The 576,716-nt window shown below is 46.2% G+C and overlaps 1 protein-coding gene across 5 annotated transcripts; it reads left to right on the top strand.

The window, feature by feature from the left end:
- Positions 1 to 126,892: 126,892 nt before the first annotated feature.
- Positions 126,893 to 484,388, top strand: SPEN (spen family transcriptional repressor). Of its 5 annotated transcripts, none has more exons than XM_069240112.1 (15): positions 126,893 to 130,367; positions 142,044 to 142,364; positions 146,394 to 146,876; positions 220,802 to 220,962; positions 222,192 to 222,392; positions 229,693 to 229,844; positions 289,994 to 290,119; positions 291,001 to 291,114; positions 292,061 to 292,174; positions 293,223 to 293,323; positions 325,942 to 334,054; positions 396,313 to 396,720; positions 418,096 to 418,290; positions 418,368 to 418,526; positions 482,862 to 484,388. In XM_069240112.1, the coding sequence occupies exons 1-15, from the start codon at positions 130,285 to 130,287 to the stop codon at positions 482,991 to 482,993; spliced, it is 10,863 nt and encodes a 3,620-aa protein (XP_069096213.1). In that variant the 5' UTR covers positions 126,893 to 130,284; the 3' UTR covers positions 482,994 to 484,388. The 5 variants fall into 5 exon arrangements, with proteins under 5 accessions (XP_069096213.1, XP_069096216.1, XP_069096214.1 ...); XM_069240115.1 differs by having other exon boundaries at positions 142,044 to 143,644; XM_069240113.1 differs by lacking the exon at positions 292,061 to 292,174.
- The last annotated feature ends 92,328 nt before the right edge of the window (positions 484,389 to 576,716 follow it).

The raw sequence follows: 576,716 nt of genomic DNA, 5'->3' as shown, positions 1-576,716 counted from the left end.
CAGGCAATGACCCATTTTCATATCTATGTATGCAGACGACATTGTGCTGTACGCACGGGACCCGTGCGGAATTTAGATATTCTATTGGATGAGATTGTGCACTTTGGTACTTTTTCTGGTATCGCGATTAATTGGTCCAAGTCGGTGGTGCTGCCTCTGTCCCCGGGGGTGGCGACGTTCTCCTCCCGGTATCCTATAGCATGGGCGGAGGGCCCGGTTCGTTATCTGGGAATCCAGTTGAGTTGCAACACTGAAACTCTCTGGTTGGCCAATTATGGTGCAGTAATTTTGTGGTTGGAGGAGAAGGTTGAGGCTTGGCGCGCCCTACCGCTTTCACTGATTGGGCGTATTGCCATTGTGAAGATGGTGGTTTCTTGCGGCGTCTCCTCTCTGTTTTGATCCGCTTGGTTTGGGCGGGCAGCCAACCTTGTATCTCCTGGGAGAAGCTGACGCTGCCCTTTGAGCTGGGTGGGCTTGCTGCCCCTGATTTGGAGCTATATTATAACTGTGCGCAAGCGCAGTTTGCACATTACTGGTTGCGCCTGATTCGGTATCTGCTGCATTTGGTGCCTGAAAGTGACGCAGTTTGGCCGGACGGCTTGGTACGCGTGCTCGGGCACCCGTCTCGGCCTTGTCCGTGGGGCGTCGACACAGTGGCATGTACGGCAAGGGCGTGGAAGTGCAGGGTACTGGTGCGGACACCCCTTATGCTCCTTCGTTGCCTGTCATGGCTGTTGCTGACGCCCAGATGTTCCGGGATGGGGGAATACGTGAATTTCTTCGGGATGCCAGCTTAACTGAGCTGGGTGATTGGTTTGTGGACGGTCGTTTGATTCCTCCTAGGGAGGCGATTGGCGATGAACACGCCACTGCATTACAGCAGATGTATGGGCTCAGGGTCTGTGCTATGCTGTGCGCTTGGTTCCTTGGTCTTCCGGAGGCTCCACCAGAGTGCCGTGCTTTGGAGGTGCTGTGTCGCGCGCAGTCGCCACTCAAACTAGTTACAAAATTATACAACTGCATTCAGGAACAGTGGGGTGCCCTTGGTGTGTCCTCCAGGGCTCGATGGGAGATGGATGTGGGAGAGCCTATTCTGGAGGAAACATGGCAGAGTTGCTGTGCGCATATGAGAGCGATGTCCCAGAATTATAGGCTGCGGCTGCTGCACTTCAAGTTCTTACATCGCCTATATTACACGCCTAGTGGGCTCTGCTCCATGGGTCTACGTGCGGATGCACGCTGTGAGCGCTGTCGTGCCCCAGACGCTGTTTTTTTGCATCTTGCATGGGAATGTGCTGAGGTCCATGCTTTCTGGGTGGAGGTCCTGCACATAATTACTGAGGTGACTGGATCAGAGATACCCATTTCCCCCAAAGTTGCGCTGCTTGGGTGTGTGAATGAGATTAGTGAGACTCATAGAAGGCTGGTGGGTCTGCTTCTTTTACTGGCTAAGCGCAGAGTTGCTATGTGCTGGGGCAGGGGGCGAGCTCCTCTTGGGTCTGAATGGTTACGGGACGCTGCCTTTTGCCAGGATCAGCTGATGATTTTATGGGAGCTTTCGCCTGAGGGCTCCCGACCGAAGGATATCTGGGCTCCTTTGCGTGCTTACCTTGTGACCTTGAATGGGGAGGTTGAATGATATACGTTTGCTCGCATCTTGGTGTCTTTCTCTCATCCCCCCCGCTTGCGCTGTGTTTTCTGCACAGCTGTTGCCGGTTGGGCGCTTCTGTGTGCATGCTTTGCCTGCCTTTTGCCTTCTTTCCTTTGTTGCTCTCTTTCTGTTGTTAGTCTTGGCCTCGATATCTGTTTATGGCACCTCTCCTGGACTTTACGCGGGGACCGTACTAATCAAGAAGCCTGGCGGTCTTTGCTCGTGCTGATACTATAGAACCATGACGCTTTGTGAGGTGGAACTTTGTGCCCTGTTGAATAGAATCTATTTTGTGGCAGGGGAGGGCTGCATTCTGACATAACCTTTTTCTATAATTGGTGGGCCATTCTTGTTGCTCTTTGTTTTGTACTATGCAATAATCAATAAATAAAATTTTAAAAAATAAATAAATAAATAAATCAGCCAGCGTTTCAAGGAGACCACCAGCACTAGGTTTTGGGGTCAAGCACTTACTTTTCTTCATTAGACTTTGGCCCAAAGCAAGCAAGAGATAAAAAGGAAGAAAAGAAGAGGAAGCGAAAGAACGAAAACAGTGCTAAAAGGAGAAAGCAAGTATGAAAACAAACCTGCAAAATTGAAATAAATGGTGTGAATGGTACTGCAAGAGAGGCATGCGGTGGAATCAATTCTACTCAGCCTTGGTCTTCGGCAATTCTGGCATTCATCAGAGTCGGCTGTATGCTTCTGAGAAAATCTTTGGGAATCTGCACTTATTTTTTTACAAATTAAGCATTGCCATTTTTAAAGTGCAATGGGGACACCAGCTAGGGATTGCAGTCTATAAACTCTGATGTCCATTAGGACTTTCACATCTATTTTCAGTTTCCTCGAAGGCCATTTGCCATTGTTGGTGACAGGTTGTAAGAGGACTGCAGCAAGCCAAGGGCCTACCTGAAGCCCAGGTAATCTTTTTACTACAGTAGAATGCGCAATTTGGACCAGATCATATGGACTATGATCTCTGGAAAATTCAGTTAGTTTTATTTGCAAAAGAGTGAAGCCAGTATTGAAGACCAAAATACAGTGTACTAGTGTGGCTGCACTAGATGTTCTACTGATGCCCCCTGTGATGGTGTCTGCTATTTGTGAGATGAACTATAAAGGCAGTTGGTCATTCCCTTCAAACAAACGTAGCAATCTTAGATTCAGCTTACCATAATTTACCAACTCTCTCCACTTACACCTCCCTGAATTTAACCCTCGACCAGCATGTGTTCATTCCACTGGCATCTATTCACTTCCTCATTCGCTGCAATGATGTTAAAAGTAAATTTGTACTGCCAACAGCTCTTCTCAAATCACACAGTACTCTCCCATGCACTTGATGGTGGCTAGTAGTGTTCCCTTCCTTTTTTGTACCCACTCTGTTAAATCAGCATTTTAGGCACAATGCAAAGTGTTAATACTTGCACATATACACAGTGTCCAACTTTTATTCAGATAGCTACTTACAATACAACGCTCTTCTAAAATTGCAGAATCATTCCATGCTGCAGGTGAACTTGGATTCTGGACGGGTTCAAAGATAATGAATACGAGATCTCCAGCATCCAGAGATTGAAAATTACAGCTGGCTGTTATTGCAAACCTATTTTGAGCTGTCCATAACATTTACAAGAATACTTTTCTCTGGATGCAGGCCAGGCTGGGAAGGTGCACTTCAGAGTTGAAAAATAATATTATCAGAGCCAATTAGTGCTGCAGCAACTACCAGCCACGCCACCTAGCCCCGTGGTGGCCCTACCTCTTGCAGTTGTTTTCATCACTTGGAGATAGGATGGGTGGGATATCACACAACACTTTAATGTTGTAATGGCACATCCTTTTCGGCATGTAGTGGCAAATCCTCTTTAGAATGTAGTGGTAAATCCCCTTCTATTTTAGGGAAGAGGTTTTTAGCAATTCCCCCCTGAGATTTCCTCACCTTTCAGTTGGAGCTTATGGCTTATTACAGCTGGACGTGTGTCCATTATGGGAGGCACTTCATAGCTGTAATGATGGTGAGTAGTATCAGAAGAGGCCTTAACACCATGAATGCATGGCTGTCTTTCTCTGATGTACTCTCATGCAATCCCTTTGAAAACCTGTGAATGGTAGGTCTTACACACTTATTAAAGCAAGCCAATAATCCAAGACAACATCAGCCAAGAGCATAACTAATGCAGATGGGGTACTGGTGGCAAGACAGGGAGTCTCATCGGTGTGCCTATTAGGACCACTTATGGGCTAAGGCCTGTTTTCCTATGTGCAATAGCTTGCATGCTCATGAGAGCAATAGGCAGTGTGTTAGGTAATTTGAGGTGACTGTACACACATATCTTTGTACATTTGTTCTTTAAGCACCCCATTATTCTCTCAACCTACCTTGCTAACTGGGAGTGATGAGGGAGATGCTTTGTGCCCTTTCAGAGCCAATGCTGTAATCAGCTTCAGTGTATCCTCTTTACAAGCTTCTAGGGTTGATTAGGCCAAGAGGAAGTCATCCACATACTGTATCAGCACAGGCCCCAAGGCTAATTTTGACTTCATCTAAATCCTTTTTTCAGAATCTGAGGAAACTAGGATTGTGACTCAGTAAACCAATGGGAAGCCTTATAGAGGTGTACTTGACAAATGGAACATAAAAGCAAATACGAACTGGCTTTTTGGGTGTATGGGGATAGAGAAGTATACAGAACAGAGGTCCACCACAGGAAAAAAGGTTGCTGTCACTGGGACACATGAAAGGGTAGTGGCTGAGGACAATGGGAAAGGAGGAGAGGATGATGGCATTTACAGCTGTAAATTCATGTGCAAATGTGTAGCAGTCCTTCCCAGGTTTTTTTCAGGTAAAATAGGATTGTTACACAGTTTCTGGGTAGAGCACTACCTTCTGAGACCAACGTGTTTAGAACTGGCTGAATGCCCTCCTCAGCTTCAGGATGAAGAGGGTACTGCAGTATCTTGGCCAGAGGTTTAGCGGTGTTTAACCAGATCCACACCAGCTGGACGGGTTTGATTTGACCTACTTTATTAGTATATGTGGACCAAAGGAATGCGAGGACCTGTGACTGGAGAGCTTCCTCAAAATCGGGAGCCAAAGTTGGGAATGGGGACTTAGGGAGGGACATCAGTGTCATTATGACAAATTTGTTCTTGGTAGGTACATCGAGAAAAACACCACCTGGGGGCAAATGGATGGTACAACCTAACTTACAAAGCAAGTCTCTCCCAAGCAGGTTAACAGGAGAAGATGGTCTGAGGGGAAAGATGTGCTTGTCAGAGATAGGGATAAAGGTAATGGTGACAGTCTGGGATACTGGGTTAGAGACCACACTGCATCAATGGAGATATCAATGCGTTGCAAAGTACGGAAATCAGAAGCCTTCAAAGCAGACATCTTCTGTATCTACTAGGCAGTCAGTCACTTTCCTATTTATTGTGCGGTAGACATAAGTTCCATCCTGATTAACCAGGGCCAGTGGTACCATGATAAAGTTACTTTCTCTCAGGCTATCCTAGTACTGGGGTTGTATTCGGAAGTGGAGGAGGAAGCTGTAAATTGTGCTGGACTGGGACAAAGGAAGGGACCATATCGTTCAGTCCCATTTTGTTATGTTTGTTAAGGCATTCATTCTTCCAGTGCCCATCCCTCCCACTATAAAAGCAGTCAGTTCAGTCTTCCACCTGTCGGGCAGGTTTAGGACTCCTGATATCCCTATGAGTATAAACTTTGGATGGGATGGTATCTCCTTACCTAGCATGTCACCCAGCTAACCCAGTATGCATGTCCAATATTTCTGTATCCCCGCACACTCCCGTATAATATGATAAAATTATCCCTCATGGCTGTTACAGCTCAGACAGGTGGGCTGTGTGATTTGCCCCATTTTCTGCAGTCTGTCCCATGCTATATAGACGCTCTAAAGAACCTACAACTTTATAAGTCAGAAGCGCACCCTTAGGACTACTTCCCTATTTGCATCAGTGTGGCACCCCAGTTTTTCTTCCATTTCTTCATTATCTCATTACCATCTCCCCCGGAGATCATTAAAGTGTCAGGAGTATAGTTGATGAGCACCCTATGTGTAGAGGATATTGCCCCTTTCCACAACGGGTTGCTGAGCAAGTGAGCTTCCGGCAGAGAAGAGTCTGGCAGGGAGTTCTAATCTATTGTCTCAGTGTGTAGGGTATGCCTCAACTTGGTGTATTTATAGTGCTGCATGGAGAGGTCAAATTCCACCTGCAAACACGTAAAAGACGGGATCGCTTCCTCTGTCATCACATTCCCCATTGTGATGATACCACTCATTTCCTATTGGGTAAAGCTGTGTAATGTTCTGACATCAGTGTACCCCATCGGGTGTGGCCTTGGTAGGTTTCTGCTTGTACCCCACATGTGTTTTTGCTCTATCTCAGGTGGGTATTACCGCTCGTGTCGGCATCAGGAGATATGTCTAACCCTTCCTATCATGCACATCATGCTTCCAGGTGGGCTCCTGCATAAAGTATCAGTCAACGCGCACTGTTGGATTTCTCCTTGGGGTGCATGCCCAGTCATTATCTACTTGAATCTGTGAGGCCCAATAGTACGCCAGGAAATGTGGGAGAGTGCTTCCTCTGTTATACACTGACCAACGTAGGGTTGGTAACGCTATCTGTGGATTTCCTCCATCCCATTAAAGTCTTCTCACGTCCCTATCTAGGCAGGCAAAGTAAGATTGTGGTACTGAAAATGGTGTGTTCTGCATAACAGAGAGTAATCGTTTTGAGAATAACTGGTCGACCGAGATACATCAAGGAGAGTTTCTTCCAGTGGGCCACACCCTTCTGGAAAATAACCACCTGTGGTTCCCGATTTTCTTCCCAGTAGTGGTGTGACTCCTTTGTGACATAGATACCTAGGTATCTGAAACCCTCTGTGGTCAAGTGTAGGTATCAGAATTGCATGATCCCACAATTCTGTTTTAAACGATATTGATTTATTTCAGTATACCCTGTATCCGGAGTGATCTCCAAACTTCTCCACTCTGTCTAGCAAAAGGCCTATAGATGTATTCGGCTGCACGACATACAAAAGAATGTCAAGCGCATACAGCAAGATCCTCTCATTCTGCCATGGTTCCAGTCCCTCAACTTTCTTTAGTGCCCTAATCCATGTAGCCAAGGATTCTTTACACAAAGCAAATAGGAGAGGAGATAGTGAACACCCTTGCCTGGTCCCCTACTCTAGTGGGAACGGTGCTGATGTCCCATTCACCCTCACATCCACTGCGGATGCAGTATACAGGAGGAATACCCAACCACGAAAAGAGGGGCCCAGTACAAAGTGCCTGGGCAATGTAAAGAGGTATGGCCAGTGGGTCAGCGTCCGTGGAAATGACTGCCAGAGGGCAAGTGGCATCCTTCACTGCGGTTGTGTAAGCCCCATTTATTCTGTTGTGTTGAGTGATACAGGATAAACCTGGTCTGATCTTATTTGATCAGTGTAGTAATCACTCCTTTAAACCTTTGAGCAAGGATCACGACTGAAAGCTGAGTTTCAACATTTAAGCTGGAGACCGGGCAATATGAGCTACATTCAGATTTCTGTCTACCCTTCTTATATATGTCTGTGATTTTGGCATGTCGCTGATCTGGGGAAAGCCTCCCCTCTGTATATCCGTCTTCAAACATTGTCAGGAGTGGAAGCACACCAAGGCACTGAGGGGGTCATTCTGACCTCGGCGGTAAAAGGCCCTTACCGCCAGTCAGAAGACCGCCATAACACCGCCGCGGCGGCGGTTAACCGCCACGGTCATTCTGACCCACAACGGCCAAACCTCCAAAATTCCATCCTCCACTGCAGCCCGCCACATCAGCGGGCAGCGAGAAACTGGAGATGACCAAACCTCCACCGTCACGCCAACAGAAATACGCCCATGCCATTACGACCCACGAATCCACACGGCTGTCATTCAAACGCGGTATTCCATTGGCGCTACACACCGCCGCGGTCAGAATACACACACAGCACCAAAACACAGCCACATTGGACAATTTGAAATACACACACCTGATACACATACACACACCACTCCCACACAATCAACCAACTATAAAACACACACCCACATCACCCACAAACCCCTGCGACCATAATTACTGAGAGAAGGAGAGAGAGACACAGCAGACAATCCAAAGCAAGACACACTGAGGCACACTACACCATCACACACACCACATAGTAGCACAAAGCACCACTCACCAACATACTCATCATCACATACACCACCCCACACCTCACCCACACCACCCCATGGCACCCCAAAGGCACCCACGCTTTTCGGACCAAGAACTCCGGGTCATGGTGGAGGAAATCCTAAGAGTGGAACCCCAGCTCTTCGGCTCGCAGGTGCAGCACACCAGTATAGCTAGGAAGGCGGAGCTATGGCAGCGGATCGTGGACAGGGTCAACGCGGTGGGACAGCATCCCAGGAATAGGGAGGACATACGCAAAAGATGGAACGACCTACGGGGGAAGGTCCGATCGATGGTCTCCAGGCACAACATCGCGGTCCAGAAGACTGGCGGCGGACCCCCACCCACCCCTCCCGAATTCACATCGTGGGAGCAAGACGTCTTGAACATCCTGCATCCTCAGGGCCTCGCAGGAGTAGCCGGAGGAATGGACTCTGGTAAGTCCAATCTCAACTACTATATCCCCCCCACCCCACCAGCATGCCAACCCACACACCCACCCTCACCCCCAACCCCCCAGCACACATCCTCCCTGACAATGTCTCACCAGCACAACTCACCCATCCCAACACCAACTCCTGCATGCCAACACAAATCATGGGCACCCATCACCTAAGCATGACCACTGCACTAACCTCCCCCCCCCACTAACTACCCTCACAACACCTCCCTCAAGGGAATGCCTGCACTGGGGGACAAGGGCACCCATAACACGCACGTTATTGCACACACAGAAACAATAACCAAACTCTCTTACCCCATGCAGGACCCGAACGACAACACACCAGCCAGGAGGGTCCAGAAGTGTCCATCCCACCACCGGAACAGACCCACACTGAGGATAGCAGCTCTGTCGACAGTGAACCTGATGACCAGCCCGGACCATCGGGGACCTCTGGGCAGTCGGTTCCCCTCAGGCAGCCACAGGCCGCACCAGACCCGACCCCCTCTGCCAACACCAGCACAGCTCCCACCCAGCGGGCCCATGCCTCTGTCTCTAGGACAGCTCAATCAGCGGTGTGTCTGCCACTACAGGGCACCCAGGCTAACCCAACACCCCAACAACAACAGGGACCTGGGGGCAGTGGTAGCGGGCACACCGTCCAGGGGACAGAGGCCGGGGGAAACCGGGCAGCTTGGAGGGCTGCTGTGCGACAGGGGGGGGAGGAGAGGCCCAGGGAACCCACTCTCCAAGAGGCCCTCACCACCATCATGGGGGCATACCACCACTCCCAAGAAACGATGGCGACGGTACTGGCCAGGTTCACTGAGATCCAGGCACAGCAGGAGGAACGCTACATGGGGTTCAGGGAGGAGCTGAGAATCATCGGGACCGCAATGGGGACCATCGTCCTGGCCCTCCACAGGATAGAGGACGCGTTGCGGGACCATGGTGCACCACACAGGGCCCCTGTCACTAGCCCGGACCAGGAACAGCCTACCACCTCCGCCGGCGCTAGTGGACAGGAGGTCCCAACACCTCGACAGCCCCCCAGAACCCCACCTCCTGCTGAAGAACAACCACCCCGTAAGAGGAGCCTGAGACCAAAAAAAAAGACAGAGTAGGATGTCAAGACCCCCGCCAGCAGGACATACCCCCTCAAGTCTTCCCACTGTCCCACATTGCCACCCTGTCCAACCATGAACTGCCTATGCTCCATCCTTCCACAGGCAAAAGGACAATGCACCTGTGAGACTGAGAACTGGACTCTGCCATGGATATTCCTCCACCCCCACCCATCACCCTTAGAATCACATGTACCGATATCTAGCACTGTAAATAAATCACATTTTGCACACAAATCTGTTTTGAGTCATGCTGTATTATTAACAAATGTATTACATATTACTGTTCGATTTCTGTTCTGTCAATTAGTCATGACAACATACCAATGTCAATACGCTGTATTTCATTGGCGAACCAAGCAGAAGTCAGGTACTGAGTCAGACAGCACTGAGAAGGGAAGGGAAAGGCAAAAATTAATGTAGAACATCTGTGGGGAACTACAGAAAGTACAGATGCAGGAGGCTATAAGCAATTGTGAAATGGCGTGGGTGATTCTTACCTGTGTGTTACTGGAAATACTGTTGTATCACTCTGTCCCTATTGTCTGTGTCGTCCTCAGAGTCTTCCTCCTCTTCACTCTCCACAGGCTCCACGGCTTCTACAACACCACCATCTGGACCATCCTCCTGCAGGAAAGGCACCTGGCGTCGCAAAGCCAGGTTGTGGAGCATACAGCACGCCACGATGATATGGCACACCTTCTTTGGTGAGTACATTAGGGATCCACCTGTCATATGCAGGCACCTAAACCTGGCCTTCAGGAGCCCAAAGGTTCACTCAATCACCCTCCTAGTACGCCCATGGGCCTCATTGTACCGTTCCTCTGCCCTGGTCCTGGGATTCCTCACTGGGGTCAATAGCCACGGCAGGTTGGGGTAACCAGAGTCACCTATTAGCCACACACGCTGTCTCTGTAGCTGTTCCATCACATAGGGAATGCTGCTATTTCGCATAACATACGCGTCATGCACTGACCCAGGGAACTTGGCATTTACATGGGAGATGTACTGGTCAGCCAAACAGACCACCTGGATATTCATTGAATGGTAATTCTTCCTGTTCCTGTACACCTGTTCATCGTCATTTGGGGGGACTAAAGCCACATGGGTCCCATCAATTGCACCAATGATGTTGGGGATGTGTCCAAGGGCATAGAAATCAGCTTTCACTGTAGGCAAATCACCCTCCTCTGGGAAAATGATGTAGCTCCGCATGAGTTTCATCAGGGCAGACAACACTCTGGATAAGATCTTGGAAAACATAGGCTGAGACATCCCAGATGACATGGCCACTGTTGTCTGGAATGAGCCAGTTGCAAAGAAATGGAGGACAGACAGAACCTGCACTAGAGGGGGAATTCCTGTGGGTTGGCGGATGGGGGACATCAGGGCTGGCTCCAGCTGGGCACACAGTTCATGGATGGAGGCTCGGTCAAGTCGGTATCGTAGTATTATGTTGCGTTCTTCCATTGTGGACAGGTCCACCAGCGGCCGGTACACGCGAGGATTCCTCCTTCTCATCGCTAGTCCCAGCGGACGGTGCCTAGGAAGGAGAATATGGAGTACAGAGTCAATCCACTCACAGGTACGTACAACACAGCTAGGTTTGATATGTTTGTATGTGTGCCATTGCAAGGCCTAGGCCTGTGTGACGCATTAGAAATTAAGCCATGTGGGCCCTTGAAATGGCCGATGCCTGACCTGTGAAGTGGGACAATGGGATGTGAGGTCACTGCGCTGGCGGGGCACACCGTGGCGGTAGGCGGTCGAAGACCGCTGTGCGAAGACGCATTGGTTAACATTGAAGCCTATGGGTTTCAGGAGCCAATGACGATGTGCGCCGGCGGTCGCGGTACGCACCGCCGCGGTACGCACCGCCGCGGGCGTGACCGCCATTTTCTATCTGCTCAATCATTCGAGACCTGATCATCCACAGGAGAGGACCTATACTGCAAGTGCTGCTGTGAACTCGGTCTGGAAGTGACAATGGCTGCTGCTACTGGTGAAAGGGCCCCCGCCTTCAGTTCAGAAGAGTTGGAGAAGCTCGTGGACGGGGTCCTCCCCCAGTATGCGCAACTCTACGGTCCTCCAGACCAACAGGTGAGTACACTCAGTGCACATTGAATGGGTTATGCCTGTGTGGAGGGGGGGGGATGTAAGTTGGTGGGGTGTGGAGGGAATGGGGAGTGCAACGCACGACAGATGAGATAATGGGAACCATGACAAGGTTGGGGAGGGGGGGCATGTACTCCAAACATGCAGATATGTGACGGTTTCTCTTTCCCACCCTGTACATGTCAAACAGGTGAGCGCCCACCAGAAAATCGATATTTGGCGTGCCATCGCCGAGGAAGTCCGGAACTTGGGGGTCCACAACAGACGGGGCACCCACTGCCGCAAGAGGTGGGAGGACATCCGCCGCGGAACGAGGAAGACCGCAGAAACACTGCTGGGGATGGCCTCCCGACCTAGGAGGGGTGCCAGTCGCACCATGACCCCCCTGATGTCCCGGATCCTGGCGGTGGCCTACCCTAATTTGGATGGGCGCTTGAGGACAGCACAGCAGACACAAGGGGGTGAGTATCCGCACATTCTCCTATCTCTATGCGCATTGGAGGCGTCTGGGTGGGGGAGGAGGGCTGTGGGTGACATTAGGCCCGGGCGCTCTCTGTAGTGTAGTCCGCTCCCTTAGGCATGGCCCTGTGCCCCCGCCCCCCACCTCTGTAGGGTGCCAAGTGCAGCTACCCATGCTCCAGCATCACACATGTGCGCGTGTGTTGTCCCTAGACCTGTTTGCCTAGTCAGAATTCTGAGTAGTGTACCCCAAGTTCGCGACTTAGTGCACGAGGCACCTGTGTCTGTCCTCTCCGCAAAGGGTATTGCTAAGGCATGCACTCAACTTTGTTTAATTTCTCCCCCCACCCTAAATCTTTGTCTTCTTGTGTTTTAGCATCATCAGGCGGAGGAGATTTGGCGTCGGAGCAGGAGGGAGCTGCAGGTCACCAGGCCCCGGTGGGCACTGACACAGACACCGAGGGCACCAGTGATCCGGAGGGCGAGGGGAGCACCACAACGGGGGCCGGTGGAGACACCAGCGACACGGACACGTCCTCGTTTGGGAGCTCCCTAGCGGGGGCGGCACCATCTGTGCCCCCCGCAACAACAGGTACAGCCGCCACCCAGCGCACCAGCACCGCCCTCCCAGCAGCCCCTCAGTCTTCGCTCCGTGGCCGCTCGGCCAGGAAGGCGCGCGTCTCCTTCGCCCCAGGCACCTCAGCCCCTGCCTCTGTTACCCCTGCTGCCCTCAGTGCGGAGCTCATTGACCTGGTGAGGACGGTCATTGTTGGGCAGACTACCCTTCTGAATGCCATCCAGGGGGTGGAAAGGGAGGTGCATCGGAGCAATGCCTACCTGGAGGGCATTCATTCGGGTCAGGCTGCCCATCAACGAGCGTTCACTGCTCTGGCCTCAGCACTGACGGCAGCCATTGTCCCTGTCTCCAGTCTCCCTCTTCTATCTGCCTCCACCCTTTCTCTGTCTCCTGTACCTCAACCTATCCCATCCACACCATCAGACCAGCCTGCACACACCTCAACACCCAAGGCCAGCTCATCCAAACATAAGCACCACAGAAAACACAAGCATTCACCCAAGCAACACACAGATGCAGACATATCAACAGTCACTACCACCTCTGTGTCCCCGTCCTCCTCGTCTCCCTCCTCCCTCCCTGTGACGTCTACACTCACACCTGCATGCACCCCAACATCAGCCAGTTCTTCCACCACCAGCAAACCCTCCACTACAGTCCGCACACCTGCAGTCACCACCCCCACTGGCATTTACACGTCCCCTGTGTCCTCTCCCACTGTGTCTGTCACCCCCTCTTCCAAGACACATAAACGCAGGCAGACACCCAAACAACAGCCAACCACCTCACCATAGCCTACGTCCCAGTCACCTGCACCCAAGGACAGCACACCTGGCTCTCATACAACCACATCCTCTTCCTCCACTTCTCTCACCACTACTCCTACCCCTTACCTTGGTCCCAAGAAAAATTACCTCTCCAGTTTTGACCTCTTTCCCTCCCCCGACCCACCCCCTCCAACTGGGAAAAGTCCCAAGGGCACCTCAGCCACCACCAGCCCAACTACTACAGTGCAAGTGGTGCATGGCATGTGGAGTCCACCCTTTGGCGGCAGTAACACTTCGGTGAGCAGCAAGGGGACAGCCAGCCCCCCCCCAGGCAAGAGGACCCGGAAATTGAAGGGCCGCCGTGAGCGGACAGAGACGGCTGCCCCCAAGGAGGTGACTCCGGCCACTTCACCGGCCACAGCAGCCAGGGGAGGCAAGGGCCGAGAGCCCCATCTAAGGAGCGGAAGGACAGCAGGGCGGAGAGGACAACCACCAGGAGCGCGGAGCAGGAGGGCCCCACAAGCCCCATCCCGGCTGCAAGGGACGACACCAAAGGGCCCAGGACTCACTCCCCGAAGGGGCCTGACACAGCACGGTCGGAGGGCGACTGAGCAGGGTGTCCAGGCCAGGTATGACTCCCTTGACATACTGCAAGAGCACCGCTGAAGAGGGCCCCGCCGTGCAGAAGAGCACCGCTGAACAGGGCCCCGCCGTGAAGACAGGTACCGCTGAACAGGGCCCCGCCGTGAAGACAGGTACCGCTGAACAGGGCCCCGCCGTGAAGACAGGTACCGCTGAACAGGGCCCCGCCGTGCAGAAGAGCACCGCTGAACAGGGCCCCGCCGTCAAGACAGGTACCGCTGAACAGGGCCCCGCCGTGAAGACAGGTACCGCTGAACAGGGCCCTGCCGTGAAGACAGGTACCGCTGAACAGGGCCCCGCCGTGCAGAAGAGCACCGCTGAACAGGGCCCCGCCGTGCAGAAGAGCACCGCTGAACAGGGCCCGCCGTGAAGACAGGTACCGCTGAACAGGGCCCCGCCGTGAAGACAGGTACCGCTGAACAGGGCCCCGCCGTGCAGAAGAGCACCGCTGAACAGGGCCCCGCCGTGCAGAAGAGCACCGCTGAACAGGGCCCCGCCGTGCAGAGGAGCACCGCTGAACAGGGCCCCGCCATGCAGAAGAGCACCGCTGAACAGGGCCCCGCCGTGAAGACAGGTACCGCTGAACAGGGCCCCGCCGTGAAGACAGGTACCGCTGAACAGGGCCCCGCCGTGCAGAAGAGCACCGCTGAACAGGGCCCCGCCGTGCAGAAGAGCACCGCTGAACAGGGCCCCGCCGTGCAGAAGAGCACCGCTGAACAGGGCCCCGCCGTGCAGAAGAGCACCGCTGAACAGGGCCCCGCCGTGAAGACAGGTACCGCTGAACAGGGCCCCGCCGTGAAGACAGGTACCGCTGAACAGGGCCCTGCCGTGAAGACAGGTACCGCTGAACAGGGCCCCGCCGTGCAGAAGAGCACCGCTGAACAGGGCCCCGCCGCGCAGAAGAGCACCGCTGAACAGGGCCCCGCCGTGAAGACAGGTACCGCTGAACAGGGCCCCGCCGTGAAGACAGGTACCGCTGAACAGGGCCCCGCCGTGCAGAAGAGCACCGCTGAACAGGGCCCCGCCGTGAAGACAGGTACCGCTGAACAGGGCCCCGCCGTGAAGACAGGTACCGCTGAACAGGGCCCCGCCGTGCAGAAGTGCACCGCTGAACAGGGCCCCGCTGTGAAGACAGGTACCGCTGAACAGGGCCCCGCCGTCTCAAGCACCGCTCCGCTGGGCCCTTCCTGTCAAGCACCGCTCCGCTGGGCCCCGCCGTCTCAAGCACCGCTCCGCTGGGCCCTTCCTGTCAAGCACCGCTCCGCTGGGCCCTTCCGGTCAAGCACCGCTCCGCTGGGCCCTTCATCTCAAGCACCGCTCCGCTGGGCCCTTCATCTCAAGCACCGCTCCGCTGGGCCCTTCCTGTCAAGCACCGCTCCGCTGGGCCCTTCCTGTCAAGCACCGCTCCGCTGGGCCCCGCCGTCTCAAGCACCGCTCCGCTGGGCCCTTCCTGTCAAGCACCGCTCCGCTGGGCCCCGCCGTCTCAAGCACCGCTCCGCTGGGCCCTTCCTGTCAAGCACCGCTCCGCTGGGCCCTTCATCTCAAGCACCGCTCCGCTGGGCCCTTCCTGTCAAGCACCCCTCCGCTGGACCCTTCCTGTCAAGCACCGCTCCGCTGGACATCGCCATGTCATGCACCGCTGCGCTGGGTCCCGCCGTCTCAGGCACTGTTTATGGTTCACTGTGCCCACCATGCCTCCTCCTTGACCAGTGGACTCTGTAATCCACCTGAGAGACTGTGGCTTTGCACTCCCCAGGATGGCACAGTGGGCAATCCACCCACTGTAGAGACTTGAGAGACTGTGGCTTTGCACTCCCCAGGATGGTCCAGTGGGCAACCCACCCACTGTAGAGACATTGAGAGACTGTGGCTTTGCACTCCCCAGGATGGTCCAGTGGGCAACCCACCCACTGTAGAGACATTGAGAGACTGTGGCTTTGCACTCCCCAGGATGGTACAGTGGGCATGGTGGCTCCTCGTGGATCTGGCGTCGTGGACTCATGTGGCTGTGGTGGCCCCCCCTTCCCTTCCCCCTGAGGTGCCTGTAGTTTTGACATCGGATGCCCCTGCAGTGTTCTCTCCAAAGGACTCAGGTCTCGTGTGTGGGCTTTGCCCTTGTTTCGCAGAACCTTGGCCCACGGACATGTTAGATTCGTAGGATGTGCAGGACTTGTTACTTCAGTGATACACTGATGTGTATATCTTTTTGGTTTTTGTAAATATTTTTCACGGTTGCTCAATTATTTCCAGGTGCTTTTTTTGTACATGAAAATTTATTCCAAATTTGGTTGTGTCATTGTATTTTTAAAGGGGCTTTGTGTGGTGTCACTGTGACTTCCTGCTCTGCATTGGTGTGTACATATTGGGGGGGTCGCATATGTGTATGCCCATAACCTTTCTTCCTCCCCCCTCCCGTGTGTCATAGGTGCAGTACTCACCGTTGACGTCTGCACCGGAGTTCGTACTCATGGTAGATGAGCAGGTAGACGAGAGCAGGTATGATGTTCAATTCGGGTTCCATGCTGTCCGGATTCCGCGTGGAGTGTCTCGAGGTGAGCGTTTTCCATTGAAAATGTCTGTTTCCGCCGTGTTTTTATCGGCGGGGCTCCCGCCCCGGAAAAGGTGGCGGATTGGTGGGTCGTGATAGGGTGGGCGGTACATTGTCTGCCACCTGGCTGTTGGCGGTGACCGCCGCGCTGTTTGTTTGTTCCGCCGTGGCGGTCGGAGTGTTAATGCGGCGGGCTGCGTTGGCGGTTCCCGCCAGGGTCAGAATTGCATTTTTTTGACCGCCGGCCTGTTGGCGGGTTGGCCGCCGCTTTATCACCGACCGCCAGGGTCAGAATGACCCCCTGAGTCTCTTAAAGACCTCTGTATGAAACCCTTTGGGGCTCAGAGATTTCCCACTAGCCTTAGAGGTCAGTGCGTCAGATAATTCATTTAATGTGAGATAGCCTTCCAGTGCCTCTGTTGTCTCTTTGTCTAAGTGTGGAAGGACAATTTCACACAGGAAGTCATCTATATCAGCCTCCCCTGTTGCAATCTGGCTTCATATAGGGCTTGGTAGAACTGGACAAACTCCAGAGCTTTCCCGTCTGCTTGGGTGACCCTATACCCTAACTCATTCTTGTTATCGCCCACCTATCTAGCCTCCTCTTCTTTCCCCTACTACTCAGCCATGCCAACAGGCATCCCATCTTGTCTCCAACATTGTAAAGCTTCTGCTGTATCAAGAGGTAGTGGTGACGGGACGCATCCTCTGCTGCATCTTTGTATTCTGTTCTGCATGTCGTTAGGAGCTGGCAGGTCACCTCGTCCGGGCATTCCACTAACTGTTTGTCTTAGAGCAATACCTGCTTATCTAATTCCAGGAGTTTGTTAATCCTATTTTTTTTTCCAGGCTATGATGGTCCAGAAGCAGTCTCATAAGGACCATTTTGTAGGACTCCCACACCACTGATTTGAATCCACAGAGTCTTTGTTTTCCTTAAAGTATACTGCTGTGTCAGCTTGGAGTAGTGTTATCAGGGCCAGGTCCTGCAACTCCCAGCGTTCAGATGCCAGTGGCAACTGTCTAATCTTCTAGTGTTTCCTAGAGTGAGTAGCAACGGGGAATGATCAGATTCCCCTTTGCTAAGAATTCCACTCCCACAATCGGTAGGTTCAGTTTCATAGAACAATTAGTGTATCCAATTGTGAGGATGTCCTATGTGCTCCAGACATCTGTGAGTCCAAATTGCAATCAAATTTTTCTAGGTGAGTGTGGAGGCTGTACCGTCAGTGTCCAGTCATGACTGGTCCATCCTCACTTCCAGTTCATTGTTCCAGTCTCCCCTGACAAGTCGGATGGTATTTCCTGCCTATAGTAGTATTGGGTCAATCTTATCCATCGATTACCTCTAGAAGTGAGGGGAGCATATACATTAATGAGTGTGAAGGCTTGTGTGCCCCTGTTCCCTTGTATCCCTAATAGATCCTGTCTGGGTCCTCCCATCTCCTGGTTACCTGGAAGGGAGTTCTTTCTTGCCAGTTTTACCACTCCTCAAGTGCCCTTTGTGAATACAGTATGTCCCAATGATGTAACACCGCGCTCTGACGCGGCGTCTCTTTCTGTCCTCGCGGGTGGAACACGCTACCGATATTCGGAGCGCCGTTCCCCGCGTTTTTTGACTATGCTTTCTGGGAAGCATATATTTCGGTCCCGGTCGCGCTACACTTACTTGTAGCCTTTTTTTTCTTTTGTTGTTGGTGGTGGGTTTTTTGTTGGTCCTTTTGCCTGTCTCTATCCATGTTGTGTCCATCTTGTCTTCTTCGTGTTTTTTTCCTATACTGGTCTATGGGCTTTTCCCAATCCAAGATGGTGTTACTTCCCTTTCCTGTGATGTCACTTCCCTTTTCTCAGTATATAAGTCAGTCAGTCTTGTTCCTTCTTGCGTTGCAAACACTTCCTTCTGGTTGTGCTGTTCACTCCTGTTCTTTGTTCCTGCTTTTTGCCTTGGGAGATTTTTGCCTGTTCTTTGTTCCTGCTTTTGCCTTGGGAGATTTTTGCCTGTTCTTTGTTCATGCTTTTGCCTTGGGATATTTTTGCCTGTTCCTTTTTTCCTACCTTTTACCCTGGATATTGCCTATTTTTGTTTCCTATTGTCAAGTCCTGTTTTTTCTTGTTTTCCTTCAGGAGTTCCTGTTATAGGTTTTTTCCCCAGTGTTGGTTTTTTTTTCCTCTGGGACTCCTTCTGGAGGGTACGGTCTGCTTTGGCGTAGCCTGTCAAGCAGCACCGTGGCTACTAGAAGGGGTCGCCCTTATCTGGGAGTATCCAGGACCTATAGAAGACTTGGTGTAGTCGCCAATCCGAAATCCTTGTCTTGTCTTCCCGATCAATGGACATACCACCCGTATCTGCTACTATTCCTCGATATTCCGGAGATCCTTTAAAGATGAAGGAATTTTTGGACGCTCTGACGTTTTTCTTTGCCTTTCGTCCACTCCAGTTTTCTTCGGATAAGGCTAAGGTCGGCTATCTGATCAGTGTCTTGTCTGGTCCAGCGCTTACTTGGGCGACTCCTCTGGTTTCTGCAGATGACCCAGTCCTGGCTAACTATTCCGCTTTCCTGACTGTTTTCAAACAAATGTTTGAGAGTCCTTGGGTAGAAGCAGCAGCTGAAGAAGCCTTATGTGACATTCAGCAGGGTAATCAGGATGTACTGCAGTATATAACCCGCTTCAAACAGCTGGCAGCTGAAACCTCCTGGGTAGAACGCACCTTCGTAACCCTTTTCCGCTGAGGCCTGCGTGAAGAAATTAAAGATGAGCTTGTACACTCTTCTCCAGCTTGTTCTTTGAAAGAATTAATAGATCAATCTATGAACATCGAGTATAGACTTTGAGAGCGCAAGAATGAAAGACGTAGAACTAGAGCTCCATACCAGTCCGGTACCTTCCGTGCTAGCAGTTGGCGAACGGAAGATAGTCCATCTGAAGCCTCTCCACCTCCCCATGAAGAGCCCGTGCAGATAGATCTGGTTCGTGGGCCATTGATGGATTCAGAAAGGGAGGAACGACGACGAAGGGGACTTTGCCTATACTGTGGTAAGGCTGGCCACCTGATCCGTAGTTGTCCGGTACGTCCCTCAAGGCCTGCGGGAAACGCCAGCTCCCGTCCCCTGTAAGGAGGAAGGAGACGGGAGGAGCTGAAGTACCATCAATATGTTCCTCCAAAGAAAGCATGTCCACCCTGTTTATCCTCTTGGTCAAGTTACAAAGTTCACAAGATCAAGAAGAACATCTTCTGGCTCTCCTTGATTGTGGAGCCAGTGGACTCTATCTGGATGAGACCTGGGCTACGAGTAAAGGAATTCCCTGCATTCCTAAAGAAACTCCTGAGCAGGTTCACGCGGTGGATGGCTCTCCGTTAACCTCAAGACCTGTGGTGGCCTCAACTCCTACTCTTTGTTTGACATGTGGGGGGCATCAAGAACACGTTGCCTTTGATCTCATAGTCTCACCAAATCACATCATGATTTTGGGAATTCCCTGGTTAGCCCGACACAACCTCTATATCAATTGGGAAACACAAACTATATCCCTAACGTCTTCATTTTGCCAACAGAATTGTTATTCCACTACTTCTTATTGGACTCCAAAAAGGTCCTGTCAGTCAACTAAGGATAACACTAACTCTATCAATATTATCCAGGGGGTTCCAGATTGTTATCAGGAATATATCAGGATTTTTCAGAAACCTAGTAATCCTATTTTGCCACCTCATCGCAGTTATGACTGTGCTATCCCTTTAATTCCTGATGAAGTCGTCCCCTTCGGTCGAATGTATTCTCTGACAGACCAAGAAAAGAAGGTGCTAAGGGAATATTTAGACGACAACTTACACAACGGTTTGATTGCTGCTTCCACGTCCCCCGCTGGGGCTCCTCTCTTCTTCGTCACAAAGAAGACTAAGGATCTGCATCCTTGTGTGGACTTTCGTGAACTCAACAGAAAAACGATTAAGGATCGATATCCACTACCTTTAATCAGAGATATATTGGATGCCATTCAAGGAGCCAAGATATTTACTAAATTAGACTTAAAGGAGATGAATGGAAGACTGCTTTCTGTACCCCTTTTGGGCACTATGAGTATCGTGTTATGCCCTTTGGACTGACCAACGCCCCTTCTGTTTTTCAACGATTTATGGATTCAGTGTTCTCTGATGTACTCAATCAATATGTAGTCATTTATTTGGATGATATCTTGATATATTCCTGTGATCCTGAGCACCATGTAGATCATGTCCTGCAAGTCCTGGAAAGACTCAAGAAAAACCAATTGTTTTGTAAACCTGAGAAGTGTGAGTTCCATAAATCTGAAGTAAGGTATCTCGGGTTTTGTATTAATCAACACGGAATATCCCTGGATCCTGACAAGGTCAGTGCCATATTAGATTGGCCTTCTCCAACGTCCATTAAAGAAACACAATGTTTTCTTGGTTTATCAAACTTTTATCGTCAGTTTATTCAGAACTTTACCCACCTACAAAGTTTCATAACACAAACAATTAAGAAAGAGAACCTGAAGAAGGGTTTCATTTGGACCAAGGAGGCTGAACGCGCGTTTCAAGAATTAAAGACAGCCTTTACCCAAGCACCCGTGTTGCATCATCCTGACAATACCAGAAATTTATCGTCATGACTGATGCCTCAGACAGAGCTATTGGAGCACTTCTGCTGCAGAAGCAAGACAATGATGGATTGGAACATCCTATCTTTTATCTGTCGCATATTCTATCAGAGGCTGAACGAAATTATTCTGTACTAGAACGAGAACTACTCGCTCTCAAAGTAGCTTGTTAGGAATGGAGGCAGTTCCTGATGGGTTCCAGAGAGCCTTTTGAAGCTAGGACTGATCACCGTAATCTCTAGTGTCTTCAGAGCTTTCAGTGTCGCAACAGTCGTCAGGCTCGATGGACTTTCTTCTTTAGCCAGTACGATTTTGTGATCACGTACATACCTGGTTCCCAGAATTTAGTGGCAGATGCCTTATCCCGCAGATATCCTGAAATAGCCCAGAACTCCTCTCCACATCTTATTGAGTCTAGCAGGATCATCGGAGCTACTCAATCTTTTCAAGAACGCATTCAATCCGAGTACCAGTTTCTGTCTGCTTCAGAATGTGCTAGAGTGACTCCTTTTTTGCAGAAGAAGGACAACTACTTCTATCATCAACATGCTCTTTTCCTACCTACCAAGAAAGTGCAGACAGAAGCCCTGCAAATGTGCCATGATTCTCCTATAGCCGGTCATCGAGGTATCAGGAAGACCCAGGAGCTGCTTCAGCGATCTTTTTGGTGGCCTTCGCTAAAGACAGACACTGAAACCTATGTGTCAGCATGCCCAGTCTGTGCCCAGACTAAGACACCCCGAACTAAGGTGGCAGGTTATTAAGACCTTTACCGGTTCCTTCCGCTCCTTGGTGCACTCTATCCACGGATTTCATATGCTCTCTACCTACCTCCTCTGGTAACCAAGTAATCATGGTAACCGTAGATTCATTCACCAAGATGGCCCATTTTTCAGCCTTGAAGAAACTACCAACAGCCCCAGAAATGAGTCGCATTCTTCTACGGGATATTTTTCGCCTCCATGGTCTTCCTCAAGAGGTCATTTCGGACAGAGGTCCTCAATATGTATCACGTTTCTGGAGAGCCTTTTGTGCCTTCTTTAACACTGAGATTTCTTTATCCCTGGGTTTCCATCTACAAACGAATGGGCAAACTGAACGAGTGAATCAAGAACTTCAGCAGTATCTGAGATGTTACTGTAATGCCACACAAAGCAATTGGTCGGAATATCTTGCTCTTGCCGAATTCTCCTATAACAACACAATACATAGTGCGACCAAGACCACACCCTTTTATTGTACTTATGGATTTCATCCGAGGACTTTCACTACTGTTTCTCGAATATCCTCTTCTGTGCCTGCATTCACTTCTTTTTCATGACAGATCCGTCGAATCCAGGGCCTACTTCACACAACTCTCCTAGCTTCGAAACAAGCTATGAAGCGAAAGGCGGATCGTTATCGGCAAGCCGCACCTTTGTATCGAATGGGCCACAAGGTATGGCTTTCTTCCAGATTTCTACCATCCCGGTTTTCCACCAATAAGTTCAAACCACGTTTTTATGGACCCTTTCGAATTTCGCACATCCTGAATCCTGTAGCTGTGCGTCTCCGCTTATCTCATACCTGGAGGGTTCCTCCTGTTTTCCATGTGTCCCAGTTAAAACCCTTTGTTCCTGATCCTTACCATCGCCAGTTCCAACGTCCACCTCCTCTTCCTATCAACGGACAGCCTGAGTATGAAGTCCAGGAGATCTCTGATTCCAGAATTTTTCGACGGAAACTACAGTTTTTGGTCCATTGGAAAGGATACCCCCCTCAGTGACTGTTCTTGGGAGGATGCTTCCTCCGTCCATGCTCCCCGTTTGGTTCGCCTGTTTTTTGACAATCATCCTGACAAACCTGGTGCCTCGGGGAGGGGACCTACTGTAACGCCGCGCTCTGATGCAGCGTCTCTTTCTGTCCTCGCGGGTGGAACGCGCTACTGATATTCGGAGCGCCGTTCCCCGCGTTTTTTGACTATGCTTTCTGGGAAGCATATATTTCACTCCCGGTCACGCTACACTTACTTGTAGCCTTTTTTCTTCTTTTGTTGTTGGTGGTGGGTTTTTTGTTGGTCCTTTTGCCTGTCTCTATCCATGTTGTGTCCATCTTGTCTTCTTCGTGTTTTTTTCCTATACTGGTCTATGGGCTTTTCCCAATCCAAGATGGTGTTACTTCCCTTTCCTGTGATGTCACTTCCCTTTTCTCAGTATATAAGTCAGTCAGTTTTGTTCCTCCTTGCGTTGCAAACACTTCCTTCTGGTTGTGCTGTTCGCTCCTGTTCTTTGTTCCTGCTTTTTGCCTTGGGAGATTTTTGCCTGTTCTTTGTTCCTGCTTTTGCCTTGGGATATTTTTGCCTGTTCCTTTTTTCCTGCCTTTTACCCTGGATATTGCCTATTTTTATTTCCTGTTGTCAAGTCCTGTTTTTTCTTGTTTCCCTTCAGGAGTTCCTGTTAGAGGTTTTTTTCCCCAGTGTTGTTTTTTTTTTCCTCTGGGACTCCTTCTGGAGGGTACGGTCTGCTTTGGCGTAGCCTGTCAAGCGGTACAGTGGCTACTAGAAGGGGTCGCCCTTATCTGGGAGTATCCAGGACCTGTAGAAGACTTGGTGTAGTCGCCAATCCGAAATCCAGAGGTGAGAAGTCCAGCGCAGTACGTGACAAATGAGACATTTCGTCTTCTCCCTATAAACATGCAGTTGTGCCCAGAGTGTGTCTCTTGTAAAAATATGATGTCAGGGGTTTGTGTTTTATGTATTGTGTCACCATCCCCTTTTGATATTGCTCCCTAAGCCACTGACATTGCAGTAGAGAGCTTTGAGATGGTCTGAACTATCATCACCCATAATCGCAGGAGTTGAAAACACATGTCTACCATCCCTCCTTCCTTCAGGTAGCCTGACCCCAGATGATGTGGGTTTGTGTGTGCCTGTCAGGTATAAGACACTGCGCGATCTCGGACCCGCTCCATCCAGAGGTTTTGCCGTTGTTGCGCGTGTTTGCAGCGCCTTGTTTGTCCCAACCTGTGTCAGATCACGTTGTTCACCATTCCCATGTGGCAGAGCTCACCGGTCTGCTGGGTTTGGGCGTTGGTGGCTGCGCTGCAACCATCGTGCTTTTACCCGGCCCAGAAATGCTACTTGGTAAACAATAAGAGAACCACAACTCCCAATATGCATTGCTGGCAGTCATTTGGGGTGTGGTCAGGCTATAAATACCAGCCACACCCTGTCAAAGATGCTCACTATTTTGGAATCGGAATCGGAATCGAGCGAGACACAGAGAGCTGGGAATCCCTGCATAGGGTTCATTTCAAGGTAAAGAGTTGCAAGAAAGAATGACGAGTAGGTCGTACTCGCAATGGTAAGTTTGTTGCCAACAGGGGATTCTCCCTTCATGAGCGTTTTCTAAATAAACTTGCATCGTGGATTCTTTGTTGCTCTTTCCGAGAGTTCAAATAGAGTTCAGGAATATCCTCGTGTTACCGAGAAGCGAACTCGACAATAGTTTGAAGGTTTATGTGATGTTTAATTTTGGCACATATTATACAAACGGATTAACTAAACATCGTTGGCATTGTTCCTCGTAAAAGATTTACGGTGGAAATTTAGAGTTTTAAAGGACTTTGGATTTATCATGTTTCATGTTTTAAAAGGAAACAATATTCTTAGCTTATAATTATAACTCAGTCCGTGTTTGCATTGGGACATTTTTCGATGAGAGTTCTTCTGAAAAAACAATCTTTGCTCCAAAAGATATCGCTACAATTTCATTTAATGATAACCTCTAGAAAAATCTTTGTGGTTTCCTTTTAATGTTGTTATTAGCAATTGATGGTCTGTCCAAATCTTATGTAGACTGACTATTGATATTCAGAGATTACTATTTTATATCAATACGAATATGTTTAAAGGAGACAATTGTCATTACAGTTTTTTGTATGCTGCCTTTGTGTTGAAAACTTTTTGTCTTTCAGATCTCCTTCCCAGCTGTTCCCTTCCTGCTTCCCTTCCCCTCTTCAGGCACCTCCAGTACTCAGCGCTACAAAGGCATTCTGAGTTTGTGTTGCCGGGAGGTGGGCCTCTTGTTCAGCAGCGCGTAGACTCAGAGGAATTGGACGCTCTGACAGAACAGTGAGCCCACGATTTAATATTCCTCCTGGTGTACGCGATAGTTGTTCAGGATGGCCACCTTAGAGGCTTTGATGAAATCAATTACTCAGATTTAGAGAGAGTTATCAGAATCAAAAAATGTTACAGCTGAACTGGTTGCAAAGGTAACTCAATTACAAACTAAGGTAGATGGAACAGGGGACACACCCCCTTCACATTTAATGCCTTCAGCGCCTACTAACATAGCGGTTAATGTGCCACTCAGATTCCGTTAGCAGAACCGGAAAGGTTTTCAGGGGATGCTCCAAAGTTCAGGTCTTCCTTACACAGGTGGAGTTACATTTTACTTGTCGCCCTAGTGCCTTCCCAGATGCGCAATCTTGAATTGCTTTTCTTATCTCTTATCTGACTAGGGACACAGCCACTTGGGCGGTTCCATTGGTGAGACTAGACAGTTCTCTATTGTAAAACTGGCGTCAGTTTGTGAACGAATTAGAGAAGGTCTTTGATAGATGCGCCATTACAATGTCAGCTGATAAAGAATTATTAGAACTGCGTCAGGGAAATAAAGATCTTATTTCTTACTTAACACAATTCGACCGTCTGGTAGTTGAAACTGCGTGGCCGGAAGAAAAAAGATCTGCAATTTTTTACCAAGTGTTGAAAGAGGAGTTAAAGGATGTTTTGGCTCAAATTGATCCCCAACCCCAAACTTGTACAGACTTGATAAATCTCACCCTTAGATTAGATCACAGACTTACAGAAAGAAAAGGGGAAAAGAAAAGACCAGAACGAACCAATTGGCGTCTTGACAAGTATCGAACTCCTCCCACATCCTCAGAAAACACTATTGAACCAATGGAAATAGGAACTATCCGACAGCCTTTACCTAAGGAAAAAAAGGACTTACGACGTCGTAAAGGTCAATGTTTGTATTGTAGCAAAACAGGACACTTTGTAGGAGAATGCCAGTTAAAACCAAAAGCAAAAATGAACTCCGCTACTAATCCTAAGAAAACTATAGCAACCGTAGAAAATCCTGAGGAAAACTAAGGAGCCCAAGAAACAAGGAAGCCCTCTTGGATAAGTTAACAATCCATTCAGTATGTTCTTGTATCAATCAGGTGAAACACTTCCAACTCAACATACAACTTCAGATTCAGGGAAAACAACATACAGTGTACGCCTTGATAGATTCAGGGGCTACAGGCAACTTTGTGGACTTACAAACTGCCCAAAAACTACAAATTCCCAGTATAAAAAAGAAAGTACCTGAAATCGTACAAGCTGTAGATGGCAGTGAATTAGCAGGAGGACCAGTCACTATGCACACCTCATTAATGCAGATGACATGCAAGGATGTCGAGAATCAGGAACAACACGAAGAGATACTTTTTTATATAATTCAAGCTCCCCAGTACGGTTTCATTTTGGGAATGCCTTGGTTGGTTTTACATAATCCACAAATGAATTGGCAAAAACAAACTATGATTTTTTCCTCAACCCAGTGTAAAAATTCTTGTCTCCAATCAAAAGAAGAAAGAAAAACTCAATTATATCTAGCCACAGCTGTGGAAAAAGAGATAGCCTTACCAAAGAGATATTTTGATTATGTTGATGTCTTTAGTGAAAAAGCGGCCAGTAGTCTACCCCCTCATAGGCCATATGATTGCCAAATAGACCTCATACCCGGGGCCAATATTCCGAATTGCAGAATATATGCACTTTCAGAAAAAGAAAACCAACACTTACGTGAATATCTTGATCAATGTTTGGCTAATGATTTGATTCGACCATCACGATCTCCTGCAGCTTCTCCATTGTTCTTCGTACCCAAGGCCAATGGTGAATTAAGTGAACACAAGGAAAGAAAATGAGCTACAGCTAATATTCGCTGTTGTTTACAATGTAAAACAACCAAACAATCAAGATAAATATAATACAAAAAATGATATTGATTCCATATGTATGTACAACAACAAAACAACAATAATCCAAGTACAATATATAAATATTTACATGTTCAAAGGGAAAGACACACACACTGATATATAGTGAATAGACAAAGACAAAGTGTTATACAAGACAAGACACAAAAGATAATAGAAACATAACATAAAAAGAAGAAAAACAAGAAGTCCAAACTGTACAAAGTACAATAAAATACAAATTGAATATATACTTTCTCTATGGCACTACTTTAAAGCCTTAATAACATTCACAGTTGTAACATATAATAACTTAGAACAGGATCACGTCTCCACCTAATTCATAAGAGAAAATTACTTGGACCCTAGAATTTCATCCATTCTAACAACTGTAGGAACTGAGCCTACGCGCGTTTCGGCGGCAAAACTCTGATTTGTAGAACCGCCTTCATCAGGGCAATTCCTTTTTAATATTCGGTGACTGATATCGCAGATCTTATAAATTCTCGTCTTTCCCATCTGAATCAAATCTAATAAATGTAGAAAATAACAATAAGGAATACCATAATAATATATTTAATACAATTCCTTGAGATTCCGCTAACCACCTATTTTATACCACAGTCCAATTCTCATAAAAAAAGATCTAAAGTGCATAAATACAAAAACCCAGTGACAAGATAAATGAAAAGTGATCAAGAAAACAAATAGAATAGCCACCAAAGAAGTCCAAAGCCACAAAACAGTGCAAGAAAATAAACACACCCAATACATGCAAAAGACACCATCAAATATACGTGATTTACCCAGGCTACTCTCCACAATAGATATATTAACAATATTAAATACCATGACAATGCTGATGCGTTCCCTAATAGAGAGAACACAGAAAAAATGATTCTCTAGCTTCAACTTCTGGTCACACGGGGCTCCTTATACCGGCATGCAGCCAGACTCACAGATCCATCTCTATTACAAAACAGAGAGCCTTAAATCAATAAAAGTAAGAAATACATGCGTCTAAGAGACCAGCCTTCTGCGATATCAGTCACCGAATATTAAAAATGAATTGCCCTGATGAAGGCGGTTCTACAAATCGGAGTTTTGCCACCGAAACGCGCGTAGGCTCAGTTCCTACAGTTGTTAGAATGGAATATGAAATTCTAGGGACCAAGTAATTTTCTCTTATGAATTAGGTGGAGACATGATCCTGTTCTAAGTTATTATGTGTTACAACTGTGAATGTTATTAAGGCTTTAAAGTAGTGCCATAGAGAAAGTATATATTCAATTTGTATTTTATTGTACTTTGTACAGTTTGGACTTCTTGTTTTTCTTCTTTTTATGTTATGTTTCTATTATCTTTTGTGTCTTGTCTTGTATAACACTTTGTCTTTGTCTATTCACTATATATCAGTGTGTGTGTCTTTCCCTTTGAACATGTAAATATTTATATATTATACTTGGATTATTGTTGTTTTGTTGTTGTACATACATATGGAATAAATATCATTTTTTGTATTATATTTATCTTGATTGTTTGGTTGTTTTACATTGTAAACAACAGCGAATATTAGCTGTAGCTCATTTTCTTTTCTTGTGTTCAAGTATTTCCCTGGATGGCCTACGCATTATACCAGGGACCATCGATAGTCTTTTCTCCCAATGGTGAATTAAGACCTTGTATTGACTATAGAGCCTTGACCAAAGTCACCGTTAAGAATAAATATCCTTTGCCACTCATCCCAGTATTGTTAGATCAAGTAAAAACTGCAGTCATTTATACCGAGCTAGCTTGATTTGCGTGGGGCCTATCATCTAGTTCATATACGTGAGGGAGATGAGTGGAAGACAGCATTTAAAACCCGTTACGGTTTATTTGAATATCAAGTAATGCCGTTTGGCTTATGTAATGCCCCCGCTGCCTTTCAGTATTTTTTTAATGATGTCCTGAGAGAGTATTTAGACATTTTTGTTATTGTCTATATTGATGACATATTAATTTACTCTAACTCAGAAGAGATTCACGAACAACATGTGAAACGGGTTCTACAAACCTTACAAAAACATCAACTGTACTGTAAATTGAGCAAATGTGAGTTCCATACCAGAGAAGTGGAATTCTTAGGAGTTAACTTAACGCCCAATGGAATGCAAATGGCAGAACGGAAGATTCAAGCCGTAACTGATTGGCCCACATCAAGATTAGTACGAGACGTTCAATGTTTCTTGGGATTCGCAAATTTTTTCCAGCGTTTCATTGATCATTTTTCCCAAAAAGTGACACCAATTACTAAATTACTTTGTAAAAATTCCCCTTTTCGTTGGTCCAAAGAAACTGATGAAGCCTTCAAAGATCTAAAGAAAGCGTTTACATCTGCTCCAATTGTAGATCATCCAAAGATCACGGAACCATTTATAGTAGAAGCAGATGCATCTTGGGGCTATCCTTTCCCAACGTCATTCTCAGACTGGGCAATTACATCCCATTGCTTATATGTCGCGAAAATTAAGTGCAGCTGAACTAAACTACACCATAGCGGAAAAAGAACTGTTAGCCATCTGTGATGCTTTCAAAGAGTGGAGGCATTATTTACTTGGAACAAAACACACCATCATGGTTTATTCCGATCACAGAAATGTACAATTCATGAGTTCTGCCAGGGTACTAACCCCACGACAATTACGGTGGATGTTATTCTTTGCTGAATTTGATTTTGTAGTAACATTCAGACCAGGATCAGATAATCGAAAAGCAGATGCATTAACCAGGCAAGACTCTTCAATTACGCATGAAGAAATCAAGCCTTTGCCCATCATAGCTCCTTCAAAGGTATTATGCTTCATAGCAGCTGAAAAATTCCTCGACCTTATCCGTACTCACTTTCATATCACTGAATGGCAAGAATGGCTGCAACAGGATACCAAACGTTCTATTCAACAAGGTCTGCCATTACATGAATCCCTAGTATTCTTACCCACAGCTGATCTGCGACAAACAGCTTTTCATTGGTTACATCATCATCCCCTAGCCGGACATCCAGGTTCTCAGAAAACAATGGAACTAATGAAAAGATATTTTTGGTGGCCCACCTTCTCTAAAGATCTGAAACAGATGTTACAATCATGCGAAGTGTGTGCAAGATGTTAGAACACACATAGTAAACCAAAAGGTTTATTAATACCTTTACCTACCCCAAAACAACCTTGAGAACACATTTCCATGGACTTTATTACAGGGCTTCCAGAAGCACAGCATTTAACTACAATTGTAGTAGTGATAGATAGTCTCACCAAGTACGCTCATTTTATTGCATGCAAAGGTCTTCCATCAGTTGGAGAGTTAGCAACTATTATTCTTCAAAACATAGTTCGACTCCATGGACTCCATAATGTTATCCTCTCTGATAGGGGGATCACAATTTTCTGCACACTTCTGGCAAAAGTGGTGAGAAGCTCTACATGTAGAATCTACGTTATCCACCAGTTATCATCTCCAGATTGATGGTCAGACTGAACAATTAAATCAGACATTAAAACAATATTTAAGATGTTATACTGCAGACTCACCAAATACATGGCTAGATCTTCTTCGGCTGGCGGAATTAGCATACAATAATTCAGATAATTCATCAACAAAAACTACCCTATTTTATGGTCTCCATGGTCTTCATCCTCACGTCCTACCAGTCAAACTCCCAGGTTCTATTCATAATATGCCTGAAGTACAAGATATAGGGGGTCATTCTGACCCTGGCGGCCGGTGGCCGCCAGGGCCACCGACCACGGGAGCACCGCCAACAGGCTGGCGGGGCTCCCACGAGCATTCTGACCGCGGCGGTTCAGCCGCGGTCAGAAGCAGCAAGTCGGCGGGCTCCCGCCGACTTACCGCTGCTCGGGGGAATCCTTCATGGTGGCGGAGCGCGCTCCGCCGCCATGAGGATTCTGACCCCCCCTACCGCCATCCTGTTCATGGCGGAAAAGCCGCCATGAACAGGATGGCGGTAGGGGGGGTCGCGGGGCCCCTGGGGGCCCCTGCCGTGCCCATGCCGATGGCATGGGCACGGCAGGGGCCCCCGTAAGAGGGCCCCGCAAAGTATTTCAGTGTCTGCCTTGCAGACACTGAAATACGCGACGGGTGCCACTGCACCCGTCGCACCTTCCCACTCCGCCGGCTCGATTACGAGCCGGCATCCTCGTGGGAAGGGAGTTTTTCCCTGGGCTGGCGGGCGGTCTTTTGGAGACCGCCCGCCAGCCCAGGGAAAAACTCATAATACCCTCCGCGGTCTTCTGACCGCGGAGCGGTATAATGGGGGCGGAATTCTGGCGGGCGGCCTCCGCCGCCCGCCAGAATCAGAATCACCCCCATAGTATCTCACATGCAGAAGATACATTCACAGTTACAAATCAACTTATGTCATGCAAAATCAAAATACAAACTACAATATGACAAAAAACATCAACTCGGCCCTGAATATAAAGAGAAAGGTATGGTCTGGTTATCTACAAAGAACTTTGTTTTTCAAAATAAAAATATGTATCACCTTAAGTTTGTGGGACCCTACGAAATCGTACGCCAAATCAACCCGGTGACTTACAAACTGAAACTGCCTCCTTCCTTAAAGATACACCCAGTATTTCATACTTCATTACTAAAACCCGCCACTGCCTTGTGTACACCACGACCCGCTCCACTGCTAGTCCAAGGACAATGGGAATATGAGGTACGCTCAATCTTGGATTCTCGCTTTCGTGGGTCATCTCTGTGGTATTTGGTGGCCTGGAAAGGTTATGGGCCTGAAGATAACTCTTAGGAGCCCGCGGAGAACATTCATCCTCCTGGCCTGCTTCGACGATTTCACCTCCTTCATCCGACCAAGCCGGGTCCTCTCCCGCGCTCCGGGAGGGGGTGTACTGTCAGGTATAAAACACTGCGCAGTCTCGGACCCGCTCCATCCAGAGGTTGTTCATTGTTGCGCGTGTTTGCAGCGCCTTGTTTGTCCCAACCTGTGTCAGATCACATTGTTCACCTTTCCCATGTGGCAGAGCTCACCGGTCTGCTGGGTTTGGGCGTTGGTGGTTGCGCTGCAACCATCGTGCTTTTAACCCGTCCCAGAAATGCTACTTGGTAAACAATAAGAGAACCACAACTCCCAATATGCATTGCTGGCGGCAATTTTGGGGTGTGGTCAGGCTATAAATACCAGCCACACCCTGCCAAAGACGCTCACTATTTTGGAATTGGAATCGTGCGAGAGACAGAGAGCTGGGAATCCCTGCATCGGGTTCATTTCAAGGTAAAGAGTTGCAAGAAAGAATGACGAGTAGGTCGTACTCGCAACGGTAAGTTTGTTGCCAACAGGGGTTTCTCCCTTTGTGAGTGTTTTCTAAATACGCTCGCATCGTTGATTCTTTGTTGCTCTTTCCTAGAGTTCAAATAGAGTTCAGGAATATCCTCGTGTTACAGAGAAGCGAACTCGACAATAGTTTGAAGGTTTATGTGTTGTTTAATTTTGGCACATATCATTATACAAACGGATTATCTAAACATCGTTGGCATTGCTCCTCGTAAAAGATTTACGGTGGAAATTTAGAGTTTTAAAGGACTTTTGATTTATCGTGTTTCATGGTTTAAAAGGAAACAATATTCTTTGCTTATAATTGAAACTCAGTCCGTGTTTGCATTGGGACATTTTTCGATGAGAGTTCTTCTGAAAAAACAATTTTTGCTCTAAAAGAGATCGCTACAATTTCGTTTAATGATAACCTCTAGAAAAAACTTAGTGGTTTCCTTTTAATGTTGTTTCGTCCAAATCTTATGTAGACTGACTATTGATATTCAGAGATTACTATTTTATATCAATACAAAATGTTATATGTTTAAAGGAGACAATTGTCATTACAGTTTTTTGTGTGCTGCATTTGTGTTGAAAACGTTTTGTCTTTCAGATCTCCTTCCCAGCTGTTCCCTTCCTACTTCCCTTCCCCTCTTCGGGCACCTCCAATATTCAGTGCTACAAAGCCATCCTGAGTTGGTGTTGCCGGGAGGTGGGCCTCTTGTTCAGCAGCGCGTAGACTCTGAGGAATTTGACGCTCTGACATGCCTTTTTCGAAAAACTCCCTGCTACCCAGCCATGCCTACAGGCAATCCCACCTTGTCCTCAACATCGTAAAGCTGCTGCTGTATTAAGAAGTAGTGGTGATGGGATGCACCATCTACTGCATCTTTGTATTATTTTCTGAGTGTCGTCAGGAGCCGGGGGGGGGGGGTTTACCATGTCCTGGCGTCGCACCAACTGTTTTTCTAAGAGCAGTACCTGGTTCTAACGCTGTAGGAAAGTACCATTTTCCTTGGCATGTTACCCCCATTTTTACCTGTATGTCAGTATGTTTTTGCCTCTCTCACTGGGATCCTGCTGCTCAGGACCCCAGTGCTCATAGTTTTGGCCTAATGTGTGTGTCTGTATAGTGCTTAACTGTGTCAACTAGGCTCTACTAATCAGAAACCCGGTGCTTATGCTCTCTCTGCTTTTAAATTTTTCACAATAGGCTAGTGACTTCATTTACCAGTTTCAATTGGCACTCTGGACCCCCCTTATAAGTCCCTAGTATATGGTACCTAGGTACACAGGACATTGGGGTTCCAGGAGATCCTTATGGGCTGCAGCATTTCTTTTGCCACCCATAAGGAGCTCAGACAAACCCTTTCACAGGACTGCCATTGCAGCCTGCGTGAAATAGTGCACACATTATTTCACAGCCATTTTCACTGCACTTAAGTAACTTATAAGTCACCTATATGTCTAGCCTTCATTTAGTGAAGGCTAGGTGCAAAGTTACTAAGTGTGAGGACACCCGTGCACTAGCAAATATGTTCCCACACAGTCCAGGGCCAATTCCCCGGACTTTGTGAGTGCGGTGATGCCATTACATGCGTGCACTACATATAGGTCAATACCTATATGTGGCTTCACAATGGTAACCCTGAATATGGCCATGTAAGGTGTCTAAGATCATAGAATGGTCCCCCCATTCCAAATCTGGTATTGGGGAGCCAATTCCATACATTCTGTGGGCTCCACCATGGACCCCCAGTACTGCCAAACCAGCTCTCTGAGGCTTGCACTGCAGCTACAGCTGCTGCCACCTCACAGACAGGGTTCTGCCCTCCTGGGGGTCTGAGCAGCTCATTCCCAGGAAGGCAGAACAAAGCATTTTCTTTGGGAGCAGGGAGATACACCCTCTCCCTTTGGAAATAGGTGTTTCAGGCTGGGGAGGGGTAGCCTCCCCCAGCCTCTGGAAATGCTTTTAAGGGCACAGATGGTGCCCTTCTTGCATAAGGCAGTCTACATCGGTTCAGGGACTCCCTGCTCTGGCATGAAACTGGACAAAGGAAAGGGGAGTGACCACTACCCTGTCCATCACTACCCCAGGGGTGGTGCCCAGAGCTCCTCTAGTGTGTCCCAGACTTCAGCCATCTTGTTTTCCAAGGTGTGTGGACACTCTGGAGGCGTCTGAGTGGCCAGTGCCAGCAGAGACCCCTCTTGATAGGTCCATGCCTGATAAGGTAGCCAATTCCCCTCTCAGGGCTATTGAGGGACTCTCCTGTGGTTTTCGCTTCAGATTCTACTTGCAAGTTTCCAGCAGGAATCCTCTGCAACTACTACTTCATCCTCTGACCTCGGATCGACCGCAGACTGCTCCAGGAACCGCTGTAACAGCAAAAAAGTATCCAGAAGGGCTACTTTTCCTCTGCAACTTCAGCTCCAGCCAGCAACTGCAACAGTTTCCACAGTGTGCATGCTTTGGGGACTCCCTGTCTTCACCCTGCACCAGAAGGACCGAAGAAATCTCCTGTGGAGTGACGGAGTCACTTCCCTGCTCTTGCAGGCACCTTCTAAGTCGACGACTGGTTCTCTTGGACTCCTCTCCTGGTGACGAGCCTGTTGCTTGGAACACAGGTAGTGGACCCCTTCGACACAGACTGTCCTAAGGTCCTGCTGTCCAAATTTGGAGGAGGCAAGAGCTTGCCTTCCCTGTTAGCGACAGTACCCCCGGTGCACCGTGTCATCTTCACCTCCTGAGGCCTCTGTGCACTATTTTCAAGAATCCTTTGTGCAGAGCCTGGCCCAGGGCCCCAGCACTCTATCTTGCTACGCTCAACTCACTGAGTTGACCTCCGGCGGCGTGGAACCATCTTATGTAGAGCAGCACCAACTGCAATTTGCACCTTCTTTGTCCCAGTGTCCTGGGACCTCCGTGGGTGCTGCCTGGTCATCAGTAGGTTCCCTCCAGTGTTGGGAGCCCCCTCTGCCTCCTCAGTCCGCGTTGGGGCCCCCAAGTCCCTCCTGGGTCCAGGCAGCGCCACTTTGACGCAAAACACGACTCTGCTTGAACCAAGGCTTGTTAGACGAATTCAGTGCCAAATCTCACCTGCATCCAACATCTCTTCGTGGGACATCCATTGCATCATGCAGGAACCCACAGCCATCTTCCTTTGGTGCATTTCGGAAGTCTTCATCCAACCTGGGACTCTTCTTTTGCACCCTCTTCTAGGTTGGCAGGGGCTACTGTCCTTCTTGGAACTTCTTCCGACTTCTGGACTTGGGCTCCTCTCTTTGCAGGTCCTCAGGTCCAGGAATCTACCATTTGTTGCTTGCAGTCTTGCTTGGTTCTTGCAATTACTCTAATCACAACTTGTAGTGTGTCCTAAGGAATCTTGCAGTACTTTACTCCTACTTTCCTAGGCTCTGAGGTGGGGTATTTTACTTACCTTTGTGGTTTTCTTATTCTCCCAGTGATTCTCTACACACTACACTTGTCTAGGGGGGAATTCGTGATTCGCATTCCAGTTTCTTAGTATATGGTTTGTGTTGCCCCAGACCTATTTTCTCCCATTGCATTCTACAGCATTTCCTATTGTTTGCACTATCCTATGTCTAATTACTTACCTTATTTTGGTGTCTAGTGTATACATTGTGTATAATAGCTACCTCCAGAAGGAGTATTGCCTCTAAGATATTTTTGGCCTTGTGTCACCCAAATAAACTACCTTTATTTTTGGTAACACTGAGTATTGTCTTTACTTTTGTATAAATACTGTGTAACTACAAGTGGCATTGCAGGAAATTTGCATGTCTCCTAGTTCAGCCTAAGCTGCTCTGCTATAGCTACCAATATCAGCCTACGCTGCTAGAACACTACCACATTTCACTAATAAGGGATAACTGGACCTGGAATAAGGTGTAAGTACCCAAGGTACCCACTGCAAACCAGGTCAGCCTCCTACAACCCCTCAGCCCCCTTTTCCTAACTATAAGCAAAAGCATGCTTGTCCCCAACTTTGGAAAGGTCTGGCACCCACCCACTTTAAAGAACTGATAAACAACTTTAGGAAACAAAAATTGGCAAGGCTTAGGGTTTATTTCAGTAGAGCTCCCACCCAATGGTAATCGCTACCTAGTCATAATACCTACCACTAGCGGCTTCCACCCACTGATTCGGCCCCAACCCAAATATGTCAAGATCAACATGGCAGTTCCCTTAAAGTGACCGATAGCTTGAGTACCGCAAGCCACATTTGATATGCTGCCCTGCATTGACATGGTCAAGGGACTCAAATGGTGCTATCTGCAGTTAGTGGTCCTGGTCCAAAGGGCTCCAGGGTGGATTACACTTAGAGTCCGACGGAGTGCTAGACTGCCCCGGGCTCAACCCCTCCACTGAGTTCTGAGATTGGCCGATATTCTCTACCTCTGCTTCCACCCTATCTCTCTCTGAGTGTGCCTATGATAATGAGGGGCAGCCAGCCGGTGCAGTGCCCTTCCAGTGCCATTAGTTGCCCCTCTTTTGACCAACTTTCTACCCTTTTCCTCCAAAGGCTTCCCTTTTCGTTCCAGCCGTCCTCAAACCTCTGCTGGTGTTTCTAAAAAAAATACATAGAATCATCCTTAACCATTCTAAGTTTGGCCGGATAGAGAAGCACTGGTCCGCTTGATTCTCCATAGCTGTTCCCAAGCCCTTGGGCGTCTGCTCTGCATTGTCCACACCAGTAGATTGAGAGGGAAATTATTGCCCTTCTGGCAGGGGAGTTCTGTTAGACCTAGGTTTGAGCATTGTTTGGTGCCTTGGTCGAGTTTCAGGCCCCTTTAATGTGTATTGTGATCAGGCACCCCGCCTCATTGCGCTACTTAGCCTTTATTTAATGCAGACATTAGTATGTGGTATGTGGGAGCCTCTGTCTCGCTTCACATTGAGGGGGATCTGTGACTACCCCAGCCTCTCTCCAAAGGGCACCTGGTGCTTAGTTGTCAGTTCCTTCCAGTTTCAACACTCCCTTATTCTTTTCCCCAACTGTTCTTGGTATGTGGTTGGGCAAGGGTGGCAATCAAACAGCGATTGGGGGCCTTGTAGTCTCAAGCTATCTTTCCTGCACTGTCTCCTTCAGGCACCAGTGTCGTAGGATTCCTACATGGAAGTAAGACTGCTTGGTTTCGGGTGGCAACACCACCGTGTGTGGGTGTCTGAGTCAGTCCCACACCGACTGGAAGCTGTCAATCTGCCCTCGTCAGCTAGCTATCAGCACCTCACCCAGACCTAGAAAGTAAAGGTGATTTGTGGCAGCCTAGAAACATGACACTCTTACTCCTCAGGAAAGCCGTGATCGACAAATCATACCCTTTTCTCTCAGTTACACAAAGTTTTACACATAGGAAGGCAGACAAAGAGATGCAGGATACATTTATACATTTCTATGTATTTATTGAAGCGACTGCATTCTATAATAAAAGGCATGAGCTGCGATTATTAGGAAGATGAAACATAATACAGTGATGATTGTAACCATTAGAGTGAAACTTATAAACAGTCCCAACATCCTGACATAATCATGAGTCTAAGAATTCCTACCTACCCCTAAAGTCTAACATGAGAGCATAGCAGGGTTAGCCCTGCTGCCCATCTCAGTCTATGTAAGGAGCTCAGATCCTACCGTACCCTGCCACAATAGCCATCCCTTGGGCCCTGAAAGTGATTAATTAAAGGTACTGAAACCAACCATTGAGATGTTCTCCAGTGACATTTAGAACCTTTTGCCGAATATCAAACTTTGCAAAAGAGGTAGAACGGGGCGCATTCATTTCTTTTATTTTTGCTAACCTAAGGCAAGTTGTTTGCTGCAGTGTCATTCAAAAATATCATTTGTAATGGAATAATGCAAGCTCTAAATAAAGCTTTCATGACTTGTATTTGTCAACCTTTTGTTCCCCCCACACTCTTCAAATCAATTGATTTCTTCCAATACTCATAACCTTCTATGGCCAACTGGGGAGCCAAGGAATCAGAAGAACTCAGTTTATGTCAGTTTGCAATATTTTTCTCGCTTTTGAAGGAGGTATTTTGACTTAATAGGATTCAGCATTTGTAGCATCATGCCAAGTAAAATATATAAACTTTTCTACATATGTTTGTGAACTCCCCACTGGTAGAGTTGGATAACGTTCCCACTGTTTGTACTATAACCTACTCTTGGGGTACCAGCTCGGTGTAGAAAATGGTGTCCGTAATGGTGGTAACAGAACATTTCCCCATAATTTGCTGTATTCATAGAAACATCTTCACTTTCAAATGCAGTATATTATTCAAGCTCAGAAAGCATAAAATCAACTGTTTATACGTTCCAGTCATCAGAAACAACCCTTGGTGTAATAATATCGTTCATTGGTAGTTTAAAAACATATGGAATTTAAATAATTTCTGTAGGGCCGAAGAAATCAAACTTTACTATATCCCAAACAACCCCATCAGGAACTGGAACGGCTGAAATCTTCACAAGGGACAAGTCTCTTCGGACTTTATGTGAGGACAAATAGGGCTTTAAAACTTCATCCACCAGTTCACAACATAGCGTTCAGGAAGAGAATGACAATGTATCAACAGTAAGAAAACAATGACAAAACCAATCAAAAGAAGAAAGGCAAGCAATGTCAATAGAAGCCACAGTTAGTCCATGGACGAGTTAAGAAATTATGCTTAAGCCCGTTGAAAAACGTACGTGCTTCTGATACAGGTGCAATAGCTGATGCTGAAGAGTTTGAAGAAAAGTCATCAGTGTCGGCAAAATAACCAGTAGCAGTCTGTGCAAAAACTGCAGTCCATGCAGGTACAGGGGAACTGGTAGATGTATCCATAGGTGCCTCATCATAAACAATTCCATCCATTTGTGTTGAATGGAAAAACTGCAAATTAATGTTGTGGACATTTCTTGTCAACGAAGTGGTGACAGGAATCAACAAAAGTTCATTCTCTGTCCCCCCAAGCTTAGGGAAATAATTTCAGCATTGTTGAACGTTTGAAGTGGTATATCCTGAATGGTAGTAAGAGGAGTTCTGAAGCTACCCAGAAATCCTTGTGCTCTACTGTGCCATATTAGCCACATGGTGCAGTTTGACGTTGTAAATTGAAACAAAGCGGTTTTCTGTAGAACTAGGCAGCGGTTGTAGAATTACAGTTCTGGTACCATGTATTCTAAGGACTGGAACCGGTACTTGGAAGAATGGCCCAAATTCCTTCTTCATAGATATTTTTTCACGTACCAGATCCCCAACTTTATTAATCCAATTTGTGGATGGTGGCAAATCCCTCATTCCCGAGGTGGTGGTAAATGCTGATGTGTTTTCATCATGGAACTGTTGCATTTCCTGCAAGACAGTGACATGTTCAATTATATCAAACGGTGTTTCTGCCGCCACTGTGCCAGGGCCATCAAGATCAGGGACATACATAGATATCCCAAAGGGGACTTTATATGGGGTATGTCCTCCCAAAGACTTTCTGAGCAAATTATTGCTCACTGGACTCCATACAAGTGATGGAGCCAACTACAACTTCAACCTAATACTCTAGCTTCTAGGGAATGCTTTACGTCTTGGTTCTTCAACTTCACAATCAAATTTCCCTCTGGATGATAGGGAGACGAGAAATGCACTTAAGCACTCATCTTTGCCATGGTGTTCCTGAATGCCCTGGAGGCCAAAGCAGAGCCCTGGTCCGAATAGAATGCTGCAACTGCATACGTCCCAATGGAGACTTGCAAATCTTTAATAACAGTTCAAGCGTCAACTGATCATTGTGGCCACACCCATAGAAATCTGGAGCATGAATCAACATCGACTAGAATATATTTGTGTGCACCATCTGGTTGTAAGGGAGCACAATGGTCCAGGTACACACATTGCAATGGTTTGTTGGAAACTAAGAGAGGTGTCTGTGGTGGGGGTTTTCATTTGTTGGCAAATGTCACAACTAGGGACATACTGCTTGGGCTGTTTCTAGAAACCAGGCCATCAGTAGCATTTCTGCAGAAGAGAGATGGTAGCCCCCACACCAACATGGGCAAAAGCAACCCCTTCATGCGCTGCTTTGATCAGATCTAATCTCTGGTCTTGGTTGGCGATCACACAATCTCCCATCCCTGGTATTGTTGCAAAGGCAATGTTTTGAGAACTTAAATGGTAGGAATATTTTGCAGGATATGCTTTTGGTAAGGGCTTACAGCCAGGCAAAGCTTTCACAGCAGCCAATGTTTCATCGTCCATTCTCACCACAGAAGTCATAGCTACTGCAGATTTGGCAGCTTTATCAGCCAACGAGTTTCCTACAATGTGTATTGTAACACGTTGGTGACCCAGTGTATGTACTACATGAGCCAGTGGTAGGTGTTCATTGAGATATGGTACCTTTCCTCACAAGAATTTGTGTTTTATTGTGTGTTCCTTGGAGTCTCCGAACCCAATAAGGCGCCAGTAGTGTAAGCATTCATTAAAGAACTGGACACAGTAATACGAATCATGCACAATCAAGGTAGAAAGTTTAGGATCCCTTTGTTCCAGTGCCAAAATTAGCACCTTAAGCTCTGCAAGTTGTGTTGTGCAGTCCCCTATGGTCTGTGTGTAGGTCTGCTTAGGGTCTGGACAAATTAAATCATAAAGTGGTTTTATGCGTTGCGCATATCCTGGAATGTAAGTTCTACCAAAATTGAAGAAACTCCGAAGTGACTGCAGTTTCTTGATGGTATTTGGTGGTTGTGATTGCACACATTTCTATAGTAATTGAGGGGACCAGGCACTATATGTGAACCCCGAAGCTCGAGTACTGGTAAATGATACTCTCTCCCGAGCCTTTCCCATTTGCTGGGGGACACTTCAAGGGTGTCCCCTGTCCCCCCTCCTGTTTATGCTGGCAATGGAACCGTTGGCACAATTAGTTAGGAGTGACCCTTTAATTAAGGGATCATGAGGCGCGTGTAGCACTCTATGTGGATGATGTCCTCCTTTACCTGGCCAACCCGGCAGACAGTGGCCCACGTAGCCTTCATCTACTGTGATGTTTTTAGGAAGCATATGGGCTCTGAATGAATCCTCGGAAGTTGGTGCTAGTGCCGTTGTCCTTATCACAAGCCTGCTTTGACTGGCAAGGTACAGTACCCATCAGGTGACTGAGCTTCGAGTATCTTTGTATTTGGATGGCGCTTCTGCCAGACCTCACCTGGTCCCTAAATTTGAAGTCACTAACACAGCGAGAGACTGCAGGTATGCTGAAATGGCCCTCCCTCCGCCTGAACGTCTTAGGTCGCATAGCTCTTTTCAAAATGATGGTCCTCCCAAAGGTTTCTGTATATTCTTCAGAACTTATCGTTTGCACTGACACGCCCTTGGTTCCGCGCTTTGGATAGGACCATCACAGGTTTCTTCTGGCAGGGTAATAGACATTGTATAGCATTGCAGTATTGTCAGAAAGGACCATATGATGGGGGGTTGGGCTTGACAAATTGCATTACTTGGCGACCCAGCTACTGCCCCTACATGTCTGGATCACAGTGGGGTGGTCAGATCCAGCGTATAAATTAGAATTGATCCCGTTGACCTTTCTTCCAATACTCAATATACTCTATGACTCACCGATTCCCCAGGGTCTGGCCCCAGGAACCAGAATGGTGTCCTTGGCCTGGCAAGCAGCCTTGAGGCACACTCGGTGGACGGCTGTCCTGACCTAACAGACCCCCCGGCTGAGGGTTACCTGGCTGAGAGAAAGAGTGGCCCTCCAGGTATTTACCAAATGGTAACAGCTAGGTATATCACACCTCAGCGACATCTGGCCCAGCTCCTTTTAGGAGCTGCAGAAAAATTACCACCTGTCACGCACCCAATTGTATAAGTATCTCCAGCTGGGCCATGCTCTTCAGGAACGTTTCCGACTCTACCTTCCTAGCGGAGCACAGCCCGCTAGAGGCTAAACTATTAATAGGGGCATTATAAGGAGAGGGAGTATCCCAGTTATATACAATCCTGATTATTAATGCACCAGGAGACCTAAACCGTGTTAGAGCGGGGTGAGAACGATGGCTGGGCCCGATGGAAGTTGACAATTGGCGGGATGCATTGATGGCTCCGAGGACTATCACCATCGCCTCCCGCTTTCCAATCATACAATCATATTATTTAAATGGGGTATATCTCTCCACCAGGTTACATCAAGCCGGGATTCTCCCCAATCCTGCTTGTCCTAAATGTGAAGCAGGCCCAGACGACTTTAACCATATGAAATGGGAATGGCCCTCTGTCCAAATGCTAAAGGGTCACAACATTGACATAACTTACTGAGATATTGGGTTGGGAGGTCCCGTTGGCTCAGCTGATGGACTTTTGGGTGTTGTGGAAGGTATTGGGGGAACGAGAATGGTGCGCACTTTTTTGGGTAGGGCTCTCCTGGTGGCCAAGAGAGACATTGCAACAGACTGGAAAATGATTAAGCACCTGAGCCTCTTGTAGTGGGGAAAGGGGTAGAATGGCGTGCATGGCAAGAGAAAATAGTTTATGAGGCAAGGGGATGTCTTCGGAAACATGCCAGGGTGTGGAGAAAGTGGTTGGGCAACATATTATAAGCCTCAGAGAGGTAAGCCTGTGCCACAGCCAATGTCATATGTATATGACTCTTTTGGATATGACTGTTGGAATCTTCTGGTGGTTTACCCGAATGCTGATGCTCAATGATTGTGTTGGATTAGGTGGGGAGTTGATACTCGTTGTGTATACATTGCTCAAAACTAATAAAAATTGTTTATCAAAACAGAAATTGAGGAGCCAGGCTTCGACTCTCATTTGATAATTCGTATCCTAACAATAGGACACTAAGAAAGGCACTTTTTGTTTTCTTGAAATAAAATTTGTAGCCCTGTGCTGCAAATCCCAAAATGATGTGATTCACTGTGGCTAAATGCGTGATGAGGTCCTCATCTGTGGGTTAGATAGCACGACATAGGACAGCACCTCAGGATCAATATCATGTAATATTGATGTCACATGGGCTGAGAGCAATCCTTGACTGTTCTTATACCCTGGAGGGAGTCGACAAAATCTTTCTTGGGAACGTAGCACTGAGAAGGCACATAAGTCCTGGCTTCAAGGTGCCAGATTTTGGCATGAAAGAAAATTGGAAATATCCAAGGTTATTTTGTACTTTTTGCACACAATGTAGTTCGTTAGTGCTGTTCTATGTGAATTCCGTATGGCAGACTAAGACTAAGACTATTCTGTATGAATAGTCTGACTCAGCTATGAGAAACAAAGGGTTATTCATGGCAGGGTCACAGGGTTCAATTACTCCCTGGTACTCAAGTTGTGAGAGAATTTCCCTCACTGATGCTTAAGTCTCATGGTTAATGGAATATTGAAGTTAGATCTGTGGAGTGGATTTTATTGGAATAATATGGTAGAGAAAATCTCTATCCCACCCCACACAGTTGCAGTATAGCAGAGGTGCCTGTGCCAAAGCCCAATCTGTGGAATAAGCTCCTTTTACTGTGTCTGGAACAAGGACTGAGAAAGAAGGCAAAAATGACATCCTCTTGTGAGGGCATGCGAAAAAAGTCAGATGGCAAATCTTTATCTGCCAAGAGTATGTCATAATTTAGTGTTACCCTTCCCCAGAAGATTACTTTAATAGTGTGCTCTACGTTTCTCTCTATTTGTATACGTAATTTATAAACCCTTTAGGGTGGGAGACGCACCTCTCTGCTGTTTCAGCTTCAAGGAAGTCGTTAGTTGCTGTCGCACCTAGAAGATTGAGAAGATCCTGGAGAACTATTGTGACCTCTGTCACGCTGTTTAGCAGAGTCACTGCTCATGTCCTGTTCTTCAGTAATGTTTTCAATGTGTGTGGCATATTTAGCTGAAATTGGTGCAACCTTTTTCTTTTTGAATTAGGGTGGAAACCGGAATGAGCGCTGTGACTTCTTTCTTGGTTTCACATACTTATTTCAGTGGGCTGGCCGCCCTCCTCTCTCACTTTGTTTGTCGAGTGAGTCCTGGAAGGAACGAGATGGGCAGGTGTCAGTAGACTGATATCAGGAGTTTTTGAAGTTTCCCTATTTCTCAGGTTGTGTCATTTTTCTGAGGTCTCCGAATACAGAGATTCTCCTCTTTGGCTTCTTTTATCTGTATTCGATTTTTGTTTATCCTAGCGCTTTTCGGAGCCCTCCTGCTCTATCTTGGTAATATCCTTAACAGAATTATGTTGTAATTGTGATTTATTTGGTCTGGCCCCCAGACTGTCCCAACCTATACTAGTATAAGTTTCAGAAATAATATACTGCAGCTCATGTTTCTGATCTTGATAAAGGACCTCCCAAAGCTGCTGGCGTATTGCCAAAGCTGCTGCTTCCCCTTTAATTTTAATATTACTTAAAATAATTTAGGATGCTGTTTCAAAATTGTTTTAACACTTCCGGAACATTTGCAAGTGTTGGTGTACCATGCGTAGTGGGATTGACTGCAGCAAAGACTGAGCCCCAAGTGGCACAGGCGTCTGTAGAGGAAACCATTCCAAAATGCAAGCACATTATTAAATTCTATGTTTATCTTGGGGTCCTGTATGGGGAAACACTGTTTCCAGCTGATTTGAATTAGTGCCTGACCAATGTTGGCGGTGCCATGTCGTAGGACTCTTACTATGGGGCTAAGACTACTTGTTTTTGGGTGGAAGCAAATCCGAGTGTGGATGACTGAGTCAGTCCCACACAAACTGGGAGCTGTCGGCCTGACCTTGTCGGGTAGCTAGCAGCAATACACCCAAGACTAGAAAGCAAAGATGGTTTATAGCAGCCTAAAAACATGACACTCCGACTCCTCAGGGAAGCCGTGGTCAACAGATCATACCCTTTTCTCTCAGTTACACAAAGTCTCACACAGCAGAGGTAGACAAAGAGATGCAGGATAAGTTTCCGTGCATTTATTGAAGCAACTGCATTCTGTGATAAAAGTCATAAGCTGTGATTATTAGGAGGATGAAACAAAAAATATTGATGATTGTGACCATTGGAGTGAAACATATAAATCGTCCCAACATCCTGATATAATCCCTTCTGCCCGTCCTGGTCTATGAAAGGAGCCACGACCCCATACATGAAAGAAGGCAAGGGTGTACTTGTTGTTCTGCTTGCAGTCTTTTCGGTTGGCTGGAAAGACAAGGCCAAGATCAGCAAAGCTGTTGATGAAATGGCGCACAGCATAAGACAGCACTGCCTGAACGCCCTCCACCTTATTTTGGCCTATGTGGTGTTTATATAACAAAATGTGTTGTGTTCTGAGAACAGGCCTAATGTGATGGTATGTCTATGGTTAGAAGGCTGACTCTGTAACTCTTGGAGTGGCAATACTTGTTAAACTATTGTGTATAAACATAACAACCTTGAGCAGGACACAAAGCGAAATGTGTGCAAGGGACATATAAATGTAGAGCATGAACAAGTATGTTCTCTAAGAGAGTCAGCTGATAAAATATAAAACAACAAGCTAAAAGTGAGCTTTGTTAAAATATAATAAAATGAATAACAGTGAATAAAATGTTTAAGTATCCTAAAGACATAGGCTATGGGCCTCAAAGCTAAAATATGGTTTCCTAATATAGGTATTAAAGGGAACCCACGACACCAGTGCCTCCATGCTTCTGGGGATTAGGTTGTTCCCTTAGGCCGGGGAGAGGGCAGTCCTGCGGTCTCAGCTGCCCTCTGGCAACACTTGTGTCCCTCAGAGGCCCTCACCTATGTAGGGGGGAGGTTCCCTCCCGGTACTATAGCTCCTCAGCAGTCTGGTCACCCCAGCTGGCTGGTCGTCGCCAGACATGGCCCCCAGCTGGCCTGCTAGAGAGGGCCAGGGTTGTCTCCTTTCATCGCCAGGTCCTCACTCAGGGTGGTTTCTGAGGCTGCTCCTCCTCTTACCCGCTAGTGGAGGAGGGCTCCTTGTTGTTCATTGTCAGGCATAAGGGTGACAGGTGACAGAGCAGATCTTTCGGCCCTGGAGGCGGACCATTGTGTCTGGCCCGACACAGTGTTTTTGCCATGTCTCCCAACTTCGATTCTCTGCCATCTTGTTGGGCTGGGTTCGGCTCTTTTGCTACGCTGCAGTCACTCCCCTACCCTATCACTCCCAGTAGCATCTCCTAGCAGTTTCAGGCAGCTTTCCATGACAGAAGGGTGCCACCTGAGGGCTGCCAGGTCCCAGGATAAATCGCTGAAGCGGGAATCGGCAGCGGAGCCAGGAGATGTGCACGCTACGCCATCTTGATCTCGGCCACGCCCTCTCACTAAGGCACTATTGGCACAAGGTAATTTTCTTAGTGGAGCCTGGAGAGCATCCCCCTCTGGCATCACATGACTGTGAGCAGCAACTGACGACAAGACAGGTCACTTGAAACTTAAAAACATCTCTCCATTGGGTGAAATTGAGGACTTTGTAGTTTCACCCTGTGTATGCCTATACTAGTCCTTTTAGGTTTGTAGGATGGAGGTGACTTAGGGAGACTCCTTTGGGGTGTTGAGGTTACCTGAGTGTGTATGTGTAGGGAACAGATGGAGGAGGAGGTAGCCCTGTGAAGAAATCTACAAGGTCTTCAGGAGTCATATCATCATGAGTAAAATTTCTTTAAGCTATGGATACATTGGGAAAGTTGGCCTAACCATAAAGTCTTTGTCATTAATCTATGTCACTCTCTATCATTAGTCAAGTCTTTGCTGCATTTCTCTTTTAATGTCTTCACTTGTTCTTTTATTTTTTGCTGAGAGTCTTTTAAGACTGTGCCCCCCTGACTTGTGAAGTCACTTATATACCTCTTCTTACCAATTAGGATATGCATTCCATCAATGTTATGGTGCCACACTTTTTCCTTAAATATACTATTTTATCAAAAGCAAACATTCACTCTACTGGAAATCATTTGGAGGGTTCTGTTTTTGCGCATCAGTGCTATTTAACCAAATACTTGCATGTCCTATACCCATAATGCACATACATATAATAATGTGCTGGGACTACTTTTGGTGGGGTGTCTTCTCTTGTTCCTGCACCCCATAACAAAATGTGTTACAGACACATCACAATAAACAAATGAAAAAGTCTCGGGTTGTGTAGTGCTTACGTTTTTTTTCCCTATGATATTTCTTGCTAAAGAGAAGTACACAAGGCATCACTCTAGACTTGAGGCACAAACACGGTTCAATGTGGGAAGACAAAGAAGAAAGAAACGAGCAATAGTGGAACAAATAGGGTAGATACAAATATTCTTTGTTGGGTCACAGCCTCACGAAACCCCTTTGGGTTCAAGAAACTAAACTTTGCGAGAACCTTGGGGTGGCAGAACCCGGTGCTCTGATCAACAGTCAATTTATTACCGACACACACAGTGAAAAGCACTAAATACTGTTGTGGGAAAAACACACTTTTCTCAGGTAAATAACAGAATACAGATTTATTTAGATGGGCCGAGGTAGTGTGTTGACAGATGGAAAAAACTTCAGTCACCAGACTCCTCTGGAAACTGAAAAAACAGCCAGTGTGCATACAAATCTCACCATCAAAGTTCATCTAGTTCCCCTGTACGACGAGGCCTGTACAAACAGTGTTTTATGGCGTAAAAGGTGAGTGACATAATTTAAGCAAGGCTTCCTGAAATTAGAAACAGTTTCAGCTTCCCAAAACACAATAGTAAGTAAAATACTTAATTGTTCAGTCTTGTACATTAATATATGGAAGCAATGTGTAGGAACAGCAAATGTCTCAAGTAGAAGTGGCTAGTTTGCATTCTTTCAGTGTCAACACCGGATGAAAAGTGACCTGCACAGATATTCTTGATGTTGAGTATTACCACAAGTATAGATATGCACACACACATTTTTGTATTATCGTTTTCCTCATTTGTGTTTTTCATTCATCTTCCCCAACATTTTCCTTGATTAAGTACTGAAGGAAGTGGAAGCTATTCCTCTTATGAGCTCCCCTCCTTCGGTGAACCAGAAAACTTTGAGCACATGTGTCTGGAGCTGGTTGCGAGGAATGTTGAAAGTGTTCTGAGATCGGATGGTGGAGAATCGCTGTCTGGCCTTGTGAAACAGAGTAGGCATTTGCCTAGCATGTTACATGATTTTGTTTTGAAGGATATTTTACTATTAAGATGTTTTGTCATTGCAATCCAACTTTATTTTGTATTTTTCTAATGGGGCGGGTGGGGTTGTGTGGGACAGCATGGTCCTTGGACCATGTAATGTGTGTGAAGAATGTGTGTTCTGTGTGTGTGTGTGTGTAGTGAATTTAACGCATAGGTTTGAATGGCTGAATGTTTAGTCAGTTCAGTTGCCACTGACTCCCTCCTTGTGCCCCACTTCCATACCTCTTTCTTGAGGAATAAATTGCCTTTAAGTTACTTCATTGAGCCCCGCATCACATTCTATTACTCTTATAGTTTTGATGGGTGTAGAAACACCGAGTGAGAGAAAAAGCCTAATTAATATTGTATGAGCAAAAACCATACCCCAATATTTTAGAACAGCTCAAATTTTTAAAACCCTGAAAATTTTTATCTCCTATGTTTGCCTTACGGAAAATAATTGTGTAAAAAGGCATCCTCGTCGCCCTCAGTTTAGCATAGTATCCAAAAAGTAACTGATACCACTAAATAACTGTTCTAGACCAAGGAAATGTTAAAGAGGTTTATTACAAAAATCTCAAAATCAAATGATACAGAATAAATGCCAGGAAGGCTCAAATTCCAAGTCATTACGGAGTTGTCAAAATCAGAAATAATTCTAGGTCTCAAATGAGCAGCAAAATCAGAAAGGGTCAGACAGCATCTCTACTAAACAGACGTTTGCAGAGAAGAAATCGTGCTCACCCCCAGAATCAAGTGGGTTCTTATACACAATTCTTAAATATCACATAAACTAAAACTGCAGATTCATCATAGTATAATCACATGTATCAACTCTTTAGTAAATCATAATAAATAATGACTTCTTCTTTATACGTTAGCACTTTCTCATCTTAAGAAAGCACTTTCCTGGAAAGGGGGACAACAATAAATGGGTCTGGAGGCAATCATCCACAGCATAAAATCTGAAACTCTACGCAACAGAGACCGCTGTTTGTTGTGGGTGTGAAACCTGGGGCTTTGTATCAATTATTAGCGGATCTCAGAAGAATACCCTACCTGTTTCTTTTTTCACTCAGCCGTTTTAAGCAAGCAGATTTTCACGTGCCAAGCACATCCACTGTACAACAAAGATGGCCAAAACATCGACTCAAATGTGGCTGAGAACACTGGTTCCATCCCATTAAAGGAAACGGGATCAGCCAGATGCACAATAGAAGCAATTTGTGCATCACACTACAGACTTTTGCAAAAAAAAGAAACAAGCCTTTGCAATGCAACGGGTCTCACGTTTGCTCATGTTAGAGCTGATAGCGTTGTAAACTCCTAACCCGACATTTCACCTATCGGCAAAAGTGCATTTATGTACGTAACCCGAAAAAGTGCAATTAATTGTTCAAAGCGCTCTACTTCTGCCAAGCGAAATAGCGCTAGGAAAATAGAGAAAAAGTAGTCCATGAGCCGGACAGAAAACAGCGAGCCTCGCATGTTTTCTGTACTTGGTCGATGCGCTCGAGGAGGGCTAGCCACCGGAAAAGGCATGACATATGCATGCCTTCGACTAATGAAAGCAAGCAGATTTTAATAGGCAAGCCCACGAACCAATGAAAAACACTGACGTGACGTTGACAGGGCTCCGAGCCCTTTTCTAATACCTAAAGCGTCTCGCTGCGATACGCATGCGCAAGCGCATGAGACGCAGGCTCGACCCTAAAAATGGCAACATTCCCAAATCTGAATAGAGACCTCAGATTTATTTCAGCTAACATATCTTCATCTCAACTTTCTTATGATGGAAGTGTCCTCCGATTCGATGTAACTTAAATTCCCTAATGTTCTCGTAACTCTGTTGTGTTTGTTCCCAAACATTGGCATACATATATCCGGTGGGGAAAGTGTCATTAGGATGAAGACAGGCAACATGTAGGTACTGTACCTGGGTCTTCTGAACACTATGGTGCACATATTTGTAAAGTAGTTGTGCATTATGGCAAAAAATGGTTTGCTGTGAAGTTCCATTTATAATATTTTGTGTAATTGTCGGTCCCATCCGACAAAAACTAATGCTAAAGAGAATACATTCCTTAACATAAAATACGTTGGAGAAATCTTATCTTGCACGTCAACATCATAAAAGTCCTCACACAACTATATTAACTAATCAAATACAGGTGGGAGGGAGCACAGTGCCTGGCCTACCTTCACACAGTTCTCCCAGAAGCATTGTGGTAATTGCAGTGCATAATATCACTCACTTTAGTAGAAAGTCTTTGCTGTATTCACCATTGTTGGTGCAGCCTGTGCTATGTATCTTTAAACATGTTTCAGGATATTTATTCTTCTTCAGTAGAGACTGAGACCCTCATTACGTGTTTAGCAGTCTGTTGGCAAGACCGCCGCACTGGTGGCTGTAAAAAGACCACTGTATTACGAGTCACAGACTGAAGACCGACCAATTACAGCCACAAATCCGACACTGCCAGGCCGACCGAGGGTAGGAGAGAGACAGTCCCATCAACATTCCCGCCACGCCAACATCCCACCCTCTATATTATGAACCACAAATCAGCACAGCGGTCATTGCACGGTGGAAAACCATTGGTGGTGTGAACCTCCGCCCACAAAAGATAACCACAACCAGAACCCAACATCACATTGGACAGTATGAATACCCCCCACCTGACACACATAACCACACTACACCCACCCACACCCACCACTATAAAACACCCACCCACCCACACAACACTCAATCCTTTGCAACTACAACCACAGACAGATACCAACAGCCCGCAAATACACATATTCAGCACTGTCACACTACAGGCACACATACACATCTCACACAGTGCACAACACACACATCACAACTGCACACAAACACCACAATACACCTGCACAACTAAATATTCACCCCACACCCACCATCAATCCCCAAACACCACACCCTTACTCACAACACACCCCAACCCACTACATCACTACCATGTCGCCACAAAAGTACCCACACCTCACCAAAGATTTGAGGGTCATGGTTGATGAAATCGTCAGGGTAAAGCCACAACTGTTTGGAGCACAGGTCCAACAAACATCCAATGCCAGGAAAAGGGAGTTATGGGGAGGATCGTTGATAGGTTCAATTCAGTGGGCACCCATCCATGCACAAGAGAGGACATGAGGAAGAGGTGGAACGACCTTAGGGGGAAGGTGCATTCCATGGCATCACATCACCAGATTGCCCTGAACATGACTGGCAGCGGGCCCCCATCTCCTCCCCCTGAGTTCACATTGTGGGAGGAGAAAGTCTTGGACATACTGCATCCTGACAGCCTGACTGGAATCATCAGAGGACTCGACTCTGGTAAGTAAACAACACTCCCCAGGCACCAACCACTCCTGGACAGCATGTGTCCCCACCATCCCATCACTACCCAATCCACCCCATCTCACACTTCTGCACCCCCCAATCACCACATGCACCTCCCCTTCATGCCACACCACCCGACTCCCACTATCCCCACACAGTCTCTCCCTAGTGCACAGATACCAATCACAATGCCAAGCACCACAACTCCCACAATGCATCATTCCCTACACATCAAAAGATGACAGTCCCACTTCACAGTGAAACCATAGCACATGCAACACCAACTTGATGCTTCAACTGCGTTCTACCGCATGGCAATGACAGCAATGCCATCCACTATCCTCAACCCCCAATGGAACATGGAAACAATGTCATAATCCGTCACCCGCAAACAATGTCTGCAGTGTTGCGTCTGTCATTGCCACCACTGGGAAACTAGTCAAGCTACCCCATGCATCAGACCATGATAGCAACAAGTACATCTCCACAATGTAACACTCTCCCTTTCCATCCACAGGTACCCCTGCCATGGATGCCAGAGACACACAGCCCTCCCCAGGATGAAGACCCCAGTAGATGTCTGGACATTGACGACTTGCCTGGCCCATCTGGGACAACTGGTCATTCCTCCACCAACCCTGGACACATTGGAGTCCCCCACTGCAGTGGCCACAACACTACAGTCAACCATTCGTCCCCAAACCCGTGTCCCAAGGACTGTTCAATCAGCAGTGTACCCCACAGTACAGGGACCAGAACCAAGCCTACACACCCAAAACGAAGAAGGTCCTGGCGCAACTGGGAGAGGGCACAGTCACAGGGGGGCAGGGGCAGTGGGAGGGCACCTGTAGCCCAAGGGTTGGAGCACCCAAGGCAAACGACTGTCCAGGAGGCCACCTCCCAAGTCCTGGGAGCATTCCACCAATCCCAGGAGAAGATTGGGCCAGTTCCTCGCAACCTTGCAGTAGAACCAGAGGCTGCAGAGGGAATACCACCAGGAGTCCATGCAGCAGTGGCAGACCTCAGTGCCACCATGGCCTCCATTGCAGGGGTGCTGAAGAAACTCACGACCATCCTGCGTGTGTCCTCCACCCACCACCAGGCCCCTTCCACTAGCCACATTCCAACCAAGCCCTCCACTTCTGCGCCAGCTAGTGGAATGTAGGTCCTATCAGAAGATCCGCAGACCACCAGCACCCCTCCCTCTGTAGCTGAGGAATCCACATGCAAGGGAGGTCGATTATCCAGACATCCTGCAGGACCTGATGCCAACACCAAATCCACTGCCAGGAAGTGACTCTCTTCTGTACATTCTCCCTTGTGTACCACTGACACACCCTGTTGACTGTCCACTGTCATGTCTCCATTTTCCCATGGCTCCTTGGATCCTGGACCTGGACTGCCCACAGCTCGGACAACTACACTGTGGATTACACCCACCATTTCCCCACTCATCACCCATTGCACTTGTGAATCACATTAAACCCCTTTGAGCACAGCTACTGCTTATGTGTCTTGATAGTACAATTTCCTGTTCTACAACATGTCATAACAGTCAATCCATTGTCCTTCAAATGTCTGTGAGACTGGCAGAAGGGTGAGCAAAATGCAGGAAGGATGATAGTAGAGCACACATCTTCTCGCTACATGTGTCAAGGGAGCCACCTGGCAAGGCAGGAACCAGAGGGGCACCACACAAATGGCCTGCAAATACACTAAGACAGGGACAACAATCACAATAGGAGTCAATGTTGGCCACTCAAAAAACATGTAGTACAATGTTGAGCTCCCTAGTGTGATTTGGCAATTGAAATCTCAAACCATATTTCAATGGCAGATCAGCATTTCCTAGATATCCATACCCAATGGTCCTTCCCTCACAGCTGACAATACTCAACTTAAGGCATATTCCATTCTCAGTAAAGGTTAGGTTACACATTCTTCCATTGTGGACTGTGAGGATAAGTAGCATTACTGATGACACCACTTTTTGGCACTTCAATAGCATCTAACCTAGCAGTACAGGGAACATACACATGGTCAATACTTTGCAGATGTGATGCTACACCACAGCAGAGAGAAAATAGCACTGACATTTGAACAGTATCACCTCCCCTGATGGGCAATATGTTCCTCCCCAAACCCACCCAGAGCGATAGCTGCACTCAACACCTCCACTGATGACACACACCAGGAGGAGCAATGACACAAGGCAGACAGGAGTACAGGTCACATACAAAACCATTTACACATACCTGTTTCTCATTGGACGTACTGGTGGATCAACTCTGCTCTAGAGTCAGCTGCATCCTCATCACTTTCTATGTCACCATAATCAGCCACTGGTCCAGCTGCCACCTCCTCTACATTCAGTAATGGGATGTGTCGTCTCAGGGCCAGATTGTGTAGCATGCAGCAGGCAACCACGACCTGGCAGACTTTTAGTGGTCTCCTCCAGAGACCTATTGAGACCGGAAAGTGGCCGTCAGTAGCCCAAACGTCCTCTCAATGACACACCTCGTCCTGCCGTTGGCCATATCCAAAGGGTTTCCACCATCTGTAGTCGGATATTGCACATGTGTCAGCAGCCAGGGAAGGGTAGGATAGCCAGAGTCACCTGTGTTCATAAAGGTTAGACCCATCTCAGTCTCGGTAGAGACACAGGGCAGAATGTGAAGAGAGGTGAGATTACAGGGTCACACATACTATTGGATACATACAAATGAGCCAGGCTCTGTCCCTCTGTAGTTGTGCCATCATGTGTGGTACGTTGCTGTTCCTCAGAATGTAGGAGTCATGCACAGAACCAGGGAACTTGGCGGTAACTTGGGAGATATATTAGTCAGGGAGACACACCACCTGGACATCGATTGAGTAAAAGATTTTCTGGTTCCTTTACACTTGTTCATTTCTCCTGGGAGGAACCAAGGCAATGTGGGTTCCATCTATGGCCCCTATCACATGAGGTATATGTGCCATATCATAGGCATCAGCTTTAACAGCTGCCAAATCCGCACATTGGGGGAACCTGATGTAGCAGGGCAGGTGTTTGAGTAAAGCACACAGTACATTCTTCAACACAAGACTGAACATCGGCTGTGACATCCCTGCTGCCAAGCCCAATGTCATGTGGAACAACCCTAAGGCAAGGAAGTGGCGCACTGACAACACCTGTACTGTGGGAGGGATGGCATGGGGATGACGTATGTCAGGCAACAGATCCGGCTCCAACTAGGTACACAGGTCCACAATGGTCTGACGGTTCAGATGATACATCTGTATGACGTGTCTCTCTTCCAGGGTAGGAAGGACGACTAGGGGCTGGTACACAGGGGTATGTCTCATTCTCACCATTACACAGAATGTGGGAATGGGAGGGAGAATAAGCCAAAAGTTGGTGTCTTGAATGTGTGGACATTGTCAATCTATGCGGTAATCACTACATTTCATCCATGATGCACCTACAATTCACTTGCAATTCACTACCTACATGTAAAATGGCAGCCACCTGTCCTGCATGCATAGAACAGATGGAAGTGAGCTCATTCCGCCAGCGCTAGTCGTCATAGCAGTAGGTGTTCTCAACCGCTGTGGAACTCCTCATTGGATAACATTGTTGCCTATGGGAGACTGGGGCCAATGCTGATCACTGCTGGCGATGACGGTCATGTACGTGGCGGCCGTGACCGCCATTTTATGCAGCATAGCTCACTTGACTCCTGACACTCGAGCAAGCAAGACCTCCACTGCGTAAGCTGCTGTGTACTCTCTCTGAGAGCCAGAATGCCACATCCTTCAGGAGATAGGGCCCCAGCCTTCACCCAGGAGGAGCTGTAGAAGGTTGTGGACAGGATCCTACCCTTGTATGGACAGTTGTACGAGACACCAGAGTAGCAGGTGAGGCTAATGTCACTATCCTGTCTGATAGTGATGTGTGTGAGCCTGAAAGGTATTGGGATGAGGCAGATGGAGTGGATGCATGGAAATGGGTGAGGAGTCAGAGGGATAGTTGCGTGAAGACACATTAATGTGGCCATGAGATGTGGCTGATGTGTGATATCCACTGCTGTCCCTGTGAGGTCACTCTACATGACTTTGTCCTTCTGTATATGTTACCCATGCAGGTCACGCCCATCAGAAAAAGGGGATTTGGCGCGCCTTCCCCAAGCAAGTGATGACCAAGGGGGTCCATAGCCGGCAGAGCACCCACTGCAAAAAAAAGTGGGAGGACCTGAGACACTGGGCCCGGAAGACCGCTGAGGCCCAGCTGAGGATGTCCTCCCAGCGAGGGAGGGGTGCCCGTCGGTCCCTGACCCCCAAAGGGCTGTATTTTGGCGGTGGCCTACCCTGAGGTGGATGGGCGCTTGAGGGCAGCACAGCAGCCACAAGGGGATAAGCACACACTCACACCTCGATAATGTACTGATTGTATGGCTTTGGGTTACCTACTAGTGTAAAGATGTAGCGTAGATCATTGGTAGATGCACGTCGACCATGGGTATCAGCCACTCTGGCAAGATTGGTATCAAAGATGTGTGCCTATACCATGCAGACAGTGACTTATGAGGGCATTTACTTCCAAATAGGGGTTTATGTTCACCCTGAACGAAGTTTAACAGTACAACTCCTACCATCAGTATACCTGAGGTGTCAGGGCATTGCCATCAGTATCAGTCTACCAATGTGACAGAGGTAATTAGTGAGTCCTCAATCAGCTGCCTTGTACTGTATGTGTAGATAGGCACAGTGGGCCAAGATGTTACTGTGCAAATTGTTGATGGATTAGTGGGCATGGTACCAACCCATGCAGGATTCTATTGAGTAAGGAGTACAGGATAGGTCAATATGAACGACCATGAGAATGTGCCAAGCACTGGGAAAGAGTGCCTGGTATGACCCTCATCGAGTACATTAGTGCAAATGTTCCCACACCAGCAGTTTACATCAGCATTGCTGTAGTTTTCCCCCATAGTTTCCTACTGTGCATGTATACGTGAAGGCATGGCCTGCCATTGCATTGCAGCAGATAATTATGTTGTTACTCTCTGTGAATATTGGGTTGGTATTGACCCATTGCACCCTGTCTTTATCTGCCACCCTCCCTCCTTCTCCTCCTCTATCTTTATGTGCATCAGCATCATCAGGCGAAGGAGAAGGGGCACCGACGAGTGGTGAAGCTGCAGCCCACGTGACCCAGGAGGCTGATACCAGCAGAGCCGAGGGGATCAGTGGGACAGAGGGCGAGGGGGGTGCCACAAGGGAGACGGGATCAAAAACAACATATTCGAATTCCTCCTCTGATGTATGCTCCCTGGCAGTGGCGGACCCATCTGAGACCATCCCAGCACCATCACTGTCTGCCACCCCCTCTTACCAGCACCGCTCTCCCTGTAGGTCTCCATCCAGTTGCCTGTGCCCGCTCACCCTGGCGGGTGGGCATCTCCTTTGCTGCAGGCACCTCTGCCCCTGCCCCAATCAGCCCTGCTGCCCTCAGTGAGGAGTATATTGACCTCCTGAAGACCATCTCTGTGGGGCAGTCAAACATCATGAATGCCATCCAGGGACTGGCATCACAGATGCAGCAGTCCAGTGCCTACCTGGAAGGCATTCACGGTGCCCTGGCTGCCCTGCAGAGATCCTTTAAGGCTCTGGCCTCCTCATTGATTGCAGCTAGTGTCCCTCCTTCTTCCGTCTCCCCTCCAGCAACCTGATCCCAAACCCACACCCCACTCCCCACACCTATCCAAGGTACACTTTCAGACCAATGTGCATCCACATTAACAGACACAGATTGCAAGGACAAAAACAAGCACCACAAAAGCCACCACCGCCAGGCACACACACACAACAGACACATGCAGACGCAACAACATCTACTCCCTACACGGACTCCCCCACCACCTCCACCCTCACAGTCACTACACCACTGAAACCTGAAGACACCACATCATCACTCCCAGATCCTGCCACAAGTGCCCTCATTCCCACCGTCACCCCATACATCCCCCCCATTCACCACATGCACACTCACCATAACAACCCACACCTCCACATGCAGCACATCCACCTTACCTGCAGTCACCACCCCAACAGACACTCACGCATCTATCCTATCATCTCCCTGCATCTCCTCCCCCCTCCTCCCAAGACACCTAATCGCATGTACTCACCCACCCAACAGACACCCAGAACACACATGGCTTCCACCCATGCACCTGCACCCAAGGCACCTATCAAGGCACACCTCACAATCACTCTTTCTCCCTCCCTTTTCACCTATTTTTCCAATGACTGCCCTTGTGTTCCAAAAATATATTTCCTCTACAAGTTTGCCTTGTTCCCTCCCACTGACCCTGTCCCTGTTTCCCCCAAGCGCCCTCATTCCCTTCCCATTCCCAGTCCTTCCACCTCCCATGGCCCCCCCTGGTAGTGCCATGTCCCTCCCCCTCCCCCTATGGGTACTACCACCACACCAAAGGGCAAGACCCTCCTCCTAAGGGCCATACAAAGGGTAAAGCACCCTCTTTAAAATCAAAATCTAAAGCCCTCCCTCCATACCCAAACCTAAGGACCCCCCACCCAAACCTAAGGATCCCCCCTCCCAAACCCAAACCCCCACCTCGACCTCACCCCTGAGTTGCCTGCATGCCCCATTGATGCCCTTGCCATGTAGATGCCACTTTGCAGTCAGGAGTCAAGCTGGGCCAGGAACTCTACCTAGTGCGTGTGTGGACAATAGACACTTAAGGACTGGCCATTTGGCTTCTTGTATGTATACTGTAGTTATGTATTTACTGAGGAACAATAATTTAATATATATGCACCAGTCATCCTTTTGTGTTGAGGTTTACATACTTGTCCTGTCTTTCCTTCCAGGTGTGTGTGCTGTATGTGTCTTCAATGTATGCAATATGTTTGTGTAGCAGCAGAGTTGTGTGGGTGCTATATGGACTTGTGCTGTTTTGTGTTGGTGTTGTGTGGCATTGTGTGGCAGTGGTGTATGTGTTGTGATGCATCTGTGATGTACTTTGTGTGTTGGGTGGACGTGCCATGTGTTGTGACACGTTGTTTGGCAGTGTTATTGTTTATATTGGTTGTATGCTGTTTTTATATGTTGCTGGTAGTATGTGTTTTCCTGTGGAGGTGTGTGTTGTGCCTCTCTGCCAATGCGTTTGTGTGGTTACGATAGAGTTGTGGTTATGTGACTGCATGGTGGTGTGTGTGGATGTGTCTGAAAGTGTTGGTGGTGTGTGTGTGCAGTGTGGTGTGTGTATGACATGTGTAAGTTGGACGTGGTGTGTGTTGTTTGTGTGTGAGTATGTAGATGTGTTTGTGTGTTGGTACGGGTGCATGTTTACATGTGTGTGTGTGGGGGTGGCTAGCCTTGGCAGGGTTGTGTGTGGGTGTGTACTAATGGCCTTCCCTCCAGTGTGTTCTAGGTATGTGTACTTACCGGTGTTGTCTTCGTTGTTGGTTCTGGAGTTGTGTGGCCAACAGGAGCAGTGGGAGGATCAAGTTCGATTTCCATGGCAGCTGAGAACATGTCTGTGTTCCTGAAGGTGAGGGTCTCCTTTTATGTTGGTCGTTTCTGCCAGCATTTTTGTGGAGGTGAGACCGCCCCGGAAATCCTGACGATGTGCTGGGTCGTAATATGGTCGGCAGAACATGGTTCCCGGTTGCCTGGAGATGTCTACTGCTGGCCACAGTGCTCCGCCCACACTGGGGGTACTGGCGGTGTTTTGGTTGCGTTTTGTTGAGAACACCGCCATGGTCATAATATGGCAGTCTTCACAGCCGGTCCAGTGGCGGTGCGACTGCCATTGCCATTGTGGCAGTCCTCGGACCGCCAAACTCGTAATGAGGGCCTGAGTGGCCAGATGTACGAACAAGTTGCGACTCGCAAATTGGTTGCAAACCTATTTGCGACTGGAAAAGTGGTGTTTCGGTATGAACGGACCCCATTCGGAATCCACAAATAGCAATGTGACCAATTTGTGATTCAGTATTATTAGTGACTGGTTTTTGCAACTTACAAATATAGAATCGGTATTTGCAATACGCAAACCTTATGTTCAAGGGTGTCGCAATTGGTGACTAGTCGTTAAGAAGCCTGTTTACACATACAATTTTGCACTGATTCCATAATGGTGGAAACTTTGAAAACTATAAAATCTACCCCAGAATGCATTGGGGATTCCCACAATGACTGCACTTTCTGTGATTGCGATGAGAAGGTGATTCATGGCTGCCCGGCAGAGGAGGAACGGGAGGAAACAGGAGACAGGAGAGGATCTTTAGAACCAGGTTTAAGATATTACAACAGACAGAGGAGGAAATCTATGAGAAATATAGGCTGAGTAGCACTGCAATAATAGATTTGATAGATATACTCAAACCACATCTAGAAAGCAATACCCAGCACATCAGTTCCATCCAGAAGCATGTCCAAGTGTTGTGTGCACTGCACCTTTTGGCCTTGGGTAGCTACCAGGGGTAATAACTGTTGCTGGTGGAGTGTGCCATAGTGCAGTCACATTTCTTTTACAGGTTCCTAGATGCCATGCTCATAATACATGAAAAATTACATATACCTTACCAGGAATGCAGATGCTATACACAATACCAAATTAAACTTTTACAGGATTGCCAACTTGCCCTGTGTATTAGGGTGTGTAGATGGGACACATGTTCCTACTTGTCCTCCAGCACATATTGAATATCTGTTCAGAAATAGGAAAAATACCCATTCCCTCAAGATCCAGGTGAGATGTGATGCCCATAATATCATCACATTTATAGTGGCAAAATACCCACTGAGCACCCATGATGCATACATCTTCAGGCATAGTGGAGTACAACAACGCCTGGAACATGGAGAGTCTGGTGATGGCTATTCACTAGGTGATGTGATGCAGTAAACTAAAGGACATATGTGTGTGTCAAACATTAGGTCCTGCCATGCTGACACATAGCTTTCTTTTCCAGGAGACAGTGCATATGCGTTATGACCTTGGACTTTGACCTCATACCTAGCCCCTGCAGACCACAATGAGAGGCGTTACAACATCAGCCCTTCAGAGCTGCCATTGAAAGGACCTTTGTCATGCCCAAATCAAGATTCCACGCATCCACAAAAGTGGAGGTGCACTCCAGTATGCTCCGGAGATAGCCTGCAAAATTGTGGCAGCCTGTGCCATCTTAGATAACATAGTGACCAGGCACAGGCTACACCTCAATTTGGAGGACACGGATTTGGAAGATGAAAAGACTGGGGACCAGAGCATAGCAGTGGAGGGGAGACACCGACAGGATCAAATAGCAACACATTACTTTGCAAGGTACGTTATGAGTAACACTGCGCTCACTAAAATTATGTAAGCATAGACAACATTGCATTCTAAAGCAAGCTTTAATATCAGGCTACTCTTTTATTTTAAACTGTATGATTGCCAAGTGGTAAGTACAAACCAAATCAATGTTGACTACATCACCAAACAAAATATAGCCATGTGAAAATGCCAAACTACTATTATGTGTCCATAAGTACTTTTTGCGGCCATGTCCTACAAGCCCTGTCCCTGCTTGTCTTCAGCAGGGCTACGGATGCTGCTGCGGCACAAGACACGGGCATCAGTGGTCTATACGCTCTCACACCTAAAATCTCCCCACTATCCTGAGGGGCATCTCTAGCGCCTTTTGCAATCCGTGCAGTCTGTAGCAGTTCAACAGCAGAAATAGGGGGTCATTTTGACCCTGGCGGTACGAGACCGCCAGGGCTAAAATGACGGAAGCATCGCCAACAGGCTGGCGGTGCTTCCTGCCCTATTACGACTGGCGGAACGGGGAGTCGTGGGGCCCCTGACAGGGCCCCATGCTGCTTTTTACTGTCTGCTATGCAGACAGTGAAAAGCGCGACGGGTGCAACTGCACCCGTCGCAGGGCCGCAACACCGCTGGCTGACGAGGTTTCCGCCCGCCGGCCCAGCGGGGATCTCCAAATGGCCGTGGCGGGGTGTGGCCGCATTGGCGGCCGCACAGCGGTCAAATCTTCCGCCAAGGTCGTAATGACCCCCAAAATATGCACTATGCCTCTGGAAACGTGACCGCTGAAGTGTCCCACTTTAACCTGCAGTTTACCGGATCTTCTAAAGAGGCTTGAAGTAGAATTGATCAATGTACTAATGGAAAGACTTACTTGGTCCATTCTAGTCGAAGCACTACAATCCTGATGCCTCTGATAGGAACAGTCGGCCCCCATTTGCTGGCATGATTCCTATATGGTAGTACTCAGGCTACACATTACTGTTCGTTGTAGCCAATTGTGTCCCACTATTGCCCAAGCCAAGAGATGTGCTCTGCCGCATGTTCGGCATATTCCTGCTTATGATTCTTAAATGCTTGTTTTACATGCATTGCCTTTGGAGCAGGGATGCCTCTAGACCAACAAACAATTGTGCATTGCCTTCATCTTCAACATCCTCATCTGCCTCATGATGCCTTCTGCACCAGCACACTGGAACACGCTGGTGTTATCTCACACTTGGCTGTGGGATGGAACTTGGTGGCAGAGGGAAATCATCGTCTTCCATTGCTGCAGCCTCTGGTGACAGTGACATGGTGCTACATTGGTGTGGTGCTTGGGTGACTGTCTATAGGGGTGGGTTCCTCCGCTGCCATATTGGCATCATCCACTCCCTCCTCATTAGTGTCCTAACTATGTACCTCAGGGAGAGCTGAAGGGCAAAAGGGATCCAATATATCCACCTATACAATGTGTGCCCTAATAAATGTACATATGACTCCTTTCATGGTAAAATGCTATTCATTTGGGGAAAAAACACCTGATATATGCTGCTAGACTATTTGGATTTGGACTCAGATGTGGGGTCTGAGATGTGACAAAAGTAAATATTATTCACTTACTTTGTGCTGTTCTTGGTTCAGAACTGTCAATGTTCCCAATACCCACGACAGCCTCAGACTCCAATGTGGTCTCCACCATGGTCTCAAGTGCAGTGGGTGGTGGTACTGTTGGTGGGCCAGCTCCTGTTCCCAGGGATTCTGAGAGTCGCTGGGCCACCTTTTCTTTTGTCTGTGACCTCAGGTCATACCACCTCTTGTAGATTTCATCAATGGAGCGGGGTGTGACTCCAATGGCATTTATTTTTGCTTGGATTTCCTGCCAGATCTTTTTTTCTGCAACTCAGGAATTGTCATTGATGCCCTTCCAAATAGGACATCATGGTTCTCACAGCACTCCTCAGTAAGTATCTTCAACTACTTTCCAGAGAATTTGTTTTTGTTTCTTTTTCTCCTTCCAGGTGTTTTCCCTGCAAGTGGGCTGGCCATGGCTGATGCTTGGGCTCCTTTGTGGTTGTTGGGCCTGTGCTGGGTATGGTTTCTGCATTCCTCCTCCACTCAGGCTAGTCTCCAGGTAGGTTTTGTGAGGCACTTACTAGTTCAGAGATGAATACTCATAACCAGGAAGTATTTTTCCTCTTTTGTCGTGCTGTCCAGTTTGCGATGCATATCACAATTTGCAATGTGTTTCGCAATTTTGGTAATTACTATTTGCGAGTATCAAAATTGCGAAGCTACTTGTTACCGAATCCCAAATTTAGGACTCGCATCGTACGTAGGATTTTTGATTTCCAAGCTGCGATTTGCATTAATCACAAATAAGAAATCAAAATTTGTTTTGTTTGTACATGTCGCCCTAAGACTTAAATTGGGGTGCTGGAAATGCTGCTCAAATGCTTCTCAGTTTTCCGTACCACTCTCCAAGTGCAGGCACATCCCAGTGAACGTCTTAGACCAATAGCTCAACAAGCAATTAAAAAATGGGGAGACCACACTGCCTGGCACACCAGCGCACAGTTCATCCTGATACAGTGTGGAAAATGCAGCACAGCTGGCAACATGTAAGGGCCGAGGCAAGCTCTTCTGGAGCAGTACGGTGTATATATCTGGAAGACAGTATTTGAGGAGGATATGAGGAAATGTATTCCTATATCATCCTACCCAGAAGGCCCCACCAGGAAGAGATGCCTAATGCAGTTAAATCATTTTAATAAAAGGTTTGCCTTTAATAGGCTTATTAGTCACCTTCAAAGAAGGCAACTTGTCCACTATTCTAAAGAGAGAAATAAATGGATTGCATGTCTTAAAAGAAGAAGGAGGTCTATATGGTTAAGAATCCAAAAAAGGCATAGTTGTGATGATATCTGGATTAAAATGTAACAACTCAAAAGCATTTTGGAGAATTGTAAAAGAAAGCACAGGCTCTCTGGTTGACACAAAAATAAATACTATAAATACCATAACTAGTATGGAATGGTAGGGTTATTTAATTTCTTTATATGCCACGAATCCTCAGTCCTCTGTAGGGTGTATTGAAAAGCTCCCAGATGATGGGGTGGCTGCGAAAACTGTCGCTCTTCTGCCCCTATCGCAAGAGGGAGTATTTCACCACCATAAAGCTGCTAGAAACACGGGACTAGAGGTCAATTGCCTATTTCTATATTTAAATTAGATATGGAATGTTGGCCCATTTATCTATCTGCGCTTTTTAGTTATTGTTATTCAACTGGGAAGGTTCCAAACTCATGGAGGGGAAGTATTATATTGCCACTCCATAAAAACGGATGTATAAATTCTCTGGGCAAAATAAGCACATTACCTTATTAGATGCTTCAGGAAAAATCTTTGCCAGATATATTTTAAATAACTTGCTAGACTGGGTAGAAGAAAACAATACCATCCCATTGGAACAGGCTGGGTTTTAGGGCTAGGCATTCAACGCTCGATAATATATTGGTAGTTCATCTGCTGCTGGATAAATATGTGAAGGGGAAGAAAATGCCTGTCTACGTGGCTTTTACAGATTTTTAAACTGCGTTTGATCACAACGACAGGCAAAATCTTTGAAAGAAGTTGAATGCAATGGGTATTCCAGAGGGCCTTTTAAAACTCATCATTGCCCTTCATACAGACGCATGGTGTCACATTATGTTAGGGGCAGGTGGGGCATGACACTGAAAATTCCAACTAGAAACGGGCTTAAACAGGGCTGTTTATTGGCCCCTTTACTTTTTTCATTATGTATGGCAAATTTACCGTTGTTATTGAGTATGATTGGTGGGAATACCCCGAAATTAGGTGGTTACCCTATGGGGACTCTGCTTTACGCAGATAATATTGTCTTATTAGATTTGACTCCTAAAGGGCTTCGGAAGTGTTTAGACGCTCTATGAATCTACTCTGATGCCCATTTTCTGAAGGTCAATATCAATAAGAATAAAGTTATGAGATGCTCTGTAAAAGGTTATCCGAGGGGTAAAGGATATAGTTGGTCCTTTAAAACTATTCCCTTAGTGGTAGTAAAATTGTACCCCTATATTGCCCATATCTCAAATAAGGCTTTTAACGGTTTATAAAATGAAGGTTCCTCCGACTCCTCTTTATACTGTTGAAAGTTCGTGTTTTGCATTTTATGCATAAGGTTGAAGGTAAGATTTTACGTTCTGTTTGCACTTTAAATTTCATGGCCTCAGTGGAAGCTTTATGATTAGAAGTAGGATTGGTGAGTACCTATATGAGAGTATTAGCGGTTATCTTGAGGTGGTATCATTGTAGTTCACATGCTAATGCTAATAGTTTAAGGGGCTTTATAGCTTTGGAAATTCTTCTTGACTATGCACGTTCTGGGACTTTTTTAATCTAATGTTCCATCCGCACTGGAGCACTTTACATTGTCAAAATTAGACATTCAGAATATGAGCTATGTTCATCTTAAGTCATTTTAAAAATGTCATTTGAGGAATTCTTCCATGCTATATGATATTAAGGTTTGGAACGCCAACCCTTGTTTAGCTAATATTACTCATTCATGTCTTCCGGCTACCCCATGCCATACTTAGGGTGAAATGTAGAGCATAGAGTACCAAGGTGTATATTGCTCTTCAGGATGAATTGTGTGTCGGTAAAGGTTATAACTGATGCTTGGAGGGGTTGTCCTAGGAAAAGAAGAATTTGTAACTTGTGTTATTTAGATATTCAGACCATTGAGCATGTTTTTTTGTTTGCCCAATTTTAAGGATACTACAACAAAGATTTTTTAAATAATTGTTTAAAAGGTATGGAGTAAGAACTGCTAAGGCTAAATGGATTTGTTAAATTACCCAATTAATGAATGAATGTGTGGAATTTTTTTTACATTTTTTAATTCTTTTATGACTTTGTACTGATTTGTTTTATATACTGTAGATCTTGATGTAAGATATAAATCTTTAATACAAATTTGAACCTGATAGCTGCACAGTGTTTGCAATAAGTGATTTGCAGTAGCTTTCCTTTTTTTAAATATTTTTTCATTGTTGACTCATCAAAATACTAATGCCAAAAAGAATACATTACTAGACATAAAATACAAGGGAAACATCTGATCTTTCACACCCACATCACAAATAACACTTGTTTCATCCCAGTGTATCTCCTTATATAGATATCTAAATTACCTCAAACCCTGTCATATTTTCACTAGCCCTATCCTTAAGATGCTAAATTACTTTTGTTTTCAAACTTTGCCTATTTTATTGTACCGAGCCACAGCTGCTGATAGGTGAGTTGATTCCAGAATACTGTGATGGCTGAATGCCCTATCAACATGACAATAAAATTTGATTTCCCTTATCCCATAATTGTGCTTTCTACTGCCTAGTAATCTTACCTGTGTGTTTGGCTCAATGTCGTGATTTATAAAAGAACTCTGGAATCACAATTACCTAGTAATAACCAAGTTCGACATATGCATGCAATGTGAAACCAACCCCAGACATTTTCATTCCGACACCTAGGACACTGGGTGGAAACATCAGCATTTATCTTGCTCAGGAAAGGATAATAATGTAACACCATGCTTATTGTGTCAGGGTGAATGCGAAAACTATGTTAGCAGACTGTTACGAGGATATCCTCTTTCTTGATAGAAAGTAGATAAATATGTAAAAATGTTAGTATGACACTTAACACTTTTTGACAGATGACCAAGTAAAGTTCTAGGAATCAGTCCAACAAACAAGTATAGGGCTTATAAGGAGCAATCCTTTTTCACATTTACAAAATAGTGTCTTCTGAACTCACTGAGATAAATGATGTATTACACCTGACAAGTAGGCATTTTCCAACTAAACCCATATTTACAGAAACTGAGCAATGGAATATGTATTTATTTAAAACATTGAAAGCCACTTCAGTATATGATAAAATAGGAAAATGGTAGCAAAAATTTGGATTGGCAGTTATTTAGCCTTTCTGGAATAATAACTGACATTTTTTTTTTACATGAATATGAGTGGCAAAATTGAAATGTATGCTGTTTTGCTCCATATAGGTGTTATATTATATTACTTTTCTGCTCATGATTAGTCCTGATTTCTGTATGATAATTATGATCAATACCAAGTAGATAAATATGTAAAAATGTTAGTATGACACTTAACACTTTTTGTCAGATGACCAAGTAAAGTTCTAGGAATCAGTCCAACAAACAAGTATAGGGCTTATAAGGAGCAATCCTTTTTCACATTTACAAAATAGTGTCTTCTGAACTCACTGAGATAAATGATGTATTACACCTGACAAGTAGACATTTTCCAACTAAACCCATATTTACAGAAACTGAGCAATGGAATATGTATTTATTTAAAACATTGAAAGCCACTTCAGTATATGATAAAATAGGAAAATGGTAGCAAAAATTTGGATTGGCAGTTATTTAGCCTTTCTGGAATAATAACTGACATTTTGTTTTTACATGTATATGAGTGCAAAATTGAAATGTATGCTGTTTTGCTCTATATAGGTGTTCTATTATATTACTTTTCTGCTCATGATTAGTCCTGATTTCTGTATGATAAGTGTGATCAATACCAAGTAGATAAATATGTAAAAATGTTAGTATGACACTTAACACTTTTTGTCAGATGACCAAGTAAAGTTCTAGGAATCAGTCCAACAAACAAGTATAGGGCTTATAAGGAGCAATCCTTTTTCACATTTACAAAATAGTGTCTTCTGAACTCACTGAGATAAATGATGTATTACACCTGACAAGTAGACATTTTCCAACTAAACCCATATTTACAGAAACTGAGCAATGGAATATGTATTTATTTAAAACATTGAAAGCCACTTCAGTATATGATAAAATAGGAAAATGGTAGCAAAAATTTGGATTGGCAGTTATTTAGCCTTTCTGGAATAATAACTGACATATTTTTTTTTACATGGATATGAGTGGCAAAATTGAAATGTATGCTGTTTTGCTCTATATAGGTGTTATATTATATTACTTTTCTGCTCATGATTAGTCCTGATTTCTGTATGATAAGTGTGATCAATACCTTGTGTCTAACTTTTTTTCTATTGATCATCCTTGGTTGTTGTTGGGATGCCAGCAGCCCCAGGGTTCAAGCAGGTTCCACGCCTCTGTGGCAGAGGTGAAAAGGTACGCTGGTCCTCAAATGTTGCTTAACGCATATAAAGGTCTCCCTTTGGCGTTGTACCAGCACTGTGTAAAGAGGAAAAATGTTGAAAGGTTGCCCCTCCAAACTCCAAGGAGCATGTGTGCACGCTGCTTGTAAGATGGCATCTCTGTCCAGAAAATGAAACAGCCAGGCCACAATAGCTCTCAGCTGGCCCCGGGACCATTTAGAGGTTTCCCCAACAGCACCACCAACGCCAATCAGTCCTCAAGGAAGAGATCTATACTAGTTCCCTCTGCCCCTTTTGGTATCCCAATAAGGCTGATGTTATGTTTCCTTTCTATCCTGCAACTTGGCCACCCCCTGCTACAGCCCCTGTATACAGGTACAGTGTTTGGCCACTGTCAGTCGAGTAAAGGCCAATGTTGATTCTGTCTCTGTCACATGGTCTACTAATTTCCTGTGATCAGCCCAGGGGAGGTTCACCTCTTGTGTCAATGCATCAATTTTGAATTCCAGGGTCACTTTTGTGTCTTTTATGGCTTCCAAAATCCTCCGCTAGTGCATGTCCATCTCCCATGGGGCGCGACGAGACATGCTCGGTCTTGATCACTTTTGGCTGTGCCATGGCCTCCTTTTTAGGTATAGTCCAGCGGCCACGTCCAATGTAGCGCCTGCTGCCCCGAAAGACGTTGTAGTCTGGGGCTGCCGCTGGCAGGCAATGCCCATCAGAATTCCAGGGTGATGCAGCACTGGATGCATAGCACCGCACCATCATCCCCAGCTCACAGCCCCTGCAGGCGGTGCTGTAATCAGCTGTCAATATACCTGTTCCAGTCAGGTAAAGTATCAGACAGCAACCTCTTCAGGGGTGACCACCTCACTTTAGCGGCCACCACAGGGTGAGGCACCCCTAGATCCCCAGCTGGTTTGCCCCTACCAGGTGAAGAAGGAAAAACAAGGAGCTGGATTGCCAGGGAAAGAAAGGGGGCGGGCTGCCACCACCAGGCACCACAATATACAGGAGCGTTCACATAGAAGGCACCACTCTGTAGGTCCCCCAATTACAGGGGGAGGAAGGGAGAACGTCTACACAGGAAGGGCTACCCAGACATCTCCCCCATTCCCAGTAGGCACCCCATGTACAAGCATTCCCTCCACGTCCTCCCTCCCATCTGTCTTCTAGTGGTCATCGGCCGGAGTCCAGCCACCTCTGCCATTCCCTCTTCTGAGTTACCTGAGATGTGTAAATGCAAGCTGTGACCATCACTCTTTTCGGGTCTTACATTCAGTAGAAAATTAGGTCCTCCACAAAGGAAGTCACCAGAAACTGGAGGCACTCTGGGGCCCACCAAATCACCTGTGTAAATGCAGGTGTGCACATCGCGTCTTCAGCTTCCTATTATTGGGCTGCTGTCTTCTTTCTCCCCTCTGTGCTGTCTCCTTTCTCCCATCTGACTGGGGCTAAGTCCCCAATTAGCGGTCATCCTATGCCATTTTGGTCCCACGACCAAACTTTAGGAACGTCGCTCCCTTGGGGCCACAGCCTCTCACATGTTCCCTTGGGCCGCCTCCCACAGCATCTGTGTTAATGGGGCACCCAGGCTGTCACTCGCTGGGCCCTCAGACTCCCTATGGCTCCTCCTGCGACGTCTTGGTCGCACGCCACAGCCTTCCAGTCTCCAGCAGCACCTCATGTGGGACTCCCAAGGCTCCCCCAATTGCATCTCCCCAGGGAGTGGGACTCCATACTGTGCTACCACATGCGGACAAAGCTGACTCTCCTCCGCTCAGTCCAGCTGCCTTCGTCTCAGTAGCTGTGTCGCACCCACCCTACCATCTTGGCCATGGTCACCATCGTCCGGCTCCAAACCTGGGGTTTCAATTCTACTGCTCCCCTGGGCCGCTTAAGCTCTGCTGAAGTTCCAGGTGCCCCCCCCCACAAGCCTTAATAGTCTGAGACCCAACCAAGCCAGAGTTGTGGGGAGTGACAGGATAAATGTATTCCCAGGCTACAGGTACTGGAGCTTCTCAATTAGCCAGCTGACTCCATGCGTGCCCCTGGCCATGGAAAGCCCTGCCCCGGCCACCCTCCCACCCACAGCCTCTGGGTTGATCGTCTGTGGCAGTTTCAGCTCAGGTACCGAGCATGCTGGGCTAGGGACCTCTTGTTAACCTCATTAGTACACCACACTACCTCCCTATTGCGGGTCACGACCAGTGGCCGTCACCAGAGAGGGGGTTAAAAAATCCTCTGATGCGTTGCATCAGAGGATTTGTTTTTAATTACAAAAAACCCCAGGAGACACGGAAGATCTTCCGTGTCTCCACCCGCCTCTTTGCGGCGCGCTGACGTCAGCATCTGTTTTCCTGCTCCTGTGGAGAAAAGGGGCCCAAATGGGCCTCCCCAAAGTTCATGAAGGCCTTGTTTGAAAGGGGAGATTCTCCCCTTTCAAACAAGGCCTTCCTGAACAGGTTTCCTGGCCCTCGAACGCAGCTTTTCCTGGCCCTTGATCGCAGCACAGCTGCGACCAAAGGCCAGGAACCCCCAATAGATACCAGGGATTTTAAATTGGGGGGATCAGCCCCCTCGGCAAACAGGCCGCTAGGGGGCATTTTTTTTTTTAAATGTAGATTTAGCCCTGTGGGTGGCGTGATCATTCCCGATCACACCCCCCAGGGGTTTAAACTGACAGGGGGTCACCCATGAGGAGGGTGACCCCCTGTGGGACCACTGTGGCCCCCAAGAAAACTATACAGCTATTAAAAATATATATATATATATATCCTCACAAGTGTTGTGAGAAAAACACACGAGGCATTCACCTTGGAGTATAAAAAAACAACGTGCCGTGACTCTAGTGCAGTTCCTTGTTTATTGAAAATTCAACAGAGAAATCTTGACGTGTTTCAGAGCCTCCGCTCCTTGCTCACAGGTCAAACATGCATCATGTTTTGTGAATATTTAAATATCTACTCATTTCTAACCTCCTTTGTATTGTTAAATCTAGATGATAGTAGGAAAAAAGTTAACCTACTTGGACTGAGAGTTCCTCATTCTGATTTATTCCTTCCAGAAAAATAGTTGCGTATTTGATTAGGAACTTAGACTCCAACTGTCTTAATTCCAATTCTCTATTACCACCCCTCACTCGTACTGGGATGTTATCCAGTACACAGAATTCTAGATTAAACAATACAAAAGAGTTTATTTGTGACCTTTTATGATGAGTCAGTATAATTATGGATATAATGTTGTTTTTTTACTCTTTGTTTTGTGTTTTGTTATCAGGTATAAGTTTGCGATAATGGGTATATACCTGTGAGAAGCAAAGAGCTATTATATCATGGAAAGGCAGCTTGACTTAAGAATTAGGATGTTCTTTGTATATAAACAACAACAGAAAATGAGTACTCAAATAATATGAAAATGATTTAAAATTTAAAAAGCAATAAGATGTATAAATATGTATTATTTGTTAAGTGAAACAGTTTAAGCATTGCCAATTGAGTAACAATGAGGTAGTTTATGGAATTTTGGGACGATCTTCAGATTTCTCAGAGCACATTTTAGAAAGTATTCGGACCACTCCAATATGGCCGACATGTTTTGAGTTGACCGTTCTAGGGTCAGTAGTAGTCTGTTGTTTGGGTTTATGTTTAACTTAGAAACAAGTAGATATTTAAATATTCACAAAACATGATGTATGTTTGACCTGTGAGCAAGGAGCAGAGGCTCCGAAACGCGTCAAGATTTCTCTGTTGAATTTTCAATAAACACGGATCTGCACTAGAGTCACAGCATTTTGTTTTTTATACTCTGAGGTGAATGCCTTGTGAGTTTTTCTGACAACGCTTTTGAGGATATGTGAGGGCTCGCCACCCTGCCTGTGACTCACCGCTAATACAAAGTGGCTGGAATGAAGGCAAAAACTGAGGATGTATATGTGTATATATATATATATATATATATATATATATATATATCATAAAATGATCAAGGTGTTTACCTGGCTTCTTCCACCTCTCTGGGTTGGTGCAGGTCACAGCCACCGGCAGCCGTTATTTTATAACACAAGAAATGATATATATATATACCATAAAATGATCAAGGTGTTTACCTGGCTTCTTCCACCTCTCTGGGTTAGTGCAGGTCACAGCCACCGGCAGCCGTTATTTTATAACACAAGAAATGCCACACCTCACAGGCATTGAAAAGGCCGCACTCCACAGTTTCAAATGCAAATCATAGTTTAATGGTGACGCGTTTCGATCAACAGATCTTCTACCCATAGTGTTCCCACCCATTTAAAGAAACATCAAGCACCCTCATAGAGGTATAGAAAAAATACTATATTTGCCTAAATCGGGTCATATAATCTCCATTTAAAATTAAGAATAACAGGCATCCCAGAAAAATCTATGTACATCATAATTCTAACACATAAGAATTAATTAATTCAACTTTCATTAGCCTTAATTTTAAAAGAAATATATGTAATAAAAATCACAAAAATAAAAATAAAGTGAAAATCATTTGTGCCATATTTAACAAAGAATCGTAAAAAGGAAAAAACATAACATTACATCTCAGGATTAATTCCATGATAATGTCAATGCACTGATTCACTCCTTCATCAATTTCTTCCCATTTCTATTTCTTATTGGCGATTTTTGGCATAAATTGAAGACAAAAATAAATTTTAAACATAATAAATCAAAAGACCTTTTCTTATACCTTCGTTTTGAATTTTCATTAAACAAATGACCAAAATAATTTTCATAGAGAAAACCAAACCAAATTATTTAGGTATTAACACACCTATTTTTAAAATTTCTTATGGAACAATTATGATCTCACAAAATATTCTTGGCTTAACTCTAGGAAACCCAAAATGAAAATGCTGTTGAAAAAATGACTTAAAGTTTAAGACTCAACCTACATGCACAAAAAGAACAAGTTACTTACCTTCGGTAACGCTTTTTCTGGTGGATACACTGACTACCTGTGGATTCCTCACCTTATGAATTCGATCCTTGCGCCAGTATCCGACGGAAAGTCTTCTTCCTAGCTGTCTACGTCGACGAGGACGTCATAATGGCACGGCTCCGCGTGACTCCGTCTGACGTCAACGTGCCAATAAGAGGTCCCCGTCGGCGTACTAACGTCAGTTTCACCTCACTTTTTTCGTGCCCTTAAAGCAAATAGGAGTAAACCGACCATGAAAATTGATAAATAATATAGAAAGATATACACACACAAAAACCTTGACCATTTAAACAATCCATTCTTATTGAGAGCTGAAATACATAAATATACAAAAATAAATAGAGAAATATCACTATATACATATAAATATATATATATATATATGCGCTTTCATATACAAACAAATATATATATAAATATAAAAATATAAGAATAAATATTAATCTAAATACTGCAAAATAAGAGTGTAACCAGGCAGGCAACGGGGAGGCGGGAGGGACCGTGAGGAATCCACAGGTAGTCAGTGTATCCACCAGAAAAAGCGTTACCAAAGGTAAGTAACTTGTTCTTCTGATGGATACAACTACCTGTGGATTCCTCACCTTATGAATAGAGTCCCAAACAGTATCGCACTCAGTGGTGGGTGCCCGCCTGATTACACTAAGAAATCTTGCAATACCGAGTGAGCAAAATGACCTTCCCTCCTCATCTCAGAGTCTAAACAGTAATGTTTCACAAAAGTATGGAGGGATGCCCAAGTTGCCGCTTTACATATATCTATTAACGGAACTCCCCTCGCCAGAGCAGAGGATGCAGATTTAGCTCTAGTAGAGTGGGCCCTGATACCTTCAGGATGGACCCTTTTTGCCAAAGAGTAACAGATCTTGATACACAAGATGACCCACCTGGAGTATCCTTTTCTGTACAGCTCTGCCCTTCTGCTGACCAGCATATCCAACAAACAGTTGCTCATCCAAACAAAAGTCTTTAGTTCTTTCGAGATAAAAACTCAGGGCCCTCTTAGGGTCCAACCTATGGAGTCTCTCTTCTTCTTTAGACGGGTGGGGAGGAGGGTAAAAAGCAGGAAGAGTGATATTCTGCCCTAAATGAAAAGGGGTGACAACTTTCGGCAGAAAAGCAGCCCTGGTTTTTAGAACCACTTTATCAGGGAAAACATAGTGAAAGGGGGCTTAACGGAGAGTGCCTGAAGCTCTCCAATCCTCCTAGCAGAAGTAATTGCGATCAAGAAAACAGTCTTGAAGGCTAAATATCTCAATGAACATGAATGCATGGGCTCAAAAGGCGAACCCATTAAGAATGTTAAAACAAGATTTAAGTCCCACTGAGGCATGTGAAAAGGTGTAGGAGGAACGCTATTCACCAAACCCTTAAGGAACCTATGTACAATGGGAGACCTGAATAAAGACGGCTGATCCGGAAGGCAAAGAAACACCGACAGAGCTGCCAAATAACCCTTAACTGTAGCTATAGCACAGCCTTTCTTCGCCAAACTGAGAACAAACAAAAGTACATCTGAAAGATGGGCCTTTAAAGGATCTTTTTGGTTCTCTCCACACCACAACACAAATTTTGCCCATCTTCCGGCATAAATAGACTTAGTGGACTGTCGCCTGGACGATAGTATAACATCCACTACATCCGGTGGGAGAGAAAAAGAACTCAGGTTGCCCCGTTCAATCTCCTGGCATGAAGGTGCAGGCTCTGGAGGTGGGGGTGTAGAACCTGCCCCTGCAATTGAGAGAGGAGATCTGCCCTGAGCGGGAGACGGAGCGGAGGGCACTGAGAGAGTTGAAGTGGGTCTGTATACCATACCCTTCTCGGCCAGTCCGGTGCTACCAATATGACTTGGGCCCGGTCTTGACGAACCTTCCTCAAAACCCGAGGAATCAAGGGTATGGGGGGAAACGCGTAAAGCAAACTGGCCGTTCCAGGACATCTGAAACGCGTCCCCCAACGCCCCTTGCATCGGATACTGGAGGCTGCCGAATAACGGGCAATGCGCGTTCTCCCGAGTGGCAAATAAATCCACCTGAGGAGTACCCCACATCTCGAAGATGTGGAGGACTAGATCCGGATGGAGACGCCACTCGTGATCTAACAAGAAGTGACGACTGAGAACGTCCGCACATACATTCAAAACTCCGGCCAAATTATTTGCCATCAAGCAAATCTGATGATCCTGAGCCCAGGACCAAAGTCGTAGGGCTTCTCGGCAAAGAAGCTACAACCCCACTCCTCCCTGCTTGTTTATATACCACATCGCGGTAGTGTTGTCCGTCAGGATCTGAACTGACTGACCGCGAAGAGAAGGGAGGAAGGCCTTGAGCGCCAAACGTACAGCCCGCAATTCCAACAGATTGATATGCAACATCTGTTCCGCTGGAGACCAATGACCCTTGATCTCCAGGTCCCCCAGATGAGCTCCCCACCCTAGAGTGGAAGCATCCGATATCACTGTGGCCACCGGAGGTGGTAGTGAAAACGGTTTTCCTTGGGAAAGGTTGCCGTCCACTGTCCACCAATGAAGATCCGCTACAGCGTCCCTGGAGATCTTTATTGAATCCCTGAGATCCCCCTTGTGCTGGAACCACTGTCTGCGGAGCACCACTGAAGAGCCCTCATATGCCAGCGAGCATGAGTGACCAACAGAATGCAAGAAGCAAACAGACCTAGCAGGCGTAAGACTTTGAGGACTGGAACTGCCGCTCCTCTTTGAAACCAAGGAATCAGCGCCTGAATGTCCCGTACCCGCTGAGGCGGTGGGTAGGCCCGAAACCTTGTTGTGTCCAATACTGCCCCTATGAACAGGAGGCGTTGAGAGGGCTCCAGGTGAGATTTGGGTACGTTCACCGAAAAACCCAGATCGAACAACAACTGCGTTGTCATTCGCAGATGAGACAACACAATCTCTGGAGACTTGGCTTTGATCAACCAATCGTCCAGGTAGGGAAAAACCGCTACCTCCCTCTTTCTGAGATGTGCTGCAACAACTGCCATCACCTTTGTGAAGACCCGGCGTGCTGAAGTAAGACCAAACGGGAGAACCGCAAACTGGTAATGTTGCGATCCGACCGCAAAACAGAGATACTTCCTGTGCGACTTGATTATGGGAACATGAAAGTACGCGTCCTGCAAGTCGACAGACACCATCCAGTCTCATTCGTTCAACGCCAATAGCACCTGCGCTAGGGTCAGCATTTTGAATTTTTCCTGCTTGAGGAACAAATTCAAAATCCTCAAGTCTAGGATCGGCCTTAGACGACCGTCCACTTTGGGAATCAGGAAATATCTTGAATAACACCCCTGGCCCCTTTCCTGCAATGGTGCCAACTCTATAGCGCCCTTTGCCAACATGACTACAACCTCCTGTTGCAACAACAGAAGATGTTCTTCTGAGCAAAAGGAGGGACGGGGAGGGAAGGGAGGAGGAAACTCCTGAAAGGGGAGAACATAGCCCTTTTCCACAATTCCTAGCACCCACGAGTCTGTTGTAATTGACCTCCATTGCTGCAGAAAAAGACTCGGGTGGTCATTCCGACCTAGGCGGGCGGCGGTTGCCGCCCGCCCGTCGGAAGCCGCCTGAATACCGCCCCGCGGTCAATAGACCGCGAGGGGTATTCTGACTTTCCCGCTGGGCCGGCGTGCGATCTGATTCAGATCGCCCGCCGGCCCAGCGGGAAAGCGCCTTCCACAAGGAAGCCGGCTCGGAATCGAGCCGGCGGAGTGGAAGGCGTGCGACGGGTGCAGCAGCACCCGTCGCGCTTTTCAGTGTCTGCATCGCAGACACTGAAAAGCCTAGTTGGGCCCTGTTAGGGGGCCCCTGCCGTGCCCATGCCATGGGCACGGCAGGGGCCCCCAGGGGCCCCGCGACCCCCCCTACCGCCATCCTGTTCATGGCGGCTTTCCCGCCATGAACAGGATGGCGGTAGGGGGGGTCAGAATCCCCTCGGCGGCGCAGCGAGCTGCGCCGCCTTGGAGGATTCTAAGGGGCAGTGGAAAACCGGCGGGAGACCGCCGGTTTTCCCGTTCTGACCGCGGCCAAAGCGCCGCGGTCAGAATGACCAAGGGAGCACCGCTGGCCTGTCGGCGGTGCTCCCGCCCCCGTTGGCCCTGGCGGTAGAGAACCGCCAGGGTCAGAATGAGGGCCTCAATCTTCCCCCTACAGGAGAAGTGTGACTGATAAAGTGGGGAAAACTAGGGATGCTTCTGCTGTTGTCCACCAGAGGAGGATGAAGAAGAAGAGAGCTGCTGGGCTGGACCTCTAGCCCTACCCCTACCTTGCCCTCTGAAGGCACGATAGGGCGGGTTGGAAGGTTGTTGGGCATAAGATTGAGACTTACGAAAGGCAGAACCTCTAGCAAACCCTCGAAACCTACGAAAAGGCCTGTACAATGTGTACAATGTAGCAGAAGGGGTCTACAAACCCAGGGACTTAGCTGTAGCCCGACAGTCCTTAAACCGTTCAAGGGCAGAGTCTGCCTTGTCCCCAAACAGCTTTTCCCCATCAAATGGAAGGTCCATTAAAGTGGATTGTACATCCGACGAGAAGCCCGAAGACCTTAGCCAGGCATGCCTTCTCGTAGCCACCGATGTTCCCATGGCCCTGGCAATAGAATCCGTAGTATCCAAGCCAGATTGAATAATCTGCTGTGCAGCAGCTTGCGCATCCAAGAAAAGGGCCCCAAAAGATTTTTGCACTTCCTGTGGCAGATCTTTTGCCATCTCCTTAGCAGAGTCCCTTAGGGCATGAATGTATCTGCCTAGCACACAGGTGGAATTGGTAGCTTTCAGAGCCATGCTGCAAGAGGAGAAAATTTTCTTCGGGGATTGCTCCATCCTCTTGGATTCTCTGTCTGTCGGAACACCAGGGAATGTACCGGGGGCAGACTTTGCAGAACATGATGCCTGAACCACCAAACTCTCCGGAGTCGGGTGACGAGATAGAAAAACTGGATCTCCTAGGGCACTTCTATGCCTTCTCGCCACTGCCCTGTTCACCGCAGGAGATGTCACCGGCTTTTTCCATAGGTCCATAATAGGCTCAGTCAAAGCCTCATTAAAAGGCAACAAAGGGTCAGCATTGGAGGAAGATGGATGAAGAACTTCTGTGAGCAGGTTAGTCTTAACTTCTGCCGTGGACAAAGGCAAATCCAGGTAATCAGCTGCCTTCCTTACCACAGCATGGAAGGAGGCGGCCTCCTCAGTAAACTCCCCCGGAGAAGCAATGTCCCACTCCGGGGAAGTATCCAAACCACTTGCAGTGGCAAGTCCCTGGAAATCATCAGAAGGCTCTATCTCACCTTCCTCAAGCCTTCTGTATTCCTCTTCCTCCAAAAGCGTCAACGCCTTCCTTCGGGATCTTAAATGCGTCTCCAGAGCCGGCGTCGACAAGGACTCCATCGACGCCGACGATCTCAGACCTTGAACTGGTTCCGGAAGGCTCCCGGATTCAACCGGCGCCGGAGCCTGCGCCGGCCCGAAGTCAGCAGATGACCTCCTCGACGCCGAATGTACAGAAGGAGATGGAGCCGGTCTGGATGAGGCCATCAATGATGCCGGATGGCGCGGAGAAGGAGTCGGATGAGAAGCCGACGGATCCACGGTCCCGGGCGAAGGACTCCTACCAGGGGAAACCCCCGGCGCCGGACCACCAGTCTCTGTAGGGCAGAAGGGCATGAATGGAGCAGCCCTGTACGACGCCGGCGAGCCCAAGTTGAATGCCAATGGCCCCGTGGGACCCGCCGGTGCACCAGCAGGGGCCATGGATTGAAAAACAGCATACATCGCATTCAAAAATGCGGCCGGATCCATCCCTGGAGTCGGGAAAGTCGGGTACTGCTGTGTAGACATCTGGGGAACATCAGTATCCCTCGGCGCCGGTGAGAAGCGAGGACTACCTTGAGTGACCTCATAGACTGAAGGCGCTGGTGACAACCCCGGACTCTCCGGCTGAGGCGTGACCGTAGGACTCATCTCCCACGTCTTCTGGCGCCGTGACGAACGAGATCTCGACCTCGAACGACTCCTCGATCGGCTCCGCTCCGAACGGCGCCGAGAGTCATGACGGCGCCGAGAGTCATGATGACGCCGCTTCTTATGTTTTTTGGGAGAAGTATGGGAAGAAACCTTCTTCTTCGCCTTGGCCAAGAAAAGTTTCGCTTCGCATTCCTTCAGAGCATTCGGATTCATGCTCTGGCACGAAGAACAACCTTCCACATCATGTTCGGAGCTTAAACACCAAATACAATCCGAATGGGGGTCGGTCACTGACATCCGACCCCACATTCCCTACACGGCTTAAACCCGGCCTTCTTCAGAGGCGACATTGTAACTTCAAGAGATCGCTACAGTTACCAACGGGCCAGGAAGAAAAAACGTTGAAGTCGAATGCACGGAAAAAGGAAAAACTTACGTTAGTACACCGATGGGGACCTCTTATTGGCACGTTGATGTCAGACGGAGTCACGCGGAGCCGTGCCATTATGACGTCCTCGTCGACGTAGACAGCTAGGAAGAAGACTTTCCGTCGGATGCTGGCGAAAGGATCGAATTCATAAGGTGAGGAATCCACAGGTAGTAGTATCCATCAGAAGCTCTTCATCCACATTAAACCCATTAGGGGTCTTGCTATTAAGGCGGACGATGTATTCTGATTCCATAACCTCTTCTCCTCTGGCAGTGAGCAGTACCCCATCAATTCCAAAAAATGAGAGCATGCCAGGGTTTTGGGAATGCTTTTCTTTCCAATGTCTTGCTACAGGGTAATTCTGATCATAATTCTTTATTGCCCTCAGATGTTCAATGACTCACTTTTTTACAGGACAAATGGTGCTTCCCACATATATTAAACCACATGTGCAAGTGAGGACATAAACACAAAAATCACTGTTACATGTAATGAATTTATCAATTATCTTACTCTGTCCATTTGGTAATACGAAAGTTTTCACATTTTTGCTGCCTCTACATGCTTTACACTTTCCACATTTGTGGAAAACTTTCTTTTCTGATAACCAACCTTCCTGTTTAGCTTTCATACTTAAATTACTCTGCACCAGCATATCTCTCAAAGACTTAGATTTACGATAAGTAATCAGTGGATATTGAAGATCTTTTTCCAAATAACAGGATCAGACTTAATTAGATACCAGTATTTCGTGAGCATTCTCTTATTTTTATCCGACTCCGAGTTGTAGGTAGTGATTAATCTAACTGCCTTTTCACTGTCTTTGGTGTTAATTCTCTGGGTGAAAAGTTCTTGCCTACTTCGAGTTTTAACTCGTTCTTTTGCAGCCTTTAATACATGGCCTGGATATCCTTTAGCTTTATATTTGTCTAACATGGTTTCTTCTTCTTTCACAAATGCCTCCACAGTGCTGCAGTTACGTTTGGCTCTAAGGAGTTTCCCCTAGGGGATACTCCATTTAAGATTGATGGGATGGTGACTGTTCGCATGTAATATGGTATTACCTGCTGTCTTCTTCCAAAAAAGAGAAGTGCATACTTTATCACCTTTTATCTCAACATATACATCCAAAAAGTCAATTTCCGTACTATGTATCTGATTTGTAAATGCCAGGTTTAACTCATTGTGTGAAATATGTTCCAGGACTCCTAGCAACTGACTCTTTGGACCATCCCATATTACAAACAGATCATCAATATACCTGGTCCAAAGTATTTTTATGCTTAGTCCATCTAAAGTTCTCTTCTGTTCACACATGTTGCTCCTCCCACCACACCATAAAGGTACCTGCAAAACCTGGAGCGAAGTAACTACCCATCGCAGTACCGGTGACTTGTCTATACCACTGATCATTGAATAGGAAAACGTTGTTCTCCAAACAAAGCTTTAGCATATCCAAAAGCATCATTGTATGATCATATAAGAAAATGGCCTTGTCCCGAAAAAAACCCCGACAGACCCCAATCCCTAATGTATGGTCAATACATGTGTACAATGAGACCACATCAATGGTCACCATCAGGTATGTGGGCTGCCAGGGTATATTCTCCATTTTTGCAATGATATCAGCAATGTCTCTGCAGTAAGAATATAAATATAGAACATACAGTAACAGATAAAAATCTAAATACATAGAGGTAGATTCTAGAAGACTCCCATTTGCTGAAATAATAGGTCTGCCTGGAGGATTAACCTTGTTCTTATGAATCTTAGGAAGCATATAAAAGCAAGGCCCCACAGGTTTCTGGAAATACAAGAATTTAATTTCTCCAGTACTTAAGAGGCCTCTCCCTCTCCATTCACTCAAAAGATTATGATGTTGTACAATCGATTGTTTATAGCCTTGAAATCTCGATATCTCATACTCTTTTACCTTAGTTAGTTGCCTATTAGCTTCCTGTATATATCTTTGTATATCCCACAGGACTATATTGCCCCCTTTATCAGAGGGCTTGATCACAATAGTAGAGTCCTATGTCAATGTTTTTAAGGCTCATTTCTGAGGTCCACTAAGATTTCTCGCATAATGATTTTCACTCTCTTTCCAACTACAACCTCAAGGAAGGTATCAATGTTATTATGGGGAGTGTTGATAATATATTTTGATTAGGTTTAAAAGAATTTGAAATTGTCCTATCCAATTCGAAATACACAGAGACCAAAAAGTCCCTCTCCGTATCATAATCCAACACCCGACCTTCTGGGTCACTTAATGCCATAAGTCCTTCAATATCACTAAGACACAAACTATCAAAGGTATGATCAAAAAGGGGGTTAGATTGTAACATTCTCAATTTGCTATTTTGTTTGGAAAAGGTCTTCAGTAATTTAAGTTCTGATGGATACACCTACCTGCGGATTCCTCACCTAAAGAATTCTTCCCTCGCGCCAGCTTCAACAGAAATTTCTTCTAGCTCTGCACGTCGAATATGACGTCACAATTGCCCGACTCCACGCGACGCTGTATGACGTCATCTAGGTAATATGAAGCCCTCGTCGACATGCAGACGTCAGTTCCCTTTTTTCCGTGCCTTCGAATAACGTTTTTTCTTCGAGGCTAACAGGGAGCTACAGTTGCGCATCTGTAGTTACTATGTCGCAGCCAAGAAAATCTGGCTTTAAACCTTGTAACCAGTGTCGGGGTCGGATGTCGGTCACTGACCCCCATGAAAATTGTTTATGGTGCCTTAGTTCCGACCATGAGGTCGAGTCATGCGGTTCCTGCCAGCGCATGAACCCTAAGGCGCTTAAAGAGAGAGAGGCTAAATTATTCCTAGCCCTTTCCAAGAAGAGGAAGGAAAGGCGACATCGTAGAGAGTCTTCTTTGAAATCTTCAAAGACTCATCGTCGCCATGGAGACTCTCGGCGTCGTCACGACTCTCGGCGCCGATCGAGTAGAGGTTGGTCCAGGTCCAGATCTCCATCAGCTCGGTGCCGTCCGACATGGGAGATTAGCCCGACCATCACTCCTCCGCCTCCTACGACTCCGGCTTCTCCGACTTCACCTTTGTCAGTGTTTGAAGTCGAGCCTCTTCAAGAACCGGCGGCTTCTCCGGGGCAGGAGATGCCTGGTCCATCATCGGCTTCTATGCTGGCGCCGACTCCGCAAGCATATCCAGCTTTCCCGGCGCCGGGTACGGATCCTGTTGTATTTTTGAATGCTATGTTCAATATCTTTTCCACAATGGCGCCTGGTGGAGGGCATGCGGGTCCGTCAGGCCCTTTGGCTTTTAATTTGGGTGCTCCGGCTCCTTACAAGCCGACACCCTTCATGCCATTTCTGCCTTCTGGAGCCGCTGCGGCGGCGATGCCCTTGGCGTCGCCCAGGAGACCTGTGACGCCTACAACGTCTGCTACTCCGGCAGATTCTCCATGGATCCAGTCCATAGTCAAGTTGCCTGTGGCGCCGAAGGGTCCAGCGTCGGATGGATCCGAAGAGCGGCGCCGGCGAAGATCTTCAGCGTCGGCCGATGCCTTATCGACGCCGGGACTCAAATCCAGGGTTCCATCCAGAAGATTAGCTTTACGCCTCCTGGAAGAGGAGGAATAAAGCAGACAGCATCTGGAGGAAGGCAAATTCTTGGAGCCTTCAGGTGATTTTCAGGGCCTGGACACAGCAAGTGGCATTGACACTTCCCCTGAATGGGATTTGGCTTCCCCTGGGGAGTATACCGAAGAGGCTGCATCTTTTCATGCAGTAATAAGGAAGGCTGCAGACTTTTTAGATCTTCCTCTTCCGGCTGCTGAGGTGAAAAGGAACCTTTTGACTGAAGTGCTGCATCCGGCTTCAGTAGTGGCGGAGCCTCTCTTGCCCTTCAATGAGGCTCTCCTGGACCCCATCAAGGACATTTGGAGAAAGCCAGTGACTTCTACAGCTGTCAACAGGGCGGTAGCAAGGCGCTATCGTGCGACTCCAGGTGACCCGGACTTCCTCTCCAAACATCCAACTCCGGAGAGTTTGGTTGTTCAGGCATCGTGCTCCTCCCGGTCATCCCCTGCTTCATGCAGTATGGCCTTGAAGTCGACCAATGCAACTTGCATTTTGGGGCGTTACATTCATGCCCTTATGGAGGAAGCGAAAGGTCATCCTAACTTGCCACAAGAGGTGTTGCATTTGTTAACGGACGCTCAGGCGGTGGCGACCCAGGTGATTCAGTGTGGGTTGGACACCTCAGACTCCATGGCAAGGGCTATGGGTACATCCATAGTGTCGAGGCGTCAGGCTTGGCTGCGTTCATCAGGCTTCTCCTCGGATGTACAAGCAACTCTTCTGGACCTGCCTTTTGACAGGGAAAAACTCTTTGGGACAAAAGCAGATTCTGCTCTTGAACGTTTCAAAGAGAGCAGAGCCACAGCGAGGTCGTTGGGACTTCAGGCAGCCACTTCCTCTAACTTTAGGTCATATAGGAAGTTTAGGGGTTTTGGACGTGGCTCCTCCTTTCGTGGCAGGTTCCAGGCACCATAACAATCTGCAGGCTCCCTGCCTTACAGATCCTTCAGGGGCAAGGGCAGACTACGTACAAGAGGTGCCACCCAGCAGCATTCTGCCTCTTCCTCTTCCTCGGGAGGGGTGCAGCAGGGAAAGCAGCCTTAGTCCTCCACCACTCCCTGTTCACATGTCTCCGGTAGGGGGGAGACTTGCCCAATTTCTTCCAATGTGGGAGTTTATAACATCAGACTCTTGGGTCATCTACATTGTGAAGAAGGGGTACGCTCTTCCCTTTCGGGAGTTCCCTCCTCCCTTCCCTCCCCGCCCATCCTCCTGTTCAGAAGACCATCTTCTATTACTGCAACAGGAGGTGTTATCCCTATTGTCAAAAGGCGCAGTGGAGTTGGTTCCGGAGCAGGAGAGGGGTCAGGGCTGTTATTCAAGATACTTCCTGATCCCCAAAAAGGATGTTCGGTTGAGACCAATTCTGGACTTGTGGATTTTGAATTGGTTCCTCAGGCAGGAAAAGTTCAAAATGCTGACCCTTTCACAGGTTCTTTTGGCATTGAATGAAGGAGATTGGATGGTGTCTGTCGATTTGCAGGATGCATACTTCCATATTCCGATCCTCAAATCGCACAGAAAGTATCTCCGGTTTGTGGTGGGGTCGCAGCATTATCAGTTTGCGGTCCTCCCGTTTGGTCTTACTTCGGCACCTCAAGTCTTCACAAAGGTGATGGCGGTGGTAGCGGCAGAACTCAGAAGAAGAGGGATAGCGGTGTTTCCCTATCTGGACGATTGGTTGATCAAAGCCAAAACTCCAGAGCTCGTGCGGCGTCACCTGCAGTCGACAACTCAGTTGTTGTTCGACCTGGGTTTTTCAATCAATGTGCCCAAATCTCACCTGGAGCCCTCTCAACGCCTCCTGTTCATAGGGGCAGTACTGGACACAACATTGAATCGGGCCTTTCCTCCGCCCCAGCGGGTTCAGGACATTCAGGCATTGATTCCAATGTTTCGAAATGGAGCGGTAGTTCCAGTCCTCAAGGTCCTTCGTCTGCTGGGTCTGTTTGCTTCTTGCATACTGCTGGTCACTCATGCACGCTGGCACATGAGGGCTCTTCAGTGGTGCGTCCGCAGGAAGTGGTTTCAGTACAAAGGGGATCTCGAGGATTCGATCACGATCTCCAGAGACACTGCGGTGGATCTTCAGTGGTGGGCTGCGATCGGCAACCTGTTGCAAGTAAGGCCGTTCTCGCTGCCTCCGCCAGTGGCCACAGCTGTAACGGACACTTCCACTCTAGGGGGGGGAGCTCATCTGGGGGACCTGGAGGTCAAAGTCCTTTGGGCTCCAGTGGAACAGAGGTTTCACATCAATCTGTTGGAATTGCGGGCAGTACGTCTGGCTCTCAGGGCCTTTCTCCCTTCCATTCGCGGTCAGTCAGTCCAGGTCCTGATGGACAACACTACCACGATGTGGTATATAAACAAGCATGGAGGAGTGGGGTCGTACCTTCTTTGCAGAAAAGCTCTTCAACTCTGGTCCTGGCTTCAGGACCACAAGATTTGCTTGGTAGCAAATCATTTGGCCGGAGTTCTGAATGTACGTGCGGATGTTGTTAGTTGACGCAGCTTGGTCGACCACAAGTGGCGTCTTCATCCGGATCTGGCTCTTTACATCTTCCAGATGTGGGGGTGTCCGCAGATAGATCTGTTGCTACTCAGCAGAACGCGCAGTGCCCGTTATTTTGCAGCCTCCAGTATCCGGTGCAAGGAGCTTTGGGGGACGCGTTTCAGATGTCCTGGAAGGGTCAGTTGCTTTACAAGTTTCCTCCCATACCCCTGATTCCTCGAGTTCTGAGGAAGATCCGCCAAGACCGGGCCCAGGTCATCTTGATAGCCCCAGATTGGCCAAGAAGGGTGTGGTACACAGACCTTCTCTGTTAGAAATTCGGTTTTTGGTTGGCAGTCAGGTTACCCCCTGTCCAAGCAAAAGCCCTCACTCTAGTCAGGGTAAGTCACACACAATCCAAGATTATCCTGTGCCCACCCTCTGGTAGCTTGGCACGAGCAGTCAGGCTTAACTTAGAAGGCAATGTGTAAAGTATTTGTGCAATAAATCATACAATACCACCATATAGCGCCACAAAAATACACCACACAGTGTTTAGAAAAATATATAATATTTATCAGGATAATTGTAGGTCAAAACGAATAAAGTTGCAATGTGAATTTGTAGAGATATCACAAAAAAATGATATAAAGTGTATTAAGTCTTTAAAAAGCAAACAAAGTCTCTTTCAAGCACAAAGTACCTGGTTTGGAGTGGAAAATCTCCTCAGAGGGCCACAGAAGCAGAGATACGTGGAAAAAGGGTGTGTGCGTCGATTTCTCCCCAGCACACACGGACTTGCGTTGTTATTTTTTCACGCTGGGAAGTCGTGCGTCGTTTTCCGGCGCGCGGACAGTCTCTTTCTGTAGATCGCAGGGATTACCAGATGTCCCGGGTCTGTGCGTGGATTCTCCTGCTTGTTTACCAGCTGCGCGTCGTTCTGCGGGGCTGTGCGTCAAAGTTTCGCTCTCACAGCAGGCGTTGCGTCGATTTCTCCTCTGGAGGTCAGGCGGCGTTGTCCTTGCGAGGCCGTGCGTCGAAGTTCCGGTCGTCCCGAAGGCGTCGTGTCGATCAGCATCGGTCTGCGGCGTTTTTCTTGCCGCGAAACAAGCTGTGCGTCGAAAATTTCGGAGCACGAAGCGTCCAAGTGAAAAAGAGAAGTCTTTTTGGTCCTGAGACTTCAGGGAACAGGAGTCAAGCTCTATTCAAGCCCTTGGAGAGCACTTTTACAGCCAGACAAGAGTTCAGCAAGGCAGCAGGGCAACAGCAAGGCAGCAGTCCTTTGTAGAAAGCAGTCAGGTGAGTCCTTTAGGCAGCCAGGCAGTTCTTCTTGGCAGGATGCAGGTTCTGGTTCAGGTTTCTTCTCCAGCAAGTGTCTGGGTGAATGCACAAGGAGCTGTCAACTAAGCCCAGCCAGACGTGGATTGTAAGGCACAGAAAGATTTAAGTGCAAAGAAATGCTCACTTTCTAAAAGTGGCATTTCTAGAATAGTAATATTAAATCCAACTTCACCAGTCAGCAGGATTTTATATTGCCATTCTGGCCATACTAAATATGACCTTCCTACTCCTTTCAGATCAGCAGCTACCCCTTCAATACTGTATGAGGGCAGCCCCAATGTTAGCCTATGAAGGAAGCAGACCTCACAGTAGTGCAAAAACGAATTTAGGAGTTTTACACTACCAGTACATGTAAACTACACAGGTACATGTCCTGCCTTTCACCCACACAGCACCCTGCTCTAGGGGTTACCTAAGGCACACATTAGAGGTGACTTATATGTGGAGAAAGGGGAGGTTTAGGCTTGGCAAGTACTTTTAAATGCCAAGTCGAGATGACAGTGAAACTGCACACACAGGCCTTGCAATGGCAGGCCTGAGACAAGGAAAAGGGGCTACTTAAGTGGGTGGCACAACCAGTGCTGCAGGCCCACTAGTAGCATTTAATCTACCGGCCCTATGCACATAGAGTGCACATTACTAGGGACTTATAAGTAAATTAATAGTCCAATCAGGTATGATTCAAGGTTACCATGTTTTAAGAGAGAGAGCATATGCACATTAGCACTGGTTAGCAGTGGTAAAGTTCGCAGAGTCTAAAAGCCAGCAAAAACAGTGTCCAAAAAGTGGAGGGAGGCAGGCAAAAAGTTAGGGGTGACCACCCTAAGGCTGTCAGGTCTAACATGTGTCCCCCCCAGCTGAAAGTGGGGAGAGCTACCGACCTCCTGGGAGCTCTTATCGCTAAGGCGGAAGTATCTGGAGAGACCATCAGCATTGGCGTGGTCAACCCCTGGGCGATGTTCCACCGTAAAGTCCATCCCCTGTAGGGAAATGGACCACCTCAAGAGTTTTGGATTCTCACCCCTCATCTGCATGAGCCATCTGAGGGGCCTGTGGTCTGTCTGAACCCAGAAGTGAGTCCCAAACAGGTAGGGTCTTAGCTTCTTCAGTGCCCAGACCACAGCAAAAGCTTCTCTCTCAATAGCACTCCACCTCTGTTCCCGTGGTAATAGCCTTCCGCTAATAAAGACTACTGGTTGGTCTAGGCCCTCCTCATTTAGCTGTGCTAGGACCGCCCCTATGCCATGCTCTGAAGCGTCTGTCTGCACGATAAATTCCTGGGAGTAGTCAGGGGCCTTGAGCACGGGGGCCGTGCACATGGCTTCCTTCATGGAGTCAAAGGCTTTCTGACAAGCCTCTGTCCAATTCACCAACCTAGGTTGTTTCTTGGAAGTGAGTTCTGGCAAGGGTGACACAATGGTACCATAGCCCTTGACAAATCTGCGGTAGTATCCTGTGAGGCCTAAAAAGGCTCTCACCTCAGTCTGCGTTCTAGGTGGTTGCCAGGCCTTGATAGTTTCAATCTTGGACTGGAGTGGCTGCACCTTGCCACCACCCATTAGGTGTCCCAAGTACACCACGGAACCCTGCCCAATCTGGCACTTACTAGCCTTGATGGTCAGGCCTGCCTGTTGCAGGGCCTGCAGCACCTCCTTGAGGTGGAGCAGGTGTTCCTCCCAGCTGGAACTGTAGACAGCTATGTCATCCAGGTAGGCTGCACAGAAGGCATCCTTGCCAGCTAGGACCCCGTTAACCAACCGTTGGAAGGTAGCGGGGGCATTTTTCAATCCAAATGGCATCACCCGGAACTGGTAATGGCCATCAGGGGTTGAAAATGCAGATCTTTCTTTAGCCCCCTCAGTCAGGGCGATCTGCCAGTACCCTGAAGTAAGATCAAACGCACTCAGGAACTTGGCAGCGCCCAGCCTGTCAACGAGCTCATCAGCTCGGGGGATGGGGTGAGCATCAGTCCGTGTGACTGAGTTGAGACCCCGGTAGTCCACACAGAACCGGAGTTCTGGCTTCGCACCTGGGGCAGTAGCCTTAGGGACCAACACCACTGGGCTGGCCCAGGGACTACTGGACTTCTCGATAACCCTTAGAGCTAACATCTTTGAGACCTCCTCCTTGACGCTGGCCTTCACCTTATCCGATAACCTGTAAATTTTGTTCTTCACAGGGAGACTGTCACCGGTGTCAATGTCATGAACACAGAGGTGGGTCAGTCCAGGAGTAAGGGAGAACAGGGGGGAGAACTGCTCCAACAGCTCATAGCAGTCTCCTTTCTGCTTTAGAGTCAGGGAGTCAGAAAGAATGACCCCTTTAACTGACCCATCACCTTCTTGGGCAGAGAGGAGGTCGGGGAGAGGTTCACTCTCCTCTTCCATTCCTTCATCTGTGACCAGAAGCATGTTGACCTCAGACCTCTCAAAATGAGCCTTTAGTCGGTTAACATGGAGCACCCTTAGGAGGTTCCTAGGGGTTTGGAGGTCCACTAGGTAAGTGGCCTCCCCTTTCCGCTCCTTCAAATGGGCCAGACCAGCGGTCCTGGAGAGCTCTAGGCTCTACTGGCTCCATTACCCACACTTTGTCTCCAGGTTGAAACTCTACCAGGGTGGCCTTCTGGTCATACCAGCGTTTCATTACCTCTTGACTGGCCTCAAGGTTACTTTGGGCCTCTTTCCAGAAGCGGGTCATCTGGTTGCGGAGGGCCAACATGTAGCTGACCACATCCTGAGGGGGTGCCTTTGGAGCTTTCTCGAACCCCTCCTTGACAATGCTTAAGGGTCCCCTGACAGGGTATCCATAGAGAAGCTCAAAGGGACTGAACCCCACCCCCCTCTGGGGGACTTCTCTGTAAGCAAAGAGAAGGCATGGTAAGAGGACGTCCCACTTACGCCTCATAGCCTCAGGGAGGCCACCAATCATGCCTTTCAAGGTCTTGTTGAATCTCTCCACAAGACCATTAGACTGGGGGTGATAGGGTGTGGTGAACTTGTAGGTTACACCACACGCATCCCACAGCGACTGCATGTATGCAGACATGAAGTTAGTGCCTCTGTCAGACACTATCTCCTTTGGGAATCCCACACGGGTAAATATCCCCATCAGAGTTCTGGTCACCACCGGTGCAGTTACGGTCCTCAGAGGGATTGCCTCTGGGTAACGGGTGGCATGGTCCACCAAAACCAGGATGAACCTGTTGCCTAAGGCAGTTTTGGGGTCCAAAGGACCAACAATGTCGATGCCCACCCTTTCAAAGGGGGTGCCAACGACAGGAAGTGGAATCAGGGGGGTTTTAACCCTTTTTCCTGCTTTACCACTGGCCTGGCAGGTAGGACAAGATCTGCAGAACTTATCTGAGTTTGTCCTCATTCTGGGCCAATAAAAGTGGGTGACAAGCCTGTCAAAAGTCTTGCCTTGCCCCAAATGTCCTGCCAGGGGAATGTCATGAGCCAGACCCAGTAGGAAGGTTCGGTAACACTGGGGGACCACCAGCGCACGCGCTGCCCCAAAGGCCGGAACCTTAGGCTCACCGTAGAGGAGATAATTCTCCCAATATATGTGGTGATCACCAGAGGCGTCACTTGCCGCCTGGTCTGAGGCTTGCTTCCTCAGACCCTCCAGAGTGGGACATTCTTTCTGCGCCTTGCAGAATTCCTCCCTGGTGGGTCCACCCTCAACTTGCCAGCCAGCAAGCTCAGGTAGGTCACCTAGGGTGGCAATGTCTTCCCCAGTTGGCACGGGAGCCCCTGTAGGAGGCTGGCCTAGCTTGTAGTGGGTACCAAGGGGTACTTACACCTTGCACCAGGTCCAGGTATCCCTTATTAGTGTAGAGGGGTGTCTACCAGCTTAGGCTAATAGAAAAGGTAGCTTAGCAGAGCAGCTTAGGCTGAACTAGGAGACGAGTGAAGCTCCTACAGTACCACTAGTGTCATATGCAAAATATCATAAGAAAACACAATACACAGATATACTAAAAATAAAGGTACTTTATTTTTATGACAATATGCCAAAAGTATCTCAGTGAGTACCCTCAGTATGAGGATAGCAAATATACACAAGATATATGTACACAATACCAAAATATGCAGTAATAGCAATAGAAAACAGTGCAAACAATGTATAGTCACAATAGAATGCAATGGGGGCACATAGGGATAGGGGAAACACAAACCATATACTCTAGAAGTGGAATGCGAACCACGAATGGACCCCAAACCTATGTGACCTTGTAGAGGGTCGCTGGGACTGTAAGAAAATAGTGAGGGTTAGAAATATAGCCCACCCCAAGACCCTGAAAAGTGGGTGCAAAGTGCACCTAAGTTCCCCAAAGAGCACAGAAGTCGTGATAGGGGAATTCTGCAAGGAAGACCAACACCAGCAATGCAACAACGATGGATTTCCAGACGAGAGTACCTGTGTAACAAGGGGACCAAGTCCAAGAGTCACGATCAAGTCGGGAGTGGGCAGATGCCCAGGAAATGCCAGCTGTGGGTGAAAAGAAGCTGCCACCGGGTGGTAGAAGCTGTGGATTCTGCAAGAACGACAAGGGCTTGAAACTTCCCCTTTGGGAGATGGATGTCCCACATCATGAAGAAGCTTGCAGACGTGTTTCCGTGCAGAAAGACTGCAAACAAGCCTTGCTAGCTGCAAGGGTTGCGGTTAGGGTTTTTGGATGCTGCCGTGGCCCAGGAGAGACCAGGATGTCGCCAATTGCGTGAGGAGACAGAGGAGGCGCCCAGCAAGACAAGGAGCCCACTCAGAAGCAAGCAGCACCCGCAGAAGTGCCTGAACAGGCACTACAAAGTGGAGTGAACTGGAGCTCACCCGAAGTCACAAAGGAAGGTCCCGCGACGCCGGAGGACAACTCAGGAGGTCGTGCACTGCAGGTTAGAGTGTCGGGGACCCAGGCTTGGCTGTGCACAAAGGAAATCCTGGAAGAGTGCACAGGAGCCGGAGCAGCTGCAAATCACGCGGTTCCCAGCAATGCAGTCTAGCGTGGGGAGGCAAGGACTTACCTCCTCCAAACTTGGACTGAAGAGTCACTGGACTGTGGGAGTCACTTGGACAGAGTTGCTGAGTTCAAGGGACCTCGCTCGTCGTGCTGAGAGGAGACCCAGAGGACCGGTGATGCAGTTCTTTGGTGCCTGCGGTTGCAGGGGGAAGATTCCGTCGACCCACGGGAGATTTCTTCGGAGCTTCTAGTGCAGAGAGGAGGCAGACTACCCCCACAGCATGCACCACCAGGAAAACAGTCGAGAAGGCGGCAGGATCAGCGTTACAAGGTACCAGTAGTCGTCTTTGCTACTTTGTTGCAGTTTTGCAGGCTTCCAGCGCAGTCAGCAGTCGATTCCTTGGCAGAAGGTGAAGAGAGAGATGTAGAGGAACTCTGATGAGCTCTTGCATTCGTTATCTAAAGAATTCCCCAAAGCAGAGACCCTAAATAGCCAGAAAAGGAGGTTTGGCTACTTAGGAGAGAGGATAGGCTAGCAACACCTGGAGGAGCCTATCAGAAGGAGTCTCTGACGGCAGCAGCTGCAGTGAAACCCCGGGAAAGGTAGTTTGGCAGTACCCGGGTCTGTGCTAGAGACCCGTGGGATCATGGGATTGTCTAACCAATGCCAGGATGGCATTGGGGGGGCAATTCCATGATCTTAGACATGTTACATGGCCATATTCGGAGTTACCATTGTGAAGCTATACATAGGTAGTAACCTATGTATAGTGCACACGTGTAATGGTGTCCCCGCACTCACAAAGTCCGGGGAAATTGCCCTGAACAATGTGGGGGCACCTTGGCTAGTGCCATGGTGCCCACACACTAAGTAACTTAGCACCCAACCTTTACCAGGTAAAGGTTAGACATATAGGTGACTTATAAGTTACTTAAGTGCAGTGGTAAATGGCTGTGAAATAACGTGGACGTTATTTCACTCAGGCTGCAGTGGCAGGCCTGTGTAAGAATTGTCAGAGCTCCCTATGGGTGGCACAAGAAATGCTGCAGCCCATAGGGATCTCCTGGAACCCCAATACCCTGGGTACCACAGTACCATATACTAGGGAATTATAAGGGTGTTCCAGTATGCCAATGTAAATTGGTGAAATTGGTCACTAGCCTGTTAGACAATTTGGAAAGAAATGAGAGAGCATAACCACTGAGGTTCTGGATAGCAGAGCCTCAGTGAGACAGTTAGTCATAACACAGGTAACAAATACAGGGCACACTTATGAGCACTGGGGCCCTGGCTGGCAGGGTCCCAGTGACACATACAACTAAAACAACATATATACAGTGAAATATGGGGGTAACATGCCAGGCAAGATGATACTTTCCTACAGCCTCATCCTCAGAAGCCCTGTCAACCACTGCGGGAACTTCTAGGACCGGTTTCCCGCGCCCCTTGCCCCTCCTCTTAGCAGCTCTCTGGGCCATTGTTCCAGGCTCCAGACGCCCTTGACTTCCCTCTCGGTCAGCCATGGACCGTGTGGTCATGCAGACCCACTCAGGTAACCCTAACATCTCCAGGTGAGATCTGAGCTCCACTTCTTTCCAAGCAGTATGCTCAAGATCATTGCCTAACAGACAATCTACAGGCATGGCAGGACTCACAGCTACTTTCAGAGTACCAGAGACCCCCCCCCCCACTCAAAGGGAACCAGAGCCACCGGTAGGTGACTCTCACGATTGTCAGCGACTATGACCTGGTGGAATGTATTAGGGACTATCTGCTCTGTTGACACCAGCTGAGTCTTGATAGTAGTCATACTGGCTCCTGTGTCACGCAGAGCCTCCACCTTCTGCCCATCAATGGTGACCCATTGCCTGTACTTGGAAGTATTTTGGGGCATGTGGGCTTTGGGCACCATTTCTCCTTCTCCCAGGGACACTAGGGAAATCTCTACCTGTTCCCCAAAGCTATCTGGGTCCATCTCCCCCCGAGCGCTACACTAGTCAACCCAGGTGTCTGTCCAGTAGTGGACGGTGCTCTCTTGGAGCACTGGGGGTCGCCTTTATAGTGACCATACTGGTAACACTCCATGCATTTGGGGTTGGATTTTCCTGACCTATCATATGTCCCTGGCTTTTTCCCAAATCTGGAAAAGGAATGGTTGCCACCCCCTCCCTGGGAATTCTTTTGGGGGCCTTTGGAGAGTTCCTTATCTGTAAGTTTATCTCCCCCCTCTTTCTTCTGTTGGGAACCCTGACCACCTTTGTGGGTGTCCCCCCCAGGTACCTTCTTGGACACTCTGGTGCTAACCCAGAGGTCCGCCTCCTCAGCAAGCTGGGATCAGTCGGCTTACTATCCACTAAGTGCTGGCGGAACTCTGTAAAAGTAGTATTAAGCATATGCTCTCTCAGAATCAAGTCATATAACCCTTTATAATCATCTACTTTGTTGCCCCGCACCCATCCATTCAGTGCCTTACTGGAAAAGTCAAAGATATCTACCCATGTTTGTGAGGTTTGTTTGGTGCTGTCACTGAACCTCTGACGGTATCCCTCAGGGGTCAGCCCAAACTTGGCAAGTAAAGTGGCTTTCTGAAGTGGGTATGTGTTTTGATCAGGTTGATCCAATGTGAGAAGTGTGTCCCTCCCCAATGGCGGTACATAACCCCACATAGCTACCCCCCATTGCCCTTCAGGAACCTCATGAGCCCTTAGTGCAACTTCATAAGCAACTAACCATTTATCTATGTCATCTCACACCACAATACTGGGCACCACATCTTTGGGTATACGATCCTTCTTTTCTCCAGCAGGTCCTGTCAGTATGCTGCCACCATTATTGCTGGATTCAGACTGCTTTGCCTTGAGATCAAGCTCCTTGAGACTCAGTTCATGAGCCAATAACAGTTTCTTTTCAGCCAAGGCTCTCTCAGCTGCAGCTTCAGCTCTTTCAGCTTCAATCTGTTTGGCTGCTCTTTCAGCCTCAGCTTGCTTGGCTTCTCTCTCTGCCCTTCTTTCCTCCTGTTGAGCCTCAATTTTCAGTTTTGCCATTTGCAATTGGAACTCCCTTTCCTCTCTCCTTTCCTCTGCGGTCAGGCTTTGCACAGAGACACCGCTCCCTGGTCTGGAAGGGGGCACAATTGCAGTGGTAACACCATCCACAGACAGCAACAAATCTTCTGAGGGGCCATTTTCTGGCTCTTCTTCCTCATCATCCTCTTCTAAATGGGCTTCTGCCCAGGCCCTCAGCGCCACTTGAAAGTCCTCCTTTTTGGAGGCCCCTTGGGTGGGTACCCTCATTGCCCTGCAGAATCCTTTTAGTTGTTTGACCGTATATGTAGCCAACAGGACTAGGTCAAAGTCTCCTATCTGAGACCCAGTCAGAGACATGTTGAGTGAGGATTTAGTTTTTGAAAATTGTCAGGAAAAAACAAATTTGCAAAAAGAGATAAAAATCAAGTTGACCTTCAACTGTGGGTAGGTAGTGAAATACTTAGCTACTGTATGTCACTGCACAAATACAAGTCCTATCCTCACCGCTAATCACCAATGTTAGAAATGGGGTTTTTGGTTGGCAGTCAGGTTACCCCCTGTCCAAGCAAAAGCCCTCACTCTAGTCAGGGTAAGTCACACACAATCCAAGATTATCCTGTGCCCACCCTCTGGTAGCTTGGCACGAGCAGTCAGGCTTAACTTAGAAGGCAATGTGTAAAGTATTTGTGCAATAAATCATACAATACCACCATATAGCACCACAAAAATACACCACACAGTTTTAGAAAAATATATAATATTTATCAGGATAATTGTAGGTCAAAACGAATAAAGTTGCAATGTGAATTTGTAGAGATATCACTAAAAAATGATATGAAGTGTATTAAGTCTTTAAAAAGCAAACAAAGTCTCTTTCAAGCACAAAGTACCTGGTTTGGAGTGGAAAATCTCCTCAGAGGGCCACAGAAGCAGATACGTGGAAAAAGGGTGTGTGCGTCGATTTCTCCCCAGCACACACGGACTTGCGTCATAATTTTTCACGCGGGGAAGTCGTGCGTCGTTTTCCGGCACGCAGACAGTCTCTTTCTGTAGATCGCAGGGATTACCAGATGTCCCGGGTCTATGCGTGGATTCTCCTGCTTGTTTACCAGCTGCGCGTCGTTCTGCGGGGCTGTGCGTCAAAGTTTCGCTCTCACAGCAGGCGTCGCGTCGATTTCTCCTCTGGAGGTCGGGCGGCGTTGTCCTTGCGAGGCCGTGCTTCGAAGTTCCGGTCGTCCCGAAGGCGTCGTGTCGATCAGCATCGGTGTGCGGCGTTTTTCTTGCCGCGAAACAAGCTGTGCGTCGAAAATTTCGGAGCACGAAGCATCCAAGTGAAAAAGAGAAGTCTTTTTGGTCCTGAGACTTCAGGGAACAGGAAGCAAGCTCTATCCAAGCCCTTGGAGAGCACTTTTACAGCCAGACAAGAGTTCAGCAAGGCAGCAGGGCAACAGCAAGGCAGCAGTCCTTTGTAGAAAGCAGTCAGGTGAGTCCTTTAGGCAGCCAGGCAGTTCTTCTTGGCAGGATGCAGGTTCTGGTTCAGGTTTCTTCTCCAGCAAGTGTCTGAGTGAATGCACAAGGAGCTGTCAACTAAGCCCAGCCAGACGTGGATTGTAAGGCACAGAAAGATTTAAGTGCAAAGAGATGCTCACTTTCTAAAAGTGGCATTTCTAGAATAGTAATATTAAATCCAACTTCACCAGACAGCAGGACTTTATATTGCCATTCAGGCCATACTAAATATGACCTTCCTACTCCTTTCAGATCAGCAGCTACCCCTTCAATACTGTATGAGGGCAGCCCCAATGTTAGCCTATGAAGGGAGCAGACCTCACAGTAGTGCAAAAACGAATTTAGGAGTTTTACACTACCAGGACATGTAAACTACACAGGTACATGTCCTGCCTTTCACCCACACAGCACCCTGCTCTAGGGGTTACCTAAGGCACACATTAGAGGTGACTTATATGTGGAGAAAGGGGAGGTTTAGGCTTGGCAAGTACTTTTAAATGCCAAGTCGAGATGACAGTGAAACTGCACACACAGGCCTTGCAATGGCAGGCCTGAGACAAGGAAAAGGGGCTACTTAAGTGGGTGGCACAACCAGTGCTGCAGGCCCACTAGTAGCATTTAATCTACCGGCCCTATGCACATAGAGTGCACATTACTAGGGACTTATAAGTAAATTAATAGTCCAATCAGGTATGATTCAAGGTTACCATGTTTTAAGAGAGAGAGCATATGCACATTAGCACTGGTTAGCAGTGGTAAAGTGCGCAGAGTCTAAAAGCCAGCAAAAACAGTGTCCAAAAAGTGGAGGGAGGCAGGCAAAAAGTTAGGGGTGACCACCCTAAGGCTGTCAGGTCTAACATTCTCCAACTCTCTCTGTACCCTCCGCTCCGTCTCCCTTACAAGGTGGACCTCCTCTCGCAGGGGCAGATTTTACACCCCCACCTCCAGAGTCTGCACCTTCATGCCTGGGCAATCTGAGTGCTTTTTCTCTCCCACCGGAAGTGGTGGATGTTATTTATCGGCCAGGCGACACTCCACCAAATCGCTCTATGCAAGTAGGTGGGCTATATTTGTACGTTGGTGTGGAGAGAACCGAATTGATCCCTTAAAGGCTCACTTGTCTGATATATTATTATTTGCTCTTTCCTTGGCACAGAAGGGTTGTGCAGTTGCCACAGTCAAGGGCTATTTATCAGCACTGTCAGCTTTTCTGTGCCTCCTGGATCAACCTTCCTTGTTTAAATCTCCACTTGTTTTGAGGTTTGTTAAGGGTCTCACTAATAGGTTTCCGCCCACACCGTTTGTTATGCCACAATGGGATCTTAACTTGGTATTAACATTTCTAATGGGATCGCCATTTGAACCAATGCATTCTTGTGCTTTGCGTTTGCTGGTTCTTAAGACTGTATTTCTGGTAGCCATAACATCGGCCAGAAGAGTCAGTGAGCTTCAGGCTCTTAGTATAGAGTCTCCTTACCTTTCCTTCTTTAGAGACAAAGTGGTGTTAAGGACCAAGGCGGCTTTCCTCCCGAAGGTTGTTACACCCTTTCACTTGGGGCAGTCTATTACTCTCTCTTTCTTTTACCCTCTGCCTCATCCATCCAAGGATGAAGAGAGGCTCCACCGACTGGATCCACGAAGAGCATTGAGCTTCTTTGTCGACAGGACGAGGGAGTTCAGGCAAGATGATCACCTCTTTGTTGAATACGTGGGGAAGAGGAAAGGCAGAGCAGTCCACAAGAGAACGCTATCCCGGTGGGTCATTCTCTGTATCAAGCTTTGTTATTCCTTAGCTAAGAAAGAACCACCTGTGGGGCTTCGTGCTCATTCCACCAAAGGTAAGGCTGCTTCTTCGGCTTTAGCTAGGGGTGTTCCTGTGGTTGACATCTGCAAGGAGGCAACTTGGGCATCCCTCCATACTTTTGTCAAACATTATTGTTTGGATTCTGAGGTTAGGAGGGATGGCCATTTTGCTCCCTCAGTGCTGCAGGATTTCTTGGTTTGACCATTCAGGCACCCACCTACGGAGGTAGTACTGCTTTGGGACTCTATTCTTTAGGTGAGGAATCCACAGGTAGGTGTATTCATCAGAAGAATAAGTTACTTACCTTCGGTAACGCTTTTTCTGGTGGATACATGAACTACCTGTGGATTCCTCACGGTCCCACCCGCCTCCCCATTGCCTGACTGGTCGTTCCACGAAATCCGTGGGTGAGCGCCATTGTCTTGTGTGTATATGTGTGTATATATATATATATATATATATATATATATATATATATATATATATATATATATATATGCCTGCTTCATGTGTATAGATATAGCATGTATATATGTATTTCTTTCTCTGGTTTTGATAATTCAAGTACACATGATTGAATTTGATTGGCATATTTGGTTTCATATGTAACAGTTTTGCTGTTAGTTTCTTATTATTTTTATTGTAATAAATGTTGCGTTTTCACTTCTTTTGATGTGATTATGTTCTCTTCAAGGTCAATGTTCACCTGTTCGCCTCTAAGGCACGTACAAAATGGTGATAACTGACGTCTGCACGTTGACGAGGGCTTCTTATTGCCTAAATGATGTCATACGGCGTCGCGTGGAGTCGGGCAATTGTGACTTCATCGTCGACGTGCAGAGCTAGAAGAAATTTCCGTCGAAGCTGGCACGAGGGGAGAATTCTTTAAGTGAGGAATCCACAGGTAGTTAATGTATCCACCAGAAAAAGCATTACCGAAGGTAAGTAACTTATTCTTTCCGAATAAACAGAAATATGTCTATACATGTTCTACAAAAATCCATATTAGCCACAGGGCAGAAAGACAAGCCTAATTCCAGGAGTGAATGTTCACCTCCAGTTAACTCATGTGTAGATAAATTTATAACAGTTAAACTGCCCTCATACTTCATTTCCTTCTTGTCTGCCGAGTGGCCGTCCCATGCGACCCCAGTGCTTATAGTTTGTGGCCTAATGTGTGTGTTGTCAGTAGTGCTTAACTGTGTCACTGAAGTTCTGCTAACCAGAACTCCAGTGCTTATGATCTCTCCACTTCCAAATTAGTCACTATAGTTTAGTGACTTCATATTCCAATTCCCATTGGCACACTGGACCCCCCTTATAAGTCCCTAGTATTTGGTACCTAGGGCATTGGGGTTCCAGGAGATCCTTATGGGCTGCAGCATTTCTATTGCCACCCATAAGGAGCTCATAAAAACCTTTCTTCAGGACTGCAACTGCTGCCTAAGTGAAATAGTGCCTACACTATTTCACAGCCATTGTCACTGCACTGAAGTAACTTATAAGTCACCTATTTGTCTAACCTTCATTTACTAAAGGCTAGGTGCAAAGCTACTAAGTGTGAGGACACCCTTGCACTAGCAAAGGTGGCCCCTGCTGTCCAGGGCCAATACCCCAGACTTCGTGAGTGCGGGGATACCATGACATGTGTTCACTACATATAGGTCAATACCTATATGTAGCTTCACAAGGGTAACTCAGAATCTAGCCATGTGAGGTGTCTAGGATCATGGAATTGTCCCCCCATTCCAAATCTGGTACGGGGGGGACAATCCCATACATCCTGGGGGCTCCACCATGGACCCCCAGTACTGCCAAACTAGCTTTCTGAGGTTTGCACTGCAGCTACAGCTGCTGCCACCTCACAGATTGGTTTCTGCCCTCCTGGGGTATGAGCAGCTCAGTCCCAGGAAGGTAGAACAATGCATTTCCTTTGGGAGGAGGGTGTTACACCCTCTCCCTTTGGAAATAGGTGTTACAGGCTTGGGAGGGGTAGCCTCCCAGAGCCTCTGGAAATATTTTGAAGGGCACAGATGGTGACCTCCTTTCATAAGCCAGTCTACACTGGTTCAGGGACCTCTAGTCCCTGCTCTTATGGCGAAACTGGACAAAGGAAAGGGGAGTGACCACTCCCCTGTCCATCACCACCCCAGGGGTGGTGCCCAGAGCTCCTCCAGTGTGTGCCTGGCATTAGCCATCTTGTTTTCCAAGGTGTGGGGATACTCTGGAGATCTCTGAGTGGCCAGTGCCAGCAGGTGACATCAGAGACCCCTCCTGACAGGTGCATACCTGGGTAGGTAGCCAATCCCCAACTCAGGGCTATTTAGGGTCTCTCCTCTAGGTGTTTCCTCTGATTCAGCTTGCAAGACTCCTCCAGGAATCCTCTGCATCCTCTGCTTCATCTTCTGACCGTCGGATCAACCACAGACTGCTCCAGGAACCGCTGCAACTGCAACCAAGTATCCAGGATGACTCCTGTGACCTGCAACTTCAGCTCCAGCCAGCATTTGCAACAGTTTCCAAGGTGTGCACGCTCTGAGGACTGCCTGTCTTCACCCTTCACCAGAAGAACTGAAGGAATCTCCTGTGGAGTGATGGAGTAACTTCCCTGCTCCTGCAGGCACCTTCTGCGACGACTACCGATTCTCTGGGACTCCTCTCCTGATGGCGAGAGTGCTCCCTGGAACACAGGTGGTAGACCAACACGACCCAGACTGTCCTAAGGTACAGCTGTCCAACTTTGGTGGAAGTACGAGCTTGCCTTCCCGGTTTGCAACAGTACCCCTGTGCACCGCGTCATCTCCATCTCCTGGGCTTCTGTGCACTTCTTCCAAGAATCCTTTGTGCACAGTGTAGCCCATGTCCCCAGCACTCCATCCTGCGACGCACAACCCACTGAGTTGTTCTCCGGCTGGTGGGACCTTCTTTTGTTGTGCCGCACAAGCCGCACTTTGCATGCCCTGGGACTCCCGTGGGTGCTGCATGGTCATCTGTGGGCTCTCTCCAGTGTTGGGAGACCCCTACCTCTTCAGTCTGGGTTGAGGCCCCCAGGTCCTCCTGGGTCCAGGCAACACCATTTTCACGCAAACCGCGACTTTGCATGAACCAAGGCTTGTTGGACAAATCCAGCTATGAAAACAGTCTGCATCCAACATCTCGACGTGGGACAACTCCTGCACCATGCAGGAACCCGCAGCCATCTTCTTTGGTGCTATTCTGCAGACTTCTTCTAACTGGAGAATCCTCTTTTGCACCATCTTCTAGGTTGGCAGGGGCTCCGGTACGTCCTGGAATCTTCTGCGACTTCTGGACTTGGTCTACTCTCTTCACAGGTCTTCAGGTCCAGGAATCCACCCTTTGTTGATTGAAGTCTTGCTTGGTTCTTGCAATATCTCTTATCACAACTTGTAGAGTGTCCTGAGGAAACTTGCAGTACTTTACTCCTACTTTCCTGGGCTCTGGGGTGGGGTGTTTTACTTACCTTTGGTGTTTTCTTGCACTCCCAGCGCCCCTCTACACACTACACTTGCATAGGGGGGAATTTGTGATTCGCATTCCACTTTCTTAGTGTATGGTTTGTGTTGCCCCTAGGCCTATTGCATTCTATTGTATTTTCTACTGTTTGCACTATTCTATGACTATTTACTTACCTGATTTTGGTCTAATGTATATATTGTGTATAATAATACTTACCTCCAGAAGGAGTATTGACTCTAAGATATTTTTGGCCTTGTGTCACTAAAATAAAGTACCTTTATTTTTGGTAACACCAAGTATTGTCTTTTATTGGGTATAAGTACTGTGTAACTATAGTGGTATTGCAGGAGCTTTGCATGTCTCATAGTTCAGCCTAAGTTGCTCTGCTACAGCTACCTCTAGACAGCCTAAGCTGCTAGAACACTGCCAATGTTTCACTAATAAGGGACAACCGGACCTTGTATAAGGTCGAAGTACCCCACTACAAACCAGGCCAGCCTCCTACAATCAATATATATACATATATATATATATATATAGAGCGATCACTTTTGTCAACGGGTGTGTGGTTGGTATGTTACAAGGTGAAGTAACAGTGTGTCTTTTTTTGAGTGTCTTGAAAGAACGTGCTGATTGAGGGAAGAAGCGAAGGTAAGGTGACCTCTACTGTTGCACGTATCACACACACACCCAGCAGCAATTGTGTTACTTTCTACGTAGGCTTTTTTTTTTTTTGTGACAGTTTAGCCAGTAGCAGAGATGGAATCTCGTTGGATGACTGCTGGTGAAGCCCTCACCCGGGTTATAGAGGACAGCTCTGATGTAGGATCAGAGACTGAGACAGCAGATACTGAAACAGCATCTGAGGTATAGGGCAATGGCGCAGACTCTGGGAGTGATTTTTCAGTCAGAGGGGTCCCATTCAATAACTCCTTGTAGGAAGTTGGTTCTGTATGTGCTATTTCAAAGTAAGGAATAGCATGCACAGAGTCCAAGGGTTCCCCTTAGAGGTAAAATAGTGGTAAAAATAGATAATACTAATGCTCTATTTTGTGGTAGTGTGGTGCAGCAGTAGGCTTATCCAAGGAGTAGTGTTAAGCATTTGTTGGACATACACATAGACAATAAATGAGGTACACACACTCAGAGACAAATCCAGCCAATAGGTTTTGCATAGAAAAATATCTTTTCTTAGTTTATTTTAAGAACCACAGGTTCAAATTTAACATGTAATATCTTGTTTGAAAGGTATTGCAGGTAAGTACATTAGGAACTTTGAATCATTTCAATTGCATGTATACTTTTCAAGTTATTCACAAATAGCTATTTTAAAAGTGGACACAGTGCAATTTTCACAGTTCCTGGGGGAGGTAAGTTGTTGTTAGTTTTACCAGGTAAGTAAGACACTTACAGGGTTCAGTTCTTGGTCCAAGGTAGCCCACCGTTGGGGGTTCAGAGCAACCCCAAAGTTACCACACCAGCAGCTCAGGGCCGGTCAGGTGCAGAGTTCAAAGTGGTGCCCAAAACGCATAGGCTTCAATGGAGAGAAGGGGGTGCCCCGGTTCCAGTCTGCCAGCAGGTAAGTACCCGCGTCTTCGGAGGGCAGACCAGGGGGGTTTTGTAGGGCACCAGGGGGGACACAAACCCACACAGAAATTTCACCCTCAGCGGCGCGGGGGCGGCCCGTGCAGTGTTAGAACAAGCGTCGGGTTCGCAATGGAAGTCAATGAGAGATCAAGGGATCTCTTCAGCGCTGCAGGCAGGCAAGGGGGGGCTTCCTCGGGGAAACCTCCACTTGGGCAAGGGAGAGGGACTCCTGGGGGTCACTTCTGCAGTGAAAGTCCGGTCCTTCAGGTCCTGGGGGCTGCGGGTGCAGGGTCTTTTCCAGGCGTCGGGACTTAGGTTTCAGAGAGTCGCGGTCAGGGGAAGCATCGGGATTCCCTCTGCAGGCGGCGCTGTGGGGGCTCAGGGGGGACAGGTTTTGGTACTCACAGTCGTAGAGTAGTCCGGGGGTCCTCCCTGAGGTGTTGGTTCTCCACCAGCCGAGTCGGGGTCGCCAGGTGCAGTGTTGCAAGTCTCACGCTTCTTGCGGGGAGATTGCAGGGTTCTTTAAAGCTGCTCCTTTGGATAAAGTTGCAGTCTTTTTGGAGCAGGTCCGCTGTCCTCTGGAGTTTATTGTCGTCGAAGCAGGGCAGTCCTCAGAGGATTCAGAGGTCGCTGGTCCCTTTGGAAGGCGTCGCTGGAGCAGAGTTCTTTGGAAGGCAGGAGACAGGCCGGTGAGTTTCTGGAGCCAAGGCAGTTGTTGTCTTCTGGTCTTCCTCTGCAGGGGTTTTCAGCTAGGCAGTCCTTCTTCTTGTTGTTGCAGGAATCTGATTTCTAGGTTCAGGGAGAGCCCTTAAATACTAAATTTAAGGGCGTGTTTAGGTCTGGGGGGTTAGTAGCCAATGGCTACTAGCCCTGAGGGTGAGTACACCCTCTTTGTGCCTCCTCCCAAGGGGAGGGGGTCACATCACTAATCCTATTGGGGGAATCCTCCATCTGCAAGATGGAGGATTTCTAAAAGTTAGAGTCACCTCAGCTCAGGACACCTTAGGGGCTGTCCTGACTGGCCAGTGACTCCTCCTTGTTATTCTCATTATTTTCTCCGGCCTTGCCGCCAAAAGTGGGGGCCGGGGGCGGGCAACTCCACTAGCTGGAGTGTCCTGCGGTGCTGTGACAAAGGGGTGAGCCTTTGAGGCTCACCGCCAGGTGTTACAGCTCCTGCCTGGGGGAGGTGTTAGCATCTCCATCCAGTGCAGGCTTTGTTACTGGCCTCAGAGTGACAAAGGCACTCTCCCCATGGGGCCAGCAACATGTCTCTAGTGTGGCAGGCTGCTGGAACTAGTCAGCCTACACAGACAGTCGGTTAAGTTTCAGGGGGCACCTCTAAGGTGCCCTCTGGGGTGTATTTTGCAATAAAATGTACACTGGCATCAGTGTGCATTTATTGTGCTGAGAAGTTTGATACCAAACTTCCCAGTTTTCAGTGCAGCCATTATGGTGCTGTGGAGTTCGTGTAAAACAGACTCCCAGACCATATACTCTTATGGCTACCCTGCACTTACAATGTCTAAGGTTTTGCTTAGACACTGTAGGGGCACAGTGCTCATGCACTGGTACCCTCACCTATGGTATAGTGCACCCTGCCTTAGGGCTGTAAGGCCTGTTAGAGGGGTGTCTTACCTATACTGCATAGGCAGTGAGAGGCTGGCATGGCACCCTGAGGGGAGTGCCATGTCGACTTACTCATTTTGTTCTCACTAGCACACACAAGCTGGTAAGCAGTGTGTCTGTGCTGAGTGAGGGGTCTCTAGGGTGGCATAATACATGCTGCAGCTCTTAGAGACCTTCCCTGGCATCAGGGCCCTTGGTACCAGAGGTACCAGTTACAAGGGACTTATCTGGATGCCAGGGTGTGCCAATTGTGGAATCAAAAGTACAGGTTAGGGAAAGAACACTGGTGCTGGGGCCTGGTTAGCAGGCCTCAGCACACTTTCAATTCAAAACATAGCATCAGCAAAGGCAAAAAGTCAGGGGGTAACCATGCCAAGGAGGCATTTCCTTACACAACCCCCCCCCACACGAAAGAGGATGAGACTAACCTTTCCCAAGAGAGTCTTCATTTTCTAAGTGGAAGAACCTGGAAAGGCCATCTGCATTGGCATGGGCAGTCCCAGGTCTGTGTTCCACTATAAAGTCCATTCCCTGTAGGGAGATGGACCACCTCAACAGTTTTGGATTTTCACCTTTCATTTGCATCAGCCATTTGAGAGGTATGTGGTCAGTTTGAACTAGGAAGTGAGTCCCAAAGAGGTATGGTCTCAGCTTCTTCAGGGACCAAACCACAGCAAAGGCCTCCCTCTCAATGGCACTCCAACGCTGCTCCCTGGGGAGTAACCTCCTGCTAATGAAAGCAACAGGCTGGTCAAGGCCATCATCATTTGTTTGGGACAAAACTGCCCCTATCCCATGTTCAGAGGCATCTGTCTGCACAATGAACTGCTTAGAATAATCTGGAGCTTTTAGAACTGGTGCTGAGCACATGGCTTGTTTCAGGGTGTCAAAGGCCTGTTGGCATTCTACAGTCCAGTTCACTTTCTTGGGCATTTTCTTGGAGGTGAGTTCAGTGAGGGCTGTCACAATGGATCCATATCCCTTCACAAACCTCCGGTAATACCCAGTCAAGCCAAGGAATGCCCTGACTTGAGTCTGGGTTTTTGGAGCTACCCAGTCCAGAATAGTCTGGATCTTGGGTTGGAGTGGCTGAACTTGGCCTCCACCTACAAGGTGGCCCAAGTAAACCACAGTTCCCTGCCCTATCTGGCATTTGGATGCCTTGATAGAGAGGCCCGCAGATTGCAGAGCCTTCAAAACCTTCTTCAGGTGGACCAGGTGATCCTGCCAGGTGGAGCTAAAGACAGCAATATCATCAAGATAAGCTGTGCTAAAGGACTCCAAGCCAGCAAGGACTTGATTCACCAACCTTTGGAAGGTGGCAGGGGCATTCTTTAAACCAAAGGGCATAACAGTAAACTGATAATGCCCATCAGGTGTGGAGAATGCTGTTTTCTCTTTTGCTCCAGGTGCCATTTTTATTTGCCAGTACCCTGCTGTCAAGTCAAAGGTACTTAAGAATTTGGCAGCACCTAATTTGTCTATGAGCTCATCAGCTCTAGGAATTGGATGGGCGTCTGTCTTGGTGACAGAGTTGAGCCCCCTGTAGTCCACACAAAACCTCATCTCTTTCTTTCCATCTTTGGTGTGAGGTTTGGGGACTAAGACCACTGGGCTAGCCCAGGGGCTGTCAGAGCGCTCAATTACTCCCAATTCCAGCATCTTGTGGACTTCCACCTTGATGTTTTCCTTAACATGGTCAGACTGTCTAAAAATTTTGTTTTTGACAGGCATGCTGTCTCCTGTGTCCACATCATGGGTACACAGGTGTGTCTGACCAGGGGTTAGGAAGAAGAGTTCAGGAAACTGTTGTAGGACTCTCCTACAATCAGCTTGCTGTTGGCCAGAGAGGGTGTCTGAGTAGATCACTCCATCTACTGAGCCATCTTTTGGGTCTGATGACAGAAGATCAGGGAGAGGTTCACTCTCTGCCTCCTGATCCTCATCTGTTACCATCAACAGATTTACATCAGCCCTGTCATGGAAGAGCTTAAGGCGGTTCACATGGATCACCCTCTTGGGGCTCCTGCTTGTGCCCAGGTCCACCAGGTAGGTGACCTGACTCTTCCTTTCTAGCACTGGGTAAGGGCCACTCCATTTGTCCTGAAGTGCCCTGGGAGCCACAGGCTCCAGAACCCAGACTTTCTGCCCTGGTTGGAACTCAACCATTGCAGCCTTTTGGTCATACCAAAACTTCTGGAGCGGTTGGCTGGCCTCAAGGTTTTTGCTTGCCTTTTCCATGTACTCTGCCATTCTAGAGCGAAGGCCAAGTACATAGTCCACTATGTCCTGTTTAGGCTCATGAAGAGGTCTCTCCCAGCCTTCTTTAACAAGAGCAAGTGGTCCCCTTACAGGGTGACCAAACAGAAGTTCAAAGGGTGAGAACCCTACTCCCTTCTGTGGCACCTCTCTGTAAGCGAAAAGCAGACATAGCAAGAGGACATCCCATCTCCTTTTGAGCTTTTCTGGGAGCCCCATGATCATGCCTTTTAATGTCTTGTTGAATCTCTCAACTAAGCCATTAGTTTGTGGATGGTATGGTGTAGTGAATTTGTAAGTCACCCCACACTCATTCCACATGTGTTTTAGGTATGCTGACATGAAGTTGGTACCTCTGTCAGACACCACCTCCTTAGGGAAACCCACTCTGGTAAAGATACCAATGAGGGCCTTGGCTACTGCAGGGGCAGTAGTCGACCTAAGGGGAATAGCTTCAGGATACCTAGTAGCATGATCCACTACTACTAGGATATACATATTTCCTGAGGCTGTGGGAGGTTCTAGTGGACCAACTATGTCCACACCCACTCTTTCAAAGGGGACCCCCACCACTGGAAGTGGAATGAGGGGGGCCTTTGGATGCCCACCTGTCTTACCACTGGCTTGACAGGTGGGGCAGGAGAGGCAAAACTCCTTAACCTTGTGGGACATATTGGGCCAGTAGAAGTGGTTGACTAACCTCTCCCACGTCTTGGTTTGCCCCAAATGCCCAGCAAGGGGAATATCATGGGCTAAGGTCAGGATAAACTCTCTGAACGACTGAGGCACTACCACTCTCCTAGTGGCACCAGGTTTGGGGTCTCTGGCCTCAGTGTACAGGAGTCCATCTTCCCAATAGACCCTATGTGTTCCATTTTTCTTGCCCTTGGACTCTTCAGCAGCTTGTTGCCTAAGGCCTTCAAGAGAGGGACAGGTTTCTTGTCCCTTACACAGCTCCTCCCTTGAGGGTCCCCCTGGGCCTAAGAGCTCAACCTGATAAGGTTCAAGCTCCAAAGGCTCAGTTCCCTCAGAGGGCAGAACTTCTTCCTGAGAAGAGAGGTTCCCTTTTTCTGACTGTGTTGCAGTTGGTTGCCCAACTGACTTTCCTTTTCTCTTGGTAGGCTGGGCCTTTCTTCCAGACTCCAGCTCTACTTTTTCACCCTGTGCCTTGCACTGTGCTCTTGTTTTTACACACACCAGTTCAGGGATACCCAGCATGGCTGCATGGGTTTTTAGTTCTACCTCAGCCCATGCTGAGGACTCCAGGTCATTTCCAAGCAGACAGTCTACTGGGATGTTTGAGGAGACCACCACCTGTTTCAGGCCATTGACCCCTCCCCATTCTAAAGTTACCATTGCCATGGGATGTGCTTTAGTCTGATTGTCAGTGTTGGTGACTGTATAGGTTTTTCCAGTCAGGTATTGGCCAGGGGAAACCAGTTTCTCTGTCACCATGGTGACACTGGCACCTGTATCCCTCAGGCCCTCTACACTTGTCCCATTAATAAAGAGCTGCTGCCTGTATTTTTGCATGTTAGGCGGCCAGGCAGCTAGTGTGGCTAAATCCACCCCACCCTCAGAGACTAGAGTAGCTTCAGTGTGGACCCTGATTTGCTCTGGGCACACTGTTGATCCCACTTGGAGACTAGCCATTCCAGTGTTACCTGGATTGGAGTTTGGAGTGGAACTTTTCTTGGGACAGGCCTTGTCTCCAGTTTGGTGTCCAGACTGACTACAGTTTCGACACCAGGCCTTTTTGGGATCAAAGTTTTTACCCTTGTACCCAGGATTGTTTTGTGAAGAGGCTCTGGGCCCACCCTCCTGTGCAGGTTTTTGGGGGCCTGTAGAAGACTCTTTACTATTTTTATTTTTGGTTGTCTCACCACCTTTCCCCTGGGGAGGTTTTGTGACCCCTTTCTTTTGGTCACCCCCTGTGGAAGTTTTGGACACCCTAGTCTTGACCCAATGGTCCGCCTTCTTTCCCAATTCTTGGGGAGAAATTGGCCCTAGGTCCACCAGATGCTGATGCAGTTTGTCATTGAAACAATTACTTAACAGGTGTTCTTTCACAAATAAATTGTACAGCCCATCATAATTACTTACACCACTGCCTTGAATCCAACCATCTAGTGTTTTTACTGAGTAGTCTACAAAGTCAACCCAGGTCTGGCTCGAGGATTTTTGAGCCCCCCTGAATCTAATCCTATACTCCTCAGTGGAGAATCCAAAGCCCTCAATCAGGGTACCCTTCATGAGGTCATAAGATTCTGCATCTTTTCCAGAGAGTGTGAGGAGTCTATCCCTACACTTTCCTGTAAACATTTCCCAAAGGAGAGCACCCCAGTGAGATTTGTTCACTTTTCTGGTTACACAAGCCCTCTCAAAAGCTGTGAACCATTTGGTGATGTCATTACCATCTTCATATTTAGTTACAATCCCTTTGGGGATTTTCAACATGTCAGGAGAATCTCTGACCCTAGTTATGTTGCTGCCACCATTGATGGGTCCTAGGCCCATCTCTTGTCTTTCCCTTTCTATGGCTAGGATCTGTCTTTCCAAAGCCAATCTTTTGGCCATCCTGGCTAACTGGATGTCCTCTTCACTGGAGTTATCCTCAGTGATTTCAGAGTTGTTGGTCCCTCCTGTGAGGGAACCTGCATCTCTGACTATTATTTGTGGAGTCAGGGCTTGAGAAGCCCTGTTCTCCCTAAGTAGGACTGGAGGGGGGAATTTCCCTCCAAGTCACTATCTTCATCCTCTGTGTTGCCATCCTCAGAGGGGTTGGCTTTTTCAAACTCTGCCAAAAGCTCCTGGAGCTGTACTTTGGTAGGTTTGGAGCCCATTGCTATTTTCTTTAGTTTACAGAGTGACCTTAGCTCTCTCATCTGTAGATGGAGGTAAGGTGTGGTGTCGAGTTCCACCACATTCACATCTGTGCTAGACATTAAGCTTCTAAAAGTTGGAATACTTTTTAAGAAAGTAAACTGGTTCTAGAATCTAATTCAAACTTTTAACAAACTTTTAAACTCTAAAAGAAATGCTAACCAGGATCTAACACAAGGCCCTAGCAGGTCTTTTAAGAATTTAGAAAACTTTTCAAATTGCAAAAATCAATTTCTAATGACAATTTTGGAATTTGTCGTGTGATCAGGTATTGGCTGAGTAGTCCAGCAAATGCAAAGTCTTGTACCCCACCGCTGATCCACCAATGTAGGAAGTTGGTTCTGTATGTGCTATTTCAAAGTAAGGAATAGCATGCACAGAGTCCAAGGGTTCCCCTTAGAGGTAAAATAGTGGTAAAAATAGATAATACTAATGCTCTATTTTGTGGTAGTGTGGTCGAGCAGTAGGCTTATCCAAGGAGTAGTGTTAAGCATTTGTTGGACATACACATAGACAATAAATGAGGTACACACACTCAGAGACAAATCCAGCCAATAGGTTTTGCATAGAAAAATATCTTTTCTTAGTTTATTTTAAGAACCACAGGTTCAAATTTAACATGTAATATCTTGTTTGAAAGGTATTGCAGGTAAGTACATTAGGAACTTTGAATCATTTCAATTGCATGTATACTTTTCAAGTTATTCACAAATAGCTATTTTAAAAGTGGACACAGTGCAATTTTCACAGTTCCTGGGGGAGGTAAGTTGTTGTTAGTTTTACCAGGTAAGTAAGACACTTACAGGGTTCAGTTCTTGGTCCAAGGTAGCCCACCGTTGGGGGTTCAGAGCAACCCCAAAGTTACCACACCAGCAGCTCAGGGCCGGTCAGGTGCAGAGTTCAAAGTGGTGCCCAAAACGCATAGGCTTCAATGGAGAGAAGGGGGTGCCCCGGTTCCAGTCTGCCAGCAGGTAAGTACCCGCGTCTTCGGAGGGCAGACCAGGGGGGTTTTGTAGGGCACCGGGGGGGACACAAGCCCACACAGAAATTTCACCCTCAGCGGCGCGGGGGCGGCCGGGTGCAGTGTTAGAACAAGCGTCGGGTTCGCAATGGAAGTCAATGAGAGATCAAGGGATCTCTTCAGCGCTGCAGGCAGGCAAGGGGGGGCTTCCTCGGGGAAACCTCCACTTGGGCAAGGGAGAGGGACTCCTGGGGGTCACTTCTGCAGTGAAAGTCCGGTCCTTCAGGTCCTGGGGGCTGCGGGTGCAGGGTCTTTTCCAGGCGTCGGGACTTAGGTTTCAGAGAGTCGCGGTCAGGGGAAGCCTCGGGATTCCCTCTGCAGGCGGCGCTGTGGGGGCTCAGGGGGGACAGGTTTTGGTACTCACAGTCGTAGAGTAGTCCGGGGGTCCTCCCTGAGGTGTTGGTTCTCCACCAGCCGAGTCGGGGTCGCCGGGTGCAGTGTTGCAAGTCTCACGCTTCTTGCGGGGAGATTGCAGGGTTCTTTAAAGCTGCTCCTTTGGATAAAGTTGCAGTCTTTTTGGAGCAGGTCCGCTGTCCTCTGGAGTTTATTGTCGTCGAAGCAGGGCAGTCCTCAGAGGATTCAGAGGTCGCTGGTCCCTTTGGAAGGCGTCGCTGGAGCAGAGTTCTTTGGAAGTCAGGAGACAGGCCGGTGAGTTTCTGGAGCCAAGGCAGTTGTTGTCTTCTGGTCTTCCTCTGCAGGGGTTTTCAGCTAGGCAGTCCTTCTTCTTGTTGTTGCAGGAATCTGATTTCTAGGTTCAGGGAGAGCCCTTAAATACTAAATTTAAGGGCGTGTTTAGGTCTGGGGGGTTAGTAGCCAATGGCTACTAGCCCTGAGGGTGAGTACACCCTCTTTGTGCCTCCTCCCAAGGGGAGGGGGTCACATCCCTAATCCTATTGGGGGAATCCTCCATCTGCAAGATGGAGGATTTCTAAAAGTTAGAGTCACCTCAGCTCAGGACACCTTAGGGGCTGTCCTGACTGGCCAGTGACGACTCCTTGTTATTCTCATTATTTTCTCCGGCCTTGCCGCCAAAAGTGGGGGCCGGAGGGGGCGGGCAACTCCACTAGCTGGAGTGTCCTGCGGTGCTGTGACAAAGGGGTGAGCCTTTGAGGCTCACCGCCAGGTGTTACAGCTCCTGCCTGGGGGAGGTGTTAGCATCTCCATCCAGTGCAGGCTTTGTTACTGGCCTCAGAGTGACAAAGGCACTCTCCCCATGGGGCCAGCAACATGTCTCTAGTGTGGCAGGCTGCTGGAACTAGTCAGCCTACACAGACAGTCGGTTAAGTTTCAGGGGGCACCTCTAAGGTGCCCTCTGGGGTGTATTTTGCAATAAAATGTACACTGGCATCAGTGTGCATTTATTGTGCTGAGAAGTTTGATACCAAACTTCCCAGTTTTCAGTGCAGCCATTATGGTGCTGTGGAGTTCGTGTAAAACAGACTCCCAGACCATATACTCTTATGGCTACCCTGCACTTACAATGTCTAAGGTTTTGCTTAGACACTGTAGGGGCACAGTGCTCATGCACTGGTACCCTCACCTATGGTATAGTGCACCCTGCCTTAGGGCTGTAAGGCCTGCTAGAGGGGTGTCTTACCTATACTGCATAGGCAGTGAGAGGCTGGCATGGCACCCTGAGGGGAGTGCCATGTCGACTTACTCATTTTGTTCTCACTAGCACACACAAGCTGGTAAGCAGTGTGTCTGTGCTGAGTGAGGGGTCTCTAGGGTGGCATAATACATGCTGCAGCCCTTAGAGACCTTCCCTGGCATCAGGGCCCTTGGTACCAGAGGTACCAGTTACAAGGGACTTATCTGGATGCCAGGGTGTGCCAATTGTGGAATCAAAAGTACAGGTTAGGGAAAGAACACTGGTGCTGGGGCCTGGTTAGCAGGCCTCAGCACACTTTCAATTCAAAACATAGCATCAGCAAAGGCAAAAAGTCAGGGGGTAACCATGCCAAGGAGGCATTTCCTTACACTCCTCTTCAATTGATTATGAGGGAGGTGATCAGGACAGTCCTGCTGTCCCTTCGCAAGCACAGTCTGTGCACCTGGACAATAGCAGGTTAGCCTTACTCAGAGAACAGGTGCATGCGGTTTTTCCCTGAAAATGGCATCAACAAAGGGTTTGCTCTCTTGGGAGCTCCCCAATTTAGTTCAGCCCCAAATTACAATGCCCTAATCGTATTGTGGAGAATTATCAATCACAAAAACAACCTGGTTTTGTAAGGCTGGCACATGCTTTTTGGTCCTGGGCTCGGCGGCCCTCTAGGGAAACCTACCAAACCCAGACATTTCTGGAAATTAGACATCTGGGGGAATCCACAGAGGTGTGACTTGTGTGGATTCCTCAAAGTTTTCTTAACCAGAATACCCTGCAAAGGTGAAATGTTGAATAAAAACTCACTTTTTTCTTGCATTTCTGTCACACAAACTACAGGAATATGCTGGGATCCACAATATTCCTACCACCCAGTGTTTCCCCACCTGTCCTGATAAAAACGCTACCCCACTTGAGTGCCTGTACCTAGTGCCTGAGTCAAGAATGGATCACCCCCAGGGTCAACAGTTGCCCTCATGTAAGGACCAACATTGACTGTTGTGTGATCTATTCCTGTCGCGGGCACAAGGCTACCCACACAAGTCAGATACCATTTTTATTTTATTTTTATCAGGAGACTTGGGGGAGTGCTGCTTGGAAGGGAATTTGTGGCTCCTCTCAGATTCCAGAACTTTCTATCACCGAAATGTGAGGAAAAAGTGTTTTTTTGCCAAATATTGAGGTTTCGAAGGATCCTCAGCAACAGAACCTGGTGAGAGCGCCACAAATTACCCCATCCTGGGTTCCCCTAGGTGTCTAGTTTTAAAAAATGCACAGGTTTGTTAGGTTTTCCTAGGTAACGGCTGAGCTAGAGACCAAAATCCACAGCTAGGCACTTTCCAAAAAACACGTCAGTTTTCAATGTAAAAATGTGGTGTGCCCATGCTGCGTTTTAGGGCGTTTTCTGTCACGGGCACTAGGCCTACCCACACAAGTGGGAGACTTGGGGGAATGCTGAGTGGAAGGAAAGTTGTGGCTCCTCTTAGATTCCAGAACTTTCCATCACCGAAATGTGAGGAAAAAGTATTTTTTTGTCAAGTTTTGAAGTTTGGAAAGGATTCTGGGTAACAGAACCTGGTGAGAGCCCCACAAGTCACCCCATTCTGAACTCCCCTAGATGTCTAGTTTACAAAAATGTATAGGTTTGCTAGGTTTCCCTAGGTGCATTGCTGAGCTAGAGGCCAAAATCCACAGCTAGGCACTTTGCTAAAAACACGTCCGTTTTCATTGGAAAAATGTGATGTGTCCACGTTGTGATTTGGGGCATTTCCTGTCACGGGCACTGGGCTTACTCACACAAGTGAGGTACCATTTTTATCAGGAGACTCGGAGGAATGCTGGGTGGAAGGAAGTTTGTAGCTCCTCTCAGATTTCAGAATTTCGCAGCACCGAAATCTGAGGGAAAAGTGTTTTTTTGCCACATGTTGAGGTTTGTAAAGGATTCTGGGTAACAGAACCTGGTGAGAGCCCCACAAGTCACCCTATCCTGGATTCCCCTATGTGTCTAGTTTTCAAACATGCACTGATTTGATAGGTTTCCCTAGGTGCTGGCTGAGCTAGAGGCCAAAATTCACAGCTAGACACTTTCCAAAAAATATGTCAGATTTCAATGTTAAAATGTGATGAGTCCATGTTTTGTTTCCTGTCGCGGACATTAGGCCTACTCACGCAAGTGAGGTATCATTTTTATCAGGAGACTTGGGGGAACACAGAATAGCAGAACATGTGTTATTGCCTCTTGTCTTTCTCTCATTTTTTTCCTTCCAAATGTAAGACAGTGTGTAAAAAAGATGTCTATTTGAGAAATACCCGGTAATTCACATGCTAGTATGGACACCCGGAATTCAGAGATGTGCAAATAACCACTGCTTTCAACACCTTATCTTATGCCCATTTTGTAAATATAAAGGTTTCCTTGATACCTATTTTTCACTCTTTATAGTTCACCAAATGAATTGCTGTACACACGGTATACATTGAAAACAAATTGCATGGTGCAGCTCCATTATTGGCTCTGGGCACCTAGGGTTCTTTATGAAACCACAAGCCCTATATATCCTCGCAACCAGAAGAGTCCAGCAGACGTAACAGTATATTACTTTTGAAAATATGACATCGCAGAAAAAAGTCACAGAGTAAAACGTGGAGAAAAAAGGCTGTTTTTTCACCTCAATTTTAATATTTGTTTTTATTTCAGCTGTTATTTTCTGTAGGAAAACCTTGTAGGATTCTACACAAATGACCCCTTGTTGAATTCACAGTTTTGTCTACTTTTCAGAAATGTTTAGCTATCCGGGATCCAACATTTGTTTCACCCCCATTTCTGTCACTAACTGGAAGGAGGCTAAAAGCAAAATAAATAGTAAAAATGGGGTATGTCCCAGTATAATGTCAAAATTGTGTTGAAAAATGTGTTTTTCTGATTCAAGTCTGCCTGTTCCTAAAAGCTGGGAAGATGGTGATTTTAGCACCGCAAACCCTTTGTTGATGCCATTTTCAGGGAAAAACCACATGCTTTCTTCTGTGGCCCTTTTTCCCATTGTTGTGAAAAAAACTAAATTTGAGCTGTATTTTGGTTAATTTCTTTGTTTCCTCCATGGGAGCCCACAAACTCTGGGTACCTTTAGAATCCCTAGGATGTTGGGAAAAAAAGGACGCAAATTTGGCGTGGATAGCTTATGTGGACAAATAGTTATGACGCCCTAAGCGCAAACTACCCCAAATAGCCAAAAAAGGGCTCAGCACTGGGAGGAGGAGGTGAGGCCCAGCAGCTAAGGGGTTAAGAATAGGGGAAGGAGGTTTTAGTTTGCCATATGCTCAATAATGCCTAAACATTGGTTGATTTGCCAGAAGCAAATCTAGATAGGGCTGTGTTTCTTTCCCAACAAATTCATAAAGGCAGGGTATTGTCACCAGGGACTGAATTTTGCATGCTAACCTCTTGGCAGGCATCAAACATTGTGGTTGGTGTATTCAGGTGCCTTCTAGCAAATGGTTTGTCAAATTGATAATATGCTATTGAACATTTGTTATGTATGCTCCATGATTATTGAACGTAATGGTTGCTGTTGACTTTGATACCTAACTTTACCCAGTGTGTATGGAATGGGGACAGAACTATCTCAGATATGGGTAAACAGGTGTTTTCTCATCCTTCTCAGGAATCAAAATGCTTGAGGTTGATGGATCTTTGTACCCAGTTAAGAGTTTAGTTAACCATACAAAATCATTTCAAACTTACCGGAACAAATTTACTCACCATGACCTATGTGGCCACAGAAGGAAAACTCCAATCTGTAAAAGTTTTAAGGCTTTAATTCACATCCACAAAGCTAAATTTACGTAAATTGGTGGCAGAATCAAACTGTAAAGATACATCACTACCACTGGTTTGCCAAAACGGCAAAACACATTTAATCTACTTAGCATCAACACCATTAAGCAATCAAAAAGAATATTACATATCATTAAAGTTATTATTTGAGCAATAGACACATATCTCAAATTAGACTGTGTTGACATTTGACAAATCAAATTAAACAGAGATTTAATAATTAGGCTCTAACCTGAGTTGTCCCTACAACTAGCTGAATTTGGGTACGCGTGTATGGGAAACAGACTAACAAGTCTTCTGTGTGAATCCAATAGTAAATTACAATTTTCTCTCATTTTGCAACAAGATGAATTCTTCCCAGGGCATACAATGGACCTGTCTTGTTTCCACGTGAAAGTAAATGTTGGAAGAAACAATTTACTCCATGTTTTTAGTCCGCAGGCCTAATTGTTCGGGAACCAAGGTCATTTAGAAACAGTCTTGTAAGATTAAATGAAGGAGCCTTTTACTATTCATAAGAACAACCTAATGGAAAAATTCATGTTAGAGAAAAAGAATGATTCATCACTTTTACATGACTGCAAATACGAAGTCTGCAGGCCTAGTTGTGCCAACACAAGAAATATAATGCATTAATATTGTCATTAATAAAACACACGTAATATGCAAACGTATAAATTCAGCACTAATAATATATCATCAGAAAGAATAAAACATTTAATTTAAAATTGCAATCTTTGTTAAAGCATCACATTAGGTACGAGAGAGAAGTGCATTTATTTTTATGCGCACGTAACTTTATACTCATAAATCACACATTAAACATTATAAAATAAATGTTGTTTGACTACAAGCAGTTACTCTAGTTTTTAAAATATACTTCAACATTATTTAAATGTTGTTAGCACATTGTCAATCCTGGTAGGCAGTGTGATGTCCACCACAAAATAAAACATGAGCACTTTTAAAATACGTGTCAGTGCAGCTTTTCTCTATATTAACATTTTAACATGAAACCTGCTGACGGCTGGGTCACTAAAAGCATTACTAAATTTTACGCTCCAACAATTCCTTCTCCGACAGGCATCTATGCTGTCACAAAAAGGACACTGTCATTTCAATAAGACAACTCAAAGCCTTGTAGTGTGATAACGTTATGCTATAATGTAATTCTCAAATCTTTTCAAGTGTTTAGAATAAACGCTCATCATTTTCTCCATTTCAATCTCTTCCCTCCTTTGTTTACTTTTAGCTTCTTCCTCTTTCCACGTTTTGTATAGTTTGCAAAATCCAAGTGCAACTAAGCCACACAAAGCCACACTCAACACAGGTTCTAAGATAATTCCTACTACTCCCTTTGCCAAGTTTCCAAACCACTTTCCAATGGTTGGAAAACCATTACCTACTGCTTTCCATGCACCAGTTGCGGTCAGTCCTTTAAGGTCATTTTTCAAATGTGTGATGTTAAAGATACATTTCCTTATTCCTTACTACTAACAGGTATTTACATGCAGCAATGTTGTGCATGCAAAACTTTACAGACTCCGCCTTCCTTCACCGATAATATGTCTAACGCAAGATGATTTTGCAAAACCATTGATCTCACAGCAACTATCTCCGTGTCCATTAGCAGCATTACTCCAGCATAATCAGTAGATAGCTTCTCTACTATTGTTGACAACTTCCTGATCTTGATATCATTCAAGATTACTCCAACTGATGGAATGATTGCACCAAATATATCACCAGTAATCTCTGCTACACTAGCTCCTCTCTTAACTCTGGAATTTGGTTTCTCTGTCCATACTGGATTGTCCAAATGATAAAGGTTCAGAAAAACTACACCAAGATAACAAGTGTTATACCAGCCCTTCAGCAGCTTGTAATAGGCATTCTTTCTACAAATGAAATAAACACCTGGTATGGCATGGTCTTGACTATTTAGCATAAACGTCCAAACACTTTTAAACAAAAAATATGTCTACATTTACTAGTCCCTACAAAATGTGTGTCTGTCTTTGATTGAGGTGTATATATACATAATTCCCCCATGTGTTGCCAGTCTAAAGCTATTGCTACCTGAAGCATGTACAGGGTCTTTTTGCTAGTCTTCTAAAACTACTCCTTTATTCTATCTTTGCTTTCATTGCTTTCCTTCTACTGGTGTGACAATAAAGGTTAAATTGTTCTTGTGTGCATATGAAATTCCAAAAGTCAGGGTTGGTTCAAAGGAGCCTCCCACAATGTCTATGTTTTTCGCTTTAGCAATACTACTCAGATGCTCAATTATAGGAACAAAGGAAAACACAGGGTCAAAATTGGAATATAATATTGTATATACTCGTTATAAAATCGAGTTAGTAACAGACTGCAAGAAATTCCATATGTTAGTGGCAAGCTGTGATATGTGATCCCTTTCTGTACTGATGAAGGGATCTGAGTACAAACATAACAATCATTCACTTCCATACTCTCAATGTATTCATATAGTAACCTGTAATATACATTTGAAGACAAATCTCCCTTTGAGCCATCAACGTGAAGAAATCTCTCATCTTCACACAGGGGATCTTGTTCTGTATGTGAACCTTCCAACACTGGTATAATTGTGCTCTCAACCTTATCTTTCAAAGGCAGACTCAATCCAACTTCAATAAAATACTCACAATCATACACTCTGTTTCTAATCCTACATAACCATATTAACATTTACTCCGTTGTACTTGAGCTGGACTCATGGCTTGTCTAGAGTCAGATCAAAATATCTAATTCAAAAATCAAAATCAAAAATTCAAAATGCAAAAGCGTTTTTCAATTATTTACAATGTCACGTTTGTTTCTTTAAATGAGCAAAGCAAAAACAAAATGTCTTCTCAAAGTCTTTTTGCACTTATTTACAAAGTTCCTGATCTTCTAATCAGTTCATCATTTTTTCTTTACTTGCAAATGTTCAAATCACTACTAAAAGTTCAAATTTCTCTAGTAATAAACCATCTGGGAATCGCTAATTATCACTTCCAGCGAATAATGCCTCTGGTCATAAAGCGGCAATGATATTTATAAGTTCAACTTTATGGCAATTTCAAGTTCCAAAATATTCAGTTGAATTCGAATTGCCAGCACAAAAGGCAACAAACTCCTTCTCTCACTCATTAGCTACTAAGTAAGTTCTTTCAGGAGCTGAATATTTTCGATTTGGCACTCTTTTTCTTTTTGACCTCCTTATTGCACGATCTTCACTGTCACTCTGATTAGACTTTTCAATCACTTCAGCTATAGTTGGAGGCACATTTACTTCTGGGTCTGGACTTTTTGTGGACTAGTGTTTTCCAATTACAATTCTCGTTTCAGGCACAACTGGGGTTTCAACGTTCACTGAGCTGGCAGGAGTTGACTAACTCTGGCTTGACCTTCCTGCACCTCCGACCGCCTTTGACGCGCTCAAATTTTCACCAGTCTGTGCATGTTTTGCAACAACCACTTGCCCAGTCCTTACAGTTTAGCTAACTTGTATCCCTTCTCTCACTGTATCTGACTCTAGAGGAACAGCACCGTATCTTCAAGAGGACTTAGAACTTTACATGGATGCCTCACAAGAACCCAATTTGGCAGACAAGCACAATTCATAGCAGTTGTTGTCACTAAGACAACCTGGATAGTCCTTTTCCAGCGTGGCTCTAAGCATGACTTTCTGACATGCTTCTTCACCATCACCCAATTTCCTGGACGCAAGCCGTGGCACTGTTCTTATGTTGGCTGAGCAATGCCCTCTTCAACCTGATGAGACAAAGAGCGAACCACATCAGCTAGTCCTGTGCAATAATCCAGCACCAAGTCATCTTTAATGTTCACAAGTGCATTTGCAGGCACAGCTGGCAATATCATAGTTCATGGGAGGACAGTCCTGTCTTTATGTTGGGTGTGCTGCACATGCTCATCAGAACAAGAAGCAATACATTTGGCCATTTCAACGTTGTGGATGTACACACTTTATTCCGTTGAGACTTTAATGTTCCATTCATTTGCTCGACTAATCCAGAGGCTGTAACTGCAGTTCAATCTTTGCTCAATTTGTAATGCTGCACACAATAATTTTATGATCTCATTATTGAAATTAGTTCCTCAGTCAGATTCAAAAGAAATCAGAAATCCGAATTGAGGAATCAATTGCCTCAAAAACAGCTTTGCAAATGTAACATTTTTGCGGTTTGGGTTAGCCTCAAACCAATGTGAGAATTTACACACCACCACCAAAACATACCTCAATTCACTGTAAGCAGACATTTCAATGAAATTAAGTTGCATTCTATTGAGAGGACCTCCTGATCTACCTATGTGGCTCAGGTTAACCACAATGTGTTTCCCTACATTCATCTGTCAACATGCCACACATCAGTGACACACTGCTTCTGCAGCCAATCTGAATCTGGGATTGTACCATGTTTGTCGGAAAGTTCCGATCATGGTGTCTCTGCCAATGTGTGCCTGTCCATGGTAATGCTTAACCATTGAAGGTAACAAGCTATTTGGCAACACTGTTTTTCCTTCACTGGAAACCCACACATTGTCTTCATCTCTTTAAACACAACCTGCTCTACTCCAACCTCTACGTTCCTCTTCTGTCACTTCTTCCTGCAATCTCCTAACTTCTTCCTAAGTATCCACTGCTGTCATAAAGAAACTTTGGTTTGTCTTACTGGTGCTGCTTCAGTCGCTCCATCCCTCATTAAAAGATGTGCCATTAAGAGCACTTGGCCAGGATAGGCACTGCCTAACGAGATGTAATAATTTGACTTTTGATGTGCTGCACATTTAACAACTGCAGTTTTCACAGGTAAGTGTAATGCTTTCAACAATTGGTAAACTCTGTCATCGTTTCAGATAGGTGATCCAGAAGAGGTCATAAGCCTCTCTGGGACCATAACTGTCAGAAGTTATGAATGACACCAAAACCATACTATTGGTGCAAATGGTCACTTTAACCTGTTCAGAAGCACAGCGTGCTTTAGAAAGAGCAACCAATTTGGCTACTTGGCAGAAAAGACTCCCTGAAGCCATGAAGCTTCTATCACTCCTGAGACTGTGCAAACTGCATAACCAGCTCTCGGAGTTACATCAGTATCTCTTTAACAGGAGCCATCAACAAACATGACTTAGGGGGTTATTCTAACTTTGGAGGAGGTGTTAATCCGTCCCAAAAGTGACAGAAAAGTGACGGATTTACCACCAGACGTATTACGAGTCCATTATATCCTATGGAACTCGTAATACGGCTGGTGGTATATCCGTCACTTTACCGTCACTTTTGGGACGGATTAACACTCCTCCAAAGTTAGAATAACCCCCTTAGTCATTTTCATCTAGTGTGGTATCTTGGATCTCAGGTCTTAGTTTGGTGCACAGTTCAGTCACATTGAGACAGTCATGCTCCATTTCTTCGTGGTCATTTACATTTTCAGCAGTACTGGGTAAAAGCGTTGCGGGATTCAGTGTTTGGCACCTCTTGATATTCACGTTTGGGATCCCAAGATAGCTTTTTCATAATGGGTCCAATGAACATGGGTAAGGTATTGGGTCTTGGTTCGGGTCAAAAGAACTCCAACAGAATGGGGCACAAAAACATTCAGGGAATGGCCCATGACAATTCTTTTGCACTGGCCAATACTGACAGCTGTAACAGCAACAGATTTTAAACAGCCAGGCAATACAGCAGCCAGAGGATCAAGTGTGGTGGAAAAATATGCCACTGGTCTTTTGATACCTCCATGTAACTGAGTCAAAACTGAAAGTTCACAACTGTCTATTTCACAACAAAACAAAGACAAACATTTGTTGTAATCGGCATTCCCACAGCTGGAGATCAGCAGAGGCTTCCTTTCAGCTTGGAGAAGACTTTCATGCATGTGTCATCAAATGGTACCGGATCAGACACATCCTTGTGTGTCAATTTCAATAAAGGAGTGCACAAAAGTGAAAAATTTGGAATCCACTGGCAGGAGCCGACCATTCCCAGGATCATTCTGACATCTCTCTATGTTAGTGGTGGGTTTATTTGCATGATCGCTGAAATTCTCTCTTGGGACACTCTCTTTGTACCTTGCTCTATGTGGTGACCTAAGTATTTGACCTATTTCTGATAGTACTGCAATATTGAGGGAAAAAACTTTATGACCATTTTCACTGAGGTGGTTTGACAGGGCAATTATATCTCTATTACAGGCTTCACATGTGTTTAATGCAACTATCAAATCATTGATGTACTGCCCCAAAACTGAATGCAAAGGCATTTTAAGGGACTCCAAATTCTTTTTCAAAATCTGATTAAAAATGGATGGTGATTCTGTATACCCCCTTGAGGCGTACAACACCATAAGAAAACATTGCTTCTGAATTTAAATGTGAACAAATATTGGCTTTCTTCATGGAGCAGAATGGAGAAAAATGCCTGACACAAGTCAATGACAGAAAACTACTTCGCTTATAAGGAAGCTGGAACAAAATCACTACAGAATTTGGTACCACAGGACAAAGTGGAACGACAATCTTGTCCACCTTTCTCAAATCCTAAACTATGCAGTAATTTCCATTGGGCTTCCACAGTCTTAAAATAGGGGAGTTGCACGGACTTCCTAGGATCTCTTTTAGAACACCTTGTTCAATTAAATTTTCAATAACAGGAGCTATTCCTTCTGGAGTCATGTTATAAGACAGTATCCACAGATACACTGCATTTGGTTTCACTGTGATTTAAACTGGCTCAACTCCTTATAATTCCAATATATTTACCTGAAAAATCCCAAACTCTTCCCATAACTGTCTCTTTCAACTCCTTGGGCAAATCGTTAACTGTCATCAATGGGAACAATTAAATGAGAGGGTACATTTCTTCAATTTTACTGGGCATGTCATCATCACTGTTTGTCTGAATTGCTATTCCCTTGTGGGTGCAGCTGATGGAACAATTTAGCTTACACAATGGGTCACATCCTAACAAACTCGCAGGACTTGAATCGCAAACCACAATTTGGTGCTGGTCCTCAAATGACCTATGTTTTAACTGGGATATGTTCTGTAATTGAATTAGTGAACTGCTGATTTGCTACACTTGTCACTTGAATTATTTTTCTTGACAAGGGCACATTTGGGACTTCTGCGGTTCCGACAGTAGAACGCATTGCTCCAGTGTCAACCAGGAGTGAAACATTGTGTCTCATAATGTTGGTATTTACATAGGGACCATGCTGATCTACCTCTAACGATGTGGCCAACATGCATTTCTCATCATTGGAACTGTCACTGTTAAATGTTTCTGTAAACTCTTCATCACTCAAATCAATTAGGGGAAATCATGTTACCAACTGATTTACATTTGCTCTCTGATTCATATTTTGCTGAGAAACCATCACTTGCTGCTGTGTCATTGGGGCTTATGGAATCTGCATTTGCTGCGGGCTTGAATCTGCTGTGGAACCTGCATCTGTTGTTGGGGAACCTGCATTTGTTGTAATCCTGTAGGAGCAGCTACATTTTGGATTTCAGGTACTTGGATTCTCTGCACTGTCAACAATCTGAGCGACACCACCATTCTGCACCAAATTATTCAAATTATTTTACGACACTCCCACTTTCAGTGCCTGAAGTTGCCACATGCATGAAATGACTGCATTTTCTTCATTGACAGAACATAAACCACACTACCACTCTGATCCATCCGAGCACCTCATACTCTACCACTAAACTGAGGCATGTTGTTAACCTGCTGTCGCACACCTTGCATTCCACTAGTGTTCATCATTATCTGCGGGCTCTGAATTCCTTACTGAGCAGATTTAATTTTCATCACCATCAAGTTCTCTTTCAACTTTTTTTGCTTCAATTAAATTTCGTCACTGTAGTGCATACTGTAGTACTTCATCAGTCGGTTTATTCTGCCAACAAATCAAACACTGCTGAATCATGTTGCTAATCTCAGGTTTCAATCCTTGCACAGATCCAAACACCAAATGACTGATGTCTTTCGGCTCAATAGTTTCCGAACCACTGTGATGTTTAAAAGCATGCAGCAATCTTTCATATTAGGCATGAATCAACCCCTTTGTTTCCTGTGTTCTCCTGTCAATCTTTTGCCAATCAACATCTGTTGGGGAAACTTTGTTTTTCAGAAATTCACTTACTTCATAATACCCTTTCATAGCCTCGTCAGACGGCGTGCCTCTTACTGGCTATCTTAGCGGTTCACGAGTTGGCCAATCAACACTCCGCTTGCACTCAACCCATAAATTGACTGGAACCGCAATGTCAAATAAAGTGTTCAAATCTTCCCACAGGCATTCTGAAAGCTTCATAATCAGTCTGTTTGCTTATACCATTCTACTGGTTTCTCCCTCAATATAGATAATCATTTGTGAATGACAATATGCCACTTCTGCTCCACTGGACATGTACATAACCTCTACCTGGAATCTCCCTCAGTGGCAGCATTTTGATACTATCATTGGCTTGATTTGCTCCAGCCGGAGACAAATTCTGCCTTGCTTTCCTTTGATCTCTTCTCTTTGCCCATCTGCTTTTCCATGTATCTAATGGTCCCCATGTTTGAATGTTTGTAACTGATTCCTTAATGTGCTTTCTCATGCCAGGTTATCGCATGTTCGCAATTTCTTTAGTACTGAACTCTAACTCGTAACTCCTTCTTTGACTTTTCTAAATCCACATCATATTTTTCTTCTAGTTCTTCTAATCTGTTATAAATCAGTCCTGCACGTTGTGTAACATCTTTGCACATGAAGCGTAATTCATCTTTGTTGTATGTATCCACTTGTTCCAGCTCAAGTGTTCCCTCAATTAACTCATTTAATTCTAATTTTAATCTGGACACATTCTCTGTTCTGTCTCTCTCGCTGGAGTCTCTTCTGCTCTGACATTACTACTTGTTGTACCTGTTGTCCCTCTTTGACTTAGAGTGTCTAACCACTCAGTTAACTGCTGCACTGAAAAACCTTGCAAACTAGTAATGCTTCTCTGGGTCATACTTTGTGGGGTACTGCAATGTGCACTCGCAATCTGATCTGGTGTGGGCGTACATGGAAATGGAGTTCCCTGCGGACACCTCACATCAACTATTGGTCCTGCTTGATTTAACATTTGGTTAGGATCTGCAATTCGTGTAGTGGTCAAAGTTGGAATATACAAAGCTATTCTCTCCATTTTCGAATTGTTAGAATATATTGATCTCTGCATTTCACATGATGACATCTCTGCAGATGCAGGATTTGTTGTCTGGGTATTACTTACAGTGTTACCTGAAGCATTCAAAAGAACAACTAAACTTATAGTTGCAGGAACTGTCAAAGCATAGGGTCCTGTCAAATTGTCTGATTCTGAGGAATTGCCATTCCAGCACTTTAAGCAGTTAAGACTGTACTGAAAGTCTGTCATGATTGACTCGGGTAATGTTTGGTTTTGTCTGCACTGGGGTATACATAGGCATAGTCTGTTGCTGACTAAAGTTTTGCAAAGGTGCTTTCACACTAAGTGAAAACACCTTTTGATTCATGTGAGGGTTTGGCATTTCCTGATTCTTGCCTGGATTTGGCATTTCCTGATTCATGGCTGGACTCATACCATGCTGTGCTGTACTATCATCTGGAACTGGAGGATAAACCAGGGGCTGTTGAGTTACTGAACTCACAGGTGTACTTAGAGCTCCCTGAACAGGGCTTTGTGTATCTGAGGCTGTCTGCACATTTTGGACTACATTCTGCACTGCTCGCTCAACTGAATGAAATGGCAGGAGGTGATTCATTAAAAGCTGATTTATAAAATATTCGGAATCCTTTTCATGTGTGACTATCTTTTTACTTTCATCTGCTGTCTTTTCAGTTTTCTCTGTCTGCTTCTTTTTCGTTTTAGGTTTTGTACTCCCATCACCTTCATCTGTGATAGCTGGAAACATTCTCACCCCATCTAATGTCTCTGCTCTCCACGTATTCCGATATCTGATCTGCGCCTCATCTAGCTTCCGCTAGTGCTGTAGCTGCTTTCCTCATTCTGTTCTCAAATGTTGTTTCGTTTTGTCTAGCAACAGGTTCCCAAATAGCAAGGGCTTCAAATTGTGTGGGTCTTGGACAAAGCTTTAATTCATCCAAATGTCCTCAAATTTTCTAAAATTCTCAAATTAAACGTTCCATAACAAGGAAAAGTTAATGAACCTTCTTTCTCAGTGATCTTACACCATAGTTTAACCCAAATGCATGCTGAAACTCCTCTCGCCTCTGACACTTAGTAAGATGGTGTTCCTTCGGGTGCTGCCTGTTTATCCTCCCTAACTGGAATAAATACATCTCCTCTAAGCACTCTTCTTAAAGACTTGAAAATGTTAATTGTTTCTCACACAATTACTCACACATACACTAAACACAATATATTGTGAGCACTTAAAAGCCAAAAACCTGTCTGAACACTAGAGGTAGGGATCAAACGCATTGAAAGCTGTGCGACTTACACATCCGACTGTGGCTTTCGCAAGTATACATGAATGAACCTTGACCAGAAATTCTCACCCTGGTTGATACAGATCCTCCCTGTGCACTCAGGATTCACCTAATACAAACCAACAACTCACATGCACTCAAGGAAAAACTAATGGCACTGTCAATGGCACCTCATAACACATACGTCACTGCATACAATAAATTAACCAAGTGTCTTCTACACTTGTGTGTTACCCCGGGGTCTTAGGCCTCAATGAACCCACCAACAACAACTGACCATTTTAGAGCACAAAGTGCCAGAATCACTTTGAATATGATGACTCCGCAAACACCTCACAACATCACACTTCACCGCAATCTATAGCAAAAAGCACTGCAAGCACAAATCCCTACTTACACTTGCATTGCGCTACATTTGTACGCACAACCCTGGAATTTCAACAACCTCTCAAACTAACCATAGAACAACTTACAGGGTGGGCAATTTTTGGACTGAACAATAATGTGTCTAATACTGAACAAACATATGGCTACTCCTCTTGTGGAACGTTATCGTCACTCTGCCACCAGAACTGGTAACACGTTTTCTCATACTCCAAAGGAATCAAATCCACAGGCCTAAATACTCCGGAACCAAGATCATTTAGAAACAGTCTTGTAAGATTAAATAAGGGAGCACTTTACTATTCATAAGAACAACCTATTGGAAAAAGTCATGTTAGAGGAAAAGAATGATTCAGCACTTTTACATGACCGCAAATACGAAGTCTGCAGGCCTACTTAAGCCAACACAAAACATATAATGCATTAATATTGTTATTAATGAAACACACATAATATGCAAACTTATACATTGAGCATTAGTAACATATGATCAAAAACAATAAAACATCTCATTAAAAATATGCTACCTTTGTTAAAGCATCACATTCGGTACAACAGAGAAGTACATTTATTTTTATGCGCATGTAACTTTATACTCATAAATCACACATTAAACATTATCAAATAAATTGTGTTTTACTACTAGCAGTTACGCTAATGTTTAAAACATACTTTTACATTATTTAAATCTTATTAGCACATTGTCATTCCTGGTAGGCACTATTGTGTCCACCACAAAATAAAACAAGAGCACTTTTAAAATACTGTCATTTTAGCTTTTTCTCTACATTAAGATTTTACCATGAAACCTTCTGCTGACCTATGGGTCACTAAAAGCATTATTAAATTGTACACTCCAACAGAGGTCACCATCCGTTTTCCATCCATAAGAAGGAAAGATGTTGAAAAATGTTCTGCCATGGAAAACGATTAGCTATCTTGTGTATGCGGGCAACTAGTATTTCAACCATACCTAAGTGGAAGATTTCAACCATACCCAAGTGGAAGAAAGGTCTATATGAGAACTGATCAGATATCTTTGACATCTTGTCTGGGGCAAAGATTAAGAAGGCAACAGTTAGGTTAGTGAGACTGACTACCAAATTACTTGAATTTGATTATAGAGCAGTGCATATTGCAGGAGGGAAAAAGTGATGAATCTGTCAAAAATGATATGAGAGCTGCCTCTTCGGAGTGTTGTTATTTTCCCTCCCCTGGATAATTTGTATTTGTGCCATACTCAACATGTTTGGACTCTAAACTTTCTTTTATCGTCATCTAACGGTTCTTCCACACCCACTCTTATATGTGTTCCCCATTCGTCCCTGGTCCTTAAACTATTTTTCAGTGTTTTTGTTTTAACCAGTGTTGGAGAATTCCCGTTCCATATATAGTCGAAGCCGTATTCACATATTGTGAGTATAATTGTAAAATAGATGGAGGACGGTCAACTGCCTGCAGTCCTCCAGCAATAATAGACTTTCTACGTATGACTTTTTGCAACGCATTTCCACTGGCGGTTAAAGGTGAACAGGAATCTTCGCAGGTTGTCATGACCTTTCTGTGGCTGGAAGTGGGCGGCGAGTTGCTTCTCTTGCTCCGGTCAGTGAACCAGTGTCTGTGCTGTAATCAGAGGGCGGAGACTAAAGAAGGCCAAACTGACTCTGTTCCCGCCTTTTCATGTTCCCTCAGAAGGCCAAAGGGCTGAAATAACAGCGGGGGAGGGAAATGCCAGGGGCTCGTGACAGACCGTTGATTCCGAGCGAGGAGGAGTTAACTGTCAGACTCCACACCGCTCGAGCACTACCTCCCTCTTGCGCCAACAGAACCTGCGCACTGAAAGAAAAAAAAGCGTTGGGAACAGAAACGCTGCCCCACCCCCTCTCTCCATGAAAGCCTTGTTTGTGTTTTTCCTTTAATTCTCCGCATGCGTAATAGAAGGCCGCCAGTCCTGTCATCGCCTCCCCCACTTGTCTCACTTTCCATATTTTCGCGCATGCGCTTTTGCGGCGTTTCCTTCTTTCTTGAACACCCATCCCCTCACACCACTGTATGTTCTCCGCATGCGCACTCCGTAACCCCTTCCCCCAATTTTTCCTGTTTCGCACGTTCTATGTTTTTTTTTTTTTTTTGCCTATGCGCGTGCGTGGTGGAGCGTGAGAGCTCGGGGTAGGGGCGCCGTCTCGAGGTGAGTCGTCGCGCGCCTGTTGGCAAGAGAGTGAGCGCGCGTGCGGAGAGGCTGAGGAGAGCGGGTGTCCAGTGGAAGAGAAGACGACGACAACTGGCAAAGATAGGAGCCCGGCGGCCGCCCAAGAGGCTTGGGCAGAAATCACCGCCCGCGAGGACGCCTCGGACCCGGCGGCGGGGATGTCGGCACTCCAGAGCTACCGCTAGCACCCCTCGCCTGCATGCGTCGAGAGCCTCCCCCAGCATGGTGCGGGAAACCAGGCACCTCTGGGTGGGCAACCTCCCAGAGAGTGTTCGGGAGGAAAAAATCATCGAGCACTTCAAGCGGTGAGTACGAAAGAGAGGCTCTGAGAGATACGAGTAGAGCCGAAGAGAAATGGCCGGAGGATCAAATAGGGCATTCGGGGGTACGCGGATGTAGAAGGAATGGGGGAATTAAAGTGGTCTTTTGAAGTGCATCTCTTCATTAGTCCGCTGTAGTGCGGATGGATTATACAGCCAGCTCCTTCGCTAGACGGTTGCAGAGAATGGTGGTGTACCTGGTATGTGTGGCTTTGAAGGATACACAAGTTTGTCCATTCCAATGATAAACTTGCCCTGGTTCTCTTGAACCCGGCGGCTGTGGAGGCTCGTTACCTGCATTCTGGTGCGGGGGTGGAGCGGAAAAAGAGACTGCTGCCTTCTATCTGAAAAATGCCCCCCCTTCTAAAGTCGGATCGCACCCCGCCCCCCACTTGTGATGTGTGGCTGGTAAACGTGCAGCCTGACTGCCCTGAGCCGCAGCGCCCCACCCCCCTCCCCCCTCCCCCAGGGGGGATGGTCTGCCAGGCTGGGAACGATGGCTGTAAAATGGCGGCCGCTTCAGTGTGGGAAACATCTTGGGGTGGGGATTCTGCTCTCACTGTCCGCTGCAGTAGAACTATCAGCAGGCCATGCAAAGAGTGGTGCATGCGTTGTTTAGATTTCTGGTAGCTATTCTCTGTCCTCAGTGCTTAGCTGAGATCCCCAAGGGCAAAGCGAGCAAGGATCTGGCTACCTTAGAATCGTGTCCGGACTGCTATAGCGGTGTAGTGATTTTTTTTTTTTTAACATGGTGCCTGGTACGGGCTCGCCAGTTGCTTGGTATTGAGCCTTCTGCATTCCATATATGTCTGAAGTTGCCATGTTACTGTTGCTTGGAGATTTGCAGGGCTCAGCTTAGAAATGCGCTTTCCTCCGCCAACAGCACGTATTTGCATTTTGAGGACTGGCGTTTTCAGAAACAACTCAACAATTTTTTTAAAGAGGATTTTAGTGCATGTGCGCACATTTTTTCGCCCCGGAAAGGGTTTTTCAAGACGATTGTCAATTCAAAAGACCTCGCTTCACGTTCTTCTGTGTGTATGCTAATTAAACTATTTGCAATAAACAGATTAATTGACCTTGTCACTTGTGCTTTTCTTTCATCGTTTCCTTCGGGTACACTTAACGAATCGGATTTCTGGGTGGCTTACCTACAGATTTAATATTTATTTATATTCTGTTGCTTCCACCAATAGATTTTTTTTAAGGCGCGTAGATGTTTTGGCTGAAGTGAGGCTACGCTTCCCATTAGCTGATCATGGCGAAATCAAATCAGCAGGTTCCCACCCATCCCCCATCCTGTGAATCTAGCAGAAAGTATGCAGCGGCTGAGCTAGCGGAATTGCATACTAAATTTCACTCGCACAAAGAAAAGATCACTTGACAAACCTAGTCAGTGCTGAGAGACGGGCAAGGCAGGAAGTAATGGGTAGTTTTGTATTTGTGGGGGTTTCTCGTGGATGTTACATTTAGCCTCGTTTCATTTACTTGTTCTGTGGTTGGGTTATTTCATGCAGTTATATTATTGAGTGACAAGCGTTGTTTATTTTTGACTTCCAGCTGCCAGAAAAAGTGTTTCCTATTGTTTATTTGGGTTAGATCGTCACGTGTAGGACCTTTGTTGCGGACATATTGCTTTAAGTGTAAGCGTCCATTTTATTAAACGAAGATCATGCCTGTTAAGATTAGGTTTTTATTTTTAATACGGCTCTTGGTAAAAAAAAGTGTCCTACGATTACACCCCATTGTTTACACTCGACCAGTGTAGCAACTTTATTTGTTCTCACTATGTGCACCTTTAGCTTGCATTATAGTGATACTGAATGTGGAAAAAGCCTTATGCGCGACAGATTTGAAAAAATCTGTCGTTTATTCACTGAAGAATTGCGTACAGTGCAGCCAGTTGTAGTGGAGTGACGGGAGTGTACATTTGCATTTTCCCACGTCTGAACCGTTTACTACCAGCCTTCCAGAGCCATTGGATGATGTTTGATGATACACAGTTTCAAAAGAAAGGGGAGTGTTGTCCACATTCAGTGACTAGCCACTTCTGGGAACACCCATCTTTACCCCCACAATCTCATGTTTAAGACTGGTCCGCTGGTACATTATGTGGTTTTCTAAGAAGGATCAGGGTTGGATCTGATGACAAGTTGTAGGGACAATCTGCGTTCACCACAGGTTTTTATCACTTTTGCCTAAAAGGCTGTTCATTCGAAAGAATGACAATTAAAAATGCAATGGTTCATTGACTGGTAGCTTCCATGTTAAACGGGCTTTCGCTTACGTGCGCCAAACGTCATTGTGCACTGCGCTTTTGAAGCGTACTAGAAATGTTACACTGCAGTGGCATTTTTGCTGTACATGTAGGTGCTTGTACCAGTGTCTTCCTCTTACTAGTACTGTACTCTACACAAGCATTTAATCGCTGCCTAGATTCTCCTTTCATTTGAATGGCCTGTCGTCTCATCTGTAGCACACTCTGGCAATGAATTCCCGATCAGTGAACTTTGATCAAGTTTGAATGTATTTGCAGATGGAAATATTCGGTCATTAGTTTTTTTCCAAGAGTAATGTAAATATTTAACTCGTAGCAATTAACTACGTTGCCCTCCAACTATGTACGTGCTTCTTAATTATTGGGTTAGGATCCTTCTGAAGTTGACCAAATTGCCGTCTACGATATGACCTGAGAAAATGTAGTACTCTGGCAGCGTCCTATTCAATTGCTAATACATTTCTCTTCCTTAGTAATCGCACCAATATTTTCATATTTGTGTTATGATAAAATGCCACACCTTCACAGGAATATATATAGGAATGTGGCCCGCATGCACTATTGTCATTATTAATTAACTATATATTTGCGCCGTGCATAGTTGCACAGTGCAAGTTCATAATTAGTCTCTTATTCATGTCTGAAGCATTGTTTTGCGAAGATACAGGAAATAGTAAACGCAATTTTTGCACTGCTTTTGCACAAATAGTAATTGTGAGGGATGAACGGCAAAGTAGCTGATACATACAGCGGTTGCCATTTTTGCCGTGAACGTATCCACTTGAAACTCAAGACCTTTGCAATCAAGAATGTACCGCGTCCCTTTTGGGGGTGAACCAATATCAGTGTTTGTTTTTGGGTGCAGCACGAGTAACTGCTTCATCCTGTATTGGAAGCACCTTTCCACCAAAATTATTACTGTATCTGTGTTGACGTTATCCCTCCGCCACTCCCTAGTCGTCAAAGTTTCTTTCCAATAGATCTCCGATTCCCAACGCCCTCAGTGAGTTAACTACCGACGATGCATGTTTTACCTCTCTGGCAACATTGACTGATATCCCCATGACGTTTTACAATCGTACCTAAGTCCGTTCTACAGTTTTTAAACGCGTTCTACTTATTTGGGGCCTTGCTATCCCACCGTCCCAGGTATCTAGCTTCACAACTACTGGATCAGCCCGCCTGCATTGGCTTTCGTCTCCACTAACATCCTCTAGTGATTAAATCCTAAAGCAGCGATTCTCCCACTCTGCGTATCACTTGGCTGTAAGGAATTGTATCTTTATGTTTGTTTAAGCCTATTCCATTGGATCTGGTAGTCAGTAGCCCTCAGGACCCACATGGTGTGGCGCCACACCAGCGTGCTCTGAAGCTGTTCATCTCTGGTGTAAACACCCCTTTTGTGTTCCTCCTGGCAGATGACCTGCTTGATTTGAAGGGTGAATGACCACTAAGTTTTTTTGGGGCTTCAAAAAAGCCTTCTCAGCAACTGGATGCAGTCCGCCAGTGCTCTTGGTTACATCAACAGAAGAGTTGAGGAATTCTCGTCCTAATGTTGGACCCAGTGCTGGAGTTACATGGAAACATTTTTGTCTGGGGGGGCCTGAGAAATACAAAAAAAGTGATGCGTGGAATACTTAATTAACCTCAGCCACTGGTAATTTGTTGACGCCTCATCCTAGTCTCTTTTTGTCCACCAAACCTTCTGACAAGCTGTGTCTCTTCACACCCTCTTGACTGAGTGGTGTTATGTGCCCTTGCGGTGACTTCCCCATATCTGTTTGTGTTAAATACTTTGTCTTTTTCAAATGGTGCAAAACAGTGGCAGGTTGGTCTCGAAAGTGTGTACTGATTATTTTTGCACCATATGTGATGAGTTTGCTTCCTGTGGTTGGCCGCGTCTAGGTCAACCATGGCCTGCTTCGAAAAATTGGACTGTGTCCCCGTTGCTTTGAGATAATACACCACAAGCGAATTATTTTAGGTACCCTCGTTCTTTGATTTAAATTGTAGTTGTCTCATAAAAAATCGGGGTGGGTTTTATTGAGGCTAACTTGAATGTAGAACTACCCTTCTAAAGACTATTTTTGGCAATCCATGTAGCACGTATATTATGCACTGAACCGTATCAGTCAATTGCCTATTTATTTTTGGGTCTGGGGTTCCTCCGGATGCAAATCCAGTATTAATTTAAATTTAGTGTACTGATAAAGTGGCTTGAAACCAGAGAGGATGTCGACATACAACCACCGGAAACCTTCTAATGCTTTAATAAATGAGCAAGATGTGAGGGGAAAAGAATATCGAAATTGTCACCTATGTTTGCTCTCTCTGCTTGTGTTTGTTAGCCGTACAGGGCTATATGTTGTTCACTGTTTCAATTGGAGAATAAGGACCGGTGTATAAATACAGAACTGCTACTTTTTTTTTTTTTTTTTCTTTTTTGCCTATCCAGCTTTAAGTACATCTTGATACACGATAGAACACACAATGACATTCCAGGTCTTTGCTAGAAAGCACCAGTCTACTCTTCATTTTATATAGTAACACAGTAGGTTTATTTTTATTTATTTTTTTTGTCCACAGAAGGCTTTCTCACAATTGTTTCGTCTCTTTCTTCTGATAATTCGCATGCGAAATGTAGGGATTTTCTCTAGTGGAGCATGTGATCCTCAGCGATTTGTTCGTCACTTATGAGGATGCGGTTTTCTTTTAGACCAGTGACGTTCCTATTGTGCGTGGTTTTAGAGCATGTTTATGACTTGGAGGGTTCTGTCCAAAATTGTTACCTAGCATATTTTCTTGACTATGTGCACTTAGATGTGTAAAATCCTACATTCTGATGGCATAGTTTAAAGATTCCTATGTACCTTGATTTAGCCTTCAGCTTTTCGTGTTACTGTAAAGCCAAGGTCATGAGTGGGGTTTTCACTGGCCTGACGCCCACCGAATGTGAGGTTGTTTACTATAAAATCGACCTGGTTGACTTTTGTACTACAATAACGCAGGGCTCCTCGTTTCGATTTTTTTTTTTTTTATTATTATTTTTTTTTTTTATGGGGATCGCATCAATGGTGAACTGACTTGAGCGAGTGTTTCTCGGGCAATAAGTCATGAATAAATATTTTATGATTCACTAAAATATAGTTCCGCCATGAAGTCATTAAAAGAGTTCAACAAAATCTGCATCCTATTTCTGTAAACATTAGCACCGCATCGACACAATTTTTATTGTGATAAAAAGGAATGCTAGTAAATTCGACTGGAGCAATCTAGCAAAAGCAAGTCCTCTGAACAGAAGACTAAACGTGATCTGTTTTGTCCTGTTCTTTATTTGGGCAGTGTGTTTAAACAATTATAGATGGTGCTCCTGCACCAGTGGAATAATTGTGGCACCTTAAGTGTGGGTAATAAATAAAACTGAGCTAACAGGTAAGATTAGAGTGGATATGTTTATTAAGCCGGACAGTAATATCATAGAATGTGGTTAGATTTGCTGGAAGATGGTTCTAGAAAGTAGTCACTGCACTTAAGGAAGATTGGCGTTTAGCTTGGGATTTTCTGAATCTAATTATTTTCATGTCAAAGTTCTGCTTGTAATCCCTGTTCTCCAGAGGAATGGGGATTTCCATAGAATAGCCTTTTAAAAAAGATTTCTGGCTTACCTCAATTGGAATATTCACCTTGACCCCTAATAATCAGTTACAAAAAAGGCGTGCATGGTTGTGATCAGACCTTAACACTTAGGAAGCGCAGGGCATGTCTGTGGAGGTCTAGTTTTTGAAAAACATGATGAGCAGTCAAAATGTCAACGCTAGAACAAAGCCAGTCTGGTTTAGTGCTTGTCCCACGTTTACCAAGTACGAGTTAGTACGATACTTATTGACCCTCCCGCACCCTTACCGTTCCGTTTCAGAATGGTACTCTAGGCTTCAGCAGTGGGTTAAAAACACTCGAAATTTGCATATTCTTTTGTAAGGTGATTTCTATGTTCTCCCCTGGTTTTGTGCACCCTCGTTTAAGAGGGGGTGAAGCTGCAGTTCCTTCTAAGGTGAGGAAAGACTTCAAAACCACACATGAGATATTTGAATGTCTCACTGGAACCTGCAGGGGCGCCAAACCTCTTTCATGTCTAGCCATACTCTGGCTTAAACAGAATGACGCTTGTTTTGGACACGAATCGAGGTGGGGCAGGGGCGCAGCAGTATAGAAGGTAATACAAAGAAAGGCGCCACTAGTTGTATGCTGGTGCCCCGAAATGTTCTGCTTTTATTGTTAGCAGATGGCGGGACATCCTTTAGTTAGTTGGAAAATGTATGTAATAACAGATGGGTTTCCTTATTCAATCGTTCTTCACTTTAACTGTAAAAAGATTGTAGGCCATCAGTCAGGCCACTCGCACGAGCAGGGCTATGTGTATATGCTCATCGAGTAACTATCCTTCCCACCTTTTTTTATATAATTGATGCATGCCTTAGGTTTTTTCCTAATTCGGGGCACAGCGCACCTATTATGGTGTGCCATTCAGCGTTTCATTGATGTCACATAGTACACTGGTTTATTTATCATTAATTTATTAGTTGGTGCGGTCGCTGCGTATTCACTTTTTGACGGATTCTTCGTGCGGTTTGCCATAGCAACCCGCCCCGTCCCCATTGGTACGTGTTTCGGTGCTGTGGCTAACCCTGTGATGGGATTGGCTTGTTGGGAGACTGAACAGCAGTGAAATTCACTGCAGCGAAACCCAGCGGTGCCTGGGGAGTCCGCTGCTCTTTTTATAGGGCGTGCTTCCTTGCATGAATTTAAAAACCCAGTGATATTTGTACGAACTGAATATAAACGAGCCTTTCAGCCCCTCCCACAGCTGGTAGCGTTGTGTGAATTACACTGTATGCGTGGAATCGAGCCTGAATACAGAGCTGACCTCCTAGTCTGCATTGCGACATCTACTCCCGCCTGTCTCAAGGGGTTTGTCTCGGCTCAGTCATATTTGTGAGAGGCGATTGCTCAGATTGGTTCTCATGCAGCAGTACTGATCTGGAGGAGCAGAGTTTATTACGTACGGGGCATTTTCAGCAGCTGGCGCCATTTTGTTGTCTTCGAGCTCTACGTTAGCGCTGCTTTGAATGTCCCTGCAAACATTTAATGTATTCTGCCGCAGCGCCGCAACCTCGGCAACCCCCGTCCTTCATGTGTTACAGAGGGCTGCTAAGGATTTGTAGTTTGATCAGGCTCTATTTAAATAATACGGTGGTGAGGAGGACTGTAGACCTTTTATTAGACGGCATGTATGGTTAATACGTGGTATCTCGAGAGAAAGGACAGCTGTGTAGTGTTAACATATCACTGTCCTAGTGTGTCATTGCTCTTGAATTTTTTTTGTATTTTGCTGTTCTGGCACCCCTCCCATAACAGTCTTAGTCTGTCAAAAACTACAGTGAAGGTTCGGTTGAGCGCCCATTTGCCGTGATTTCCGTTCCGTGCAGGTCTAGATTTAGGAGTAGGCCTCGGATCTGCAGTAAATCCTCTTGTTGGGAATATGAAGCGCTGGGAGCAGTAGTGTCAAAAAACTATGCTCCCGCAAATGGTTAAGTGTTTTCTTGGTATTGGGCAAACAAAAACGTCGGTCTAGCAATCACATCTGAAGGTGCCTCTCAGAATTGTTTCTACACTATGCTGTAGCAGCCCTTTATTTCGTGTTTTTGTTTGCAGATTAAAACAAAACGAATTGATGGTGTTTCCTCAAAAACTTTCACAATCTAAACGTGAATGTAACACCGCGACGTTAAAGAGGCCGAGAAACGGAGAAGAACTTACTTGGGATTGTAGCTCAGCTTCTGATGAGACATGAAGAAAAAAAAAATACCAAAACTAAATAGTAGTCCTGATAAAACTAATACGGCAGATCGGTAACCTGCGTAACAGCTCTTAAGTGTACTGATTAGATTTACCAAAAATCCATCAGCAATAATCACGGTAGTTTTAAAATTACTAACGAAAATGCTTGCTTGCTCAAAAGTTAGAGGTTCACCTTTTTTTTTCGCTGTTTTTTTTTTTTTTACCTTTTTTGCCAGCAGACCTATATTTTGACAGTTTGCGACTCTGAGGCTGGGAAGGTATTTGGCTTCCACCCCCTCTAGAAAATTACACTGCAGGACACTTGAGTGTTTGAAGTGTGGGGAAAAAAATCTCGTATTTAAGAACCCCCCTGGCTCTTGTGATGAAGTTATGTAACTCTTTAAAAGGCAACGAGGTGCTGCTGTAGGGTGACTTGATGCAGACTAATGGAATCTGAGCTGTACCTCGGAATCTATTTTAGTAAATCTCTGAACATAGAAGTATTAGATTATAAACTCTACTGTTTGTGTTTAATGCGCAAAAATCATTTCCGAAGGGGCAGTCCGTTTTTACCGAAGGAAATCAAACTAGGAATAATAATTTACACTTTTCTTTCCCGGTACTTTCCAACATTGTGAAAACAGACGAGTGAAAGGCCTCGTTTAAAATAAATAAATTTAGACTAGGGGTACTCTCTCACTGATGAATTAAAGAAAACTACATGCCCGATCCATTGTTACTTACTTGGATACATGCACCCACTATACTCTTGTCCCTTTTCTTCATCCTTAGCAGGTTATAAGATCAGCATGTTAAAAGTGGGAACCTTTATGCTAGAACAAACTTGTCTTGCATAAGCAGGTTTGGCTTTCATGAAATTTAACAAAGCTAGTTGCGGTTTTATAAGCCGTTGTAGGCACGTGGTAGTTATCTTGAAAATATTTATCTGCTTAATCAAAGTGCCAATCTTCAAGAAAAAAAATCTACTTATGTATTGGCACCAAAATGTCACGTCATGGGGTGGACCATGACACAAGGTCATGCAAATCTAAAGACAAGTATACAATTTATGAAAGAAAACGTGAACACGCAGTCATTCTGAACCTCTTGCGTTTTAGACTAGAATGAATACTGAGTAAAAACGATGCTTGTGTGTCAGGCTCGGTGAAGTTGAGCCATTCTTGCGGTATGGCAAATACTGTCAAGTTCACTGAAGCTGGTGAATGGTTCTGGGTTATCTGTTGGTGATATTTGTATCATCACGTGATTTACGAAAATCGATTTGATCCGTTGGTGTGGGACTATATGTAAAGAGTGTGGATCTGTGCTCTGCTCTTGCAACAATTTAAACTTATTTTGATTGCAATATAATAGAATATGGATTCTGTGGTCTGTTTAGTCTATGCCTCCAAGACACCAGTGGACCTGCTTTTCAAATTAATGTGGAATTTTGGAACTGCCTGACACAATCCTTTAGGAAAGCTCCTTCTCTGAACGTTTGGAAGTAACTCGTAACGTTTCCGGAAAGAGATTAAATGCTATTCTATCAGTCCTTGGGTTTCTCACACATCTGGACCCGGTGCACCATACCCCTTGCCAAACGAATGTTCTTCTGTTTGATACATTTCACTATAATTTTTCTTATTATTTGAATGATGTATCGCACGTATTCTGTGCCATCAAAGTCTGCTCACAACTAATATGGTTTTCTTAAGATGTGCTTCACTTACCATCCTTCGTGCTTTCAATGAAGATGTAATCTTCAGAAAACCCTCCCAACTCTGGTGAAAATTGTCATTCTGCATGCTGAGTAGACTGGCCGTGTCAGGTATGTCGCCTTATACTATTTGCCACGGTCTTATCCCTCCTTACTCTACTCGTTATCTGCCGGAAATATACAGTGAACTTGAGGAATGTGTTGTATGGCGCCCTGACTTCCTGAGGGCGTGGTAGGCGCTCTGTAAAACTCAGTAAATAGCTAATTTGAATTTGCTGAGATACTTCACTAACTCTTATCGAAGATGACTTGGATAATCAAGCCTTAATGTTAATTTCCAAAACACAGGAAATGTCCATTGAAAATATACGTGGGCAGTTCCCTTGCAAGGCGACGAATTGAAGAACATAACTACTTTCAATATTGTGTGTTCTGCTTAAGACGGACGTGATGTTATTTTTTTCCCCCGTCATCTTGCCTATTATTTTCTTTTTTATCTTTTTTTCTTCATTGTCAGTATTTTTAAACGTATTTGTTTGGAATAACGGGGAGTTCTTTTAACGATACTCTGCAACGTATATTCTCGTTAAAAAATGTTTTAAGCTATTCTGTATAATGCCCCTAACCTTTTTTGAAGATTTTATTAAATACGTACATTGCAGTCCTCTTGTGCCATACAACTTTCTTTAAAACCCTTGGTACAATTAAGTGATTGGTTCTGACGAATATAGTGCAAGATATTGCAATCACTGTCCTAAAATTCATCAGCTGTTCATAATGTTCTACCCACTGAGTTATGCTGATTAAGTGTTCGCAAAACAGATTTCAGTTCCTATCAAGAAGAGCAGAATTAAAAGTGCAATGTGTAACTTTTATTTTTAGTCTTGTAGTCTGTAAACACCTTATGGTCCAAAACATTCTAAAATTAATAACTTGTGTAAGCTGGGTTCTTAATCATGTAGCAAAGCACTCTCTGGCGTGGCTGTGACAGAAATAGACCAAACGTGCCTGAGTTAGTTTGCTCGAGGGCATCTAAAAAAAATCTACTAATTAATAGTAAAACACATGCCCTGATGTCTGCAATGTACACACACGTAGTTTTCTTTGCTGCACTTTAAATTATATTTTATTCAATCTCTGATGTGTTACAGTCCTTTTGTAAGTACGTATGTGGCTGCATACATATTAGTAATAATTAATTGTGCTGTCTCGGATTGCTAAACATTAACGGTGTTCCTGGTTGAAAATATGCAAGTAGCTGGGATACCACTCATGATACTAGCCCCTTCTCAGTTTATAGCAGTAAAGGGGTTGCTCCTGAATTAGTAACCAAATGATCAAAACCAAAATACATTGAAGTTTAATGCAATGCGACTAGAAACACTGAGTATGACACAAACCACTATAAAGATAAGTGCTTTGGGGCATTTAGTCCCAGACCTTAAAGCAGCAGAGATGAGTACATTGTGTTTCTCCGCATTCAGCCTTCACCTGGGAAAAAGTAAAGGGTTCTAAAGCTTGCCTGACCAGCAACAGTTTGTCAAATCGGGGCACATTCTTTGTGTTAGGTCAACACCCTAGATATGAAGGAGAAAGCTATTCTCTTCGCAGACGGCTCTAGATAGAAGGGGTAGAGGCGTTTGGGTTGTAATGATTTTATAGTGAAGCTTTTCTCAAGTTCTAATCATGCAGGTGAAGTATGTAAACTGTTTCTAGTTAATTCTTTGAACAACAAAAAAAAAGTCTATTAAATGTTCTTTTTAAATGCTTGAGTTTGTTTTTCTTTGCACTTCATTAACCATTTACATTCACTTTTCTCTTTCCTTAGATATGGACGTGTTGAAAGTGTCAAAATACTGCCCAAGCGTGGTTCTGATGGTGGAGTGGCAGCCTTTGTGGATTTTGTGGACATCAAAAGTGCACAGAAAGCACACAATGCAGTCAACAAAATGGGAGATAGAGACCTTCGCACAGATTATAATGAACCAGGCACCATTCCGAGCGCAGCTCGAGGATTGGATGATACAGTTTCCATAACATCTCGTACTAGAGAGGTTTCTGGGTTCAGAGGAGGTGCTGGGGGACCCACTTATGGCACCCCAACATCACTTCATGCACGGGAAGGACGTTATGAGCGGAGACTTGATGGGTAAGTTTAAGGTTTCGCTAGGCAGGTATTTTGTATTTGATATGCTGAGCTGCGAAAAAAAAAAAAAAACCTATAGGGCCCCCAGATGGATTCACATTTTGGGAATTCTGTGTTTCCTGTTTTGGGTAACAAGTGGAAACCACTCAACTCCAGTGGCTGGATACTTATGGATTCGCGAAGGATGGTACGTGCAGCTGACTGGATTCTACTCGTTGATGATCTTGCACTTTAAGGGTGGAAGTGTTCCAGTGGTCGCCATGGATGTTGGTTGTTGAAATTTGCTGAAATATGGCATGGTCTTTTTGGATCATTTTTTTTTTCTTCACCAGAAGGAACTAGGTTTGCTGCAGCGTATGGACGATGTTCCTGTGTGTCCTCTAAAAGGTCTCCATGACGGAAAAATTATGGGAAAGAATTCGACGTCTGTCTGTCGGACTACTGTGTCAAAATCAACTGGAATTGCAACTTTGCTGTCTGTAACTTCTCACAATGTTTTTGGATTCTGCAGGCATCCGTTATTCCTGGAATGGGTTCATTGGTACAGAAGATGGGTGGTTTTCATCATTTGGTGGATCCTTTGTTTTTCAGATTTTGGGATTACTTTTCCTTGTGGCATTGGGCATGTTTGACTCAGACTTGCAAGATTAATGGAATGGGTATCTTCTGGAATGGTTTTTAACTATTGGACTCAAAGCATTACCCTAACTGCTGCCCTAGAAGGCTGGGCATGGTTGCCGTTAGGAATCCTATGATCAGTGGAAAGATGGATACCCTTGTATAAATATGGGATGCTGCTGATCTATACTGATTACTTTTTGCTGGGTTTTGTGCTAAGAATTGACTGTTGGTGACCTCAATCAAAATGTGCTGGAAGCGAGTGATTTGGAACCTGCTGTTTGTGTTTTTTTTGCCCTCCCTACCCCACCCCCAGCATGTCAAAATGCGGATCACTTCACATTCGGTTCCCGGTAACCACTGCAATGTTAAGATTTTAGGGAAGAAAATACACAGAAAAAGTCCCTGGATTTGATGCATCGATGCTTCGCTTTGACGCAGGAAAGCTTGGGGCTTGGAGAGTTGCTTATTTTCATGGTCTCCGCAACCTTGTGCCCAATGGAAATGTTTTTATTTTTTTATTTTTTTTCAGCTTTGATACACTTTTTTTCCCCTTTCCCACTGAGAAGGTCGATTACTCCCGTACAGGTGGCCAAATTGGGGAAATGCTCTTACAATTCTAGATTTAATTGGGATTATAGGTCGAGTTGGCTCATTTGGAAAAGGTTGGTATGCCCTGCCCAGTCTTATTAGCTCCACTCCTAACCTAAGTCAGACCCTTTCTTCCCACTAACCTTAGTAGTACATAGTACTTGTATGCATTCAAAATGAAACCACCATAGCCCTTAGTTGTCACCCTTGCTGTTTTATTGGCTCTTGTGGCAGCTTTCTTTGTCCTACGTTTTATATCTGGGGACGTTCATTACTCATGTGTCAGTACCTCTAACTTACTGCCCAGACCGTCATTTGATTAGTAGTTGTTGATCAATGTTTTAGAGGTGATTCTAGTCATGCAAGTCTTGCATTGTTTTCTGGTTTTAAAAATATGGATACGGTGTACCTTTTTTCCTAAGATTGTAGTGCCAGTGTTGCAAGTAGTTAACTTAAATATGAGACTATTTGAAATAATTTAGTAATTGTTAGGTGTCAGCCCTGCAATTCTGCTGTTGGGCCAGTGTTCTCCGCACCCACCACCCTGTAATTACGAAATTAATACAATTAAATAAAAACCCTTTTTACATAAAAAAAACAAACAAAAAAAAAAACTTACAGCTGACCTCTGTGTGATTAATGTTTGGTGATCAGTGTTTCAATTGTAGTTATACACTGGTTCCGTTTTTGCCTAGATTAAAGTATCAAGATTGCAAGCTGCCAATGTTAAATTTGAGCAACTGACTTCTTTTCAAAGTGAAGTGTTTTTATTGGTGCATGTGCAGTACAGTTTTGACAGTAGCAGTGAACTAAACAGCTTGCATCATGAAGTTGTGAGTGGATTGAAATATGACAAATGGACTTAGCATTCAGGATTTTTAGAGCAGCAATTACATTTTTTTTTAAGCTGTATCTTGCATTTTTTTTGTAAAAGATGTTCAAATAGCACTACTTTCACTTTTTTTTTTAAATAGTGAGACTGCGATTTAAAAAATATAATTGTGAATTAGGTTTTTCATTTGAATTGTGGATCCCTGGAATGCAGCTTTAACATTTGCCACCAACTTTTGTTCTTGGGGAAACTTAATAGCTCACCACTTCACAGACTCTTTGTTTTGGTTCTTACTGGTGCTTCTGCTGTCATCGATTTCAATAAAAATCACAATAGGCGGGCTGAAACGTAAAGATAGAGTTTTGAGAAAATTATGTTTTTCTGCCATATGTTTAGTTTTAATCATTTTTATTGGAATATTTGCAGTGGACCAAGACAATCGAGAATCAAAGTTTCGACCAGGCCCTCCAATAATAGCCACAAAAATTGATAATCATCCACACTGTATATTTCACTAAGTAGTACGCCACATAAATTAACAAGGACCCCATTACCAAATACAGGAAGACAAGAAGGGAAGGAATGGGGAATAGAAAAGCTCAGGTAAGGCAAAAGGGTACAGGGTGCAGGAAGTGAGTCAAAACATACACCACATCATTACTGAACACGTCTCTTTGTCAAATTCTCCATCCCCTCCCACATGACTGATCTAGCCCTGCAAGGAATTGTTAATGTTTGAGTATTCGTTTAATTTTACTTGTTGAGCTAAGAAACACCTAAGAATAATGATAAGTTAAGTCATGCCATTGCAGTAGCTGGAAGCTAAGAGCCCCATGTATCAAAGGGCTTTCCCAATTCTGTGTCTGAGAAAAAGTGTTCAAACATATGGCCTTAAATTGCTAAGATATAATAAAAAACCTTAAAATTTACGTTTACATTTCCGGTAGTTTTGCTAGCTGAAAAAACTAATGCTAACTTTTTTCCATGAAAACGGTCTTTTGTTATGCAGTACAGTTGTGTATTCTAAGCATGCTCTACAGATGATTATTATTATTTTTTTTTTTTTTTTTTACTTGGCTTCTGAATTACAGTGCTTTAAAATTTGGGAGCAAATTAGTCAAACTGTACATGTTCCGAGGGTAATTAATGTTAGGTAATTTATTTTTAATGAGCCAATAATTTCGGTGTGAAACATCAATTTTAGGCTAAATGTAGTCCTTGAGGCAGGTCATTCACATAGTCAAAGATCACTTATTGCCATGAGAAGTCTTTTGTGTATATGCATGGTAATTGACTTCTCCTTAAATTGTTATTTATCGATTTTGCGATTAGAAATCCTCTCAACAGCTGCCGCTAATGTAAATGAATTCTGGATTGCTACCTCTGCTTTCCTCAAAGCCATACCTTCTTCTATGGCAGACACTCCATGTGGTCTCCATGTTCAACAGGCATTAGAGAGAATGCAATCAGTAAGCGTCCTATCTTTTGAGGCGTGGCCCGTTTCAATGTGGTTTATTTTTGTTATTTGCAAAGCCTCACAACAAAATATCCAGCGCTTTTTTTGGGGTGGTTTATCTCTGGTACACTTTCTACTGTGTGCTATAGACATGTCTGCACACCTATTACTAATGCAGATGGAAATTACGAAGATTGGAGCATAAAGAATTCTATCCTCAAGTTAAATTTGCTGTGTTTGCAAAGCTACTACGACCAAAACAACTTCACCGAAGTATCACATGCCTTATTTGATTGTCTTTATTTAGCAAAATAACGTATTTGAACGTGTTAAAGTGATTTGTAATGCTAAAAAGGAAAGCCCTGTACTTTCACAAAGTTCCAACTCTAGTTTTTTTTTCCAACTTTCCTTGTATATGCTTGGATTGTGGCTAAAGGGGGAGGAAAAGGTAGCTTGTAGAGTTTGTGTGTTGGTTTTAAGCTGTTAACAATATTTTCTAAATTCAACTGTATTGTTTGTCCTACTCCCATTCCAGGGCTTCTGATAACAGGGAGCGTGCTTATGAACATAGTGCCTATGGACACCATGAAAGGGGGACTGCTGGCGGATTTGATCGGACACGACATTACGATCAGGATTATTATAGCAGAGACGCCAGAGAAAGGACTTTGCAACATGGAATCTACTATACTTCACGGAGTCGAAGTCCAACCCGCTTTGATACACATGATGCACGATATGAACCTAGAACCCGCGAGCAGTTTACGTTGCCAAGTGTGGTACACAGGGATATCTACAGGGATGACCTTACACGGGAGGTACGAGGAAGGAGGGCAGATCGTAACTACCAGCAAAGCAGAAGTCGTTCACCGCATTCATCACAGTCTAGAACCCAGTCTCCTCAAAGATTACCTGGGCAAGCAACTAGGCCTGCTAGGTCTCCCAGTGGCAGTGGTTCTAGGAGCAGATCCTCAAGCAGTGACTCTGTGAGCAGCAGTGGTAGTACTAGTAGTGACAGGTATGTTCGCTCTACTTAAATACGTCACATGCTTGTATAACATGCTTAGCGTCTTACATCATGGCCCATATAAGTTGGTTTCTGTAATGATTAATGTGTGTGTAATGGTTGTCAGAGTAACTGCATTCATTTGTTTAAAGTTGCATTTCCATAGCCAGATTGTTGTCGGTCTTTCATATCCATACACTGCTCTGTGTAAAGAGGGTGATACGAATCTTTTTTTTACAATTGGTTGTACATGATTGGTGGTTGCTTGACTGACCCTTTGACACGATGCCATAACACCTATCTCCCTTTGTACTAACTCACATTGGGTGTTCCTGCCTCAGTAGTCGTCCCCCCTTCTTTTTTTTTTTTTTTTTTTTTTTTTTTACGTTTATCCACCACTCTTTTAATGTCATTGGAAGAGGGCTATGAAGAATATGATAAATATTTACGGAAGATGCATCCTTCTCTCAAAGGCCACGTGTGCTGATGAAGTGTAGGCACTTTACTATGTATAAATTACGCATTTGGGCTGAGATTTTTTTCTTAATTGTGTGATCAATACTGCTGTAAAATTTCTTGGTCTTTAATAGAAATAAATTAGCATGTTAAAAACCCAATCCTGTAGGCATCATGTTTATGTCTGGCTTGGTAAATAATATTGTGGATTGCTGTCCCTACACCCCACTTTGTTTAGTGTATGCTGCACAGTAACTGCAAAAGTTTGTGGCATAACTTACTTCTTAAACAAGGACAGATCTTCATCAACATTTTCATATGTATTGACCACCAATTATTGCAACACCAGGCTTCTGCTAAGGTTCTCCCTACAATAAAATAACCGTAGCAGAAGTAAACTGCACAAGTTTGATTTTTCACCCACTTCTGAAGTAGGGAATTATGAAGCCAAAATTAGTTTTAGTTACCTATACAGTATTTACATCTAGGTAGAAACGAGTTTGATTGTGCATGTTTTTTTATTTAGGGGGTGGGGGTGACACTTTAACAAGTTTCTTTATCTCAGATCTTTGTCTAGTGTTTAACTGTTGTAAAAGTGAGTGCTACTAGCCATTTGCGGCCAGTCAACTAAGTGTGTGCTAGAATTCAGCGTTCAGTTTAGTTTCTTGCCAAGTGTGGAAGCTCAATCTTTGTAGTTAATGAAAATACAAATTGAAAGCGTAATAGCTCTTGCATGGTGCCATTCTTCTTCGGCTTTATATCCTGCAATTGTGCTTCTTTTTGTCAAACATGAGATGATAGAACTGGCAGGTAAAAATAATTGATTATCTGTTGTCTCCTTTAGGAAATGCTGTATACTGATTGCCGAGTTTTTTGTTTTAGACCGAGTAAATTATCATCTGATAAAAGCAGTTCAGATCTTTCTGGTGTCTTGACCTCCTGTTTTAAGTTGTTTGCAGAATGTGTCTCTGCTGTTCTTTTATCCTGGGTGGCAATTGTCTATTGCATTTGTGCTTTCCTATGTTCAGTGTTGATGTCTTCATGCTATTTTTAGATGATTAGGTTAAGTTAATCCTTATGTATGTTGCTTTTTTTTTTTTGGTCGGCACAGTTGAGGAAGAAAGTAAACAATAGACACTAGTGAAGATGGAATATTGGATGGGTCCCAATGGTATCACATTTGAAGTAGAATGAACATGAAGTACTGGAAGTAGAAGTAACATTTGTAGGAACCGTGTAGTGGGTAACTGATTTAAAAATGTGGCTGTAATTGTTTTGTACTGCTTGGAATATACGATCCACGAGTGGAAAAAAAGTTTTTGTGTAGAGAGGTAAAGTGAACCATGATTCAAAAGATGTAAAATTACTTCAATCCTAATGATTATCCTTCAAAATAGGGGTTGCTTTGTAATCAAATGAGTCGAAATAAATATGCTAGAAAGTAATTAGTACTGAAGAGGGGATGATGTATAATTGGAAAATGGGCAAATCAGATTCATTATTATAGAAACGTTTAAACATGATCCATAGTGGAAATCCGTGCACCAGAGTGCGTTTAACAAATCAACTCGATTAAGTACATTTACTTAGTTTAAGGATTCTATTTAGTTTGTTCTGCCCTTTTCTGTTTGTTGCTTTATTACTTTACTTGTATCATACTGAAAGTATACAACAAACCCTACGTCCCCAGCGATCAGTGTAGGTTTAGGGACCCAATTTATGTGTCTTACTTGATATCGAAGTACTCTTAGTATTGAGAATATGTTGTAGCACCAGCCCCCCCCCTTCTTTTTCGTAACCCCTGAATGTTTTTGGTGCAGTTATGTAATTTTTGGTTATTGCAAAGAGTAAGTGCTTGTATTTTCCGAATGTTATGAATTGCTCAGTGTAGTTCTTACTGTCATGAGGCATTGAATTCTAATGTGCAGTAATAGATGGAATGGTGATAAAACACTTGACACACTTATATTGCCCTTTAAGTTGTCTACTTCCCATATGATCAAGAAATTTATGGCAGAAACTGTACTCTGTTTTGATTTGGACAGGCGTGTATGTTTTGTACTCTATATTGCTCTTCCTTTTGAAAGTGCTTTACATAGGTCTTCTTTTAAGCTAATGCCCGTGACGGAATGGAGGAAACCCCGTACTTTGTAACCCATTATTAATATAGGTGTTTGGTCATTTAAGTTACAATCTCGTTTTCTTGGGTATAGACAATTTCAGAGGAGATGGAAACAATTTCACCTAGATAAGCTATCATTTTGAATGAAGTATTACACTTAGTGCATTTTCAATTATTTTTCTAATTTGTAATTCTTTCCAGCGCGACTTACTTTGCAACAAAGTATATCTAAAGTTTTATAGAACATTCTTTTTTCAATTGTCTACAGAAATCAAGCTTCTAGATTGTGACATCGTGGTTATTGTACATGTTATTCAAAGTATTTGATGCTGTGCACATGTAGGAGTTTTATTTTGTGAAAGTTGCTCTATCCTGTAAGTTATCAGCTTAGAGGTAGCAACGAGCTCATCTTTTTACCCTAAGAAGTTAATGATTTTTTTCCCCCAGATCCATATGTTAAATGTGTATACTTGAGATTCCAGAAGTTCTGCTATGTTGTATAGATTTGACAAAAAAGCGACTTATTCATGCCTCTGCTCTTGCCATGAACTTGTCCTTTAAGCTAAGTATCTTCAGGTGCTTAGCATAACGTTTTTCTGTTTCCTTTAAAGAGGAAAGGCTACCCCCAGGGGTAGTTTGGAAGTATCCTTTGAACATATCTCTGTAACACAGTAGGTTTAATGGAGATTCTGCATTGGTGCTGTTTTTTTCAAAAACTTAACACTGAATCGTATTTTTGTGAAGCATATGTTGGGACAACTTAATACTCTGCCTAAACATTGCCTATTTCCTAGCACTCCTACATTTGACTGCCTTACTTACCTTGTGTACTACTCCATGTTGTCTTCCAGGTTTCATGTGGACTGATAATTATTATTTTTATTTTTTATATATTTTTTTTCCTCTTCCTAACCTCCAGTCAGATAGTGCCCCAGTGTTCTCCAGTAAACCAGTGTCTGCTCTCGAACCTTGCCCCCCTCATATCATTCAAAATGGCCTTAGATTGGATGGTTAATGTTCTCATAAAGATCTGTAATAAATCATTGACAAAGTCTACAGCCCCAAATCAGTGGAAGCAGGCCATTGTACTTATTTTTTAAAAGCCAACTGTGTCAGTGCTAGTATCATGACCAGCTATGGGCAATCTATTCCCTATGCTTGCAGAAATCCTAGAGAAACTAGTACTATCTCAACTTTTAAATTTCTTGATAGAAAATGCCCTCTTATAGTCTTCTCAGCCTGAGTTTTGACTACCACCTAGAACCAAAACCACACTGCTGGTATTGACAGATGATCTCAGAAGCGCCCTGGGCTAGGGAGGCTCTATTGCCCAGCTCTATTCTAGCTGTTAATGAGTTTTGCACACTCTTTGATTGTCTTCATTCTCTCTCTCCTCATTTGGTATCGGTCTACCAGCTCTGAAATGGATGTGCACCTGCCTATCTGACAGAACTCAAATGGTCATCCCTCTACCCAATCCCTTCAGTCTTTATCAATTCTATCCACTTAAGAGTCTCTGAGGGAGCATTTTAAGTACAACTTTATTCTGTATCTACATCTACCCTCTGGCCAGCTTGGTGTGCTTCTTAGGGCTTTACATTATATCATATAGGATTGACACACACACATCATAATAGGAAAAAACTCTACCACCTTACTTAGATTGGCGAATGTAGGGAATGCTAAGCATGGCTTTGTCACTGGAACGCAAATTCCTAACTGGACTTGTACGTTTCATATGCATATAGTTGAGGCTTTTCCCCACTAAGGCTTTATGGGTTAGGGAACAGATTTTAAATATAATTCTCGTTGTGACTGTTAACAAATGTAATGATCTTCTTCTTTTTTTTTTTTTTCAATTCTTTATTAAACTTTTATAAGTGAACAAATAATTATAGATTATACAAAAAGATAAAGAAAGAACTTAGATTCACATTAAAGAGATTCCAGTGCACAGTGAGATGTTTAGATATTTTCCATAAATAAAGCATTGTTAATTATATTATATCTGATATTCCTGACAGAGAAATAATAAGCAAATATATATTATGTCAAAATGATAAGTGTAACTTTGTAATATTATATTTTATCTACAACCTAACTAGGGGAAAAAAAAATATTGTCAATAATGTTGAAAATATAATAATGGCATGAGATATTATTTATGAATTATTGAACATTTAAAGAAATACATAAGAGAAGTGAAATTATTAGCTAGTCAAGAATACATTCCATATTTGGTCAAATTGTTGTAAGTTATCGTTTAATTTATATAGCATTCTTTCAAACTGGGCAATATCAAACATATCCTTTAACCACATTTGAGTAGATGGTAAAACATTAGATTTCCAAAAACGCAATATATTAACTTTGGCTACACTAATTGCAGTAGAAAGCCATCTATATAGATGTGAGGAAAGTGTGCCTAGACCTTGGGTATCATGTAGTAAAAATAGGCGAGGTGATTGTGGGGAGATATTGGGCAATACTTTCCTTAAATATTGTGATATTTGTATCCAGAATGGTTGGAGTGCAGCACAGTCCCATAGGATGTGAACGATATCACAATCGGTTTGGCCACATCTCAAGCAATTGGAATCATTACTAAGTTTAGCAGAGTAGAGTTTCGAAGGTGACCAATGCCATCTATGTAAAATTTTGAAGTAATTAAGTTTCATCCTTGCATCACGAATCCCTTTATTATAATTCTCTAAAAGTTTAGCCCAATCTTTATCTGTATAGGTAATGTTAAGTCGTGTAGACCACCAAGATTGTAGATCTTTGGATGTATTATCTGAAAAAGATTTATCAATTAGTAAAGAATACAGGCCAGATACCGTGCCTTTAAAATTTCTCCATATATAAATATGGCGTGCAATGGATGAGTGAATCAAAAGGTCTGAATTCAAGGATGTTATAGTGTTTAAGATCGATGTTAGTAGTATATAGTTATGAAGTTGTGAGGTCGGGAGTCGATGTGTTTCTTGTAGTTGTGTAAATGATTTCAAAGAATTGTTTTGATTATATAAGTCTGATATGTTGTTGATTTTACATTTTTTCCAGATAAACCAATTTAGCTCTTTTCTTTTATGTATAATCGCTGAGTTATTCCATAACGGAGCATTTAAATGTATATGGACATTACAGTTTATAATTTTATGTGATTTTTGCCATGCTAATTGGGATGAATAAATGATTGGATTGGAGGATGGGGAGAATTTAGGACATTTAGTATAATTCGCCAAAGAAGTGGTAGTTTTCAATAAATGTTGTTCCAATTTGACCCATATAGGTATCTTATCTTTCTCAGATATCATGTAAGTCGAGTGAGATAATTGTTGTGCTATCCAGTAAGTTTCCAGGTGTGGGAGTCTAAGGCCACCTTTTAGGGAGGATGAGTGTAATTTCGCACCACTTATACGGGGGTTTTTCCCTCCCCAAATGAAACGGCTTATTAGAGAGGTTGTATTCTTAAAAAAAAATCGAAGTAAGGGGGAGTGATAGCATGTTAAAAACATATTTAAATTTCGGAATTGTGTTCATTTTAATAATCTGCACTCTTCCCAATAATAATGGATTCAGTTGAGACCATCTAACAAAGTCTCTCTTAAGTTTATCTATAATGGGGTTCAAATTATCCATCGAAATGTAATGATCTTAGTAGCGGCGCCGAAGCAGTGCACAGTGGAAGATTACAAATAACCTGTGCAGCAGTACTTTTTACGAACCATAGTTTGGTCAGCACTGTCTCATTGACAGAAGCCAATAAGACATTACCGCAGTCCATCCTGCTTGCAATAAGAGCCTGCACGAGACATTTCCTAGCAGATAATGGGAGAAAAGGAAAAGAAATAAAAACGGATGCCAGTTGTAGACAGGACCTGTTCTTTTGTAGTAAGCTCTCGGTCTAACCGAACACCAAGGTTTTTGCTTGGAAATAGAATCTTTGCCTAATTCTGGGGGCCACCAATCAGGAGTCTAGACTTGATGGGCTGTTACAAAGAGTATAATCTCGGTTTTCTCCGTGATCAGCTGAAGATAGTTATCAGACATCCACATAGCAAGCGCTTTTATCCCACTAGAAAAGCATTCCTTCACTTTGTCTACATCCTTATCAAAGGATATGACCAGCTGGATTTCATCAGCATAGGTTAAAAAAATAAAATAAAATTATTGGCTTTGACAAGGGCAGGGGTACATATCTAATAAGTAGAGTGGGGCTCAAACAAGAATCCTGAGGGGCTCTTTTGTCCAACCGCATAATCCGGGAATTAGAAAACCCCTAATAAAATGACTTGTGGTCTTCCTTCAAAAAAATGGAAAAACAGGATACGCTGTTCCAAAAATATCTCTCTCATTCAATCTTTGGAGTAATTTGACATGTGACACAGTATCGAATGTTGGAGATAGATCTAGGAGCACAAGCATGGAGGCAATGTCACTATCCAACGACCACCTGATGAAATCGGTCACGGCAACCAAAGATATTTCAGTGCTGAACTATGATCTAAAGCCCGATTGAGATGGGTCAAAAATCTTGTTTTCTTCAAGATAAGATGTCAACACGGTTCCCTTCCAACAGCTTGCCTAGTAATGGAAGCAAAGATATGGGACTATAATTTGAAAGAATTAGTGGGCCCATATTAGTGTTTTTTCTAAATAGGTATTACCTGGGCTGATTTCCAGGCCACAGCAATTTTACCAGTCTCAATTGAGGCATTGAAAAGCACTCTAATTACCTGGGTAATTTTTTTTTTAGACAGGAGTGTTTAAAATCCTTTGGGGGCATGGGTCTTTGGGAGAGCCACACTATATTTTATTGAGTGAGAGAGTCCTACATTTTTCCAGACTGTAGTTACCATTTACAGAAGGAGAAATAAAATTCCACTCCCTGGTGGACTGACCAGGCTGGCAGACAAAGTTCCGGTAGATTGACTTAATCTTATCATCAAAGAAGATTACCAGTGAAGTACGTAATTCTTACAAGGCCCAAGTGGCTGAGAGCAGGCATGAGAGTTGGTAAAGTCGTTAAGAGTTTTTAACCATATTTTGGAAGAATTTCCAGCCTGATTAAATTTGCTTGATGTTCTGCAGTGTGCGCATGTTTTTGATGTTTCGGTGATATGCGAGAAGCGCATTTTTAAATGCAGCTTTGTCCCCAAGTCAGACGCCAGCGCCTCTCCAATTACTTACAGGCAACTTTTTCTCATCTGAGCTCCGACATGTACCATGGCGCATGTGGTCTGTGTTTAGTGTTTGTGTTCAAGGAGCAGTCTTGTTGAAGGCTGCTATTTCTGGTCCCCAAGAAGGATGGAGGCCTTCGTCCTGTCCTAAACCTGCGTTCTCTCAATTTCTTCCTGCAAAAGGAGAACTTAAAAAAAAAAAAAAAAATCATGCTCGCACAAGTCCTGTCTGCCCAGGACCCAGAAGGCTGGATGGTAGTGTTGGACTTGAAGGACGAATACTTCCACATCCGTGTCCTGCCTGTCCAGACTTTGCCTGTGGTTCACAGTAGCTCACAAGCACTTTCAGTTCACTGTGCTCCCCTTTGGCCTTACCAGAGCCCCTCGGTGTTCACCAAGGTGATGGTTGGCAACGCTGATCTATGCAGATGAGCTGCAATCTTTCCCTATCTCAATGACTGGATGTTGAATGTGGTGTTGCCCCAGGCAGTTGTCTCCCACCTCAGGACTATGGTAGACCGCCTGCACTCGGTGGGGTTCACTATCAACGTGCTGAAGTCACACCTGACCTCTTTCTGAGATGCTCCATTTTATCGGAGCTGTTGTGGACACAGAGTAGTTTTGGGCTTGGCCTCCTGAAAGCTGAGTCTAGGATATTCAGGCTATGAAACTGATGTTTCAGCCTCTATCCTGGGTTTCGGTAAGACGGACTCTGAGGCTGCTGGGCCTCATGGCCTACCGCATCCTGCTTGTGACACATGCCAGATGGCATATGCAGACTGCAGTAAGACCTGAAGTTCCAGCATGCGCAGCAGCAGGGTAATCCCTGGCATGGTTCAGATCTCGGAGGGCACTGCCTAAGATCTGCAATAGTGGTGGCTAACAAACCACAATTAGGTAATCTGTAGACAACAACCCCACCCCCTCCCCCCGCCCAAAAAAAATCTCCCTTGTTCAACCAGATGTGACCGTAGTGACATATGCGTCACTCCTGGGCTGGGGCGGCCATCGGGGAGCTTTGGAGATCAGAGGCCTCTAGTCCACGGTGGAATCTGGGCTGCACATCAATTTGTTGGAGCTCCAGGTGATCCGACTCTTATTGAAAGCCTTTGTATCCTCCATCGAGGGAAGGCTAGCGCAGGTGTTCACGGACAACTCTACCTCCGTGTGGTACTGTAGCAAAAAGGGTGAGTTGGGGGTTGTAGACTTTTTTTTTTTTAAGAGCCTCTACATATCTGTACATGGCAGGAACGTCAAGGCATTTCTGTGTTGGTTCAACAACTGGCGGGCTCTCTGAATACCAGTCTGATTAAACTCCACTGAAGGTGCCAAGTGGATCATGGATAGCACCTCCATCTGGAGGTGGTGCAAGATCTCTTTTAGCAGTGGAGAGAGCCTTGGTTAAGTCTTTTGGCCACTGTCTAGAATGCACAATATCAGCACTACTGCGCGCTGGAGTTCTCTTGCTCAAAGACATTTTTCGTTCCAAATGGAGCTCCTGCCTTCTGTACGCCTTACTGCCAATACCACTCCTGCCCAGAGTTATAAAGAACATCAGGGATGACTGGGCTTCAAGTCATCATTGTGGCTCCAGACTGAGCCTGTAGAGTTTTGTCTCCTGAGCTGTGAAGCATGGTCATCGTTCCTCCGATCAGGCTGCCCCTCCTGGAGGATCTTTTGGTACAGCAGGGGAGGGTTCTCCACCTGAACCTGACATTGCTCCACCTTCATGGGTGGAGATTGAGCTGCAACAGTTGACAGCTTTTGACCCTATGCCCAACGTCTGTAATGCCATCTTGGCAGCCAGGTGTCCCTTCCACAAGATGGTTTATGCCCGCTGTTGGGGCAAGGTTGTGGCATGGTGTGCATAAAAACAAATCCCCCTCCTCCCCCCCCCCCCTTTTTTTGTGTGGCCCTCTTTCTCTGGCCCAGAAAGGCTCTATGTTGGGCACCTTAAAAGGCTATATTTCTTTTATCTCAGCACGTCTCTGCTTTCCCGATCTGCCGTCCCTTGTCAAATACCCTATTGTGTATAGGTTTCTGAAAGGTCTCAAACATTTATTCCCTCCTTCACCCATCATCATGCCTCATTTGGGACCTACATTTATTTCTGACTTTACTGATGTGCACTCCTTTCGAGCCTTTTCTCAACTGTCTTCTGAGGCTTCTAACTATCAAGCCGGTCTTTCTAGTGGCAATAACATTTAACTGGCCCCAAAATGAGTGGTGGTGTTCTACCTTGACCACACAAAAGTGCCTCAGGTGGATGATCAACTCTTCATAGGGTATCTGTCAGAGCCCAGAAAGAGAATGCTGTACAGAAACTGACCATCACCTGATGGAACATACTGCGTCAAAATTTGGTATGTATTGGCCTGAGAGCAACCCCCTGAAGGTTAGCGTGCTCATTCTACCAGAGCCAAGACTGCGACCACTGCATTCTGGTCCTGGACATCTGCCTGGCAGCAAAGTGGCTATCTCTGCACACGTTTAGCAAGCACTACTGCCTGGACAGTCTGGTCAGTAGGGATGGGCACTTTGCAAGTTTGGTTCTGTCGGACTTCTCAGTGTGAAATTGTTTTGCTGATCCACCAGTGGGGAGGTATTGCTTGAGTATCTTTCCTAAAATAAGGAATCTGTGGCTAGAAGTCTCTTATCAGATAAACAACCTGCTTAGCATTCAGTAAAGTCTGGTCTGGTGGAGACTGTGTCTAGCCGCAGATTCCTTACACACAGACGCAGACTTCTAGGGACAAGCCTGTCTTTCAGGGGCCTAGATTTCCACACCAGTGATCAGTGTTCTCCGTAGCTCCACACTCCTGGAGTGGAAAGCCACAAAAAGAAACTGACTAAAGCATGCTGGAGTGACACCTAAATGTGCACCTTGCACATGATCTCTTGCAAGGATGACACCATGTGGAGCCAAACGACACCAGCTCTCATGGGTACTGCTTATAAAAATACAGATCCAGTCTGAAATATGAGGATAATTTAAAGTGAAGGAATCTGCAGCTAGATAGTCTCTACTGGAAAAGGCTTTACTTAATTACCTTTAGTAAAAACTTGTTTGTTAAGCATCCTTGCACAGTGCTGGAGCTCCTTGTGGATTATCAGTCTGAGTTTGGAAGGGCTCTCTTAGTACCCATTGCGCCACTTTAGGCCAGCTACCAGGAGATGGATCTTGCTGCTGATTTAGCAATTAATGTGGGTATGTTGTGGTGCTGTTCAAAACCCATCGTCCCATGATCAGCCACTTATATGGCAATAAGCTTAGATTCCATTATTTTCCCAAGGATGGTTCTCTGTAGCTTTAGATCTTTCTGGCTTTGTTGGGTGCAGGTTTTTTTCATAACCATTTTGTTGTGCTCTTTTGCTGTGTTTTGAGACCTGTGGCACTGCCCTGTCTTTTTATTGCTCAATGTATATGAACAGGCTTTGGCCAACTTGAGATTAATTTGGGATGTTTCTCCTCCAGATGAAATACAAAACATTCTCTGGCAGCCTGAAAATCCTAAGAGCACACTCAGCGAGTTGTCTAACAGCCTGATCGGTATCCAAGTGGGGATGAGTCGGCACTTTTTAAAATTAGGTTTCTGAAGTCACAAATTTGCTTCCTGTCCAATGACAGTTGAGTGTGTGTTTTATTTCTTTCCAGCCGTACGAGGATTAGCAAATGAACAATGTTTTCATCAGCTGCGTATGCTGAGGAAGATTGCACTTGGACTCTCATGTCCTGTTTAGGTCTGCATATTCTCAACTGGCTTTTTGCAAAGTGGTGTATTTAGGTGTTCTTTCTTAATGTGCTAGAAAACTCCAGCACATTTGGAGTTGCAGAATGAGGCTGGTTTGTACCCTCCACAAATTGAATAATAAGATGTAGATTCCTAAGCATGCACATTGGCTCTCTGTTATTTCTATTTGAGGCTGTTCCTTATCTGTTAAACAGCATGCTTCAATCAGAGTCCTCCTGTCTAGTGATGCTCCCTAACTTTCATTGCGCCCAAATATGTTACCTGACATATTTAGTGCTTTGTCCCAGTCAGTAGATCACACTAGCTTTAGCTGTTCATTCTGTTCTAGAGAACGTATACTTTAGGAAACCTTGAAAACGGTTCATCTCGCCTTCTTTCCTCTGTATGCCACTTACTACAACATGGCCCTAGGAAAGCCAGTGAGACTAAGCACAGGTTAATGAATCAGTCAAAATTTCATCATTGGATTTCTGTTACGGACATCTAATTTGCCGAACTTCCTCAAATTCTCAGGCCTTTGGAAGAGAAGGAGTTGGCCCAAATATCAGTAAGGATGATAAAACAAAAGCTGGCACAAGGGTTTTTTTATTTTTTTTTATTTTTATTAAAACCAGTAGCAGAAGCCATCTTAAAGAAGAAAAAAAACAACCCCTGTCGGTCCCTTGAAAGAATTCAGTTGCCCTAAAAACAATGAATTTGTTAGCTTGCCACCACTGCCCTGGCCACCCCCCATAAGAAGCAGTTACTGAGATTTCGCAAATCAGTAGAGGGTAATATATTGTGCACAATGGATTGTGAATCAGACCTGTATGTTCCACATCCTAAATTTCACGAAGGGTGTTATACTTTTTTCTTATCTGCGCTGGTTTAGCGATAGTCTGGATGCTCAAAAGAATATTGGTCTGTGTTAATCTGAAAATGACATAGCAGTTTTTATATTAGGCCATGTCCTGCAGCAGATGTCTCCTTGTCTGCCACAGACAAATTGGATTTAGTCTAGGGAGTTGGACGTGTGGCATATGAAAATATTTATCCCCCTGAGACCCAAACACACTGTAAGAATCAAGTGTCACAAATGTTCTTTCTGTCAACACTTCTTTCTTCGCCTGGAGCATTCAAGTGCATCCCGTTAATAGTAACAATCTTCCTTTGTTGCAAAGGGCTCCTAACCTTCCCTTAGTTTGAAGACTGAGTTCCCACAATTGAGATATCATAATGTTAATAGTAGAATTTCAGATCAGAAAAAGAACAGGCTAAGTCTCTTAAGTCCAATTCAGTACACTTTAATTGATGAGTCAGTGATATGTTCCCATATTTAGGTTTCAGGGTTCAACAAAGTTTCAGCTTCCAAGTTGACGCACTTAAATTTGGGAGAGAGGTAATATATTCCAAGAATTACGTTTCAAAATTCAAGAGTTGCTGCCAAGGTTCAGTAGAGAATCAGCCAAAACGTGTTTCGCCCCACACTGCGAATACGCCAGGGCTTTCTCAAATTCTACTATTAACATTGATATCTCAGTTGTGGGAACTCACCAGTTAGAGTAGTGTTCTTTACCAAGGGAGGATTTTGGTCCATGTCCTCCAGTTTAAGCTCCCACAGCACAGAATAAAGGCATTTCATAGAGGAAGTTATCCCGCTTGGACCCTCCCTTCTTTTTGGATGCAATCCTTAGTTTGAAGACTAACTACTCTGGCTGTCTCGACAGATGTTTTGGCTGTATTTGAAAACAATAAACGTCCAGAATCAGGGTTTCTAGATGATTGAGGAAAAATCTCAGCTCTTTAAGTGCTATTGAATGGAAAGCAGGAGCATACTTCTAGGAAAGAACTCTTCTAAAGAAAACGGATCCTGTCTTCAAACGGCATCTTGTCCAGCACTCAAACTTATATAGCCTATTTCTGACATCCATGCTGTCATTCCTCTTTTTGTCCCCCCCCCCCCCCCCCCCCCCCCCCCCACTGATTGGTTGCAAAACGTCTTTTGGAATGTCTGGTAGTGACACCTGAAGATTGACTCTGGATAACATGATTTTGCTTGCCAAAGCTGCTCTTAGCTTCTTGCAGGTCCCTCCTTTTAAATAACGTTTTACAGGTAATGCCTTTGCAGCACACCTCCCCTCCATTCCCAGTATACTGTGGTAAGAGACTGAACGTTTGAGATATTTTGTAACACGTGTAATTCAATGACATGACTAAGAGCGTTAACTAGGAAACCGCAGTGCTTATGTGCCTGTGTGATTACAGGCCATTTGTTAATGCTTAGAGCCATGGTCATACTTAAACAAGAACACCCCTTTGACGATTATGGCGTTATTCATACAGATATGGCTCCTATAAAACAGTAGAGATCAGCGGCTTCTCCCTCACGTCTGGAGAGTCCCGTCCTCTGTGCTTAGCTGCACAACACCACCTATCAGCATGCTGGAGAACTGCTCTGGGAGTTTCCGGATCCATTTTCGCGCCTGGGGATTATTCACAAAATGAGTCTGCGGTTAAATAAATTATCCACAAGAATGAAAACTAGCGACGTGGTGTTTCTCAGCCACATGTACGCTTTTATTTTGGCTAACTCCGTGGTTCCCAACCTGTGGTCCGGGGACCCCTGGGGGTCCGCGAAGCCTCCTCAGGGGGTCCGTGACTGCTTAGAAAACTAAATAACATCAACAGATTAGGCCCTCACCTTTCAGTAATGACTCAGTAGGGGGTCCCCAGAGTCCTATAAAGATTCAGTGGGGGTCCTAACGGAAAAAATAGTAAATATTGCCGTTCAGCAGGTTTACTTTTTATGGGCAAGCACAAAGTGCTCCGTCAATTCTGTAATCTTTCTTTGGGCTTGAAACCACACCCATGCCACGTCAGTCACTTACATTGGTTTGTGGGCTTGCCTTTTAAAATCTGCTTGCTTTCATTTGTGAAAGGCATGCCTACGTCATTCCTTTTCCGATGTTTATCCCACCTACACAGCACTGGTAAAGTACCAAAAACATACGAGTCTCGTTGTTTTCCGCCTGGAGTCCGGACTACTTTATCTGTTTATTTTCCACGCAGTACAATCGTGCTGCATTTTTTTATTTTATTTTTGCTTTACATCGCTAATAGTTCTAATTCGAACAAATGCGAGACCTGTTGCATTGAAAATGCTTGTTATGAAGTGTGCTGGGCAACGTGGAAAATTATTTTTAGGTCGAGCATTGCAGCGCGCAAGCGCTGCTTTTCCGACGTGTTGGTACTCCTCTGGGCTTTTAACAACGCCCATCACTACCTCTGGTGCGTGGGCTTGCCCTTCAAAAAATACTTTGATGACGTTGGTAAATGGTTTACCTTTGTCCTTCCTTGGGGAGGCTTTGTTACCGCCTTGGCCATCGCCCCTGTTACATGGCTAATTGCAGTTTTGCCGATTAGTTTAACTGCAAGCGAACTTTTTTTCCTTTTGTGTGCATCTCTTCATGCTGATGCTCATGGCGGCCGTGACACTGTGAATCTGCTCCCTTTATGTGAAACTGTTTTACTTGTAATTTTCAATTTTATGTGGCAAGAAAAGTCCAGTTAGGAATTTACAACACTAATAGCTCTAACGCGAGCAGATGCGAGACCCATTGCGTTGCAAATGCTTGTTTAAAAGTTGTGTTCAGGGGTCTCGCACTTGCAGGGAGATATTTTACTTTTCTTGAACATCGGAGGAAATTCCACGATGATGGACAGTTATACAGTGAATCTGTGAGATAAAGAATTTAGTGACGATTCTGAAAACTTTTGGATGTCAGTCCCTAGTCCTTTGTAATGCCAGCACTCCAAGGGAGGCTGACAGATAGACCAAACATACAATGGTAAGTATGCTGCCTTGGGCGGAACCCAAACACACTATGTATATTTCAAAGAGCTGGTTACAACAAGTTATGAAGTTTGCTGTACTGTCATGCCAAACCTATAAAGGAGTTGCACTTGACCCATAAGAACAAGTTTCCCAGTACTAGTCATAAAAAGTAAACCTGCTCAACAGCAACATTTACTGTTTCTTTTTCTTTCACGTATCCAATATAAAACGTAGTGCATATCACTGAGATACAGAACAGGGATTGGTGCTGCAGGTAAATCAATATGCCTAGTACATTAAATAATAATGTCCCTTTAAGAACCTTATAAGCCTGCGGTATCTCAGCATACGCAGACTGGATGAGAGGCAGTTGATTTGCTCCACTAAGAAGATCCTGGACTACAGCCCAGTTTAATTGCGAAGCATTTTAGGCTATTCATACATATTTTTTGTCTCTGTGCCTTTGATGTCTTAGTACCGTTTCTGCCAGACACCTTTTTGTGAGGACAGTTTTTTTTTTTTTCGATTTTCTTTTCCTTGACATGTTTTCTCTTCTGTGTTCTTTCTGCTCACTTTGCCAGAGTAGTTATATAAATGTCCAAATTGTAGTGAAGGAGATGTTGAGGAATGATTACCACAATGTTTGTGTAGTGTCAAGGACTGTGGACTGTCAAGTGTACTACAGAAAGCTGAGAGAGACTGCAAACAGGGAAGACATTTTTCAGTGTTAACTCCTGCATTCATTTCTGCTACAGGGAATAGGTCATCATTCCTCCTTTTCTTCTTCCCAGGAAGATGCTTCTGCAACTCCTGAAGGTGGGTGGGCAGCATCTCATCACTGTCACGATCCTGTTGGAGTTGCCTTTTGAGGGATATTCTGACGTTGGAGGGTGCTCCCCCGTATTTCAGGAGCTCTCCTTCAACTAGAACTGTGGTGTGTTCCACCCTGAAGCCTGGGAAGAGAACTGTGCCTTGTTTTCTCTACCAGTCCTCAGCCCATTCTCCTGCAACGTCAACCTCTCTGAAGAGTGTCCAACCTCATCTGCATTCCTCCGATGTAGCTTAGTCTGTGCTTGCACCTCACCATCAGGGTGTTTAGCAATGAGACGATTGTTAGAAGTCACCAGAAAGATCAGGACGTTATCATAAGTGGTTCAGGGAAGAACAAACAGAGTATGTTTCCTAATGCAGACAATCTGGATCTCCTAGGTCTGTGCCATTCTTTATTTAATTTCTTCATCCTCTTCTTCTGGTAGGAGAGAGTTTATAAGCTTCCCCAGAGTATATTCCAACTGATTTGTTAGGTAGATGAAATTGTTGCCTTCCTTTACCTCTAACGCGGCGGCAAATTCAATTTACAAACCTTCACTCATGTTGACACTGAAGGCCTGGCTGCTGTGAATTTTGCCATTGAGTGTTTTAGACAAGTTTCCTGTTTAAGATTGACATATTTATCTGTGGAGGCTCATAAAAAGATGTTGGGGTTGCCATTTAACATATCTGTTCTCTCCACAGGCAGAGAAACACGCCTATAAGATGAAGTCTGAGGCTGAGACGTGTATGTGAGCTTAGAGACATGAAGGCATTCTCACAAGTTCAGTTATTTTATTCGGAAGTGGCAAACACCATTCCCGTACCCTGTTCCAGGAAAGGCAGCAATATGGAGCGAACGCAGTAACAGTTGTACCAGATACAGTTTGCTTCCATTGAGAGGGATAACGAAAGTTTTATGGAATTACAGCGCCAGTGGGTGGGACCATTTTCAATCCTCTCCCACCTTTGCAACACATTATTAAAAGACAACTGGGTGCTAGATATTGTGCAAAATGAGTACAAAATCAGGTTTTTCAAATCACTGCCTTCTATTCCACAAGGACTGGCTAGCTGATTATAGAGACTTTGATGCTTTTGGAGAAAAGTGATAGAACTAGTGTACATCGGGGATCAGAGGAGATATACTGTCGTTCTTTTCCATTATTTTTCTGAGACCTTTTTTTATTTGAAAACAACACACAACTTGGTGAAAACGGAAAAAATCAGAATGCTGCTTCATCAAATGTCCCCACGTCTTCAGCATGGCTGTTAGATCTTATGCTAGTTTTGCAAAGTTCATATTTTCATGTACCATTTTGTGCAAAAAAAACAGATTTTTTTCTCAAAAAAATTCAAATTGGCAAAGAGTACTATCAATCCAAAGTCCTTTCCTTTAGACTGAAGTCCGTGCCCAGGATGTTTTCTGAGATGATAGCCGTAGTGCCAGCTTATCTTCGTAGATGGGAATATTTATTTATCTGTACTTACATGACTGGCCTCCTATCATCCAAAGCTACTCTAAGATGTGTAGCTGACATTGAACCTTCTCAACAGTTTGGACCGTTATCTAAATGCCAAGAAGTCCGCTTTATTTCCAACGTAAATAATTCTGTACTCTCCCTTTCGTACATACAGAGATAATATATTCTCTATGAATTCAAAAGTAATTCCCATAGTAAAGAACTAGCATTACACAAGTAGTTTTCCTTTTTGTTTTACACTACAGCAGCCCACCCCCCCCCATCCCAAGGATTCAAAATATAAGCTAGACTTACTAAGGTTTTTCTAATGCTTGTTATTTTTGGTTAACTTATTACAATATAATTTGGGGTGTTTCTGCGCAGTTACATGATTTATGTGCTATGTACTCCACTGTAATACAGTACTAAATTCCCAAACTTTTGTAGTTCTACCACTTGTCCCTCCGACCAGAGGCTGAAAAGTGCTGTTATAAAATTAAGATGAGTCAATCTCTCTTCATGTATGCTCTGCATACCTCAGCCACACTCATTTATTCATTTATGATCGGACTCGTAAGTACAGGGATCCGCTTAGTTGTTCAGACGTTTTAGCTTTTCCTCCCTTTCGTTTTTCTCTCTTCTCTCCCTATGGTCTTTTTTTCAGTTCTACAGACGCTTTTTCTTTTTTGACACTTCGTGTTTTTTGTTGAATTTCTGTACAGATTGAAAAGGGTAATTCGTCAGGGTTGATCATAACTGCTCTTTTTGTGTTGGAGAATCCTGCACTCAGGAAATATACAACTTTCTTTTCCCAAGCACCTAAAGATGGTGCTGAACCTCTATAGGTTTTGTTTTTATTTATTTTTTTAATTTTCTACAGTGAGTCATTTGTAATAGTGTTATTAATTGAGTCAATATCGGTGGAACAGTAAATCTAAGCCTTGTGAAATCGGCAAGCTTCGTGGGCAGAGGTGATCTTCTGATTTTGTTAGTAACTTCTAAACGCCATCTCTTGATAAAATAACAAAAGTAAACATCCGTTCGAGTGCAGGGACATTACCTACACCACTTAGTTGCAGTGGAGTTTGTAAAAGGTGGTTGTGAACGGATGTTCTTTGATTCCCTGTAGGGTGGTTTGAAAGGAAAATTTTAAAGCTGTGAATTGACTGCAAAATAGGCTTTAAAAGGAGTTGGGGAAGAGAGAGAATTTAGGGCATGCCAAAAGTGACTTGCCAATTTAAGTGAAAGCCTAGATTTCACCTCTTTGGTGTGCAAATTGAGAAAGAAAGACATGAACAAACCATCGGCAACACTAAATTCCATGATTAACTAGAGAGGACTGTCGGAATCTTATGTACTGAAAGGAGCTGAAAAGGAGGATGAAGGAGCAGCCCTGGCCGTACCTCTGAAACAAGTAGTTCTTTTTAGCTGTACAACCTTTTTATTGTTTCATTTTGGCACGCCTCCTCACGCCATAGAAAATCTGTTGACACAAAGGGACATTTAAAACAATCGAAATTCAGTTCGTGCTGGATTTGTGTAGTTCAGGTGCTTTCAGGTCCTTTCAAAAGCCCACATTTAGCTGGTTTTCCGATTCACTTTACTGTTTGAGCTACTGATATAATTTTGAGAGGTACATCTTCGTTTGAAGAGTTTCAGTGGCAACCTTTGATATAGTTAAGAAATGCAAGCTATATGGGCTGCCACAAATGCATTTTCTTTGAAGTTGTCTCGAAACGTATTTTGAAAAAAAAAAATGTATCCTCGTTGTCCCTCCCTTGATGGTGCCTGGATTGGGACGGAACCACTTGCCTTGTACAGTCGAGCACGGCAGTTGCTGGCAGAGTAAAACATTGATTTGGTATTAAAACAAGTTTCAGCGCTACTTTCAACTCACAGACCAGTCCCAGGGACTTGGCAGAGACGTGTGTAGAAGGATTGCACCCGGAAGCATTTTAAGTGATGGGTGGGACAGGGAGACGAATAATTGCTTATTTTATTTTCTCTGCATTCCTGCCTCGACTGGAACGATCCAGTTGCAGTTGGCTGCCTGCCAACTCCCAGAGGTATGTGAACTGGCTTCCTCACTTGGCTACTTAAGGGGGAACGGAGAGACTTTTTCAGCCGGCTCCTCTGCATTCGAGAACATGGACATGTATGTCCGTTAATCCAAATAATAAGTGATAAAAGGCTGCAGCCCATTCAAACGACCACAGATGGACAGTGTTCCTCTTGCCGTTTTTTATTATCGACCTCTCAGCAGTCTTCTTTTAAGCCTTTGTGGAGTCAGACAAATTTTCTATATCGATGTATTGTATATGACCTTGATTGACTCCAGCTATATAAATGTGTGGTAGTAAAGGGTTCCGGAATACTTGCAGTCAGCACATTGTGTTAATATCTACATCTGTTATGTTTAACAGCCAGTGCAGTAACTGCCTTAGGCGTCCTGTTTCTTACAAGGAGTGGATCCGTCTGGCTGCTAAAATTGTACTGCCGCAGTGACACTGTAAGATCGTGGAGCTACTGCTTGATAAGCCTCCTGTTCAAACTGCAGCTCTTCTGCTATCCTAATGTGCTTTTTGGCCATCAAATGAATATCCACAAGACCGAGTGGTGGTACCCATCTTCTCATAGTACCATCTCACACACTTTAGTAGAGTGAACTGATCAGTCCATGCATCCCTTATAGAGAACTCTACCCACCATCACAGACATTCTTGTAGTTTTCGTACCTCCTACCTTGGATACATTGTTAGCAGGTACCTTCTGCATAGATCTCTCATGCGCGTGTTAGGTATATCCACATAATATTGCAATCAGCCTTTTGGGATACCTGCACCGGCCATCTCACAAAACCATTGTAAGCCCCCGCACTGGCTGTGGTATATATCTGTTGTAGGTACCCACTGTATCATCATCACTCCTTTCTGGGAGGTAAAAGCTCCTGCCACTTCACCTGGATGAACGCCTCCTCTGCTCCAGACATCGCCACCGCCATCCCCGAAGGCTACAAGATCTCCAGGAAAGACCGCACCAACCAAGCAGGAGGAGGTATCGCCATCGTCTTCAAAGACTCCATCAGCGTCACCACCTCCACCGAAGACACCCCTCTCGCCGCTGAACACCTGCATTCTCAGATTCGCACCGACCCGAGGACCACCCTCAGAGGATCCCTCGTCTACCGTCCTCCCGGACCACACGCCCCTTTCAGAGACGCCATCGCCGTCTTCATCTCCCCGCACGCCCTCGCCTCTCCGGACTACATCCTCCTAGGCGACCTCAACTTCCATCTGGAACAAAACAACGACCCCAACACCACCACCCTGCTCGACAACCTCGCCAACCTCGGCCTCAAACAACTGGTGAACACTGCCACCCACATCGCCGGACACACGCTCGACCCTATCTTCTCCGCCAGCAAACACGTCTTCTTCAGCCACGCCTCCGCCCTACACTGGACCGACCACAGCTGCGTCCACTTCACATTCCGACGCGAGACCAGCCACCTCCGCACTCAACCCATCCCTCGTCGACAGTGGAACAAGATCCCTGAAGAGCAACTCTTCTCCGCACTCGCCGCCAACCAACCCACCCTCACCACCGACCCCAACGACGCAGCCCTCAACCTCACAAACTGGATCTCCAACTGCGCAGACAACCTTGCTCCCCTCAAACGCACGCATCTGCAGACCAACACCAAAAAACCTCTCTGGTTCTCTGACACCCTCAAAGAATCAAAGAAAACTTGTCGCGCCCTTGAGAGAGCCTGGCGCAAGGACCACACCGCTGACAACATGACCGCCCTCAAGAACGCTACCCGCGAACACCACCACCTGATCCGCGCTGCCAAAAGGAACTTTTTCACCGACAGACTGGACAAAAACAGCCACAACAGCAGAGGACTCTTCAGCATCGTCAAGGAGTTCTCCAACGCCGTCACGCCCTCACAGGATTTGTGCGAATCCCTCGCCACTTTCTTCCATCGCAAGATCAGCGACCTCCACGACCGCTTCGGACACCAGACCCAACCAAACACCACCGAACCCGCATCCCCGGCCATCAACCTCAACAACTGGACCCACATCAACACGGAAGAAACCAAATCCATCATGACCTCTATCCACTCCGGCGCCCCTTCAGACCCCTGCCCGCACTTCATCTTTAACAAAGCCGACGACATCATCGCCCCGCACCTCCAGACCGTCATCAACTCTTCTTTTTCTTCTGCTACCTTCCCCGAATGCTGGAAACACGCCGAAGTCAACGCCCTACTAAAGAAACCTACGGCTGACCCGAGCGACCTGAAAAACATCCGCCCCATCTCTCTTCTGCCTTTCCCAGCCAAAGTAATAGAGAAGACCGTCAACAAACAGCTGACCACCTTCCTGGAAGACAACAACCTGCTCGACCCCTCACAAACCGGATTCCGAACCAACCACAGCACTGAAACCGCCCTCATCTCAGTCACAGACGACATCAGAACCCTGATGGACAACGGTGAAACAGTCGCCCTCATTCTTCTCGACCTCTCGGCTGCCTTTGACACAGTCTGTCACCGCACCCTAATCACCCCCCTCCGCTCCACCGGGATCCAAGGCCAGGCCCTGGACTGGATCGCCTCCTTCCTCGCAAACCGTTCCCAAAGAGTTTACCTCCCTCCGTTTCACTCAGAACCCACCGAGATCATCTGCGGCGTACCTCGAGGCTCATCGCTCAGCCCGACACTCTTCAATGTCTACATGAGCCCCCTCGCCAACATCGTACGCAAGCACAACATCATCATCACCTCCTACGCCGACGACACCCAACTTATACTCTCCCTCACCAAGGACCCCGCCAGCGCCAAGACCAACCTACAAGAGGGTATGAAGGACGTCGCAGATTGGATGAGGCTCAGCCGCCTAAAGCTGAACTCTGAAAAAACGGAAGTCCTCATCGTCGGCAACACCCCGTCCGCCTGGGACGACTCCTGGTGGCCCACGGCACCGCACCGACCCCCACAGACCACGTCCGCAACCTCGGCTTCATCTTGGACCCTCTTCTCACCATGACCAAGCAAGTCAACGCCGTGTCCTCCGCCTGCTTCCTCACCCTCCGCATGCTCCGCAAGATCTTCCGCTGGATCCCCGCCGACACCAGAAAAATCGTGACCCACGCCCTCGTCACGAGCCGCCTGGACTACGGCAACACCCTCTACGCCGGGACCACAGCCAAACTCCAATATCGCCTGCAACGCATTCAAAACGCCTCGGCCCGCCTCATCCTCGACGTTCCCCGCAGAAGCCACATCTCCGCACACCTGAGACACCTGCATTGGCTCCCTGTCAGCAAAAGGATCACCTTCCGACTTCTCACCCACGCACACAAAGCCCTCCACGACAAGGGACCGGAATACCTCAACAGACGCCTCAGCTTCTACGTCCCCACCCGCCTCCTCCGCTCCTCTGGCCTCGCACTCGCTGCTGTCCCTCGCATCCGCCGCTCCACGGCGGGTGGGAGATCTTTCTCCTTCCTGGCAGCCAAGACCTGGAACTCCCTCCCCACCAGCCTCGGGACCACCCAGGACCACTCCGCTTTCCGGAGACTCCTAAAGACCTGGCTGTTCGAGCAGCGATAACCCCCCCGCCCCCCCTTTCCCCTAGCGCCTTGAGACCTGCACGGGTGAGTAGCGTGCTTTAAATGTTAATGATTTGACATGCTTTACAGATCATCGCACGCACCCTTGATACCTGCCCACACCAGCCATTTCTTAACTCCCTAGCATGTACTGCTAACGTTATCTAAGAACCCTGATTGGTACCCATATCTTCCATCTGACAGTTTCCTGATCAGCACCTAATCCAGACATCTTGATGTCCTTATAGGTACTGGTTTTATGCTATCTTAATATTCCTGGTCGCTATTCGCTCACACCATCATGTAATCTTTGACTGGGTGCTGCTTCTACTAGTTCTCACATTCCTGGTAGTCGTATGCTTCTGCTGTCCTCTACCTTTTTGATGTACCTGCCATCCAGCACATCTGGTAGCTGTCCTCTTCTTATCATTACATATCATTGGTTGATGCCTTCTTTCCTCATCCTTGGTCGGTCTTCACATCTGCCATCTCAGACATTCTTTGCTGGTACCCACACTCTAGAGTTGGATCACATGTAGTTATTTACTCCTTCCACTCACCGCCATTGTTTGTAGATACTTGCATCCGGAATCCTTGTTACTAGACAACTACTTTTTGTGTCTCACACATTCTAAAGGATAATTGCTGTCCTATACTCTGTGATACTTACCTACTGCTACTGTCCCCATTTTGGCATCCCAATTGGGTGTGAGCTTCCACCATCATGACTACTATATGATTTACTTGCTACTGCTATACCACAAACCTCAGATCGGTATCTGGTCCTACTGTTCCACAAATCTAGCTTGATTTAGTTAGCCTTTCAATGCGGACACACGTGTATTTTTGTCCTGCATGTTACAAGTTTTAATCCCGATGGTGTCTGCTTGGCTCCTCATCCTTATAAAGTTCATAAAGTCTTTGCCATTAAATTGATTACTCCACTAACACCTGTTACTTATAGATATTAAAGGTAAGAGTTGGTTATTCCCGTTGTGATCCATCAGAGTATCTGTATGATCTTGCTGCAAAAATAAGTGCCAGCATAAATTGTGGTTTCAGTCTTCAAACTGATGCCCCTGTGCTACCCTCTAATGATCAAGAGAGAACCAGATCAGCTCAGTCACCTTATAAACCTACCTTTGTAAGTTCAACTGATCAGTGACTGCTTTACATCTTACCATTTAAGTTTTTATTGCAGGGTAGGCATTGGTCTACCTTTAGTTTACCTATCTTAGTGTAGCATGCTGCCTGTGTGGATAGGGGTTTGGGCACCTCACATGGTGATAGTAAGCTCTATACGAAGTCTAGGGTGCAGTATACTATCCTACTTGCAAATAATTATTTATTTCAACAGTTTTACATCTTTAGAGCACACGCTATCTCAGAAAGCCTCCTATATTCCTAAAACTATGCATGAAAAAATTGTTGACTTAAAACTACTAACTGTTTGTTCTCATTCCTATCGAATGACCACCTATTTAACCTCCATCATGTGAAGGTCTTATTCTCCCTTAGCGAGCCCACCTGCTCTTATTGTCTCTCTGCAAATTGTTCACACCTCATCTCCTATTTACAACCTTTTTTGAAACCATATACCTGCTGTTTATCATTGCGTAATTTCCTCTTCCTTATCTATTTATCCCACCAACCATTTACCGGAACTCACATGCCGCCACTAATGACCACATCGAACCAGTGTTACTTTAATCTACCACAGATAAACTGGAGTAAATGCACGAAATGGTTACCTTCATATCCCAGTAACAACAAACCAATATTCAACAAAAACCAATAACCACTTATTTGACCCATTAACCTTCCAGTGTGGCTTGCTATCTGCCGAAAGCACTTCAACCACTCCTCTGGGTAGTAAGTGCTATATAAATGCATTCATAATACGGTGATTTAGCTAGTTCTCCTCAACTCCAGCTGGCCCTCTCTGCCTGTATTTCTGAGCTGCCTTGTCCATAGACTATAATAATATCTAAACAGTAATACATGCAGGTTACCCTATGGGTTAGTATTGACAATATTTTGTAGCTGAATGACCTAGGTTTATAGAGTATTGGTAACTTTAGTGTTTGTAACTTGTTATTTACAGTGCCGAGAGGTGGCAGGAGTGTGGTATGAAGTGCCAAAAAGCAGATTATACTGACATAGACCCTTGCCTACATTTTAAGAATGTAAAATTTCCTAGCTATTGTAGCAAAAAGGTTCAATTCTATTGAGGATACAGAGGCAAGGGTTAAGCTTTCTTTCCTCACTTCTATTAACCAGCACCCATTAAACAAGCAATTGCACAACCACAAAAACTCAAATTCCCATCAACTCCTGGGGGGAAAAAGTCAAGACACTTCCCTCAAAAACCGGTGCATTTGTCCATCCTTCCTTTTTTTTCCTGCGACCTTCAGCCATATGAAACCTTAGTTCTGTTTCGAGGAATTGTTTCCCTGAGAGAACACAGAACATGTACATAAGTAACCAGGTCCCTCCCCGGTATAACATCTCAATCATCATGTAAAATGGAAACCTTGATGTACATATTTTAACATTAGTCAAAGCCATAACAAGAGAAACATTTGAAAGTAATGTCATTCATACCATAAATCCATTTTACTGACAATATAGTCATACCCACCCATACTTTGGGCGGGAAGACTCCTAGTCTCCTGGGTGGGCCAGTCCTCGCCTCTGTGTCCTTAATAGAATTGAAGCTTTCCATTATGATAGCTAGGAAATTGTATGTTCCCTCCGGACTAGAGGCGAGGAATAGGCTAGTTTAAAGCTTCCCCACTACCAAAGAAACCACATTGTGGACTGGTTTGAAATAAAAAGTCTTAAAAGTGAATTCTGATGACCAGTTCTGCTGCATTGAGGATATCCTCCAACCGAGCACCTAAAGTGAGAGCTTTTGATGCCATTGCACAGAATGCGCTCTAAAAACTGAAGTGACGATCCCGGCCGGTGGCATGACCCAGTTAACCCACCTAGCAATTGCAGGGGACGAAACTGCTTTAAGGGGTAATTAATTGCCATTCTCCATGTGGAAGAAGTTGGTCTGTCATGCTCTCATATGCCCTTATCGCTCTGACCACACACAGTTTCGAGGCATCTGGAAACTTTGGACAAGAAATCGTCCTGGAATTACATTGTCTGTCTAAATATGGAAAGTCACCCCTTCCGGAGTGAATACTATACCTGTTACATCCAGTGCCCCGACATCTGATACTCTGCAACAGGAAACAAGACATAGCAGAGTTGACAGTTTTGCAGACATCTGTTTTCTGGATAAGTATCTATTAGAAGGCTAAGATTGAAATAAACTTGAAACTTTATTGATGTAGAGAGGAGTAACAGGGTTGAAGAGAGTGGGATAACCTGATGCCTCCTCAAAAGTTTACAAACTAAAGAGTGCTCTCCGATGTGATGGCCCTCAACCGGAAAACGACCCACTGATATGGTGGAACGGAAAGTATTAATCGATCTATAGGCCAAACCCTCAGAGGCCAAAGAAGCCAGGAAATTCAAGATATGGACAATTCCTGTCCCCCATGGGATCCAATTGCCGTTGGAGACACCAGTCCGCAAGCCCGGGCGAAACGGTATTGTCTGTTAGTGCAATCCAACAATGCTTTGGCAAGTAATGAGGCACCCTCCTTTTGAAATGCTCAGGACTTCCTATTTTTCCCGGTAATCCTCCAGGCCATTAGGTGGAGAGTCCCGTACCCCCCCCCCCATCCCCCCTAAGAAAAAAAAAGATCAGAGGGTTCCCAGATGGACCTAGGAGTAGATCTGAGAGAAGAGGTAGACAGATTGGAAAATCCCAAGAAAGCTCCATCAGAACTGGAAACCAGACTTGATCGCCATCTCCAAAATGATGTCACCATCACCAGATCTGCCCCTTGTCTCCGAAGGTGGGTAGATGCCCTCATGATCATGACAAAGGGGGTAAACGTGTACCCCTATTCCTGGGACCAGTCTTGGAGGAATGCATCCGCCGTAGTACCTGTCAATCTGATGGTCCAGCTTGGAGGCAAAGAGGTCAATGGAGAAAGGGCCCCATTTGTCCCAGATTGCCAGAAAAACCTTTTGATTAAGTTTCCAAAGACTCGTTGCGTGCTGTGGCGCAAGTGCCAGTCCGCCACCTGATTGGACCTCCCTGGTAAATTCTCTGCTGACACCAATATCTGATTGTCGAGGCAATAGGTCCAGACAGTGATTTTGGGCTGTTGCTCCCAAGGTCATTGATGTAGCGGACTGATGTCACATTGTCCATCTTCAAGAGGGCGCAGCATTGTGACCTGCCTTTTGTCCAGCAGTTTACTATGAAGGACCCTGCCATTGACTCCTGGCAGTTGATATGGAGAGATTGCTCTTCAGAAGACCATTCTCCTGTGGTGAATTCCCCATAGCGTGCTCTCCAGCCCGAAAGCTCTTGCATCGGATTCTGTCACCAGATCTGATTGAGAACCGTAGATGGGTGCGCCCATTCTAGGCCTCCAGCTCGAGACCCACCATTGCCGCTTCTCTCTGGCCTCCACCGAGAGGGGAACGGATTGGGAATAAGTGAGGCCCTTTTCCAGGTGAGATATCTTTACCCCACTGAAGGGCCCGGTAATAAAGGGGCCCTGGGAAAAAATGGTCTGTATAGAGGAGGAAAGAAGGCCCACAATGCGGGTGAGCTGACACAGGGAGATTTGTTATTGGCCAGGGTCCGCCTGAGTTTGTGGTGAATCTTGGAAAGATTTTGAGAAGGGAGACTCTAGGGGGCCTTGACTGAATCCACCACAAAGCCCAGAAATTGTAGTGATTGGGAGGGAATCAGAGATGATTTTACCTCAAAGCCGAGGGATTCCTATAAGTGAATGCTGATTGGAGATGAGCAGCTAGACGAGGAGTACACTGGTTTATTAGAAGGAGGTCGCCCAGATAAAGAAGTCCATCTTGGGCCCTGAGGCACTCCCACAACGGCTTTAGGAGCCTGGTGAAACACCAGGGTGCAGAAGAAAGTCAGAAGGGGAACTTGAATGTCTGTGATCGCAACTGAAATTGAAGGACACAACAATGCAGTGGTTTAAAGGAGTTGTTGCCTCTGCCAATACCTCTGGAACAATGTTGCCTGGGGTAGCGTTGTGTGGGATAGAAGGTGCCAAAGCGGGGTGTGTCCTGCCACTGTCTCCCCTTGATGTCAGACCGTCTGGAGGCATTCTGGGTTGGGTGGCCGGTCGAGTGCACCGTTCCACGGCTAGCATGTGCAAAAATATGGGGTGTGAAAATGTTCTTGATTGAGGTCTGTGCCTTATCCAAACAGGTATTATATGTGTTTACGAATGTCCCCAGTTCGTAGATAAATGCGTCTCCGAGGAGGCCTCCCTGTGCTACTGGGCCAATCTCGGAGGTTGCTAATTCCCCTAACTTTGGATCCACCTATATTAGCAGGGACCTGTGCCCTTGGTAGAAATCACGCAGTTAGCGTTGCCCAGAAAAATGGTACTGTGGGCCCAGCCTGACGGCGCCTCCGGGGAGATCAGGGAGACAGAGAATTTTGCATCCTCCGCCATGTCTAGGATCTTTGCTATGGGACCTACTATGTTCAGTAGATTGTCCTGTCAGGTGCAACAGGACCGATCGATCCCTTTTTTGGGATCTTTTACAAATTTAGCAAGAAATGTGGCCATCCTGCCATTAATGTCTGGATTGAGCGCCACCTTGCTTGCCTTCAAGGTAGGGGCGTGGGCATTCTACATTAAGGCGGTTACGTAATTCTTTATCCAGGTGCTTGTGTAGGGTCCCTGACAGGATGCCACTTTAGGAGCTGGGGCCCATTCCGCTGTGCGCTGATGGGTTAGGTTCTCTATGTCCAGCATATCGATGTCATTCGAAGGGGTAGCCTCTTCCTTGGCCACCTCATGTGCAGGGTCAGTTGTGCCCGATGGGCACCAGGGTCTAGTGGGCTCATTGTTGCCATCTGAAGTTCGGAGTCGTCGCCATCTAGGGGTCAGGATAGAGAGAGGTCTTTTGGGAGGGCCTGCAGGGGTTAGTGGGTGGGTTCGGGATGTGGGAGGGCTGGTAGTCCATAAATGCCTTTTTAGGTGGGCAAAGGCCTCTAGATCAACACTGTTCCCCTGCACGCTTCCGTTTAGGCTCTGGGACCTGCGAGGGTTGCCCTGGAGGTAGAAAGCCCAAGGGCCCATGTTGATCTTCCCTCGAACCGAGGGGTTGTGAGTACTCGGATGCCATCTGATTCACTCTCCTCTCCAGGGGGGCAACTAGTTGCGTCGCCACTTTAAAAATGGAAGCAACCATGATGTTGCAGAAATTCTCATCTATGGGGAGGTAGGTGATTTGTTCCTCCTCCAGGTATTCCGCTGAATAGTCCCCACATTCTCGATGGTCAGCTGTATTCCACCCAGGAAAAGGTAGGTAGGCCATATAAAATGTACATGTTTGTTAATGTGCGTTAAAGCGGACTGTTTGGGCTGGGGTGTAACCCAGAAACATATGTGGTGCCAGAAGCAGCAGTATGTGAAATCGGGACGCGGGTAAAACTCCATGAATATTAATAGGGAAGCAGACGCAACGCCGAGCATTGCAAATCACCTGGCCATGTCCCTTTCTTTGGAACTTTTGCCAGCTGTGAGAGTCCTTACCCTTACGACTGTAAGGCACCAGGCGGGCTCTGAGTGGAGGTACACATTTGTGCTTCAAGTAAATAGACAGTTCCCACCAAGCGTTAATGCAGGAATTGCGGCAAACCTTCCCCGTAAACTGTTCGCCTCGGCGGGATGCGTGTGATCAGTTTCACTCGAAACTGACACGCCAGCCGCCAGGGATATGAGTCGCCAAGCTCAGAAGTCTAGGAATGCGCGGAACCCTCTGGGGGTCAAAAGACCGCCCTGTGCTCGGAGCCAGGAACAAATGGACAGAACAGAGCGGCTGTAAAAGAATTCCCATGACCGCGAGCACTGCACAAACAGTCACTAATCAGTGAGGTTACACCACTGTAGAACAGTTGAAAAAGGAAAAATGAAATGGGCACTTATCTCTTTCTGCTGGAGCAGTGAAGAAAGAGCAAGAATGTACGGATGCCCATGTTCTTGGGGGACGCGTTGATTGGTGAAACTGTCTCTACATTTTTCTCAGGAGTTGATTGGTAATGGAGTTTTTGTGGTTGGGCAATTGCTTGTTTACTGCCTGCTGGTAAATAAAAGTGAGGAAAGACAAAACCTATTCCTCGCCTCTGGTTCTGACCTAAGATCCAGGGATTTGTATTTCAGACTGAGATTTGTCTGCCAATCTTGTCCATTGTAAACTGAAAGTATGCTGTATAAGGCATTTCAAGGTCATGCGATTGTCTTTAAAAGATAGAATAGTATGAAATTGTGAGCAACATCACAGGCAGCGAGTTTATATCGTTTGTGGCACTTGCATATTGTATCCTTTCTATGGTGCCACGCACTTCTGCCTGGCTTTGAAGCACATACATGTGGGCAAATAAGAAGCTATTAAATTTCTTGTGCTTTGTTGCAAGTGCGTTTATAGAAGGGGTTGGGTGGTGGTCGTGAGGTTTATACCATTCTTCTATGGCAGTGTGGTGAACTTGTTGCTACACTTAAGGTGTTAACTGTGGTACGTAATACAACTCTCGTACATCTCATTTCACCCAATACTTGTTTGAATTAAATTAACTAATTCTTTATTTGGAACCTGTGTGCTCCTTAATGGTACCCAGAACTGAGCTCCATTGAACCCCGAGCCGTTTGTCTATAAACCCCCATTGTAAACATTCGACAAAAGGCATAACTTTTGGACTTGCTCAGTATTAGCGTCATGTTGGCTTGCCACGTTTCTTGTACTCGTGCATAAGTATAAAGGACTGTATAAGTACATTTCATCGTTTATTTGATTGAGCTTAGATGCAATGGACTAAGTACATTGAAAGGTGGAATATTTACATACTTGGCGAAACAGGGCTGAGTATTAAGTGTGTGTCTGTTTCAGGTAAGTGGGCTCCGAAGAAATGGGAATAAAAAAATAATAATAATAATGTTTCAGGCTTCTGAGTTATTTAAAAGTTGCCAATGAATTTGAGGGTTTTGGGGGGGTGGTGGGGGAAGGAATGGTTTAAAGCAGAGATCAGTTGGAACGTTGCCAAAATTACTAATTTTAGCATTCTAAAGTATGTGCAATGAACATAGGTCCAGCTCTGTCCTTTTTGCTTGGTTACGTTTTGTTTTCGTCGCTGAAAGGTAATTAAGCTTTCTGCATTTCTGAACAGTTTGACTTGGTGTATCACTCAGACCTAGTATCAAAGCGGTGGTATACAAATAGGCAACAGGACTGAATGAAAACTATCCTCTTTGGAATATTGTTACCAAATATGTATTTAAAATGAAATTTCTGGATAGTATACCCATGATGTAAGTAAAGTCTTAGTGTGGCCAAGAGCCACTACAAAGAGAAACGTGACTTTAATTCACAAGTAGGCTTTTACAGTTTAAGGAAAAGCTACTCCAGCCTATGCAGTAAAGTACTTCTTTTAATCGTGTCAGTGCATGAACAGGCCTCTTTCCACCTACGTAAGCTGTTGATCACAGATGGACTCTTGCCAAACTCTTGACGAGGATTTCCTAAACGGCCAATGAATCCGATATTGAGGATTTAATATTAGTTATCAATCTGGTACCCGTTTGGAATTAATGTAAATGGTTTTTGTACATTTGCAAACCCTAGCTGTCTCCTACCAGTGCACAATTGTCTGGGGAACATTTAGTGCCATTTTATTACTATGAGGATTATGAATCATTAGAGGACCACTTTTTTCATCGTGATTATGGTCTTATTAAAAAATATATATAAAAAAAAACGGAAGTTGACGGAAACTTTGACTCTTTGTGGACTATCTCATTTCAGATTGTCTATAATTGGATAGTGCGATCAGCTGCAGCGTGAATTTTTGTATCTGTGGTGTCTTACATTAGTATGTGTAGTGAAGTATGTTTTGATTGTTGCTTCTTCCACTGTACTATTAAACAAGTAGATATATGCGAGCATATGGTACATTTCTAATTCCTCATAATATAATGAACATATTTCTTGGGTTTTATGTTTTACTAGTGATTTTGATTGAGTTCTGTTAATCACTTCCTTTGTAGCAATGTTGTGTTGTAATCGACCTCAGTGTTTGGTCTGTCCCACTTTAATCCACTGTACGCTCTTGGTGTGTACACTCCGATCTACTTATGGGCGTGTTAGCAATGTTCAAAGTAGATTTTTCCACATGTAAACAGGTTTACTGTGGCACATTCTGACTGCGTTTTCTGACATCTTACACCTATGCCACTAGTGTACTTTCTGGACCATAATGAGTTAGGCTGTTTGATGGGATTTAGCCATTTATTACATGCTGGAGGGAGTTTGGGGGGGGGGGGGCGTTGAGCCTGTACATTTAGTAGGTGACTTTTAGCATATTCAGAGGCCGAAATGCCAGCATATAAGGAGAAGAAAATAGGGGGGAATGATGCAGAAAAAAACATTTATCCGCACCATGGTGGCCCAGGGCATTTATGGGTGTCTGAGGCACCCATAGTCAAATCTTTCTTTTGAGCAAGTTTACTGGTCTGTGGTCCTATCCCTCGAGTTACACCATTCTCACTCTCAAAACGGTACTATTATGTTGTTTTGAAAAATTCCTGTCCTGGTCATTCGCAACCAGTTATGAGGGTGTGAGCTAAAAGAACTCAAAGGTAATTTGTATGAACACCACTATTTGCATTAGTTAAATTAATGAGATGCATTAGTTACATTAATATGATGTTAACAAGTTTCTGTTAAACTCCATCTCTAGATTCAAAAATTGACTGATGTGCAAAATTTTTGATCCAACAAACCACTTTTTTAAGGTCGAGCCTGCGTTGCATGCGCTCTTGCATGCGTATCGCAGCGAGCCGCTTTAGTTATTAGAAAAGGGCTCGGAGCCCTGTCGACATCATGTCAGTGTTTTTCATTGGTTCGTGGGCTTGAATATTAAAATCTGCTCTTTTTCATTAGTCGAAGGCATGCACACGTCATGCCTTTTCCGGTGGCTAGCCCTCCTCGAGCGCATCGACCAAGTACAGCAAACATGCGAGGCTCGCTGTTTTCTGTCCGCCTCGTGGACTACTTTTTTCTCTATTTTTACTAGCGCGATTTCGCTCTGCAGAAGTCGAGCGCTTTGCACAGTTAATTCGACTTTTTCGGGTTACGTACATGAAAACACTTTCCATGTACTTTCCAGTCGGGTTAGGAGTTTACAACGCTTTCAGCTCTAACATGAGCAAACGCGAGATACGTTGCATTGCAAATGCTTGTCTTAGATGTAATATACATGAATTAAAGCGACCGTCGAGATTGATCTGAAACAGTTTACATATAGAAGTCTTTAAATGGGGGCTTTCTATACTTTTCTTATTTTTCCTAAGCTTTCCAGGCTTCAGAATTTGAATGTGGCAAATTATTTTACATTTTTTACAAGACCATTTTTAAAGAAAATGGGCATTATGCTTTGTGAAATGTACAACCGTTGAACGTCCGGCCAACCCACCTGTCACTTAAGGTACAGATCTAGCAGTTCCTATTTCTGTTTAGCTAGGTCCTGTAATCACAAGTCCACTTATTCATACTTAAAATAGTTAACATTTTGTGGTCTGGAATTGACTGCTTTTAACTTGATTTGACATCTTGGAAAATACAAAAAATCTGTTCAGTAATTTAACAGACAAATATATTCTACATTGGCCGACATGGCTGCCTCTGTATCCCTCTTCCCCACATCCACTATGCCTTCACTTGTGAGGTGCTCCTATGTGGTACACAGAAACACAGGCTCCCCTTCTGTATGCTTTATCAATATGTTTACTTAGATGTTCCAACATGAAGTGTAAGTGTTCCTTAAACCAGAGAGTTATCCCAGAAAAGGCAAATGGTGGGTAATATCTTTTTCTGCCAGTGGCAGATGGCCCAATCAGCAATGGTAAATGATTGGGCGTAGGGGGATTGATGCCTGTACCTGAGACTGCCTTTGATGCCCTTCTGAAGGTCAGGAAAATGTATTTAAAAAGTGGTGGCTGAGCCATCATGTGGTACTTCATCCACACACTTTGCGTCCAGGCTTCAGTGTTGAAATTTAGGCATCACTCTGTTACATGCATTTGTAGCCCACGCCATTCGTGGACTTTGTCTAGAGCAACGTCTAGCTGGACTGAACATTCAGTGGTATTCAGTAGAAAATCATTTAATCTTGGTACCACTGAGGAGACTCTGATTTGAGAACATCGTCAGTGTTCCATCCCTGAGAGGACTTTTCCGATAAGAAAGACAGCACCTTTTATTTACTTAGAAAAACGCAGCTTACATCACCACTGAAGCATGTAAGGTGGTGTAAGGCATCTTATGCTTGCCTTATATTCAAACTTGCTGCACTGCCTAAAAAGCGTCAGACACCTACAGATGACCTCAATTTGGATTAGGCTTGTAGTTCTTACACCACCACTACTAACTCTTGGAGAGTGTCTAGGACTTTCCCTGAAATCAAGGGACACACCGAGACCTTCCTCTAGAAATTCCTTAAGTAAGATAGTAGTAATTCTCAAAATCCTTTAGTGTAGAGACTCGGCTCAATCTTTTAGCCAGATTTATTGGAATCAACATGGAATTTTTCCTAACTACAAAGATGACAAAGCTAAAATTATCCAGGCTTCAGAAACTGTACAACACACCCTAACTAACAATCCAGTGGATTCAAAGTGTTGACAGTAAAGAAAAGGTTCATAAACTACTTTTCTTTTTCCGCTTATAAAGAAAGGCAAGCAATTCTTCTCCTTATAAGGATGGGCAAATAATTAACTTTAGGGTGAAATCTGTTTGGTTTATCTGCCACAGACCTGAAAACAACACCATCGTCCTTCCATGGCAGTTATGATGTTTGTTCTTGGAGATTTATACATAATCTAGAAAATGCTAAGGTTTCGCTTTTGGGGCAAGAATTTGGGTATAAGTGCAAATTGATTTTTGAGGAGACCACAAGTATTAAAGTCTAGAACACAGTACCACCATCAGCTGGTTTGTGATCTGTTACTAATTGAGGCAGTCACAGCAGAATCAAAGGTCTTAACTTCTACACCGTAGACCACCGTTATTGTTTTTGCACAAGCTTGTGTGTTCTGTAGCGTTATGCGGTTGCTAAGAATAAAACATTATGTATTCCATGGTGGACCTTGGAACCTTGGTACAGTGGGCTGCGGGTGAAGTGCTATTCATAGGTATCGAATTAATATTTTACCTAAAGGGAATGGTTTTTACATTTTAGATATTTGAATTAAATAGGAGCTTTCAGTGGGGAAAAAAAATTGTTTCCCCAGTTTTGTACATCTAACAATTACCAACAATACAGGCTCTAGAAACTTACTTTGCCATTTGTGTTTTTTTTTTTTTTTGTATCGACATCGTTGCCCGTAAGGCACCTTACATACAGAACTAGTCCGCATTGTTTTATAAACATCATTGAGTGAGTGCAAGGGCATTTAACCAGGCTGTCCCACCTCCCTCCCCCTTCTCGCATTGCTGATAACCTTTGTAGTTGAAAGCACCTTTTAATGGTCTATAAATTCACTGTGAAATTGCAGTTTGTTTGGCATGCAAAAAAAATTCTGATTTGCTCAGGGGTATGTAGTAAGCCTGCAGACGTTTTGAAAACATTTTTGGCTGCGGGGGGATTTAAAGATTTCAGGGAGAACTCACAACATTGCCCTTGTTCCTTTTGTATAATTTAAAATCTTGGTCAACTGTAACGGACTAGTTCTCGAATGGAACACCCTCATTTAAGCATGAGGAAGTTATTGAAGGTGTATCAAAAATCTGTGTTGCTCTTTTGCTTGTATTTAGTGAGTTTCATGATTCAGATGTATGGCTAGTCCTTTAATTGTGTTTTTTCAAAATGTATAAAGATTACTGTAGTGATACTTTGTTTTTGAAATATCTACTGTATTACTCTAATGCATTATTGACTAATTTTATGTTAAATTTACCCCAGTATTATTTTCAATAATTGACTAAAAAGTGCCTTCCCTTATTTATTCTTGTATCTATTATCTGACAAAATCTTGAATTTTACTTCTTGGCAGTATTGTTTTAATACAGAACAATCTGTGGTTAAGGACCAAAAGTGCCCATTTGCCAGTTCTTCAACCAAGCTCATGTTTTATTCATTTATTTGCTTATTGGTTAGTTTTGATTACACATGCTAGACCTCCTGTCTGGGAATTGCATACTTCACTAAAGGTATAGATGTACGGTTTTGCTGTATTAATAGGTAAGTCGATTAGTGCTTCATATCTATGATAGGCTTACAGAGCTCTCTGATTTGTATCTAGCCCAGCTAACCCTATCGGAGTACAAGACTGACAGGTTGATGGTTGTAGATTGACCTATATAGGAGTAGTTGTATGATGATTAGAGACCTGCTTTACACATGGTGATGCTAAGCGTGAGGTGTTGAGCAGCAGTGTGAGAATAGGTATTTGTGCATGTGATTATTAGTCATTTTCGTGTTAATTATAACATGCTAGTTACAAATGTGGTAAAATCAGGGATCTAATGCTCTTAAGTCGGTAATTTATGTGTTGCAAAGTACACTTATTCTTGCAGGTAGAACATTTTCTGGCTTTGTTTCCTCTGTCCCTAGATTTGTTGGAGGCAGGGCCAGTTGAGATTGGAGCTAGCCTATAGACCACTACTACTAGATTGATAGTAGATAGGCTTTTGCTGAAGGAAGCAGGGTCTGAGCACTGTACAACACTGTTACTGGTGTATGTTGCTTTGACATGTATAGTCAAAGGCAATAAATGTAGAGACTGGCGGAGGAGAAATTGTGACCTGACTTTAGGATTAAGGAGTTTATCCAAAACTGGAACGTGTGTCGCCATAGAATATATTTGCTGTATGGAAGATGTAGAACGAAAACTGATCTGTTTGTCACCAAACAACTTTAATGTCCGAACGTTACATCATACTTCTTTCACTGTACTACTTAGATCTGTTACGTAACATTAAACCACAAAACTAGTATTACTACCCTCCTTATTTAATTTGTTAATTTCCAGGATTCAGAAGAAGCTTCCTGGGATGTATTTCGTCACCTGCCCCTTGCATTATTGGACTATATTGTATGGGGCTGTTTTGATGTGTTGTAGTACCATGTAGATATAACCTTTACAATTCATGACTTTGAGTGTAAATTGGGAATGTCCAATGTCCCTTTCAAACCAATCATATTTTAACTACTTTGACAATTTCCTTTCGATTAGTTGTGTTCAGTAAAAATGTCAGGCTCCATGGAACTCTTTGGCAGGCGACCGTGATGTGCACAGTTTAGTTGAGGATGGGCATGTTCATTGTAAAATTTTATAGTCTGTATGCCTCATTTGAATTTTGAAAAAAAAAAAAAAAAAGTTGTTTTGCCCAACTCAAGTTTACTCTTTACGCCGATGAAAAGATGAATGCAAGCAGTGTACACTCCCTAATAACTAGTCATTGCAGCTGGGTTGGGGATAGATGGACGTTAAAAAAAAAAAAAAAAAAAAAAAAAAAAAAAAACAATCGGTGGAGGAGGTGAGAAAGGCAATACGACGTGAGGGGTGTGACAGGAAAAGGTCAGGATGCCCACAATGCGAAGGAGTTTGGGGGGAGAGCAAGAAAAACATATGCACTCCGGTGTGAGTGCTATAAAAGGAAAAAGTTGTCTGAATGTAAGCAGTGAAGGGATGCAGGTTATCTATTCAACAGGATGATGAAAATGAGGTGCTCCAGGAGAGTAAAACACACGAAGAGGATGGAAGGTAAACCGAATAAGAAACATCCAAACTACATTGACATTAAAGCCAACCGACGATCAACAATGAGCCAACTTGAACCCCACTGCTAGTATTGCTGTTGCCCACATAAGGACTTTCGACAAAAGGCATCTAAACTTTATGTAGATGAGGCTAAAACCTTTCCATATGGGTCACCAAGATTAGGAACAAAAATTGCGAAGGCTGACGTGTTCATTGTCATCTTCTGGGAGAAAATGTAACATGCATTTTACAAAAAGGCAATTATTGCTGTTCGTACACTACAAGAAAATGTTTAACGTTTTGATAGTTACTGCTCTACATCCCCATATTTAATGCGTTCAGAGCTATAAGCTACCAAATAATTGACCGATGTGATCCATAAAAATGCCTAACATCTTTCGAACTAAAAATTTGATGGCTGATCTGTAAGCTGTTTAAACTTTGACAATCCTAACTCTAACAGTTTGTTGTGCTACCTGTAAGCTAGCACAGGCACCTTGCAGTGCTTAGCCCACCAGTACCCCTTCTAATATTCAGTTAGGTGGAGTATGCCAGGATCCAGTGGAAGCTACATTTACGTTATACATACATGTGCTGTTTTCACCTGCTTAAAATGACGTGTATATGGTCCGTACGCTTTTCTGTTTGCTTCAAGCTTAGCTGCTATATTGGCTAATTCCTCTGTCATAGGATTGTTCTAATTTTGTAGTCTACAACCAGAGTATTGTTCAGACTTGCCCCATACGTGTAAACCACATGTTTAAAAGTTTGGAATTTCTTCCAAACTTACGCATGCAGTGTTGTGCCTGCCGTCATAACTGGGGCTCCCATCTTTTACAGACTTGCCATGAGTAATGCATGCAAGCAAAGACTGCTGCTGTGATACCAGTCTCCCTGTGAATGGTCTCAAGTCTTTCAGGAAGCCTGTATAATTGCATTCCTGTTGGACCTCTTGAGAAACTAAAGCACTTAACTGCCATTACAGGTAGCTTCAGTGTATCTTCTAGGAAAAAATGACTTGATCCACTCAATATTTACAAGGACCTGCTGACCAGAAAAAAAAAATGAGGAAGGCTTCTGTATGAGTGAGGTCTGCTCTACTGCCAGCCCACCAAGAACACCATTAACTGGGTTTTGAGATTCTGTTTCATCAACTTAAATTGAGATGGCAAGCTTGCATCGTCCTGTGCTCTAGGATGACTTCAGCTTGTGCTGGCCTGGAGTCCCATTCGATTGGGTAAGGAGTCCATACAAATTTGGAAACGGATCAGATCATCTTCCTCAGCTTCTGTACATTCTCTAAATATAGTTTCACGCCCTGCTTCTTGACCAAATCTGTAGTCCACTAACTACTGGCCTTTTCGGGATTCAGTATAGTTCATTGGAACACAAAAAAGGTGTCTGCCACAATAAACTCTCTGCAGCAACGAATGGGTTCTGGGATACAAACCTCATTCCATCTTTTTAGTATCCAATGTCAAATGTGGTAAACTGACACCTGTGCCAGCCACTGTTCACTCATTAGCCAAGTAGTTACTGGATGTTGGACTTCAATGATCTCTCCACACTTAGAACAGGTCCAGTCAACCCCCCCCCCCCTTACATACACACCCCAACACAATTTTGTGCTGGAACAAAATTTTTTGTAGATGGGTTGTATCACTAACCTTTTACCTCATTCTACATTATGTATTATTATTCTCTCTTAGCTTTACTTCAAAGTGCTGAATACCTGGTAATCTGTTCTGTTTTGTTGCCCTGTTTTGGTCTTCAGCACTTGACTTGACTGGCAAAGTTACGTCGCCCACTCATAGGGCGGGCCACATACTGGATGGCATATTTGGCCCGTGATAATGATTTTGTTACAGACAATAGGCCTTTAGACTGTTAGACACTGGAATAGTATTGAAGTATCACAACTAAGGCTGGCGCTGTCTGCCGGTTGGGCAGCTGTTGAGGATCTCCCCTTTTCAGCGTTAGATAAATTCAACCAGGGGATCGGAATAGCCATGGATCAGTTAGCCCCTTGTAAACCACCTGGACCCTTAATGAGAAAAAAAGCGAATTGTCCACGGTTTTACGAATGATCTAAAAAAAAATTGGCAAAGGAAATACAGTCAACAGGAACGGAAATGGAGGCTAGCCCCCACCCCCTATGGAAAAAATCAAAACTTAGAGCTACCCTTGGTTTATACAAAAACGTTATTAATATGGCTATATCAGAATATTACTCTTGTAGAATTGAGGACGCTGTTAATACCCCTAGAGAACTTTTTAGGGTAGTATGCCCTCTCACCACTGTTGATAAGCCCACAGATTTTGAGAACTCTCAAGGGTTCTGTAATATGGTGGCAACTTATTTTGAAAGCAAAATCTCACACAGATAGGCAGAGTTTCCACAACCCTTGGTCACATGTGAGCTATCTGAATTCTGGAACCTCTCTACTAGAGAGGATAGCCCGACACTGTAAAATTTTCAGCCTCTCTGCACAGAGAAGATTAGAAAGCTTATGACAACTACTAAAACTGGATCCCCCTAATGACCCATGTCCTCCTTATGTTTTACAACTTGTCCTGGATCTAGTCTGAACTACCCTGACCCCCATATTTCAGGAGGTCTTGACTTTGGGTGTGTTTCCCTCTTCTTGGAAGGAAGCAATGGTGATCCCCTTTAAAAAAGAAGATATATGGCAAGTCAAATGATCTTAAGAATTTAAGACCAATTGCTTTTCTGCCTTTTCCTTTGAAGATCCTGGAAAAACATACTAATAAAGAATTAGTTAAGTTTTTCAAGACTCAGGGTGCCTAGATTCTTCCCAACATGGTTTTAGAAAAAAACATAGCATGGAATTGGCTCTCGTCACTACTTCCGATACGATCCGGAAATTAGTTGATGAGGGAGTCGGTACAATTTTGGTGCTTCTCGATTTATCGGCAGCATTTGATTCGATCCCCCCTCAAATTATTATACACCACCTGTATCAAGCAGGCATTAGGGGTACGGCTCTTGACATTTCGAGGTCCTTTCTAGAGGACAGATCCACTACAGTAATCTGTGGAGACTTTAAAGCCCCCGCATACCACTTTCCATGCGGTGTACCACAGGGCTCTTCTCTTAGTCCTACCCTGTTTAATCTATATATATATAGCTCCATTAGCCAGATTGATTCATACTTTTGGCTTTCTGACTACATCATATGCGGACGACACCCAATTAATCATTCCCATTGACGGGGACTGGGAAGAAGTCGCAGACCGCTTTCATCACTGCATGGGGGAGATCAGCAAATGGATGAGCAGGAATTGGCTAAGAATGAATGGGGATAAAACCAAAATCCTTTTATTTGGCTCCAGCAAAAATGTGTGGGGCACCCGGTGGTGGCCATCGGTGTGTGGGGAACTACCCAGGCCGACTGGCGCCACTAAGAACCTGGGAGTCAACACTGCTTTATCCTTCAAACCTCATATTAACTCTACCAAATCTTGTTTTTGTACTTTGAAAACTTTGAGGAAAAAATTCCCCTATTTACAGGAAGGACTTTGAATAATGGTGTCGCTTGCCTTGGTGATTTCGAAAATTGCAGTGCATTATTACTCAGTATTGACAAGCTGTCGCTCCGCAAACTTTAATTGATCCAGAACACTGCTGCTCACCTAATCCTTCATCTTCCCTCAATCTTTCCCGGTTCCTCCTCGGGCAGTGCTATGTTGAAGCAACTACACTGGCTACCGGTGAAGAAACGCATTGCCTTCAAGACTGTGTTTAACATGCAAGGTGTTACATACCAGCAGTACGGACTATTTGTCCTTGGGGCTCCGCTGGTATATCCCGAGCCGCCAGCTTAGATCTGCAAACTCTAATCTGTTCTATGTACCTAGGACCAAGAAGATCAGATGCGGTGATAAGGCTTTTTCGGTGGCTGCGGCTAAACTTTGGAACACGCTATCCCCTAGGCTGAGGAGTGAATACGATCTCTTGGCTTTTAGAAAGAAGCTAAAAATTGGCTCTTCCCACAGTGGATACGGTCTTGCTTTTCTCTTTTGCTTGATCTTCGGTTCTCTCACTTCTGTTCCCACCGCTTCGATGCCTCTGCCGGAATGCGCTTTATAAATACGAAAATACAAATACTTGCAGCAAATACAGTTATTTTGAGTTAAATTGTACTTTACTTTAGTAATCTTGCTGTGTGAGATTTACTCTTACAACTCTGAAGCCAACCAAAATCTTTGTACAAAGGTTATTGCCCATCATGACCTCTTCATTAATATCCATCAACACTTGATGTCCGTGCTTTGGAGTCCTGTGGCACTATAAAGAAAAATTATTAGTTTTTAAGTTTTGCGTGTGGAAAAGCTTTGGCTGTGGGTTGTCAAAGTCCTGTGTACATAGTGTGCTTTTCTGATGGATACAACTACCTGTGGATTCCTCACCGTATGAATTCTCCCAATGCGCCAGCATTAGATTGAAACTTTCTTCCCAGCTCTTCACGTCAATGAGGACGTCACAATTGCACGGCTCCGCACGCAACTCCGTCTGACAGCATCGTGGCAATAAGAGGTCCTCACCGGCGTGTTGACGTCAGTTCCCTTTTGTCCGTGCCTTCGACGCGAACGGTTTTCTCCTAGCTCTCGAACATCTACTGTTTCGACAGTGACTCATTGTATTTGTTACTGTGCCTCCGCCTAAGAAATCAGGTTTTAAGCCGTGTCGTGAGTGTGGGGATCGTATGTCAGTTACGGACCCTCACGAAGACTGTTTGTGGTGTCTTGAGTTCGGACCACGATTTGGAAGGGTGCGTTTCTTGCCAGCGGATGAATCCAAAGGTGCTAGAAGAAAGAGAAGCTAAGCTTTACTCAGCAAAAGCGAAGAGAGGACACGAGTCATCGGAGGCCCAAGACAAGGGACTCTTCATCTCATAAGTCGTCGAGCTCCCACAAGAAGTGGCGCCGGGACGATTCTCAACGCCGTTCTTCTAGAGATTGGTCTCTATCTCGGTCTTCTAGATGATGTCGTACGACGTGGGAGGTCAGTCCTACTGTTACTCCCCAACCTCAAAGTTCTCAGGCTTCTCCGGCGCCATCATTGATCAAGGTGGTAGAGTCCCTGGTGAGTCCTCTGATTCACTTTTCACCTCTGTTGGTTCAGGAGTCGGTGGCACAGGTTTCGGATCCGACCCAAGCGCTGCAAGAAGAACAGAGGTTTGCTGATGCCAGGAGTGGATCTGGTGGCTTTTCTACATGCTATGTTCTGCATTTTTAATAAAACTATGGCCCCTGCTGGTGCACTGGCTGGTCCCACGGGTCCATTAGCTTTCTCCTTGGGTTTGCCGGCTCCATACAAGTCTGCTCCATTTTGTGCCTTTCTATCTGGCTGAGGCTGCTGGTTTGGCGCCGATGACGTCGCTGCAGATGGAGTCAACTCCGGCGCCGGATGGGTTCCGGTCGGGGCAGAGTGTACTTCCTTCACCTCCTCTGCCACGTTCATCTGCCTTGAAGCAGGCGTCGTCGACGTCAGCTAACCCTCTGTCGACACCGAGGTTGGAGGCCAGGCTGCGGTCGAGGAGAGTGTTGAGGCTCTTGGAAGAGCAAGAATACCATTGACAGTAATTGGAGGAAGGAGGGATTTCTGAGCCCTTAGGAGAGTTTCAGGGTCTGGACTCAGCTAGTGGACTAGATACCTCCCCGAGGGGGGATCTTTTATCCCCGGGTGAATTTACAGAGGAAGCAGCTTCCTATCGCACTGTCATGAGGAAGGCTGCAGATTTTTTGGAGCTTCCATTGCCATCTTTGGAAGTAAAAACAAACATTTTGACAGAGGTATTGCATCCTTCCTCCACTTCAGCGGAGCCCCTGTTCCCTTTCAACGTTGCTCTTACTGAGCCTCTTTTGGAGGTTTGGAGAAAGCCTGTTACATCTCCAGCAGTGTCCAGGACTGTAGCAAGGTGGTACAGGGTTGCTCCTGGGGATCCTAGGGGTCCAGGATTTTTATCCCAACATCTGACTCCTGAGAGCTTGGTGGTGCAGGCTCCTTGTTCTGCTCATTCTGCACCTGGTTCCTTTCCTGCTGCTCCATCGCCAGGGAGTCCAAGAGGATGGAACAAGCAGCTAATAATACTTTCTCCTCTTGTAGTATGGCCCTAAAATCAGTCAATTCTACCTGTGTGCTGGGTAGATATAGTCATGCCCTGATGGACATGGCTAGAGCTGTGGTGCCTAACTTGCTTCAGGTTATGCAGGGGCAGTTTGACGAGCTCCTTTCGGACACCAAAGCGGCGGCCAAACAGATCATCCAGTCTGGTCTGGATACAGCAGACTCCGTAGCCAGGGCTATGGTTACTTCGGTGGCCACCAGGAGACATGCGTGGCTAAGGTCTTGTGGGTTTTCAATGGATGTCCAGGCAACTTTATTGGACTTCCCATTTGACAGCGAAAAGTTGTTTGGGGCCAATGTGGACTCTGCTTTGGAACGTTTCAAAGACAGCAGGGCCACTGCAAGATCTTTGGGGCTACAGGCTTCTGCATCTACTCCCTTCAGATCCTTTCAGAGATTTAGGTTTGGCCGTGGCTTCGCTTATCGTGGAAGACTTCAGTCCAGCACTCAACAGCCTGCCATCCCTCCCTATAGATCTTTTAGAGGGTGGGGTAAATCAACAAGCAGGGAGGAGTAGGGTCGTACCCTCTCTGCCGAGAAACTCTGCGGCTCTTGTCCTGGGCCCAGGACCATCAGAATTGCATAGTAGCAAACCATCTAGCTGGGGTTCTCCACGTACGTGCGGACAGTCTATCAGCATTTCTTGGCTGATCACGAGTGGTGTCTCCATCCAGACCTGGTTCTTCACATCTTCCGGATATGGGATTTTCCACAGATAGACCTGTTTGCTACTTCAAAGAACACGCACTGCCCGTCGTTCTGCAGCCTCCAGTATTCAGTGTAAGGAGCATTGGGGGATGTGTTTCAGATGTCTTGGTGCGACCACTTACTTTATGCATTTCCCCCCCCACCCTTGATTCCTCGTGTTCTGAGGAAGATTTGTCAAGATCGGGCCCAGGTCATTTTAATAGCTCCGGATTGGCCAAGTTGGGTGTGGTACTCAGACCTTCTCCAGCTCTCACTGTGTTCTCCGCTCAGTCTCCCTCACAGGGCAGACCTCCTCTTGCAGGAGCAGGTTTTACACCCTGACCTCCAGAGCCTGCACCTACATGCCTAGAGATTGAACGGGGCGATCTAAGTTCTTTTTCTCTCCCTCCAGCAGTGGTGGATGTTATCTTATCAGCCAGGCGACACTCCACCAAAACTGTCTATGCCACCAGATGGGCAAAATTTGTTACTTGGTATGGAGAAAGGCAAATTGATCCCTTAAAGGCCCATTTATCTGATGTTTTGCTGTTTGCCCTATCTTTATCACAGAAGGGCTGTGCAGTTGCGACTGTGAAAGGCTGTTTATCAGCGCTGTCTGCCTTTCTGTGCCTTCCTGATCAATCTTCCCTTGTTTAAATCTCCTATAGTAGTTAGGTTCTTGAGAGGTCTGACTAATATGTTTCCTCCCACTCCATTTCTCTTGCCTCAGTGGTATTTGAATTCGGTTCTAACTTTTTTTAATGGGTTCACCCTTTGAGCCTATGCATTCTTGTTCATTGAGGCTGTTAGTCTTGAAAACAGTCTGCCTCATAACTATCATGTCTGCTAGGCATGTGAGTGAGCTACAGGCTCTTGGTGTCAAACCGACCTTTACATCCTTTTATGCTGACAAGGTGGTGTTGAGAACCAGAGTGGCTTTCCTTCCTAAAGTTGTCAATCCCTTCCATATGGGGCAGTCTATTACTCTTTCATCCTTCTACCCTCTTCCCCATCCTTCAAAGGAGGAGGAAAGACTTCATAGTCTATACCCGAAAAGCGCTCTGAATTTTTATAGTGAAAGAACAAAAGACTTTTGTGTGGATGACCAACTCTTCGTTGGATATTTGGGCAAGATGAAGGGCAAGGCTGTCCATACGAAAACCATATCCAGGTGCGTCATTCTTTGCATAAAGATCTCTTATTCACTGGCAAAAAATGTTTCTCCTGATGGTATTAAAGTTCATTCCACCAGGGCTAAGTCTGCCACTTCGGCCTTGTCTAGAGGTGTACCAGTGGTGGATATTTGTAAGGCAGCAACTTGGGCTTCCCTCCACACTTTCGCAGAGCATTATTGCTTGGATTCGGAAGTTAGGAGGGATGGCTATTTTGCACGTTCTGTGTTGCAGGATTTCTTGGTGTGACTGGTCAGGCACCCACCAGTGAGTGCAGTACTGCTTTGGGACTCTATTCTTAAGGTAAGGAATCCACAGGTAGTTGTATCCATCAGAAGAACAAGTTACTTACCTTCGGATATTACCGAAGGTAAGTAACTTGTTCTTTGTCTCTCCATTGCACATAATTGACTATATTCCTAAGCCATTTCAGTTTCTTGCTTTTTTTTTTATGCCAATCATCCCTGTTCTCATTTTCCCCTCCACTGAAGCTAAGCTTTCTTTTGTACATGCTTTCTGAATAAGAGTTGTATTCTTCTGATTACATGAGGGAACTCATATTTTTAGTTATGATTTATTAATTTAGGAGTGCACCACTGTCTTCTCAACCACCTCAGACCCCTGTATAAATGGTCAATTTCAGTTTTATTTTTAAAGGTTTAAATGTTGCCTTTAATTGACATTTTTCTCCTAACTATAAAGTCACTAACCTTTTTTTAAAAGTGCAAGTGTTTGTGTGTATACATATTAATTACTTATGGGTGGTCACCAGTAGATAGTTACAGTTAGGACCTAGTTTCCATAGGAAAAACATTATTTTTTTTGCCATTAATTTTTGCACAGTTTGACAAATCTTTACGAAATATTCAAAACTAGTTTGCACCGAAGTTCAGTTGCTGTTTTGAAAGTTTCTGGCTAATATTTCAAGTGAGGTCCGAGGAAAAAAGGAGGGGGGTCCCAAAACACATTTTCCCATAGTGATTTCAGACAGTACTACAGCCTGAACTGCTGGATGGAATTACACCACATTTGACAGAAAGCTAGCTTTTGGTCCAGAAAAGGCATTTTTTTTTTTTTGGGTGATGTGGTGTAAAACTGTTAAATAGTTTGAGTAATTACAGAAGAAAGAAAATTGTATGTCTAGGGACTCAAATCCAATAGACCTCATGCTGAGGTCTGATTGTCTGTCAACACTTCAACCAGAAAGTATTGGCAGCCATTTTGGAACTCTGACTCAGCAGAGTCCCCCAAAAAAAGTTTTTAAAAAAAAGAAAATGGGGCAGGGTAGGAATATCCTGACCCCCTAGGCCTGATGGTTGAGTCCACCAGGAACCCTCCTGGGCCAAAAAGTATGTTATTCCCCAACTTTTGCAGCAAAACCGCATATGATCCTGGCGTGTATGTATATGTGTGGGTATATATGTCTGTGTGTGTGTGTGTATGTCTGTATATAATATATATTTTGTTCTAGAAAAGTGTGGTCTCCCATGCTTGTTTGTCGTGGAGTCCCCTAGGTCCTGGGGGCATATGTCAGTAATTGTGGGGAGTGGGTGCATGCCCCACCACCCCATGCCCCATATGGTCCCTGGGGACCACCATCTCCCTGAGGCCATACCAGTGTGAAATTATGAGGAAGGGGGCTTTTACGGCTCCTGGGACCTTCACCCGCCTGGGGTAAGGCCTTAATAATAATAATTGCAGGGTGTAGGACCCCCCTCCTCTCCTCCTGGGCCTATTGGGGCCCCCGGGGCTACCAACTGCCTCCCTGAGGCCAGCTGCAGTTACAAAAAGGGGCTGAATGATATGAAGGAAGAGGGCCATGCAGACCCCCCCTCCTGGGCCACTTTCGGCCCCGGGGACCACCACTTTCCTGGGGCATGGCTGTATTCTTGAGGGGGAAGGTGGCACTGCTCCTCCCTGACACCCCCTCCCCCCCTGGTGTTAATGGCCCAGGGGACTGCTGCACACCCCAGGGCTTGCTCCCCAGTGAGAGCAAACAGTAAGTCCCCTCCCTGCGGCCAACCCCCTCTGCACACGGTCATAGGCCATGCAAGATGCAGGAGTTGGTTGCTTGGAGGGGGCCTGCAGCCAACTCCTGCTGCAGTAGTGTGTGGCACAGGGTTAGGTGTGAGTGCGTGAGGTTGGGTTTCTCTGGGAGGGGTTGGCCACAGCCCAGGTGGTCAAATCCTGTCATGCACCGCTGAAGGCCACGCAGAATTTGGTGTCTATGGGGGGTTGGCTGCAGGGCACGCCCTGAGGGAAATGCTCACCGCACACAGCAAAAGGCAGTATGTGGATTGGATTAACGTAAAGTAATTGCTTAACGTTAAAAAACAAAAAAAAACGTTGAAATTCACTGAAAATCACAAAGGTTATTAGGAGGTTATCGTTGGGAAATAGAATGGAAAAAAAAAAACTTTCAAATTTACTGATAAACCAAAGATTACAGGGACGATGTAGTTGGGTTCAGATTTTACACATACATAACCATTGAAATTCAATAGTTTTGCAGCATGAATCCTTTTCTGGATTCCACATAACGTGGAATTATTGCGCCATCTAGTGGTTTGGTCTGGATTTTTTTTTTTTTTTTTCCTTCTTTCCCTTTCTCCCCCCCCCCCTGCTTTTTGCGCATCGTCGCCCACCAAGAGTGTTTTGTGCATCCCGTGTGACGTCAGATGGTGTCCCAGAAGTTCCTGTGTGTGGTAGTCATCTTTAGATTCTTTTTTTTCCACCATTGGGCCTGGAAGCATAAGGAGAAGTGCCAATTGTTTTTACCAACTACGCCCGAAAAATCCAAAATAAAACAGGAGTATTCAAAGAAAATCATCAAAAGACTAGAGAAAAGGACTTCTCCACGTGGCCAGAGAATGAAGCAGGGTAGTGGTCATGAGGAACAACCCTTTTAAGTTTTGCCTGCACTGCCGCCACAAATTTGCACAGTGTGACTCGCACAAAATCTCCAACCTTTTCCTGCCGAGAGACTTCAGGGACTGTGAGGCCTGCGCTGCATTTGTGCAGAAGACTCTTAAAGCTCGCCGAAAAGAGCGATGTGCACCATGCAGCCATATTCTCCCAAAAACCACAACCGTCTCTGAAGCACCTCTGCCTCCACAGTGATGACAAGTAACAGGCTGGAGGCGTGGTTTCAGACATAGAGCTCCTTGATGGGGATGCTGCAAAGAAATGTGTGGCAAAAAAAATCGGCAAAGGACGCTGAGAAAACCCCCGTAAAGGTAGGAAGAGCGCCGGAACCCTCTGAGACCTGGTTCCCCGAAAATAAGTTTGTACAAAGCAGCCCCGACTCCGAAGAAAATGGTGATCGAGGGCCATTCGTGAAAAAAAAAATAGGTACAAGGAGGCGGATGAAGGCAGAACGTTGAACCAGCCTAAACCAACCCTGGAGAGAGAACCCTCGAAAGAAACCCCGAAACCTCTGGAGACGGGACAGACTGCTCTGAAAAAGAGAACATGCTTGACGCAGGACATCGAAAAGGCCTTTGAGATAGAGAAGAAAAGGAGAAGGCTGGAAGCTAAAATGGTGACTTCCAAAGCACAAGAGGTAATTCAGCGAGATGCTGAAGGAATTCAGAATCCCAAGCAAGCCCTCCACGACCGCAGATGTCAAAGAGAAAGAGACCGCCTTAGACGCCCTTTCAACACGAGAACCACATAGAGAAGAGACTGAGGAAGACGTCTACGACCCCGATGGAGAAGAAGCAATGGGAGTTTTCGAGGAAGACTAGAATGGCTTCGAAACAGCCCAGAAGAGGAGGTTGACAAATACCCTTAGATGCCTTTGCCCCCACTTTCTACAATGGCCTCATCAAATGAGCTGCCAAAACGTATGGGAACCCTTATGCCAACAAGGGAAACCTGTATCTTACTATGCTACGTAGAATACTGGACCCAGGGCAAGGAAGCTTTCAGAGAACCAGCCTCCACTGAAGGTAGAACACAAAGAATAGAGAAGAAGTACAAACCTTCTTCAAAGGATCCCAAATCCGTCCAAGGAACACTGTAGCAGACTCCATCTATGCACAACGGTCAGAAGGACTAATGCCCATACCTTCAGAGGACCACCTACTGAAAAAAAAAAAATAACTGGACATGGTAGGGAGAAAAATGGAGCGCGAAGCAGCAACACAATGGCGTGTAGCCAATTCTGATGCTCTTCTCAACAGATATGGTTACCAACAATGGGACGAGATAGAGGAGCTAATGAAAAAACTCCCAGAAGAGTAGAGGAGAAGTCTCAATGCAATTATTCAGGAGGGTGAAAATATAGCCAACATTTGTTTAAAATCAGCATTGGGCTCAGCAGATACTGCTAGCAGACAAATGTGTACTGGCACAACCCTCAGAAGACATGCATGGCTCAGGACCTCAGGCTTTCAACCTGAAGTCCAGGCCTCTGTTATTAATAATCCCTTCAAAGGAGAGGCCTTATTTTGACAGGAAATAGGCAAGTCCTTGCAACAAATCAAGGACGACAGCGAATTGGCAAAGGCAACGTGTACTCTACAATACAGGGGTACTGTCAGGAGAGGAAATCAAACCAGACGACCCTCAGGAAGAGGAACTTTCCCAACTGTACAACAGTAACCAGTCCAGGACACCACACAACGGGCTGGCCAGCAGTCTGGATACCAGCAATGACAATACCCTGCAAGGCAGGCTTTCCGTAGTTTAGGGAGGGTCGAAGGCCAAACCCTCAGAGGAGGTGGAGGAACCTAAAAGTGACAGATTCAGCCTCGGGCCCACACACTGCACCAGTGGGAGGCAGAATAGCATTTTACCCACAAGAATGGACAAAGATAACAACCAACAATGGTTTTTAAACATGGTACCCCACGCATACTGTATAGAACTAACAAGCCCTCTAATACCAAGACCATTAAATGGGGAGAAATATCAGGAAAAAAACTGGTACAATTAAGAAAGGGGGTAAAACCTCCTGCACAAACATGCAATAGAAAGAGTACCAAAAAGGGAGTTAAACCAGAGAAACTAGTCTCCTTACTTTCTGGTGCCAAAATAGGACCTCACACTACGATCTGTTGTGGACCTGAGATTCATCTGTACGCAACATTTCAAAATGACAACACTACAAGAGGCAATCACATTTCTACAAAAGGGAAGCTATGTGGCAACTATAGACTTCAAGATGCTGACCTGCAAATACCCATGAACCAAGCAAACGAAGTACTCAGGTGCATGCTTGAAGGTTCACTATCAATTCAAGGTCTTTAACTTTTCAGAATAAAGTCAGCACCAAGGGTTATTACAAGATGCCTGGCAACATTCCTAAGAAAGAAGGGGATTCATGTATACCCCTACTTGAACGACTGGCTGATAAACGCAAATACAAGGGAGAAATGTCAAATGGATACTCCAAACAGGGTTCAAAAACTGTGGTTCAGCATAAACCACAAGAAATCCTTCCTAGGGCCACAACTGGAGAAGATTTTCCTAGGTGCAAGCCTGGGTGCAAGAAAAGCACACACATGCCCTACTCGGAAGAATACAGGCAATCACAGAACAAACTCCTTTACAAGAAGGGGTAATCTTTGACAGTGAGGACAGTCATAAAACTAATGGGCATGATGGCATCCTGCATTCCCCTCAGAACCAATGCAAGACTCCACATGCGCCCAGTCCGGGAAAGGCTAAGGAACAGATGGTCACATGCCACTGGGAGTTGGGAGGATCTAGTGGTTGTAACAGAGAGAATACAGGGGGAGATACAATGGTGGGTATCCAAAGATATAACTTAGATAGACCTGTCAAGACAACAACTTAATCGCTGACCATTATAACAGATGCATCTCACAAGTGACGGGGAGCACACACTGGCAACTTGAGAATTTGAGCCAGTGGAACAAGGCAGATGTATTAAAACACATCAACTTCATGAGATGAGGACAGTGTGAATAGCCCTGAAAGCATTTTAAACACAAGTAGCAGAAAAAACGTGCCAATCCAAACAAACAATACAACAACAATGTTCTACCTGAATAAAAGGGGAGAGGGAGTTTGGGCGGCAAGGTCTTTTCCCCTAAGCAAACTAGTCCAAGAGATATGGAAATGGGCAATACCACAAGGGATCAACTTACAAACAGTCCACCTACCTGGGAAAGACAACATAGAGGCAGACTGACTGAGCATAGAGGAAGGCATCTCACACGAATGGGAGATAAAACAAGAAAGTGTAGAAAAATATCTTCAGGCATTTGGGGCACACCATCAAAAAACCTGTTTGCATCAGCAGAAAACAGACAATGCCAGCTCTTCGCCTCCAGATTTCAACACCACCAGTCAGAAGGGAAATCCCTTTCACTAAAGTGGTTAGGGAGATTTGCCTTTCTTCCGATTTCCCCTAATACCAAAAGTACTGGCGAAGGCCAGGCAACCAGGGACGATTTTATCCTAATAGCCCCATAATGGGTCAGACAAACCTGGTATTCAAATCTACTCGTGCTGTCCAAAGGACAAATGATCAAGGTGGAGCAAGACCTTCTAACAGTGCAAAAAAAAGCAAGTGTTCCACCAGCAACGCTCAATCTAACTGCATGGCTACTGATTACATAGAATACACCTAGGACCATGGAAATACTGAAGGAGGCTAGAAAGCAAACAAGACAATGCTACACATCAAAATGAAAAAAGTACCTCCTTTGGTGCACAAAGAACAATACCTTGGAGACAATACCCAGACAGGACACAGTAATAACCTATCACTCACCTGCTGGACAGTGGGGTCAACTACTCATCTCTCAAAGGACACTTGGCAGCAGTTCTGGCCTACAGAATGGGAGCTTTTTTTCCCACTGCACCTGTAATAAAAAGGTTCCTGGAGGGAGCTCAAAAAATTGCCCCCCTCCCTAATGAAAGTACCAACCCCAATGTGGAGCTTGAACACAGTAGTAACACAGTTGATGACAAAACCATTTGAGCCTCTGCACAAAGCAGGTCCTGAGCTCGCCCCTCACGACCGCAGCACCAACCTGCTGCCTTCTGCCTCTGCCCCACGACCACGCTGCTGTCTGCGTGTTCGAGGCCCTCCTCCACCCGCAGGCATCCTCCTGCGCCTCATCCCTGGTGGCTAGTGGGCTCACTTGACCCGAGTGCCGCTTCCGCCGTCCCGTAAGTTTGTTTTTCAGCTTTTTTCCGCTTTTCTGCGCCTCGCCGCCGGCGCTTTTTGCCCCATTGTGCCCCCCTGATTGCTGTCTCCCCGATCGTATTTAATCCCAGTATTGTGTCCATATTGTGTTTTTTCCTGCATTTGTGACTGTTTTTGCCCGATTTCTGTGCCTTTCGCCCCTTGTGCGCTCCTCGACCCCAGCCGCTGCTTCCCTGCGGCCCCGCCCCCCTCGCGCCCCCATTTGCCGCTCCCTCCCGCCTCCCCCTCCCAGCTGCTCCTCCCTCCCCCCTCCCTTCTTAATGGCTGGCGCTGCGCGTCGCCAGTGAGCGAGTTCGGACCTGGTTCAGGTCCTGAGCTCGCCCCTCACGACCGCAGCACCAACCTGCTGCCTTCTGCCTCTGCCCCACGACCACGCTGCCGTCTGCGTGTTCGAGGCCCTCCTCCACCCGCAGGCATCCTCCTGCGCCTCATCCCTGGTGGCTAGTGGGCTCACTTGACCCGAGTGCCGCTTCCGCCGTCCCTTAAGTTTTGTTTTTCAGCTTTTTTCCGCTTTTCTGCGCCTCGCCGCCGGCGCTTTTTGCCCCATTGTGCCCCCCTGATTGCTGTCTCCCCGATCGTATTTAATCCCAGTATTGTGTCCATATTGTGTTTTTTCCTGCATTTGTGACTGTTTTTGCCCGATTTCTGTGCCTTTCGCCCCTTGTGCGCTCCTCGACCCCAGCCGCTGCTTCCCTGTGGCCCCGCCCCCCTCGCGCCCCCATTTGCCGCTCCCTCCCGCCTCCCAGCTGCTCCTCCCTCCCCCCTCCCTTCTTAATGGCTGGCGCTGCGCGTCGCCAGTGAGCGAGTTCGGACCTGGTTCAGGTCCTGAGCTCGCCCCTCACGACCGCAGCACCAACCTGCTGCCTTCTGCCTCTGCCCCACGACCACGCTGCCGTCTGCGTGTTCGAGGCCCTCCTCCACCCGCAGGCATCCTCCTGCGCCTCATCCCTGGTGGCTAGTGGGCTCACTTGACCCGAGTGCCGCTTCCGCCGTCCCGTAAGTTTGTTTTTCAGCTTTTTTCCGCTTTTCTGCGCCTCGCCGCCGGCGCTTTTTGCCCCATTGTGCCCCCCTGATTGCTGTCTCCCCGATCGTATTTAATCCCAGTATTGTGTCCATATTGTGTTTTTTCCTGCATTTGTGACTGTTTTTGCCCGATTTCTGTGCCTTTCGCCCCTTGTGCGCTCCTCGACCCCAGCCGCTGCTTCCCTGCGGCCCCGCCCCCCTCGCGCCCCCATTTGCCGCTCCCTCCCGCCTCCCAGCTGCTCCTCCCTCCCCCCTCCCTTCTTAATGGCTGGCGCTGCGCGTCGCCAGTGAGCGAGTTCGGACCTGGTTCAGGTCCTGAGCTCGCCCCTCACGACCGCAGCACCAACCTGCTGCCTTCTGCTTCTGCCCCACGACCACGCTGCCGTCTGCGTGTTCGAGGCCCTCCTCCACCCGCAGGCATCCTCCTGCGCCTCATCCCTGGTGGCTAGTGGGCTCACTTGACCCGAGTGCCGCTTCCGCCGTCCCGTAAGTTTGTTTTTCAGCTTTTTTCCACTTTTCTGCGCCTCGCCGCCGGCGCTTTTTGCCCCATTGTGCCCCCCTGATTGCTGTCTCCCCGATCGTATTTAATCCCAGTATTGTGTCCATATTGTGTTTTTTCCTGCATTTGTGACTGTTTTTGCCCGATTTCTGTGCCTTTCGCCCCTTGTGCGCTCCTCGACCCCAGCCGCTGCTTCCCTGCGGCCCCGCCCCCCTCGCGCCCCCATTTGCCGCTCCCTCCCGCCTCCCAGCTGCTCCTCCCTCCCCCCTCCCTTCTTAATGGCTGGCGCTGCGCGTCGCCAGTGAGCGAGTTCGGACCTGGTTCAGGTCGTGAGCTCGCCCCTCACGACCGCAGCACCAACCTGCTGCCTTCTGCCTCTGCCCCACGACCACGCTGCCGTCTGCGTGTTCGAGGCCCTCCTCCACCCGCAGGCATCCTCCTGCGCCTCATCCCTGGTGGCTAGTGGGCTCACTTGACCCGAGTGCCGCTTCCGCCGTCCCGTAAGTTTGTTTTTCAGCTTTTTTCCGCTTTTCTGCGCCTCGCCGCCGGCGCTTTTTGCCCCATTGTGCCCCCCTGATTGCTGTCTCCCCGATCTTATTTAATCCCAGTATTGTGTCCATATTGTGTTTTTTCATGCATTTGTGACTGTTTTTGCCCGATTTCTGTGCCTTTCGCCCCTTGTGCGCTCCTCGACCCCAGCCGCTGCTTCCCTGCGGCCCGCCCCCCTCGCGCCCCCATTTGCCGCTCCCTCCCGCCTCCCAGCTGCTCCTCCCTCCCCCCTCCCTTCTTAATGGCTGGCGCTGCGCGTCGCCAGTGAACGAGTTCGGACCTGGTTCAGGTCCTGAGCTCGCCCCTCACGACCGCAGCACCAACCTGCTGCCTTCTGCCTCTGCCCCACGACCACGCTGCCGTCTGCGTGTTCGAGGCCCTCCTCCACCCGCAGGCATCCTCCTGCGCCTCATCCCTGGTGGCTAGTGGGCTCACTTGACCCGAGTGCCGCTTCCGCCGTCCCGTAAGTTTGTTTTTCAGCTTTTTTCCGCTTTTCTGCGCCTCGCCGCCGGCGCTTTTTGCCCCATTGTGCCCCCCTGATTGCTGTCTCCCCGATCGTATTTAATCCCAGTATTGTGTCCATATTGTGTTTTTTCCTGCATTTGTGACTGTTTTTGCCCGATTTCTGTGCCTTTCGCCCCTTGTGCGCTCCTCGACCCCAGCCGCTGCTTCCCTGCGGCCCCGCCCCCCTCGCGCCCCCATTTGCCGCTCCCTCCCGCCTCCCAGCTGCTCCTCCCTCCCCCCTCCCTTCTTAATGGCTGGCGCTGCGCGTCGCCAGTGAGCGAGTTCGGACCTGGTTCAGGTCCTGAGCTCGCCCCTCACGACCGCAGCACCAACCTGCTGCCTTCTGCCTCTGCCCCACGACCACGCTGCCGTCTGCGTGTTCGAGGCCCTCCTCCACCCGCAGGCATCCTCCTGCGCCTCATCCCTGGTGGCTAGTGGGCTCACTTGACCCGAGTGCCGCTTCCGCCGTCCCGTAAGTTTGTTTTTCAGCTTTTTCCCGCTTTTCTGCGCCTCGCCGCCGGCGCTTTTTGCCCCATTGTGCCCCCCTGATTGCTGTCTCCCCGATCGTATTTAATCCCAGTATTGTGTCCATATTGTGTTTTTTCCTGCATTTGTGACTGTTTTTGCCCGATTTCTGTGCCTTTCGCCCCTTGTGCGCTCCTCGACCCCAGCCGCTGCTTCCCTGCGGCCCGCCCCCCTCGCGCCCCCATTTGCCGCTCCCTTCCGCCTCCCAGCTGCTCCTCCCTCCCCCCTTCTTAATGGCTGGCGCTGCGCGTCGCCAGTGAGCGAGTTCGGACCTGGTTCAGGTCCTGAGCTCGCCCCTCACGACCGCAGCACCAACCTGCTGCCTTCTGCCTCTGCCCCACGACCACGCTGCCGTCTGCGTGTTCGAGGCCCTCCTCCACCCGCAGGCATCCTCCTGCGCCTCATCCCTGGTGGCTAGTGGGCTCACTTGACCCGAGTGCCGCTTCCGCCGTCCCGTAAGTTTGTTTTTCAGCTTTTTTCCGCTTTTCTGCGCCTCGCCGCCGGCGCTTTTTGCCCCATTGTGCCCCCCTGATTGCTGTCTCCCCGATCTTATTTAATCCCAGTATTGTGTTCATATTGTGTTTTTTCATGCATTTGTGACTGTTTTTGCCCGATTTCTGTGCCTTTCGCCCCTTGTGCGCTCCTCGACCCCAGCCGCTGCTTCCCTGCGGCCCGCCCCCCTCGCGCCCCCATTTGCCGCTCCCTCCCGCCTCCATTTGCCGCTCCCTCCCGCCTCCCAGCTGCTCCTCCCTCCCCCCTCCCTTCTTAATGGCTGGCGCTGCGCGTCGCCAGTGAGCGAGTTCGGACCTGGTTCAGGTCCTGAGCTCGCCCCTCACGACCGCAGCACCAACCTGCTGCCTTCTGCCTCTGCCCCACGACCACGCTGCCGTCTGCGTGTTCGAGGCCCTCCTCCACCCGCAGGCATCCTCCTGCGCCTCATCCCTGGTGGCTAGTGGGCTCACTTGACCCGAGTGCCGCTTCCGCCGTCCCGTAAGTTTGTTTTTCAGCTTTTTTCAGCTTTTCTGCGCCTCGCCGCCGGCGCTTTTTGCCCCATTGTGCCCCCCTGATTGCTGTCTCCCCGATCGTATTTAATCCCAGTATTGTGTCCATATTGTGTTTTTTCCTGCATTTGTGACTGTTTTTGCCCGATTTCTGTGCCTTTCGCCCCTTGTGCGCTCCTCGACCCCAGCCGCTGCTTCCCTGCGGCCCCGCCCCCCTCGCGCCCCCATTTGCCGCTCCCTCCCGCCTCCCAGCTGCTCCTCCCTCCCCCCTCCCTTCTTAATGGCTGGCGCTGCGCGTCGCCAGTGAGCGAGTTCGGACCTGGTTCAGGTCCTGAGCTCGCCCCTCACGACCGCAGCACCAACCTGCTGCCTTCTGCCTCTGCCCCACGACCACGCTGCCGTCTGCGTGTTCGAGGCCCTCCTCCACCCGCAGGCATCCTCCTGCGCCTCATCCCTGGTGGCTAGTGGGCTCACTTGACCCGAGTGCCGCTTCCGCCGTCCCGTAAGTTTGTTTTTCAGCTTTTTTACGCTTTTCTGCGCCTCGCCGCCGGCGCTTTTTGCCCCATTGTGCCCCCCTGATTGCTGTCTCCCCGATCGTATTTAATCCCAGTATTGTGTCCATATTGTGTTTTTTCCTGCATTTGTGACTGTTTTTGCCCGATTTCTGTGCCTTTCGCCCCTTGTGCGCTCCTCGACCCCAGCCGCTGCTTCCCTGCGGCCCGCCCCCCTCGCGCCCCCATTTGCCGCTCCCTCCCGCCTCCCAGCTGCTCCTCCCTCCCCCCTCCCTTCTTAATGGCTGGCGCTGCGCGTCGCCAGTGAGCGAGTTCGGACCTGGTTCAGGTCCTGAGCTCGCCCCTCACGACCGCAGCACCAACCTGCTGCCTTCTGCCTCTGCCCCACGACCACGCTGCCGTCTGCGTGTTCGAAGCCCTCCTCCTCCCGCAGGCATCCTCCTGCTCCTCATCCCTGGTGGCTAGTGGGCTCACTTGACCCGAGTGCCGCTTCCGCCGTCCCGTAAGTTTGTTTTTCAGCTTTTTTCCGCTTTCCTGCGCCTCGCCGCCGGCGCTTTTTGCCCTATTGTGCCCCCCTGATTGCTGTCTCCCCGATCGTATTTAATCCCAGTATTGTGTCCATATTGTGTTTTTTCCTGCATTTGTGACTGTTTTTGCCCGATTTCTGTGCCTTTCGCCCCTTGTGCGCTCCTCGACCCCAGCCGCTGCTTCCCTGCGGCCCCGCCCCCCTCGCGCCCCCATTTGCCGCTCCCTCCCGCCTCCCAGCTGCTCCTCCCTCCCCCCTCCCTTCTTAATGGCTGGCGCTGCGCGTCGCCAGTGAGCGAGTTCGGACCTGGTTCAGGTCCTGAGCTCGCCCCTCACGACCGCAGCACCAACCTGCTGCCTTCTGCCTCTGCCCCACGACCACGCTGCCGTCTGCGTGTTCGAGGCCCTCCTCCACCCGCAGGCATCCTCCTGCGCCTCATCCCTGGTGGCTAGTGGGCTCACTTGACCCGAGTGCCGCTTCCGCCGTCCCGTAAGTTTGTTTTTCAGCTTTTTTCCGCTTTTCTGCGCCTCGCCGCCGGCGCTTTTTGCCCCATTGTGCCCCCCTGATTGCTGTCTCCCCGATTGTATTTAATCCCAGTATTGTGTCCATATTGTGTTTTTTCCTGCATTTGTGACTGTTTTTGCCCGATTTCTGTGCCTTTCGCCCCTTGTGCGCTCCTCGACCCCAGCCGCTGCTTCCCTGCGGCCCGCCCCCCTCGCGCCCCCATTTGCCGCTCCCTCCCGCCTCCCAGCTGCTCCTCCCTCCCCCCTCCCTTCTTAATGGCTGGCGCTGCGCGTCCGCGCGCAGCGGGCGCGCCGGAGGCGCGCCAGAGGCAAGCCCGTCTGCGCCCGTCCGCGCCTGTACCGCGCCCAGCGCCACCCCCCCCCTGGTCCTCGCGCCTCCTGCGCCCACTTCTCGGCCGAAGAGCTCCGCGCCCTCAACCCCGGGCCCTCCACTGAATGCTTCCGGGCATCCCCGAAGCTCCTCAAGACCTGGTTCTTCGACCGCTAAACAGCCTCTCCACCCCCCCCCCACCTCAGCGCCTCGAAAGCCTAACGGGTACATAGCGCGCTTTATAAATACTATGATTGATTGATTGATTACCACATTAAAAACTGCCTTTCTGATAGCAATCACATCATTACGAAGAGTAAGTGAGCTTCAAGTTCTAACAATACTGGGACCATACATGCAATTTCACAAGGACAGGGTAGTCCTCAGGACAAATCCTCAACTCCTACCTAAGGTGGTGAGCATATTCCACATCAACCAAAGCATCCAGTTGGCAGTATTCTTTAAAGGGGGTGAGGGGGGGGGGTGAGGGTACTGCTACATAATGTAATGCACAGCATGTGAATTCTGAAAAGGATTCATGCTGCAAAACAAAATGGTTTCTTAGCAGGAGGAGTAGTTTTGCAGCCTGAAGAGTTTTCTGTATTCACATGCGACCCACTCATTGCCCAAAAATTGAGAACGAAACACACAGGTGGGGAAGATATCATATACAAAGATAAACTCTTTAAAATAAATAAAAAAAAACAAATAGAGAAAATCAGAAGAACAAGAATGGAAAAAGAATCTGAAGATGGCTACCAAGCACAAGAAATTCTTGTGCGCCGTCTGATGACACACAAGGGACGGTCCAAGCGCCAAATAGTGGTCAACGACACCTAAAAAGAACAACCATTTACAATGCAGCGGGTCTCGCGTTTGCTCATGTTAAAGCTGATCGCGTTGTAAACTCCTAACTTGACTTTTCATCTATCGGTCAAAAGTGCATTTATGTACATAACCCGAAAAAGTGAAATTAACTATGTAAAGCCCTAGACTTCTGCCAAGTGAGATCGCGCTCGTAAATTAGAGAAAAAGGAGTCCACGAGCCCGATGGAAAACAGTGAGCCTCGCATGTTTTCTGTACTTGGTCGCTGCGCTCGAGGAGGGCTAGCTACCGGAAAAGGCATGACGTATGCGTGCCTTCGACTAATGGAAGCAAGCAGATTTTATTAGGAAAGCCCACGAACCAATAAACACTGATGTGAAGTTGACAGGGCTCAGAGCCCTTTTCTAAATACTAAAGTGTCTCGCTGCGATACGCATGCGCGAGCGTATGCAAAGTAGGCTCGACCCTAAAAAGGGGGAAAAACAGACATTTCGGGACCCAGCCACTAGATGGCGGAATAATGCACAGCATGTGAATCCAGAAAACTCTTCAGGCTGCATAACTACGCCTACTGGTAAGTAACCGTTTTGTTATACTTATCTCAAACTACAACTCGTGCCCTAAGTTTACTGTAACTTTGCCTTTGCCATGCACTGCTCATTACCCCACATATTACGTTAATTATGACATCTTCTATGACATCATTAATAGTCTCACTGCAGCATCTGCAATGCAGTTGATGATAAAACTGTGCATGGTGGGGGGCGCGAGTCATAGTTACGTTAGGGCAAGTTAGTGTCCTAAGTACTGTAACCTTTGGTTTTCCAATGTGTTATATAAATCCCAATTTACATTGCGACTGCCGGACTCTTAATGGGTGCCTCCATACGTGATAGTGGTCTCACATTATTACATGTCCAAAAAAAAGTTACAACCGAGCACTCTTCTGGTTGCTAAGAATCCAATTTATTCACCGTTCAACACAGACTCGTTTCGGCATGGTCTGCCTTTTTTAGTGTTGGTGATAAGCCCAGAATAATCATATGACATCATTTTAAATATATTTTACCACACTCCCTACGGTAGATGCCTTTTAATTAGTAAAATGGACTGTTCCGCCCTCACATGATTTCACTGTCAACATGCCGCCATTACATTGTGATTGAGACAACCCAATAATTAAAGAACACACAATGTCAACGGCTTATTTTTTCTTTGGTAAGTGTTTTTTTTTTTTTTTTTTTTTTTCCCAATGGAAATAAGCCACACTGCACATCTAGTTCATTTCCTGTTGGCTATTTTACCTTCCATATTCGCTGTTGGAGTGATCTCAATGCGTGCAGTGTATGAAATCTGCATCCCTAGTTTACCACACTTGCCTTTTCAGTTCCAACATACTACTCTTAGTAGCTATGCCTTTCCATTGTAGGAATGTCACAGTTTTGGCATGCGCATAGTCCTTATCTGGTTGCAGCGGTTCTGGCAGTATTAGACACAAATCCCAATTTCCACTGTGACCGCCGAACACTTAACCCCTTCGCTGCCAGGCCTTTTCCCCCTCCTGTGCCGGGCCTTTTTTTGCCTATTTGGGGCAGTTCGCGCTTAGGCCCTCATAACTTTTTGTCCACATAAGCTAACCAAGCCAAATTTGCGTCCTTTTTTTCCAACATCCTAGGGATTCTAGAGGTACCCGGACTTTGTGGGTTCCCTTGAAGGAGGCCAAGAAATTGGCCAAAATACAGTGAAAATTTCGTTTTTTTCAAAAAAATTGGAAAAAGTGGCTGCAGAAAAAGGCTTGTGGTTTTTCCCCTGAAAATGGCATCAACAAAGGGTTTGCGGTGCTAAACTCAGCAGCTTCCCAGCTTTCAGGAACAGGCAGACTTGAATCAGAAAACCCAATTTTTCAACACAATTTTGGCATTTTACTGGGACATACCCAGTTTTTTGTGCTTTCAGCCTCCTTCCAGTCAGTGACAGAAATGGGCATGAAACCAATGCTGGATCCCAGAAACGTAAACATTTCTGAAAAGTAGACAAAATTCTGAATTCAGCAAGGGGTCATTTGTGTAGATCCTACAAGGGTTTCCTACAGAAAATAACAACTGAAAAAGAAAAATATTGAAATTGAGGTGAAAAAAACATAAATGTTTCTCTACGTTTTACTCTGTAACTTTTCCCTGCAATGTCAGATTATCGAAAGCAATATACCGTTACGTCTGCTGGACTCCTCTGGTTGCGGGGATATATAGGGCTTGTAGGTTCATCAAGAACCCAAGGAACCCAGAGCCAATAAATGAGCTGCACCCTGACGTGCGTTTTCATTCTATACCGGGTATAAAGCAATTCATTTGCTGAAATATAAAGAGTAAAAAATTGCTATCAAGAAAACCTTTGTATTTCCAAAAAGGGCACAAGATAAGGTGTTGAGGAGCAGTGGTTATTTGCACATATCTGAATTCCGGGGTGACCAAACTAGCATGTGAATTACAGGGCATTTCTCAAATAGATGTCTTTTTTACACACTCTCCTATATTTGGAAGGAAAAAATGTAGAGAAAGACAAGGGGCAATAACACTTGTTTTGCTAATCTATGTTCCCCCAAGTCTCCCGGTAAAAAAGATACCTCACTTGTGTGGGTAGGCCTAGCGCCCGCGACAGGAAACGCCCCAAAGCGCAACGTGGACACATCCAAATTTTTGGAAGAAAACAGAGGTGTTTTTTGCGAAGTGCCTACCTGTAGATTTTGGCCTCTAGCTCAGCCGGCACCTATGGAAACCTACCAAACCTGTGCATTTCTAAAAACTAGAGACCTAGGGGAATCCAAGGAGGGGTGACTTGTGGGGCTCGGACCAGGTTCTGTTACCCAGAATCCTTTGCAAACCTCAAAATTTGGCTAAAAAAACACATGTTCCTCACATTTCTGTGGCAGAAAGTTCTGGAATCTGAGAGGAGCTACAAATTTCCTTCCACCCAGCGTTCCCCCAAGTCTCCCGATAAAAATGATACCTCACTTGCGTGGGTAGGCCTAGCGCCGGCGACAGGAAACACCCCAAAGCGCAACGTGGACACATCCTAAATTTTGGAAAAAAACAGAGGTGTTTTTTGCGAAGTGCCTACCTGTAGATTTTGGCCTCTAGCTCAGCCGGCACCTAAGGAAACCTACCAAACCTGTGCATTTCTGAAAACTAGAGACCTAGGGGAATCCAAGGAGGGGTGACTTGCGGGGCTCGGACCAGGTTCTGTTACCCAGAATCCTTTGCAAACCTCAAAATTTGGCTAAAAAAACACATGTTCCTCACATTTTTGTGGCAGAAAGTTCTGGAATCTGAGAGGAGCTACAAATTTCCTACCACCCAGCGTTCCCCCAAGTCTCCCGATAAAAATGATACCTCACTTGCGTGGGTAGGCCTAGCGCCGGCGACAGGAAACACCCCAAAGCGCAACGTGGACACATCCTAAATTTTGGAAAAAAACAGAGGTGTTTTTTGCGAAGTGCCTACCTGTAGATTTTGGCCTCTAGCTCAGCCAGCACCTAGGGAAACCAACCAAACCTGTGCATTTCTGAAAACTAGAGACCTGGGGGAATCCAAGATGGGGTGACTTGTGTGGCTGGGACCAGGTTCTGTTACCCAGAATCCTTTGCAAACCTCAAAATTTGGCTACAAAAACACATGTTCCTCACATTTCTGTGGCAGAAAGTTCTGAAATCTGAGAGGAGCCACAAATTTCCTTCCACCCAGCGTTCCCCCATGTCTCCCGATAAAAATGATACCTCACTTGTGTGGGTAGGCCTAGCGCCCACAAAAGGAAATGGCCCAAAACACAACGTGGACACAACATATTTTTTCACAGAAAACAGAGGTGTTTTTTTGCAAAGTGCCTACCTGTGGATTTTTGCCTCTAGCTCAGCCGGCCCGGGGGGGGGGGGGGGGGGGGGGGAATGCCCTAAAATAAATTTGACCCCCCACCCCCCCAAACCCCCCTTGCCCAGGTGCGACCCTTGCCTACGGGGTCGCTACCCCTGCGTGACATTGGCACCAAAAAACAAATTCCCGGTGCCTAGTGGTTTCTGCCCCCTTGGGGGCAGATTGACCTAAAATCGACCAATCTGCCCCCAAGGGGGGCAGAAATGGTCTAAACACAGTTTGCCCCCCAGGGGAGCGACCCTTGCCTGATGGGTCGCTCCCCATCTCTAAAAAAAACCAAACAAACAAAAAAAAAACACACAAATTTTTTTTGCCCTGGCAACAAGAGGTTTCTGCCCCCCCCTGGGGGTAGATCGGCCTAATACCAATAGGCCGATCTGCCCCCAGGGGGGGCAGAAATGGCCTAAAATAAATTTGCCACCCGAACACCCACTCCCCCCCCCCCTCCCCCGGAGCGACCCTTGCCTACGGGGTCGCTCCCCCTACGTGACATTGGCGCCAAAAAACAAATCCCCGGTGCCTAGTGGTTTCTGCCCCCTTGGGGCAGATTGACCTAAAATCTACCAATCTGCCCCCAAGGGGGGCAGAAATGGTCTAAACAAAATTTGCCCCCCCAGGGGAGCGACCCTTGCCTGATGGGTCGCTCCCCATCTCTAAAAAAAAAAAAAAAAAAAAAAAAAAAAAAAAAAAAAATTGCCCTGGCGCCTAAAATAATTTTGCCCCCCCCCCCGGGGAGCGACCCTTGACTACAAGGTCGCTCCCCTTGTGTGACGGCGCAAAAAAAAGATCCCTGGTGCCTAGTGGTTTCTGCCCCCCTTGGGGGCAGATTGACCTAAAATTGGCCGATCTGCCCCCAAAGCGGGCAGAAATGGCCTAAATACATTTTGCCCCTCCAGGGGAGCGACCCTTGTCCAAGGGGGTCGCTCCCCATCTGTAAAACAGAAAAACAAAAAAATCCCTGGTGCCTAGTGGTGGGGGCAGATCAGCCGAATCAAAATAGGCTGATCTACCCCCCCCCCAGGGGGGCAGAAATGGCCTAAAATAATCCCCCCCCCCCAGGGAGCGACACTTGCCTAAGGGGTCGCTTCCCTTGCGTGAAATTCACGCACAAAAAAAACTCCCTGGTGTCTAATGGTTTCTGCCCCTTTTGGGGGCAGATTGGCCTCATCAAAATAGGCCAATCTGCCCCCAAGGGGGGCAGAAATGGCCTAAATATAATTTGCCCCCTAGGGGAGCGACCCTTGCCTAAGGGGTCGCCCCCCACCTTAAAAAAAAAAAAAAAGAAAACATAACAAAAAGAAAGAAAAAAAAAATCCCTGGTGCCTAGAGGTTTCTGCCCCCCCTGGGGGCAGATCGGCCTAATAATAGGCCGATCTGTCCCCAGGGGTGGGGCAGAAAAGGCCTTCCCAAAAAAATGCCCCCCCTGGGAGCGACCCTTGCCAAAGGGGTCGCTTTGTTGCGTGACATTCGCGCGCAAAAACAAACTCCCTGGTGTCTAATGGTTTCTGCCCCCCTTGGGGGCAGATTGGCCTTATCAAAATAGGCCAATCTGCCCCCAAGGGGGGCAGAAATGGCCTAAATATATATTGCCCCGTAGGGGAGGGACCCTTGCCTAAGGGATCGCTCCCCACCTAAAAAAAAAAAAGAAATCATCACAAAAAAAAAAAACAAAAAAAAAAGGTCCCTGGTGCCTAGAGGTTTCTGCCCCCACTGGGGGCAGATCGGCCTAATAATAGGCCAATCTGCCCCCAGGGGGGGCAGAAAAGGCCTTCCTAAAAAAATGCCCCCCTGGGAGCGACCCTTGCCCAAGGGGTCGCTCCCTTTTGCCAATTTCAAGGAAAAAAAAAAAATCCCTGGTGTCTAGTGGGGTTTCAAAAGCCGGATTGCAAGCAATCCGGCTTTTGAAACCTGTGAGAGACTTCAAAGGGAAGGAAATACATTTCCTTCCCTTTGAAGCCTCTCGGGGCCTCCCCCATGGGATTGAAAAAGAAATGCAAAAGCATTTATTTTTCAATCGCGCTGGAAGCTCTGCTTCCAGCGCGATGGGGGAGACCCTGTGACTAATCAGCGCGCACTCGCGCGCTGATGTCACAGGGGTGGTTGGGGGGGTCGGGGTGGTAGGGGAAGGGCTTCCCCTTCCATCCCTGACTTGGGGGGGTGGGGGGGAACCCCATAGAGGGAGCGCTAGCGCTCCCTCTGGGCTCTGTGCACAGGACGTAATGGTTACGTCCTGGGCACAGCAGCACTGTGCCTCAGGACGTAACCATTACGTCCTGGGCACAGAAGGGGTTAAAAGGTGCCTCGGTACGTGATAGTGGTGGTATATATAAGGAATACCCTTTTAGGCGTAGAGTGCTGCATAAATTATTCAAAAATGATTTTCTCAGTTTTTTTACTACTTCACATGCTGTGGCAACCCCCCTCTGATGCCTTCTCTTTTACTTCAGCAGCCTTGCACAACGACTGTGCCACTTGCCTCTTTGTTTAGTGATCCTGCACATATTTCTGCTTATGTTTCAAATAATCCTCGGCCATGTTAGAAAGGTAAATTTATGGCAAAATTGTTTCACGATTCATTGTGGAGGCCACCTTAGTACGACAAAATATTTTTTACAATTCCTAGATGGCCACTGTATGATTAACTATACGTTGTGATGAACTTGCCACCATTTTAAATTTACTGTTCATGATGGTCAGCAGCTATTTAAGAACGGTGAATCAAACACAAATTGTGCATGGAAGAGTCAAAAAAGCAATGACTGATTAGGTCGACATTCTGCTTTGTAACAGCAAAACCTGTTGGTTTTCCCAACAGTTGTCTATCTGCAGGCAGCCGTTTCTCCACATTTTTCTTTTTTTTTCTTGAGTTTGCTAATTATCCATTCCGGGTAACTTAGAGCGGCAGTCTTTGTGAGAAAGTTGCCTATTTCTAGCATGCTTACCCCCACTTTTGGCCTGTTTGTGAGTGTGTGTCAGTTTGTTTTTACTGTCTCACTGGGACCCTGCTAGCCAGAACCACAGAGCTCATAGTTTGTGACCTAAAGAGTGTGTTATCAGTAGTCCTTAACTGTGTAACTGAAGTTCTGCTAACCAGAACGTCAGTGCTTATGCTCTCTCTGCTTCCAAACTAGTGACTAAAGTTTAGTGACTTCATATGCCAATTCCAGTTGGCACACTGGACCCCCCCCCCCCCCCCCACCCCCCAAATGAGTCCCTAGTATATGGTACCTAGGTACCCTGGGCATTGGGGTTCCAGGAGATCCTATGGGCTGCAGCATTTCTTTTGCCACCCATTAAGAGCTCAGACAAACCCTTTCACAGGTCTGCCACTGCAGCCTGCGTGAAACAGTGCACACACTATTTCACAGCCATTTCACTGCACTTAAGTAACTTATAAGTCACCTATATGTCTAACCTTCATTTACTGAAGGCTAGGTGCAAAGTTACTAAGTGTGAGGGCCCCCTTGCACTAGCAAAGGTGCCCCCACGCTGTCCCGGGCCAAATCCCCGGACTTTGTGAGTGCGGGGATACCATTACACGTGTGCACTACATTTAGGTCAATACCTATATGTAACTTCACAATGGAAATGACGAATATATCCATGAAAGATGTCTAAGATCATGGAATTGTCCCCCCATTCCAAATCTGGTATTGGGGGGGCCAATCCCATGCATCCTGGGGGCATGGACCTGAGTACTGCCAAACCAGCTCTCTGAGGCTTGCACTGCAGCTACAGCTGCTGCCACCTCACAGACAGGGTTCTGCCCTCCTGGGGTCTGAGCAGCTCAGTCCCAGGAAGGCAGAACAAAGCATTTCCTTTGGGAGGAGGGTGTTACACCCTCTCCCTTTGGAAATGGGTGTTACAGGCTTGGGAGGGGTAGCCTCTCGGAGCCTCTGGAAATGCTTTGAAGGGCACAGATGGTGTCCTCCTTGCATAAGCCAGTCTACACCGGTTCGGGGACCCCACGTCCCTGTTCTGGTGCATAACTGAACAAAGGAAAAGGGAGTGACCACTCCCCTGTCCCTCACCACCCCAGGGGTGGTAACCAGAGTTCCGCCAGTGTGTCCCTGGCATTAGCCATCTTGTTTTCCAAGGTGTGGGGACATTGGAGATCTGAGTGGCCAGTACCAGCAGGTGACTTCAGAGAGACCACCTGATAGGTGCGTACCTGCTTAGGTAGCCAATCCCCCTCTCAGAGCTATTTAGGGTCTTTCCTGTGGGTTCCTCTTCAGATTCAGCTTGCACGTTTCCACCAGGAATCCTCTGCAACTCCTGCTTCATCCTCTGACCGTCAGATCAACCGCAGACTGCTCCAGGAACTGCTGTAACTGCAACAAAGTATCCAAGAAGGCTACTGTGACTCTGCAACTTCAGCCCCAGCCAGCAACTACAACAGTTTCCAAGGCTCTGGGGGGGACTCCCTGTCTTCACCCTGCACCAGAAGGACCAAAGAAATCTCCTGTGGAGTGACAGAGTCAATTCTCTGTTCCAGCAGGCACCTTCTAAGTCGATGACCGGTTCTCTGGGACTCCTCTCCTGGCGACGAGCGTGCTCCCTTGAACAGAGGTGGTGGACCCTTTCAACACAGACTGTCCTGAGGGTCAGCTGTCCAAATTTGGAGGAGGCAAGAGCGACAGTATCCCTGTGCACCTGTCATCTTCACCTCCTGAGGCCTCTGTGCACTATTTGCAAGAATCCTGCATGCACAGCCTGGCCCAGGTCCCCAGCACTCTATCCTGCAACGCTCAACTTGCTGAGTTGTTCTCCGGCGGTGTGGGACTTTCTTTTGTAGTGCTGCAGCAACCACAATTTGCTTAATCTTTGTCCCCGTGTCCTGGGACCTCCGTGGGTGCTGCCTGGTCATCTGTGGGTTCTCTTTAGCGTTGGGAGCCCCCTCTGCCTCCTCAGTACGAGTTGAGGCCCCCAGGTCCCTTCTGGGTCCAGGCAGCGCCATTTTGATGCTATCTGTGACATTGCTTAAACCAGGGCTTGTTGAACGAATCCACTGCTGCAACTTGCCTGCATCCAACATCTTGACGTGGGTCATCCTTTGCATCACGCAGGAACCCGCACCCATCTTCTTTGGTGCTCTTCTGCAGACTTCTTCCAACCGTAGAATCCTCTTTTGCACCACCTTCTAGGCTGGCAGGGGCTCCTGTCCTTCCTGGAATCTTCTGCGACTTCTGGACTTGGTTTCCTCTCTTCAGGTCCAGGAATCCACCATTTGTTGCTAGCAGTCTTGCTTCGTTCTTGCAGTAACTCTAATCACGACTTGTAGTGGGTCCTGAGGAAACTTGTAGTACTTTACTCTTACTTTCCGGAGCTCTGGGGTGGGATATTTTACTCACCTTTGTGGTTTTCTTACACTCCCAGCGACACTCTACACACTACACTTGCCTAGGGGGAGAATTCGTGATTCGTATTCCACTTAGGAGCCAGGCCAGCCTCCTAAAGTCTTTGATGCACTTTTAGTGTTCCTTTTAAGGGGAGTGAAATTTGATCAGAAGGGATCCAGAGTGAAACCTTTACTTGTGAGTTTAAGCTATCCTGGCAAATTATGTATCTCAGAGGGATTGTCCTCTTTAAAGATTGTTATGCTTTGAATTTGGGAAACCTGAAAACTGGGTTCTGTCGCTTTAAACCTAAACTCAGATTATGTTCATTAACATGAAACTTAGGCCACTTCTAGTATGGCCTCCCTGTCTGAGCCATATTTATGTATGGCATTATCCAAGACCTTGTGATCTGAATAAAATTACAATATAAATACTTGTAAACATTCTGATGGAGTGCTTTATCAAAAAGAAAAAAGAAGTTACTAAAAATGAGCAGTGGAAGGATACATTTCAGCCTTTCAAGAGGATTGTGAGGAGGCTGTGCTCCTGGGATGGGACAAACATAAGATGAACAATTAAAGGCATCTAATACGGAAACAATTGGTGACAATACTAATCAGTGGTAAGCAATAAGCAGGATCTAAACCAGTGTAAGTTATTGGCTAGTCTACAGTACCTCTTTTGCAACCAGACAGCTTGAGCTGGCTGGTAGGCTCGACCTAAGTATTTCAAATTTGAGAATCCATATGGTTCGATGTGTCACACCTTGCAGTGGGGGAGGGAGTAAGCAATAAGGTGAGAGACATTGGAAGCTCATTTCTTCTTCGTGAGGGGGTGCACCAGTTCTGAGGTGCCAAGGTACAATACAAATGGGAAGTAGCTCATCTTTTTCTGACTTTGCTACATCTGCCTATGATGAGAAGAACCCAGTTAATTTCCAGGTATTAATGCTTGTTGTAGTTTAAGGTCATCATTTGTGAACCCCTGATCATCCTGAAGCACCTACTTGTCTAGAGTGCTTTGAGATCAAAAAAGGACTTATCTGAATTTTTTTAGAATGGAATGGAATGGAATGCATTGATGTTTACTTGAAATGGTGGTGAATTCATTGTTGGACTGGGGTTCCTGCAGACGTGCCACAAATATTCACAGCAAAATACTAAGGACTCCCTTCTCTCCAAGTTTAGGCATGTGGCTAGTTTCGTATCGTGCAATTTCAGACCGGTTTTAAATGTCTTAAAAGGGGTCATCTTTGTGACGATGTAGATGTTTCCACCTTAGTGGCTTTTTCCTCAAACAAAAACAGTATTTAATATATTGAGAGATCGGAGGAGTGAAGCACCTTCACAAAACTATTATAAAAACTCACAAAACCACTTAAGTGTCTAGGCAGAATCTTAGGGCGTTGTGTGAGAAAATGATTTGGGTTCATTGTAAACCTAAAAGTCTGTGTTGAATGACTGGCTCCAAGGGTATAAAGGAGAACTCTGCCGTCTCAACATGGTGTGGTGATGTCTGATAACTTCTGAGGTTCTGAGTATATATACCCAGTCACACTCTACCACATGCATTTGTGGCAGTGATCCATACAATATTGTTTGTTGTAGGAGCAGCAGCTTCATCCCCAGTTAAGCAGGCCTTATTTTCTCTTTTTTTGATCCTGTGGTCAGATGTTCTTGGCTTCCAGTAGAGACTTTTGTTTTGAAACTTCGTGTGTTGTTAAAACACACGAAACAGCTCTTTAATCCATTGCATACATGTGGTTCAGTAAATCCGATGATACACGGCTCCTTTAGTTCTCTACGGACTATGTAGTTTTCTTTAGGTGAATCTGAGTTAGATCATTTCTGTTTTCGATTGACAAATTAATCTCCCTTTCAGATTTGCCACTCGTTCAAGCTAGATGAACAGATATTTTAATTCTTCTGATGATAAAGTTGTCCTCGATTAAAAGGATCAGCATGCATTAGTTGGCAGTCAGTTGGGAATAGTTACCTACTTGATGGATCTTTCAGTAGATTTGATAATGGCCAAAGTTTCCAGGCAAAATATGTTGTGGTTCATTGACTTACAGCTACCATCTTACTATTACCCTATGTACAAGATGTCCTGCAGTGCAAACGTGTGCACGCAAATGTTGGCAATGTCAAAATCGTATGTGTCCAACTTCTTTGTAGGCAGTAGCTTGGATTCTGGATATGTTGCCAAATCGCAGGTTGACTCAGGGTGTGCTAATCTGTAGATAATGATTACAGCTGTATGTGCTGCCTGTTTCTTATGCAACAGCATGACTGCTAGCTCTTGTGAAGGGGTCTGTTACTCACTTGGAGCATCTGTTTTCCACTGCAGGTGTTTCCTGGAAAGGCACTCAGTAACAGCCTTTGTGTGGAGGCTTAATAGTAATCTGATGTGGTTTAAGGAAGAAATATAAGTGATCTATATAATGGAAGATCAGGAAATCAAGGTCACAGCAGATTTAGGTTCACCTACCTATGCACAGAATGAGATTGGTGCCAAGGTTGTATTTTGTGACCTGGGAGGAATTATTTTTACATACACCGTAGCAACTGTGTAAATATTATTGTATTACATTCTGTTGCGTCTCACAAAGACAGCCAAATTAGTGGAGAAATGTACATTGCAGAGATGAGACAAAACCACCCACTCGCTTTGTATTGCTTAGTGCGGTGCTAATCTGATGTAACAAAGACTGTGGCATGAGCCAAAAGTAGGGGTGTATTTCTGCAGTAGCACAAGAATTGTGCATGTTACAACAGCCTGCATCCCCAACTACGCCTGTAACGTCTAATGCAGTAGATGAGCTAGAAAAGTCTGATAAAGGTATTGTAATTATTTTTTTTTCTTTTTCTTTTCTTTTTTTGAATGGCCTGTATACTTTGCTTTCTAAGAAGAGAATGGTCTGGCGTTCTGTCAACAGAATAAGAACCTATCTTCGTAAATTTCAGCTTGCGTATGTTTTATGTTCTTAGAAGGTTATATTTCCCACCTAGGGTCATCTTTCAGCACATGCTGAAAGAAAAAGACTACAACAAAATATTTTTTTTTGTTAAATTGCAAGAAATTTACAAGGCGGATGCCTTCAGTTGTTTCATAACTCTAAACGTGGCTTGGACATTGATTGCACAGCTTAAAACTCCCCTAGTCGAAGGTGGTGGAAAACTCTTCAGACTAAGCAAAATAGGTAAATCCTTTGGTCAAACGACACAAAATAGAACGATAATAGGTCTTTAAAAAAGCGGTGACAAATCCATTAGGTTTTGCATTTTGGACTTGCTGGCTTTGCCAAAGCTTATTGTACGGCATTTGTGAAAAGCAAAATGCTTTTTGGGATGCTTTTCGGTATCTGAAAAGAGAAAGCTGCTTTTTGACTGGTTAGCATCAGCAAAAAAAAAAAAGTTAGGAAATAAAATGCAACATTACTCAACATGCATACAAAACATGTCATAATGCTAATAGTGCCCACGTCATTCCATCGACATGTATGCATCTCGCGTGCACCTTCTGAATGACACATTGCCATTTTATTTATTTACCGATCGAAGATGGCAGACGCCACAAGGCACAGTAAATACACTTCACAATGCACGTTTCAGCAAGAGGACCCACCAATAAATGTTTTATAAAAAAAAATAGGTGAAAACCAAATGGATGGATATTTAACAGAGAAGTGAAGACGGTTTGAAAGGTGGGAGTAAGAATGCAATAAGGAATGGGCGTGTTGGGTGTTAAAAGGAAAACAGAGCCGGGAGGGTGGAGCAGCAGTAAAGCGGCACATGAGGGAGAAAGTAACGCGTAGTATGGAGGTGGCTGGGGGAGTTGGAGGGTGATTAGCATGGTAGAAGCACATGGGAGTGCAGTATGGAACATTAGGGGGTGTGAGTATTTGGTTAGGGAGAAGAACAAGGAGGGTAGAGGTATAGAAAACTAATGGTTAGCTTATCAAATAAAGGATAAAAATAAATCTCTAAGAGTGAGCAGTGAAGTATTCAAGTGATCCCATTTAAAGGAGGGCAAAGAGGGTCTACCCCTCGAGGGGAACAAACATAAGGTGAAGAAGGAAAAGCAAGGAAAGCAACCAGACCAAGCAAATGAGTGACAAAGCCAACCAATGGAAGCAGCGGGAGGGTATTAAGCCCACTGTGCGTTTTTGGCATATTTCACCAAGGATTGTTTGCACCCACAGCTAAAAACTACGTAGTAGATGAAACTTGAAAAAAAAATATCGATATTGTTTGAGTGCCTTTATATGGGAGACATTGCAGCATAATGTTTCTTCAAGTGTTGAAATCTGAGTGTATTAAATAATTGTTATGCATCATGTTTAGTCAAGACGAAGTACATTGTTCAGTACTTAAAAGTAACGGAAGGAAAGTGATTTTAAATAGTTTAGTTGTAGTAAAGCAGCTTGAGTCACGGGATAGCCGTTGTTACAGAGTTTACAAAAGCAATTCAGGTGAAAAGAAGCATGTTTGAGATTAATTGTTTGCCTAGATCTGTCCTGCAAAAAAGAACAGTTTTTAATCACATTTAGATTGCTAAATGTTTTATGTTTTTTCTGAACTTGCAGCAGTGATTCCAGTAGTAGCTCCAGTGATGAGTCACCAGCCCGCTCGGTACAATCTACAGCAGTTCCAGCCCCTCCCTCACTACCACTACCCACTTTGGATAAAGATGAGCCCCGCAAAAGTTTTGGCGTGAAGGTTCAAAATCTTCCTGTGCGCTCTACGGGTAATATTTTTGCTTCAGTCTGCTTTGTACTTTAAAGGTTCAAGGTAGCTTTACCTTGAGTGAACACATATTCAGTAAATTACCCCTTGTTACTTTATGAACCTATTTAGCTCTGATGGTTGATATACATCATTAAACATGCCTATTTTTAACAGGAAATAAGCTGAACTATCACTGCTGTATTTGTCATTTGTAATAGTTTAATAACTGCAATGTCTTTTCTGTTCTGACAAACCATTTACCCTCTGTGGTACTGGATATTACTGTAGTCAGAGTGAGTTAAAAGCAAGATGTACTAAATTGCAATTCATTATAACACCTGTAAGCTACTAAAATGGGGCATGTGGAACTAGTATTACTAGGAATATGATGATATTTAGCACACAGGCTTAATTTCTAACTCCATATTTACTTTTGAGTTTTATAAAATAGCATTAATTAGAAATATGTTCAAGTATTTCTTGTTCTCAAACAAGTACTTTTTCTGTAGTTTGTTAATGCCCAATTCATGGTGTGCAAATATATACAGGTGTAGCAAAGTACAAAGACACTAGTTTCTTCCTCTTGATTGGCGATAATGACCTAATACTTAAGAAAACCTGGCGAATCGTTTGTCCTAAAGGACTTATCCTCCTGAAGTGTGCCATTTTCCAGTGTTTGTTGTAGTTCCTCCATTATTGTCTTATTCTGCGTATTCGGGGGTGATTGGTTTTGTTGGGAAGATATCATCACGCAGTTTTGGATTTTCTGTCTGAGCTTTTGGTCCCTTGTGATCCATGACATTATGCAGCATTGTTAGGGCATCGAGAATTGTGCTTTCCAATTAACTTTGACCTAAATCTTCATAATATTTCAGAGTATTTAACATAGTGAGTGGTAATTGCTCATTGAGATGTTTCTGATTAACGGGTTGTCATTTGGGACAAAGGGTGTCTCTCACACCTTCATCAAAAACATGAATAAAGGACAGTCCTCTGTTAAGGAAAATAAGCCTGTGCACTTTCACTGGATGCTCTGGAATCATTGGTCTCCTAACACACAAACAAGATAAAGTGGAAAAGTAGTAGTTCACTATCCTATGCCAGGGCTTAAATCTATTGTCCATTTAGTGCAAAAGACAAATCATTGGTCATACTAAACCAGTAAATAAAACAAGATAATAAATGCTACGGAGCTGGCAAATGCATACTTGTAAAGTTAAATATTTTGGGATTCTTTTTTGTGTTTAGATACAAGCCTGAAAGATGGACTCTTCCATGAGTTTAAGAAGTATGGAAAAGTCACTTCTGTTCAGATTCATGGAGTATCGGAAGAACGATATGGACTGGTGTTCTTCCGACAGCAGGAAGATCAAGAGAAAGCACTTATCTCATCGAAGGGAAAACTCTTCTTTGGCATGCAGATTGAGGTGACTGCATGGGTCGGTCCAGGTAAGTCCCTGCTATCTCTGTGATACTTTTCCTCTGTGGTATTACAGTTTAGTTGGGTGTTAACTCGCCTATAGACCCCCAGTTTCAGCGGTAGGTGTGTAAATCGGTCAGGTGGCAAATTCCATGCTCTCCACTCAAGATATCATGCACTGCCATAGCCAGGAAATGCTGATATATTTAAAGTAAATATAAGCCTAAAGGAGCAGTCCATTTATTACATAGTAGCTTAAGATGGAGAAAAGGAGGGAACATTGGATAAGCCCTGTTTTATTGCTTGTTTAGTTTCTCATCACCAAACTCATTTTTAGACAGTTAGGAGTGATATTGTTGCTAAGGCTCCATGCCACTCAAAATTTTCTTAGTCACAGAGCGATACATTTAAGAGTACTGAAAAACAATCTGTTAGGCACCACATTTAGGTATTTAGATTGCAGAATTCAGTACAATCTTTTCATACACCCTCTGGCAGTTCACAGGTTTTCCCCCATTGTGCTCTGTCAAAAGACCCTTACTGTTCTTAAACGTCCAGCATTTGGAGTGGGTACTTTAGAAATAACAGTAAAATAAGTGCAATAGTGCGAACATTCCGAACTGCAGTTGGGTGCTTTTACACATTTATTTATCCCAGCCTTTCACCTAACCTGTCACATTGGACAAAAGAAAATTCACTGTTTCACTTTTGTTAGAGTATGAATCTTGTCAGTGAGACGGCTCAGCGTTAGTTTTGACATTGACTAGCACGCCACCACCTAAATGTAGTTATTTTTCTTTAAGTTCTATCTGTTTTAATTATTTAACTTACTAGTAGAGTTAAAGTTAAGCAGACAGTTTTTACTTGCATATGTCTTCTGATCCAAGTCTCTTTTGATAGATCTTAGAGTGTGGTAAATTTGTTTTTATCCTTTAATGAGCAAGAGTTGAGCAACAGCTTCTGAAACTCCCATTATCTGGGTCTGTAACACTTGTAATCAACCAGTTTGTAAGCAAAGATAAAACTATTCGTGATTGCACTGTTTGCTTAAACACAGAAAAAGGCTAGACTTGACAGATTGCAACTCAGACATCAACTATAGAGGGAACTCTAGATTTTGTCAAGTGGCCCTTGCCACTGACACTGCTCAAGCCACAAAGTGGATGCTTCTGACACAGAGACCATCCTCTAACTCTCCCCTCCTGGTCTGCATAGATGTCACTAGAATACACAGTTTTATTGTTGCACGAAAAAGCTGAAAAGGCGTTTCCTTCATTCAAGTATTTGACAACCTCCCACTGGAATTGATATTAATCAGCAGCAATAACTCAATGCTACACCTATACTCACCCCTTTAAGTTGTGGGACCCCCTTAATGCTGACAGGTGATCAGATCATTGTACTGTTTTATCACACTTCTCCAGCAATGGATCTTTCATAGATTCACATGTTCTAATAATTCCCCGTAGTCAGTCTGGGAAGGCTTACTAACCATGTAAATATAGCACAGTAACTTTTACTCTCAATGCCATGGAACTTTTCCCTAACTAAGCATCAGTTTAGTGCCCTTCTTTTGGTTGACAATAGCTGGCGCTGGAGTGGACAGAAGCATTCGTTCAGGACACAGTGCTGGTATCCAGAAGGCTCAAACGGGCTCTGCTGTGGTGGAGATTCACAAGCAGTCTGTTTTGTTCAAACCCACAACTGACCGAATTACTGGCAACAGATCCATTGATTGAAATGCAGGGAGCTAACATGCAAGATCTGTTAAGAGGCCTTTGCTCCACAGAGCAAAAGTTACTATACAGGATCATCTTGGAGCTGCAAACCATAAGTCTAGGCTATTAAACATAGCTTCCCATGTAAATGTCCCAACTCATGCTGATCAGGACGGACAACACTGCTAGATTGAGTAGAAAGCTGTTTGTTTTGCTATCAGTTCTAACCTGGAAGTTCTAAAGTAATACAGTATGCCACAGTTTCTCACAATACCTTGCAGGACGATTTCTCAATAGCAGCGAATGTACCGGTAGGAAAAGGGGGCATGTCACTGAAATAGAGTGCATAACATATGGACACAGAAAAAAAACAGGGCTGGTTTTAAATGCACTGCCACCCACTGTCCTCCTACATAGAAACAACCACAGAGCTCGTACAAAGCTCCTCTGTTTTGTGTTGCACCGCCATGCGCTGATATCCCAGTATTGAGTGATACACAGAACTCTTAATGTGCATGCATAAAACATGTAAAAGTGACATGTAAACCCACAAAGCTCTGACGTTGCGATAGAAAAGGCTGCTGAACTTAGATGTGCCTGACCCACCCACTTTCAGCCCTAAAAGGCCTAAACTAGCCCGATTGATTGTATTCTTGATGTGTGCTTACAGTTGTGTTTAGCGCAAGCACGGAGTGACGTGTTGTAATCTATTTGTGGGCTTTTAACCACTCCCATCACTATCACTTGCTCATGGGATTGCCTTTCGAAAATCCTTTATTATTGGTAAATTGGATTATGGATAATTGCACGTTTGCCAAAACATTTGACTGCGAGTGAACTTCTTTTTCCTTTTGTGTGTCTCCTTTGCGCTCATGCCCATGGCATCCGTGGCACTTTGAATCGGCTTGCTTATTTCAACTGTTTTACTTTTCATTTTCAATTTATGTGGCAAGAAAAGTCCAGTGAGGAATTTTCAATGCGTATAGCTCTAACTCAAGCAGACGCAAGACCCCATTGCATTGCAAATGCTTGTTTGTTCATTCAAATACACATTTTATCTTTTGATTAAAATTGCCTTTTTGATAAAACATGGAACTGTTTTTGTTTAACTGCTTTTACTTTGAGGTTCACCATAAGAAATGTAGGACTTTTTTACTACTTGAAAATAGTTATGAGGAACTGTGTGTAGTAAGTGATAGATGCCCTTATAGTATGCTCACCAGTTCCTAAAAGCTTGCAGTGTTTTAAATAGGGCCTTTAGAAATTCAACACCTCGGTTAGCTATGCGTTCTTTGACATTTCACATTCCTATGACGTTTTAGGTGCATGAAATGTAGATTTAGTTTCCAGAGAAGGGATGTTTTTCAGGTGTTAGTAATTTCACATATGGATTAAAGAAAAAATAATTCAATGAAAAGCTCAGCGCTGCTGTATAAAGTTATTCTATAAAAACAAATGCTTCTTTATTGTTCACTACTGTTGCTGAAAAACCTTTGAGTTGCGTGTTACCTTAAACAAACAGCTCGCAAACTTAAGTGTTTCTTTTCTAAGCTTGTCAGTAAGCATTGTCCTGAGCCCATCCCTGTCCTAGAGAGCCAGGGGAGCATTGGCGACAGATGAAACCCTGTGATTCTCTAACAAGAGCAGAGGGTCCTCGTCCTTGACATCTAGTCAACTCCACCAATACGTTTCGACCAGCATGCCACCTCTTGATCTCCCCATTTGCAGAATATATACTTGACTTAACAAACTGGGACTGGACTTAAGGTTTCCTCTGGAATGAACTTGAGCAACCAAGAAGTGAACGAGTCCAAGCTGGTGGCAGTGCAGTGCGTCTCATACCTGGCTGATATTAACTCATGGGGGACTGAAACTATCCCTCCTCCACTTTGCAGGGGACAGCATGACTTGTATAATAGTCATCCAACTATGCATGACAAAGCCATTCATCTCCATATTAATGATTTGGTTCCCTTATCCAGTAAACCTAGGGCTCACTTTCTTAGGTTTAAGGCTGCAGCCACTGTTGTGCTGAGGATCATCTGAATTGTAAACATCTACAAAGATCACACACTTGCAGGGCATTATTGTCTTAAATCCGAATCCAAGCCTGACGCCCAAGCAGAGCAGTCTTTCCTGAGGAACTTTGGTTAAAGTACTACTTCCCTGGCTATTTTTCTGGGCCCTTTTTTAGGGTGTGGGCTTGCTACTTAATCTGTTTTAATGAAGATCCCATGGAGCAAAAGGGTAGGCTTATTGTGATCCTAATTTTCTCTTCCAGGGGATCCTCCTCAATAGTCCTAAACATTGAATATTCCCGCTCTTGTGCGGGGACCCCGGAGCATATATAAAATACACACATATAAAGTATGAAATATGCACGAAAAATATATATATAGCATTTTTAGCAGACATATTTTTCATACTAAACTCATATATACTTGTGTAAAACAGCAATGCAGGCTATAATCGTAAACAGGCTAAAATGCTTTATTTCTATGAAGTTTCTTTTTTTTTTTTTTTTTTCATTATAAAAATACAATAGAGAATAAATATCTACCCAAGCCCCCAAAACTGGGCTTAGGGAAATAAGCAGTAGTAATCACTAGAGAAAAAAGAGAAAAAACTACATTGAAAAACAATGGAGCATTCTTAGCCAATAGGCTGCATGCAGGTTAACACCGGAGAACCATAAAAACTTTGGCACCGTGCCTTTAAGACCCTGAGCACCTCCAGTATCCCACCATGCCTCAGGGGTGAAGGAAAGGTGACAGTTGGTTCACAGTTAGGTCAGTTCTTTTTTCCGGCTTCTTCTGAGAGGATCCTGGAGCATTGAGCTCTCAGTTTTTCTGAGTTTTTCTCAGAAAAATCCTTTAAAACAGCGTTTTTTCCTGTTTCACTCGACAGATAACATCTTTGTCTGAGTTTGGCAGTTTTTTCCTGGCAGAAAAATGCCTTCCCTTTTTGTCAAATGCCCTTCTTGTGGGAAAAAGAAAGCCCAGTCAGACCCACACTCTCTTTGTATTGTGTGCCTGCCTCAGAGTCACTGCCCTGACACTTGTAAGCACTGCAAGAATATGTCGAAGAGGACTCTTCCAGGGGTATCCTCATCAAAGTCATAAACAACCCACCCTCCTCCCCGGACGCACGTCTCCTAGAAGTGCAGGACAGACTGTCTTTCAAATCGGTTACACAGATTGTCACCATAAAAAAGTACTGACCTAACTGTGAACCAACTGTCACCTTTCCTTCACCCCTGAGGCATGGTGGGATACTGGAGGTGCTCAGGGTCTTAAAGGCACGGTGCCAAAGTTTTTATGGTTCTCCTGTGTTAACCTGCATGCAGCCTATTGGCTAAGAATGCTCCATTGTTTTTCAATGTAGTTTTTTCTCTTTTTTTCTCTAGTGATTACTACTGCTTATTTCCCTAAGCCCAGTTTTGGGGGCTTGGGTAGATATTTATTCTCTATTATATTTTTATAATGAAAAAAAAAAAAAAAAAAAACATAGAAATAAAGCATTTTAGCCTGTTTATGATTATAGCCTGCATTGCTGTTTTACACAAGTATATATGAGTTTAGTATGAAAAATGTCTGCTAAAAATGCTATATATATATTTTTCGTGCATATTTCATACTTTATATGTGTGTATTTTATATATGCTCCGGGGTCCCCGCACAAGGGCGGGAATATTCAATGTTTATGACTTTGATGAGGATACCCCTGGAAGAGAACTAGGATTTACAGGTAAGTAACTTATCCTTCTCCTACACAGGATCCTAAGTAAAGTTCGAACTGAGCTAACTTGCATGGACCAGGCTTGATGGAATGCTGGAGTAATAGACACTGGTAGTTCACCAGCCTTTAAAAGTTCTAGTATAGCTGTCTACATTATCCTGTGTTGTATTTATTATTCCTTTTAAAAGTTTTTTTTTTTTTTTTTTTTTTTTTTTTTCCTTTTCTGATCTCAAATCTAATTGTATTGTCTAATTTTCCTTACGTTTTAGCTGTTTTTAAGAGACGAAAAAAGTATACTAAACATTGGTTAATATAGCCTGTTGATTACCAAAATTATCCTTTACTGTTGCAGCTTGACTTTTGTACAGAAACCTACTTATATAGTTTTGTAAAGCGTTCCTTGGCAGGAGTGTACTGTGCATCAAATGGCAGAGTACAACTAGAATGACAAAGTTCCTTTTCCTCCTCAGTTGCATAGTCTTCAAAGTGTATTTATATAAGTGCTATATGTAGCGCACAAATCTAGCCAAAAGGCAGAGGAATGTTACACTGGATCGAGGACAAAGATGCAGTCAACTGATGGGTAGAGCAGTTGGGTTCCGACAGTTGAAGAGGACTTTTACTGAGTTGCGATTAAGAATTTTTATAGAAGTGTCCTCAGCTCTTCTCTAAAGTGGAACAGGCTAAGTCCTGATGGATATAGTGATATTGTTCCAGATATTTGGTGCACAACTGAAGAAGCCCTGTAACTTTTTTTTTTCCTTTCCATTTTCGCAGTTTGATGGCACCTCAGTGTCTGTGTGCCAAGAGCTACCAGAGATGTTAAGCTTGTCAGCCATGTAGTCAGGGGTGCAGGGTGTGATGGCTTTGGAGATGATGCATCTGGTTTTGATACTTTGGACATCATTGGGGGGTGGAGTGTGGGGTGGTCAGTGAAGTTCTATCGTGATGGGGGTCATGTGGTCATTTCTTCTGGACCTTTGAGCAATGCTGCTGTGTATAGGATTTCTTTAAAAGGAAGGCTAGTGTGGAGTTTAGAGCCCGCTGAGCAGGGTGTTAAAACCTTCTGGATGAGCAAGTAATTCAGAATCCATTCTCCCTAGTAATGCCACAGGAATTAAATCCTAGACTTTGAGGTAATGTCCTTTGGTCTTACAGCAGTTAAACAAAATACATCTAAACAGTAAATCTCATGTCTTGTGCTGGGATTACTGATTTCCATTGAGGAGAGTTTTTTTTTTTTTTCTTCTTTTCAAAGTCTGCGTGTTTCCCTTTCAACTATTTTTCTCTTTTAAAAAGCGGAAAATGAAAAGTGGTTTTGGAAAGTAATGCTCTTATGGGCTAGTCCAATTTTTCATTTCACGTCTTTTGAATTGTTGTTAAAAGATAAAAAGGAGTGCAACTGTTTTTACATGGCCATTCTATTTTGTCCCTTTTTATGAGTTTGTTTTCGGTGATAACTCAAACAAGTGGAACTATTCATTGTGTGGGCTTATGAAGCTATCCTGTGATAAAGAAATGACTTAGTTAAGGTACATGTTCTTCACCAGCTGCTGATGAGTTTTCATGCTGTAAACCATCCATGTTATTACTTTAGTCTGTACCCTCATCCTTTCAGTTGCTTCCAGTATCCCTGTAGTATACTGATATGGCTCCACCCAGTCATCCTAAAAAAAATACTGTTGTCGCTTATCACAACTTTGCCCTTTCCTCAATGGTATATTGTGATCATTTCAACTGAGCAGCAGGGGCGGAGGATTTCATGATAGACTGACCTCTCACTTGTCCTGCCACCTGTTTCTTAGCATTAGCAAATAAGCATATAGAATGTTTGGCACTAAAGGAAGCACACTGTTTTGTTTAATAACCGCAGAAACCGAAAGCGAGAATGAATTTCGCCCCCTGGATGAAAGGATAGACGAATTTCACCCCAAAGCAACAAGGACACTCTTCATTGGCAACTTGGAGAAAACGACAACTTATCATGACTTACGCCTACTCTTTCAGCGATTTGGAGAGATTGTGGTATGTGTCCTTTTTGCTTTTTTTTTTTTTTTTTTTTTAGATTTACCTTACTGCATCCTGGAAGCGTACCCATTTAACACCAATCGCTGAAAGTATTGGAGACTGCAAATCAAGGAGCTTTGTAGATATGTTCAAGTGCTGTGTGTGAATTGTAGAAAACTTGATTTGAGCTTAAAACGTGTTATTATAAATAGTGAATTATATTTGCAGAACAGAGATCCCAAATATGCACTTGCAGTGAGGACTGCCAGGTGCATTTGTTAGTACTGGTAAGTATACTCCCAGTTCTGAATGCTGAGAACCGAAAGGCAGTATGAATTTGAATTAATGCAAGTTGGGCCCATGCGGTTCCTTTGCACTGCACCATTGTTTGGTTGTAGGAGTGCCAGTATAATCTACTAAGATTAGTTTGTCATTCTTACACTGATATTTTGTTTCTTTAACTGTTTGTGAATGCCTGCACGAGAGGCATGGCAAGAGAACACCTTATTATCCTGTCAGTGTTGGATCTTTCATAGATTCAGATGATTGAATTATTCCCTGTCGTCGAAGTGGGAGTCCCATTGTACCATAATAAAGCATTATGCAAGAGCTGTAATCGGCTATGAAGGCAGTAGGCCATAAGTTTAATAAGCTGTCTGTCCTTTTTTTAAGAAAGGATGAAACCTGAACTATGACAAGTCAGGTGCTAGCGTCCTCTAGGATACTCCCAAGAGAGTCTGATTCCCTCATTCTTCTACCGCATGTCGTGTGAAGGGAGTCACTCTGAGCTCAGCTCACTGTGAAAACCCAGTTCTTCAGCATCTACAATGTCTGAGTCTTCCAAGAAAAGTCAGTTTCGTTCCTGCGAGTCCTGTGTGAAGAAAAGGCTGTATGTGGATGACCAACATAGAGACTGCTTATATTGCCTTTACTCACGGCATCAGGTGAAGGAGTGTAAAATCTGCTGTACCTTCTCCTCAAAAACATTGAGAAACAGAAGTGAGATTACTTCCGGGGGCTACAGAAGTCCACATTTCAAAGATCCAGCTCTTCAGATAAGGACAGTGATACAGCTGTAAGGCCACATAAAAGGTCAAGATCCTCCTACCATGTGGTTTTTAAGGAGAGCTGGAAGGCCTTAAAATCTCATCAAAAGGACCGTCCCAAAGATGAGAAAATCTCTTGTTTTCGCAGGGCCGACCTCTTCACAACCATCCACTCCATCCCTGAAAAAGGAGCATCACTGCTCTCCTTCATCTGAACTATCGAGGTCTAAAAGGCCTCTTCGAACTCGAGGATGGTGACCACAGCTACCGTCACTACTGTCTCATCAATTAGGCCATCGTCTTCAAGAACATCGTCGACAACAGCTATTAGTGCGCCCATCTCGACCAGGAATATATTTGCTTCTAGGTCACCGTTGACAGAGGATTTGACATCCCCCACTGTCGAAGAGAGTTGACTAAGCCGGTGTCAACAAAAGCACCATCGATATCTGCACCACTATTGGCAGTCCCGCCGTCAACCACCCGTCTGTTGATGACGGGAGGAATTTTGCCTGCAACAACTACCACGTCATCGACGGATACCACTACTACTGTTAAGACTGCTAAAATATCATACTGCCTAGCATCCTGATGTGACTTGGATGCAAAGCTGAAACTTTGCTTGGCGAAGCCATCTGTTAGACTCGGGGACGAGGAGGAGGAAGACTGACGACCAACAAGGCTATGAGTCTTACTTCACCCCACATAGTGATACTACTACTTTTTTTTTTTTTTTTTTTGATGCGATGGTCTAGAATTTTTGCATATGCCCCCCACCCAATATTTCGCAGGCAGATGAAATCCGAGAATTGTCGACTCATCCTGATAGCCTCCAAGCGACGCAGACAGCACTGGTTTGCGGAGCTGATTCTCCTGTCCGTTAATGAGCACATCCATCTTCCAAAGAAGCAAACGCTTCTAATGAGTAACCAGGGCAATATCCTACAACCAGCCACAGGCAGAATGGGACAATTACTAGGTCCCTACTCCATCTCCTCCGCCTCCTCTCCCTTCGGGCTCTCCCCCTTAGAACATCAGGGGTTTCCAAAACCTAATGGACTGAGCTGCAGCACGTTTCCATCTACCTACCTCCGTAACGCAGTTGGATTGTTTTCTCCATGACTTTAAAGAGCAAGCCAGAAAGTCAATGAGAGCCATCCCCATCATAGATTACATCTGGAGTGAGGGGTTTAAAATGATGAAAAATCTGGCCACGGTTCCTCCAGTCCCACCTCGCCTGGATAATAAATATAAGACCATGGACTACTCGCCTGTTCTCTTATTGGCCATCCCAAACCGTTCCAAAACCTTTCCATTCCCATATCTATCTGCCCCTCCAGATAAGTAAGGCAGATGTCTTGACAATGTTGAAAAGAGGTTATCTCTCATGTCTGCCTTTACCGTCCGTGCAGCCAACACCCTAGCATTCCTAGGGTGCTATGACTGCCAGATGTGGTCAGATGTCAGTAGCTTGTTCCATCTCATACTTGGGGGGGGCAAAAAATCTGAGGTGAAGAACATACTGCAATAGGGTGAGCATAATTCAGTGGAGATTATTGCTTATGCCCTTGACACCACTTCAACAGGTTTCCACCAATTAGCCAGAGCAGCCACAGCCCCAAGGATGGCTAAAGGCTATATCCTTTCGACCAGAGGCCCAATCTAAAATATTGGGCACTGCCTACGTTGGCTAAACCTTTTTTGGGAAGCACATTGACAACGCCTTATTGGCAGTAGAAACCGACAGACATTGCCTGGTCTTTTGGCACTTTGCAAATCGAAAAGTTGCAGTTTCAAGGTACCGGAGGGAGAGGTTTCTCATCTTAGTGGTGGCTACCAACGTCCCCATGAATTTGCAACCCATTCCCAATACAGGCCCTCCTACCTTCAAGCCTATCGCCAGCCTACCACTGCACCTTTCATCAAGCAAGGCGCATGCCAGAATCAACCGCACTCCCCCCTCCAAACAATCCTCCGAAAGGAGAGCACCTGCCCTGTCCTTACTTAATGTGGAAAAAGGCATTTCTTATGCTTTCCAAGTGCAGGATAGAGACGGTCCGCAGATCCCCCCCCCCCCAAAAAAAAATATTCCACGAGGATTAGGATTTTATTTCGTTTTTTTTGCTGGTGAGAAAGAAGACCAGGGAATTGAGGCCCATACTGGACCTCAGAAAATTGAACATATGTCTGCACAAACTATCTTTTCATATGATTACTTTGTCCGACATTCTTCATCTTCTAGTCAGCTGAGATTACATGACCTCATTTGATTTACAAGATGCTTACTACTTCATCCCAAGCATCGCAAATACCTCTGCTTCTCCGTAGCTGGTACACATTATCAGTTCAAATTTCTTAATTTCGGACTAACGTCAGCACCCAGAATTTTCACAAAATGTTTTGCTCAAGTGGTGGCTATGCTTCGCAAACAATGTCTTCCGGTATTTTTCCTACCTAGACAATTGGCTGCTGAAAGCCTCATTACCCCAATAAGCATCCTAAGCCCCCAGAGCCTGCCTTTCACTATTTCACAGACTAGGCCTCACTGTAAACTACCAAAAATCCTCAATCATGCCAACTCAAAGGATAACCTCCCCGGGTGCCAACCTCAACACAATTGAGAGCAAAGCTTACTTGTCAGAAGACAGAAAGCGAAGACTATGTAATCTGGGTTTACAAATCTCCAGAAGAAAGTCATTTTCTGCAAGACTATGCATATCAAACCTGGGGATGATCTCTGCAATAAACCTGTTGGCACTAGCGCGACTGAAAATGAAACCGTTACAAGAGGAGCTACAGAAACAATGGATCCAGTCTTAAGGCTCATTCGAAGACTTGATCAGCATTACCCCAAAGATGGTAGGAACACTAGCATGACGGTCTCACATAGATCATAGTTCTCACGGCCCGACGTTCGTGGCCCCAGTTCCAAACTTCGTCATCCTGACTGATGCTTCCCTAGAAGTTGGGGCGGCCATTTACAAGAGTTGCAGATCAAAGGGAAATGGTCCAGACATCAAAAACTAATGCACATTGATCACCTGGAACTAAAAGCAATATTTCTCTTGCTACAAACCTTTCTGCCACGAATAACAGGCTTCTCCATTCTGGTCAATACAGACAACACAACCAGCATGTATTACATCAACAAATAAGGAGGAACCCGGTCTCTCTCTTTCTCAAGAAGCCCAACCTCTTTGGGATTCGCTCACTATTTGCAGAATTTCTCTAGGAGCCGAACACATCTGGGTTGAATTACACTTTAGCGGGTATTCTCAGGAGAAGAGAGCACAGTTGCCCTGAGTGGGAACTGGATCAACTAGAAGTAGACAAGATTTTCTCGTGCTGGGCCAAGCCAGCGTTGGATCTTTTTGCAACAGACAAGGTCACCAAATGCCAGTTGTACACCAGTCGATTCCTGCTCCCAGGGTTGTGGGGGAATGCACATTTGATGCGATGGTCCAGAATTTATGCATATGCTCTATTCACACACACCTCCCCCCCCCCCCCACCCCCACCCCCACACACACACATTATTTTGCAGGAAGATGAAATCCGAGAATTGTCCACTCATCCTGATAGCCTCCAAGACACCCAGACAGCACTTGTTTACGGAGCTGATTCTCCTGTCCGTGACTGAGCACATCTGTCTTCCAAAGAAGCAAACTCTTCTAACGAGGAACCGGGGCCATATCCTACAACCTGAGCCAGCATCTCTCCAGTTGCGCGCGTGGCTCTTGAGTTCTATGAGTTCAGAAACTTAGCCATCAATCAGGAATGCAGAGGTATATTAACCATCGCAGGGGCGGAGCATACGAACAAAGCTTACAGGCTAAAGTGGAAAAAAAATCTGTTCTTGGTGCCATCAGAATAACTTGCACCAGTTTAAAGCCTCTCCCGAAGAGATCATACCTTTTTTCTTTCACTAGCCAAGTCAGGTCTTGTTCATACATCAGTTGAGGATCACCCTGCCACAATCTCAAGCTACAGACATTTCACACAAACTACATCTCTGCTCCACAAGACTTATTAAACAATTCATGAAGGAGATGTTCAAAATTTTCCCTCTGGTGCAAGCACCTCCCCTGGAATGGCATTTCAACTTGGTTGTCTCACAATTAATGGAATCTTCTTTCAAACCTCCTCATAATGCTGAACTGAAGTTCCTCACGTTGAAGTTTGCTGTACTACTCACTCTCACATCCACCAGAAGTCAATGAGATACAGGCCTTTACGATCCTATAGCCCTTCCTACGCTTCAAAAACAAATTTGTCGTCCTTAGAACAAATCAGAGGTTCATTCCAAAGGTTCCTTCCCAATTTCACCTCAATGAACCTATCCTACTTCGGACACACTTTAGACATCAAACGGTGTCTCGAGTTCTACCTCTGCCTCACGAAACAGGTTTGCAAAACAGATGCTAGTCTCCTTTAGTCAAGGGTGTCAGGGGACTACAGTGACGAAAGCCACAATAGCATGGTCGATATTAGCAACAATTCACTTTTGCCATTCTAAGGCTAAGGCACATTCCACAAGAGCAGTATCCACTTCAGCTGCTCTTTTCGCAGGCCTCTCACTGGAGAAGATATGCTGAGCTGGCGCATGGAAAGGAACCCACTCGTTCTCGCAGCACTACTGACTCGGCTGTGGGACAAGCTGTGTTAAGTCATCTAGTTCAATATGGTGAGCCTCTTTAAATAGAGATGTGTATTCATATTAATTTTAATGTGTTTTTTTTTTTTCAGTCAACTGTAGATGGCTGCTTCCTTATTCTATTGACGTTTATTGATATACATGTTCAGAGATGAATGCTTACCCATTTTTATGTATCTAGACATTTTTAAAAGTGTATGTTGTATTGGCTATAATGAAAATGTTTTGCTTTTCCCCACCGTCCTCTAAGTGTACTTCAGTTGTCTACAGTACTGTTTGCTTTACTAATTAAAGTATGTGGATCTATGAAAGATCCAATACTGGATAAGATAATGAGCTACTTACCTGTAACTGGAGTTATCCAGTACTGGTATCTGTCATAAATTCACATGCGACCCCACTCCTTCCCGGAGAGGCTCCCCTTATAATTAGGGATGTGGTTGCCACTTGTGCTTGAATATCTGAGGGAACCAGCCTCTCTTGGGAGTATTCTAGAGGGTGCTGGCACCTGATTGGTCATAGTTTAGGTTTGGTTAGGCTATTAAACTGGTGGCCTACTGCCATTATAGCTCTTGCATACTTCTTTATTATGGTACAATGGGACTCCCACTTTGACGACGGGAAATGATTGAAGCATGTGAATCTATGAACGATACCAATACTGGATAACTGCAGTTAGAGGTAACTCATTTTTTTAATGGGGAAAGAAATTGCTCCAATGAGTGGGGTTGGGGGGGGTGAGGCGGGGGAGGAAGAACAGTATGCAAGTGAAACATGTTCTTTGCTAGGAATGAATGTCATGAACTCATTTGAAAAAAAAAAAAAAAAAGTTTAAAGCACACCTGGTAGATTTCTGAATTACTCTTCATTTTCTCAGTTTGAAACTGAAAACAGTGAAAAACAAAGAATGGAAATGGGTTTTATAGACAGTGCAGCCTTGTATGCGGCTGCATTAAGCATTATAATAACCACCACAATTGAGTATGTGGCACATTGACAGCCTTCGAATTTTTTTTTTTTTTTTTAATAGACTCTTTAAACACAGGTGTTTTTCTCATCTCCATTTCTTTTGTGACTTTTTTTTTTTTCATTTCACTGTCCCTCCGTTTCTCATTTCTTTTCTTTTCTGTACCGATTTCTCACTTTAAGCATGTTTTCTATTGTCAAAACATTTGCTTTCTAGGGGTGGACGTGACTTGATGTAGCGTAACTACGCGCAATTACAGCAAAATTGATTAAGCAGTGTAACCCTGCTATAAGTGCTGTTTTCACTCAAGGTCTAGAGGAAGCATTTCATGCTTAAAAAAATAGAGCACAGTATAATAGAACAGGAAGCGCAGCCACCCATAGAAAACAAATGTTTCAGTAATCGAAAATATGCTTAATAGAACGGAAACAGCTGCTGCTTGCGCTTTCTGCTGTTGTGCTCCTGGGTAGGTCTTTTTGCCCAAAAAGTACTCCAAATTATGGGAACTGGTGTAATCACTAAATTTTTGGTAATTTTGGCATAATTCTTTGTTCTGACATCACATTTCCCAGGCCTTTAGAGGGCAGTGAAACCAAGCAATTGAATAGCTTATAGGTGAGTAACCAAAACTGGAGCACCAGACACTCTATCACAGGTGAAAGTCACAAGGCAAGGTGATAGCAAGATAGGCGTCTGAGCAGTCAAGACCTAAGAGGTAGATGCCACAAGGACGTCAATAGGTCATGCAGATGGTTAATTTTGAAACTTGGCTTTAAGAGTGCTTATCCCCTGTGTGGTCCATTTGAAAAATGTCAAATTTCAAAGAACGGTGAAAAATCCCACCGCCTGATGGCTCGTGAGCAATTTCCTAGGGTATAGTATCGAATTTCTAGCTCTCTGTCTCCGAGAACATCTAATGTTTTCAATGGGAGCCATCCAAAATGTCACACACACTTAATTTCAGTGACTGAATGCAAGGAAATCCAGTAGGTCTGACTGAAGAATTTCCTGTGGTTGTGCTGCTATGCAGCAGATGCTTGCATTCTAGTGGGTGCTTCTAATCCTTGATACCTCAACTATTGAATCTCCTCAGGTGTCAGACTTGCTTTAGGAACTCTTTACAATAGTTCCGTGCCTCTGCAGGTGGCACCATTATCTTAAGTCATGACGTCTTCCAGAACTGGGCATAAGCTCCACTTACGCATTCTTGACAGCATTTACATTTTTCTGAGCCTTCAGTGCTGATCCGAAAATACTTTTACATGAGCTTTTTATTCTGACAGTATAGTATGGGATGTCACACTGAAAACTACAGAATTGAAAATGTTGAAAATAAACATTTGTATTGGAGCTGCAAGGCCTTTTGTCTGTGGTTTTTGGTGGCCAAGCATGATCTCAAATGCAGGGGCACGTGCTACTTGATTCACCCAAAGGGAGCAGGGAGCAAGAGGTCAAACTTTACATGGCTGACAAAAATAAATGAGGTTCATTGTGGTCTCCTTCAGTTAATCCATAAAAAAAGTTGAACAAATTGAAGAAAAAAACAGCAAAAGTAATAAATGCTATTCAGCTTTCAGTAGCTCCTGTTCTTGAGAGAGGTTGTGAAGTTGCTGTTAATGAAACCAGACTTCAGCTTTGTCATTGTGTTCAGAGCCCATTGCGATTCTAAAGCAGATGAGTTTCTCATGCTGTTGTCAACTCTGGGACAAGTAATGGTCTTTAAGGAGAATAGTTAGGACTTCCCATTCCAATGGCTGACCTCCCCAGTAGCCTACCCACTGCACTGAGTTCTGAAATGTGCTTCCAATCATCTGCCAGTTTTTTTTTTGTTTTTAAAGAAGCTGTCCAGACCCTGCACCAATAGCGCTGAAAGGGCTGTTCACCATCAGGTAGTCAGTTATTGCCCACTTATCTACACATGTCATAAGAAGATCTAATCTCGGAGACTTTTCATCCCCCATTCTTTTCTGGGTTCACATGCTGTGCATCTATACCACCATCAAGTGGTTTGGTCCATGATCGTGTCTTGTCTTGTCTGTGTTCGTTCCCTCTTCCCCTCAGTGAGCGTCATGGACCACCATTTGCCCCTGTGACATCAGATGCGCACTCCTTATGTTCCTGAGTGTGGTAACCTTCTTCATATTCTTTTTTTCCTGCTGTTGGGCCTGGAAGCATGACTAGGAGCTTCAAAAATGTTCTTCAATCATCGTTCTTTTCCACTGGGAAGGACTGAAGATCAACTGGAAGAGAAACATGCCAGAGAAGGTGAACCTTCCGACCTAAACTGGGGACCCCACCCTTGAGCACCACATGGTAGAAGAATGCAGTGGCATGGAGAACACCCCATTTAAATTTTGTTCTAACTGCCATCACAAGCTCACACAGAAGGACCCCCATAGGGAGTCCAACTTGTCTCCTAAAAGACCACAGTACTGAGGCCTGCCAGCCTTGCGCAGCATTTGTCCCCAAAACCTTAGAGGCATCAAACTACTGGCACACCACACCATGGCCTTGGAACCAGGAGCCCCTCAAAGACCTAGGCTTCTCCAGTGAAGGTGAGGAGGGGGAGCATTGAGGAAGCCAAACCTGCAGAGTCATTGAATGACGAGTGAGTCATCAATGTCAGGAGGATCATGTCCACGAGAAGAGAGGCGAGAGATGCAGAGACAGCCAAGCGCTAGAAGATGAGTGACGAAAGGCAAAGACGCAGGATCCTCAAAAGCTACCTAGGCATCGACGCACTCAATGACCGCAAGGTCAGCACAAGCACGAAGAGCTGCATTTGTCCTAACCACAGGAGACCAATGGGACCAAAGCTTTAAGCCATCCCTTAAGGCCAGAAGTCACAAAAGAAGGGATGAAGGAAAGAGAGAGCAAATCCAAAACCAAAGGTCTGTTTTTTTTTTTTTGGTCTTTTTTTTTTTAAAGAAAAACCCCTTTGACAGCCGAAACTGAATGGTTGCTCAAGGTTGCACAGAAAAATCGCAATCTTCCTGCAACTGAAGGAGTTTGACTCTGTGAAAGGATTCTGCATCCTTCCGAAACTTTGAGTCAAGAAAAATGGGTGACGACCAACCAGGCATCGAGTTCCCCTTGACATCTGAACCCCACAAAGGGGAGCAGGGAGACCTCTTCTACTATGAAGCGAGCGAATCCACCACAGTTGAAGGACAGGGACAGTTCAACATGTGGCAGAATCTCTACACCGAATCCCTAGTAGAGTGTCGACCACTATCTCTCGAGGTCCTCGTTCAGGACAAACTATCCATGTATAATGGACTCCTCAAGAGGGCACATACACTTATTGGATCCAGCTCGAGGAAAAGAGGGAGGAATCATGCGTCCTCCTTGAAACACTGATGGTGTCTCAGAAAGGCGAACCTCTGTTTACCTCTCCGGAAGTCAGAAAACCGAGGCAGACAGTCTAAGCAGACAAGAAAACACCTACCATGAGTGGGACATTAAACAAGAGGTTCTGGACGGTGTGCCCAGACACTGAGGCATCATAAGCATTGCTTTCTTTGCAAGCCCAGAAAATGAAAAATGCCAAGACTTCCTGTCCATCTTTCCACACCACCAGCCCGGAGGGAATTCCCTATCAAACTGGTCAGGGAGAATTGAATACGCCTTTTTGCTGATTCTCCTGATCCCTCGGATTTTGGACAAGGCCAGACTCAAGGATGTCAGTCATACTCGTCACCCCATATTAGGCTATATAGACATGGTACTCTGACCTCCTTGAAATAATGTCCAGAGGTTAGATCATACCCATATGGGCAACGCAGGACCTGCTAACAATCCAGGATGGGAGTATATCATCCAAGGCCAGTCATACTCAATCAAGTAGCATGGCTTCTGAATACTTAGAATTTGTGCATCTTCAGCTAGACAGTGGCCTGCCCTATGCACCAATAAAGGTCTAATTCATTGACATAGTTGCATACACTAGTAGAATGACCGGGAACAGCTCATTCACACTACTGGTGATGAAAAGATTCCTGGAAGGGCCAGGAGGAACATAGCCCTGGAAACCTTATGTGATACCTCTACTCCAGAAACAATAGAGGCCTCTGATCACCTTCTTCAGGGGGCATCCCCTTCACAGTCAACACATATATAAGGACTGAGCTCTGGATGGGGTAAAAAGAACTGCCTTTGGCAATTCAAGCTGGAATTCATACACACCCATTGAAGGTCCCAGGCCGCCTCAATGGCGTACAGAAATTGCCCCCTAATGCGGAGACCACTGCAAGCAGAGGTTCCACTGCAGGGCCTGCATGTACCAACAGGCATGAAGCATCAGCAGGATACACAAGGCCAAGGAACCTCAGAACCATCTAGGCTGGAATAGAGGCAAGCAGGAACATCGGGATCATATCCTGGATGTCCCAGGCTTGCTGCAGGAGCAGAAAGTCTTTGAACTCCTTCATAGGAAGAACAGCCCCTGTAAAGGGGATCCTCTGTGCTGGCCGAAGGTGGGGTTTCAGCTTGTTGATAGAACCCTAGGAAAGATGGGCGCATGATGGTTGTCTGCAACTGCTTGAAGAGCTTGTCTTGAAAAGCCAACCAAAGTACAAGAACATGTGCACTTCTGACCTGCAAGTAATGGCGGCACCAACCACCAGGGCCCTTGGCTGAATGCTGAGGTGACACCAAAGGGCAGGACCGTGAACTGAAACTATCCTTTTCCACAATGAAGCAGAAGAAACACTTGCAATACTGCAGGATTGATACATAAAAGTAGGTGCAAGACCATGGACACCATCCAGTCGCCAAGGTTTTTTGGAAGGGAAGAGAGGAACTGCTCCAGTCAGCATCCCTAATTTGTCACCTGCTTATTATTTTTTGGGTATCAGGTTCTTCTAGACAACCCAAATACCATGTGGTATTGCAGCATACATGGTGCGGGGAGTGGTGTGGTGCCACGAGGTGCTATGGTGCCAGTCATACTTCAGGGAAGTTCCTTAACTGTTCAGCAGATCACAGGGTCCATAAATGCAAAGACATTCAAGCTCAGCAGACGTTAAAGGCGTTTTCACCAGTGGGGTTGTGCCTTGGTTAGATCTTTTACATCTGTAAATGCTCATTGTCAACATTTTTGTGGTCTTGTGTCTCTGGGAGATGGGCTTCGACAACTGGAATCTAGTCTCCTTTACGTGTTCCAGTCTCTACTGTGGATCCCCTGGTTTTGAAGAGGTTCAAGAGGGAGCCCTCTTTGCTCATTCTGATGGCCATGAGTTGTGTTTGGAGGGTCTTGCACTGTAACTTGCTGAGTCTACAGGTCTACCCACTGCTCAGTCTATTTCTTCAGTAGCTGGATCTCCCAACAGCAGGGAAGGCTTCTACACCTCAGCCCTCACAGCATTACACCTCCATGCATGAAGAATGAGCTGAACGGTTTCAGTCTACCTGAAGAAATTGTTGATGTCTTGGTTGCTTGCTGAACGTTCAGAAATTGTCTATTCCTAACACTGAGCAAAGTTTGTGGCTTGGGGAGAGATCAGTTTTTTGGTACATTGCATGTTAAACTTTCTGATGTACTTCTGTCTGTCTTGCCTTTGCTCAGGAAGAACTTGCAAATATTATTTGTGTTTTTTCAGCCTATCTGTGCTTGCCTGTACAGCTCTCTAAGTTGCCAGTTACGCATTTTTTGAAAGGGCTTACATTGTTTCAGCCTCTGTCTTTTGTTATGCTACAGTAAGACATTCATTTAGTTCTTACCTTCTTTAATTTGCAGCACACTTCTTTGAGACTATTGACAATTAAACTGTCTTAAGTCTTCTTCTGAGCACCCTGCCAGTGAGCAGGAGACACTACCAGTGCAACCACCATATATCACCATCTTTCCTCAAAAGCTAGTGCTTTAGACTCTGGCATAATTTCTGTTGCATTTCAGTGTGGCAGTCCATCGAACCCTCTGCTTTCTTCTCTGTGCCCACGTACATCTGAGGAGGAGAGGCCTCATCAGTTGGAAACCGAGAGTGCTTAGCTTTTACATCCATTGGACGTAGGAGCACAAAGTGTGCAACAAGCTTTCTGTGACATCCTTTGGTGTTAAATAAGAAAGGGCATCCTAGAAAAGGACCTGATCTTGATGGATTGTTGTTAGCATCTGTGTGCTGTGCATTGGTGAAAAAGGAGCCTCTTGAGGCTTATTCTAACTTGGCTAGGGGTGTTCTGGAGCTGGCCGTCTGCTAGGCGGCTCCATGGGTGTCCTTCCACACCTTTAGTGTTCTTTATTGCAGTTGACACTTAGGACCGCAATGAGAGCTGTTTTGCCTGTTTGGTGCAGAATCTCCTGTTGTGAAGTCCACTCCTCAGACCCTCTATGTAAGGAAATGCCTCCTTGGCATGGTTGCCCCCTGACCTTTTGCCTTTGCTGATGCTATGTTTACAATTGAAAGTGTGCTGAGGCCTGCTAACCAGGCCCCAGCACCAGTGTTCTTTCCCTAACCTGTACTTTTGTATCCACAATTGGCAGACCCTGGCCTCCAGATAAGTCCCTTGTAACTGGTACTTCTAGTACCAAGGGCCCTGATGCCAAGGAAGGTCTCTAAGGGCTGCAGCATGTCTTATGCCACCCTGGAGACCTCTCACTCAGCACAGACACACTGCTTGCCAGCTTGTGTGTGCTAGTGAGGACAAAACGAGTAAGTCGACATGGCACTCCCCTCAGGGTGCCATGCCAGCCTCTCACTGCCTATGCAGTATAGGTAAGACACCCCTCTAGCAGGCCTTACAGCCCTAAGGCAGGGTGCACTATACCATAGGTGAGGGTACCAGTGCATGAGCATGGTACCCCTACAGTGTCTAAACAAAACCTTAGACATTGTAAGTGCAGGGTAGCCATAAGAGTATATGGTCTGGGAGTCTGTCAAACCCGAACTCCACAGCACCATAATGGCTACACTGAAAACTGGGAAGTTTGGTATCAAACTTCTCAGCACAATAAATGCACACTGATGCCAGTGTACATTTTATTGCAAAATACACCCCAGAGGGCACCTTAGAGGTGCCCCCTGAAACTTAACCGACTGTCTGTGTAGGCTGACTAGTTCCAGCAGCCTGCCACACCAGAGACATGATGCTGGCCCCATGGGGAGAGTGCCTTTGTCACTCTGAGGCCAGTAACAAAACCTGCACTGGGTGGAGATGCTAACACCTCCCCCAGGCAGGAGCTGTGACACCTGGCGGTGAGCCTCAAAGGCTCACCCCTTTGTCACAGCCCAGCAGGGCACTCCAGCTTAGTGGAGTTGCCCGCCCACTCCGGCCACGGCCCCCACTTTTGGCGGCAAGGCTGGAGGGAACAAAGAAAGCAACAAGGAGTCGTCACTGGCCAGTCAGGACAGCCCCTAAGGTGTCCTGAGCTGAGGTAACTCTAACTTTTAGAAATCCTCCATCTTGCAGATGGAGGATTCCCCCAATAGGGTTAGGATTGTGACCCCCTCCCCTTGGGAGGAGGCACAAAGAGGGTGTACCCACCCTCAGGGCTAGTAGCCATTGGCTACTAACCCCCCAGACCTAAACACGCCCTTAAATTTAGTATTTAAGGGCTACCCTGAACCCTAGAAAATTAGATTCCTGCAACTACAAGAAGAAGGACTGCCTAGCTGAAAACCCCTGCAGAGGAAGACCAGAAGACGACAACTGCCTTGGCTCCAGAAACTCACCGGCCTGTCTCCTGCCTTCCAAAGATCCTGCTCCAGCGACGCCTTCCAAAGGGACCAGCGACCTCGACATCCTCTGAGGACTGCCCCTGCTTCGAAAAGAAAAGAAACTCCCGAGGACAGCGGACCTGCTCCAAGAAAGGCTGCAACTTTGTTTCCAGCAGCCTTGAAAGAACCCTGCAAGCTCCCCGCAAGAAGCGTGAGACTTGCAACACTGCACCCGGCGACCCCGACTCGGCTGGTGGAGATCCAACACCTCAGGAGGGACCCCAGGACTACTCTGATACTGTGAGTACCAAAATCTGTCCCCCCTGAGCCCCCACAGCGCCGCCTGCAGAGGGAATCCCGAGGCTTCCCCTGACCGCGACTCTTTGAATCCAAAGTCCCGACGCCTGGGAGAGACCCTGCACCCGCAGCCCCCAGGACCTGAAGGACCGGACTTTCACTGGAGAAGTGACCCCCAGGAGTCCCTCTCCCTTGCCCAAGTGGAGGTTTCCCCGAGGAATCCCCCCCTTGCCTGCAGCGCTGAAGAGATCCCGAGATCTCTCATAGACTAACATTGCGAACCCGACGCCTGTTTCTACACTGCACCCGGCCGCCCCCGCGCTGCTGAGGGTGAAATTTCTGTGTGGGCTTGTGTCCCCCCCGGTGCCCTACAAAACCCCCCTGGTCTGCCCTCCGAAGACGCGGGTACTTACCTGCAAACAGACCGGAACCGGGGCACCCCCTTCTCTCCATTCTAGCCTATGCGTTTTGGGCACCACTTTGAACTCTGCACCTGACCGGCCCTGAGCTGCTGGTGTGGTGACTTTGGGGTTGCTCTGAACCCCCAACGGTGGGCTACCTTGGTCCAAGAACTGAACCCTGTAAGTGTCTTACTTACCTGGTAAAACTAACAAAATCTTACCTCCCCTAGGAACTGTGAAAATTGCACTAAGTGTCCACTTTTAAAACAGCTATTTGTCAATAACTTGAAAAGTATACATGCAATTTTTATGATTTAAAGTTCCTAAAGTACTTACCTGCAATACCTTTCAAACAAGATATTACGTGTTAAATTTGAACCTGTGGTTCTTAAAATAAACTAAGAAAAGATATTTTTCTATAACAAAACCTATTGGCTGGATTTGTCTCTGAGTGTGTGTACCTCATTTATTGTCTATGTGTATGTACAACAAATGCTTAACACTACTCCTTGGATAAGCCTACTGCTCGACCACACTACCACAAAATAGAGCATTAGTATTATCTATTTTTACCACTATTTTACCTCTAAGGGGAACCCTTGGACTCTGTGCATGCTATTCCTTACTTTGAAATAGCACATACAGAGCCAACTTCCTACACTCTACTATTTGGGACGTTCTGCTTTGGTGTCTATTCAGTATGTGAAGAATATGCTATTTGAAAAATCCATCGGAACAACATATTCTTTACCTTTGATAACACTCTTTCTGGTGGAGTCTCTGTCTAACCATAGACTTCTCACCAACCCACCTCCTTACCATTCTGTGGAAAGGACATTTTAGATTCTGCCCACTAAGGTTTGCAATCTGTTCCTGGTGTTTTGCAAATAAGTTGCTTAATGCTTTGTTGTAACTGACATGCACACACAGGGCGACCACCTATATATAGCTCTGCCAGTCACTTCTGGAAATGGGACAAGACCACAGTAGAGTTAGATGGCACTGCCAGCCGGCTCAGAAAATCAGTGGTATGAAAAGATTTCTGGATCAAGGTCTACATCTGGGGAATTCAGAAAGTAAGGAATCTGTATTTATCCTTCAGAACAGCATTACCAAAGGTAAGTAAGTTGTTCATTAGATTCAGATTCTAATGTGAATCAGTGCATTAAACATTTTACTATCCTTGAGATACTTGGTTTAAGGCATGGTGAGGCGTGGGATCTCAAGGTTTATTCTTATTTGGTGTCCCTACTCCTTGTATTTTCAATGTAGGAAGTTGGCTCTGTATGTACTATTTCAAAGTAAGAAATAGCATGCACAGAGTCCAAGGGTTCACCTTGCAGGTAAGATAGTGGCAAAAAGAGAGAATTCTAATGCTCTATTTTGTGGTAGTGTGGTCGAGCAGTAGGCTTATCAGAGGGTAGTGTTAAGCATTTGTTGTACACACACAGGCAATAAATGAGGAACACACACTCCAGGCCAATAGGTTTTTATATAGAAAAATATATTTTCTTAGTTTATTTTAAGAACCACAGGTTCAAGATTTACTATCAATACTTCAAATGAAAGGCACTTCACTTAGGTATCATAGGAACTTTGAATAATCACAATAGCATGTACAGTTTTGGCAAAAATGGCAATAAGCTATTTTAAAACTAGACACTGCAAATTTCAACAGTTCCTGGGGGAAGTAAGTATTTGTTAGTTTTGCAGGTTAGTAAACCACCTACAGGGTTCAAAGTTGGGTCCAAGGTAGCCCACCGTTGGGGGTTCAGGGCAACCACAAAGTTACCACACCAGCAGCTCAGGGCCGGTCAGGTGCAGAGGTTAAAGTGGTGCCCAAAACGCATAGGCTTCAATGGAGAAGAGGGTGCCCCGGTTCCAGTCTGCCAGCAGGTAAGTACCCGTGACTTCGGTGGGCAGACCAGGGGGGGTTTTGTAGTACACCCTCAGCGGCACGGGGCGGCCGGGTGCAGTGTGCAGACAGGCGTCTGGTTCGCAATAGGTTTCAAAGGGAGTCCCAGGGGTCTCTTCAGCGAAGCAGGCAGGCAAGGGGGGGGCTCCTCGGAGTAGCCACCACCTGGGCAAGGGAGAGGGCCACCTGGGGGTCGCTTCTGCACTGGAGGTCAGATCCTTCAGGTCCTGGGGGCTGCGGGTGCAGTGTCTTTACCAGGCGTCGGGTTCTTAGAAGCAGGCAGTCGCGGTCAGTGGGGGAGCCTCTGGATTCCCTCTTCAGACGTTGCTGGGAGGGCTCAGCGGGGTCAACTCTGGCTACTCACAGGGTGGCAGTCGCCGGGGTGTCCTCCTTGTAGTGTTGTTTCTCCGCAGGTCGAGCCGGGGGCGTTGGGTGCAGAGTGGAAAGTCTCACGCTTCCGGCAGGAAACGTGGAGTCCTTTTAAAGTTGTTTCTTTGTTGCAAGTTTTGGTTTCTTTGGAACAGGGCCGCTGTTCTCGGGAGTTCTTGGTCCTTTTAGATGCAGGGTAGTCCTCTGAGGCTTCAGAGGTCGCTGAACCCTGGGTAGCGCGTCGCTGTTGCAGTTTCTCTCAAAATGGGGAGACAGGCCGGTAGGGCTGGGGCCAAAGCAGTTGGTGTCTCCGTCTTCTCTGCAGGGCTTCAGGTCAGCAGTCCGTCTTCGTCTTAGGTTGCAGGAATCTATCTTGCTAGGTTCTGGGGAGCCCCTAAATACTGAATTTAGGGGTGTGTTTAGGTCTGGGAGGGCAGGAGCCAATGGCTACTGTCCTTGAGGGTGGCTACACCCTCTTTGTGCCTCCTCCCTGAGGGTAGGGGGGCACATCCCTATTCCTATTGGTGGAATCCTCCAAAATCAAGATGGAGGATTTTCGAAGGCAGGGGCCACCTCAGCTCGGGACACCTTAGGGGCTGTCCTGACGGGTGGGTGACTCCTTATTTTTCTCATTATCCCCCCTGGACTTGCCGCCAAAAGTGGGAGCGGTGTCCAGGGGGCGGGCATCTCCACTTGGCTGGAGTGCCCTGGGGCATTGTGACACGAAGCCTGAGCCTTTGAGGCTCACTGCTAGGTGTTACAGTTCCTGCAGGGGGCTGTGTGAAGCACCGCCACCCAGAGCAGGCTTTTGTTTCTGTCCTCAGAGAGCACAAAGGCCCTCACCACATGGGGTCAGAAACTCGTCTCTCAGCAGCAGGCTGGCACAGACCAGTCAGTCCTGCACTGAACAATTGGGTAAAATACAGGGGGCATCTCTAAGATGCCCTCTGTGTGCATTTTTTTGATAAAACCAACACTGGCATCAGTGTGGGTTTATTATTCTGAGAAGTTTGATACCAAACTTCCCAGTATTCAGTGTAGCCATTATGGAGCTGTGGAGTTCGTTTTTGACAAACTCCCAGACCATATACTTAATATGGCCACAACTGTACTTACAATGTCTAAGAATAGACTTGGACACTGTAGGGGCATATTGCTCATGCAGCTATGCCCTCACCTGTGGTATAGTGAACCCAGCCTTAGGGCTGTAAGGCCTGCTAGAGGGGTGACTTACCTATGTCACAGGCAGTATTCTGTGGGCACGGCATCCTGAGGGGGATGCCATGTCGACTTTGCCTTTTTCTCCCCACCAACACACACAATCTGCAGTGGCAGTGTGCATGTGTTAGGTGAGGGGTACCTTAGGGTGGCACAACATATGCTGCAGCCCTTGGGGACCTTCCCTGGTCACAGGGCCCTTGGTACCACTGGTACCTTTTACAAGGGACTTATCTGTGTGCCAGGGGTGTGCCAATTGTGGAAACAATGGTACATTTTAGGTGAAAGAACACTGGTGCTGGGGCCTGGTTAGCAGGGTCCCAGCACACTTCTCAGTCAAGTCATCATCAGGCAAAAAGTGGGGGGTAACTGCAACAGGGAGCCATTTCCTTACACCTTATTTTTGCAAATCGGTAACTATTCCCTAGTTTTCTCAGTGACTCTGCCAACTTATTCCATGGCCACACGTTTTTTTCAAGCTCTAAACTTATTGTTGATTTGGTTAGACCTCTAATAGAAGCTATGCTTATGGTTGTACGAGTGAGTTTACAGACTATTGCTTTACAGACTGTAATATATTGGCATATTTTCAAGCCCTGATTGAGAATTGTTTTTGTGATGGTCCATCGTAAGCCCTAACTTCACATAAAAATCCTGTTGCAGCATTTTAACAGCATATTTCCATGTTCAGGGATGGCAAGAATACACTCCCTACACCCAGCCTCATTTAGAAACTTCAAAAAAAGCAGTAAAAGTGAGGAATAGTAATGCAAAGTCTATGCATACATTCACAGCAATATGAAGCCTTTCAACACAAGCAGATAAAGTGGAAGGAAGAGCATATGCTTGACACGCTTACTGACAACCTCTCTGCTGAGGACAGAGCTGTCCCTTGTGAATATTGCATACTCATGTTAGCTATACATGCTTATTCAGATACCCACGTCATGCATGGTTTGAGTCAGTAAAATTTGCTGTACATCACCTTGACTTGGAGGCTGAAGATGTGTACCAGTGACAATTGGAATGCATACAACTTCAGACTAGGCACTCCGAGGCAGGTGGGCTTGATAACCTTGCCATGATCTCAATGAACTACTAATGCAAAGTATTTGTTCAGAGATTACTACATTAAAAATCCTGAAGAAATGTTTAACTTGCACTCACCTGTCGCTGCATCTTCCCTTTTCAAGGTATTGTATTGATGCAAAAGAACACCTACGGGGAAAGATTCCACTTTCTTGATTTATTTTGTTTGGGTAAACCAAAAGAAGATAGTCAGAAGTTTACTAAAATCAGTAGTGGTGCAGCTCCATGGCTGTTCCAACAGTCTCATCGAAAACTAAGCTCTCATCACATCCTCTTTGGCATTTCACTTTATATAAAGCAACGTACCTCTAGTTCAGCAAGTCAGTTCCCAGCACCTGGTGTGCTAAATTTGAATAGAATAGTGATTCTCATTCTCCCAAACATTCTGTTTTTTAACCTTCAGCTTTAAACCAGACTAAACTCCTACTAACTCAAACCATATGTTGGCAATTATTCGACTGTTTGAAAATGTTTAAGGCGTCACTTGTCTTAGTATAGTGAGCCTTCTTTCCTTTGATATTGAGCATTGAATTAAATCTGCTGGTTGCTTTCAGTTGTGAAAACGTAGTATTAAATCATCTTTGGGGAATAGTTTTTCTCTGAATGAAGAAGAACGAGTTCCTAAAACCTGTTTTGAGATAATTTGATGGCAGAGAAATATTTAAAGCTAGGCTGAAGATACCATGCTTTTATCTTTGTCCTACAAGTATTTCCATGGGAGAACTGCAAAAAGTTATTTTCAAGTTCCATAGTGTTTAAGTCATGGGTCCTCTTTTCCCCATTATCTCCTGGGTACAACCCAGTGGAATTACGCATTTTAGCCATTCCTCTTCCTCATACCGGAGGACCTTGTTGCAAATGATTTAACAATATATCGGAATTCAACTGTGGTCTGTTTGCCCACACTGTTTGTTCAGCATGATTAATGTGCTGAGGATCACCTTTCCAGGTCTAACAGCTATCTCATATGCATGTACTATAGCTCCTCTTTCAAATGAAGGCTTCTTCCTGCAGATTCCTTTAAAAAGTCCTTAAGCAAGGTATGCAATTGGATCTGGAGCATTTTTCAGGTGTTCTTTGTCACCATCGCTAGGTGGCACCCATTGGAGTTCTATTTGCTGCTGAGACCATACCAGAATTGATAAATAGATGAATATATGTATATATATATGTTCGATGGCATGTGTAGCTGCAGATACACATGCTGTGCAGATCCCGCCATCTGGTGTATATATTCATTTCGGCTCCATTGCGCATGGGCGTCGACTCCATCTTAGATTGTTTTCTTTCTGCCATCGGGTTCGGACGTGTTCCTCTACGCTCCGTGTTTCGGTTCGGAAAATTAGTTAGATATCGGAAAAATTTGACGGTATTGTTTGCGTTCGGTATCGGGTTAGTTAACACAGATTGACACCGAATTTTGAAGAGCTCCGGTGGCCCTTCGGGGTTTCGGTTCCCCGGCGGGGCCTGGTCGGCCCGACCACGTGCGTCGACAAGACTAATGGAACGGACCCCATCCCGCTTCTGCCCCGAATGCCACAACAAGTATCCTTACACAGATCAACATTTGGTCTGTAACTTGTTTGTCTCCTGAACACAGAGGATACCTGTGAGGCCTGTCGAGCGTTTCGATCGAGGAAAACGCTGAGGGACCGGAGAGCGAGAATGTAGGAAGTTGGCTCTGTATGTGCTATTTCAAAGTAAGGAATAGCATGCACAGAGTCCAAGGGTTCCCCTTAGAGGTAAGATAGTGGCAAAAAGAGATAATACTAATGCTCTATTTTGTGGTAGTGTGGTCGAGCAGTAGGCTTATCCAAGGAGTAGTGTTAAGCATTTGTTGTACATACACATAGACAATAAATGAGGTACACACACTCAGAGACAAATCCAGCCAATAGGTTTTTATATAGAAAAATATCTTTTCTTAGTTTATTTTAAGAACCACAGGTTCAAATTCTACATGTAATATCTCATTCGAAAGGTATTGCAGGTAAGTACTTTAGGAACTTCAAATCATCAAAATTGCATGTATACTTTTCAAGTTATTCACAAATAGCTGTTTTAAAAGTGGACACTTAGTGCAATTTTCACAGTTCCTAGGGGAGGTAAGTATTTGTTAGGTTAACCAGGTAAGTAAGACACTTACAGGGCTTAGTTCTTGGTCCAAGGTAGCCCACCGTTGGGGGTTCAGAGCAACCCCAAAGTCACCACACCAGCAGCTCAGGGCCGGTCAGGTGCAGAGTTCAAAGTGGTGCCCAAAACACATAGGCTAGAATGGAGAGAAGGGGGTGCCCCGGTTCCGGTCTGCTTGCAGGTAAGTACCCGCGTCTTCGGAGGGCAGACCAGGGGGGTTTTGTAGGGCACCGGGGGGGACACAAGTCCACACAGAAATTTCACCCTCAGCAGCGCGGGGGCGGCCGGGTGCAGTGTAGGAACAGGCGTCGGGTTCGCAATGTTAGTCTATGAGAGATCTCGGGATCTCTTCAGCGCTGCAGGCAGGCAAGGGGGGGATTCCTCGGGGAAACCTCCACTTGGGTAAGGGAGAGGGACTCCTGGGGGTCACTTCTCCAGTGAAAGTCCGGTCCTTCAGGTCCTGGGGGCTGCGGGTGCAGGGTCTCTCCCAGGCGTCGGGACTTTAGGTTCAAAGAGTCGCGGTCAGGGGAAGCCTCGGGATTCCCTCTGCAGGCGGCGCTGTGGGGGCTCATGGGGGACAGGTTTTGGTACTCACAGTATCAGAGTAGTCCTGGGGTCCCTCCTGAGGTGTTGGATCGCCACCAGCCGAGTCGGGGTCGCCGGGTGCAGTGTTGCAAGTCTCACGCTTCTTGCGGGGAGCTTGCAGGGTTCTTTAAAGCTGCTGGAAACAAAGTTGCAGCTTTTCTTGGAGCAGGTCCGCTGTCCTCGGGAGTTTCTTGTCTTTTCGAAGCAGGGGCAGTCCTCAGAGGATGTCGAGGTCGCTGGTCCCTTTGGAAGGCGTCGCTGGAGCAGGATCTTTGGAAGGCAGGAGACAGGCCGGTGAGTTTCTGGAGCCAAGGCAGTTGTCGTCTTCTGGTCTTCCTCTGCAGGGGTTTTCAGCTAGGCAGTCCTTCTTCTTGTAGTTGCAGGAATCTAATTTTCTAGGGTTCAGGGTAGCCCTTAAATACTAAATTTAAGGGCGTGTTTAGGTCTGGGGGGTTAGTAGCCAATGGCTACTAGCCCTGAGGGTGGGTACACCCTCTTTGTGCCTCCTCCCAAGGGGAGGGGGACACAATCCTAACCCTATTGGGGGAATCCTCCATCTGCAAGATGGAGGATTTCTAAAAGTTAGAGTCACTTCAGCTCAGGACACCTTAGGGGCTGTCCTGACTGGCCAGTGACTCCTCCTTGTTTTTCTCATTATTTTCTCCGGCCTTGCCGCCAAAAGTGGGGCCTGGCCGGAGGGGGCGGGCAACTCCACTAGCTGGAGTGTCCTGCTGGGTTGGCACAAAGGAGGTGAGCCTTTGAGGCTCACCGCCAGGTGTGACAATTCCTGCCTGGGGGAGGTGTTAGCATCTCCACCCAGTGCAGGCTTTGTTACTGGCCTCAGAGTGACAAAGGCACTCTCCCCATGGGGCCAGCAACATGTCTCGGTTTGTGGCAGGCTGCTAAAACTAGTCAGCCTACACAGATAGTTGGTTAAGTTTCAGGGGGCACCTCTAAGGTGCCCTCTGTGGTGTATTTTACAATAAAATGTACACTGGCTTCAGTGTGCATTTATTGTGCTGTGAAGTTTGATACCAAACTTCCCAGTTTTCAGTGTAGCCATTATGGTGCTGTGGAGTTCGTGTTTGACAGACTCCCAGACCATATACTCTTATGGCTACTGTAGGAAGTTGGCTCTGTATGTGCTATTTCAAAGTAAGGAATAGCATGCACAGAGTCCAAGGGTTCCCCTTAGAGGTAAAATAGTGGTAAAAATAGATAATACTAATGCTCTATTTTGTGGTAGTGTGGTCGAGCAGTAGGCTTATCCAAGGAGTAGTGTTAAGCATTTGTTGTACATACACATAGACAATAAATGAGGTACACACACTCAGAGACAAATCCAGCCAATAGGTTTTGTATAGAAAAATATCTTTTCTTAGTTTATTTTAAGAACCACAGGTTCAAATTCTACATGTAATATCTCATTCGAAAGGTATTGCAGGTAAGTACTTTAGGAACTTCAAATCATCAACATTGCATGTATACTTTTCAAGTTATTGACAAATAGCTGTTTTAAAAGTGGACACTTAGTGCAATTTTCACAGTTCCTGGGGGAGGTAAGTTTTTGTTAGTTTTACCAGGTAAGTAAGACACTTACAGGGTTCAGTTCTTGGTCCAAGGTAGCCCACCGTTGGGGGTTCAGAGCAACCCCAAAGTCACCACACCAGCAGCTCAGGGCCGGTCAGGTGCAGAGTTCAAAGTGGTGCCCAAAACACATAGGCTAGAATGGAGAGAAGGGGGTGCCCCGGTTCCGGTCTGCTTGCAGGTAAGTACCCGCGTCTTCGGAGGGCAGACCAGGGGGGTTTTGTAGGGCACCGGGGGGGACACAAGTCCACACAGAAATTTCACCCTCAGCGGCGCGGGGGCGGCCGGGTGCAGTGTAGAAACAAGCGTCGGGTTTGCAATGTTAGTCTATGAGAGATCTCGGGATCTCTTCAGCGCTGCAGGCAGGCAAGGGGGGGGTTCCTCGGGGAAACCTCCACTTGGGCAAGGGAGAGGGACTCCTGGGGGTCACTTCTCCAGTGAAAGTCCGGTCCTTCAGGTCCTGGGGGCTGCGGGTGCAGGGTCTCTCCCAGGTGTCGGGACTTTAGGTTCGGAAGAGTCGCGGTCAGGGGAAGCCTCGGGATTCCCTCTGCAGGCGGCGCTGTGGGGGCTCAGGGGGGACAGGTTTTGGTACTCACAGTATCAGAGTAGTCCTGGGGTCCCTCCTGAGGTGTTGGATCGCCACCAGTCGAGTCGGGGTCGCCGGGTGCAGTGTTGCAAGTCTCACGCTTCTTGCGGGGAGCTTGCAGGGATCTTTAAAGTTGCTGGAAACAAAGTTGCAGCTTTTCTTGGAGCAGGTCCGCTGTCCTCGGGAGTTTCTTGTCTTTTCGAAGCAGGGGCAGTCCTCAGAGGATGTCGAGGTCGCTGGTCCCTCCGGAAGGCGTCGCTGGAGCAGGATCTTTGGAAGGCAGGAGACAGGCCGGTGAGTTTCTGGAGCCAAGGCAGTTGTCGTCTTCTGGTCTTCCGCTGCAGGGGTTTTCAGCTGGGCAGTCCTTCTTCTTGTTGCAGGAATCTAATTTTCTAGGGTTCAGGGGAGCCCTTAAATACTAAATTTAAGGGCGTGTTTAGGTCTGGGGGGTTAGTAGCCAATGGCTACTAGCCCTGAGGGTGGGTACACCCTCTTTATGCCTCCTCCCAAGGGGAGGGGGTCACAATCCTAACCCTATTGGGGGAATCCTCCATCTGCAAGATGGAGGATTTCTAAAAGTTAGAGTCACTTCAGCTCAGGACACCTTAGGGGCTGTCCTGACTGGCCAGTGACTCCTCCTTGTTTTTCTCATTATTTTCTCCGGCCTTGCCGCCAAAAGTGGGGCCTGGCCGGAGGGGGCGGGCAACTCCACTAAGCTGGAGTGCCCTGCTGGGCTGTGACAAAGGGGTGAGCCTTTGAGGCTCACCGCCAGGTGTTACAGCTCCTGCCTGGGGGAGGTGTTAGCATCTCCACCCAGTGCAGGCTTTGTTACTGGCCTCAGAGTGACAAAGGCACTCCCCCCATGGGGCCAGCAACATGTCTCTGGTGTGGCAGGCTGCTGGAACTAGTCAGCCTACACAGACAGTCGGTTAAGTTTCAGGGGGCACCTCTAAGGTGCCCTCTGTGGTGTATTTTACAATAAAATGTACACTGGCATCAGTGTGCATTTATTGTGCTGAGAAGTTTGATACCAAACTTCCCAGTTTTCAGTGTAGCCATTATGGTGCTGTGGAGTTCGTGTAAAACAGACTCCCAGACCATATACTCTTATGGCTACCCTGCACTTACAATGTCTAAGGTTTTGCTTAGACACTGTAGGGGCACAGTGCTCATGCACTGGTACCCTCACCTATGGTATAGTGCACCCTGCCTTAGGGCTGTAAGGCCTGCTAGAGGGGTGTCTTATCTATACTGCATAGGCAGTGAGAGGCTGGCATGGCACCCTGAGGGGAGTGCCATGTCGACTTACTCATTTTGTTCTCACTAGCACACACAGGCTTGTAAGCAGTGTGGCTGTACTGAGTGAGGGGTCTCTAGGGTGGCATAATGCATGCTGCAGCCCTTAGAGACCTTCCCTGGCATCAGGGCCCTTGGTACCAGAGGTACCAGTTACAAGGGACTTATCTGGATGCCAGGGTGTGCCAATTGTGGGATCAATGGTACATTTTAGGTGAAAGAACACTGGTGCTGGGGCCTGGTTAGCAGGGTCCCAGCACACTTCTCAGTCAAGTCAGCATCAGTATCAGGCAAAAAGTGGGGGGTAACTGCAACAGGGAGCCATTTCTTTACACAAGCCCCCCCCAGCCCACAGGCCAGGAGACTCAGCCCAAGCTGGGAGAGTCTTCCTAGTCTGTCAGGCGAGGAAGAGTAGGAGAAATAGGCTGGTTAGTTGCAGGGCCTACTCTGCCTTACATCCTTCTGTTCAGGTCATTCCCTTTGGGGAACTGACCCACTTCCACAGTGATAGGACCTAGTCTGAATTGCCTCTTGTCTGCCTCTTCAATGTCTCCACCCATTCTTTCTATTTTGGTCTTAGAGGTATCCACCTCTGCTAACCTTATCTTGGCCAGGGTTACCCCTAGCTTACCCAAAGAGGTTACCCAGAGCTGGAGTAACCCCACCATGACCAATAGGGTCAGGGGGCCTAACTTGCTATTTGGCATGGGGTCAGACCACCATGCTAAGGATAGTGCAGCCATAAAGGCTAACACCCAGCAGAGGCCACTGACAGCTGTCAGTGCCCAGAACCACACCTTTAGCTCTTCACCTAAAAGGGAAGGGGCTAAGTTACAGGCTTCTTTGGGTTCAGGTTGCCTGTCTGCTGTATTAGAGTGGGGGGTTACCACATCTTGTAGTAAACACCCTTCTTCCACTCTTTCTTCTGTTAGCTGAGGAGCCACCCACTCAGGTTTAACAGTTGCCTGACTAGCCAGGACTTCTTGTGGGTCAGGTTGGACTTTATCAGGGCCATTTTTGGAGTTCTCCCCTACTGGAGCAGAATCTCCTTGGCTTGCTGTAACCTTGGCTAAAGGTTGTCCACCCTTCCTACTCTGTTTTCTTTTCTTCTTCTTCTGGGGCCTGCTTGCATTTACTGCAGAGGCAGGACTTCCAGAATCCTTGGGAGAGGACTGGCACTGGACCAGTTCCTCTCTTGGGCTCTGACTAACCTCTGGGTAGTCATTTCCAAGGAGACAATCAAGGGGGAGGTCTGTACTGACTACTACCCTTCTCCAGCTAAGAGTGCCACCCACTTCTATGGGCACTAAAGCCACAGGCCTCTTAGTGACCCTGTCTAGGCTAACTCTTACCCTGGCAGTCTCACCTGGGATGTACTGGTTTGAGAGCACCAGCCTGTCATGCACAATAGTGTGACTGGCACAAGTGTCTCTCAGGGCAGTGGTTGGGATTCCATTCACCAGTAGGTGGTGGAAGTGTCTACTTCCCTCTGGAATCTCCAACTCACCTGTTGGGCCCTGTTTCCAGTTGAAGGCTATGAAGACCTCCTCATCTGAGGAGTCATCTCCCATGGCTACACTGGTTACCCCTGGAATCTTGTTCTGGGGTTTGTTTTTGGGACAAGAAGTGTCCTTGGTGTGGTGCCCAGACTGTTTACAGTTGTGGCACCATGCCTTAGTGGCATCCCAGTTCTTACCCTGGTACCCACCTTTGTTTTGGGTTGTGTCTTGGGGCCCACCCACCTGTTCTGGTTTTTGGGGGCCTACAGAGGACTCTTTTTCTTTGTTTCTAGTGTCACCCACTTTCTCCTGGGGAGTTTTTGTAACCCCTTTCTTTTGGTCACCCCCAGTGGAAGTTTTGGTTACCCTAGTCTTGACCCAGTGGTCTGCCTTCTTTCCCAATTCTTGGGGAGAAATTGGACCTAGGTCTACCAGATACTGATGCAACTTTTCATTGAAGCAGTTACTTAAAATGTGTTCTTTCATAAACAAATTATAAAGCCCAACATAGTCACACACTTCATTTCCAGTTAACCAACCATCTAGTGTTTTTACTGAGTAGTCTACAAAGTCAACCCAGGTCTGGCTCGAGGATTTTTGAGCCCCCCTGAATCTAATTCTATACTCCTCAGTGGAGAATCCAAAGCCCTCAATCAGGGTACCCTTCATGAGGTCATAAGATTCTGCATCTTTTCCAGAGAGTGTGAGGAGTCTATCCCTACACTTTCCAGTGAACATTTCCCAAAGGAGAGCACCCCAGTGAGATCTGTTTACTTTTCTGGTTACACAAGCCCTCTCAAAAGCTGTGAACCATTTGGTGATGTCATCACCATCTTCATATTTTGTTACAATCCCTTTGGGGATTTTTAGGATGTCAGGAGAATCTCTGACCCTATTTAAGTTGCTGCCACCATCGATGGGACCTAGGCCCATCTCTTTTCTTTCCCTTTCTATGGCTAGGAGCTGCTTTTCCAAAGCCAATCTTTTGACCATCCTGGCTAACAGGGGGTCATCTTCACTGGAGTTATCCTCAGTGATTTCAGAGGTGTTGGTCTCTCCTGTGAGGGAACCAGCATCTCTGACTATTATTTTTGGAGTCAGGGTTTGAGGGACCCTGTTCTCCCTAGATAGGACTGGTAGGGGGGAATTTTCCTCCAAGTCACTATCCTCTTCCTCTGAGTTGCTACCCTCAGAGGGGTTGGCCTTTTCAAACTCTGCCAAAAGCTCCTGGAGCTGTATTTTGGTAGGTTTGGGGCCCATTGTTATTTTCTTTATTTTACAGAGTGACCTTAGCTCCCTCATCTTAAGATGGAGGTAAGGTGTGGTGTCGAGTTCCACCACAGTCACATCTGTGCTAGACATTTTGCTTCTAAAAGTTGGAATACTTTTTAAGAATCTACAACTGGTTCTAGAATCTAATTCAAACTTTTACAAACTTTTAAACTCTAAAAGAAATGCTAAACAGGATCTAACACAAGGCCCTAGCAGGTCTTTTAAGAATTTAGAAAAATTTTCAAATTGCAAAAAATCAATTTCTAATGACAATTTTGGAATTTGTCGTGTGATCAGGTATTGGCTGAGTAGTCCAGCAAATGCAAAGTCTTGTACCCCACCGCTGATCCACCAATGTAGGAAGTTGGCTCTGTATGTGCTATTTCAAAGTAAGGAATAGCATGCACAGAGTCCAAGGGTTCCCCTTAGAGGTAAAATAGTGGTAAAAATAGATAATACTAATGCTCTATTTTGTGGTAGTGTGGTCGAGCAGTAGGCTTATCCAAGGAGTAGTGTTAAGCATTTGTTGTACATACACATAGACAATAAATGAGGTACACACACTCAGAGACAAATCCAGCCAATAGGTTTTGTATAGAAAAATATCTTTTCTTAGTTTATTTTAAGAACCACAGGTTCAAATTCTACATGTAATATCTCATTCGAAAGGTATTGCAGGTAAGTACTTTAGGAACTTCAAATCATCAACATTGCATGTATACTTTTCAAGTTATTGACAAATAGCTGTTTTAAAAGTGGACACTTAGTGCAATTTTCACAGTTCCTGGGGGAGGTAAGTTTTTGTTAGTTTTACCAGGTAAGTAAGACACTTACAGGGTTCAGTTCTTGGTCCAAGGTAGCCCACCGTTGGGGGTTCAGAGCAACCCCAAAGTCACCACACCAGCAGCTCAGGGCCGGTCAGGTGCAGAGTTCAAAGTGGTGCCCAAAACACATAGGCTAGAATGGAGAGAAGGGGGTGCCCCGGTTCCGGTCTGCTTGCAGGTAAGTACCCGCGTCTTCGGAGGGCAGACCAGGGGGGTTTTGTAGGGCACCGGGGGGGACACAAGTCCACACAGAAATTTCACCCTCAGCGGCGCGGGGGCGGCCGGGTGCAGTGTAGAAACAAGCGTCGGGTTTGCAATGTTAGTCTATGAGAGATCTCGGGATCTCTTCAGCGCTGCAGGCAGGCAAGGGGGGGGTTCCTCGGGGAAACCTCCACTTGGGCAAGGGAGAGGGACTCCTGGGGGTCACTTCTCCAGTGAAAGTCCGGTCCTTCAGGTCCTGGGGGCTGCGGGTGCAGGGTCTCTCCCAGGTGTCGGGACTTTAGGTTCGGAAGAGTCGCGGTCAGGGGAAGCCTCGGGATTCCCTCTGCAGGCGGCGCTGTGGGGGCTCAGGGGGGACAGGTTTTGGTACTCACAGTATCAGAGTAGTCCTGGGGTCCCTCCTGAGGTGTTGGATCGCCACCAGTCGAGTCGGGGTCGCCGGGTGCAGTGTTGCAAGTCTCACGCTTCTTGCGGGGAGCTTGCAGGGATCTTTAAAGTTGCTGGAAACAAAGTTGCAGCTTTTCTTGGAGCAGGTCCGCTGTCCTCGGGAGTTTCTTGTCTTTTCGAAGCAGGGGCAGTCCTCAGAGGATGTCGAGGTCGCTGGTCCCTCCGGAAGGCGTCGCTGGAGCAGGATCTTTGGAAGGCAGGAGACAGGCCGGTGAGTTTCTGGAGCCAAGGCAGTTGTCGTCTTCTGGTCTTCCGCTGCAGGGGTTTTCAGCTGGGCAGTCCTTCTTGTTGCAGGAATCTAATTTTCTAGGGTTCAGGGGAGCCCTTAAATACTAAATTTAAGGGCGTGTTTAGGTCTGGGGGGTTAGTAGCCAATGGCTACTAGCCCTGAGGGTGGGTACACCCTCTTTATGCCTCCTCCCAAGGGGAGGGGGTCACAATCCTAACCCTATTGGGGGAATCCTCCATCTGCAAGATGGAGGATTTCTAAAAGTTAGAGTCACCTCAGCTCAGGACACCTTAGGGGCTGTCCTGACTGGCCAGTGACTCCTCCTTGTTGCTTTCTTTGTTCCCTCCAGCCTTGCCGCCAAAAGTGGGGGCCGTGGCCGGAGGGGGCGGGCAACTCCACTAAGCTGGAGTGCCCTGCTGGGCTGTGACAAAGGGGTGAGCCTTTGAGGCTCACCGCCAGGTGTTACAGCTCCTGCCTGGGGGAGGTGTTAGCATCTCCACCCAGTGCAGGCTTTGTTACTGGCCTCAGAGTGACAAAGGCACTCCCCCCATGGGGCCAGCAACATGTCTCTGGTGTGGCAGGCTGCTGGAACTAGTCAGCCTACACAGACAGTCGGTTAAGTTTCAGGGGGCACCTCTAAGGTGCCCTCTGTGGTGTATTTTACAATAAAATGTACACTGGCATCAGTGTGCATTTATTGTGCTGAGAAGTTTGATACCAAACTTCCCAGTTTTCAGTGTAGCCATTATGGTGCTGTGGAGTTCGTGTAAAACAGACTCCCAGACCATATACTCTTATGGCTACCCTGCACTTACAATGTCTAAGGTTTTGCTTAGACACTGTAGGGGCACAGTGCTCATGCACTGGTACCCTCACCTATGGTATAGTGCACCCTGCCTTAGGGCTGTAAGGCCTGCTAGAGGGGTGTCTTATCTATACTGCATAGGCAGTGAGAGGCTGGCATGGCACCCTGAGGGGAGTGCCATGTCGACTTACTCATTTTGTTCTCACTAGCACACACAGGCTTGTAAGCAGTGTGGCTGTACTGAGTGAGGGGTCTCTAGGGTGGCATAATGCATGCTGCAGCCCTTAGAGACCTTCCCTGGCATCAGGGCCCTTGGTACCAGAGGTACCAGTTACAAGGGACTTATCTGGATGCCAGGGTGTGCCAATTGTGGGATCAATGGTACATTTTAGGTGAAAGAACACTGGTGCTGGGGCCTGGTTAGCAGGGTCCCAGCACACTTCTCAGTCAAGTCAGCATCAGTATCAGGCAAAAAGTGGGGGGTAACTGCAACAGGGAGCCATTTCTTTACAGCTACCCTGCACTTACAATGTCTAAGGTTTTGTTTAGACACTGTAGGGGTACCATGCTCATGCACTGGTACCCTCACCTATGGTATAGTGCACCCTGCCTTAGGGCTGTAAGGCCTGCTAGAGGGGTGTCTTACCTATACTGCATAGGCAGTGAGAGGCTGGCATGGCACCCTGAGGGGAGTGCCATGTCGACTTACTCGTTTTGTCCTCACTAGCACACACAAGCTGGCAAGCAGTGTGTCTGTGCTGAGTGAGAGGTCTCCAGGGTGGCATAAGACATGCTGCAGCCCTTAGAGACCTTCCTTGGCATCAGGGCCCTTGGTACTAGAAGTACCAGTTACAAGGGACTTATCTGGATGCCAGGGTCTGCCAATTGTGGATACAAAAGTACAGGTTAGGGAAAGAACACTGGTGCTGGGGCCTGGTTAGCAGGCCTCAGCACACTTTCAATTGTAAACATAGCATCAGCAAAGGCAAAAAGTCAGGGGGCAACCATGCCAAGGAGGCATTTCCTTACAGAGAATACTTCAAATGGCGTCAGCGCCGTCAGGACACCGAGACTTGGAGGAAGAAGAAACCTTCTCCATCGCTGACTCTGACGAGGTCGAAACAGAACAGACGCCGAAAACTGTGAGTAAAACCGCCCCAGCCAAAACTCACGGTAAATTCATCAGAGCTCAGGGGGCGCCATCGCTGGCAGGCCATGGCTTAACCCAAAAAATCGGTGACCGTCCATCGGCACCGAAAAAGGGCACGCATGTGTCGAAGTCATCTGACTCTGGTCGAGATACCAGCACAGAAAAGACTCGACTCGACTCGACATCGAGATACCAGCACCGAGACGACTTGGCACCGAGAGATCGGAACACCGAAAAACAAAAAAAAGTGGCTTCGGAGCCGAAAAAGATGGTGGAAAAGGTTTTGATCCCAAAACATCCGGCTTCGGAGCCGAAAACAAGTTCCTACACTGAGGAGCAAGGGCTTTCCACAGAAATGCAAAGCCATAAATTCGGACAGGAACTAGAGGCAGGGGAGCCAGATTCTACACAGAGAAGGCTCCATATCCAAAAGGAGACCGGGAAGATAAGAACTCTCCCTCCTATAAGGATGAAAAGGAAACTGGCTTTCCAAGACAAGGATAAACCACCACAGGCAAAGGTGGCAAAGCAAGTAACTCCGCCACCATCACCTCAACGCTCGCCGCAATCATCACCAATCGCTAGCCCACCGACTGTGCAGTCTCCAACACACACAAGCATGAGCCAAGATGACCCAGATGCATGGGATCTTTATGATGCGCCTGTGTCAGATAACAGTCCTGACTGTTACCCAGCAAGACCATCACCACCTGGGGACAGTACTGCTTACACGCAGGTGGTGTCCAGAGCAGCTGCTTTTCACAACGTCACGCTGAACCTATTGAGGATGACTTTTTATTTAATACTGTCATCCACACATAGTCAGTACCAAAGTCTTTCAATGCTACCGGGAATGTTGAAACACGCAAAGGAACTATTTCAAGAACCTGTGAAAGGCAGGGCTATTACTCCTAGGGTGGAAAAAAAGTACAAGCCTCCACCAACAGACCCTATGTACGTTACGCAGCAACTGGCACCAGACTCAGTAGTAGTTGGCGCAGCACGTAAAAGGGCGAATTCACACACCTCCGGAGATGCACCACCACACGACAAAGTCGCAAGTTCGACGCAGCAGGAAAAAGAGTGGCAGCACAAGCAGCCAATAAATGACGCATTGCGAATTCACAGGCTTTGCTGTCAAGATATGACACAGCCCACTGGGATGAAATGCAACACTTTATTGAACATCTGCCCAAAGAATTCCAAAAACGTGCACAACAGGTGGTAGAAGGAGGACAAAGTATCTCAAATAACCAGATACGTTCAGCAATGGACGCAGCAGACACAGCTGCAAGAACTGTAAATACAGCGGTGACAATTCGGAGACATGCATGGCTGCGCACCTCAGGATTCAAACCCGAAATCCAACAGGCTGTGCTTAATATGCCTTTTAATGGACAGCAGTTTGGGCCGGAAGTGGACACTGCTATTGAGCAGTTGAAAAAATATACAGATACGGCCAAGGGCGCGCTCTACTCCCCACAGAGCAGAGGCACTTTTAGGAAAACACAATTTAGAGGGGGGTTTCGGGCTCAAACAACAGAACCCTCAACTTCACAAACCAGGCCCACATACCAGAGCAAGTATCAGAGAGGAGGCTTTCGGGGACAATACAGAGGGGGACAGTTCCCTAAGACTAGAGGGAAGTTCGAAAGTCCCAAAACCCCTCAAAACAAACAGTGACTTCAGTGTCACAAATCCCCAACACGTAACACCAGTGGGGGGGGGAGACTAACCGTTTTTTACCAAAATTGAGAGGAAATAACGGACTCGTGTGTCCTAGCCATCATCCAACATGGCTATTGCATAGAATTCCTACAATTACCTCCAAATGTGCCGCCAAAAACACACAACATGTCCAAACAACACATGGATTTATTACAGATAGAAGTCCAAGCGCTGTTACAAAAAGAGGCAATAGAACTAGTACCCAGTCATCAAAAAGGGACAGGGGTTTACGCCATTTACTTTCTCATACCCAAAAAGGACAAAACTCTAAGACCTATATTAGATATCAGAACACTAAATCTTTACATCAAATCAGATCACTTTCACATGGTAACACTTAAAGACGTAATCCCCTTGCTCAAACAACAAGACTACATGACAACATTAGATCTCAAAGATGCGTACTTCCATATATCCATACGTCCTTCACACAGGAAATACTTAAGGTTTGTATTCCAAGGAGTACATTACCAGTTCAAAGTGTTACCATTCGGCATAACAACAGCACCACGGGTATTTACAAAATGCCTTGCAGTAGTAGCGGCACATATCAGAAGACAGCGCATACACGTATTCCCGTATCTAGACGATTGGTTAATCAAAACCAACACCCAGAAACAGTGTATTCAACACACAATATACGTCATGAAAACCCTTCACAAAATAGGGTTCTCACTAAACTACCAAAAATCACACTTACAGCCGTGTCAAATACAACAATACTTAGGAGCAACAATCAACACAAAAAAAGGGATTGCCACTCCAAGTCCACAAAGGGTACAAGCATTCCAAAACGTAATACAAAGCATGCACCCAAAACAAAAGTATCAGGTAAAATTAGTGATGAAACTACTAGGCATGATGTCCTCATGCATAGCCATTGTCCTAAACGCAAGATTACACATGCGGCCCTTACAACAGTGCCTAGCAACACAATGGACACAAGCACAGGGTCAACTTCAAGATCTAGCGTTGATAGACCGCCAAACACACACCTCGCTTCAATGGTGGAATCCTGTAAATTTAAACCAAGGGCGGCCTTTCCAAGACCCAGTGCCTCAATACGTAATCACAACAGATGCTTCAATGGTAGGGTGGGGAGCACATCTCAACCAACACAGCATCCAGGGACAATGGGACACTCAGCAGAAACAACTTCACATAAATCAGCTAGAACTACTAGCAGTGTTTCTAGCGTTGAAAGCATTTCAACCGCTAATAACCCACAAACACATTCTTGTCAAAACAGACAACATGACAACAATGTATTACTTAAACAAACAGGGAGGTACACACTCATCACAACTGTGTCTCTTAGCCCAGAAGATTTGGCATTGGGCGATTTCACAATCACATTCGCCTAATAGCGCAATACATCCCAGGAATTCAAAACCAATTGGCAGACAATCTCAGTTGAGATCATCAACAGGTCCACGAATGGGAGATTCATCCACAGATACTGCAAACCTACTTCCAAAAGTAGGAAACACCGCAAATAGACCTATTCGCCACAAAAGAAAATGCAAAATGCCAAAACTTCGCATCCGGGTACCCACAGACTCACTCCAAAGGCAATGGGTTATGGATGAGTTGGTCAGGGATATTTGCTTACGCTTTTCCCCCTCTCCCACTCCTTCTGTATCTTGTAAACAAATTGAGTCAAAACAAACTCAAACTAATACTAATAGCACCAACTTGGGCACGACAACCTTGGTACACAACATTACTAGACCTGTCAGTAGTGCCTCATGTCAAACTACCAAACAGACCAGATCTGTTAACTCAACACAAACAGCAGATCAGACACCCGAGTCCAGCATCGCTCAATCTAGCGATCTGGCTCCTGAAGTCTTAGAATTCGGACACCTAGACCTTACACAAGAATGTATGGAGGTCATCAAACAGGCTAGAAAACCTACTACAAGACATTTCTACGCAAATAAATGGAAACGATTTGTTTATTACTGTCAAAATAATCAAATTCACCCATTGCACGCGTCCGCAAGAGACATTGTAAGCTACTTACTACACTTACAAAAATCTAACTTAGCTTTTTCGTCCATTAAAATACATCTCGCAGCAATTTCAGCATATCTGCAAATTACACATTCAACTTCACTATTTAGAATCCCAGTCATAAAAGCATTTATGGAGGGTCTAAAAAGTATCATACCACCAAGAACACCACCAGTTCCTTTGTGGAACCTCAATATTGTATTAACGCGACTCATGGGTCCACCATTCGAACCCATGCACTCTTGTGAAATGCAATACTTAACCTCGAAAGTAGCCTTTCTAATAGCTATCACATTCCTCAGAAGAATGAGTGAAATACAAGCCTTTACCATACAAGAACCCTTTATATAAATACACAAACATTAAGTGGTTCTATGCACAAATCCCAAATTTTTGCCAAAAGTTATATCACCGTTCCACTTAAACCAAACTGTGGAACTCCCAGTGTTTTTTCCACAACCAGATTCTGTAGCTGAAAGAGCATTACATACATTAGACATAAAAAGAGCTCTAATGTACTACATTGATGGAACTAAACAGTTTCGCAAAACAATTGTTTGTAGCTTACCAAAAACCTCATACAGGGAATCCAATATCCAAACAAGGCATTGCCAGATGGATAGTTAAATGTATTCAAACCTGTTATGTTAAAGCTAAAAGAGAACTGCCTATTAAACCGAAGGCACACTCCACTAGAAAGTAAGGCGCCACAATGGCCTTTCTAGGAAATATACCAATGACAGAAATATGTAAGGCAGCCACATGGTCTACGCCTCATACATTTACTAAACATTACTGCGTGGATGTGTTAACAACACAAAAAGCCACAGTAGGACAAGCAGTACTAAGAACATTATTTCAGGCAACTTCAACTCCTACAGGCTAAACCACCGCTTTGGGGGAGATAACTGCTTACTAGTCTATGCACAGCACGTGTATCTGCAGCTACACATGCCATCGAACGGAAAATGTCACTTACCCAGTGTACATCTGTTCGTGGCATGAGACGCTGCAGATTCACATGCGCCCTCCCACCTCCCCGGGAGCCTGTAGCCGTTATAAGTTGAATAAAATTAAACTTGTACATTTGAAAATGTTTAAATATAACACTTTTAGTCACATTATGTACATACTTACTCCATTGCATGGGCATTATTACTATATACACAACTCCTACCTCACCCTCTGCGGGGAAAACAATCTAAGATGGAGTTGACGCCCATGCGCAATGGAGCCGAAATGGGAGGAGTCCCTCGATCTTGTGACTCGAAAGGACTTCTTCGAAGGAAAACAACTTGTAACACTCCGAGGCCAACACTAGATGGCGGGATATGCACAGCATGTGAATCTGCAGCGTCTCATGCCACGAACAGATGTAATATATATATATATTGTAAGGAAATGCCTCCTTGGCATGGTTACCCCCTGACTTTTTGCCTTTGCTGATGCTAAGTTTTGATTTGAAAGTGTGTTGAGGCCTGCTAACCAGGCCCCAGCACCAGTGTTCTTTCCCTAACCTGTACTTTTGTTTTCACAATTGGCACACCCTGGCATCCAGGTAAGTCCCTTGTAACTGGTACCCCTGGTACCAAGGGCCCTGATGCCAGGGAAGGTCTCTAAGGGATGCAGCATGTCTTATGCCACCCTGGGGACCCCTCACTCAGCACAGACACACTGCTTGTCAGCTTGTGTGTGCTGGTGAGGACAAAACGAGTAAGTCGACATGGCACTCCCCTCAGGGTGCCATGCCAACCTCACACTGCCTATGCAGTATAGATAAGTCACTCCTCTAGCAGGCCTTACAGCCCTAAGGCAGGGTGCACTGTACCATAGGTGAGGGCACCAGTGCATGAGCACTGTGCCCCTACAGTGTCTAAGCAAAACCTTAGACATTCTAAGTACAGGGTAGCCATAAGAGTATATGGTCTGGGAGTCTGTCAAACACGAACTCCACAGCACCATAATGGCTACACTGAAAACTGGGAAGTTTGGTATCAAACTTCTCAGCACAATAAATGCACACTGATTCCAGTGTATATTTTATTGTAACATACACCCCAGAGGGCACCTTACAGGTGCCCCCTGAAACCTTAACCAACTACCCGTGTAGGCTGACTGGTTTTAGCAGCCTGTCACACTCGAGACATGTTGCTGGCCACATGGGGAGAGTGCCTTTGTCACTCTGTGGCTAGTAACGAAGCCTGTACTGGGTGGAGGTGCTTCACACCTTCCCCTGCAGGAACTGTAACACCTGGCGGTGAGCCTCAAAGGCTCACCCCCTTTGTTACAGCACCACAGGGCACTCCAGCTAGTGGAGTTGCCCGCCCCATCCTGCCACGGCCCCACTTTTGGCGGCAAGGCCGGAGGAGATAATGAGAATTACAAGGAGTCGTCACTGGCTAGTCAGGACAGCCCCTAAGGTGTCCTGAGCTGAGGTGACTGACTTTTAGAAATCCTCCATCTTGCAGATGGAGGATTCCCCCAATAGGGATAGGAATGTGACCCCCCTCCCCTTGGGAGGAGGCACAAAGAGGGTGTACCCACCCTCAGGGCTAGTAGCCATTGGCTACTAACCCCTCAGGAACCCAGATTCCTGCAACCTAAGAAGAAGAGGACTGCTAAGCTGAAAAACCCTGCAGAGAAGACGGAGACACCAACTGCTTTGGCCCCAGCTCTACCGGCCTGTCTCCCCAATTCTAAAGACACTGCTCCAGCGACGCTTTCCCCAGGGACCAGCGACCTCTGAATCCTCAGAGGACTGCCCTGCTCTAGAAGGACCAAGAACTCCCGAGGACAGCGGCTCTGTTCACCAAAGACTGCAACTTTGTTTCAAAGGAGCAACTTTAAAACAACTGCGTTTCCCGCCGGCAGCGTGAGACTTGCTACTCTGCACCCGACTCCCCCGGCTCGACTTGTGGAGAAACAACACTTCAGGGAGGACTCCCCGGCGACTACGAGACTGTGAGTAGCCAGGGTTGCCCCCCCTGAGCCCCCACAGCGACGCCTGCAGAGGGAATCCCGAGGCTCCCCCTGACCGCAACTGCCTGCTTCCCAGATCGCGACACCTGGTAAAGACTCTGCACCCGCAGCCCCCAGGACCCGAAAGATCGTAACTCCAGTGCACAAGTGACCCCCAGGAGGCCCTCTCCCTTGCCCAGGTGGTGGCTACCCCGAGGAGACCCCCCTCCCCCTCCCCCCCCCTGCCTGCCTGCATCGCTGAAGAGACCCCTTGGTCTCCCATTGATTTCCATTGGAAACCAAACGTGTGTTTGCACACTGCACCCGGCCGCCCCCGTGCTGCTGAGGGTGTACTTTCTGTGCTAACTGGTGCCCCCCCCCGGTGCCCTACAAAACCCCCCTGGTCTGCCCTCCGAAGACGCGGGTACTTACCTGCTGGCAGACTGGAACCGGGGCACCCCCTTCTCCATTGAAGCCTATGCGTTTTGGGCACCACTTTGACCTCTGCACCTGACCGGCCCTGAGCTGCTGGTGTGGTAACTTTGGGGTTGCTCTGAACCCCCAATGGTGGGCTACCTTGGACCTAAACTTGAACCCCATAGGTGGTTTACTTACCTGCAAAAACTAACTCTTACTCCCCCCAGGAACGGTTTAAAATTGCACTAAGTGTCTAGTTTTAAAATAGCTATATGTGATTTATGTGAAGACTGTATATGCTATTTCGATTATTCAAAGTTCCTAAAGTACCTACCTGCAATACCTTTCATTTGAAGTATTACATGTAAAATTTGAACCTGTGGTTCTTAAAATAAACTAAGAAAATATATTTGTTCGATGGCATCTGTCGCTGTAGATACGCATGTTCTGCAATAGCTCGCCATCTGGTGTTGGGTCGGAGTGTTACAAGTTGTTTTTGTTCGAAGAAGTCTTTCGAGTCACGGGACCGAGTGACTCCTCCTTTTGTCTCCATTGCGCATGGGCGTCGACTCCATCTTCGATTGTTTTTTTTCCGCCATCGGGTTCGGACGTGTTCCTGTCGCTCCGAGTTTCGGAACGGAAAATTAGCTAATTTCGGAAGATTTTCGTCGGTATTGTTGCGTTCGGGATCGGCGTACTTAGATTTCACACCGCATCGAAGATCGAAGAGCTCCGGTGCCCTTCGGGGTAGTTTTTCGATCCTCCGTCGGGGCCTGGTCGGCCCGACCGCGTGCTGAAGAACGCCGATGGAACGGACCCCGTTTCGTTTCTGCCCCAAATGCCACAATAAATACCCCTACACAGACCAACACTTGGTCTGCAACCTGTGCCTGTCACCTGAGCACAGCGAAGACACCTGCGAGGCCTGTCGTGCGTTCCGGTCCCGAAAAACACTCCGAGACCGTCGAGCCAGAAGACTTCAAATGGCGTCCGCACCGACAGCCCAACGGGAGTTCGAGGAACAGGAAGAAAAAGGTACCTTCTCGTTCCAAGACTCAGACTCCGAAGGATTCGACGACACACAAACCGTGAGTAAGACGTCGAAAACCACACAAAGAAACATTTACAAGGCCCAGGGGACGCCACTGCCACCAGGCCATGGCTCCACCCATAAATTCGGTGACCGACCGTCGGCACCGAAAAAGGCCAAAACAGTGCCGAGATCGTCCGACTCCGGTCGAGACACCGGCACGCAGCCTTCTCGGGGCCGAGAAAGTGCTGGAGACAAGCCTCGACACCGAGATGCCGGTGTGGACACGGCTCGACGCCGAGACAGCGGCACCGAAACAGATCGACGCCGAGAGGTTTCGGCCCCGAAAAGGAAAAAAGTCACCTCGGAGCCGAAAAAACACGCAGACAAAGTTTCGACGCCGAAACAAACTGCAAGCGACCCAGCTTCAGGCTCTTATACAGAAGAGCACTCGCTAACCTCCCAAATGCAAAAGCATAGGTTTGAGGAAGAGCTACAAGCAACTGATGTGGACCATACGCAAAAGCGTATCTTCATTCAGCAGGGGACAGGAAAAATAAGCACCCTTCCCCCCATTAGGAGAAAGAGAAGGTTGGAGTTCCAGACGGAGCAAGCACCACAACCAAAAGTGGTTAAAAGAATTACACCACCACCCTCTCCTCCGCCCGTGATTAACGTTTCACCAGCTCAAACTCCATCTCACTCCCCAGCTCACACCACCATGAGCCAGGGTGACCAAGATCAGGACGCATGGGACCTATACGACGCCCCAGTGTCAGATAACAGCCCGGAGGCCTACCCTACAAAGCCATCTCCACCAGAAGACAGCACCGCGTACTCTCAGGTGGTGGCTAGAGCAGCACAATTTCATAACGTAAGCCTCCACTCAGAACAGGTCGAGGATGATTTCTTGTTCAACACACTCTCCTCCACCCACAGCTCCTACCAAAGCCTGCCTATGCTCCCTGGTATGCTCCGGCACGCAAAAGACATATTTAAGGAGCCGGTCAAAAGTAGGGCAATCACACCAAGGGTGGAAAAGAAGTATAAGCCGCCTCCTACGGACCCGGTTTTCATCACTACACAGCTGCCACCAGACTCTGTTGTTGTAGGAGCAGCTAGGAAAAGGGCCAACTCTCACACATCTGGAGATGCACCACCCCCAGATAAAGAAAGCCGCAAGTTTGATGCAGCTGGTAAAAGAGTCGCAGCACAAGCTGCAAACCAGTGGCGCATCGCGAACTCCCAGGCACTACTTGCGCGCTATGACAGAGCCCACTGGGACGAGATGCAACATCTCATTCAACATCTGCCCAAGGACTTCCAAAATAGGGCGAAACAAGTGGTTGAGGAGGGACAGACCATCTCCAACAACCAGATACGTTCCTCCATGGACGCTGCAGATACAGCTGCACGGACAATTAATACATCTGTAACTATCAGACGGCATGCATGGCTCCGAACGTCTGGATTTAAACCAGAGATTCAACAAGCAGTTCTCAATATGCCTTTTAATGAAAAAGAACTGTTCGGTCCAGAAGTGGACACAGCGATTGAGAAACTCAAAAAAGATACGGACACTGCCAAAGCCATGGGCGCACTCTACTCCCCGCAGAGCAGAGGGAATTACAGCACATTCCGTAAAACGCCCTTTCGAGGGGGGTTTCGGGGTCAAAGCACACAAGCCAGCACCTCACAAGCAACACCGTCCACTTACCAGGGACAGTATAGAGGAGGTTTTCGGGGACAATATAGAGGAGGGCAATTCCCTAGAAATAGAGGAAGATTTCAAAGCCCCAAAACCCCTACTACTAAACAATGACTCACATGTCACTCACCCCCTCCACACAACACCAGTGGGGGGAAGAATAGGTCATTATTACAAAGCATGGGAGGAAATCACTACAGACACTTGGGTTCTAGCAATTATCCAACATGGTTATTGCATAGAATTTCTACAATTCCCTCCAAACATACCACCAAAAGCACAAAATTTAACAACACACCATTCCAATCTCCTGGAGATAGAAGTGCAGGCACTATTGCAAAAGAATGCAATCGAATTAGTGCCAGACACACAAATAAACACAGGAGTTTACTCACTGTACTTTCTGATACCAAAGAAGGACGAAACGCTCAGACCAATCCTAGACCTCAGAGTAGTGAACACTTTCATCAAATCAGACCACTTCCACATGGTCACACTACAAGAAGTATTGCCATTGCTAAAACTACACGACTACATGGCAACTTTAGACCTCAAGGATGCTTATTTCCATATACCAATACACCCATCGCACAGGAAATACCTAAGGTTTGTATTCAAAGGAATACATTACCAATTCAAGGTACTGCCTTTCGGATTAACAACCGCACCAAGAGTCTTTACCAAATGTCTAGCGGTAGTCGCTGCACACATAAGAAGGCAGCAAATACATGTGTTCCCATATTTGGACGACTGGCTAATCAAGGCCCATTCGTTCATACAGTGCTCAAATCACACAAATCAGATCATACAAACCCTCTTCAAACTCGGGTTCACCGTCAATTTCACAAAATCCAAAATTCTGCCACGCAAGGTACAACAATACCTGGGAGCCATAATAGACACATCAAAGGGAGTAGCCACTCCAAGTCCACAAAGAATTCAAAATTTCAACACCATCATACAACGCATGTATCCAACACAAAAGATACAGGCAAAGATGGTATTACAACTCCTAGGCATGATGTCATCATGCATAGCCATTGTCCCAAACGCAAGACTGCACATGAGGCCCTTACAACAATGCCTAGCATCACAGTGGTCTCAAGCACAGGGTCACCTTCTAGATCTGGTGTTAATAGACCGCCAAACTTACCTCTCGCTTCTGTGGTGGAACAACATAAATTTAAACAAAGGGCGGCCTTTCCAAGACCCAGTGCCACAATACGTAATAACAACAGATGCTTCCATGACAGGGTGGGGAGCACACCTCGGTCAACACAGCATACAAGGACAATGGAACGTAAATCAAACAAAACTGCATATCAATCACCTAGAACTTCTAGCAGTTTTTCAAGCACTAAAAGCTTTCCAACCAATAATAGTTCACAAATACATTCTCGTCAAAACAGACAACATGACAACAATGTATTATCTAAACAAGCAGGGAGGGACGCACTCCACGCAGTTAAGCCTGCTAGCACAAAAAATTTGGCATTGGGCAATTCACAACCAAATTCGCCTAATTGCACAGTTTATACCAGGGATACAAAATCAACTCGCAGACAATCTCTCTCGAGATCACCAACAGGTCCACGAATGGGAAATTCACCCCCAAATTCTGAACACTTATTTCAAACTCTGGGGAACACCTCAGATAGACTTGTTTGCAACAAGGGAGAACGCAAAATGCCAAAACTTCGCATCCAGGTACCCACACAAACAATCCCAAGGCAATGCCCTATGGATGAACTGGTCAGGGATATTTGCTTACGCTTTTCCTCCTCTCCCTCTCCTTCCTTACCTGGTAAACAAACTCAGTCAAAGCAAACTCAAACTCATATTGATAGCACCAACTTGGGCAAGGCAACCCTGGTACACAACGCTGCTAGACCTATCAGTGGTACCCTGCATCAAATTGCCCAACAGGCCAGATCTGTTGACACAGCACAACCAAAAGATCAGACACCCAGATCCAGCATCGCTGAATCTAGCAATCTGGCTCCTGAAATCCTAGAATTCGGGCACTTACAACTTACCCAAGAATGTATGGAAGTCATAAAACAAGCAAGAAGGCCATCCACCAGGCACTGCTATGCAAGTAAATGGAAGAGGTTTGTTTGCTACTGCCATATTAATCAAATACAACCATTACACACAACTCCAGAACATGTAGTGGGTTACTTGCTTCACTTACAAAAATCTAACCTAGCTTTCTCTTCCATTAAGATTCACCTTGCAGCAATATCTGCATACCTGCAGACTACCTATTCAACTTCCCTATATAAAATACCAGTCATTAAAGCATTCATGGAGGGCCTTAGGAGAATTATACCACCAAGAACACCACCTGTTCCTTCATGGAACCTAAATGTTGTCCTAACTAGACTTTTGGGTCCACCTTTTGAACCCATGCACTCCTGCGACATACAGTTCCTAACCTGGAAGGTGGCATTTCTCATCGCCATTACTTCCCTGAGAAGAGTAAGCGAGATTCAGGCGTTTACTATACAAGAACCTTTTATACAACTACACAAAAATAAAGTCGTCCTAAGGACCAATCCTAAATTTTTGCCAAAGGTTATTTCACCGTTCCATCTAAATCAAACAGTGGAACTTCCAGTGTTCTTTCCACAGCCAGATACCGTAGCTGAAAGGGCACTACATACATTAGATGTCAAAAGAGCATTGATGTATTACATTGACAGAACAAAAAACATCAGAAAGACTAAACAACTCTTTATTGCATTTCAAAAACCTCACGCAGGAAACCCAATTTCAAAACAAGGTATAGCCAGATGGATAGTTAAATGCATCCAAATCTGCTACCTTAAAGCTAAACGACAGCTGCCCATTACACCAAGGGCACACTCAACCACAAAGAAAGGTGCTACCATGGCCTTTCTAGGAAACATCCCAATGCAAGAAATATGTAAGGCAGCCACATGGTCTACGCCTCACACATTCACCAAGCACTACTGTGTAGACGTGTTATCCGCACAACAAGCCACAGTAGGTCAAGCCGTATTAAGGACATTATTTCAAACTACTTCCACTCCTACAGGCTGATCCACCGCTTTTGGGGAAATAACTGCTTACTAGTCTATGCAGAACATGCGTATCTACAGCGACAGATGCCATCGAACTGAAAATGTCACTTACCCAGTGTACATCTGTTCGTGGCATCAGTCGCAGTAGATTCGCATGTGCCCACCCGCCTCCCCGGGAGCCTGTAGCAGTTTGGAAGTTACCTTCAATTATTTATATATGTATCATCTCAACCTTAAATAGGTGCATACTTAGTCACTCCATTGCATGGGCACTATTACTACAATTCAACTCCTACCTCACCCTCTGCGGGGAAAAACAATCGAAGATGGAGTCGACGCCCATGCGCAATGGAGACAAAAGGAGGAGTCACTCGGTCCCGTGACTCGAAAGACTTCTTCGAACAAAAACAACTTGTAACACTCCGACCCAACACCAGATGGCGAGCTATTGCAGAACATGCGAATCTACTGCGACTGATGCCACGAACAGATGTACACTGGGTAAGTGACATTTTCATTCTATAACATATTGGCCTGGAATTGTCTGAGTGTGTGTTCCTCATTTATTGCTTGTGTATGTACAACAAATGCTTAACACTTCTCCTTTGATAAGCCTACTGCTCGACCACACTACCACAAAATAGAGCATTAGTATTATCTCTTTTTGCCACTATCTTACCTCTAAGGGGAACCCTTGGACTCTGTGCATACTATTCCTTACTTTGAAATAGTGCATACAGAGCCAACTTTATATATATATATATATATATATATATATATATATATATATATATATATATATATATATATATATATATATATATATATATATATATATATATATATATATAGGCATGTGTAGCTGCCGATACACATGCTATGCATACCATCTGCCGTCTAGTGTTTGGCTCGGAGTGTTACAAGTTGTTTTTCTTCGAAAAAGTGTTTGTGTTTTCGAGTCATGGGATCGAGTGACTCCTCCTCTTCGGCTCCATTGTGCGTGGGCATCGACTCCATGTTAGATTGTTTTCTTTCCGCCATCGGGTTCAGACGTGTTTCCTTTCGCTCCGATAGTTTGAGTCGGAAAAGTTTCAAAACTCTAATTCTCGTCGGTATTGTTTCAATCGCGTTCCATCTTCTATCAACACTTCGGTACCGTCGGGTCAAATATCTTTATTTGCCCTTTGGGGCGCCCGCACCCAACCTTGGCCTGGTCAGGCCGACTGCGTGGAAGCCTCATGGACCGGACCCCATTCCGCTTTTGTCATCGGTGCCATGCTAAATTTCCCTACACAGACACGAGGCCTGCAGATCCTTCCGCTCCAAGAAAACGCTCCGAGACAGAAGAGCACGGAGACTCGAGATGGCATCCAAGAGCACCGAACGTCTCAACGTCGAAGAGGAGAAGATCTTGCAGACGGCTGTCTCCGTTCGAGGATCTGACTCCGAGCAGGAGTCTGAGGAGGACAGACCAGTCACAGCAGGACAGCACTTGAGTACTCCTGCCCCTGTCCTCCTGAGTTTCTTGGTCCTTTGGTTCAGGGCAGTCCTCTGAGGCTTCAGAGGTCGCTGGTCCCTTTCGGATGCGTCCCTGTTGCAGTTTTCTTTGAGTCAGGAGACAGGCCGGTAGGGCTGGGGCCAAAGAAGTTGCCGTCTCTGCAGGGCTTTCAGGTCAGCAGTCCTTCTTGTTGCAGGAATCTGATTTCCTGGGTTCTGGGTTGCCCCTAAATACTGAATTTAGGGGTGTGTTTAGTTCAGTAGCCAATGGCTTCTGTCTTGGAGGGTGGCTACACCCTCTTTGTGCCACCACCCTGAGGGGAGGGGGGCACATCCCTAATCCTATTGGGGGATTCCTCCAATCTCAAGATGGAGGATTTATAAAGGCAGGGGTTACCTCAGCTCAGGACACCTTAGGGGCTGTTCTGACTGGTGGGTGACTCCTTGTTTTACTCATTATCTTCTCCAGCCTTGCCGCCAGAAGTGGGGGCAGTGGTCGGAGGGGTGGGCAGCTCCACTAGCTGGGATGCCCTGGGGTGCTGTAACAAAAGGCACGGGCTTTTGAGACTCACCGCCAGATGTTACGGTTCCTGCAGGGGGAGGTGAGAAGCACCTCCACCCAGTAAAGGCTTTGTTTCTGTCCTCAGAGAGCACAAAGGCTTTCACCCCAGAGGGGCAGAAACTCGTCTCAGTGGCAGGCTGGCACTGACCAGTCAGTCCTGCACTGAAGGATTGGGTAAATTACAGGGGGCATCTTCTAAGATGCCCTCTGTGTGCATTTTGTAATAAATCCAACACTGGCATCAGTGTGGGTTCATTATTCTGAGAAGTTTGATTCCAAACTTCCCAGTATTCAGTGTAGCCATTATGGAGCTGTGGAGTTCGTTTTGACAAACTCCCAGACCATGTACTTAATATGGCCACCCTGTACTTACAATGTCTAAGAATAGACTTCGACACTGTAGAGGCATATTGCTCATGCAGCTATGCCCTCACCTGTGGTATAGTGCACCCTGCCTTAGGGCTGCATGGCCTGCTAGAGGGGTGACTTACCTATGTCACAGGCAGTATTCTGTGGGCACGGCATCCTGAGGGGGGTGCCATGTCGACTTTGCCTTTTTCTCCCCACCAACACACACAATCTGTAATGGCAGTGTGCATGTGTTAGGTGAGGAGTCCCTTAGGGTGGCACAACATATGCTTCAGCCCTTAGGGACCTTCCCTGGTCACAGGGCCCTTGGTACCACTGGTACCTTTTACACAGGACTTATCTGTGTGCCAGGGCTGTGCCAATTGTGGAAACAATGGTACATTTTAGGTGAAAGAACAGTGGTGCTGGGGGCTGGTTAGCATGTTCCCAGCACACTTCTCAGTCAAGTTAGCATTAATATCAGGCAAAAAGTGGGGGGTAACTGCAACAGGGAGCAATTTTCCTACGACCTGGGAACCAAAAAACGACCTAGCAGACACCTTGAGCAGGCTGAAAACATCTTGTCCTGATTGACAACTGGACCAATATACGCTGGATCCAATCTTCCTTCAGTGCTCAAAACCAAATCTGGATCCTCTTGCGGCTCCCCCACAGCGCAAAATGCCAATCCTTCGCATGCTGGCATTCCCATCTGAGATCATAGAGGAATGAATTTTCAATTGCCTGTTCAGGCATATTTGTATACACCTTTCCTCCTCCTCCTCCTCTCCTTCCAAAGGTCCTCAGGTAGATGAAGCCCCAGCATGGCCGCACCAGCACTGGTTCACGGAGCTTCTCATTCTTTCAGTGCAATGTCAAATCAACCAGTCAAACAATTTATAAAGTGAGCTACTCACCCGTTAGGGTCTCAAGGGGCTGTTTGGGGTGGGGGGGAGCTAATGGTCAAAAAGCCATGTCTTGAGGCGTTTTCTGAAGGCCAGGAAGTCTTGGGTCTAGCTTAGTTGGAGCGGCAGGGAGTTCCAGGTCTTGGCGGCGTGGTAAGAGAAGGATCTTCCTCTGGTGGTGGAGCGGTGAATGCGGCGGACGGTGGCGAGGGCGAGGCTAGCGCAGCTGGCAGGCGGGGGTGTGGAAGGTGAGTCTGTCGTTGAGATAGGCTGGACCAGTGTTGTGGAGGGCTTTGTGTGCGTGGGTGAGTAGTTTGAAGGTGATCCTCTTCGATACTGGTAGCCAGTGTAGTTCTCTGAGATGTGGTTGTGGCGTGGGACATCAAGGATGAGTCTGGCGGAGGCGTTTTGGATGCGTTGCATTTTCTTTTGTAGTTTGGCCGTAGTTCCTGCATAGAGTGCATTGCCGAAGTCCAGTCAGCTGCTGACTAGGGCGTGTGTTTTTCTGGTTTCGACGGCAATCCACTTGAAAATCTTGTGGAGCATGCGGGGAGGGTGTTGTAGCACGAAGATGAGACTGCGTTGACCTGTTGAGTCATGCTGAGTCAAGGATGATGCTTAGGTTCTGTACTTGGGTGGTGGGGCTGGGGGTGGCTCCGAGGGTTGTAGGCCACCAGTAGTCGTTCCGGGCGGAGAGGTTGCTGCAGAGGATGAGAATCTCTGTTTTGTCTGTGTTTAGCTTGAGGCGGCTTGATTCCATTCAGTCGGCGATGGCGTGAAGTCCCTTGTGGAGTTTGTTTCTTGCTGTTGTGGGGTCTTTCGTGAGGGAGATGATCAGCTGGGTGTCGTCTGCGTAGGATAGTATGTTGATGTTGTGGGATCGTGCGATGTTGGCGAGGGGAGCCATGTAAACGTTGAAAAGTTTTGTGCTGAGGGAGGATCCTTGAGGGACGCCACAGACTGTTTCGGAGGATTCGGACAGGGAGGGCGGAAGGCAGACTCTCTGGGTTCTGCCGGAGAGGAAAGAGGAGATCCAGTCGAGGGCCTTGCCATGGATCCCGGTGTTGTGGAGGTGTGTACGAAGGGTGTGGTGACAGACGGTGTTGAAAGCTGCGGAAAGGTCCAGGAGGATGAGAGCTGCGGTTTCGCCTTTGTCGAGCATGGTCGCGATGAAACTGTGGCAGCAGTGAGTGCGGTCTCCGTGCTGTGGTTCTCGCGAAATCCGGATTGGGAGGCATTGAGCACTTTGCTGTCTTCCAGGTAGCGGGAAAGTTGGCTGTTCACGGTTTTTTCGATGACCTTCGCTGGGAAGGGGTGGAGGGCGATAGGTCGGTAGTTAATGGGGTTATCTGGATCTGCTTTGGGTTTCTTCAACATGCGTTGATGTCGGCCTGTTTCCATCTCTCTGGGAAGGTGGCTGTCTCGAAGGAGCGGTTGATGATTGCGCAGAGGTGGGGTGCGATGATGTTACTGGCTTTTTGAAGATCTGGTGCGGGCAGGGGTCCAAGGATGAGCCGGAGTGGATGGAGGCCATGGTGTCTTCATTGTTGACGTGGGTGCAGGAGCATTAGAGGGTTGGTGTTTGATGTGTCGGGTTCTTGGTTGTCTGTGGTTGGCTGATGGCTCTGGGGTTCGAAGCTGTTGTGGATGTCTTCGATCTTTCGACTGAAGTAAGTGGCGAGGGAGTTGCAGAGTTCCTGTGATGGCGAGGGTTCGTGGGAGCAGGTCCTGGGGTTGGAGAGTTCTTTGATGCCGAAGAGCTCTTTGTTGTTGTGGGCGTTGGTGTCTATTCAGCTTTTGTAGTTGGTTCTTTTGGTCGTGCGGATCAGCTGGTGATGTTTGCGGATGGCAGTCTTGAGGGAAGTGTGGTTGGATTCGTGGGTGAAGGTGCCAGGTCTTTGCCATTCTTCAACATTCCCGTTTGGAGGCCTGCAGGTCGGGGGTGAACCAGCTGGCCTTGGTTCTGTGGTGGGAGTCTGAGGGTTGTTTGGTGCGAGGGTGTTGGCGCAGTCTTCTAGCCATCTGTGCAGGTATGTGGCGGCTGTGCTGGGGTCCTGGGGAGGGGGTGATGCCTGGGTGTGGGTGGAGATCAGCTATTCTGTTGAGATTCTGTTCCAGTAGTGGCGGGGGGGGGTTTAGTGATGAGGTGGTGAGTGACCAGCTTCTGAAAGGAGAAATAGATGCAACAATGGTCGGTCCATAGGAGTTCGGTGGTGTGGCTGAAGGAGACTTGGTTGCTGGCTGAGAAGATGGGGTCGAGTGTGTCTCCTGCGGTGTGGATGGTTTACGTGACGAGTTGCTTGAGGCCGAGGTTGGCAAGGTTGGCGATTAGGTTGGTTGTGTTGATGTCGTTGTTGTTTTCTAGGTGGAAGTTCAGGTCGCCGAGGAGGATGTCGTCTGTTGAGGTGAGGGCTTGGGAGCTGATGGCATCGGCGATGTCGTCGCAGAACTGTGGTCTGGGGCCTGGGGGTCTATAGACCAGTGTTCCTCTGAGGGTGGTGTTGATGTGGATTTAGAAATGGAGGTGCTCGGTGGATTTGATGGTGTTGTGGGAGCTGGTGGAGACTCTTAAGGTGTTTTTGTGGACTATGGCGATTCCTCCTGGTTTGTTGCTGCGGTCTCTTCTGGTGATCTTGTAGTTTTCTGGTATGGCTATGTCTGGTTCCGAGGCCGAATTCATCCAGGTTTCGGTTAGGAATGCGGCGTCGGGCGAGGATGTGGTCAGTAGGTCCCAGAGTTCGATTGCATGCTTGTGGACAGAGCGGGTGTTAAGCAGGATGCATCTTACGGGGCAGTCTGAGGCTTTGAGTTGGAGGTTATGTTGCAGGTGAAATTGCAGGCTTTGCAGGAGAAGGGTTCTTTGGTGCATGTCTGGGTGGACTGGAAGCAGGTGGAGAAGCGTCCTGGATTGAGGGCGTGGAGGTCATAGGCAGTGTAGTGGTGATTGGTGGTACTGGGGGCGTGTTGGCCAGGGGTCTGGCGCTGGGTGCGGTCTTGGCACGGACGGGCGCAGATGGGCTTGCATTTGGCGTGTCCGCGCTGCAGCTGGCATAAGAGGGGAGGTGGGAGGGAGTGGCAGCTGGGAGGAGGGGGGGGGGGTTTGACCAATGAAAGAGCCGGGGGGCAGGGGAGCGGGGCTCTGAGGTGGGAAAGAGAGAGAGAGAAAACGGACCGGAGAAACTAGGTGGAGGGAGGGGGGCAGGGCCGCGGGGGGGGCAGCGGCGAGGCAGAGCCGGTGAAAAGTGAAATTGGCAGAATTCGAAAGGCAGCAGAGTCTAGCAGCAGTGAGGAGGGAGCGACCTGACTGCAAGAGCAGGGTCAGAGGTCGCTACCTTCTCTGCGCTGCGGCCGGCATAAGAGGGGAGGTGGGAGGGAGTGGCAGCTAGGAGGAGGGGGAGCGGGGCTCTGAGGTGGGAAAGAGAGAGAGAGAGAAAACGGACCGGAGAAACTAGGTGGGGGGGGCGGGGGGGACACAGCAGCGTGGCAGAGTAGGGGAAAAGTGAAATTGGCAGAATTCGAAAGGCAGCCGAGTCTAGCGATGGTGAGGAGGAAGCAACCTGCCTGCAAGAGGGTCAGAGGTCACTCTGGTCACATTCCATTCAAACCGATCCCATCCCTATTGACGATGAACCAGGGACAAGTTCTACATCCAGACCCCCAGTCTATTTACTTATCAGCCTGACTCCTGAGTTCCATGAACTTGAACACCTAAGCATTCCTTCCAATTGCATTGACATTACTAGCCAGAGCAAGGGAGGACAGTACTAACCGAATGTATCGCTTAAAGTGTAAAAGGTTTTGCATATGGTGCTAGAGAGCTAAATTTAATCCCATCTCTTAGTCACCTGGAGAGGTTTTACCCTACCTGTTACACCTTGCTCAGTCATGCTTAACTCGTGCCTCCATTAAAGTATACCTCTCAGCCATTTCTCTCTTTACGATGTCACCCAAAACACCATCTCTATGGTCTGTGAGGCTCATTAAGGGAGTCCACAAAGGATTGTTCAGAACATTTCCACTGGTGAAGCTCCCTCCTCGTCTGTGGCAACTTAACACAGAACTTTCCCTGCTGATGAAACATCCTTTTAAGCCTATCCAGAAAGCGATTATAAAATTCCTCTCCTGGAAGGTAGCTCTACTCCTCCCCCTCACATTAGGTAGACAAGTTAGTGAATTTCAAGCTTTCACCATCCAGGAACCATTTGTCCAGTTCAGGGAAGATAGGGTTACCCTTTGCACACACCTTAAGTTCAGTCCTAAAATTCCATCTGACTTGCTTCTCAGTGAGCCTGTAATTCTCAGATCATAGACGTCAGTTGAATGAACACTGCACTCTCTGGATATCAAAAGGTGGTTAACGTTTTATTTGGACCGAACTAAGCCTTTCGCAAATCAAACCAACTCTTTGTAGCCTACAGCGCACCTAGAAAGGGTTTCCCTCTAGGGAAACAAAACATCTCTAGATGGATATCTAGCTCAATTCTATTCTGTCATCAAAAGGCAGGTCATGCCTTTGAACTCAGTATGTGCTCATTCCACAGGAACCATGTCCGCTTCCATGGTGTTGTTTGTGGGTGTGTCATTGCCAGATATCTGGAAGAGTGAACACACCTTCATGCAGCGTTACTGCTTGGGTTCAGAAGTCCTACGAGATGCAGCAGTAGGACAAGCGGTTGTAAGAAATCTTTTTCAGTAGATGTGAGCCATTTTCTTTCTACCCGCCATCTGCTTGCTTCTTACGCACACTTTACTCTATATATATATATATATATATATATATATATATATATATATATATATATGTTCGATGGCATGTGTAGCTGCAGATACACATGCTGTGCACATCCCGCCATCTGGTGTTTGGCACGGAGTGTTACAAGTTGTTTTTCTTCGAAGAAGTCTTTTCGAGTCACGAGACCGAGGGACTCCTCCCATTTCGACTCCATTGCGCATGGGCGTCGACTCCATCTTAGATTGTTTTTTTTCCGCCATCGGGTTCGGACGTGTTCCTTTTCGCTCCGTGTTTCAGGTCGGAAAGTTAGTTAGAATCTCGGAAAAATCGTCGGTATTGTTTGCGTTCGGTATCCGGTTAGTTACAACAGATCGACACCGAATTTAGAAGAGTTCCGGTGGCCCTTCGGGGTTTTTTCGATCTCCCGTCGGGGCCTGGTCGGCCCGGCCACGTGTGAATTCAAGGCTGATGGAACAGACCCCATTCCGCTTCTGTCCAAAATGCCATAACAAGTATCCGTATACGGATCAGCATCTGGTCTGTAACTTGTGCTTGTCCCCAGAGCACAAGGAAGATACTTGTGAAGCCTGTCGAGCGTTTCGGTCCTGAAAGACGTTAAGAGACCGAAGAGCCAGAAGACTGCAGATGGCGTCGACGCCGACAGAACAAGAGCGTTTCGAGGAAGAAGAGGAAGCTTTCTCTATCCCCGAATCGGACTCGGAAGAGCTCGAGGCCGAAGAAACGCCGAAAACCGTGAGTAAGACGTCGAAACATAAGACTCACGAGAAGTCAACAAGAGCCCAGGGGACGCCACCGCCAACAGGCCATGGCTTAACCCAAAAAAGCGGTGACCGAGCCAAGGCACCGAAAAAGGGCACGCTGGTGTCGAAGTCATCCGACTCCGGTCGAGATACCGCCACACAGCAATCTCGGACCCGAGACATCGGCTCTGAGAAATTTCGACACCGAACAAATTCGGCACCGAGACACCACCACGCCGAAAATTACAAAGGTTTCTTCGGACCCTAAAAAGACCTCCGAAAAAGTTTCGGTTCCGAAACATCCAGCCTCGGAGCCGAAAACAGGTTCCTATACAGAGGAACAAGGATTAGCCTCACAAATGAAAAAACATAAATTTGGAGAGGAACTTCAAGCTGTAGAGCCAGACTATACTCAAAGGAGGCTCCACATTCATCAAGACACAGGGAAGATAACCACTCTTCCTCCAATTAAAACAAAAAGAAAAATTGCCTTTCACGAAAAGGACAAGGAGCCACAGGCAAAGGTGGCAAAGAAAACAACTCCACCACCTTCTCCACCACCATCAGTGCACACATCACCAGTAGCAACTCCTCCACTGATGCACTCCCCAACTCATACTGCCATGAGTCAAGATGATCCCGATGCATGGGACCTTTACGATGCTCCAGTATCGGACAACAGCCCAGACTCGTACCCTACCAGGCCGTCCCCTCCTGAGGACAGTACATCTTACACACAGGTGATCGCAAGGGCAGCTGCTTTCCATAACATCACCTTGCATTCAGAACCAATGGAGGATGACTTCTTGTTTAACACGCTAACCTCCACTCATAGCCAGTACCAAAGACTACCTATGCTCCCAGGAATGCTAAAACATTCAAAACAAATCTTTCAGGATCCTGTTAAAGGCCGAGCCATAACTCCAAGGGTGGAGAAAAAGTACAAGGCACCGCCAACAGATCCTGTTTTATATTACAACTCAGTTAACTCCCGACTCAGTAGTTGTTGGGGCAGCTCGTAAGAGAGCAAACTCACATACCTCGGGAGACGCACCACCTCCAGACAAGGAGAGTCGCAAATTTGATGCTGCGGGCAAAAGGGTTGCAGCACAAGCAGCAAACCAATGGCGCATTGCTAATTCACAAGCGCTTTTGGCAAGATATGACAGAGCTCACTGGGATGAGATGCAACATTTGATAGAACACTTACCCAAAGAGTTCCAAAAAAGAGCACAACAAGTGGTGGAAGAAGGACAAAGTATCTCTAATAATCAGATACGGTCTTCAATGGATGCAGCAGATACGGCTGCAAGGACAGTAAATACTGCAATAACAATAAAAAGGCACGCATGGCTCCACATGTCAGGTTTCAAGCCGGAAATTCAACAAGCCGTGCTAAATGTGCCATTTAATGAACAGCAGTTGTTTGGGCCTGAAGTCGACACTGCTATTGAAAAACTCAATAAAGACACTGATACGGCAAAAGCCATGGGCGCACTCTACTCCCCGCAGACCAGAGGCACCTTTCGCAAAACACCTTTTAGGGGAGGGTTTCGAGGACAACCTACAGAAACCACAACATCACAAACAAGGCCCACTTACCAAAGCCAATATCAGCGGGGAAGTTTTCGGGGACCATATAGAGGGGGACAATTCCAAAGAAGTAGAGGAAAATTCCAAAGCCCCAAAAGTCCTCAAAATAAGCAGTGACTCACAAGTCACACATCCCCATCACATAACCCCTGTGGGGGGAAGATTAAGCCAATTTTACAAACATTGGGAGGAGATAACAACAGATACTTGGGTACTAGCAATTATCCAGCATGGTTATTGCATAGAATTTCGCGAATTCCCTCCAACAGTCCTACCGAAAACACACAGTATGTCGAAACAACATATAAATCTTCTAGGATTAGAAGTTCAAGCATTACTCTAAAAAGAAGCAATAGAATTAGTACCAAAACAAGAACTAAACAGGATTTTACTCACTGTACTTTCTGATACCCAAAAAAGACAAAACTCTAAGACCTATACTAGATCTCAGAATATTAAATACATACATCAAATCAGACCATTTTCACATGGTTACATTACAAGAAGTAATCCCACTGCTCAAACAACAAGACTACATGACAACACTGGATCTAAAGGATGCATATTTCTATATACCAATACATCCTTCACACAGGAAGTACCTAAGGTTTGTATTCCAAGGGATACATTACCAATTCAAAGTGTTGCCATTCTGACTAACAACTGCGCCAAGAGTTTTTACAAAATGTCTAGCAGTAGTAGCTGCACATATCAGAAGGCAGCAAATACATGTGTTCCCGTACCGAGACGATTGGTTAATCAAAACCAACACACAAAAACAGTGTTCACAACACACAAATTACGTCATAGAAACCCTACACAAACTAGGTTTCTCAATCAATTACGCAAAGTCACACCTTCTGCCGTGTCAAACACAGCAATACCTAGGAGCAACAATCAACACAGTAAAAGGAATTGCCACTCCAAGTCCACAAAGAGTCCAAACATTCCAAAATGTCATACAAGCCATGTATCCAAACCAAAAGATACAGGTCAAATTAGTAATGAAACTCCTAGGCATGATGTCCTCATGCATAGCCATTGTCCCAAACGCAAGGTTGCACAGGCGGCCCTTACAACAGTGGCTAGCATCACAGTGGTCACAGGCACAGGGTCAACTTCTAGATCTGGTGTTGATAGACCGCCAAACATACATCTCACTTCAATGGTGGAACAGTATAAATTTAAACCAAGGGCGGCCTTTTCAAGACCCAGTGCCACAATACGTAATAACGACAGATGCATCCATGACAGGGTGGGGAGCACACCTCAATCAGCACAGCATCCAAGGACAATGGAACATTCAGCAAAAACAGTTTCATATAAACCACTTAGAATGGTTAGCAGTATTTCTAGCTCTGAAAGCATTTCAACCCATAATAACCCACAAATACACTCTTGTCAAAACAGACAACATGACAACAATGTATTCCCCAAACAAACAGGGAGGAACACACTCGACACAGTTGTGTCTCCTAACACAAAAAATATGGCATTGGGCCATTCACAACCACATTCGCCTAATAGCACAATTTATTCCAGGGATTCAGAATCAGTTAGCAGACAATCTCTCTCGGGATCACCAACAGATCCACGAATGGGAAATTCACCCCCAAATACTGAACACTTACTTCAGAATGTGGGGAACGCCACAAATAGATCTATTTGCAACAAAAGAAAACTCAAAATGCCAAAACTTCGCATCCAGGTACCCACAACATCAGTCTCAGGGCAATGCACTATGGATGAACTGGTCAGGGATATTTGCGCACGCTTTTCCCCCTCTCCCACTTCTTCCATATCTAGTAAACAAGTTGAGTCAAAACAAACTCATACTAATAGCACCAACATGGGCAAGGCAACCTTGGTACACAACACTACTAGACCTTTCAGTAGTACCTCATATCAAACTGCCAAACGGACCAGAACTGTTAACACAACACAAACAACAGATCAGACATCCAAATCGAGCATCGTTGAATCTAGCAATTTGGCTCCTGAAATCATAGAATTCGGGCACTTAGACCTCACACAGGAATGTATGGAGGTCATAAAACAGGCTAGAAAACCTACCACTAGACACAGTTATGCAAATAAGTGGAAAAGATTTGTTTATTACTGCCATAATAATCAAATTCAACCTTTACACGCATCTGCAAAAGAGATAGTAGGATACTTACTACATTTGCAGAAATCTAAACTAGCTTTCTCTTCCATTAAAATACATCTTACGGCAATTTCAGCTTACCTGCAAATTACGCACTCAACTTCATTATTTAGGATACCAGTCATAAAAGCGTTTATGGAAGGCCTAAAGAGAATTATACCACCAAGAACACCACCGGTTCCTTCATGGAACCTCAACATTGTCTTAACACGACTCATGGGTCCACCTTTTGAGCCCATGCACTCTTGTGAAATGCAATACTTAACGTGGAAAGTTGCATTTTTAATTGCCATCACATCTCTAAGAAGAGTGACTGAAATTCAAGCATTTGCCATTCAAGAAACATTTATTCAAATACACAAAAATAAAGTTGTTCTATGGACCAATCCTAAATTTTTACCAAAAGTAATCTCACCGTTCCACTTGAATCAAACGGTAGAATTACCAGTGTTCTTCCCACAGCCAGATTCTGTCGCTGAAAGAGCACTACATACATTAGACATCAAAAGAGCACTAATGTACTACATTGACAGAACAAAACTAATTCGAAAGACAAAACAACTATTTATCGCCTTTCAAAAACCTCATACAGGAAATCCAATTTCGAAACTAGGCATTGCTAGATGGATAGTTAAGTGCATTCAAACCTGCTATCTTAAAGCTAAAAGAGAACTGCCTATTACACCAAAGGCACACTCAACCAGAAAGGAAGGTGCTACCATGGCCTTTCTAGGAAATATTCCAATGAACGAAAAATGTAAGGCAGCAACATGGTCTACGCCTCATACATTTACCAAGCACTACTGTGTAGATGTGTTAGCTGCACAACAAGCAACAGTAGGTCAAGCTGTACTAAGAACATTATTTCAAACTACTTCCACTCCTACAGGCTGAACCACCGCTTTTGGGGAGATAACTGCTTATTAGTCTATGCACAGCATGTGTATCTGCAGCTACACATGCCATCGAACGGAAAATGTCACTTACCCAGTGTACATCTGTTCGTGGCATTAGTCGCTGCAGATTCACATGCGCCCACCCGGCTCCCCGGGAGCCTGTAGCCGTTCAGAAGTAGATCTTAAACATTTGTACATTTGTAAATATATTACTTTAAACTTCATTATGTACAGACTCATTCACTCCATTGCATGGGCACTATTGCTAGCATACACAACTCCTACCTCACCCTCTGCGGGGAAAACCATCTAAGATGGAGTCGACGCCCATGCGCAATGGAGTCGAAATGGGAGGAGTCCTTCGGTCTCGTGACTCAAAGACTTCTTCGAAGAAAAACAACTTGTAACACTCCGAGCCCAACACCAGATGGCGGGATGTGCACAGCATGTGAATCTGCAGCGACTAATGCCACGAACAGATGTACTCTGGGTAAGTGACATTTTCCATATATATATATATATATATATATAAACACAAAAATATATATATATATATAATGTTATCATTTTCACTTGATATGTTTTATTTTGAACCAAATGTACTTGTTACTGCTCTATACTCTGATTCAAGCATGTGAATTTTTTTAAGTTTCAATACTGGAGTAAGAAAATAAGTTACTTACCTGTAACTAGTTCTCCAGTATTGGAAGCTTTCATAGATTAATTTACGACCCATCTGCCTCCTCTGAGAAACTCACCTTGATTCCTCTCAGTACAGTACTACGTATACACACTAGTGCTAAGGAAATCTGATGGACTGGAGCTTTTCTGAGAACGGTTTTTCGAGGTAGTGTCACCTGATTGACTCTTAGGTTGGTTGACTCTTAGGTATAGTCCTTTTTTATATAATGACTAGGATATGTTAACAAACCAAAAGGCCTATGTGTTCTATGTCTATGATGACATTACTTTTCTAAGCTACAGGTGACTCCCATTTCCACAAAAGGGAATGATTCAAACATGTGACTCAAAGAAAGATTCCAATACTGGAGAACTAAATTTACAGGTAAGTAAGTTATTTTCTTGCTTTATGTAGGCATGTTTTTCTGTAATTTGTAAATTAAACATATATGTTCAGAATATATTCTGGTTCATTCACACATGCAGATAATCAGACAATTAATTCAGAGAAGACTATCCGTGGTAGAGAACTAGGATTACAGGTAAGTACCTTTTTCTTTGTGTTATGTGGTTTCATTTGAGAACATCTTTTTCTTGTAAAAGAAATACCTTTTACAACAATTAAAATGCTCCTGTTGTGTAAGGAGTAGTATTTTTCTGTGTTTAAAATCCCTTTTCCTTTGTTTATAGTCTTCCTAAATGCTAAGTTAAACGGATCATCAGCCCTGCATTGTACCCTCATATTAATATCCTTTCCTGCCTTATAACAATGGTCACTCAGGTGTACAGCTGGTTTCTGCAAAAAACCATTGCACTTCATGTGTGGTTCTTTCTTACTGGCATATTGCTGACTCGTTTACTGCCTTCCTTCCTTTCAGGATATTGACATTAAGAAACTGAATGGAGTTCCAAACTACGCGTTTTTGCAATACTGCGACATCGCTAGTGTCTGTAAAGCCATTAAGAAGATGGATGGGGAGTTTCTTGGTAATAACAGGCTCAAGGTACTACCATCAACATCTACTGAACACTTATATTTTCTTTTCATTTCTTTATAAATGTAGATGCACCATTTTTTTAGTTTTCCCAATCATAGTCTATAAGCTTGACATTTGAATTTTAAAGCATCTCTTCACCGCTCAGCTATGTGGATTTTATATTGAAATATTAAAATCCCCAGAGCTGTAAGACTATCTGTCATTAGCTTCTGCAGGAATGTTATAGAAGCCCACTGAGACATATTTGTCTGTCCTTCTGGTTATCATTGCTCTGAGTAAGGTGACAGTGGATCCTGTAGGATTATCTTAATGTACCTATGCTAAGGTCCTTGCCACAAAGGACTGTTGATCTTTTAAGACATTCGGAATGCATGGAGCCTTAGTGCTACGTGTCCAAAATGTGCAGATAAAGCAGACAAAATGAGAAAAAAGTGAGTTTTAATCAATAACATACTTGGTCCTTATGTACAGTGCAACTCAAGTGGTGATGCTTTAAGTCTCAAATACTGGTAAATGTCCAGGGGTTAGCCTCTTCTGACCCTGAGCTCTCTGGCATGCTAAAATGTCAAATATTTTGTTTTAAAACATTTGAGGCGAATCTGTAGAGCAATTTGGCCAAATGTTACCAACCCCCATCTGTGATGCCTATTTTAATTTGTCTTTTTGGGAACAGCAAATTTCACTTTTAATGAAGCAGGAGAGACGTGGGAATTAAATCAAGATACGGGTTACATTCCCTACTCTTGCAAAAAAAAAAAAAAAAAATTAAAACAAATGTGGGAACTGCGATGTTTCTAAAGCTAAAGGGGGTTATAAATTTAACAAATGCAATTCCTTGCTAGCCATTTTGTCTACTGATCACCATCTCTCCTTTTATGGTTTTGCAGCTGGGGTTTGGGAAGAGCATGCCTACAAACTGTGTATGGTTAGACGGCCTTTCTTCCAATGTCTCCGAACAATATTTAACTCGGCATTTCTGCCGCTATGGACCTGTGGTGAAGGTAGGTAGGAGGATGTGGGGAGTGTGTGTGTGTGTGTGTGTGTGTGTGTGTGTGTGTGTGTGTGATTAATCTCTTTTACTGTATCGCTCAATTTACATTCTGTCCTTTCATCCCTTTTCTAATTGGAAGTGTTGCACGATTTTTTTTTTGCCTTTGTGTGCCCATAGCGTACTGTTAAAAAAAAAAAAAAAAAAAAAAAAAAAAAAAAAATCCACCTGAGTCAGTTTTACTTCATAACGTATTTGTTATCATGAGTTGGGCAAACGTAAGCAGGCCTTGTGTATCAGGCAAAGATGTGTTAAGTCTCAACCAGTTAGGGGCTTCCAATAAATTTATAAACTGTTTCCCTTGCAATGATTTTCCTGTTTCTCATGATGGAATCCCAGTAGTGGTCACAGCAAACCACATAACGTGTGCCACAGCAGGCTTTTCTTGTAAAGGAGAGCCATTTACATTCTACATTATCTTTAGGGTTCCCATAGTGCAAAGTGTGGTATTGCTCGTGGACATAAAGGAAACATTAGCTGTCTTACCAGTAACAATAAAAGTTTCTATTTTTGCATCATGCTCTTTGATAAATATTTTCACAGCCTCTAATCAGAATAGACTGATAATGTAGCCATAGATTAAAATCCAACATCCTTCACCGCCCTTCACCTCGTCTCTCTTAAAAAATAAATTAAAAAATACATGATTAGCATCAGAGCTGTAGGATTTGTAGACACTATCATGAAATAATGCTGTACTTCATGACCAGTGCTCGATCTACCTAATTGCACTGTGATGGTTACTATGATACAACAACAGATTTAGCTGTTTTACTTATATATATATATATTTTTTTTTTTAAAGAAAACAAAAAATTTGGCAGACAGTCCTCTCCTTAACCCACTACCCTGGTGGATAAGGCTCTTATTTCTTCCTTTTTTTTTTTTTTTTTTGACAGGTGGCGTATGATCGCTTAAAGGGCATGGCCATGGTTCTCTACAATGAAACTGAATATGCACAAGCAGCTGTAAAAGAGACCAAGGGGAGGAAGATTGGTGGGAAAAAAAATAAGGTGTGCAGAATCACCTTTTGAAGGATAAAAAGTTTAGTTGATTCTTACGCTGACCCTATTACATCATCATCATCATCATTATTAAACCAAAAAAAAAAAAAAAAAAAATCAAACAACCAGCTTAGAGTCCTACGCCCCTCCCCCACCTCCAGTGCCAAAAAATCTTAAATAGTCCCTAGTGTATGCTTTTTTGCCAGGTTTATTGTTTTTTAGGCTTAGCAGGCTTGTTGTTACTGGTAAGCAGTTACACCACCACACCAAAGTAATCTACATTTAGGTTATCTCAAGTTCTGAATCACTCTTCTGCCCCCCACAAACGCCTTCCATGGCACTTTAAAAGGTAAAAGTGCATCTCTATCTTTCTTTCACTCTAGTATGTTATAATCTACTCCAGCTGAGTGTGAATGGTGGTTGTTAAAAATACATGCAGACAGCTAGGACGTGAAGTAATTCTATTGGGTGCAAAGGATATTCATATGCATATGCTCATTAGTTTTTCGATTAGTTCTATAATTGATATTGTTTGGGGACTACCCATTCTGATTTTTATATAGAATTTAGAGAGCTCTTTTTTTATGTTTATCTCTGATGGCAAGAACTGCTGAGCTGTTTATAGTCTGTATTTAATGTCTTGTACATGGCCGTGTAAAGCAGTGTTTATATACCTCTCATTCTCTGCTGTTTTGAAAACACCTAACGTGTGCTTTTATTGTGTATTGCATCTAGAGTGGCTTAGTTCATGAGGGCATACAATTTGTTTGTCAGAGACCTCTATGATCAGAAATCTGTGTCAAAAAGATTATTGCAACAGTTTTACATAATGAGTTAGCGAAGTACTGTACTTGTTCAAGAAAATAGATACTTTCAGTCCTAGTTGATCACTTGACTTATTTCTTATTTGCCGACTAGCTGCTTTGAGAGACTAACGGAGATAATCACCTGCATGTGGCAGTGGTAGTAACATTTTCAGAGCTTACCTTGTTCTCTTGGGGACGGGGTATTTATCCTTCCATAGCATTTTTACATGTGTGTTTTTGTTGTGTTTTAGGTGGACTTTGCAAACCGGGAGAGCCAGCTGGCATTTTATCGATCCATGGACACATCAGGGCAAGACATAAGAGACTTCTATGAGCTGTTAGCAGAAAGGAGGTAATGCCACTCTGTACTGTAAAACGATTTGCATATTCTTTACTCAGTTACTTGTATGGTATATGAAAACGTACACAACTGCTGTCTAGCTGCTTCAGGTGCATATTTCTACTGATCTAATTTCTTGTTTCTCTTCAGTTTAGTTTATTCATTCACTAATATGCTTATCGTTCATTATATTAGGTCTTGTATTCTGGTCAGCTTATTCATATTTTTAAAGCCATTTGTACTCTGTAACAGTACTATTGTGTTGCACAAGTGTCTAAGGGCCACCAGGACTTTTGCACTCCACTTTGATAACAAGCTTTTTTTCATTGGGAACTCTACAAAAATGTTGACGTGAAGCAAGCATTGCGTACACTAGTAGATGGCACAACATGGCTGAGCCAATATCTTTTCACTTTGCTCGCGAAAAAATTGCCTAAATTCGGAAAATGTTGGAAATCGAAGGGAGACAAGTCAAAAGAGACACTCGGGCCAAAACCAAAAGACACCTTAGTAGACAAGCCTAGTCCACTGACAGGTAATCAGGAGTGTGGTAGAGAGAATGAACTCCATTGAGGCTTTGCCAAAGAAGAACGCATAAGGTGCTTTGTTGATCAAAAGAAACATCACCCTGAAACTGAATGACAAGCGAGTTTGAAACCTTGAAATCATACAGCATTCCTCTGAAATAAACAATTGAAAAGGCCACTGAAAAGTACCCTACTGAGCTTTTGCATCAGAACCCCAGGAAGTTTGAGAGGAGAAATTCTTAGAATATCATGAGGTGGCATAGTGGGGGGAGAACTTGATCAGGAATCCCTTCCAGGTAGGAGAAGCTGCAAGACAGTGGCAAGATATGTATGCAGATTCACCCGAAGAGGGGACTGAGTTGTACTTATCCCGACCTTCACCCCAGGCAACATAACAGTATACAATGCCTTAATAGAGGCAGCAGACATTCATGGTGTCCATCTCTAGGAGGAGCAGAATGATAGGAGGAGCAGAATGAATCATGTTTTCTTCTAGAAACACTGTTTACCACCCAAAAGAGAAACACATTTCTGCCCAAGCTGCCAGAGAGGCAGTGGCAGCACGGGCAGAGACATCAGGGGCAGAAAAGAAATTCAAGTACACTACCCAGGACCCACCTTGCATCAAGGACAGTATGGATACAGACTCCCTAGTAGCGTGAACCCCACAAAAGAGAGGCAGCACACCAATAGCGACGAGGATCATTCCGTACAAAGGGAACAAAGGTTGTAATTGAATCCCTCTTGTAACATCTGCTGGAGTAATACAAGATGAAGGCAAAGACGATAATTCAGGAAGGTAGAAAAATTGCCAACAACCGCCTTAAGACTGCACTTGACGCAGCAGACATCTGTGTGCAGCCGCAACTTTGAGATTACCTACCTGGCTTAGGGTTCCTGGGTTAAAGCGGAATTAAGTAGGAAGTGCAAGCCTCTGTAATAAATATGCATTCCATTGTAGACAGCCTCTTTGGCAGCACGTTTGACAATGTGCTGCAACACATGAAAAAAGACAATGAGATAGCAAAGGCAGTGTGGGAGCTTTGTAGCTGAAAGGGCCCTTTCAGATGCTAATTACCCCCAGGAATAGAACACCCACAAGGAAAAGTTTACAAAAATGAGCTCATGCCCCTCGTTCATGCCATCAAGTAATCCACCAGGTGCATCATCACAGGGGTGGTATCGGTCCTCACTGAGCCACCTTTTGGGGTAGACTGGGAGGAAGACTAACCACCCGGAGAGGGTGGGGACCTTCCAGTAGGTGAATCAGCACAGCACCAGAATCCATCTCACACAAACGCTTGTAGGAGGCAGAATTTGAGGCTTCATGCACAAATGGAAGAAAATCCCCTCTGACAAACGCATATTGAACTTAATCCTAATTGTAAGGAAATGCCTCCTTGGCATGGTTACCCCCTGACTTTTTGCTTTTGCTGATGCCAAGTTATGATTTGAGAGTGTGCTGAGGCCTGCTAACCAGGCCCCGGCACCAGTGTTCTTTCCTTAAAACTGTACTTTTGTTTCCACAATTGGCACACCCTGGCATCCAGGTAAGTCCCTTGTAGCTGGTACCCCTAGTACCAAGGGCCCTGATGCCAGGGAAGGTCTCTAAGGTCCTGCAGCATGTCTTATGCCACACTGGGGACCACTCACTCAGCACAGACACACTGCTTGCCAGCTTGTGTGTGCTCATGGGGAGAAAATGACTAAGTCGACATGGCACTCCCCTCAGGGTGCCATGCCAACCTCACACTGCCTATGGCATAGATAAGTCACCCCTCTAGCAGGCCTTACAGCCCTAAGGCAGGGTGCACTATACCATAGGTGAGGGCAAAGGTGCATGAGCACTATGCCCCTACAGTGTCTAAGCAAAGCCTTAGACATTGTAAGTGCAGGGTAGCCATAAGAGTATATGGTCTGGGAGTCTGTCATACACAAACTCCACAGCACCATAATGGCTACACTGAAAACTGGGAAGTTTGGTATCAAACTTCTCAGCACAATAAATGCACACTGATGCCAGTGTACATTTTGGAGTGAAATACACCCCAGAGGGCATCTTAGAGATGCCCCCTGAAAACATACCCGACTTCCAGTGTGGGCTGACTAGTGCCTTTGTCACTCTGTGGCTAGTAACAAAGCATGTACTGGGTGGAGGTGCTTCTCTCCCTCCCCCCCCCCCCCCCCTCTGCAGGAACTGTAACACCTAGCGGTGAGCCTCAAAGGCTCACCCCCTTTGTTAGAGCGCCCCAGGGCACTCCAGCTAGTGGAGATGCCCGCCCCCTCCGGCCATCGCCCCACTTTTGGCGGCAAGGCTGGAGGAGATAATGAGAAAAACAAGGAGGAGTCACTGGCCAGTCAGGACAGCCCCTAAGGTGTCCTGAGCTGAGGTAACTCTGGCCCATATTTATATTTTTTTGACGCACAACTGCGCCAACGCCAAGGCCCACCCCCTCCTGTGCGTCAAAATGACGCCAGAGTATAAATAAGGGGCACAGTCCTTAAGGTCATTTTTTGGAAGGGAACGCCTACCCTGCATATAAATAACCCAAGGCTGGTTCCCCCTTCCAAAAAATGACGCACACGGTGGAATTTTGACGCCTGCGGGGTTGGGCGTCAAAGTATAAATATGGGGCAGGGTTTGCGCCGATTGTGCGTAAAAACATTTGACGCACATTTGGCGCAAACAGAGTATAAATATGCCCCTCTGACTTTTAGAAATCCTCCATCTTGCAGATGGAGGATTCCCCCAATAGCATTAGGGATGTGCCCCCCTCCCCTCAGGGAGGCAGCACAAAGAGGGTGTAGCCACTGGCTACTAACCCCCCCAGACCTAAACACACCCCTAAATTGAGTATTTAGGGGCTCCCAGAACCTAGCAAGATAGATTCCTGCAACCTGAAGACGAAGAAGGACTGCTGACCTGAAAGCCCTGCAGAGAAGACTGAGACACCAACTGCTTTGGCCCCAGCCCTACCGGCCTGTCTCCCCACTTCAAGAAAAACTGCAACAGCGACGCGTTCCCCAGGGTCCAGCGACCTCTGAAGCCTCAGAGGACTACCCTGCATCTGAAAGGACCAAGAACTCCAGAGGACAGCGGCTCTGCTCCAAAGAAGAAACAACTTTGCAACAAAGAAACAACTTTTAAAGGACTGCACGTTTCACGCCGGAAGCGTGAGACTTTCCACTCTGCACCCGACGCCCCCGGCTCGACCTGCGGAGAAACAACGCTACAGGGAGGACTCCACGGCGACTACGACCCTGTGAGTAGCCAGAGTTGACCCCCCCCCCCTGAGGCCCCCCAGCGATGCCTGCAGAGGGAATCCAGAGGCTCCCCCTGACCGCGACTGCCTGCTTCTAAGAACCAGACGCCTCGTAAAGACACTGCACCGCAGCCCCCAGGACCTGAAGGATCCGACCTCCAGTGCAGAAGCGACCCACAGGTGGCCCTCTCCCTTGCCCAGGTGGTGGCTACCCCGAGGAGCCCCCCCCTTGCCTGCCTGCCTGCTTCGCTGAAGAGACCCCTGGGTCTCCCATTGAACTCCATTGCAAACCTGACGCCTGTTTGCACTCTGCGCCCGGCCACCCCCGTGCTGCTGAGGGTGTACTTTTTGTGCTGACTTGTTTCTCATTCCCCCCCGTGCCCTACAAAACCCCCCTGGTCTGCCCTCCGAAGTCACGGGTACCTACCTGCTGGCAGACTGGAAACGGGGCACCCCCTTCTCCATTGAAGCCTATGTGTTTTGGGCACCACTTTGACCTCTGCACCTGGCCAGCCTTGAGCTGCTGGTGTGGTAACTTTGGGGTTGCCGTGAACCCCCAACGGTGGGCTACCTTGGACCCAACTATGAACTCTGTAGATGGTTTAATTACCTGCAAACCTAACAAACACTTACCTCCCCCAGGAACTGTTGAAATTTGCAGTAAGTGTCTAGTTTTAAAATAGCTTATTGCCATTTTTGCCAAAACTGTACATGCTATTTTGCTGATTCAAAGTTCCTATGATACCTAAGTGAAGTACCTTTCATTTGAAGTATTGATTGTAAATCTTGAACCTGTGGTTCTTAAAATAAACTAAGAAAATATATTTTTCTATATAAAAACCTATTGGCCTGGAATTGTCTTTGAGTGTGTGTTCCTCATTTATTGCCTGTGTGTGTACAACAAATGCTTAACACTACCCTCTGATAAGCCTCCTGCTCGACCCCCTACCACAAAATAAAGCATTAGAATTATCTCTTTTTGCCACTATCTTACCTGTAAGGGGAACCCTTGGACTCTGTGCATGCTTTTTCTTACTTTGAAATAGTACATACAGAGCCAACTTCCTACACTAATCCAACATAATTACTGGATAGAACTGATAAACCGCTAACAATCAAACCACCAGGGAGTAGCTTGTCAGCTCACTAGTATTCAAAAAAAATTATTGGAGGGAGCAAAGTGAATAGTGCAAGCTAGGTTGGGTCCACCACCTATGTGGAACCTCACCATGGCTCTGACAGCTCACAAAGTCACCCTTTGAACCCATACGTAACTTGGAAACACCAAACACTTAAAATCACCACCTTGATTGCTATAAAGTCATTACGGAGAGTTAGTGAGTTGTAGGCCCTTACACAGGAGCCTTACCTACAAATGCTCAAGGACACAGTGGAAATGAGGAATGAGGACAAACCCACAATTTATCCCAAAAGTGGCATCACACTTAGATGTTAACCAGGACATACACTTACCTTTATTTTCCAAGCAGCCTAGAACCGAAGCTTAGAGGGTCTTTAATTCAATCGATGTATGAGCAGTTATGTACTACGGAAAACGAAACAAGTCTGGAATGGGAACCAATATAAATCTTTTTTTCCCTTCCATCCAGACAAGTAAGGGCTCTACCCAGGAGACTCCCTCTTGGGAAGAGGGATAGTTAAGACAATTCAGAACTGAGAAATGCTACAAGCTGACAAGAGTGACACTGAAAGAAAAGCCTAGGGCTCACTCCAAAAGTAGCAACACTTGCCTTCTTGACATCATTGCTGCTTTGTCTTTAAATGATATCTGCAAAGTGGCTACATGATCTTCCATGCAAACATTCACAAAGCATTTTTTGTAGATATCCAAGCTAATGTGGCACATTACTAAAACACCTTGTTGCAAATACCCACTCTGGTCAGCCCAGCCTCTCAATGGAAGAGCATATGTGAATCCAGAAAAGGTTCATGCTGCAAATGAAATGGTCACTTAACTGTAGGAGTAGTTCTCCAGCTTACAGCCAACAGATTCTGCAGCATGCAGCCAAAGTAGTCAAGCACCCCCACTCATACCTGCAGTCTACAATAAAGGCCCCACAAAGCCAGCATCGAAGATGAATAAGCTCATCGGTTACTGTGAGAAGGCACGCCTGGCTGAGCTCTAGAGGCCTTTTGGCACATGTACAAAAATACATTAATGGACATGCTGTTTGATGGGGGAACTGATTTTTGGACAGAGGGCATATGCAGTTATTGATCTATTTTTGGACTGGAGAGCTACAGCAAGATCTTAGACACACACACACACACACACACACCCACACACATTCCACACACACCCCAGCAATTCCACCCCCCGCAATTCCAACATCCCTCTACAACACTCCTCTTCTCCAAGAGACCATCATCAGATCCTGCTGCAGAAATGAGCAAGGGAGTTGGTGCTATAACAGGATATTGGGTCGAACTGCTGCTGCTGCTGCTTGCTAAATTCTTGTTCCCAGGAAGGACCGCAGTCTTTATGCAATTCTACACCTCTGGCCCTGAACTGGTACCTGTGCTAGGAGAACTTTTTGGTGCAGTCCCCGGCTCAGGATTTTGTTGACACTAGATCCCTAGACCTTTAGGATTCGTACTTTTATGTACTGATCCCAACATTGCAAAGAAGGACCTGTGCTTTGCACTGAGTTCTACTCATTACCAATTTGCGGTTCTTCCCTTCAGACAGCCTTAAGCACGTTGAATCTTCACTAAGGTGAAAGCAATCTTGTGGTCTAACTCAGGAGGTTAGAGATCCCAGTGTTGCCATATTTGGGACGACTGGCTGCTCAAAGCTTACTCGCCAGGGATGGTATTGCACCACCTGCAGTACACAGCTTCACTGCGATTCATTTTGGAGTTTTCAATCAGTGTGCCTAAATCTCAACTGGAGCCCTCTGTGTCACCTGTCCGAAGGGGCATAAGAGGATACGACCTTACTGTAGGCTTCCCCCAACAGAAGGTCTGGGGACATTTGGGATATGCTTCTGATATTTTGGCAGAGAGCTTTTGGTTCCAGTCCTGAAAGTCTGGTGTCTGCTTGGTATGTTGGCTTCTTGCATCCTCCTGGTTTCTGATGCTCGCTGGCACATGAGGACACTCCAGTCGTGCCTCCGAAAGAAGAGGTTCCATTATCAGGAAGATATTGCTGATTACATTGTGATCTCCTGGGACACCGCAGTAGATTTGAGCTTGTGGGGTCCAGAGGAGAACCTGTCTCAAGGGTGATGCTTCCGTTCTCCCACCGACTGTGGGCATGGTGTGGTGATGGTCACATTCAGCTTTTGGTGGGTCGTTTATCTGGGGCTTGGAGATCTCGGGTCACCAGAAGAGCAGAATATGCACACATCAGTCTATTAGAACTCGGGACAATCTGGCTGGCACTCAAGGTCTTCCTCCCGCTCCCTCATAGTGAACCCATCCAGATCTTGATGGACAGCATCACCACAACGTGCTCCTTTACAAAATGGAAAAGTGGGGTCTCACTTTCTCTGAGAAGCGCAAAGGCTGTGGACTTAGGCCTGCCAACGCACGCAGTGGTTGAAAGCCAGCCATCTGGTGAGTCACGTATCGGCAGAGCCAACAGTCTAAAATCACCTTACCTACCCTTACTCACCATGAGTAGCTTCTTCATCTAGAGGTGGTTCTGGACGTTTGCCATGTGTGACCCGCCTTATGGGTATCTTTTTACCACTCACAAAATCATCTATTGGCCAATATTATTTGCCCTACAGCAGTGGTTCCCGACCTATGGTCCGTGGATCCCTGTGGGTCCGTGAAGCCTCCTCAGGGGGTCCGCTAGTGCTTAGAAAATTAAATGATATTAACAGATTATGTCCCCAGATTTCAGTAATGAATCAGTGAGGGGTCCCTGGATTCCAGTAAGGATTCAGTGGGGGTTGCAGGGTTCCAGTAATGATAAAGTGGGGGTCCATAGAAGTAAAAAGTTTGGGAACCACTGCCCTACTGTATCCATTGTAAGGAGCTTGTGAGGTTCGGTGCGTTTCAGTTGGAGTGGAAGATTTTGCTGCACTGTGTCTGCCAATTCCCTGTTTCCTAGTGTATTGAGAGAGATATAACAGGACCTGGCCTATATAATTCACATCTCTCTGGACTGGCCAAATAGGTTGTGGTATACAGACCTACTGCACTTCTCCCTTTGGTGCTCCATTAGTCTCCCACTATCAATTGGGAGGGTGGGGCAGGTCCTGCACCCCAATCTCCAAGGGTTACACCTTCATGCTTGGGAATTGGGCAGAGAAACCTCAGCTTATTTCAGCTTCCACTGAAGGTAGTCAGATGTGATCCCGTCAGGCCACAGACCCTCACCTAAGTTGGTCTGTGTAAGGAAATGCCTCCTTGGCATGGTTGCCCCCTGACTTTTTGCCTTTGCTGATGCTATGTTTACAATTGAAAGTGTGCTGAGGCCTGCTAACCAGGCCCCAGCACCAGTGTTCTTTCCCTAACCTGTACTTTTGTATCCACAATTGGCAGACCCTGGCATCCAGATAAGTCCCTTGTAACTGGTACTTCTAGTACCAAGGGCCCTGATGCCAAGGAAGGTCTCTAAGGGCTGCAGCATGTCTTATGCCACCCTGGAGACCTCTCACTCAGCACACACACTGCTTGCCAGCTTGTGTGTGCTAGTGAGGACAAAACGAGTAAGTCGACATGGCACTCCCCTCAGGGTGCCATGCCAGCCTCTCACTGCCTATGCAGTATAGGTAAGACACCCCTCTAGCAGGCCTTACAGCCCTAAGGCAGGGTGCACTATACCATAGGTGAGGGTACCAGTGCATGAGCATGGTACCCCTACAGTGTCTAAACAAAACCTTAGACATTGTAAGTGCAGGGTAGCCATAAGAGTATATGGTCTGGGAGTCTGTCAAACACGAACTCCACAGCACCATAATGGCTACACTGAAAACTGGGAAGTTTGGTATCAAACTTCTCAGCACAATAAATGCACACTGATGCCAGTGTACATTTTATTGCAAAATACACCCCAGAGGGCACCTTAGAGGTGCCCCCTGAAACTTAACCGACTGTCTGTGTAGGCTGACTAGTTCCAGCAGCCTGCCACACTAGAGACATGTTGCTGGCCCCATGGGGAGAGTGCCTTTGTCACTCTGAGGCCAGCAACAAAGCCTGCACTGGGTGGAGATGCTAACACCTCCCCCAGGCAGGAGCTGTGACACCTGGCGGTGAGCCTCAAAGGCTCACCCCTTTGTCACAGCCCAGCAGGGCACTCCAGCTTAGTGGAGTTGCCCGCCCCCTCCGGCCACGACCCCCACTTTTGGCGGCAAGGCTGGAGGGAACAAAGAAAGCAACAAGGAGGAGTCACTGGCCAGTCAGGACAGCCCCTAAGGTGTCCTGAGCTGAGGTGACTCTAACTTTTAGAAATCCTCCATCTTGCAGATGGAGGATTCCCCCAATAGGGTTAGGATTGTGACCCCCTCCCCTTGGGAGGAGGCACAAAGAGGGTGTACCCACCCTCAGGGCTAGTAGCCATTGGCTACTAACCCCCCAGACCTAAACACGCCCTTAAATTTAGTATTTAAGGGCTACCCTGAACCCTAGAAAATTAGATTCCTGCGACAACAAGAAGAAGGACTGCCCAGCTGAAAACCCCTGCAGAGGAAGACCAGAAGACAACAACTGCCTTGGCTCCAGAAACTCACCGGCCTGTCTCCTGCCTTCCAAAGAACTCTGCTCCAGCGACGCCTTCCAAAGGGACCAGCGACCTCTGAATCCTCTGAGGACTGCCCTGCTTCGACGACGACCAGAAACTCCCGAGGACAGCGGACCTGCTCCAAAAAGACTGCAACTTTGTTTCAAGGAGCAGCTTTAAAGACCCCTGCAACTCCCCGCAAGAAGCGTGAGACTTGCAACACTGCACCCGGCGACCCCGACTCGGCTGGTGGAGAACCAACACCTCAGGGAGGACCCCCGGACTACTCTCCGACTGTGAGTACCAAAACCTGAGCCCCCATAGCGCCGGGGCTCAGGGGGGACAGGCAGGCAAGGGGGGGCTTCCTCGGGGAAACCTCCACTTGGGCAAGGGAGAGGGACTCCTGGGGGTCACTTCTGCAGTGAAAGTCCGGTCCTTCAGGTCCTGGGGGCTGCGGGTGCAGGGTCTTTTCCAGGCGTCGGGACTTAGGTTTCAGAGAGTCGCGGTCAGGGGAAGCCTCGGGATTCCCTCTGCAGGCGGCGCTGTGGGGGCTCAGGGGGGACAGGTTTTGGTACTCAGTCGTAGAGTAGTCCGGGGGTCCTCCCTGAGGTGTTGGTTCTCCACCAGCCGAGTCGGGGTCGCCGGGTGCAGTGTTGCAAGTCTCACGCTTCTTGCGGGGAGATTGCAGGGTCTTTAAAGCTGCTCCTTGAAACAAAGTTGCAGTCTTTTTGGAGCAGGTCCGCTGTCCTCGGGAGTTTCTTGTCTTTTTCGAAGCAGGGCAGTCCTCAGAGGATTCAGAGGTCGCTGGTCCCTTGGAAGGTGTCGCTGGAGCAGAGTTCTTTGGAAGGCAGGAGACAGGCCGGTGAGTTTCTGGAGCCAAGGCAGTTGTTGTCTTCTTTCTTCCTCTGCAGGGGTTTTCAGCTGGGCAGTCCTTCTTCTTGTTGTCGCAGGAATCTAATTTTCTAGGGTTCAGGGTAGCCCTTAAATACTAAATTTAAGGGCGTGTTTAGGTCTGGGGGGTTAGTAGCCAATGGCTACTAGCCCTGAGGGTGGGTACACCCTCTTTGTGCCTCCTCCCAAGGGGAGGGGGTCACAATCCTAACCCTATTGGGGGAATCCTCCATCTGCAAGATGGAGGATTTCTAAAAGTTAGTCACTTCAGCTCAGGACACCTTAGGGGCTGTCCTGACTGGCCAGTGACTCCTCCTTGTTGCTTTCTTTGTTCCCTCCAGCCTTGCCGCCAAAAGTGGGGGCCGTGGCCGGAGGGGGCGGGCAACTCCACTAAGCTGGAGTGCCCTGCTGGGCTGTGACAAAGGGGTGAGCCTTTGAGGCTCACCGCCAGGTGTCACAGCTCCTGCCTGGGGGAGGTGTTAGCATCTCCACCTAGTGCAGGCTTTGTTACTGGCCTCAGAGTGACAAAGGCACTCTCCCCATGGGGCCAGCAACATGTCTCTAGTGTGGCAGGCTGCTGGAACTAGTCAGCCTACACAGACAGTCGGTTAAGTTTCAGGGGGCACCTCTAAGGTGCCCTCTGGGGTGTATTTTGCAATAAAATGTACACTGGCATCAGTGTGCATTTATTGTGCTGAGAAGTTTGATACCAAACTTCCCAGTTTTCAGTGTAGCCATTATGGTGCTGTGGAGTTCGTGTTTGACAGACTCCCAGACCATATACTCTTATGGCTACCCTGCACTTACAATGTCTAAGGTTTTGTTTAGACACTGTAGGGGTACCATGCTCATGCACTGGTACCCTCACCTATGGTATAGTGCACCCTGCCTTAGGGCTGTAAGGCCTGCTAGAGGGGTGACTGACCTATACTTGCTTAGGCAGTGAGAGGCTGGCATGGCACCCTGAGGGGAGTGCCATGTCGACTTACTCGTTTTGTTCTCACTAGCACACACAAGCTGGCAAGCAGTATGTCTGTGCTGAGTGAGAGGTCTCCAGGGTGGCATAAGACATGCTGCAGCCCTTAGAGACCTTCCTTGGAATCAGGGCCCTTGGTACTAGAAGTACCAGTTACAAGGGACTTATCTGGATGCCAGGGTCTGCCAATTGTGGATACAAAAGTACAGGTTAGGGAAAGAACACTGGTGCTGGGGCCTGGTTAGCAGGCCTCAGCACACTTTCAATTGTAAACATAGCATCAGCAAAGGCAAAAAGTCAGGGGGCAACCATGCCAAGGAGGCATTTCCTTACAACCACCAACAGGCCTTGGTAGCTGGACAGGGGTATTGTCCTGCAAGGAGACCCAAGTCTCCCAAATTGGACAGCTGGTAGAGAGGACCAAGGTGACCACTCCAGACCACCACCTCTGTTGCAGGATCCACGCAGTCTTGCAGGTGAGAAGAGCCACGTAGCTGGTCGTCTCTGCAGTTGGTGCTTGCAGATGCAGGGGAGTGACTCCATGGGAGATTCATTCTTCCTTCTTGCTTCTTGTGCAGCCTGAAGACTTTGCCCTCAAAGGTTGCACAGCCAGGGAAAATGTTGCAGTTGCTGGAAGGAGCTGGACAAACAATGTTACAAAGTGGACTTGTTGCTGGAGTTGCAGATTGTCTGTTCCTGGAGGGATCAGTTGCAGTCCCAGTGGCCAGAAGTTGAAGGAAACGATGCAGGGGAGTCCTGCTGATATCTTGCACGTTGTATGTGAGTACCCACCCAAGAGAGGAGACCTAACTAGCCCAGGAAGAGGGATTGATCACCTAGTAGGGTGACCACCTATCGGGAGGGGGCTTTGATGTCCCCTGCCTGACCTGACAACTCGGATGCTCCCAGGGACCTCTGTCCACCTTGGATTCAAGATGGCAGAATCAAGTGGCCCCCTGGAGAAGCTCTGGGCGCCACCCCTGGGGTGGCATGCACCTTTTCATGCTGGCTGCAATGGCAGGCCTGCAGACACATTTTGCACGGGCTCCCATGGGTGGCATAATGCATGAAGCAGCCCATGGGGAACCTCTGGTGCCCCAGTGCCCTGGGTTCATAGGTACCATATACTAGAGACTTACATGGGGGCACCAGTATGTCAATTGTGGGGTGTACAAAGTCAGTTACATCCAAATTTAGAGGGAGAGAGCACAGTCACTGGGTTCCTGGTTAGCAGGATCCCAGTGAACACAGTCAAAACACATTGACAACCTCACAGTGACAGAAAGGGCACGGCCCACATTAGGTGGAAAAAGGCCTCTAATCTATTACGTTTTCAGAGCAAAATGCATCCGGCAAAAAAGAATGTATTGTTGCTTTCACCAAACATCACTTGGGACAACCTATTTTAAAGTTTGAACTTTTTCAATGATAAGTTAACTGCATCCAAATATGCTATACTAAGGCATTGTAGACTCTATTCTGTGCTAAGAGCACATTCCACTGGAGAGATGGGGGGCTACAATGGCCGCTTTATGGAACATACCAATAGCAGACATCACATGGTCAACCCCACTCAATTTTACTAAGCAGTATTGTGTAGAAATTAAGGACCAACTTGAGCGGGGGCAAGGCAGAACAAATGTTTTACTGTAGGGGGGATATGTGACCTCCTCTCCTTTAGGTGTCTCTAGGCTGGGGTGGGGAGGCCTCTCTGCGCCACCAGACTGCTTTGAAAAGCACATTTGGTGCCATCCTTGCATAAACTGTTTGCACCAGTGCAGGGACACTTTGGCCCTGCTCTGGCAAGAAACCACACAAAAGACAGGGGAGTGTCTACCCGACTGTCCAGCTCCTCCCCTAGGGAGGTGCAGAGAGCTCTGCCAGGTGGCCATTTGATTCTGCCATCTTGGAAGGAACATGTGCAGAGGCCCCTGGGAGCATCTGACTGGTTAGGTCAGGTAGATGACATCCCTAACGTCCTCTGATAGGTGGGTCACTACGGAGAGTGACCAACTCCGTCCTAGGGTTACTGAAGGGCTCCCTGTGGGTGGGACCTTAGATTTGTTGAGCAAGGCTTTACAAAGAACGCTCTGTAAGAAGACATCTGCTCCTGACTGTGGAATCGCTTCTGGTCTGCTTTGAAACCACAACAAATCTGCTTCTGGTAATAAGGCTCCCATTGCAACATTGTTTCTTGGATCTTGCAAGAATTCTGCAACATCCAAGGCTGTGCATCCTCCAGGGTTACAAGGACTCTGTTTGCAATTGGAAGGACGATGGAATCTCCCTTGAAATGAAGGAGTCAACCACCTGCATCTGCAGGTACCTCAAGGCAATGACTGGCTGGGGGATCCTGCTGTCCCACGGAAAACATGAAACCTCTGCTCACAGGTGGTGGTTCTGTGGTCCTCTTCGAACCCCTCCTCTCTTCTGATCCATTTGGGAGACTGTGGGCCCCTGCTGCAGCCACTGGAACAGCACCCCTGTGCACCGCAACTGTTGCTCTTACCAAGGCTTGTGGGCTCCTCCTTCAACAGATCTTCGGGCACCAAGAATCTCCAGCCTCCACCCATCTGCCACTCGAAGACCAACCTTCATTCTGCAGCTCCTGTGACGTGGGACTTCTGTTTTGTTGTGCTGCTGAGGCCTCCTTATGACTCTGTGTTAATCGCCTGTGGGTGACTCGTGGAGGAGCAGACTTCTGCTGGCCTTTCTGTGTGCTTAGGGATAGCCCTCACTCCCCCTCAAAGATAGTCTCCTGGACCTTTTCTGGTACCCAAAAATTTGTAAGTCCATCTTCATCTCCTGCTTTCATTTGCCAGTGCTTGTTGGTGGCCTTTCACCAACCTGCAGGAACTTCACCTATTGAAGGGTGGGCATTGCCACCTGGGCACCGTCTAGGGTGTTGGACTTTGTCCCCTTCCTTTACAGGTCTTCTTCGTCCAGAATCCGTCCCTGGATTCTACTGGCCTGGTCCACATGTTGTGACAGAAGCTGGACAATCTTGAGGCTTCCATTGACTTCAGCGAGAGTTTCTGACGTCCTTTCACCTCTATACATCCAGGTCCCCTGGTGTAGGTACTCCTGTCTCCTGGGTATCTCTGGAAGGGGACACTTTCCAACCTTCCTCCTTTCTTTGAGTTTCCTCTGGATCCACTGGGAAAGGTCCTGAAACTTACTAATTCCAACCGCAAAATCCATGTGTTAGTCAATGGGATGACTGGTTAGTTAACCACCCTGCACCCGGTCCCTGAAGTCACTTGCTGTTCCTACCGCTGGTTCTTTTGCTCTTCCCCAGCCCCTAGCTAACTACCACACTTATCTTGGTTGAGTTCACTATTTACTTACTTAGTATATGGTTTGGTCCCCCCATAGGGCCCTGTACATTATATCATATTTCCGCTTGGTTTTTGGTGTGTCTATTGTGCGTAGATATCTCAAAGGGAGATATATCAATGCTAGTCTAGTAGTTAGTGCTGTAAAAAGAATCCTTTTTATTTATGCAACAATTTTGTGTTTCTTGTGTGAGAATTGCTGTCTGACTAATGTGGTATTGCAAGTGCCTTACATTCCTCCTGGATAAGCTTCAGCTGCCCGCCTCCGCTACCCCTAGAGAGCTTTTGCTATCCGGACACCTAAACACTATCACTAAGGGTTGCCTGGACTCAGGATAGGGTGCCACACAACAGGTGTTCACCGTAAACTGAGACAGCCTCTTACAATCTACAGCTGGACATGCTACAAAAGGAATGAATTACTTATCCTTTAGCTGTTTCTAGCTTGTGGTGCTGTAGATTCACATGGACCGTCCTTCCTCCCAGGGAGCAAACCGGGGTTTCTAGATGTTTTTGACTCTAAAATAACATTCTTTCCCAATGCACTGTGCACGTTCTCCCAGTGTCGCTATACTCCACCTACATCACTCACCTGTTGGGAAAAAGCAGTCTGAGTTAAAGTCTTGTTGGGAGGGAAGAGCCACGAGATATCTAAAGACTGTTTTCTTGGAAGGAAAACAACTTTTAAACTGCTGTTCCCAAAACTGGATGACAGGAGTATACAGAGCTTGTGATCTATAGTGGTACAAGTTGACCGTTACAAGGTAAGAAACCAGTTACTTTTCGACCAAGCAGATAAAATATGTTGGGTGAAAACAGACCCTGTTTAATGTGTTATTCGAAATTTTCATTTAAGGAAGTCTGCTATTTAAGCCGTCCCTTAGCTGAAAGAAACTGCCTGACTGGCCGTGCATGGCTTGACTTGATCTGTGCAGTGTTAGAAAATCTTAATGCTGCAGTGCCTGTTTTATACTCTATTAGAATTTTGTTAATAGACCAATGGAGAAACTACAGGCAATAGCTCAAGGTAAGCATCATTTTTATTAGAAGCTTACACTGTGGTTGAATGGCAAGCCACTCAGTGGGGATCTAACAGGCTCTGACTCTGTGTGCCATAAAATATTAGAAATGTGGCCAGTTGGTGTGTGTAGACACAGTATGTAAAACCTGAAGACCATAATTAATTTTCCAGCTGCAATTTCCTTTATTTTCAGTTTTAAAAGTTTAAACGGTGGTACTTTCAGTAAGATTGTCCAGAGGTAATGGCACTTTAGGTGGATGCCAGCCATAATATTAATGGTGAAGTACTGGGATAAGAAGTAAACCTTTCCTTCTTCATCATGAGATCTTTATCAAATAACCTGCGTATCTCTGTGATAAGCTGAGGATCACGTACAATGATATTAAGATGTAGAGGTGAGGCTGACATTGCAGTGCATTTTTGGATTCTGTGACAACCTATTTTTTTTTTTTTTTTTTACATAACTCATTTTAGTATTTTTTTTTTTCTTATTCAACAAAAAAGCAGCAATACTTATTGTCTTTTGTACACAATACTGAGCTGGATGTTATACTTAAATTCACATCCATTACCCCTTGCAATTCGTAACTATTCAAGGTATCACACAAATGGTGCACAGTCATCAACAGTGTAGTTATTTTAAAGCAGCAGTATAAAATTAATCTGCAGGGAGGCTTCTGAACTAACTACATGCTCTTGTTTTGTTCTGTCTGATAGACAAGTGTCCCCAAATTCCTTACTTAAGTATTGTAGGAAGTTGGCTCTGTATGCACTATTTCAAAGTAAGGAATAGTATGCACAGAGTCCAAGGGTTCCCCTTAGAGGTAAGATAGTGGCAAAAAATAGATAATACTAATGCTCTATTTTGTGGTAGTGTGGTCGAGCAGTAGGCTTATCCAAGGAGTAGTGTTAAGCATTTGTTGTACATACACATAGACAATAAATGAGGTACACACACTCAGAGACAAATCCAGCCAATAGGTTTTTATATAGAAAAATATCTTTTCTTAGTTTATTTTAAGAACCACAGGTTCAAATTCTACATGTAATATCTAATTCGAAAGGTATTGCAGGTAAGTACTTTAGGAACTTTAAAGCATAAAAATTGCATGTATACTTTACAAGTTATTGACAAATAGCTGTTTTAAAAGTGGACACTTAGTGCAATTTTCACAGTTCCTAGGGGAGGTAAGTATTTGTTAGGTTAACCAGGTAAGTAAGACACTTACAGGGCTTAGTTCTTGGTCCAAGGTAGCCCACCGTTGGGGGTTCAGAGCAACCCCAAAGTCACCACACCAGCAGCTCAGGGCCGGTCAGGTGCAGAGTTCAAAGTGGTGCCCAAAACACATAGGCTAGAATGGAGAGAAGGGGGTGCCCCGGTTCCGGTCTGTTTGCAGGTAAGTACCCGCGTCTTCGGAGGGCAGACCAGGGGGGTTTTGTAGGGCACCGGGGGGGACACAAGTCCACACAGAAATTTCACCCTCAGCAGCGCGGGGGCGGCCGGGTGCAGTGTAGGAACAGGTGTCGGGTTCGCAATGTTAGTCTATGAGAGATCTCGGGATCTCTTCAGCGCTGCAGGCAGGCAAGGGGGGGATTCCTCGGGGAAACCTCCACTTGGGTAAGGGAGAGGGACTCCTGGGGGTCACTTCTCCAGTGAAAGTCCGGTCCTTCGGGTCCTGGGGGCTGCTGGTGCAGGGTCTCTCCCAGGCGTCGGGACTTTAGGTTCAAAGAGTCGCGGTCAGGGGAAGCCTCGGGATTCCCTCTGCAGGCGGCGCTGTGGGGGCTCAGGGGGGACAGGTTTTGGTACTCACAGTATCAGAGTAGTCCTGGGGTCCCTCCTGAGGTGTCGGATCGCCACCAGCCGAGTCGGGGTCGCCGGGTGCAGTGTTGCAAGTCTCACGCTTCTTGCGGGGAGCTTGCAGGGTTCTTTAAAGCTGCTGGAAACAAAGTTGCAGCTTTTCTTGGAGCAGGTCCGCTGTCCTCGGGAGTTTCTTGTCTTTTCGAAGCAGGGGCAGTCCTCAGAGGATGTCGAGGTCGCTGGTCCCTTTGGAAGGCGTCGCTGGAGCAGGATCTTTGGAAGGCAGGAGACAGGCCGGTGAGTTTCTGGAGCAAAGGCAGTTGTCGTCTTCTGGTCTTCCTCTTGCAGGGGTTTTCAGCTGGGCAGTCCTTCTTCTTGTAGTTGCAGGAATCTAATTTTCTAGGGTTCAGGGTAGCCCTTAAATACTAAATTTAAGGGCGTGTTTAGGTCTGGGGGGTTAGTAGCCAATGGCTACTAGCCCTGAGGGTGGGTACACCCTCTTTGTGCCTCCTCCCAAGGGGAGGGGGTCACAATCCTAACCCTATTGGGGGAATCCTCCATCTGCAAGATGGAGGATTTCTAAAAGTTAGAGTCACTTCAGCTCAGGACACCTTAGGGGCTGTCCTGACTGGCCAGTGACTCCTCCTTGTTTTTCTCATTATTTTCTCCGGCCTTGCCGCCAAAAGTGGGGCCTGGCCGGAGGGGGCGGGCAACTCCACTAGCTGGAGTGTCCTGCTGGGTTGGCACAAAGGAGGTGAGCCTTTGAGGCTCACCGCCAGGTGTGACAATTCCTGCCTGGGGGAGGTGTTAGCATCTCCACCCAGTGCAGGCTTTGTTACTGGCCTCAGTGACAAAGGCACTCTCCCCATGGGGCCAGCAATATGTCTCGGTTTGTGGCAGGCTGCTAAAACTAGTCAGCCTACACAGATAGTCGGTTAAGTTTCAGGGGGCACCTCTAAGGTGCCCTCTGTGGTGTATTTTACAATAAAATGTACACTGGCATCAGTGTGCATTTATTGTGCTGAGAAGTTTGATACCAAACTTCCCAGTTTTCAGTGTAGCCATTATGGTGCTGTGGAGTTCGTGTTTGACAAACTCCCAGACCATATACTCTTATGGCTACCCTGCACTTACAATGTCTAAGGTTTTGTTTAGACACTGTAGGGGTACAGTGCTCATGCACTGGTACCCTCACCTATGGTATAGTGCACCCTGCCTTAGGGCTGTAAGGCCTGCTAGAGGGGTGGCTTACCTATACTGCATAGGCAGTGAGAGGCTGGCATGGCACCCTGAGGGGAGTGCCATGTCGACTTACTCGTTTTGTCCTCACTAGCACACACAAGCTGGAAAGCAGTGTGTCTGTGCTGAGTGAGAGGTCTCCAGGGTGGCATAAGACATGCTGCAGCCCTTAGAGACCTTCCTTGGCATCAGGGCCCTTGGTACTAGAAGTACCAGTTACAAGGGACTTATCTGGATGCCAGGGTCTGCCAATTGTGGATACAAAAGTACAGGTTAGGGAAAGAACACTGGTGCTGGGGCCTGGTTAGCAGGCCTCAGCACACTTTCAATTGTAAACATAGCATCAGCAAAGGCAAAAAGTCAGGGGGCAACCATGCCAAGGAGGCATTTCCTTACAAGTATCTTACCCCGATGCAAGCCTGGATCCGGAAACTTTTTTTCCCATAACACTTTTGCGCATCAGAAGAGGTTGTCGTGGAACTCCATATTGACTTCGTCCACTGGATGCGACGTCAGCAGGGTCCATATAACCCCTTCGCTGTAGTCAGTTCCTTCTTTTCCACGCTTGCAGCACGGATCCGGTAACGATTGTCAGGCCATTTTCGGGCTAATTTGATGCTTTCGACAAAGGAACAGTGTGCTTTTTCCTGTTCATGTCCTTAGGGTCCAAACCATGTGGGTCATGTGGACAACAAATGACTGCAATGGACCCCACTCAATTTGTATTTGGTCCCCGGAGGAGCACCATGACAACTAAGTGTCCTTCCATTTGCGGGCCCATTCAAAGAGTCATTCTCGTGGATGCCATTCTCCATCGACTTCACAAGGCAAGTCTCAACGCAAGTGGTCGAAGTCACAGAAGTTTCAGACTTTACCATTTACGGCCTCCCACCTTTCCTCGGTTGAGGAGTCTAGGTCAGAGTCTAGCCTGAGTCCCCCTCCTTTTCCAGGGACTGTAGCGACTTTAAACCAAATGCGTGAGTATTATGTCTCCCTTCAAGCGGTCTTTGGTGAACCACCTCCCTCTTGAGCACCTGTGGGTCCCAAGGAGGTGCAGAGTGCCTTGACTGTGTCCACGCCAGAGGGTTCGCCCTCAGCTTCAGTTAGGTCTTCAGCTTCAGTTGATGTAGAGGAATCGCCTTCTCAACATTAGATTCCGTGCCAGACATGCCTGTTATCCCTGATCTCCCTCCACATTCTGCCTCCTTATGCTTCTCCTTCTAAGGGAAATGGTGGAAAGGCGGTAGGGGAGTTCAATATTCATCAGCCTCATAGAGATGACCGTGTGCTAGCTGACCAAGCTGCGGCTAGTGGCTTAGATTCTTCCCCATCCTCCTGTCTTGGATTGTAGGGGGATATTTTTCTATACTTGTTTCATGGTTGAGCCATGCTTTGGCAGTGCTGCTAGGCTTTTTCAGTTTTAAGTCTGTTCCACCTAATGGTGGCACCCGGTGGGTGTTCCCACTTTTGGCAGGTGTTATTTTTCTTCAAATGTCAGATTGTCAACCTTAAGGAAGTTTCATCCCTAATGCTTCAAGGCTACTTTTATTCTCAGTATTGTGAAAGTGGTCGTTCTCTGCTTCAAGTTTTGTCAATGATAGCTTCTTAGCTATTTCTCTTTTAGAATCTTCATACTACCTGATATGAAGGTAGTGTTTACTCTGAAGGAGAGCTGGTGCTCAAGAATTGGTAGCTTAAAGCTTCAAGGAATGTACTTTATTCTAAGTAGAGTATTGCTTTGGATGCCTGAGATAGATATAGAGAGAGAGAGATAGAGAAATATGTTCGATGGCATGTGTAGCAGCAGATACACATGATGTGCATATACTTTGCCATCTAGTGTTTGGCTCAGAGTGTTACAAGTTGTTTTTCTTCGAAGAAATGTTTTCGAGTCACAGGATTGAGTGACTCCTCCTCCTTGGCTCCATTCCGCATGGGCATCGACTCCATGTTAGATTGATTTCTTTCCGCCATCGAGTCTGGACGTGTTCCCTTTCGCTCCGATAGTTCGATTAGGAAAACTTTTAAAACGCTCTATTTTTTTTAACGTATTGTATCAATCACGTTACATCTTCAATCGACACTTCGGTACCGTCGGAACAGACATCTCTACTTGCCCTTCGGGGCGCGTGCGCCCAACTCTGGCCTGGTCGGGCCGAGCGCGTGGAAGCCTCATGGATCGGACTCCATTCTGATTCTGTCCTCAGTGTCACGTCAAATTTCCTTATACAGACCAACACCTCATCTGTAATCTTTGCCTTTCCCCAGATCATCGGGAAGAAAATTGCGCGGCCTGCCGATCTTTCAGATCAAAAAAGACACTCCAGGATAGAAGAGCATGAAGGCTCGAGATGGCATCAAAGAGCCCCGAAAATCTCAATGTCGAGGAGGGAGAGATCATGCAGACCGCAGTCTCTGTTCGAGGATCCGACTCCAACCAGGAATCCGAGGAAGACAGACCGGTCACAGCAGGACAGCACGTGAGTACGCCTGCCCCTGTACCATCTAAACCGAAATTTAAGGCCTTGGGGATGCCACTGCCGGAAGGACATGGCTCGACCCTAAAGAAGACACCCGGAGACCAAACCCCCGGTTCGGCACTGAAAAAGGCCACTCCTCTGAAGCCATCGGGGTCGACCAAAAGCTCCGTCTCCGACTCAAGCAAACACAGTTCTTCCGAATCGAAATTTCAGAAATCCCTTTCGGAGCCGAGACCATCCACAACGCCATTTTTTTCGATACCGAAGAAGGCAGCTTTGGAGCCGAAAAGAGCAGGTTACACCAAAGAGCATGGACTTTCTAAAACACTCAAAAAAAGCCATAAAACTTATCAGGGCTCCCCCCAAATACAGCCAATACTGGAAGTAAAGGACGAAAGGCAAGCCAGGATTCATATCCATAAAAAAACTGGCAGAATCTTAGCTCCTCCTCTAAAACCTAAGAGGAAATTAGCCTTTCAGGAGCAATTGGACACTGCACAGCCTCCAGCTAAAGTGCCAAAGACAAAGGAGAGACCACCAGCTCCTCAGATTTCTCCTCCTCCTCATCCTCCTCCTCACTCTCCACACCTGCATATCTCTCCTCCTACCAGTCCTACACCAATGCAGTCACCATCTCATTCCTTTGATTCGCAACAAGATAATGTAGACCCATGGGATCTTTATGATCCAGATCCCATTCCTGATAACGACCCAGACTGCTATCCCTCTAAGCCTTCACCACCTGAGGATAGTACAGGGTACAATCGGGTACTAGCTAGGTCTGCAGCATACCATAGTGTCACCATGCACACTGAACCGTTGGACGATTTTTTTGTTTAATACACTCACCTCCACGCACACAACATACCAGTCGCTCCCAAGCATGCTAAAACATGCTGATCAAATATTTAGCGAGCCTGTCAAAGCAAGAATAATAACTCCCAGGGTAGAGAAAAAATACAAGCCACCTCCCTCTGATCCTGTGTCTATAACTAAGCAACTCCCTCCAGACTCAGTAGTGGTAAGCGCTGCCAGGAAGAGGGCAAACTCAGTCATTAGGTGATGCACCCCCACCAGACAGAGTAGAAAATTTGATGCTGCAGGGAAGAGAGTGGCATCCCAGGCAGCTAACCAGTGGAGAATAGCCAACTCACAGGCGTTGTTGGCTAGATACAACAGGGCCCATTGGGATGAGATGAAAGATATAATTCAGCATCTCCCCAAGGAACACCAAAGGAGGGCACAGCAGATAGTGGAGGAAGGGCAAGCCATCACCAATAACCAAATTAGGTCTGCCCTAGACTCTGCAGACACAGCTGCCAGGAGTGTCAACACTGCAAGCAATCAGGAGGCATGCATGGCTCAGGTCCTCTGGGTTCAAACCCGAAATCCAACAAAAAACAGCTTTTCGGCCCAGAGGTGGACACTGCAATTGAAAAATTGCGTAAGGATTCAGACACCGCAAAAGCAATGGGTGCACTCTACAGCACACAATACAGTGGATCCTTTCGGAAACCCCAGTTTAGAGGTGGATTTAGGGCTTAAACTGCACTGGCATCCACATCGCAGCCAAAACTGGCCTACCAACCTCAATACCAAAGAGGTGGTTTTAAGAGCACGTATAGAGGCCAGTACCCCAGAGGTAGAGGGAAATATCTGTTCTGCTTTCCTGCTCTTATCTCATGACCAAACTTACAGAACCTCTCTGGAATGCACTTCTGAGTTTAAAGAAGACATTTATTGTTATTACTTCACCACGAGGTTCCTGAGAGACGAAATTAGTAGGCTGGAAGCACACTGTAAAGAAATGGCTCCCTGTTGCAGTTACCCCCCACTTTTTGCCTGATACTGATGCTGACTTGACTGAGAAGAGTGCTGGGACCCTGCTAACCAGGCCCCAGCACCAGTGTTCCTTCACCTAAAATGTACCATTGTATCCACAATTGGCACACCCTGGCATTCAGATAAGTCCCTTGTAACTGGTACTTCTAGTACCAAGGGCCCTGATGCCAAGGAAGGTCTCTAAGGGCTGCAGCATGTCTTATGCCACCCTAGAGACCCCTCACTCAGCACAGACACACTGCTTACAAGCCTGTGTGTGCTAGTGAGAACAAAATGAGTAAGTCGACATAGCACTCCCCTCAGGGTGCCATGCCAGCCTCTCACTGCCTATGCAGTATAGGTAAGACACCCCTCTAGCAGGCCTTACAGCCCTAAGGCAGGGTGCACTATACCATAGGTGAGGGTACCAGTGCATGAGCATGGTACCCCTACAGTGTCTAAACAAAACCTTAGACATTGTAAGTGCAGGGTAGCCATAAGAGTATATGGTCTGGGAGTCTGTCAAACACGAACTCCACAGCACCATAATGGCTACACTGAAAACTGGGAAGTTTGGTATCAAACTTCTCAGCACAATAAATGCACCCTGATGCCAGTGTACATTTTATTGTAAAATACACCACAGAGGGCACCTTAGAGGTGCCCCCTGAAACTTAACCAACTATCTGTGTAGGCTGACTGGTTCAAGCAGCCTGCCACACTAGACACATGTTGCTGGCCCCATGGGGAGAGTGCCTTTGTCACTCTGAGGCCAGTAACAAAGCCTGCACTGGGTGGAGATGCTAACACCTCCCCCAGACAGGAGCTGTAACACCTGGCGGTGAGCCTCAAAGGCTCACCCCTTTGTCACAGCCCAGCAGGGCACTCCAGCTTAGTGGAGTTGCCCGCCCCCTCCGGCCACGGCCCCCACTTTTGGCGGCAAGGCTGGAGGGAACAAAGAAAGCAACAAGGAGGAGTCACTGGCCAGTCAGGACAGCCCCTAAGGTGTCCTGAGCTGAGGTGACTCTAACTTTTAGAAATCCTCCATCTTGCAGATGGAGGATTCCCCCAATAGGGTTAGGATTGTGACCCCCTCCCCTTGGGAGGAGGCACAAAGAGGGTGTACCCACCCTCAGGGCTAGTAGCCATTGGCTACTAACCCCCCAGACCTAAACACGCCCTTAAATTTAGTATTTAAGGGCTACCCTGAACCCTAGAAAATTAGATTCCTGCAACCACAAGAAGAAGGACTGCCTAGCTGAAAACCCCTGCAGAGGAAGACCAGAAGACGACAACTGCCTTGGCTCCAGAAACTCACCGGCCTGTCTCCTGCCTTCCAAAGATCCTGCTCCAGCGACGCCTTCCAAAGGGACCAGCGACCTCGACATCCTCTGAGGACTGCCCCTGCTTCGAAAAGACAAGAAACTCCCGAGGACAGCGGACCTGCTCCAAGAAAGGCTGCAACTTTGTTTCCAGCAGCCTTGAAAGAACCCTGCAAGCTCCCCGCAAGAAGCGTGAGACTTGCAACACTGCACCCGGCGACCCCGACTCGGCTGGTGGAGATCCGACACCTCAGGAGGGACCCCAGGACTACTCTGATACTGTGAGTACCAAAACCTGTCCCCCCTGAGCCCCCACAGCGCTGCCTGCTGAGGGAATCCCGAGGCTTCCCCTGACCGCGACTCTTTGAATCCAAAGTCCCGACGCCTGGGAGAGACCCTGCACCCGCAGCCCCCAGGACCTGAAGGACCGGACTTTCACTGGAGAAGTGACCCCCAGGAGTCCCTCTCCCTTGCCCAAGTGGAGGTTTTCCCGAGGAACCCCCCCCTTGCCTGCCTGCAGCGCTGAAGAGATCCCGAGATCTCTCATAGACTAACATTGCGAACCCGACGCTTGTTTCTACACTGCACCCGGCCGCCCCCGCGCTGCTGAGGGTGAAATTCCTGTGTGGGCTTGTGTGCCCCCCGGTGCCCTACAAAACCCCCCTGGTCTGCCCTCCGAAGACGCGGGTACTTACCTGCTGGCAGACTGGAACCGGGGCACCCCCCTCTCCATTCTAGCCTATGTGTTTTGGGCACCACTTTGAACTCTGCACCTGACCGGCCCTGAGCTGCTGGTGTGGTGACTTGGGGGTTGCTCTGAACCCCCAACAGTGGGCTACCTTGGACCAAGAACTGAACCCTGTAAGTGTCTTACTTACCTGGTAAAACTAACAAAAACTTACCTCCCCCAGGAACTGTGAAAATTGCACTAAGTGTCCACTTTGAAAACAGCTATTTGTCAATAACTTGAAAAGTATACATGCAATTTTTATGATTTAAAGTTCCTAAAGTACTTACCTGCAATACCTTTCGAATGAGATATTACATGTAGAATTTGAACCTGTGGTTCTTAAAATAAACTAAGAAAAGATATTTTTCTATACAAAAACCTATTGGCTGGATTTGTCTCTGAGTGTGTGTACCTCATTTATTGTCTATGTGTATGTACAACAAATGCTTAACACTACTCCTTGGATAAGCCTACTGCTCGACCACACTACCACGAAATAGAGCATTAGTATTATCTATTTTTACCACTATTTTACCTCTAAGGGGAACCCTTGGACTCTGTGCATGCTATTCCTTACTTTGAAATAGCACATACAGAGCCAACTTCCTACACACACGTTCAAAAGTAGTCGCAGCAATGAAAGCAAAATATATCAAAGTACTTCTCAGTTGCAATGTACACAGCAAATACATATGATTATATTATAGCATAACTTCAAAGCAAAGCATAAAAGTAATAATTGCATCTCCGTAGGGCCTATAGCTCAGCTTCATCTTTCTGGGGTCTGCAAGTTGATAACTCCGGTTCAACTGCGAGAAAGAGATTTTCTACCCAAACGGGAGACAGGCAACTGACGTCTAGTTCCTGTCTGAAGTCAAGATAGTCTCCATCCAACTAACTCTGCTGTTGTCCAGAGCCATCGTTCCAAAAACATACGCCCTCCTCTCAGACTCTGGAAAACTAAGCAAGCCTTTGGAGACTGGACAGATTTCCTAGACCCCTCCTCTTCCCAAGGCTGAGCAGAAAGGAAAACACCAAATGTACTCTCTCTTATCAGCTATAGTATAGTGTGAAAAACATAGCTTGGTCTATCATGTGGAAAAACACAGCTCATCTGCAATGTCTAACTCCACGTTAAAGCCAATAGGCAGCCAACCTGAATATCACATGTAATGTCTAATGCCATGTCAAAGCCAATAGGCAGCTAAACTGAAACAGAATGTAATGGCTAATGCCATGTTAAAGCCAATAGGTAGGTAAACTGAATACAACATGTAATGTGCTACTGGTGAACATTGAGCAACTAATATGTGCAATGGTGAAACACAAAGTCATTGGTCAAACACAATTAATAGCATCACAATATCAAACACCTAAACAAGCCTCACAACACAGAAAACAGTGACTTGTTTCATTCCCTTCCACTCCACACCTCCCCTGTGGGAGGGAGACTGCAAACGTTCCACACCAATTGGCAAAACATTACCACAGACAATTGGGTCTTATCAATTATCCACAATGGCTATTGCCTGGAATTGATACAAATTCCACCAAACATTCTACCAAACAAACTATTCACAGAACACATCACTCTATTACAGGAAGAAGTCAAATCTCTATTACTCAAACATGCAATAGAACCCGTGCCACAAAATCAAGTAGGGGTGGGAGTTTACTCACTGTATTTCCTCATTTCCAAAAAGGATGGCGCCCTAAGGCCAATATTAGAACTCAGGACCCTCAATCTTTACATCCTGTCAGAACACTTTCACATGGTAACTCTCCATGATGTTATCCCACTACTTCAAAAACATGATTTCATGGCAACATTAGACCTCAAGGATGCGTATTTTCATATACCGATCCATCCGGCGCGCAGAAAATATCTCAGGTTTGTCATTCAAGGAAAGCACTATCAGTTCAAAGTGTTACTTACCCTTTGGAATAACAACAGCTCCAAAGGTATTCACAAAGTGCCTAGCGGTAGTCACAGCCTACCTAAGAAGGCAAACATATACATGTCTTTCCATATCCAGACGATTGGCTGATAAAATCAAACAGTCATACGCAGTGTCAAAACCATGTGCATAACGTAATACAAACCCTGCACACGCTAGGGTTATCAATAGATGACCAAAAGTCACAACTACAACCTGTGCAAATACAACAGTATTTAGGGGTAATACTAAATACTCAAAAAGCGCTAGCAAGTCCAAATACGCAGAGAATACGAGCATTCCAAAATATAATTGCACAGATACAGACCGGTCAACAGTACACTGTCAGATTAGTCATGAAAATGAGGAATGATGGCATCATGTATTGCAGTTGTTCAACATGCAAGACTATACATGCGGCCCTTGCAACAATGCCTTGCACAACAATAGTCACAAGCACAGGGTCAACTTCAAGATCTAGTGTTGATAGACCTCCAAACATACATGTCCCTTCAGTGGTGGAATTCCATAAATCTAAACAAAGGGCGGCCATTTCAAGACCCTGTGCCTCAGACCATAATTACAACAGATGCATCAATGATTGGCTGGGGAGCTCACCTCAACAATCACAACATCCAAGGACAATGGGATGCCCAACACAAACAGCTACACATAAATCACTTGGAGTTGTTAGATGTCTTCCTAGCACTCCAAGCTTTTCAGCCTCTTCTCACTCACAAGAATGTCCTGATCAAAACAGACAACATGACCACCATGGATTACCTAAACAAGCATGGAGGGACACATTCGTCCCAACTCTCCATCCTAGCTCAAAAAAAATTGGAAATGGGCAATACACAACAAAATTCACCTGGTAGCACAATACATTCCGGGGATACACAACCAATTGGCAGATGTTCTCAGCATAAATCATCAACAAACACACGAGTGGGAGATTCACCCTCAAGTAATTCAAAAATACTTTCAACAATGGGGAACACCAAACCTAGATCTGTTAGCCACAAGCGAAAACGCAAAATGCCAAAACTTCGCATCCAGACGCCCACATCCCCTATCCTAGGGCAATGCTCTATGGATCAATTGGTCTGGGATATTTGCTTACTCCTTTTCCCCTCTCCCACTCTTTCCATTTCTAGTCAAAAAATTGCATCAAAACACACTCATTATGATACTCCTAGCAACAACGGGGGCACGTCAACCGTGGTACACAACATTGTTAGACCTGTCAGTAGTACTACACTCCAAACTTCCGACCAGACCTGTTGAAACAAAACAAAGAACAGATCAGGCACCCAAATCCCAACACTCTCAATCTGGTGATTTGACTCCTGAGGTCATAGAATTTGGGTATTTACAAATACCATCAGAATGTATGGAAGTGATTAGGCAAGCAAGAAAACCCACTACTAGACAGTTCCATGCTAACAAATTGAAATAATTTGTATATTACTGTCAATCTAAACAGATTGCCCCTCTTACAGCATCAATACAAGATATTCTATGCTATTTATTTCATTTACAAAAATCTAATTTAGCATTCTCTTCCATAAAAATACATCTTACTGCAATTTCAGCATATTTACAAAATGTGCAGCACAGCTCTTTATTTAGAGTTCCTGTTATCAAAGCCTTCACGGAAGGCTTAAAAGACATCATTCCACCCAGAACACCTCCAGTTCCTTCTTGGAATTCAAACATAGTGCTTACCAGACTTATGGGCCCACCATTTGAACCTATGCACTCATGTCAAATGTAATTCTTAACATGGAAGGTTGCCTTCCTAGTCGCAATTACATCATTGCGAAGTGGGTGAAAGTCAAGCTTTCACTATTGAAGAACCGTTCATACAAGTACACAGACATAAAGTTGTACTACGAACTAACCCTAAATTTCTACCAAAAGTGGTATCACCTTTTCATATTAATCAAACAGTGGAACTACCAGTCTTCTTCCTACAGCCAGATTCTTTGGCAGAAAGAGCTCTACATACATTAGACATTAAAAGAGCTCTAATGTACTATATAGATAGAACGAAACCATTCATGAAAACTAAACAGCTGTTTGTAGCCTTTCAAAAACTTCATACTGGTAACCCCATTTCAAAACAAGGATTAGCAAGATGGATAGTAAGGTGCATCTAAACCTGCTACGTTAAAGCCAAAAGACCACTCTTAGTTACTCCTAAAGCCCATTCCACAAGGAAAAAAGGTGCTACAATGGCTTTTTTGGGAAACATACCAATTGCTGAAATATGTAAAGCAGGTACTTGGTCAACACCACATACATTTACTAAACACTATTGTGTAGATGATTTAGCAACACAGCAAGCCACAGTAGGTCAAGCTGTACTCAGAACATTATTTCAAACAACTTCAACTCCTACAGGCTAACCACCGCTTTTGTGGGAGGACAAAAAGGACAAACTGCTTTGTAGTCTATGCACAGCGTGTGTACCTGCAGCTACACATGCCATTGAACGGAAAATGTAACTTACCCAGTGTACACCTGTTTGTGGCATGTTCCGCTGCAAATTCACATGCGCCCTCCCACCTACCCGGGCTTGCAAATTAGCAATTCGCCATTGATTGGCTGCCTGTGATGCCACTCGCTTGCCTGCTGCATCAACTCTTTGTCAGGTGGTGGAGCATCCCCTGACTATTGAGAGTTTGCTCTTTTCCTTGCTGCTCCTACCACCACTGAGTCCGGTGTGAGCTGCTGCGTTATGAACACTGGGTCTGTTGGAGGTGGTTTGTATTTCTTTTCGACCCTAGGCTTGATCGCTCTTCCTTTTACAGGCTCTTGGAAGACCTGTTGTGTGTGCTTGAGCATGCCCGGTAGCATTGGCAGGCTTTGGTAGGATGCGTGGGTGGATGGCAAAGTGTTAAAAAGGAAGTCATCCTCCACTGGCTCCGTGTGCATTGCTACGTTGTGGAACGTAGCTGCCCTTGATAGTACTTGCGTATATGCAGTACTGTCTCCTGGTGGTGACGGCTTGGTTGGATTATATTCTGGGCTGTTATCCGATACTGGTGGATCATATAAATCCCATGCATCAGTATCATCTTCGGTCATCCCAGTATGTGTGGGTGACTGCATTATAGTTGTTCCCACTGTTGACAATTGTGGTGAGTGCAGTGGGGATGGTTGTGGTGAGACCGTTGGTGGTGGTGATTTGTCTCTAACCACTTTGGCCTTTGGTTGCATTTCTGTTTCCTGAAATGCGCAAGCTTTCTTTTCGATTTGAGTGAAGGTAAAGTCTGAATCTTGCCAGTCTCTTTTTGGATATGTAACCTCTGTTGTGTATGGTCAGGTTCTTCCATAACCAACTCTTACTCAAATCGATGTCTTTCCTTGAGTTGCATGGAAAGTACTTGCTTTTCTGTATAAGAGATTCTTTTCGGCTCAGAGGTCGCTTTTATCGGTACAGAAGTTTCTGCTGTTATAGTCTTTTTTGGTCCTGAGGAGCTTTTTAGGGGTTTGGTTGATTCGATCACTCGGTGTTGAAATCGTTCGGTGCCGGATTCTTGACTGGAGTAGGAAGTCCTCGGCAACTCCTTGGCCTTTTTCGGTGCCGATGTTTGGTCACCTTCTTTTTGGTGGGTTGAGCCATGGCCTGCTGATGGTGGCGTCCCCATCGCCTTAAGTTTCTTGGTGTGACCCTGAGTTTGGGACGGGGCAGGTTTACTCACGGTTTGTTGCACCGTTGAGGGTCGTTCACTGTCGGATTCATCCGTTTCCGTCTCTTGGATGGAGATTCTTTCCTCCTCCTCGACGCAGAGCTGTTCTTTCGGTTTCGACGCCATTTGCAGTCTTCTTGCTCGTTGATCTCTCAAGGTCTTCTTTGATCGAAACGCCCGGCAAGCTTCACAAGTATCCTCTCTGTGTTCGGGTGACAAACGCAGATTACAGACCCGGTGCTGGTCTGTATAAGGATACTTTGAGTGACACTTGGGACAAAAACGGAAGGGGGTCCGGTCCATTAGTCTGGGACGACGGGTGTTGTCGGGCCGACCAGGCCTCGGTGAAGAGTGGAAGCCCCGAAGGGCCGCCGAAGCGGTCTTGATGTCGGTGCCGATACTCTAACACTAACCCGGTACCGAGCGATAACAATACTGTAGAATTTTCATTACTTTAGCTAACTTTCCCGATTTGAAATACGGAGCGAAGAGGAACGCGTCCGAACCCGATGGCGGAGAGTCGACGCCCATGCGCAATGGAGCCGAAAGGGAGGAGTCATTCGTCCCGTGACTCGAAAAGACTTCTTCGAAGAAAAACAACTTGTAACACTCAGAGCCCAACACTATCAGGCAGGCAGGATAATGCACAGCATGTGAATCTGCAGCGTCTCACCCAGTGTACATCTGTTCATGGCATAAGTGACATTTTCCATATCTATATATAAACACATACACACACTTTTTATTTTTTTATTACTACAAAGGCATATGTTTATTATATTCCAATGTCAGTAGGTATGTATATTTAGAATATTTTGAATGTTTTTATCATCTCCAGCTACTTTCCCTGGGGAGAACTATATGTATATGCCAAATGGTTGCTATTGTTGCCTTCAACTTCTTTTTAAAGAGGTCACCAGTATGTTTGCTTTGCAAGAGATAAACAAATTCTGTGTGTCTTATAGTGTAGGTCTTGGTTAGGCTATACCTTTACAGAGTAAGAGGTATTGCTCAATAGCATGCTATGCTGCCTTGGGTTCCAAGAGGGTAGAAAATGAAAGTTTGTTCTACATATAAGAATAATAAAAAGATGTATATTCACTACCTCATTTGGCAGTACTATCCTGCGATCATGTGTAGTGTTTCTTACTCATGTTTTCTTTATCTTCATAATATCATTGCTTTGGTCCTTCCCATAGTATTGATGGGGTGTTTGTGCATGGGTTCACATCCTATTAGGGGAGCAAGTAGCTTAATATTTATTCTGTTAGTTCACATCTAACACTGATTGGTCATATTGACATGGAATTTCTTTATTCCATGTTTTTGAATGTTTGTGACTAGCTGCAGATTCCTTAACGACCCACCTATCCTTCTCGCTCTGCGAACAGAGTCCTCTTTGATCTCCGAGATTACTTTATGGAAATCTACACCTTGAATTACAAATTCAGTGATTACTTGACAGAGTGGTGTCTTTTGTTCTAGCACACTGTTTCGATATGCAGTTTCCATACGTGGCTCCACGGAAAAACTGAGAGAGGGGGAGGTGGCGAGCAGGGCAGTTGTATATACTCTGCTGTTGGCACATCTGGTGTTGATACGGAGTCGCACAAAGCCTTTTGATGGGCAGAAAAAGTTTCCGGATCCAGGCTCGCACCTGGAGAAGATTCTAAAGTAAGGACTTTGCAGCTAGGTCCTGCCTGTGCCAGATAATGCATTACCAAAGGTAAGTAACTCTGCCTTTTTGAAGTAGAAATTAAAAAACAGTAAAACTGCCCAGTTGTCTGCACTAAACACATTTTTTATCAAAATTCAATAAAAATAATCGAAGTGAAATGCTTACACATCTTATGTAAAACTGTGAACTAATTCTGCCTTTTCCTTTTTATATTGTTTTCAGAGGTGAGGAACCTCGCAGAGGCTCATATCACGAGTATACTGCTGCAGAGCGAACATATTTTGATTCTGTGCGAACTTCTGCCACTTATCCTGAGGAACCTCGAAGAGAATTCCCGGCACGCAGTAGAGAACTGTATGCAGATTGGGATCCATACCAAACGGAGTACTATGATTCTAGATATTATGATGATCTAAGGGAGTTGCGGGATTACAGAGATCCTTATGAGCAAGATATTAGGGAGTACAGTTACAGACAGCGGGAACGGGAGAGAGAGCGGGAACGATTTGAATCAGACCGAGACCATGAAAAAAGGCCACTGGAGCGCAGCCAAAGTCCAGCTCACTCAAGGCGGCCAAAGAGTCCTGTAACATCTCCTGCACAGTCTGATACAAGGCTACAGAGTGATCCAGAGCGTAGAATATACAGCCGCTCCTCAGATCGTAGTGAAAGCTGCAGCTCTCTCTCACCTCCTCGATTTGATAAACTAGACAAGGTCCGAACAGAACGGTTTGTTAAAAATGAAAAAACTGAAAAGGAACAGCGTCCTTTTGATCTTGAAAGGACAGAAAAAGAGAAGAGAACAGTTAAGAAAGAGAAGCCAGAAAAACTAGAAAAAGACAAATTAGAAAAAGTGAAACGAAAGACTAAAATCAATTCGCCAAGCTCGCAGTCATCTGGAACAGACCAAGAAAATGAAAGAGAGTCAAGTCCTGATAAAAAGAGTGCCGGTAAGCAGCTAGTGAAGGAGAAAGTTGACAAAGAAGGATCGTCAAAAAATCGACTGGATTTAATACCATGTGTGGTTTTGACTAGAGTGAAAGAGAAGGAGGGGAAAGTTGATTCTTCAGGCTTTGAAAAAATGAGAGGGAAGTTAGATAGTGATTCTGTTAAGTCTCCACCCCTCGAGCAAAAAATCCATCTTACTAGAGTTGAACAACCTAAATCCGATGCAGGTAAATCAGAAGTACTTCGTACAAAAACCTCAAAGGAGAAAATTCTTGCGAGCCATATTGAAGTTGTTGACAAAGAAGGGAAGGTAAAAGCCAAGAAACCACAAAAAGCAGAGCAATCTATAGAGGTAACTAATCCAGTTGATCTGGAAAAACTGGAGGCTCGCAAAAGGAGGTTTGCGGATGCAAATATGAAACAAGACCGGCAAAAACTTGAACTTAAGAGGAGTAGTCAAGAAGAGGAAGATGCACGGCTCGTTTTGAAAAAGCCATTTGACGGGCCTGGTTCCTCCCGAGAAGTTACAATGTTAAGAGATGTGGACTTAGACAGAAAGACTGCAAGAAAAGAGCTTCCTAGAAGGGAATTAAAGCAAATAAAATCAGAAAGGTTAATTACAGTCACTAGCCCTAAAGAAGGGCAAGAGTCTGCAAATATTTCTGTGGGTATTGCCTTGCGTCCCAGCTCAGATCTGCAAGCTCGTTTAGGAGAACCAGTTGAGGCTCCTCTGGAAATGCAGGAGGTCCTTGTAAAAAAGATTAGTTTATCAAAACCACATCAGAGGCATACACAGATAGTAGATGATCAAGGAACAGAGAGAGACTTGTCTAAAGAGGACAGCAGAAGGAACTACTGTGACTTGTTGGAAGTGATGGCGGACCACAAAATGGGCCAAGACAAAACACACTCATCTGAAACAGAGGAGAAGCTGAGCATTGACATTGATCATACACAAAGTTATCGAAAGCAAATGGAGCTAAGCCGTCGACTAAAACAGCAAATGGAAATTGAAATGGCAAAATCTGAAAAGTTTGGCAGCCCAAAAAAAGAAGTAGATGATTTGGACAAGCGTAGTCTTGTACATGAAGTCGGTAAACCTCCGCAGGATGTCACAGATGATTCACCTCCTAGTAAAAAACGAAAAACTGATCATTTAGAATTTGAAAATCTAACCAAAAGAGAGAGGAACTACAGGAGCTCTCGCCAGATGAGCAAAGATTCTGAAAGGACCACATGTTCTCCAGGCCTCAAACCAAATTTGTATCCTGAGGAAGAGGATAATGTGGATTGTCCAAGGCTGATGCCAACCCGAGATACCAAAGAGTCACCCAAAATAGATGATAAAAGTCCTTTATATTGTACTGTCAGGGAAAGTGCTCTCAAATACAATCCATATGAACTTAGTAGGAAGGAACAACTTTCTGATACAGCTAAAGTCAAACTGTCTTTGACGTGTGAAGATGAATCAAACAAATGGGACTGGCAGGTGAAGCAGGAGCCTGGCAAAGGCGATTTCACATTTCACAGTGGTGTTAAAAAAAGGGAAAGGTCACGTTCATTGCATGATCTGGAACCTGGAGAGGTGCCTACAGATTCCGATGAGGATAGTGATCATAAGCCTCATTCTCCTAAAGCCTCATCTATGTTAGACAGCGGCAGGTTTTCTTTCTTACTTCGTGACGGAGAAGAAAAGTTGCGTGATAGAGAGGACAAACTGGCAAGCTCATCTGAGCGTAGTAAGTTTTATTCATTTGCTCTGGACAAGACAATCACCCCTGATACAAAAGCATTACTTGAGAGAGCCAAATCCCTCTCTTCATCCAGAGAAGAAAATTGGTCTTTTCTTGACTGGGATCAAAGATTTGCAAACCTCAGAAACAACAAAGACAAGGAAAAGGTGGACTCTGCTCCTAGACGTCTTCCTTCATGGTATACCGTGAAGAAAAAAAAAATCAGAACAGATTCAGAAGGGAAACTAGATGATAAGAAAGATGATAATAAGGAGGATGAGCATGAGAGGACAGAGTTGTTTGCCTCAAGATTTTTGCATAGTTCAATATTTGAGCAAGACTCAAAGCGCTTGCAGCATCTCGAAAAGAAAGATGATGAGCTTGATTTGCAATCCAATAGACAGTTTGGTAGACAGATGTCTAGTGATGTTGCAAATAGTGTGTCTGATTTTGTGCAAGAACCAGTAGTTTTGTTTCACAGTAGGTTCATTGAGCTCACCCGAATGCAGCAGAAGGATAAAGAGAAAGATCAAAGACCAAATGAGCTTGAAAAGCCGGATAACATTATCCAGCCAAAGACACCTGATCCAATTCCAGATACTAAAGAAATGGAAATGAAGCCACAAGATTCATTAGAGTCGGCGCCTTGCATTAACTCTCCACAGCAACCTGCACTGTCCGTAGCAGAGAAGGTGCTAAATGAAAACAAGCTTGATATGGCATCAACAAAAGACAAGATGCCACAGATTGTTACACCAGCAAAAGACAAGCTGTCTGAGATGGCTACAGCAATAAAAGACCGGCAGTCTGATCATGCAACACCCACAAAAGACAAACTGGTAGAACTTGCCCCTTCAGTAAAAGACAAGTCATTGGATGTAACTGCAGCAACAAAAGACAAGGTGGCTGAACTTGCACCTGTACCAGAGGTTGACTCTGCAAAAGACAAGATGTCCGATCTTGCACCAGAAGAAACGGAACCTGCTCATTGTCATCAAGAAATTAGTCCCAGGCCTGACCTTAACATTCAGTCTTTTATTGCACCTCCAGAACAGGTGGGAATCCCGCTGGTTATGGAGGAAAATAAAGAAAGTATCCCAATCACTCCTTTATCTGAAGACTCTGTGGTAGCAGTACAACGTACATATTTGGATACTAAGCCGCTCACACCAGGGTCTTCATTTGCAGAAGATGTGTGTATAGAGGAAGAGCCTGAAAGTGCATCTTGCATCATGCCGACTGTTAAACCTGTAGCCAAAACCGAGGAGGCCAGTGATCTTAAGAAAGATATGGTGGTTAATTGTGAAAATATAAATTCTAATACAAGCCCTAAGATTGAGGTAGCTACAGAGATCCAACCCCTGAGCTCAGACCATGACCTTGAGGTTGAACACCCAACTCCTGTAAAAGACAGAAAGTTCTACAAAAACAAGCGCTCAAAAACTCCTCTACATGCGTCTGCTCCTGCTGTCAGTGAAAAGCCTGCTACGAGGAAAAGTGAGAGAATTGACCGTGAAAAACGTAACCGGTCAACCTCCCCACGTGGTGAAACTCAAAAACTAATGGAGCTTAAAATAGAGCCGGAGAAAGTTACAAGGAATGCTTCAAAATCCCCATGCTTTGTGCCAGAGGCTGAAATTGTAGAGCCAGCAGGTCGATCCAGACGCAGAAAAGTGAAATCGGTGTATGCTACGAAAGTAGTTGATTCCCCACCAATGGTTAAAGAACCAGTAGAGACACCAAGGCCTACTAGAAAGAGAATTGAGAAAGAACATCAAGAAATTGTTGCTGTCACTCCCACCACACCACGGAGAGGAAGACCCCCCAAATCACGCCGCAAGATTGGGGAAGAGGTATCACCTGTTAAAGTAGAACCAGTTAAACCGGAGGTAGAGGAGACAATAACAAAAACTCTTGATGCTCCGAAACTTGTGGAGGGTTGGAGATCACCAAGATCACAAAAGATTATGCACAGTCAGCAGGGGAAAAGGGGAAAAAGTGAACAGAAAATATTGCCTGACGTTTCATTGGACTCCAGTGGAAATGAGCCAACTATTCCAGAACCTCCTGCTAAAGAGTGCTGTTTGAATTTGAAATCTGAAAAAGATGCACTAGATGGCGAACCAAAACAGTGCAGAAAGGCAGATGATTTAGACAAAGGTGCAGCTGAAAATCATCTGTTAGAAATGATAGAAAAAAAACCATCCACAGAAAAGTTTGTACGGTCGAAAGGTGGAAGATCGAGAAACATAAAGAGTGCTATAGATCAAACCACAGTACGCATTAGGGATGTAGAAATACGGCTTAATGTGGATGAGGTAAAAGGTGCCTTAAGAACTGGTGAAGAAGAGTCTGAATCTTTGATAGTATCTCCAGTTAAAATCAAAAGTCCTGTGAAGGAAGATGGTGTCTCCCCTCCATTTGTTAAAATGGAGCTTGAAGCACCCTTTCCAGAAACATCGGAAAAGGAAGTGATTTCTGAACCAAAGATATCTCCTGAAGCAGCTCAACTGGCAAAACAGATAGAACTTGAACAGGCTGTAGAAAATATTGAAAAGATTACTGAGAACCCATCAGTAGCTGCTTATAAAGCACCAGTAGCAGAGGTTTCTTATAAAGAGCCAGAAACAGATGCCTCTGAGGTGCGTCCAGAGGAGGAAGGAGACAAACCTACTCATCAGGCTAGTGAAACAGAGCTTTTAACTGCAATTGGGTCAATCATCTGTGAGGTTCCTGCAGAGGCAGAGAGCTTTCCTGCCCCTCCAACATATCCACCAGATGCTGAAACTGAACTCAGAGTAGAACCAGTAGTGGTACAATTGCCACAAGAGGAAATGGAGCCGGAGACCGACCATGCAGTGAAAAACTTTTTAACCTCTGAAACAGCGGTTGGTGCTGACAGGTCAGTTTGTGCTCCTACCTCTACATCAAAGGAGGCTGTGGAAAGAAAGGAAACTAATCTCATTGAGTCTCCAAATAATTCAAAGGAGGCTGACCGCTTGGAAGATTTAACTGTTCCAAGAAAGGAAAAAGGGCGTCCTAAATCAGGTCGACAAAGACGTACAAGAAGCACAAGTAAAAAATCTGAAGCGGTTGATAATGTTGTTGAACAGCAAATAGTCAAAGGCCGACCTGTCAAGAAGGAAGTGAAGATTATCAGTGAAACTTTGTTAGAAGATAAAAAGAACCATGATAATACACTCCCAGAGCCCACTGAACATTCTCCTTCAAAGTCTGATTTGGTTACTGGAACTGAGGACATTTCTCAAGACACACCTACCGAAAGTAAAACTTCTACTGAACCTACAGCTCCTGAGGAAGTTCCACCTCAGCCAGCACCAACAAATGAGGAAAGCATGACCATTTTAAAGCAAAGAACACATTTTGAAAGTTCACCCATAACTCCACCCACCATCAGTGTTCCATCTGTTCCTTCCACAACGGCTACCAAACTCCCAAATGCAGTTCCAGGAGGAACAGTCCATCATTCTGGCCCAGTAATGGTCACAGATTGGATGTCTAGGCATGATGATTCTCGAGCCAGAAGCACTCCCCCGCCTGCATTGCCACCCGATACCAAAGCTTCAGATATCGATAATAATTCAAGTACTTTGCGTAAGATTCTGTTGGAGTATGTTTCACCCACTAGCAACACAGCAACTGTGGTCACAACTTCTATCCCTGATCCGGTCTCTACATCTCGAATGGAAGAGAAGATGCCCAGTCTTCACTGTGAAATGGTGAAAGATGTTTCTGAAGAGAAAGGTACAATTTCATCAGTTCCTCAAAGTACAGCTGCTCAAATCCCACCGGAAATTGATGCAAATGTTTTCACAGAAAAGGACAAGGTAACTACCATAATTGCTCCAAAAATGACCTCGGTTATCAGTAGAATGCCGCCTAGTCTAGATTTGGATGACAGTCCCAGGATCAGTTTGGTGAAAACACCCTCTCAGTCGCAGTCTTCTGTCCCTACCATACCATCACCAAAGTACAAACAAAGGTCAACTGGAAACGATAGGTCCTGCATGAAACCTGCAATGTCAGTCATTGAAGATCGATCAGTGGAAGCTGGATCAAGTCCTGGTTTGAGAGTGAGCACATCAGAAGGTTTTGTAATCTTGAGCTACTCTGGGCAGAAAACTGAGGGGCCGCAGAGAATTAGTGCGAAAATTAGTCAAATCCCTCCTGCAAGTGCAGTTGACATTGAGTTTCAGCAGTCTGTTTCCAAATCACAGGTTAAACAAGAGTCCGTCGCTTCTTCACAACCAGCAGCTAAAGGTCCTCAGACCCCTACAGACTACATTCCTGGCCATTCTTCACTTATGCCGGGTTCTCAACCATATAATTCACCTCCTGTAATTTCATCTGTTAAACAAGAACGTTCTACTTTAGAAAAACCAGACTCTCTGCACCTTTCAGGTTCTAATCCTTCATCACAACCTGGAATGGTGAAGCTCCTTTCACAAACTGTAAACACAGCTCCAGTGTTGATGCATAATCAGATGGCACATTCACAGACTGTAGCAACAAGTAAAAAGATATCTGAGCAACCTTCTTTAAAGATGGAAACCAAAGTCCTTCAACCAACTAACCTGAGTCCAGGTTTAAGTCCACATCACTCTACATTCTCTGGCAAAATGCATGCAGAGTCTAATCATGTGAGTTCTGGACCCAGCACACCTACTGATAGGGCTCTTCCTCATCTTGGAGTCGTAAAACAGGAGCCGCAATCACCACGCACCACAGGTCATTCTCCTTCTCCATTTCCTCGGTCTTGTCATGCCAATGTTACCTCCTCTTCTGCATTAACTAACAATCCCTCTGTGCTGCTGGCTCAGGGAATCCCTGTGCCCCAATACATATCTAGTATGCACCCAGAGCAGACTGTTATAATGCCACCTCACAGCCACCTTTCTCAAGGCGATGTTCGAATGAGTACTCCTCCACTGTCTGGCATGCCTTTTAGTATTCGCTCAGATGCACTGCACTCTCCTAGGGCTTCTGTTCAGTCTCAAATTGACATTCGACCTCAGCAGTCTAGCACCCCACAACCAGCTCCCATAAGAGAGCTTTTATCTTCCTTGTCTTCGCAGCACTCCCCAGATGAGGATGTTCATTACCGCCATAGTGTTTGTAGGGGGTCAGCATCTGTGCAGTCAGAGGTGCTAGTGATGCAGCCAGAATATCGCATTCCAACTTCTGGAATGCGCATTGATCCATATAGTGTACCAAGGGATGTGAGATTAATGATGCACTCACACATGACTGCTGTTGGTGATCACCACACTGATGTGCGGCAAACAAGAACTCCTGATGGAACAGTTAAAACACCACCGGCCAACAAGACTTCACAGCCTGGAAAGGAGATAGCCAAGCCTTCAGAAGGAAAGATGGCCCACTCTACGCACAGTGAATCAAGATTGCTCAATGTTCCACCCAGTAATCAATTGCCTGGACTTCCCTTACCACAGACTGTAGTGGTACCCCCTGGTGTACCTCTTATCCACCCATCCGGAAGTTCTTTCCATGATTATCTGCCAGTGTACAGTGACATAAGGAGCTATCACCATTCAGCTGCTCAACTGGCTCACACTCAGTTTCCTGGATCATCACCAATCGGCCTAGCTTCCCGTAGCATGACCCCCTCTCAGGTAAGTCATTGTTACCAGCTTTTCAGTTTCAGGTTGATTTGTGATAAATCTCTAATTAGCCTGCATGGTTATTTAGCCTTCTGACACGCAGCCACTCAGCCCTGATAATGTTTTCATTTTATGATGTCTCCTTGTGTAAGTTAGCTTTTATAAATACTTAACTTAAAAAATAAAAAAAATACCAAGATACCATTTTATTTTCCTTTTTTTGTACTTGCAGTCTATTCCACATTTAATGTTTTAATCCTGGAGAGTTTTCATTTGCAGCACTCAGGAATATGCCTGTTCTCTTCCAGGGGATGCTCATCAATAGTCATAAACATTGAATATTCCCGCCCTTGTGTGGGGACCCCGGAGCATATATAAAATACACATATATAAAGTATGAAATATGCACGAAAAATATATATAGCATTTTTAGTAAACACATTTTTATACTAAACTCGTATACATGTGTGAAACAGCAATGCAGACTATAAACATAAACAGGCTAAAATGCTTTATTTCTATGGAGTTTATTTTTAAAAATGTTCTCAAAATTACAATGAGAGAAAAAATATCTACCAAAACCCCACCACTGGGCCTAGGGAAATCAGCAGTAGTAATCATCAGAGAAAAAAGATAAAAAAATTACATTGAAAAACACTAGAGCATTCTTAGCCAATAGGCTGCATGCAGGTTAACACAGGAGAACCATAAAAACTTTGGCACCGTGCCTTTAAGACTCTGAGCACCTCCAGTATCCCACCATGCCTAAGGGGTGAAGGAGAGGTGACAGTTGGTTCACAGTTAGGTCAGTTCTTTTTTCCGGCTTCTTCTGAGAGGATCCTAGAGCATGGCGCTCTGTTTTTCTGAGTTTTTCTCAGAAAAATACTTCAGAACGTTTTTTCCATCTTCACTCGACATCTAACATCATTGTCTGAGTCTGGAAGTTTTTTCCTGCCTGAAAAATGCCTTCACTTTTTGTGAAATGCCCTTCCGGTGGGAAGAAGGCGGCCCAGTCAGATCCACACACTCTGCATTGTGTGCCTGCCTCAGAGTCACTGCCCTGACACTTGCAAACACTGCAAGAACATGTCAAAGAGGACACTGAAGGACAGGGAGAGGATCAGGCTTCATGGGCTTCACGAGAGGCAGAAAACTTCATCCTCTTCGCTTCCCAGGCAGCCAACAAGCCATTCTCAGGAGAGACAGGCTAGATCGACGTCAGCAGGTAGGAAGATATCTGTTTGTTCCCCGTCGACGTCGTCACTGCCACCATCTCACCGTCCTAGATCGCCGTCGACCCGACCGACGTCGAAGGATACGGCGTCGAGAGAACCTGGCCACCGCAGGGGCAGATCTCCGTCGACGGCAACCCGCCGATCGACGTCGAGCCATCACCGGCGTGCCCATTCGCCGCCGAAGGCCTCACACCCCTCGACGTCAAGGAAGGCGATGTCGAAATCGCCTCAGCGGCGAGAACGAGGACATCCGCCGTCGGCGGCCCACCGCTTGACGGCGGCGCACACAATGGTGAGCAGGTCGCGGTCCAGAGATCGCCGTTCGACGTCGAGGCACTCAACGTCGAGACACTCCACGTCAAGACAGGAATAGCTGCCGGTGCTCCCTTCGACATCATTACAACTGTCGACGTCGATGCAGGTTTTACCTGCCTTGCAGGGGGCAGAGCATCGGCTTCCGCCAGCGGATAAGACCATTCCATCTCTGGTGGTCTCTATAAGAAGTGGATCATCTCGGTCGAGAGCTGCATCGTCGGGGCATGTCTTGCCCATCAATTTGTCACCAAGATGGTTGGAGAGCCTTAATAGACCAACGGCCTCCCCGGACTCGCAGTATTCGAGGATGTACTCTCCTACTGCCTCTCTCCCGAGAACACAGTCACGACAGCGCAAGCAGAATGGGCTCGTTCTGCTTCTCACCAGCCGACCACAAGGCCTGGGCGGGAGCCCTACTACTTCATCTCGCAGCAGGTCACGCTCCCAGAGACGATCTAGGTCACGATCAAGACATAGGTCGCCCTCTTGGTCATCGTCAGGGTCATCCGTCAGACGATACTCCCCCACCTTAACGGATTCTCCACCAGCTAGGGTTTCACCAGTGGACAACATCACTACCTTTAATGAGGTGTGTAAGGAAATGCCTCCTTGGCATGGTTGCCCCCTGACTTTTTGCCTTTGCTGATGCTATGTTTACAATTGAAAGTGTGCTGAGGCCTGCTAACCAGGCCCCAGCACCAGTGTTCTTTCCCTAACCTGTACTTTTGTATCCACAATTGGCAGACCCTGGCATCCAGATAAGTCCCTTGTAACTGGTACTTCTAGTACCAAGGGCCCTGATGCCAAGGAAGGTCTCTAAGGGATGCAGCATGTCTTATGCCACCCTGGAGACCTCTCACTCAGCACAGACACACTGCTTGCCAGCTTGTGTGTGCTAGTGAGGACAAAACGAGTAAGTCGACATGGCACTCCCCTCAGGGTGCCATGCCAGCCTCTCACTGCCTATGCAGTATAGGTAAGACACCCCTCTAGCAGGCCTTACAGCCCTAAGGCAGGGTGCACTATACCATAGGTGAGGGTACCAGTGCATGAGCATGGTACCCCTACAGTGTCTAAACAAAACCCTAGACATTGTAAGTGCAGGGTAGCCATAAGAGTATATGGTCTGGGAGTCTGTCAACCACGAACTCCACAGCACCATAATGGCTACACTGAAAACTGGGAAGTTTGGTATCAAACTTCTCAGCACAATAAATGCACACTGATGCCAGTGTACATTTTATTGTAAAATACACCACAGAGGGCACCTTAGAGGTGCCCCCTGAAACTTAACCGACTATCTGTGTAGGCTGACTAGTTTTAGCAGCCTGCCACAAACCGAGACATGTTGCTGGCCCCATGGGGAGAGTGCCTTTGTCACTCTGAGGCCAGTAACAAAGCCTGCACTGGGTGGAGATGCTAACACCTCTCCCAGGCAGGAATTGTCACACCTGGCGGTGAGCCTCAAAGGCTCACCTCCTTTGTGCCAACCCAGCAGGACACTCCAGCTAGTGGAGTTGCCCGCCCCCTCCGGCCAGGCCCCACTTTTGGCGGCAAGGCCGGAGAAAATAATGAGAATAACAAGGAGGAGTCACTGGCCAGTCAGGACAGCCCCTAAGGTGTCCTGAGCTGAAGTGACTCTGACTTTTAGAAATCCTCCATCTTGCAGATGGAGGATTCCCCCAATAGGGTTAGGATTGTGACCCCCTCCCCTTGGGAGGAGGCACAAAGAGGGTGTACCCACCCTCAGGGCTAGTAGCCATTGGCTACTAACCCCCCAGACCTAAACACGCCCTTAAATTTAGTATTTAAGGGCTACCCTGAACCCTAGAAAATTAGATTCCTGCAACTACAAGAAGAAGGACTGCCTAGCTGAAAAACCCCTGCAGAGGAAGACCAGAAGACGACAACTGCCTTGGCTCCAGAAACTCACCGGCCTGTCTCCTGCCTTCCAAAGATCCTGCTCCAGCGACGCCTTCCGAAGGGACCAGCGACCTCGACATCCTCTGAGGACTGCCCCTGCTTCGAAAAGACAAGAAACTCCCGAGGACAGCGGACCTGCTCCAAGAAAAGCTGCAACTTTGTTTCCAGCAGCTTTAAAGAACCCTGCAAACTCCCCGCAAGAAGCGTGAGACTTGCAACACTGCACCCGGCGACCCCGACTCGGCTGGTGGAGATCCGACACCTCAGGAGGGACCCCAGGACTACTCTGATACTGTGAGTACCAAAACCTGTCCCCCCTGAGCCCCCACAGCGCCGCCTGCAGAGGGAATCCCGAGGCTTCCCCTGACCGCGACTCTTTGAATCTAAAGTCCCGACGCCTGGGAGAGACCCTGCACCCGCAGCCCCCAGGACCTGAAGGACCGGACTTTCACTGGAGGAGTGACCCCCAGGAGTCCCTCTCCCTTGCCCAAGTGGAGGTTTCCCCGAGGAACCCCCCCCTTGCCTGCCTGCAGCGCTGAAGAGATCCCTAGATCTCCCATTGACTTCCATTACAAACCCGACGCCTGTTTCTACACTGCACCCGGCCGCCCCCGCGCCGCTGAGGGTGAAATTTCTGTGTGGACTTGTGTCCCCCCCGGTGCCCTACAAAACCCCCCTGGTCTGCCCTCCGAAGACGCGGGTACTTACCTGCAAGCAGACCGGAACCGGGGCACCCCCTTCTCTCCATTCTAGCCTATGCGTTTTGGGCACCACTTTGAACTCTGCACCTGACCGGCCCTGAGCTGCTGGTGTGGTGACTTTGGGGTTGCTCTGAACCCCCAACGGTGGGCTACCTTGGACCAAGAACTGAACCCTGTAAGTGTCTTACTTACCTGGTAAAACTAATCAAAACTTACCTCCCCTAGGAACTGTGAAAATTGCACTAAGTGTCCACTTTTAAAACAGCTATTTGTCAATAACTTGAAAAGTATACATGCAATTTTGATGATTTGAAGTTCCTAAAGTACTTACCTGCAATACCTTTCGAATGAGCTATTACATGTAGAATTTGAACCTGTGGTTCTTAAAATAAACTAAGAAAAGATATTTTTCTATATAAAAACCTATTGGCTGGATTTGTCTCTGAGTGTGTGTACCTCATTTATTGTCTTGTGTATGTACAACAAATGCTTAACACTACTCCTTGGATAAGCCTACTGCTCGACCACACTACCACAAAATAGAGCATTAGTATTATCTATTTTTACCACTATTTTACCTCTAAGGGGAACCCTTGGACTCTGTGCATGCTATTCCTTACTTTGAAATAGCACATACAGAGCCAACTTCCTACATTGGTGGATCAGCGGTGGGGTACAAGACTTTGCATTTGCTGGACTACTCAGCCAATACCTGATCACACGACAAATTCCAAAATTGTCATTAGAAATTGATTTTTGCAATTTGAAAAGTTTTCTAAATTCTTAAAAGACCTGCTAGGGCCTTGTGTTAGATCCTGCTTAGCATTTCTTTTAGAGTTTAAAAGTTTGTAAAAGTTTGAATTAGATTCTAGAACCAGTCTTAGTTTCTTAAAAAGTATTCCAACTTTTAGAAGCATAATGTCTAGCACAGATGTGAATGTGGTGGAACTCGACACCACACCTTACCTCCATCTACAGATGAGAGAGCTAAGGTCACTCTGTAAACTAAAGAAAATAGCAATGGGCCCCAAACCTACCAAAGTACAGCTCCAGGAGCTTTTGGCAGAGTTTGAAAAGGCCAACCCCTCTGAGGATGGCAACTCAGAGGAAGAGGATAGTGACTTGGAGGACAATTCCCCCCTACCAGTCCTATCTAGGGAGAACAGGGTCCCTCAAACCCTGACTCCAAAAATAATAGTCAGAGATGCTGGTTCCCTCACAGGAGAGACCAACACCTCTGAAATCACTGAGGATAACCCCAGTGAAGAGGACATCCAGTTAGCCAGGATGGCCAAAAGATTGGCTTTGGAAAGACAGATCCTAGCCATAGAGAGGGAAAGACAAGAGATGGGCCTAGGACCCATCAATGGTGGCAGCAACATAAATAGGGTCAGAGATTCTCCTGACATGTTGAAAATCCCTAAAGGGATTGTAACTAAATATGAAGATGGTGATGACATCACCAAATGGTTCACAGCTTTTGAGAGGGCTTGTGTAACCAGAAAAGTGAACAGATCTCACTGGGGTGCTCTCCTTTGGGAAATGTTCACAGGAAAGTGTAGGGATAGACTCCTCACACTCTCTGGACAAGATGCAGAATCTTATGACCTCATGAAGGGTACCCTGATTGAGGGCTTTGGATTCTCCACTGAGGAGTATAGGATTAGATTCAGGGGGGCTCAAAAATCCTCGAGCCAGACCTGGGTTGACTTTGTAGACTACTCAGTGAAAACACTAGATGGTTGGATTCAAGGCAGTGGTGTAAGTAATTATGATGGGCTGTACAATTTATTTGTGAAAGAACACCTATTGAGTAATTGTTTCAATGATAAACTGCATCAGCATCTGGTAGACCTAGGACCAATTTCTCCCCAAGAATTGGGAAAGAAGGCGGACCATTGGGTCAAGACAAGGGTGTCCAAGACTTCAACAGGGGGTGACCAAAAGAAAGGGGTCACAAAGACTCCCCAGGGGAAGGGTGATGAGACAACCAAAACTAAAAATAGTAAAGAGTCTTCTACAGGCCCCCAAAAACCTGCACAGGAGGGTGGGCCCAGAGCCTCTTCACAAAACAATGGGTACAAGGGTAAAAACTTTGATCCCAAAAAGGCCTGGTGTCATAGCTGTAAACAGCATGGACACCAAACTGGAGACAAGGCCTGTCCCAAGAAAGGTTCCACTCCAAACTCCCATCCAGGTAACACTGGTATGGCTAGTCTCCAAGTGGGATCAACAGTGTGCCCAGAGCAAATCAGGGTCCACACTGAAGCTATTCTAGTTTCTGAGGGTGGGGTGGATTTAGCCACACTAGCTGTCTGGCCGCCTAACATGCAAAAATACAGACAGCAACTCTTAATTAATGGGACTAGAATAGAGGGCCTGAGGGATACAGGTGCCAGTGTCACCATGGTGACAGAGAAACTGGTTTCCCCTGGCCAATACCTGACTGGAAAAACTTACACAGTCACCAACGCTGACAATCAGAGAAAAGTACATCCCATGGCAATGGTTACTTTAGAATGGGGAGGGGTCAATGGCCTGAAACAGGTGGTGGTCTCCTCAAATATCCCAGTGGACTGTCTGCTTGGAAATGACCTGGAGTCCTCAGCATGGGCTGAGGTAGAACTAAAAACCCATGCAGCAATGCTGGGTATCCCTGAACTGGTGTGTGTGAAAACAAGAGCACAATGCAAGGCACAGGGTGAACAAGTAGAGCTGGAGTCTGGAAGAATGGCCCAGCCTACCAAGAGAACAGGAAAGTCAGTTGGGAAACCAACTACAACACAGCAAAAGAAAGGGAACCTCTCTTCTCAGGAAGAAGTTCTGCCCTCTGAGGGAACTGAGCCTTTGGAGCTTGAACCTTATCAGGTTGAGCTCTTAGGCCCAGGGGGACCCTCAAGGGAGGAGCTGTGTAAGGGACAAGAAACCTGTCCCTCTCTTGAAGGCCTTAGGCAGCAAGCTGCTGAAGAGTCCAAAGGCAAGAAAAATGGAACGCATAGGGTCTATTGGGAAGATGGACTCCTGTACACTGAGGCCAGAGACCCCAAACCTGGTGCCACTAGGAGAGTGGTAGTGCCTCAGCTGTTCAGGAAGTTCATCCTAACATTGGCCCATGACATTCCCCTTGCTGGACATTTGGGACAAACCAAGACGTGGGAGAGGTTAGTCAACCACTTCTACTGGCCCAATATGTCCAACATGGTTAAGGAGTTTTGCCTCTCCTGCCCCACCTGTCAAGCCAGTGGTAAGACAGGTGGGCATCCAAAGGCCCCCCTCATTCCACTTCCAGTGGTGGGGGTTCCCTTTGAAAGAGTGGGTGTGGACATAGTTGGTCCACTAGAACCTCCCACAGCCTCAGGAAATATGTATATCCTGGTAGTAGTGGATCATGCTACCAGGTATCCTGAAGCTATTCCCCTTAGGTCGACTACTGCCCCTGCAGTAGCCAAGGCCCTCATTGGTATCTTTACCAGAGTGGGTTTTCCTAAGGAGGTGGTGTCTGACAGAGGTACCAACTTCATGTCAGCATACCTAAAGCACATGTGGAATGAGTGTGGAGTGACTTATAAATTCACTACACCATACCATCCACAAACTAATGGCTTGGTTGAGAGATTCAACAAGACATTAAAAGGCATGATCATGGGGCTCCCAGAAAAGCTCAAAAGGAGATGGGATGTCCTCTTGCCATGTCTGCTTTTCGCTTACAGAGAGGTGCCACAGAAGGGAGTAGGATTCTCACCCTTTGAACTTCTGTTTGGTCATCCTGTAAGGGGACCACTTGCTCTTGTTAAAGAAGGCTGGGAGAGACCTCTCCATGAGCCAAAACAAGACATAGTGGACTATGTACTTGGCCTTCGCTCTAGAATGGCAGAGTACATGGAAAAGGCAACCAAAAACCTTGAGGCCAGCCAACAGCTCCAGAAGTTTTGGTATGACCAAAAGGCTGCACTGGTTGAGTTCCAACCAGGGCAGAAAGTCTGGGTTCTGGAGCCTGTGGCTCCCAGGGCACTCCAGGACAAATGGAGTGGCCCTTACCCAGTACTGGAGAGGAAGAGTCAGGTCACCTACTTGGTGGACCTGGGCACAAGCAGGAGCCCCAAGAGGGTGATCCATGTAAACCGCCTTAAGCTCTTCCACGACAGGGCTGATGTCAATCTGTTGATGGTAACAGATGAGGATCAGGAGGCAGAGAGTGAACCTCTCCCTGATCTTCTGTCATCAGACCCAAAAGATGGTACAGTAGATGGAGTGATCTACTCAGACACCCTCTCTGGCCAACAGCAAGCTGCTTGTAGGAGAGTCCTACAACAGTTTCCTGAACTCTTCTCCTTAACCCCTGGTCAGACACACCTGTGTACCCATGATGTGGACACAGGAGACAGCATGCCTGTCAAGAACAAAATCTTTAGACAATCTGACCATGTTAAAGAAAGCATCAAGGTGGAAGTCCACAAGATGCTGGAATTGGGAGTAATTGAGCGCTCTGACAGCCCCTGGGCTAGCCCAGTGGTCTTAGTCCCCAAACCTCACACCAAAGATGGAAAGAAAGAGATGAGGTTTTGTGTGGACTACAGAGGGCTCAATTCTGTCACCAAGACAGATGCCCATCCAATTCCAAGAGCTGATGAGCTCATTGATAAATTAGGTGCTGCCAAATTTCTAAGTACCTTTGACTTGACAGCAGGGTACTGGCAAATAAAAATGGCACCTGGAGCAAAAGAAAAGACAGCATTCTCCACACCTGATGGGCATTATCAGTTTACTGTTATGCCCTTTGGTTTAAAGAATGCCCCTGCCACCTTCCAAAGGTTGGTGAATCAAGTCCTTGCTGGCTTGGAGTCCTTTAGCACAGCTTATCTTGATGATATTGCTGTCTTTAGCTCCACCTGGCAGGATCACCTGGTCCACCTGAGGAAGGTTTTGAAGGCTCTGCAATCTGCAGGCCTCTCTATCAAGGCATCCAAATGCCAGATAGGGCAGGGAACTGTGGTTTACTTGGGACACCTTGTAGGTGGAGGCCAAGTTCAGCCACTCCAACCCAAGATCCAGACTATTCTGGACTGGGTAGCTCCAAAAACCCAGACTCAAGTCAGGGCATTCCTTGGCTTGACTGGGTATTACAGGAGGTTTGTGAAGGGATATGGATCCATTGTGACAGCCCTCACTGAACTCACCTCCAAGAAAATGCCCAAGAAAGTAAACTGGACTGTGGAATGCCAACAGGCCTTTGACACCCTGAAACAGGCAATGTGCTCAGCACCAGTTCTCAAAGCTCCAGATTATTCTAAGCAGTTCATTGTGCAGACTGATGCCTCTGAACATGGGATAGGGGCAGTTTTGTCCCAAACAAATGATGATGGCCTTGACCAGCCTGTTGCTTTCATTAGCAGGAGGTTACTCCCCAGGGAGCAGCGTTGGAGTGCCATTGAGAGGGAGGCCTTTGCTGTGGTTTGGTCCCTGAAGAAGCTGAGACCATACCTCTTTGGGACTCACTTCCTAGTTCAAACTGACCACAGACCTCTCAAATGGCTGATGCAAATGAAAGGTGAAAATCCTAAACTGTTGAGGTGGTCCATCTCCCTACAGGGAATGGACTTTATAGTGGAACACAGACCTGGGACTGCCCATGCCAATGCAGATGGCCTTTCCAGGTTCTTCCACTTAGAAAATGAAGACTCTCTTGGGAAAGGTTAGTCTCATCCTCTTTCGTTTGGGGGGGGGTTGTGTAAGGAAATGCCTCCTTGGCATGGTTGCCCCCTGACTTTTTGCCTTTGCTGATGCTATGTTTACAATTGAAAGTGTGCTGAGGCCTGCTAACCAGGCCCCAGCACCAGTGTTCTTTCCCTAACCTGTACTTTTGTATCCACAATTGGCAGACCCTGGCATCCAGATAAGTCCCTTGTAACTGGTACTTCTAGTACCAAGGGCCCTGATGCCAAGGAAGGTCTCTAAGGGATGCAGCATGTCTTATGCCACCCTGGAGACCTCTCACTCAGCACAGACACACTGCTTGCCAGCTTGTGTGTGCTAGTGAGGACAAAACGAGTAAGTCGACATGGCACTCCCCTCAGGGTGCCATGCCAGCCTCTCACTGCCTATGCAGTATAGGTAAGACACCCCTCTAGCAGGCCTTACAGCCCTAAGGCAGGGTGCACTATACCATAGGTGAGGGTACCAGTGCATGAGCATGGTACCCCTACAGTGTCTAAACAAAACCCTAGACATTGTAAGTGCAGGGTAGCCATAAGAGTATATGGTCTGGGAGTCTGTCAACCACGAACTCCACAGCACCATAATGGCTACACTGAAAACTGGGAAGTTTGGTATCAAACTTCTCAGCACAATAAATGCACACTGATGCCAGTGTACATTTTATTGTAAAATACACCACAGAGGGCACCTTAGAGGTGCCCCCTGAAACTTAACCGACTATCTGTGTAGGCTGACTAGTTTTAGCAGCCTGCCACAAACCGAGACATGTTGCTGGCCCCATGGGGAGAGTGCCTTTGTCACTCTGAGGCCAGTAACAAAGCCTGCACTGGGTGGAGATGCTAACACCTCTCCCAGGCAGGAATTGTCACACCTGGCGGTGAGCCTCAAAGGCTCACCTCCTTTGTGCCAACCCAGCAGGACACTCCAGCTAGTGGAGTTGCCCGCCCCCTCCGGCCAGGCCCCACTTTTGGCGGCAAGGCCGGAGAAAATAATGAGAATAACAAGGAGGAGTCACTGGCCAGTCAGGACAGCCCCTAAGGTGTCCTGAGCTGAAGTGACTCTGACTTTTAGAAATCCTCCATCTTGCAGATGGAGGATTCCCCCAATAGGGTTAGGATTGTGACCCCCTCCCCTTGGGAGGAGGCACAAAGAGGGTGTACCCACCCTCAGGGCTAGTAGCCATTGGCTACTAACCCCCCAGACCTAAACACGCCCTTAAATTTAGTATTTAAGGGCTACCCTGAACCCTAGAAAATTAGATTCCTGCAACTACAAGAAGAAGGACTGCCTAGCTGAAAAACCCCTGCAGAGGAAGACCAGAAGACGACAACTGCCTTGGCTCCAGAAACTCACCGGCCTGTCTCCTGCCTTCCAAAGATCCTGCTCCAGCGACGCCTTCCGAAGGGACCAGCGACCTCGACATCCTCTGAGGACTGCCCCTGCTTCGAAAAGACAAGAAACTCCCGAGGACAGCGGACCTGCTCCAAGAAAAGCTGCAACTTTGTTTCCAGCAGCTTTAAAGAACCCTGCAAACTCCCCGCAAGAAGCGTGAGACTTGCAACACTGCACCCGGCGACCCCGACTCGGCTGGTGGAGATCCGACACCTCAGGAGGGACCCCAGGACTACTCTGATACTGTGAGTACCAAAACCTGTCCCCCCTGAGCCCCCACAGCGCCGCCTGCAGAGGGAATCCCGAGGCTTCCCCTGACCGCGACTCTTTGAATCTAAAGTCCCGACGCCTGGGAGAGACCCTGCACCCGCAGCCCCCAGGACCTGAAGGACCGGACTTTCACTGGAGGAGTGACCCCCAGGAGTCCCTCTCCCTTGCCCAAGTGGAGGTTTCCCCGAGGAACCCCCCCCTTGCCTGCCTGCAGCGCTGAAGAGATCCCTAGATCTCCCATTGACTTCCATTACAAACCCGACGCCTGTTTCTACACTGCACCCGGCCGCCCCCGCGCCGCTGAGGGTGAAATTTCTGTGTGGACTTGTGTCCCCCCCGGTGCCCTACAAAACCCCCCTGGTCTGCCCTCCGAAGACGCGGGTACTTACCTGCAAGCAGACCGGAACCGGGGCACCCCCTTCTCTCCATTCTAGCCTATGCGTTTTGGGCACCACTTTGAACTCTGCACCTGACCGGCCCTGAGCTGCTGGTGTGGTGACTTTGGGGTTGCTCTGAACCCCCAACGGTGGGCTACCTTGGACCAAGAACTGAACCCTGTAAGTGTCTTACTTACCTGGTAAAACTAATCAAAACTTACCTCCCCTAGGAACTGTGAAAATTGCACTAAGTGTCCACTTTTAAAACAGCTATTTGTCAATAACTTGAAAAGTATACATGCAATTTTGATGATTTGAAGTTCCTAAAGTACTTACCTGCAATACCTTTCGAATGAGCTATTACATGTAGAATTTGAACCTGTGGTTCTTAAAATAAACTAAGAAAAGATATTTTTCTATATAAAAACCTATTGGCTGGATTTGTCTCTGAGTGTGTGTACCTCATTTATTGTCTTGTGTATGTACAACAAATGCTTAACACTACTCCTTGGATAAGCCTACTGCTCGACCACACTACCACAAAATAGAGCATTAGTATTATCTATTTTTACCACTATTTTACCTCTAAGGGGAACCCTTGGACTCTGTGCATGCTATTCCTTACTTTGAAATAGCACATACAGAGCCAACTTCCTACAAGGTGCTTATCAGGGGAGCACAGAAACTAAACATAGAGGTTCCAGAACCGTCAACCTCCTCATCCGTCATTTTTGAGACTCTGCAGTATAGAGCGGTTTCGAAAAAGCTGCTGCCGTTAGTGCCTGGTCTGTTGCAACCAACCATGGACACCTTTTTAGCGCCAGCCACCCTCAAATCAGCTCCTGCTAGGATCTTGAAAAAATATAAAGCGCCTGAACAAGATCCTTTATTTCTCAGGACGGATCCGCCGCCGGACTCAGTCATATTGGCCGCAGCCCGAAAAACTCACTCAGTAGCATCATCCTCCACGGTTCCACCGGACAAGGAGAGCAGACATTTAGACACTCTGGGGAGAAAAATGTGCGGCACGGCGGCTTCTATGATGAAGGTCTCCAGCGCTTCTGCACTCCTAGGCAGATATGACCGTTCACTGTGGAACTATCTGAACAGGTTCGCAGACAAATTACCTAGGGAGGACAGGCAGGACTTCCAGGAGATCCTTCAAGAGGGAAGTCTGGTCTCCAGCCAGGTCATCAGCGCAGCGGCAGATGGGGCAGACTTAGCTGCACATGGATACGCACATGGGGTTTGTGCAAGAAGGTCTTCCTGGTTGAGACTGACTGGATTAAAACAGGAGGCACAACAGCGTATCTTAAATCTTCCGTTCAACGGGAACTCGCTGTTTGGTACCCATACAGACGAAGAGATGGCGCGCACGAAATCAGAAGTGGACACCATGAGGGCAGTAGGCCTGGAGAGGTAAAAGAACTTCAGGCGAAGATATAGGCCTTATGACAGGTGCCCTTTCCAGCAGAGGGTTCAAACTCCTCATTGGTCCCAGAGGCCACAGCAGAGGCAAGGACGCCCACTTTTTCAGTCTCGTAAGGCAACAAGAGAATGAGGGTCAAGTAGACCACAGCAGTCCACACCCAAAGCGCCAGCCAAACAATGAGAACTCGCTTCCCTTAACACTGTGCACCACTCCGGTGGGGGGGAAGTATCACAGACTTTATTCACGAGTGGCGTGGTATAACAAAAGACAAATAGGTGCTCAACATTGTAGAGAATGGGTACTCTTCTTTTTCGACAACCTCCACCGCACTTGCCACCAACCAAATGCAACCCGTCTCACGTCAGCCTATTGCGCAAAGAGGCTCATGCCCTTTTACGAAAGAAAGCAATAGAAAAAGTTCCAGTCGCGCATAGAGGGAAGGGGGTATACTCCCGTTATTTTCTGGTAGCGAAAAAAGGCCGAGAAGGTGTTTTCAGGCCGATTCTGGACTTACGTCTTCTGAACAAGTACATAAAAAAGCAAAGGTTCAGGATGCTGGCCCTTCACCAGATTTTCCCTCAGCTACATCAAGGGGATTGGATGTGCTCCATCGACCTGCAGGATGCGTACTTTCACATCCCGATCGTTCCCAAGCATCGGAAATTCCTGAGCTTCCGGATAGCCTCACAGCACTATCAGTTCAAAGTGCTACCTTTCGGCCTGAAATCTGCCCCTCGCGTTTTCTCGAAATGCGTAGCAGTGGTAGCGGCACATCTACGGAAGCAAAAAATCTTAATTTATCCATACCTAGACGACTGGCTACTGAAAGCCTCCTCCCCGGAACAGGCGAAAAGCCATCGGGACATTGTGCTGAAGGTTTTCAGGTCTCTAGGTCTACAAGTGAACTACCAAAAGTCCACCTTGATTCCAACGCAGAATCTCCACTACCTGGGAGCAATACTAGATACAGAGCTCGAAAGAGTGTATCCTTCGGAGGAACGACTATTATTGATAAAGAAAAAGTGTCAACACCTGTTGACGTCCGACGCACCTCAGGTGTCATCTCTACTGGGCTCCATGGCCTCGTGCATTTTCATTGTCCCGAATGCCAGGCTACATATGCGGCCTCTTCAAGAGGCGTTGGAAAACAACTGGAACCAAAGGACAGGCCGCTGGGAGGTCAGAGTGCGGCTGCTGATAGCAGCACGACAGTCATTACAGTGGTGGATGCACAGACCTCACCTTTCAGTAGGAGCTCCGTTTCACCAGGTAATTCCATCCGACACTCTGGTAACGAATGCGTCTCTTCGGGGATGGGGGGGGCTCATCTAGGTCCCCTTCAAGCTCAGGGCCTGTGATCTGACAACGAAAGGAAGTACCACATCAATCTGCTGGAGCTCAGAGCGGTCCACCTGGCTCTCAAGTCTTTTGCTCCATCGATTCAGGGGAAATCTCTCCTTATACAAACGGACAATATGACCACAATGTATTATTTGAACAGACAAGGGGGAACGAGATCCCTACCGCTATCTCAGGAGTCTCAAACAGTCTGGCATTGGCTCCTGGCGAGAGGAATGTCGCTTACAGCGGTTCACCTACCAGGTCAACAAAACGTGGAAGCAGATTTCCTGAGCAGACATCTCGAACGCCCACGATTGGGTCCTGCACGACGAAGTCGTCGAAGACATCTTCGCTCAATGGGGCGGCCTCAATTGGATCTCTTCGCAGACGAGGTAAACAGGAAATGCCCAGACTCCGCGTCCAGGTTCTACCGTCCGGGATCTCGAGGGAATGCCCTGTTGATCGACTGGTCAGGGATATTTCTCTACGCTTTTCCACCGATCCCCCTCATACCGGCAGTAATCAACAAACTTTACAGATCCAGCACCAGAATGATTCTCATAGCTCCGCAATGGCCCATTCAGTTCTGGTACACAGATCTCCTCAACCTATCGGAGCAACCTCACAGGAGGCTGCCGTGCAGACCGGATCTTCTTTGCAGGATGGAGGGCAGGGTACTTCACCCCAACCTACCCTCTCTGAGCTTGACAGCATGGCTCCTGAATTCCTGCAGTATGGGCACCTTGGGCTCTCGCAGGAGTGCATGAACATCTTGAAGGAGTCCAGACTACCTTCCACGCGGTGTTCTTACGCGTTCAAGTGGAAGAGGTTCTACATATGGTGCTGTCAGCAAGGTCAGAATCCCATACGGGCTCAGGAGGAGGTCATACTTTCTCCATTTGGCAAAATCCAGTCTGCAGGCATCATCTATTAAGGTACATTTATCTGCCATTACAGCCTATCGTAAGTCACCTTCTGAGGAATCCTTCTTTACGAAACCAGTAGTCAAGGATTTCTTAGAAGGTTTGAAAAAAGTTTTTCCGTCCATTCGGAAACCCTCCCCTCCATGGGAACTGAACATAGTACTATCAAAACTTATGGGCCCTCCTTTCGAACCTATACACAAAGCCTCTTTGCAACACCTTACGTGGAAGACGGCTTTTTTGGTAGCCATTACTTCCGCAAGGAGGGTCAGTGAAATTCAGGCTTTGTCCTCCAAAGAACCGTAGACAGTCTTTCACGACAATAGAGTAGTTCTGCGAACTCACCCATCATTCCTACCGAAGGTGGTGTCAGAATTCCACATCAATCAGACTATTTCTCTACCAACTTTCTTCCCCAATCCGGAGACTCCGGCGGAGAAAGCGTTGCACTCCCTAGATCTGAAAAGAGTGCTAAAATTGTATTTGGATAAAACCAAGATGATTAGACATTCCAACCACTTGTTTATAAATTATGGTCATTTGAGAACAGGAAAGGCAGCATCTAAACGAACCATATCAAGATGGATAGTTTCTTGTATTGTTAATGCATACCAGTTGGCTAACAAACAACTACTTGCTAGACCTAAAGCGCATTCCACAAGAGGAAAGGCGGCTACTGCTGCCCTCCTTAATAATGTTCCAATCTCTTAAATTTGTAAGGCTGCTACATGGAAGTCTGTACATACATTCACTAGACATTACTGTTTGGACTCAGATGCAGGAGCAGACGCTCAAGTTGGGCAAGCCTCTCTGAGAAATTCGTTTGCATGATGCATATCTATTCCTGCACTTCTATTGGACAGTCCGCAGAGTCGAGGGATGGGCTTGCTAATCTATTCAATGTTTATGACTATTGATGAGGATCCCCTGGAAGAGAAGGATAAGTTACTTACCTGTAAATCCTAGTTCTCTTCCAGGGGTATCTTCATCAAAGTCCTAAACAACCCACCCTCCTCCCCGGATGCACATCTCCTAGAAGTGCAGGACACACTCTTTCGAATCGGCTACACAGCTTGTCACCGAAAAAAGTACTGACCTAACTGTGAACCAACTGTCACCTCTCCTTCACCCCTGAGGCATGGTGGGATACTGGAGGTGCTCAGGGTCTTAAAGGCACGGTTCCAAAGTTTTTATGGTTCTCCTGTGTTAACCTGCATGCAGCCTATTGGCTAAGAATGCTCTAGTGTTTTTCAATGTAGTTTTTTTAAATCTTTTTTCTCTGATGATTACTACTGGTGATTTCCCTAGGCCCAGTGGTGGGGTTTTGGTAGATATTTTTTCTCTCATTGTAATTTTGAGAACATTTAAAAAAAGAAAAAAAAACTCCATAGAAATAAAGCATTTTAGCCTGTTTGTTTATAGTCTGCATTGCTGTTTCACACATGTATATATGAGTTTAGTATGAAAATTTGTCTACTAAAAATGCTATATATATTTTTCGTGCATATTTCATACTTTATATATGTGTATTTTATATATGCTGCGGGGTCCCCGCACAAGGGCGGGAATATTCAATGTTTATGACTTTGATGAGGATACCCCTGGAAGAGAACTAGGATTTACAGGTAAGTAACTTATCCGTCTCTGTCAGCAGTTAGTAGTGGACTATTGTGACACAGCAACCACCAAGAGACCTCTTTTATGTCTTTCTTGTCCCCTTGTGTTTTCCTGCTCCATCCTTGTGGGTTACACTGCTATTGGAATGCCCATTGAAGTTCTCTTAACATTCCCACAACAGTTCTTCATTGTGGTCCAAGTTGTCTGGTATGTGGAAGGGGAAGCACAATAATAAACTGAATTTGTTAGAGTCCTGCCACAGTGTCTGAAAAGTTGGGCGGATATAAGGGTGTCAGTCTCGTTTCTGGTTTCCTACTGAGGAGCCAGTTCTACAGCTGATCCCAGTGCACCCAGAGTTTCTGGCCATCAGTATTGTTAGAGCAGATTGAAGTCTTTAAAGAGGTGATGTTCTGCATCTTTGGCACTCTTCCTGCTCTCTCCACCATGTAGGAAGCAGGTTAAGACATTTCCTTCCAAGATGGCAAAAGATAATGTTCGACAAGTGGGTCCTTCAGATTGCTCAGTGAGGCTATGCCCTATCATCCCTTTTAGACCTTCCACACCTCCCACCTACACCAGAGTCTTTCAAAGAAGCACATGTCCATCTTGTCAAAAGAATTGCAGCCTGTTTTGACCAAAGAAGCCATAGTGTGTTTCGGGCCCATAAATAAGGACTGGTTTTTACTCCCACCATTTCCTCTTACTGAAGGAAGGAGGCCTTCATATAGTTTAAGATCTGTCCTCTAAACACCTTATGGAAGCTCAAATTCAAGATGTTTACAATGGAGTGGGTTCTGTGTGCCCTTGAGCCAAGTAGTTGAATGGTGGCTTTGGACCAGTAGGAAGTCTATTTTCATATACCTGTCGTGCTCTCCCACAGACGCTAAAATGGGGCAGGAGCATTTTCAATTTTCTGTGCTCCCATTCCATCTCATCAGTGCCCCTTGAGTTTTGGGTGTTCATGAAAATTATGCCAGTGGTCGCAAGACACCTTTTGGCGGTTGGGTGTGACAGTCTTCCCTCACCTCGATGACTGCCTGTTGAAGGTGGGCTCCCCATAGTCATTCGTAGACCACCTCCAGGCAACAAACCTTCTGACATTGTTTAGGTTCACTACCAACATACCAAAGTCACACTTAACTCCTTCGCAGAGGCTCCCCTTCATAGGTGCCATGCTGGATGTTATTCAGTTTTGCACCTGCTCTACATCGAGTTCAGGACATTCATATTTTGGCCTGGGTCCTAGATCTTGTGAGCAACACTGGGGCCTCTTGGCCTCCCGCATCTAGCTGTCAGCTATACCAGGTGGTATATGTGGGTTTTTTTTTTTCAGTGAATCTTAAAATCACAGTGGACCCAGCACCAGGGCAATCTGTCTGAATCTATCCAGGATTCAGAGGAGACTGCAAAAGATCTGCAGTGATGGCTGCTCGTCTGCAGTTGGTCCAGATGCAAACCCCTGCCCTCTTCCGAACCCAAAGTGGATACAGGTGAAGGATTGTCACTGCTGCGATGGTAGGTCATCTGGGAGAGGTGGAGTTCAGAAGTCTTTGAGCTCTAGCAGATACATGTCTGTACACCAGCCTATAACAGTTGCAGTCCATTCGCGTGTGAAAGTCTTCATACCTTCTGTTAAAGGGAGTCTGGTTCAGGTTCTCATGAATGTTACCATGGTCATGTGTTACTGCAGTAAGCAGTGTGGGCTCGGGTTCTGTGCCAGGAGGCACTTAATCTGTGGAGCTGACTGGAACATCAGGGCATCTCCGTAGTAGTGAACCACCTGGTGGGATCTTTTCATAACAGGTCAGACAAACTCAGCCAGTGGCACCTGACGGATCATGAACAGCTGTTGCACCTCGAGGTGACACGGGGCATCTTGAAGTGATGGGTAGAGCCCTGGCTAGAGATTCTGGGGCCCCACCCACCCATATGCTGTGGATGTCATTCTGGCTGCAAGGTATCCCTCTACAATGTCTGCCTATGCCGGGCATGGGACAAGTTTGTTGCCTGGTGTGGCATCTGCTATACTTATTTGTTATATCACTGGCCCAGCAAGCACTTGTAGTGGACCAAGTGTCCATGTTCAATTCACCTGTTGTAATGAGGTGTCTAAAACGTTTAACTCAATTGTTCCCTTCTTAATCCTTTGTGACAACACAGTGGTCCTCACCACATGTGCATGCCATTCAAGCCAATGCACAGTTGTCTCCTAGGTCTCCTGACTCTGAAGAATGTATTGCTGCTTGCAGTGACTTTGGTTCATTGCATGAGCTTTCTCGGTATAGCTACTTTACAGCACCTCTTTCCCCCGACAAAGTGGTGTTGAAGTCCAGGGTAGTCTTTATGCCAAATGTTTTGACTACTTTTAACATTGGGCAGTCCAACACTTTCCCAACATTCTGTGCTCGTCTCATTCCTCAAAAATGGAGGACCAGCTGCACCAACTGGACCTCTGCCAGAAGTCTGTGTCTGACAATGAGGACAGTGTCAAAATAATAAGCATGTTGCCATCCTACACAGCGCGTAATAACCCTCTGTTCGTAGCATGTGTTGGCTGCAAATACACATGCTAAGCACACTCCTGCCATCTAGGTTTGGGCCCAGACTCTGCAACTTTTTTTTCTTGAGAGTGTCTTTTATGGTCGTTGTTGTGCATCTTATCTCGTCTTCCTCGAGGCATTGCACATGTCCAACTGTTCCTTTGTTAATTATTTTTTTCCACCATTGCATTCGGAGCTCTGTAGTTTCAACGCCCACATGGGCTATTGGCGGCTGACTAACACACGGCTCCTGCAAATGTTGGAACTGTGTAATTTCGAGTGAAAGCAATTGCTTTCCACACCCATCGAGAATGTTCACCTCCGGGTAATGGAGGCTTAAAAAAGACAGCTTATTCAGGAGTTGCCCTCTGAGTAGGGCAAAATACACATATTCAGACACCCACGAAGTCTGTAACATGTCTTTTGCCCGAGCACAAGGAGCAGGGCTGCGTCATGTGCAGCCTATTAAAAAGCAAGAAGACGCTGAGAACACTAGCCCATAATATGGAGATGACACAGAGGCTAAGTTCTGAAAAAGAAGAGCACAGCAATGCCGAGCTGGGCACCGAGACAATGGGCGGAAAGGGACATGTCTTCCCCAGCCTGCACTACATCACCTCCGATGGATCTGGAAGGGGAAGAGTCTGACATGCAGGCGGAGCCGTCATGCACCAAACTCTGGAACCAGGATCAAGGGCCAGGATGAAGGGCCATGAGCACCTTTGACCAACCTAGTGCCAAAAAGATTCCACATAAACCTGCCCTTCTACGCCAAGGTTCACCACAGCCCTCAAGCTCTGGTTGTCACAGGGAGCATGCCTCGGAACTGAGACCGGACAAGAACATTCTTGTAGGAAGTTGGCTCTGTATGCACTATTTCAAAGTAAGGAATAGTATGCACAGAGTCCAAGGGTTCCCCTTAGAGGTAAGATAGAGGCAAAAAGAGAATTCTAATGCTCTATTTTGTGGTAGTGTGGTCGAGCAGTAGGCTTATCAAAGGAGTAGTGTTAAGCATTTGTTGTACACACACAGGCAATAAATGAGGAACACACACTCTGAGACAATTCCAGGCTAATAGGTTTTTGTATAGAAAAATATATTTTCTTAGTTTTTTTTTAAGAACCACAGGTTCAAGATTTACAAGTAATACTTCAAATGAAAGGTATTTCAGGTAGGTACTTTAGGAACTTTGAATTAGCAAAATAGCATATACACTTTTCACATAAATGACACATAGCTATTTTAAAACTAGACACTGCAATTTTCAACAGTTCCTGGTGGAGGTAAGTGTTTGTTAGTTTTTGCAGGTAAGTAAACCACCTACGGGGTTCAAGTTTGGGTCCAAGGTAGCCCACCGTTGGGGGTTCAGAGCAACCCCAAAGTTACCACACTAGCAGCTCAGGGCCGGTCAGGTGCAGAGGTGAAAGTGGTGCCCAAAACGCATTGGCTTTAATGGAGAAGCGGGTGCCCCGGTTCCAGTCTGCCAGCAGGTAAGTACCCGCGTCTTCGGAGGGCAGACCAGGGGGTTTTTGTAGGGCACCGGAGGGGACACAAGTCCACACAGAAAGTACGCCCTCAGCGGCACGGGGGCGGCCAGGTGCAGTGTGCAAACAAGCGTCGGGTTTGTAATAGAAATCAATGGGAGACCAAGGAGTCTCTTCAGCGATGCAGGCAGGGGGGGGGCTCCTCGGGGTAGCCACCACCTGGGCAAGGGAGAGGGCCACCTGGGGGTCGCTCCTGCACTGGAGGTCGGATCCTTCAGGTCCTGGGGGCTGCGGATGCAGTGCCTTTACCAGGTGTCGGGTCTTTGAAGCAGGCAGTCGCGGTCAGGGGGAGCCTCGGGATTCCCTCTGCAGGTGTCGCTGTGGGGGCTCAGGTGGGTTAACTCTTGCTACTCACGGTCTAACACTTCCGGCAGGAAACGTGTGTTGTTTCAAAGTTGCTTCTTTGTTGCAAAGTTGCAGTCTTTGGTGAACAGAGCCGCTGTCCTCGGGAGTTCTTGGTCCTTCTAGATGCAGGGCAGTCCTCTGAGGCTTCAGAGGTCGCTGGTCCCTGGGGAAAGCGTTGCTGGAGCAGTGTCTTTAGAAGTGGGGAGACAGGCCGGTAGAGCTGGGGCCAAAGTAGTTGGTGTCTCCGTCTTCTCTGCAGGGTTTTTCAGCTTAGCAGTCCTCTTCTTCTTAGGTTGCAGGAATCTGAGTTCCTAGGTTCAGGGGAGCCCTTAAATACTAAATTTAAGGGCGTGTTTAGGTCTGGGGGGTTAGTAGCCAATGGCTACTAGCCCTGAGGGTGGGTACACCCTCTTTGTGCCTCCTCCCAAGGGGAGGGTGTCACATTCCTATCCCTATTGGGGGAATCCTCCATCTGCAAGATGGAGGATTTCTAAAAGTTAGTCACCTCAGCTCAGGACACCTTAGGGGCTGTCCTGACTGGCCAGTGATTCCTCCTTGTTATTCTCATTATTTCCTCCGGCCTTGCCGCCAAAAGTGGGGCCGTGGCCGGAGGGGGCGGGCAACTCCACTAGCTGGAGTGTCCTGTGGTGCTGTAACAAAGGGGGTAAGCCTTTGAGGCTCACCGCCAGGTGTTACAGTTCCTGCGAGGGGAGGTGTGAAGCACCTCCACCCAGTACAGGCTTTGTTACTAGCCACAGAGTGACAAAGGCACTCTCCCCATGTGGCCAGCAACATGTCTCGAGTGTGGCAGGCTGCTAAAACCAGTCAGCCTACACGGGTAGTTGGCTTAGACACTGTAGGGGCACAGTGCTCATGCACTGGTGCCCTCACCTATGGTATAGTGCACCCTGCCTTAGGGCTGTAAGGCTGCTAGATGGGTGACTTATCTATACTGCATAGGCAGTGTGAGGTTGGCATGGCACCCTGAGGGGAGTGCCATGTCTACTTACTCGTTTTGTCCTCACCAGCACACACAAGCTGGCAAGCAGTGTGTCTGTGCTGAGTGAGGGGTCCCCAGGGTGGCATAAGATATGCTGCAGTCCTTAGAGACCTTCCCTGGCATCAGGGCCCTTGGTACCAGGGGTACCAGTTACAAGGGACTTACCTTGATGCCAGGGTGTGCCAATTGTGTAAACGAAAGTACAGGTTAGGGAAAGGACACTGGTGCTGGGGCCTGGTTAGCAGGCCTCAGCACACTTTCAAATCAAAACATAGCATCAGCAAAGGCAAAAAGTCAGGGGGTAACCATGCCAAGGAGGCATTTCCTTACAATTCTCAATCCTGATTGGGCGACAAGACCTGTAGGGAGAAATGGAAACGACACCAGGTCAACATCAATGCCGAAACAGCCATCGGCATCGAGCCATGCATTGCAAGGCAAAGCGTTAAATACGAAAAAATGCTTGTTGTTGAGCCATTAAGACTCGAGAAGCACATTTACCTAGACAAACCCTAGACAGCACAGTCACTCTTTAACGTTGAAAAAGACCTTGGTGCCGACAATCCCAAAAGACAAAAAAAGCGTTCCTCTTCAACACCATTGCCAGAGAAACAGGCAAAAAAACATCACAAGCCTGTCATGCAAGAGGAAGAGGGCAGTGTATTTGAAAGCCTTAATGAACTCATGAAAAAGAAACCTAAGGAGGCATCCAGAAGACCAGTACACGATTTGGATGTGCCACAGCCACTACCAAAAAAAGTAGCTTTTGAACATAGGGCCACAACCCCCAACACATCAAGTTAACCATCATTGCCACGCATGAGATCACTCTTATCTGCCCAGGAGATAGAGGGAGGAGATAGCTCAGAACATGACTGATTACCATGATTCACAAGGAGACACAGCACATAGCCCAGACCCATGGGACGGCTATCATGTGGTCCTCCCAGACACGGACATTGACAACCTGGCCCAACTAAGGGATCTCCACCGGTAAGTCACTGGGTGCCTTATAGACAAGCACTCCAAAACATCAGCCCTTTCGGAGGTACCAAGGCAGAGAGGCCTAAAAGAGTTACATGCGGAAAACTCCATGTTACCAGCAGCAGTACCCCAATCAAGCTGGCAGCAGATATTACAAAAGTGGATTTATGTCCAGAGGTAAAAGAACACCCACAAAGGGTGGTTCTACCTCAAAACAGTGACTTACCAACCATTCCCCTTGATCACACATCACCTGTTTGGGGGAAGGTTATAAGAATTCCATTAGTTGTGGCCACAAAATACATGCAACCAATGGGTGTTAGACATTGTAAAACAGGGATATTTTCTCATACTCAAAACACAGCCACCAAATATCCCACTAAAGAAGCACACCCTTAATCCTCATGTACAGCTGTCAAAGGAAGAGGTAAAATTGTTATTACAAAAAGGGGCCATAGAACCTGTTCCATTCAAACATCAAGGAAAAGAAGTACACACCCTGTACTTCTCTATTTCAAAAAAGGTAGGAATGTTGCGTCCCCTGCTGGACTAACACCCGCTAAATTACTAGATCCTATTGGAACACTTGGTGACATTACAGGATGGATTAACACTACTACAGGAAGGAGACTTTGACAGCACTAGATCTGAAGGATGCATACTTCCATATACCAATGCATCGTTGGCACCTAGGGTTTGTGATAAGTTGCCATTATTATCAATTCAAAGTTCTACCATTTGATATGACGACAGTCCCACGAGTGTTCGCCAAGTGCCTAGCTGTAGTAGCTACAAGTCTACGAAGGGAAAACATCAATGTCTTCCCATATCAGGACGATTTGGCTGATCAAGAGTTCCAGCAAAGAAAAATGTCTTCAGGACACTATATCAACCAGCTACTCAAATTGAGATTTACAGTAAATGTGACAAAATTTGATTTACAACTGCACCAGGTACAGCCTTAACTTTGGGCTATATTCAGTTTGATCACAGCAAAAGCTTATCCCAATCCAGAGTCCCCTCGTTTCCCAGAACCAACTGGCTGTTTTTTCATCCACAGTCAAAATGATGATTTTTCCCTAGGGATGATGGCCTCTTGTGTATCACATGCAAGACTACACATGAGATCCCACCAAAGTGCTTTGCATCACAATGGTCACAAACAGGGGGCAACATAGAGGATCTAGTGTTGGTTTCGCCCTAGGTCTATCGGGCACTACATGATAGGGGCTGGTATGCAGCGAAACCCTGTGAGAGATGTTACAGGAGAAGGTTGTCTCAACGTCTATCGATGTTGTGTTGCCGTCGACAGGGGTCCTTGGGTTTCTGCCGTTGAGCGAGACCTTCCCGTCTTCTCCGGTCTCAACGTCGATGCCGCATGCTTCGAAGAGTGGTGATCCGCAGCAGCAATGTGCCTCGACGTTGAATACCTTGATGTCAAGCGGTGTGCAGAAAGAGATGAGTGCCTTGATGTCGCACAATAAGGGGCCCTCGACCTAGTTCTTGAGGTCGGCTTCAATGGCGGATGCCCCGACGTCGTCGGCTGATGACTAGTCTTCGACGGCATGAGAGTACTGAAGTACCTGCTCGATGACGATCGGTGTGCAACCGTCAACTGAGAACTGCCCCAATAAGTAGGTAAAAGCTTTGACGTCTTTTTTTCTTTAGACGTCGCTTGAGTTGCCGTCGACGGTGTGTGCACTTTGACACCCAGTGATGCGACAACGGAAGAAACGACGTAGACGGTGAACAGACAGGAACCTTCCTACCTGCTGACGTCGATCTGGCTCGCCGTTTTGTAGATTTCTTGGAAACCTTCTCTCTTTCATGCAGACCATGAAGTCGAAGCCTCTCTCTGTCCTTGAGAGTCCTTTTGGACAGATTCTTGCAATGTCTGCAGGTGTCGGGAGAGGGACTCTGAGGCAAACAGACTTTGCACACAGAGTGTGGTTCTGACTGGGCCGCCTTCTTCCCACAGGAAGGACATTTCACGAACAATGAAGGCATTTTTGTGAGAAAAAAACTTCTCACTCAGGAAAAATGTAGAATCGTCGAATAAATCAGAGAAAAACACAATCTAGGAAATTTTTCTGACCAAATAACCGGAAAAATTAGAGCTCAATGCTCCAGGATCCTCACAGAAGAAGCCGGAATAAAGAACGGTGAACCTCACTCTCACCCCTGAGGCATGGTGGGACACTGGAGGTGCTCAGGGTCTTAAAAGCACTGTGGCAATTTGTTTGGTGTGTTAACCTGCATACAGCCTTTTGGCTAATAATGCTCCTTTATTTTCAATGTAGTTTTTCTCTTTTGAAAGGGATTGCTTATACTTTCTATGCCTTCTACTTTGACTACAGAAAGTTTTTTACTTCAATTGAAGATTTTAATTTGTTTAAAAAAAAAAAAAAACTCCCAAAAAATTAAGCATTTTTAGCCTGTTTCTCAACATAGACTTCATTGCTGTTTACACATGTATATATTATATTTGTATTGAGATTCTTTACTAAATGTTATTTTTCATAGATATTTCATACATGTACATGTGTGTTTGTATATGCTCCGGGGTCCCCGCACGTTGGCGGGAATATTCAGTGTTTGACTTTGATGAGGATACCCTTGGAAGAGAACTAGGATTTACAGGTAAGTAACTTATCCTTACTTACCCTTAACTATCTGTAATTTGTCATGCTGTAGATTCTAACGTGCTATCCCATCTTCCCAACTGAGAGCTTATGTATCATATTACCTACATTACATGCATTACAAATTCTTTTCCAGTGCACTGGTTAATATTTACTGTCTGATGTGAAGTCTTTGTCTTGGTGCATTTTGGGCTTTGTGGAGGGCTCACGAGTCACCACAAAACAAACTTGAACTTCATAGGACGTCAACTTGCAACATATGCACCCAGCACTAGATGGCAGATGTGTACAAAGCATGTGACTCAGCAGCACTACAAGCTACAAACGGATAGATGCAGGTAAGTAACATGTTTGATGGCATGTGTGGCTGCAGATACGCATGCTCTGCATACTCCTGTCATCTAGTCTTTGGTCCGTAGTGTTGCAAGTTGTTTTTCTTAGAAGAAGCACTTTGAGTCACAGGCTTGAGTGATGACCCCTTTTCGGTGATACTGCGCATGTGCATTGACTCTTCTGTTAAATTGTTTTCTTTCCGGCATCTGGTGTGGATGTGTGTCTTTGCTCCATCTTTCGACTCGCTCTGGTTCGAAATCTTTTCTTTACATCTTCTCTTTATCGGCGGTATTGTTTCTTTATCATGCATTTCTATCTTCGCGTTCATCTCCACTTGTCGATCTGGGCACCAACCGCATTCCCTCCTGTGCTTCCTCGACCGTTTTGGGCCTATCTCACCACGTGGCATCGACCATTTTGCTGAGCTGATAGAACAATTGTAGTTTCTTTTCTGTCCTTTGTGCCACACAAAATATCCCCACACTGACCAACATCTGGTGTGTAACTTGTGCCTCCCCAATGATCACCAGAAAGCTGTGTGTGATGTCTGCAAATCCTTCCGGTCGAAGAAGACCCTTTGGGACAGAAGAGCTAGTCATTTGGAGATGGTGCACGAGACACCCTGGACATCTTTGGGGAGGAACACACCCAGGAGGAGCCACAACAAGAGGAGGCCTTATTGATTCAGGACTGTGATGTTGAAAACCACTAGTTAACTTTCGCCCAACCTGTGAGTACTGTGGCCCCTCCTGCCCACCGTAGCACTATTCAAAAGCTCTTTGCAGAGGTTGCCGGACCACCACTGCTACAAGACCATGGCCAGGTCTGAAAAACTGTTGGCTGCCCCGCCCTCCGGCACGGCTGTGAAAATAGCCAAGACAGAAATTTCTTCAGCTTCGACCTCAAGCAATTCAGTCCGAGACATTGTTGCCATCTCAGTCCGAACTTCTGCTCCAAGTACTCCCACTTCGAGGAGACGAGCTACCACCTCTGCTTCAGGGATCCCCTTTATATGCTGGGGAAGATTTGGGTGGGACAAAGCAGGACCTAGATCCATGGGACACACATGACCCCGCCCCCATATGGACCAATAACCCAGATTTGTACCCTGCACTCCCTTCACCAGCAGAGGATACTACATCCTACCAGCAGGTACAGGCAATTGCAGCCTCCTTCCACAATATGGAGCTGCACAGGGACCCCATCAAACAGAACTTAGTGTTCTATTACTTACATAGGAATATCCAGTTGCTCCCTATGCTCCCCAGCATGCTTAGTCACACTGACTAAATTTTCAAAGAGCATGTCCGCTTTAGGGCTATCACCCCCTAGAGTAGATTAAAAATATAAACCTTCTCCCTCAAATCCGGTATACATTAGGTCAGAGGTCCCTCTAGACTCTTAGTAACCACCACAGCATGAAAACATGCCAATAGCCAGGCCACAGGGGACTCTCCTCCTCCTCCTCCTCCTGACAAAGAGAATAAAAAGCTAGATGCTACGAGCAAGAGTGGCTGCATAGGAGGCTAACCATTGGTGTGTCGCCAATTCACAACCCTTACTAGCCAGGTATGACCGGGATCACTGGGATGAAATGGAGGAGCTCCTCCAGTTTCTCCCAGAAGAGCACCGCAAAAGAGGGCAGCAAGTTGTTGCTGAATGGCAAGACATGACTAATAACTGCATGCACTGTGCCCTAGATGCCACAGATACAGTTGCACGCAGCATTAATACGAGTGTCTTGATAAGGAGGCATGTGTGGCTACGATGCTTTGGTTTCAAACCAGTGGTCCAGCAAACTGTGCTTAGTATGCCCTTTGATAAGGAGCATCCTTTCGGCCCTCAAGTGGATGCTACCTTTCAGAAACTGAAAAAAGACAACGTACACAGCTAAAGCCATGGGTGCTCTGCAGTCCCCCACACAAAGGGGAACTTTTCCTTGACCCACCTTCAGAGATGGATACTGATCCACATCCTCAGAGGCGTCTACCTCCCAACCGAGATACCCTCCTATTCTAGGAGTTTTTTAAGGGGTCCTACAGAGGTAATAACGAGCAGAGTTAAGAGCACCGCCTCCCGAGGATCTACCCCAACTCAAAGCAGTGACCACCTCCGTCTTCACCCCCGCCCACTCCACACCTGCTGGGGGCGGCTTCAGAATTTTCATCCAGAATGGGTCAACATCACCATGGACAAATAGGTCCTTTCCATTATCCAACATAGTTATTGGCTGGAGCTCATTAATAACACAAAAGGATGATGGACGGAGTGCTGACAATGCAAACAGTCACAGATCTGGGTTTAATCCATCCTTCTTTTGCTCACCATGCCACCCCAGTTCGGACCCAGCCATATGCAAATCAGTCTTGACCCTGTTCCTCATGGGAACAGTCCAGCCCGAACTGCCAGGCCAGGTCCTCCATGGACTGGAAACAAGCATCCTGGGACCGGTTTCAGGGTATCACCCTTCTTCAGCCAGGCTTGCTTGATTCCAGTGGCACAGTGAGCAAGGGACCCACGTCTGGGCATACCCTTCCCACTTAGGGCAACATTAGTAACACAAAAGGATGATGGACGGAGTGCTGACAATGCAAACACTCCCCCCGTCACAGATCTGGGTTTAATTCATCGTTCTTTTGCTCACCATGTGTAGGAAGTTGGCTCTGTATGTGCTATTTCAAAGTAAGGAATAGCATGCACAGAGTCCAAGGGTTCCCCTTAGAGGTAAGATAGTGGCAAAAAGAGATAATACTAATGCTCTATTTTGTGGTAGTGTGGTCGAGCAGTAGGCTTATCCAAGGAGTAGTGTTAAGCATTTGTTGTACATACACACAGGCAATAAATGAGGAACACACACTCAGAGACAAATCCAGCCAATAGGTTTTGTTATAGAAAAATATCTTTTCTTAGTTTATTTTAAGAACCACAGGTTCAAATTCTACATGTAATATCTCATTCGAAAGGTATTGCAGGTAAGTACTTTAGGAACTTCAAATCATCAAAATTGCATGTATACTTTTCAAGTTATTCACAAATAGCTGTTTTAAAAGTGGACACTTAGTGCAATTTTCACAGTTCCTAGGGGAGGTAAGTATTTGTTAGGTTAACCAGGTAAGTAAGACACTTACAGGGCTTAGTTCTTGGTCCAAGGTAGCCCACCGTTGGGGGTTCAGAGCAACCCCAAAGTCACCACACCAGCAGCTCAGGGCCGGTCAGGTGCAGAGTTCAAAGTGGTGCCCAAAACACATAGGCTAGAATGGAGAGAAGGGGGTGCCCCGGTTCCGGTCTGCTTGCAGGTAAGTACCCGCGTCTTCGGAGGGCAGACCAGGGGGGTTTTGTAGGGCACCGGGGGGGACACAAGTCCACACAGAAATTTCACCCTCAGCGGCGCGGGGGCGGCCGGGTGCAGTGTAGAAACAAGCGTCGGGTTCACAATGTTAGTCTATGAGAGATCTCGGGATCTCTTCAGCGCTGCAGGCAGGCAAAGGGGGGATTCCTCGGGGAAACCTCCACTTGGGCAAGGGAGAGGGACTCCTGGGGGTCACTTCTCCAGTGAAAGTCCGGTCCTTCAGGTCCTGGGGGCTGCGGGTGCAGGGTCTCTCCCAGGCGTCGGGACTTTAGGTTCAAAGAGTCGCGGTCAGGGGAAGCCTCGGGATTCCCTCTGCAGGCGGCGCTGTGGGGGCTCAGGGGGGACAGGTTTTGGTACTCACAGTATCAGAGTAGTCCTGGGGTCCCGCCTGAGGTGTCGGATCTCCACCAGCCGAGTCGGGGTCGCCGGGTGCAGTGTTGCAAGTCTCACGCTTCTTGCGGGGAGCTTGCAGGGTTCTTTAAAGCTGCTGGACACAGAGTCGCAGCCTTTCTTGGAGCAGGTCCGCTGTCCTCGGGAGTTTCTTGTCTTTTCGAAGCAGGGGCAGTCCTCAGAGGATGTCGAGGTCGCTGGTCCCTTTGGAAGGCGTCGCTGGAGCAGGATCTTTGGAAGGCAGGAGACAGGCCGGTGAGTTTCTGGAGCCAAGGCAGTTGTCGTCTTCTGGTCTTCCGCTGCAGGGGTTTTCAGCTGGGCAGTCCTTCTTCTTGTAGTTGCAGGAATCTAATTTTCTAGGGTTCAGGGTAGCCCTTAAATACTAAATTTAAGGGCGTGTTTAGGTCTGGGGGGTTAGTAGCCAATGGCTACTAGCCCCGAGGGTGGGTACACCCTCTTTGTGCCTCCTCCCAAGGGGAGGGGGTCACAATCCTAACCCTATTGGGGGAATCCTCCATCTGCAAGATGGAGGATTTCTAAAAGTTAGAGTCACTTCAGCTCAGGACACCTTAGGGGCTGTCCTGACTGGCCAGTGACTCCTCCTTGTTTTTCTCATTATTTTCTCCGGCCTTGCCGCCAAAAGTGGGGCCTGGCCGGAGGGGGCGGGCAACTCCACTAGCTGGAGTGTCCTGCTGGGTTGGCACAAAGGAGGTGAGCCTTTGAGGCTCACCGCCAGGTGTGACAATTCCTGCCTGGGGGAGGTGTTAGCATCTCCACCCAGTGCAGGCTTTGTTACTGGCCTCAGAGTGACAAAGGCACTCTCCCCATGGGGCCAGCAACATGTCTCGGTTTGTGGCAGGCTGCTAAAACTAGTCAGCCTACACAGATAGTCGGTTAAGTTTCAGGGGGCACCTCTAAGGTGCCCTCTGGGGTGTATTTGACAATAAAATGTACACTGGCATCAGTGTGCATTTATTGTGCTGAGAAGTTTGATACCAAACTTCCCAGTTTTCAGTGTAGCCATTATGGTGCTGTGGAGTTCGTGTTTGACAAACTCCCAGACCATATACTCTTATGGCTACCCTGCACTTACAATGTCTAAGGTTTTGTTTAGACACTGTAGGGGTACCATGCTCATGCACTGGTACCCTCACCTATGGTATAGTGCACCCTGCCTTAGGGCTGTAAGGCCTGCTAGAGGGGTGTCTTACCTATACTGCATAGGCAGTGAGAGGCTGGCATGGCACCCTGAGGGGAGTGCCATGTCGACTTACTCGTTTTGTCCTCACTAGCACACACAAGCTGGCAAGCAGTGTGTCTGTGCTGAGTGAGAGGTCTCCAGGGTGGCATAAGACATGCTGCAGCCCTTAGAGACCTTCCTTGGCATCAGGGCCCTTGGTACTAGAAGTACCAGTTACAAGGGACTTATCTGGATGCCAGGGTCTGCCAATTGTGGATACAAAAGTACAGGTTAGGGAAAGAACACTGGTGCTGGGGCCTGGTTAGCAGGCCTCAGCACCCTTTCAATTGTAAACATAGCATCAGCAAAGGCAAAAAGTCAGGGGGCAACCATGCCAAGGAGGCATTTCCTTACACCATGCCACCCCAGTTCGGGCTCATTAACACTATTCCATACATTTCCCCTTGCTCTCAGACTATCCCACGAGCACTGCCCCCTTCTCAAGCAAGAGGTTCAATCCCTTCTTCTCAAAGGGTCCATCGAGCCTGTTCCCTTACAGCACCAGGTATCACGGGTATAAGCCCTACAGTTCCTCATTCCCAAAAAAGACTGCTCTCTCAGGCCTATTCTGGATCTTAGACCATTAAACCACTACATTCTCTCAGAATACTTTCAAGACGTTATTCCACTTTTATAGTAAAACAACTTTGACTGTCCTGGATTTTTAAGGCTGCCTACTCCCATATTCTCATCCACCCTGCACACCGATGATATTTAAGAATAGTGGTTGGAGGCAAACATTATCAGTTTGAAGTCTGGCCGTTTAGAGTCACAAATGCTTAGCAGTAGTCGCCACACAACATACCTCAGAAGGCCAAACAAACATGTGTTCCCTTATCTAGACGACTGGCTTATCAAAGCCAGCACAATACCACAGTACCAATGTCACAATCAGATGACAGTGGACCTGCTTTACACTATGGGATACACAATCAGTTTGCCAAATCCCATCTCCAGCCTCTTAAAATACAGCCCTACCTAAGGGCTCACAGTTTTCAGTCTCTTCTCCCCCAGTTTCAGAAGAATCATACATACACAGTCCGATCTATCATGCACCTGTTAGGGATGATGGCGTCATGGATTGCAGTCATTCCCCATGCCAGACTCCGCATGCGTCCCATACAGCAGTGTCTGTCTTGTCAGTGGTCTGTCACAGGGACACCTGGAAGATCTAGTTAGACCGCCATACTTGCTGCTCTCTACAATGGTGAAACGCCACAACCTTTGAAACAGCGGCCTTTTCTGGACCCTGTGCCTCAGTTCATTCTGACCACAGATGTATCACTGACGGATTGGGGCATTCATCTTCAAGTCCTCACGGTACAGGGCCTTTCGGATCTCAGGCACCAATCCCTAGATATCAATCACCTCGAACTTCAGGCAGTATTTCTAGCCCTGAACACGGAAAAACATGACAGCCATGTATTACCTACAGAAACGGGCGGAGCATGGTTGTCCCAATTGTCATAACTCTCTCAGACAATATGAAAGTAGGCTCTTCACCACCACATTTACCTGACGGCAGAGTATCTCCCAGGAACGGATAACGACTTTGCAGACCTGCTCAGGAGGATCCAGCAATAAGTCCACAAATGGGAACCCCATCTGTTAGTCCTTCAAAAATACTTCCTAAAGTGGGAAACACCTCAGATAGAACTTTTTGCCCCAGCAGAAAACACAAAATGCCCAAGCTTCGGCTCCAGGTACCCACAGCCTCTATCCAAGAGCAGTGCTCTATGGATTAAGTGGTCAGGGATATTTACATACGCTTTTCTACCTCTCCCTCTCATTCCATTTCTGGTTAGGAGGATCCGGCAGACGTCTCACCATGATCCTTGTAGCTCCTACTTAATTGCATCATCCATGGTTCACCACACTTCTGGACCTCTCACTAGTTCCCCACGAGAAGCTCTCCAACAGGCCAGGCTTTCTCACTTAAAATCAAGGACAGAGCAGACATCCAGACCCCAAGTCACTCAACCTTTTGATATGACTCTTGAAGTCAGTTTGATTACTTAGGCTTACCTGCGTAATGTATATACATTCTCAGGGAAGCTTGTAGACCCACAACCAGAGCATGTTATGCTGCAAAATGGAAACGTTTTGTATGCTGCTTCTAACCTAAACATATTAATCCCATTAAAGCTACTGTTCAAGACATTTATTTGCTCCACTTAAAGAACACAAATTTAGCTTACTCTTGCATTCGCTTACATCTCGCAGCTACAGCTGCATATCTAAAGAACAAACAACATACTTCCTTGTACAGAATCCCAGTTATCAGTGCTTTCATGGAAGGCCTTATGCCTCCTGCACCATCCTGAAACCTCAATTTTGTGCTTACCAGACTCATGGGCCCTCCTTTTGAGCCACTTTATTCATGTACTTTTCAGTACCATTCTTGGAAAGTGGTTTTCTTAGTTGCTATCACATCACTCAGACATGTTGGTGAGCTCCAGGCCCTAACCTTGGAAAAACATCTTTCTCAAATTCATAGAGCCAAGGTGTTCCTTTGCACAAACCCGAAGTTACTTTCTAAAGTGGCTTCCCAATTTCAAATCTGCCAATCCATTGAGCTGCAAAGAGCTCTCCTCACCCTAGATATTAAACAAGCCCTTATGTTTTATATTGACATCACCAAAGACTTTAGGAAAACTAAATAGATGCTTGTAGTTTTTTTCACTACCTCACAAGGGCAGTCTAATAGCCAAAAAACAGCATGGCTAGGTGGCTAGTAAAGTGTATGCAAACTTGCTATGCTAAAGCAAACGGACAGTTCTCTTCCAGGGGATCCTCATCAAAGTCATAAACATTGAATATTCCCGCCCTTGTGCGGGGACCCCGGAGCATATATATATAAAATACATACATATTATCATGTGTAAAACAGCAATGCAGGCTATAATCATAAATAGGCTAAAATGCTTTATTTCTATGCAAGTTTTTTTTTTTTTTTTTTTTTTTTTTATATTATAAAATCACAATAGATCATAAATATCTACCTAAGCCCCAAAAACTGGACTTAGGGAAGTAAACAGCAGTAAATATCAGAGAAAAATAGAAAAAACCACATTGAAAAACAATGAAGCATTCTTAGCCAATAGACTGCATGCAGGTTAACACAGGAGAACCATAAAAACTTTGGCACCGTGCCTTTAAGACCCTGAGCACCTCCAGTATCCCACCATGCCTCAGGGGTGAAGGGAAGGTGACAGTTGGTTCACAGTTAGGTTAGTTCTTTTTTCCGGCTTCTTCTGAGAGGATCCTGGAGCATTGAGCTCTCAGTTTTTCTGAGTTTTCCTCAGAAAAATTCTTTAAAAAAGCGTTTTTTCACTTTTCACTCGACAAGTAACATCTTTGTCTGAGCTAGGAAGGTTTTTTCTGACAGAAAAATGCCATCTCTTTTTGTAAAATGTCCCTCTTGTGGGAAGAAGAAAGCCCAGTCAGACCCACACTCTCTGTGTATTGTCTGCCTGCCACAGAGTCACTGTCCTGACACCTGCAAGTATTGTAAGAACATGTCAAGGAGGACTCTCAAAGACAGAGAGAAGATCAGGCTACATGGGCTTCAGGAGAGGAAAAAGTCAACATCCTCTTCACTTCCCAGACCTACAGCAGAAGGAATGGCCCGATCGACGTCGACAGGTAGGATTGTACCTGTTTGTTCTCCATCGACGTCATCGGCACCACCGTCTCACCGGCATAGATCGCCGTCGACGGCGACCAGACCGACGTCGAGGGACAAAACGTCGAAGCATGGACACAGGGGTACATCTCCGTCGACGGCAGGCCGCCGTTCGGCGTCGAGTCATCTCCGGCGCTCCCGTTCGCCGTTGAGAACGTCTCACCCCTTGGCGTCGAAGGACACGACACCAAAAACACCTCGACGGCATGAACATCCGCCGTCGACCACTCGCCACTCAACGTCGAGACACACGACGGCGAGTAGGTCCAGGTCCCGCGATAGGCGATCGGCGTCAAGACACTCGACGGCAAGACCTCCGACGTCAAGACCTTCGACGTCGAGAGCAGACCAGCCATCGCAACCTTCGACGTCGAGGATGCAATCGACGTCGACACAACCTTCAGCTGTGTCACAGGCAGTAGAGCCAGCGGACAAAGCTCCCTCACCGGTGGTCTCTATAAGGAGTGCATCATCCCATTCCAGAGCATCGGGGCATGTTTCTCCCATCACAGCATCCCCGGATTCACAATACTCGAGGATGTATTCTCCTACTGCCTCATTACCGAGAACGCCATCGCCTACAGCTAGAGCAGGACGGGCTCGTTCTGCTTCTCGTCAGCCGACCACAAGACCTGCACACTCTGCTACAGCTTCTCGGAGCAGGTCCCGTTCCCGAAGGAGAACCAGGTCACGAACACCACGCAGAAGATCACCTTCTTGGTCTTCTTCAGGATCGTCTGTGGGGCGCTACTCCCCCATGCTCACAGATTCTCCACCTGCTAGGATTTCCCCGGTGGATGATATCACCACTTTTAATGAGGTTCTTCTAAGGGGAGCGCAGAAGCTAAATATTGAGGTACCGGAGCCGGCCACCTCATCCTCAGTTATCTTTGAGACCCTACAACACAGATCAGTCTCGAGAAAACTGCTGCCACTAGTACCGGGTTTGCTGCAACCGACTATGGACACTTTTCTGTCTCCAGCCACTCTCAAGTCTGCCCCGGCTAGGATTCAAAAGAAATACAAAGCTCCGGAACAAGATCCTTTATTCCTGCGGAAGGATCCGCCACCGGACTCTGTGATCTTAGCCGCAGCCAGAAAAACACTCTGTGGCATCATCTTCCACAGTCCCCCCGGATAAGGAGAGCAGACACCTAGACTCTCTGGGGAGAAAGATGTGCGGTACGGCGGCATCTGCTATGAAGGTCTCCAGCGCCTCAGCACTTCTGGGCAGATATGACCGCTCTCTGTGGGACTCACTCCACAGATTTACAGAAAAGTTGCCCAGGGAAGATAGACAGGACTTCCAGGAAATCTTGCAGGAAGGGGGCCTAGTATCTAACCAGGTCATCAGCGCGGCGGCGGACGGGGCGGATTTGGCTGCGCATGGGTATGCGCACGGAATCTGCGCTAGGAGGTCTTCCTGGCTACGGCTCACGGGTCTGAAACAGGAAGCACAGCAGCGCATTTTGAACCTCCCATTCAGCGGGAGTTCGTTGTTCGGTACCCACGCGGATGAAGAGATGGCCCGAATGAAAACGGAAGTCGACACGATGAGGGCAGTGGGCCTGGAACGTAAAAAAGACTTCAGGCGGAGGTACAGGCCGTATGACAGACGACCATTCCAGCAGAGGGTTCAAACCCCTCACTGGTCTCAAAGGCCACAACAGCGACAGGGACGTCCCCTGTTTCAGGCACGTAGACCCACAAGAGACAGAGGGTCAAGTAGACCTCAACAGTCTACAGCAAAGACACCATCAAAGCAATGAGGCATTGCTTCCCTCAGCACTGTGCACCACTCCGGTGGGGGGAAGTGTTACGCATCATCTTCGCGAGTGGCACTCAATCACAAAAGACAAATGGGTGCTCAATATTGTCGAACATGGCTATTCTCTCCTTTTCAAAAAACCTCCTCCACACTTGCCGCCAGCAAGGTGTTTTCCTTCTCATCTCAGCCTGCTACGCAAGGAAGTTCTCGCACTCCTACAAAAGAAAGCTGTAGAAAAGGTTCCTCCGGCACAAAAAGGAAAAGGGGTGTACTCCCGTTACTTTCTGGTGGCGAAAAAAGGTCAACAGGGCCTCTTCAGACCAATTCTGGACTTACGGCTCCTGAACAAGTACATAAGAAAACAAAAGTTCAGGATGCTAGCCCTTCACCAGATTGTCCCGCAACTGCATCAGGGAGACTGGATGTGCTCCATCGACCTACAGGATGCATATTTTCACATCCCAATAGCAACCAAACATCGGAAATTTTTACGTTTCCAGATAGCGTCACAGCACTACCAATTCAGAGTCCTTCCATTCGGCCTGAAGTCTGCACCCCGAGTCTTTTCAAAATGTGTAGCAGTGGTAGCGGCACACCTTCGAAGACAAAAAATATTCGTCTACCCCTACCTGGACGACTGGCTAGTGAAGGCCTCATCTCCGGATCAGGCGAGAAAACATCGAGATATCGTTCTAAGAACTTTCGAGTCTCTAGGTCTTCAAATCAACCACGACAAGTCAACCTTGATTCCAACACAAAACCTCCACTACCTGGGAGCGATACTAAACACAGAGCTCCAAAGAGTGTATCCTTCGGAGGAACGACTTTTATCAATCCACAGGAAGTGTCAACATCTATTAACAGCCGATGCACCTACAGCTCGTCAGGTGACATCGCTTCTGGGCTCCATGGCTTCATGCATCTTCATTGTCCCGAATGCCAGGCTACGCATGAGGCCCCTTCAGGAGGCATTAGAGAACAATTGGAGCCAAAAGACTGGTCACTGGGAGGACAGAGTTCGACTACCAGCAGTGGTTTTTCAATCACTACAATGGTGGATGCACAGACCTCACCTGTCGATAGGTTCTCCGTTTCACCAGACAATTCCAGTCGACACTCTGGTAACGGATGCGTCTCTTCAGGGTTGGGGTGCTCATCTGGGTTCCCTCCAAGCTCAGGGTCTGTGGTCCGACAAGGAAAAGAACTATCACATAAATCTACTGGAACTCAGAGCAGTCCATCTGGCTCTCAAATCTTTCTCTCCATTGGTTCAGGGGAAATCTATCCTAATTCAGACAGACAATACAACCACAATGTATTACCTGAACAAACAGGGGGGAACAAGATCACTACCTCTGTCTCGAGAATCCCAAACGATATGGCATTGGCTCCTGGCCAGGGGAATGTCTATCACAGCGGTACACCTGCCAGGTCAGCAAAACGTAGAGGCAGATTTCCTGAGCAGACATCTGGAAGACGCGCACGACTGGGTGCTACACGACGAAGTCGTCGAGGACATCTTCGGTCAATGGGGTCGACCTCAGTTGGATCTCTTTGCAGACGAAACAAACAAGAAATGCCCAGACTTCGCGTCCAGGTTCTGCCGTCCGGGATCTCAAGGGAATGCCCTGTTGATCAACTGGTCAGGGACATTTCTCTACACCTTTCCACCGATTCCCCCTCATACCGGCAGTAATCAACAAATTTTACAACTCCAGAACCAGAATGATTCTGATAGCGCCACAATGGCCCCGCCAATTCTGGTACACGGACCTACTCAACTTATCGGAAAGACCTCACAGGAGGTTGCCGTGCAGACCGGATCTCCTGAGCAGAATGGAAGGCAGAATCCTACATCCCAACCTTCCCTCTCTGAGCTTGACAGCATGGCTCCTGAATTCCTACAGTACGGGCACCTAGGGCTCTCACAGGAGTGCATGAGCATCTTGAAAGAGTCAAAACGACCTTCCACGCGGCGTTCTTACGCTTTTAAGTGGAAGAGATTTTACATCTGGTGCTCTCAACAAGGTATAAATCCCATACGAGCTCAGGAGGACGTCATACTATCCTATTTACTTCATCTGGCGAAGTCTGGTCTGCAGGTATCTTCTATTAAGGTTCATTTATCTGCAATTACAGCGTATCGTAAGTCGCCTTCTCAGGAATCCTTCTTTACGATACCTGTAGTCAAGGATTTTTTAGAAGGCTTGAAAAAGGTTTTTCCTCCCATTCGGAGACCTTCTCCTCCATGGGAACTGAATGTAGTCCTGTCAAAACTTATGGGCCCTCCCTTTGAACCTATCCACAAGGCCTCTTTACAGCACTTTACGTGGAAGACGGCTTTTTTGGTGGCCATTACTTCAGCGAGGAGGGTCAGCGAAATTCAGGCTCTGTCTTGCAGAGAACCGTACACGGTTTTTCACGATAATAGAGTGGTTCTGCGAACTCACCCATCTTTCCTTCCGAAGGTGGTGTCAGAATTCCATATCAATCAGACTATATCTTTACCGACTTTCTTTCCCAATCCGGAGACTCCGGCTGAGAAAGCATTGCATTCTTTAGACTTAAAAAGAGTGCTGAAATTCTATTTGGACAAAACAAAACCGATTAGACATTCTAACCATTTGTTTCTGAATTATGGTCATTTAAGAACAGGAGAGGCAGCGTCTAAACGAACTATATCAAGATGGATTGTGTCTTGTATTGTTAACACTTACCAACTGGCTAATAAGCAATTACTGGCTAGGCCAAAAGCGCATTCCACAAGGGGAAAAGCGGCTACTGCTGCCCTCCTTAACAATGTACCAATTTCCGAGATTTGTAAGGCTGCTACATGGAAGTCTGTGCATACCTTTACTAAGCATTACTGTTTAGACTCGGATGCAAGAGCGGATGCCCAGGTGGGGCAGGCCTCTCTTAGAAATCTATTTGCATGAATATGTATTCTTTCCTGCACTTCTTTCGGACAGTCCGCAGAGTTTAGGGATGGGCTTGCTAATCTATTCAATGTTTATGACTATTGATGAGGATCCCCTGGAAGAGAAGGATTAGTTACTTACCTGTAAATCCTAGTTCTCTTCCAGGGGTATCCTCATCAAAGTCATAAACAACCCACCCTCCTCCCCGGACTTAATTCTCCTAGAAGTGCAGGACAGATTATCTTTCTGATCAGTTACACAGATTGTCACCGTAAAAAAGTACTGACCTAACTGTGAACCAACTGTCACCTTCCCTTCACCCCTGAGGCATGGTGGGATACTGGAGGTGCTCAGGGTCTTAAAGGCACGGTGCCAAAGTTTTTATGGTTCTCCTGTGTTAACCTGCATGCAGCCTATTGGCTAAGAATGCTTCATTGTTTTTCAATGTGGTTTTTTCTATTTTTCTCTGATATTTACTGCTGTTTACTTCCCTAAGTCCAGTTTTTGGGGCTTAGGTAGATATTTATGATCTATTGTGATTTTATAATATAAAAAAAAAAAAAAAAAAAAAAAACTTGCATAGAAATAAAGCATTTTAGCCTATTTATGATTATAGCCTGCATTGCTGTTTTACACATGATAATATGTATGTATTTTATATATATATGCTCCGGGGTCCCCGCACAAGGGCGGGAATATTCAATGTTTATGACTTTGATGAGGATACCCCTGGAAGAGAACTAGGATTTACAGGTAAGTAACTAATCCTTACCTGTCATTCCTAGACCACATTCTACTAGTAAAAAAGGAGCCACCATGGCTTTCCTTGGAAACATACCTATAGCTGACATTTGTAAGGCAGCTACATGATCTACACCACATACATTTACAAAGCATTTCTGTGTATCTACTAACACTTTTTCAGTCAACTGCAACTCTCACAGGTTAGCCACCGCTTTTATGGAGGGACTGCTTTACAGTGTATGCAGAGCATGTGTATCTACAGTCACACATGCCATCAGTGCATGGACATCTTTCTCTATACTTCCTCTACACTCCTTTTCTCACCCGCCTTCAGGAAAACAATCTAACAAAGGAGTTGATGCCCAGGCGCAGTATCACTAAGGAGGAGTCACTCGATTCAGTGACTGGAAAGCTTCTTTGAAGAAAAATACCTTGCAACATTCTGGACCCAACATTAGATGGCAGGAGTATGCAGAGCATGTGAATCTACAGCACTACATGCCACAAACTGATGTTCTATGGGTAAGTAACACTTCTCTTGCAGGGGATTTCCATGCATAGTCATAAGCGTTGAATAGTTCTGCCTACCTCGGGGGACCCGGGGGGCACTAAAGGAAAAGGCTGCAGAGTCCAAAATTCTTCATCTGGTCTTCTTTCAAAAAGGGCCATATACTAAGGCACATGCGTTCAAAAGCATGAAAGAGTTGAACATTTTATTTATTTATTTTTTTGCAGAAAAAAATCCTTCACAATTTTTGTAATGCAGAATAAGGACCAAGCAGTGCAGGGCAGTGTAGCCCATAGGCTGCTATTATAAATGAAGAAAAAGGGGACTGTCTTTAATAACAGACCTCCAGTATCCCATCATGCCTAGAGTGAGGCAGTTACCTCAGTTAATTTTTCCGGCTCCTGCTGACAGGACCCTGGCGCACTGAGCTCTAACTTTTTAGGTTTTTTCTACAAAAATTTAGTGAAAATCTCAGTCACAACTGTTTCACGCAACATTTTTGACTTTCTTTCTTGAATGGTGTCTTTTTCTGACAGGATTTAAGGTATTTTTCCCTGGAAAATGCCTTCTCTTTTTGACAAATGCCCACGTTGTGGCAGAAAAAAGGCCAAAACAGACTCTCATGATATCTGCATCATCTGCCTACCTTCTTCACATCTTTCTGCCTCATGTAATATCTGCAGGTAATTTTCCAGATGTACCTTGCACAACAGGAAGAAGATTCGCCTTCAAGGGAAAGCAGAGGCGACGCCAGCAAGAAGCCAGTGGGACCTATGAGCGAGGGGAAGATCAGTCTTTCACCAGAGCTCTTCACTCAGCCTCCAGTGAACATGGAAGGTCTGAGAGGCGTTTTTCTGGGAGAAAATGCTTTCGGTCCCAGTCAACGTCTAGGAAATCAACATCAAGTGGAGGTATGGTGCTAATATGTTCGCCGTCGAAGTTTGGCTTGACGTCACACAAGCATCGTTGCACGACATTGAAAGACAGCACAATGTCAAGAGGCTGCAAGACGTTGGTAGACTGCATATTGACTTCGGTGGACTCGACGTTGAGACGAAGGACATGTCTCCATCACAGTTCGAAGTCTAGGTCGCCGTCAGTACATTGACGCTGGAGAGAGAGGTTGACGTTAAAGATTCCCTAGACGTCAGACACAGAAAACCTTTGAAAAAAGAGAAGGATCTATTCCTCATCAGAGCCACAGTGTTCCAGAGACATTTCTCCTTCGCTGGTTCTCCTTCCTTCATCTCCTTCTCCTCCTCCCACCTCTCTCCTGGCTGCAACTCTTCAACTGCATCCTCACCCTCAAGGTCTGCCTACCCCATTGCCAGCTTCTCCGGTGCTCCCGGCACCTACACCACTTCCAGTGCCTCAAGTACTGAGCACTACTCCAGCTCCTAGACCGCACTCAAGATTGCGCCACCATTCACATCATAGCTATCAGACACGTTCTACAACGAAATCAAGACACTCCAGTCACAGGTCGCGACAAAGATCAAGGTCACATTCTTTCCGACGCTACTACGGAGACTCCTCATCGTCTACCATTGACTATTCACCCACTCTATCGGACTCGCCTCAACCTCGTACTTCACCAGCGGACGATGTTAACACCTTTCAAGAAGTTCTAGTTCGAGGCGCAGCAAAACTAAACATTCCTAGGGCTGTCCCAACACCAACTACTTCAATCATTTTTGAAACACTACAACAAGATACGGCCTCAAGACCTTTACTTCCTCTGGTGCAGGGTCTTCTAGAACCCGCTATGGAAGTCTTCCTTACACCAGCCACAACAGTGCTCCTTCCAGACTATTAAAAAAAGTATCGTCCTCCGGAACAGGACCCTTTGTTTCTGCGATCTGACCCTCGACCTGATTCAGTGGTGATCCTGGCGGCCTGCAAATCTTATGCCACTTCTGTCTGCTACCTCTCCTCCTGACAGAGTAGAAAGGTGGATTTGACAGGCCGCAAAGTGTGTAGTTTGGCGGCAACATCCATAAAAGCAGCAAGCACAACAGCCCTCGTGGGAAGCTACAATAGGACCTTGTGGTACTCCCTACTCCAATTCGCTGACCATCTCCCGAGGGATCAGAAAGAGGATTTTTTTTTAGAAATTGTACAAGAAGGCGCAAGGATCTCTATCCAGATCATTAGCGCAACTGCGGACTCATTCTTGCTCTCGGCATATGCATACTGCCATGGAATATCCTTAAGGAGGCATGCCTGGCTGCGTCTAACATCCCAGAAACCAGACGCTCAGCAGCGCATTCAGAACTTTCCATTTTCAGGATCTACACTGTTCGGCTCTCATGCGGACGATGAAATGGGAAGGATGATGGCAGAACTGGACACTTTGGTCTTTAAAAATCTAAAGACCGAAGATCCTTCCGTCCCTTCCAGCACTGCTACCCTTCTCAGAGGGTTCAAAACCCTCAGTGGCTTTCTAATAGATCTCAGCAGCAGTTCCAACAAGATTATCAGCCTCAACGGAAGCTGCAATGAGGACGAGCGGCACACCAGCCCAATCAGGGTACTCGACAACAACCAGCCACAAAACTCTGAAAGTTTTCTTCCCCCGAGTCTCTTAACCACTCCGGTGGGGCGAAGCGTCGCCAATTACTTGACAGAGTGGCAACAAATTACAACAGACACTTGGACCTTAAACATTGTGCAGAATGGGTATTGTCTCAGATTTTCCACTCCACCGCCAAGGGCAACCAATTCTCATCTCGACCTCCTAAAGGCAGTCGAAGTTTCCAGAATTGCTAGAAAAGAAAGCGATAGAACCGGTTCCCCTCAACCGGGGGGAGGGGGTTTGGGGGGGATGATGTTAGATACTTTCTCATCCCAAAAAAGGACAAAAAGGAATTCAGATCCATTCTAGGCCTGAAGGTTACCAACAAATGGATCAAAAAGGGAAAGATCAGGATGCTGGCCTTATACCAAATATATACCCAGATTCACCAACGGGGCTGGCTTTGCTCAGTCGACCTACACAATGTCTACTTTCAAATCCCCATTGCGAAGAAACATTTCTCAAAGTGCGTGGCTGTCGTGGCAGCACATCTTCGAAAGCACTGAATATTTGTGTAGGAAGTTGGCTCGGTATGCACTATTTCAAAGTAAAGAATAGTATGTACAGAGTCCAATGGTTCCCCTTAGAGGTAAGATAGTGGCAAAAAGAGATAATACTAATGCTCTATTTTGTGGTAGTGTGGTCGAGCAGTAGGCTTATCAAAGGAGTAGTGTTAAGCATTTGTTGTACATACCCACAGGCAATAAATGAGGAACACACACTCAGAGACAATTCCAGGCCAATAGGTTTTTGTATAGAAAAATATATTTTCTTAGTTTATTTTAAGAACCCCAGGTTCAAATTCTACATGTAATACTTTGCATGAAAGGTATTGCAGGTAAGTACTTTAGGAACTTTGAATAATCACAATAGCATATATACTTTTCAAATAAAACACATATATCTATTTTAAAACTAGACACTTAGTGCAATTTTCACAGTTCCTTAGGGAGGTAAGTAATTGTTAGTTCTTGCAGGTAAGTAAACCACCTACGGGGTTCAAGTTTGGGTCCAAGGTAGCCCACCGTTGGGGGTTCAGAGCAACCCCAAAGTTACCACACCAGCAGCTCAGGGCCGGTCAGGTGCAGAGTTCAAAGTGGTGCCCAAAACACACAGGCCTCAATGGAAAAGGGGGTGCCCCGGTTCCAGTCTGCCAGCAGGTAAGTACCCGTGTCTTCGGAGGGCAGACCAGGAGGGTTTTGTAGGGCACCGGGGGGGGACACAAGTTAGCACAAAGTACACCCTCAGCAGCACGGGGACGGCCGGGTGCAGTGTGCAAACACACGTCAGGTTTTCAATTGGAATCAATGGGGGACCAAGGGGTCTCTTCAGCGATGCAGGCAAGGGGGGGGCTCCTCGGGGTAGCCACCACCTGGGCAAGGGAGAGGGCATCCTGGGGGTCACTCCTGCACAGGAGTTCCGATCCTTCAGGTCCTGGGGGCTGCGGGTGCAGGGTCTTTTCCAGGCGTCGGGATCTGAGAGTCGGGCAGTCGCGGTCAGGGGGAGCCTCTGGATTCCCTCTGCAGGCGTCGCTGTGGGGGCTCAGGGGGGACAACTTTGGTTACTCACAGTCTCGGAGTCGCCGGAGGGTCCTCCCTGAAGTGTTGTTTCTCCACCAGTCGAGTCGCGGTCGCCGGGTGCAGGGTTGCAAGTCTCACGCTTCTGGCGGGAAACGCTGTTGCCTTTAAGTTGCTCCTTTGGAAACAAAGTTGCAGTCTTGGGTGAACAGAGCCGCTGTTCTCGGGAGTTTCTTGGTCCTTTTAGAGCAGGGCAGTCCTCTGAGGATTCAGAGGTCACTGTTCCTGGGGAAAGCGTCGCTGGAGCAGTTTTCTTCCGAAGGGGGGAGACAGGCCGGTAGGGCTGGGGCCAAAGCAGTTGGTGTCTCCATCTTCTCTGCATGGTTTTTCAGCTCAGCAGTCCTCTTCTTTAGGTTGCAGGAATCTGAGTTCCTTGGTTCTGGGGAGCCCTTAAATACTAAATTTAAGGGCGTGTTTAGGTCTGGGGGGTTAGTAGCCAATGGCTACTAGCCCTGAGGCTGGGTACACCCTCTTTGTGCCTCCTCCCAAGGGGAGGGGGTCACATCCCTAATCCTATTGGGGGAATCCTCCATCTGCAAGATGGAGGATTTCTAAAAGTTAGAGTCACTTCAGCTCAGGGCACCTTAGGGGCTGTCCTGACTGGCCAGTGACTCCTCCTTGTTGCTTTCTTTGTTTCCTCCAGCCTTGCCGCCAAAAGTGGGGGCCGTGGCCGGAGGGGGCAGGCAACTCCACTAAGCTGGAGTGTCCTGCGGTGCTGTGACAAAGGGGTGAGCCTTTGAGGCTCACCGCCAGGTGTTACAGCTCCTGCCTGGGGGAGGTGTTAGCATCTCCACCCAGTGCAGGCTTTGTTACTGGCCTCAGAGTGACAAAGGCACTCTCCCCATGGGGCCAGCAACATGTCTCTAGTGTGGCAGGCTGCTGGAACAAGTCAGCCTACACAGATAGTCGGTTAAGTTTCAGGGGGCACCTCTAAGGTGCCCTCTGTGGTGTATTTTACAATAAAATGTACACTGGCATCAGTGTGCATTTATTGTGCTGAGAAGTTTGATACCAAACTTCCCAGTTTTCAGTGTAGCCATTATGGTGCTGTGGAGTTCGTGTAAAACAGACTCCCAGACCATATACTCTTATGGCTACCCTGCACTTACAATGTCTAAGGTTTTGCTTGGACACTGTAGGGGCACAGTGCTCATGCACTGGTACCCTCACCTATGGTTTAGTGCACCCTGCCTTAGGGCTGTGAGGCCTGCTAGAGGGGTGTCTTACCTATACTGCATAGGCAGTGAGAGGCTGGCATGACACCCTGAGGGGAGTGCCATGTCGACTTACTCATTTTGTTCTCACTAGCACACACAAGCTGGTAAGCAGTGTGTCTGTGCTGAGTGAGGGGTCTCCAGGGTGGCATAATACATGCTGCAGCCCTTAGACCTTCTCTGGCATCAGTGCCCTTGGTACCAGAGGTACCAGTTACAAGGGACTTATCTGGATGCCAGGGTGTGCCAATTGTGGAATCAAAAGTACAGGTTAGGGAAAGAACACTGGTGCTGGGGCCTGGTTAGCAGGCCTCAGCACACTTTCAATTCAAAACATAGCATCAGCAAAGGCAAAATGTCAGGGGGTAACCATGCCAAGGAGGCATTTCCTTACACAACCCACCCCCTCCCCCCCCCCCCCCCCCCCCCCCCAAACGAAAGAGGATGAGACTAACCTTTCCAAGAGAGTCTTCATTTTCTAAGTGGAAGAACCTGGAAAGGCCATCTGCATTGGCATGGGCAGTCCCAGGTCTGTGTTCCACTATAAAGTCCATTCCCTGTAGGGAGATGGACCACCTCAACAGTTTTGGATTTTCACCTTTCATTTGCATCAGCCATCTGAGAGGTCTGTGGTCAGTCTGAACTAGGAAGTGAGTACCAAAGAGGTATGGTCTCAGCTTCTTCAGGGACCAAACCACAGCAAAGGCCTCCCTCTCAATGGCACTCCAACGCTGCTCCCTGGGGAGTAACCTCCTGCTAATGAAAGCAACAGGCTGGTCAAGGCCATCATCATTTGTTTGGGACAAAACTGCCCCTATCCCATGTTCAGAGGCATCTGTTTGCACAATGAATTGCTTGGAGTAATCTGGAGCTTTTAGAACTGGTGCTGTGCACATAGCTTGCTTCAGGGTGTCAAAGGCCTGTTGGCATTCTACAGTCCAGTTTACTTTCTTGGGCATTTTCTTGGAGGTGAGTTCTGTGAGGGCTGTCACAATGGATCCATATCCTTCACAAACCTCCTATAGTACCCAGTCAAGCCAAGGAATGCCCTGACTTGAGTCTGGGTTTTTGGAGCTGCCCAGTCCAGAATAGTCTGGATCTTAGGCTGGAGTGGCTGAACTTGGCCTCCACCTACAAGGTGTCTCAAGTAAACCACAGTTCCCTGCCCTATCTGGCATTTGGATGCCTTGATAGAGGCCTCCAGATTGCAGGGCCTTCAAAACCTTCTTCATGTGGACCAGGTGATCCTGCCAGGTGGAGCTGAAGACAGCAATATCATCAAGATAAGCTGCACTAAAGGATTCCAACCCAGCAAGGACTTGATTCACCAACCTTTGGAAGGTGGCAGGGGCATTCTTTAAACCAAAGGGCATAACAGTGAACTGATAATGCCCATCAGGTGTGGAGAATGCTGTCTTTTCTTTTGCTCCAGGGGCCATTTTGATTTGCCAGTACCCTGCTGTTAAGTCAAAGGTACTTAAGAATTTGGCAGCCCCTAATTTGTCTATTAGCTCATCAGCTCTAGGAATGGGATGAGCATCTGTCTTGGTGACAGAGTTGAGACCTCTGTAGTCCACACAAAACCTCATCTCTCTCTTTCCTTCTTTGGTGTGAGGTTTGGGGACTAAGACCACTGGGCTAGCCCAGGGGCTGTCAGAGTACTCAATTACTCCCAATTCCAGCATCTTGTGGACTTCCACCTTGATGCTTTCCTTAACTTGGTCAGACTTTCTAAATATTTTGTTTTTGACAGGCATGCTGTCTCCTGTGTCCACATCATGGGTACACAGGTGTGTCTGACCAGGGGTTAGGGAAAAGAGTTCAGCAAACTGCTGCAGGACCTTCCTACAGTCAGACTGCTGTTGGCTAGAGAGGGTGTCTGAGTAGATCACTCCATCCACTGAGCCATCTTTAGGGTCTGATGAGAGGAGATCAGGGAGAGGTTCACTCTCCGCTTCCTGGTCCTCATCTGTCACCATCAACAGATTTACATCAGCCCGGTCATGGAAGAGCTTAAGGCGGTTCACATGGATCACCCTCTTGGGGCTCCTGCTTGTGCCCAGGTCTACCAGGTAGGTGACCTGACTCTTCCTTTCTAGTACTGGGTAAGGGCCACTCCATTTGTCCTGGAGTGCCCTGGGAGCCACAGGCTCCAGAACCCAGACTTTCTGCCCTCGTTGAAATTCAACCAGTGCAGCCTTTTGGTCATACCACAACTTCTGGAGTTGTTGGCTGGCCTCAAGGTTTTTACTTGCCTTTTCCATGTACTCTGCCATTCTTGAGCGAAGGCCAAGTACATAGTCCACTATGTCTTGTTTAGGCTCATGAAGAGGTCTCTCCCAGCCTTCTTTAACAAGAGCAAGTGGTCCCCTTACAGGGTGGCCAAACAGAAGTTCAAAGGGTGAGAATCCTACTCCCTTCTGAGGCACCTCTCTGTAAGCGAAAAGCAGACATGGCAAGAGGACATCCCATCTCCTTTTAAGTTTCTCTGGGAGCCCCATGATCATGCCTTTTAATGTCTTGTTGAATCTCTCAACAAGGCCATTAGTTTGTGGATGATATGGTGTAGTGAATTTATAAGTCACCCCACATTCATTCCACATGTGTTTTAGGTATGCTGACATGAAGTTGGTACCTCTGTCAGACACCACCTCCTTAGGGAAGCCCACTCTGGTAAAGATACCAATGAGGGCCTTGGCTACTGCAGGGGCAGTAGTCGACCTAAGGGGAATAGCTTCAGGATACCTAGTAGCATGATCCACTACTACTAGGATGTACATATTTCCTGAGGCTGTGGGAGGTTCTAGTGGACCAACTATGTCCACACCCACTCTTTCAAAGGGGACCCCCACCACTGGAAGTGGAATGAGGGGGGCCTTTGGGTGCCCACCTGTCTTACCACTGGCTTGACAGGTGGGACAGGAGAGGCAAAACTCCTTAACCTTCTGGGACATATTGGGCCAGTAGAAGTGGTTGACTAACCTTTCCCACGTCTTGGTTTGTCCCAAATGCCCAGCAAGGGGAATATCATGGGCTAAGGTCAGGATAAACTCTCTGAAACTCTGAGGCACTACCACTCTCCTAGTGGCACCAGGTTTGGGATCTCTTGCCTCAGTGTACAGGAGTCCATCTTCCCAATAGACCCTATGTGTTCCATTTTTCTTGCCTTTGGACTCTTCAGCAGCTTGCTGCCTAAGGCCTTCAAGAGAGGGACAGGTTTCTTGTCCCTTACACAACTCTTCCCTTGAGGGTCCCCCTGGGCCCAAGAGCTCAACCTGATAAGGTTCCAGCTCCATAGGCTCAGTTCCCTCAGAGGGCAGAACTTCTTCCTGAGAAGAGAGGTTCTCTTTTTGGTGTTGTGTTGCAGCTGGTTTCCCGGCTGACTTTCCTTTTCTCTTGGTAGGCTGGGCCATTTTTCCAGACTCCAGCTCTACTTTTTCACCCTGTGCCTTGCACTGTGCCCTAGTCTTGACACACACCAGTTCAGGGATACCCAGCATGGCTGCATGGGTTTTCAGTTCTACCTCAGCCCATGCTGAGGACTCCAGGTCATTTCCAAGCAAACAGTCTACTGTGATATTTTAGGAGACCACCACCTGTTTCAGGCCCTTGACCCCTCCCCACTCTAAAGTTACCATAGCCATGGGATGTACTTTAGTCTGATTGTCAGCGTTGGTGACTGGATAAGTTTGTCCAGCCAGGTATTGGCCAGGGGAAACCAGTTTCTCTGTCACCATGGTGACACTGGCACCTGTATCCCTCAGGCCCTCTACACTTGTCCCATTAATTAAGAGCTGCTGCCTGTATTTTTGCATGTTAGGGGGCCAGGCAGCCAGTGTGGCTAAATCCACCCCACCCTCAGAGACTAATGTAGCTTCAGTGTGACACCTGATTTGCTCTGGGCACACTGTTGATCCCACTTGGAGACTGGCCATTCCAGTTTTAGCTGGATGGGAGTTAGAAGTGGTATCTTTCTTGGGACAGGCCTTGTCTCCAGTTTGGTGTCCAGACTGACTACAGTTACGACACCAGGCCTTTTTGGGATCAAAGTTTTTACCCTTGTACCCAGAATTGTTTTGTGAAGAGGCTCTGGGCCCACCCTCCTGTGCAGGTTTTTGGGGGCCTGTAGAAGACTCTTTACTATCTTTGTTTTTGGCTGTCTCACCACCTTTCCCCTGGGGAGGTTTTGTGACCCCTTTCTTTTGGTCACCCCCTGTGGAAGTTTTGGACACCCTAGTCTTGACCCAATGGTCCGCCTTCTTTCCCAATTCTTGGGGAGAAATTGGTCCTAGGTCCACCAGATGCTGATGCAGTTTATCATTGAAACAATTACTTAATAGGTGTTCTTTCACAAATAAATTGTACAGCCCATCATAATCATTTACACCATTGCCTTGAATCCAACCATCTAGTGTTTTTACTGAGTAGTCTACAAAGTCAACCCAGGTCTGGCTCGAGGATTTTTGAGCCCCCCTAAATCTAATCCTATACTCCTCAGTGGAGAATCCAAAGCCCTCAATCAGGGTACCCTTCATGAGGTCATAAGATTCTGCATCTTTTTTTAGAGAGTGTGAGGAGTCTATCCCTACACTTTCCTGTGAACATTTCCCAAAGGAGAGCACCCCAGTGAGATTTGTTCACTTTTCTGGTTTCACAAGCCCTCTCAAAAGCTGTGAACCATTTGGTGATGTCATCACCATCTTCATATTTAGTTACAATCCCTTTGGGGATTTTCAACATGTCAGGAGAATCTCTGACCCTAGTTATGTTGCTGCCACCATTGATGGGTCCTAGGCCCATCTCTTGTCTTTCCCTTTCTATGGCTAGGATCTGTTTTTCCAAAGCCAATCTTTTGGCCATCCTGGCTAACTGGATGTCCTCTTCACTGGAGTTATCCTCAGTGATTTCAGAGAGGCTGGACCCTCCTGTGAGGGAGCCAGCATCTCTGACTATTATTTTTGGAGTCAGGGCTTGAGAGGCCCTGTTCTCCCTGGATAGGACTGGTGGAGGGGATTCTTCCTCCAGTTCACTATCATCCTCCTCTGTGTTATCCACAGAGGGGTTGGCTCTATCATACTCTGCCAAGAGCTCCTGGAGCTGTACTTTGGTAGGTCTGGAGCCCATTGTTATTTTTCTTATGTTACAGAGTGACCTTAGCTCTTTCATCTGGAGATGGAGGTAAGGTGTGGTGTCGAGTTCCACCACATTCATATCTGTACTAGACATTATTCTTCTAAAAGTTGGAATGCTTTTTAAGAATCTAAAACTGGTTCTAGAATCTAATTCAAACTTTTACAAACTTTTAAACTCTAAAAGGAATGCTAACAGGGACTAACACAAGGCCCTAGCAGGACTTTAAAGAATTTAGAACAATTTCAAATTGCAAAAAATCAAGTTCTAATGACAATTTTTGGAATTTGTCGTGTGATTAGGTATTGGCTGAGTAGTCCAGCAAATGCAAAGTCTTGTACCCCACCGCTGATCCACCAATGTAGGAAGTTGGCTCTGTATGCACTATTTCAAAGTAAGGAATAGTATGCACAGAGTCCAAGGGTTCCCCTTAGAGGTAAGATAGTGGCAAAAAGAGATAATACTAATGCTCTATTTTGTGGTAGTGTGGTCGAGCAGTAGGCTTATCCAAGGCGTAGTGTTAAGCATTTGTTGTACATACACATAGACAATAAATGAGGTACACACACTCAGAGACAAATCCAGCCAATAGGTTTTGTTATAGAAAAATATCTTTTCTTAGTTTATTTTAAGAACCATAGGTTAAATTTTTACATGTAATAGCTCTTTTGAAAGGTATTGCAGGTAAGTACTCTAGGAACTTTGAATCATTACTTTAGCATGTATACTTTTTACATAAAACACAATAAGCTGTTTTAAAAGTGGACACTTAGTGCAATTTTCACAGTTCCTGGGGGAGGTAAGTTATTGTTAGTTTCAACAGGTAAGTAAGGCACTTACAGGGTTCAGTTCTTGGTCCAAGGTAGCCCACCGTTGGGGGTTCAGAGCAACCCCAAAGTTATCACACCAGCAGCTCAGGGCCGGTCAGGTGCAAAGGTCAAAGAGGTGCCCAAAACACATAGGCTATAATGGAGAGACGGGGGTGCCCCGGTTCCAGTCTGCCAGCAGGTAAGTACCCGCGTCTTCGGAGGGCAGACCAGGGGGGTTTTGTAGGGCACCGGGGGGGACACAAAGTAGCACAGAAAGTACACCCTCAGCAGCGCGGGGGCGGCTGGGTGCAGTGTGCAAACACGCGTCGGGTTTCCTTCAGTTTTCAATGGGAGACCAAGGGGTCTCTTCAGCGATGCAGGCAAGGGGGGGGCTCCTCGGGGTAGCCACCACCTGGGCAAGGGAGAGGGCCTCCTGGGGGTCACTCCTGCACAGAAGTTCCGTTTCTTTAGGGGCTGGGGGCTGCGGGTGCAGGGTCTTTTCCAGCCGTCGGGAAATGGAGTTCAGACAGTCGCGGTCAGGGGGAGCCTTGGGATTCCCTCTGCAGGCGTCGCTGTGGGGGCTCAGGGGGGACAACTTTGGTTACTCACAGTCGTAGAGTCGCCGGAGGGTCCTCCCGGAGTTGGTTGTTCTCCACCAGTCGAGTCGGGGTCGCCGGGTGCAGTGTTGCAAGTCTCACGCTTCTTGCGGGGAGTTGCAAGGGTCTTTAAATCTGCTCCTTGTAACAAAGTTGCAGTTCTTTTGGAGCAGTGCCGCTGTCCTCGGGAGTTTCTTGTCTTTTTCGAAGCAGGGCAGTCCTCGGAGGATTCAGAGGTCGCTGGTCCCTTGGAAAGCGTCGCTGGAGCAGGTTTCTTTGGAAGGCAGGAGACAGGCCGGTAAGTCTGGGGCCAAGGCAGTTGGTGTCTTCTGTTCTTCCTCTGCAGGGGTTTGTCAGCTCAGCAGTCCTTCTTCTTGTAGTTGCAGGAATCTAGTTTCTAGGTTCAGGGAGAGCCCTTAAATACTAAATTTAAGGGCGTGTTTAGGTCTGGGGGGTTAGTAGCCAATGGCTACTAGCCCTGAGGGTGAGTACACCCTCTTTGTGCCTCCTCCCAAGGGGAGGGGGTCACATCCCTAATCCTATTGGGGGAATCCTCCATCTGCAAGATGGAGGATTTCTAAAAGTTAGTCACTTCAGCTCAGGACACCTTAGGGGCTGTCCTGACTGGCCAGTGACTCCTCCTTGTTGCTTTCTTTGTTTCCTCCAGCCTTGCCGCCAAAAGTGGGGGCCGTGGCCGGAGGGGGCGGGCAACTCCACTAAGCTGGAGTGTCCTGCGGTGCTGTGACAAAGGGGTGAGCCTTTGAGGCTCACCGCCAGGTGTTACAGCTCCTGCCTGGGGGAGGTGTTAGCATCTCCACCCAGTGCAGGCTTTGTTACTGGCCTCAGAGTGACAAAGGCACTCTCCCCATGGGGCCAGCAACATGTCTCTAGTGTGGCAGGCTGCTGGAACCAGTCAGCCTACACAGATAGTCGGTTAAGTTTCAGGGGGCACCTCTAAGGTGCCCTCTGTGGTGTATTTTACAATAAAATGTACACTGGCATCAGTGTGCATTTATTGTGCTGAGAAGTTTGATACCAAACTTCCCAGTTTTCAGTGTAGCCATTATGGTGCTGTGGAGTTCGTGTAAAACAGACTCCCAGACCATATACTCTTATGGCTACCCTGCACTTACAATGTCTAAGGTTTTGCTTAGACACTGTAGGGGCACAGTGCTCATGCACTGGTACCCTCACCTATGGTATAGTGCACCCTGCCTTAGGGCTGTGAGGCCTGCTAGAGGGGTGTCTTACCTATACTGCATAGGCAGTGAGAGGCTGGCATGGCACCCTGAGGGGAGTGCCATGTCGACTTACTCATTTTGTTCTCACTAGCACACACAAGCTGGTAAGCAGTGTGTCTGTGCTGAGTGAGGGGTCTCCAGGGTGGCATAATACATGCTGCAGCCCTTAGAGACCTTCTCTGGCATCAGGGCCCTTGGTACCAGAGGTACCAGTTACAAGGGACTTATCTGGATGCCAGGGTGTGCCAATTGTGGAATCAAAAGTACAGGTTAGGGAAAGAACACTGGTGCTGGGGCCTGGTTAGCAGGCCTCAGCACACTTTCAATTCAAAACATAGCATCAGCAAAGGCAAAAAGTCAGGGGGTAACCATGCCAAGGAGGCATTTCCTTACAGGACCATAAAGGACAGGGAGAATATACATCTCCATGGCCTTCAGCACAGACCGAAAACGGGAACTGGTGAATAAGGGCCCCATCCAGCCACCTCTAAGGGACCTGGTCCTCTCCACAAACCACCTAGAGACGGAGCTCGTGAAAAGTAGCAGAAGAGGGGGAACAAGATCCACTTCTGGAGGTCGGAAGATGCCGGTTTGTTTTCTGTTGACGACCGACGTTGCGGGACTCCACGTTACCAAAGGTAAAACACTACAAGCCGTCAGACATCATCCATTCAGTGGATATCGAGCCAAGTTCCTGTTCACAGTTCAGCTTCGAAGCACACGACTGAGACCACTCTCCATTGTTCACCGTCGAGAGGACAGTCTCCGTCGACGGTATCCAGATGCCGTTCAATGTTGAGGCAAGGATCTCTTTCAATTGCAAACAGGCGCTGTTGATGTCAAGACTAGGATCTTCAGCAATGGCAACCAACACCTTGTCTGTTTCAGGGAGTCATGCCTCACAATACTCATGTACAGTGTCTCTGTCAAGGTCTCCCTCGAGGACGCTGTCTCAGAAAGTGACCCCAGACCTCTGGGCTGTTTGCTAGAAGCCAGCTCTCTGGCACAGCCAACTAGGAGGCCTGAGGAGACCACTCCCAGATGCAGAACCAGAACACAGGCAAGAAGTAAATCTTGAGGCAGATCCAGACAAAGATCTACCACACATTCCCGGGCGGCTCGGAGACCTCTATCTCACCTCTGTCAACGTAGATTGCTTGCATGGTCAACATCTATGGGATTATCAAAGAGGGATTACTCACCAACCCTTACAGACACTCCACATATGAGAGTATCCCGATAGATGATTTGAACACCTTCAATGAGGTGCTAATAAGTTGAACATTGACATTCCAACTCCCGTGATGACCTCATTAATCACCTTTGAGATGCTGCATCATAAGGCCTCTTCGAGACCTTTACTTGCGCATCTTGAATCTTCCGTTTACCGGGTACTAGTTATTTGGATCCCATACAGATGATGAAATGTCAAAAATGAAGATGGAACTGGATACCCTTAATTCAGTGGGATTAGAAAAGAGAAAGGCATTCTGTCGCCGGTACAAACAGTACGACAGGCATCCCTACAATTAGACGGTTCAGACCCCTCACTTGCTCCCTCGTCACCACCACTACAATCAGTTCGGCAAGGCTCAGTGCCAGGCCTGCAGATAAGCGCTTGGAGGAGGACCCACTCGACAGCCCCAAGGCTCTTCAAAGACACGACTAATGAATGAGATCTCATTTCCTCCATCACTGTTACCCACTCCAGTGGGGAGAAGTATCATCAACCATCTCAGCGACAAATGGGTCTTTAATATTGTAGAGAATGGGTACTCACTTTGATTCAAGTCCCTTCCTTTGAGCGTTCCTCCTCCAAAATAATCTGGTCTTCAGCTAAAGCTCGTGCAAACCAAAGTCTCCGCTCTGCGACACAAGGAGGCAGTATAGGCGGTTCAGTTGCCTCAAAGGAGAGTAGGAGTATATTCACTGAAGTTCCTTGTAAAGAAAGAAGGCCCACATGCAGACTTTAGACCAATCCTCGACTTGCGTCAACTCAGCAAACACATAAGGGAGGAAACATTTTTGATTGCTGGCTTTCCGTTAAATATACCTGCATCTCCATCAGGGGGATTGGATGTGTTCCATAGACTTCAAAGATTCTTACTTCCACATTCCGTTCGCTAAGAAGCACTGAAAGTTCCTAAGGTTCAAGGTGGCACCCAAACACTACCAATACAGGGTGCTTCTGTTCGGACTGAAGTCGGCACCCAAGCATTTTCGGAGTGCATGGCAGTTATAGCTGCAGTGCTGAGAAAGAAAGGTATCTTTGTCTACCCATACTTAGACTGGATGGTAAAACGCTCCTCCCCAGATCTGATGAGGAAACACGATCAGATTCCCATCAACATCCTTCAATCATTAGGTCTGCAGACTAATCTCCAAAAATCCATCCCAGTCCCAACTCAATGGATACACTACCTAGGTGCGACACTGGGCACACAGGTCGCAAAAGTGCATCCTTTGGATGAGAGACTATCAACAATAGCAAGGAAGTGTGGCAATATCCTTCACACCCCACCTCCATCAGCCAGATGAGTGCCATCCCTTCTGGGATCCATGGTATTGTTTATCTTCCTTGTCCCCAATGTCAGGCTCCATATGAGACCTTTGCAGCAGAATCCAGAGGATCAGTGGGATCAATTTACATACTGTTGGAAACCAATATCATCCTGTCTCTGGCTGCACAAGCGTCAGTCCCATGGTGGTCTCAACAAACAATCCTGATGATTGGTGTTTCGTTTCACCAAGACACTCCTACACAGACAATCATCCGAGATGCGTCTCTCCAAGGCTGGGGTACTCACATGGGTGCCCTATAAATGCAGGGCCTGTGTTCGTCCAAGGAGCAACAGTACCACATAAATATGTTGGAGCTGTGGGCAGTATATCTAGACCTCAACCACAATGCACTATTTCAACAAGCAAGGGGGCACACGCTTCCGCACCCTATCCCTGGAAGTGCAGGCCATCTGGCACTGGCTCATAGTAAGGAAACTGAGCATCACAGCATTTCATCTACCCGGAGTTTAGAACATGAAGACCAAAACTTCAGACTCTCACAAATGGATACTGTACAATGGCATTGTAAGAGAGATCTTTCAGGAATGGGTGTAGCCTCAAGTAGACCTGTTTGCAGCCAAAACATACAAAAAATGCCAAGACTTTGCATCCAGGTTCTACCTACCAGGAACAAGGGGAAATGCCCTTTGATAAACTATTTCTTTACACGTTTCTTCCCATTCCTCCGATACCAACAGTCATCAACAAACCATACAGAGCCAGGACCAGAATGATCCTGATATTCCCAGAATGGCCCCGCCAGTGGGGGTAGTCTGATCCTCTCCACCTATCGGAAAGACTTCACAGGAGGCTGTTATGCAGACCGGATCTCCTCTCCAAGTTCGAAGGGAAGATATTCCACCCCAACCTTCCCTCACTGAGCTTAACAGCCTGGCTCCTGAATTCTTGCAGTATGGACACTTAAGCATTCCTCCGAAATGCATGTATATTCTCAGTCGAAAAGACCATTGACCAGACGTTCTTACTCTTTCAAGTTGAAGAGTTTCTACATGTGCTGTATCCAGAATCGTTTCAACCCAATTCTAGGTCAAGAGGAGGTAATACTACCCTATCTCCGTCATATAGCTAAATCAGGTTTGCAATTTTCTTCTGTTTAGGTGCAACGGGCAGTGATTACTGCATATAAAAAATCACGTTCCCTAATGTCATTGTTCCAAATTCCTGTAGTGAAAAGATTAAAAAAGGTTATCCAGCCTGTACGTTCCACAGCGTCTCCTGGGGAGTTGAATTGGGTACTTTCAAACCCCATGGGTCTACCTTTCAAACCTACACATAAGGCTTCCTTGCAGCATCTTATCTGGAAGTACTGACCTGTCACCTAATTATTGCCTTGGCGCATGATGGCATACAGGAGGTCCTGGAGGTCTTAAAGGCACAGTGTCCGTATTCTTTTATTATGCTTTAATACAGCCTATTGGCTAACAATGCCTGTGCATTTCCTTGCAGTTTGCTCTTCAATAATGTCTGAATGTGCACTCTGTGCTCTATTTTTTCTGAATTACAGAAACGCATGAGTCTGGTGAGATGTTTAATAAAGAAAAACTCAATGTTAATTAGGCATTTTTAGCCTTTGTTATAGGCTGCATGGATGTATGTAAATACGTGTGTGTGTGTGTGTGTGTGTTTGTGTGTGTGTGTGTGTGTGTGTATATATATATATTCGATGGCATGTGTAGCTGCAGATACACATGCTTTGCACATCCCGCCATCTAGTGTTGGGCTCGGGGTGTTACAAGTTGTTTTTCTTCGAAGAAGTCTTTTTTTTTGTAAGTTTTTTTTTTAGTTTTTTTTTAATGATCTGTATGTGCGCTCCGGGGTCCCCGCACGTAAGTGGGAATGTTCAGTGATTATGACTTTAATGAGGATTCCCCCTGGAAGAGAACTAGGATGACAGGTTAGTAACTTATCCTTCATACGACTAATAACATATGCAAGGGTACAGAAGCCTGATATAAGAGTGGTTCCAGAGCCAAGGGTCACAAGCAAAGGGAAGTTGGGAAGATCTTATGGTTGTTACTCAGAGTGTAGGAGGAAATGGCATGAAAAAGCAGGACTAAAACATTAGGAAGACCCTTCATGCCACCAACTCCAATAATGATCATCATGACGTTGCCTCACATTTGGGAGGGGGAGCTTGTATGGTGAAGCTTAAGATCAGAGGAGTCTGGAGACCAGAAGAGGCGGTACAGCACATGAACTTACTGGAACTAAGGACAGTGTTCCTAGCCTTAAGCATTTCAAAAGCAGCTGTGGGGGAAAATAATACGAATTCAATTAGACAGTACAACAACCATGTTCTTCCCTAGGAAGCAAAGGCGGTGGGGGCAAAGTAATTTGCCCTATCAAAACCGGAGATAGGGAGATGGGCCATCCAGAGACAGATAACCATAATAATGATACATCTACAGAGGGTAGACAATGTAGAAGTGGACAAGCTGAGTGGACAGGCATCCACCTCACAGAAGTGGGCGCTGGATTAGGCAGTGATCGAGAAGGCGTTCAAAAGGTGGTGGACACCTGAAATAGACCTGTTTGCAAAACCAGAAAATGCAAAATACCAGTTCTTCGCATCCAGGCTCCCACACACCACTACCTAGGAAATGCACTGTTAGTAGAATGGCCAGGGAAGTTTGCTTATGTTTTTTTTTAAACCTCTGATCCCACTATTGCCAATAGTGATCAGCAAATGCAGACAATCACAGATGACTTTGATACTCATCCCGTCCCCCTCCCAGTGGGGCAGCCAAACCTGATTCTCACATCTGATAGAGATGCCACACAACAGTGTACAGAGACTACCAGCGTCACAAGCCCTGCTCTCCATGCAAAGGGGAGAGGCTCTCCACCCAGAACCAAACGGTCTAGCTGCATGGCTCGTCTAGACATAACGTTCAGGCATCTTGACTTCCCAGAAAAAGCAATGTTTTGCTTCAAGGAAGCAAGTAGACTGACAACAAGGAAATGCTTCAAAGCCAAATGGGAGAGATTCACAATGTGGTGCCAGAGAGCTCGCCTTTTTCAGGACAGGACACAAGACTCTACATTTCCAAGCTAACCTATGTGTCATTAAAGGTACACCTGGATGCAATAGTGTCCTAGAACCTAAATGTATTAGTGACACAACTGCTAAAAGGCCAATTTGAACCACTCCACAGGGCCAACTTAAACTTCACACCAAAAACAGCATTTCTAATTGCAATGACATTGCTCCGTATAGAAAGGGATCTGCAAGCATTTGCTACAGCAGCCATATATGCAACTTCACAAGGACAGGGTAAACATGAAGACCAACCCACGCTTCCTGCGAAGGTCATTTCCCACTTCCATATAAATTAGACAATCCAAATACTTCGTTTTTTCAAAGAGCCAAAGACTCGGGCACAGAGAGCACTGTGTACATTGAATGCCTGCCAGCAAATGTATTATCTTGAGAGAACAAAGCCAATAAGGAAAGTAAAGCAGCTCTTCATATCCTTCGCAGACATAATAAAGGGAAACCAGTCACCAAGAACGCAATTGCAAGGTGCATAACTTAGGCAGTTCAAATGTGTCGCACAAGAGCTGGCATACAGCTAGAAACTAAACCAAGAGCACATTTGACACAAAAGATAGGAACTACGATAGCCTTCCTGGCAGACATTCCAAAAACAATATATGTATTGCCGCCACCTGGTCGTCAGTCAATCAATATTTTTAGAGCGCGCTACTCACCTGTAGGGTCTCAAGGCGGTGTGGGGTATGTCATCAGGGTTCAATTGAAGAGCTAGGTTTTGAGGTCCTTCCTGAATTGAGGTAGAGATGGCGACTGTCTTAAGTGGAGAGGTAAGGCGTTCCAATAATGTCACAAGGTAGGTGAACGATCTCCCTTCAGCTGAGGAGGACTTACTTATGCAGGGTGTGGTGGTGAGCGACTGCTGGGAGGAGCCAAGAAGTCTGGCAAGGGAGTAAAAGGTGATGTGGTGGCTCAGGTAGCTGGGTCCAACTTTGTGGAGTACTCTGTAGGTGTGTATGAGGAGCTTGAAGTTGATCCCCTTTTCAACAGGGAGCCAGTGGAGATCTGAGGCATCCTGTGGTGTTAGAGGGGGATGTTCAGGACGAGTCTGGCGGAGGCGTTCTGGATTTGTTGTAACTCGCTCAGGTTCCGGCATAGAGGGTGTTGTATGGTGAAGTCTGCTTGTGATCAGGGTGTGTGTCACAGTTTTGTGGCAGTCACTTGGGATCCATCTGAAGATCTTTCGTAGGAGTTGGAGGATGTGAAAACCGGTGGAGGCGACCGAGTTGACCTGTCTTGCCATGGGGAGCGCTGAGTCGAGGACAATGCAAGGTTGCTAGCGTAGTGTGTAGGGTGCTGCCAAGTGTTGAGGGCCACCAGGAGTCGTCCCAGGCTGATGATCAGCACATGCACAAAACACTACTGCATTGACGTCCAGGTGAACAGAGAAGCACAAGAGGGGCAGAGAGTACTAAAGCATTTGTTCACAAGCTCAACCTCATGTCCAGCTCAGCCACCACAGTGAAGAAACCTCAGCACAGTATCTGACTCCACAAAACATTCACACTGGAAATTGAAATGGTTACTTACCTGTTGCAGTTTTACACCCTGTAGAAATTTCTGTGTTCACATTCGACCTACCTGTCCTCCCAGACAATGATTTGACACAAAGTAAACATGGTATTTAAAGAAGGCACAACTGAGAGGAATCCTATTTTTGGGGGGGTGGGGAGGTGAGGATCTGAAGATAGCGACCACGTGTGGAGGCTTTTGGGGAGGGGCATCTGACATCTGGAGAGGCTGGACTTAGCACCAAACAGTAAGGACAGGTGACGCTGAACACCAACAAAAGAAAGAGTAAAAAAAAAAAAGTAATACCACTGTACAAGATTAGAGTTCTGGACCCAACCACTAGATGGTGGAATAATGCACAGCATGTGAATCCAGAGTATTCTTCAAGTTGCAAAACTAGTCCTACATGTAAGTAGCCATTCCTTAATTCCTTGGTTATCAAGTTGGAGTTAGCGAATACTGGTGGCTCTGGTGTACCAATAGAAAGCAACAATACTCACCTCAGATATTGTCCAGTGATGACAGATTTCCTTATCCCCAAAATAACAGCCTCTCAGTGATTCAAGGCAATAGGCAGGATAGACTATGGCACTCTGTCGTATGTTATTCAAAGTGAGTATCCTGATTTTTCTGTTACTGTTTGATTAACCTGTCATTAGATTTAGGACTCTCATTTTAGACACCTGCTGACTCAATAAGTATGAACACAACTTCAGGAATAACCTTACTTTCTCCTTCAATCATATACAGGGTCTGGCTGAAGGGGATCATGCACATTCTACTCAGCCGGTACGCAGTAAAACACCTCAGATATCTCAGGACTTGAAAGGACCCCAGTCAGCAGTAGACCAGCCACATCATCAATCTGTGAACCGGCACATAGGACAGATGGAGCAGCACATACAGCATCTTCAACGGAGTCAAGTGGAAACTGTTCAGACATCCTATCCCTCACCAGTTGCTGTACCTATCAAGCAAGACCTGTCATCCATTCACCAAACTCAGGCAGGCCCAAAACAACCACTGTTTGTTGCAAATCCTTCTCTTCCCAGTGCCCCTCCAGGACTATGTCGCTCGGAACACCATTCTGTTCTTAAACAGGACCCAGCATTTCATGCTGTTTCTCAGAAACAAGTGGACATGATGGAGCTTCTGGCGGTAAGCATGAGTACATTATCTTGAACTTGCACAATACTTTTTAGGTACAGATTATACTTGATGCCAACTTAAGGTACTTCTTTTGTGGACTTCCATCCACAAGTAGCTAATTGGCATTAGAGCTGTACCAGGCACTTGCCCTGCTTTATTTAAAAAAAAAAAAAAAATTAATGGGAGGAGTCTGAATCTGAAGGCTGGGTCTAAAATTATGTTTGTAATATGTGTGACTGTAGATACATATGCTCTGTATACTCATGCCACCTAGTGTTGGATCCGGATGTCTGAAACTTGTTTTTGTTCAAGAAGGGCTTTAGAATCTCAGGGTATGATGTTACTTCTCTCTTAGTTGGCAATGTGCATGAGCACCAACTCCATTATTAGATTATTTTTCTCTGCTTTCTGGTTCGGATGTGTATCGATGTTGCTACCAGACTCTGCATCTTCAATGTTCACTGCTTCAGGTACACTGTCAAATTCTCTGCTTCAGTCACCATGAAGTCTTCCTTCATTGATAGGCGTCCCTTTCTTGCTCCCTCGAAGCACTTCAGGGACCATACCAAAGATCAGCTCCCCAATTCCCAGGACGCCCTCTGTAGGAAGCTGGCCTGGTGTGTGGTGAGTACCAGGGCTCTCTGGAGGTAGCTGTGGATGAGCAGCTAAGACTTACCTAGGAGACAGTCAAAGCCTATGCAATATCACTATAGTTGCACAGCACTCCCACACATGAAAGAACCACACAGTGTTACAAAAATAAAGGTACTTTATTATGGTAATACAAATACTAAAATACTGTATAGGCAATACTCCTCTAGAAGGTGAGTAAACACACTATTATGTACACATCATAAGTCAGGAATTGGCATAGAAAACAATAACAGTCAAATAACAGAAAATAATGGAGACCCTATGGGAGACCAAACCATATACTAAGTAAGTGGAATGCGAAAGTCAGTCCCCCACCCAAGGAAGTGGAATCTGTGGAGGGGAGGGGGGGGGGGAGGGGGGGAGGGGAGAGGGGGGGAGGGGGGGGGGGGGGAAGGGGACTCAACCCAAAGAGGGGAGTCCCAGGTGACCCTCATCAGTGAGGAGAGTCAGAAGACAAGGATGCAGACTCCACAGGCACAGAAGTCGCAGTGAGGCCCACTCATCAAACCTGGAGAAGATTCCCACGTCGGTAGAGCAGCAGGCAGGAGACTGTGCTTTGCAGAGAAGAATGTTGGAGGCCAGGGCTACACGGAGCCTGAAGATCTCTTGGAAGAAGAGCCAACAGCCTTTGTAGCTGCAAGAGTTGCGGTATACAGGGGTACTGTTCTGCAAGGAGAGGCAAGGACTTACTGTCTCCCAAGTTGGACAGCTGGTATAGGGGATCACTCCAGACCACCATCTGTGTTGCAGGATCCACCCAGGTTTGTACAAGAGGAGATCCATGCAGCTGGTTGTTGTTGCAGTTGGTGCCTGCAGATGCAGGGGAGTGACTCCTTCACTCCATGGGAGATTCCATCTTGCTGCTTGTGCAGGCTGAAGACTCTTCACACTCAGAGGATGCACAGCCAGGGAAATGTTGCAGTTGCTGGAAGGAGCTGGGGAAACAATGTCATAAAGTGGACTTGTCGCTGGAGTTGCAGATTGTCGGTTCCTGGAGGGTCCAGTTGCAGTCCTGGTGGCCTGAAGTTGAAGTAAAGGATGGTGCGGAGTCCTGTGGAATCTTGCAAATCGAATCTGAGGATCCACCCAAGAGGGAGACCCTAAATAACCCAGAAAGGGGGCTTAGTCACCCCTCAGGGTGACCACCTATTAGGAGGGGGCTGTGATCTCACCTGCCTCACCTGGCCACTCAGACGCTCCCAGGGGCTTCTGCCCGCCTTGGAGTCAACATTGCAGAATCGAGTGCTCACTACCTATTCCATTGTCCAGTTTCACGCCAGAGCAGGGACCAGGGGTCCCTGGACTGGTGCAAACCGGTTTATGCAAGAAGGGCATCAAATATGCCCTTCAAAGCATACCGGTGGCTTGGGAAGGCTACCCTCCCAAGCCATGTAACACCTATGTTCGATGGCATCTGTCGCTGTAGATACGCATGTTTTGCAATAGCTCGCCATCTGGTGTTGGGCCGGAGTGTTACAAGTTGTTTTTCTTCGAAGAAGTCTTTCGAGTCACGGGACCGAGTGACTCCTCCTTTTGTGTCCATTGCGCATGGGCGTCGACTCCATCTTCGATTGTTTTTTTTCCGCCATCGGGTTCGGATGTGTTCCTGTCGCTCCGAGTTTCGGAACGGAAAGATAGCTAATTTCGGAAGATTTTCGTCGGTATTGTTGCGTTCGGGATCGGCGTAGTTAGATTCAACACCGCATCGAAGATCGAAGAGCTCCGGTGCCCTTCGGGGTAGTTTTTCGATCCCCCGTCGGGGCCTGGTCGGCCCGACCGCGTGCTGAAGAACGCCGATGGAACGGACCCCGTTCCGTTTCTGTCCCAAATGCCACAACAAGTACCCCTATACAGACCAACACTTGGTCTGTAACCTGTGCCTGCCACCTGAGCACAGTGAAGACACCTGCGAGGCCTGTCGTGTGTTCCGGTCCCGAAAAACACTCCGAGACCGTCGAGCCAGAAGACTTCAAATGGCGTCCGCGCCGACAGCCCACCGAGAGTTCGAGGAACAAGAAGAGGAAGGTACCTTCTCGATCCACGAATCGGACTCCGAGGAATTCGATGACCCACGAACCGAGAGTAAGACGTCGAAAACAGCACATAAGAAGATTGACAAGGCCCAGGGGACGCCACTGCCACCAGGCCATGGCTCCACCCATAAATTCGGTGACCGACCGTCGGCACCGAAAAAGGCCCAAACAGTGCCGAGACCGTCCGACTCCGGTCGAGACACCGGCACGCAGCCTTCTCGGGACCGAGAAAGTGCTGGAGACAAGCATCGACACCGAGATAGCGGTGTAGACACGGCTCGAATCCGAGACAGCGGCACCGACTAAGATCGACGCGAGAGGTTTCGGCCCCGAAAAAGAGAAAAGTCAGCTCGGAGCCGAAAAAAGATGCAGACAGGGTTTCGGTGCCAAAACAACCTGCAACCGACCCAGTTTCAGGCTCTTATACAGAGGAGCAATCACTAACCTCCCAAATGCGAAAGCATAGGTTCGAGGAAGAGCTGCAATCTACAGATGTAGACCATACGCAAAAGCGTATTTTCATACAGGAGGGAACAGGGAAAATAAGCACCCTTCCCCCTATTAGAAGAAAGAGAAGACTGGAGTTCCAAACTGAACAAACACCACAAACAAAGGTGGTGAAGAAGGTTACTCCACCACCCTCTCCTCCACCTGTAATTCACGTATCACCAGCACAAACTCCATCACATTCCCCAGCTCACACCACCATGACCCAGGGTGACCAGGATCAGGACGCATGGGACTTATACGACGCCCCAGTGTCAGATAACAGCCCGGAGGCATACCCTACGAAGCCATCTCCACCAGAGGACAGCACTGCGTATTCTCAAGTGGTGGCTAGAGCAGCACAATTTCACAATGTAAGCCTCCACTCAGAACAGGTCGAGGATGACTTTTTATTCAACACCCTCTCCTCCACCCACAGCTCCTACCAAAGCCTGCCTATGCTCCCTGGTATGCTCCGGCACGCAAAAGAAATTTTTAAGGAGCCGGTCAAAAGTAGAGCAATCACACCAAGAGTGGAAAAAAAGTATAAGGCGCCCCCTACAGACCCTGTTTTCATCACTGCACAGCTGCCACCAGATTCCGTCGTTGTAGGAGCAGCTAGGAAAAGGGCCAACTCCCACACATCTGGGGATGCACCACCCCCAGATAAGGAAAGCCGCAAGTTCGATGCAGCTGGAAAGAGAGTCGCAGCACAGGCGGCAAACCAGTGGCGCATCGCGAACTCTCAAGCACTACTTGCGCGCTATGACAGAGCCCATTGGGATGAGATGCAGCACCTCATTGAACATCTACCCAAAGACCTACAAAAGAGGGCAAAGCAAGTGGTTGAAGAAGGTCAAAACATTTCAAACAACCAGATACGCTCCTCCATGGACGCAGCAGACACAGCTGCAAGGACAATTCATACATCTGTGACCATCAGAAGGCATGCATGGCTACGAACGTCTGGGTTTAAACCAGAGATACAGCAGGCAGTTCTCAATATGCCTTTCAATGAAAAAGAACTGTTCGGTCCAGAAGTGGACACGGCGATAGAAAAACTTAAAAAGGACACGGACACTGCTAAAGCAATGGGCGCACTCTACTCCCCGCAGAGCAGAGGAAACTACGGCACCTTCCGCAAAACACCCTTTAGAGGGGGGTTTCGGGGTCAGGCCACACAAGCCAGCACCTCACAGGCAACACCGTCCAGTTACCAGGGACAGTACAGGGGAGGCTTTCGGGGCCAATACAGAGGAGGGCAATTCCCTAGGAATAGGGGAAAATTTCAAAGCCCCAAAACCCCTACAACTAAGCAGTGACTCACATGTCACTCATCCCCTCCACACAACACCAGTGGGGGGGAAGAATAGGTCATTATTACAAGGCATGGCAGGAAATCACTACAGACACTTGGGTTCTAGCAATTATCCAACATGGTTATTGCATAGAATTTCTACAATTCCCTCCAAACATACCACCAAGAGCACAGAATTTATCTCAACATCATTCCCAGCTCCTGGAGACAGAAGTTCAAGCACTATTGCAAAAGAATGCAATCGAATTAGTACCAAACACACAAATAAACACAGGAGTTTATTCACTGTACTTCTTAATACCAAAAAAGGACAAGACGCTAAGACCAATCCTAGACCTCAGAATAGTAAACACATACATCAAATCAGACCACTTTCACATGGTCACACTACAAGAAGTGTTACCATTGCTGAAACTACACGACTACATGACAACCTTAGACCTCAAAGACGCGTATTTCCATATACCGATACATCCATCGCACAGGAAATACCTAAGGTTTGTATTCAAAGGAATACATTACCAATTCAAAGTATTGCCTTTCGGTTTAACAGCACCAAGAGTCTTTACAAAATGTCTAGCAGTAGTCGCTGCACACATCAGAAGGCAGCAAATACATGTATTCCCGTATCTAGACGACTGGCTAATCAAGACCCATTCGTTAGCAAAGTGCTCACACCACACAAATCAAATCATACAAACCCTCTACAAACTAGGGTTCACCGTCAACTTCGCAAAATCAAACATCCTGCCGTGCAAGGTACAACAGTACCTAGGAGCCATAATAAACACAACAAAAGGAGTAGCCACTCCAAGTCCACAAAGAATTCAAAACTTCAACAACATCATACAACGCATGTATCCAACACAAAAGATACAAGCAAAGATGATATTACAACTCCTAGGCATGATGTCTTCATGCATAGCCATTGTCCCGAACGCAAGACTGCACATGAGGCCCTTACAACAGTGCCTAGCATCACAATGGTCACAAGCACAGGGTCACCTTCTAGATCTGGTGTTAATAGACCGCCAAACTTACCTCTCGCTTCTATGGTGGGACAATATAAATTTAAACAAAGGGCGGCCTTTCCAAGACCCAGTGCCACAATACGTAATAACAGATGCTTCCATGACAGGGTGGGGAGCACACCTCGGTCAACACAGCATACAAGGACAATGGAACGTACATCAAACAAAGCTGCATATAAATCACCTAGAACTGCTAGCAGTTTTTCAAGCACTAAAGGCTTTCCAACCAATAATAGTTCACAAATACATTCTCGTCAAAACAGACAACATGACAACAATGTATTATCTAAACAAGCAAGGGGGGACACACTCAACACAGTTGAGCCGGTTGGCACAAAAAATATGGCATTGGGCAATTCACAACTAAATTCGCCTAATAGCACAGTTTATCCCAGGGATTCAGAATCAACTCGCAGACAATCTCTCTCGAGATCATCAACAGGTACACGAATGGGAAATTCACCCCCAAACTCTGAACACTTACTTCAAGCTCTGGGGAACACCTCAAATAGACTTGTTTGCGACAAAAGAGAACGCAAAATGCCAAAACTTCGCATCCAGATACCCACACAGGCAGTCCCAGGGCAATGCCCTATGGATGAACTGGTCAGGGATATTTGCCTACGCTTTTCCTCCTCTCCCTCTCCTTCCTTATCTGGTAAACAAACTCAGTCAAAACAAACTCAAACTCATATTAATAGCACCAACTTGGGCAAGGCAACCCTGGTACACAACGCTGCTAGACCTATCAGTAGTACCACACATCAAACTGCCCAACAGGCCGGATCTGCTAACACAACACAACCAACAGATCAGGCACCCAGATCCAGCATCGCTGAATCTAGCAATCTGGCTCCTGAAATCCTAGAATTCGGACACTTACAACTTACACAAGAGTGTATGGAAGTCATAAAGCAAGCCAGAAGGCCATCCACCAGGCACTGCTATGCAAGTAAATGGAAGAGGTTTGTTTGCTACTGCCATACTAATCAAATCCAACCATTACACGCAACTCCAAAAGATGTGGTAGGTTACTTGCTTCACCTACAAAAATCTAACCTAGCTTTCTCTTCCATTAAAATACACCTTGCAGCAATATCTGCATACCTGCAGACTACCTATTCAACTTCCCTATATAGGATACCAGTCATTAAAGCATTCATGGAGGGCCTTAAAAGAATTATTCCACCAAGAACACCACCTGTTCCTTCATGGAACCTAAATGTTGTCCTAACTAGACTTATGGGTCCACCTTTTGAACCCATGCACTCCTGCGAAATACAGTTCCTAACCTGGAAGGTTGCATTTCTCATCGCCATTACTTCCCTAAGAAGAGTAAGCGAGATTCAGGCGTTTACAATACAAGAACCTTTTATACAACTACACAAGAATAAGGTCGTCCTAAGGACTAATCCTAAATTTTTACCAAAGGTTATTTCACCGTTCCATCTAAATCAAACAGTGGAACTTCCAGTGTTCTTCCCACAGCCAGACTCAGTAGCTGAGAAGGCACTACATACATTAGATGTCAAAAGAGCATTAATGTATTACATTGACAGAACAAAGAACATCAGAAAGACTAAACAACTATTTATTGCATTCCAAAAACCTCATGCAGGAAACCCAATATCAAAACAAGGTATAGCCAGAAGGATAGTTAAATGCATCCAAATCTGCTACCTTAAAGCTAAACGACAGCTGCCCATTACACCAAGGGCACACTCAACCAGAAAGAAAGGTGCTACCATGGCCTTTCTAGGAAACATCCCAATGCAAGAGATATGTAAGGCAGCCACATGGTCTTCGCCTCACACATTCACCAAGCACTACTGTGTAGACGTGTTATCCGCACAACAAGCCACAGTAGGTCAAGCCGTATTAAGAACATTGTTTCAAACTACTTCCACTCCTACAGGCTGAACCACCGCTTTTGGGGAGATAACTGCTTACTAGTCTATGCAAAACATGCGTATCTACAGCGACAGATGCCATCGAACTGAAAATGTCACTTACCCAGTGTACATCTGTTCGTGGCATCAGTCGCTGTAGATTCGCATGTGCCCACCCGCCTCCCCGGGAGCCTGTAGCAGTTCGGAAGTTACCTTCAACTATTTGTGTATATATATATCATTTCAACCTTAAATAAGTACATACTTAGTCACTCCATTGCATGGGCACTATTACTACAATACAACTCCTACCTCTCCCTCTGCGGGGAAAAACAATTGAAGATGGAGACGACGCCCATGCGCAATGGACACAAAAGGAGGAGTCACTCGGTCCCGTGACTCGAAAGACTTCTTCGAAGAAAAACAACTTGTAACACTCCGGCCCAACACCAGATGGCGAGCTATTGCAAAACATGCGAATCTACAGCGACTGATGCCACGAACAGATGTACACTGGGTAAGTGACATTTTCATTCTAAAGCGAGAGTGTGTTGCCTCCCACTCCCAAAGGAAATCCTTTGTTCTGCCTTCCCGGGCTTGAGCTGGTCAAGCACCAGGAGGGCAGAAACCTGTCTGTCGGATGGCAGCAGCGCGGGCTGCCCGGGAAAACCCTGTAAACTGGTAGGAGCAAGGCTAGGGATTCACTAAGGATCCCCCATAGTGCATGGTATCATACAACCAATACTGGCAACATTATTGGGGTATGATTCAGACATGCCCAGGTTGGGAGGTACCATTATGTAGCTCAACACAGATAGTGAGGGACCTGTGTCCAGTACACGGGTAAAATGGCTTACCCTCACTTATTAAGTCCAGGAAAATGGAGCTGTAGTTCATAGGGGCACCTCTGCTCATGCAGGGGTGCCTTCACACACAGGTACTTGCACCCTGCCCTCTCGGCGAGGAGGGCCTACAGTAGGGGTGACGTTCAGTGACCTGTAGTGAAAGGGTTCATGCACCTTTTCACGTGGGCTGCAATGGCAGGCCTGCAGACACATTTTGCACTTGCTCCCATGGGTGGCATAATTCATGCTGCACCAAGAACCTGGGTACCTACCTACCATATACTAAGAACTTACATGGGGGCACCAGTATGCCAATTGTGGGGTGTACAAAGTCAGGAACAACCACATTTGGAGAGAGCAAAGCTACTGGGGTCCTGGTTAGCAGGATCCCAGTGAACACAGTTAGAACACACTAACAGGTAAAAAGTGGGGAGTAACGATGCCAAAAAGAGGGTTCTTTCCTACACATTCTACCATTACTTAGTCTACAGATCCTCCCTACAAGGAGGGTAAAACATGATTCTGTAGCACTACAATGAAGGCAGCACAGCAGGTATGACAGAGCCCTATGGGACTCTTTGCAGCAGTTTGCAGAACACCTTCCGAGAGTTTGAAGGGAAGATTTCCTCGAAGTGGTGAATGAGAGAGGGCATGATAGTCTCCAACCATGTCAGTGCTGCTGTAGACTCTTCACTATACTAGCAGCACGCGGATACTGCTACAGGTTGACCCTGAGGCGGTATTCTTGGCTTTAAGAGTACTAAAACAAGAACGCCAGCAGCAGATCCTTAACCTACCCTTTTCAGGGAACACCTTATTTAGCAGCCATACCGATTATGAAGTGGTTAGGATGGAAACTGGAATGGAGACCTTAAGGGCAGCAGATCTTGAAAAGTGTAATGAACAAGGCAGAGACACTTAAAAACCATATGAGAGACATTTGTACCCAGAGTTGAGACCCCTCAATGGTTACAAGGTCAGCAACAACTACTAAGACTTTATCAGCAACACCAATGTTGTTGTCCTAAAGGAAGAACTGTCCACTAGCCTGCCCAAGCAGCAAAGCCACTAGCATGCTCCAAGCAATTAATCTCTGCTTCCCCCTGTTTTGGTTCCTACTCCGATAGTGGGAAGTATCTCATTTCATGAGTGGAAATCCATCACAAAAGGTGACTGGGTTCTGAATATTGCAAAGAATGGGTATTGTCTCAGGTTTACTAGCCCTCCACCAAATATCCTATCAAAACCATAGAATCGCCATCTTCGTCTGCCAAGAGCAGACGTAAACATGCTTCTGCAGAAGCAGGCAGTGGAGATTGCTACTCAAAATGATTTCAGACACATATTAGATCTCAAATTAGCTACTAAATCGATTTGTAAGGAAAAGTTCTGAAAGCTAACATTAAATGAATCCCCAGCTCCACCAGAGAAAGACTGGTTCTGCTCACTACCCTCCAAGATGTGTATTTTCATATTCCAATAGCCAGAAATCACTTTAAATTTCTAAGATTTGTAGTAGGTTAGGATCACAACCAGTACAAGGTACTTCCATTCGGTGTCAGGTCTTCCCCCAGAACTTTCTTGAAGTGTATATCAGTGGTCGCTGCACATCTCAGGAGACTGAATATTTGTCTATCCATACTGGACAACTGGCTCGTCAAGTTATCAACAAAACAAGAAGCCCAACTCCATTATCAGATGACTATCGGTGTTCTCCACTGGTTACAATTGCATGTCAATCGCGACAAATCTGCCTCTTCTCCAGTCCAGTCACTGCATTACCTAGGTGTCACCATACAAGCAAGAGTGTATCCTTTGGAGGAGAGACAGTTATCGATTACGTCTGAAGTGTCAATCTCTCATGAAAGTCTCTAACCCATTAGTGAGACAGGTGTCGTCTCTCCTGGGCTCGATGGCTCTGTGCATTTTTCAAACTCTGAACACCCGTCTCCACATGAGACCACTTCAAGTGTTTGGTGGACCAGTGGGATGACTATTGGGCAGTTGGAAAGACAAGACCACACTCTCTCCCAAAGCAAATCAGTCCCTGAAATGGTGGTGCTCACCAACAAATCTCCTGCAAGGGATGACTTTTGATCAGCATGTCCCTTCTCAGACAGTAGTAACAGATACCTCTATGTTGTGGAGCGCATAGGAATCATCTTCAAATCCAGGGAACATGGTCTCCGAGGGAAATGACTTATCATATCAATCTCCTCAAGCTACATGCATTTCACCTAGCTCTGAAGGCCTGCCCTTCAAGATAAAATCCCTCATCTTCCAGGGCTCAAAATGTTCAAACAGACTGCCTAAGCAGGGTTCTTCAGGAAAACCATGAGTGGGTTCTTCAAAAAGAGGTCGTACAAGCCATCTTAAGCAAGTGCGGTTCTCCCCTCATAGACTTATTCATAACCACAAAAAATGGCCACACTTCGCCTCGGTACTACCAACCAGGGATGCTGGAAGAAGCCCTATGGATCGTATGGTCTGTCAAATTTCTCTACGCTTTTCCTCCGATCCCCTTGTATTTGTCAGTCCTCAAACTGTCTTACTCAAGGACCAGAATGATCTTGATAGCTCCGGATTGACCCCAACAAAGGTGGTTCACAGACCTTCTCCACATGTCAAAGCATCCACACATGACGCTGCAGTGCAGGCCAGACCTTCTAATGAAATTAGGAGTCTCAATGTTTCAGTCCAATTTCTCTTCTTGGAGTTTGGCAACCTGGCTTCTGAGCTAATACAATATGAGCACTTGAATCTTCCACAAGACTACATGAACATTCTCAAAGAGGCTAAATGTCCTTCAGCTCGCTCAGCTTATTCATTGAAATGGAAGAAATTCTGTATCTGGTGTTCTGGAAAGAACTTTGATCCAAAAAAGTGCCAAGAAGATTATTAGAGAATATTCCCCATCACTGTCCCACTCTCCACCTCCCAGACTGTCGCCAATAGATGACATCAACACTTTTAATGTTTTGGTTAGAGGGGGTTCCAAATTTAACCTCCATACCTAGCCACCCACCTCAGCGATTTTACAGTCCATTCATCATAGGGCTCTTCAAGGCCATTATTGCCATTCCTGCAATGCACCTGTTTCTAACTCTAGATGCTGCAAAGTCTGCCCCTCCCAGGCTACTTAAGAAATACAAGTCACCGGATCAAGCCCACCTCTTTTTAAAGTCAGACCCTCCTCCAGAATTCAGTAATTACCTTGGCTACACGAAGATCACATACGTAGCTCCTCCTTCAATGTGCCTCCAGAAAAAGTAATCAAACAAATAGACTCCGCAGGTAGAAAAATATGTGGTACAGCGGCCACCTCCATGAAAGCAGCGAGTGCAACTGCTTTGCTTAGTCGTTATGACAGCTCTTTGGGACTTTCTACAGAGATGCACTGAAAAACTTCCGAAGGACAAACAAGATTTTCAGAATATTATGCAAGAGGGCATGATGGTTTCAAACCAAGTAAATGCGTATTAGCTGATGCCTTTGACCTGTTAGCAAATGTCTGCTGTCGTGGAATATATCTCAGATACATTACCTGGTTGCGATTGACTGGGTTAAAATCTTATGTGCAACAAAGGGTTTTTACTCTTCCTTTTTCAGGCAATTCTCTTTGGTTCTCGTGCAGATGATGAGATGGCCAGAATGAAACCTGAATTCTACACTCTAGTAGGTTTGGAAAAGTAGTATTGAAGACTCTTTAAGCCTTTCGAACTGAGGCACTTCACGCAAAGGGTTCAAGCATCTCAGAGGCAGCCTCATTAGCGGCAGCAACATCAATGTCTGCTAGGGAAATAAAGGGTCCACAAACATCAGCCTCAGCAGAAACAATGAAGTTTTTCTTCCCTCGTCTGTTAGTCACTCAAGTGGGGGTGAAGTATTTAATTCTATATACAAGAGTGGTGTAGTATTACAAAAGACAAGTGGGCCTTGAATATTGCTCAGATGTCTTCTCTGGTCACAGCAAAGGAGTACTTTCAAACAGCAGTGCACACCTTACAAAACATAGGTCTGAAGATCAACTCTCAGAAATCATCAGTTGTGTTTCCTTCGTCTGAGAGACTTACCTATTCAACAGAATTGTCAAGTGCTGAGAACAACTCCCCATGTGACAAGTTTCTACATTGCTTGGATCGATTGAATTGTGTATCTTTCTGACACTGAATGCCAGACTCCGCATGAGACCATTGCAGCAATACCTGGAGTATTGGTGGAGCCAGAGATCAGGAAGTTGAGAGACCAGAATAACGTACCCAGCAAGCGATCTAATCGCTCTCTTGGTGGCGCAGGACATCCAATTTGCTGAAAGGAGTTCCTTTACACAGAGACCTTCCTATTCACGCTATAGTAACAGACACTTCTCTCTTGGGATGGGGTGCTCATATGGATCATCTTCAAATTCAGGGGACTTGGTCAAAGAAAGAACAAACGTATCACATCAGCCTGTTGAAATTGAGAGCTTCCCATCTTGTTCTGAAATAATTTCTCCATTCATTCAAGACAATCTCATTTCTTGTTCAGATAGGCAATACAACAAAAATGTATTATCTGAACAAACGGGGAAAACACATTCGAGACCGTTGTTGGACATTCAGATCATCGGGAAATGGCTTCTAGCAAAGAATTTAACAATTACAGCAATACATGTTTCAGGAGTGCAGAAACAAGCAGATGCACTAAGTTGAATAATTCAAGAAAATCACGATTGGATTCTAAGCAATGGAATTATGCTCAAAATAATCAAAGAAGAGAATAGCTGGACTTAAACCTTTTCATCGACGCTCACAGCCAATAATGCTTTTTAATTTGACAAAATCCGGCCTCATTTTCTGCCTCAAAGGTTCTTCTTGCAGCGGTGACTCCATATAGGAAGTCTCTTCACAAACCCCTTTCTTTAAAATACTGGTAGTAGAGGATTTCTTAGAAGGGATTATAAAAGTTTTTCCTCCTGTTAGATCTCCTTCTCCATGGGAGCTAAACATAGTCCTTTCCAGATTAATGGAACTCCCATTTAAACCCATTCACAAACTACTATACAACATTTTTCATGTAAGACTGCATTTTTAGTAGCCATTACTTCTGTTCACAGGGTTAGCGAAAAGCAAGCTTTATGTTCAAAATAACCTTATACCGTATTTCATTAAAATAGGTTGGTACTGAAGACTCGTCCCTCTTTCCTTCCAAAAGTATTCTCAGATTTTCATGTCAATCAGATGACCTCTTTGCTAACTTATTTCCCAAACCCCTCTAATTCAGTGGAAAACACTCTACATTCTTTTGACCTAAAGGGGTACTAAAATGCTATTCAGACAAAACTAAAGAATTTAGGCGATCACCTATTTGTGAACTTTGGTCCTCTTAGAACTGTTTTTTTTTTTCCACTTCTAAACAATCCACTTATAGATGAATTCGTTTTTTGCAAAATTCTCTGTTACCAACCAACTAATAAAACCCTGTCTGGTAAACCTAAGGCATACTTAGCTAGAGGAAAAGCAGTAACAACAGTTTTTAAGAAATATTCCTCTTTGAGAAATATGTTAAGCTGCTACATGGAGATCAATACATACCTTTACTAGACATTGTCTGGATTCAGATTCAAGAGCTGGCGTGCAAGTAGCTCAGGCCTCTTTAAATATTCTTTTTGCATAATATATGATAACCTTTATATTTCATCTTTTTCTTTGAAAACATTATGGTGGGATGAATTTGCTGTTCTATTCAGTGCTTATGATTATTGAAGAGGATCCCCTGGAAGAGAAGAAAAAGTTTCTTACCTGTAATCCTAGTTCTGTTCCAGTGGTGTCCTCATCAAAGTCATAAGCAACCCTCCCACCTCCCCAGACAACATTTAAATACAGATTTTGTGCGTTTTTGTGCCACTTCCTTCATCGACGTTAAAAAGAACTGACCTAACAGTCACTACAGGTGCATGATTGGACACTGGAGGAAGGGTGAAGCCCTTAAAGATAGTCAGATTAATTCTGGCCTTATAACCAAGGTTTTATAATGGATCTATGTTTCTCCAGTATTGGGGTATCTTTCATAGATTCACATGCTTGAATCATTCCCCGCCGTCGAAGTGGGAGTCCCATGGTACATAGAAAGCAATAAACAGATAAATTCCTCTTTTTTTTTTCATTGTAGTCAATGGCAAAAATACATTCACTTTTCTAGCTATCAGCCTCATTAGAAAAGGCCTAAAACTCAGCCAATCAGGCGATACCACCCCTCAGAATCCTCAGCACAGAGGCTCAGTCTCTCCGATTTTCTACTGCACGTCGTGTGTAAGGGAGTCTCCCTGAGCTCTGCTCAGTTTACTTTCTCTTCAGGAGATATTGTTCAGCTTTCACTCTTGGCTTGGCTGTAGTTCTTTTCCATCATGTCTACAGCTAGAAAAGGTTTGTTTAGACCTTGTGGTACCTGTGGAAAGTTAAGGCTTCATTGTGAAGACCCTCACAAGGACTGCATATACTGTCTCCATCCCGAACATAAGGTCAAGGATTGTAAGATCTGCAGGACATTTCCTAATAAGACTCTCAGAGACCGAGAAGCCAGACTCCTGCTTTGGCTTCAAAAGCGAAAATCCAGAGAAACTTTCTCTGAGGAGGACAGCGATACATCAGTGGCCTCAAGAAAGAGGAAAAGGTCTGTGGAGAGCTTCTCCCCCAAGAGCAGTAAGTCAGCTAAGAAGCTGCATGTGTTTAAGGACAGACCTGAGGAACACCCATCAACATCCAGGGAACATAGTGGTAAGGTTCGTTCTGAGACATCTACTCCTGCTACCACTTCAAAAAAGCTCAAAAGATCTTCAAGTTCCCTACCACCATCGACATCAAAGATTTCCACGCCGTCGATGACCGCATAGTCGACGGCAGGTCTTCCTTCATCGATGACAACAGCTACGGCCACATTTACAGCTCCTTCGTCGCCAATGATTATTACTTCATCTCTGCTGTCAGCTACAACCATAACGTCAGTGAGCTTAAAATACGGTCCCTCACCTGCTCACACCTTAAAGATTACAAAGAGACCGTCAGTGGGGAAAAGGTGAGGTCTCTATCGTCGATGCTCTCATCAACGGGTAAGCTCCAGAGCTCTTCGTCGACGGAAGTATCAACGGCGCAGCAATCTAATTTGCCGTCAAAAGCGACTACTCCGTCGACGACAGCTCCGTCGACACTAGCTCCGTCGACACTGGCACCGTCTACGGTAATTCGGTCGACGCTCGCACCGCCGATGACGACACCGCTAACGTCGGCTACGTCGACGAGAACACCATCGACGAACGTACCGTCGACGACGACTCAGTCGACTGCTCAATTTCCTGAATCTATATCCAAACAATAAGGAGCATCTCCTTACTTACCTCAAAGGATTCTGCCGATAAAGAGTAAATCTACTCACCTATTACCTTCAGAACTATGTATTAAATGTCTGGAGGACGACGAAGAGGCGAGTGACCAGCTCTATTTAGGTCAACAGCCGCAGAGTCACGTACAACCTCAAGAACAACAGGAGCAGACGATCCAGATGCCTGTTTCTTTGATAGCCAATCTTCAGCAGATGATGCAGGACTATTACTCTAGATTCCCTCCACCTGGCTCCACTACTCCGGTACAACCTCCACATACGCCGATATCTACTCCTGTTCGGCTATCGGATCCTACTGAACCTATTCCAGGCCCTTCATCTGGGCAGGATATTGATCCACCTTCGTCAGAGGACGAGCAGGAGGAAGGTGAAATTCAGGACACTGACTCGCTCATTCAAGAATGGGATGAATATCAGATCCAGACGCCATCTCCTTCTACACCACCACCGGTGGACTCTCCACCACAGGACATAAGTGGTTTTCACAGTGTGATGGAAAGAGCTGCAAAAAGATTTCAACTGCCAATAACATCAAAGCTGTTTCCTATATGACTTCAAAGAGGACACTAGGAAGTCAGTAAGAGCCATACCCATTGTTGACTTCATTTGGGAAGAGGGGCTTAAAGTCATGCCGACCCCATCTTCTATACCAGCAGTACTACCAAGACTCAAAAAGAAATACAAAGCACCCGACAACTCTCCAGCATGTTTGGTTAGTCATCCTAAGCCGGATTCTGTCATATCACAGGCAGCTCAACGAAGGTCCAGAAATCCATCTTCATCTTTGACTGCCCCCCGGATAAGGAGGGACGACGGTTGGTTCTATTGGCAAAAAAAATTCAACTATGGCGGCCACTACAGTCAGAGCAGCGAATTCCCTGGCAATCCTGGGAAGATACGACCGTCGGATGTGGTCCGATATATTGCAGTTTATAGAGCTACTGCCGGAAGATAGTAGAGCGGAAGCGCGCAAAATATTACAGGAGGGTGAGAAGATCTCGGCTGAGATTATAGACTGCGCCATAGATGTCTCATCTACAGGTTTCCGCCAGTTACCCGGAGCAGCCGTACTCAGGCGTCGGGGTGGCTGAAAGTTACATCGTTTCGACCAGAGGTGCAATTAAAGATACTGGACATGCCCTATGATGGTGAGCTCTTGTTCGGTAAGCATGTAGATGATGCTTTGCAGTCTATTAAGACAGACACCGAGACAGCCAGATTCCTGGGTACATTGCAATACAGAAAACAGCCCTTTCGAGGAGCGAGAGGAAGAGGGCTCTATTCTTATATAGGCGGCTCGCACCAGTACCGCAAATACTCATCCTACCAGGGACAGTTTCGTTCCACCATTTGCCAACAACAGCCGCATACTTATCGACAACCGTCATCCACACACTTCTGACAAGCTGCGAGAGGAAAGTCGGCTTATAAAGCCAAAGAGACAGCAAGAAAACACTGACCTTCATTAGTTGCCTGCACCCAACCCCTATACCAACTCTCTAATAGGGGGCAGAATTTCCAATTTCCTCCATCAGTGGTCCCAGATTACTTCAGACAAATGGGTACTCTGTATTGTCAGCAGAGGACATACGCTAGAATTCAATCAGCCTCCCCCTCACGTACCACCGAGAGGTCCCCCACCTGCCTATCTCAAGGTACTTCTAACGCAGATTGCCATCTTGATAGAGAAGGGAGCAATAGAGATCGTACCGAGAAATCAGAGAGCAACATGCTTCTACTTTCGCTTCTTCCTTATACGAAAAAAGACTGGTGACTGGAGACCTATTTTAGATCTTCGTTCTCCCAACTAATTCCTCAAGAAGCAATCATTTCGCATGATCTCCCTTCAAGATGTCCTACGCCTACTCAACCGGGGAGATTTCATGACGTCCTTAGATCTCCAGGACGCATATTTCCACATTCCCATTCACCCCAGTCATTGGAAATTCTTACAGTTCAGGGTTGCAGGCACTCATTACCAGTTCAGAGTGTTGCCTTTTGGCCTCAGATCGGCCCCAAGAGTGTTCACCTAAGTCCTGGCACCAGTTGCAGCCTACCTCAGACAACGAGGGATTCAGGTGTTCCCGTACTTAGATGACTGGCTAATAAAAGCACAAACAACGTTAAAAGCTGCCAGGGACACAAGAACATGTTTCTGTCTCTTCGGGACACTAGGCTTAAAAGTCAATTACCCCAAGTCTCATCTAGATCCTTCGCAGAACATCAAATTTTTAGGAGCTGTCTTGGACACAGTCCAAGCGAGAGCCTTTGCTTCGCACGACAGACAGAAGAGACTTCAAGATCTAGCAACACGTCTCAGCAGAAGAAGGTCCGCTTCTGTTCGGACCTACAAGTCTTTTCTGGGGATGCTTTCTTCATGCATTCCGTTGATAGAAAACTGTCGTCTACACATGAGAACACTTCAGCAGCAATTGGACAATCAATGGAAGCAATTAGAGGGATCTTTCAACTATATAGTTCGAATAACTCCATCAGTGAGACAAGCTCTCAAATGGTGGAAGGATACCCCCCTCATCTCGGAAGGTCTTTCCTTCCTGAAGGACAAACCAGTGCACTTTATAACAGATGCATCCTTAGAGGGATGCGACGCCCACTTACAAGACCTATCACTGAGAGAGAGATGGTCCACTCAGGAGTCGACTCTCCACATAAACGTATTAGAATTAAGAGCAGTTTCCTTGGCACTCAAGGCCTTCCTCACCAACATCAAGGGTTCCTTGGTGTTGATAAGAACCGACAACACCACAGTCATGCATTACCTCAACAAACGGGGGTACAAGATCACAGGCATTGTCTCTACAGGCTCAGAAACTGTGGCATTGGGTGCTTCAGCATCGGATATCGATCAGAGCGGAACATCTTCCTGGGGCTTCCAACACGTGGGCAGATGCCTTAAGCAGGACTCGAACCAGCTGTCACGAATGGGAACTCAATCGGACAATTCTCGACCGCCTCTTTCGTCGTTGGGGCAGACCCAGTCTGGATCTGTTTGCGACCAGAGAGAACAGAAAATGCCAACACTTCGCAAGCTGGCGACCGCAGAGAGGATCAACGGGGAATGCGTTTTTGATCAAATGGTCAGGGATTTATGCCTACGCTTTTCCTCCGCTCCCACTCATCCCGAGACTTCTGCAGAAAATGAAGAGGGAACCATGCCAGCTTCTCTTGATTGCTCCCAAATGGCCGCGCCAGTTTTGGTTCACAGAGCTTCTATTGCTCTCGGAACAGCCTCACATACGGCTGAGACCAGCACCAGACTTGCTAACAATGAATCAGGGGAAGGTCCGTCATCCCAACCCGACTTCTCTTCGATTATCAGTCTGGCTCCTGAATTCTAAGAGTTTGACGGCCTAGATATCCCTTCAGACTGCAGGGAAGTGCTTGCCTGTGCCAGGGCCCAGTCTACAAATAAGACGTATAAGCTCAAGTGGAAGAGGTTCTGCATATGGTGTTCAATTTTAACGTTCATCCTCTGAAGTCCTCTCCAGAACAGCTCCTTCCATACCTATTGCATTGAGCGAAGTCAGGTCTTTCCCACTCGTCTATCAAGGTCCACCTCGCTGCTATAGCCCGTTTCCAACGAACATCAGATTTACCATCTTTATGGTCATCCAGGATAATAAAGCAATTTCTGAAAGGCTTGTTCAGGATGTTTCCGCCGATTCAACGTCCTCCAACTTCCTGGCATTTAAATATTGTGCTCTCCCATTTGATGAAGCATCCGTTTGAGCCTATTCACAAAGCAGACCTGAAATATATCTCTTTGAAAACAGCTCTCCTTCTGGCCCTCACTTCCGCGAAGAGGGTTAGCGACATCCAGACATTCAGTCTCACCACCTTTTCTGCAATTCAAATCAGATATGGTCATTCTAAGAACTAATCCAAAATGTATCCCCAAGGTTCCCTCGACCTTTCATTCAAATGAGCGTGGTTTTGAGAACATTTTTTCCAAATCCTCGAACTCCAGCAGAGCGAGCATTACGTTCCCTAGACATTAAACGATGTCTGAAATTCTACATACAAAGGACTAGCAGCCTTCGTAAATCTGACCAACTGTTTATTAGCTATGGACAGATCAATAACGGCAAGGCCGTTTCCAAATAAACCATAGCACGCCGCTGGATCTCTTCTACCATACAACTCTGCCACCAGTTAGCAGGAAAACCGCTATCGTCTAATGTCAAAGCGCATTCCACTAGAGCAGTATCCACTTCAGCAGCTCTAGTCGCAGGAGTTCCTCTGAACCAGATCTGCAGAGCGGCAACGTGGACGCGTGCCCACACTTTTACCCAACACTACTGCCTGGATGCTACTGACAGGATGGATGCCGCGGTAGGACAAGCAGTGTTACGTAACTTATTTGCATAAGGTGAGCCAATAATCTTCTTTGCCCTCCATCCTTGAATGTATTTCCAGACTGATATTTTACAGATATATATGTATATTTGTATGTGTGTGTGTGTGTGTGTATATGTGTGTGTGTGTATATGTATATATATATATATATATATATATATATATATATATATATTTTAAAATGTTGATAAGCATATTTAACTACCTATATAAGTCCATATAGGATGAAATGTGAACAAGCATGTTTTCTGGTATTTGCAGAACTTAAGCATCTGTTCTACTGCTGACTACTCTGATTCAAGCATGTGAATCTATGAAAGATACCCGAATACTGGAGAAGAAAATAAGTTACTTACCTGTAACTGTGGTTCTCCGGTATTGGTATCTTTCATAGATTCACATGCGACCCACCCTCCTCCCCATGGGGGCTCACCACTTTTATTTTCTTAAAATCACTAGTACGTAGAAATCTGGGAGACTGAGCATCTGTGCTGAGGATTCTAAAGGGGTGGTATCGCCTGATTGGCTGAGTTTTAGGCCTTTTCTACTGAGGCTGATAGCTAGAAAAGTGAATGTATTTTTGCCATTGACTACAATGAAGAAAAAAAAAGAGGAATTTATCTGTTTATTGCTTTCTATGTACCGTGGGACTCCCACTTCGACTGTGAATGATTCAAGCATGTGAATCTATGAAAGATACCAATACTGGAGAACTACAGTTACAGGTAAGTAACTTATTTTCTTCCTTTGGTTTCCTCCATTTTAGAGGAGAGGTTTGTGACAGATATTTCTTTTCATATCTGTTTTTTATTCCCAACTGGAAAATAATTTTAAAAACAGAAAAAATGAAACTTGGCCATGTCACCTATGTGTGTGGGACAATTCAGTGCTTATGCTTATTGATGAAAATCCCCTGGAAGAGAAAGAAGGTTACTGTATTTGTATTCTTTGACATTGTTTCGTTGACAGATATCTATGCAGCAGCATATCATTCATCTGCTCTTGCACGAAGTAATATTGTGTGGTGCTAATGATAAGTTAGAAGGCAGTGGTGGGCCAAATAGTGTAAAACCTGTATTTGCTAACGTTTGCATTTTACCCTCAACCTTATGATGATATACTGCTTTGCAGTTGATGCCTTCCCTGCACGTCAATTACAAGGTTATTCCAAGCGTCTTACTCTAAAAATCCAAAATATACAGCTTCTTTGAGTTTTATCAAGGATGACAAGTAAAATTACACTTTTCCTATCTATGCATTATATTACAATGAGGCTAAGGCTTTCATTTGATTTCATAAAACACTATACTGTTAATATATTTGCACAGGCTTTGTCGTATTGAACTCCTAGGTAATTATTTTATTCATTTTTAGAAATATCCAATTGTGTGGCAGGGTCTCCTGGCTCTAAAGAACGATACGGCTGCAGTGCAGCTTCACTTTGTCTCTGGAAACAATGTTCTTGCCCACCGATCATTGCCAGCTCCAGAGGGGGGTCCTCCTTTGAGAATTGCCCAGCGGATGAGACTGGAGGCTTCGCAGCTGGAAGGTGTAGCTCGCAGGATGACAGTAAGATTTACTTATTTTCTTGTAGTTCAAAGTAAACTTCTTTGTGCACAAATTCTAACTGACATCCCCTTCTGCAGGTGGAGAGTGATTACTGCCTTTTATTAGCGATGCCTTGTGGACTAGATCAGGAAGATGTGGTGAATCAAACGGAGTCACTCAAGGCTGCATTTATTAGCTATCTACAAGCTAAGCAGGCAGCAGGCATTATTAATGTCCCCAACCCTGGCTCAAATCAGGTATGTGCCACAGGGGGAAAGTGTGTTTAGTATGTGGAGGTATTCACAAACTGTTTCTCAACAGTTTGTCTCGCTCTCGAAATGTTTGATCAGTTTTTTTAGAATGTTCCCATGTAGTTCACTTGGGAGGATAGTTTATAACTTTGATTTTAATTTCTTACATTTATTTGAATCTTAAAATTGGATAAAACTGTGGTGCTTCCTGTGTTTCTCAAATCATGTTTAAAGCTGGTACTACTGTAGATCACATGATTTGTACACTTCTGGCATTTAATGTTAGGCACAGATGTTAGAAGTTGCTTTTCTTCAAAGTAAAGTTTTCTTTTTTGGGACGAGTCTTTATCCCTTCCTGAAACTCACAGTGCACTAGGACAAAAGCTCCACCTTTTTTTCTCATCGTAGTTTTCGGATGTATCTGATAGTGCTTCAGAACAGTAGTGTTTAACAGATCTGGATCTCCAGATTTTCTACCTTGCTCAAGTTCCTGCACACGGCAGGAAAAAATTTAATTGAAGGTTTAAACATGCTGACTAGGACCTCTCCTGACTGCTTGCTTCAGTGCCAAAATAAAAAGAGCTGAAATGTGTAGTTAATTTGGCTAGGATGTTTCCTGCATAGTTCGTTAGGGAGGATAGCATTTGATTATGGTTCTAAGTTCTTCCATTTATTTGAATCTTAAAATTTAATAAAACTATGCGGATTTCCTTCATTGTAAAATACTGTTTCAAGCTGGTACTGCTATTGCACACTACTGCCATTTAATGTTTAGTGTAGACGTTGCACGTTGCTTTTCCTCGAAGTAAAGCTTTCTGTTTTGAGGTGACTCTTCCCTTTCCCGAAACCTACAGTACACCAGAAAAAAGACTCTACCTTAGTATTTTCTTGTCGTTGGGTTCAGATGTATCTCATAGTGCTCAGGAATAGTTTTGCTAAAAAGATGTGGACCCCCATATTTTTTTACACAACAGAAGGAAAGTCACTGAGTATATCAACATGCTGAGTGTTTCAATGCTAGATTAAAAGGAGACTAGAACCACATTATATAAGCAGTGTCCCCCCCCCCCCCCCCATGGTTTTGCTGCTTTGGTTGGCAAAATTTGCAGCCAGAACCTACTTATACTTCCAATTTTTGCAGGCATTTCTGCAAATAAATTAAAAACAGATTTGTTTTCCCCAGATAACAAAAATGTTATGTTCTTGGTGGTCTGTCTCAGCATGTCTAGTATGTAGAAGTGTATGGCGATTTCCACCCAAATGGCAATAGCAAATTTCCCTAATCCCATCAGCATTGAAGCTGCAATTGTTATTTGGCAAGAGACCATTATGATGCCACCTGCTTGGCGTTCAAGGCTTACTGGTGCACGAACACTAACCAGCACCAGATAGATAGATAGATGAAGTTGAAGAAACTAACTCTGACAGGGAAAGGTTTTGGGCCTTTGGTACTCCAAAGTCCAATAGTGGGGTGGAGTACTGAACCTGTATCCTCGTACAACTGTAACTTGAAAGAAAAAAGCTCTCCATGGCTCCCAGTGAAAGCCATTCTGGACCAAGGTGACTTAGAGGGTTTCACACAAACAGCTCACAGAGGATCTTCGCTCTGAGATTCCTGCAATCTAAACCTCTGCTGTAACACAAGGAATGCTACCAACAGCCATGCTTTAAGTTCAGAACATCTTCACAATCCTTGACCGTCAGCCTAACCCACTGTTACTGAGGTACCATGACCCTGAAGGGCCTTATGGCACTAGAGGACTAGACCCCAAAACTAGACTCTGATACCAATGGCGTCAACACAGAGAGCCAGTGATGCCCAAACTTAATTGCCAGGAAATAAAACTTTGGTACATAGATGCTGCCTAGCTGGATTTATATCCACAGTCTGCTTCAAAAACACCTTTGAAGCCTCCATCAAGCTCTACACAACAAACCCCTCAGACTGCTAAAATAAAAAAAAAAGATAATACAACCAGATGTAAGGAAAAAAAGGATTTACATTGACCTGCTCTTTGCAACACCATGACACGGTCTCCAGTAGCAGACCAGCCAATTGCCAAGAATCAACACCTGATGTTTGAAGGGACTATTTCAGATGAGCTCGAACGTTTCTAAATCCCACAGAAAGACATCCATGCTTACTGACGATTGGAAAGATCTGTTGCATAATTATGAGGTGGGCCCTAAAGACAACCTATCTTTCAAGCCATACCCTGTAAAACCTCTAGCTGACAATATTATGCCCTGTCATGTAAGTTACATGTTGTGGAGGTTGATTTCCTCATTAGGAACCTTTCAAAGACTTACCAATGCTCAAGAGTATTTTAGTGTCCCACCGAGGCCTTGAGGGTTCAGAGAAATATATGAATGATGACATCTTTTGTGGAAAAGAAGTACAAGCCCCCACCCCCATACGACCAATATACAGTCGTAGTAGTGTTCTTCCAGACTCTCATTCGAATTGGGTGTACGTAGGCCTACACTGACTCTGCAAGTGACACCCACTCCGCCAAGCCGAGAGGGCAAAAAGATAGATGCTGCATAGAACTGATGGCTTGCTCTCCCAGTACGGTCTCCACCAATGGGAGGACATGGAGCAGCTGGTTAACCACCTTATAGAACCTCTCGAAAGGGAGGCAACAAAACTGCTGGAATTGAAGACTGTTTCAAACGCAGATATTATGTGCACACTAGATGCTACTTGGCAAAGGTTGTTTCGATTTGGACCAGAGGTTCAAAACCTCATTGGCAGGGCACACCTCTTTGGCCTGTGGGTAGACAATGCTTGAGAAAATTAAGACACTGAAACTATGAAGCCTATGGGGGCACCTCAACATCCGCTCCAAAAGTTGGGGGTTTCACCAGAACCAAATGTGTCCAGCAGCCTCTAGACAAAGAAAAGTTCTAAATGTCAGTCCTTTCCGAAAGGTCAAATAAGCAAAATTCTACAGTAGAGGACCATACCATGGTGGCAGCCACAGTAAGCCCAGAGGCACCCAAAGAAGTGTGTGCTCAGCTACCAGAAATTGTGCTCCTCTGATTACCCAACATTATACTTTGCCTGTCAGGGTCAACTAAGGTTATACTTTCCCCAGTTAGAAGAAATAATCCCTGAAAAGTGGGTGTAATACATTGTAGCCTTTGGCTTTTCCCTAGAGTTCCGCACCATGTCATCCAGTATCCCGTAAGACCAGCACTTCATCAGCAAGGAACACAAAAGGCTGTTGTGCGAAGAAGTGCAGTCATTACTACAAAAGAGAATTGAGAGAACCTGTTTTGCAGCATGACATCTTTTTGTTTACATGCTATGCTCAATTCCTCATTCTAGTGGTTTGGTCCAGAAGTGTTTTTGTTGCTAAACTTTTCTTATTTGGTGAGTGAGTGTTGACGTAGGCAGAACCCTTGTATGAAGTTAACCTTATTCTCTCCATGCCCTTGTGAGGAACTACTATTTTAGAATAGTTTATTCCGTGATTGTGTATAAAGCTGCTTTCAAAGAGTTCCAAACTGTTTGATTGAAGACCATTGAAAAGACCTTGAGGAAAACCAGAAAAAGGTCGAGATATTATCCAGCAATGCTTGAAACTGGAGAGTATTCTTTTTGTAGTTTATCAGGGGGATTCCACTTAGCTGGAAAATATCTCATCAGCATGGGATTCTTTGAGTTCCTTTACACCCTTTTAGTTTCCAAGCACTTGCTGGCTGTCCATATGGTGCACTAAAAAGAAGTCCACCATGCAGAGTCCAGTGGATCCCCAATTGGTTTGCAGAGTCAAAAGTAGATGGGGCTAATGCTCTATTTTGTGGGCCAGCAGTCAGGCTTATCAGAAGTTAGTGCTAAACATTTGTTGTACTCACAGAGGCCATAAATAAGAGACAACCTCAAAGAATAAATCCAAGACCAATTTAGAAAAAAAAGCACTTCTTTCATACTTGTTTCAAACCCAAGAACTTCGTAATCAGGTAAGCGCTTTTTCAAACATAAATACTTTTCAGTTTAAAAAAATCAACACTTATGCAGTTCTCAGAGTTCTTCAATGTTAATCTACGAAGGAAAACAATGTTCAGCAAACACAGGGTTCAGAGCGACTTATGAGGCCAATCTCGGGGATTAATTGAAGTACTGGGCACTGATCCGAACCACACCAGCAGGTCACTCCAGGCAGCACTGGGGCGGCTCGGTGCAGTAAGGTGTCAGGTGCCCAATGGTTTCCTATGGGAGTTTTGTCCTCATGAACACAGGATGCAGGCTCCTGCTAGGAAGCCAGTCGGGGACAATAAGCACGTAGGTAGTAGACTTTGGGGTTCTCGTGGTCCTTTTCTGCGGGGGTGTCCTTAGGTGTTGGGTTTCTTTGTCCGGTAGCACTTGCGGTCAGGGAGTCCTGCATATTCAAGCTGCAGACTTTGTTAGGAGGTTAAGCAGGGGGGGCCCAGGGTGGACTCGAGCTCAGTGGAGCTGAGGGAAGTTGTTGCCACCGATGACCCCCCTCAGATGGGGTCAAGCAATGGGTGCAGTGATTGCTGGAGGTGTTGGGTTTTCCCTCACATGGCTGCAGGAAAGGGGGCCTGCGTGCAGGTGACTTGGGGGAGACCAAGATGGGTGAAACCACACTAGATTCTGACTGTGGACAGCTGGGGAACCTTGCTGGCACCGTTGGTTGGCTTCACCTCTGGTTGTGGTCGTCCGGTGCAGAGGTCACTTCGGGTGTTGGATCTTTCCTGTTCCAGAGGCTGCAGAGTCCTTTCTTGAAACTTTGTGGAAGGCAGGCGGTCCTCCAGGGTTTCTTAGAGGCTCAGCTGAAGGACGAGTTGTCTTTCTGGGCAGAGTCTGTCAAGGTAAGCAGTCAGGCAGGTGGGGCTAGTTCCAAGTCAGCTGCTGCTTCTTCTCTTCTTCTGCAGGCTCGACTCTTCTTTGTCCTTTGCTTTTTAGGTCATCAGGATCCGAGGTCTAGGTTTCAGGGGTGCCACCTACATACTCAATTTAGGGGCCTTACGGGGAGTGCCAGGCGGTAACCAATGGACTGCCCACCTTTAGGGTGACTACACTCTTCTTATGACCACTTCCACTGGGAAGGGGGCATTACCCTAACCCTAGTGGCCTAATTCCTTCCAAACAAGATGGAGGAATTTAAAATGTAGTGTCCACTTCAGCTCATCCACCTTAGGGGTGGGACTGGCATGAAGTGGGCACACCTCCTAATCTGCCTGATTTTCCCACCTGTGCTGGTGCCAAAAGTGGGGTTAGAACAGGGGTGTTGGTCATGTCCGCCAGTTGGAAATCCTGGGTCGAATTACAAAGGTGCCTAGGCTTTTAAGGCTTCGTGCATTAGAATGTCCATCCTTCCTGGGTGAGGTCATAACATCCCTGCCCAGTGCAGGCTTTTGTCTCTGGCCCAAAGAGCACTGTCTCTCACCCTGTGGGGCTAGAAACGTGTCTATGGTGGCTGAACTGTCAAGGACCAGTCAGTCAGCCCACCAGTAGCTGGTTGGTTTTTAGGGGTCACCTCAAAGGTGCCCTATGGGTGCAGTTATTAATAACTCCCTCCCTGGCATCAGTGAGGGTATATTAATCTGAAATATGATACCAAGAATCTCTATATCCAAAGAAGTAGTCATGTAGCTGGGGAACTTGTAGTGGACAGTGTCCAGCACATGCATTTAAAATGGCTTTCCTGCCCACTTACTATGTCTGAGAATCGATAGACCTAGCAGGGGCATATCTGCATGAGCAGATATGCCCTTGCATGTAATATAATGCACCTTGCCTCAGGGTTGGAAACTCTGCTAGAGAGGTGACTTAGATATATTGCATGCAGTGCTTAGGGGACATGGCACTCGGGCTGTGTGCGATGTCGTGTTTTCACTTTTGTCTGCTCCAAGACAAGCAGCTTGCAATGGCAGATGGTCACGTGCTTGGTGAGTGGTCCCTTATGGTTAGCAGAATTCGTGCTGCAGCTCTTGGGGGCCCTCCTTAGTACTCCAGGCCCTAGATACCACGGGTACCATTTACTAGAGATTTACAGTGGGTGCAACAGGTTTGCCAATTGGGAAAAACGACTGTGCTGTTTTGGGGGAAAGAGTTCTGGCACCGGGGTGCTAGGGGGAATGCCCTATTTAAACTTTGCCCGAACGGCAATTGTAAAGAAATGGCTCCCTGTTGCAGTTACCCCCCACTTTTTGCCTGATACTGATGCTGACTTGACTGAGAAGTGTGCTGGGACCCTGCTAACCAGGCCCCAGCACCAGTGTTCCTTCACCTAAAATGTACCATTGTATCCACAATTGGCACACCCTGGCATTCAGATAAGTCCCTTGTAACTGGTACTTCTAGTACCAAGGGCCCTGATGCCAAGAAAGGTCTCTAAGGGCTGCAGCATGTCTTATGCCACCCTAGAGACCCCTCACTCAGCACAGACACACTGCTTACAAGCCTGTGTGTGCTAGTGAGAACAAAATGAGTAAGTCGACATGGCACTCCCCTCAGGGTGCCATGCCAGCCTCTCACTGCCTATGCAGTATAGGTAAGACACCCCTCTAGCAGGCCTTACAGCCCTAAGGCAGGGTGCACTATACCATAGGTGAGGGTACCAGTGCATGAGCACTGTGCCCCTACAGTGTCTAAGCAAAACCTTAGACATTGTAAGTGCAGGGTAGCCATAAGAGTATATGGTCTGGGAGTCTGTTTTACACGAACTCCACAGCACCATAATGGCTACACTGAAAACTGGGAAGTTTGGTATCAAACTTCTCAGCACAATAAATGCACACTGATGCCAGTGTACATTTTATTGTAAAATACACCACAGAGGGCACCTTAGAGGTGCCCCCTGAAACTTAACCGACTGTCTGTGTAGGCTGACTAGTTCCAGCAGCCTGCCACACCAGAGACATGTTGCTGGCCCCATGGGGAGAGTGCCTTTGTCACTCTGAGGCCAGTAACAAAGCCTGCACTGGGTGGAGATGCTAACACCTCCCCCAGGCAGGAGCTGTGACACCTGGCGGTGAGCCTCAAAGGCTCACCCCTTTGTCACAGCCCAGCAGGGCACTCCAGCTTAGTGGAGTTGCCCGCCCCCTCCGGCCACGGCCCCCACTTTTGGCGGCAAGGCTGGAGGGAACAAAGCAAGCAACAAGGAGGAGTCACTGGCCAGTCAGGACAGCCCCTAAGGTGTCCTGAGCTGAGGTGACTCTGACTTTTAGAAATCCTCCATCTTGCAGATGGAGGATTCCCCCAATAGGGTTAGGATTGTGACCCCCTCCCCTTGGGAGGAGGCACAAAGAGGGTGTACCCACCCTCAGGGCTAGTGGCCATTGGCTACTAACCCCCCAGACCTAAACACGCCCTTAAATTTAGTATTTAAGGGCTACCCTGAACCCTAGAAAATTAGATTCCTGCAACTACAAGAAGAAGGACTGCCTAGCTGAAAAACCCCTGCAGAGGAAGACCAGAAGACGACAACTGCCTTGGCTCCAGAAACTCACCGGCCTGTCTCCTGCCTTCCAAAGATCCTGCTCCAGCGACGCCTTCCGAAGGGACCAGCGACCTCGACATCCTCTGAGGACTGCCCCTGCTTCGAAAAGACAAGAAACTCCCGAGGACAGCGGACCTGCTCCAAGAAGAGCTGCAACTTTGTTTCCAGCAGCTTTAAAGAACCCTGCAAGCTCCCCGCAAGAAGCGTGAGACTTGCAACACTGCACCCGGCGACCCCGACTCGGCTGGTGGAGATCCGACACCTCAGGAGGGACCCCAGGACTACTCTGATACTGTGAGTACCAAAACCTGTCCCCCCTGAGCCCCCACAGCGCCGCCTGCAGAGGGAATCCCGAGGCTTCCCCTGACCGCGACTCTTTGAATCTAAAGTCCCGACGCCTGGGAGAGACCCTGCACCCGCAGCCCCCAGGACCTGAAGGACCGGACTTTCACTGGAGGAGTGACCCCCAGGAGTCCCTCTCCCTTGCCCAAGTGGAGGTTTCCCCGAGGAACCCCCCCCTTGCCTGCCTGCAGCGCTGAAGAGATCCCTAGATCTCCCATTGACTTCCATTACAAACCCGACGCCTGTTTCTACACTGCACCCGGCCGCCCCCGCGCCGCTGAGGGTGAAATTTCTGTGTGGACTTGTGTCCCCCCCGGTGCCCTACAAAACCCCCCTGGTCTGCCCTCCGAAGACGCGGGTACTTACCTGCAAGCAGACCGGAACCGGGGCACCCCCTTCTCTCCATTCTAGCCTATGCGTTTTGGGCACCACTTTGAACTCTGCACCTGACCGGCCCTGAGCTGCTGGTGTGGTGACTTTGGGGTTGCTCTGAACCCCCAACGGTGGGCTACCTTGGACCAAGAACTGAACCCTGTAAGTGTCTTACTTACCTGGTAAAACTAATCAAAACTTACCTCCCCTAGGAACTGTGAAAATTGCACTAAGTGTCCACTTTTAAAACAGCTATTTGTCAATAACTTGAAAAGTATACATGCAATTTTGATGATTTGAAGTTCCTAAAGTACTTACCTGCAATACCTTTCGAATGAGCTATTACATGTAGAATTTGAACCTGTGGTTCTTAAAATAAACTAAGAAAAGATATTTTTCTATATAAAAACCTATTGGCTGGATTTGTCTCTGAGTGTGTGTACCTCATTTATTGTCTTGTGTATGTACAACAAATGCTTAACACTACTCCTTGGATAAGCCTACTGCTCGACCACACTACCACAAAATAGAGCATTAGTATTATCTATTTTTACCACTATTTTACCTCTAAGGGGAACCCTTGGACTCTGTGCATGCTATTCCTTACTTTGAAATAGCACATACAGAGCCAACTTCCTACATTGGTGGATCAGCGGTGGGGTACAAGACTTTGCATTTGCTGGACTACTCAGCCAATACCTGATCACACGACAAATTCCAAAATTGTCATTAGAAATTGATTTTTGCAATTTGAAAAGTTTTCTAAATTCTTAAAAGACCTGCTAGGGCCTTGTGTTAGATCCTGCTTGGCATTTCTTTTAGAGTTTAAAAGTTTGTAAAAGTTTGAATTAGATTCTAGAACCAGTTTTAGTTTCTTAAAAAGTATTCCAACTTTTAGAAGCATAATGTCTAGCACAGATGTGAATGTGGTGGAACTCGACACCACACCTTACCTCCATCTACAGATGAGAGAGCTAAGGTCACTCTGTAAACTAAAGAAAATAGCAATGGGCCCCAAACCTACCAAAGTACAGCTCCAGGAGCTTTTGGCAGAGTTTGAAAAGGCCAACCCCTCTGAGGATGGCAACTCAGAGGATGAAGATAGTGACTTGGAGGGAAATTCCCCCCCTCCAGTCCTACTTAGGGAGAGCAGGGCTCCTCAAACCCTGACTCCAAAAATAATAGTCAGAGATGCTGGTTCCCTCACAGGAGAGACCAACACCTCTGAAATCACTGAGGATAACCCCAGTGAAGAGGACATCCAGTTAGCCAGGATGGCCAAAAGATTGGCTTTGGAAAAGCAGCTCCTAGCCATAGAAAGGGAAAGAAAAGAGATGGGCCTAGGTCCCATCAATGGTGGCAGCAACTTAAATAGGGTCAGAGATTCTCCTGACATCCTAAAAATCCCCAAAGGGATTGTAACAAAATATGAAGATGGTGATGACATCACCAAATGGTTCACAGCTTTTGAGAGGGCTTGTGTAACCAGAAAAGTGAACAGATCTCACTGGGGTGCTCTCCTTTGGGAAATGTTCACTGGAAAGTGTAGGGATAGACTCCTCACACTCTCTGGAAAAGATGCAGAATCTTATGACCTCATGAAGGGTACCCTGATTGAGGGCTTTGGATTCTCCACTGAGGAGTATAGAATTAGGTTCAGGGGGGCTCAAAAATCCTCGAGCCAGACCTGGGTTGATTTTGTAGACTACTCAGTAAAAACACTAGATGGTTGGTTAACTGGAAATGAAGTGTGTGACTATGTTGGGCTTTATAATTTGTTTATGAAAGAACACATTTTAAGTAACTGCTTCAATGAAAAGTTGCATCAGTATCTGGTAGACCTAGGTCCAATTTCTCCCCAAGAATTGGGAAAGAAGGCAGACCACTGGGTCAAGACTAGGGTAACCAAAACTTCCACTGGGGGTGACCAAAAGAAAGGGGTTACAAAAACTCCCCAGGAGAAAGTGGGTGACACTAGAAACAAAGAAAAAGAGTCCTCTGTAGGCCCCCAAAAACCAGAACAGGTGGGTGGGCCCCAAGACACAACCCAAAACAAAGGTGGGTACCAGGGTAAGAACTGGGATGCCACTAAGGCATGGTGCCACAACTGTAAACAGTCTGGGCACCACACCAAGGACACTTCTTGTCCCAAAAACAAACCCCAGAACAAAATTCCAGGGGTAACCAGTGTAGCCATGGGAGATGACTCCTCAGATGAGGAGGTCTTCATAGCCTTCAACTGGAAACAGGGCCCAACAGGTGAGTTGGAGATTCCAGAGGGAAGTAGACACTTCCACCACCTACTGGTGAATGGAATCCCAACCACTGCCCTGAGAGACACTTGTGCCAGTCACACTATTGTGCATGACAGGCTGGTGCTCTCAAACCAGTACATCCCAGGTGAGACTGCCAGGGTAAGAGTTAGCCTAGACAGGGTCACTAAGAGGCCTGTGGCTTTAGTACCCATAGAAGTGGGTGGCACTCTTAGCTGGAGAAGGGTAGTAGTCAGTACAGACCTCCCCCTTGATTGTCTCCTTGGAAATGACTACCCAGAGGTTAGTCAGAGCCCAAGAGAGGAACTGGTCCAGTGCCAGTCCTCTCCCAAGGATTCTGGAAGTCCTGCCTCTGCAGTAAATGCAAGCAGGCCCCAGAAGAAGAAGAAAAGAAAACAGAGTAGGAAGGGTGGACAACCTTTAGCCAAGGTTACAGCAAGCCAAGGAGGTTCTGCTCCAGTAGGGGAGAACTCCAAAAATGGCCCTGATAAAGTCCAACCTGACCCACAAGAAGTCCTGGCTAGTCAGGCAACTGTTAAACCTGAGTGGGTGGCTCCTCAGCTAACAGAAGAAAGAGTGGAAGAAGGGTGTTTACTACAAGATGTGGTAACCCCCCACTCTAATACAGCAGACAGGCAACCTGAACCCAAAGAGGCCTGTAACTTAGCCCCTTCCCTTTTAGGTGAAGAGCTAAAGGTGTGGTTCTGGGCACTGACAGCTGTCAGTGGCCTCTGCTGGGTGTTAGCCTTTATGGCTGCACTATCCTTAGCATGGTGGTCTGACCCCATGCCAAATAGCAAGTTAGGCCCCCTGACCCTATTGGTCATGGTGGGGTTACTCCAGCTCTGGGTAACCTCTCTGGGTAAGCTAGGGGTAACCCTGGCCAAGATAAGGTTAGCAGAGGTGGATACCTCTAAGACCAAAATAGAAAGAATGGGTGGAGACATTGAAGAGGCAGACAAGAGGCAATTCAGACTAGGTCCTATCACTGTGGAAGTAGGTCAGTTCCCCCAAGGGAATGACCTGAACAGAAGGATGTAAGGCAGAGTAGGCCCTGCAACTAACCAGCCTATTTCTCCTACTCTTCCTCGCCTGACAGACTAGGAAGACTCTCCCAGCTTGGGCTGAGTCTCCTGGCCTGTGGGCTGGGGGGGGCTTGTGTAAAGAAATGGCTCCCTGTTGCAGTTACCCCCCACTTTTTGCCTGATACTGATGCTGACTTGACTGAGAAGTGTGCTGGGACCCTGCTAACCAGGCCCCAGCACCAGTGTTCCTTCACCTAAAATGTACCATTGTATCCACAATTGGCACACCCTGGCATTCAGATAAGTCCCTTGTAACTGGTACTTCTAGTACCAAGGGCCCTGATGCCAAGAAAGGTCTCTAAGGGCTGCAGCATGTCTTATGCCACCCTAGAGACCCCTCACTCAGCACAGACACACTGCTTACAAGCCTGTGTGTGCTAGTGAGAACAAAATGAGTAAGTCGACATGGCACTCCCCTCAGGGTGCCATGCCAGCCTCTCACTGCCTATGCAGTATAGGTAAGACACCCCTCTAGCAGGCCTTACAGCCCTAAGGCAGGGTGCACTATACCATAGGTGAGGGTACCAGTGCATGAGCACTGTGCCCCTACAGTGTCTAAGCAAAACCTTAGACATTGTAAGTGCAGGGTAGCCATAAGAGTATATGGTCTGGGAGTCTGTTTTACACGAACTCCACAGCACCATAATGGCTACACTGAAAACTGGGAAGTTTGGTATCAAACTTCTCAGCACAATAAATGCACACTGATGCCAGTGTACATTTTATTGTAAAATACACCACAGAGGGCACCTTAGAGGTGCCCCCTGAAACTTAACCGACTGTCTGTGTAGGCTGACTAGTTCCAGCAGCCTGCCACACCAGAGACATGTTGCTGGCCCCATGGGGAGAGTGCCTTTGTCACTCTGAGGCCAGTAACAAAGCCTGCACTGGGTGGAGATGCTAACACCTCCCCCAGGCAGGAGCTGTGACACCTGGCGGTGAGCCTCAAAGGCTCACCCCTTTGTCACAGCCCAGCAGGGCACTCCAGCTTAGTGGAGTTGCCCGCCCCCTCCGGCCACGGCCCCCACTTTTGGCGGCAAGGCTGGAGGGAACAAAGCAAGCAACAAGGAGGAGTCACTGGCCAGTCAGGACAGCCCCTAAGGTGTCCTGAGCTGAGGTGACTCTGACTTTTAGAAATCCTCCATCTTGCAGATGGAGGATTCCCCCAATAGGGTTAGGATTGTGACCCCCTCCCCTTGGGAGGAGGCACAAAGAGGGTGTACCCACCCTCAGGGCTAGTGGCCATTGGCTACTAACCCCCCAGACCTAAACACGCCCTTAAATTTAGTATTTAAGGGCTACCCTGAACCCTAGAAAATTAGATTCCTGCAACTACAAGAAGAAGGACTGCCTAGCTGAAAAACCCCTGCAGAGGAAGACCAGAAGACGACAACTGCCTTGGCTCCAGAAACTCACCGGCCTGTCTCCTGCCTTCCAAAGATCCTGCTCCAGCGACGCCTTCCGAAGGGACCAGCGACCTCGACATCCTCTGAGGACTGCCCCTGCTTCGAAAAGACAAGAAACTCCCGAGGACAGCGGACCTGCTCCAAGAAGAGCTGCAACTTTGTTTCCAGCAGCTTTAAAGAACCCTGCAAGCTCCCCGCAAGAAGCGTGAGACTTGCAACACTGCACCCGGCGACCCCGACTCGGCTGGTGGAGATCCGACACCTCAGGAGGGACCCCAGGACTACTCTGATACTGTGAGTACCAAAACCTGTCCCCCCTGAGCCCCCACAGCGCCGCCTGCAGAGGGAATCCCGAGGCTTCCCCTGACCGCGACTCTTTGAATCTAAAGTCCCGACGCCTGGGAGAGACCCTGCACCCGCAGCCCCCAGGACCTGAAGGACCGGACTTTCACTGGAGGAGTGACCCCCAGGAGTCCCTCTCCCTTGCCCAAGTGGAGGTTTCCCCGAGGAACCCCCCCCTTGCCTGCCTGCAGCGCTGAAGAGATCCCTAGATCTCCCATTGACTTCCATTACAAACCCGACGCCTGTTTCTACACTGCACCCGGCCGCCCCCGCGCCGCTGAGGGTGAAATTTCTGTGTGGACTTGTGTCCCCCCCGGTGCCCTACAAAACCCCCCTGGTCTGCCCTCCGAAGACGCGGGTACTTACCTGCCAGCAGACCGGAACCGGGGCACCCCCTTCTCTCCATTCTAGCCTATGCGTTTTGGGCACCACTTTGAACTCTGCACCTGACCGGCCCTGAGCTGCTGGTGTGGTGACTTTGGGGTTGCTCTGAACCCCCAACGGTGGGCTACCTTGGACCAAGAACTGAACCCTGTAAGTGTCTTACTTACCTGGTAAAACTAATCAAAACTTACCTCCCCTAGGAACTGTGAAAATTGCACTAAGTGTCCACTTTTAAAACAGCTATTTGTCAATAACTTGAAAAGTATACATGCAATTTTGATGATTTGAAGTTCCTAAAGTACTTACCTGCAATACCTTTCGAATGAGCTATTACATGTAGAATTTGAACCTGTGGTTCTTAAAATAAACTAAGAAAAGATATTTTTCTATATAAAAACCTATTGGCTGGATTTGTCTCTGAGTGTGTGTACCTCATTTATTGTCTTGTGTATGTACAACAAATGCTTAACACTACTCCTTGGATAAGCCTACTGCTCGACCACACTACCACAAAATAGAGCATTAGTATTATCTATTTTTACCACTATTTTACCTCTAAGGGGAACCCTTGGACTCTGTGCATGCTATTCCTTACTTTGAAATAGCACATACAGAGCCAACTTCCTACAGCAATAGACATTTGCACTTAAAGACGCGCGTCCAGTCTGTATGTTCTCTCACAAGAGACCATAAGTCAGAGAACAGCGTCCCTTGCTTGTTCTATGAACCCAGTACTTTGATACACAGTTGTAGGAAGTTGGCTCTGTATGTGCTATTTCAAAGTAAGGAATAGCATGCACAGAGTCCAAGGGTTCCCCTTAGAGGTAAAATAGTGGTAAAAATAGATAATACTAATGCTCTATTTTGTGGTAGTGTGGTCGAGCAGTAGGCTTATCCAAGGAGTAGTGTTAAGCATTTGTTGTACACACACATAGACAATAAATGAGGTACACACACTCAGAGACAAATCCAGCCAATAGGTTTTTATATAGAAAAATATCTTTTCTTAGTTTATTTTAAGAACCACAGGTTCAAATTCTACATATAATATCTCATTCGAACGGTATTGCAGGTAAGTACGTTAGGAACTTCAAATCATCAAAATTGCATGTATACTTTTCAAGTTATTGACAAATAGCTGTTTTAAAAGTGGACACTTAGTGCAATTTTCACAGTTCCTAGGGGAGGTAAGTTTTGATTAGTTTTACCAGGTAAGTAAGACACTTACAGGGGTCAGTTCTTGGTCCAAGGTAGCCCACCGTTGGGGGTTCAGAGCAACCCCAAAGTCACCACACCAGCAGCTCAGGGCCGGTCAGGTGCAGAGTTCAAAGTGGTGCCCAAAACACATAGGCTAGAATGGAGAGAAGGGGGTGCCCCGGTTCCGGTCTGCTTGCAGGTAAGTACCCGCGTCTTCGGAGGGCAGACCAGGGGGGTTTTGTAGGGCACCGGGGGGGACACAAGTCCACACAGAAATTTCACCCTCAGCGGCGCGGGGGCGGCCGGGTGCAGTGTTAGAACAAGCGTCGGGTTCGCAATGGAAGTCAATGAGAGATCAAGGGATCTCTTCAGCGCTGCAGGCAGGCAAGGGGGGGGTTCCTCGGGGAAACCTCCACTTGGGCAAGGGAGAGGGACTCCTGGGGGTCACTTCTCCAGTGAAAGTCCGGTCCTTCAGGTCCTGGGGGCTGCGGGTGCAGGGTCTCTCCCAGGTGTCGGGACTTTAGGTTCAAAAGAGTCGCGGTCAGGGGAAGCCTCGGGATTCCCTCTGCAGGCGGCGCTGTGGGGGCTCAGGGGGGACAGGTTTTGGTACTCACAGTATCAGAGTAGTCCTGGGGTCCCTCCTGAGGTGTTGGATCGCCACCAGTCGAGTCGGGGTCGCCGGGTGCAGTGTTGCAAGTCTCACGCTTCTTGCGGGGAGCTTGCAGGGATCTTTAAAGTTGCTGGAAACAAAGTTGCAGCTTTTCTTGGAGCAGGTCCGCTGTCCTCGGGAGTTTCTTGTCTTTTCGAAGCAGGGGCAGTCCTCAGAGGATGTCGAGGTCGCTGGTCCCTTCGGAAGGCGTCGCTGGAGCAGGATCTTTGGAAGGCAGGAGACAGGCCGGTGAGTTTCTGGAGCCAAGGCAGTTGTCGTCTTCTGGTCTTCCGCTGCAGGGGTTTTCAGCTGGGCAGTCCTTCTTCTTGTTGCAGGAATCTGATTTTCTAGGGCTCAGGGTAGCCCTTAAATACTAAATTTAAGGGCGTGTTTAGGTCTGGGGGGTTAGTAGCCAATGGCTACTAGCCCTGAGGGTGGGTACACCCTCTTTGTGCCTCCTCCCAAGGGGAGGGGGTCACAATCCTAACCCTATTGGGGGAATCCTCCATCTGCAAGATGGAGGATTTCTAAAAGTTAGAGTCACTTCAGCTCAGGACACCTTAGGGGCTGTCCTGACTGGCCAGTGACTCCTCCTTGTTTTTCTCATTATTTTCTCCGGCCTTGCCGCCAAAAGTGGGGCCTGGCCGGAGGGGGCGGGCAACTCCACTAGCTGGAGTGTCCTGCTGGGTTGGCACAAAGGAGGTGAGCCTTTGAGGCTCACCGCCAGGTGTGACAACTCCTGCCTGGAGGAGGTGTTAGCATCTCCACCCAGTGCAGGCTTTGTTACTGGCCTCAGAGTGACAAAGGCACTCTCCCCATGGGGCCAGCAACATGTCTCGGTTTGTGGCAGGCTGCTAAAACTAGCCAGCCTACACAGATAGTCGGTTAAGTTTCAGGGGGCACCTCTAAGGTGCCCTCTGTGGTGTATTTTACAATAAAATGTACACTGGCATCAGTGTGCATTTATTGTGCTGAGAAGTTTGATACCAAACTTCCCAGTTTTCAGTGTAGCCATTATGGTGCTGTGGAGTCCGTGTAAAACAGACTCCCAGACCATATACTCTTATGGCTACCCTGCACTTACAATGTCTAAGGTTTTGTTTAGACACTGTAGGGGTACCATGCTCATGCACTGGTACCCTCACCTATGGTATAGTGCACCCTGCCTTAGGGCTGTAAGGCCTGCTAGAGGGGTGTCTTACCTATACTGCATAGGCAGTGAGAGGCTGGCATGGCACCCTGAGGGGAGTGCCATGTCGACTTACTCGTTTTGTCCTCACTAGCACACACAAGCTGGCAAGCAGTGTGTCTGTGCTGAGTGAGAGGTCTCCAGGGTGGCATAAGACATGCTGCAGCCCTTAGAGACCTTCCTTGGCATCAGGGCCCTTGGTACTAGAAGTACCAGTTACAAGGGACTTATCTGGATGCCAGGGTCTGCCAATTGTGGATACAAAAGTACAGGTTAGGGAAAGAACACTGGTGCTGGGGCCTGGTTAGCAGGCCTCAGCACACTTTCAATTGTAAACATAGCATCAGCAAAGGCAAAAAAGTCAGGGGGCAACCATGCCAAGGAGGCATTTCCTTACACAACCCCCCCCCAAACGAAAGAGGATGAGACTAACCTTTCCCAAGAGAGTCTTCATTTTCTAAGTGGAAGAACCTGGAAAGGCCATCTGCATTGGCATGGGCAGTCCCAGGTCTGTGTTCCACTATAAAGTCCATTCCCTGTAGGGAGATGGACCACCTCAACAGTTTAGGATTTTCACCTTTCATTTGCATCAGCCATTTGAGAGGTCTGTGGTCAGTTTGAACTAGGAAGTGAGTCCCAAAGAGGTATGGTCTCAGCTTCTTCAGGGACCAAACCACAGCAAAGGCCTCCCTCTCAATGGCACTCCAACGCTGCTCCCTGGGGAGTAACCTCCTGCTAATGAAAGCAACAGGCTGGTCAAGGCCATCATCATTTGTTTGGGACAAAACTGCCCCTATCCCATGTTCAGAGGCATCAGTCTGCACAATGAACTGCTTAGAATAATCTGGAGCTTTGAGAACTGGTGCTGAGCACATTGCTTGTTTCAGGGTGTCAAAGGCCTGTTGGCAGTCCACAGTCCAGTTTACTTTCTTGGGCATTTTCTTGGAGGTGAGTTCAGTGAGGGCTGTCACAATGGATCCATATCCCTTCACAAACCTCCTGTAATACCCAGTCAAGCCAAGGAATGCCCTGACTTGAGTCTGGGTTTTTGGAGCTACCCAGTCCAGAATAGTCTGGATCTTGGGTTGGAGTGGCTGAACTTGGCCTCCACCTACAAGGTGTCCCAAGTAAACCACAGTTCCCTGCCCTATCTGGCATTTGGATGCCTTGATAGAGAGGCCTGCAGATTGCAGAGCCTTCAAAACCTTCCTCAGGTGGACCAGGTGATCCTGCCAGGTGGAGCTAAAGACAGCAATATCATCAAGATAAGCTGTGCTAAAGGACTCCAAGCCAGCAAGGACTTGATTCACCAACCTTTGGAAGGTGGCAGGGGCATTCTTTAAACCAAAGGGCATAACAGTAAACTGATAATGCCCATCAGGTGTGGAGAATGCTGTCTTTTCTTTTGCTCCAGGTGCCATTTTTATTTGCCAGTACCCTGCTGTCAAGTCAAAGGTACTTAGAAATTTGGCAGCACCTAATTTATCAATGAGCTCATCAGCTCTTGGAATTGGATGGGCATCTGTCTTGGTGACAGAATTGAGCCCTCTGTAGTCCACACAAAACCTCATCTCTTTCTTTCCATCTGTGGTGTGAGGTTTGGGGACTAAGACCACTGGGCTAGCCCAGGGGCTGTCAGAGCGCTCAATTACTCCCAATTCCAGCATCTTGTGGACTTCCACCTTGATGCTTTCCTTAACATGGTCAGACTGTCTGAAGATTTTGTTCTTGACAGGCATGCTGTCTCCTGTGTCCACATCATGGGTACACAGGTGTGTCTGACCAGGGGTTAGGGAGAAAAGCTCAGGAAACTGTTGTAGGACTCTCCTACAATCAGCCTGCTGTTGGCCAGAGAGGGTGTCTGAGTAGATCACTCCATCTACTGTGCCATCTTTTGGGTCTGATGACAGAAGATCAGGGAGAGGTTCACTCTCTGCCTCCTGATCCTCATCTGTTACCATTAACAGATTCACATCAGCCCTGTCATGGAAGAGCTTAAGGCGGTTCACATGGATCACCCTCTTGGGGCTCCTGCTTGTGCCCAGGTCCACCAGGTAGGTGACCTGACTCTTCCTCTCTAGCACTGGGTAAGGGCCACTCCATTTGTCCTGGAGTGCCCTGGGAGCCACAGGCTCCAGAACCCAGACTTTCTGCCCTGGTTGGAACTCAACCAGTGCAGCCTTTTGGTCATACCAAAACTTCTGGAGTTGTTGGCTGGCCTCAAGGTTTTTGGTTGCCTTTTCCATGTACTCTGCCATTCTAGAGCGAAGGCCAAGTACATAGTCCACTATGTCCTGTTTAGGCTCATGGAGAGGTCTCTCCCAGCCTTCTTTAACAAGGGCAAGTGGTCCCCTTACAGGATGACCAAACAGAAGTTCAAAGGGTGAGAATCCTACTCCCTTCTGTGGTACCTCCCTGTAAGCGAAAAGCAGACATGGCAGGAGGACATCCCATCTCCTTTTGAGTTTTTCTGGGAGCCCCATGATCATGCCTTTTAATGTCTTGTTGAATCTCTCAACTAAGCCATTAGTTTGTGGATGGTAGGGTGTAGTGAATTTATAAGTCACTCCACACTCATTCCACATGTGCTTTAGGTATGCTGACATGAAGTTGGTACCTCTGTCAGACACCACCTCCTTAGGGAAACCCACTCTGGTAAAGATACCAATGAGGGCCTTGGCTACTGCAGGGGCAGTAGTCGACCTAAGGGGAATAGCTTCAGGATACCTGGTAGCATGATCCACTACTACCAGGATATACATATTTCCTGAGGCTGTGGGAGGTTCTAGTGGACCAACTATGTCCACACCCACTCTTTCAAAGGGCACCCCCACCACTGGAAGTGGAATGAGGGGGGCCTTTGGATGCCCACCTGTCTTACCACTGGCTTGACAGGTGGGGCAGGAGAGGCAAAACTCCTTAACCATGTTGGACATATTGGGCCAGTAGAAGTGGTTGACTAACCTCTCCCACGTCTTGGTTTGTCCCAAATGTCCAGCAAGGGGAATGTCATGGGCCAATGTTAGGATGAACTTCCTGAACAGCTGAGGCACTACCACTCTCCTAGTGGCACCAGGTTTGGGGTCTCTGGCCTCAGAGTACAGGAGTCCATCTTCCCAATAGACCCTATGTGTTCCATTTTTCTTGCCTTTGGACTCTTCAGCAGCTTGCTGCCTAAGGCCTTCAAGAGAGGGACAGGTTTCTTGTCCCTTACACAGCTCTTCCCTGGAGGGTCCCCCTGGGCCTAAGAGCTCAACCTGATAAGGTTCAAGCTCCAAAGGCTCAGTTCCCTCAGAGGGCAGAACTTCTTCCTGAGAAGAGAGGTTCCCTTTCTTTTGCTGTGTTGCAGTTGGTTTCCCAACTGACTTTCCTGTTCTCTTGGTAGGCTGGGCCATTTTTCCAGACTCCAGCTCTACTTTTTCACCCTGTGCCTTGCACTGTGCTCTTGTTTTCACACACACCAGTTCAGGGATACCCAGCATTGCTGCATGGGTTTTTAGCTCTACCTCAGCCCATGCTGAGGACTCCAGGTCATTTCCAAGCAGACAGTCCACTGGGATATTTGAGGAGACCACCACCTGTTTCAGGCCATTGACCCCTCCCCATTCTAAAGTAACCATTGCCATGGGATGTACTTTTCTCTGATTGTCAGCGTTGGTGACTGTGTAAGTTTTTCCAGTCAGGTATTGGCCAGGGGAAACCAGTTTCTCTGTCACCATGGTGACACTGGCACCTGTATCCCTCAGGCCCTCTATTCTAGTCCCATTAATTAAGAGTTGCTGTCTGTATTTTTGCATGTTAGGCGGCCAGACAGCTAGTGTGGCTAAATCCACCCCACCCTCAGAAACTAGAGTAGCTTCAGTGTGGACCCTGATTTGCTCTGGGCACACTGTTGATCCCACTTGGAGACTAGCCATACCAGTGTTACCTGGATGGGAGTTTGGAGTGGAACCTTTCTTGGGACAGGCCTTGTCTCCAGTTTGGTGTCCATGCTGTTTACAGCTATGACACCAGGCCTTTTTGGGATCAAAGTTTTTACCCTTGTACCCATTGTTTTGTGAAGAGGCTCTGGGCCCACCCTCCTGTGCAGGTTTTTGGGGGCCTGTAGAAGACTCTTTACTATTTTTAGTTTTGGTTGTCTCATCACCCTTCTGCTGGGGAGTCTTTGTGACCCCTTTCTTTTGGTCACCCCCTGTTGAAGTCTTGGACACCCTTGTCTTGACCCAATGGTCCGCCTTCTTTCCCAATTCTTGGGGAGAAATTGGTCCTAGGTCTACCAGATGCTGATGCAGTTTATCATTGAAACAATTACTTAACAGGTGTTCTTTCACAAATAAATTGTACAGCCCATCATAATTACTTACACCACTGCCTTGAATCCAACCATCTAGTGTTTTCACTGAGTAGTCAACAAAGTCAACCCAGGTCTGGCTCGAGGATTTTTGAGCCCCCCTGAACCTAATCCTGTACTCCTCAGTGGAGAATCCAAAGCCCTCAATCAGGGTACCCTTCATGAGGTCATAAGATTCTGCATCTTGTCCAGAGAGTGTGAGGAGTCTATCCCTACACTTTCCTGTGAACATTTCCCAAAGGAGAGCACCCCAGTGAGATCTGTTCACTTTTCTGGTTACACAAGCCCTCTCAAAAGCTGTGAACCATTTGGTGATGTCATCACCATCTTCATATTTAGTTACAATCCCTTTAGGGATTTTCAACATGTCAGGAGAATCTCTGACCCTATTTATGTTGCTGCCACCATTGATGGGTCCTAGGCCCATCTCTTGTCTTTCCCTCTCTATGGCTAGGATCTGTCTTTCCAAAGCCAATCTTTTGGCCATCCTGGCTAACTGGATGTCCTCTTCACTGGAGTTATCCTCAGTGATTTCAGAGTTGTTGGTCCCTCCTGTGAGGGAACCAGCATCTCTGACTATTATTTGTGGAGTCAGGGCTTGAGAAGCCCTGCTCTCCCTAAGTAGGACTGGAGGGGGGGAATTTCCCTCCAAGTCACTATCTTCATCCTCTGAGTTGCCATCCTCAGAGGGGTTGGCCTTTTCAAACTCTGCCAACAGCTCCTGGAGCTGTACTTTGGTAGGTTTGGGGCCCATTGCTATTTTCTTTAGTTTACAGAGTGACCTTAGCTCTCTCATCTGTAGATGGAGGTAAGGTGTGGTGTCGAGTTCCACCACATTCACATCTGTGCTAGACATTATGCTTCTAAAAGTTGGAATACTTTTTAAGAAACTAAAACTGGTTCTAGAATCTAATTCAAACTTTTACAAACTTTTAAACTCTAAAAGAAATGCTAAACAGGATCTAACACAAGGCCCTAGCAGGTCTTTTAAGAATTTAGAAAACTTTTCAAATTGCAAAAATCAATTTCTAATGACAATTTTGGAATTTGTCGTGTGATCAGGTATTGGCTGAGTAGTCCAGCAAATGCAAAGTCTTGTACCCCACCGCTGATCCACCAATGTAGGAAGTTGGCTCTGTATGTGCTATTTCAAAGTAAGGAATAGCATGCACAGAGTCCAAGGGTTCCCCTTAGAGGTAAAATAGTGGTAAAAATAGATAATACTAATGCTCTATTTTGTGGTAGTGTGGTCGAGCAGTAGGCTTATCCAAGGAGTAGTGTTAAGCATTTGTTGTACATACACATAGACAATAAATGAGGTACACACACTCAGAGACAAATCCAGCCAATAGGTTTTTATATAGAAAAATATCTTTTCTTAGTTTATTTTAAGAACCACAGGTTCAAATTCTACATATAATATCTCATTCGAACGGTATTGCAGGTAAGTACGTTAGGAACTTCAAATCATCAAAATTGCATGTATACTTTTCAAGTTATTGACAAATAGCTGTTTTAAAAGTGGACACTTAGTGCAATTTTCACAGTTCCTAGGGGAGGTAAGTTTTGATTAGTTTTACCAGGTAAGTAAGACACTTACAGGGGTCAGTTCTTGGTCCAAGGTAGCCCACCGTTGGGGGTTCAGAGCAACCCCAAAGTCACCACACCAGCAGCTCAGGGCCGGTCAGGTGCAGAGTTCAAAGTGGTGCCCAAAACACATAGGCTAGAATGGAGAGAAGGGGGTGCCCCGGTTCCGGTCTGCTTGCAGGTAAGTACCCGCGTCTTCGGAGGGCAGACCAGGGGGGTTTTGTAGGGCACCGGGGGGGACACAAGTCCACACAGAAATTTCACCCTCAGCGGCGCGGGGGCGGCCGGGTGCAGTGTAGAAACAAGCGTCGGGTTTGCAATGTTAGTCTATGAGAGATCTCGGGATCTCTTCAGCGCTGCAGGCAGGCAAGGGGGGGGTTCCTCGGGGAAACCTCCACTTGGGCAAGGGAGAGGGACTCCTGGGGGTCACTTCTCCAGTGAAAGTCCGGTCCTTCAGGTCCTGGGGGCTGCGGGTGCAGGGTCTCTCCCAGGTGTCGGGACTTTAGGTTCAAAAGAGTCGCGGTCAGGGGAAGCCTCGGGATTCCCTCTGCAGGCGGCGCTGTGGGGGCTCAGGGGGGACAGGTTTTGGTACTCACAGTATCAGAGTAGTCCTGGGGTCCCTCCTGAGGTGTTGGATCGCCACCAGTCGAGTCGGGGTCGCCGGGTGCAGTGTTGCAAGTCTCACGCTTCTTGCGGGGAGCTTGCAGGGATCTTTAAAGTTGCTGGAAACAAAGTTGCAGCTTTTCTTGGAGCAGGTCCGCTGTCCTCGGGAGTTTCTTGTCTTTTCGAAGCAGGGGCAGTCCTCAGAGGATGTCGAGGTCGCTGGTCCCTTCGGAAGGCGTCGCTGGAGCAGGATCTTTGGAAGGCAGGAGACAGGCCGGTGAGTTTCTGGAGCCAAGGCAGTTGTCGTCTTCTGGTCTTCCGCTGCAGGGGTTTTCAGCTGGGCAGTCCTTCTTCTTGTTGCAGGAATCTGATTTTCTAGGGCTCAGGGTAGCCCTTAAATACTAAATTTAAGGGCGTGTTTAGGTCTGGGGGGTTAGTAGCCAATGGCTACTAGCCCTGAGGGTGGGTACACCCTCTTTGTGCCTCCTCCCAAGGGGAGGGGGTCACAATCCTAACCCTATTGGGGGAATCCTCCATCTGCAAGATGGAGGATTTCTAAAAGTTAGAGTCACTTCAGCTCAGGACACCTTAGGGGCTGTCCTGACTGGCCAGTGACTCCTCCTTGTTTTTCTCATTATTTTCTCCGGCCTTGCCGCCAAAAGTGGGGCCTGGCCGGAGGGGGCGGGCAACTCCACTAGCTGGAGTGTCCTGCTGGGTTGGCACAAAGGAGGTGAGCCTTTGAGGCTCACCGCCAGGTGTGACAACTCCTGCCTGGAGGAGGTGTTAGCATCTCCACCCAGTGCAGGCTTTGTTACTGGCCTCAGAGTGACAAAGGCACTCTCCCCATGGGGCCAGCAACATGTCTCGGTTTGTGGCAGGCTGCTAAAACTAGCCAGCCTACACAGATAGTCGGTTAAGTTTCAGGGGGCACCTCTAAGGTGCCCTCTGTGGTGTATTTTACAATAAAATGTACACTGGCATCAGTGTGCATTTATTGTGCTGAGAAGTTTGATACCAAACTTCCCAGTTTTCAGTGTAGCCATTATGGTGCTGTGGAGTCCGTGTAAAACAGACTCCCAGACCATATACTCTTATGGCTACCCTGCACTTACAATGTCTAAGGTTTTGTTTAGACACTGTAGGGGTACCATGCTCATGCACTGGTACCCTCACCTATGGTATAGTGCACCCTGCCTTAGGGCTGTAAGGCCTGCTAGAGGGGTGTCTTACCTATACTGCATAGGCAGTGAGAGGCTGGCATGGCACCCTGAGGGGAGTGCCATGTCGACTTACTCGTTTTGTCCTCACTAGCACACACAAGCTGGCAAGCAGTGTGTCTGTGCTGAGTGAGAGGTCTCCAGGGTGGCATAAGACATGCTGCAGCCCTTAGAGACCTTCCTTGGCATCAGGGCCCTTGGTACTAGAAGTACCAGTTACAAGGGACTTATCTGGATGCCAGGGTCTGCCAATTGTGGATACAAAAGTACAGGTTAGGGAAAGAACACTGGTGCTGGGGCCTGGTTAGCAGGCCTCAGCACACTTTCAATTGTAAACATAGCATCAGCAAAGGCAAAAAAGTCAGGGGGCAACCATGCCAAGGAGGCATTTCCTTACAACAGTGATAAAATCAGGTGAGCACAGTGGGTGACTACAGACATGGTGGGGTGATCAGAGTTGGAGAAAAAGTAAAGAGGTGCTGTGTTGTTTGGCAAGATGGGTTTTCACGGAGGAATTTGGGATGAACATTGAGACTTCGACCTTGAGGATGTTTCATATAAGGTCAGAGAACACCAACAAGACTCTAAACCTACTGTGTCACATTCCCAAACTCCTTTGGTAGTGTCCCAAAGAAAAGATTTCCGTGATACAGCTTAAAATGCTGAAACAAATCTCTTTGAGCAAATTCTCGAATCATAAAAGAGCAAGCCCTCTATGCCCAACAACCTGATGTTTGCTGTACAAGACATTTCCCATCCTGCCTGGAAAGATAAAACTACTGTTAAGATCAGCCGAAGGGCGACACCTTGAATTCTGAGTTACTTGTGACAAGTGCCCACAAACGGAAAGTCCCTTGGGGTGGGGTTACGACGACAGAAAAACCTTCGATTTATTCAAGGTCAAATGGAAAAAAAGGTCATCGAGGCAGAGGTTGAAAGCTTACTAAAGAAAAAGGAAGCCTTCACTGAAACTGTGGTACCAAACAAACAACAACATATTAGGAGTTAAGAAACCTACCCAGGAGAGTCAGGTGAATCTCTAGGTTGCACCTTCAAGTGATATACCGGCATTCCACGGATCTACTAGATGGGAATCTCCTATGCTCAATCAACTCTCATAAAACACAAATAGCCTTTTGGACCAATCTGCCATTGCCAGTTGCAGGTCACCTGTCCTTTGCCAAAATAGTTATGCTACCACGGTTGCTATGTTCCCTTGCAAATCTCCCAGCGATAATATCCGCAGCGTTATTCCGATTGTTAAACAGCATGCTGATGGAACTGATCTGGGAGTCGGGGTGCCGCAGAATTAGACTCCTCAGACTACAACTAGCATTGGACGGTGGAGGAATGGGCGCCCCGATTTTAAAGCATACTGCATGGCAGGGCAACTGTAGTAGCTATCTTATTGGTTAGTCTGACACAACCTCTCCGAAGTTGAATACACGACTCAGCTGGCCAGCTGCATGGTCTATATCTGGGGGGAGTGGGCCCCAGAAAAGTGCCCATGCCATTACGAATGGCCTTAACATATTGAAAACTGGTCCTAAGATATACTGCCCCTGAACTCCCCTATGCACCACATGCCCCCTTTAGAGGTTTACCTACGACGTCTGGAATTGTGACATTGTGTCCGCTTGCTCCTTGGGGAGTGGGAGATGAATTGACACTGGGTTCCTAGTTTCATCATGGTAACTGTAAGGAAATGCCTCCTTGGCATGGTTGCCCCCTGACTTTTTGCCTTTGCTGATGCTATGTTTACAATTGAAAGTGTGCTGAGGCCTGCTAACCAGGCCCCAGCACCAGTGTTCTTTCCCTAACCTGTACTTTTGTATCCACAATTGGCAGACCCTGGCATCCAGATAAGTCCCTTGTAACTGGTACTTCTAGTACCAAGGGCCCTGATGCCAAGGAAGGTCTCTAAGGGCTGCAGCATGTCTTATGCCACCCTGGAGACCTCTCACTCAGCACAGACACACTGCTTGCAGCTTGTGTGTGCTAGTGAGGACAAAACGAGTAAGTCGACATGGCACTCCCCTCAGGGTGCCATGCCAGCCTCTCACTGCCTATGCAGTATAGGTAAGACACCCCTCTAGCAGGCCTTACAGCCCTAAGGCAGGGTGCACTATACCATAGGTGAGGGTACCAGTGCATGAGCATGGTACCCCTACAGTGTCTAAACAAAACCTTAGACATTGTAAGTGCAGGGTAGCCATAAGAGTATATGGTCTGGGAGTCTGTCAAACACGAACTCCACAGCACCATAATGGCTACACTGAAAACTGGGAAGTTTGGTATCAAACTTCTCAGCACAATATATGCACACTGATGCCAGTGTACATTTTATTGTAAAATACACCACAGAGGGCACCTTAGAGGTGCCCCCTGAAACTTAACCGACTGTCTGTGTAGGCTGACTAGTTCCAGCAGCCTGCCACACCAGAGACATGTTGCTGGCCCCATGGGGAGAGTGCCTTTGTCACTCTGAGGCCAGTAACAAAGCCTGCACTGGGTGGAGATGCTAACACCTCCCCCAGGCAGGAGCTGTGACACCTGGCGGTGAGCCTCAAAGGCTCACCCCTTTGTCACAACCCAGCAGGGCACTCCAGCTTAGTGGAGTTGCCCGCCCCCTCCGGCCACGGCCCCCACTTTTGGCGGCAAGGCTGGAGGGAACAAAGAAAGCAACAAGGAGGAGTCACTGGCCAGTCAGGACAGCCCCTAAGGTGTCCTGAGCTGAAGTGACTCTAACTTTTAGAAATCCTCCATCTTGCAGATGGAGGATTCCCCCAATAGGGTTAGGATTGTGACCCCCTCCCCTTGGGAGGAGGCACAAAGAGGGTGTACCCACCCTCAGGGCTAGTAGCCATTGGCTACTAACCCCCCAGACCTAAACACGCCCTTAAATTTAGTATTTAAGGGCTACCCTGAACCCTAGAAAATGAGATTCCTGCAACTACAAGAAGAAGGACTGCCTAGCTGAAAAACCCCTGCAGAGGAAGACCAGAAGACGACAACTGCCTTGGCTCCAGAAACTCACCGGCCTGTCTCCTGCCTTCCAAAGATCCTGCTCCAGCGACGCCTTCCAAAGGGACCAGCGACCTCGACATCCTCTGAGGACTGCCCCTGCTTCGAAAAGACCAGAAACTCCCGAGGACAGCGGACCTGCTCCAAGAAAGGCTGCAACTTTGTTTCCAGCAGCTTTGAAAGAACCCAGCAAGCTCCCCGCAAGAAGCGTGAGACTTGCAACACTGCACCCGGCGACCCCGACTCGGCTGGTGGAGATCCAACACCTCAGGAGGGACCCCAGGACTACTCTGATACTGTGAGTACCAAAACCTGTCCCCCCTGAGCCCCCACAGCGCCGCCTGCAGAGGGAATCCCGAGGCTTCCCCTGACCGCGACTCTTTGAATCCAAAGTCCCGACGCCTGGGAGAGACCCTGCACCCGCAGCCCCCAGGACCTGAAGGACCGGACTTTCACTGGAGAAGTGACCCCCAGGAGTCCCTCTCCCTTGCCCAAGTGGAGGTTTCCCCGAGGAATCCCCCCCTTGCCTGCCTGCAGCGCTGAAGAGATCCCGAGATCTCTCATAGACTAACATTGCGAACCCGACGCTTGTTTCTACACTGCACCCGGCCGCCCCCGTGCTGCTGAGGGTGAAATTTCTGTGTGGACTTGTGTCCCCCCCGGTGCCCTACAAAACCCCCCTGGTCTGCCCTCCGAAGACGCGGGTACTTACCTGCAAGCAGACCGGAACCGGGGCACCCCCTTCTCTCCATTCTAGCCTATGTGTTTTGGGCACCACTTTGAACTCTGCACCTGACCGGCCCTGAGCTGCTGGTGTGGTGACTTTGGGGTGGCTCTGAACCCCCAACGGTGGGCTACCTTGGACCAAGAACTGAACCCTGTAAGTGTCTGTCTTACCTGGTAAAACTAACAAAAACTTACCTCCCCCAGGAACTGTGAAAATTGCACTGTGTCCACTTTTGAAATAGCTATTTGTGAATAACTTGAAAAGTATACATGCAATTGAAATGATTCAAAGTTCCTAATGTACTTACCTGCAATACCTTTCAAACAAGATGTTACATGTTAAATTTGAACCTGTGGCTCTTAAAATAAACTAAGAAAAGATATTTTTCTATAACAAAACCTATTGGCTGGATTTGTCTCTGAGTGTGTGTACCTCATTTATTGTCTATGTGTATGTACAACAAATGCTTAACACTACTCCTTGGATAAGCCTACTGCTCGACCACACTACCACAAAATAGAGCATTAGTATTATCTATTTTTACCACTATTTTACCTCTAAGGGGAACCCTTGGACTCTGTGCATGCTATTCCTTACTTTGAAATAGCACATACAGAGCCAACTTCCTACATTGGTGGATCAGCGGTGGGGTACAAGACTTTGCATTTGCTGGACTACTCAGCCAATACCTGATCACACGACAAATTCCAAAATTGTCATTAGAAATTGATTTTTGCAATTTGAAAAGTTTTCTAAATTCTTAAAAGACCTGCTAGGGCCTTGTGTTAGATCCTGTTTAGCATTTCTTTTAGAGTTTAAAAGTTTGAATTAGATTCTAGAACCAGTTGTAGATTCTTAAAAAGTATTCCAACTTTTAGAAGCAAAATGTCTAGCACAGATGTGACTGTGGTGGAACTCGACACCACACCTTACCTCCATCTTAAGATGAGGGAGCTAAGGTCACTCTGTAAAATAAAGAAAATAACAAAGGGCCCCAAACCTACCAAAATACAGCTCCAGGAGCTTTTGGCAGAGTTTGAAAAGGCCAACCCCTCTGAGGGTGGCAACTCAGAGGAAGAGGATAGTGACTTGGAGGACAATTCCCCCCTACCAATCCTATCTAGGGAGAACAGGGTCCCTCAAACCCTGACTCCAAAAATAATAGTCAGAGATGCTGGTTCCCTCACAGGAGAGACCAACACCTCTGAAATCACTGAGGATAGCCCCAGTGAAGAGGACATCCAGTTAGCCAGGATGGCCAAAAGATTGGCTTTGGAAAGACAGATCCTAGCCATAGAGAGGGAAAGACAAGAGATGGGCCTAGGACCCATCAATGGTGGCAGCAACATAAATAGGGTCAGAGATTCTCCTGACATGTTGAAAATCCCTAAAGGGATTATAACTAAATATGAAGATGGTGATATCACCAAATGGTTCACAGCTTTCGAGAGGGCTTGTGTAACCAGAAAAGTGAACAGATCTCACTGGGGTGCTCTCCTTTGGGAAATGTTCACAGGAAAGTGTAGGGATAGACTCCTCACACTCTCTGGACAAGATGCAGAATCTTATGACCTCATGAAGGGTACCCTGATTGAGGGCTTTGGATTCTCCACTGAGGAGTATAGGATTAGATTCAGGGGGGCTCAAAAATCCTCGAGCCAGACCTGGGTTGACTTTGTAGACTACTCAGTGAAAACACTAGATGGTTGGATTCAAGGCAGTGGTGTAAGTAATTATGATGGGCTGTACAATTTATTTGTGAAAGAACACCTATTGAGTAATTGTTTCAATGATAAACTGCATCAGCATCTGGTAGACCTAGGACCAATTTCTCCCCAAGAATTGGGAAAGAAGGCGGACCATTGGGTCAAGACAAGGGTGTCCAAGACTTCAACAGGGGGTGACCAAAAGAAAGGGGTCACAAAGACTCCCCAGGGGAAGGGTGATGAGACAGCCAAAACTAAAAATAGTAAAGAGTCTTCTACAGGCCCCCAAAAACCTGCACAGGAGGGTGGGCCCAGAGCCTCTTCACAAAACAATGGGTACAAGGGTAAAAACTTTGATCCCAAAAAGGCCTGGTGTCATAGCTGTAAACAGCATGGACACCAAACTGGAGACAAGGCCTGTCCCAAAAAAGGTTCCACTCCAAACTCCCATCCAGGTAACACTGGTATGGCTAGTCTCCAAGTGGGATCAACAGTGTGCCCAGAGCAAATCAGGGTCCACACTGAAGCTACTCTAGTTTCTGAGGGTGGGGTGGATTTAGCCACACTAGCTGTCTGGCCGCCTAACATGCAAAAATACAGACAGCAACTCTTAATTAATGGGACTAGAATAGAGGGCCTGAGGGATACAGGTGCCAGTGTCACCATGGTGACAGAGAAACTGGTTTCCCCTGGCCAATACCTGACTGGAAAAACTTACACAGTCACCAACGCTGACAATCAGAGAAAAGTACATCCCATGGCAATGGTTACTTTAGAATGGGGAGGGGTCAATGGCCTGAAACAGGTGGTGGTCTCCTCAAATATCCCAGTGGACTGTCTGCTTGGAAATGACCTGGAGTCCTCAGCATGGGCTGAGGTAGAACTAAAAACCCATGCAGCAATGCTGGGTATCCCTGAACTGGTGTGTGTGAAAACAAGAGCACAATGCAAGGCACAGGGTGAACAAGTAGAGCTGGGGTCTGGAAGAATGGCCCAGCCTACCAAGAGAACAGGAAAGTCAGTTGGGAAACCAACTGCAACACAGCAAAAGAAAGGGAACCTCTCTTCTCAGGAAGAAGTTCTGCCCTCTGAGGGAACTGAGCCTTTGGAGCTTGAACCTTATCAGGTTGAGCTCTTAGGCCCAGGGGGACCCTCAAGGGAGGAGCTGTGTAAGGGACAAGAAACTTGTCCCTCTCTTGAAGGCCTTAGGCAGCAAGCTGCTGAAGAGTCCAAGGGCAAGAAAAATGGAACACATAGGGTCTATTGGGAAGATGGACTCCTGTACACTGAGGCCAGAGACCCCAAACCTGGTGCCACTAGGAGAGTGGTAGTGCCTCAGCTGTTCAGAGAGTTCATCCTAACATTGGCCCATGACATTCCCCTTGCTGGACATTTGGGACAAACCAAGACGTGGGAGAGGCTAGTCAACCACTTCTACTGGCCCAATATGTCCAACATGGTTAAGGAGTTTTGCCTCTCCTGCCCCACCTGTCAAGCCAGTGGTAAGACAGGTGGGCACCCAAAGGCCCCCCTCATTCCACTTCCAGTGGTGGGGGTCCCCTTTGAAAGAGTGGGTGTGGACATATTTGGTCCACTGGAACCTCCCACAGCCTCAGGAAATATGTATATCCTGGTAGTAGTGGATCATGCTACCAGGTATCCTGAAGCTATTCCCCTTAGGTCGACTACTGCCCCTGCAGTAGCCAAGGCCCTCATTGGTATCTTTACCAGAGTGGGTTTCCCTAAGGAGGTGGTGTCTGACAGAGGTACCAACTTCATGTCAGCATACCTGAAACATATGTGGAATGAATGTGGAGTGACTTATAAATTCACTACACCTTACCATCCACAAACTAATGGCTTAGTTGAGAGATTCAACAAGACATTAAAGGGCATGATCATGGGGCTCCCAGAAAAACTCAAAAGGAGATGGGATGTCCTCCTGCCATGTCTGCTTTTCGCTTACAGGGAGGTGCCACAGAAGGGAGTAGGATTCTCACCCTTTGAACTTCTGTTTGGTCATCCTGTAAGGGGACCACTTGCTCTTGTTAAAGAAGGCTGGGAGAGACCTCTCCATGAGCCTAAACAAGACATAGTGGACTATGTACTTGGCCTTCGCTCTAGAATGGCAGAGTACATGGAAAAGGCAACCAAAAACCTTGAGGCCAGCCAACAGCTCCAGAAGTTTTGGTATGACCAAAAGGCTGCACTGGTTGAGTTCCAACCAGGGCAGAAAGTCTGGGTTCTGGAGCCTGTGGCTCCCAGGGCACTCCAGGACAAATGGAGTGGCCCTTACCCAGTGCTAGAAAGGAAGAGTCAGGTCACCTACTTGGTGGACCTGGGCACAAGCAGGAGCCCCAAGAGGGTGATCCATGTGAACCGCCTTAAGCTCTTCCATGACAGGGCTGATGTGAATCTGTTGATGGTAACAGATGAGGATCAGGAGGCAGAGAGTGAACCTCTCCCTGATCTTCTATCATCAGACCCAAAAGATGGCACAGTAGATGGAGTGATCTACTCAGACACCCTCTCTGGCCAACAGCAAGCTGATTGTAGGAGAGTCCTACAACAGTTTCCTGAACTCTTCTCCTTAACCCCTGGTCAGACACACCTGTGTACCCATGATGTGGACACAGGAGACAGCATGCCTGTCAAAAACAAAATCTTTAGACAGTCTGACCATGTTAAGGAAAGCATCAAGGTGGAAGTCCACAAGATGCTGGAATTGGGAGTAATTGAGCGCTCTGACAGCCCCTGGGCTAGCCCAGTGGTCTTAGTCCCCAAACCTCACACCAAAGATGGAAAGAAAGAGATGAGGTTTTGTGTGGACTACAGAGGGCTCAATTCTGTCACCAAGACAGATGCTCATCCAATTCCAAGAGCTGATGAGCTCATAGATAAATTAGGTGCTGCCAAATTCTTAAGTACCTTTGACTTGACAGCAGGGTACTGGCAAATAAAAATGGCACCTGGAGCAAAAGAGAAAACAGCATTCTCCACACCTGATGGGCATTATCAGTTTACTGTTATGCCCTTTGGTTTAAAGAATGCCCCTGCCACCTTCCAAAGGTTGGTGAATCAAGTCCTTGCTGGCTTGGAGTCCTTTAGCACAGCTTATCTTGATGATATTGCTGTCTTTAGCTCCACCTGGCAGGATCACCTGGTCCACCTGAAGAAGGTTTTGAAGGCTCTGCAATCTGCAGGCCTCTCTATCAAGGCATCCAAATGCCAGATAGGGCAGGGAACTGTGGTTTACTTGGGCCACCTTGTAGGTGGAGGCCAAGTTCAGCCACTCCAACCCAAGATCCAGACTATTCTGGACTGGGTAGCTCCAAAAACCCAGACTCAAGTCCGGGCATTCCTGGGCTTGACTGGGTATTACAGGAGGTTTGTGAAGGGATATGGATCCATTGTGACAGCCCTCACTGAACTCACCTCCAAGAAAATGCCCAAGAAAGTGAACTGGACTGTGGAATGCCAACAGGCCTTTGACACCCTGAAACAAGCAATGTGCTCAGCACCAGTTCTAAAAGCTCCAGATTATTCTAAGCAGTTCATTGTGCAGACTGATGCCTCTGAACATGGGATAGGGGCAGTTTTGTCCCAAACAAATGATGATGGCCTTGACCAGCCTGTTGCTTTCATTAGCAGGAGGTTACTCCCCAGGGAGCAGCGTTGGAGTGCCATTGAGAGGGAGGCCTTTGCTGTGGTTTGGTCCCTGAAGAAGCTGAGACCATACCTCTTTGGGACTCACTTCCTAGTTCAAACTGACCACAGACCTCTCAAATGGCTGATGCAAATGAAAGGTGAAAATCCTAAACTGTTGAGGTGGTCCATCTCCCTACAGGGAATGGACTTTATAGTGGGACACAGACCTGGGACTGCCCATGCCAATGCAGATGGCCTTTCCAGGTTCTTCCACTTAGAAAATGAAGACTCTCTTGGGAAAGGTTAGTCTCATCCTCTTTCGTTTGGGGGGGGGTTGTGTAAGGAAATGCCTCCTTGGCATGGTTGCCCCCTGACTTTTTGCCTTTGCTGATGCTATGTTTACAATTGAAAGTGTGCTGAGGCCTGCTAACCAGGCCCCAGCACCAGTGTTCTTTCCCTAACCTGTACTTTTGTATCCACAATTGGCAGACCCTGGCATCCAGATAAGTCCCTTGTAACTGGTACTTCTAGTACCAAGGGCCCTGATGCCAAGGAAGGTCTCTAAGGGCTGCAGCATGTCTTATGCCACCCTGGAGACCTCTCACTCAGCACAGACACACTGTGTAGGAAGTTGGCTCTGTATGTGCTATTTCAAAGTAAGGAATAGCATGCACAGAGTCCAAGGGTTCCCCTTAGAGGTAAAATAGTGGTAAAAAGAGATAATACTAATGCTCTATTTTGTGGTAGTGTGGTCGAGCAGTAGGCTTATCCAAGGAGTAGTGTTAAGCATTTGTTGTACATACACATAGACAATAAATGAGGTACACACACTCAGAGACAAATCCAACCAATAGGTTTTGTTATAGAAAAATATCTTTTCTTAGTTTATTTTAAGAACCACAGGTTCAAATTCTACATGTAATATCTCATTTGAAAGGTATTGCAGGTAAGTACTTTAGGAACTTTAAATCATAAAAATTGCATGTATACTTTTCAAGTTATTGACAAAAAGCTGTTTTAAAAGTGGACACTTAGTGCAATTTTCACAGTTCCTGGGGGAGGTAAGTTTTGGTTAGTTTTGGAGAGCTTGCCAGCTTGTGTGTGCTAGTGAGGACAAAACGAGTAAGTCGACATGGCACTCCCCTCAGGGTGCCATGCCAGCCTCTCACTGCCTATGCAGTATAGGTAAGACACCCCTCTAGCAGGCCTTACAGCCCTAAGGCAGGGTGCACTATACCATAGGTGAGGGTACCAGTGCATGAGCATGGTACCCCTACAGTGTCTAAACAAAACCTTAGACATTGTAAGTGCAGGGTAGCCATAAGAGTATATGGTCTGGGAGTCTGTCAAACACGAACTCCACAGCACCATAATGGCTACACTGAAAACTGGGAAGTTTGGTATCAAACTTCTCAGCACAATAAATGCACACTGATGCCAGTGTACATTTTATTGTAAAATACACCACAGAGGGCACCTTAGAGGTGCCCCCTGAAACTTAACCGACTGTCTGTGTAGGCTGACTAGTTCCAGCAGCCTGCCACACCAGAGACATGTTGCTGGCCCCATGGGGAGAGTGCCTTTGTCACTCTGAGGCCAGTAACAAAGCCTGCACTGGGTGGAGATGCTAACACCTCCCCCAGGCAGGAGCTGTGACACCTGGCGGTGAGCCTCAAAGGCTCACCCCTTTGTCACAACCCAGCAGGGCACTCCAGCTTAGTGGAGTTGCCCGCCCCCTCCGGCCACGGCCCCCACTTTTGGCGGCAAGGCTGGAGGGAACAAAGAAAGCAACAAGGAGGAGTCACTGGCCAGTCAGGACAGCCCCTAAGGTGTCCTGAGCTGAAGTGACTCTAACTTTTAGAAATCCTCCATCTTGCAGATGGAGGATTCCCCCAATAGGGTTAGGATTGTGACCCCCTCCCCTTGGGAGGAGGCACAAAGAGGGTGTACCCACCCTCAGGGCTAGTAGCCATTGGCTACTAACCCCCCAGACCTAAACACGCCCTTAAATTTAGTATTTAAGGGCTACCCTGAACCCTAGAAAATGAGATTCCTGCAACTACAAGAAGGACTGCCTAGCTGAAAAACCCCTGCAGAGGAAGACCAGAAGACGACAACTGCCTTGGCTCCAGAAACTCACCGGCCTGTCTCCTGCCTTCCAAAGATCCTGCTCCAGCGACGCCTTCCAAAGGGACCAGCGACCTCGACATCCTCTGAGGACTGCCCCTGCTTCGAAAAGACCAGAAACTCCAGAGGACAGCGGACCTGCTCCAAGAAAGGCTGCAACTTTGTTTCCAGCAGCTTTGAAAGAACCCAGCAAGCTCCCCGCAAGAAGCGTGAGACTTGCAACACTGCACCCGGCGACCCCGACTCGGCTGGTGGAGATCCAACACCTCAGGAGGGACCCCAGGACTACTCTGATACTGTGAGTACCAAAACCTGTCCCCCCTGAGCCCCCACAGCGCCGCCTGCAGAGGGAATCCCGAGGCTTCCCCTGACCGCGACTCTTTGAATCCAAAGTCCCGACGCCTGGGAGAGACCCTGCACCCGCAGCCCCCAGGACCTGAAGGACCGGACTTTCACTGGAGAAGTGACCCCCAGGAGTCCCTCTCCCTTGCCCAAGTGGAGGTTTCCCCGAGGAATCCCCCCCTTGCCTGCCTGCAGCGCTGAAGAGATCCCGAGATCTCTCATAAACTAACATTGCGAACCCGACGCTTGTTTCTACACTGCACCCGGCCGCCCCCGTGCTGCTGAGGGTGAAATTTCTGTGTGGACTTGTGTCCCCCCCGGTGCCCTACAAAACCCCCTGGTCTGCCCTCCGAAGACGCGGGTACTTACCTGCAAGCAGACCGGAACCGGGGCACCCCCTTCTCTCCATTCTAGCCTATGTGTTTTGGGCACCACTTTGAACTCTGCACCTGACCGGCCCTGAGCTGCTGGTGTGGTGACTTTGGGGTGGCTCTGAACCCCCAACGGTGGGCTACCTTGGACCAAGAACTGAACCCTGTAAGTGTCTTACTTACCTGGTAAAACTAACAAAAACTTACCTCCCCCAGGAACTGTGAAAATTGCACTAAGTGTCCACTTTTGAAATAGCTATTTGTGAATAACTTGAAAAGTATACATGCAATTGAAATGATTCAAAGTTCCTAATGTACTTACCTGCAATACCTTTCAAACAAGATATTACATGTTAAATTTGAACCTGTGGTTCTTAAAATAAACTAAGAAAATATATTTTTCTATAACAAAACCTATTGGCTGGATTTGTCTCTGAGTGTGTGTACCTCATTTATTGTCTATGTGTATGTACAACAAATGCTTAACACTACTCCTTGGATAAGCCTACTGCTCGACCACACTACCACAAAATAGAGCATTAGTATTATCTATTTTTACCACTATTTTACCTCTAAGGGGAACCCTTGGACTCTGTGCATGCTATTCCTTACTTTGAAATAGCACATACAGAGCCAACTTCCTACAGTAACCTAATGCCACATGCAGATTTTGTGCGTGTGCATGACCTTCCTTCCTCCCTCTTCCTATTACATGCGTGCATAGTTCGCTATGTACAGCAGTTTTTTCACTAAATGGAGGTGAACCTCCTACACTCGACTATTGCAGGTGATGCACACTGTGGAGAGTGGCAGGCACCTGGTCTGCTGGCTGTACTGGGGGATTAAAGCACATTTGGGGACATCCCTTCACACACTAAAAGTTGGAAGGGAACAGGATTTGAATCTTCAGTTCTCTGACCGGGCTGGACTCAAATACTACAATATCGCAAAGATGTCTTGCGAAATACACGATTCAAACGTATACAATTATATATATTACACAGAGCATATATGACACCGCAAAGGCTCAACACAATAATTGCCATTCATACAATATGTCCGCACTGTAAGAATCCGGGTGTTGACCTATTACATCTGTTATGGGCCTGCCCCAGGCTTATCCTTACTGGATGGATGTGGCTGTGATTCTGTCTGAGGTCACAGACATCCCTCATTGGAATACCCCAGAGCAGTGTCTGTTGGGCTTGCACCCCATACCCAGAGGACCCAAGGTGGTGCTTGGATTTGCTAATATGGCCCTGTAACTGGCAAAGTGATTGACAAGAAACTGGAAATCCTCAAGTGCTCCTCATTGGTAGCCTGGCAGAAGGAGGTAGAGCGCTAGGGCTTGACACAGAGCATGGCTCTGCGCAGAGAGGAATGTAGGGCCTTCGCAGACAACCTATTTCCATGGCATGGGATGCACTGTTGGAAGCCTTTAAGACATACGACTCAGACCCTGACACAGAGTTGACCAACACATGGAGTAAGACTCTGCACATTTGCTGTTCTCCACCCCTGTTCCTTGACCCCATTTTCGTCCCTATCCACTTATCCATATCATTACAACCTTCTCTAAACGTCTCAGTATAGTACTGTTGTTAGCACAAAATGCTCCTTCAGGTGACAAGTTTGTAAAACTTAACGTGGGGTGGAAAGGTTAAGGGTTATGATAAGGAAGACTATTGACCACTGTATTGTCATATTTATGTATACTGTATTCCATTACCTGACTATTTGTATCTATGTGATATCCTGCTGATAGTATCAATGCATAGATGTACAAAAATGTCACAAGTAGAAAAATGTATCAAACTAAGAGACGCAAATACAAAAAATTATATTAAAAAATAAATTTTAAAAACAGGACATACAAACCCCAGAGCTGAAGGAAACACAGCAAGATGTAGAATGGGGTAGAAGATATGCTTGAAACAGAGTACTAGTTTACACATATTGACTAAGAAGAAATTGGGCTCCACATACCAGAGGAAGAATGCTTGAGGGGTGATTCTGAGGAAGATTCCTCACAGAAGGAGATAGATATGTACACATCAAGACCATGCACTTTGTAAACAGGTATATATATATACAGAGGTTACAAGTGACCACTTTACAAGATCTTATTCCACTGCCAGAGGAAACTATCTGGCAGCAGCAGATTTCAGGTACCTCTTTTTTCACATTGTCATTTACTCTGCACACTGGCAGTATCTAAGATTTGTTATACGAATTGGAACATGATCCCTCTAGGGTTCTCTTTTGACAAAAAATCAATACTGGCAGATGTAAAGAGCAGGCCCGGTTCCAGGAATTTTCATCTGTGTGGGCCAGAGCTATGTTCGGGTGGACCAATGTCGGCCCGATGTTTGTCAATTCCGGAGGTAACCTTCAAGCACAAGATTTACATCATATCTTCTTCTTCCAAACAGGCGTACAGTGCATCTAGAGAGTTATTTGAGAGCAAGAGTTGATGTCTATACTCAGTAGCCACAAACCTTATAATTTCAAGCAGTCCAGTCTTCAACACAAGCATCTGGATTCCAAGCAGATTGTAATGGTCGTTCAAGGATAAGGAGATCTGTTACCACACCTAAGCCGTGACATTTTGCACCAGGAAGACTGGTGGCTTACTCCTTGCGATTTGCCCAACACCTATTTCTTTGCAATCTTTGAACTTTGTAACTGTTTATTTTCATGGCATTCTTTTGTGGTGTACTTTCATTTTTTTTTTAAAGAAAAGAAAGGTTAAAACAACAGTAACACTTTTGGAAAAAGAACCAGTATTGTTGACTCCTAAGAGCTGTTTTCATGCCTTATAAGTGTAAAACTAGTAATTACAGTCAAACAGGTAAACTTCTGGGGCTGTATTACACAGTGGGCCCCGGTTACAGAAGTGGCTGCAGATGCTTGTGCAGACACTTCTGTAATACTGATAGCGCTTGCATGCATGTATAGTCAGCTATATAGTAACAGGATGTTCTCATTTGCATGAGATGTTACCCCAGAGGGGGGAAGTCTACTAGATGCCAGGCAATTAAAAATACTAAATGAAAAAATATTGGGGTGGTGGCTACCAACCAGTATGGGCCTGGTTACGCCCCCAACTGAAGGGAGTAAGTCTTTCAGCTCTCCCCCCGCACTCTAAAACATTTTATCTCACAGCAAGCAAGAAGACATTTGATTATTTTGGGTTTTAGTTTTACATTTGGGCCATGAGAGCTTGGCTAACTCTCAAAATCGTCCCACTTGGAATAGTGAGGGCTGCACTGTATGGACTTTGGGACGCTGCCATGTAGAAAAATCCACAAGACCTAGACACCATATGAAAACTAAACATTGGGTGATTCCAGGGTGGTGTGTTTCACATGCACCCCGCACCATTTTTGTACCCACAATCACCTGCAAACCTCCAACTTTGCTAGAAATCACACATTTTTCCCACGTTTTTGTGATGGAATCTTCCGCAATCTGCAGGAATCCACAAAATTCCTACCACCCAGCATTGTCTCATCTATACCGATAAAAATTCTGCTGCATTTGTCAGCCTACAAATGTTTTTTTTTGCAAACTGCCCTTTTGGACCCCCTTTGGTTCCCCCTCAATATCGACATGTTTTTGGTTCTTCCCTTTCACAAGCACTTTGCCCACCTACACAAATGAGGTATCATTTTTACCGGGAGACTGAGGGGAACATTGGGTGGTATGACATTTGCCCCCGTGCGGTGATCCCACACACAAATGTTGGGGGATCCACGCAAGCCCTCCCTCAGGTGCCTAGTTTTCAGAAATGTCTGGGTTTGGTAGGTTTCCCTAGTAGGCTGCTGAGCCCAGGACCAAAAACGCAGGTGAACTCCCCAACCCCCCGCCGCAAGTGAGGTACCATTTTTATTGGGAGACTTGGGGGAACGCTGAGTGGAAGGAAATTTGTGGCTCCTCTCTGATTCCAGAACTTTCTGTCACCGAAATGAGGGGAAAAAGTGTTTTTTGGGCCAAATTTTGAGGTTTGCAAAGGATTCTGGGTAACAGAACCTGGTCAGAGCACCACAAATCACACCATCTTGGATATCCCTAGGTGTCTAGTTTTCAAAACTGCGCAGGTTTGCCAGGTTTCCCTAGGTGCCGGCTGAGCTAGTGGCTAAAATCCACAGCTAGCCACTATGCAAAAAACAGCTCTGTTTTCTTTGTGAAAATGTGATGTGTCCATGTTGTGTTTTGAGGCAGTTCCTGTCACGGGCGCTAGGCCTACCCACGCAAGTGAGGTACCATTTTTATCGGCAGACATGGGGGAACACAGAATAGCAATACAAGTGTTATTGCCCCTTGTGTTTCTCTACATTTTTTCCTTCCTTCAAATGTAAGACAGTGTGTAAAAAAAGACGTCTATTTGAGAAATGCCCTGTTTTTTCACATGCTAGTACGGGCACCCCGGAATTCAGAGATGTGCAAATATCCACTGCTTCTCAACACCTTATCTTGTGGCCATTTTGAAATACAAAGGTTTTCTTGATACCTATCTTTCACTTTTTATATTTCAGCAAATGAATTGCTGTATACCTGGCATGCAATGAAAACCCCATTGTAAGGTGCAGCTCATTTATTGGCTCTGGGTACCTAGGGTTCTTGATAAACCTACAAGCCCTATATATCGCCGCAACCAGAAGAGTCCAGCTGATGTAACGTTATATTGCTTTAAAAAATCTGACATCATAGAAAAAAGTTAGAGTAAAACATGGAGAAAAATGGCTGGTTTTTTTCACCTCAATTTCAATCTTCTTTTATTTCAGCTGTTATTTAAACACTTCTAGGATCTACACAAATGACCCCTTGCTGAATTCAGAATTTTGTCTACTTTTCAGAAATGTTTAGCTTTCTGGGGTCCAGCATTTGTTTCTCACCCATTTCTGTGACTAACTGGAAGGAGGCTGAAAATAGTAAAAATGGGTTATGTCCCAGTAAAATGTCAGAATTGTGTTGAAAAATTGGGTTTTCTAATTCAAGTCTGCCTGTTCCTGAAAGCTGGGAAGATGATGATTTTACCACCGCAAACCCTTTGTTGATGCCATTTTCAGGGGAAAAACCACAAGCCTTCTTCTGCAGCCCTTTTTTCCCATTTTTTGTTTCTTTTTTTTTTTTTTTAAACTAAATTTTCGCTCTATTTTGCCTAATTTATTGGTCTCCTTCGGGGGAACCCACAAAGTCTGGGTACCTCTAGAATCCCTAGGATGTTGGAAAAATAGGACACCAATTTGGCGTGGGTAGCTTATGTGAACAAAAAGTTATGAGGGTCTAAACACGAACTGCCCCAAATAGCCCCCCAAAAAAAGGCTCGGCACAGGATGGGAAAAGAACTGGCAGCGAAGGGGTTAATAGCTGAGCTGAGGCATCTGGAATGTTTATGAAAACAGATGGTATTGTTGGGGTATGCTAGGTCAGAGTGTCTTGAAAGTTTGGGTGAGGAGTTTGAAATGTGGTCATTTGGGTATAAGTAACCAGAGTAGCTCCTTGGGGGTGAGGTGAGATGTGTGGGTGTCGTGAGAGGTTGGAAGTGATTCTTGTTAAAGAGTTCAAGATGTTTTACAGCCTCCTGATGAAACGCTTGTTTATTCCAGTGTGGTGAGTGTTCTTGTAGCCTAGGTTGCTTGTGGCAGGGGTGTGGGTGAAGATTTTCCAGGTGTTGACAGGGAGCCATTTAAAAATCTTCCTCTGCATCTTCAGTATTTGGAAGCGTAAGGCATAATGTTGACTTGGGCTGTGATGTTGATTTGCAGTCAAGGATTCTTTGCTTATTTAGTTCTAAGGTAAGTCTAGATAATTAGCGTTAATGCCACTGTGTGTATGGCATCCCAGATTGCACAACTCGTGGTAGACCTTTATTGAACTTCTGATCCGTCTAGTTGCAAGTAGATGTGGTTAGACAGAGTATCAGGGCCGCCAAAATTATGTGGTAGAAGAGGACCAAATTATGCATCAATGCTGCTGTGTTGACTAAATTATGCAGCAAGAAAAGCCAAATTATATAGTGTAATGCTGTGACATTTTGTGATATTACGTCATTATTTTGACTTTTTTTTTTCTCTTCTTTTTTTACACTTGTTAACACTGTCTGGGCCTGCGTTACACTACATTAGTACAAGGTTAGCACTCAAGAATAGCAATAAGCAACTGAAAAGTGAAAGTACAACATTTGCAATGGGACTTCAACTGTGCTGCAAAATGTATTGCAGCATTTTGTAATAGCATTTCATCCCTTGGAGCTAGAAACTTGTGTTCGATGGCATGTGTGGCTGTAGATACACATGCTTTGCATAAGTCCTCCATCTAGTGTTGGGCTCGGAGTGTTATAAGTTGTTTTTCTTCGAAGAATATTTTCGAGTCACAAGATCGAGTGACCCCTCCTCCCAGTGATACTGCGCATGGGCATCAAGTCCTTTGTTAGATTGTTTTCTCTCCTCTCTCTGGTCTGAACATGTATTCCTCTCGTTCCGGTATTCCTCGACTCGGTCTATTCTGAAATCTTCTTTCCGTCTTTTTTTCGGTGACAGTATTGTATTCCGATCACGTATTCTATAACGCTTTCAAATTGAATTTCGGGGGATGGTTTAACCGGCTTTTGGGGTGCCGGCCCCCGTCTCAAGCCTATTACTCCATTTGGTGCCAAGAAATACAGGGCTGATGGAATGCACTCCTTTTCGATTTTGCCCTCTGTCATTCAAAATTCCTTCACACCGATCATCACCAGGTGTACAACCTATGCTTGTTCCTGGACCACAGGGAAGAAACCTGTGACGCCTGTCTGTCTTTATTCTCCAAGAAGAACCTGCGGGACCGAAGAGCTGGTTGGTTGGAGATTATGTTGAAGATGCCGGACACCCCTGATATCTTCAGGGAAGAGCATGCGCAGGAGGAGATCCACCAAGAAGAGGCTTTTTTCATAGGAGATTCAGACTCAGATGTTCAATCGGACCTCAAAAGCCAGCCTCTTACCTCGGCGCAACCTGTGAGTACTACCCCGAGCCCCCATGAAAAGACTTTAAAGAAGCCACATAAGACAATTGTTGGTCTACCACGGCCTTCGGGCCATGGTCAGATCCAAAATTATATTTGGATGCCCCACTTTTGGGTTTGGCACCAAAAATAGCCAAGACTAAAACGCCTTCGGGATTGAATCGAACCCTCAACCAGAGTTCGGAGTCGATGGTGCTTATTTGACAAAAGGCTCAGTTTCAGAATCTAAAGTCTAGTCTTTCCTTGAAATTAACAGTGGAGCCTATCAGTGAAACAGTGGGCGCTCGTCAGCGCCAGCTTCATATCCAAAAAGGAACAGGACAAACTATTGCTTATCCTCCAGTTCCAGTTAAGAGGAAACGTACTTTTCAGGAAAACATTGGACACAGCTCTTCCAACTAAGAAGCTCTACAAAGACAAGGCTCCAGTACAACCTCCACACTCTCCTGTACTTCCACTTACTCCTCCACAATCTCCTTCACCTATTGTGGTGCCACAGTTTTCTCCACAAGTTCACCAACACCCCTGGGAGATGACATGGAAGACATTCCTCAGGGGCATAGACCCTTGGGATTCTTATGATAAAGATACCATATATCCAAATTGTAGGAAGTTGGCTCTGTATGTGCTATTTCAAAGTAAGGAATAGCATGCACAGAGTCCAAGGGTTCCCCTTAGAGGTAAAATAGTGGTAAAAAGAGATAATACTAATGCTCTATTTTGTGGTAGTGTGGTCGAGCAGTAGGCTTATCCAAGGAGTAGTGTTAAGCATTTGTTGTACATACACATAGACAATAAATGAGGTACACACACTCAGAGACAAATCCAGCCAATAGGTTTTGTTATAGAAAAATATATTTTCTTAGTTTATTTTAAGAACCACAGGTTCAAATTTAACATGTAATATCTTGTTTGAAAGGTATTGCAGGTAAGTACATTAGGAACTTTGAATCATTTCAATTGCATGTATACTTTTCAAGTTATTGACAAATAGCTACTTTAAAAGTGGACACAGTGCAATTTTCACAGTTCCTGGGGGAGGTAAGTTTTTGTTAGTTTTACCAGGTAAGTAAGACACTTACAGGGTTCAGTTCTTGGTCCAAGGTAGCCCACCGTTGGGGGTTCAGAGCAACCCCAAAGTCACCACACCAGCAGCTCAGGGCCGGTCAGGTGCAGAGTTCAAAGTGGTGCCCAAAACGCATAGGCTAGAATGGAGAGAAGGAGGTGCCCCGGTTCCGGTCTGCTTGCAGGTAAGTACCCGTGTCTTCGGAGGGCAGACCAGGGGGGTTTTGTAGGGCACCGGGGGGGGACACAAGCCCACACAGAAATTTCACCCTCAGCAGCGCGGGGGCGGCCGGGTGCAGTGTAGAAACAAGCGTCGGGTTTTCAATGTTAGTCTATGAGAGATCAAGGGATCTCTTCAGCGCTGCAGGCAGGCAAGGGGGGGGCTTCCTCGGGGAAACCTCCACTTGGGCAAGGGAGAGGGACTCCTGGGGGTCACTTCTGCAGTGAAAGTCCGGTCCTTCAGGTCCTGGGGGCTGCGGGTGCAGGGTCTTTTCCAGGCGTCGGGACTTAGGTTTCAGAGAGTCGCGGTCAGGGGAAGCCTCGGGATTCCCTCTGCAGGCGGCGCTGTGGGGGCTCAGGGGGGACAGGTTTTGGTACTCACAGTCGTAGAGTAGTCCGGGGGTCCTCCCTGAGGTGTTGGTTCTCCACCAGCCGAGTCGGGGTCGCCGGGTGCAGTGTTGCAAGTCTCACGCTTCTTGCGGGGAGTTGCAGGGTTCTTTAAAGCTGCTTCTTGAGACAAAGTTGCAGTCTTTTTGGAGCAGGTCCGCTGTCCTCAGGAGTTTCTTGTCGTCGTCGAAGCAGGGCAGTCCTCAGAGGATTCAGAGGTCGCTGGTCCCTTTGGAAGGCGTCGCTGGAGCAGAGTTCTTTGGAAGGCAGGAGACAGGCCGGTGAGTTTCTGGAGCCAAGGCAGTTGTTGTCTTCTGGTCTTCCTCTGCAGGGGTTTTCAGCTGGGCAGTCCTTCTTGTTGTTGTTGCAGGAATCTAATTTTCTAGGGTTCAGGGTAGCCCTTAAATACTAAATTTAAGGGCGTGTTTAGGTCTGGGGGGTTTAGTAGCCAATGGCTACTAGCCCTGAGGGTGGGTACACCCTCTTTGTGCCTCCTCCCAAGGGGAGGGGGTCACAATCCTAACCCTATTGGGGGAATCCTCCATCTGCAAGATGGAGGATTTCTAAAAGTTAGAGTCACCTCAGCTCAGGACACCTTAGGGGCTGTCCTGACTGGCCAGTGACTCCTCCTTGTTGCTTTCTTTGTTCCCTCCAGCCTTGCCGCCAAAAGTGGGGGCCGTGGCCGGAGGGGGCGGGCAACTCCACTAAGCTGGAGTGCCCTGCTGGGCTGTGACAAAGGGGTGAGCCTTTGAGGCTCACCGCCAGGTGTTACAGCTCCTGCCTGGGGGAGGTGTTAGCATCTCCACCCAGTGCAGGCTTTGTTACTGGCCTCAGAGTGACAAAGGCACTCTCCCCATGGGGCCAGCAACATGTCTCTAGTGTGGCAGGCTGCTGGAACCAGTCAGCCTACACAGATAGTTGGTTAAGTTTCAGGGGGCACCTCCAAGGTGCCCTCTGTGGTGTATTTTACAATAAAATGTACACTGGCATCAGTGTGCATTTATTGTGCTGAGAAGTTTGATACCAAACTTCCCAGTTTTCAGTGTAGCCATTATGGTGCTGTGGAGTTCGTGTAAAACAGACTCCCAGACCATATACTCTTATGGCTACCCTGCACTTACAATGTCTAAGGTTTTGCTTAGACACTGTAGGGGTACAGTGCTCATGCACTGGTACCCTCACCTATGGTATAGTGCACCCTGCCTTGGGGCTGTAAGGCCTGCTAGAGGGGTGTCTTACCTATACTGCATAGGCAGTGAGAGGCTGGCATGGCACCCTGAGGGGAGTGCCATGTCGACTTACTCATTTTGTTCTCACTAGCACACACAGGCTTGTAAGCAGTGTGTCTGTGCTGAGTGAGGGGTCTCTAGGGTGGCATAATACATGCTGCAGCCCTTAGAGACCTTCCCTGGCATCAGGGCCCTTGGTACCAGAGGTACCAGTTACAAGGGACTTATCTGGATGCCTGGGTGTGCCAATTGTGGAAACAATGGTACATTTTAGGTGAAAGAACACTGGTGCTGGGGCCTGGTTAGCAGGGTCCCAGCACACTTCTCAGTCAAGTCAGCATCAGTATCAGGCAAAAAGTGGGGGGTAACTGCAACAGGGAGCCATTTCTTTACACAAATGACACTAATTGATATCCTGCATGGCCTTCAGCTCCTGAAGACGTAACATCTTATCAGCAGGACATAGCATGGGCCGCTGCCTATCATATTGTCCAAGTACATTCTGACTCAGTTGAAGATTTTCTATCTGACACTTCCACCCACAAGGAATTTCTTTCCATGCTACCAGGCATGCTTAGACATGCTGCAGACAAGAGCCTGTCAGAGCTAGAGTTAATTACTTCAGGAGTCGACCAAAAATAAAAGGCAGCTCCTGCAGACCTTATGTACATTAGGTCACAATTGCCCTCGGATTCCATTGTGGTTAGTGTGGCATGTAAGTGTGCCAACAGTCAGTCAACAGGAAGATGCACCTCCTCCTGATAAGGAAAGTAAGAAATTAGATGCCACCGGTAAGCGAGTAGCGGCACAAGCAGCCAATCATTGGTGTATAGCCAATTCCCAGTCCCTTCTAGCATGATGTGATAGGGCCGACTGGGATGACATGGAAGACCACCTCCAGTATCTCCCAGAAGAGCACCGTAAAAGAGGACAGGAGATAGTATCTGAGGGCCAAACTATTTCCAATAATGCTATTAGGTGTGCCACTGATGCTGTTGATACAGTCGGTTGCAGCATTAATATTAGCATTATTATTATAAGACATTTGTCATTAAGATGCTCTGGGTTCAAGCCTGAAATACAACAGGCAGTGTTTAATATGCTTTTTGACCAGCAACATTTATTTGGGCAACAGGATTGACACCACTATAGAGAAACTGAAAAAAGACTGACAGCAAAAGCCATGGGTGCCTTATTCACTACACCACAAAGGGGTACTTTTAGTCTCCCACAATTTAAGGGAGGCTTCAAGACAACATCTACTGAGCCTTCCACATACCAAACAAAACAAGGCACACACTTTTACATTAGAGGTTCCTTTAGAGGTGCCAATAACAGAGGTAGAGGGAAGGCGTCCACCTCTAGAGGTTCTGTCTCAAAAACACGCCATTGACTGGCTACACCTTCCACCAGTGCGCACTTCTCCAGTAGGGAAAAGACTACTCCAGTTCTATCCCCAATGGTCCAGTATCACCACAGATCAATGGGTTCTATCAATTATCCAACATGGTTACTGTCTAGAATTCATTTCCATTCCACCAAATACCCCCTTCGCAAACTTCCTCACGCCCAGCTCATTCTCTTAAAAGAAGAGGTACAATCCCTTCTAAAAGGGGCTATAGAGCCTGTTCCCCCTATCACAGTAAGGGGTTAGAAGTATATTCCCTATACTTCCTTGTACCAAAGAAAGACAGCTCATTAAGACCAATTCTGGACTTCAAACCCCTTGACCTATACATACATTCAGACCATTTTCATATGGTCACGCTGCATGATGTTATTTCTCTATTACAGCAAAAAGATTACAGGAATGCATTAGATCTCAGAGATGCTTATTTCCACATTCCCATACATCCAGCACATCGAAAAATATCTCTGATTTGTCATTGCGGGGAAACTATCAATTTAAGGTTCTATCATTTGACCATCTACGCTCCCAGGGCATTCACAAAATGCTTAGTGGTAGTTGCTGCATTCCTCAAAAGACCACATATTCACATTTTCCCATACTTAGATGATTGGCTCATCAAAGCCAGTACCATCCAACAATGTCAGAAATGTACACAGTAAACCTTCTATACACTCTGGGATTTACAATAAACGTTCTTGTATCCCATCTCCAACCCTCACAGATAGAGCCTTATCTGGGAGCAATTCTCAATACTCACTTATGGCTGGCATATCCAAACCCAGCACAGATTCAAGCTTTCCAAACTCCTCTTTCTCAGTGACAGGAGAACTATTCTTACACAGTCAGACTAGTGATGCAGCTATTTGGGATGATGGCTTCCTGCATTGCCTTTTTTCCTCATGCTAGACTACATATGTCCATTACAGCAGTGTCTGTCTCGTCATTGGTCTCCGTCACAGTGTCATCTTCAGGATCTAATGTTGTTGGACCACCAGACTCACCACTCTTTGCAATGGTGGAATCCCACCAACTTTTCAACAGGGCGGCCCTTTCAAGACCATGTGTCTCATCACTCTCACTACGGATGCATCACCGATAGGTTGGAGAGCCCACCTCCACAACCTCACAATATAATGCAAATTGGATCTCATTTAACAAACTTATCACATCAATTGCTAGGAGTTACTAGCAGTCTTTTTAGCGCTCAAAGCATTTCAGCCACAACTCTCCCACAAAGTGGTTCTAGTCTGTACACACAACATGACAACTATGTTTTATCTACAGAAACATTGGGGAGAGACACATCTCAATCTAGCGCAGACAATTTGGAAGTGGGTGATTCACAATCAAATTCGCTTACTGGCAGAATATCTCCCAGTAATGGACAATCAGTTTGCAAACCTCCCAAGCAGGATGCAGCAACAAGTCCATGAATGGGAACTTCACCCCCAAGTACTTCACCAATTCTTTCACCTCTGGGGAACACTAGAAATAGATCTCTTTGCCACCATAGAAAATTCAAAATGCCAAAACTTTGTGTCCAGATACCCACACCCTCCGTCCAAGTGCAATGCTCTATGGATGACTTGGTCAGGGATATTTGTTTACGCTTTTCCTCCTCTCCCACTCATTCCATTGCTGGTCCGCAAACTGAGACAAACATCACTCACAATGATCCTTATAGCCCTCACATGGGCACACTAACCTTGGTACACAACACTATTGGATTCATCTTTGGTTCTCCACCAGAAACTTCCCAACAGACCAGTCCTTTTGACTCAAAAGCGAGGTCAAATCAGACATCCAGACCCCAAAACACTCAGTCTTGAGATACGGCTCCTGAAGTCATAGAGTTTGGATATTTACAACTTCTATCCGAATGTATAAACATTCTTAGAGACACGTAAACCTACAACTAGACAGTGTAATGCTGCAAAATGGAAACGTTTTGTATGCTTCTGTCAATCTAAACACATAGATCCACTCAAAACATCAGTGCAAGACATTTATCTGCTGCATTTACAAAAGGGAGATTTAGCAGACTCCTCTATTAGACTTCATTTAGCAGCTATAGCTGCTTACCTCCAAAACTGACATTTTTCTTTGTTCAAAATACCTGTAATTAAAGCATTTATGGAAGGACTTAAGAGGGTTATTCCTCCCAGGGTTCGACCTGCTCCAGTATGGAACCTTAATATTGTCCTTACTATACTTATGGGTCCACCATTTGAACCAATATATTCCTGTTGTATGCAATTTCTTTCATGGAAAGTTGCATTTTTAGTGGCTATCACTTCTCTACGACGTGTAAGTGAATTACAAGCTTTCACTTTAGAAGAAGCCTTTTTCCAAGTACAAAAAGATAGAGTAAATTTCTCCTAAAAGTAGTTTCACCATTTCACATTAACCAATCAGTTGAGTTACCTGTCTTTTTCCCCACAGCCAGACTGAGTCGCTTTTTAGAGCTTTGCACACACTATATGTTAAACAAGCTCTTATGTATTACATTGACAGGACTAAACGTTTTAGACAATCTAAACAGCTTTTTGTTGCATTTTCAAAACCTCACAAAGGCAATCCAATTTACTCCAGTATTGGAACTTTCATAGATTCACATGCTTGAATCATTCCCGTTGTCGAGATGGGAGCCACCGGTGCGGATGCGGAGAAAGGTGAGATACAGCCTGCCACTGATGAGTGGGATGATATTATACCGGCTCCTGCCTCGTCTACAGCGCCCATAGTCGAGTCTCTGCCTGAAGATATAGCTGGCTTCCATAACCTGCTTGAGCGTGCCGCCACGCGGTTCGATCTTCCAATGCCCGCCACTCAGCAGGATTGCTTCTTATGACTTCAAAGAACCTCACAGAAAAATGGTCAGAGCTATTCCCACCATAGACAATGTGTGGAGCCAGGGCCTAAAGATTATGCAGAATCCAGCAACAGTCCCTGCAGTTGTCCAGAGACTGGATAAAAAATATAAGCCAACAGAGGATGCCCCGGCCTGCCTCTTAGGACATCCGAAACCGGACTCTGTAATATCACAGGCGTCCAAAGAAAAAGGTGTCTTTCATTGCAGCAGTACAAGTTCTTGCTTGGCATGATGTCATCATGTGTCATCCTTATTCCTTTCTGCCGCCTCCGAATGCGTCTGATTCAAGAAGAACTGGACAAGCAGTTGATGCAAGCAAGAGGTTCCTTCGAGGATACCATCCTAGTCACACCGCGTTTGGTCCATTCTCTGAATTGGTGGACGATTCTCGAATATTTCCAAAGGTCTCAGTTTCTTGGCACGGGTTCTTCCAATGACTGTCACTACGGATGCATCGCTCACAGGATGGGGTGCATGCTTGCAGGACCTTCAGGTGAGCGTTTGTTCCACATCAATCTTCCCGAGCTGAGGGCGGTCCATTACGCTGTGCAAGCCTTCCTTCCAAGGATACGAGGGCTAGCGGTGCTTGTCAGGACAGACAATACCACCACAAAGCACTACCTGAACAAGCAGGGAGAAGCACTGTCCCGCATACTCTCCCTGGAAGCACAAATCATCTGGAAATGGTGCATTCACCACTCATCCACATCACTGCAGAACATGTCTCAGGCCTGCAGAATACCATTGCGGATTCACTAAGCAGACTTACCACATCCTCCCATGAGTGGGAGTTACACCAGTGGATGCTAGATCAGATATTCGACCAATGGGGAAAATCGAATCTGGTCCTATTTGCATCCTCCCAGAACGCCAAATGCAGACATTATGCAAGTTGGCATCACCAACAGGGGCTATAGGGGGATGCATTTTCGATTACATGGTCAGGGATCTGTGCGTACACTTTTCCTCCGATTCCCCTCCTTGCAAGGGTGATCAGGAAGATGAAGTCTGAACCCTGCCAGCTGATCCTCATAGCTCCAGCGTGGCCGCGTCAACCGTGGTACATAGAGATGCTCCTCCAGTCAGCCTCTCCATCCTCCATCCTCCAGGCTCAAGCCAATCACAGACCTGCTTACCATCAATCAAGGGCAAGTGAGGCATCTGGACCCCAAATCTCTGTTTGCATGCATGGCTCCTGAGTATAATGAATTTGGCCATTTAGATCTGCCGTCTGAGTGCAGAAAAGTGCTAGCTAATTCACCTGCAGCTAGTACAAGTGAGTCTTACCGACTGAAATGGAAGAGATTTTGTATTTGGTGCGAAACCCCAAATGTCCATCCTCTCCTCCACACCGGAGGCAGTGTTGCTGTATTTATTACAGCTGGCACATTCAGGACTAGTCCATTCCTCAATCAGTCCATCTGGCTGCCATCTCCAGATATAGAAGAGTGCCAGGCAAACCATCTTTATACTCTCTGATTGGTAAAACAATATCTCAAAGGTCTCCTCAGATCTTTTCCTCCAGTGAAACCTCTGGCGCTGGCATGGCAACTTAACATTGTCCTTGGCCAGCTTATGAAGGAGCCTTTTGAGTCGATTCACAGAGCAGGCATTAAGTACCTCACCTGGAAGGTAGCTCTCCTTCTTGCCCTTACTTCTGCACGCAGAGGTAGTGAAATTCGAGCTTTCACTATACAAGAACCTTTTCTGCAGCTCAGACAGGACAGAGCCAATCAGTGCACCAACCCTAAGTTTGTGCCCAAGGTACCTTCCGAGTTCCAGATCAATGAGCCGGTGGTGCTCAAAACTTTCTTCCCGAACCCGCAAACTGCTGCGGAAAGAACACTCCATTTGCTCGACTTAAAAAGATGCATAAAATTCTATCTGGACAGGACAGAGTTGTTCAGACAGTCCACTCCGTTGTTTGTTGCGTTCAGTGCTAGTAGGAAAGGTCACTCGGTAACCAAACAGACTATATCCAGATGGATTAAGGACGCAATCATATTTTGCCATCAGAAAGCAGGAAGGCCATTGAACACAACCATAAAGCGCATTCTACTAGAGCCATCTCCGCATCCCGTGCGCTGTTTGCTGGTGTTTTAATTAAAGACATCTGTTGTGCTGCGACATGGAGAACAGCTCACACCTTCATGCAGCATTACTTCCTGGACACAGAGCCACTTCGGGATGCTGCCGTTGGACAAGCGGTCCTGCGAAACCTGTTTCAATGACGGTGAGCTAAAATAATTATTTCCCTCCTTCCGCTTATTTTCTGTTACATCAAATTTTCTTTGGTATAATGTAGAGCATAGCAAGAAGTGTATGTTCATATAATCAGACAAGTTTGCGTTTCAGAATGCTAGGCTGTTTGTAGAACAAAAATGTGTTATCCACTGCTTACTATTCTGATTCAAGCATGTGAATCTATGAAAGTTCCAATACTGGAGTAAGAAACAAGTTACTTGCATCTAACTGTAGTTCTCCAGTATTGGAAACTTTCATAGATTCACATGTGACCTACCCTTCCTCCCCTGAGGAGCTCACCTTCATTTTCCTCAGTCCTAGATCCATTATTACATTTGTGCTTGGAAAATGTGAGGGAAATCAGCCCCTCACAGGAGGGTTCTAGAGGGTGGTGAGAGCTGATTGGTTGTCTCTCTTAAGTTTGGTCCTTTTTTATAAAATGACTGAGATGTTACTAAATTGAAGCCTAGTGCCTCTGAGCATTATATACAATTGAATGTGGTTTTGTTTTACACCGGAGGCTTCCATCTCGACGACGGGGAATGATTCAAGTATGTGAATCTATGAAAGTTTCCAATACTGGCGGAGTACAGTTACAGTTAAGTAACTTGTTCCTTACAAAAATGGGATAGCAAGATGGATAGTCAAGTGTATTCAAACTTGTTATCTGAAAGCTAAAACACAATTACCTACAGCTCCTAGAGCAAACACTACCAGAAAACAGGTGCATCTATGGCCTTTTTAGGAAACATTTCAATAGCAGACATTTGTAAGGCTGCTATTTGGTCTACACCACACAGATTAACTAAGCACTACTGTGTAGATGTTTTAGCTCTCCAATACGCAAATGTTGGCCAGGCAGTGCTCAGGACACTTTCTTAAGCTACTCCAACTCCTACAGCCTAACCACTGCTTACTTGGAGGGGACTGCTTTACGGTGTATGCAAAAAGGGTATCTACAGCCGCACATGCTATCGAACAGAAAATGTTACCCAGTAGGCATCTGTTTGCGACATGTAGAGCTGTAGATTCATATGCGCCCTCCCTCCTCCCCAAGACACCTGTAGTCGTAGTAAAATTCTTCCACAAATATTGTACATGTTTATACACTGCATGAACATCCCTTTATATTTTTATTTATATATATATATATATATATATATATATATATATATATATATATACTCGATGGCATGTGTAGCTGCAGGTACACATGCTGTGCATACCTCGCCATCTAGTGTTGGGCTCGGAGTGTTACAAGTTGTTTTTCTTCAAAGAAGTCTTTTTTCGTGTCACAGGATCGAGTGACTTCTCTTCTCGGTGATAGTGCACATGGGCATTGACTCCTTTATTAGATTGTTTTCTTTCCGCTGTTGGGTTTGGACGTGTTCCCTTTTGCTCCGGGACTTTCGATTCAGAAACTCTATATTCTCTCAAACTCTTCTCAAACTGTAAGTATTGTTTTGAATGCACTCGATCCGATAGTACGTCTGGATCAAGGAAACGCCCTTTTGGGTGCTCGTGGCCTGTTTGGGCCTATTGCTTTATAGCCTGATGGATCGGACTCCATTTCGATACTGTCCTCGATGCCACGCAAAATATCCTTATACCGAACAGCACTTGGTCTGTCATCTGTCTTTCTCCGGAACATCGAGAAGAAAGCTGTGAGGTGTGTCAGTCTGTTCGATCGAAGAAAACATTACGTGATCGAAGGGCACGAAGACTGGAGATGGCATCCAAGCACACAGAATCCACCACCGACACCCTCGAAGAGGAGCAGGCACAAACAGCAGTTTCGATCCCAGACTCCGAGACTGAGCAGGGTTTAGACGACGACAGCCAGGCAATAGCAGCAGCGCAGTACGTGCAGTACCAGCTTTTAAAAGATCAGGCAAGGCCTTGGGTGAATCACTGCTGTCAAGCGATGATTCCACCTGGAAAAAATTGTCAACCGACCCTTGGGTTTGTCGCCGAAAAATGCCAGAACACTCCAACAAGTTACCATGCCTGTTTCGGTGTCAGGGTCGAGCTGAAAATTACAAGCCTCAGCCTCTGAACCGAGCCGACGCCCGACATAATCGGATCCGAAAAGAGTACGCTCTGCTTCGGAGCCAAAACCTCGGCCAACAGCTTTGGACCCGAAACAACATCTCGGTCCGACTTCGGAGCCGAAAACAACATCTTTTACAGAGGAGACACGGCTTTCGGGTCGGATGAGGCAAGTGCCCAAAACATTGACTGAACATTCCTCTAAGGGCACAAAACATACCTCTGAACATCAAATAGAGTAATTGGACATTCAACCTATTTTAGAGGGTATGGACAGCAAGCAGGGAAGAATCCAAATCCAGAAAGACTGGAAAAATGATTACTTCTCTGCCTCCACAGACTAAAAGAAAGTTAGCATTTCAGGAGACTCTTGATACTGCCCCACCACCAGCAAAAATTTTCAAGCAGAAGGAAAAGCCGAAACCTCTTCAGCTTTCTCCACCACATTCACTGCAACTTTCTTTTTCACCACAACCTCACTGCACCACCACCTTCACCATCACACTCACACTTCTTCACAAGAACAACAAAGGAGTGATTCCAGCTACACTGTAGACCCACGGGACATGTATGATTCAGATCCTATACCATCTAATGATCCGGATCTCTACCCTACTAGACAATCCCCACCAGATGATAGTACAGCTTATATCCAAGAAATATGCAGGGCAGCTGCATACCATGGAGTACAAATGCATCTAGAACCTTTAGTAGAGGTTTTTGTTTTTAATCCACTATCCTCAACTCACAAGCAATACCAGTGTTTACCAATGTCCAGGTATGCTTAAGCATGCAGAAGAAATATTTAAAGAATCAGTTAAAGCTAGGGTTCTAACACAGAGGATGGACACAAAATCTAAGGCTGCACCAACAGACCCAATTTACATCATGCATCACCACCTGATTCTATTGTGGTCAGTGCAGCCAGGAAGCGTGCCAATAGTCATTCTTCTGGGGATACCCCACCCTCTGGCAAAGAAATCCGAAAATTTGATGCTGCGAGGAAAAGGGTGGCTTCAAAAACAGCCAACCAATGGCGTATTGCCAAGTCCTAGGACCTGTTGGCAGGATATCACAGGGCGCATTGGGATGAGATGCAAGAATTCTTGCAGTACCTACTCAAGGAACACCAAAAGTGGGCGCTGCAAATTGTGGAAGAGGGTCAGGCCATAACAAATAATCAGGATTACGTCTGCTCTAGATGCAGCTGACACTATAGCCAGAGGAATTACCAACATCACAATTAGACAACATGCAAAACTGAGATACAACAAACGGTCCTTTATATGCAGATTAACAAACAGCAACTTCTCGGACCAGAGGTGGACACAACCATAGACAAACTCAAAAAAGACTCTGACACAGCAAACGCCAGGGGAGCCCTTTATACCACACTGTGGAAAACCGCAATTTAGGGGAGGTTTTAAAACCCAGACTGCATATGCTTCTACCGCCCATCCAAAGCAAGGACAGCAGTACTACCCAAGGGGTTCATTTAGAGGCTCTTACAGAGGACAACATTTCTGGCCAGGAGAATATTTGCAGCCTCAAAGGGTACTTCCACACCCACTAAATAATGACTTCCCAAACATCCCTCAATCCCATACTTCTCCTGTGGGAGGAAGACTGCAACAATTCCATTCTCACTGGCAAAACATGACCACAAGATCAATGGGTACTCAATTTTCTGCAATGGTTATTGCCTAGAGTTCAAATCCACTCCACCAAATATTCCACCTCGTTCTTATAGACTCTCTCCAGAACACACTATCCTACTAAAACAAGAGGTACAATCTCTATTACTCAAGGAGGGAATAGAAATATTTCCCATCTCTCAGTAAGGAACAGGAGTAAACTCCCTACACTTATACCAAAGAAGGATGGTACTCTCAGACCCATTCTATCTGGCCTCTAAATCTATACATTCTGTCAGGGCATTTTCACACGGTCACCCTACAGGGTATCATTCCCTTACTACAAAAAACAAGATTACATGACGGCACTAGATCTAAAAGACGCTCACTTCCACATTCCTATATATCCAGCTCACCTCAAGTATTTAAGGTTCATAATTTCAGGCAAGCACTACCAATTCAAGGTACTATCCTATGGAGTAACAACAGCACCAAGAGTGTTCACAAAATGTCTAGCCGTAGTAGCAGCATATCTCAGAAGACAGCACATACAGGTCTTCCCTTATCTAGACGATTGGTTAATAAAATCCATCACCATTCTAAAATGCCAAAAACGCACACAATAGATACCCTACACATATTAGGGTTCACAATCAATTACCAGAGATCTCTTCTTCACCCAACACAAATTCAGCCTCATCTAGGCACAATTCTGAATACTCAATCAGCATTAACCTACCCAGACCCACAATGGATACAAGCCTTTCACTACCTCATATCACAAATCCAGGTCAATCAAACTTACACAATAAGATTTGTCATGAAACTACTGGGAATAATGGCATCATGCATAGTGATGGTACCAAATGCGCGGCTAAACATGAGACCACTGCAACAGTGTCTCTTGCAGCAATGGTCTCAGGCACAGGGTCGGCTACAGGATCTAGCATTGTTAGACCGCCAAACCTACAAATCTCTGCAATGGTGGAATCACAACAACTTAACAAAGGGGTGACCATTTCAAGACCCTGTGCCACAGACCATAATCACAACAGATGCGTCATTGACAGGTTGGGGAGCCCATCTCAACAATCTAACGATACAAGGGGAATGGGACTGAATACAACAAAATTATCACATAAACCACTTGGAAATATTAGTGGTGCTCTTAGCCATCGAGGCATTTCAACCACAGATCATACACAAAATAGTCTTAATAAGAACAGACAACTATGTATAATCTGAAAAAAACAGGGGGTGGGGGGCACTCATCCCAATTGTCCCTTCTAGCTCAAACAATATGGAAATGAGCAATTCACATTCACCTGCTAGCGGAATACATCCCAGGGATACACAACCAGCTAGCGGACCTTCCAAGCAGGACACAGCAACAAATACACGAATGGGAGATTCACCCGCAAGTAATTAAATACTTTCAAATGTGGGGAACACCAAACAGACCTTTACGCAACAAGAAGACGCAAAATGCAAAAACTTTGCATCCAGATAACCACATCCTCAGTCCAAGGCAATGCTCTGTGGATCCACTGGTCAGGGATATTTGTTCACGCTTTTCCACCTCTCCCGTTAACTCCATTTCTAGTCAACAAAATGCGTCGCACTTCACTCACCATGATATTCATAGCTCCCACATAGGCACGCCAGCACTGGTACACAACACTGCTAGATCTGTCAGTAGTACCACATCACAAGCTTCCAAAAAGACCAGACCTGTTAACTCAGATCAGCGGTCAAATCAGGCATCCCAATCCCAGTGTGCTCAACTTGGCTATTTGGCTTCTGAGGTCATAGAATATGGATACCTACAGCTTCCATTAGAATGTATGGAAGTTCTAAAACAAGCATGTAAACCAACAACCAGACGGTGCTATGCAAATAAATTGTAACAGTTTGTATACTACTGTTAACCTAAATATATAGATACACCTAAAGCACCGGTACAGGATATTGTGGTGTTTGCTTTATTTACAGAAAGCAAATCTTGCCTATTCCGCTTTCGAAATTCATCTAACAGCCATATCAGCCTACCTACAAAACAAACATACCTCTCTTTAGAGTTCCTGTCATAAAAGCATTTATGGAAGGGCTCAAACGTATTATTCCACCTAGAGTTCCACCAGCTCCTGCATGGAATCTTAGTATTGTACTCACAAGACTTATTGGCCCCCCATTCGAACTCTTGCGCTATTCTATTTCTAACATGGAAGGTTGCTTTCTTGGTAGCAATTACTTCCTTGAAGAGTAAGTGAAATTCAGGCATTTACTCTAGAAGAACCTTTCTTCCAAGTACATAAACACAAAGAAGTACTTAAAACAAATCCAAAATTGTTGCCTAAAGTGGTTTCACCTTTTCACATTAATCAGTCGGTGGAATTGCCAGTATTCTTTTCACCGCCAGAGTCTACTGCTGAAAGAGCCCTCCACTCTCTTATTCTCAAAAGAGCTCTAATGTCTGATATAGATAGAACAAAGGAATTTTGGAAAACTAATTTTTTTGTTGCTTTCCAACAACCTCATAAAGGTAATCCCATTTCAAAACAAGGATTAGCTAGATGAATTATACAATGTTTTCAAGTATGCTACCTCAAAGCAAAAAGGAGCTATTAACTCCAAAAGCACATTCCACTAGGAAAAAAAGTGCCTCCATGGCATTCTTAGGAAATATACCAATGGCAGATATATGCAAAGCAGCAACATGGTCCACACCACATATATACACCAAGCATTACTTTGTGGATGTGTTATCTAGACAACAAGCCAATATTGGTCAAGCGGGGCTAAAAACACAATTTCAAACTACTTCAACTTCTATGGGCTCACCACCGCTTAGTTGGGAGGAGAACTGCTTTTTAGTCTATGCACTAATAAATACCAACTTGGTCACTCGGGGGAAGTAAATATCTAAACTTCGATGACAATTATAAGTATTTTAAAACTGGATATAATATCCTTGGTGCGGTTCATATTTTTTTTATTGCTTTTATCTTCAAACAAAAATGAATTTTACTTATCTCCTTGAACACAAAACATAATTAAAGCACTGCAAAAATAGGTGTTCCTAAAATAATGGCGCAGTGAGTGAGTAGTGTGATATTAAAGTGCCAGAGTGTTTATATGCAATATATATAAAATTTGGTTTAAGATTATATATAAAAGTGTACTTCAAAAGGCCTCTATATTCCAGGTGTCTTGAAGTCACCTTATCTATTCAAACCACATATAATATAGGCAATGTTCTGACCCTTTGAAAAGACGTAAAACAATCAGGGGTCACCATCAGGACTGAAAAATTCTTTATAGCACCTAAATAGAAATGAAATAAACATTCCTTTAATAATCTCATAAATGATCTCCAATATAAAAATTCAATTGCATCTTGGGGGATATAAATCACCCACAAAATCAGTGGGCCTCACTCACCTATTCAGGGTTTTAAACACAGATTTCCATAAATTATTCTTTGTCTATGCACAGCATATGTATTTGCACCTGTACATGCCATCAAACGGAAAATGTCACTTACCCAGTGTACATCTGTTCGTGGCATGTAGTTCTGCAGATTCACATGCGCCATCCCTCCTACCCGGGAGCCTGTAGTCATCGTAGTACTTATTTGTACAAATGTATACACATTTGCAAGGACATCTTACTTACTTTTTATATATCTATAGTTGTACATACACAATTCTTCGATCCTTACTTCCCCCTCCTGTGGGAAAACAATCTAACAAAGGAGTTGATGCCCATGCGCACTATCACCGAGAGGAGGAGTCACTCGATCTTGTGACTTAAACATTCTTAGAAAAAAAAAAACTTGTAACACTCCAAGCCCAGCACAAGATGGCAGACTTGTACAAGACGTGAATCTACAGCACTACATGCCACGAACAGATGTCTACTGGGTAAGTAACATTTTCCTTCACCCACATGGAGGGGCACTTCACAGAGAGTGAAGACATTTTCATGAAAATATAAGCCTCCTTGATGGTAAAAATAGGTGAAAAATGTAGGTGGTGCTTAAAGACTGAGTGAAGCACCAAAAAACCTAACGTTGTGGTAAAAGATAAGAATAAAGTTGTTAAACCTACAGTGTTGAGCTCCTCTCAGCATGACTCAGGAAGAAAAACTGAGGCTGTGAGGCAAATTATCACTACTCTGCAGGCTGAGAAGGGTAGTTGCTGGCTCCTTAAAGCAATAGTGTGTTTATCTTTGCAGCCTTCTGCACTCTTTACTTGACAGGCTCCTTTTACTTCATTTGTCTGTCACTCTATGTAGGTAATAGGTTAGCCTTCAGTCAGGTACTGCAATGTGGTCATATTCTATCAAAGAATGCCATTTTTTGGGGAAGGGAAAATCAGTTAAAAGCAGACCTCTAATGTTATTAATGCAGTACCACCACTTTTATGGACATTGAGTTGCCTGCATCCATCTAAAGATTGATTTTGAATGTTTGAAACAAAAGTGTTCCTGGGGCCCCGCAAATGCTCTGCAATATTTTATATGAATACCTTCAGTGAATATACCTATCATGCAGAACTAGGATAACAAACAAACATTTTCATATCCCTCCACCTTGCCTGAGTGAGATGAATATGTAGTGCCAGTAACTCCTACGCACACAACCAGTGGGTTCCTCTCTTTCGTATCATTTAGACCTTTCCCTAATGGAGAGAGCATCCAGAAGGTTAGGCATACCCAGTCCTGTAAAACAAACGGAGTGTTTTATATGACTTTAAGGAACCTACTCGTAAAAGCGTTAATGCTATACTAATTATTGACAAACCTGAATGGGAAAGATTAAAGGTAATGAAAAACCCAGCAACTGTGGTTGCTGTTGTCCCACCTTTATGCCAGACAACTCTCCTGCATATCTTATCTGCCTCCATCAAGCAGACTCTGTTATTGCAAGCAGTTGAGAGGGAATCACAAAACCCTGCTATCCCTATAATCACTCCCTCATTTTCCCCCTATTAAGTTGAAGGAAGAATCTCCACTTGTTACAGACCCTGGTCCATTATTACCACTGATGAATAGGTCTTGGACCTTGTAAGATAGAAATGTACTCTGGTGCTTCTTCAGAAACCTTCACATCAAAGAAGGCCCCATCAGCATCTTCTGTTACAAATGGAAATATTCTCTATGTTGGAAAAGGAACAATAAAGCAAGTACCATATGCCCAGTAAAATGAAGGTTTTTATTGTTCTTAAAATTGCTGCTGCTACACTAATACCTCATGAAACAATCGTTTTGCATTGCTAGAAGTGCAAGAAGGCTTTTCAATTCTTTGATCAAGGAGTAAGGTTTGAATCGAGGAGCTAGCCAGGGACCTTCATATCACAGCAGTTGCCTTACTCACTTTTCAAAATGAAAAGACTAATTTGATCAGCTGTGTCTTTCAGGAGAATGAACAAGTACATTATGAACTCTGTGTTGAACACCATATTTAAAAAGTGGTCTTATCCTTATCTGGGTGATCTGGTAGACTCATAAAACAATGGATTGGCTGAATTTGCCACCAGGTGCTACCATCACAGAGTGGGAGGTAATACCGTTTTTTGATCGACTAGCCAGGGACGTTTTTTGTAAATGTTTCCTCAGAATTCCCTAACTTTGTCAACATCAGACAGACACATTCCAGAACAGGAATCGTCTTTCGAGCACCGTAATGGTCACGACATTGGTGGATCTCTGATCACCAAACAGCCACACATGATGCATTTGTGAAACTGAATCTCCTCCACAGGTTCAACAGCTAGATACCCCATCTTTCCATCATTAAATTTGTCAGCCTAACGCCTAAACTTGTCCAATATGGTTTTCTGAACCTCCTTCAGGAGTGTATAGACAGCCTAAAGAAAGCGAAGCACCAATATTAGTGCCTTTTGCACTTACAGATTGACCAGATTATGTATTTGGTGCATAAAGAACTTTGCATTAAGTGTCTGGAAGAAGCAATACTTCAAACTTTCTGTATTTGGTCAGAGTGGGGTTGCACTTCTTCTACATAAATATACATCTTGCTGCAATTACAGCTTACAGGAAATGCTACAGACCTTCAAAACCCACTTTCTTCTACCATCCCTGTTATTAGAGTTTCCCTGAAGGGGACTGAAATGTCTTAAAGAGAATTAGAAGACCATTGCCTCATTGGTAACTCAATGTGGTTCTCTCTGAACTTATTGATCCTCCATTAAAAGAAATACATAAGGCCTCCTTGCAGCATACCTTCTTTAAATGCTGCTTTCTTACTAATGATTACATTTGTACCCAATCTGCAAAGTTCACGTGAACCTTAGTTTCTCATAACAACAAAAGTTTTGAGGACTTATTCAAATTCCTAAAGATCTCTTATTATTATTGGAAAATATTTTGGATCCTTCACCTCCATCTGAATGGTCTTTGCACACACTTAGTGTGACAAGAACTGTCAAATGCTGTCTTGAAACAAAACATTCATAAATCCAAATCCCCGTTTCTGAACTTTAGGCGTATTATAGCAGGTTTAGCCACTTAAAAACAGGCCAAATCCAGATGTGTTGCCCCTTTGTAGTTTTTTGTAACTAAAAGTGAACAAGTGTTTACTGGAAAAACTATTCTTCTAAAGTGTTAAAGTTGCTACTATGGCCTTGTTGAGGAACATTTCTACGGACAATTATAGGAGAGTCATCTGGCAATCAGTCCACTCCTTCACATGTTACAAATTACAGTGTTAACTCCGATTCGATGTTGTTTGCCAAGGAGAGGTAAGCTTCTTTGAGAACTTTATTTGGTTCGAGTATACCTTTTAACTTCGACAGCCCTACAGCCGGGATGGGCTTGCTGTTCTCTTTACTGCTTATTATTGAAATCCACTAAACGAAAAAGGCGGCTTAATTGTAATCCTACCTCTCCTTCATGGCAGTCTGTTTTGGAATCGTAAGCAACCCTTCCCTTCTTTCCAGTGGAAGCACATAGGAAAGGATCCCTGTGCTCTAGTCTAAAAGAATCGGGGCAAATGCTACTGATAAGGCATGATGGTATACCGTATAATGTACTTCCTTAAAGGAGCAGTGTCAGTTTTCCTGCCTCTTAGATATTGCCTCTTCATCTACGGTTTCTGTAAGTTTGTCTTCTCGCTTTTCCAGTGTAGCAACTTTTTTTTTTTAATTGAAAAAAAAGTTTCCGAACATATCCTGCAGTCGACTGTCAAAACCCTTTTTAAATCAAAAATTGAACATATTCGTAATTAACAAAAAGTGCTCTGGGGATCCCATGTATGGTTGGGACAGGTCAGTGCTTATTTTCCCTAAAGGAGAATACAAGTAAGAATTTTTTTTACCTTGTGAATTTCAGGTTTTTATTCGAGAGAAAATAATGTGTTCAATTGATTTTCTATAAATTGACATACTTCATTTAATCGACCTTGGAAATAATTGCAGTAGAAGTATTTTGATCATCTATGTCTGATCCTCTTGTTAGAATATTTGTTGTTTTATTCTGCTCTAGAAAAAAGGCTAAAATGCCGAGGACCATTATGATTGTTGTCTTTAGGAAATGTTGTGTGGTTTTGTTTGGTAATGGTTTATTGGTGTAATAATTGTTGGGTCTTTTAAAGATGCAAGTGTTCATTTGGTAGGTATAGTTTTATCAGTGATACAGGTAAGTGTATTTTCGTTTTCACCTAGTTTGCTTGCATGTTCTTGGTGGTATAATTACGTGTGCATTTCGAAGTATGCATGTCAGGCTTTTGGCACACAATATGAAGTACATTGAAGATTGTTTCAAATTGAATCTGTCTTTCTTTTCTAGCCTGCCTATGTGCTCCAGATCTTCCCACCTTGTGAATTCTCTGAAAGTCATCTATCCCGCTTGGCCCCAGATTTGCTTTCCAGCGTTTCTAATATATCACCTCATCTTATGATTGTGATTGCATCAGTGTGAACAGATTGGGCACAAATGACTGACAGAGGGCCCTGCAGCAAAAACGAATATTGTGAAAGAAATTGACACAACTAAGAAAATGCTGCCAGACTACACCAGCCTTGTGCTCTAGGGGGCACTAATGACACTTTGGCTGTGTTGAGCTAGTGGTGCTGCTGCTACCCTGTATGTTTACATATTGCATTTTTGCTCTTCAACGATGGATACACTCATCAGGCGGTCTTGTATAGGGTTTCCACATACTGCTTTTGGGACATAAAAGGACAGCAATGCGTGTGTGTGTATAAGCTTTTTTTGTTGAAAAGAAAGAACCTGAACTGCCTTTGCACTAAATTAGTGACTCTTGGACCTTTGTACAGATTTTTTATTTTTAAAGAAAGACATGCAGTGTGACGTTCTGGGATGTCCTGAGTTGATGAGTTTTTTGTGGTTTTCATTTTTGCGAGCTAAAGCCAGGAACAGTGTCGACGTTTTGTTGATATCCAGTGATAATAAACCCATGGGTCAAGAATCATTTCACATACCTTTTCTCCTGGATCTAGGTGCAGCTCTCTCCTCTCTTGTTTTCGATATCCAGACACCTACTGCAGAAAGGTGTATGTTGCTTTTGGATGTAACGTTTACAGTGAAAAAGGAATCAGTTGGGAAAGAGGAGGCCTAATTTCGTTTCTCATTGGGTTTATGCAGAACTGTTTTCGTGTGTGTGTGTGTGTATATATATAAATATATATAATATATATAAATATATAATACTGACTTTGCAGCGATCCGACCCTACAACATGTTTTTTTTATCTGTGCCAAAAATGTGTTTTCAGAGAAGAGGCTTATTTTCATACTCCGACTTTGCATTGTCACTCGTTTGTAAGTGTTTCATCAAGACATTGCCTTTCTCTTTTCAAGCCACACGTGTTATACACGTCTAAAAATATTGCTCTCTTCCCTACCATTCTTCAAGACCTTAATTTATAACCCCTCCCATTCTCACCACTCTCCCCCGGCTGTGTCTGTTTGATTCCAAACTATATTTAAAAAACAAAAAGGCGAAGCAGTTGGGCAGAAACTGAAAGGCTGAATGTGCTTCCCTCATCTGTGTGGGAAGAAGGAGCCAATGAGTTTGTGTTTTTTAACCTCGTGTTCAACTTCGAGCCGCATCTTGCTGATCTAAATTTCCTGCAGCACCTACTCTCCTTTTGTACATAGTTTTTTTAAGGGAAGAGCGTCGTGAATCTTGTACAAAAAAAGAATTTATCTGCATTTGAACTTGAAACCATGTTTCCGTTTTTATGATGTAAATATTTGTACAGTTCCAATCTAATGGTTCTTTCATGGGTAATGTTGAAGGCACTTATAATTTTGATACACAGAATAAACTACGACAAAAATCAAACAGTGACCCAAGAGACTGGTTTAATTTATTTGGTTGCTTTGGATATACTTGAAGTAGATAAGTGGTGTAGGGGACCTAGCAAGAATTTTGGATATTGAATCTTATTGAAATCTGCATCATTGATGTTGCCGATGGTATTTCACACTTGATTCCAGAAGAGTTTACCCAAGTATCAGTCAACTATTACAAAGGTTTAAATATTTTTCTGTATATTTTGTTCACTGGAGTCGGACCGTACTTAAAGACCCTTGCTCGTATTTTTTTTTTTTTTAAACAGGTTTTTAATTAAATTAAACACAAAGGGTAAAATGAATATTATGAAGGTTGCCAACCTTTTATTACCACCTCACTTACTTCTCTTTCCCAAGTCCTTACACGAGGATGGATCCTCGCCCTGAATACAGGAAAAACCCCACATGCTTATTTTTCGTAAATAATTCACTCCTCCTTTTATTATAAATAAGGGATATTTTTATATTGGAATTGTTTTGTCTAATTCACATACAGCTGATACACTGAGCCTTTCATTAGGTGAGGTGTTTGTGTCAATTGATGTTTTTTTGTTTGCAGTATTAGTTGTGTTTAAAGGCTTATCCATGGAGACGGTCAACAGAGGCATGCCCTTGCCAGTGCTGGGCGTGTTCAGGGCTCATTTTGTGTGGTCTAAGGAGTATGTTTTGCTTGAGCAGACCCATGTTTCTACCTACTGTGCGCATTTGACCCTTCTGTCAACAAGACCGAACCTGGACCTTAAGGTATGACACACATCTGCCCGCCCCCTTTCTCTCCAGTGTAGAAGCTGCTAGTCTTGTCCCTTACTGAGAAGCGGGGGCTCTTGAAAACTGAATGGATCTAGACTGTGAATTGTACCTTATAGAGTGGTAGGTCTCTGACATCCAAGTTACTTGATACAAATTGTCAACCAGAAGCATTAGAGATGTGAGGGCAGTTCAGCTTGGGGATCCTTAGTGGTGTTCCTTTTCATACTCTGGGCAGATGGGAGGAGCGATGGTTCTCTCACCCTGCTGAAGGTGGTGGACTCTGGAGATTTACAAAATTAACTTATTACAGAGCTTGATTTTTTGCAGCAAGAATCTTTTCTGGATTCACCTGCTGTTCATTATTCTGTTCTCTAGTGCTTGGATGGAGAATTCTCTTCCTCCTCAGTATCTTAAAGCATTGTGGACCATTTGGTAGCTACTTCTTTCATCCTTCTGCCATCTGACGCATGCCCGAATTATCTGAGAGTGAGCATCCTCTTCATATTTTATTTTCGACATTAGGGTTGCACATAGGTCACAACGCTCCAAAGAGATAATAGAAAAGGGCTGTAAAAAGTCAACAGCATGCTGAAAAAGGATTTTTTTTCAACATCCAAATCAACAGCATTCATCAGGGAACACGGGGAAAAAAGGGGAGAAAGTGTCAAAAAGCAAGAATTTCATTGTGACTTTGGTCATGTGGTTCAGTAGATTACATTTTGGAAGGTGTTGGTGTCCTGTGATATGGGAATTACCAGATTTAGATTCTGTCCAAACCACTACCAGAAACTTGCCCTCAAGGACAGGATGAGGTGTACAGTCTCTGCCTACCAAAAGACCACAAGTCTGAGTGGGTGCAAGGGATGCATGGGATTCTTCATTCGAACCCTTAATGTGAGAGAGAAGCAAAGGTGGGCATGCTGTTCCGTGATGCAGTGGCAGACCGGGACTCCCTCAAAGATCTTGGGCTGTTGAGCAATGAGTAGATGGCAGAGGAAGCTGAAGGACCCCGAGGCAAGGGTTCAGACATCAGAGACCTCTGTCAACTCTGAGAGTAAGAAATGTCATAAACGCATCTGAACACATTGAATATGCTAAGAGACGCACACCAACAATGGGCCATGGTACAGCAGTTACAAATGCGAAATACAGAGATCCGAAGTGTGCCCAAAACAACTGGCAACTAAAGGGAAATGCAAGTCTGAAGACCACGACTGGTTGAAACATAGACACCGCTGGGAACAAGTCTTTCAAACCTAACTTGACTCCTAAAGGTCATCAAGAAAATGACCAAGATTCGAAGGGGACAGACACCTTGATCTGGAGAAGAAAGACTTGTGATGCTGAACAGCATGTGCAGTTGGTTGAAAAAGGAAACGGTGACTTGAAGCTGAAATGGGGGCTCTTCTCCAAAGGAAGGAAGAATTTAGCTCCCTGAAAATTTAGGATTACCACCAAAGCACAGGAGAGCATACCAGTGGGAGAAGAACCTGTGCATCTAGAACCATCCACTACTCTAGAACCCCAAAAAGAATGATGGTTATGTTGAACGCTGGCTTTCTATATAGTGCACTAAGATGAAGTACATTGTGCAGACAAAGTCCAGTGGATCTCCAAAGGCTTGCAGAGGCATGGACCGGTCTAGTGCTCTTTTTGTGGTAGTGTGGGCAAGCAGTAGGCTTATCAAGGAGTCCTGTTAAGCATTTGTTGTACTCACCGAGGCAATAAATGACACACACTCAGTGAATCAATCCAAGACCAGTTTAGAAAAATAACAGTTGTCTTTATATATGCTTTCAACCAAAGAACTTCGTTTTAAGGTAGGCAGGTTTTAAAATACTTTTCTGTTTCAAAAATCGACAGTGCAGTTTTCAGAGTCTTCAATGTTAACCTATAGGAGGAAAACAAGAATTGAGTTTCACAGCAAAGTACATGACTTATGATCTCATTCTTAAGGGTTTTAGACTAGCACAGGGCAATGTTCAGGCAGGTACCAAGAGTGCACCTATAGAGGCACGGGGCAGCGGGTGCAGAGTTTGGAGTCTGTGCCCAGTTTTTATCAATGGAGAAGGAGGGGTGCATGCTGCTCCCAGGTAAGTACAATCGTTACCAGAGGTTGGTCTCCAGGGGTTGAGGCAAGCACTAGGTGGCCACAAGGCAGCACCAAACTGACACCCTTAGCAGCACTGGGACAGCCTGGTGCAGAGGCTGGGTGAGGTCAACCCACAGCAGCCCAGGTAAGTTGAGATGCCAGGGGTCGTAGGGACATCCGACATTCCAGCTCTCCAAGGCCCAGGGGCTTCAGGAGCCGGGGTGTCTTTTGGTGTCAGAAACAGCTTACTAGGCAGGTCGCGGTCAGGGAGATGTTCTCTGATTTAGGCTACAGGCATCTCTTTTTGGACTCTTGGTAAGAGGCGCTGAGGAACCTCCAGTGGACTGGTGGGCCACTTGAACTCGGGCCAGGTGTGTTGGATGCAGAGGTGGTTCCAGGCAGGCAGACGACAACTTCTTTGGAAATGGTTTCTTCTGGACAGGTCCCCTGTCCATGGAAGTTCTTGTTCTTTATCAAAGGCAGGCAGTCCTCCCAAGGCTTTGGATGTCGCAGGGCTGCAGGTCAGTCGTCTTCTGGGTGCAGATCTCTTTGTAGGCTGGTAGGGCTGGGGCCAAGTCAGTTGGTGACTTCAGTCCTCTGCTGTGCGACTTTGGTTTTGTCTGGCTCTTAGTCGACAGGAATCTGATTCCAGGATTTAGGGGGGTGGGGGCGGCCACCAACATTTTTTACTTAGTGGTATTACAGGGAGTGCCAGGTGGTAGCTAGTGGGAAGTGGGCATAGCCGTAACTTTATTAGCCTCCTTCCTTCCATGTAAGATGGAGGAATTCAAAAAGTAGTGTCCACCTCAACTTGTCCACCCTAGAGGTGGGGCTGGCATGAGGTGGGCTCTCCTCCTAATTTTCCCGCCAGTCCTGCTGCCAGAAGTGGGGTCATGAACTGAGTCAGCCACCGCCACCATTTGGAGAGGCCTGGGTCACATTTCAAAGGCGGAAAGGCCTCAGAAGCTCCCTGCCCTGGAATGTCCATCCTGCCTCGGAGAGGAGGTCGCATCTCTCCCCAGAGCAAGCCGTAGTTCTGAGCCCGCAAGAGCATTGGCTTTAGCCTCAGGGGGCCAGAACTCTGTCTTTAGGTGGCTGTGCTGGTTTTGACCAGTCAGTGCCCACGCTAGGAGTTGGTAAGTTTTTCAGGGGAACCCCTTAGGTGTCCTCTGAGTGCATGTTTTAATAAATCCATCACTGGATTCAGTGAGGGTTTATTAATACAAGATGTTTGATAGCAAACATCCCTATTGTCAGTAAAGCCATTATGTAGCGGGGGAACTCGTAATGACCTGTGTCTAGCACATGTCCTTAAAATGGCTTCACAGCTCACTTACTAAGTCTAAGATTCGAGAAAGACATAGCAGGGTATATCTACTCTTGCTGGAATGCCCTCACATGTGATATAATGCACCTTGCCTTTAGTGCTGGAAGGCCTGTAAGAAGGGTGACTTGCATATGTTGCATGCAGTGCAAAGGGGACAGGGCACACCTGCTGTGTGCCATGTCGTAATTTAATATTGGTTCTGCACCTAGAAATGCAATCTGCAAAAGCAGCACTGTGTGCACTTAGTGAGGGGGTCCATAAGGGTGGCACAATTCGTGCTGCATCCCACAGGGGCCTTCCTTTTAGTACCTCGTGCCCTAGGTACCAGGAGTACCAATTATTACGAACTTATAGTGGTAGCTAAAGGTTTTGCCAATTGGGAAAAACAACTGTGCAGTTTGAGATAAAGATCTGGCATTGGGGATTGAGCAACTAGTGGGGTCAGAACATGCTTCATCAGAGGCTTAGCAAGACCTGGAAGCAAACTCCCCAGAAGAAAGCATAAACTCATAGCCATCTAGACATTCACCTCCAGATTCATCAGAGGAGGAGTCCTATACATGATAATGGAACCCCCTACCTACCGATATTGCACCGCACTGTAGACCAAGTTGGAGAGGCCTTCAGAAAGTCGGCCTCATCAAAAGCGATCGCACCCAATGTGGAGAAAAAAAAATACAGCCACCCCACACAGGACCTGATGTACATAAAGCAGACCTGCCAACTTCACCCAAAATCTCAGTGTGAGTAGAGAGCGGGGCCTTGAAGGGGGGGGCATGGCCTCGTGTCAAGAAGCACTTAAGAGGCACTTTTGTCCCGGCCCCAAACCCTTCCTCTTTAAATAAACAAAACACAAAAGGCTGCTGCTGATATCCTGGGGTATTTTCACATCGATTAATGAATGCCAGCAGTTAAAAGCCTCTGAAAACGATCTGAAAAGCTCGGTTTAGAGTGGTTTTCAGCTTGTTTTCCCTGCCACCGTGGGACATTGGCTCTTCTCCGGGTCACTGTGTAAATTGGCCGGTCCGATAAAGGCCAGTGCCTGGCAAACTCCATCAAAATTGCCACAGTCTGGAAAAGGGCTAATTTGGTGTGCAGTTCCTATTTTGGTAATAAGACTGTGTATTTAGGGCAGTAGCACCACTGAATGTAGGAGACAGTCATCCTCACACCTCTTGGTAGCTGTCAGCCTAATTCTTGGCTAGCTTGCGGTTCCTCACCCACCCTATCCAGAAAAGGTGATTTGTGGGAACATAAACCTGACACTGACTCCTCTGCAGGCCTCAAATTCTACTCACCCACTCGCTATGTCGAGTCATATTTTATCAGGTTGAGCTATTTTTAGGACCTACTCGACCCTTCTGGCGAGTTGACAAGGAACAGGTGTTCTGTTCAGTCAAAGTGAAGAAGGCCTTTAAATCTTATTCTTGTCACATTTGTACTGTGTTGAGAGACAGAGTTCAAAAGTCAGCTTGTCTTACAATGAATTTTCCTTCAGACTGCAGAGTCGCAGGATTTTGTTTTTCTTTCCCTAACAACATTTAAATAGATAAGTCAACTGTACAAATATTTCAAGGTATATTTCAGTAGCTGTGAAATCCCATTGTTTGTACTTCTGTATGATGAAAAAAATATATTAATAGGATGAAAACAAATCGGAACACTTTACTTTGTGATGTGGAAGGAATAAATCTTTTTTGAAACCCGATTTTTAAGGATTTGTTAATACATTGTATATTTTCACTAGTAAAGCTGCAAGTTAGTGGGAACATTTTTAGACATTTCATGAAATTTTCTCTGTATAGGTGACCACATCATTCTTTAGTTATATATATATATATATATATATATATATATTCGATGGCATGTGTAGCTGCAGATACACATGCTGTGCACATCCCGCCATCTAGTGTTGGGCTCGGAGTGTTACAAGTTGTTTTTCTTCGAAGAAGTCTTTTTCGAGTCACGAGATCGAGGGACTCCTCCCCTTTCGGCTCCATTGCACATGGGTGTCGACTCCATCTTAGGTTGTTTTCTTTCCGCCATCGGGTTCGGACGTGTTCCTTTTCGCTCCGCGTTTCGGTTCGGAAAGTTAGGTAAAATCTCGGAAAATTTGACGGCATTGTTTGCGTTCGGTATCGGGTTAGTTACAACAGATCAACACCGAATTTTGTAGAGCTCCGGTGGCCCTTCGGGGTTTTCGATTCCCCAGTGGGGCCTGGTCGGCCCGACCACGTGCGTCTGTCTTCAAGGCTAATGGAACGGACCCCATTCTGCTTCTGCCCCGTATGTCACAACAAGTATCCTTATACAGATCAGCATCTGGTCTGTAATTTGTGTTTGTCTCCAGAACACAAAGAGGATACCTGTGAGGCCTGTCGAGCATTTCGGTCGAGGAAGACGTTAAGAGACCGAAGAGCAAGAAGACTACAAATGGCGTTGGCGCTGACAGGACAAAAACACTTGGAAGAGGAAGAAGAAACCTTCTCCATCCCGAACAGATGCCGAAAAACGTGAGTAAGACGTCAATACACAAAACTCACGGAAAAACCACTAAAGCCCAGGGGACGCCACCGCCAGCAGGCCATGGCTTAACCGAAAAATAGATGACCGACCATCGGCACCGAAAAAGGGCACGCATGTGTCGAAGTCATCCGACTCCGGTCGAGATACTGGCACAGAGCAGACTCGACCCCCGAGACACCGGGTCAGAGCAATCTCGCTACCGAGAGGGCGGCACCGAAACGAGTCGCACCGAGAGATCAGTACGCCGAAGATCAAAAAAGTGTTGTCGGAACCGAAAAAGACAGCCGAAAAAGTTTCCATACCGAAACATCCGGCCTCGGAACCAAAATCAAGTTCCTACACAGAGGAACAGGGCCTGTCCTCCCAAATGCAAGGACACAGATTCGGACAGGAACTAGAGACAAGAGGGCCAGATTACACTCAAAGAAGGCTCCACATTCAAAAAGTCACAGGGAAGATCAGTACTCTTCCCCCAATTCGAATGAAAAGAAAACTTGCCTTCCAAGAGAAAGACAAGCAGCCACAGGCAAAGGTGGCAAGACGAGTAACCCCGCCACCATCTCCACAGCGCTCACCACAACCATCACCGGTAGCCACTCCACCAATGATGCGGTCCCCAACTCATACTGGAATGAGTCAGGATGACCCCGACGCATGGGATCTTTATGATGCGCCGGTATCAGATAACAGTCCCGACTGTTATCCAGCGAGACCGTCACCACCTGAGGACAGTACAGCCTACACACAGGCGGTGTCAAGAGCAACGGCGTTTCATAATGTCACCCTGCATGCAGAACCTATCGAGGATGACTTTTTATTTAACACACTATCGTCCACACATAGCCAGTACCAGAGTCTCCCTATGCTACCGGGAATGCTGAAACACTCCAAACAAGTGTTTCAGGAGCCTGTGAAGGGCAGGGCCATTACTCCAAGGGTGGAGAAGGAGTACAAACCGCCACCAACAGACCCTGTGTACATCACGCAGCAATTAACACCAGACTCAGTGGTAGTAGGGGCAGCTCGCAAGAGAGCGAACTCACACACCTCAGGAGACGCACCACCTCCAGACAAGGAGAGTCGCAAGTTCGACGTTGTGGGAAAAGGGTTGCGGCACAAGCAGCAAACCAATGGCCCATTGACAACTCACAGGCTTTGCTGGCTAGATATGATAGGACTCATTGGGACGAAATGCAACATTTCATAGAACACCTGCCCAAAGAGTTCCAAAAGAGAGCACAACAAGTGGTGGAGGAAGGACAGAGTATCTCGAACAATCAGATAGGGTCAGCAATGGATGCAGCGGACACAGCTGCTAGGACTGTAAATACAGCAGTGACCATACGGAGACACGCATGGCTGCGTACATCAGGATTCAAACCGGAAATACAACAAGCCGTGCTGAATATGCCATTTAACAGACAGCAGTTGTTTGGGCCGGAGGTGGACACTGCTATCGAAAAACTCAAAAAAGACACAGATACGGCCAAAGCCATGGGCGCACTCTACTCCCCACAGAGCAGAGGCACTTTTCAGAAATCACAGTTTCGAGGGGGGTTTCAGGGACAGAGCACAGAACCCTCAACCTCACAAACAAGGCCCACTTATCAGAGTCAATATTAGCGGGGATGTTTTCGGGGACAATATAGAGGGGGACAGTTCCCAAAGAGTAGAGGGAAGTTCCAGAGTCCCAAAACTCCACAAAATAAACAGTGACTTCAACGTCACAAATCCCCAACACAACACCAGTGGTGGGGAGACTAACCAAGTTCTACAAACACTGGGAAGAAATAACAACAGACACGTGGGTCCTAGCCATTATCCAGCATGGTTATTGCATAGAATTTCTACAATTCCCTCCAAATGTCCCACCGAAAACACACATGTCCAAACAACACATGGAACTCTTACAACTGGAGGTCCAATCGTTGTTGCAAAAAGGTGCTATAGAGATAGTACCAATTCATCAAAGAGGAACAGGAGTTTACTCCCTGTACTTTCTCATACCCCAAAAAGACAAAACTCTAAGATCTATATTAGATCCCAGACCACTAAACAGCTACATCAAATCAGATCACTTTCAAATGGTGACACTGCAAGACGTGATCCCACCGCTCAAACAACAAGACTACATGACAACACTAGACCTAAAGGATGCATATTTCCATATACCTATACATCCTGCCCACAGAAATTACTTAAGGTTTGTATTCCATGTAGTACATTACCAGTTCAAAGTGTTGCCATTCGGGATAACAACAGGGCCAAGAGTTTTTACAAAATGCCTGGCAGTAGTGGCTGCTCATATCAGAAGGCAGCAAATACATGCGTTCCCGTACCTAGACGATTGGTTAATCAAAACCAATACACAACAAAGGTGTTCACAACACACAAAGTATGTCATAGGAAACCCTTCACAAACTAGGTTTCTCACTCAACTACAACAAGTCACACCTACAACCGTGTCAAATACAACAATACTTAGGAGCAACAATCAACACAGCAAAAGGGATTGCCACTCCAAGTCCACAAAGGGTACAGGCATTTCAAAACGTAATACAAGCCATGCACCTAAAACAAAAGATACAGGTAAAATTAGTGATGAAACTACTAGGCATGATGTCCTCATGCATAGGCATTGTCCCAAACGCAAGATTGCACATGCGGCCCTTACAACAGAGCCTAGCATCACAATGGTCACAGGCACAAGGTCAACTTCAAGATCTAGTGTTGATAGACCGCCAAACATACACCCCGCTTCAATGGTGGAACAGTATAAATTTAAACAAAGGGCGTTTTTTTCAAGACCCAGTGCCTCAATACGTAATAACAATGGATGCCTCCATGATCGGGTGGGGAGCACACCTCAACCAACACAGCATCCAAGGACAATGGGACACTCAGCAGAGACAGTTTCACATAAATCACTTAGAACTACTAGCAGTATTTCTAGCGCTGAAAGCATTTCAACCTATGATAACCCACAAACACATTCTTGTCAAAACGGACAACATGACAACGATGTATTATCTGAACAAACAGGGAGGAACACACTCGACACAGTTGTGTCTCCTGGCACAGAAAATATGGCATTGGGAGATTCACAACCACATTCACCTAATAGCGCAGTTCATACCTGGAATTCAAAACCAGTTAGCAGACAATCTCTCTCGGGATCACCAACAGATCCACGGATGGGAAATTCATCCCCAAATACTAAAAACTTACTTCCAAAGGTGGGGAACACCGCAAATAGACCTATTTGCAACAACAACAAAAAACGCAAAATGCCAAAACTTCGCATCCAGGTACCCACAGGCTCACTCTCAGGGCAATGCGTTATGGATGAGTTGGTCAGGGATATTTGCATACGCTTTCCCCCCCCCTCTCCTTCCATATCTAGTAAACAAATTGAGTCAAAACAAACTCATACTAATAGCACCAACTTGGGCAAGACAACCTTGGTACACAACACTACTAGACCTCTCAGTAGTGCCCCATATCAAGCTACCAAACAGACCAGATCTGTTAACTCAACACAAACAACAGATCAGAGACCCAAATCCAGCATCGCTGAATGTAGCAATTTGGCTCCTGAAGTCTTAGAATTCGGGCACCTAGACCTTACACAGGAATGTATGGAGGTCATAAAACAAGCTAGGAAACCAACCACAAGACATTGCTATGCAAATAAGTGGAAAAGATTTGTTTATTACTGCCATAATAATCAAATTCAACCATTACACGCATCTGCTAAAGACATCGTTAGCTACCTACTGCACTTACAAAAGTAAAAGTTAACTTTTTCATCCATTAAAATACATCTCACCGCAATTTCAGATTATCTGCAAATTACGCACTCAACTTCATTATTCAGGGTCCCAGTCATAAAAGCATTTATGGAGGGTCTGAAAAGAATTATCCCACCGAGAACACCACCAGTTCCTTCGTGGAATCTCAACATTGTCTTAACAAGACTTATGGATCCACCTTTTGAACCCATGCACTCATGTGACATACAGTACTTAACATGGAAAGTAGCTTTTCTGATAGCTATCACATCTCTCAGAAGAGTAAGTGAAATACAAGCATTTACTATACAAGAACCCTTTATTCAGATACATAAGCATAAAGTAGTTCTACGAACAAATCCTAAATTCTTACCTAAAGTCAGATCACTGTTCCACTTAAATCAAACAGTAGAACTCCCAGTATTCTTTCCAGAACCAGATTCGGTAGCTGAGAGAGCATTACATACATTAGACATTAAAAGGGCACTAATGTACTACATAGAACGAAACAAATTCGCAAAACAATTGTTCGTTGCATTCCAAAAACCTCATACAGGGAATCCAATATCCAAACAAGGCATTGCCAGATGGATAGTTAAATGTATTCAAACCTGTTATATAAAAGCAAAAAGGGAACTGCCTATTACACCAAAGGCACACTCAACTAGAAAGAAAGGTGTTACCATGGCCTTTCTCGGAAACATACCAATGACTGAAGGCAGCCACATGGTCTACGCCTCATACATTTACCAAACATTACTGCGTGGATGTGTTAACAACACAGCAAGCCACAGTAGGACAAGCAGTATTACGGACTTTATTTCCAACAACTTCAACTCCTACAGGCTGAACCATCTGCAGCTACACATGCCATCGAACGGAAAATGTCACTTACCCAGTGTACATCTGTTCATGGCATGAGACGCTGCAGATTCACATGCGCCCTTCCACCTCCCCGGGAGCCTGTAGCCGTTTTAAGTTGAGAAAAAATTAGACTTGTACATTTGTAAATTTGTAAATATATTACTTTTTAACACTATATGTACATACCTATTTACTCCATTGCATGGGCACTATTACTATATACACAACTCCTACCTCACCCTCTGCGGGGAAAACAATCTAAGATGGAGTCAACGCCCATGCGCAATGGAGCCGAAAGGGGAGGAGTCCCTTGATCTCGTGACTCGAAAAAGACTTCTTCGAAGAAAAACAACTTGTAACACTCCGAGCCCAACACTAGATGGTGGGATATGTACAGCATGTGAATCTGCAGCGTCTCATGCCACGAACAGATGTACACTGGGTAAGTGACATTTTCCATATATATATATATATATATATATATATAAAAAATGAGTGTTTAAACATAAACCGAGAAACACTCCTGCCCTGGTAGCAGTGCTATTAGTAAACTAAGAGGAAAGTAATGGATCATGGGCTCCTATATGTGGGCATAGAGCAAACCTTTAGTCCGTGTAATGAAACAAAGAAGATCTTTGTACAGAAGAAATGCTGAGCTCGTATATTTGAAGGTACACTCATTTAAGAATGAAGAAAAAGCAACTCAAGTCAAATATTGGCCTAGGGTCACACAGTTGAGACCCGTTTACAGGTCAAGTACATTACAGTTATAGTCAAGTAGATTATTCAAGTTACTCGACCTGCATGTCTAACAACATTTTTGAGACTTTTTGAGGCCTGCTCTGGGAAGTTGTGGAAACAGATCATATCCTTTTCACTCAGTTACTCATGCATGCCTAGGCAGGACACAAGATGCAAACTGGATTTCAATGCATATATTGAAGCAATTGCATCAGAGTAGAAAAGCGTGTTGTGCAATAATGAGGCAGATGACACAGTGATCATCATTATAACCAAAGTAAAGAAGATGAACAACCCCACCATGTTTGAGACTCTAGAAAGCCTATGGATTCTAGAGATTCCTACTCAACCCTATGTCTAGATCTGAGGGCCTAGTGGGTGTAACCCTTCTGCATGACCTGTTCTAAGGGAGTAGCCCCAACCCCATACCTGTAAAGAATAGGAGGGGTCTGCCTGTTGTCTGGATGGCAATCCTCGGGAAGCTGAAGAGTCAAAATCAGCAAAGCTGTCTGCAGTGTGTTATGCATCCCAGGATGGTTATGACTGGAGTGCCCTCTACCCTCCTTAGGCCTATGTGATTATATAATAACCCATACAGAGTTAGGAGAAATGGCCTGACGTAATGTGTTTCAAGGATAGAGCTGGCTCTTGAGCGGACAGTACAATTTGGCATATAATGTACTGTATATGGCAGCCTTGGACAAAGGTACAGAATACATGTCATACAATGGCTTGATAAAAACGTGCAGCATGAACTCTGCTTTCCTAGAAAAGGCAGTTGATATAATTTGGAAATAATTACTAAAAGAAGGCTTTACTGAAATGAGAACTAAAACGTGTATGTTGTAAAAGGCACCACCGGGAAACTAAGCTAAGGGTACCTAACCCTGGTACAAAGGGTCCCTACAACAAATTCACCAGCATCCCTAGTTTAGGAGATGGGAAAGGTAGTCTGTTAGAAAGGAGAACAACACTATATTAATATACATGGCATAAAAAAATGTGCAGACAGAATTGGTGCAAACACTTTTCCAAGAGTGTGGCACACAATATTTAGATATATTTGCAACACATGAAAACTCAAAATGCCAGTACCTCATATCCCTATACCGACACAAACTGCACTAAGGGAATGCCAAGTAATTCTATTTATATAGTGCTTACTACTCCTGACGAGGCATCAAAGAGCATTTTGACAAGTAGCACGCTACTCCGGAACCCAAAAGGATTAGTGTAGGGAAATATGAGCACAGTATTAGTATAGTGAGGTATGAGTTCATTTGAGCAGAGAACATGTGAGTCTGTTAGTTGGTTTGAATAGAATAATCGAGGGGTAGAGGAGGGAAGAATCTGAAAGTGTTGATTGGGAGATCATAGTAGTAAGATGAGGATTAGGTTGAGTAAAGGAGAGGTGGAGGATGGAAGATCCTGTAGAAAGGGATTAGGAAGATCATAGTAGTAAAATGGGGTTTGGGATGAGTCAAAGGAGAGATAAACAATGGAGACTTTTGTAGGGTTTTTTGGGGATCCTAGTAGTAAACAGGTTTGGGGTGAGCCAGGAGGGGTAGAGGAAGGGAAGATTATAGGAGGGTTATTTTGGAGATCGTAGTAGAATGGGTTTGGGATGAGTCAGAGGGCGGAGATAGAGGATAGATTTAATAAAGGTATAGGGTGATGGTGAGAGTAAAGCTTTCAAGAGGGTGTGTTTTTTTGTTTTTTTTTCCTTACCCCCCCCCCCCCCCCCCCCCTTGTACAGTAGGATAAAAGTAGCAAACATAAAGGTACATGTTCACATAGTAAGAGAATATATGTGAGGAATATAATATATAGCGATTTAAAGTTGAATCGTATAAACAGACTTTCAAGAGTTGCATTATTTGAAGTTATTTTATTTTTGTACCTTTTACAAGTGTATATATATTTTATTATAAAAAAGTTATACCTGTTTGTACAAAGACATACTCATATCTAGATATATACATATAATCAGATTATAAAATGTTTACATACACAGGGATATGCAGTCCATTGCTGTTTCAGTATGGTGGTTATGTAGGATAGAGCCAACTCTTGAGTAGTCTTCTGAAGATAAGATATTTTGTCTGTGGATCCTATATTTGGGGGTAATGAATTCCATAGTTTGGCCACTTGAACAGAGAAATATGTACCACCTATGGTTTTTTTTGCTTGTAGGGTGGTGTTTTGAGGCGGGGTGCCAATCTTAACCAGAGTTTTCTTTGAATGTATTTGGTGATTTTATTCCTGACAAAAAGATGTCCTTTTCCGTGTATTGCTTTGTGGGTGATACAAAGCTTGAAGGTGGATCTTCTGGCAAGCGGTAACCACTGTAGGGCCCTTAAGGCTGTGGCGATATGGGCTTGTGGCTTTACATGTAGGATTAGTCTTGTCAGCAGAGTTCTGAATGCATTGTAGTTTTTCATAGTAGATAGAGATGATCCATGGTAGAGGCCGTTGGCATAATCAGGTTGAGATAGAACAAGAGAGATAGTAGCTTGCACCTTGTGTGAAAATCAGAGGTGGAGAAATATGTGTCAGTTTTCATAGTGCTGAAGCTTGATCTCGCTAATATGTCCGCTTGAGTATTCATTGTTAACTTAGAGTCTACGGTAATTACAAGGTTTCTTATTTTCTTAGATACTTTAGTAGGTGGTCCCAGATCACTGTGCCAGGCACAGAGTGGGTCATAATTTTTCCATTCGCCACATGTGAGTATTTCTGTTTTGGAAGCATTCAGTTTGAGATGGCTCTGTCATTCATAGTAGATAAATTGGTCAGGGGCATTTGGGACACAATTTCTCCTGCAAGGAAGTTAATCTTATCGTTCACCAGCATTCTCAGTAGTCAAGCTGGGAGTTGCACAGAAATACTACAATATCAGTAGGGTTAAATGTCCTTGGAAATTAATGGAAAAACATTTGCTTCTGATGGTTACGTATAACTGCAGATTTTGCACTTTATCAATATCCCTAATGCACCAGACTGGATCCAGAGATTTTTCTCAAGGCTGCTTCAGTGCACCAGCAAGTGGTGTCAGGCTGCCCAGGTTGGCTAAGTCCTGGCCAGGAAGTGATATTAGAGGCAGATATAAGTGCCACAACTGCATGCTGTCAGTTCCTTTCTTTATGTGCCTAGCGGTGTGGAGCACACTGCCAAACTGTTTCCTTGTTTTTGGTATGATTTGTCTAAAAAACAAAATTCAGTCTGCAAGGGAATCTGTTCCCATTAAAGCCTACAAAGTTTTAAACTTGAAGGTATTGTCACAAGCAGATGTCTATGAAACACCCCAACAAGGTCGTTTTGATGGTGCAGAACGTCATCGCACAACTCCAGGAATTGCCAGTGCTGCTCCTGAGTGAACGTTAGGACAGTAGGACTGCCAAACACTGACACAAGGCACGGAAGTCCCTTGCTCAGTGGCTCAAACCTGCTCTTGAGGTTTGTCTTGAAACAGATCTTCCTCTGATTCAAAGTCTTCAGGTAAATTAAGGAAAAAGAAAAGCAAGAAGTTAAGGCAGAATTCATCTTTATCCTACCACTCTCTACCAGAGAAATCATGCAGATTTCAAAGTGCCTCTTGGTCCCTTACTGAGGAACAGATCCCTCAACTTATTCTGATGCACCCCAGATTTCCAGTTCTACATATTTGGCACCTTATCAGCTCTCTGGCATGCCCTCGGGACCCACAGGTTTAAGGTGTTCTCCAGGTGTATTACCATTAGCAGATCCGTCCTTGACATGGTGTGTGCCTCTTCACCACGCTGTGGGGTTTAGGCCCCACCAGACTTCACTCCCAGCTCGAACACTGTTCCTGCCATGTCAATGCTGGCCCTGATGGTGCAGGAGGACCCAATTATTTTTGTCCAACTCCAAAATGAATCTAGCTTGACCTCAATAAATTGCTTCACCTTCTACTACCAGTCCAGCCTTATTCTGACTCAGACAGGACACTTACCCTACAGGGGAAATAGTCCATGAGCCCTCCACAACCTGTTAAGATCGTTTATCAGATCTGAACAAAGCCAGCACAATTTCGGAAATGACAATTGGGATGGTGCCCAAAATGTGTTAATTTCTAGGTCAGTGGTGTGGATAACTCCCTTGACCCTGGGTTTGGTGGCCCCCGCAAGTACCCACCACAGCCCTCCTGTCTCTCTTCACCCCCCACCTAAAAGGAATTCGTCCAGAAGCCCTACACCACTGCTTGTTTAAATGAAATTATGACCAAAACAATCCCACTTTCAGACATGATTGAAATATGGGGAAGATGCTCATTATAATAATTTATACATTGATTTACAGGTCAGTGGTTTGGACCCCTCCTGTCACCCTGGGTTGGTTTCTCCTGCACCTCCACGGAGGAATCTGCTTCGTTTCCCGTGATCATCTGGCAGGCAGCTGAAGGTTTGGGCCTACATCAGCCATCTATTGATGTTGAGGCCAATGTACTGACAGAAGTTATCCAGCCCAGACAAGCATCTATTGAGCAGCTTCTCCCCTTTGATGAAGCTCTCACTGATACATTAATAGAGACTTGGGCCAAACATTTTCTTCTGCTGGTAAATAGGCACGTAGGTAGGCATCAACATCCTGCTCCAGGATATCCTGCCTTTCTTGCACAGAATCCAACACCTGAGAGCCAGATAGTTCAGGCTTCTATGTGCAGGTTTAATTCAGACTCCTTTCCCATGATTCTCATGACCAGGAATCCAAACGTATGAAGTATTTGAAAGAAAAAAAAGGTTTCTTCTATCAGTCACATTCTTTGCTCTTTCAATGCTAGTTATCTTTTGGGGAGATACTTGCACACATTATGGGATATGGTCAGAGAAATTTTGCAGACAGCCTCCGAAGATTTTTGCACAAATTTAGTGCAAATCTCCAGGATGCAGCAAAGTATGTGATCCGTTCTGGATACTATTGACTACTTAGGGCAGTTGCTACTAGAATGGTGCTTTGGTGCCATGTAGGAAAGTACCATCTTTTTGGCATGGTTACCCACACTTTCTGCATGTCAAGTGTGTTTTTACTATGTTCACTGGGATCCAGCTTACCAAGACCCCAGTGACTGCTCTCTCCCTCCAAGTTTGGTTGTTCCTGACTTGGTACACCCCACAATTTGCCTACTCGTGCTCCCATTTAAGTTCCTAGTAAATGGTACCTAGGTATCCAGGGCATTGGGGCACCAGGGGTTCCCCATGGGCTGCAGCATGTATTATGCCATCCATGGGAGCCCATGCAAAATGTAACTGCAGGCCTGCCATTGCAGCCTGCGTGAAAAGGTGCATGCACCCTTTCAGTACAGGCCACTGCACCAGATTACTGCAAGTCACCCCTATGGTAGGCCCTCCTAACCCGAAGGGCAGGGTGCAGGTACCTTTGTGTGAGGTCACCCTTGCATGAGCAGAGGTGCCTCTATGAACTCAGCTCCATTTTCCTGACTTTGTAAGTGTGGGGTAGCCATTTTAACCATGTACTGGACACAGGTGCATTCTACATAATGGTAACTCCAAACCTGGGCATGTTTGATATCAAACATATCGGAATCATACCCTGATACTGTTGTCAGTATTGGTTGTATGATTCCATGCACTCTGGGGGGCTCATTAGAGGGCTCCCAGCCTTGCTCCTGCCAGTTTATGGGGTTTTCCTGGGCAGCCCGCACTGCTGCTATCCTACAGACAGGTTTCTGCTCTCCTGCTGCTTGACCAGCTCAAACCCAGGAATATAGAACAAAGCATTTACTTTAGGAGAGGGAGGCAACACCCTCTCCCTTTGGAAATAGGTGTTACATGGCATTGCATTCCTTCCCAAGCCACCGGTATGATTTGAAGGGCACATTTGGTGCCCCTCAGCATAAACCAGTTTGCACCAATCCAGGGACCTCCGGCCCCAGCTCTGGCACGAAACTGGACAGTGGAGAGGGGAGTAACTACTCCTCTGTCCATCACCACCCCAGGGGTGGTGCCCAGAGAACTTCCAGGTGGCCACTTGATTCTGCCATGTTGAATCCAAGGTGGGCAGAGGCACCTAGGAGCATCTGAGTGGCCATTTCAGGAGGGTGACGTCACAGCCCCCTCCTGATAGGTGGTCACCCTGCTGGGTGACCAATCCCCCTTCCTGGGCTATTTAGGGTCTCCCTCTTGGGTGGGTCATCAGATTAGACATGCAAGATTCCAGCAGGATTTCTCTGCAACGTTTACTTCCCCTTCTGGCCACTGGAACTGCAACTGGACTCTCCAGGAACCAACAATCTGCATCCACAGTGACGAGACTGCTTGCAACATTGTTTCCACGGCGCCTTCCAGCAACTGCAACATTTCCCCAGCTGTGCATCCTCCGAGGGTGACGAGCCTTCAGTCTGCACCTGAAGCAAGAAGGAATCTTCCTTGGAGTGAAGGAGTTACTCCACTGCATCCTCAGGCACCAACTGCAACGACGACCGGCTGCGTAGACCTCCTCTCCTCTGGAGCTGCGTGGATCCTGCCTCACGGTGGTGGTCTGGAGTGGTCCTGTTGGTACTCACTAACAGCTGTCCAATTTGGGAGACTGTAAGCCCTCGCCTCTCCACGCAGGACATTACCCTCTTGCACCTTGTCCCTTGCGGATATCAAGGCTTGTTGGCATCCCCTCCAAGGGATCTTCAGGCTCCGTGGAGCCCCAGTCCCATGTACTCATCTCTGCGACGCACAGCCCTCTGCGTGCTTCTCCAGCTACGTGGGACTCCTTTCTAGGTGTTCTGCGTGGACCTCACTTCAACTCCTTTAGCTTGCTGCCTGTCAATGACCTGTGGGGGCTGCCTCCTCTTCCTTTGACTCTCCTCACTGCTGAGGGTCATCCAGGACTACCCTCTGTGGGTTGAGTACCCCTGGACCTTTCTGGTCCCAGGCAGCTCTGCATTTCCTCATCCGCGACCTTTTCCTTTGCCAAGGCTTGTTGGTGGTTTTTCCACACCACTGACTGACTTCAATCCTTCTCATTGGGACGTCAACTGCAGCACTACAGGAACTCTTCAGCTGCTCCAGTGTTGCACTGCTGTCTTCGTTCACCGTGGATCTGGTACTGCATCCACAGATGGGTGGGTAGTGGCTCCTGCCACCACTGGACACTCCAACATGAACTGGACTTGGTCCCCTTCGTTAGCAGGTCTTCCTCTACCAGGATCCACCTTTTCGTTTCTTGCAGTGTTGTCTTGGTCTCGCAAAATCCTCTTCTGAATTCCTTTTGGTGGGTTTGAGGAGAATCAGGTACTTACCTAGTTTCTCCTGGTTGCGGGGGGGCACTCTGGTACTTACCTTTCTGATGGATACAACTACCTGTGGATTCCTCACTTCATGAATACTCCCATGCCGCCAGCATTCGACGGAAATCTTCTTACTAGTCTCTGCACGTCGACGAGGACGTCACTGTCTCGCACGCGACGCCGGCTGACGTCATACAGGCAATAAGAGGTCCTCGACGACGTGCGGACGTCAGTTCCCTTTTTTCCGTGCATTCGAAACGGTTATCTTCGAGGGAGCAACTGTTACTCTTGCGGTTACAGTGTATATCTTGCTGCGTACTCTTTCTCTGTGGAAATAATGTCGCAGAGAAAGTCTGGATTTAAGCCTTGTCGTGAGTGCGGAGGCAAGATGTCGGTGACGGATCCTCATTCCGATTGCCTTTGGTGTTTGAGCTCCGACCACGACGTCTCGACTTGTGATTCATGTCAGCACATGAATCCGAAGGCCCTTAAAGAACGTGAGGCGAAGCTGTTTATGGCCAAGTCAAAGGAGAAGCATCACAAGAAGTCTTCTCCAAGACATCGGCGTCATCGAGACTCCCGGCGCCGTAGAGAATCTCGGCGTCATTCAAGGGAGGCTCGTTCCAGGTCTCCGGATCGGCGCCGAAAGACATGGGAGGTCAGCCCCACGGTGACGCCGCATCCTTCGACGCCGTTGCCCTCTCCGGCGTCACCAACTTCGCCTGGACAGGCGTCGGTGATTGAGGTATTGGAGCCTCAAGTGTTTTCTCCGGCGCAGACGCCGAGGCCGGCGTCGGGGTCGCCTCCGAGACAGGCACCCCAGTATCCGGCTTTTCCCACCCCTGGAGCCGATAGTTCCGCATTCTTGAATGCGATGTATGCCATCTTCCAACAGATGGCTCCAGGGGGTGCTCCGGCTGGGCCTTTGGCCTTTTCTTTGGGTGATCCTGCGCCTCTTCGGCCGGCACCCTTTATGCCCTTTCTCCCGTTTGGGAACGTGGGCTCGGCGCCAGTGTCGGCGCCGGTGGCCGCTCCGGTGGCTTCGGAGGGATTGGCCCCAGGGATTTCCATCCCGTCGACGTCAAGATTTCGGCCTGTGACTCCGGTGGGTCCATCTGTTTCAGCTGCTCTTCAGTCGGCGCCGAAGTTACCCGTGGCGCCGGATGCGGCGTCGGTGGCTTCGGAAGATCGGCGCCGATCTCCGACTTCGGCGGAGGCATTGTCGACTCCGCGGATTGAGCAACGACTGCATTCAAGGAGGCGTGCTCTCCGGGTACTAGAAGAGCAGGAGTACCAACGAGCCCTAGAGGAAGGAGAGCTAGAGGACTCGGGTGATGGGCTGCGTGGACTGGAGTCGGCCAGTGGGCTGGACACTTCCCCTGAGTGGGACCTTTCGTCCCCGGGGGAATATACTGAGGAAGCTGCTTCCTTTCATACAGTGGTACGGAAGGCAGCTAGTTTTTTGGACCTGCCTTTGCCGGTGGTGGAGGCAAAACAAAACCTTTTGACGGAGGTGTTGCATCCGGCCTCAGCCGCGGCGGAGCCTCTGTTACCTTTTAATGACGCTCTGCTGGATCCGGTTTTAGAGGTGTGGAAGAGGCCGGCATCTTCCCCAGCAGTTCACAGAGCCGTGGCCAGGAGGTATCGGACGGCTCCAACTGATCCTGGTTTCCTATCTAGGCACCCTACGCCGGAGAGCTTGGTAGTGCAGGCCTCCTGTTCGTCCAAGTCAGCGCCTGGTTCTTTCCCGACGGTGCCTGGGGACAGAGACTCAAAAAAGCTAGAGGCGCAGTCGAAGAAGATTTTTTCGTCCTGCAGTCTGGCGTTAAAAGCCACTAATGCGACCTGTATCCTGGGGAGGTATATTCATGCTCTGATGGATGACATCTCCTCTTCGTTTACAGAGCTTCCCCAGGGTCTTTTGGATCTTGTCTCTGATGCCCAGGCTGCTGCGACCCAAATTATCCAGACGGGACTGGATACCACCGACTCGGTAGCCAGAGCAATGGGCACAACTGTGGTGGAAAGGAGACAGGCCTGGCTCCGTAACTCGGGCTTTTCGGCAGATGTACAGTCCACATTGTTGGATCTCCCGTTTGATGGGGACAAACTGTTTGGGGCTAAGGCTGATTCGGCCTTGGAACGTTTTAAGGAGAGCAGGGCCACGGCTAAGTCGTTGGGACTCCAAGCTCCTTCTTCCACGGCCTCTTCCAGATTCTTCAGGAGGTTTCGTGGATTTGGGCGTGGCTCTTCCTCCTCTTCCTTTCGGGGAAGATATCAGCAACCTGCCTCTTCCCATCCCTATAGATCTTTTAGGGGGAGGGGTAGGGTCCGCACCAGGGGAGCCTCTCAGCAGCACTCTGCCTCTTCCTCATCCTCTGGCGGGGTGCAGCAGGGGAAGCAGCCTTAGGCTTCCACCATTTCCCACTCACTCCTCTCCTGTAGGGGGAAGATTACAGCATTTTCTCACCAAATGGGAGACTGTTACGTCGGACACTTGGGTTCTCAGTGTTGTGGGAAAAGGCTACACCCTTCCCTTTCGGGAGTTTCCGCCCCTCATCCCGCCCCGCCCTTTGTATTGTTCACAAGAACACCTCCTGTTGCTAGAACAGGAGGTAGAAGTCCTCCTTTTAAAGGGCGCGGTGGAGTTGGTCCCGGAGCAGGAAAGGGGTCAAGGAGTTTACTCAAGGTATTTCCTGATTCCCAAGAAGGATGGTCGTTTGAGACCAATTCTGGACCTGAGGATCTTGAATTGGTTCCTCAAGCAGGAAAAGTTCAAGATGCTGACCCTAGCACAGGTGCTTTTGGCGTTGAACATGGAAGACTGGATGGTGTCTGTCGACTTGCAGGATGCTTACTTTCATATCCCGATACTCAAGTCACACAGGAAGTATCTCCGGTTTGTGGTGGGATCGCAACACTACCAGTTTGTGGTCCTTCCGTTTGGTCTTACTTCAGCACCTCGAGTCTTCACGAAGGTGATGTCGGTGGTTGCGGCAGAGCTCAGAAGGAAGGGGATAGCAGTATTCCCTTACTTGGACGATTGGTTGATCAAAGCCAAGTCCCCGGAGCTTGTGTTGCGTCATCTGCAGTCAACAACCCAGTTGTTGTTCGACCTAGGCTTTTCGGTGAACGAGCCCAAATCTCACCTGGAGCCCTCTCAGCGCCTCCTGTTCATAGGGGCAGTACTGGATACAACATTGGGTCGGGCCTTTCCTCCGCCTCAGCGGATTCAAGATATTCAGGATTTGGTTCCAATGTTTCGAAATGGAGCGGTAGTTCCAGTCCTCAAGGTCCTTCGTCTGCTCGGTCTTTTTGCCTCCTGCATTCTGTTGGTCACGCATGCTCGCTGGCACATGAGGGCTCTTCAGTGGTGCCTCCGAAGGCAGTGGTCTCAACACAGAGGGGATCTAGAGGGTACTGTCAAGATCTCCAGAGATGCTGCTGTGGATTTGAAGTGGTGGATTGCAAGCAACAATCTTTCACAAGGAAAGCCGTTCCAGCAGTCGCCACCAGTGGCCACAGTCATAACGGATGCTTCCACTCTAGGGTGGGGAGCTCATCTGGGGGATCTGGAGATCAAAGGTCTTTGGTCTCCAGAGGAACAGATTTTTCACATCAATCTGTTAGAGTTACGGGCTGTACGTCTGGCTCTTAAGGCCTTCCTCCCTTCCCTTCGTGGTCAGTCGGTACAGGTCCTAACGGACAATACTACCACGATGTGGTACATAAACAAGCAGGGAGGAGTGGGGTCGTACCTTCTCTGCAGAGAAGCTCTTCGACTATGGTCCTGGGCAAAGGACCATCGGATTTGCTTGATAGCAAACCATCTGGCCGGAGTCTTGAACGTGCGTGCGGACAGTCTCAGTCGCCACTTCTCGGCAGACCACGAGTGGCGTCTCCATCCAGATCAAGTCCGTTTAATCTTCCAGAAGTGGGGGTTTCCTCGGGTAGATCTGTTCGCCACTCGAGAGAACGCGCATTGTCCGTTGTTCTGCAGCCTTCAGTATCCGATGCAGGAAGCGTTGGGGGACGCGTTTCAAATGACCTGGTGCGGCCAGTTGCTTTACGCGTTTCCTCCCATACCCTTGATTCCTTGAGTATTGAGGAAGATTCGCCAAGACCGGGCTCTAGTAATCTTAATAGCTCCGGATTGGCCAAGGAGGGTGTGGTACTCCGACCTTCTCCAACTCTCAACGTGCCCGCCGCTCCGTCTCCCTTTCAGGGCAGACCTCCTCTCACAGTCGCAGGGGCAGGTTCTACACCCCAACCTCCAGAGTCTGCACCTACATGCCTGGAGATTGAACGGGGCAACCTGAGTTCCTTCTCTCTCCCGCCTGAGGTAGTGGATGTTATATTAGCGGCCAGGCGACACTCCACTAAATCTATCTACGCTAATAGGTGGTCTAAATTTGTTGCGTGGTGTGGAGAGAGGCAGATTGATCCTTTACATGCTCATCTATCGGACGTTTTGTCTTTTGCTCTATCTCTGGCGCAGAAAGGTTGTGCAGTGGCTACCATTAAAGGTTATTTATCGGCCTTGTCAGCCTTCATATGTCTTCCAGACCAACCATCTTTATTTAAATCCCCTATTGTTATCAGATTCTTGAAAGGTCTTCTAAATCAATATCCTCCAAAGCCATTCGTTATGCCGCAATGGGATTTGTCCTTAGTCCTGACTTTCCTTATGGGGTCCCCTTTTGAACCTATGCATTCTTGCCCCTTGAGGTATTTGGTTTTAAAAACAGTCTTCCTGATAGCTATAACATCAGCAAGGAGAGTGAGTGAGTTGCAGGCCTTATCAGTAAAACCCCCTTATACAACTTTTTATGGGGATAAGGTGGTGTTGAGGACCAAGGCTGCTTTCCTCCCGAAGGTTGTTTCACCCTTCCATTTGGCTCAGGCAATTACTTTGTCCACGTTCTATCCTCCGCCTCATCCTTCCAAAGAGAAAGAAAGACTGCACCGTCTGGACCCAAAGAGAGCTTTGAGCTTCTTTATCGATAGAACAAAGGATTTCAGGCTGGAGGATCAGCTGTTTATTGGATACGTGGGCAAGAGGAGGGGAAAGGCAGTCCACAAGAGAACACTATCCAGGTGGGTTGTTCTTTGCATTAAAATATGTTACTCTTTGGCAAAGAAGGATCCTCCTGAGGGCATTAGAGCTCATTCCACCAGAGCTAAGTCGGCCACTTCGGCCTTAGCCAGAGGTGTTCCTGTGGTCGACATCTGCAAGGCCGCAACTTGGTCGTCCCTTCACACTTTTGCAAAACATTACTGTTTAGATTCTGAGGTTAGAAGGGACGGCCATTTTGCACGGTCAGTGCTGCAGGATTTCTTGGTTTGACCATTTGGGCACCCACCGCCGGGCGTGGTACTGCTTTGGGACTCTATTCATGAGGTGAGGAATCCACAGGTAGTTGTATCCATCAGAAGAACGAGTTACTTACCTTCGGTAACGACTTTTCTGGTGGATACATTAGCTACCTGTGGATTCCTCACGGTCCCACCCGCCTCCCCGTTGCCTTTATGGTCTTGCCAAGTAATCCTTGAGTGCGCTCCTCTTGGTCTTTGAGGGTGCAATAGATGTATATATATATATAATATATTTATATATATATAGGTATATGTGTATATATCTTTATGTATATACTTGGTGTGTGTATATATTTTAAAGGAGAGAGTTTTATATATATATATATATATATATATATATGTACATAAAAAGATTTACAGTTATTCATACAATGTGGTGTATTTTTACAATATAATGGATGTTGCTTTGTTCTTTCATTGTATTGCCTGGTTGTTCTCATGCACGTAAAAAATGATTGGTACTGACGTCCGCACGTCGTCGAGGACCTCTTATTGCCTGTATGACGTCAGACGGCGTCGCGTGCGAGACAGTGACGTCCTCGTCGACGTGCAGAGACTAGTAAGAAGATTTCCGTCGAATGCTGGCGCCATGGGAGTATTCATGAGGTGAGGAATCCACAGGTAGCTAATGTATCCACCAGAAAAGTCGTTACCGAAGGTAAGTAACTCGTTCTTTGGGGTTCTTAGTTCATCCAGCTCCCCTCTACCGATTCCACTTCCTTGGTGGGGGCCCAACTTTTACACTCCACTTTCTTAGTATATGGTTTGGTCCCCCCGCCCGAGGGCCTACAGTACTTAACATTGTTCTCACTGTTTTCTATTGCCTTTTATGCTAATCTCCGACTCCTAATGTGTATATAATAGTGTGCTTACTTACCTCCAGTAGGGGTATTGCCTGTATAGTACCTTTATTTTTGTAACACTGTGTGGTTCTTGCATGCGTGTAAGTGCTGTGTGGCTACAGTGGTATTGCATAAGCTTTGCATGTCTCCTAGATAAGTTGGGAGCCTGGCTTCCCAGACACTGACTACACCTCACTAATAGGTGATACCTGGACCAGGTATAAGGTGATAACACCATAGGTGCTCACCACACACCGGGGCAGTTTCCTGCATGCCACGCATGGATAAAATCCATAGGTTTTTAGGGCGAGTCTAAGTCTCATTAACCCCTAGGGTGCCTTGGACGAGGTGATCTCGTCCTGCACCCGGGAACTGGGGGGGAGAACTAGCGCTGGGCTCCCCTGGGCTCCCCACCCACCCCCCCAAGGCAGGGATGGAAGTGGAAGCCCTTCCCCTTCCATCCCCAACCCCCCCCCCCCCGTGACGTCAGCGCGCAATCGCATGCTGATTTGTCACAGGGCCTCCTCCCATCACGCTGGAAGCTCAGCTTCCAGCACGATCGGAAGAGAAATGCTTTGCATTTCTCTTCCGATCACGTGGTGGAGGCCGAGAGAGGCTTCAAAGGGAAGGAAAGTTATTTCCTTCCCTTTGAAGTCTCTCTCTGCGTTTCAAAAGCTTTTGAAACGCCCACTAGACACCAGGGATTTTATTTTTTATTTTTGAAAGTGGCATAAGGGAGCGACCCCTTGGGCAAGGGTTGCTCCCAGGGGGGGGCATTTTTTTGGAAGTCCTTTTCTGCCCCCCGGGGGCAGAAACCTCTAGGCACCAGGGCTAATTTTTTTTTTCCTTTTTGTGGTGTTCTGTTTTTTGGAGGTGGGGAGCAACCCCTTAGGCAAGGGTCACTCCCCTAGGGGGCAAATTATATTTAGGCCATTTCTGCCCCCCCCCCCCCCCCCTTGGGGACAGATTGGCCTATTTTTATGAGGCCAATCTGCCCCCAAGGGGTACAGAAACCACTAAACACCAGGGAGTTTTTTTTTACGTGAATTTCACGCAAGGGGAGCGACCACTTAGGCAAGGGTTGTTCCCCTGGGGGGCAAATTTATTTTAGGCCATTTCTGCCCCCCTCAGGGCAGATCAGCCTATTTTGATTAGGCCGATCCTAGGCACCGGGGATTTTTTTTTTGTTTGTTTTACAGATGGGGAGCGACCCCTTGGACAAGGGTCGCTCCCCTGGGGGTCAAATTGTATTTAGACCATTTCTGCCCCATCGGCTGATTTTAGGTCAATCTGCCCCCAAGGGGGCAGAAACCACTAGGCACCGGGGATTTTTTTTTTGGCGCCAATGTCACGCAGGGGGAGCGACCCCGTAGGCAAGGGTCGCTGCTGGGGGGGGGGGAATTTATTTTAGGACATTTCTGCCCCGCCCCCCGGGGGCAGAAACCTCTAGGCGCCAGGGCAAATATTTTTTTTTTGTGGGGTTTTTTTTGTGTGTGTTTTTTTTAATTTTTTTTAAGAGATTGGGAGCGACCCATTAGACAAGGGTCGCTCCCCTGAGGGGCAAATTGTATTTAGACCATTTCTGCCCCCCTTGGCAGATCGGACGATTGTAGGTCAATCTGCCCCCAAGGGGGCAGAAACCACTAGGCACCGGGGATTTTTTTTGTGCCAATGTCACGCAAGGGGAGCGACCCCCGTAGGCAAGGGTCGCTCCCGTGGGGGTTGGTGGGGGGCAAATTTATTTTAGGCCATTTCTGCCCCCCTGGGGCCGGCTGAGCTAGAGGCAAAAATCCACAGGTAGGCACTTTGCAAAAAACACCTCTGCTTTCTGTGAAAAATTGTGATGTGTCCACGTTGTGTTTTAGGCCATTTCCTTTTGTGGGCGCTAGGCCTACCCACACAAGTGAGGTACCATTTTTATCGGGAGACTTGGGGAATGCTGAGTGGAAGGAAATTTGTGGCTCCTCTCAGATTCCAGAACTTTCTGTCACCAAAATGAGAGGAAAACTTGTTTTTTTAGCCAAATTTTGAGGTTTGCAAAGGATTCTAGGTAACAGAACCTGGTGAGAGCCCCACAAGACACCCCATCTTGGATTCCCCTAGGTCTCTAGTTTTAAAAAATGCACAGGTTTGGTAGGTTTCCCTAGGTGCTGGCTGAGCTAGAGGCCAAAATCTACAGGTAGACACTTTGCGAAATACACCTCTGTTTTCTGTCAAAAAATTTGATGTGTCCACGTTGTGTTTTGGGGCATTTCCTGTCGCGGGCGCTAGGCCTACCCACACAAGTGAGGTATCATTTTTATCGGGAGACTTGGGGGAACATAGAATAGCAAAACAAGTGTTATTGCCCCTTGTCTTTCTCTACATTTTTTCCTTCCAAATATAAGACAGCGTGTAAAAAAATACATCTATTTGAGAAATGCCCTGTAATTCACATGCTAGTATGGGCACCCCAGAATTCAGAGATGTGCAAATAACCACTGCTCCTCAACACCTTATCTTATGCCCATTTTGGAAATACAAAGGTTTTCTTGATAGCTATTTTTCACTCTTTATATTTCTGCAAATTAATTGTTGTATACCCAGTATAGAATGAAAACGCACTGCAGGGTGCAGCTCATTTATTGGCTCTGGGTACCTAGGGTTCTTGATGAACCTACAAGCCCTATATATCCCCGCAACCAGAAGAGTCCAGCAGACGTAACGGTATATTGCTTTAAAATATCTGACATTGCAGGAAAAAGTTACAGAGTAAAATGTTGAGAAAATTGCTGTTTTTTTCACCTCAATTTCAATATTTTTCTTTTTCAGTTGTTATTTTCTGTAGGAAACCCTTGTAGGATCTACACAAATTACCCCTTGCTGAATTCAGAATTTTGTCTACTTTTCAGAAATGTTTAGGTTTCTGGGATCCAGCATTGGTTTCACGCCCATTTCTGTCACTGACTGGAAGGAGGCTGAAAGCACAAAAAATCTTAAAAATGGGCTATGTCCCAGTAAAATGCCAAATTTGTGTTGAAAAATTGGGTTTTCTGATTCAAGTCTGCCTTTTCCTGAAAGCTGGGAAGTTGGTGATTTTAGCACCGCAAACCCTTTGTTGATGCCATTTGCAGGGAAAAAAACACAAGCCGCCTTCTGCAGCCACTTTTTCCCTATTTTTTGAAAAAAACAAAATGTTCACTGTATTTTGGCTAACTTCTTGGCCTCCTTCAGGGGAACCCACAAAGTCTGGGTACCTCTAGAATCCCTAGGATGTTGGAAAAAAAGGACGCAAATTTGGCTTGGCTAGCTTATGTGGACAAAACGTTATGAGGGCCTCAGCGCGAACTGCCCCAAATAGCCAAAAAAAAGGCCTGGCACAGGAGGGGCAAAGGCCTGGCAGCGAAGGGGTTAATGGATATGTCATTTGAAGGCACTTGTCTCTTTGGAGATGAAGCAGACTCTGCACTGAAGTGCTTTAAAGAAAGCAGTACCATAGTGCACTCTCACGGCCTGACTGCTGTGCGGCAGTATCCTCAACAATTTCACCCATTCCAAAGCTTTCAGAAGGGGTTCAACCCAAAGACCACGCCAAGGCTCTCCAACCCAGCACGACACCCTCTACCCCCCAAGTCAATGCCAGGTTCGACCATCTAACCTACACCGTCCAGGCCAGCAGGAGCAGTGTCCGGCCCAGTCTCCCTCACCCCCATGCTTCAGGTTCCAGACTGCTTTAGTTAACCCCCTGCAACACATGGCCACTATATAGGGGACAGGATGTTATTACCTCCAAGGGTGGCAGGGCATTACATCCCATAAAAGGGAGCTCCAAATCATTAAAGGATGTGCCCTGCCATTCCTGTTAGCCCCGCTGCATATCTCACCCACATCAGAGCAGCTTTTGGAAGACTTTTTGTCTATTCTACGGCCTGAAGTAGAGGTGTTTTTTTTTTTCTTACATTATTTACAAGTGCTGTAGAATAGCAGAGGTCTTTGTCCTATTGTAAATATTCACCCTCAATTTCTTCCTGAAAAAGGACTAGTTCAAGATGTTCACGTTGTCCCACGTTATATCTCCCTTGGATCCAGGAGACTGGATGGTAGCTCTGGACCTGCTGGTCACTTATGTTTCTATCCACAACCTGAAGTCCCACAGATGTTGCCTGCAGTTCAAGGTGGGTCAAGAGCCCTTTGTTTTCTGTGCTCCCCTTAATCCTCATGAATTCCCCTCTGGGGGATAAACAAAAAAAAGTAATGGTTGCAGCACATCCTTAAAGGTTGGGTCTTCCCTTACCTTTACCTCTACGACTGGCTGTTCCCAGCAAGCTCATCAGAGTCAGTTGTGGACCATGTCCAGACGATGCTGAACCTCTTAACTTCTATGGGTTTTTAATCAATATGTTAAAGTCACATGTTATGATGTTGTAGACTTAAGCTTGCTCACACACCAAGCTTTCAACGGCTCATGTGTTCTATTGCCATGGAGCTGCTCAGAGGTTGACGGTTATGCGGAGCCGGCTGAACCTTTTTCCCACTGAAAATAAACACGCACTTACCTAAAACATTAGTGTGAAGACATCCTTCCGTCGCAACAATTTTGGCGATGACTTGCCGGCGGTAGTGGGGCAAGGTTTGGCAATATCGGACCGCGTGTGTGGTGGTGCTTTGCTGACGATAACGGCATATCTAAGAGCTATACTGGCCTTTTAGTTAGCGCACTGCTAACTATACAAGTGAGTGAAGCCTGGTTGCTCCCTTGGTGGAAGGAGACTACCATTAGAGGAATGGCCCTGGTGAAGTACTGCTCTTGACAAACAAAGGAAGGACTAACTGCAGTGGGAGCATTAGAGGAAAGGACCTAGTCAGGTACCTTCTTGTGTTTTTTTTTTCTTCCAAGTGAGGATGCTGTATTATATTGGATTACAGTTAGTTACAGCTTTGAGTCCTCATAATCTTACCAGGAGCTGAATTTAGGGATGGATATGCTAACAATTACACCTCCTCCTTTTTTTGGCATTACCTGGTCAGCCAGCAATAGAATGGGAGGAGTGGCTAGATACTTTTGATTATTTAGAGGCATTGGATGGTCAAAGGTTTTGTCCCAGCAGGAAGAAAGCCATTTTATTAAATGCATTAGGCAAAGAGGGCCAACACATCTATAAGTATCTTCCAGACTTACCAGTTCATGTTGACGAAGTGGATGCAGATGCATACACAGATGCAAGGAAAACTTAGATCTGAGATTCGCAAGAACTCAAAATGTTGTGATGAGACGACACAAATTCTATACACAACCTCAAAGAGATGGTGAATCTATTGATGATTTTGTCTCAAGGTTAAGAGAACTGGCAGTCAAGTGTCACTTTGGACAGATGGAAGACTAAATGATTTGAGATCAGTTAATTGTCCAATGTAAAAGCAGGAAAATGCAAGAGAGGTTGTGGGCAGAAAAGAATCCCACGTTGAAAGACGCCATTGAAATAGAAAAAGTTGTGGAAGAATCTGAGTATTTCATGAAAGCAATGGAAAAGAAGGAGGCAAAAGATGAAGTAGCGGCTATAGACAAAAGGCGGGACACTTTTCCTGCCAAAGTTAGGAACTGTAACTTTAAATCAGTAAAGGAGACAGAGAATAAGAGATGCAATAAATGTGGAAGTCTCAATCACACGTCCAACGCAAGATTTTGTTTTGCTATAGGAAAGGAGTGTAGGAAGTGTGGCCTGAAAGGACATTTTGCTAGAATATGCAGCGGTTTAAGCAAAATGAGTGTGGCAACACTCTTGGAAAATGATGGAGATGACAACTTGTGTGAGACAAATGTGAGCACAGACAGAGTATTGGCCATAGAAGATGGAGGAATATGTAGACCAAAGGAACAAAGACCCAAGGCATAATTTGTTATTCGAGGGAAATCTGTTGACTTGATCGTGGATTCTGGGTCTTTATATACCATAATACCAAGAAAGTTGTTCATTTCTGAATGGCCTCAAGTACGTTTGTTACCAAAAGACATAAGTCCTGGTGGATATCAAGGTGAGAAGATAGCCCTCATAGGATATATGATGGCTGACATCCAATTTGGAGGACGAAGTATTAAAGGGAAGGTGTATGTTGCTGAATCAGGTCCACCAATCTTAGGATGGATTCATCAATATGATCTCCATATCATCATAAATCCTTGAGCTAAAGCACAAATATTAGTGGTGGAAGAAGTAACCTTGCAAGACATTCTTAGAGATGCAAAGGATGTCTTTCGTGAGGAAGTAGGCCAATTGAAAGGTTACTGTCACAAGATTAAACTCAAGGATAGTGCGATTCCAGTATGGCATAAGGTCAGGAGGGTGCCAATTTTGGGTAGAGGGCAGGTTAAAGAATTAATTGATGAAATGCTAGATTGTGGTGTCATTGAACCAGTGGAAGCGTCAAATTGGGAATCTCCAGTCGTGATCACTAAGAAGGCTTATGGTAAACTACGAGTCTGTGTTGATTTGTGAAGCTTGATTCAAAATGTTGTAATGGACAGTCTTCTTTACCAAATATCAATGAGCTGATTCTTATGCTGAAAGGAGGGAAGTTTTTTTCAAAACTTGATTTAAAGCATGCGTGCCACCAAGTAAAGTTGCATCCGGAGTCAAAGGCTTTAACAACATTCATTACTATGGAAGGCACATTTCAATTTACTAGGATGCCTTTTGGTTTGTGTTCAGCCGCTAGTGTCTTTAAAAGAGTAATTAATGGCTTACTTAAAGGAATTCTGAATGTGATATACTTTCAGGATGATATATTAATTTTTGGAGACACGGTTGAGAGCCACAATTTGACGCTGAAGCTAGTTTTAGATAAAATATTACAGTCAGGTTTGACCTTGAGGAAAGAGAAGTGCATATTTCTGGCCAAGGAAGTGGAATATCTAGGGCACACGTTGTCACAGGATGGTGTGAAGCCAAGGAGGGATCCATTGAAAGCTATCAGATTGGCACCAGATCCTGTAAATAAGGACCAGCTGAAGTCATTCTTAAGCTTAGTGGAATATTACTCCAAATTTGTGGGAAATTTTGCATCAAAAACAGAAGTGCTTAAGGCGTTATTGAGGAAAGGAATGATCTTTGAGTGGGGTGCGGCACAGAAACAGTGTTTTGAGTCCATCAAAAGAGAAATTTGCAAAGCTGACATCCTGGTACCCTTTGATGGAGGAAAGGAATCAATTGTTAAAGTATACGCTAGCGCCACAGGCTTAGGTGCTATTTTATCACAAATGCATGGATCAAAAGAAAGGACAATTGCTTTTGCTTCTCGTTCTTTGACCCCAACGGAACGTAATTATTCTGTAATTGAGAAGGAGGCTTTATCGGCGACATGGGGTATGGAACATTTTAGGATGTACATATGGGGAAGACAATTCAAGTTGCGTACTGACCACAAGCCTCTAGTAAAGGTGTTAAGACCAGGTGGAGCTGAGAGAGGCTCTTCCAGATTGGCTAGACTTGCAGCGAGGTCCCAAGAGTATAACTATATTGTGGAATATATGCCTGGATGGAGAAATGTACAAGCGGACTGTCTCTCACGGCTGTCACAAGATGGGAAATTGTTGAATGGGGGCTTGATGGTGTTAAAGACTGTGAGGATTCAGTCGCGAGTGTTGGAGATGTAGTGCAATGGTCTTCAGGAGCATTGAGTAAAGAAGAATGGTGTCAAGCCATGCTAAGTGACGATGAAACGAGGGAAGTAATTAAGATGATAGTGAGTGGCAGGCAAAGGGAGAGCACATTGCCAAAAAACTTGTGGACATATTGTAAGGTATTGGATGAACTTTCATGTGTGAGTGATAATGTGGTGCTACGTGGTGAAAAATCTGTTCCTCTTTTAGGGGTGAGAGAAGATTTTCAATATCGCTCATGAGGGTCATTTACGACAGACATTAACAAAGAGGAGACTCAGAGAATTTCTGGTGGCTAGGGATGGATGATGATGTTGTACGCTTGGCGGAGAGATGTGATGTGTGCATATGAAGTGAAAAGAGACTGACAGTAAGTAAGCAATTCCTAATAGGTCACATAGAAGATCCAGGACAAGTGTGGCATACTGTGTGCGGAGATTTCATTGGTCCGTTGCGTGGGGTTAAACACATGTCAAGGTTTGCGTTTGTTTTGCTGGATGTTCATTCAAAATGGTTGATAGTGAAGTTTGTCAGAAATAACCACCTCATCTACAGTGAAGGTTTTGTCAGAAATATTTAGGGAAGAAGGATTTCCAGTGAGTCTGGTGACGGATAATGGTACTCAGCTTACTATGAAATGAGAGAGTTTCTTTTGTTGTGTGGAATTAAGCATTCAAGAACAGCACTTTATAATCCACAGGCGAATGGAATGGTGATAAGAGCCAACAGGATGGTTAAGGGTGCCATTCAACAAGTATTGGCTAGTGGTATGGATGTAGAGAGTATGGTTGCAGATGTTGTGTGGGCACCACTGTCAATGGTTCAACAGGATCTTCACCTTTTTTTCATGATGAGAGGTAGAAAGCCAAATTCTAAATTGATTCCGTTTTGGTTGAGAGAATTAGTGAATGTTGATGTGGTAGAATCAAGAAGAGAGAACAGGTGTGGAAGTAATGGGGAAAGGTGTAAGAACAAAATTTGGCCTGGTGATTGGGTGACAGTAAAGTCTGGGAGAATTGAGAGATGAGTGCATAAATTTGAAGGGCCATTTCAGGTCAAGGAAGTGCATCCTTGGTATGTAATCCTGACTAATGGTGAAAGATGGAATTTAAAGAGAGTAGCTAAGTTTATGACCGAGAAACAGAACACTGCAGGAAATATGAGTTGTGATGAGTGCCTTGGATATATGTTTGATGTGATGGGAAGGAGGAAATTCATATGTCCAGAGACTGTGCAAAACTCTCGACTATCAGAGGCTGCACAAAACTCTGGACTATTAGATGCTGTACATATCTTTTCTGACCAGTGTGGAAATGGTCATAGATATGTAGTTTGTAGAGAAGGGCATGGTGAGATTAATGAATCTAGAGATGAAATGGTTAATGAATCTAGGGAAGAAATAATGAGAGAAAGATTGCAAAGAATTAAGAGAGCACCAGCATATTTTGGATGATTATGTAAGATAGAAATGTTGTTGGAAGTTCTTTCCCATATTGACTGCCTGACATATTATTTGATACACACTTTGTGTTATTTGATTAATGTTTTATGTTTTTCACTTTTCTTTTGCATTCTTTCTGTTATCCTGTTCAAATACTAATGTTTAATATGTTAGTGATGTATATTCTTTTATTTAATGAAAGGAGGAAGATATGTTATGATGTAGATTCGAGCTCACTCACACACAGAGCTTGAGCTCTCGACGGCTCATGCGTTCTGTTGCCATGGAGCTGATCCGAGGTTGACAGTTACGCGGAGCCGGTGAGGGAAGCGGCTGAACCTTTTTCCCACTGAAAATAAACACGCACTTACCTAAAACATTAGTGTGAAGACGTCCTTCCGTCACAACAACACACGACTCCTTTGCAGTACCTCCTGATCATCTGAGCCATTCTGGACACTGCAGTTTCAAACCTTCCCTTTGGCTTAACAAGTCAAGGAAATTCAAGCTATAATCTGATGTTTCTGCCTCGGTTCTGGGTCTTAGTGGGGTCTTGGCATTTCCTATTCTTGTGGATCAAGCAAGATGGCACATCTGTGCTCTGCAGTGGACGCTAAAATATCAGGCTCAGCACCATGAAACCTTTAAGATTTAATCTACATTTCAGCAGAGACTGCAAAAAAACCTGCAGTGGTGACTGCTCAGTGGCAATAGTTCTGGCGGCAAACACCTCTCTATCCCACCCACAGCTGGCAGTAGTGACCAGTGCATTGCTGCTGGGTTGGAGAGGCCACCTGGCCTTTAATCACAGGACTCTGGTCTCCTCTCCATGTCAGTCTGTTGGAGTTGTGGGCCATCTGTGTGGCTTTGATGGCTTTCCTTCTGATTATCAAGAGGAGGGCTGATTCAGTCACAACAAGCAGTGTGGGGGTTCTGAGCCCGGTGCCAGAAGGCTTTTTCTTCTGTAAGTAGCTGAGCCATCAGAGCATTTCCCTGGTAATCAACTACCTGGAGGAATCTCTATGCCAGTGCAGACAAACTCAGCCACTGACGCCAGAGGTTCACAAATGGCAGTTGCACCTTGTTGTGCTGAGTGTTTTCTGGCAATGAGAAGCCCGCTCGCTCAATCCCTTTGCCACTTCCAGGATTGCGCAATGTTAAATTTTGTACACTTTCGTTCCCAACAAGCCTGTGATTCCTGTGTCCTCCTGCCACTACCTCTCCTGCCCCCGGTTTTGAAAAACAATTAGGGACTTCTGGGCCCAGGTCATGCTAGTGGTGCTGGATTAGAGTAAGAGCATGGTATCTGGAATTTCTAGGCATTAGCATGTTTACCAATCAGGTTGCCACTTTGGGAAGATCTTCGGTCCCAGCAACATGGAACTTAGAGAGGCAGCACTTAACTGCCTTCAACTTCCTTCCTGAAGTTTTGGATGACCTTCTAGCACCAGTTACCTCTTTATGAAACCTGTTTACACCACACACTCGGTTAAATGAATTGCCTGATTTAGCTTCCGCCATACAGACCCATTACAGACAAAGCTGTCCAATGTTTTTGTGCTGTCTTTAGCTCAGTAAGAATTTTATGTGGGCACTTTTAAAGGTTATTTGTCAGTCCTTTTTTACCTTTACTGGCTTAATTGTCCGAGTTTAAATCACCTATTGTGATGCAGTTCCTTAGAGTCCAGTGCATACGTTTCTACCCAAACCTTTTGTGATACCGCATTGGGACTTCAATATGATCCTCACATTCCTTATGTACATCCTGTTAAGGCGGATGTACAGCTGTGGTCTTAGTCTCCTGACTCCTAAAAGTCTTTCACATTGTGTTAACTGCAGCACGTTATATGAGTGAACAACAGGTGCACTCTATCCAGACTGTATACACCACTTTTTCCCCTCCAGACAAACTGGTGTGTTGAGGACCAGGGTGGTATTTCTGCCAAAGGCTGAGGCTCCCTTTCTTGCCAGCCAATGAGACTTCTGGCATTATTTGCTCAGCCTCTCTCTTTCAAAGAGGCTCCATTATCTGATCAGACTTCTGGCCACAGATTCTTTATTTTAGAATTATGGCCAGACACCAGACTGGTTCTGGAATTTTTTTGTGAGCAGCACTCATGCATGCTGGTAAGTGGTGGTGTTCAGCTTCATGTGGCGTCGTCTGTGCCGGAAGTGACATCTGCAGTGCCTATATGGATGCTACCCCAGCGTAATGACGGGAGTTCTTTCCCCCTGAAGAATGCTACCCACAATAATTTACTCTTTTCGACTTTTTGTCAAGGTTTTTTGATACTTGTCTCCTGTTGTGTGTAGGTATGTCAGTGAGGAAGGCTGAATTCAAGCCCTTCCGAGCCTGTCACTGACAGATGTCGGTGATGGACCTGCACCTCATCTGTCTCTAGTTCCTTGAAGCCTGACCACGACGCATCGATTGTGGCTTCATGCACCCCAAGTCCTTGAGGGAGTGATCCCTCTCCTTGCCGCTCAACGTGCTACGCCAGGACAGTCTTGATTCTGGTCAAGAGGAAGATCCCGGAATCTTATGCCAAAATCATCCGATAAGGGAGCAAGGACACTCGAGGCCAGACTGTGGTTGAGGCCACATCTGGGCCATCTCAGCGCCTACCTGATTTTCCGGGAGCCGGAGCGACCCCCGCTCAACTTCAAGAATTTTATGGGGCCTTGCACCTCATATCTGGGCAGCTCATTCTCGCTGGAGTGCCTTCGGGCCCCACTGGTGCCTCTGCTGGCCTTCCACGAGCGGGTTCACCGCTCCAGTGCGACCCCTGGGATCCACAGATGGATATGGACCGGCGTCCGTTGAGCCACCTTCGCCTAGCAGGGCTCTGCATTGGGCACTTCAAAAGGTTATTTAGCTGCCATCTCTGCTTTTCAGTGTCTGCTAAATCAGTTGACTCTCTTCAAGTCCCCTTTTGTAAATAGGTTCCTTAAAGGCAGTCCTTAATTTGTGAATAAAAATGTGTTGGTGCCCAAAGCTCTACTCTGAAACACGCAGCTGCAGCAGTAGAATACTGAGGCAGCATAATCATAAAGCCATCTCAAGTCTCTAATCCATTTACAGGCACTTCCTGCCCCTTCAGCTCACTCTTGCAGCTTTATGCTTTCTCCTTTTGTGATGCTTTTTCATTTTTCTCTTCCTCTATCTTTCCCATATGTGTCTTTTGCTCTCAGTAAATGCCTGATACAAAAAATATGTTCCGGCCCCGAAAAATAAGTGCTGATGCCCCACCACTGGCAGCCATCTGCTCAAATTTAGCACTGCTTAAAGGTCTACAGCACACTTCCCCCAGCTCCCTTTGTTATGCCTCAATAGGACCTTCATTGGTTCTTACTTTCTTAATGTGCACTCCCTTTGAGCCAATTCATTCTTGTCCTCTACAGTTCTAATTATCAAGGCAACCTTTCTGGTGACAATTACATCTGCCCAGAAGGTCTATGAGCTGTAGGCACTGTCCTCTCAGCTTCCATATATCTAATTTTTCAGTTGACAAACTGGTCTTTCGGATTTGTGCATCCTTCTTGCTGGAGATAGTCTCCCCTTTCAACATACACCAGTCCATCACTTTGTCTACCTTTTAGAGACATTTTGCAGATCGATCACCTTGGAAGTTCTGCTTTGGTATCTATTCGCAAGATGATGAACCTGCAGTTAGAAATGTCCATGAGAAGAACAAGTTGTCTCTCTAACTGCAGATTTGTCACTACACTACCACCTGCCCATCTTGCGGAATGGTGTCTTTTCTGTCTAAAACATTACCAGTCTAAGAAGCTGCACACTGTTCTGTTTGATAAGCTCTGTGTCTGACAGTGCAGACAAAGTTAAGAAAGAAACTGAAGTCTGTGCGTAACAATGGAGCTTGTATCTGGCACTGATGTCGATTCAGGGGCAGAACGAAGGAGAGACAGAGCCGCTGGTACTCGGGAGCAATGCTGAGAAAAGTCTCGATACAATCTGGTGCCTGGGGTATTCGCAAGGTGAGGAGTCTGTGTTTAGAAAGAGTATCCACTAGAAAGAGTTACCACAGGTAAGGAACTTGCCTTTTATTACTCCTTCACATCATTCAAAATGACCCAAAGTGCAGCCAATGACTTGAAAATGCACTGTTCTGATGGATACAACTACCTGTGGATTCCTCACCTGATGAATACTCCCATGGCGCCAGCATTTGACGGAAATCTTCTTACTAGTCTCTGCACGTCGACGAGGACATCACTCTAGCCCACGCGACGCCGTCTGACGTCATACAGGCAATAAGAAGTCCTCGCCGACGTGCCGATGACAGTTCCCTTTTTTCCGTGCATTCGAAACGGTTATCTTCGAGGGAGTTACTGTTACCTTCGTGGTTACAGTGTATTGTCTGCTGCGTAGTCTTCTCTGCGGTAACAATGTCTCAGAGGAAGTCGGGTTTCAAGCCCTGTCGAGAGTGTGGGGGCAAGATGTCAGTTACAGATCCTCACTCCGACTGTCTATGGTGTTTGAGCTCCGACCACGACGTCTCGACTTGCGATTCATGTCAACACATGAATCCGAAGGCCCTCAAAGAGCGCGAGGCCAAGTTATTCATGGCAAAGTCAAAGAAGAAGGAGAAACATCATAAGAAGTCTTCTTCGCCAAGGTCTCACCGGCGTCATCGAGACTCCCGGCGCCGTAGAGACTCACGACGTCACTCCAGCAAGGAGTCTCATTCGAGGTCACCTTCGGCTCGGCGTCGGAGGACTTGGGAGGTCAGCCCCACGGTCACGCCGCATCCATCGACGCCGTTGCCCTCTCCGGCGTCACCGACTTCACCTGGTCAGGCGTCAGTGATTGAGGTGGTGCAGCCTCTTGTGTTTTCTCCGGCGTCGCAGACGTCGAGGCCGGCGTCGGGGTCGCCCTCGATCCAGGCACCCCAGTATCTGGTTTTTCCCACTCCTGGAGCCGATAGTACCGCGTTTCTTAATGCGATGTATACCATCTTTCAGCAGATGGCTCCAGGAGCTGCTCCGGCTGGTCCTTCGGGGCCCTTGGCCTTTTCGTTGGGTGATCCTGCGCCTCTTCGGCCGGCACCCTTTATGCCCTTTCTCCCTTTTGGGAATGTGGGCTCGGCGCCGGTGCCGGCGTCGGTGGCCGCTCCGGTGGCTTCGGATGTTTCGGCCCCGGAGGTTGCCCCTCCGTCGAAGTCAGGATTTTGCCCTGTGACTCCGGTTGGTCCATCGGCTCCAAGACCTCGTCCTCCGGCTCCTGCCTCGGCGCCGAAGCTGCCTGTGGCGCCGGACGCGGCGTCAGATGCTTCTGGAGATCGGCGCCGTTCTTCGACGTCGGCGGAGGCCATGTCGACTCCGCGTATCGAGGAGAGACTTCATTCGAGGAGGCGTGCTCTCCGTCTTTTAGAAGAACAAGAGTACCAGCGAGTCCTAGAGGAGGCAGAGATTGAGGACTCTGGAGACGGACTGCATGGTCTGGATACAGCCAGTGGGCTGGACACTTCCCCTGAGTGGGACCTTTCATCTCCAGGGGAATATACGGAGGAGGCTGCTTCCTTTCATGCTGTGGTGAGGAAGGCAGCGAGCTTTTTGGACCTGCCTTTGCCGGTGGCAGAGGCAAAGCAGAATTTGCTGACAGAGGTATTGCATCCGGCCTCTGCTGCAGCTGAGCCTCTCTTGCCATTTAATGAGGCTTTGCTGGATCCGGTGTTGGAGGTGTGGAAGAAGCCGGTGTCTTCCTCGGCCGTTCATAGGGCTGTGGCCAGGAGGTATCGAGCTGCACCATCTGACCCTGGCTTTCTCTCTAGACACCCTACGCCGGAGAGCTTGGTGGTGCAAGCCTCCTGTTCCTCAAAGTCAGCGCCTGGTTCCTTCCCGACGGTGCCTGGAGACAGAGACTCCAAGAAACTGGATGCGCAGTCCAAGAAAATATTTTCGTCATGCAGTTTGGCGTTGAAGGCCACCAACGCCACGTGCATTCTGGGGAGGTACATCCATGCGCTGATGGATGATATTTCGTCTTCATTCACGGAGCTTCCCCAGGGTCTTTTGGATGTGGTCTCGGACGCCCAGGCTGCCGCGACCCAGATTATCCAGTCTGGGCTGGACACGACCGACTCGGTGGCCAGGGCGATGGGCACGGCTGTGGTGGCAAGAAGACAGGCCTGGCTCCGAAACTCAGGGTTCTCTGCGGATGTGCAGTCGACCCTGCTGGACCTCCCGTTTGATGGGGACAGACTGTTTGGAGCCAAGGCAGATTCAGCCTTGGAACGATTTAAGGAGAGCAGAGCCACAGCCAAATCGTTAGGACTGCAAGCTCCTTCTTCCTCTGCCTCTTCTAGAATTTTCAGGAGGTTTCGGGGATTTGGGCGTGGCTCTTATTCCTCTTCCTTTCGGGGGAGGTTCCAGCAACCCGCCTCTTCCCTCCCCTATAGGTCATTTAGAGGGAGGGGGAGGGGTGGGGTCCGTACCAGAGGAGCCTCTCAACAGCACTCTGCCTCTTCCTCGTCCTCTGGAGGGGTGCAGCAGGGGAAGCAGCCTTAGGCTTCCACCGTTTCCCACTCACTCCTCTCCTGTAGGGGGAAGATTACAGCGTTTTCTCCACACGTGGAAGTCTATCACAACGGACACTTGGGTTCTCGGCATTGTGGGAAAAGGCTACGCCCTTCCCTTTCGGGAGTTCCCGCCCCTCATCCCGCCCCGCCCATCTTATTGTTCAGAAGAACACCTCCTGTTGCTAGAACAGGAGGTTCAAGTCCTCCTTTCAAAGGGCGCGGTAGAGTTGGTCCCAGAGCAGGAAAAGGGTCGAGGTTGTTACTCAAGATACTTCCTGATTCCCAAAAAGGATGGTCAGTTGAGACCAATCCTGGATCTGAGGATCTTGAATTGGTTCCTCAAACAGGAAAAGTTCAAGATGCTGACCCTAGCACAGGTGCTTTTGGCGTTGAACAAGGAAGATTGGATGGTGTCTGTCGACTTGCAGGATGCTTACTTTCATATCCCGATACTCAAGTCGCACAGGAAGTATCTCCGGTTTGTGGTAGGGTCGCAGCACTATCAGTTTGCGGTCCTCCCGTTTGGTCTTACTTCAGCACCTCGAGTCTTCACAAAGGTGATGTCAGTGGTTGCGGCGGAGCTCAGAAGGAAGGGGATAGCAGTATTCCCTTACTTGGACGACTGGTTGATCAAAGCCAAGTCCCCGGAGCTTGTGTCGCATCATCTGCAGTCAACAACCCAGTTGTTGTTCGACCTGGGCTTTTCGGTGAACGTGCCCAAATCTCACCTGGAGCCCTCTCAGCGCCTCCTGTTCATAGGGGCAGTACTGGATACAACATTGAGTCGAGCCTTTCCTCCGCCTCAGCGGATTCAAGATATTCAGGAATTGGTTCCAATGTTTCGAAATGGAGCGGTAGTTCCAGTCCTCAAGGTCCTTCGTCTGCTCGGTCTGTTCGCCTCCTGCATTCTGTTGGTCACGCATGCTCGCTGGCACATGAGGGCTCTTCAGTGGTGCCTCCGAAGGCAGTGGTCTCAACACAAGGGAGATTTAGAAGGTACTGTCAAGATCTCCAGAGATGCTGCTGTGGAATTGAAGTGGTGGATTGCGGGCAACAATCTTTCACAGGGGAAGCCGTTCGCGCAGTCGCCACCAGTGGCCACGGTAATAACGGATGCCTCCACCCTAGGATGGGGAGCTCATCTGGGGGATCTGGAGATCAAAGGGCTTTGGTCTCCAGAGGAACAGGTGTTTCATATCAATCTGTTGGAGTTACGGGCTGTACGTTTGGCTCTCAAGGCCTTCCTCCCATCCCTTCGTGGTCAGTCGGTACAGGTCCTGACGGACAATACTACCACGATGTGGTACATAAACAAACAGGGAGGAGTAGGGTCGTACCTTCTCTGCAGAGAAGCTCTTCGGCTATGGTCCTGGGCAAAGGACCATCAGATTTGCTTGGTGGCAAATCATCTGGCCGGGGTCTTGAATGTACGTGCGGACAGTCTCAGTCGCCAATTCTCGGCAGACCACGAGTGGCGTCTCCATCCAGATCAAGTCTGTTTAATCTTCCAGATGTGGGGGTTTCCTCGGATAGATCTGTTTGCCACTCGGGAGAACGCGCATTGCCCGTTATTCTGCAGCCTCCAGTATCCGATGCAGGGAGCGTTGGGGGGCGCGTTTCAGATAACCTGGTGCGACCAGTTGCTTTACGCGTTTCCCCCCATACCCTTGATTCCTCGAGTGTTGAGGAAAATTCGCCAAGACCGGGCCCAAGTCATCTTAATAGCTCTGGATTGGCCAAGGAGGGTATGGTACTCCGACCTTCTCCAACTCTCACTGTGCCCTCCGCTCAGTCTCCCTCTCAGGGCAGACCTCCTCTCGCAGTCGCAGGGGCAGGTTTTACACCCCAACCTCCAGAGTCTGCACCTACATGCTTGGAGATTGAACGGGGCAACCTGAGTTCCTTCTCTCTCCCGCCTGATGTAGTGGATGTTATCTTAGCGGCCAGGCGACACTCCACTAAATCTATCTACGCTAATAGGTGGTCTAAATTTGTTATGTGGTGTGGAGAGAGACAGATTGATCCCTTACATGCTCATCTGTCACATGTTTTGTCTTTTGCACTGTCTCTAGCGCAGAAAGGTTGTGCAGTAGCTACCATTAAGGGTTATTTGTCGGCCTTGTCAGCCTTCATTTGTCTTCCAGACCAACCATCGTTATTTAAATCCCCTATTGTTCTCAGATTCTTGAAAGGTCTTCTGAATCAATATCCTCCAAAACCATTCGTTATGCCTCAATGGGATTTGTCCTTGGTCCTGACTTTCCTTATGGGGTCCCCTTTTGAGCCTATGCATTCTTGCCCCTTAAGGTATTTGGTTATTAAAACAGTATTCCTGGTAGCTATAACATCTGCAAGGAGAGTGAGTGAGTTGCAGGCCTTATCGGTTAAACCCCCTTATATAACGTTTTATGGGGATAAGGTGGTGTTGAGGACCAAGGCTGCTTTCCTTCCGAAGGTTGTTTCACCCTTCCATTTGGCTCAGACAATCACTTTGTCCACGTTTTATCCTCCGCCTCATCCTTCAAAGGAGGAAGAAAGACTACATCGCCTGGACCCAAAAAGGGCGTTGAGCTTCTATATCGACAGAATGAAGGATATCAGGCTGGAGGATCAGCTGTTTGACGGATACGTGGGCAAGAGGAGAGGAAAGGCAGTCCACAAGAGAACACTCTCCAGGTGGGTTGTTCTTTGCATTAAAATCTGTTACTCTTTGGCAAAGAAGGATCCGCCTGAGGGCATTAGAGCTCACTCCACCAGAGCTAAGTCGGCCTCTTCGGCCTTGGCCAGGGGTGTTCCTGTGGTTGACATCTGCAAGGCCGCAACTTGGTCGTCCCTTCACACTTTTGTGAAACATTACTGTTTGGACTCTGAGGTCAGAAGGGACGGTCATTTTGCACGGTCAGTGCTGCAGGATCTCTTGGTTTGACCATTTAGGCACCCACCGCCGGGCGTGGTACTGCTTTGGGACTCTATTCATCAGGTGAGGAATCCACAGGTAGTTGTATCCATCAGAAGAACGAGTTACTTACCTTCGGTAACGACTTTTCTGGTGGATACATTAGCTACCTGTGGATTCCTCACGGTCCCACCCGCCTCCCCGTTGCCTTTTTGGTCTCTCCAAGCAATCCTTGAGTGTGCTCCTTTTGGTCTTCAAAGTTGCAATACATTTTGCATGTATGATATTTGTATATATGTGTATATTTATATATAAATCTATATATATATTGGGTATATACATGATTCGTATGTATAAATATATTTATTTGTTTAAAAAAAAAAAAAAAAGGTTATATTAAATCTACAGCTATTTTATTGCAATGTTGTGTGATTTACAATATTAAGAGATGTTGCTTTGCTCTTTCATTGCATTGGGTTATTATTATTATTCTCATGCACGTAAAAAATGTTGGTACTGTCATCGGCACGTCGGCGAGGACTTCTTATTGCCTGTATGACGTCAGACGGCGTCGCGTGGGCTAGAGTGATGTCCTCGTCGACGTGCAGAGACTAGTAAGAAGATTTCCGTCAAATGCTGGCGCCATGGGAGTATTCATCAGGTGAGGAATCCACAGGTAGCTAATGTATCCACCAGAAAAGTCGTTACCGAAGGTAAGTAACTTGTTCGTCACCACTACCCCCACGAGGCACCATACCCAGATTTTCAATTGCAAGTCATGTAGAAGGTGGTTCTTTTTCTGAAGCTCTGCTCAAACTTTTCTCATAGTTTCTCGATATTTATTTTCTCCTACGGCTTACTTACTCAAATTGTGACATTTCCTCTTCCACGGCTGTGGCCCTTGGTTGGTAAATTAGATAATTATATTTTCTTAGCATAATCCAAGGAAGCTTTTTTTCCAGTGGCTTCTAACTGGTGATTCCTCACTTTTGGAATATTTTCCCAGGTATAAGACTGGATTCAGAAACTTGAGCATACCTTTGTGTGCCAGTAAATGGCACAGTGCGGTCCCACCCTGATGCCGTTCCACTCCAGAAATAATGTGTGGAGCCACTCCAGTGTGCAGACGTCAATTCCTTGCTTTCCCCACCACCAGAATCTGATAAAGAGATACCTCTTTTCTCTTTAAAACCAATTTAACTCAATGTATTCTAAACACCACTGTGTAGAGGAAAATGTCACCTCCTAAGGATTAAGCCTCGTGGGAACTGTTGCAAGCAAATATCTGACAGATCCCCCATCAGGTTTGGTTCTTGTTGACTTGCAGCGCTTAAGGCCTGCAGTGACTGCACATCATTGATTCCAAAGGCTATTATGAACCACAGGGCAAAACTGTAAGTCACTTAGCATTGGAAGACCCACCATGTATGTACCTGTCAAAGTCCAAAGGTCTGCTTCGATCCTGGTTCAGAAGTTGTTCTGTGCTTGAGTGTTTTGAACCTCCAAATACTTGGGTAAGTTGAAGAAAAAGCATGAGAAATCCAAGCAGGACTTGGGCCTTCTCTCCACTCACGTATTCTTTAGAACAGTGGTTCCCAACCTTTTGACTTCTGTGGACCCCTACTTTATCAGTACTGGGACGCGAGGCCCCCCACTGACTCATTTTAGAATCCGGGGAACCCCCCCAAATGAGTCATTGCTGAAAGCTGGGGACCTAATCTGTTAATATTATAACATTTTCTAAGCAGTTACAGACCCCCTGAGTAGGCTTTGCAGACCCCTAGGGGTCTGCGGACCACAGGTTGGGAACCACTGCTTTAGAAGGTGCAAGGAAGTCATCATGCTACTTGATCTCACTCCTGAAGTGTTGATTGAACCAACTCCACAATTTGTCCTGGCACAACCTGAGTTTCTGTGGCAGTCTGCGACAACTGAGGTAGATCCATGAGTTCCACAAGGCTGTGCTCGGACTGTTAGGATCTCTTCCTACTTCCTTTGGATCCCACCAAGCTAAGAGGCCCTCCAGCTGGGATACCACTGATGTCTTCGCCCTTGGTGCCAGATGGCCCATCTGAACCTTCCACTGGGCCTTTACTGGCACCTTTGCCGACTCCTGCTCCACATACGCCAGTCCCCAGAATGTCCACGTTGACGCCGGAGGACAAAGCATTACCCATTGGGCTCACTGGCTCTGCTCCATCTCAACAGAGGCCATGCAATGTGTCCATCGAGCCGCTGCCCTTGCCTACTACACCTATATGCGCCACTCTCTATTCAGGATAGACTCTGACAAGGAGTGGGAGGCATAAGTCTAGTTTGGGCAACCCCATGGGAAAATAAAATAATTTATATAACAAAATATTCAAAAAGTAGCAATAGTAGAAGACACTTTCAAAAATTAGTTTACAAAAATGAGGGAGGGTTGCAGTATCCAAGGGGCCAGCAAGCGTCTCATTAGGCTTGAAGTCACTGATAACGTTTTGGAGCTGCATCATATGTGCAGCCTTATACATGTTTGATACTGCATAGTCACAATTAAAAAAGACAAATTTATCTCTGTCTGCACCACTAAAATGTTGCTATAGTTTACACAAAAATTTAACGTACACAGGTTTGATACTGGATAATCACAATTATAAATGCAATTTGATCCGTCTACACCTCTAAATTATCAGACAATTAAAAAAATAAATGTAAACTGTACACTGGATAGCGCAAAAAAACACCAAATTTGTACCTCATGGACCATTGAGTTATGCCAATGTATATAATTAGAAAGGAGTTACATTCGGATATCACGTGAATCTTTAGTCCTGATACACTTAACATATCGACTTGTTCCAGTGTGAGGCAACAACTACAATGTGCATAGTCACAAAACATATAGGTATTCAGTGTTTGAGTACAGCCTGTGAGATCACCCCTAAATGCAATCAGAGTTGTGTCAGATCAATCAATTAGTGTTCTTGTATAGCACTGCTAATCACCCGTTAGGGTTTCAAGGCGCCAAGGGAGGGCAGTTTAGTCGAAGAGCCAGGTCTTGAGGTCCTACCTGAATTGTGGCATTGAGGCTGATTGCCTAAGATTCCAGGTCTGCGCAGCGAGGTAAGAGAAGGATCTTCCTCTGGCTGAGTTCTTGCGGATCCTCGGGGTACTGGCCAGGGCCAGCTCAGTGGAGCAGGGATGTCTGGTGGGCGTGTAGAAGGACAGGCAGTGGTTGAGGAATGCAGGTCTGATGCTGTGGAGGGCTTTGTAGGTGTGCGTGAGGAGCTTAAAGGTGATTCTTTTGTTGATTGGGAGCCGGTGAAGGTCTCTCAGGTGAGCGGTGATGTGGCTGCGGCGAGGATGACCAGGAAAAGTCTGGCCGAGGCATTCTGGATTCTCTGCAGATTCTTTTTGAGTTTTTGGGTGGTGGCAGCATAGAGTGCATTGCCGTAGTCTAACTTGGAGCTGACAAGTGCCTGGGTGACTGTTCTCCTGGACTCTATGGGGATCCATTTGAAAATCTTTCAGAGCAAGCAGAGCCTGTAGAACCAGGAGGATGAGATGGCATTGATTCGGTTGTTCATTGAGAGCGAGGAGTCCAGGATGATGCCGAGGTTGCGTGCATAGGGGAGTTGGGGGGAGAGGGGTTCAGAGCACTGAGGGCCACACAGGTGGAAGAGGTGGAACCCAGGATGAGGACCCCAGTTTTCTCAGAGTTGAGTTTGAGGCAGCTGTCCTTCATCAAGGCGGCGACTGCCTTTATTCTGTTGTGGAAGTTGCTTTTAGCAGCTGTAGGCTTGTCAGTGAGAAAGAGAATCAACTGGGTGTCATCGGCGTCTGAGATGTTGAGTCCGTGGTTTCTGGCAATGTTCTCAAGCAAGGCCATGTAGATGTTAGAGGGTTGGGCTCAGAGAGGAGCCCTGATGAACTCCACAGATGATCCCTGTTGGTTTTGAGGAGATCGGTGGGAGCCTGACTCTCTGGGTTCAGCCAGTGACAAAGGAGCAGATCCACTCTAAGGCTTTGCTGTGGATGCTGGCGTCCTGGAGTCTAATGCAGAGGGTATGGTGGGAGACCGTTGTGGAGAGGTCCAGGAGGATGAGGGCTCCAGTTTTGCCTCGATCGAGGATAGTGCGGATGTCATCAGTTGCGGCGAGGAGTGTGGTCTCAATGCTCTGGTTGCTTATGAAACCTAATTGGGAGGGGTCCAGGGTGTGGTTGGTTTCAATGAACTCGATGAGTTGGGCGTTGATGGCCTTCTCAATGACTTTGGCTGGGAAGGGAAGCAGCAAGATAGGTCTGTAGTTTTTGCGGTCCGTCTGGTTGGAAGAGGTTTTTTTTTTTTTTCACAGGGGATTGACTTCTTCGTGTTTCCAGTCTACCGGGAAGGTGGCAGATTTGATGGAGCAGTTAATGGTGCAGCAGAGTTTGGGGGCGATGGTGGCACTGACTCTGTTCAAGATGTGGTGGGGGCATGAGTCTGAGGGGGCTCGGGAGTGGATGTTTTTCATGATTTTTAGGGTGTTGTCGGTGAAGGGGGTTCCAGTTGAGCAGGGTTGGCTGGAAACTGGAGCCTTTGGGGTGTGGTGGTTGCGGGTGGTGTGGGATGGATGGCTCTTAGGTTTGCAAAGCTGTCATAGGTGTCTGAGATCTTGCGATGGAAGAAGGTGGTGGGGTTGTTGCAGAGGTCTTGTGATTGGGTTAATCTCTGCTGTATATGCTGGGTTTGGTGAAATCTTTGATCACAGTGAAGAGTTCTTTGCTTTTATGTGCATTGGCGTTGATGCGTTCCTGTATGGCTGTTTTCTTTGTGGTTCTGATTAGGTGGTGGCGTGTGTGGTCACAGCGGTTTTGAAGGCTGCATGGTCAGCTGGGGTCTTGCTGCTCCTCCATCTTTTCTCAAGCCTTCCGCAGATGCCCTTGGACTCTTGGAGGGTGAGGGAGAACCAGCTGGCTTTCTTAGAGGGTTATTTGTCTGAAGGTTTCCGGAGGGGAGGCAGTGTGTTGGCGCAGTCGGAGAGCCATTGGTGGAGGTTGGGTGCAGATGTGTTGGCATCTGTGATGGCCGGTGGTGGTGAGTTGCGAGTTGGTCTTCGGAGACCTTGTTCCATCTTCTGTATGGGTAGCAGTGGTGTTCAGTGGGTTTGGTGAAGAGGAAGTGGATGCAGTGGTGGTCGGTCCAGTGTAGTTCGGAGGTGTGGGTGTCAGACATGCTGTGCAAAGAGATTTTAATTCCAGTTGTGAATTATGTGGGCGACTCGTACTTGTATAGTAGTACAAATCATTTCAGATGATTTTATTCACAGTGGCACAGTCACTGTTTGAGGGTAGCATGATGTGTGTCAACGATTAATAACCTTTTTTCTGGCAATATTTTCAGGTGGTTGGGAGTTCGTACAATTACCATTACTTATAGAAAGCAAGATCATAAAAAACTGTGTTTGTTATTTTTGGTTATTTGACAATATAAATTTATGAGAGTCCCATTTTGGGTTTTGAGAGAGCAAAAAAGTGCTCAATAAAATGTTTTAATCATTCTGCTGGTTATTAGTCTGCACAAGGGTAATTTCACCATTTTATTTCACTATGGCCACTTCAGAAAATGACTAACCACGAGCAGTACCACTCAATCCGTAAGCCACATGCCGTTAGACAGGAAGTACAAGACAAGCATCAAGTATTTTAGCCTTGTTGTGCGTGCTCAACTCTTATTGCACAGTGAACTCATGACATAGGTATAGGCTACAGTGGATTTAGAACTCTGCTGCCTGACTACTCCTACATGTAAAGGCAGAAGCCCACATCTCCCCTGCTTTAAGGGCCCTACATTGGTTACCGGTTGCCAGAAGATCTACTTTCAAGCTGCTGTGCATCACCCACAAAGCAATACATGGAACAGAACCACTTTTCGTCAGGAATAAAATCACCAAATACATTCAACAAAGGAACCTCATCTTAAGATTGGCAACTTGCCTTGAAACCCCACCATACAAGAAAAAGACAATAGGTGGTACATCTTTCTCTGTTCAAGCAGCCAAGCAATGGAACTTATTACCTCCAAATATAAGATCCACTGATAACTATCTTCAGAAAACTATTGAAGAGCTGGCTCGTGCCTACATACCCAAACACTACCCTAATGTACATCATATCCCTTGGTATGTAAACATTTATAATTTGATTACATGTATATATCTATATATGTGTATTTCTTTGTACAAATATGTATAACTATGGTTTTTAAAATATATAGATATTCTTTAGGTCTGCTTAACATATGTATACATTACTTACATATATTATATATATATATATATATACACACATACATTCTATGCTTTTGTACAATACAACTTTGAATCACAACATATCGTCCTTATGCATACCCTTTCTGTAGTCTTGTATCTATATAGTTACTTTACTCCTACTGTAGAAGAGTAAATAAAAGTTTCACTCTCTCCAATGCACCACTCTGTCTTGCTCTATACCTCTCTCAATCTATCCTCTATTTCCACTCTTTCACTCCCCCCAAGCCCCATTCTACTACTATGATTTACAAAATAACCTTTTCTAGACACTTCCATCCGCAATCACTCCTGGCTCACCGAAACCTCATTTTACTGCTGTGGTCTCCCAAAAAAACCATCTAAATTCTCCTCTCATGTATCTCTCCTTTTGCTCACCCCAAACCTCATTTTACCACTATTATCTCCTCAATCTCTTTGTACAGACTCTTCCCTCATTCCATATCTCCAAACCTAATCTTACTACTATTATCTCCCAATTAACACTTTCTTGATTCTTCCCTCTTCTATCCCCCAATATACTATTCACTCTAACTAACACACTCACATGTCCACCACTCAAATTAACTATTTTTTCCTTATACTAATCCACCACCAATCCCTTTGGGTTCTGGAGTAGCGCTCTCCTTACTGAAAAGCACTTTGATGCTTCGTCAGGACTACATAAATACACTATACAAATACAATTACAAAACAACTGATAGGAGGACCTCCAGGATGCCAGTAGCCTCGACTCCTCCTGATACTGGACTAGACTGAGGCCCTGCCACTGACGAATGTGGCCCTTTGCAATGGTCATGCGAACATCGGCAGAGTTTCTCAACCTCCAGCTCCCCACCGTGGAAGTCAAAACTAACGGGCAAACAGAAGTTTTCCAAACAGGACTGACCAATACTGAGCCGTTGCACTTTAATGAGACCGTCATCGACTCAGCAACCTTCTCCTGAGGTATTGGTGTTGCAAGCTTCCACCAGCATGACAAACCCAAATGCTTCCCGACTACTCCTCCAGATATGCAGTGCAAGAGGGTAGAAACATTTCTGAAGAGGATATTTTCTTCCGTGAAGGTCTGGTTGTCAACACCAGCTGTCTTTTAGGCTGCTAATCCCACGCTACATGGGACCCAGTAGCTCAAGTTCTCCCATGGATCCCGGAATACCTTTGTCCCGTAGTAACCCAAGATATACAAAATGGCCAAGACACTGAAGTTTACTATCCATTGTAGCCTGGATTCCATTGGTCAAGCCATTGGCATTAGTGTCGCTATCTGTTACCATGCCTGGTTGACATCTGTGGGTTTCTCCAGCTATGTACAGGTGTCCATATGGACATGCCCTCACCTTTTTGAGAACAAAGCAGACTCTGCCCGGAGAGCTTCAAAGAAAGCAGGGCCTTTGGCTATCTGCCCGCCAACTGCACCAGCCTTTTTGACCCTTCCGTGGCTCTGGCAGGGGCATTCCATGCTGACAACCACTTCAAACTCAGCAGGGCTCACAGCCCTTTTGTGGCCTTGGCACCCACCTATCCTGCAGCCAGGGACTGTGCACCAGTCAGTCTACCGCCCTTGACCCACCTGACATACCTCTTTAGCATGCTCTTAGTGGAGCACAGCCATTTGGAGGCAGGATCCAACACTTTTTACTGGGCCATAATATCGGACATGTGAGTCCTGCAAATTGTACAGAAAGGGTATACCCTACCCTTCCTGACCGCTCTGCTGTACCTTTCACCATCCTTGGAACGGTGACGGAGGACCATTTGTTCGTCTGACGGCAGGAAGCACAAGTCCTTTTGGCCACTGGAGCTATTAACAGGGTCCCCACAGTGGAATTGGTTTGTGGTTATTTGCGCTATTTTCTGGTGCTGAAGGAGGATGGAGGCCATCATCACATTTCAGACTTGTGCCCTCTCAATGACAAATTCAAGATACTCACTCTGACCCTCTCTGCCCTCGACCCTTGAGACTGGTTGGACCTCCAGGATGCATATATTCACATCCTTGTTCCGTGGGCACACAGGCACTGTCTGCAGTTCATGGTTGGACAGGAGCATTTTCAATTCACCATGTTCCCCTTTAGTCTAGCCAGCGTCCCTGAGGTGGTCACAAAAGTGCTGGTGCTGGTGGATGCACATGTTGAGAGGTCAGGGGTCCCAGTATTCCCCTAACTCAGTGACTGGCTGCTGAAGGTGCATTGTCCCCAGTCAGTCGTCTCCTTCTTCCAGACTACGTCAAGCCTACTGACATCCTTATGGTTCACTATCAATATGCGGAAGTCACACCTGACTCTTTTTCAGTCACTCCCTTCCTTCTGAGCCATTTTTCGAAACGGTTCGGTTTTGCATCTTTGCCCTAGAAAGGAGAGTCTAGGGCATTCAGGCTCTGATCCCGATCTTTGAGCCTCTATCCTGCTTTTCGATGAGGTCAACTTTGAGGCTGCTGGGTTTAGATGCCCTCCTGTATCTTGCTGGTCAAGCCGGCCAGGTGGCATATTAGTGTTCTGCAGTGGGATCTGTAGTCTCAGAGGGCCCAACATCAAGGGGATCGATCCAACCATGGCAAGATCTTGGAGATGGCTGCAAAAGACCTGCTGTGATAGTTGCTTGATCACGAATGGGTCAGTGGCAGGAACCATCTGGAAGAGGAAGAAACAAAGCGCCAGGCGCAGGAATGGATGGACAGGCCCCTGCAGGGCAGTGAATCGTCGCAGGAGAAAACCCCAAAACTGAGCTGAGACGTAAGGGTTGCTCATGATGCAATCAAGAGAACCCCGGAAACCACCCTCTCACACAGAGAGGAGGGGACCGCCTGTTGTACACCAGATCTGGACAAGGATCTCACCTACCTTAACACCAGAGAATGGGTAAACCTGTTTAACACCTACGCGAGAGATGCTCAACCAAACCCTAGCTCAGGCCATATGGAAATCGGAGGCCATTGAGTATTACTTCTCATCACCTACAAAGGTCTGTTGAGGCCATAAACGATCAAGCCAATAAAATGGATATCTAAAAAATAGCCATCCGGAACAGTCTGATTAAAAGAGCACAAGAGATATGGCAAGACTGCAACTGCTCACTGATGCTAGACAAACTGGTCAGCCTCCTGGAGACACTGGCCCTACTCGTAGGAGAGCTCAACCAGAATTTGGCACCGCCAAGAGGCCACAGCAACTTGGTACACATTACGGTCAGTGAATCAAGATTCACCAATCCTCAAGAGCAGGAAAATATATGGCCAAAAGCTGCAGGAATTGGCAACATAGCTGAGACAGACGAGGCCAAGGCGCGGATGGCAGGACCAAACAAAAAACAGCCTCGGGTGAGGGCCCCTAGTCGGACTCGAATCACAGGGTGGACAAAAATAAATAATCAGACATCAGCATGGAAAGTGTATCAAACGCTACAGGGATCATGAGAAACACAAAAAGAGCAAAAAAGAGGAAAGGCCAAAACAAAAAAAGTCCAAGGAGCAAACCAGCTTGAAATCTACCCCATCTTTGGAAATTGCTCCCAAGGGCAATCAATAACAGAAAACACACTCAACCTTTGTTCAGTGACTGACAAATCCTCAATAAAAGCGCCGACAAATTCAAAAGCAGGAGAAAAGTTAACTCAGGAGCTGCCCCAAAACAAGCCTCTAGAACTTGAGGAAAGAACAACAGGTCAAAGTTCAGCCCCTATAGAAAATCTATTAATTGGCTTAGGGCAAATACCAAATATGACCAAAGCAACAGTTGTGACCCCAGAGCAAAGTCACAAAGAACTAAGCCAGACCTCTCAAGATCCAGAAGACTGCTGGTCCACTCAGCAAAATACAGCTAAGCAAATGTCAAAGAACGCAGTGGAAAAAAGTACACAAGCAAACATTCTGGTCCAAAGTGGACTAGTAGAAAATAGTACAAATCTTTTTACATAGTCTACCAACGAGCCTCTACTTGAAACCCAGAGAAACAAAAATGAAAGGGGTTTTACAGCCTGAGATGGAAGGAGAATAGTTAGGAAAATCATAGTGAACAAGGGGAATACTTTCGGATTCAACAATGCAATTCTCAAAGCCAGTTGGCCAAACCAAGCACACATACTTGACCAGGGCACTAATTACTTGCACAGGCAAAAAATGATTGAGAATATAGCCACATCAACCATTAGGGGAAAGGAAACCCAAGTTTCAGGAACAAATCAGAGCGTTCAAAGACCAGGGCCCCTTGGAATAGAGATAGCCCAAGACATGCAAGCCTATGGAAAACAGTTCGGGACACACGTGGAAGGGGCAATCACGATATTCTGCCCAGATTACATCTCAAAAGGCCCCTTTCATATCTTAAATAGAAGTAACATCCTGAAGCTTATCCACCTGATCCCGTCCCTGAGGGGTGTTACTTCAAAGGATATCTTCGCAATAGAGTTTATGAATCCAGGCCTAGGGCAGAAAAGCAGACATACTAAAGTCATTTGGAGCTCCAATGACATGGCACAAAAAGTAATGAGGGAGTCAGGCTCATTTAAGAACTGGGGCATAACGATTTCAACACCAAAGGCCTCTGGTTAGCCTTACCCACTGGACAGTACCACAACAAAGCATTAAGAGCAAACATGAGGATGCCAAGGGTCTAATCTTTGCTAAGGAATGCTAGGAGCAAATCCTTGGAAAAGTTCTCACCTCCTGCTGAAGATCAAGTTATGCCACTCCCACCCCCTCAACACGAAGCCATTGATTCACAATGGGGATGGCTAGCCGGAACCCTAAACACGACTAGAAAACTACAGTGACCAAGAGAAGTTACTAACACTAAGGGGGAAAATCCTCTAAGGATCTGCTCCTGAAACATAAATGGGCTGGTCAGTAAACTTGACGATCCTCAAACTATGCAATATTTACGCAGTTTCCGAATGGTACTCTTGCAAGAATCCTGGATGGGAGAAGTTGTTCCACTGGAAGGTTTTCTAAATTTTTACATTCCGGCAAAATAAGCCCTAGAGCATGGGCACTGAAAAGGGTGCCTTGCCACTTAGATATCTACATCAATTCATATGGAAGGAAAAGAGTACAAGGTGAAACGTGAAGGGCTCCAGATAATAGAATTGGCTACGATAGTACCTGAAGGCCAGGAGCTCAGGGTAATCATTGTGAACAGATACATCCATCCTAACAAAGCTGAAAGGGACAAGCTGTACAAAGTCCTGGTAGGCGAACTTATGAATTATAAAAGCCTAGCGGGGACATAGCTCTATTATAATCTCTGGGGGTTTCAACATGTCCCTTATGGGAGGACCTACATCCAATGAAGTCCTAAGAGCACAAGCTCAAGCTTTAGTAATGAAACCTTTTGGGTGAAATTGCTCTACAACGCAAATAAAAGAAACTGCAACATTCTGGAGAACAGTAAACAGCATTAGCAATCCCTCATCGCGGCCCCAATTTCCAACATCTATTACCTGAGTTAATTTCCTGTTCTCCACTTTACTAGAAAGGGAATTATTCAAGCATGTGGAGTGAAACATACAATCCTAGGGCCTCAGGGACCAAGACCCAACAACGAGCACCAGCATATAGGTGATGGCAACACAGCTGATAGTGAAACTAAGCAACGCCTGGAATGGTGGGGTGAATTTATACCATTAATCAATCAATGTGCAGGGCATTCAGAAGCAAATCTCTAAAGGGTGTCGGGAAGGAGCTCCTGGCCCTAATGGAATAACTCCAGCAATTTTCAAAGAAGAAACATCTTACTAGGCAGAGAAAGTAGAGCCCCTTTTCAAATCTGTCCTTTTACAGTGGAAGAGTCCCTTCCTCAAGGAAGGGATCAGTGATATTGCCAATTTTCAAAGGGTGGGGCAGAAGCAAGCCTGAAAATTATTGACAACGATTCAAAATATTTTGTAGGAATTATTTTGGATGATTTGTAATCTTGGTCAGAAGAACACCACATCATACCCACAAACCAGACGGGCTTTACCAAACAGACTGGAACCATAGCAAACATCATGACCCTTGCTTTGTTAAGCAAATATGAAATGCTATACAAGCAGCCTTATACACCTGTGCTTTATAGAGAATAAATCTGTCTTTGACAAGGTAAACTTAAATAAGCTTTGGCAAAAACTTGCAGGCTGGAACATACCGGGTGGTCTTTTATAAACATTTCAAATGTTGCACCATGACACTTGGATTATGATAAAACTTAGCTCCTCATGTCCAGGCAAATACCAACAATGGAAGGCCCAAAACTGGGTTGTGTACATTGTGTATTGGCTCTGACTCTTTTCAATCTGTTCCTTGCAGATTTTTCAAAACGTTTGTGCCATCGAACTGCCTACATGCAGATGACTTAGTCCTGATCAGTAGGACTAAAGTGGGCTTGCAGCAGCTTTTGGACGCAACTCTGGGTTACTCAAATAAAAATTAGCTAACTATCAATATGTCTAAAACCAGAATACTCACTTTCCAAAGGAACACGCAGGAAAAATATAATTGGTGCCCGGGCACAGGGAAAGTGGAACAAACAGATGTGTATAAATATGTGTGAGTCCTTTAGCTCCAACAGAAGATTGGCTGACCGAATAGAAGAAATAAGGGAAGGTGCTTGGAGCTGGTCTGGGACTGCTTCAAAAGAAAATGAAAGGCTTCTCTTTCAGCCCAATCCTACAGGTGTCTAAAGCAAGAACCCTGCCTATGTTAGCCTATGGGAGTGAGGCCTTGAAGAGCCGTGATACACAATGCTTGACCACACAGTCTCAAACGTGTTTAAAACAGTACTGCACCTTTCACAATACGGATCCCCGGCCCAAATCAGACTAGAGTTTGGCCTGGTTAAAGAAACTCTGAGCAGGCAACCAGCTTTTGTGAACTGCTGCCAATTCCTTAGACTCGCGAAAGAGGGCTCTCTTAGCTTTCATCTCTGGCGGGAAATAATGGTTAGTGACAGATCATTTATGAGGACCTACCTACAAAGGGCACTCGTCACTTTAGATCTACTACTCATCTGGTCACAGAAGCCGAGCCGCCACGAGCTGAAAAAATAATAAAAGCGAACACCAGAATTAAGTTGTTAAGGGAAGCTAAACAGGATCTAGCAAGGCGGAGTCATGGGTGGCTGATTCTTAACAATTATAAGACACTATCCCAGCAAAGCTGTTTAGCAACATCTCATTACATTCACACAAAGGAACAATTTCAAAAAATTAGGTCCGAGTCATCCCAGTTTCAGAGCACTGCCCGATGGAGAAGAAAGGCCATTGGCAAACTGTGCAGCTAGCACCTACACATTTTATTCATTTACTGTGCCTCTGTAAAGTCTTAAAATAAACGCCGTAAAATCATGTGCGGGGACTTCAAGAGAGGCATACGGTCCTTTAGAGAGGCCGCGGTTGCACGTATTAATCCGGCTAACCTCACACTCAACTGTGTGCTGGTAAAATACCCTAGGATAGTGGAGAGGAAAATCATGGCCACGGAAAAGCAGCAGTAGGGGAGAAAACATTCATTTTAATATCCAGTAGTTCACGATTTTACATTTGCATTTCAGTTTATTACCGAACTTGTCTGTTTCATGGAAATGTTTAAGGGTATGCTGGTCGAATTGTAATGGAAGTTATTTATAGTTGTTATGGGTAATAATTTTACATTGCCATGGTTTTTATTAACTGGGTAAATAAAATTAAGCTGAAACTAAGGGCCAGATGTATGAACAGATTTTGCACTCGCAAACAGCGAAATCGGCCGTTTGCGAGTGCAAAATCGAGGTCTGCAATGCATCAAATGCATTCGCAGACCAAAAACAGAAAATCGCAAAAAGTGCGATTTTCTGCGTTGCAACCTGGATTTTGCGAATCGCAATACCATGACCTGCAACCAGGTGGTAACCTGGTGCAAAATAAAAAAATGCAGTAAAACTGCATTTTTAAATTTGATATGTAAAGCACACATGCCCTTTTGGCATGTGTGTACTTTACATGTGGAAAAAACAAAAATGGGGTGCAGGAGAGGGGGCCTTAGGCCCCCCGCACCCTGGCCCTTTGCTTTTCCCAAATTGCGATTTCTGTTTCATAAATCGCAATTTGCGATATGCAAAAAATTTGCAGCTATGGGCCCTGCGAATGAGGCCAGTATCGCAATTTGCGATTCGGTAATTGCATTTGCGATTTTTAAGAAATCACAATTACCGAATCGCAAATGTGATACATGGCCCTTTGCGAGTCAGTAATTGCGATTTCTTAAAAATCGCAATTACCGAATCGCAATGGGCCAGATTCATACATCTGGCCCCAAGTCTCACAAACCAAAAATCACATTGTTTGGCCGTATCTTTTCTGATGTGTAGTAGTAGTAATATTGTTTATTAGTCAATAAAAACCATAAACATTGCTAAAAAAACGGAAAAAAAAATAGTGTACAATTAATTATCTGACACACAAGCAATCATCAGATCCGTACAATGTGCAAATTATGCTAAAGTGCAAGTGTCTTCATATCTAATATTCAGGGATGGCACCTATCAACAATGTGCAAATACACAAAACATACAACCAAAACTAGCTCAGTATCCTATCAAAGGCTAAAAGCAACATTCCAAGATAGTTATAATGTTTAAAAAGGTGGGATAAGCAACCACCCCATTCCAAGGACCATAGCAGGCCTATACAACAGGTTTCCAAACAGGACTGACCAATACTGAACCGTTGCACTTTAATGAGACCGTCATCGACTCAGCAACCTTCTCCTGAGGTATTGGTGTTGCAAGCTTCCACCAGCATGACAAACCCAAATGCTTCCCGACTACTCCTCCAGATATGCAGTGCAAGAGGGTAGAAACATTTCTGAAGAGGATATTTTCTTCCGTGAAAGTCTGGTTGTCAACACCAGCTGTCTTTTAGGCTGCTAATCCCACGCTACATGGGACCCAGTAGCTCAAGTTCTCCCATGGATCCCGGAATACCTTTGTCCCGTAGTAACCCAAGATATACAAAATGGCCAAGACACTGTGAAGTTTACTATCCATTGTAGCTTGGATTCCATTGGTCAAGCCATTGGCATTAGTGTCGCTATCTGTTACCATGCCTGGTTGACATCTGTGGGTTTCTCCAGCTATGTACAGGTGTCCATATGGACATGCCCTCATCTTTTTGAGAACAAAGCAGACTCTGCCCGGAGAGCTTCAAAGAAAGCAGGGCCTTTGGCTATCTGCCCACCAACTGCACCAGCCTTTTTGACCCTTCCGTGGCTCTGGCAGGGGCATTCCATGCTGACAACCACTTCAAACTCAGCAGGGCTCACAGCCAGCCCTTTTGTGGCCTTGGCGCCCACCTATCCTGCAGCCAGGGACTGTGCACCAGTCAGTCTACCGCCCTTGACCCACCTGACATACCTCTTTAGCATGCTCTTAGTGGAGCACAGCCATTTGGAGTCAGGATCCAACACTTTTTACTGGGCCATAATATCGGACATGTGAGTCCTGCAAATTGTACAGAAAGGGTATACCCTACCCTTCCTGACCGCTCTGCTGTACCTTTCACTATCCTTGGAACGGTGACGGAGGACCATTTGTTCGTCTGACGGCAGGAAGCACAAGTCCTTTTGGCCACTGGAGCTATTAACAGGGTCCCCACAGTGGAAGTGGTTTGTGGTTATTTGCGCTATTTTCTGGTGCTGAAGGAGGATGGAGGCCATCATCACATTTCAGACTTGTGCCCTCTCAATGACAAATTCAAGATACTCACTCTGACCCTCTCTGCCCTCGACCCTTGAGACTGGTTGGACCTCCAGGATGCATATATTCACATCCTTGTTCCGTGGGCACACAGGCACTGTCTGCAGTTCATGGTTGGACAGGAGCATTTTCAATTCACCATGTTCCCCTTTAGTCTAGCCAGCGTCCCTGAGGTGGTCACAAAAGTGCTGGTGCTGGTGGATGCACATGTTGAGAGGTCAGGGGTCCCAGTATTCCCCTAACTCAGTGACTGGCTGCTGAAGGTGCATTGTCCCCAGTCAGTCGTCTCCTTCTTCCAGACTACGTCAAGCCTAATGACATCCTTATGGTTCACTATCAATATGCGGAAGTCACACCTGACTCTTTTTCAGTCACTCCCTTCCTTCTGAGCCATTTTTCGAAACGGTTCGGTTTTGCATCTTTGCCCTAGAAAGGAGAGTCTAGGGCATTCAGGCTCTGATCCCGATCTTTGAGCCTCTATCCTGCTTTTCGATGAGGTCAACTTTGAGGCTGCTGGGTTTAGATGCCCTCCTGTATCTTGCTGGTCAAGCCGGCCAGGTGGCATATTAGTGTTCTGCAGTGGGATCTGTAGTCTCAGAGGGCCCAACATCAAGGGGATCGATCCAACCATGGCAAGATCTTGGAGATGGCTGCAAAAGACCTGCTGTGATAGTTGCTTGATCACGAATGGGTCAGTGGCAGGAACCATCTGGAAGAGGAAGAAACAAAGCGCCAGGCGCAGGAATGGATGGACAGGCCCCTGCAGGGCAGTGAATCGTCGCAGGAGAAAACCCCAAAACTGAGCTGAGACGTAAGGGTTGCTCATGATGCAATCAAGAGAACCCCGGAAACCACCCTCTCACACAGAGAGGAGGGGACCGCCTGTTGTACACCAGATCTGGACAAGGATCTCACCTACCTTAACACCAGAGAATGGGTAAACCTGTTTAACACCTACGCGAGAGATGCTCAACCAAACCCTAGCTCAGGCCATATGGAAATCGGAGGCCATTGGGTATTACTTCTCATCACCTACAAAGGTCTGTTGAGGCCATAAACGATCAAGCCAATAAAATGGATATCTAAAAAATAGCCATCCGGAACAGTCTGATTAAAAGAGCACAAGAGATATGGCAAGACTGCAACTGCTCACTGATGCTAGACAAACTGGTCAGCCTCCTGGAGACACTGGCCCTACTCGTAGGAGAGCTCAACCAGAATTTGGCACCGCCAAGAGGCCACAGCAACTTGGTACACATTACGGTCAGTGAATCAAGATTCACCAATCCTCAAGAGCAGGAAAATATATGGCCAAAAGCTGCAGGAATTGGCAACATAGCTGAGACAGACGAGGCCAAGGCGCGGATGGCAGGACCAAACAAAAAACAGCCTCGGGTGAGGGCCCCTAGTCGGACTCGAATCACAGGGTGGACAAAAATAAATAATCAGACATCAGCATGGAAAGTGTATCAAACGCTACAGGGATCATGAGAAACACAAAAAGAGCAAAAAAGAGGAAAGGCCAAAACAAAAAAAGTCCAAGGAGCAAACCAGCTTGAAATCTACCCCATCTTTGGAAATTGCTCCCAAGGGCAATCAATAACAGAAAACACACTCAACCTTTGTTCAGTGACTGACAAATCCTCAATAAAAGCGCCGACAAATTCAAAAGCAGGAGAAAAGTTAACTCAGGAGCTGCCCCAAAACAAGCCTCTAGAACTTGAGGAAAGAACAACAGGTCAAAGTTCAGCCCCTATAGAAAATCTATTAATTGGCTTAGGGCAAATACCAAATATGACCAAAGCAACAGTTGTGACCCCAGAGCAAAGTCACAAAGAACTAAGCCAGACCTCTCAAGATCCAGAAGACTGCTGGTCCACTCAGCAAAATACAGCTAAGCAAATGTCAAAGAACGCAGTGGAAAAAAGTACACAAGCAAACATTCTGGTCCAAAGTGGACTAGTAGAAAATAGTACAAATCTTTTTACATAGTCTACCAACGAGCCTCTACTTGAAACCCAGAGAAACAAAAATGAAAGGGGTTTTACAGCCTGAGATGGAAGGAGAATAGTTAGGAAAATCATAGTGAACAAGGGGAATACTTTCGGATTCAACAATGCAATTCTCAAAGCCAGTTGGCCAAACCAAGCACACATACTTGACCAGGGCACTAATTACTTGCACAGGCAAAAAATGATTGAGAATATAACCACATCAACCATTAGGGGAAAGGAAACCCAAGTTTCAGGAACAAATCAGAGCGTTCAAAGACCAGGGCCCCTTGGAATAGAGATAGCCCAAGACATGCAAGCCTATGGAAAACAGTTCGGGACACACGTGGAAGGGGCAATCACGATATTCTGCCCAGATTACATCTCAAAAGGCCCCTTTCATATCTTAAATAGAAGTAACATCCTGAAGCTTATCCACCTGATCCCGTCCCTGAGGGGTGTTACTTCAAAGGATATCTTCGCAATAGAGTTTATGAATCCAGGCCTAGGGCAGAAAAGCAGACATACTAAAGTCATTTGGAGCTCCAATGACATGGCACAAAAAGTAATGAGGGAGTCAGGCTCATTTAAGAACTGGGGCATAACGATTTCAACACCAAAGGCCTCTGGTTAGCCTTACCCACTGGACAGTACCGCAACAAAGCATTAAGAGCAAACATGAGGATGCCAAGGGTCTAATCTTTGCTAAGGAATGCTAGGAGCAAATCCTTGGAAAAGTTCTCACCTCCTGCTGAAGATCAAGTTATGCCACTCCCACCCCCTCAACACGAAGCCATTGATTCACAATGGGGATGGCTAGCCGGAACCCTAAACACGACTAGAAAACTACAGTGACCAAGAGAAGTTACTAACACTAAGGGGGAAAATCCTCTAAGGATCTGCTCCTGAAACATAAATGGGCTGGTCAGTAAACTTGACGATCCTCAAACTATGCAATATTTACGCAGTTTCCGAATGGTACTCTTGCAAGAATCCTGGATGGGAGAAGTTGTTCCACTGGAAGGTTTTCTAAATTTTTACATTCCGGCAAAATAAGCCCTAGAGCATGGGCACTGAAAAGGGTGCCTTGCCACTTAGATATCTACATCAATTCATATGGAAGGAAAAGAGTACAAGGTGAAACGTGAAGGGCTCCAGATAATAGAATTGGCTACGATAGTACCTGAAGGCCAGGAGCTCAGGGTAATCATTGTGAACAGATACATCCATCCTAACAAAGCTGAAAGGGACAAGCTGTACAAAGTCCTGGTAGGCGAACTTATGAATTATAAAAGCCTAGCGGGGACATAGCTCTATTATAATCTCTGGGGGTTTCAACATGTCCCTTATGGGAGGACCTACATCCAATGAAGTCCTAAGAGCACAAGCTCAAGCTTTAGTAATGAAACCTTTTGGGTGAAATTGCTCTACAACGCAAATAAAAGAAACTGCAACATTCTGGAGAACAGTAAACAGCATTAGCAATCCCTCATCGCGGCCCCAATTTCCAACATCTATTACCTGAGTTAATTTCCTGTTCTCCACTTTACTAGAAAGGGAATTATTCAAGCATGTGGAGTGAAACATACAATCCTAGGGCCTCAGGGACCAAGACCCAACAACGAGCACCAGCATATAGGTGATGGCAACACAGCTGATAGTGAAACTAAGCAACGCCTGGAATGGTGGGGTGAATTTATACCATTAATCAATCAATGTGCAGGGCATTCAGAAGCAAATCTCTAAAGGGTGTCGGGAAGGAGCTCCTGGCCCTAATGGAATAACTCCAGCAATTTTCAAAGAAGAAACATCTTACTAGGCAGAGAAAGTAGAGCCCCTTTTCAAATCTGTCCTTTTACAGTGGAAGAGTCCCTTCCTCAAGGAAGGGATCAGTGATATTGCCAATTTTCAAAGGGTGGGGCAGAAGCAAGCCTGAAAATTATTGACAACGATTCAAAATATTTTGTAGGAATTATTTTGGATGATTTGTAATCTTGGTCAGAAGAACACCACATCATACCCACAAACCAGACGGGCTTTACCAAACAGACTGGAACCATAGCAAACATCATGACCCTTGCTTTGTTAAGCAAATATGAAATGCTATACAAGCAGCCTTATACACCTGTGCTTTATAGAGAATAAATCTGTCTTTGACAAGGTAAACTTAAATAAGCTTTGGCAAAAACTTGCAGGCTGGAACATACCGGGTGGTCTTTTATAAACATTTCAAATGTTGCACCATGACACTTGGATTATGATAAAACTTAGCTCCTCATGTCCAGGCAAATACCAACAATGGAAGGCCCAAAACTGGGTTGTGTACATTGTGTATTGGCTCTGACTCTTTTCAATCTGTTCCTTGCAGATTTTTCAAAACGTTTGTGCCATCGAACTGCCTACATGCAGATGACTTAGTCCTGATCAGTAGGACTAAAGTGGGCTTGCAGCAGCTTTTGGACGCAACTCTGGGTTACTCAAATAAAAATTAGCTAACTATCAATATGTCTAAAACCAGAATACTCACTTTCCAAAGGAACAAGCAGGAAAAATATAATTGGTGCCCGGGCACAGGGAAAGTGGAACAAACAGATGTGTATAAATATGTGTGAGTCCTTTAGCTCCAACAGAAGATTGGCTGACCGAATAGAAGAAATAAGGGAAGGTGCTTGGAGCTGGTCTGGGACTGCTTCAAAAGAAAATGAAAGGCTTCTCTTTCAGCCCAATCCTACAGGTGTCTAAAGCAAGAACCCTGCCTATGTTAGCCTATGGGAGTGAGGCCTTGAAGAGCCGTGATACACAATGCTTGACCACACAGTCTCAAACGTGTTTAAAACAGTACTGCACCTTTCACAATACGGATCCCCGGCCCAAATCAGACTAGAGTTTGGCCTGGTTAAAGAAACTCTGAGCAGGCAACCAGCTTTTGTGAACTGCTGCCAATTCCTTAGACTCGCGAAAGAGGGCTCTCTTAGCTTTCATCTCTGGCGGGAAATAATGGTTAGTGACAGATCATTTATGAGGACCTACCTACAAAGGGCACTCGTCACTTTAGATCTACTACTCATCTGGTCACAGAAGCCGAGCCGCCACGAGCTGAAAAAATAATAAAAGCGAACACCAGAATTAAGTTGCTAAGGGAAGCTAAACAGGATCTAGCAAGGCGGAGTCATGGGTGGCTGATTCTTAACAATTATAAGACACTATCCCAGCAAAGCTGTTTAGCAACATCTCATTACATTCACACAAAGGAACAATTTCAAAAAATTAGGTCCGAGTCATCCCAGTTTCAGAGCACTGCCCGATGGAGAAGAAAGGCCATTGGCAAACTGTGCAGCTAGCACCTACACATTTTATTCATTTACTGTGCCTCTGTAAAGTCTTAAAATAAACGCCGTAAAATCATGTGCGGGGACTTCAAGAGAGGCATACGGTCCTTTAGAGAGGCCGCGGTTGCACGTATTAATCCGGCTAACCTCACACTCAACTGTGTGCTGGTAAAATACCCTAGGATAGTGGAGAGGAAAATCATGGCCACGGAAAAGCAGCAGTAGGGGAGAAAACATTCATTTTAATATCCAGTAGTTCACGATTTTACATTTGCATTTCAGTTTATTACCGAACTTGTCTGTTTCATGGAAATGTTTAAGGGTATGCTGGTCGAATTGTAATGGAAGTTATTTATAGTTGTTATGGGTAATAATTTTACATTGCCATGGTTTTTATTAACTGGGTAAATAAAATTAAGCTGAAACTAAGGGCCAGATGTATGAACAGATTTTGCACTCGCAAACAGCGAAATCGGCCGTTTGCGAGTGCAAAATCGAGGTCTGCAATGCATCAAATGCATTCGCAGACCAAAAACAGAAAATCGCAAAAAGTGCGATTTTCTGCGTTGCAACCTGGATTTTGCGAATCGCAATACCATGACCTGCAACCAGGTGGTAACCTGGTGCAAAATAAAAAAATGCAGTAAAACTGCATTTTTAAATTTGATATGTAAAGCACACATGCCCTTTTGGCATGTGTGTACTTTACATGTGGAAAAAACAAAAATGGGGTGCAGGAGAGGGGGCCTTAGGCCCCCCGCACCCTGGCCCTTTGCTTTTCCCAAATTGCGATTTCTGTTTCAGAAATCGCAATTTGCGATATGCAAAAAATTTGCAGCTATGGGCCCTGCGAATGAGGCCAGTATCGCAATTTGCGATTCGGTAATTGCATTTGCGATTTTTAAGAAATCACAATTACCGAATCGCAAATGTGATACATGGCCCTTTGCGAGTCAGTAATTGCGATTTCTTAAAAATCGCAATTACCGAATCGCAATGGGCCAGATTCATACATCTGGCCCCAAGTCTCACAAACCAAAAATCACATTGTTTGGCCGTATCTTTTCTGATGTGTAGTAGTAGTAATATTGTTTATTAGTCAATAAAAACCATAAACATTGCTAAAAAAACGGAAAAAAAAATAGTGTACAATTAATTATCTGACACACAAGCAATCATCAGATCCGTACAATGTGCAAATTATGCTAAAGTGCAAGTGTCTTCATATCTAATATTCAGGGATGGCACCTATCAACAATGTGCAAATACACAAAACATACAACCAAAACTAGCTCAGTATCCTATCAAAGGCTAAAAGCAACATTCCAAGATAGTTATAATGTTTAAAAAGGTGGGATAAGCAACCACCCCATTCCAAGGACCATAGCAGGCCTATACAACAGGTTTCCAAACAGGACTGACCAATACTGAACCGTTGCACTTTAATGAGACCGTCATCGACTCAGCAACCTTCTCCTGAGGTATTGGTGTTGCAAGCTTCCACCAGCATGACAAACCCAAATGCTTCCCGACTACTCCTCCAGATATGCAGTGCAAGAGGGTAGAAACATTTCTGAAGAGGATATTTTCTTCCGTGAAAGTCTGGTTGTCAACACCAGCTGTCTTTTAGGCTGCTAATCCCACGCTACATGGGACCCAGTAGCTCAAGTTCTCCCATGGATCCCGGAATACCTTTGTCCCGTAGTAACCCAAGATATACAAAATGGCCAAGACACTGTGAAGTTTACTATCCATTGTAGCTTGGATTCCATTGGTCAAGCCATTGGCATTAGTGTCGCTATCTGTTACCATGCCTGGTTGACATCTGTGGGTTTCTCCAGCTATGTACAGGTGTCCATATGGACATGCCCTCATCTTTTTGAGAACAAAGCAGACTCTGCCCGGAGAGCTTCAAAGAAAGCAGGGCCTTTGGCTATCTGCCCACCAACTGCACCAGCCTTTTTGACCCTTCCGTGGCTCTGGCAGGGGCATTCCATGCTGACAACCACTTCAAACTCAGCAGGGCTCACAGCCAGCCCTTTTGTGGCCTTGGCGCCCACCTATCCTGCAGCCAGGGACTGTGCACCAGTCAGTCTACCGCCCTTGACCCACCTGACATACCTCTTTAGCATGCTCTTAGTGGAGCACAGCCATTTGGAGTCAGGATCCAACACTTTTTACTGGGCCATAATATCGGACATGTGAGTCCTGCAAATTGTACAGAAAGGGTATACCCTACCCTTCCTGACCGCTCTGCTGTACCTTTCACTATCCTTGGAACGGTGACGGAGGACCATTTGTTCGTCTGACGGCAGGAAGCACAAGTCCTTTTGGCCACTGGAGCTATTAACAGGGTCCCCACAGTGGAAGTGGTTTGTGGTTATTTGCGCTATTTTCTGGTGCTGAAGGAGGATGGAGGCCATCATCACATTTCAGACTTGTGCCCTCTCAATGACAAATTCAAGATACTCACTCTGACCCTCTCTGCCCTCGACCCTTGAGACTGGTTGGACCTCCAGGATGCATATATTCACATCCTTGTTCCGTGGGCACACAGGCACTGTCTGCAGTTCATGGTTGGACAGGAGCATTTTCAATTCACCATGTTCCCCTTTAGTCTAGCCAGCGTCCCTGAGGTGGTCACAAAAGTGCTGGTGCTGGTGGATGCACATGTTGAGAGGTCAGGGGTCCCAGTATTCCCCTAACTCAGTGACTGGCTGCTGAAGGTGCATTGTCCCCAGTCAGTCGTCTCCTTCTTCCAGACTACGTCAAGCCTAATGACATCCTTATGGTTCACTATCAATATGCGGAAGTCACACCTGACTCTTTTTCAGTCACTCCCTTCCTTCTGAGCCATTTTTCGAAACGGTTCGGTTTTGCATCTTTGCCCTAGAAAGGAGAGTCTAGGGCATTCAGGCTCTGATCCCGATCTTTGAGCCTCTATCCTGCTTTTCGATGAGGTCAACTTTGAGGCTGCTGGGTTTAGATGCCCTCCTGTATCTTGCTGGTCAAGCCGGCCAGGTGGCATATTAGTGTTCTGCAGTGGGATCTGTAGTCTCAGAGGGCCCAACATCAAGGGGATCGATCCAACCATGGCAAGATCTTGGAGATGGCTGCAAAAGACCTGCTGTGATAGTTGCTTGATCACGAATGGGTCAGTGGCAGGAACCATCTGGAAGAGGAAGAAACAAAGCGCCAGGCGCAGGAATGGATGGACAGGCCCCTGCAGGGCAGTGAATCGTCGCAGGAGAAAACCCCAAAACTGAGCTGAGACGTAAGGGTTGCTCATGATGCAATCAAGAGAACCCCGGAAACCACCCTCTCACACAGAGAGGAGGGGACCGCCTGTTGTACACCAGATCTGGACAAGGATCTCACCTACCTTAACACCAGAGAATGGGTAAACCTGTTTAACACCTACGCGAGAGATGCTCAACCAAACCCTAGCTCAGGCCATATGGAAATCGGAGGCCATTGGGTATTACTTCTCATCACCTACAAAGGTCTGTTGAGGCCATAAACGATCAAGCCAATAAAATGGATATCTAAAAAATAGCCATCCGGAACAGTCTGATTAAAAGAGCACAAGAGATATGGCAAGACTGCAACTGCTCACTGATGCTAGACAAACTGGTCAGCCTCCTGGAGACACTGGCCCTACTCGTAGGAGAGCTCAACCCGAATTTGGCACCGCCAAGAGGCCACAGCAACTTGGTACACATTACGGTCAGTGAATCAAGATTCACCAATCCTCAAGAGCAGGAAAATATATGGCCAAAAGCTGCAGGAATTGGCAACATAGCTGAGACAGACGAGGCCAAGGCGCGGATGGCAGGACCAAACAAAAAACAGCCTCGGGTGAGGGCCCCTAGTCGGACTCGAATCACAGGGTGGACAAAAATAAATAATCAGACATCAGCATGGAAAGTGTATCAAACGCTACAGGGATCATGAGAAACACAAAAAGAGCAAAAAAGAGGAAAGGCCAAAACAAAAAAAGTCCAAGGAGCAAACCAGCTTGAAATCTACCCCATCTTTGGAAATTGCTCCCAAGGGCAATCAATAACAGAAAATACACTCAACCTTTGTTCAGTGACTGACAAATCCTCAATAAAAGCGCCGACAAATTCAATAGCAGGAGAAAAGTTAACTCAGGAGCTGCCCCAAAACAAGCCTCTAGAACTTGAGGAAAGAACAACAGGTCAAAGTTCAGCCCCTATAGAAAATCTATTAATTGGCTTAGGGCAAATACCAAATATGACCAAAGCAACAGTTGTGACCCCAGAGCAAAGTCACAAAGAACTAAGCCAGACCTCTCAAGATCCAGAAGACTGCTGGTCCACTCAGCAAAATACAGCTAAGCAAATGTCAAAGAACGCAGTGGAAAAAAGTACACAAGCAAACATTCTGGTCCAAAGTGGACTAGTACAAATCTTTTTACATAGTCTACCAACGAGCCTCTACTTGAAACCCAGAGAAACAAAAATGAAAGGGGTTTTACAGCCTGAGATGGAAGGAGAATAGTTAGGAAAATCATAGTGAACAAGGGGAATACTTTCGGATTCAACAATGCAATTCTCAAAGCCAGTTGGCCAAACCAAGCACACATACTTGACCAGGGCACTAATTACTTGCACAGGCAAAAAATGATTGAGAATATAACCACATCAACCATTAGGGGAAAGGAAACCCAAGTTTCAGGAACAAATCAGAGCGTTCAAAGACCAGGGCCCCTTGGAATAGAGATAGCCCAAGACATGCAAGCCTATGGAAAACAGTTCGGGACACACGTGGAAGGGGCAATCACGATATTCTGCCCAGATTACATCTCAAAAGGCCCCTTTCATATCTTAAATAGAAGTAACATCCTGAAGCTTATCCACCTGATCCCGTCCCTGAGGGGTGTTACTTCAAAGGATATCTTCGCAATAGAGTTTATGAATCCAGGCCTAGGGCAGAAAAGCAGACATACTAAAGTCATTTGGAGCTCCAATTACATGGCACAAAAAGTAATGAGGGAGTCAGGCTCATTTAAGAACTGGGGCATAACGATTTCAACACCAAAGGCCTCTGGTTAGCCTTACCCACTGGACAGTACCGCAACAAAGCATTAAGAGCAAACATGAGGATGCCAAGGGTCTAATCTTTGCTAAGGAATGCTAGGAGCAAATCCTTGGAAAAGTTCTCACCTCCTGCTGAAGATCAAGTTATGCCACTCCCACCCCCTCAACACGAAGCCATTGATTCACAATGGGGATGGCTAGCCGGAACCCTAAACACGACTAGAAAACTACAGTGACCAAGAGAAGTTACTAACACTAAGGGGGAAAATCCTCTAAGGATCTGCTCCTGAAACATAAATGGGCTGGTCAGTAAACTTGACGATCCTCAAACTATGCAATATTTACGCAGTTTCCGAATGGTACTCTTGCAAGAATCCTGGATGGGAGAAGTTGTTCCACTGGAAGGTTTTCTAAATTTTTACATTCCGGCAAAAGAAGCCCTAGAGCATGGGCACTGAAAAGGGTGCCTTGCCACTTAGATATCTACATCAATTCATATGGAAGGAAAAGAGTACAAGGTGAAACGTGAAGGGCTCCAGATAATAGAATTGGCTACGATAGTACCTGAAGGCCAGGAGCTCAGGGTAATCATTGTGAACAGATACATCCATCCTAACAAAGCTGAAAGGGACAAGCTGTACAAAGTCCTGGTAGGCGAACTTATGAATTATAAAAGCCTAGCGGGGACATAGCTCTATTATAATCTCTGGGGGTTTCAACATGTCCCTTATGGGAGGACCTACATCCAATGAAGTCCTAAGAGCACAAGCTCAAGCTTTAGTAATGAAACCTTTTGGGTGAAATTGCTCTACAACGCAAATAAAAGAAACTGCAACATTCTGGAGAACAGTAAACAGCATTAGCAATCCCTCATCGCGGCCCCAATTTCCAACATCTATTACCTGAGTTAATTTCCTGTTCTCCACTTTACTAGAAAGGGAATTATTCAAGCATGTGGAGTGAAACATACAATCCTAGGGCCTCAGGGACCAAGTCCCAACAACGAGCACCAGCATATAGGTGATGGCAACACAGCTGATAGTGAAACTAAGCAACGCCTGGAATGGTGGGGTGAATTTATACCATTAATCAATCAATGTGCAGGGCATTCAGAAGCAAATCTCTAAAGGGTGTCGGGAAGGAGCTCCCGGCCCTAATGGAATAACTCCAGCAATTTTCAAAGAAGAAACATCTTACTAGGCAGAGAAAGTAGAGCCCCTTTTCAAATCTGTCCTTTTACAGTGGAAGAGTCCCTTCCTCAAGGAAGGGATCAGTGATATTGCCAATTTTCAAAGGGTGGGGCAGAAGCAAGCCTGAAAATTATTGACAACGATTCAAAATATTTTGTAGGAATTATTTTGGATGATTTGTAATCTTGGTCAGAAGAACACCACATCATACCCACAAACCAGACGGGCTTTACCAAACAGACTGGAACCATAGCAAACATCATGACCCTTGCTTTGTTAAGCAAATATGAAATGCTATACAAGCAGCCTTATACACCTGTGCTTTATAGAGAATAAATCTGTCTTTGACAAGGTAAACTTAAATAAGCTTTGGCAAAAACTTGCAGGCTGGAACATACCGGGTGGTCTTTTATAAACATTTCAAATGTTGCACCATGACACTTGGATTATGATAAATAGAATGAAAACCCATTGCAAGGTGCAGCTCATTTAATGGCTCTGGGTACCTGGGGTTCTTGATGAACCTACAAGCCCTATATATCCCCGCAACCAGAAGAGTCCAGCTGACATAAAGGTATATTGCTTTCAAAAATCTGACATCGCAGGAAAAAGTTACAGAGTAAAACGTGGAGAAAAATGGCTGTTTTTTTCACCTCAATTTCAATATTCTTTTATTTCAGCTGTTATTTTCTCTAGGAAGCACTTGTAGGATCAACACAAATGACCCCTTGCTGTATTCAGAATTCTGTCTACTTTTTAGAAACGTTTAGCTTTCTGGGATGCAGCATTGGTCTCTCACCCATTTCTATCACTAACTGAAAGGACGCTGAAAGCACAAAAAATAGTAAAAAAAATAGTAAAAATGGGGTATGTCCCGGTAGAATGTCAAAATTGTGTTAAAAAATGGGATTTTCTAATTCGTCTGCCTGTTCCTGAAAGCTGGGAAGATGGTGATTTTGCCACCACAAATGCTTTGTTGATGGCATTTTCAGGGAAACAACCAAAAGCCTTCTTCTGCAGCCCTTTTTTCCCATTTTATTTAAAAAAAACGAAATGTTTGCTGTATTTCGGCTAATTTCTTGGTCTCCTTCAGGAGAACCCACAAAGTCTGGGTACCTCTAGAATCCCTAGGATGCTGGAAAAAAAGACGCATATTTGGTATGGATAGCTTATGTGGAGAAAAAGTTATGAGGGCCTAAGCGCGAACTGCCCCAAATAGCCAAAAAAAGGCTTGGCCCCTGAGGGGGGGAAAAGGCCTGGCAGCAAAGGGGTTAAAGCTCAATTTGTATTGTTTTAATTTGGAAAGACATTTCTTTTTACATTTGTTCTTCAGATTTTCTACGAATAGGCAGACCAGTTCATTAATAAATGTCCCATTGTGGAAAAAAGGCTTTCATGGTCTAGAAGCCCAAGGCGGTAGTCCATACATTAGAGCTTACCAGCTACAGTCATTCCGCTTCACTGAAAACAATAGTGTATCGGATCTCTGTCTCTGAGCTGGTGTCCTCGTTCAGCAGTTGGGCTAGCTATCGTTAATGCCGTGGGCCTTCAACCACTGACGGACTCAACGCAGGGGTGGTCAAAGGGCGGCCCCGGAAAGCCACATAATGTATGCAGCGTTTCATGGCAGTGCGGATACTGATGGTCAAACTGCATCTTCGCCTTTCTGAGTTTGCAATCACTGTCTGGGATCATCATAGCTCATCCTTTGAGCTTCTGAATGCCCTCCAAAAACGGCCTTCACGTTAAAGACAGAGAAGGTGATGGGAGGGATGCTTGTAATAATCCTAACTTCTGGCAATAACGCAGGGTAGAATTCTAACCCATAGTTCTTTTGCCCACCATGCCACCTCTGCTTACACCTAGCCATATGCAAATAAGTCTTTTTTCTGCTCGAAAAGGAACAGTTTAGCCCGGTGGCGTAACAAATCTTGAGGGTCTCCCCTGCAAAGTACAAGGAGGGCCCCCCTTTGGACTCACTCAGGAGCTCCCAGGCCGGGGTACTGAGCGGAGACGGTACTGAGCTGGGGGGGGAAAGGGGGAGGGGGGCACTGCGGGAGCCTTTGTTATGCCACTGGTTCAGACCGAACATGTCCTTTCTGAACTGGAACACAAGCAACAACAAAAACACAGTTTCAGTCTGAATGGATCTCTGCAGTGTGTGGGTTTGTATAGAACACACCCTGGTTAAATACAGAAAAGCTTCAATTCTGAACAGTGCACATAGACGGAGTGTGTGTGCTAGATGCATTGGTAAATATACAATGCATGGAGGAACAGTGCTGGATTGAGAGTGTGAGATGAAAGTACACTGAGTGTGCCTGTAATGGTACATTGTATGGAGGCCCTGGGTTCCATTTTGGGAAGCCCACGCCTGCCTGGTGAAGATGTGAGGAGGAAAGGAATCCCCCAGACAGATTTGAGGATTACTGTATTACCGTGAGCTGAGTCGGAACACATTGAAGGGAAAAGGACAAGACATCCTTTACGTTGTAGTGATAGATCACAAGGAGGAGGGCTGGATACATCATAAAATGGGACTGTTAAGAGAATCATAAAGACTAGGGCTGGGGGTCTGGGATTAACTGTTTGATGCACATATCACTGGGGCTAACATCCATCCACAATGAACTCTGGTCACTCTCATAAATTGTGCTGTGGATAATCAGCTTCATAGTTGTTCCTGCTGTGGTAGACATCTTACATGAAGGAAGATACAAAGTGTCCACTTCAAAGAAAGCAGAACCCCAACTTAAAAGTTCAAAGACTTAGACCCTAAATCACGTTTGGTGTCAAGAAAAGGACTATAAGAAGGGAACTATGAGTCCCCCAAAAATTAACATCTGCCAAACAGTCAGACGGGCTGTGTGAGAAGGGGAAGTTCTTCAATACTTCTGCTTGTGACCAGTCCTGGGGGGAAAAGGCTTTCTAGTCTCACTGCTGGGTGAGGGGAACATCACCCAGGGAAACCAAGACCACCTACTCCGGAACCTGGAGCACTAGCACTCCCCTGCTTACCAAGACCAAGGTGCTCTGTGGAAAAGAGGAAAGTGTTGGAGGAAGCAAGGTCTAATGGCGAGCCCTATCATGAGTACTCCCTGTGCAAGGTGTGAGGATTTTGCTGAGCCCTGATCAATCTGTCGCCTAAGGTATAGTTTTCAGCAACTCCCTGTATGCAGAAGAGGGCTGTCGTAGACTGGGCCATGTGTTGAGCGCTGTACGTGTCTTACTATACCCATATTGCCGTGCCAAAATGACTCTGTGTGCCGAGGGGTAAAGTATCATTTCAAAGAGTGCCAACACTTGTGACTGCCTGAACTGGGGTGCTGTGGCTGGAAGAGCCTGCACCTGTATCACCACATACTGCAGCAACCCCGTATGGCAGGAATTACCAGCTCTGACAAAGGATTCGGGCTGTTTCCCGAAGAAGAGACTGAGGCTACGACTTCGGGTTGGACCTGCGCTGCGAGGGAACTGCCCCTGACTCACAGTCGACGGACAGTTGGAGATGCTGCGGACAACATCGTCTCCTCGCCGACTCAGCGCAGAGGACTGCCGGAGATACCATGGATAACATTGCATCCTCGCTGGCTCCAGTCAGGAGCTGAAGAAAGGATTCCCTACCCCTGTTTAACAGGTCAACTTGATGCTTTTGCGTGAGCAGGGAATTGCTTCACATCTGCAAGATCACAGGTGCGTCACTCCCCTGGAGCTGCCAAAAGGGCCACCAGCAGCCTGACCTCTCCACACTGAGAAGCACTCACTGTGAGCCTTGCTGAACTATTCTGTGCTGCAGCCCGGGTCAGACGAGAACTGGTCCAGATGGCCCTGGGGGAAGGACAGGGATTCACATGACAACTATTAGAGCCCCAACCTTAAGGGGATTGTGTTGTTGCATTTGAATGTCGCATTTCATTGCCTTTGTAGAGTTAGAAATAAAATGCTACTTTCTTTTATAAAAGTAAGTATTTGGCTGAAAATTGATTTATTGTTCATATTGTTTGCACTTTGAGTTACGAGTCGTGTCACTGACCTCTATCTACATCTTATCCAAGGCAGTCTTGACTGCTTGACCACAGCTACCACTGAGAGTCAAGTGCAGAATGGATACTTGGCCCAGTTGAGCAGGATCCATCGTGGGTCGGGCCCCGGGATATCAGGAGTAAAAGGCCTCAGTCACCACATTTGGGCCCAGTAGACCATGTATGCCCCATGGCAATCTGAAAGGGGCTCTTACATTTAGCAGCAAGCGGTGGGGCACCTGAAGTCTAGGAGCCAAAGATACAGAGGTTGCGTTGCCCATTTACAATTTGCATCAGAACCGCTATAAGTAATGTTTTTTCCTTCTACGGACAAAAGCGGGCCACGTAGACAAGGAGAACACGGTTGGTAATTGACCTCAGCACCATGTCCATAGATCAGATGAAGGATTTATGTAGGGGTAGAGGGTGGAGGATTCCCAGGAGAAGAGACAGAGTGGTTCTTGCTAATTTCATTAGGGACAGGTTTGCAATATTGGGTGAAAGGGAGAAAGCTGCAGCTGACTCTGAGTAGAGAACCATGGTAGGAACCCAGGAAGAGAGCACTGTGCCCTCAGGCTTCAAAGGACAGGCTATCTTGGGGCAGGTACATTCCAGACACATAACGAGTGTGTCAACTGATGACTTTTCACCAAGACACCCACCACCCTTAGTTTCTAGAACATCTTAGGTGTGCACACCACCTCAGATTTCTAGAGTACCACTCTCCCAAATTCCTGAAGAAAACCACTTGGGAGGACTGACTCTACGAGAAAAGGATAGCCCTTGAGCGAGAAACCTATGATGGCAGTAATGACAACTACATCTGGGATAAGTGACTGTACCTCTAGTTCAGGCCAGGTTGTTGCTAAGGTTCCAAAAGATCTTTTGGAAGTGTATGTGGAAGGTCAGGATATTTTGGAATGATTGAGGTCACTTGTAAAGCGCAAGCTTTAAATGAGGCATCTAAGGCAACTGCCTTAATGGGGCTCATGTCATTGAAAGAGACAGCTGTCATTGGAAGGATGCCTGTGGCAGACCAGATTGTCTATGTGCAATTGAAGGAAGCTTTCATTAGGAGGTTTGGGCTGAAGCGAGCTCAATACCTGCAACGATTCTGCTGGTCTGAAAGTGATTGCATAGTGTTCCGTTTGAGACTTGGATTCACAGTGTATTGCATGATTGGAATGAGTGTGTAACAGGGATGAAGGCCAAGGATTTTCAGTCCCCTTACCAGTTAATGGTGATGGAGCAACTCTGTTCTACCCGACTTAGGCACTACCTGTTTGATGTGACAGATATGGATTCAACAAAACTAGCAGTGTTAGCAGATAATTGGTTGACTAACAGCTTTCACAAGGGGCTAGAACACCATGGTTCTAAGCCAAAGGGGGAAAAGAACTCTCCACAGATTGGTTCCAAACCGAAGAGTAAGAGCCAGGGTAATTCTCATGGGATTTGAGGAGGGTCTAGGAAACATGGGAACGGTAACGGTATGTCCAGCCAGAAACATCATTCGAAGGGAAGGCAAGGTAGGTACTTGTTTTAGGTGCCACGGTGTGGAACACTACAAAAGAGACTGCCCAGAGAAGGCACTTGACACAGCGATACCAATGACAGCATGCATGTTACACGAGTGAAGGTACTCGAATGGGACAGGTTGCGCTCAACATAGTAGCTGTGGACATTTGGGAGAGGGACCCAGATGCTCTGAAGCACATCCATCATAATACAATGGCATTGGCACAGGAAGTTAGTATCAATGAGAGCAAATTGTCTGCCCTGATGGATACTTGAGCATTGTGCACTATGGTTCAGAGGAAGTACCCTAAGTTGTTGAGATGTTCTATTTATTTGCAAGGTTTAGACTTTGTAGTGGAGCACAGAGCTAGATTGAGCCATGGCAATGCTGCCGGACGTTCCCGCTGGTTTCACCGTTCTGACCACCCAACCTCTCCAGGTTAGAAGTTGGTTCAGGGTGTTCTGATTTGAGAGGGGTCTATGTTGGGATGGAAATGTCCTTTGCATGGTAAAGGATGTGTACCTCTGCCTGAGTGCCAAACTGTACTGTTGGCTGAATCCCTAATGTTGATTTTTTGTCATAGGCGAACACGGATCGTGTGTGCGTGTCATTACATAGGCCTGTCTCACGGATTGTGGTCTTGTTGGACCGGAAGGAGTGCTCAAAGTGCTACCCTCAAAGTGGTGGAAAGCTACTGTCTTCAACAGGAGTTATGCAGCACAACCACAGTGGTGGCAGAATGTTGTGTAGTGGTCAATATTAGTAAATAGGACCTTTTTACTGTGTGTCACTAGAGTGAGGCCAACACGCTCACTCTCCTTTTTAAAAGTTTAGTTTCTGTGTGCTTAACTCTTGCCTGGCCTACATCACGTAAGTTGTGGAGTGCTGCAAGGTGCAAGATTAGTGACACTGTAATTGTATGTGTGCTTAAGAAGGATACAGTACAAGGGTGGAGAGTGTGTGTGTGGTTAATACATGTACTGGGTGTATATATGCCAGAGAGGAATACATTACATAAGAGATGTAGCACTGTGCAGTGCATGCTCAGAGAAAGCATGTGCTGGGTGTATGTGAGCTAGCATAAAGTACAATACTTGATCAGTGAAGTGTTGACCAGCGCTCACATAGTGAGTGTGTGCTGGTAGTGTGTATTTGTAAAGAGCACGATCTGGTTAAATATAGAAAAACTTCAAGGCTGAACAGTGCATGTGGGTGGAGTGTGTGTGCTAGATGCAAGATTATATGTAAAGGTACAGTGCATGGACTGAAAGGGTGCTTTGAAAGTATACTGAGTGAGTGTGCCTGCAATAGTACATTGTATGAAGACCCTGGGTTCCATTTTGGGAAGTCTATGCATGTCTGGGGAAGACATGAGGAGTAGAGGAATCCCCGAAGACACATTCCTGGATTGCTGCATTCCTGTGAGCTGGGTGAGGACCCATTAAGGAGGAAAAGGACAAGACTCCATTTACATTTCAAAAGACTGCTCTTTGATTCAGCGATAGATCACAAGGAAGTGGCATGGACATATCTGAGCAAGGGAGATTGGTCTTAGAGAATGATGAAGGGTAGGGATGGGGAGCTGGGATTATCCTTTTCATGCACGTATCACTGTGGCTGACATCCAGGTATGAAGCTTGATCACTCTCATGAATTGTGTTGTGGACAATTTGCTTTGGAGTTGGGCGTGTTATAGCATACCTCATTCATGAAGGAACATGAAAAGAAGTGCCCACTTCAAAATAAGTATATACCCAAAATAAAACTTAAGACCCACACCCTAAATTACGTTTGGTGTCTGGAAAAGCACTATAAGAAGAGAGGTTGAGTCGCCATAAATGTTCATCTGCCAAGCAGCCATACTGGCTGTTTGAGAAGGGGAAGCTCTGCAAGACTTCTGCTTGTGACCAGGACTGGATGTGGGGTTCAAATCTTGCTAATCTCCCTGCTGGGTGAAGGGACATCACCCAAGAAAACCAAGACCAGCTGTCCTGGTGCCTGGAGCATCAGCGTCTGCCTGCTTGCCAAGACCAGTGTTCCCTGTGAGGAAGAGAAGAGCACTGGAGGGAGCAAAATCCAGCGGGGAACCCTACTGTGAGGACTCCTTGTGCAAGGTGTGAGGATTTTGCTCTGCACTGACCATGTGTGCAGGATTGTTTTTGGCAACCCCCATGTGCCAGGAGAGGGCCACTACAGACTGTGCCGTGTATTTAGTGCTGTGTGGGTTTTACTAAGCCTGCAGCGCTGCGCTGAGGTGACCCATAATCCAGAGGGGGCCACTGGTAAAGTATCATTTTCAGGAGTGCCAAGAGTTGTGACTGTCCAGGCTAGGGTGCTGCGTCTGGAAGAGCCTGCACCTGTATCACCTGTACTGTGGCACTCCCATATGCCAGGAGGGGCTGCAGGTACAATCAGTGCAAAACATTCAGGCCGCTGCCTGGAGGAGAGAATGAAGCTACGACTTCCGGGTTGGATCCGCGCTGGGAGGGGACTGCCACCAACTCACTGTAGAGGACTGCTGGCAATGCCCTGAACAAGTCATATCCTCCATGGCTCCAGTTGGAAGCCAAAGAAAGGATTCCCTACCCCCATTGAACAAAGTGAGCTTACTGCTTCTTCACGAGCAGGGACCTCTTCCAATATCTGAGTGATCTCTGGCGTGCCTCTCCAGAGAGAGAACCTGCAACACTAGGTGCATCCATGAGAAGCCAGAATTCTCCACACTGAGCAGGACTCAAGGGTGAGCATCTGGAGGTGCCAGCTGCATCGCTGAACTCTTCTGTGCTGTGAGAGCAGGTAAGATCAGAATTGGGCAAGCTGGGCCCCGGGGGAAGTCTCTGCAAATGGTGCTGTGGAACCATAGGCACTTTTGACTAAGTTCCTTAAAGGGAGAACAGTTGAGTATGGCCTAATAGTTTGCATTTCCTGATGCACCCACCAGTGAATGAAGACTAATCCTGAGCATGTTACACAAAGAAGGTTGTGACAGTGATTTCCCGGACAACTACAAGATTCTCGACCTCAATGGGATTTGTCTTATAAAAGTAAGTATTTAGCTAGACATTGATTTATTGTTCATAATCTACATACCCCCACAAGGGAGCCCTGATTGCTCGACCACAGCTTCCACAGAGTAAAGTGCAGAACTGGTACTTGATCCAGGTGAGCAGGATTCATAGTAGGTCGGGCCCCTGTGCATCAGAAGTAAAAGGCCTCAACCACCATGACTGGGCCCCATAGCCCCTAGCCCCTGCCTACCTCTCAGCCCACCGAAAGTGCTTCCAATAATGAGGATGTTCAAGAATGGCATTTTTTCTTTGTATATATTATATGTGAATTAAGTCCATATTCATTATTGTTTAGTGGTCCAGATTAATAGTAAATCATCTATATCATAGGATGAAATAATAGGGCTCCATGGTGGAATCTGTAAAGCCTTTCCGTGTACTTGGGGGAAAAATATATTGTTGGTAAAATAGGACTACTCTAATCATATTCCTCCTCATTCAAAAGTGTTTGATTGTACCATTCTTGAAGTAATACATCATATTCCTGTTTTATGGTGTTGCTTGGAAAGAGATTCCAGATCTGATTACAACAGGCGTAAACCTGCAGAAACTCTCTGCAAGTGAAACACTTGAGAAATTTGACCTAATGGGTATGACACATTAATAAAGGGGCATCAGCCCAAAATTGATATTTTGTCCGGTATTATCACCAGTAAACAAACTGGTTCTGATTGGCTGGCACCACTTCAACCAGGAAGTGTTGGCAGCCATCTTGGTACTCGGACTCGTCTGATTCCTAATAAAATACAAGGAAAAAGACAATAAGGGTACGAGGTAGGAACACCTGGACCTCCCTAGGCCTGGTGGTGGGGTCTGACAGGGACCCCACCGGGGCCAAAAAACAAATTTTTTCCATTAATTTTTACCATGAAATCACAAAGGATCAGAGGCAAAATATTTTTTTAAAAACTAGTGTGTTCTCCTGCCTTTTTAAAAAAAAATGTTTTATTTGCACCCCAACCCACCCCGCTGCCCCCCAGGAGGGGCCACGTCTGGGGGAGGGGGGGTTGTATATTTATTTGGTGGATGGGGGTGCATGTGGCCCCCTCCCCCTCCCTAGGTCAATTACGGTCCCGGGGACCCCATCCCGTAGGGCCATACAAATTGAAAGGGAAGGGGGGCACATGGTCCCCCTCCTGGGCTGATTAGGGGCACGGGCCCAGACATTCAAATACAAAGGGAGCCAGAGCTGCAAGGAGTGCGATTGGAGTGGGGTGGACTGAACTGGGGTGGGGTGGATTGGATTGTAGTGAGGTGGATTGTAGTGGAGTGGATTGTATTGGATTGGAGTCTCCCATACCAGTATGAAGAATTATAAGGCCCACATTACCCGAGACGAGCATGTGCAGAAGATCACAAATTAGCACTGTCACCAAGACAAGAGTCTCTCTTTTAAACGTATATATGGATTTTTTAGACCTCCTCACTTGAGGAGCACTTGTTTGTAAACTCCAACTCTGGTGAATGAAAGAATCAAGCATGTGGGGAAATGTGAGTTGTCGAGAATCACACCTGAGGCTCAGGGCATCCAATACCTTGGCCGAGACGTTAGTCTCTCGCCCACATGAGTAGAGCGATGCTGTTATGGGACAGAAGCATTACACGTCAAAGGGTTAAGATGATGACAGCGCACAGCCGTGCCACTGTGGGCTACCTTTACACAGCTTGCAAAACTGAAGCCTGTGGCAGGGGCATGACACTCACGCACATAGTACACGAAGCACCAAAACACCCCAGGGCGACATGTAGAGTGTGATAAATAAAAAAAGAAAAAAAAAAAAAGAATATCAGGCGATCTTCAGACATATTGCCGTCCAATGAGTGTGTGGCTGGTTTGCCTTGTACAGCGCCAAAAATGGAGAGGTCTGTGTCAAGACGCTGGTGCAGAGGCCCTAACCCTTAGCTTGGGCTGGTAATGAGAGGGGCTCTGAGTGCTGGAGAGTAGAGCAACTCTTATTACTGAGACAGACGTTGTAACTCCCTGTGTACCTGCGCTGGCCGTCTTTATTGGTAACATTGATGACGATTTTATATATATATATATATATATATATATATATATATATATATATATACACACACACACACACAGCATAACACAACTGAATTATCATTTGGAGTGTGTTTGTGTATGCGTGTTGAACTCAGGATGTAGTGCTTTGATTTAAATCTAGCTCTTACATATGGGTCTTCTCTGCTCTTGCCAGATTCTGCTGACACACTCCCATCACATGACAAGCATTGGCAAAGCCAACAGGTCTCACCCATACAAGAGCTATTGGCCTTGCCAATTTATTTTGCCAAGTTGTACACCAGTGTGGATACTTTACACCATAGCTAAAAGTTAGTGGCATGGAGTATCAGAGTGGAGTGGGGGAGTAGAGTATAGTAGAGTTGATTTGGTTGAATGTTGTAGAGTGGAGTAGGAGGAGTGTCATTGAGTAGAGGAGAGTAGAGGTCAGGGGTTTAGTGGCAGAGAGTGTTGTGCAGTGCAGTAGGGTGCAATAGGGTGGAGTGGGTTGGAGTGAATTGAGGTAGTGTGGTGGATTGGACTGGAGTAGAGTGGGGTGGATTGGATTTGAGCAAAGTGGGGTTGATTGTTGTGGGGTGGGGTGATTGAAATGGGGGGTGAGGTGGATAGGATTGGGGTGGATTCGAGAGGGGTGGATTGGGGTGGGTGGTTTAGACTGGAGTGATATTCTGGGGTGGGGTGGGGTGGATTGGAGTGTGGTGCATTAGATTGGATTGAAGATGGGTGGATTGGATTGGAGTGGGGAGGATTAGATTCACTGGATTGGAGTGGGGTGGATAGGACTGGAGTGAGGTGGGTAGGATTGGAGTAGGGTGGGGTGGATTGATTGGAGTGGGGTGGATTAGATTGGTATGGGCTGGAGCGGAGTGGGCGGGCTGGATGGATTGGAGTGGGGTGCACTGAACTGGGATTGGATTATTGGGATAAAGTGTATGGATTGGGGTAGAGCGTGGTGGATTTAGAGTGAGGTGGGTGGGTATATTGGATTGGATTGAGCTGCAGTGGGATGGATTGGAGTGAGTTGGGCTGGATTGGGATGGGGTGTGATGGATTTCATTGGTGTGGATTGGATTGGGGTGGACTGAAGTGGATTGAAGTTGGGTGGGTTGTGTTGAGGTTGGGTGGAAAGGAGTGCAGTGGGGTGGATGGACTGGATTGGGGTGGGGTGAACTGGATTGGTGTGGGGTGAACTGGAATGGTGTGAGGTGGATTGGTTGGAGAGGGGTGGACTGGATTGAAGTAGGCTAGATTAAGAGTGGGTAGATTCAACCAGAGAAGGATGGATTAGTGTGGACTGGATTGGACAGGGCTGGATTGAAGTGGATTGTATTGGAGTGGGATGGCCTGGGGTGTTGTGGGTGTATTGGTTTGGAGCGAGGTGGATTGGGTAGCGGTGTACTTGATTGGAGTGCGGTGGATTGGACTAGTGTGGGTTGGATTGGGACCGGAGAGGACCAGATGGGGTGGATTGGATTGGTGTGGGGTGGACTACATTGTAGTGGATTGAAGCGGGGTCAATTGGGATGGAGTGGGTGAACTGGATTGGGGTGAAGTGAGGTGGACTGGATTGGAGTGGAGCAGATTGTTTTGGATTGGAGTGGGTTGTTTGGGATTGGAGTGGGGCAGGTTGTTTTGGATTGAAGTGGGCAGATTCTATCCATGTGGATTGGAGTGGGTTGGATTGAACTGGGATGGGGTGGAATGGGTTGGTGTGGGATAGACTGAATGGGAGTTGGGTGGATCGGAGTGGAGTGAATTGGGATGGATTGGAGTGGGGTGGATTGGATTGGGGTGAGATGGATTGAATTGGAGTGGGGCATATTGCTTTGGACTGGAGTGGGGTGGTTTGGAGTGGAACAGATTGTTTTGGATTGGAGTGGGGCAGACTGGAGTGAGGGAGACTGGAGTGGGGCAGATTCGAATGGGGCAGATTGTTTTGGATTGGAGTGGGGAAGATTGGGGTATGGTAGGTTGGAGTGGGGCACAATGTTTTGGATTGGAGTGGGGCAGATTGTTTTGGATTGGAGTGCAGCAGTTTGCAGTAAGGAAGATTGTTTTGGACTGGAGTGGGGTAGATGGGATTGGGGCATATAGTTTTGGATTGAGGTGGGGCATATAGTTTTGGATTGAGGTGGGGAATATTGTTTTGGATTGGAGAGGGGCGTTTTGGATTGGGGCTGATTAGACTGGGGTGGGTTGAGAGGATTGGAGTGGGGTGGGATGGATTGGATTGGGTTGAGTGGTTAAGATGGGAGTGGGGTGGATTGGTGTGGGGTAATGTGGGGTGTATTGTAGTGGAGCTGATTGGTGTGGGTTGGATTGGAGTATACTGCACGATTATGTGTTAAAGCATAATTTCAGAAATTACACATAAAAAAGAAACTATTGCTTTGCAATATTTCAAACAAGATAACTATTATCCTCTGAGAAGAGCGCCCACGAGCGGACATAAAAGAAAACATGAGTGGAATGTGAGAAAAGAAAGTTAGCTATAAAAAATAAAAAGCTTTGCAATTCTGTTTGTCCTGCTGGGCATGTTTCAGCCAGTCACAAGCCTTCTGTTTGCAGGGCACTACAAGATAAAAAGAGCAAAATAGCACCTCAATCACGTTGAGAGCCTCGGACGGGCACTGATTAAGTTGAATCAATCAGTGCTTGGTCCCTGCTCCACACAGAGAGGAAAGGAAATGATACCAGGCCTGCAGTGATGTACTACGAGGCTTTTAAGAAGATTGTCACGCAAGCTAACAAATTGTGAGCGTCAGACCGGCTTCAAGCCCTTTACTGTACACAACAGTCTGGCAAGCGAGACGCATGCGCTAACACATGCACACTCAGGCTTGACCCTAAAAAATACATGGGGTGTTTAGGTAGTACAGTACACCTCACACACTCAGGGGGCAGGCTCCTGTTGCATACATACTAAAATTTCATTATCTTTCACAATTGTTCTCACTGTATCGAGGGTCCAGTCGTTAGAGACAGAACATTAACCCATTGAGCTACTTTCTATTGGCATAAACTAGGCACCTGCCCACTCTTTTAGAACGTCCTGCAGGATGGGGTCATCATTACAGACCGCATGAGAGTCCTCTCAGGTGCCAGGCTGCCATCAGAATGCATAACAGAGGTGTCTTTGATAATTGTGGGAATCCTTCTCCTCTACCCGTTGTGAAGTACAGCTCTCCAGTCCTTTTTATACGCTGTTAAATAAAGGCGGACCGTCTATTTTTCAACTTTTCCAATTTTGGCACCTGAAGAAATAAAAGCCATGGAGATAACACGATTTGTCGAAGATCAAACGATTGGTCAAGAGGGGTCATGCGGTCAGAATTAGAAGCCAAGTCCGCTCCCACCCTGCTGGAGACCCAAGAACCTGACATTCTTTGCATCTTATTTCTGGAGGGGTGGCGACACGATTAACAGCAGGACCACCCATAGATCCAGGCTGTCTTTAAATTCAGTAACATTTCTAAAGTCTGTATGTAGCAAATTAAAATGGGATTTTTGGAGACGTGGTTGAGGGGATATGTTTACAGAGTGAAAAGGCGAGATTTAGTGAACTTGCAGCAATAATCCATTAAATTGTCAGAATGAAACTAGTGGAGGACACAAAACTAAAAAAAAAAAAAAACACTTGTACACCCATTCACACAGCCACTCACACACCTACTTGCAGACCCACACAGCCACTCACATACCGACACGTTACACACCCGCAAAACCACACACACATCCCCCCGAACAGACTCATACAGCGACTCACACCCACTCACAAACCCATACAGCCACTCACCGACTCATATAGCCGCTCACACACCCTCATTATAGGTTACAGTTTGGAAATAATATTTTTAAAAACCTCACAAATTTACTAGAAAAACAATAGTTAGGAAATAGCATTAAAAAAGTCATAGACATTCACTGAAAAAAGTGTAGGTTACATGGACATTATAGTTAGAAAACTGAATTTTAAAGCCTTAGAAATTCACAAAAAAAAAGTTACAGGGACGTTATAGTCCGATTCAGATTTTACACACACACAACCATTCAGCAGTTTGAGTTATCTCAAGTAACTGCAACTCATGCCCTGAGGTAACTATAAATCATGCCCTCGCCATGCACTGCTAATTACCCCACATATTACATCACACATGACATCTTCTATGACATAATTAATAATATCCGCTCAACATTTGTTGTATAATTATTGATGAGAAAACTGTGCATGGTGGGGGCACAAGTTATAGTTACCTTAAGGCATGAGTTATGGTTACTGGGAATACATATAATTATAACTGCTGAATTTCTATGGCTTTGTGTGTATATACTGGCCGTAACAACTCTTCTTAGGTATCATGAGTTAAAATAAAAACCCACCACTTTGGCGGAATTTGTTTTGAACGGTTATACTATGGTAGTCCTATCCGTGCATTTTTAATGGCAATCAACTATTTAAATATTTGTGTTAGCATTTGGATATTTTAGTAATACATGATTGCACTGATGTATACATTTACATCTTTTGTAAAGCTCAAGCAATATATACAGCCAATCACGAGTTTTCATGGGAAGTTATTTGTGAAATAGTAACATACACCACAGTCCAATATGGCGTCTTGAATATCTAGTTTTCATTCATGTCTAGATTGAATTGTCCTTTATTGTTGTTTATTGCTCTGTCATTTTCACAATGAAGTACCAAGAACCGGTGAAGAAGGAGTGGTGTGTCCAAAACGTGCCGGGTATGTTGTCTGCCACCCAGTAAATCACTGTTTCTTCACCGCAAGGAAGCTTATCCCACAAGGGTTGTCCTCCTGGGATTAGCCTAGGCAGTAGTGATTAGAAAAAGTATGAATTACTCTTCAAGTAGCAGCTCTACAACTTTCTTATATAAGTAAATTCCTGATATGCTCTTAGTAAAATGAGCCCTCGATCTTGCCAGATAAAGGTCAGTTGGCTGTTTGGTAGATGATAATGGAGAAAACTATCTTCTGAGCCGGAGATAGTTTAGACAACATGGTATACAAGGTACTATGTCTCCAGTCTTTTGTAGGTAACACCGTATGTTCTCTTTACATCAGAGTATAAAATCACTTTTCAGTTGGAATGAGATGTGTTGGGAAAATGGTTAATAATTAGAGATTTTCTACAAACATTTGAAAGGACACTGGCAATATAGAGCATAAAACGTAAATCTCGGGTACGTTCTAAGCTATAATGATTGCCTATAATCAGATGAGATTCCAAGACAGGTGCGGGAAATTTGCCTTGTGCAAAGTTTTGGAAGAGGTGTCCGTCAATGTTAAATTTCCTCTGAATAGATAGTATAGTAACCAAGAGAAATACTTGAAAGTCTTCCAGGAAATCTTTCTTCAAAGATACAGCTAAAAAGAATGCATAGAGAAGACATTTCCAACGTAGGTTAATGTTTATGCAGTGGTGCAGAAAATTCAGGTGATTTGGGTATACGTAATCGAGAGCAAGTGTGTCTAGCTCAGCAGTGGCAGGCTGGGTATAAGATCTTGGATGATATCCTGGAGGTAAGGTACTACTACTTGTACGGAAGCCTCTTATCTACTATCTAGCTGAATGGAACGGTAGTAAAGGTCTGCTTGTCACAAGTGATTAGGCCAGTCTAGAGCAAAGAGGATCATTGTTTCAGTTTGGGGAACACATTCAGAGGTGAGGGGACGATAAAAAATAAATCAGAGGATTAGAGTACAGTAAGGTCTTCAAAAATGTACCGGCAGACAGGAGATGATGAAGACAATTTGATACAATTATGTGCAGAGCAGGCTAAATGTACTTTCCCAGGACTTGAACAATAGAGCCACTGACTGAAGCGGAACATTCAACAATTCAATACCTGAAGAGCCGGATGATGAGGACATCATATGGAGAACCAATCCACATCGTGAGAATTAACTGATATGGAAATAAGTAGATTCAGTAAACAAATACTATAGGTTAAAGTTCTATCTGCTGACTGACTGACCAATTAGAAATTAGGGGGATGGACTGGGAGACCCTAATAAAAAGTCATAACAAGGGGCTGAAATTTCAGATGCGAGGGGAGAATTGATGACGACAGGAGACGCTGTCTGAAGTGCTGTTGTTGGGCTCATAATCTGTGAGCCTGATCTGTAGCTGACTAATTGATGACCTGAAGACGAAAACTGACTTGTTGCTGACCCATCCTGGATATGTAGCTATGAAAATGTGACTGACAAATTTGTGCCTTTTCTTCTAGGTACCAACTGCGCTGATTATAAAATTCTCACTTAGATTTTTTCCAAATTAATGTTTTCTCTAAAAGGTTTTTCGCATGAAGACCCACAGCTGATGCTAATCTTGGTTAGGTAGGCTGTTGAGGATGACGTTGACAGTGACAAATTGACAAACTTAATTGCTGAACTAGGCTATTAATGCTGGTATTCTTGGCTTATGGATTTGCATTTCCACACATGTTTTCTTCAAGTGATGACGTTTTCTATTAATTAATAAATAAATTGAGTGGATTGAATAAAGATTGAACAGGTGATTTAGCATTGTATTCAATAGGGAAATAAAAATTGTTAACTGCTTACTGAGTTGTGGTTATGCATGAGTAGATGGTTTAAGCTGTTTATCTATAGCATATTTATTATTGATTATTGATGATAGTTGTTGATTTATTAACCACCACATGACTAGGATACTCCATGTGATTCAAAAGGTTCATCGGCCTGTACGCGTCCCCTTGTAAGTTTACTTACTAAGGACCATGCGCTAGCAGTTTTTGGTAGCAGCTTGATGGTTAGTTTCCTTAGAGAACTAGTGTAAAGAAATGGCTCCCTGTTGCAGTTACCCCCCACTTTTTGCCTGATACTGATGCTGACTTGACTGAGAAGTGTGCTGGGACCCTGCTAACCAGGCCCCAGCACCAGTGTTCTTTCACCTAAAATGTACCATTGTTTCCACAATTGGCACACCCTGGCATCCAGATAAGTCCCTTGTAACTGGTACCTCAGGTACCAAGGGCCCTGATGCCAGGGAAGGTCTCTAAGGGCTGCAGCATGTATTATGCCACCCTAGAGACCCCTCACTCAGCACAGACACACTGCTTACAAGCCTGTGTGTGCTAGTGAGAACAAAATGAGTAAGTCGACATGGCACTCCCCTCAGGGTGCCATGCCAGCCTCTCACTGCCTATGCAAGTATAGGTCAGTCACCCCTCTAGCAGGCCTTACAGCCCTAAGGCAGGGTGCACTATACCATAGGTGAGGGTACCAGTGCATGAGCATGGTACCCCTACAGTGTCTAAACAAAACCTTAGACATTGTAAGTGCAGGGTAGCCATAAGAGTATATGGTCTGGGAGTTTGTCAAACACGGACTCCACAGCACCATAATGGCTACACTGAAAACTGGGAAGTTTGGTATCAAACTTCTCAGCACAATAAATGCACACTGATGCCAGTGTACATTTTATTGCAAAATACACCCCAGAGGGCACCTTAGAGGTGCCCCCTGAAACTTAACCGACTGTCTGTGTAGGCTGACTAGTGTGGCAGGCTGCTGGAACTAGAGACATGTTGCTGGCCCCATGGGGAGAGTGCCTTTGTCACTCTGAGGCCAGTAACAAAGCCTGCACTGGGTGGAGATGCTAACACCTCCCCCAGGCAGGAGCTGTAACACCTGGCGGTGAGCCTCAAAGGCTCACCCCTTTGTCACAGCCCAGCAGGGCACTCCAGCTTAGTGGAGTTGCCCGCCCCCTCCGGCCACGGCCCCCACTTCTGGCGGCAAGGCTGGAGGGAACAAAGAAAGCAACAAGGAGGAGTCACTGGCCAGTCAGGACAGCCCCTAAGGTGTCCTGAGCTGAGGTGACTCTAACTTTTAGAAATCCTCCATCTTGCAGATGGAGGATTCCCCCAATAGGGTTAGGATTGTGCCCCCTCCCCTTGGGAGGAGGCACAAAGAGGGTGTACCCACCCTCAGGGCTAGTAGCCATTGGCTACTAACCCCCCAGACCTAAACACGCCCTTAAATTTAGTATTTAAGGGCTACCCTGAACCCTAGAAACTTAGATTCCTGCAACTACAAGAAGAAGGACTGCCTAGCTGAAAACCCCTGCAGAGGAAGACCAGAAGACAACAACTGCCTTGGCTCCAGAAACTCACCGGCCTGTCTCCTGCCTTCCAAAGAACTCTGCTCCAGCGACGCCTTCCAAGGGACCAGCGACCTCTGAATCCTCTGAGGACTGCCCTGCTTCGAAAAAGACAAGAAACTCCCGAGGACAGCGGACCTGCTCCAAAAAGACTGCAACTTTGTTTCAAGGAGCAGCTTTAAAGACCCTGCAATCTCCCCGCAAGAAGCGTGAGACTTGCAACACTGCACCCGGCGACCCCGACTCGGCTGGTGGAGAACCAACACCTCAGGGAGGACCCCCGGACTACTCTACGACTGTGAGTACCAAAACCTGTCCCCCCTGAGCCCCCACAGCGCCGCCTGCAGAGGGAATCCCGAGGCTTCCCCTGACCGCGACTCTCTGAAACCTAAGTCCCGACGCCTGGAAAAGACCCTGCACCCGCAGCCCCCAGGACCTGAAGGACCGGACTTTCACTGGAGAAGTGACCCCCAGGAGTCCCTCTCCCTTGCCCAAGTGGAGGTTTCCCTGAGGAAGCCCCCCCTTGCCTGCCTGCAGCGCTGAAGAGATCCGTTGATCTCTCATAGACTAACACTGAAAACCCGACGCTTGTTTCTACACTGCACCCGGCCGCCCCGCGCCGCTGAGGGTGAAATTTCTGTGTGGGCTTGTGTCCCCCCCGGTGCCCTACAAAACCCCCCTGGTCTGCCCTCTGAAGACGCGGGTACTTACCTGCAAACAAACCGGAACCGGGGCACCCCCTTCTCTCCATTCTAGCCTATGCGTTTTGGGCACCACTTTGAACTCTGCACCTGACCGGCCCTGAGCTGCTGGTGTGGTGACTTTGGGGTTGCTCTGAACCCCCAACGGTGGGCTACCTTGGACCAAGAACTGAACCCTGTAAGTGTCTTACTTACCTGGTAAAACTAACAAAAACTTACCTCCCCCAGGAACTGTGAAAATTGCACTGTGTCCACTTTTAAAGTAGCTATTTGTCAATAACTTGAAAAGTATACATGCAATTGAAATGATTCAAAGTTCCTAATGTACTTACCTGCAATACCTTTCAAACAAGATATTACATGTTAAATTTGAACCTGTGGTTCTTAAAATAAACTAAGAAAAGATATTTTTCTATAACAAAACCTATTGGCTGGATTTGTCTCTGAGTGTGTGTACCTCATTTATTGGCTATGTGTATGTACAACAAATGCTTAACACTACTCCTTGGATAAGCCTACTGCTCGACCACACTACCACAAAATAGAGCATTAGTATTATCTCTTTTTACCACTATTTTACCTCTAAGGGGAACCCTTGGACTCTGTGCATGCTATTCCTTACTTTGAAATAGCACATACAGAGCCAACTTCCTACATTGGTGGATCAGCTGTGGGGTACAAGACTTTGCATTTGCTGGACTACTCAGCCAATACCTGATCACACGACAAATTCCAAAATTGTCATTAGAAATTGATTTTTGCAATTTGAAAAGTTTTCTAAATTCTTAAAAGTCCTGCTAGGGCCTTGTGTTCGTCCCTGTTAGCATTTCTTTTAGAGTTTAAAAGTTTGTTAAAAGTTTGAATTAGATTCTAGAACCAGTTTTAGTTTCTTAAAAAGTATTCCAACTTTTAGAAGCATAATGCCTAGTACAGATGTGAATGTGGTGGAACTCGACACCACACCTTACCTCCATCTTAAGATGAGGGAGCTAAGGTCACTCTGTAAAATAAAGAAAATAACAATGGGCCCCAGACCTTCCAAACTACAGCTCCAGGAGCTGTTGGCAGAGTTTGCTAAGGCCAACCCCTCTGAGGATGGCAACACAGAGGATGAAGATAGTGACTTGGAGGAAAATTCCCCCCTACCAGTCCTATTTAGGGAGAGCAGGGCCTCTCAAGCC

Source organism: Pleurodeles waltl, chromosome 6 (genome assembly GCF_031143425.1).
Source record: "Pleurodeles waltl isolate 20211129_DDA chromosome 6, aPleWal1.hap1.20221129, whole genome shotgun sequence".
NCBI lineage: Eukaryota > Metazoa > Chordata > Amphibia > Caudata > Salamandridae > Pleurodeles > Pleurodeles waltl.
The sequence above is the reverse complement of the archived record's forward strand: the minus strand, read 5'-3'. Positions and strand labels throughout refer to the sequence as shown.

What these genes read in the sequence shown, in the direction of transcription:
- SPEN (XM_069240112.1), top strand. Translation starts at nt 130,285, where the DNA reads ATGGTGCGGGAAACCAGGCACCTCTGGGTGGGCAACCTCCCAGAGAGT. An exon ending in GGTAGTACTAGTAGTGACAG is followed by an intron (nt 146,877 to 220,801) that starts GTATGTTCGCTC and finishes CTGAACTTGCAG; the next exon opens with CAGTGATTCCAGTAGTAGCT. An exon ending in GAGCTGTTAGCAGAAAGGAG is followed by an intron (nt 293,324 to 325,941) that starts GTAATGCCACTC and finishes TATTGTTTTCAG; the next exon opens with AGGTGAGGAACCTCGCAGAG.